Raw genomic sequence first — 510,000 nt, forward strand, 5'->3', positions numbered from 1 at the left:
CAGTTTGCGATTTCAGTTTCCCTGCTGAGTAGAATTCACAAACAGGAGAGATTCTCGAATACCTATAGGGTCTTCCTCTCTCTTTATGAGGTGAAGAGGACAAAGTGCATTCCCTACCAAGGGGGTTAGTGGAGAGTATGATGAGGATATGTGTGGATGTTTCTTAAGAATCTGATCCCAACATCTATATGTTTCTCGTGTCGATGTGGCTACAGTATTTGAAAATGTTCTTTGATTGGGAGGGAGCCAACATAAGCCCCCTAGAGAGGTATTGTTGGCTAACTGATGTTCTAGTTGGACCCATTCTTTATTGACTGCGTTCTTGCACCAATCAACTATTCTGGTCAAGAAGATTGCTTGTCTATAGTATTGTAAGTTCGGAGCCCTATACCTCCCAATTCCCTAGGGTGGTAAAGCATAGCAGTAGCTATTCGCGGGCGCTTATGTGCCCATATAAACGTGGTCAACATTTTTTGTATCTGATAAATTGTTTGTTCAGGAAGAGGGATGGGCAGGGTTTGCATGAAATACAGAATTTTGGGTAATATTATCATTTTGATCGCATTAAGCCTACCGAGCCAGGAAAGGAATTTATTATTCCAAACTCTAAGTAATGAGGACACATGTAATTTAAGTAGTTTGTAGTTAAGCAATGAAATATCAGGGATATTAGGGGAGATATAAACTCCAAGGTATTTGATTGCTTTATCTTGGATTCTAAATTGAAATTGTTGTTGCAGGGCTTTTATTGCTATGGGCTCTAATTCAATACCTAACAATTCAGATTTAGATATATTTATATTAAAATTTGAATAGCGGCCATATTATTATTATTATTATCGGTTATTTGTAGAGCGCCAACAGATTCCGCAGCGCTATAACCAAAGGGGGAGTACAACAAAACAATTATATGGTAGAGGGCCCTGCCAAGAGTTGCACTGTTGTAGTCAGCTCTTAAGAAGGTGATCCACAAACAGCTGGACTATTAGGCTTACATGCTAAGAGGGTTCAGGGGATTGCAGTGGAGGAGAGGAACTGGTATTAGGAAAGGTTAGCGTAGGTTGTATGCGTCCCTGAACAGTAGAGTCTTTAGGGAGCACTTGAAGCTTTTAAAACTAGAAGAGAGTCTTATGGAGCGAGGCAGAGAGTTCCACAAGATGGGAGCCAGTCTGGAGAAGTCCTGTAAACGGGAGTGTGATGAGGTGACAAGAGAGGAGGAGAGTAGGAGGTCATGAGCAGAGCGAAGGGACGGGAGGGAGAGTATCTGGAGACAAGGTCTGAGATGTAGGGGGGAGCAGTGCAGTTGAGTGCTTTGTATGTCAGAGTGAGGGTTTTGTGTTTGATCCTAGAGGCAAGAGGAAGCCAGTGAAGGGATTGGCAGAGAGGCGCAGCAGATGAAGAGCGAGTGTAAGGAAGATGAGTCTGGCAGAGGCATTTATTATGGATTGTAAAGGAGCTAGACGGCAGGTGGGGAGACCAGAGAGGACAGAGTTGCAGTAATCAAGGCGGGAAAGAATAAGAGAGTGGATTAAAATCTTAGTTGTGTCTTGTGTAAGGAAGTGTCTAATTTTAGAGATGTTTTTAAGGTGAAAGCGGCAGGCTTTAGCCAATGACTGAATGTGAGGAGTGAAGGAAAGATCTGAGTCGAATGTGACCCGAGACATGGGCGTGCGGGGGTAGGGGTGATGATGGAGTTGTCGACAGTTATAGAGATATTGGGGGTGGAGACTTTGGAAGAAGGGGGGAAAATGAGGAGCTCAGTTTTGGAGAGATTTAGCTTGAGGTAGTGAGAGGACATCCAGGAAGAGATGTGAGAAAGACAGTTAGTGACACGGGTTAGCAAGGAAGGAGATAGTTCTGGTGCAGAGAAGTAGATTTGGGTGTCATCGGCATACAAATGATATTGGAAACCGTGGGACTTAATTAGGGAACCTAATGATGACGTATAGATAGAGAAGAGAAGGGGACCGAGGACAGAGCCCTGCGGTACTCCGACAGAAAGTGGTGACGGGGCAGAGGAGGCCCCAGAGAAGGCTACACTGAAGGTACGGTTTGACAGGTAGGAAGAGAGCCACGAGAGGGCTGTGTCACAGATGCCGAAGGATTGGAGGGTTTGGAGCAGAAGAGGGTGGTCGACCGTGTCAAAGGCTGCGGACAGATCAAGGAGGATAAGCAGAGAGAAGTGGCCTTTTGATTTGGCTGTAAGTAGGTCGTTGGTGACCTTAACAATAGCTGTCTCTGTGGAGTGATAGGGACGAAATCCAGATTGCAGCGGGTCAAGAAGGGAGTTTAACGTAAGGAAATGGGATAGGCGTGCATATACTAGTTTTTCGAGAAGCTTTGAAGCAAGAGGGAGGAGGGAAATTGGGCGGTAGTTGGATGGGGAGGTAGGATCAAGGGAAGGTTTTTTGAGGATAGGTGTGACCAGCGCATGTTTCAATGATGAGGGAAATGTACCAGTGCTGAGGGAGAGGTTGAAAATGTGTGTTAGTATAGGGGTAAGGGTAGCAGAGAGAGGGGGAGCAGCTGTGAGGGGATAGGGTCCAGGGGACAGGTAGTGCTGAAACTTCATCCTCAGTAACAGGGGAGAATGAACTAAGTTTCAGGTTATGAGGGTTGTGGTTGGGTGAGAGTATTTGAGGGGGGGAGAGAATGGAATTGTGTTGAGAGCTGATTTCATTTCTGATGGAGTCAATTTTGTTAATGAAGTGACTGGCAAAGTCTTGGGCTGACAGAGAAGTTGTAATAGGAAGTGGGGGAGGGCGGAGGAGAGTATTGAAAGTGGAGAACAGACGTTTTGGGTTTGAAGAAAGATTAGAGATAAGGGTAGAGAAGTAGTGTTGCTTGTGGAAATTAAGGGCAGAGTAGTAGTAGGAGTTCAAGATGAATTTGTAATGAAGAAAATCATCAGAACTCCGTGATTTTCTCCAATGCCGTTCAGCAGTACGGGAACATCTGCGTAGGTACCGTGTCAGAGGAGTATGCCAGGGCTGGGGATGAGTGTGTGATTTCCTAGCAGTGGTAAGAGGGGCGAGATTGTCAAGGACGGATATAAGGGTGGAATTATAGTGGCAGATAGATTGTTCAGGGCAGGAAAAGGAGGAGAAGGATGAGAGGAGTGGATGAAGGGAATTAGCAAGTTGTTGCTGATCTAAAGACCTAATGCTTCTGTGAAGTTTGGTGTGAGGAGTAGAAGGTGGGAGAGTTGTAGGAAGGGATGAAATGTTGCAGGTAAGGAGATGGTGGTCAGACAGAGGAAAAGGGGAGTTTGAGAAGTTTGAGAGAGTGCATCGATAGCTAAAGATCAGGTCAAGGGAGTGACCGTCTTTGTGAGTGGGAGAATCAGTCCATTGTGACAGACCGAAGGAGGAAGTGAGTTGCAGAAGTTGTTTAGCAGATGAGGCAGTGGGATTGTTAAGGGGGATGTTGAATCGCCAAGAATGAGGGCAGGGGTGTCAGAGGAAAGGAAGTAGGGTAGCCAGGCAGCCAAGTGATCTAGAAATTGAGTTGCGGAGCCAGGGGGTCGGTATATGACTGCTACACGTACAGAGAGAGGGGAGAATAAGCGAATCATGTGGGTTTCGAATGAGGGAAAAGTGAGGGAAGAGATAGGGTGTATTTGTTGAAAGGTGCAACGAGAGGAAAGTAAAATACCTACACCACCTCCTTGTCTATTACCAGACCTAGGAGTGTGGCTGAAGTGTAGACCCCCATGTGACAGAGCAGCAGTGGATGCTGTGTCTAGGGGAGAGAGCCAGGTTTCTGTTAGGGCCAGAAGGTTGAGGGAGCGGGAGATGAAGAGGTCATGTATAGAAGTGAGTTTGTTGCAAACAGAGGGAGAGTTCCAGAGTGCACAGGTGAATGGGGTAGTGGCTTTAGATGCAAGAGGAATGTGAGAAAGGTGTGCAGAGTTTTGTTTTCTGAGTCTATGGGATGGTACACATGGATGTGCATGGCTTGTCAGTGGTTGGGGACCGGGATTAGGGGAGATGTCACTAGCAGTAAGTAGAAGCAAGAGGGAGAGTGACATGAGATGAGATACAGATTTGCAGTAGTGAGACTGATTTTGAGATGGGGTGGAGGGGGTAGAGAGAGTGTTTAGGAATAGGTAAAGTTCATGAGTAGAAAAGTAAGGTGAGTTTAGGAGAGATGGGCTAATGAACAGTGCAGGTGGAGAGGGAGAAGGAGTAATTGAATAGTGTAGTTTGTTATAGAGACAAAGGGTAGCAAAAAGGAATATGAATATATTGAGCATGTTTACAGAATTGGGAACCAGTTAAAAACATAAGACACAGAATTACTGTAGCAATTGCATAAGGGAATGAAAGGTATATGAAACATAATATAATAAAAGTACTGTGTATTCTATGGGGTTAAGGGAATGGAAGGATGTGCTGATCAGTGTGTGCACCTGTCATTTCAGGAGAGTTAAAGTTGTGTGGGAGACTATCTATAAATGAGGAAGTGAACTTGGGGTGGGTGGGTGAGGGGTAGGGTGGGAGGGAAGCTGTTTCCCAGAAGGCTACCTGTAGAAAGTTATGTGGCAGTTTCAGTTAAGTGAGAAGGTCTGTGATTTTTTCTGTGTTCTTAGACTGTAGAAAGTTATGTGGCAGTTTCAGTTAAGTGAGAAGGTCTGTGATTTTTTCTGTGTTCTTAGACTGTAGAAAGTTATGTGGCAGTTTCAGTTAAGTGAGAAGGTCTGTGATTTTTTTCTGTGTTCTTAGACTGTAGAAAGTTATGTGGCAGTTTCAGTTAAGTGAGAAGGTCTGTGATTTTTTCTGTGTTCTTAGACTGTAGAAAGTTATGTGGCAGTTTCAGTTAAGTGAGAAGGTCTGTGATTTTTTCTGTGTTCTTAGACTGTAGAAAGTTATGTGGCAGTTTCAGTTAAGTGAGAAGGTCTGTGATTTTTTCTGTGTTCTTAGACTGTAGAAAGTTATGTGGCAGTTTCAGTTAAGTGAGAAGGTCTGTGATTTTTTTCTGTGTTCTTAGACTGTAGAAAGTTATGTGGCAGTTTCAGTTAAGTGAGAAGGTCTGTGATTTTTTCTGTGTTCTTAGACTGTAGAAAGTTATGTGGCAGTTTCAGTTAAATGAGAAGGTCTGTGATTTTTTTCTGTGTTCTTAGACTGTAGAAAGTTATGTGGCAGTTTCAGTTAAGTGAGAAGGTCTGTGATTTTTTCTGTGTTCTTAGACTGTAGAAAGTTATGTGGCAGTTTCAGTTAAGTGAGAAGGTCTGTGATTTTTTCTGTGTTCTTAGACTGTAGAAAGTTATGTGGCAGTTTCAGTTAAGTGAGAAGGTCTGTGATTTTTTTCTGTGTTCTTAGACTGTAGAAAGTTATGTGGCAGTTTCAGTTAAGTGAGAAGGTCTGTGATTTTTTCTGTGTTCTTAGACTGTAGAAAGTTATGTGGCAGTTTCAGTTAAGTGAGAAGGTCTGTGATTTTTTCTGTGTTCTTAGACTGTAGAAAGTTATGTGGCAGTTTCAGTTAAGTGAGAAGGTCTGTGATTTTTTCTGTGTTCTTAGACTGTAGAAAGTTATGTGGCAGTTTCAGTTAAGTGAGAAGGTCTGTGATTTTTTCTGTGTTCTTAGACTGTAGAAAGTTATGTGGCAGTTTCAGTTAAGTGAGAAGGTCTGTGATTTTTTCTGTGTTCTTAGACTGTAGAAAGTTATGTGGCAGTTTCAGTTAAGTGAGAAGGTCTGTGATTTTTTCTGTGTTCTTAGACTGTAGAAAGTTATGTGGCAGTTTCAGTTAAGTGAGAAGGTCTGTGATTTTTTCTGTGTTCTTAGACTGTAGAAAGTTATGTGGCAGTTTCAGTTAAGTGAGAAAGTCTGTGATTTTTTCTGTGTTCTTAGACTGTAGAAAGTTATGTGGCAGTTTCAGTTAAGTGAGAAGGTCTGTGATTTTTTCTGTGTTCTTAGACTGTAGAAAGTTATGTGGCAGTTTCAGTTAAGTGAGAAGGTCTGTGATTTTTTCTGTGTTCTTAGACTGTAGAAAGTTATGTGGCAGTTTCAGTTAAGTGAGAAGGTCTGTGATTTTTTCTGTGTTCTTAGACTGTAGAAAGTTATGTGGCAGTTTCAGTTAAGTGAGAAGGTCTGTGATTTTTTCTGTGTTCTTAGACTGTAGAAAGTTATGTGGCAGTTTCAGTTAAGTGAGAAGGTCTGTGATTTTTTCTGTGTTCTTAGACTGTAGAAAGTTATGTGGCAGTTTCAGTTAAGTGAGAAGGTCTGTGATTTTTTCTGTGTTCTTAGACTGTAGAAAGTTATGTGGCAGTTTCAGTTAAGTGAGAAGGTCTGTGATTTTTTCTGTGTCCATACTCCTGTATCAGAGAAATAAGGGCGAGGACTGACTCGCTAGGATGTGTTAGTGTTGTAAATACATCATCCGCATACATCGTGATTTTGTATTCCGATGAACCTATCTTAAACCCTGTGACATGTGTGCTATCTCTTACATAGGAGGCTAGCACTTCCATGGACAAGATCTTCTTTGTTATTAAGACCCTTAGGGTAAAGGCAATCTAAATTGAAAATCCATTTTGATTCAGCAGTTAATAGTTTCTTTTCATAGTTCCCCCCTCTCCAATTGGCTGTAACCAATTGGATACCTATGTAGCTGAGATCTTTTTGTCTTCCCTGATGTTGCTGCGTGAAATGCCGATATAGTGGTGTGTCTGCATTTTTATGCTTGATTTTTAACAGGTGTTCTTTGATTCTGTCTTTCAAAAGTCTGGAGGTCTGGCCTACATATTGTAGACCACAGTTACATTGTATCATATAGATGACCCCCTTACTTGTGCATCTTATTGTATCTTTAATTTCATACTTCACTTTAGAATTGTGTGAAATAAAGTTTCGTGTTTTTATTCCCCTTTCACACGCTTTACAGTTTATACAAGGAAAGAAACCCCTTAGGTTTCTACCAAAGACATCTTTGCTAGTTGTTTTCGGAGTCTTGGGAACACTAGGGGACAATATGTTCTTGAGATTATTGGCTTTCCTGTAAATAAATGTGGGGTTAGGTGGAAGTTTTTCTCCTATAATTTCATCGTCTTTCAGGAGTGGCCAATGTTTTCGGATTATTCTTTCTATTAGATATCTATTTTCGCTATATCCTGTAATGAATGGGACAATAAGAGTATCTTCACTATTGGTTGACAAGCCCATCTTATTTTTTTTTTATTTTTATATTTCAATAAGTCTCTTTTATCTTTATTCCGGACTTCTTCCATATTTTGGTTTAGGCTATCCTCTTCGTAGCCTCTCTCTAAGAATTTCCCTTTAAGTATTGTTGCTTGTTCTTCCCACTTTTCTGGGTTTGAACAATTTTTCTTAAGGCGAAGAAATTGTCCCTTAGGAATATTGGATTTCCACTTGAAATGATGGCAACTCTCCTGGTGGATATAATTATTACAGTCCACTTCTTTGAAGAACGTGGATGTTTCCAATATTCCATTTTTCACCTCAATTTTCAGGTCTAGAAATGTAATTTCCTTGGCACTGATTTCAAAAGTGAATCTTAAGTTTTTGGTATTATTGTTCATAACCTGTATTGTGTGTAATAGGTCCTCCTTTGTGCCTTTCCATATCATTAAAATGTCGTCAATATAGCGTGCATAGAGGACCAGGTCCGCGCTAGCTGGGCAGGATTCCCAAAATATGTGTTCCCACTGCCCCATATATAAATTAGCGTAGCTCGGCGCGAACCTGGTCCCCATCGCTGTGCCACACGTCTGTCTGTAAAAAATACCCTTATGATTAAAATAGTTGTGTGTTAAAATATATTTTATCGCATCAAGAATAAAATTTCTCTGTAATTCTGGTACTTATTCATCTTTTTTCAGGAAAAGTTCCACCGCCTCTATACCTCCCTCATGGGGTATGCTAGTATAGAGGGATGTGACGTTGCATGTAGCTAATATGTAATTGTCATTCCATTCTATATTATTCAATATGTTCAGAACCTGGGTTGAATCTTTAAGGTAGGATGGTAGTCCCATAACATATCTCTGAAGGTTTCTGTCAACATATTCCGACAGATTGCTTGTCAATGATCCGATGCCTGAAATTATTGGTCTACCCGGTGGGTTCACCAAGGACTTATGTATCTTAGGGAGGTAGTATATTACCGGAGTTATTGGGTCTTTTGTCCCTATATACTTGAACTCCTTATCGTTCAGTATTCCATTGTTTTTGGCTTCTCCTAAGAGTCTGTCTAACTCCCTTTTGTAACCCTCAACCGGGTTCTGTTTCAATACTTCATAAGTGTGGTCATCAGATAAAATTCTATGACATTCTTGATCGTAGTCTTCTTTATTCAGGACAACAATCCCCCCACCCTTGTCCGCTGGTTTGATGACCACATTGTGTTTTTTTTCCAATTTCCTAATGGTGTGCAGTTGTTCTTTAGACACCTACTCAGTAAATTGATGTTTTTATATTTATTTTTTATCCAACCATCAACAGCTGTTTTATTTTAATTTATTTTGTGATTAAGATTGTATATTGTTGTGGTTTTTAACCACAATTGTATTATTTTTTATATAGATATATGCATATTTTATTGTTAATTTTAAGTGGATCCACTTTTGTATCTTGTTTGTATATTTTAGCTATAAGTAGCTTATAAAATATTTTATATACCCCTATAGAATTTCAATATTTTTTTATTTAAATAATCTTGTCACTACTAGTGTCTTAGCCTTTTAGGAGGCGCTCTGTGTATTTATTTTTAGCACGATATATCTATGTAGGACACCCTCTGTTTAAGGGCCCGAGCAGTAGTTGTAGAGATGGGGTGTTGTTGCAACAATCCTTGTGGGTCAATCACATCCTCCCTGCAGCTGCTCTCCTTGCAAGCTTCTGTAGGATCGCTGTAGTTGCTCATCATAACTTCATCTCCAGAACAAAGAAAGGTAAGTTTAGAGGCTTCCAAGATATCATCTTCAGAGGGTGTTGACATCACGGAGAGTTCCTCTGGATTAGGGCTAGTAAGGCCATGCTCCATTGGCTGTTGAACAAGATTAAGGATTGTAGTAATTCTCTTTTCAATCTTATTAAAATGTTCCAAGAAACGCACTTTTATCTGGTTAAGCAGTAAAGCTGTCTTCCATATTGTTGAAGCCAAAGGAAAACAGTGCACCTTTGGAGCTGCTATACATCAGATCTCCGAGGGTTGTCGGGGGGTAGACCTCAGCCTCAGAAAAGTCACGGAGTATAGCTAATACCAGCAATCATTAAAATAATCGTATTAACTGGTTGAGAATCTTTAATTACTATATGATCCACTGAATTCAGTATCAGATGGCGCCTAGGAAAGTGATATTTAACAGATAGATGTCGATAACTAAAGCAGTAACGATATTGCGACCTATAATGGCCTTTGCCCGGAAGTTCCCCCTTAAAATACTCTTTTTTTATAACAACATAGCAATTGTTTTTTTTTTAAAAAAAGTCACAAAGTGCATTCTAAACTACTAAAGATAAACAAAAGAAAAACGTGACAAATCCCTTGCCCTCACCCACCTCCACTCCACTCCGCCACCAAAAAAATTCCACTCAGAGGAGTAGTGGATATGTCACTTTGCATGAAAGAAAATCATATGTGTTCTGCAACTTTAATAGCTATTTTAAATTAAATTTACCATTAAAATACACTCTTATATAACAACATAGTGATTTTTTTCTCAAAAAGTCACAAATTAACTTCTAAACAACTAGAAAAAATGAGAAAAAAAACATGTGACAAACCATTGCCTCACCCACCTCCACTCCACCACCAAAAAAATACCACTCAGAGGAGCAGTGGGATGTCACTTTGCATAAATAAATTCATATAAGTTATTTAAAGTAAAAAGCTATTAAAAATAAAAACAACCATTAAAATATACTTTTTCATGATAACAGAGTATTTGGTTTAAAAAAAAACAAATGTCAAAAACTACCTTCTAAACAACTATAGAAAAAGAGAAAAAAATAAACATTGTGACAAATCCATGCCCTCACCCACCTCCACTCCACTCCGCCCCAAAAAAAATGCCACTCAGAGGAGCAGTGGATATGTCACTTTGCATAAAAAGAAAATCATATGAGTTCTGCAACAGAAATAGCTATTTAAAATGATAAAAACAATTCAAATATTTTTGTTTCATTTTTATTTTTAATGTTATTATTTTTTTTTAATTACTATTTAAATTTTTATTGAGAATTAAATTAAACAGTAACTTTTATGCAGAAAATTTGTTACAATTTCATTATAAAAAAGTGATTAACATTGTCTTGCATTTATATATGATATCAGGGTTTTTTTTTAAGTATAACTGCAGATAATCTTCAGATAAATAACAGTTGAAATTTGTAATAGACATAATAAAAAAGGAAAAAAGGAAAGGAAAAAAAGGAAAGAAAACAAATGTGAAAAAATGTTTGTTGTGCAAAAGAACTACATTTATAGAATGTGGTAGTCTATTTGCAGGGCTTTTTGCTGGTTATGTTGTGTGAATAATTAGGTAGCTAAAGAATCATACTTGGATTAACTTGTAGTGCAATAGATTTATTCATGAATTGTAATATTTTTTATTGCGATATGTGCAGAAAAATGCAATTGCAATGCTGGGCCGGATCAATGTAGTGAGAAAGTCCTTCATGGCGATCGGTCTCACAGCTGACCATATATCTATGTAGGACACCCTCTGTTTAAGGGCCCGAGCAGTAGTTGTAGAGATGGGGTGTTGTTGCAACAATCCTTGTGGGTCAATCACATCCTCCCTGCAGCTGCTATCCTTGCAAGCTTCTGTAGGATCGCTGTAGTTGCTCATCATAACTTCATCTCCAGAACAAAGAAAGGTAAGTTTAGAGGCTTCCAAGATATCATCTTCAGAGGGTGTTGACATCACGGAGAGTTCCTCTGGATTAGGGCTAGTAAGGCCATGCTCCATTGGCTGTTGAACAAGATTAAGGATTGTAGTAATTCTCTTTTCAATCTTATTAAAATGTTCCAAGAAACGCACTTTTATCTGGTTAAGCAGTAAAGCTGTCTTCCATATTGTTGAAGCCAAAGGAAAGCAGTGCACCTTTGGAGCTGCTATACAGCAGATCTCCGAGGGTTGTCGGGGGGGTAGACCTCAGCCTCAGAAAAGTCACGGAGTATAGCTAATACCAGCAATCATTAAAATAATCGTATTAACTGGTTGAGAATCTTTAATTACTATATGATCCACTGAATTCAGTATCAGATGGCGCCTAGGAAAGTGATATTTAACAGATAGATGTCGATAACTAAAGCAGTAACGATATTGCGACCTATAATGGCCTTTGCCCGGAAGTTCCCCCTTAAAATACTCTTTTTTATAACAACATAGCAATTGTTTTTTTTAAAAAGTCACAAAGTGCATTCTAAACTACTAAAGATAAACAAAAGAAAAACGTGGCAAATCCCTTGCCCTCACCCACCTCCACTCCACTCCGCCACCAAAAAAATTCCACTCAGAGGAGCAGTGGATATGTCACTTTGCATGAAAAAAAATCATATGTGTTCTGCAACGTTAATAGCTATTTAAAATTAAATCTACCATTAAAATACACTCTTATATAACAACATAGTGATTTTTTTTTAAAGTCACAAACTACCTTCTAAACAACTAAAAAAAGAAAAAACAAAGTGTCACAAACCACTGCCCTCAGCCACCTCCTCTCCACTCTGCCACCAAAAAAAATCCACTCAGAGGAGCAGTGGATATGTCACTTTGCATTAAAAAGAAAATCCTATGTGTTCTGCAACTTTAATAGCTATTTTAAATTAAATTTACCATTAAAATACACTCTTATATGGGCGGAGCTACGCCGTGCTGGAACATGGCTGCTCACTGAAACAGCTCCGTGTTAGCCAGCAACCTCAACTTCATTAAATGGAAGGTAGACAGCCCAAATAAAACTGAAAATACAGCGGATGAGATCAGAGAGACCACTATCCGAAAACTGGAGCCCTCATAGTAAAATAGGAGCAGCTGAGCCCAGCAACGTATTCGGAGCGTGCACGGAACTCCGCCATCTTGCCTCATTGATATGCACCTTCACCCTGCTCCTTTACCCTACACAACAGCAGTGCTCCCTCTGACACAGGCCCTGCAAAGGACCGAGCGCCATCCTGCAGTTGAAGCCGCACAGTGGGGTTCGCTTGTTTAGACCCGTGCAATCTGCTGTTTGTTTAGAGAGCACCCGCCACAGATTACCATTGGGACGCCGGACCCACAAGGTAAATAGATTTACACGCATCTCACATAGCGTGATCCGGCTGATACCGACTGCGCTGCACCCGCCTGTAACATTTAAAGGCACAGAATACATGCCATCCCAGGGACCTAACTGCAGCTCCTCAGCTTAAGGGGTCAGACAAGGCCCATAAACATTAAGCTAATAAAAAATAAAATAAAAAAACCTAGTATCCGGAGGGGTAACAGATGAGAGAGGCAGGGGGCAAAAACTAAAGGAGAAAGAGGCAGGCGATACAAAGGAAGGATATTAAATATCAGACATATAACTGATAACCTGCACAATACTTTATTTTACATTCAGCCATAACTCAGTCCCCCTTTATAATATATCTGTGGATCTAAATATGGCTACAAAGAAGGGACAAAAATCAGAAAAATCCACGAAACCACAACACCAAACCCCTTCAGTCTCCTCCTTTTTCATGCAACTGACTTATCACCTGCTATACCACCTGAGCCCCAGGAAATGATGGGTGCGCCTAACCCCGTGGAGTTAACCCACGACCAACAAGACCCCTGCAGGCCATACAAATTAAATTAGTGACACTGCCATCAAAATCGGACCTAGAATCTTTAAAATCCTTTATAAAAGACGAGCTCAGAGACCTAAAAAAGGACTTAAACGAGATGGGAGGTAGAATCGAATTTTAGAGGAGGACAGGAAACCTTGAACAACCTTGTCAGTTCTAACACACAACAGCTTTCCATACAAGACTCAATGGTCCAATCACTGCAAGATAAAGTAGAAGACCTGGACAACCGCGGACACGCAGGAACAACCTGCGGGTACGGAGTTCCTGAATCTATCCCACAGACCAGTTAAAAAGATTCTTAAAGGTCTGTTCCAATACCTAACGCCAAACTCACCACCAATACTAAATGAAGACATTGACAGGGCACACAGGGCGCTGCGCCCTCCACCCAAACCACCACTTCCCCCACGGGATGTCATTATAAGATTCTACGCTTTACAGCGAAAGATAATATTTGGCAAGCAGCAAGAACACAACAATCTATCACATATGAAGGCCACTCATTACAAATTTATCAAGATCTCAGCCCTTTACAATCCAGAGACGCAAAGAATTAAATTTATCACAAGCAAACTCCAGGAACACCATATAAAATACCGATGGGGCTTCCCCTTTAGCTTGATCATACACCATGAAGGATCCCAGATAATATATAAGGACTACAATGATCTAGACCATATTTCAGGACTCTTAACATGAACTTTAACCGCCAGCAGAGAGCAGTTATCAACATCTCTTCCAACCTACGGATCCTGGCCTATGCATCCAAGGGAACAACGTCCTCATGGCAAAGAGTTCAACCGAAGAGAAGGAAGACAAACCCCCAGCATCTGAGGACAGACTACCTCCTACATGAATAATAAACTTGCTTGCTACTCATGGGCAAACCTTTAATGACACTTATACCTGATCAGAGGGGGCCACATTAAGACTTCTCGCCTAATTACTAGGCCACTCCCAATTACCTAATTCCAGTTGCCGCCTGCATATTCTACCAACAGACAACCTTGCTTGCAGAATTGGACAGGCAGAAAGCAGTGTGGTAATATGTTGTCTAAAGTTATGTAATATGTGTGTTGCAAATAACTATGTTTGTTAGAATTGTTAAACTATGCAAAATAATAACAGGTATAAGTTTAAAAATGAGTCTAGTTCTGCCAATAAAGGGAGGTGTAGAACGCATACACATAATTTAAAACTTAAATCTGATAGCAACTGTATCTACCAATTTTTTGGTCATACCAAGGACCCTTCACTACCGCCCCCAAGGATCCAGGTATACATTACTGGATAATATGCCCAAAGAGACCTGATAAAACAAAATTCCCTTCCAGCCCCTCACACTATCTCACTCTTAAAACTGCATAGTACCCGATAGCCTGACTCATCAGATAAAATGATGATACCAATAGGATTGTTTAGAAATATAAAAATGCTGTCTACCTCCCAATGTAAATAATATACAGCTAAGTTGAGAGTATGCTGAATGATCTCTCCCCCTTACTGTTAGGTGTATCGAAGCATGCCTCATACACTTCAAGTACTTGTTTTGTTTAAAAATTATTTTATTTGTTCATGTTCAAAAAAAATTCTTACACGTGTTATTGATATATGTTTTTGTTACTGCTGGTCCAGTCTCAGAACTGAGGTGTTTATTATGTTAAATTGTACGCTGCTATAGTCCTCTCCAACACACAAAATGGATAACACACTGACGACAATTAATTTTATCTCCCATAACGTAAAAGGCCTTAACAGCCCGAATAAACGCTCTTTAGCTCTAAGGGACTACAAGAGGGTAAAGACAGATATCCTATTCATACAGGAAACCCACTTTAAACGAGGTTCGGAACCCAAAGTGAGCCTTAAAAAATTTGGGGAGGTTATCTTCATCTAATACACTAAACATAATGGCGTGGGGATCTAATAAATAAAAAAGTACCCTTCCATGCACATTCAATACATAAAGAAAGAAGGAAATACATTATTGTAGTGGCTCCTTATTTCACAAACTTATAACGCTAGTAAATATTTATGCCCCTAATGTAGACCAGCCCCCTTTTTTCTCCACCTCAAAAAAGATCCTAGAAGTATCCAAGGGCAGTATAGTACTGGGAGGAGATTTCAATCTCGCACTCGACCCAACCCTTGACTGCTCCACAGGTACGTCTTCGGTGCCCAATAAGACGTTAAAACAAGTTAAACTATCCCTCTCACAGTTAACATTGCATGACACTTGGCGTCTCCAGCACCCGGACTCAAAAGATTACACGTTCTACTCTCACCCGCACCACCTGTACACAAGAATCGACTACTTCTTCCTAGACGTTACCAGCTTATCACATATAATTTCCACTGACATTCATAGTATCACCTGGTCAGATCACTCCAAAATCAGTTGCCGACTTAAATGGCCTACCTCTAGGCCCTGTAACGCTGGCTGGAGATTTGACGACTCTCTCCTTAGGGATCCCCTGATTTTTGTCCAGGTTCAAAATCACTAACCGACTACTTCCAAAGAAATGATACCCCAGACATAGACATCCAACACATTTGGAAGCACACAAATGCGTACTCAGAGGTGAACTCATCGCTCTAAAAGCCGCCAAACACAAACAACAGAACAATTATCTTAACTCCCTCTTAGAGGACATTGCGAAACTACAAGATATCCATAAAAAACATCCAACAGTACCTCACTACTAGATAGCATTACACATAAAAGAAGCCAGCTTACGCTTTTCTTGGGCGAAGAGGCTAAAAGAAAGGCCCTTTTCCTCAGAAAGATGTACTATGAAGGGCCAATAAACAGGGGAGATTGCTTGCGCGACAGCTAAAACATAAAACAAACAGACATTATATAATGAAGGTCCGTGGATAACGGTACCTTACACTCTACACTGCTGATATCACACAAGCATTCAAAGAATACTATGATAAACTATACAATATCAGAAATAACACTACTGACCCTAACCCTGAAGAAATATCAACTATCTCTCCTCCTTAGTTGCCCAAACACCAAAGACCAAGCGATGAATTAGATTTACCATTCTCGATGAAGAGCTTCTTGACGCTATCATCTCTCCCCTCAGGGAAGGCCCCAGGCCCAGATGGTTTCGGTAACTCATATTAAGCAATTTAAAGAAATCCTTTCCCCCTTCTTACTGAGATATTCAAAGCATAGACCAAAATGAAGGGTTCCTTCGACCTCACTCCAAGCTCACATTTCAGTACTTCTGAAACCCAACAAACCATCTGACCAAATAACAACTACCGCCCAATCTCACTCATCAACACAGATATTAAGATCTTCGCGAAAATAATTGCAAACCGATTAAATAAATTCCTCCCCACTCTTATACATAATGATCAGGTGGGCTTTGCCCGGCCGAGAGGCAAAAGACAACACAGTCGAAACATTCACTAATTTGGCACATTACCACTTCTAAAATCCCTTCAGTAATAGTATCAACAGATGCTGAAAAGGCCTTCGACCGGGTCAATTGGTCATTCTTGAAAGCCTCCCTGAGACATTCGGCCTTAGCCCTATCACAATAAACGTATATTAGCATTACACATCACCCGGTGCCCGCATTCAGTTAATGGCACGTTATCAAACCCCATAGAGATAAAGAACGGTACATCAGGGCTGCCCACTTTCTCCCTTATTTTTGCGCTTTTCATAGAAACATTAGCCACAAAATTAGAAACAACCATGAAATAACCGGAATTACAATTGGTCAGGAAACTTTTAAACTATCCTATATGCTGATGACATCCTTCTCACCTCACCAATCCAGAAAAATCTATACCCCAGTTAATGAAGGAATTCTCTCTTTTTCAGAACCTAACGAACTTCTTGATAAACCAGAACAAATCGAAATACTAAGTTTAACTTACAAGATAGTTCAATTAACTCAATAAAAACAACTGCCCTTATAAATGGTGCAAAGGGTCGATGAAATATTTAGGGGTATATCCTCGATGACTTTGATAAGATATTCCAGGTAAATTACCTTCCAATCAAATCATAATAATGAGAGACCTGTCTTCCTGGGGATCAAAAAAACTAACCTGGTGGGGACGCATTAACACTAAAGATGAATATCTTCCCTAGACTCCTCTATATAATGGAAGCGATCCCAATCATGTTGCCACTAGATACCTCTCCCAGATACACAATTTATTAGCTCATACGTGTGGCAAAGGAAAACACCTAGAATAAAAGACCACTATGCTTTTGCCACGCTCATGGGGGTTTAGGGATGCCCAACCTGGAGGCTTACAGAAGCTCCATATTCCTACAGAGGATTCTGGATTGGAGGGTAGGTGAGACAGAGGAGGTGGGTGAGACTTGAACAATACTTAGGACATACCACTGAATAACTTATGTTGGAGACCCGATTTTAATGAAAAAACCAGACTGATAACCAACCCAATCACAAAAGAAACTGTATCCCAATGGACTTCAACCTCACTGCACTACCCATATCTATCTTCCAGCCCGGGGCCATTGACCTCACTCTACACAACACTGAATTCTCAATCTCAACACTACTTCATTCAGACACCATGAATCCAACATCCCGAGACCTTAATATCTACCAAGTAACCAACAATGAAACAATATGCCACAAGAACAATTAATTGACAAAGGCTTTGATTGGGCGAAAAATTGGTACTCCTATAGAAGATTGCATAATTACATATATACCCATAAACATAAAAGCAACATGGTTCGCCCACCAACTAATCTGGAGAAATTATTCCTTATGAGCTCCCCAATTAAACACACCCTCTCCATCTTATATAAACTTATCACTCAACCACCCAGGCAATCTTCCACACTCAGTAGAGATGTGGGAACGAGAATTAGGCACAATATTCTCCCGCAGACTGCGACCAACATATTCATAAATACAAAAAAATCCTCTACTTCAGCCTCTATCTAGAAACGAATTACAAAATTTTGCATTGCTGGTATCTAACCCCTAGACGACTCACCGTTTGTACCCCAAAGTAAGCAATAGATGTTGGAGATGCGGACATGTGGGGAGCGGTATGGGACACATGTGGTGGTGGTGTTCGCGTTTAAACCATTACTGGTATGAAATTATTCATGAGATAGAGCAAATTTTAAAAATAACTATCCCACCAGATCCTCTGATCTGGCTCCTGAATAAATCATTCCAATTACCCTCCAAACTTCTCCTTCCCTTATTTCGGATATTTACCAATAGTGTCAAAATGCTGATAGCAAAAACCTGGAAACAAAAAGAGGTGCCTACAATAGCAAAGTGGAGGGACAAAGTCACTGAGTTGTTGGAGTTAGAGGAATACTCTTTATATAAAAAGGGAAATACGGAAAGCTTCATAATGCTTCAAGCAATATGGGATGAATATATTAAAAATCCACATCCCTTTAGCTCAGCAACAAAAATATCAGCAAAACGAGGGATAGAGTTTGGCCGAATTAAATCTGGAAGATAACACCCACAGCTAAAAATAATTTAACTCATCCTCTGAGACTGGACACACGTGTGAACGTAAATTGATGTTAATTGAAATTTTTCAGTTATACCCTGTTAATAATACACTTATCCATTTTTTTCTTTTGAGAAAATCCAGAGTCTGTATTTTTATACATTATCTGTAAGATTTCTATATGTTTCAATGTCTTTTATGTCATGTCATTAATGTTGTTTATTTACAGTCTCTACCCAATAAAAAAGAATTTAAATAAAATACACTCTTATATAACAACATAGTGATTTTTTTTTCAAAAAGTCACAAACTAACTTCTAGAAAAAATGAAAAAAAAACTTGTGACAAACCATTGCCCTCACCCACCTCCACTCCACTGCGCCACCAAAAAAATTCCACTCAGAGGAGCAGTGGATATGTCACTTTGCATGAACGAAAATCATATGTGTTCTGCAACTTTAATAGCTATTTTAAATTAAATTTACAATTAAAATACACTCTTATATAACAAGATAGTGATTTTTTTTCTCAAAAAGTTACAAACTACCTTCTAAACAACTAGAAAAAATGAAAAAAAAAACATGTGACAAACCATTGCCCTCACCCACCTCCACTCCACCACCAAAACAATGCCACTCAGAGAAGCAGTGGATATGTCACTTTGCATGAAAGAAAAACATATGTGTTCTGCAACTTTAATAGCTATTTTAAATTAAATTTACCATTAAAATACACTCATATAACAACATAGTGATTTTTTTTAAAGTCACAAACTACCTTCTAAACAACTAAAAAAAAGAAAAAACAAAGTGTGACAAACCACTGCCCTCACCCACCTCCTTTCCACTCCGCCACCAAAAAAAATTCCACTCAGAGGAGCAGTGGATATGTCACTTTGCATTAAAAAGAAAATCATATGTGTTCTGCAACTTTAATAGCTATTTTAAATTAAATTTACCATTAAAATACACTCATATAACAACATAGTGATTTTTTTTCAAAAAGTCACAAACTACCTTCTAAACAACTAGAAAAAGTGAAAAAAAACATGTGACAAACCACTGCCCTCACCCACCTCCACTCCACTCCGCCACCAAAAAAATTCCACTCAGAGGAGCAGTGGATATGTCACTTTGCATGAAAGGAGCAGTGGATATGTCACTTTTGCATGTGTTCTGCAACTTTAATAGCTATTTTAAATTAAATTTACCATTAAAATACACTCTTATATAACAACATAGTGATTTTTTTCTCAAAAAGTCACAAACTAAATTCTAAACAACTAGAAAAAATGAGAAAAAAAACATGTGACAAACCATTGCCCTCACCCACCTCCGCTCCACTCCACCACCAAAAAAATACCACTCAGAGGAGCAGTGGGATGTCACTTTGCATAAATAAATTCATATGTTATTTAAAGTAAAAAGCTATTAAAAATAAAAACAACCATTAAAATATAAATTTTCATGATAACAGAGTAGTTATTTAAAAAAAAAACAAATGTCAAAAACTACCTTCTAAACAACTATAGAAAAAGAGAAAAAAATAAACATTGTGACAAACCATTGCCCTCACCCACCTCCACTCCACTCCGCCACCAAAAAAATGCCACTCAGAGGAGTAGTGGATATGTCACTTTGCATAAAAAGAAAATCATGTGAGTTCTGCAACAGAAATAGCTATTTAAAATGATAACAACAATTCAAATATTTTTGTTTCATTTTTATTTTTAATGTTATTACTTTTTTTTAATTACTATTTTAATTTTTATTGAGAATTAAATTAAACAGTAACTTTAATGCAGAAAATTTGTTACTATTTCATTATAAAAAAGTGATTAACATTGTCTTGCATTTATATATGATATCAGTTTTTTTTTAAGTATAACTGCAGATAATCTTCAGATAAATAACAGTTGAAATTTGTAATAGACATAATAAAAAAGGAAAAAAAGGAAAGAAAACAAATGTGAAAAAATGTTTGTTGTGCAAAAGAACTACATTTATAGAATGTGGGTAGTCTATTTGGAGGTCTTTTTGCTGGTTATGTTGTGTGAATAATTAGGTAGCTAAAGAATCATACTTGGATTAACTTGTAGTGCAATAGATTTATTCATGAATTGTAATATTTTGTTATTGCGATATGTGCAGAAAAATGCAATTGCAATGCTGGCCCGGATCAATGTAGTGAGAAAGTCCTTCATGGCGATCGGTCTCACAGCTGACGATATATCTATGTAGGACACCCTCTGTTTAAGGGCCCGAGTAGTAGTTGTAGAGATGGGGTGTTGTTGCAAAAATCCTTGTGGGTCAATCACATCCTCCCTGCAGCTGCTATCCTTGCAAGCTTCTGTAGGATCGCTGTAGTTGCTCATCATAACTTCATCTCCAGAACAAAGAAAGGTAAGTTTAGAGGCTTCCAAGATATCATCTTCAGAGGGTGTTGACATCACGGAGAGTTCCTCTGGATTAAGTCTAGTAAGGCCATGCTCCATTGGCTGTTGAACAAGATTAAGGATTGTAGTAATTCTCTTTTCAATCTTATTAAAATGTTCCAAGAAACGCACTTTTATCTGGTTAAGCAGTAAAGCTGTCTTCCATATTGTTGAAGCCAAAGGAAAGCAGTGCACCTTTGGAGCTGCTATACAGCAGATCTCCGAGGGTTGTCGGGGGGGTAGACCTCAGCCTCAGAAAAGTCACGGAGTATAGCTAATACCAGCAATCATTAAAATAATCGTATTAACTGGTTGAGAATCTTTAATTACTATATGATCCACTGAATTCAGTATCAGATGGCGCCTAGGAAAGTGATATTTAACAGATAGATGTCGATAACTAAAGCAGTAACGATATTGCGACCTATAATGGCCTTTGCCCGGAAGTTCCCCCTTAAAATACTCTTTTTTTATAACAACATAGCAATTGGTTTTTTTTTTTTAAAAGTCACAAGTGCATTCTAAACTACTAAAGATAAACAAAAGAAAAACGTAACAAATCCCTTGCCCTCACCCACCTCCACTCCACTCCGCCACCAAAAAAAATCCACTCAGAGGAGCAGTGGATATGTCACTTTGCATGAAAGAAAATCATATGTGTTCTGCAACTTTAATAGCTATTTTAAATTAAATTTACCATTAAAATACACTCTTATATAACAACAGTGATTTTTTTTCTCAAAAAGTCACAAACTAACTTCTAAACAACTAGAAAAAATGAGAAAAAAAACGTGACAAACCATTGCCCTCACCCACCTCCACTCCACTCCACCACCAAAAACATACCACTCAGAGGAGCAGTGGGATGTCACTTTGCATAAATAAATTCATATAAGTTATTTAAAGTAAAAAGCTATTAAAAATAAAAACAACCATTAAAATATACATTTTCATGATAACAGAGTATTTGGTTTAAAAAAAAAAACAAATGTCAAAAACTACCTTCTAAACAACTATAGAAAAAGAGAAAAAAATAAACATTGTGACAAATCCATACCCTCACCCGCCTCCACTCCACTCCGCCACCAAAAAAAATGCCACTCAGAGGAGCAGTGGATATGTCACTTTGCGTAAAAAGAAAATCATATGAGTTCTGCAACCGAAATAGCTATTTAAAATGATAACAACAATTCAAATATTTTTGTTTCATTTTTATTTTTTATGTTATTATTTTTTTTTAATTACTATTTTAATTTTTATTGAGAATTAAATTAGACAGTAACTTTTATGCAGAAAATTTGTTACAATTTCATTATAAAAAAGTGATTAACATTGTCTTGCATTTATATATGATATCAGGTTTTTTTTTAAGTATAACTGCAGATAATCTTCAGATAAATAACAGTTGAAATTTGTAATAGACATAAAAAAGGGAATAAAAGGAAAGGAAAAAAAGGAAAGAAAAAAAAATGTGAAAAAATGTTTGTTGTGCAAAAGAACTACATTTATAGAATGTGGGCAGTCTATTTGCAGGGCTTTTTGCTAGTTATGTTGTGTGAATAATTAGGTAGCTAAAGAATCATACTTGGATTAACTTGTAGTGCAATAGATTTATTCATGAATTGTAATATTTTTTATTGCGATATGTGCAGAAAAATGCAATTGCAATGCTGGCCCGGATCAATGTAGTGAGAAAGTCCTTCATGGCGATCAGTCTCACAGCTGACGATATATCTATGTCAGACACCCTCTGTTTAAGGGCCCGAGCAGTAGTTGTAGAGATGGGGTGTTGTTGCAACAATCCTTGTGGGTCAATCACATCCTCCCTGCAGCTGCTATCCTTGCAAGCTTCTGTAGGATCGCTGTAGTTGCTCATCATAACTTCATCTCCAGAACAAAGAAAGGTAAGTTTAGAGGCTTCCAAGATATCATCTTCAGAGGGTGTTGACATCACGGAGAGTTCCTCTGGATTAAGTCTAGTAAGGCCATGCTCCATTGGCTGTTGAACAAGATTAAGGATTGTAGTAATTCTCTTTTCAATCTTATTAAAATGTTCCAAGAAACGCACTTTTATCTGGTTAAGCAGTAAAGCTGTCTTCCATATTGTTGAAGCCAAAGGAAAGCAGTGCACCTTTGGAGCTGCTATACAGCAGATCTCCGAGGGTTGTCGGGGGGGTAGACCTCAGCCTCAGAAAAGTCACGGAGTATAGCTAATACCAGCAATCATTAAAATAATCGTATTAACTGGTTGAGAATCTTTAATTACTATATGATCCACTGAATTCAGTATCAGATGGCGCCTAGGAAAGTGATATTTAACAGATAGATGTCGATAACTAAAGCAGTAACGATATTGCGACCTATAATGGCCTTTGCCCGGAAGTTCCCCCTTAAAATACTCTTTTTTTATAACAACATAGCAATTGGTTTTTTTTTTTTAAAAGTCACAAAGTGCATTCTAAACTACTAAAGATAAACAAAAGAAAAACGTAACAAATCCCTTGCCCTCACCCACCTCCACTCCACTCCGCCACCAAAAAAAATCCACTCAGAGGAGCAGTGGATATGTCACTTTGCATGAAAGAAAATCATATGTGTTCTGCAACTTTAATAGCTATTTTAAATTAAATTTACCATTAAAATACACTCTTATATAACAACAGTGATTTTTTTTCTCAAAAAGTCACAAACTAACTTCTAAACAACTAGAAAAAATGAGAAAAAAAACGTGACAAACCATTGCCCTCACCCACCTCCACTCCACTCCACCACCAAAAACATACCACTCAGAGGAGCAGTGGGATGTCACTTTGCATAAATAAATTCATATAAGTTATTTAAAGTAAAAAGCTATTAAAAATAAAAACAACCATTAAAATATACATTTTCATGATAACAGAGTATTTGGTTTAAAAAAAAAAAACAAATGTCAAAAACTACCTTCTAAACAACTATAGAAAAAGAGAAAAAAATAAACATTGTGACAAATCCATACCCTCACCCGCCTCCACTCCACTCCGCCACCAAAAAAAATGCCACTCAGAGGAGCAGTGGATATGTCACTTTGCGTAAAAAGAAAATCATATGAGTTCTGCAACCGAAATAGCTATTTAAAATGATAACAACAATTCAAATATTTTTGTTTCATTTTTATTTTTTATGTTATTATTTTTTTTTAATTACTATTTTAATTTTTATTGAGAATTAAATTAGACAGTAACTTTTATGCAGAAAATTTGTTACAATTTCATTATAAAAAAGTGATTAACATTGTCTTGCATTTATATGATATCAGGTTTTTTTTTAAGTATAACTGCAGATAATCTTCAGATAAATAACAGTTGAAATTTGTAATAGACATAATAAAAAAGGGAATAAAAGGAAAGGAAAAAAAGGAAAGAAAAAAAATGTGAAAAAATGTTTGTTGTGCAAAAGAACTACATTTATAGAATGTGGGCAGTCTATTTGCAGGGCTTTTTGCTAGTTATGTTGTGTGAATAATTAGGTAGCTAAAGAATCATACTTGGATTAACTTGTAGTGCAATAGATTTATTCATGAATTGTAATATTTTTTATTGCGATATGTGCAGAAAAATGCAATTGCAATGCTGGCCCGGATCAATGTAGTGAGAAAGTCCTTCATGGCGATCAGTCTCACAGCTGACGATATATCTATGTCAGACACCCTCTGTTTAAGGGCCCGAGCAGTAGTTGTAGAGATGGGGTGTTGTTGCAACAATCCTTGTGGGTCAATCACATCCTCCCTGCAGCTGCTATCCTTGCAAGCTTCTGTAGGATCGCTGTAGTTGCTCATCATAACTTCATCTCCAGAACAAAGAAAGTAAAGTTTAGAGGCTTCCAAGATATCATCTTCAGAGGGTGTTGACATCACGGAGAGTTCCTCTGGATTAGGGCTAGTAAGGCCATGCTCCATTGGCTGTTGAACAAGATTAAGGATTGTAGTAATTCTCTTTTCAATCTTATTAAAATGTTCCAAGAAACGCACTTTTATCTGGTTAAGCAGTAAAGCTGTCTTCCATATTGTTGAAGCCAAAGGAAAGCAGTGCACCTTTGGAGCTGATATACAGCAGATCTCCGAGGGTTGTGGGGGGGGGGGTAGACCTCAGCCTCAGAAAAGTCACGGAGTATAGCTAATACCAGCAATCATTAAAATAATCTTATTAACTGGTTGAGAATCTTTAATTACTGTATGATCCACTGAATTCAGTATCAGATGGCGCCTAGGAAAGTGATATTTAACAGATAGATGTCGATAACTAAAGCAGTAACGATATTGCGACCTATAATGGCCTTTGCCCGGAAGTTCCCCCTTAAAATACTCTTTTTTATAACAACATAGCAATTGTTTTTGTTTAAAAAGTCACAAAGTGCATTCTAAACTACTAAAGATAAACAAAAGAAAAACGTGACAAGTCCTTGCCCTCACCCACCTCCACTCCACTCCGCCACCAAAAAAATTCCACTCAGAGGAGCAGTGGATATGTCACTTTGCATGAAAAAAAATCATATGTGTTCTGCAACGTTAATAGCTATTTAAAATTAAATCTACCATTAAAATACACTCTTATATAACAGCATAGTGATTTTTTTTTTAAAGTCACAAACTACCTTCTAAACAACTAAAAAAAAAAAAAACAAAGTGTCACAAACCACTGCCCTCAGCCACCTCCTCTCCACTCCGCCACCAAAAAAATCCACTCAGAGGAGCAGTGGATATGTCACTTTGCATTAAAAAGAAAATCCTATGTGTTCTGCAACTTTAATAGCTATTTTAAATTAAATTTACCATTAAAATACACTCTTATATAACAACATAGTGATTTTTTTTTCAAAAAGTCACAAACTAACTTCTAAACAACTAGAAAAAATGAAAAAAAAAACTTGTGACAAACCATTGCCCTCACCCACCTCCACTCCACTCCGCCACCAAAGAAATGCCACTCAGAGGAGCAGTGGATATGTCACTTTGCATGAAAGAAAATCATATGTGTTCTGCAACTTTAATAGCTATTTTAAATTAAATTTACCATTAAAATACACTCTTATATAACAACATAGTGATTTTTTTTTTCAAAAAGTCACAAACTAACTTCTAAACAACTAGAAAAAATGAAAAAAAAAAACATGTGACAAACCACTGCCCTCACCCACCTCCACTCCACTCCGCCACCAAAAAAATTCCACTCAGAGGATCAGTGGATATGTCACTTTGCATGAAAGGAGCAGTGGATATGTCACTTTTGCATGTGTTCTGCAACTTTAATAGCTATTTTAAATTAAATTTACCATTAAAATATACTCTTATATAACAACATAGTGATTTTTTTTTAAAGTCACAAACTACCTTCTAAACAACTAAAAAAAAAGAAAAAACAAAGTGTGACAAACCACTCATTTCACCCACCTCCTCTCCACTCCGCCAGCCAAAAAAAATTCCACTCAGAAGAGCAGTGGATATGTCACTTTGCATTAAAAAGAAAATCATGGGGGGCGGAGCCAGCTACTAGACAGTACAGACGTGTTTTCATGTAGCTCCTGGTTCTTAAGCAGTTTTATGGATTAACATATTAATTAAAAGCTTAAAAAAATTCTCTTTCTCATATCCTGAAGACCTCAGATACATGCCTAATGCTGCACAGGAAACAGAAACGCACAATTTCTGCAGATATTTGAACAACATGTACCCCTAAGTGATGCCATGCGGTCCGGACCACCATGCAGCATACCGCATTCCTACTATAACCTCTAGTCAGCTTGACCTGCCAAAGATTATCAGCTATTCTGCAGTACCATGGAGGATCTTCATGAAATCAAAGCCCTGCTCATAGAATTACAGCTTCGAATGACGAGCCAATTTAATTGCTTGAGTAACGTCATACGCTGCGGTTATGAGCATCAAGAGGCACCTACAGTGGTAATGGAGGAACGAGCAGATCTCCGGTTTCACCCACAGACTTCTCAAGCTCTACTTACTGTGAACCAGAATACTACGATACCGCCATACAAGATTTCGGTATCCTCCTCTTCTAGGATCCATCATGCACTAGGTGATACTGTCTGCTTATGGGAAAGAGCAGGATCTCAGCTGCCTGGCGTGTTGCCATCTAAGTATGATAGCAGCCTTTTTGTCACCCCAAATGTGATGAGATCTGGTCTAAGCTCAGATTATTATGCGATCCCCCGCAACTTGGGCTCTAGCACTTACTCTCCCTGTTATCCTAAGTTTGCGACTAGTGTACTGTATGTAGAGGAGGGGACGCTGCGCACACACGGCTCAGGGCCTGTTACCGGGCTTATCACACAGATTTGGTCAGCTCCCGTTCCAGATGACCGTACAGCTCCCGGGCTGACCTTCCCAGTGGCTCCTGGGTCTCTGGACCTTAGAACCGGAGTTGGGTATAGAATGCAAAAGTGTTCCTCAGTACTTACACCGCATGCTCTGCTCCTGTTGCCTGCCAGATCTCACAGGAAGATCGCCATTGGAATCGGTTAGATACATGCTGCAAGTCTCTCTGCATTCTGAGCTGCTCTAGCAACTTAGACCTCTAAACCTAACTTATTGCCTTATTAGAAGAGCTCTTGCCAATCAGAGTGATATTTATTCTTTTTTTTTCTCTGGACTCTGGAATTGTATTTATTTGTTTAATTACTATGATGCCAGTAATTAGTTGACATCTCCCTTACAGGGCTCTTACAGTATACTTATGGCTTTTGGACCTGCTTCTTCGCAGCAAGTGTATGATTAGCCCCTGGTATTCAAGCCAATAATAGTCTAGATCTACTGGCAAACCTTATTATTAGATATATATAGCAAGATTTCTCTTGGCATATTCTATAATTGCTAATGACGATATGGTTAACATGTCTGATGTGGTGTTCTGACATAGTATTTTATTTTGTACATATGGTTTCAATTTAACTTCGTTCTTCTGCTACTTCATACTGGCAGTACTTGAAATCGTTATATTAATATTTAGTCATCGTTAACTTATAAATGTAACTTTAATATTTTCCACTTATTGAGAATGCACAATACTGATCATTATTCTAGTGTATTATGTTTTGTTGGATGCAGTTCCTATTGCTCTTTATCAGCTATTTGATAGTAATATGTATAACTATTACCTAAGGCTCAAAATAGCATTATATCTCCTTTAACAGCTAGCAACACTCTATAGACAGCTGTCTCTTGTTCTACCTCCTAGGTCTTACTAATTTCATAACATTAACTTAGCTTAACATATACATATATTTTGGAATGCCCTATTGTAGATTTTTTTTTTTTTCTGTCTTAGAGTACTAGATTTGTTCCCTAGTGTAAGTGAGCTATTTACAGTAATCAGATAGACATTACTATACCACTAGGAATAAGTATAGTTTTGATATCTCCTAGAGTTATATATAAGACTTTGAAATATAGTCATACAGATATGGATAACTGAGAAAAGATGGCCCACATTTTGAATTTTATCTCTGGTGGCACCCCATATCTTAAGTATAATGGACGTACACTCTGTTACTATTGCATTACTGTGTCTTGATGTATTTTTCTCTCTTACCATCTGGCTGCAGCATCTATGGCAAGTGCTCTTTTTTTTTTTTGTAACTCTGTGGGAAGCGATTGGTTAAAAGCTGCTATACAGATTTATGAGCCAACAAAATTATGTATATGTTTAAACTGGTCTCTAGCTCATGCTACTTTGCCTTCGTTATGATATATTGTGGGGGGTCCTCTTTAGACGTAATAATCACTATTTCCTATTCATGTTGCCTGACAGGTGAAGTCACCCTAGATACTCCTAGATCAATGAAACAGCTAATAGCTCTCCTTATATGTGAACTCATCCTATTCAATCTATGACTGAGATTTATAATTGCTCTGATACCACTTAAAATTAACAGCACGCATGTGTTTCTTATAAATGATATTATTGTCCTGTACCCACTTATCATTATATGCTAATCCGCAGATTGGCCATAACTGGCATGCTGTTTAGAGGTACAGAATAGTATTGTATGTTAATATTTTCAAAGCCTATAGATGCTATTTTTCTAGAATATTGCTCCCAGAGACCCCAGTATCTCTCGGCATCCTCCCGCATTGCCAGCGGCCGAGGCAGTGTGGCATGCTGAGAACTTTACTTATATTACCTGGAGTGATCTAATTCAAGTGGTATGTTAGTACTGACTTTCCATGGCCTTCAGTTAGGCTCCCTAAGTATATAACTTAGTACTGTTATCATGGTCATATTATGGTGCGACTTGCCTGTTATCCAATTATATAGAGCATCCCCTCATAGAGTATCGCCAACACCTCACCTTTTATGTTTATAGATTTACTCCCAAAGCTTCCCTATCTAGTCTATTAGGGCCTTCCATTTAGCCCCTAAACTACGCATATAATTTGCTATATCCTGAGCAACTTTTGTTCCCCCCATATTAACCACATAAACAATAGATTGTCCCTCGTAGTCCATTCCTTTAGCTCTATCATATAATCTTTATCCACCCTTCGCACTTTATTATTTTGATAAATCCAAAGGCTCCGCCCCCTCCATTCCCCTTCCCAACTCCACTAAGAGCGGCTCTTGCCCGCTGAACTCCTTTTCCCCCTCCTCGCCAGCTTGGTCCAAAAGTGACCAAACAACAGCTAATCTCCACTTGCCCCAATTTTCCTTTCTATTCTATTACATACCCGTACGAGTTGCAATGTGGAGACCAGTTTTATTACTCATATAATATAAAAATGAGGTTTCATTTTCGTTGGTGGTTCTACCAGTTATTCATGTCTTATAATACTACTTTTGCTTTTTGACTAGATATCTGTTGCAAACTTCTTTTTTTTTTTACTATATGTACAATAAGAATAACAGATATAGTCTCATATTACATGGGTACTGGTTAGTTATTATTCTGGAGAAGAATTGAATGTATGTTCAGAACTGTTATATTTTTATTTCTTCACTATCTTTTTGAGTATACTGTATTGGTTTCAATGTTGTACGATGAACACTCTCTGTAAAATTACTTATAACCTCAATAAAAACATTTAAAAAAAAAAAAAAAAATCATATGTGTTCTGCAACTTTAATAGCTATTTTAAATTAAATTTACCATTAAAATACACTCTTATAACAACATAGTGATTTTTTTTTCAAAAAGTCACAAACTAACTTCTAAACAACTAGAAAAAATGAAAAAAAAAAACATGTGACAAACGACTGCCCTCACCCACCTCCACTCCACTCCGCCACCAAAAAAATTCCACTCAGAGGAGCAGTGGATTTGTCACTTTGCATGAAAGAAAATCATATGTGTTCTGCAACTTTAATAGCTATTTTAAATTAAATTTACCATTAAAATACACTCTTATGAGGGTGGTTTCCGGAGGAGGAGCTTGCACCCAGGTTCAGGTGTGCAAGGTGTGCACGCTTCTATCCCCTGCAGTTAATCCATTGGCGGAGTTTTTTGCGCTGGGATTCCTTACTGACGAGGAAAAAGACTTTGCAGCCGGCTTGGCCTTTCTCAAGCCTGGAGGAACCACACAAAGCGCAGAACCATAAAGCGCTTTAAAATCTCCAGGACCGGCTCTATACAAAGAGCAACCTGTATAAACATCTGAGAGAAAAAATATAACAACATCGGCAGTCCCCCCCTACCTCTGGTGCAGTGTGAGGGGGGTAGATAGCCAAACACCAAGAGGACCGGCAAGCTGATAAATACAATAATGCTTAACAAAACTTGAAAGCAGATAAAGCTCACTTCTAAAAACCGCGATGAATAAATATGTGGAAAGAAAGGGCCAGCCTCTGAAGTTATACAGCATATACCGTTGGTTTAATACACTGAGATAAGGTCAGAGAACTAACTGGTCTAATTAAATAACCTCACCAGCTCTTTAGCGGTGAATTAAGTATCCTGAAGGCTACCGGAGGACCCCTTGACCTGAGACAAGTGCCTGCGAGGTCGGTGGATGGGGACCGGCAGCAGGAGCGGATTGGACGGAGAGTCAACATCCACGGCGTGTCTCTACACCTCCTCCCCCCCACCCGGTGCTGAGCGAGGGGGAGGGCAACGTTGCACTGCTACGGAATCTCCAAGGGGCCAAATCCTAAAGAAATCATATAGAGAAGACATACCAGCACGATCTTACCCTGCATTTTTTGATAAAAAGGTCCGGCAGCAGGAGTGGACTAATGGAAGATCGATATCCACCGGCTGTCTCTACATCTCCTCCCCCCCCACCGGTGTTTGCGAGGGGGAGGTAACGTTACAGCGCTAAGGAGTCTTCAAGGGGCCAAAACCTCAAGAAATTACAAGGTGAAAGTATTGGAGACTCCGGGCAATTGGAGCAGGCCTGGATCGAACGCCCCCCACACAGATAAAGACACCAGCACGATTTCACCCTGCACCGCTTGATAAAAGCCAGAAGTTAAAATCATAAATATTGTTGTCAGCCCGTGATAGGTCTGTGTTAATCCAGAAACAGAGGGCTGCAGAGTCATTCTACAGGAATGGAGTCACTGGAGGGGTGAGTAGCTGGACATTGTTGGAGCTAAACTTAGCCAACAGATAAGAATTAATAATTGCAGAGATATACAAAAGGGGACCCTTGGACTGACATCCCCCAATAGTTAACCAACGGGGAAAAAAACTTGTCTAAATTAGTCTAGTGAGAGAACTATTTTTTGTTTTAGCTCTGTTTAATATAACGATAATTATTGTTTATTTACAACATTACCTATTACTTGCCAGCATTAAGTAACTAAAAGGATTTTTCAAATGGGAATGTATTAACTAATCCTAGAAAGTTGTTAGAATTCTAGACTGAAAAATTAGATCAGAGGTTAAAATTGATCTGATTGAATCAGCATATGACCGCCTAATTGTGGTTAAAATGTTAAATAGTTTATGTCTATAAATTCACAAATTCAATCGTTATTTTTATATATTAATCACTGAGACCATTAAGGGAATATTTTAAGGCAAGAAACACCTAAACTTAAGAATTGTTATTGTTTGAATGCTCCTAGTAGGAATTACTGAAAACTAGAAGTTTAACTGATATACCTAATTAGGCTAGAAGAATTGGTTGAATTAGAAGTTGGTCTATATTAAATTTAATATTTAGATAAAAAGGTACTACTTATCTCTATACACCACGAAGGAGTCTGAGGTTAATGAGTTAAAACTTAACATAGTGGAATCCCCTGACAAAACATACACCCGAAATCAAAAACAATTAGAGATTATTCTTAAATGAAACTTATTGAGAGCCATATTCTGGTCCTAAACACATAAGAAAATAAAAACACAGTTTTTTAGTGCATAAATTTTCCTTTTTTTTTCCCCTCTTCTTTCTTTTTTTCTCTCTCCTTTTTTTCCCTCTTTTTCGTTTTTCTTTCTTTCTTCACTTCCTCACCCCTTCTTGATCTATCACTACCACCCCTACACACTTTTTTTTAACTCTCACATTGGAATTTAATAACTCACTTTTTTTTTTTTTCATCACTTATACATGGATAAATTCATCACCTCACCTACTGTCACAAACAAAATTAAACCAGATATGGTAGCCAAACACAGGAACGTAGAAATAAAAACTCCATTGAAACCTTAGCAGAAATTCACCCTGAAAGCAATAGTACAACCACTCAAAACCCTAAAAACAGCTCAAGAAACACAACTTCTAGTTTCTAGTATTTTAGAGGCAATCACACCTAAATTTGAATCATTAAAATCAGAAATTAAGCAAGATATAATAACCTTAACAACAGAAGTAAGGCAATTCTCTAATAGACTCCAAGAAGCTGAACAAAGGATCTCAGACCTGGAGGATGTGACAAATATAGCCTTACCAAAGTTAGAGAGTACTCAAATTGATTTAATTAAGATTCAAAATAGACTAGATGAATTGGAAAACAGATCTAGACGAAACAATTTAAGAATTATTGGAATCCCAGAATCCAATCAACCAGAAGACCTCATGAAGTTAATGACACATACTTTACCACAATTATTAAAGATTCCCCCACCTCAAGCACCAATTATTATTGAGAGAGTACACAGACTGGGGGAGACTAGGAGACAGCATGGGGGATACTGTTAGACCAAGACCAATCATTGCAAGATTTCTTAATTATCTAAGATAAAGAATTGTATCTACAATTCTATCGTAAAAATCAACCAATAATTCATAACGAAGTTAAGGTCTTGCTCTTCCAGGATTTCTCTGCTGAAATGTCCAGAAAACGAAGGGAACTCTCCCCAGTATGTGGGAAAATTATTAATGCAGGATGGGAAAGCCACCGTCATATATCCAGCTAAGCTGAGAAATTGTTGCTTGGGGGGTCGCACTTTCCTCTTTGATTCAGTCCTAGAGGCAGAGAGGAAACTTGCGGGAACATGGAATTAAATAACAACAAGTTAACATGACAACCTAATGGCCCGTGGGGGCGGAGCCGGCCGAGGTTAGAGATGGCCGCAGCACCTATGAAGCTCTAGCTTAAGCCGACCTCCTATAGGACAACCAAAAAGCTAAATATGCCTATGTAAGAGACACGTTTTAAACCCCTAAGAAAGGTTATATACCCTCCGGAATGCTGGAGTTTAAAATTGCCGTAATAACAAAGGAACTTAAAGTGAATAAAGGATAACTCTATAACAAACAGCGTTCCTTTACCTGGAGGCGGGAAGGAAATACAGCCCTTGCTAGCCGCAAACAGAAACAGCTAATAACTAAAGGTGGGACTGGAAAGTTACACCTAGTACAGAGCTGGGGATATGCCGGTGTATGGAATATAGCCCCTAAAGCGCCGCTGCCGTAGGGAAGAGAAAAGACCGGGGAACACGAGAGAGAGGACAGCCCGGTTCTGAGCAGGCAGAGTTACAGCGGCAAAAGGAGTGAACTTACAATATAACCTGAACCAGGTAAAGGTTTGGATAAGCCGCTAATAAATCCTGAGTGAGACATACCAGATGCGGGGACTGCACACGGAGCCGTAGCTAGCAATCCTAGATCAGGAGGAAAAGCGCACCTGGCTCAGACATCAGAAATTACGGCACAGAGGAGACTGCAGGTAATGGAAACAGCTTACAATAACGGACTCGATAAAGTCAGGGGGTAAACTAGCCCCATTTTTTTACTTGCTTATAGCAGACTCTCGGGGAAATCTGAAGCAGCCTGAGCTGTTTGAACACCGCAATAGGATTACAAATATCGATACTAAATTGCCATCAGTATCGCCAGAACGTACCTGACCCGGGCAGCAAGTACTCAGTTCCAGAGGAGTCGCTGCAGGAAGGAGAGTGGATCATCCGGCTACAGAACGGAGTACAGCAATCAATCTAAAAGATCACCACAGAGGTCTACTGTAAGCATGCAAGTGGCTATAGCCTGTTAATATTGGTTTCTCCCATAAATAAAAGTGCTAAAGAGCAAAAAGCTGTATTGGAATAAAGGAAGAGACCTGGGATAATAGAGGGACACTGAGCAGAAAAGAGGCACAACAGCCTCTCTGTAACAAAACAACCTACTCAGGACCACTGGACATAAAGGTAGTGCCCTGATTTTTTTTTTTTTTTCCCCTTTTTTTGTTCTTCTTGTTTAGTACTAACTTGGGGATATTTGGGATTGCATTCAAAGAGGTGTAAGAAGGAGAGTATAAGGAAAAAGGAAAAGAGAAGAAAAGAGGAGAAGGAGAAAGGGGTAAAAACTGAAAAAGCCCAGTGACTGTCATCACATAAATACTGCACACTATCCCAGTTTCTCAATAAGGGGGCCTAAATAGATACAAAAGGGGGTAAAAGAAAAATAAAATTTGATAAAGTTATCAGGAGGAGACTAAAAAGGAAAGTTAAAAAATAAAGAGCTGGTACTATATTTAAGGCCCCCTTTAGATAAAGTTAAAGGTCACGGACCTGAAAATGACATCTAAAAAGCAAACTAAACAAGATAAAGGGGCTAAAAGCAATACAGCCCAAGCATTAAAAGTAGATGCCTACTTTAAATCAGCAGACTCCTCGTTACTAAGTCAATCTTCAGACACCATGTCACCTCACAAACAAGTAGGCAATACCCCTGACCCCAAAATATCCCCAGTGACTAAAGCAGACTTAAAATTACTACCTACCAAAGAGGACATACAAACTCTTTTAGAAGAAATCACCCAGGTCAAAACATGTATAAAGAATGAATTTTCCATGATTAAAAAAGAAATTATGGAGATAGGGAATAGGGTGGCCCAACTAGAAGAAGAAAAAGAAACAGCTACTATCTCCTTTGAATCTTTATCCCAACAATGTTACCAACAAGGGGAAGCCCTAATAATCTTACAAAATCAAGTGGAAGACCTGGAAAACAGGCAGAGGAGGTCAAACTTAAGAGTAAGAGGGATCACTGAGAGTATTCCACACATAAACTTGGAGCAATATATGTTACAATTCTTTGCTACCCTGACAGGGGATGAAACATATAACAACAAGACCCTAGAGCGATGCCATAGAGCAATAAAACCTAGGCAAAAAAATGGTGATCCCCCCAGAGATGTAATTGTTAAAATGGCTCATTATAAAGATAAAGAGGCTATAATACAAGCAGCAAGAAAACAACAAAATATTAAATATGAAGGACAGTCAATTCAGATATTTACAGACCTTTGCCCAAGGACATTACAAAGAAGGAGAGAGCTTAGAGTTTTGACATTACATCTGAACCAACTGAATATCCCCTATAGGTGGGGCTTCCCGTTTGCTTTAATAGCCACAGCAAATGGCAAGACGGCCACCCTACATACGTTGGAGGAACTTAAAACTTTTTGTGACACCTTAGGGATTAACCCCCCGGAAAGCAATATAACAAAGGGTCGAGAGAAGGAGAGAATTAATCCCATACAAAATAAATCAGCTCCTTATGGGACAATGGCCCAACATTGGACTAAAGTTCCTAGTGGAAAAAAACAGCAAGAAAAGACAGTACCCCAAGAGGAGATTAACCCTTTATTAATACCTGAATAATTTCCTATGTAAAATAGGAACATATAATCTCCCCACAACCTAGAATTAGTATAAATTAAATTAGGAGTATGGACAATCAAAAGGATTAATTTGTTAGGGATAATTATATATATAGGCACACGGTTTAGGTTTTAATAGGGCGACATATTATTATTATTATACCATATTCTTTAAAAAATTTTTTTTTTTTTTTTTTTTTGCACAGAGGTTATCACATTACACAGATTGATATTATAATGGTTTTTTTTTTTTTTTTTAAAGCACAGAGGCACTATGCTGGAGCCAAGAGCTCGTTGAAGTGAATAAATGATTAGTAATATATTAAAAATATCACAGAGATATTATATGGTACTATGAGGGGGTTTTATTACAAGTCACACAGATTGACATATATAAAAGCTGACAAGGTGTTTTTTTTTTTTTTTTTTTTTTTTTTTTCTCTCTTCACTTAATTTTTTTTTCTTAAAGCACAAAGGCACTATGTTGGAGCCAAGAACACGTTGAAAGGAATAATTGATTAGTAATATTGGAAAAATTGTCATGGAGATATTATGGTGTTCTATGAGGGTTTTTATCACAAGTCACACTGATTGATATATACAAAAGCTGATAAGGGTGGGGTTTTTTTTTTTTTCAAGAGAAGCTGAGCTCACTGCAGATGTTACACCCATTTTTAAAGGGTTTTTTTTTTTTTTTTTTTTTTTTTTTCCGCTATGTGATGTTGAATTTACTGCGGTTGTCACACCCTTTTCATAGGGGTTGGTTTTTTTTTTTTGTTTTGTTTGTTTTTTTTTTTTGTGTGTGTGTCCTATAAGGCATAGAATAGGGGCGAGGGGAGAATTAATAAAGTAATACAAATAGTAGGTATAAGTAAAACAAAGGAGGAAGGGGAAGAGGGGAAAGGAAAAAGAAAAGAAAAGAAAACATAGGTCATAGAATGCATATTTGTTATAAATTTTATCTTTTATGAGAAATGGTTGCCATAGGAGGAATTCCATCTTTTTTTGGATTTATTTCCCCTAATTTTTGTTGAATAAATGTTGGTTATATGTACTGTGGTCCCTCTTATGGTAATTTTTTTTTTTTTTTTTTTTCTTTCCTCTCCTCTCCTGCCCTCTCCTCTGTCTCGTGTCCCCTCCCGTCCCCTTCTCAGGTTACAATCACTATTCAATATGCAATGCAACGGGTAACGGAAGTCAATGACTAAAAAATCTATACGTCTAATAACGCAGAATGTAAAAGGACTTAACATTCCACAGAAAAGAAGTTTGGCTTTAAATAGCTTCCATAAGGAAAAGGGAGATATCATATTTATTCAAGAATCCCATTTCTCCAGCAATAATACACCAAACTTTACAAATAGGTATTATCCAAAGATCTATCAGAGCACTAATCAGAGGAAAAGAAACGGGGTATGCATAATGATACATAAAGATATACCTTTTCAGCTTATCCAAGAGGAAAAAGACGAGGAAGGCAGATTTATCTGCTTAGTAGGGTTACTATACAATAGACCAGTCACTCTAGTGAATATTTATGCACCAAACAGAGGCCAGAAGCTATTTTTTAAAAAGATATGTAATCAAATATTAGATCTACAAAAAGGTACGCTAATTGTAGGTGGTGATTTCAATCTCCCACTGGAACCCAAAGTAGATTGTTCGAAATCTAGAAGTAATATTTTGACAACCTAATGGCCCAGCTGAACTAATAAAGATGACTGGCAAACCAATAAATCATAGGGCTTCCCAAGCTTTTAAATTTGGGAAGCAGACTATCATAAGTTATTCTGTTGTTTCTTTTTTTTTTTTTTTTTTTCTCCCCCCCCTTCTTCTTCTTCTTCTCTTCAATAAATTAATCAAAACAACATGAAAAACTCTATCAGATTTACCTCCTGGAATGTAGGAGGCATAACTTCCCCTATAAAACGCAAAACAATATTGACACATCTCAAAAAATTTAATACAACTATAGCCCTTCTACAGGAAACCCACTTAAACACTGTAGAGTCTATTAAGTTAAAATCTTCATGGGTAGCAGAAGTATTCTTTACACCATCTGTAAAGAGAAAGAATGGAGTGGCCATATTGCTAGGGAAAGAGTTAAAATATGAGGTAATGTTATCTATTAAAGACCCAGAAAGTAGATATCTAATCCTTAAATTAAAAATTGCTAATATGATATACACCATTTGCAATGTATACGCACCAAATATAATTGATACTAAATTCTGGGACATCCTACAAACCAAAATTTTGCAGGTGACAGAAGGACATCTAATTTTGGCAGGTGACTTCAATATGGCACCTCAATACCCACTGGATAGGTTAAGACGAGGTATACATTACAAAAAAACAAAGAAAGATAATCTAGAAACCAAAATATTCAAGTCTCTCTTTTATAATCTTGCTCTCAGAGATATTTGGAGATTACAGAATCCGGATGCTAGAGGATACACTTGTTACTCCAAAGCCTTCAAATCATTATCCAGGATTGACCTATTCTGAATAAATGATAGTTTATATAAATCTGGAGTAAAAGCCTCAGTATCCGAAATCTGTATCTCCGATCATGCCCCCATACAGTTAGATACTCTAAGTATAAATAATCAAGCACAAGTGAGAGGTTTTGTATATCCAAAATATTTAAATAAGAACGTGAATTTTAGAAACTGGCTTAAATCTAAGCTAGAGGAGTATTTTCAGTTCAATACAGACTCAATTGATAATTTCTCAATAGTATGGGAAGCCGCAAAAGCAACATTAAGAGGGGAGATAATTGCTTACACTGCTAGATTTAAAAAAAAGATTAAGTTAAAAGAGAGGGAAGTTACAGCAGCGGTAACAAATGCATACAACAGATATTTAAATTCCCCCTCAAATGATAATTGGAAAAGATACATTGAAATAAAGAAGGAACGTGACACATTTCTAATCTCGCATACAACACAATCAGAGTTAAAATATAGAGCACAGTTATATAAATTCGGTAACAAATCGGGTAAGCTATTAGCAAAATTAATAAAAAAACTCTAAAGGCTCAACGGTAATTGAATCCATATCAGTTAACGAGAAAGTAACCACTCACCCCGAAGAAATTTCCGAGTCTTTTTACAATTATTATAAAGCAATTTATTCCTGCTCCAACATGGAGATAGAATATCAGGGACATTTTTGGGAAGATATGACTCTATTAAAGATTAGCCCTGAATTTAATCTCAAAATTAACTCCCCTATTTTGGAATCAGAAGTAAACCAAGCTATACAAGCATTAAAACTAGATAAAGCTCCAGGCCCAGACTTCCTCCCAAATGAAATTTATAAAAATTTAGCATCAACTTTTCTCCCACACTTAACAAAACTATTCAATAATTTTTATAGGGAGAACACTCAGATTCCCCCTAATTTTGTGGCGTCACAGACAATACTCATTCTCAAACCAGGTAAAGATAAAAATAAAAAAGAATCGTATAGACCAATCGCCCTCTTAAATACCGATTATAAATTATTCACCTCCATCCTAGCAAAAAGACTCCAAGAAGGACTAGCTTAAATTATACATAAGGATCAAGCAGGGTTTCTTTCTAACCGTAGCTCTGCAGCAATGGCGACAAGGGGCAACCTTGTTGCGTGCCTCGCTTCAGTGTTATTTCTGTGGATTGCATGTTGTTAATAAGCAGCTTTGTATGTGCGTTATGTTGTGTTTTGGAGATAAATTCTAATATGTTACCTTTCAGACCAAACTTATTCAAAGAAAATAATATATGATCGTGGTGAACTGAGTCGAAGGCTTTTTCTGCATCAATTGTGATTATTGATGCATCCAAAGCCTCGATCTCGGTTATTAAGCCTTGATTATCTAGCAAATTAAAATGATCAATAACTAGAAATAATTCCTTTATTTTGGATGCTGAATTTCTGTTGTTTAAAAAGCCTGCTTGATCAATGTGAATTATATTGGTTAAGACTGTTTGCAATCGAGAAGCTAAGATTGAAGCTAATAACTTATAGTCAGTATTGAGTAATGCAATGGGTCTGTAGGAGTCTTTTTTAAAGGGATCTTTCCCTGGTTTTAAGATTAGAGTTGTGAAGGATGTCAAAAAATTAGCAGGAACCAAATTATTCTGAACAAAAAAATGATTATATAGGTTCTTCAGGTGGGGCGTTACTTGTTGCTCTAAGATCTTATAATATTCATTTGGGAGAGCATCCGGGCCTGGGGATTTATTTAGTGATAATTTTTGGATAGCTTTAGAAATTTCCTGATCATAGATAGGGGAATTTATGTCTTGTATCATAACCGTATCTAAGGATGGGTAAATCAACTTTTCCCAGTATCTATCTCTTTGAAGATAATTGGATTCTCTATATTTATATATCTCTTTATAGTAGTTGGTAAAAATCTCCAATATTTATTCAGGGGTATTATAGATCTTATCTTCACTATGTATTCTCTGAAATACCGGGGGTTTATTATTATTTTTGGCTAAGAATGCAAGTAACTTGCCTGATTTGTTTCCCTGCCTATAGTATTTTGCTTGTGTTTTAAGTTCTCTTTGAGTGGTTTCTTTTAAGAGAAATATATCTCTTTCTTTTTTTGCTTTATTATAATTGTCCCAGTTTGATTGTGTTTTAGATTGCAGATATTTATTATAAGAGTTTGTTACAAATTGGGAGACTTGCTTCTCTTTTTCTCTTTGTTTCCTTTTTTGCCTTATATTGTAGGCAAGAATCTGACCCCTAAGTACCGCTTTACTTGCTTCCCAAAATATAACTGGTTTATCAAGATAATCCTTATTACACTGTTGGTATTCCTCAAATTTGGCTCTAAGACAATTTTTAAATTTAATATTTGTATATAGATACTTGGGGAAATAAAGACGAGCAAAGAGATCATTATTATTTCTCATGAAAATTTGTAATGAGATCGGAGCATGGTCTGATAGACATATGGAGTGTATATCAGATTGAAGTTTCTTTTTGGCTATATTATCATCTATCAGAAAAAAATCTATTCTAGATAATGATTTATACACTTTCGACATACAAGAATATTTTCTAGTCTCTGGATTCTGTATTCTCCATATGTCTATCAGGCCAAGGTTTTGAGAGAAAGCTCCTAGTATCCTAGTCTCCATCCGGTCTCTTTTAGTCCTTATTGATTTAAATTTATGACTAAATCTATCTAGTTGGGAGTGAAAGGTCATGTTAAAATCTCCTCCAATAAGCAAAAAACCTGGAGCCATCTGCAGTATCTTCAGTTGGAGGGAGTCCCAAAACTCTTTACACAAGTAATTAGGAGCATAGATATTGCACATTATATAAGCTGTGTTTTCTAATTTTATTTTAAGGATAAGGTATCTACCCTCAGGGTCAATGTCTGATAGCAGAATTTCATAGTTAACTTTTTTTCCAATCAATATAGCTACCCCTTTTTTTTGTTTTCTTGCTAGGTGCAGCAATGACACTTTTTACCCAGGCAGATCTTAATTTTTTTGCTTCTTCAAGATTTAAATGTGTTTCCTGAAGTAGAGCAATATCAGTTTTTAATTTCTTTAGGTGTATTATAATAGATTTTCTTTTAATAGGAGATGTTATGCCCCCAACATTCCAAGATATGATTTTTAGTACAGCTGAGCTACTCATGGTTTTTTAAGAAGAAAGGACAAAACAAAACAAAAAAAAAAAAAGGAACCTCTCAGACTCCCCCCCCCCGCCCCCCCCCTCATCGATTTCCTTCCCCCCATCCACAAATTACTTCCCATTAAACCGTTATCCCAAAAACCAAGGGAAAACCAAGCCATTTTCAGGTAATTCAATTCATTATCAGTTTAAGCAGTCAACCAGTTAAGGTACATTCTTTTTTGAATTAATGTCTGCAAGGATCTCTCTAACTATCTGAGAGCTTTCTGCTTCTTTTACTTTATCAAATAGGAAGGTTTGGTTTTGAGCCGAAATTTTTAATCTAGCCGGGTAGATTATGGTGGCTTGTGCACCCTGATTGATTAATTTGGTGCAGAGTGGAGAGAGCTCTTTTCTCTTAAGAGATGTCTCGTATGAGAAATCCTGAAAGAGAAGAACTTTAAATGATTGACTGTTTTTTCCTGAATTGACGCAGGAAAGTAACCCTGTCTTGGAAGTTCAAGAATTTAACCAAAATGGGTCTAGCTTTAAAGTTCGGGCCTCCGTTTTGATTGAAATTCCCCACTCTGTGTGCTCTTTCAACCAAAATGGGTGGAGATATTGGGATATCCATTAACTGTGGTAATATAGTTGAAACAAATTTAATTAAGTCTTCATATTCCCTGCTCTCAGGAAGACCTATAATGCGCAAATTGTTCCTACGGGAACGATTTTCCAGATCTTCTATTTTATTTAATAGTTTGTTAACTGCGAGGCTGTTACTTTCCACTCTGGGTTTAAGAAGATCTTGTGTGTCTTCTAAATCTGACAATCTTTTTTCTGCCTCTTGTAATCTAGTTGCAAACTGTTTGACTTCATTAGTGAGATGTAGTAGGTCTTGTTTGATCTCATCTCTTAAAAATTCAAATTTTGGGGTGAGGGCGTCTGCTATACTTGCTACTAAACCCTGCATGTCGACACATTCAGTGATTTTAGGTGTGGTAATAGAAGATGAGTGAATTTCAGTGGGTGTTTCTGTGAGATTTTTATTCTTCCTCTCTCTTGATTTGGTGGCCATATTTGGAGAAGGATGGGGAGAGTGAGTGGGTGATTTAAGGAATTTATCCATGGGGCATAGTAAGCCGTGTATTTCTTAAGACCCCCCTTCTTTATAAAATTCCGGGGGGAGAGGTGAGAGAGAAGAAAAAAAAAAGAGGAAGGAGGGGGGGAGGGGAGGGGGGGGGAGTGGACCGTGGGTCGTGATGGAAAAAGATGGTGAGTGTGTGGACATGCAAGTAAGCTAAAGAGTGTCACCCTTATGCAGATGTTTCAATTAGCCCAGATCAAAAGTATCCAATATTTCAGTTAAGTTTAATAAGATTAATTTTATGATTGCTATTATCCTGTAACAGTAGTACACTAATCCCAAATATTGGTGGCACTATACAGATAAACAATTTAGCAACAATACTATTATCAGTCACACTTGTTCTTATGACAGCAGCAAATTGCCGCAGGACACCTTTTATATTAAGTATCAATCCGCAACCCCTTATTTAAGCTAGTAAAGGTGTAAGAAAACATAGATAACAAAAAAGAGTAAATTCAGTTAACCACAGGTAATTTAAATTTAAATTAATTTAAATTTGTTGTTTAACTTAGTCAAACTACTTATCTCTATGCAGTTAGGTATAGTATAACAAGCAGAAAAGTATAGGCAAGAGAGAACAAAGAGCAGGGCAAAATTAATGCATTATTAGATATAAAATAAAAGTCCAAAGTTAAAGCCCTTTCTCAGTAGTTGATTTTCAAGCATCAGTCAAGAAAAAAAACTTTGAGCAATGTTTAGTCACTTAGTCTAGCAACAAGCGTAGTATAAATAATATAGTACTAGAAGTGTGAAGCTAGACCCAGTTCCAAACCTTGGTTTTAGGATTGTTCAGATTACTCTGTGTTCTTTGTTTAATTCAACCAGGCTATTTTGTCTTTCTATAGCCGCTTATAATATAACAATGTAGCCGGCAAGGAAGCAGTAAGGCAAAAAGAGGGTAGAAATTATTTAGCAGGGTAAACGGATGCAAAGCAGAAAGTGTTAGCGCAGCGTTGCAAGTAGGGAGGCAGTCCAGCACTAGAAAGCCCACTGTCAGTAGATATCCCTTCAAAAGCACAAGTACAGAAAAGAAAAGCGTTAAGCGTTGTTAAGCCATTTAGCCAGTGAAAGGGCAAGATTCAGTTAGTTGATTTCCAGCTAGAAGTATAGAGTCAGTCCAGAAGTCTGAGACTCGGTTTTGTGCCCATCCAGCCTTGGATATCATACATAGAGAGAAAGTTTTTAAATTTTGTCTTACCAGTGTTGATCTCTAGGCTGCCGATTGTTTCTGTGGGTTGCTATCAGCTGTTTCCTTATCCTCCAGGGGATCAAAGCAATAACCCACTAGTGCAGCATATGAAGTAACTTTTACTCTCCAAGTGTACTCGTCCTCTGTGAGAGCAGCAAATGGTAGATGAAAAAATCAAGATCAGCAGATGTCGCTCCACTGCAAGCCTGAGGGTGGTGAGTAATAGGAGAAGTCCGGCTGTCAATCTCCCTCACGCAGCATCGGTGGGAGGGAGAGACAGCCTAATTACCTGAGGATGTGTCTGGTTTTACTCCGCAAATGTCGGCTTCTGCAGCGTTCCCTTGGTCCTTTTTAGTGCCAAGTGCGAATATTGTTCACTTGTGAGCCCTTGAGCGTTCTCTGCCCAACTGCATTCTCCCAGGAACCAAAGGTAAGGCGCGAATCCTCCTCCTAACAGGAGCTCGCAGGGCTGTGAGGAGCTACCAGAGTTGCGTCCAGTCTCCTCCTCTTCCGGGTGTCAGAGCAGCACCATCTAAAGGGACATTTCTGTTGTGCTTCTATAGAATAACATATCAGCCAAAGCTTTTTACTGCAATTATTTTTCAATAGTCAAACTCCACCCACCATTTGCTTTATTTGGAGGTGTCAATCTGGACTATAGTCCACAAACTATTCATTGTCATAAATTTAGTATAGAATGTATTGTTTAGCAGTTATCTGATAAATTCAAATAGGGGTCGATATGTAACAGAGTTAGCCTTGAGAAGTCAACAGGGGCATTTCAAGTTCTGAGAATTAGAAATTGCTCAATTTTCAGAGCTAAATTACATGAAAATAGACCAAATAAATCATTAAAATATATTACAAAGTTCTTTCATTACACACAACTAAACATTTTATATAAAAATACCAGTGTTTACTGTCCCTTTAAAAACAAAATACTTATCTGTTATTTCTCAACCTGTGGTACGTGTACCCCTGGGGGAACTTGGGGCATTAGCAAGGGATACTCCAGGGACTGGCATTAATGTATTTTTACCTGATGTATCTATGGTTGACATATCAAAGACAGCTGTGTTTCTCATTTCTACCCTTGAGCACTGCTAACAGGACAGAGTGTGAGTAATTCCCTGCCTAGGTTGCACCACTACTCAATCAATGATTCACCCTTAAATGAGTAAAACCTTAGATTCTGGTTTGTTAGTGACATATGAGGGCTGGTGTTGAGCTTCACTGATATGAACATAGAAAGTGTATAACTGGTACCAAGTGTCACAGAGACGAGTGGCAGATAATTGTGCCCCTGTGATATAGGTAAAGTGCATCATACTGACGTGTGCCACAATAAGATGAGACAGATGAACTGTGTGGGAAATGGTTATGGAAAATAGAAAGATGGTACCATAAATATTCATTTCCTCATCATGCAGTATAGAGTTTCTTTTCCTCTTTTTCTAATGGTAGAAGCACATTAATTGCATATAATTATTAATGTCAATGGACTATAAATCTTTGTTTTATGTGTTGTATTGCCAAATATTAACTTCTGGAAAACATAAAACATATATCTGAATCCCATATATTTACTTCATTAATATATCTGATACAAGCTTGTCAAATCAAGTGATACACATGACTTCCATCTTTACTCATGTAAAAGATCAATAATATTTGTGCTATAGTTGGGGTACATAGGAAACAACTATAAGCCTACAGGGGTACTTGCTACCAAAAGGTTGAGAAACACTGTGTCAAATCATACTTTTTACAACATTTGGAATCACTAGAAGCACAGTTTCTTTCCAATGTCCATGAAAAAGAGCATTGTCATTATGGCAATATTTACTCCAAGGCCTGATGATCTAAAGTTCTCTGGAGAGATTACCTAAGGAGTCTTGTCAGTACTCGGAGGTCCCATAAAGGGCCCTGTACGTGGAAGACAGACTTCTACAATTACAATGTGATCTCTCAATACTGGCAGGTTTGTAAATATCAGGCCCCCAGTGTGGACGCACACTTTTTTGGGCAGTTTAAACCATTGGAAGCAGACATGATCATTTTCATATGCAGTGAAGGGGATGCTTTTACAGGCAAGTGATTTGCTTTTAGAACTTAGCTGTCTGCTCTTTAAACAGCAGCTCTAAGTAAAGAAACTCTCATCTCTAATATTAAAGGAAAGATAGTTTAACGGGTTGATAATAGAATGGTAAGTGTGATATATAGGTGAGTAGTTGTGAGATCGTTAGTGTTCTGATATTATTTATTACATTTTTAACCTTCTGTCTTGAGGTCTAAAATGGACAGTGAACACCTTGTTTTGTTATATAATAACATACCAGCCAAACCTAAACATTTGTAAAACAAATTAATACCTTGTTTCCTACAACTGTTTTTCAATAGCCTAACCCTACCCACCACTAGCCTTATTCAGAGCAGCCAATCCGAGTCTGCAGAGAAAAGCATAGTCATGGTCAATAAGTTAATATAAAAAGTGATTTTTTTTTTTCAGCTATCTGTTAATTTAGGGAAATGTATGTAGCAGGGTTACATGAAAGAAAAAAGAAGAAAAGGCACGCAGGGCAAGACTCAACTGAAAAACTTTTATTACAAATTATTGCACACGCAAATTATGTTGCACTTACTAGATTCAAAATTTAAAATGCATTCACAAGGAGCGCTGTGTTCCTACAGCTGTCTTATCTCACACAACAGGCGTAGTTGGTCTGCCTTCATATGGCTATTTCAGTTCACATCAGGCAGAGTTTCCGGATCTTCTTTCCTGAGATAATTCCTCTGTGATTCTTATATTTAGTTACCAGTGTTGCACAAATTTGTGCTTATAATGGATAGAGCTTCCCTGTAGCAGGGTTAGCCTTGAGACATCTACAGTGTAAATTTACAGTTTTGTGAATAAGAAAATCCAGAATTCTCAGAGGTAAATTATGAAAGTATATTGTAAAGTTGCTTTATTTCTCTCTTTTCTTACTGTATAGGAGAGGATCACTTATCACCTCCTTAACAATATTAAAGGGACACTGAACCCAAATTCTTTCTTTTGTGATTCAGATAGAGCATGCAATTTTAAGCAAATTTCTAATTTACTCCTATTAGCAAATGTTCTTCATTCTCTTGGTATCTTTATTTGAAAAGCAAGAATGTAAGTTTTAATGCCGGACCATTTTGGTGAACAACCTGGGTTGTTCTTGCTGATTGGTGGATAAATTCATCCACCAATAAACAAGTGCTGCCCAAGGTTCTGGACTTTCTAATTCAAATAAAGATACCAAGAGAACAAAGAAAATTTGATAATAGGAATAAATTAGAAAGTTGCTTAAAATTGCATACTCTATCTGAATCACAAAAGAAAAAATGTGGGTTCAGTGTCCCTTAAACAGTGCGTAGCCTTTAGTTTTAGGGGCTGCTCAAACTCAAAGCCTTAGTCCTAAAAATTTGTTACAGAAAAAAAGTTGAGTTGGATGTATGATGTCTTGTTGTTAAATAAATACTACAGGTCAGGAACCTAAATTATTAATTTTATGGTAAACATATCTGGAAGTGGAAGTGTTGAAAAAGAGTGTCTACAGCAAAGTTCTGTGCAGAAACTTACCATGATGATTCTACCTTCTCCTTCAGATTAAAAAGTCCAATCGTAAAAGCAATTATGATGTTTTTATGATTTCATTTTTTATGGTCTTATTGGAAATAGAGACCATGTGGATGATATTTAAATTATAAACTCTTTTAGAAGGAGAAGGGTAATTTACTGTGATTACACCTTACCTGCATCTTGTGAGTACCTTCATTTATATATTTAAGAAAATTGACAGGTGATGAAAAATGTGGCATCCTTTCTTTTATATATTGTGTGGCACTGTTAGAAGATTAAAGGGACATTAAACCCAATTTTTTTTCTTTCATGATTCAGATAGAGAATATCATTTTAAACACCTTTCTAATTTACTTCTATTATCTAATTTGCTTCATTCTCTTGATATTCTTTCCTGAAAAGCATATCTAGATAGGCTCAGTAGCTTCTGATTGGTGGCTGCACATAGATGTCTCCTGTGATTGGCTCGCCCTTGGGCATTGCTATTTCTTTAACAAAGGATATCTAAAGAATGAAGCAAATTAGATAATAGAAGTAAATTGGAATGTTGTTTAAAATTGTATTATCTGTCTGAATTATGAAAGAAAAAAATTGGGTTTAATGTCCCTTTAAAGAAAGACTCTCACAGTTGGAGAGCAGCAGCCTCTAAAGGGACACTTAATGCTAAATACAAACTATAAGCATAGTATTGAGGTTATTTCCCACCTCCTCCTAGCCATGTGTGCTTCCATTCTAGTGCTGATGTGTTTGCACATGTGCAGTAACTCGCCTTCAGATACCTGCAGTGCAACCTAGGTTCTATAACGGCAGCGCCCATGATTAGACAGAGGTGCATGGAATGCTAATTAGTGTTTAGTGAACCTTTAAGGAATGATCTGTCTGTTCACAGTGACTTTTTTATTTAATTTTAACTGGATATTATCAACATCAATCTCATGAGGTACTGCATTGTATGGCTGACTAGGTAATAGTTAATTATAAGGAAATAGAAATGTGTGCTCCCCCTATTTTCCTCTAGTATTTTAAATGTTTTCAGTAAATTATGATTGCTCATCAGGGGTTTGAAGCACATTAATTTAGGCCCTGTCTGCCTATTTATGAAGAATTTTTAAACATTTGTTTACTATTATGTAAACAAAAGAAATCCACAATTAATTGCTAGTACAGGAACTAATAATTAGGCATAAACTGTTTTAATACAAGACATGTATATGCAAATATAGATTAAAAAAATTTCAGTCAGCTAAAGGACACGTCAGTGTTTGGCACTCTAGACTGTATTGTAAGATTATGGGAAGAGTTGATGACTTCATAATATATGATTTAACCCCAGGCATACAGTAATAAGCTGCTAAATCCTTCTGTTTTACGTTAGTACAATAAAAATAAAACTTTATTTGATTTCCTTTTAAGGTTTTTTCCAAACCAACTGGTATTTCACATAATAGAATAAAAGTCATCATCCAAACATTTTCTTTAGACAAACAATCAGATGATTTGTCAGCACTTTTATTAAGTCAGACTGTCATAATTCATTATTTTTATGGTGTTATGAGCTTGTTGAAACCAAGCTGCTGATATTCAGACTTAATAGAGACAAGTATATCACTATGCCTGTTACTGGGGACTACTTTGAGGAGACCAACCTTTCTGTTCATAAACATCTGCTTTGGAGAAGATGGCTATTACTGTGGGTGGAGCTGGGACTGATGAGGTTAACCTTTGATAAATATGTAAAATATGATGTTATTAGTGTACTTAAAGTGGGAAGACATAGGTGCTAGGTATAATATGTAATTACCGAATGTTGAAGCAGATGCATTTGTGGCCTCTAACCAGCCCAGTCTTTTTTATCTTGTTATAGCGCAGCATCTGGGTTTGGAGGTTATGGCAGTTCATACATTTGGAGATGTGGGGTATAAAAGACTTCCAGTTACAACTTCACCCTCATCTCATGAGCCTATTTTGTTGTCCAAGTTAAAAATGCTGAATCTTTAAGGCAGCTAGTAGTAGAACTAGTGTTTGGAAAGCTTAGTTGGGGCAACTACCTTTCTGTTGCATTGTTAATAGTCTTAAAGTTTAAACAAATATTGTTTTGTATTTTTTATTCCAAGCATGAAGCTCTTTGAGTCTATGGTCAACACTTCCACGGTCTTTTTGTCCAAATCTAGACTTGTTGAGAAATCCATCTCATCACAAACAAGATGCTCATCCTAAAAATAGCATGCGCTGTAAATCAATTAATAAAAACCCTTGGTATTTGCAAGTAGCCAGTATTTATATTTGTAAGGTGTTTATCTACAATATTGTAAAGGGGCCCAGCAGTAAATAGTATGCCAGGGCTGTACAGCAACAGCATAACAATGTGGCACTCTATGGGACCTATGATCTAAAGCTCTTCTCTCTGGCGAGATAGTCTAAGAAGTCTCATTAGTACTGTGAGGTCCCTCAACGAATTGTAGCTTGCAAGTTGTTTTTGATGTAAAGTAGAGACACCTACATAACAATATAATACTCCCAAAAAAAACCTGAGGATTTTGCATGCCTTCTGTTCATACCAGAGGGTTGTTGATCATGTGTTAAAAAAGATTGCCACCACATGTTTATAGCTAGTGCCAGTCATGACGCTTACAAAGGCACTGATTGATATGTATTCTCCATGCTCTAGCTTACCTGTCAGTCACACAAGAGCAGTCATACTTACCAATCATTATCTTATATTCCTTATATATTTAAACGTTGCATTTCTGCACAGTCCCAGCACAATGCTTACTGTCATATCCCATTTAGCAAAAGGAGGCATGAGTATCAAAATATCATACTAGATAGAGAAGTTATGAATCTTAAACTTTAATTGAGAAAAAAAACTGATAAGACAAACAAACTGGCATAATTATTCAACTTTACTATGATGCATAAGGTTAATACATTATGGGCCAGATTACAAGTGGAGTTCCACTGAGTAATACCAGCGCACGCTAATGTTCGCTGGTATTACAAGTTGACAGCAATGCAAACGCGAGCTCACGTTCACATTGCTGGGAAGCATTGCGCTCATGAGTGCATGCTTCTATAGGCTCCAATGGGAGCCTCGTTCTGATGCCGTCATAAATGGCACAGAACCAAAGCGCTGCAAATGGGGTAAGTCACGCAGGGATTGCAGCAAATTTTAAATATATTTATGTATATGTGTATATACATATATATGTATGTGCTGTGTATAAGCGTATACATATATATTTAGACTGCAATGTAAAGGCACCCCGCACCCGCCAAATTTAGCCCCCAAAAACTGCCTGGTGCAGTTTTTTTTATTAAAAAAATGCTACAATTTTTATTTTTGAATAAAATACAGACCACTGTATTTTGGGGGCATTTGTAACACATCTGATCTCTGGTTAATTGTATAAGTGCTATTTGCTACAGCAAGCTTGCGGTAGCAAAAACCATCCACTTGTAATGGCTGATTATTTATCGTGAGCCCGCAACATTAAGAACAGTGTAACTCAGGTAAAAATACTTGTAACAATTATAGGTTCAAAGACCCACTAAAAAAAGGAGTTATTAAAACCCTTGTATTACTCTTTGATTGTTACTTATTTATCCTTTTTAACACAATTTGTTTTATCCATAATAAATATCCATAATAAATATAATTAAATTTTGTGACAAAATTGACCCAAATAAAAACTACAATTGGCAAGATTATAATCCTTAAAGGACCAGTAAATACTTTTAAATGGTATTCTGGACAGAGATTTTTGCAGCTATCAGCAAATGAGTATTCAGATGCTAAATCAGTATCTAAATTTTTAAAGGATTAACTATTTTTTCTAAATCTGTGATACAGAGGCCCATTTATCAAGCTCTGTATGGAGCTTGAGGGCCTGGGTTTCTGGCGAGTCTAAAGACCGCTGCTCCATAACCCTATCCGCCTGCTCTGATGAGGTGGACAGGAATCGCCACAATGCAACCCGATCGAGTACGATCGGCTTGATTGACACCTCCCTGCTGGCGGCCCATTGGCCGCGAGTCTGCAGGGGGCGGCGTTGCATCTTGTGAGCTGCTGGTGCAATGCTGAATACGGAGAGCGTATTGCTCTCCGCATTCAGCGATGTCTGTCGGACCTGATCCGCACTGTTGGATCAGGTCCGACAGACATATGATAATCCGGCCTCACAGTGTTGAGCACAATCTTATATTTTTTAAATATAGGGAGCTAAACAAATTGTAAAACATATGCTAACATACATTTATATATATGTTAGAAAGGATGTTACAAAGGTGAACATAAACAGATATCCAGAAGCATATAGAAACATTAATTTGTCTGGTCTGCCCATATCACTATAAGATTAATTAATTCATAGGATAGCCTTTAGCTTATCCCAGGTATTCTAGAAGTTCCCCTAAATGTTTGTCTTTAATACATTTAATTATTATTATTATTATTATTATACATTATTTATAAAGTGCCAACAAATTCTGCAGCGCTGTTCATGGCTACAAATGATAAATGTACAACAATGACACAATATTTGTAAGAAATAAGGCAAAAGCTATCAAACAAATACAGGAAGAATGGAGGGGCCATATTCCAATGGGAACTTACAATCTTATTGAAGTTTATTAAATACTTTGGATCCACACAGAGATGATTATCTCTATATATATATATAAGTCCAATTCAGACAAAATGAGTATTCTGAGAGTTACAAATTAGGAGAAGCAGGGGTTGGATATGAAATGCATGCAAATAAAAAGTATATAGTTTTGCTTACTAAACAAAAGTGTTAAAGACTGTTTTTTTGTAAAAATATTACTTTGAGTATTATGCTAGTAGCAATAAATACTATTAAAAATGTTTAAGATATAATCTTTCACAAGGCTTTCCACAAGCTTATTGATTATTTTTAAGTGAAGTAAATTCAGACTTTTCATGCTAGATCAAGCAGAGCTTCTGATAGTGCAGGGTAATAATATTTAAGGTAAAACACATAAGCAAAGAGTATATTGTAATAGTTAAATTAAGTAGTAATATGATCATTGTTATAATATATATACTATATGGCCAAAAGTGTTTGGACACCCTTAATAATTGAGTTCAGGTGTTTCACCACACCCATTGCTAAGAGGTGCATAAAATACAGTGCATAGCCATGAAATCTCTATAGACAAACTTTGGCAGTACAATGGGTTGTACTGAAGAGCTCTATGACACTTTCATAGGATGCCACTTTTGCAACAAGTAAGTTTGTGAAATTTCTGCCCTACTAGATCAGCCCTGGCCAACTGTAAGTGATAGTATTATGAAGTGTAAGCATCTAGGAGCAGCAACAACCCAACCACAAAATGGTAGACCATGCAAACTCACAGAACGGGGCTACCAAATGCTTAAGTATTTATTACCTAAAAATTGGCCATCATCTATTACATCACTCACTACAGAGTTCCAAACTGCCAATAAAAGCAACATCAACACAAGAACTGTGCATCAGGTGCTTCATGAAATGAGTTTCCAGGGCCGAGTAGTTGCACACAAGCCTCACATCAACATGTACAATACCAAGTGTCAGCTGAAGTGGAGTCACACATGCCGCTACTGGACAGTGAAAGAGGAAACGTGTTCTCTGGAGTGATGAATTGTGCTTCATTATCTGGAAGACTGATGGAAGAATCTAGGTGTGGCAAATGCCAGGAGAAAGCTACCTACCAGAATGATCATTCCCTACCGTGAAGTAGGGATAATAGTGTGGGGCTGTTTTTTCTGTGTTTGGGCTAGGCCCCTTAGTTCCAGTCTAAAATTGTGCAAAATATTACATACCTTACAAAGCAAGGCATAAACAACTTGAACTGGTCTATAGAGTAAAACCCAACATTAACGGATAAGCAAAATCACACATGTATGTGAGATAATTACACAAAACATTGATATTAGACACTTAAACAAGCGCCATGTAAGCTCAAAGTATAAGACGCTAGAGAGAATCTCAAATACGTCACAAAAGTGCAGTATTCAATACATTTATATCACTGACAGCAATTCACTTAAAGAGTACCATTTTTTTCTCTCTTTATTTATTGAAACTCAAGTGGGGTTACAAAGATCATGTTGCGCAAAACAAGCCCCAAACCAGCCTGAATAGGATACAGAAAAAAAAATATATTACTGCAGATGCCATCTCAGGATAAGATGATGGACTTAATGCCCACTTAAGAACATTTTATTCTTCTTCTAAAAAGTAATCTACCTAACAAGAGCTCAAGTAGGATTACAGAGATCATGTAGTGCAAAGCACAAACAATATCAACAAGATACAAAAATAATTATATTACCGCAGGTACCATCTCATGATCAGATAATGGACTTATGACAACTGGAGAAAATTTTCAGCCTATTATAAATAGATAATCGAACTAAAAAAATATATCAACAGTAATTAACTAAGCAAGACCGTTTAGCGGTCTTAGTGTATAATTAAAGGGACACTAAACCCAAATGTTTTCTTTCATGATTCAGATAGAGCATGCAATTTTAAGCAACTTTCTAATTTACTCCTATTATCAATTTTTCTTTGTTCACTTGCTATCTTTATTTATCTTTATTTAAAAAGCAGGAATGTGATGCATAGGAGCCGGCCCATTTTTGGTTGAGAACCTGGGTTATGCTTGCTTATTGGTGGGTAAATGTCAGCCTCCAATAAGCAAGGGCTATCCATGGTGCTGAACCTAAAATGGGCTGGCTGCTAAGATTTACATTCCTGCTTTTAAAATAAAGATAGCAAGAGTACGAAGAAAAATTGATAATAGGAGTAAATTAGAAAGTTGCTTAAAATGTCATGCTCTATCTGAATCATGGAAGAAAAAAAAAATGGGTTCAGTGTCCCTTTAAGCATACTCACCAGGAAATTCATGTGAGCCGGTGTTGGGAGGAAACATGAAGCCCAACCTAAAACTCCAACTTCCAACATGTCATCACTAGTCTCTAATCTGCCTGTATGTGTGTCTGGAGTGAAGATAGCCTTCAAGTATCATAATTTACTTAATTCTTCCGCCCCTTAAATTGTTCATTTCTTTCATGTAATTAGCAAGAGTCCATGAGCTAGTGACGTATGGGATATACATTCCTACCAGGAGGGGCAAAGTTTCCCAAACCTCAAAATGCCTATAAATACACCCCTCACCACACCCACAATTCAGTTTTACAAACTTTGCCTCCTATGGAAGTGGTGAAGTAAGTTTGTGCTAGATTCTACGTTGATATGCGCTCCGCAGCAAGTTGGAGCCCGGTTTTCCTCTCAGCGTGCAGTGAATGTCAGAGGGATGTGAGGAGAGTATTGCCTATTTGAATGCAGTGATCTCCTTCTACGGGGTCTATTTCATAGGTTCTCTGTTATCGGTCGTAGAGATTCATCTCTTACCTCCCTTTTCAGATCGACGATATACTCTTATTTATGTACCATTACCTCTGCTGATTCTCGTTTCAGTACTGGTTTGGCTTTCTACAAACATGTAGATGAGTGTCCTGGGGTAAGTAAATCTTATTTTCTGTGACACTCTAAGCTATGGTTGGGCACTTTGTTTATAAAGTTCTAAATATATGTATTCAAACATTTATTTGCCTTGACTCAGAATGTTCAACATTCCTTATTTTTCAGACAGTCAGTTTCATATTTGGGATAATGCATTTCAATTAATCATTTTTTCTTACCTTCAAAAAATTTGACTCTTTTTTCCCTGTGGGCTGTTAGGCTCGCGGGGGCTGAAAATGCTTCATTTTATTGCGTCATTCTTGGCGCGGACTTTTTTGGCGCAAAAAATCTTTTCCGTTTCCGGCGTCATACGTGTCGCCGGAAGTTGCGTCATTTTTTGACGTTATTTTGCGCCAAAAATGTCGGATGTGGCATCATTTTTGGCGCCAAAAGCATTTAGGCGCCAAATAATGTGGGCGTCTTATTTGGCGCTAAAAAATATGGGCGTCGCTTTTGTCTCCACATTATTTAAGTCTCATTTTTTCATTGCTTCTGGTTGCTAGAAGCTTGTTCTTTGGCATTTTTTCCCATTCCTGAAACTGTCATTTAAGGAATTTGATCAATTTTGCTTTATATGTTGTTTTTTCTCTTACATATTGCAAGATGTCTCACGTTGCATCTGAGTCAGAAGATACTACAGGAAAATCGCTGTCTAGTGCTGGATCTACCAAAGCTAAGTGTATCTGCTGTAAACTTTTGGTAGCTATTCCTCCGGCTGTTGTTTGTATTAATTGTCATGACAAACTTGTTAATGCAGATAATATTTCCTTTAGTAAAGTACCATTGCCTGTTGCAGTTCCTTCAACATCTAAGGTGCAGAATGTTCCTGATAACATAAGAGATTTTGTTTCTGAATCCATCAAGAAGGCTATGTCTGTTATTTCTCCTTCTAGTAAACGTAAAAAATCTTTTAAAACTTCTCTCCCTACAGATGAATTTTTAAATGAACATCATCATTCTGATTCTGATGACTCTTCTGGTTCAGAGGATTCTGTCTCAGAGATTGATGCTGATAAATCTTCATATTTATTTAAAATGGAATTTATTCGTTCTTTACTTAAAGAAGTACTAATTGCTTTAGAAATAGAGGATTCTGGTCCTCTTGATACTAATTCTAAACGTTTAGATAAGGTATTTAAATCACCTGTGGTTATTCCAGAAGTTTTTCCTGTTCCTAATGCTATTTCTGCAGTAATTTCCAAAGAATGGGATAAATTGGGTAATTCATTTACTCCTTCTAAACGTTTTAAGCAATTATATCCTGTGCCATCTGACAGATTAGAATTTTGGGATAAAATCCCTAAAGTTGATGGGGCTATTTCTACCCTTGCTAAACGTACTACTATTCCTACGTCAGATGGTACTTCGTTTAAGGATCCTTTAGATAGGAAAATTGAATCCTTTCTAAGAAAAGCTTATCTGTGTTCAGGTAATCTTCTTAGACCTGCTATATCATTGGCTGATGTTGCTGCAGCTTCAACTTTTTGGTTGGAAACTTTAGCGCAACAAGTAACAGATCATGATTCTCATGATATTATTATTCATCTTCAGCATGCTATTAATTTTATCTGTGATGCCATTTTTGATATTTTCAGAGTTGATGTCAGGTTTATGTCTCTAGCTATTTTAGCTAGAAGAGCTTTATGGCTTAAGACTTGGAATGCTGATATGGCTTCTAAATCAACTCTACTTTCCATTTCTTTCCAGGGTAACACATTATTTGGTTCTTAGTTGGATTCTATTATCTCAACTGTTACTGGTGGGAAAGGAACTTTTTTACCACAGGATAAAAAATCTAAGGGTAAAAACAGGGCTAATAATCGTTTTCGTTCCTTTCGTTTCAACAAAGAACAAAAGCCTAATCCTTCATCCTCAGGAGCAGTTTCAGTTTGGAAACCATCTCCAGTCTGGAATAAATCCAAGCCTGCTAGAAAGGCAAAGCCTGCTTCTAAGTCCACATGAAGGTGCGGCCCTCATTCCAGCTCAGCTGGTAGGGGGCAGGTTACGTTTTTTCAAAGAAATTTGGATCAATTCTGTTCACAATCTTTGGATTCAGAACATTGTTTCAGAAGGGTACAGAATTGGTTTCAAGATGAGACCTCCTGCAAAGAGATTTTTTCTTTCCCGTGTCCCAGTAAATCCAGTGAAAGCTCAAGCATTTCTGAATTGTGTTTCAGATCTAGAGTTGGCTGGAGTAATTATGCCAGTTCCAGTTTCGGAACAGGGGATGGGGTTTTATTCAAATCTCTTCATTGTACCAAAGAAGGAGAATTCCTTCAGACCAGTTCTGGATCTAAAAATATTGAATCGTTATGTAAGGATACCAACGTTAAAGATGGTAACTGTAAGGACTATCTTGCCTTTTGTTCAGCAAGGGCATTATATGTCCACAATAGATTTACAGGATGCATATCTGCATATTCCGATTCATCCAGATCATTATCAGTTCCTGAGATTCTCTTTTCTGGACAAGCATTACCAGTTTGTGGCTCTGCCGTTTGGCCTAGCTACAGCTCCAAGAATTTTTACAAAGGTTCTCGGTGCCCTTCTGTCTGTAATCAGAGAACAGGGTATTGTGGTATTTCCTTATTTGGATGATATCTTGGTACTTGCTCAGTCTTTACATTTAGCAGAATCTCATACGAATCGACTTGTGTTGTTTCTTCAAGATCATGGTTGGAGGATCAATTTACCAAAAAGTTCATTGATTCCTCAGACAAGGGTAACCTTTCTGGGTTTCCAGATAGATTCAGTGTCCATGACTCTGTCTTTAACAGACAAGAGACGTCTAAAATTGATTTCAGCTTGTCGAAACCTTCAGTCACAATCATTCCCTTCGGTAGCCTTATGCATGGAAATTCTAGGTCTTATGACTGCTGCATCGGACGCAATCCCCTTTGCTCGTTTTCACATGCGACCTCTTCAGCTCTGTATGCTGAATCAATGGTGCAAGGATTACACAAAGATATCTCAATTAATATCTTTAAAACCGATTGTTCGACACTCTCTAACGTGGTGGACAGATCACCATCGTTTAATTCAGGGGGCTTCTTTTGTGCTTCCGACCTGGACTGTAATTTCAACAGATGCAAGTCTCACAGGTTGGGGAGCTGTGTGGGGATCTCTGACGGCACACGGAGTTTGGGAATCTCAGGAGGTGAGATTACCGATCAATATTTTGGAACTCCGTGCAATTTTCAGAGCTCTTCACTTTTGACCTCTTCTGAAGAGAGAATCGTTCATTTGTTTTCAGACAGACAATGTCACAACTGTGGCATACATCAATCATCAAGGAGGGACTCACAGTCCTCTGGCTATGAAAGAAGTATCTCGAATTTTGGTTTGGGCGGAATCCAGCTCCTGTCTAATCTCTGCGGTTCATATCCCAGGTATAGACAATTGGGAAGCGGATTATCTCAGTCGCCAAACGTTGCATCCGGGCGAATGGTCTCTTCACCCAGAGGTATTTCTTCAGATTGTTCAAATGTGGGAACTTCCAGAAATAGATCTGATGGCGTCTCATCTAAACAAGAAACTTCCCAGGTATCTGTCCAGATCCCGGGATCCTCAGGCGGAGGCAGTGGATGTATTATCACTTCCTTGGAAGTATCATCCTGCCTATATCTTTCCGCCTCTAGTTCTTCTTCCAAGAGTAATCTCCAAGATTCTGAAGGAATGCTCGTTTGTTCTGCTGGTAGCTCCGGCATGGCCTCACAGGTTTTGGTATGCGGATCTTGTCCGGATGGCCCCTTGCCAACCGTGGACTCTTCCGTTAAGACCAGACCTTCTGTCACAAGGTCCTTTTTTCCATCAGGATCTGAAATCCTTAAATTTAAAGGTATGGAGATTGAACGCTTGATTCTTGGTCAAAGAGGTTTCTCTGACTCTGTGATTAATACTATGTTACAGGCTTGTAAATCTGTATCTAGAGAGATATATTATAGAGTCTGGAAGACTTATATTTCTTGGTGTCTTTCTCATCATTTTTCTTGGCATTCTTTTAGAATACCGAGAATTTTACAGTTTCTTCAGGATGGTTTAGATAAGGGTTTGTCCGCAAGTTCCTTGAAAGGACAAATCTCTGCTCTTTCTGTTCTTTTTCACAGAAAGATTGCTATTCTTCCTGATATTCATTGTTTTGTACAAGCTTTGGTTCGTATAAAACCTGTCATTAAGTCAATTTCTCCTCCTTGGAGTTTGAATTTGGTTCTGGGAGCTCTTCAAGCTCCTCCGTTTGAACCTATGCATTCATTGGACATTAAATTACTTTCTTGGAAAGTTTTGTTCCTTTTGGCCATCTCTTCTGCCAGAAGAGTTTCTGAATTATCTGCTCTTTCTTGTGAGTCTCCTTTTCTGATTTTTCATCAGGATAAGGCGGTGTTGCGAACTTCTTTTGAATTTTTACCTAAAGTTGTGAATTCCAACAACATTAGTAGAGAAATTGTGGTTCCTTCATTATGTCCTAATCCTAAGAATTCTAAGGAAAAATCGTTGCATTCTTTGGATGTTGTTAGAGCTTTGAAATATTATGTTGAAGCTACTAAGTCTTTCCGAAAGACTTCTAGTCTATTTGTTATCTTTTCCGGTTCTAGAAAAGGCCAGAAAGCTTCTGCCATTTCTTTGGCATCTTGGTTGAAATCTTTAATTCATCTTGCCTATGTTGAGTCGGGTAAAACTCCGCCTCAGAGGATTACAGCTCATTCTACTAGGTCAGTTTCTACTTCCTGGGTGTTTAGGAATGAAGCTTCGGTTGATCAGATTTGCAAAGCAGCAACTTGGTCCTCTTTGCATACTTTTACTAAATTCTACCATTTTGATGTATTTTCTTCTTCTGAAGCAGTTTTTGGTAGAAAAGTACTTCAGGCAGCGGTTTCAGTTTGAATCTTCTGCTTATGTTTTTCATTAAACTTTATTTTGGGTGTGGATTATTTTCAGCAGGAATTGGCTGTCTTTATTTTATCCCTCCCTCTCTAGTGACTCTTGTGTGGAAAGATCCACATCTTGGGTAATCATTATCCCATACGTCACTAGCTCATGGACTCTTGCTAATTACATGAAAGAAAACATAATTTATGTAAGAACTTACCTGATAAATTCATTTATTTCATATTAGCAAGAGTCCATGAGGCCCGCCCTTTTTTTGTGGTGGTTATGATTTTGTATAAAGCACAATTATTCCAATTCCTTATTTTATATGCTTTTGCACTTTCTTATCACCCCACTTCTTGGCTATTCGTTAAACTGAATTGTGGGTGTGGTGAGGGGTGTATTTATAGGCATTTTGAGGTTTGGGAAACTTTGCCCCTCCTGGTAGGAATGTATATCCCATACGTCACTAGCTCATGGACTCTTGCTAATATGAAAGAAATGAATTTATCAGGTAAGTTCTTACATAAATTATGTTTTCTCAAGAAAGTACTATTAAAAAAGGGAGAAAGTAGTCACTTACGTACTGCAGTAGGAAGGTGCAGCAAATAAGGCTCCCATTTAGTCAGAGAGGCATCTACTTATCAAGATGTCAACCGCAAATACGCTGGAATTCCGCAGCATAATTGTGGCAAGCCTGATTCCCCTTATTTATCAAACTCTAAAGACCGGCAAAAGTAGAAATTTGTGATGTAACATACGATCTGCCGGTCTCAGTCCGACACAGATCGATGCTTACATCATTACAGATGTTCAGAATGCAAATTCGGCACTATCTGACTACTTTTGCTAGTTATCAAATTTCTAACAGGTACGCTCGCCACTATTCCGGCCCATGGTACCGGCTTTTCAACCCGCTGCCCTTGAGGCGGCAGATGCCATATGAATCAATGGGAGTCTGAAAGCAGGAAAAACTTATGTTCGCTGCTGCCAGATATCTCATTGATTCCTATGGGAGAATAAAAGTTATGTTTACACCTAACACCCTAACATGTTCTCCGAGTCTAAACACCCCTAATCTGCCGCCCCTACATCGCCACCACCTACATTATACTTATTAACCCCTAATCTTCCGCCCCTACACCGCCGCCACCTACATTATACTTATTAATCCCTATTCTGCCGTCCCGCCAACTGCCGCCACCTAAATAAAAGTTATTAACCCCTAATCTTCTGCCCCTACACCGCCGCCACCTACATTATACTTATTAACCCCTATTCTGCCGTCCCGCCACCGCCGCCACCTAAATAAACGTTATTAACTCCTAATCTGCCGCTCCTGACACCGCTGCCACCTACATAAAGTTATTAACCCCTATCCCGCTGCTCCCTGAGACCACCGCAACTAAATAAATGTAAACCCCTGGTCGACCACATCGCCATAAACTAAATTAAGCTATTAACCCCTAAACCTAACAACCCGCTAACTTTATATTAAATATTAACTCATCCCTATCTTATAATAAATGTAAACTTACCTTTAGATTTAAATTAAACTATATTAAACTAGTAATTAACCTACCCTAACTGTTATACTAAAATTACATTAAACTATATTAAACTAATAATTAATATACCCTAACTATTAGACTCGAATTACATTAAACTATATTAAACTATTAATTAATCTACCCTAACTGTTATACTAAAATTACATTAAACTACAAATTAAATTAACTATATTATATATTTAAACACCTAACCCTACTCAAATAATTTAAATCTACTCTAAGAAATTACTAAGTTACAAAAAACTAACAACTAAGTTACAAAAAATAACAAACACTAAGTTACAAAAAAAATAAAGGCATTTAGCTCTATTGCAGCCCAAACCCCTAATCTAAAAATAAAACCCACCCAATAAACCCTTAAAAAATCCTAACACTAACCCCTGAAGATTCACTTACAGTTTTGAAGATCCAACATCCATCCTCCAAGAAGCCGGCAGAAGTCTTCATCCAAGCGGCCGAAGTCTTCATTCAAGCCCGCAGAAGTCTTCACTCAGACAGCATCTTCTATCTTCATACATCCAGCGTGGAGCGGCTCCATCTTCAAGACATCCGATGCAGAGCATCCTCTTCGTTCGACATCTTCTTCCCGAATGAATGTTCCTTTAAATGACGTCATCCAAGTTGGCGTCCCTTAGATATATATTAGAATAGAGTCATCGAAAAAGGACGTTTCTCCTGATTGGCCAAAAACAACACGTGACTTAACGGGCCCACGCAACGTCACATACTAACGGAGAACATTTCATTAATACCTGATTGGCTAGAAAAAAACATGTGGCTTTATGGCGGACCTGAAAAGGAACTAAAACAAAAGGAATACTCAAATGAGAACTTAACGCAACACTGCATTTTCATTGGATGAAATTTTGAAGGAACGCTGTCATTGGCTATCATTGATCGTTTGTATGTTTATGCCGAACCATATTACAAAAACATTTTTTAACTTTGATATAGCGACATAGAAATGATTTAGCGATGTCAAGAATGGGGTTGGGCCTAAACATCCACATAAACTCCTTTGTATTTAAATTGCTTTGTATATCTTTCATGTGAGTCCAATTTCCTGTTATACACAGGAAATTGGAACATCGATACAACTGTATAAAAATCCGGCTACAATGTGTCACAGTATTATGCAAACCTTTTTACTTGTTTTTACTGCTCTTGAAAAAGATGCTTGAGCGTTGAAACGCGTAGAGCTAAAATAAATATTTTTATCTCATATATTTGGAATCATTCTTTCCTGTGACGAGCCGGACTTACTATATTGGATAAGTAAGTTACTACATGATTTATAATTAAAGTTATTACTTTACTGCTGATGGGGTTTTCCAATCCATTTCCAGCCCAGCTGATAACACCTTGAAAATTACCTTTCGATCTTTTGGAGAGAGACACACCTCAGGAGCTGAACTCACATTACTATAGGAGTGAGTATACTGCACATTATTTTTTCGGATTTAACTTGCACATCAAGTCCATTTCTATCTATTAATAGAAATTAACTACACACCAAGACCAGCGCCATCCATTTTGTTTTGTCCCTTAGATTCCGATTGGCTAATAGAATTCTATCAGCCAATCGGAATTAAAGGGACATTATGCACTCATATTTATTTTTCTGTTCTGGATTTATTGTGTTGCGAACATGTAGTGTATACCTTTTGAGCGTTGTAAACGTAATATAACTATAATTTTTTTCTAGCCGATCGCACATTTTTTTTAAAAACTTACCAAGCCCAAGTCTATTCTTGGAATACGTTCAGCCGCTCTGGCTATGCCCGCTCCTGTGAACAGTCCATGTAGAGCGCATGCGTGCCATTTGCAGTGATGTCAGCTCTCCTTCAGCATGGGATCGCGGCGCTCCTATGCGCGCTGCCACGATCCAATGCTTCTCATTGGTGGTGACGTCAGCTCTATTGTGAGATGTCAGAAGAAATATTTTATTGGCTACTGTTAGTAATCGGCATAAGATTTTGTGTGGTTTTCTTATGTGAAGATTAAGTGACCGTAAATTCTTGCTTGGTGCTAAGTTATTTTCCTCTGTCTACCTTCTCGGCTATATTCCTCCTTCTGTATGCGGCATTCCCGGTAAGATCCCACTGGTTGACATGCGGTCCTTGCATGGTTGACTCAGGGTGATCAAAGGGTCGCTCGTGTTGCTTTCACTGCACCGCCATATTGTTTACAGATGGTAACTAGGCAACATAACTTTTAGAGGCTCTTACTGGCTGTTGCAAGATCATGTATAAAAACTGCTACAATTGAGCAGCGCCTGCGTAAGTGGATGCTGTAACCACGCTATCATTAACTAGCACGCGTGGTCACATACAACTTGCGCTTGCGTTGTGAGGTTTTGGGGGCATATTGCAGCAATTAGTATACTGCTAATGATTGGAGAGGTGTGGTGGGATAGTGTGTTTGCTCAGCCCTTTCATAAGGGCGGCCCATAATGGAGTAGAAAGCACGGTGGAATGAAAGGTAATGTTATAAAACATTTATTTTGCCAGCATAATAATTATTTGTTAACAAGATCTGTGTATAAATGAATTGTCAATGAGTTATATTTCATTAAGACAATTTGTGTGCACACTGGTCCTTTAAAGTTGAAAAAATCCTATTGGATGTTGCAATCAGCCAATAGGATTGATCTTTCATCCTATTGGCTGATTGGATCAGGCAATAGGATTGAGATTGCATTCTATTGGCTATTCCAATCAGCCAATAGAATGCGAGCTCAATCCTATTGGCTGCCTGGATCAGCCAATAGGATGAAAGCTCAATCCTATTGGCTTATTGCAACAGCTAATAGGATTTTTTCAACCTTAATTCCGATTGGCTGATAGAGTTCTATCAACCAATTGGAATCTAAGGGACACCATCTTGGATGACGTCATTTAACCCTTTGAGTGCTAATGACGGCTCTGAGCCGTCACAAAGTTTCCCACTCTGGTGCTAATGACGGCTCAGAGCCGTCACTAGCACTCTCCCACCTTGAGGGAGATCTGGGGGCTCCCCCCGCTCCTACCCTGGCGATCGTGTCTGTAGAGTGACAGGCATCGCCGGGGCTTCCCGTTTTGCGTGGTGACGTCACGCTCAATAACGTGATGACGTCACCCCGCAACTTTATTTATACTTAACAATGTTAAGTGTAGGAGTAGAGGGCATGCTGCTTAGAAGCCTGTATCTCAGGCATCTAAGCAGCTACAGACTTCCAAGACCCACCATTGGAAAGTTAATCGCCTAACCTTTCCAACAGTGTAAGTCTTGGTGGTCTGAGAAAAATAAAAAAAAGTTAAAAAAAATTGTTCCAAAAAATAAAAAAATAAAAAAACATTAAAAAATCTTAGCACCCAGGTGGGAAAGTGCTTAGCACTCAAAGGGTTAAAGGAACATTCATTCGGGAAGAAGACGTCGAACGAAGAGGATGCTCCACGTCGGATGTCTTGAAGATGGAGCCGCTCTGCGCCGGATGTATGAAGATAGAAGATGCCGTCTGGGTGAAGACTTCTGCAGGCTTGAATGAAGACTTCAGCTGCTTGGATGAAGACTTCTGTCGGCTTCTTGGAGGATGGATCTCGGATCTTCAAAACTGTAAGTGGATCTTCAGGGGTTAGTGTTAGGATTTTTTAAGGGTTTATTGGGTGGGTTTTATTTTTAGATTAGTGGTTTGAGCTGCAATAGAGCTAAATGCCCTTTTAAGGGCAATGCCCATCCAAATGCCCTTTTCAGGGCAATGGGGAGCTTAGGTTTTTTTAGTTAGGTTTTTATTTGGGGGGTTGGTTGTGTGGGTGGTGGAATATGGGCTGGAATATACATAAAAAATTGTTAGAACAAGTGCTAAATCGGAGGAGCCCCTCCAAAACCTCCCTTCCACCTGTTGGAGAACTGAAAATGAAAAACTAATATTAAATTATCAGACCACAAATACCACTATAAGTGGATTATAGGAACATTCACCATATTACACAAATCCCATATATATTATTTTGAAAAATTAAAGAATGGACCTAGAGTATCTCCATATTGAAGAATTAAAAAAGCACTCAGCAATCAATAAATACACAAAGGTTGAAGCTTAGAGAATTTAAAAATTAAAAAATTGGCCAATATAAAATTGAATATATTGCTGACAACGACAAATTCACCTACTATGATTCAGAAGGGTCATCAGGATTAATAGTTTTAAATTATATGGAATATAGGGAAATTATAGTAAACTCGTATCCTTACGGTAATAAAGAGTGTATTTCTTTCCTTAGACAAAATTCTCCTTACAAAATATACTTAAAGAAAAGGGACACTATCGGGAAATTAGGATATCATTATTGATGTAGCAAGATATGACATAGATTGAAAATGAGGAAATACACCTATGACTGATAAATAATGTCAGTTTCTCCCGTAGCGACATTTTTGAACAGACTATAACAAAGTTAGAATATGGGCCAATTATAGGAAAGTATAAGGACACACACAATGCTTAATACCCAATAAGGAAACATATGTGTCACACACCCCCAGGGGTAGCCAATCACATAAATGTTAGAAGCAATCCGAACAACCAATCAAAATGGTTAGAAATCGGGTTGTGATAGAGCCATCGAAACAAAGATTTTTACATATATTATTCCTAACACAATAGTAGTAGGACCGCATAAGCTCCTAAAGTTAGGATTACACCAAAACATGAAATAGGAATAAATATATTACACACGGAGGTTTTAAACAAACACTTCCGGTATAACGAAAGGGTCAGTATTGACAGGGTATTTAAACCCCCTGTCTAACAGTTAAAACCAGTCTTGAGAAAGGTCACTACTTGACCGAAACGCGTTGGCTGGTAAGTTTGATTCTGATATATACACTTATTTGTAGCAATCTACACTATTTTTATTTTTTTCGGCAGAGGGACCGCAAGCTAACAAGCAGAGGGAATTAAGGCTTGAAAGGGCTGAGGGACCGAACGCTTGAGAGCAAAGGGACCCAGGGCTGACAGGAAAATCTTGCACACTTAGGACAGTGAGGATAATCAATACATTGACTTTGGCATATTAACTGTGGGAATTTAAAGGTTGTTAAGTATTCACACACTCACTAACTATTTTGGTTCAGTTTGCCATTTAAAGGAGTTTATTAACATATTCCGGATTGAACACCAAGTTAAGGATTAAGCACTAGACTATTCTGCCACGATTATTTTTTACTGCAATTGTTATTTTTTACTGCAATTGTTGTTATTGGGATTGAGGTCCATCACTGGATTGTTTTTTCACTGTGATTGTTGTTTTTTGCTTTTTTACTGGGACTATTTTTTCACTTCGATTGTTTTCATCTGTGATTGTTTTTTCACTAATATTGTTTCACAGCTTGTGCATCACGTTTTAGGAGGTAGTTTTGATCACAACTACACAAAAGTATATTTGTATTGTATTAGTAGGGAGCAAGTCGACCACTATTCAATCTGTTCTGTATAGGTTATTTTATCAAGGGGATTTTATTCAGCCAAACCCTGATCGCTAACGATTGCTAGCAGCTAATGTGAACTTGTATATCGTTTTTCATTATTTATTTTGGAAGGTTCCATTTTTGGAATACAGGTTATCTCATTCACTGGTTTGAGATAGGGGGTTAAGACCAAACCACCAGAAACAAGCTTTATATTTATATTGATTTTATTACCACTCCAATGTATGGTAGAAGCAAGTTTTAGATTGTATACATGGATCCATGAGGGAAATTAAGATTGTTCAATTTTATTCAATATAATTTGTTTTAACATCCTGAATACTCAGAGGAGTGTGATTTTATAATAAATTTTATATTTGATAATTTTGGTATCCAATGTTGTCCAAACACAATATTGGGCTTTAATGTGACTGTTCTAGGTGTATTGCAAGATACTTAGATATCGCATTTGAAGAAGTTAACCATTATTGTTCCGATTGTGTTGTAATAAACACTTATTGAATCCACACCTGAAAATTTGTTTTTAGTAAATAGGGGACCCTGCCTTCTACAGTTGGCGCTCTGATATTTCTTTTGGTATTTGTATTTTTTATTTACAGGTAAAAGAGCTGATTTCTTTGGGGCAATGCCCTGCAAAAGGCCCTTTTAAGGGCTATTTGTAGTTTATTGTAGGCTAGGGGTTTTTTTTTATTTTGGGGGGGGGCTTTTTTATTTTCATAGGGTTCTTAGATTAGGTGTAAGTAGTTTAAATCTTTGATAATTTATTTTTTATGTTGTGTAACTTAGTGTTTTGTTTTTTTGTAGCTTAGTAATTTTTAAGTGTAGATTTAAATTATTTGAGTAGGGTTAGGTGTTTAAATATATAATAAAGTTAATTTAATTTGTAGTTTAATGTAATTTTAGTATAACAGTTAGGGTAGATTAATTATTAGTTTAATATAGTTTAATGTAATTTTAGTATACTAGTTAGGGTAGATTAATTAATAATTTAATATAGTTTAATGTAATTTTAGTATAATAGTTAGGGTAGGTTAATTATTAGTTTAATATAGTTTAATTTAATTTTAAAGGTAAGTTTAAAATTATTATAAGATAGGGATGAGTTAATATCTAATATAAAGTTAGCGGGTTGTTAGGTTTAGGGGTTAATAGTTTAATTTAGTTTATGGTGATGTGGGGGACTGGCGGTTTAGGGGTTAATAACTTTAGTTGCAGTGGGCTCTGGGAGCGGCGGGATAGGGGTTAATAACATAATGTAGGTGGTTGCGGTGTAGGGGGCGGCAGATTAGGGGTTAAGAACATAATGTAGGTGGCGGCGGGGTCCGGGAGCGGCGGGATACGGGTTAATAAGTTTATTAGAGTTGCAGCGGGGTCCGGGAGTGGCGGGATAGGGGTTATACAGTTTAGTATAGTGACGGTGTTTAGTGACAGTAAACAAATAAAGTTGTGAAAAAGCCGAATAGCAGCGAGATCGATGACTGTTAGTTAACAACAGTCCGCTGCTCCTCGCCCCGTACTTGGTGCAAGGCTTTTTGACATCTTTTTTGTTAAATATGGAGAGTGTATTCAGGTCCGCGGCTGCGATGTTAGGCGATGTCAGGCGAGCGTATTGGTGCCGGCGAATGCAGCACAGTTGACGGCTTGATAAGTAGGCCTCAATGTCTCCTTTCACATCTGCTTGCCCTTTTAAGAGCTGGGTATGGATAGTGTGTGAGGTGTGTCAAATGTGGAGTCTTGGGGCTTGCCCAGTGTTAATTTCAGGTATTTGTGTGTAGACGCCGCTCTATAGCCCAATCGGGATGATCGAAAACTGTAGGAAAGCTGGAAGCAGCCACAATATCGTGCAGTGCAAACAAACGCCTCAATAAGCCAGCGTGGTGCGCATCCAATAGAATGGCAGAGCAAGCCTTGTAGATTCAGAGGATAGAAAAAACAGACGGCACTCAGGATGAAATTAAAAAGTCAAATGTTTATTCCATAACGTATAAAATCAGCAGCAGCACTTAAGTGAATACAGCATGGACAGAGGAGAGGCTCCTGATGCGTTTCATGCCCGTAGGCACTTAGTCATAGAATAGCCCTGTATGTATTGTCTCTGCTACTTATGGTGTGCTCAACCAATCGCTAACCAGCTACCATGGCAACAGACACCAACGTAGCAGAGGCGGTATATTGAAATTTACGTAAAGACAACCATGTCAGTTAAAATTAAAGTGTCTTAGCTTTACAAAGCAAAGGAAAAAACACTAAAAAAGTCAAATATTGTTTGACATAGTGAAAGTGTCAGCCTACAACTTGTCATTCATAGTAGATACAACTTAATGCAATTCAGGAAATGTGCCAAATTATAAGTTCACAGTACATGTGCAAATTATTTAACTGCACAAATAAAAATATATTTGTAGTAGCAGTTTGAAACACATAAACTCATAATTAAATATTTTTAAAGAAAAAGATATGTACATTGAGCAAGTAACAATCTTCCCTTTGAGGGTATAGTATGTCTAAAGGTGTACTATAGTTTTGTTTCAGAAATTTTGATAATCAGATAATTTGGATAATGGAATATTCTAAATAGTGGGATTATTTATTCTACAAAACAACTAATATCCCACTCTTTATTGAGACCCAATGGTACCCTTGTTTCCAGCTTCCAAATCCAATAAAGATTTTATATCTATTGTCCCCTCTTAATGGAGGTTTAGCAATATCAATTACTTTAACTTTGAATTTGGGCTCGTTGAAAAAATGGATACCATTACAGTGTCTCGCCACACTAGAGTCTTTATTATAGATCTTAATATCTCTCCTATGTTCGCCAATTCTAGATATCAGACTACGGGTCATTTGACCCACATATTGATCATTACGGAAGTCACACTCTAAGAGATACACTACAAAACTAGTGCCACAGTTGGCATGTGAAAGTACTTTGAAAGTTGTTACCCTGACAGATTACCTCACAGGTATTACAATTTTTTGCTAGACACTTGAATGTGCCCTTTCTATATAACCAATTTCTCTGATCAGGATTGTTATTACTAATAACTATACTAGGAGACAATGTATTAGCTAAAGTTGGAGCTTTTCGAGATACAAATTTTACATTATCAGCTATGGTTGATAAAAACTCATCGCCCTTAAGGAATGATAAGTTTCTCCTAATAATGGAGCAAATCTTTTGGAATTGTAAGGAGAACTCAGTGGAAAATACCACTGTGTCATTGTTAAAACCACTATCTCCTTTATTTTTTCAGTTATAATTATTTACAGCTTTTAACGGTTGTTTTTTTTACTGTTTCAAGTGTTTGTTTAAGAAATTCCAAGTCATACCCCCTAACTAGCAATCTATCAGTAAGTTTTTTAGCTTGTATGTTAAACAATTCTTCCGAATTAGTGTTCCTCCTTAATCGGAGGAACTGACTTTTTTGTATTGATTTAATTAAATGTTTAGAGTGACATGACTTGGCATGAAGGATAGTATTTCCCGAGGTAGGCTTTCAATAGGTATCAGTGAGTACTTGGTTCGTCTCTATTGATCCCACCGTTAGGTCAAGAAACTGTATCTTAGTATTTTGCATTTCTCCTGTAAATTTTAAACCAATATCATTGTTATTGAAAAAACAAAAGAATTTCTCAAAATCAAAAGAACCTCTAACAACGAAAATCAGATTGTCTATAAATCTCATATATGGACAATTATTGTCGAAAAAATGAATCCCACAAATAAATTTGCAAATGAGGGGGCAAATGTTGCCCCCATAGCTGTTCCACAAATTTTTAGGTAATAATTACCATCCAACATAAAATTATTGTGGGATAGTAGGAACTCAACAACATTACACAAAAACAGTTTTGTCTCACTAGTATTATTAGTGCATTGGTTAAAAAAGAATGTCAGGGCCCTTATGCACAAATGATGCAGAAAACTTGAGTATATGGACACCACATCTATCAACACCCAGCGGAAATCCTTTTCCCAGCTCATATTACCAAGAACAGAAATCAGATGTCCTGAGTCTCTAAGGTAACTACTCAAACTCTGAACTAGAGGCTGGATGACCGAGTCGACCCACTCAGACAAGGATTCAAATAATGACCCAATCCCAGAAATTATTGGTCATCCTGGTGGGTCGACTGGGTCCTTCTGGGTTTTTGGCTGGTGGTGAAAGATCGGTGTTAAAGGATGTTCTGGCACAAGAGAAACTGCTTCATCTCTAGTCATAATACCCAGTGTGATGGCTTCATGTAAAAGATCAATCAGCTTTTTTCTAAATTCTTTCTCAGGGTTACATATTAGTTTTCTATAGGTTTTGTCATCTTTTAGTTGTCTAGTAGCTTCTTGTAAATATTTAGATTTGTTCATGACGACTACGTTGCCACCTTTATCTGATGTTCTTTTGACTATATTGTTATTATGTTTTAGTTCTTTAACAGCTATTCTTTGTTTAAATGATAAATTACTACGAAAATCTTTCAAGTGAGTTATGTCACCTAATTTCATGATCTCTTGCTCAACCCTTTTTTGGAAGATTTGACTTTTTAATTTCATCCGGAGTGCCGTCTGTTTCTCTATCCTTTAAGTGTTAATTTCCTTGCTTTTTTTATAATTTCTTTTCATTTTTCATAAATATAGTAATTAATGAACAGGATGAACAAAAATAGAGGACAATAAAGAAAGGCATCAATATTACAATACATCATCTATCCTTCATTTTGATAAATCAATATACAACTTCCTTATATTTAACACTCATAGCATTTTGTTTAACATTCTACATTGTTTAACATTCTAAAGTGACATTCAAGGAGAAAAAAAATAAATAAAAAATAAATAAATAAACATGCTACGTATCCCTGTTAAAGCAAACTATTAATACATTTTACTCTACAATCATTTCAGAGTAAGCTTTAAGTTATTACATTATGTTCAGATAACACAGCATACAAAAAAAACATCTTCTCTTCCACCCTCTTCCTCCTCCCCACCTCCCGATCATAAGGTAAAGAGCCATTATCCTCTTAGCCTAGAATTATCATTATATACTGTATTTTCAAATGTTTTAATTAATCATTTTTTGTTCCTCTAAATCTAAAGTTTTAATCCATGTTCCGTCTTTTCCAAAAACATTTCGATATTAATTTCTAATTTGAACCAAATATCATGTTGTTTTATGATAAATTGTTTATAAATTGCCTGTTTGAAGGCTTTGAAGGATGGTACAATCACACTCTTCCATTCTTTCAAGATAAGATTCCTTCCAATCAAAATTACCATAGTCAAAAATTTGATGGTAATTGGTGCCAAAATTTAAAAAAATAAGTGCCCCTTGTAAATTTAGTTGAATATTAAGAATCTTATTGAACCAAAAATTTACCATTCTCCAGAATTTTTGTAAGAGATTTGCTCTGTTGTTGACTACATTTCCCACAGCAGGTTCCTTCCCTAGTGCTCTACCCACTTGGAGATCTTTTCCGGTGTAATATATGCCATCCAGACTTACTATGCTGTTCTCGCATTAGTGTCGACAATTATGCTTCCTCTACTCTTTCCATGCTTTTCAATACTGTTTGTTCATTAAGGTCATCAAAGTGCAGTTCTCTCCATTTTGCAATCCCTTTATCAAGATATTTTTTATAGTCTGCATTATTCACTATCACCTAGATTACAAGTTTTGCACTATAGAGGGTGCGAAACGAACACAACAAACGTTGCACCCTCCATAGCGCTGCCATTAAAAGTTTTTAAAAAGACGACTTCTGCGTGCGATATGGTGGCAATGAGCTCCATACCGCACAAAAGCCAAGGGCTGCTTTGACGTGCCCGTGCACACTTTCCCCATAGACAACAATGGGGAGAGAGTGTTAGAAAAAAAACTAACACCTGAAGCACGGAATGGAGATTGGCGTAATGCAACCCCATTAATGTCTATGGGGGAAAAAAAGTTATGTTTAAACCTAACACCCTGACATAAACCCCAAGTCTAAACACCCCTAATCTGCTGCCCCCAACATCGCCGCCACATAAATAAAGTTATTAACCCCTATTCCGCCATTCCCCGACATCGCTGCCGCTATAATAAAGTTATTAACCCCTAAACCTCTGGCCTCCCACATCACCGCCATTAAATAAACCTATTAACCCCTAAACCACCAACCCCCCACATTGCAAAAAACTAAATTAAACTATTAACCCCTAAACCTAACAACCCCCTAACTTTATATTAAAAATACAATATTCCTATATTAAAATAATTAAAATCTTACCTGTGAAATTAAAAAAAACCTAAGTTTAAACTATATATTAAACTAACATTACTATTATACTAAAATTAAAATAACTACAAATTAAATAAACTAAATTACACATTAGAAAAACCTAACACTACTAAAAAAATTAAATCTACAATTACAAAAAATAAAAATACTAGATTACAAAAATAAAAAATACTAAATTACAAAAAATAACAAACACTAAATTACAAAAAATAACAAACGAAATTATAAAAAAAAAAACAATTACACCTAATCTAATAGCTCTATAAAAAAAGGCCCCCCGAAATCAGCTCTTTTCCCTGTAAAAAATAAAAAGGCATTCAGCTCTAAAAAATAAAAAGGCATTTAGTGGCGGTAATGTGGGAGGCCAGAGGTTTAGGGGTTAATAACTTTATTTAGTGGCGGTGATGTCAGGGAGCGGCAGAATAGGGGGTTAATATCTTTATTATAGTGTGGGCGATGTTGGGGTGCGGGAAATAGGGGTTAATAACTTTATTATAGTGGCAGCGATGTCGAGGAGCGGCAAAATAGGGGTTAATAAATTTTATTAGTGGCGGCAATGTCAGGAGTGGCAGATTAGGAGTTAATAAATTTAATTTAGTGTTTGCGATGCGGGAGGGCCTCGGTTTAATGGTTAATAGGTAGTTTATGGGTGTTAGTGTACTTTGTAAAACTTTAGTTATGAGTTTTGTGTAACAGTTTTGTTGTGTAAAACTCATAACTACTGGTCTCAGATTGCGGAACGTATTGTGTCGGTATAGGCAGGAATGCAAACATTTTAGCCTCACCGCCCAACTTGTAATACCAGCCCTATGGAAATCCCACGCTAAAATGTTTTTGTAGTTCAGGACTGACGTTGCATTACAGGCTAAAATGCTTTCAGTACAGCTATACCGACAAGACTTATAATGGCTGCATTCTGGTTTTTACACCGAAATGGCCATTGTTTCAGCATTAAAACCGGAACGCAAAACTCGTAATCTAGGTGTATATTATTTAGTAATGAGATTAAGTAATTGCCCCTTTTAAAAGCATTTATTACCGGTGCTAGTATTGGAGAGTCCCATGTGCCCCCATGTAGCTTTATAAGTTTCAAACAGTAATGCCTAATTTTCAGAGAGGCAAAGTAATGCTTGTTTGGCAATGACAATTTGTTTTTAGCAAATTTGAAATCTATTATTTTAGGTATTTCCTGATCTTTATTTATCATCTGGACTACATTAACTAATCCATTGGGGCATATCTATCAAGCTCCGGATAGAGCTTGAGGCCCTGTGTTTCTGGTGAGCCTTAGGAGCAAGACTGGCAGCACCCGTGTAGTTGCTCCTGTGTTGCTGAGGAAGTTTTGGGGATGGTGCAATGCCTGACATGCTGTGGGCCTTCTTACTGCTGTAACCTGCGTTCCGGCTGAGATCCCCTAGCGACTGGCCATATCACTATAGGAACAGGGTTCCAAGTTCCATATTTAGGCAAACGATCAGGGGAAGCCTCTAGGATCAACATGGAGTCTGAAAGTAGTGCCCATTGTGGAAGCATTCCAAGACCATCACTTTGCCTATTTACCGTGTCATGCTCACCTGGATAGACAGCGGGACCCTCTAGGAGACTTAGACTGCTAGGAGTAGGAGCTAATGTGTGAGGAACTTCTGCCACCAGTTCAGCACTCTATTCAGGGTTCAGGAGTCCTTTGAGAGAACTAACATTTTTCTTCATTTTCTCGGCTACTAATTGTAATACGGCAGTGGCAGTAGTCTGCATTGTTGGGTAGTTTTGCACCTCACGCTCCTCTTTTTAGGGGTTCAGCATTTGTTGTAGATATCAGGAATGCTGCAGAGCCTCGTCTCAGACTTCAGCACTGATCTGGATGGTTAGGAATCACAGGGAATATAATGCCGGTGGAGTCACGATCTTGCACTACATGATGCGGATTCAGAGTGTCAGCAGAAATCTAGGTTTAAAATTGGTAATGTAATGTCCTTCACTCCTTCAACCCATCTCCTAGCCCGAATCTCACCGAGAAATAAAAGTAGAGACTCGACGATCCACACCGGTAAGGTGCGCAATGTCTCCTATGTTATCTGCCAATCGGGTGTCTCTGGTGGAGGCTAGAGTACGTGTTCTGATCATAATTTCACATAGGCCTCAATTACAGAGTTGCCAATATGGTGATTGGCTCCCTTTCAGCTTGGCCTGCTGTGCTGCCAAGATCCGTATTTCTGGCAGATGCAACCCTGGAACCGGCTGTTTAGTTGGTAGGGAAGTCCCAGCAAAGTAACTAGCCAAGTTGGGCTAAGATTTAGTTGGAAATCTTAATGTTTGTTGGGTAAGATAGGGATATTTGATCTGAGCTATGAATTTGTGCGTCTGCTCTCCTCAGGCGCCGGCTCTGACCCGTATCTTTGGAATTTCGATAGATTCACAGAATTTTTCTTTCTTGATCTCATCAACTGGCTGTGCTGAGTATAGTTCTGAAAAATGGTCAAAAAATACTTTCTGTATATCCACTAAATTAGTCCATGTGACCCCTATTTCTTCTATTTTAGTTATAAATGTAGGTGATTTTTGGTTTTTCACTATGTGTGTTAAAAATTTACCAGATTTGTTACCAAATCTGTAGTAATGCGAACATGTCTTCATATTCTCTTTAATATCATTTTGAGCATAAAACTTATCTCTGTTTTGTTTTGCTCGAACATAGTTCTTCCAATTATCTGAGTTTTTTTGTTCAATGTATTTAGTATACATATTAATGAGGCAGTTAGTCACCTGCTGTCTATGATAATTTGTTTTCTTCCTCATTTTTATTACAAAAATAATTATATTACCGCAGTTACCATCTCATAATCAGATAATGGACTTATGACAACTGGAGAAAATGTTAGCCTATTATAAATAGATAATCGAACTAACAAATTATATCAACAGTAATTAACTAACCACGACCATTTAGAAGTCTTAGCATATAATTAAGCATACTCATCAGGTAATTCCTGTGAGCCGGTGTTGGGAGGACACATGAAGCCCGACCTGAAACTCCAACTTCCAACATGTCATCATTAAAACTAGTCTCTAATCTGCCTGTAAGTGTGTCTGGAGTGAAGATAGCCTTCAAGTATCATAACTTACTTAATTCTTCTGCCCCTTAAGTTGTTCATTTCACTAGAAAGTACTATTAAAAAAGGGAGAAAGTAGTCAGTTATGTACTGCTGTAGGAAGGTGCAGCAAATAAGGCTCCCATTTAGTCATAAATTGCTTGATTCTATGCTCAATCGCCCCTTTCACATCTGCTTTCACTTTTAAGAGATGGTATGGATAGTGTGTGAGGTGTCTCAAATGTAGAGCCTTGAGGCTTGCCCAGTGTTTAAGTGTTAATTTCCTTGTTATTAATATTAAGATATTCATAAAGTGGTCATGGGGAGAGGAGTGAGTGTTGCCGAAAAGGAAAAAATGTGTGTTGCATTGATAAGAAAATTTGCTTACGATAAATTTTTGAGTTCCAGTACTGCATTTTACAACAAAATTGATTTATCTTAGGACAGCTCCAAAAAAAAGAGGCTTTATGTCTTGGTTGGCAGCTAAGCATTTAGGACACTCATTTATCGCTCCCTAAATCCCTTTTGTTCTTAGTTTAGGAGTAATATAACTAAAATGAATACATTTGATGTGCATTTTCCTATAATCTGCTGACAGTGTAGACCTGTGTGTTTGTTCAATGCTAGAGGTTAACATATCTTTGGAGACTTCTGCACAGTTAATGAGCAGTCATTTATCTCATAAGTCTAACATAATTGTAGGTGCAATTTTGGCAATGGCCATATTATAAATGTGAGCAATGGAGTCTAGTCAACAAGCTCAATCTATCAATGTTAGTAGTGATTTTGCAATCTAGGCTTTTTTTTGTAAGTAGTGTTTTCTTTGAAACTATGCAAAATTGCTATTGCAAGGAAGATCAAACCTAAGTTGTAAGCCTTGAAAGGAAAAAGGTTGATTAGTGTTTACATCTAGCAGATAGGCCACTGTATTTAAGCTACTTTTTTCCCCCAATCTAAATATTTTAGTAGTCATACTTGGAAGTAAAGAAGGGTTGCCTTGTAAAGGTAAGTATTAACTAATTTTATGTGACAACCCCCACCACTAACATAATTGAGCCCAGGTCCATAGGGGATCTCAAAACAAAATATTATCCCTGATCACTTGTGGCAGAGTTTGAAATGAAGCATGGGGCAGAAAAGTGCAGTGGGTGCACCAGGGATCTCTGTAGATTGCGATAAAGAACAATGTTCCCATCAACCAATCCAGGACACATTTAGCCAAACAAACCCTCATTGTACTATTGTACATTTGGGAGTTTAAAGCCCCCCTCTATCTATAAGTAGCGTGAGTTGAGACGGCAGATAATTCTCTTTTTGTTGTTCCAGCCAAAGTTAGTAAAGGCCCTCGTTACAGTCAACGTGTGAGCCCCTGTTAACAAAATTGGGAGTTTTTGCAGTGGTTACAGAAGTTTTGGCATGGCCATCATTTTTATCAGACCAATTTGGCACGATAAGGAAATTGGAAGTTTGGACCACTCGTCCAGATTAGATTTTAATTGTTTGATCATTGGTGATATATTGAGTTGGTAAAGCGAAGTAGATTTAGGGGTCGATTTATCAAGGGCCCCTGATGCCCCTGTTTCCGCGCGAGCCTTTAGGCTCGCCGGAAACAGCAGTTATGAAGCAGCGGTCTTAAGACCGCTGCTCCTTAACTGGCCCGCCTGCTCTGAGGCTGCAGACATCAATCCGCACAATCCCATACGATCGTGCTGATTGACACCCCCTGCTAGCGGCCAAATCTGCAGGGGGCAGCATTGCACAAGTAGTTCACAAGAACTTATTGTGCAATGAAAAATGCCGACGGCGTATGTCTGTCGGCATTCATCGCTGTGCGGATCATGTCGGACAGACCAATGATAAATTGGCCCCTTAGTATGCAATCAAATACCTAGGTATTTAAATGACCCTTTGTTAATTTTAATATTCACATGTGTCAATAGAGTATTTTTTCTGTTATAAAGGTAAATCACTTTGGATTTGTCTAAATTTACTTTGTACCTTTAATTTTCCACAAACAACTCAAATATAGAAACAAACCTGGGCATCATGCTTTTAGGGTTTTGTAAAATTAGTAATTAGGTCACCCGCATACAGAGACAAGTGAAATGAGTGGTTTCCTATCTTAAAGGGACAGTCAAATCAAAATTAAACTTTAATGATTTAGATAGAGGACGCAATTTTAAACAACTTTCCATTATCTAAATGTGCACAGTCTTTTTTCATGCACAGTTTCTGAGGCACCAGCTCCTACTAAGCATGTGCAAGACTCACAGAATATGTACAGTTTATATGCATTTTGTGATTGGCTGATGGCAGTCACATGATGCATTAGGAAGGAAAATGTAACCAACTTTACCATTTGTCAGAACAAATCCACTACTAATTTGAAATTCAAAAGATGTGCTTTTGCATTGTCTCTTTATTATGCATTTATTGATTATGTTGGTCTACTGTGTTTAGTGGTCCTTTAATCTCTTCTAGACAGTTTCTAATATAAATGGCCAATGGTTCGATTGCCATGTTGAAGAGAAAAGGAGAGAGCAAGCAGCCCTCTCAAGTGTAAAATGGAACCTTCTAACAAGTTAAAAGAACAGACCTTTTTAATAAAAAGTCACCATTGACTCCTCAGCATCATCTAATGTGTTTCATATTAGCTTTAACAAAGATGAACAAAGAAGAATACCTCACTTTTGTGACTGAATTGAGATTATCTCTAGCCTCTTCTGCTTTAAACTTACATGGCACCTGTTAAGTATCTAATATTAGACCCTTAGTTCCAATGAATGGTCATCTTAAAGGGACAGTATTCACCAATTTTCATTTAACTGTATGTAATAGACACTACTATAAAGAATACTATGCACAGATACTGATCTAGAAATCCAGTATAAAACCGTTTAAAAACTTACTTAGAAGCTCCCAGTTTAGCTCTGTGGAAAAGGTTAGCTGGAACACCCACTGAAAGTGGTTCTATAGCAAAAAGAGCAGGCACTCCCCCTCCCCCTCCCCCTTCCTCTGCATATGAAAAGACTCTTTACAAAAACAGGCGCAAGCTGGAGTAGGTATACGTCAGTATTCTTCTAAAACTTTGGGGTTTGTTTAGGAGTCTGAAAATCAGTGTAATGTTTTTTTAAAATAAGCAAAACTGTATAGGCTATATAAATGGATCATCTACAAAACGTTTATGCAAAGAAAAATCTAGTTTATAATGTCCCTTTAATGCAACAGGATACGAAGAGATTTTGGACAATTGGGTGCAACAGTTTGGTGAAGGCTCTTTCTTGTTCCAGCATGACTGTGCCCCTGTGCCCAAAACCAATGTCCATGAAGACATGGTTTGATGAATCTGGAGTGGAGGAACTTGAGTTGCCTGCACTGAGCACTGACCTCAACCCCACTGAACCATATTAATTTATGGTTATTTGTTAATATTATTAACCCTATTCTCACACACCACATACACTAGATACCCAAAAGTATAAAGACATTATTGAATTCAGGTGTTTGAGCCACAACCATTGCTAACAGGTGCATAACATCTTGCACATAGCATGAAAACTCTCTAGACAAACACTCCCAGTACAACTGGCAGTACTATAGAATTCAGTGACATTAAATGTGGCATTGACATAGGATATCACCTTTGCCATAAGTGAGTTTGTGAAGTTTCTGTACTACTTGATCTGTCCTGTTCAACTGCAAGTATTATTATTGTGAAGTGTAAGTGTCTAGAAGCAACAGCAGCCCAGCCACAACCTAGTACACAAGGCAAACGCACAGACAGGGGCTGCCGACTGTTGAAGTGTTTTTTCATGTGTAAAAATTGCCTATCATCTGGTGCATCACTCACTACAGAGTTCCAAACTGCCTCTGGAAGCAACATCAGCCCAATAATTATATGTCAGGAGCTTTATGACATAGGTTTTTATTGCAGCTTTATGAAATAGGTTTCCATTGCCGAGCAGTATTACACAAGCTTCACATCAACATGCGCAATGCCAAGCATCAGTTGGAGTGGTGTAAAACACTCCACCTCTTGACTGGCAATGGAAACATGTTCCCTGGAGTGATGAATCACATTTCACTAGCTGGCAATCTGTTGGAAAAACATAGGTGTGGCAAATGACAGGAAAACATTACCTACCAGAATCCATAGTGTCTACTGTAAAGTGTGGTGGAGGAAGAGGGATAATGGCGTGAGGCTGATTTTCATGGTTTGGGCTAGGCCCCTTAGTTCTAGTGAAGGGTCTTCTTAATGCTATAGGATGCAAAGACATTTTAGACAATTGGGTGCTTCCAACCTTCTCCTGTTCTAGCATGACATTGCCTTTAGGTATAAAGCAAGGTCCGTGAAGAGGTGGTTTTATGAGTTTAGTGTGGAGGAACTCAGGTGGACTGCACAGAGACCTGACCTCAACCCCATTTAACACCTTTGTGATGAATTACAACACTGAATGCGAGCCAGTCCTTCTCGGACAGCATCAGTGTCCTCACAAATGCTTATTTGGCTGAATTCCCACAAATTCCCACAGACACACTCCAAAATCTAGTGTAAAGTTTTTCCAGAAGAGTGGTGGCTGTTATAGCTACAAAGGGGGCCAACTCCCACAGACACACTCCAAAATCTAGTGTAAAGTTTTTCCAGAAGAGTGGTGGCTATTATAGCTACAAAGGGGGGCCAACTCCATATTAATGCTCATGTTTTTTTTTTAATGGAATGTCCAACAAGCTCATATAGGTGTGATGGTCAGGTGTCCACCTACTTTTTGCCATAAAGTGTATATTATATCTATTAAATGAATACTCAAAAATAATTACCTTTCTGACACAACTGTCATTCAAATATTGCAAATGCTGTCAATGCATTATAAACACTCAACGTTTTGTTAATTTATTAAGAATCACTGCTATAGCCATGCTCTTTTTGAAGCTAAAGAACACTTGTATGTATATACAGTATTTACACTATCGGTGTATAGTTTACCCATTATTAGTATTATCCAGTGGTGTATTTAGCTTTTTCCTAACCCCACCCCTACACTTTTCAATTCTATTTTCATCATATATTTCTTAAACAAAAGGCCCGGGATATGTGAAGGGGCTGTGCACCTCCCACTAGATAAACAGGAATTTATTGATTTGTAATGAAATTAAGAAAGCATGGTCTTGACTTGATCACAATATATCGGAAGCAGGGTTTTTGGCTCTATTTTGGGTCGAAAAGGCTACTTTTTGATTTGGCGCTGTAAAATAATGGAGGTAGCTGGTTATTTTTAATGGGGCTTTTTTCAGTCAGATAGGCCACAGTAGATATTTTTGATTATTCTTTATTTGTGTCTAATTATCTTGTCTTCTATCTTGTTTGAAAACTCCTGTCATATGAGTATGTTAACTCTCTGCATGTAACACTGGACCAGGCAAATATATGTAGGATAACAAACAGTTAATTCCTGTATTTCTCTCCCTGTCCAAAATTAGAGAAGTCACATGAATGGTTTCCTATGCACTAGGCCAGTGCACAGGAGACTAGGCTAGGTCAAGCAGAGTGTATGCTATTTTGCTGACAGGTGGTTCAAATGGAAACTAACTCGTTGAATTGTTCCTCATTCTTGTAAACTGTAACAAGTATAGGAAAACAGATGTATTAGAATAGGTATTTTGCCCAGCAACCAGATGAAGGAATCTTTAAGTAGAATAATACTGGTGGATACATGTTGATTACGAAACCTGTTGTACTCTGTTAAAACTGAATGCTGGACTGCCCAGCTTCAGAATTTGCAGTCTGCACAATTCTCCAATGTTGATCAACTTGGTACCTGATCAATAAACAAAATCTCAACAAAGAACCTGTGTATTCCTTGACTGTGGATATTTGTGTCAGGGAAAACAACAACAGTTTTGGTGCGTCGGCCGGGAATCGCAATATCTCGGAATACTCTTTAGGCAGACACCACTGGACCCTGGAGACACTCAACAAAGACAGGTCAAAACAGGTAAGCCATCTTTAAATGGCTTTAGCTTAATTGGTTGAGTGTCCCTAGGTAAGGGGGAATATGCTTTAAAATTCTGGGTGACGCGATTCCTAGAGATTTTGTTTGTTGACTTTATTGATTTTACTGTGATATCACTGATTTAATAGTTTAATTGTAACTTAAATTATTAAAATAATTTGGTTGTGATGAATTTGTGTGACCAGGAGGTTGTCAGCAGAACAGGCAAGTGAGAGTGGTACTGGGTCCTCAGTCTCAATAAGTCCCCGGGGGGCTTGGGAGAGAGTTAGAAGAGAGACTGATGCCCTTTGCTCAAATCTTGACCTGGTTGGCATTCTAAGGGAAACACAAAGGCAAAATTTACTGCATATATATAAGAAATTACCGGTAAAATAGGTGCTAGCTGAAGGAGACTGGGTCTTCTGGTGCATAAAACATAAATGGCAATTGAGAAATATAAGTGTAATAAGTGCTAGCTGAAGACAGGGTCATCTGGTGTGTAAAACTTAATTGGCAAACAAACCATATATGTAAAATAGGTGCTAGCTGAAGACTGGGTCTTCTGGTACGTAAAATTATAGTAGCAATTAAGATGGGACGGAAATCCAGTAAGGGTAGTTCTGTAACAGAAGAGGAACCCAAGTGGCCCTCAGGGTCCCCTGCAGCCTATATGGAGTGACATTGTGGCCCATTAATTAATTCCTATCATGATAAATGGGTAAATATTAACAGAGCCAAAAACACACAATTGGCCACCTGAGGGTACATGGAATTTAGATTATTTGCACACATTGCAGGACAGGTTACTTAACACACAGAAAAAGAATAAGCCCAAGCTCTCTGAATGGAATATCTATCTGAAATGGCACACAGAAGCTGAAAAACGTCAGCTGGCCTCTCTGAAAACCTCATTAGACGATAATTTCAGAAAACAGCTAGAAGGGGAAAAGGCAAAGATACAGGATCCCACTTATAACCTCCCATTGCCGAGTAAGGAGTAAAAGAAAGGGAAAGACACACATAGTCCACCACATTATAGTGAGCGAGATCTAGTATTGGAGCAAGGAATAGTGCAATCTTGTGCCTTATACCTTTCCCTGCCACCACAAGCTCCCATAGAGCAAGTGCAAGCAGTAGTTCCCACAGCCCCCCAGAAACTCCTGCGCTGCGCAGATCTAACAGGAATAGACAAATCCCTAGTGGGTTCGCTGGGTTTGTGACACACACAGCCCTTGTGAAAACATTCACAAAGGCTCTCACTGGTGTAAGTGATGAGTCAGAGATATGTGGCAGCTATTTGAGTCTGAATTTACTCCATAAGAAAAAGTAAAATTCATTATAGCTTATAACAGAGCTCTGTATAATTGGGGAACTGAAACCGCTAGGAGTGTTAGTACAGTGTACTGACAGAATAGGAAGGGAACAACTTAAGGAATTTACTTTGTTAGCAAAGGGAAGTAAGGTGTGGTTTGTTGTTTTAGGCTATGGGCATTGCTAGAAGCCAGGTAAGCCAGATAAGAAGTGGGTGAAGAAGCCAGAGGTACAGTTTCAGCTGGTCATGCTTCTCCTGGATTGGTGAATTAATATGTGTGATGTCCAAGGAGGAGGGGTAGAAGAGGGGATATACGCTTATGCACACCATGCTATGGCAGAAAAATAAATTTGTCTTTTATCCCTCCCATCCTCCCTAGATATGAACAAGGCTTGCCAAAATGAAGAGTTCACATTGTATGGAGCAATCAGAACAACACGGATAGGGGCAAATACTGTGGTGATTGTGCCATTCACGTGGGTACGGCAATAATGGGGGGAGGTCCGTAGACCAGTGATTTGCAACCTTTTTTTTGCCGTAGCACACTTTTTTACATTAAAAAATCCTGTGGCACACCACCATCCCAAAATTTTACAAAATCACACATTGTAGCCTAATACAGGATATATATACACAGTGTATATATATATATATATATATATATATATATATATATTCAGCAAAGAGAAAAGATATCCAGGCGTCTCAGGTATCCATAAAAAAATTGCTTTTATTCTTAATTCATTAAAAGCAATAGAAACAGAGCTTCCATCAATTTAAAAAGTTAACACACGGTCTATATATATATATATATATATATATATATATATATATATATATACACACACACTGTACTGTGCTGTCATGCCATGCCTCCTACAAACTATACATGACATATTGACATTCATTCACAAACAATCATAATGATTGTCTGTGAATGAATATCAATGTCATAGTTGTAAATGATGCCTGATGAGCCTGTCACATACCTGGAGGGGACAGATGTGGGACAGATGTGACAGGTGTGACAGAGATGGACCGAGACAGGGGGGAGGTGGTAACTCCTTTAACCCTGAAGTTTACGCAAATTATAACTGACTAGCTGATGATAATACATTGATGACTGTCCCTGTTGTGCAAGGTAAAGAGCCTACTGTAACTGTAATGGGGAACAGCACCAATTTTTAATTAACACTGGAGCCACTAGATCTACACTATATAACACTTTGTTCTCAAATATTCAGGTAGCTTACCAAAAACCTGTAATGACATATATTGCACCCCTGATGGAGTCTTTCTAGATGTGCCTGATAAAATGTATGCCACTTTAATCTCTATTTGCAAAAATTTTTATAGAATTAAAGGAAAACTTACTTGCCTAAAATCCCACAGCATCCCCTAAGCAATGAAGCACTGGGAGGCATTAAGCCTGTAATTCAACAGCTTCTGAAGCAAGGTGTCTTAGTAGAGACCTTAAGTCCCTGCAATACTCCAATCTCCCAGTTAGCAAACCAAACAGTAACCCCCCTTTATACAGGTTTGTGCAAGATTTAAGAGCCCTCAATGCAGCTGTAAAACTTTAATTCCTATGGTGCCTAACCCTGCTTCCTTGTTGCCAATCTTGCAAGAGAAGGGTGAGTATAATGACTGTATAGAATTGACAGAAGCCATAGAGACGTGCGACCTGACCTACAGGAAACCCCCCTGACAAACCCAGAGCTGTCACTGTATGTAGATGGTTCTTGCTATTGCACAGAGAAAGGGACAAAGGTAGCAGGCTATGCAGTATTTTCTAACTAACTAAATAATAGAATCAGGCCCCATATAGGTTACATGAGATAATTGCCCTCACCCGCGCATGCAAGATACCAACAGGTAAATCTTCTAACATCTACACAGACTCGCGCTATGCTTTTGGAGTAGTGAATAACTTTGGAGCATTGTGGAAACTAAGAGGGTTTATTACTGCAGCAGGGACTCCCATCAAAAATGCCCCTTATGTCAAAGATCTATTACATGCCCTCTTGTTACCATCCTCTTTAGCTGTCATAAAGGTAGCTGCACACAAAAAGGGAACAGATGACATTATAAAAGGAAATGCACAAGCAGACTTAGCTGCAAAGCAAGCTGCTGTACATGGCCCAGGGTCATATGTGGCCCTACCTGATGCAAACCCCTAGGAAAGTCCACTAATATGTTTGGAGACTTTCTATGAGGTTATGCTACACAAGAGGAGGGTAGGTGGCATGGCCCCAACAATTTGCCTGCTCTCACAGCATCTTTGATGCCATAATAGTGAGGCTTACTCAAGGAATCTCCCATGTAAACAGGTACAGCATGCATGAGATAATCACATTACAATGGTGGGAACTAGGAGTCAGACATGCAGTTGAAGCGGTGTGCTCTGCTTGCGTGATCTGTCTCCAGCACAATGTAGGGAAACTCATTAAGCCTGTAGCTAGGAATCACCCATCATGTCCATGGGGACTTTTTGTGAACCTGCAAATGGATTTTGTGGAGTTGCCAAAGGTTACACATTACAAATACGTCCTAGTCATACTAGACACGTTCTCAGGGTGGGTGGAAGCTTTTTCCTTGCGCATCTGCAGATGCTAAAACAGTTGCAAAAAGGCTGCTATAGAAGTATGGGTTACTACAGCACATATACTCAGACCAAGGTACTCACTTCACAGGGAAGGTTGTACAGGAAGTAGCAAAAGTGCTGCAAATTCCATATCATTTGCATTGCTCCCATCATCCATAAATTGCAGGAGCTGTAAAAAGGGCTAATGGTGAGTGACTAGTGGACTGATAAGTGACTAGTGGACCAGTGACGTGCGGTGAGGTCTGAGGCTGGTGAGGCACTAGATATGATACGCTGAAGAAAGACATATACCGCGGGCCGCAAGTACCCCCAACAGGCCAGGTTTTATTTATTTGCTGAACCAGTGCATAGATTAAATAATAAGCTGATGGGTGAGAGCATGTTATTAACCATGGTGTTACTGATCAGATGATTATTTTACTTTTGAGATCGGAGAGAGAAGGGGATAGAGAGATGAGAGAGGAGAGGGATAGAGAGACAGAGAGAGAGAGGAGAGAGAGAGAGGGATAGAGAGAGGAAAGAGAGGAGAGAGGAGAGAGAGAGAGAAGAGAGAGCGGAGAGAGAGAGAGAGAGGAGAGAGACAGAGAGAGAGAAGAGAGAGAAAGAGAGGAGAAGAGTGAGACAGAGAGAGAGACAGAGAGAGAGGGGAGAGAGGAGAGAAGAGAGAGAGAGAAGAGAGAGAGGAGAGAGAAGAGAGAGAGGAGAGAGAAGAGAGAGAGGAGAGAAGAGAGAGAGAGAAGAGAGAGAGGAGAGAGAAGAGAGAGAGGAGAGAGAAGAGAGAGAGGAGAGAGAGGAGAGAGAAGAGAGAGAGAAGAGAGAAGAGAGAGAAGAGAGAGGAGAGAATAGAGAGAGAGGAGAGAGAGAGAGGAGAGAGAGAGTGATAGAGAGAGGAGAGAGAGAGAGGGATAGAGAGAGAGACGAGAGAGGAGAGGGATAGAGGGACAGAGAGAGAGAGAAGAGAGAGAGGGATAGAGAGAGAGAGAGAGAGAGAGAGAGAGAAGAGAGAGAGGGATAGAGAGAGGAAAGAGAGGAGAGAGGGATAGAGAGAGGAGAGAGAGAAGAGAGAGCAGAGAGAGAGAGAGGAGAGAGGAGAAGAGAGAGGAGAGAGGGATAGAGAGAGAGAGAGAGAGAGAGAGAGAAGAGAGAGAAAGAGAGGAGATAGGGATAGAGAGAGGAGAAGGGAGAGGAGAGAGATAGAGGAGAGAGAAGAGAGAGAGGAGAGAAAAGAGAGAGAGGAGAGAGAAGAGAGAGAGGAGAGAGAAGAGAGAGAGGAGAGAGAAGAGAGAGAGGAGAGAGAGGAGAAGAGAGAGGAGAGAGAGAGAGCGGAGAGAGAGAGAGAGAGAGAGAGAGAGAGAGAGAGAGAGAGAGAGAGAGAGAGAGAGAGGGATAGAGGGATAGAGAGACAGAAACGAGAGAGGAGAGGGATAGAGAGAGAGAGAGGAGAGAGAAGAGAGAGAGGGAGAGAGAGAGAAGAGAGAAAGGAAGAGAGAGAGAAGAGAGAGAGAAGAGAGAGAGAGGAGAGAGAGAGAGGAGAGAGAGAGGGATAGAGAGACAGAGAGAGAGTGGAGAGAGAAGAGAGAGAGGGATAGAGAGAGGAAAGAGAGGGAAGAGAGAGAGGAGAAGAGAGACAGAGAGAGAGGAGAAGAGAGAGGGATAGAGAGACAGAGAGAGAGAGAGAGAGAGGAGAGAGACAGAGAGAGGGATAGAGAGACAGAGAGAGAGAGAGGAGAGAGACAGAGAGAGAGAGAAGAAGAGAGAGGAGAAGAGAGAGGATAAAAGAGAGAGGGATAGAGAGACAGAGAGAAAGCAGAGAGAGAGAGAGAGAGAAGAGAGATAGAGACAGAGAGAGAGCGGAGAATGAGAGAGAAGAGAGAGAGAGGAGAGAGAGAGATAGAGAGACAGAGAGAGAGAGAGGAGATAGAGAGAGGGAGAGGAGATAGAGAGAGGGAGAAGAGAGAAGAGAGGAGAGAGAAGAGAGAGAAGAGAGGAGAGAGAGAGAGAGAGAGAGAGAGAGAGGAGAGAAAAGAGAGATAACAGAGAGAGAGAAGAGAGGAGAGAGGGAGAGAGAACACATTTTACAATTCAGTTTGCACTTAAAATGAATGTAAATGTTGATGATAAAGTGCCCCTGCTTTTAATCAAATTTTTTAAAAAACGTGCACTTTATCATCAAGATTTACAGTCACTTTAGTAACAGTTGGAAGGCTGGAAGCAAAAATAAATAAATAATTACTTAAAGCTACCGTAATTCTAACCACGTCCTCCATAGCAGTCAGTGGCACTAGGCACTGGGGCAGGTTGGCAGCTCCTCTTCCTCCTCTTCCTAGGCAGCTCAGCTGCTGGCAGAGTTGAGACTCGGCAGTGGCAAGTCGCAACTGGCACACCGTCTCCTGCAACAATTCAATGTAAAATAGGAAATTAGTTATGGATAGTATAAAAAGCATATTATAAAAGCATAAGATGTCACTGCTGGCCTGGGCTTGCAGTTATTTATCTTTTTCGGCATCCAGATCATTGCATGGCATTGCCATGCAATGATGGATGCCAAAAAAGATAAATAACTGCAAGCAAGCCCAGCAGTCACATCTTATGAAATAATTTAGTTATCTTCGCTGTTCTTTTTACTTAGAAACAAACACAGCACACTTCAAACAATTGCAAATTGTGTTCATTTTGTTTTGAGGACTTATGAGTCAAACTTCTAATCTTCTTATAGCAGAATCAGATAACGTCTGACATGATGTCATCTATTTTAAAATAAAATCACATTGTCCTCCTTTCACTGACTGAATTGTAATTTTCAAGGTGGCAAAAAAAATTGTGATTATTAAAGGGACAGTAAAGTCAAAATTAAACTTTCATGATTCAGATAGGGCATGCAATTTTAAACAATTTTCCAATTTACTTCTATATCTAATTTGCTCAATTCTTTAGATATCCTTTGTTGAAGAAATAGCAATGCAGATGTTTGAGCCAATCACACAAGGCCTCTAGGTGCAGCAACCAATCAGCAGCTACTGATCATATCTAGATATGCTGTTCAGCAAGTGATATCAAGAGAATGAAGCAAATTAGATAATAGAAGTAAAATGATATGCTCTTTCTAAATCACAAAAGAAAACTTAACTAATCAGACAGAATCTTTCTTCAAGGCATGGATGGATTATAGTTTAAAAGCTTGTCATACTCATGTGTTTTATGAAAGGGGAAATAAAATGGAGTGAGCTTCAATCTCTTCAGTAAAATAACATTTAATTTATGACATATGTGTGTTAAAAAAAAACATATACCAGTTCTACCCTAACAAGCTTATTGCTTAACATAAACATTAAGTTGTAATAAAAATTTCAAACCGCCCAGGACAACTGTCAACATCTTATAGAAGCAAATGTTTTTTAATAATAATAATAATAATAGTATTTTAACTTGCTTTTTGTAGTGATCTATTTTTGACAACCAATCAAGTATGTTTTCAATGAAGTATTTTTGTACCTTATTTTATCACTAGTTCACTACCATTTTAAATTATTTTTTAATTCCATTATATATAATGCAGTGAGTAACATATTTTGTACAGCTATTTTATTTAGTAGATAAAATGAATGAAAAACAAACATAAATTAACACATCAACATAAGATAATGAGGGTTATGTATATAAATTTTATATACATAACCCTCATTATCTTCTGTTGAAGTGTTAATTTATGTTTGTTTTTCATTAATTTTATCTACTAAATAAAAGATGTATTGTTGTATTCGTATTCATATTAAAAATGTCTACCCACATGATTATGAACATTAACCTGGAAGGGAACTAGCAATGAACAAACAGAAAAAAAAACTGTCTCTGATACACATGTTGATTTTTAAAGAACAAGACAGGGAGGATTGTCCTTTGAATGGATAAACACCTAAAGCACAATGTATTAAGTAAATGTAAGTAAATAAAATAAATATAGAAATACACTTTTGCCTACTTTTATGTGCAGCAAAAAGATAATGTTCACAGACAGTACTTCTTCAGTTCCAAAATCCAAATAGTGAATAGGGCATTGGGCTGCAAATTTTACATACAAACTTTAAGTCTACTCTGCATGGCATGCTACTAGCTCTCTCTCTGTACTCTGGTGGTCGAAGGTCCACTCCTAAGTGAGTCCTTACCTGAGAAAGAGAATCCTCAATCCGGTCGGGTCGTCACTATGACAGTCTGTCACAGAATTCCACCGGGTCCGACTCCACCCACGTGGCACTGGGGCTCCGCTCCTCCGTCCACTCCCTCCGAGACCCTGAGTCCCTCTGTCCCCTCCAGGCAGCACACTAGCAGCAGCACAGTCCTGTCCTCCAGGGCCGGACAGACCGTCACCTCCGAGTCCTCCACAGGCAGACCCTAGCCGTTCAGGCATGCAGACTCTTGCAGAGCAGCTCAGCAGCTCCCTCCACACTCTACTGAGTCTTCCCGCCAGTCTGTCTCTGTGTCTCGACGTCACAAATGGTCACATGACCCACACCTGTCAATCAGCAGCCCAGCAGGCACGCCTCCCCGCAGTGCTGCTGGAATGCTGATTGGCTCAAGTGAACTAGCTCATCATGGAGGCAGTTTTGAGAACCGCCTCCATTGGAGCTTGTATTAGGGCCCGGCAAGTCACCAGTGGGTGGCGCTGCTCTAAGTGAGCAGTCAACACTTATTTACATCCATTGTTGCGCAATTAATGAGGGCAGCAGACTGGCTCACTGCCTCCTAATTGCGCAACAATGGATGGTGACATTTGCAGCGCAAGCGCAGTAGCGCACAGCACAGTGAGTGAGTGCACAGTAACTAAGCACTGTCTAGTAATCGCCACGGGGGTGGGGGGTACTACCCTTGGGGTGAGGGGTAGGCATGGCAAAAAAATTATAAAATAAAAAACACTTTCTTTTTTTTAAATAAATATTATTTTAAAACTTTTTTCCCTCATTGGACAGGGGAGGCACTGCCTCCCCTGCCTCCTATTAATGCACGTCACTGGTGCTTACTCATAACTCCTACTAACTATTTATGCATGGATTAGTCCTTAGCACACCTGATATAACCATACTATACTTGTCACTTCCTTTGACATACCTTTTAATATATATACACTCAAGATATAATATCTCTACAAATCTACTATTCCCTAGGCATTTTAGCACCAGTACACCCCTCCCTTTTGTCTCATTGCCCTTAAAAGGGCATTTAGCTCTTTTACATTGCCCAAACCCTAAGCTAAAAATAAAACCCACCCAATAAACCCTAAAAAAAAAACTAACACTAACCCCCGACAATCCACTTACAGTTTTCGAAGACCGGACATTTTAAATTTGATAGGGCTATTAGATTAGGAGTAATTAGTTTTTATTTTTGATAATTTAGTTTGATAATTTAGTTTTTTTTAATTTGTGTAATTTAGTGTTTATTTTTTTTTGTAATTTAGATAATTGTATTTTATTAATTTAATTTATTTTATTTTATTGTTATGTTAGTTTTTAGTGTAAAGTTTTATTTTACAGGTAAGTTTGTATTTATTTTAACTAGGTATTTATTAGGGTTAGGGTTAGTTATATTGTAGCTAGCTTAGGTTTTATTTTACAGGTAAGTATTTAGTTTTAAATAGGGATTATTTAGGTAATAATTGGAAGTTGTTTTAGATTTATTTTAATTATTTTTAAGTTAGGGGGGTGTTAGGGTTAGGTTTAGGGGTTAATATATTTATTTAGTGTTAGCGATGTTGTAGGCCAGAGGTTTAGGGGTTAATAACTTTAGTATAGTGGCGGCGACATTGGGGGTGGCAGATTAAGGGTTAATAACTAATGTAAGTGGCGGCGATGTTAAGGGCGGCAGCAGAGGCGTAACTAGAAACCACAGGGCCCAGGTGCAAGAATCTAAGAAGGGCCACCCCCCCAAAAAAAAAAGTGAATTTGATATATTTTTTTTTTTTACATTTAACACAGAAAAAAAATGTGAATCAGATTACATGTCTGCAAAAGGAGGTACCCTGTGCCCACAGTCTGTGAGATGGTCTGACCCCCTATTACTGTATATAGTGACACTGTTTAATCCACCAGTACTGTATATAGTGAGTCTGTAATTTGCTGGTTCCGCAAACATACACACACATACAGGCATAAATACACACACACAGTTACATACACATAAACAACAATGGGTAAAGCAGAAACACTAACCCCTGTATTCAGAGACACTAGTGAAGCATCATGTCACATTCACATGATATCAGTGCAGGCAGTGGCAGGTCAACGTTTTTTTTATGGATTCTCCAACCCCTGTAGTTTCACCCCTGGGCGCCAGATTAGGGGTTAATAAGTGTATTTAGGTGGCAGCGATGTTAGGGGCAGCAGATTAGGGGTTAACAACTGTATGTAGGTGGCAGCGATATCGGGAGCGGCAGATTAGGGGTTAATAGTTTTTATTTAGGTGGTGGCAATGTTAAGGGCTCTACAAATAACCGATTATAATAATAATAATAATATAAGGGAGTGAATTAATACTGAAAATGTTGCGGTCGTTAATTTCCCTATAGCGCTCAAAAATCATTATCTGGCTGATAGTTAGAGATAGTGGAGTTAGACATATTCTACTGGAAATAGAAACTGGGGGCAAGAAATTGTTAATATGTAATGTTTATGGCCCAAATGAGGAGGATGCATATTTTTGGCAAAATTTGCAAGATCAATTAATTAAACACTCAGACAGTCATTTCATTTTAGGGGGGATTTTAATCTTACTCCCAATAGGATACTAGACAGATGCAAAATGAATCAGGATTTACAAGGGAGGGGGGAACGGCCTCTGATAAAAACCTGTAGGCTAGAAGGAAAAGGGAAAGTATTATTAAAAAAATACGAGATTTAAGAGTCCAGGATATTTATAGAATTACACACCCAGATGATAGGGAATATACATGTCTTTCTAAATCTAGTAAGTCTCTATCTAGGATAGACTTATTCCTGGTCTCAGAAAAACTGGTTGATAATATTAAAGAAGCAATAATCGATTGTATCACCATTTCAGATCACGCCCACATCTCCATATCTTTGACTCCCATGACTAGTGGTAAAAAATCTAACCAATTTCTTTCCCCAAAATTATTATTAAATAATATTACATTTCATGAAAGAAAAATTGACAGAATATGATGTTTAATAATAATTACCTTAATAAAACTAATATATACTGGAACGCCGCTAAGGCAGTATTAAGAGGAGAATTTTTTTTAAAAAATGAGGAAAAAAACAAACTATCATAGACAGCAGGTTACTAACTGCCTAATTAATTTGTATGCTAAATATATATAAAAAAAAAAATGTCCAGATAATTGGAAGAAATATGTTCGTGCTCAAAATGAAATTAAAAAGAATATGAAGACGTATTCCCATTAAAAGTAAATTTGTAGCACACATACACCTGGATTACGAGTTTTGCACTATAGAGGGTTGCGAAGGAACGCAACAAAAGTTGCGTTTTTTCTCCCTCCATAGTGCCGCCATTACAAGTTTCTGAAAAGCCTCCTTGTGCGTGCAATATGGTTATGATAGGCTACATACCACAAAAAATACACGGGTTGCTTTGACGTGCTCGTGCACGCTTTCCCCATAGACATCAATGGGGAGAGAGTGTTAGAAAAAACTAACACCTGCGATCGCGGAATTAAAAGCTCAGTCACATAACCCCATTGATGTCTATGGCGGAAAAAAAGTTACGTTTAAACCTAACACCCTAACATAAACCCCAAGTCTAAACACCCCTCTAATCTGCGCCCCCGACATCGCCGACACCTAAATAAAGTTATTAACCCCTAATCTGCCACTCCCGACAACGCCTCCACTAATAAAAGCTATTAACCTCTATTCCACTGCTCCCCAACATCTCCAACACTATAATAAAGCTATAAACCACTATTCCGCTGCTCCCCGACATCACTGCCGCTAAATAAAGTTATTAACCCCTAAACCTCTGGCCTCCCACATCACCGCCACTAAATTAACCTATTAACCCCTAAACCGCCAGCCGTCCACATCGCAAAAAACTAAACTATTAACCCTAAACCTAACAACCCCCTAACTTTAAATTAAAATTACAATATCCCTATCTTAAACTAAATAAAAACTTACCTGTTAAATTTAAAAAAACTGTCGTCTAGATTTAGAGTTCTGCGCTAGCCATCCAAACCAGCGTTAGGGGGTCCTAACGCTGGTTTTGGCCGCCCGCTGGTATTTAGAGTCTTGTAGGTAAGGGTTTTACCATACTGCAGATCCCCTTATGTCAATTGTGTATCCTATCTTTTCAATGGGATCTTTCTAACGCCGGTATTTGGAGTCTTGGCTGAAGTGAGCGTTAGAACTCTAACGACAAGACTCCAGACGCAGAAAAAAGTCAGGAGTTAAGAGCTTTATGGGCTAACGCCGGTTCATAAAGCTCTTAACTACTGTGCTCTAAAGTACACTAACACCCATAAACTACCTATGTACCCCTAAACCGAGGTCCCCCCACATCGCTGCCACTCTAATAAAAATTTTTAACCCCTAATCTGCCGACTGCACACCGCCGCCACATACATTATCCCTATGTACCCTTAATCTGCTGCCCCTAACATCGCTGACCCCTATATTATATTTATTACCCCCTAATCTGCGCCCCCCCAACGTCGCCGCTACCTACCTACACTTATTAACACTTATTAACTTCTAATCTGCCGACCGGACCTCGCCGCCACTATAATCAGCCAATCAGATTGAGCTCGCATTCTATTGGCTGATCGGAACAGCCAATAGAATGCAAGCTCAATCTGATTGGCTGATTGGATCAGCCAATCCGATTGAACTTGAAAATGTCTACCGGTCCGGATGTCCTCTTCTTGCCAGATAGGATGAAGACTTCTGAGCCTCTTCTGGACCTCTTCTTGCCGGATAGGATGAAGACTTCGGACCCTCTTCTGGATGGATCGGTGATACCCGGCGTGGTGAAGATAAGGTAGGAAGATCTTCAGGGGCTTAGTGTTAGGTTTTGGGGTGTTTGGGTTAGAATAGGGGTATGTGGGTGGTGGGTTGTAATGTTGGGGGGGTATTGTATGTTTATTTAAATGCAAAAGAGCTGTTTTCTTTGGGGCATGCCCCGCAAAAGGCCCTTTTAAGGGCTGGTAAGGTAAAAGAGCTGTTAAATTTTTATTTTAGAATAGGATAGGGCATTTTTTTTATTTTGGGGGGATTTGTTATTTTTTTAGGGGGCTTAGAATAGGTGTAATTAGCTTAAAATTCTTGTAATCTTTTTTTTTTTTTGTAATTTAGTGTTTGTTTGTTTTTTGTAATTTAGTTTAGTTGATTTAATTGTAGATAATTGTAGATAGTTTAGTTAATTAATTTATTGATAGTGTTAGGTTTAATTGTAAATTAGGTTAGGATTTATTTTACAGGTAATTTTGTAATTATTTTAACTAGGTAGCTATTAAATAGTAAATAACTATTTAATAGCTATTGTACCTAGTTAAAATAAATACAAAGTTGCCTGTAAAATAAATATAAATCCTAAAATAGCTACAATATAATTATTATTTATATTGTAGCTATATTAGGGTTTATTTTACAGGTAAGTATTTAGCTTTAAATAGGATTAATTTATTTAATAAGATTTAATTTATTTCGTTAGATAAAAATTATATTTAACTTAGGGGGGGGTTAGGGTTAGACTTAGCTTTAGGGGTTAATACATTTATTAGAGTAGCTGCGAGGTCCGGTCGGCAGATTAGGGGTTAAGAAGTGTAGGTAAGGTAGCGGCGACATTGGGGGGGCAGATTAGGGGTTAATAAATATAATATAGGGGTCGGCAGTGTTAGGGGCAGCAGATTAGGGGTTCATAGGGATAATGTAGGTTGCGGCGGTGTCCGGAGTGGCAGATTAGGGGTTAATAATATAATGCAGGGGTCACCGATAGCGGGGGCAGCAGATTAGGGGTTAATAAGTGTAAGGTTAGGGGTGTTTAGACTCGGGGTTCATGTTAGGGTGTTAGGTGCAGACTTAGGAAGTGTTTCCCCATAGGAAACAATGGGGTTGCGTTAGGAGCTGAACGCTGCTTTTTTGCAGGTGTTAGGTTTTTTTTTTCAGCTCAAACTGCCCCATTGTTTCCTATGGGGATATCGTGCACGAGCACGGCCGTGTCCGTAAGCAACGCTGGTATTGAGGGTTGAAGTTGCGGTAAATATGCCTGTACGCTCCCTTTTTGGAGCCTAACGCAGCCCTTCAGAGAACTCTCAATACCAGCGTTGTTTAAAAGGTGCGAGGGAAAAAAGACACGCGTAGCTAACGCACCCCTTCTAACGCAAAACTCTAAATCTAGGCGTAAGTTTAAACCTAACATAACTATTATACTAAACTATTATACTCAAATTAAAATAACTACCAATTAAAAAAACTAAATTACACATTAAAAAAAAAACTAACACTACTAAAAAAGTTAAAGGGACACTGTACCCAAATTTTTTCTTTTGTAAATCAGAAAGAGCATGCAATTTTAAGCAACTTTCTAATTTACTCCTATTATCAATTTTTCTTTGTTCTCTTGCTATCATTATTTGAAAAAGAAGGCATCTAAGCTTTTTTTTGGTTTCAGTACTCTGGAAAGCACTTTTTTATTGGTGGATGAATTTATCCACCAATCAGCAAGGACAACCCAGGTTGTTCACCAAAAATGGGCCGGCATCTAAACTTACATTTTTGAATTTCCAATAAAGATACCAAGAGAATGAAGAAAATTTGATAATAGGAGTAAATTAGAAAGTTGCTTAAAATTTCATGCTCAATCTGAATCACGAAAGAAAATTTTTGGGTACAGTGTCCCTTTAAGTCTAAAATTACAAAAAAAAAAAAAAAATTACGAAAAATAACAAACACACCTAATCTAATAGCCCTATAAAAATAAAAAAGCCCCCCAAAATAAAAAAAACCCCTAGCCTACAATAAACTTCCAAAAGCCATTAAAAAAGGACCTTTTGTAGGGCATTGCAACAATAAAACCCACCACTTAAACAACCCCCCAAAATAAAATACATAACTCTAACAAAAACCTAAGCTACCCATTGCCCTGAAAAGGACATTTGTATGGGCATTGCCCTTAAAAGGGCATTCAGCTCTTTTACATTGCCCTGAAAAGGGCATTCAGCTCTTTAATATAAAGCCCAAACCGTAATCTAAAAAAACCCACACAAAAAGATTTAAAAAAAAAAACTAACACTAACCCCCAAAGATCCACTCACAGTTTCTGAAGTCCGGTCATCATCAGGTCTTCATCCAGGTGGCGTCTTCTATCTTTATCCTGGCGGCGTCTTCTATCTTCATCTCGGCGGCATCTTCTATCTTCATCCCGGTGGCACGGAGCAGGTCCATCCCTTAAGACATCCAGCGTGGAGCGTCCTCTTCATACGGTGACCACTGTACACTGGATCTTCAATGCAAGGGAGCCTTTTCAAAATGGTGTCCCTTGCATTCCTATTGGCTGATTTGATTTTTGAAATTCAAATCAGCCAATAAGATGAGAGCTACTGAAATTCTTCAAGACACACTGGAAGTATTAACAGCGCAACTTGGTAGAGAAGTGGATATGTGATGATAGCGTTAAAACAAGAGGGATATTTAAAATAAATTGATTAAAATAACTAAAAGATTAAATTGATACTGCAACAACTAAACATCAATATAAAATATAAAGTGAGAAATACACCTGCAAATAAACATACATTCATATATATAAACATAAATACAATATAAATGGTTAAAAAGCAGTTGAACTGACTGAATAGATATTACCCAATACTGGGGAGAGTCCTTAGGAGCATTCAAATAGAATAATGCTTGCTGAGGTAGTTTATAATGCCAGCTCCTGATAACTGTCTTTAGAAAATGAGGTGCAGCTACTTCCAGAGGCTTGTACCCAAACGCTTTCTTTACTTGTAAATCCTATGGCGAAAAAAAGAGACAGCGCAACCCCACATCAAGGTAGCAGTTTCCACAAATTTATTAGATATACAAAAATATTGCACTTGCAAACAGATTAAAAGTTAGCGCATTGATCCCTTTATAGGGAAAGAAGAGAAGCGAGTCCCAGTTCACTTCGAAATCCTCCAGGAAATAGCTATTTTACCGCCGCTTCAATGCTTCTTACAGACAGTCTTGGTATATTGGAGCCGTCCTTAGCTCCACCCCCAACGCGTTTCGTCTGCGCTCTCCAGACTTTTTCAAGAGGAAATGATGATGTTTAGCACACTCCTGTACGTTGCTATAAACATCCGGTCTTCACTTGTGATTGGTTACTCACTGACCTATCCAGTGGCAGGATGCAAACAAGCCTCTATTTTCTATAGGCAATATCGTAAGCTGATTCACTTGCTGGAAAATAAATGAGCACTCCTGCTTTTTGTCAGTACACTTCATTAACTATTTCTATACGCTTATCTTCTAAACATTAATACATAAATAATCAAACATTCAGAATATAAATTAATAGACAAGTTTAAAACTATATATATATGTAATTCATTATCTACAAATCTGTATTGGCACTATAAATGATTTCATCAACTTCATAGAGAATCTTTTATATACCCACTAAAATAAGATATGCATACTTAGATACAAATAAACAATATATTAAAAAGAACTAAATTGATACTTACATCTAAATTTCATGCTTAATACATAATAAACATTCTTCTTGAGGAAACCTATATACCATTAAAGAGTTGATACAAATTCGTTCAGCAGTTCATTTAAAAGTTGATTATATATTCTATACTAAAGGGTAAATTATACTGTATTTACATCATAAAGGCCTGCAAATCTATATCAACATTTAACCCTTTAGGGGCCATACAATTAAGCAGGTGAATCCATTTAGTTTCACACTTTCTGACCATACCACAATCAGTGGGCAATGAACAACAGAGATTAATGCACCTCAGAAAGTGTGAAACTAAATGGATTCACCTGCTTAATTGTATGGCCCCTAAAGGGTTAAATGTAGGCTGACCATATTGCCGCTTTAAAAAGGGACACATATGAAAAATACATATGTCAGGGCTATTTTCATGGCTGTTTAAAGAAATGGTTTTGTATAAGAACCCTCAAATATGTATTTTTCATATGTGTTCCTTCTTAAAGCGGCAATATGGTCAGCCTAGTTAAATGTTGATATAGATTTGCAGGCCTTTATGATGTAAATACAGTATAATTTACCCTTTAGTATAGAATATATAATCAACTTTTAAATGAACTGCTGAACGAATTTGTATCAACTCTTTTTAATGGTATATAGGTTTCCTCAAGAAGAATGTTTATTATGTATTAAGCATGAAATTTAGATATAAGTATCAATTTAGTTCTTTTTAATATATTGTTTATTTGTATCTAAGTATGCATATCTTATTTTAGTGGGTATATAAAAGATTCTCTATGAAGTTGATGAAATCATTTATAGTGCCAATACAGATTTGTAGATAATGAATTACATATATATATAGTTTTAAACTTGTCTATTAATTTATATTCTGAATGTTTGATTATTTATGTATTAATGTTTAGAAGATAAGCGTATAGAAATAGTTAATGAAGTGTACTGACAAAAAGCAGGAGTGCTCATTTATTTTCCAGCAAGTGAATCAGCTTACGATATTGCCTATAGAAAATAGAGGCTTGTTTGCATCCTGCCACTGGATAGGTCAGTGAGTAACCAATCAGAAGTGACAACCGGATGTTTATAGCAACGTACAGGAGCATGCTAAACATCATCATTTCCTCTTGAAAAAGTCTGGAGAGCACAGACGAAACGCGTTGGGGGTGGAGCTAAGCACGGCTCCAATATACCAAGACTGTCTGTAAGAAGCATTGAAGCGGCGGTAAAATAGCTATTTCCTGGAGGATTTCTAAGTGAACTGGGACTCGCTTCTCTTCTTTCCCTATAAAGGGATCAATGCGCTAACTTTTAATCTGTTTGTAAGTGCAATATTTTTGTATATCTAATAAATTTGTGGAAACTGCTACCTTGATGTGGGGTTGCGCTGTCTCTTTTTTTCGCCATAGGATCTACTGAAATTCTTCTGACTGATTTGAATAGCCAATAGAATTTTATTAGCTCTCATCCTATTGGCCTGGATGTCTGGACTTCAGAAACTGTGAGTGGATCTTTGGGGGTTAGTGTAAGGTTTTTTTTTTTAAATCTTTTTGTGGTTTTTTTTTTTTTAGATTACGGTTTGGGCTTTATTTAAAAGAGCTGAATGCCCTTTTCAGGGCAATATAAAAGTGCTGAATGCCCTTTTAAGGGCAATGCCCATACAAATGCCCTTTTCAGGGCAATGGGCAGCTTAGGTTTTCGTTAGATTTAGGTATTTTATTTTGTGGGGTTGTTTAAGTGGTGGGTTTTACTGTTGGGGGGTCTTTGTACTTTTTTCAGGTAAAAGAGCTGATTTCTTTAGGGCAATGTCCTACAAAAGGCCCTCTTAAGGGCTATTGGTAGTTTATTGTAGGCTAGGGGGTTTTTTATTTGGGGGGGGCTTTTTATTTTTTATAGGGCTATTAGATTAGGTGTAATTGTTTTTATTTTTGATAATTTTGTTTGTTATTTTTCGTAATTTAGTGTTTGTTATTTTTCGTAATTTAGTGTTTTTTATTTTTTTGTAATTTTAGAGTTAACTATTTTTAGTACTGTTAGTTTTTTTTAATGTGTAATTTAGTTTATTTAACTGGTAGTTGTTTTAGTTTTAGTATAATAGTTATGATAGGTTTTTTTAATTTCACAGGTAAGTTTTTATTTATTTTAAGATACGGATATTGTAATTTTAATATAAAGTTAGGGGGTTGTTAGGTTTAGAGATTAATAGATTAATTTAGTTTTTTTGCAATGTGGGGGGTCGGCGGTTTAGGGGTTAATAGGTTTATTTAGTGGTGGTGATGTGGGAGGCCAGAGGTTTAGGGGTTAATAACTTTTATTAGTGGCGGCGATGTCGGGGAGCGGCGGAATAGGGGTTAATAACTTTATTATAGTGGCGGCGATGTTGGGGAGCGGCGGAATAGGGGTTAATAGCTTTATTATAGTGGCGGCGGGGAGCGGTGGAATAGGGGTTAATAGCTTTATTATAGTGGCGGTGGTGGCGGGGACCAGCGGAATAGGGGTTAATAACTTTATTAGAGTGGCGGGATGTGGGCGGGCGGCAGATTAGTGGTTAATACGTTTTAAATAGTGTTTGTGATGCGGGAGGGTGGCAGAATAGGGGTTAATAGGTAGTTTATGGGTGTTAGTATACTTTGTAACAGTTTAGTTATGAGTTTTGTGAAACATTTTTGTGGCACAAAACTCATAACTACTGCTCTTAGATGGCGGAATGGCTCATGTCAGTATAGACTGAAACACAAGCATTTTAGACTCTCCACACAACTTGTAATACCGGCGCAATGGCAATCCCATGCAAAAACGTCATTTTTTTGAGGGCGGGATTGACGTTGTGTTACAGGCTAAAATGCTTGCGATATAGCTATACCGACAAGACTCGTAATGGCTGCATTACTGTTTTTACACTGAAATGGCCATTTTTCAGCATTAAAACCGTAACCCAAAACTTGTAATCTAGGTTATAGTGAAAAAACAAAAATCACCTACATTCATAACTAAAATAGAAAAAAAGGAGCCATATGGGCTAATCTAGCGGATATACAAAAAGTGTTCTTTGATCATTTTTCAGAATTATACTCAACCAGTTGATGAGACTTAGGGAGAGAAAAATTCTGGAAATCTATCGAGCTCCCAAAGGTAGATAAAACAGAAATAGATCAAATAAATTAGCCCATTTTGGAAAAAGAAGTACATCAAACAATGTTTTGCCAATAATAAAGCTGCCGGACCAGACGGCCTCCCATTAGAATTAAAAAAAAAAACTTATAGAAGAAATGACTCCTACCTTTACCTTGCTTTTAAATAAATTTTGGTCCGGCCAACTCAAACCCTTAGATGACTTCAACAAATCCACCATTATTGTTATTCCTAAACCTGGGAAAGATCCTAATTCAATTGACTCATACAGACCAATATCACTTCTAAAATATTGATTATAAGATTATAACAAGTATCCTGGCAAAAAGATTTCAAGTATCCCTAATTACAATTATTAATTCTTATCAAACAGGCTTTATGAAAGGGCGCTCTTCTAATATCAATTTAAGAAAGGTATTTCTAACAATTATAGATTATTGGTATAATAAAAAATATAATCAGAGAGAGGTTCAAGAGGATTTATCTATAATATCTATAGATGCATATAAGGCGTTCAATTCAGTCACATGGGACCATCTTCTTACCTCTCTTACTAAGCTTGGAGACCTAGGGAACTGTTAAAATATGATAGAAATGTTATACAGAAAATCCAATGCCGCATTGGTTATAAATAGCAATAAAACTTCTTATTTCTCGCTATCACAGGGTACAAGACAGGGTGCCCCCTTTCCCCTTTTTAATATTGTTCTACAACCATTTCTGATTGCATTAAGGAAAGACATTCAGGGAATAGAAATAAATAAGAAGGCTATCAAACTGGCAGTTTATGCAGATGATTTATTAATATTTTCTAGGAACTCAAAGGAAAATTTCAATATCTGCCAGATTATTGAGACATTTGGATCCTTCTCAGGATATAGGATCAACAAAAGTAAATCAGAAGTATTATGGATTCAGAATACACGAGAGTCAGAAACCAAGATATTTAAGGAAGTAAAAAATTATTTAACTTATTTAGGAGTTAAAATATCTGTCAACCCAGATGAATGGTATACATTAAATATTAGTAGTGGGGTTAAACAATTCTGCCATCCTCTTAAACGATGGGAATCCCTCCCTCTTTCTCTTTATGGCAAAATAAACTTACTTAAGATGATAAACTAAAAAACAAATAGTGTGTGCACTCAAATCAAAGGACTATAAACAGGTGCCTACAGTCATATACTAATGGTATCAAAAATTAAAAAATAAAGAAAGATATCCACGATATAAATGGGTATCAAAGAATGACAAGGCAGCACTCAAAAGTCCTAAATCAAAAATATTTTATTTATACCTCTTCACAAACCCTCAGAAAGACATCCAAAACAACCCCTAAAGTGAAAATAACAAATTCAATTCCTAAAGAATACATGAGACACTTTATTCAATCCTGCATATTCTCATAGTGCAATTGATTATGAAGCTTAACTTAAGCACATAAGTGTACTAGACACACTCAAACAGTTCCAATGGTGATTAAACAGCAACAGTTCTTTTAATTGTGTCGAAATTCTGAACTGCTACATGCAATTCTGACTTGAAGAAAAAAAGTTGCATTTAAATTCCAATACGTCAATCAAAAGACTAGAATAAATACTGCCACCTCAGTCTTTGAGAGCCCTTAGTGTTAATACACACTCCCAGTGTTTGATCAAAAGGCAGACTACCGTTAGGTGTGGGATGGTAAGTATCCGTCGTACTCAATTGAACCCACAGAGCTGGGACGAGATTAAAAGATTGGTGAAGGGATCGGCACAGTATCTAAGAATGGGTACTTGGAGGTAACATAGTTGCCATACACCAAATTGTTGAAATCTGTTAAAGAATATAAACATTGACATTTATGTTGCTTATTTTATATTCTGCTACTATATAAGCAAACTTATAACCACAGCATTGAGTTGAATATAGCTCTATAGCTCAAGATAACGTTTCTCTACGTTTTTATTTTAGATTAATCTATAAATCATTCCATTTTTATTAAGGTGGTATTGAGCCCATTTTATGTTTTAAAGCTACAGGTGTCTAAAGACATTTATCCGGATATACGTTTTTAGAGGAGACGTCCTCGTTAACCACCTTGTTTTATTATTGTTCTATATTGCTCTAATATAAATTAAGTTTAAAGTTTTATTAAACGGTATATATGTTACAGTGACACCATTGTTCAGGTCAAAACATTTTTTTTCCACATTTCTTTGTTATATGAAATGTTTTGCTCCCTGAGCCGTATTACCTGATTTGAAGTTTAACCCTAAGCTTTTTAGTACTTTTGTGTACTCTTTAACGCTATTGTAATTTCCATTTTGTTCACCACTTCCCTTTGTTCTGGTTGTGAGACCAGTCCTACAAATAGCTCTTTTAGGGTTAGAGTGTAGCGCTATTAGTCAACCCTTTTCTTCACCCTCTGTTGATTAAGAAACTTGAAATTAGGAGGCGTATTACTGCTATTAAGAATTATATATGGGCTCTTAAGAAACCAAGAATCAGCCATAAAAAAAGCTATTTTTTAAGAGGAAATATTTAGGGATGGCTCTCCCTAATATGGTGATTTATAACCTAGTAGCAGTGGCGAAAATTGCACTAGACTGTCTATTGGAGAGCAATCATTTCTCTCTACTTGATATTGAAACCCAGTTAGTTAAACCTTTGTATCTTAAAAATAGTTTTTTATTTGGGGAGTTTGGTTGTGTGGGTGGGGGTTTTTACTGTTAGCAGTTTAGTGCAGGCTAGGGATTTTATTTGGGGTGGGGCTTTTTTATTTTGATATGGCTATTAGATTAGGAGTAATTCTTTTTTATTTTTGATAATTACGTTTTTATTTTTTGAAATTTAGTGTTTATTTTTTTTGTAATTTAAATAAATGTATTTTATTAATTTAATTTATTTCATTTTATTGTAATGTTAGGTTTTAGTGTAAGGCAGGTTAGGTTTTATTTCACAGGTAAGTTTGTATTTATTTTAACTAGGTAGCTAGTAAATAGTTAATAACTATTTACTAACTAGTCTACTCTACCTAGTTAAAATAAATACAAACTTAGCTGTGAAATAAAAATAAAACCTAAGATAAGGTGACCAAATTTTTTAAATTAAATTTGGGGACATTTTTTTAAACCCCTTATAGTAAATTATATTTTGTCCCTACAATCATCACTTGCAAAACTATCCGGCCAGGTCAAATCCCGCTTATGTGTTTAATCCCTGCTTTGTTCTCCTAAAAAAAAAAAAAAAAGGCCTAGTAAAATTTAGAAAGCCGGGGAGTTTCCCACATTGCTTTCCTATCTTCTACCACCAGTCCAAGCAGCATTATCCATTAATTGAGGTTGAGGTTTCCAAGCCTGTATAGGACCAGCTCAAACACCTACATAAAAAGTTATTTCTTGATAATCTTTTTCTTTGATAGAGAACTAGAATTCCCTTTTTTCAAAAAAATACAAGTAAAAATGTCAAGCGTATACTATAACATACCCCTAAAAGCAACGCAGTACCCTTTTTGTTTTTAACACGCACGCGTTACTCAAAGCCAAAGATACACATCTCTTATAAACACTTTAGTAATAATGCCTCACGATAGGCCACTAGTAAAATCAATCACCAGAAGATATCCCTACTTTGTAGTTTTTGACAAATCAAAATATTAGAAAGATTACGTACTTCTAAACATTCCAATTTAACATACTAGACCTACCTCTCGAATTCCATTGTGCCTGCACATATATAGCATGCTTCCGCTACTAACTAAACACTAACAACAAATGAGAACTTACCTTGCACCTTTGAGCCGTTGCAAAGCGGGGCCGGCAAACCCCATGCAGCACTTCACAATTTATATAGAGAGGGGTCCAAAGCTTTTAGCTTCAGTTGCGATGTGAGCGCCAGCGGTGAAGTATCCAGGGGAAGCAGAACCGCTGCTGTAGCTCTACGCAACTAATCAGTGTCTAAAACAGATAAATCTATTAACTTCCTACGAACACATCTAACATGCATGGGACTCTGACCGTCTGTCCGGGGACATTTTCGGGGACATAATTTGTCCGGGGACAGTCTGCTCAATCTGGCGACTGTCCCCTAAAGTCGGAGACATCTGGTCATCCTAACCTAAGATAGCTACAATATAACTATTAGTTATATTGTAGCTAGCTTAGGTTTTATTTTACAGGTAAGTTTGTATTTAGTTTTAAATAGGAATTATTTAGGTAATAATTGAAACTTTAATTTAGATTTATTTTAATTATATTTAAGTTAGGGGGTGTTAGGGTTACGTTAGGGTTAGGATTAGGTTTAGGGGTTAATAGATTTATTATAGCAGCGGTGTGGGCGGACGGCAGATTAGGGGTTAATAATATTTAAATAGTGTTAGCGATGCGGGAGGGCGGCGGTTTAGGGGTTAATAACTGTAATGTAAGTGGCGGCGATGTTAGGGGCAGCAGATTAGGGGTTAATAGTTTAATTTATGTGGCGGCGATGTTAAGGGCGGCAGATTAGTGGTTAATAGTTTTATGTAGGTGGCGGCGATGTTAGGAGCAGCAGATTAGGGATGTTTACGTGGGGTTTATGTTAGGGTGTTAGGTTTAAAGGTAACTTTTTCTTTCCCCATAGACATCAATAGGACTGCGTTATGGAGCTTTTGTTTCCACAATCACAGGTGTTAGGCTTCTTTTTTGCCGGCTCTCCCCATTGATGTCTATGGGTAAATCGTACACGAGCATGTCAAAGCAGCGCTTGTATTTGGCACAAGCCGGGTTTTTTAAAACCTGTAATACCAGCGCTATGAAAGGTGAGCAGTGAAAATAACGTACAAGTAATTAGCGAGCAGCCATAATGGAAAACTCGTAATCTGGCTGAGTATTTCTTAGGGACACAGTCTTGGCATGACATCATATTTGTAAATATTTAAAAATAAATTTGGCAGGATCACAATTTTTATCTATTAAAGGTTACTATGATTTCAAGCAAGGGCTTTCTTCTAAAATATTTTCACAATGGAGAGACAATGGATTAGTTAACGTGGCTCAGTTAATAGATAAAGATCAGGAAACACCTAAAATAATAGAGTTTGAATCCGCTAAAAACATTTTTTTATTGTCAAATTAGCATTATTTTGCCTTTCTGCAAATTAGACATTATTCTTGGAAGCTTATAAAGTTATACGGGGGTACATGGGACCCTCCAATACTAGCACCGATAATAAACGCATTTAAAAGGGGCAATTACTCAATCTCATTGTTATACAATATAGTGAATAATGCAGACTATAAAAAATATCTTGACAAAGGGATTGCAAAGTGGAGAGAATTGCACTTTGATAACCTTAGTGAACAAACAGTTTTAAAAAGTATGGAAAAAGTGGCAGAAGCATCACTTTCGATGCTTATGCGTGAACAGCAGATTAAGATTATATGGATGGCATATATCACACCAGAAAATATCTCTATTGTCTCTCGAAAAATACAAAAATTCTGGAGAATGATACATTTTTGGATAAATAAGATTTTTGGTTTAATTTAATTTACAAGGGTAGCATATTATTTTATTTAATTATGGCAATGACTACCGTCAAGTGAGGAAATTCTAGACTATGGTAATTCTAATTGGAAGGAATCTTATTTTGAAAGGATGGAAGAATGTGATTGCACGATCCCTTAAAGCTTTTAAACAGGCCATATATAAACAATTTCTTATAGAACAATTTGATATTTGGTTTAAATTATAAATAAATATAGAAAGGTTCTTTGAAAAATGGATTAAAACCTTAGATTTAGAGGAACAAAAAACACTAATCAAAACTTTTGAAAATACACTATATATTGAGAATTGTAGGCTAAGAGGAGAGTGGCTTTTGCAACTCCTGATGGGGGGAGTGAGGAGGAGGGAAAGGGTAGAGGGTAGAAGGGAGGACATTATTTATTTATTTATTTTTTGTGTTTCTCTTCTTTTTGTTTGTGTTGTTTTTTTCTCTCTTTAATGTTATCTCCTAACGTTAAACAGACTAAAACCTTGGGGTAGGGTTTGTCTATAGGATGGAAGATAATGCTATAGAAATTAAATATGAAGAAGTTGTAAAATGACTTATCAAAATGAAGGATAGAATGAAATATTGCAATGTTGTATTCCTCAGCTTCTTTGTTATATTGGGGCTATATTGGAGGGGACTGTCCCCTATTATTGCATATCCCGTTCATTGTTTAATATATATATGGAAGAAAAAAAATATTTTAGGAATGTTATTCTTTAAAGCAGACTGGAAACCATAGGATAGGCTTTATTTATAGGCCTGAACAAAAGGCTGTGCTAAATATAAGAAAGTTGTAAATTGCTCCATCAAAATGAATGATAAATGTGGTATTGTAATATTGATTCAGGCAATGTTTAAGTATGGAGGGGATTGTCCTCTACTTTTGTTTTTTTCCGTTTATTGTATATTATGTACAAGGAAAATAAAAAAATATAAAATAAAAAAAAGGAACAGGAAATAAATAAATAAATAAATAATATGTATATACAATATAATTGTATGCATGCATGTTAAATATGTGAATAAGTTTTATATACAAATACAATCTGCTGGTTTAGGCGTAGTGGATTTTTGATTCATGCAATAAAATACAGTAGAATCAAACATGTATAAAAAAATAATGATATGATTTATTGTGTAATGCAAAAGAGGCACATACTGAATGATAATAATTTAGCTTAAAAGGACATTAAATGCTAAATACATTTCATGCACCTCCCTCTATGGGTGCCACCATTTTGGAACCTAGGTTATACTGCAGGTATCTGAAGGACAGTTACTGCACATGTAATGTATTAATAGATTTCAACATGGTAGCACCCACAACTAGAGGAAGGCATACTATAGCCTCAATACAATGCTTTTAAAATGTATTTAGTGTGTAATGTCTCTTTAAACACTACAAGAAATTAAAAAAAAGCTTGAAACTGTCAGTTATTCTTAGGATATTAGACATTAATCATTTATATTTAAAGAAAGGGATTTTGACATTAAAGAAGAAATGTTACTGGTAAAGAGGCCTGTTAATGCTTTACCATCTTGTCATTAATTTAATGGCAGACCCTATATAACAGCAGTGAGATGTTATTAAAAGTTCAACATTTCTTTGAGTTTTCTTGTTGAGCATTTAATCCTAGGTGCACACATTTCATATGGATATATTATATGGATATATTAGTGTGAATGTGCAACACACAAACATCGGTGCAAATCCTGATCTTTGTGTATTGTATTTTCTCACTAATATATATCCGACCTGAAACTAACTGAATGCTGCTGCCTGCATTAGTTTAGCAAAAGAATGCTGAATTCCAAATTTTCACCCAAGTTTTAAAAAAAATGAAATATGGACCATATGGTGTCGTAGTAATATAGAGTTTGTAGTGTCAAACACATAATATAGCTAATGTTAATAGCAAAAACAAATCAGTCAGATAACAAAAGGCAAATGTATGAAATACTATAATATCTGTTTTACAGCTAATGACTATAGGTCATTGTGAATGGATAAAGTGTTCAGATAATTTCCATTCTGGTTATGGATTGTATTTGTTTACAAAGTGAAAATTAAGCTAACACAAAACCTTTAAATTATGCATTTTTAGTTTCCTTGTTGATATTTCTTCTAATTTGTCTTTTGTCATTCTATCTTAAACCCTATTCTACCCTGAAATCCATCTTTTTTTTCACTTTGTCGTTAGTCCTCTTGTTCACCCCTTCACACTAAATGACCTTGCTTTCTTCTTGTTCCTCTAACATTCTATTTTGTAGCTCTCTTTCTCCCTACAAACATCACATTGAACCAGGGAAAGTGAAACGTGGCCCCTAGGTCACAGGTTCTCAAGCCCTACTCTCAAAAAAAAAAGAAAAAAAAATCAACAACAAAAAAAAGCAATTTTCTTAAAGTTCACATACTGAAATCATCATAAAAAATAAGTAATATAAAATGTAATAAAATTTATAAATTAAGAAATGATATAATAAAATATATGTAGCAGGTATGTCGTTATATAGTATGTAGTTGTATAGTTAAAAAAATCCCAAAGTAAATATGCAAATTAGTGTTGTAAACTATACAATGAACATATAACACAGTATTATACAACACAGCAGAAAATGTAATTATTCATTAAAGTTTACTTTTCAATAAACTCTATATTATAACTATAGTATGTATAGAAAAACCAGCAGACAAACATTAAAAAATGTTTGTTGTATGAAAAAAAGGTTAAGTAAAAGTTGTTTGGATGCAAATTGAATCTAACAGGAAGTGCCTTCTTGTGAATAACTGATACCTATAGGTATCTATTACTTGCTGGCAACTCCAGAAGAAAATGCTGGTATACTCTGAACAAAAAACTAAGTCCTGTAATACATTTTGGAATACTTTTGTTTGCATGGAACTTAGAAAATTTGTCCATTTCATGTCTAATCTTTAAAATATTCTTAGAATAAATTTAAAACATGAGATTTACATTTTAAAAGTAGACAGATAATATGTAATAGAATAATAGAAGCCAATTTGTTAAACATATTCAGTTGATAGTCTGCTCCTTTGTGGGTGATAAAAGTCAAACTTTCCCTGACCTCCGTGAATTAGGAATGCGGTGCTTAATCTTCACCAGTTGTGTGCAGTCTGTGGTTCTTAGCACTTACACAAACAGTGATTGTTTGCAACAGATTTAAAGTTATGTGCTTCTGTTTACGGTGGCAATGCCAGCTCAAACTGTATGCACAGGTTTTAAATAAAGCTAAAGGAATTTGAATCATTTATCAATTTAAATACGAAAATCAATTTTTTTAGGATTGCCTTCTGGATATAAATCAACGGATATATGTTGAATTACATTTTGTTTGATGAGGTAAGTTTAGGGAACAGTCAATATCTACAGAATTATGCAGTATTTATTATTTAACCTGTCACTATAATTTAAAAGCAAACCATACATTTTCCTTAAATTGTGAGCCTTTTCAAGCAGGGGGCACAAAGAAGGGTAAGAGATGGGCCCAAGCAACACCAGGTCCCCTGTAGGGATCATGTCACTACTAATTGCAGTTCTAAATGAGCCTCCTTAGATGTGTGAGCCCTCTGAGATCGCTGTAGTTATAACCCTGCCTCTAGTCTCTAAAATACTATCCTGAAAATGGGTGATGGCACTAGGGCACTGGTTTTCAAACCTGTCTCAAGCCTCCCTAACAGGCCAGATGTTGAGGATATCTGATAGAGCATGCAATTTTAAGCAACTTTCTAATTTACACCTTATATCAAATTTTCTTTGTTCCTTTTGTATCTTTAGTTGAAAGATCCAGAATGTAAGCATAGGAGCTGTCCCCCATTTTGGTTTGGCACCCTGGATAGCATTTGCTGATTGGTGGCTAATTGATAATAGGAGTAAATTAGAAAGTTGCTTAAAATTACATGCGCTATCTGAATCATTAAAGAAAGAATTTGGATTCAGTATCCCTTTAACCTGCTCTCACCCAAAGAAATCCTGAAAATCTGGCCTTTTAGGAAGGCCTGAGGACAGGTTTGAAAACCAGTGCACTAGGGGGTCAGCTGAGAGGACCCTGAAACTATTTATACATGAAAACTATATAAAATAATGATTAAACAAAAATAAGAATTTGCTTTAAAATCAAGATCCAGTGATATTCTATAATATAATGATTTAGCATAATAAAGCTATGCTTACAACTACACCTTACATTGTTCTTATGTTTTGAATGCAATACATATGCATTTCTCATTGGAATAACCAAATGATCGCTTTACATACTATAAGCAAAACCTAACTCAAATAAATGTACATCAAGGGTTTAAAATGTATAAATTAACCAATGAAGGTGCTATTAGTGATTAGTGGGGATGTCCAATGTCTTAACAAATGAAACCAAACTGACATCCAAAGAAAATGGAGAAGAAAAAGACATTTATGGGCACTCACTTTACACAAAACAAATACATATCATCTAATAGAGCAAAAGTCATACCCAGACCACAGTTCAGGACCACAAACAAATTCCATTAAAACTTAACGCTTAATTCCACAATTAAAAAAGTAAAATCCAACTATTAATATAACCAAATAATGTTAGAAGCAAGTACATGAACAATGAATTGAGAGGTTGAATCAATTAGCAAATAGTCCATATTTAAACCATATTATTAACCAATATTCCAGCTCAAGTAAATTTACTGTATATACATTCAACTGGGGAGACTTTCCCTACATTCTCGTATGTTCACACTATGATTTTGTGAATTCCAACAAAAACTGGGACAATGAAGTGGTCTTATCACTTTTATTAAATTATGCAATAAAAGTCAAACTACTAACAAACTTCCATACACATGTAGCCCATAAATATCTTCTTCACAATTCCAGTGTTTTGGTCTGGATAAATTAATAGGGATAAGTATATATATATATATATATATATATATATATATATATATATATATATATATATATATATACAGTATATATATATATATATATATATATATATATATATAAAACATATAAAGATAAGGTGATAGAGTGAGACTGAGGGTTGAATGGTGAGTAAGAGGTTGGTGATGATAGGGTGGAGTGAATCAGAAAAAAAGTGTGGGGAAACAGGTGTAAGTGTAAGGAGTGTTTGTGAGAGAATGAGGAGTAGGAATCGGTTACAGGTGGGGTAAGGAGAGGAGAGCTCTACTGAACGTGCACCAAATTTTTTTTTTTAAAAATTGAGACACGCTAATAAATATATCAGAAATGCACTGGGGACTTCGCCAGTGACGTTTGGGACACAGGTAACCAATCAGGAAGATTGTATTGTGAGAGCCAATTGGGATGAGCCAGTGGGAAGCACCAGTGAACCAGTGCTCACTGTACCTGTAGAACCTGTCTATCATTATGACAACTGTGAGAGAGAGCTGTCTGGGCAAGTCAAAGTATATTAATACATAGACACACACTATCTGGCAACAGATTTGGTGGGACAGGACCATAAAGAAAAATCAGGTCTAAGAGGTTGAGAAATCTGCTTTTTTAGTGTTGACTGAGATTGTGTGGCCCTCTCAGCAATCCCTGTAGCTAAGGCATTGAGCAAGCATAGAAGTGGATATGGGGACATGGTTTTCAAATGTTTAAAGGACCTTCCTTGTAGTTTGGGGAGTATTTGAGAGCATATTACATTTACATAAGCATAGTAAAATGCATTATTTATATTGCTCGCATTTTCTGCTATCAGTTTTGGCAAATAGTATTTCATTGCTCCCCATAAGACTAGATACTTGGTATGAATAATAATATTTTACTAAGATTGTGTGTGTAGACCAATGGTTACAATGAGTTTTACATTTAAACATACATAAACATTTTAAAGGAAAATACTTTGTGTCAGACCATTTTATTATTGCATTGTTGCTCACATAATATATATGCCACCAATCAGCAAGCACTACCCAGGTGCTGAACCAAAAATGGACCGGCTCCTATGCTTACATTACTGCTTTTTCAAATAAAGATACCAAGAGAATGAAGAAACATTGATAATAGGAGTAAATTAGAAAGTTACTTAAAATGAATGCTCTATCTGAATCATGAAAGAAAATAATTGGGTTTACTATCCTTTTAAATCAGTGTCTGATTCATCAAAGTAAAGGAGAGCTGGCTTTACTAGGGCTGTATCCATTAATGTAAAAAAATAAAATATCCATCCCCACAATGGCATTTTAAGTTCTTATAAAACATTTATTTTGTATTTTCAACAAATGAGTATAAACAAAGCCTGCAGATGCATGAGATAACTACTACTAACAATTAGGTATATTAATGATGGGCAAACAGAAATGGCTGTATATATGGCCTCCATTACCAGAAAAAAAGGGAAAGGAAATGGGTACTGTAGTTTTGTAGTGAAGAGCATTGCCAGTTTTCCTGCACAAAACCACTGGAAACGCAAAAGAAATTAAAGGGGCAATTCACTTCCATTACTAAAATATGTGCACACTTTCTATGGCACCAGCTACTACTGAGCACGTGCAACAGTTCACAGTATATGCATTTTGTGATTTGTTGATCACTGTCACATGATACAGGGAGACTGTAATTAATAGTCCCTATTAAATAGGTGGGGTTCGTGGCACCAAGTGCCCACATTAGATCTTCCATTCTTCATATTGCTTGCAGCTCCTTTCAATTATATGCCCATCAGTCAGACCTCAGATCAGACGCACATACACTAAAGTCAAAATTAACGTGTCATTATTTAGATCAAGAATATTATTTTTTTTAAAAGATTTATGAAAACGTGCGCATATTTTTATATGCAATCTTTCTGAGGCACAAGCTCTCCTACGGAGCATGTACATAAGTGCACAGAATAATAAGTGGGGGAATAATACAATAAAACACTGACTGAATATAACTCTACTAAAACATCTGTTCTAATCCACCTTAAGTGAACAAACGAAGTATTGGCTGTGAGAGGGTCATGGGAGGAGCTTAAAGGGCTGCAGTCTGAAACTGACGAGGATAATAGTGTACAGTACTTCGACTTGTAACACTGTGACTCCGCCCATAATACGTCACTGGTATCCTTAGCAGTTTGAGCTAGAGCGGCTCAGTTCAGTGTATGAGAAGTGCATTGGGAGCATCTTCTAAGCACAGCAGAGAGCTCCTGTGTGGGACATAGAGGCTACAAGTGCACGACTTTGGGAAAATTGCAGGAAAAAATGGCACAGACAGTTACCCTTAATGGCCCATCTCCTTGGGGATTTAGGCTTGTAGGGGGCAAGGATTTCAGCACCCCACTGACTGTATCAAGGGTAAGCAAGCGCAGATGTAAATTTGATTTTAAGATTATTTTTCTGTTTAGGTTTTTGTGTCTCTACTGTCTGCATACTTTGACTGGGATAACCTGTATCATTCTGCATGCTTTTTAATCTTAACAGAAATAAAGTTTTTTAATGGAGATTGGATGACAGTCCCTGGGTGTATTGTACTTTCCTAAACACTGTGCCAAGAAGGTTCTACTTATTTGCTTTGCAGATCCTGCTAGTAGCTTTTAGATGATTCAATAAGGAAATTACCTAGCTGCTGCCTCTGTGTGACTTTGTAAAGCACAGTGTGGCCACCGAAACTGACTCACTGCCACTTCTGCCACATCACTTTCAATGAGAGTTTCCAGGACACAAAGAGCTTTCCTCAGTAGTGTCTTTCTTTACATCAAGTTAGTGAATGACTGGCTATTATTCTCAGTCACTTTCCTTTTGAACAGTGTTCTCTGAGATTGTTGTTTTTTATTGCTGGGCTATAATCTCCTTTGTAGTTAAAAAACAAGCAAATGTGTGTGTGTGTTTCAACATTAGTAATTGTACCTTGCAAAACTCTGCAGCCAACTTCAGGGACCATTCCTGTGGTATAGTTTAGGAACATATTACGGTTTGTGTACTTTGGATAAATATTTAGGTTTCTTAGCAGGAATGGTTACAACTGATTGTATTGATAACAAGTATAATAGGTTGGTCAATGATTACTAACATTTTGTTGATAATGGCTGTAAGACATAAATACTGATTTTTTATGGATGTTGGCAGTCCCTCAAAGGACCTTTGCTTAGGTACAGTAATACATGTTTACCAGTGTTTGTCAAATCTTCACATCTGGCAGATGTTTGGATTCTAAATAATGATGTATTTGTCACCATACTACTTCCACCATATTAGTCTATTTACATATTAGGAACTAAATATTTAGTTTGATGGAAAGAATGTTCTTTTGTTAGGTAATACAGCCTGCTATGTAGATACATGGATACAGCAGTACACATACTACATTTTATATCAGTTTGGTAAAACAATTTGTTGATTGATTAGGTTGAGTTATATATAGTTACATCTTTTGCCACTAGTAAATAAGTATGATATACTATATCATATCATATCCTGGAAATCTTATAGTACATCTTGGTCAGATAATAAATATGTATTTTACCTGTGCACTCACTATTCTATTTGATGTAAATCTTCTGATATATTTTTTATAATGTAATCAATTATAAAATGTCAAGATTTTTTTAATATATGTTCAGTACTGAAATAGAAAACATTTGAGAGTTTTTCCTAATTCCTGTGTTACACAATATATATATATATATATATATATATATATATATATATATATATATATATATATATATTAACATAAATTAGCCTTTTAATATTAGTTTTCAAAATCAGCAACTGGTTATTGTCTGCTCTTTGCAACTTTTTTGTTTTCATTGTTTACACTAAATATTCTTATTTAAGCTATCAGTAAGAACATTAGTGAAAACTTTCTCTTGTTAAATCCAACAAAAATCTTTGCTGTAATCCAAAGGATCTTAATATAATAAAAACAAAACTTTAATTTTAATTGAGTTGTAAGCTTTTTCCAGATCTCACCCAACAAAGGAGTGTCAGTTAGCAGATTACCGTTTCACATAGATGGAAATTGACAAAAGATACATAATCCCATTATTGACTAGCAATCTTCCTGTTTGGTCACAGGTGCATGTGTGTTATACCATAGATAGGCAGTTTCTATTTAGCTGGGACATTATTCATGTATGGGCTGTATTTTTTTTTTTATAAAAGAAGAACAGCTTCCATTATGTTATACAATAACAGTACATTTTAGTGGTGTCTAAACTTTTCATATGTTGGCTCAAAATATTTTTTCTATTGTTGAATATGAATATATATATATATATATATATATACACACCAAGAAATATATTAACTTTGGAACAGAAAGGACTACAGGAGGCAAAATGTTTTTTTATTTTTTTTTACATAGAATTAAGTAATATGGCCACATTATATAGCCCATGGTCTTACTTCACTGCTCTGTCTTTCATGTTGATGAGGTCACTAAACACAGCTCTTTAACAACTGCGGTGTAGTAATACTTTCTTAACTGCAGCTGTTTAAAGTGAGTTTTTCTATTGTAATCCAAGAGAAAGGGAAGATCAAACACTAAAGATCATGATTTATTAAATTAAAGCTTATATGACTGTGCAGTTTTTTTGTTTACAGAAAGGATATATTATGTCATTGTTTGAAATGGAATTTTGGAGTTAAATTTTGTGTGATTAGTGGTTCCACTTAAACTGATCATTTCCCCCAAAGCATTTTTCTTCTGATGAAAGTAATATACAGACAGCACCTGTTTTACAGTCTTAAATAATGGTATAAAGTGTTGGAGAGCGAATGTTTGGTTCAGGAGCTGGATTCCAAGTTTATTTTGAGGGGTTATGGATTATTCCTCTTTTCCTCTCTCTTTATAATTTTTTTGAAATCTTTTTATTATCTAGTGAGACAACATGCAGTTTGTCATTACAAATAAATAATAATTACCTACAAATTTCCTTGTTTCTTTAAAAAAATGTTGTCTGTCAGCTATTTATAATTCAGGAAACTTTAACCCTTTCGTGACTGATTTGATTTGTCTACATCGGAAAAATGTTCTGATGTAAACAAATTGAAATCTTGCGATCGTCCATGCGATCGCGAGATTTCAATGATGGGATTGAGTCAGGGGGATTAGCCTACATCGCTAGACACACCCATCAGGTCCCGATCACATTCTGGAAGCACCGTTGGCTTCGGTACAGCCAAACGGCTAGGACATTCAATGCCGCCCTAATGTTGGTAAAAGGTTAATCTCAAAGTGGAATTTAAAGGAATAGGAAAGTCAAAATTAAACTTACATGATTCAGATAGAGCATGTCATTTTAAAACACTTTTTTATTTCACTTCTATTTTCAAATGTGCTTCGTTCTCTTGGTATCCCTTGTTGAAAAAGAATATGCAGTGAGAGTGCTTATTGGTTCCTGCACACATGTATCTCTTGCAATTAGCTAGATCATGTGTTCATCTAGTTGCCAGTATTGCAATGCTGTTCCTTCAGGAAAGGATAACAAGAGAATGAGGTAAATTTGATAATCAAAGTAAATTAGAAAGTTGTTTAAAATTGCATATCCAAATCATGAGAAAAAAAAATAGGGTTTACTGTCCCTTTAATGTAGTCTTCTTTTTTTCTTGTTGTTAATTCATTGTTTTGTTTAACATAATAAAGACCAGGATATTTAACTGCTAATTATTTTATGATACTTTGAAATAAATAATATATTTTTTTCTCCTATTTTAGTTTCTTATATGTAATCCCTGGTTCTCAGGTGTAGACAAATTGTAGAATTAAAGGGACAGTCTACAATAGAATTGTTATTGTTTAAAAAGATAGATAATACTTTTATTACCCATTCCCCAGTTTTGCACAACCAACACAGTTATATTAATACACTTTTTACCTCTTTGATAACCTTGTATCTAAGTATTTTCTGACAGCCTCTTGATCACATGACTTTTTATTTATTATCTATTGGACGCATTTAGTACTGTATTGTGCTAAATCTTAAATACCTCCTCGGGCGTGAACACACATGAACTATCTCCTGTTGTGAAAAGCAAATAAAAAAGCATGTGATTAAAGGCTATCTATAGTTTCTTAGAAACAAGCAGAAATTTAGAGGTTTAAATGTTATAAAGTATATTAATATAACAATGTTGGTTGTGCAAAGCTGGGGAATGGGTAGTAAAGGCATTATCTATCTTTTTAAACAATAACACTTTTAGTATAGACTGTCCCTTTAAGTCGTAGATTGTTCCTTACAATTAAACTGTGATTTTGCAAATTTATCAACTTAGATAAGTTCCAGTAAAATATGTCAGTATAAGAAAAAAAATCAATAATGTGCAAAGAGCAAATGCCAAACATAAGTTAATCTTCAGAATATTAAGAAACACCTTAACATGTATGGATATCTGTTATGTATCTCTGCTGGGGTTTTTTCTCACTTAAAGGGATAGAAAGGTGAAAACTAAAATGTGCATGTGTACATTTCAGTTTTAAATAGAAGCATTTTTGCAATCTACTTCCATTAGCAAAAATGCTTCTAGTAAAAGTTATAACTGATTTTCAGCAGCATACGCACATTTCCTATGAGGGCCGTGCGGTATTCAAACACCTTCTCAGAGAGTCAGGATGGGCTTGTATGACACAAATTAAGTCTTCGAAGACACAATGCACACTACTGCCTTCTCTCTGATCTTGAATACTGGTGCACTGCCCCACACAGCATACGTGCATATGCCACAGAAAAGCTCCCAGTTTAGCACTCTTGATGAGGTTGGGCTGGGATACCCAGTGAAAGGGGCTGGGAAAGCAGAAAGTGCAGACCCCTCCCCCTTTCCTGAAAATGAAAAGACAGATTACACAAACAATAGCAGTAGGAATTTGTAGACTTGGGTCTACATCTGATACTTTTGGGGCTTGGTTATGAGTCTGAAAATCAGCAGAATGCTTTTAAAAAATAAGCAAAACTATACATTGTTAAAAAACACCCCGAGATGGGCTATATAAATGGATCATCTACGAAAAAATATGTAAAGAAAAATCTAGTGTACAATGTCCATTTAAAGGGACATTAAGCTGCAATAATAAGGTACTCTGCATTTTATTATTGAGCATAAATATGTTTTTAACCTAAGCATAGAGGTTAAAGTGGCATTCTAATGCAGAGAGATACCATGTTTTTTTAGAACATGTCATTTTTGTATTACTGACCCTATGTAACTGTGTGAAAAAGTTGCAAGGCCAGCACACACTTCATGAGAATGTTCTTTTAAATCACTTTAGGGTAAATGTAGGTGCACACCTGAAGGACCTCCCTTTCCAAAGTCCCAGCAAACGTAATGAAATAGAATACACAGGTAGCACTCTAGAGTGCTACCTGTGTGTCCTATGTAACTGTGTTTCATTCCCACAATGATAAGGTAAAGCCCTGCTTGCAGCTCCTGGCACAACTGGTGATTGGCGCAGTTGTGCAACTTTTGCTCCTTGACTGATTGGCTGTGTCCTGCTCAAGACCTTTACCAGTCTAAGGGCTAGATTACAAATGGGCCACAAATGGTAGTGTAGGGGGCATTATCATTCACTCAACCCCCGCAAAAGAATAACATACAGTCTAATTTGGTATTAAAAGTGTAAGTTTTTTTAGCACATCCTATATTTTAAACGGATAGCTCAAGGAGCACTATTAGCACACTCATTGTGCTCTTTAGACATGGGCATTCAGCAGCTTTGTTAGCTGCCGAATGCGGAAGTAGGAGGCCCCTCGTTGACTTCTCCTATTTTCGGAGCCGGATTTATGCTTGTGAAAAATCACCAAATTAAGATCTGGATTTGCACAGAGCGTAATGTGGTGATCTTTCACAAGCATAAATCTGGCTCTAAAAATAGATAAAGTCAACGAGGGGCCTCATACTTCCACAATCGGCAGCTAACATAGTTGCCGAATGCCCAAATCTCAAGTGGTGAGTTAAGTGTTGTGCTTGAGGGCAATCCAAAATAATGTTCTAAAAGTCAGCACTTTTTAAGACCTGGAGTAAACCATTATTATTAATAGTATAGGACAAGCTACGTGAAGAACTTCACTACTTGTGCAACATCGGCTTTACTTTTGAGCAACATCCAACATGAGCAACCCCATCAAAATTTGTTATGCAGATGTTAACAAACACTAGACTATTGCTTGAGCAAAAAAAAAGTTGGCCTTGTAATATGAGAGCAAAATAAAAGTTCTATTGATCACATTCAAGTGACGTTAACACACAAAAGCATTAACATTTTTGTGCACCCTTTGTAATCTAGGCCATAGTTAAAGGGACATAATACTCATATGCTAAATCACTTGAAACTGATGCAGTATAACTATAAATAGCTGACAGGAAAATTTCACCTTAGCATCTCTATGTAAAAAAGGAAGATATTTTACCTCACAATTTCCTCAGCTCAGCAGAGTAAGTTCTGTGTAAAAAGTTATACTTCAGCTGCTCCCAGCTGCAGGTAAAAAAATAAAAATAAAGAAATGAACAGCAGCCAATCAGCAGTGCTGAGGTCATGAACTCTTTTACTATGATCTCATGAGATTTGACTTAACTCTCATGAGATTTCATGGTAAACTTCCTTAAACTGAATAGGGAAATAAGATAAGTGTGCATGAAGCTCGCTCCTTTGCCTGTCCTGGGACAGACATACTGATTTGCTGCTTAGAAGTCCTTTACAATGGAATGTGGCTACTGAGGAACTTTTGAGGTAAAATATCTTTATTTTTTACATACAGATGTTCAGGTGATATTTTCTAGTCAGCTTTTTACAGCTATGCTGCATCACTTTCAAGTGTTTCAACATTTGGGTGTCATGGTCCTTTAAGGTGATTGTTTAAAAATTACATATTCTAACAAATTAAAGAATGTAATTTTTGTATTAGAATGTCAATTTAAAAACATAGTTAAAATCCTTGTGTGTCTGCTGAGCCAGTCAGGAGCCGACAAACGCCAGCAGTGTAAAGTTCAGGATTAAACCCTTTGTTAAAAACTTTATTTTATTCAAATAATATTGAAATAAGAAAATGCCCAAACACATAATATTTGTTCTTGCATCTTTATTTTCCTTTAAAGAACCAGTAAATACAGTAGATCTGCATAATCAACAAATACATGATAACAAGGCAATGCAATAGCACTTAGTCTGAACTTCAAATGAGTAGTAGCTACATTTCTGAAAAATTTCATTTATGTCCATTTTCACTCCTCCTGGATCATGTGACAGCCATCAGCCAATCACACATGCAAATACGTATATTCTGTGAACTCTTGCACGTGCTCAGTAGGAGCTGGTGACTCAAAAAGTATAAATTTAAAAAGACTGTGCACAATTTATTAATGGAAATAAATTAGAAAGTTGTTTAAAGGGATACTGAAACCTAATTTTTTCTTTCATGATTCAGATAGATTATGAGATTTTAAGCAAATTTATAATATACTCCTATTATCAATTTTTCTTTGTTCTCATGCTATCTTGATTTGAAAAAGCAGTACTATAAGCTTTCGACCATTTTTTGTTCAGTACCTGGGTAGCACTTGCGGATTTGTGGCTAAATGTAGCAAACCAATCAGCAAGCTCTACCAGGGTGCTGAACTAAAAATGGGCCGACTCCTAACCTTTTATTACTGCTTTTTTTTTAAATCAAGATAACATGAGAACAAATAATAATTCATAATAGGAGTAAATTAGAAAGTTGCTTAAAATTGCATGCTCTATCTGAATCATGAAATAAATAAATGTGGGGTTAATATCCCTTTAAAACTGCCTGCTCTATCTGAATGATGAAAGTTTAATTTTGACTAGAGTGTCCCTTTAAAGATGTTATATTAAAAGCCTGTGTTGATATTTATGTACTAAGGTATCTCTCTCTGCTATTTATTTAGCGCTCTCCTTATACTGTTGTTTTTAGTTTTCATTTGTAACACTTGCAAGGATTAGTTGTTACAATTTAGGGAGTAGCTAGATTTAGATTATTTCGGAGTGTTACATCTTTTACTTGTTTTTATTTTATATTAAAAGCCTGTACTAGATTTGTTTGTTACATTTCAACTTGTAACAAGTTCACTTTCTTAAAACTTTTACACAACTCTGGACATTTACTTCTTAAAAAATGAATTTGGTAGGAAACAAACTTGCTGATTATATTAGCTTTGTTTTCCAGGATGATAAATTTGAAGATACATAAAATGGATAAACAGTAGGGGCATTTGTTGCTTTGGAAATACAATGCAAAATTAGGGTTATAAGTAAATAATTTAAAAAATGCATGGGCATAAATACAATTAAATTTCCTTTTTTAATTCTTCTTGTGACAAATTAGTTCATCAACAAAACTAAAAACATTAATTTTTAAATAAGATAGATAGAGATAGATAAAATATCTTTCACATTGTCTAGAAGGAACCAGGAAAAAGGGTTGTATAATTTCTGGTTCTGATATACAAATAAATAATGATAACTAAAGTGTGTCATAATAAAATACATAATACTATCTCCTATAGAATTCCCCCCCCCCTAGAATTTATAAGTCACATGTTTTATTCAGTTTAAAACATTTTACTCAATGATGTTTGCCTGCATAGTGCAGTGAGACAGTCTGTAAAAATCAATACAATGTGTTTATTAAACTGTAGTTCAATATCACTAACAAAACAAAAAAAAAGCAAATAAACTCTTGTTGATATATCAGTTGAAATACATTTAACAGGCCTTCGTCACACAATACACATGTAACCACAAAAAGAATATTGTTTTTTAAAACTTAGTAAAACCTGCTGGAGAAATGTTTGCATTGAAGTGTGTGGGAGTTCTGGCTAAAATCAGATAATAGAATTAACTTACAATATACATTATAGATTGGTCAAATTTAGCATAGCAACTATCACTAGTTTTGTCTGAGATTCAGGATTTCTTCAGTAGAGGGCGCTCTTGAATATAATGGGCTATGGCATAACATGATGCAAACTTGACATTTTTTTTAGTGTAAACTAGTCAGCAATAATACAGGATAGTAATCAATATCATTTGTATAAAAGGGCAATACCACTGGGATATTGCTGATCGCAATAAAAAATGTTATTATCTAAATCATAGAGGTGACTATTATGCATAAGAGATATGTTAGACTAATATTGATTGTGAAGGTTGTATCAATAAATGTATCATAGTATGAATAGCATCCTAGACAAAAATATGACCTAGTTTTGCTATCTTAATATATATTATTGAAACCAAAAGTGAAATGTAATAGCAGACTCTGTAGGCAAAACTAAAATGAGCAGCACTTGTATTGAGGAATTAACAACATACAAATCTTATTATAGGGGGCGCCCTTGAGAAAAGGAAAAAAAAAATTAAAGAAAATCACTAATAAAAATCGGACATAAAAATGAAAACCAAAACAGTATAATAGCCAAGCCAATTAAAATAAGAGACAAGTTTCCTTAAATGGTTATAGGTGGTAATTCTTTAAAAGTTCACAATTTGTCGAAGCCCAGGCTGCTCTTTGAGGGGGTTTGGTCCAACTCCCAATATCAGCAATCTGTAGATAAGAAACATAAACAGGGATGGCACAGTCTGATAGGGGATGATATATCAATAATGATGATGTCACTCACATTTGTTGTTGCACCAGGGATAGCAGGTGCAAAAAGGCAGGCTAGAATCTAACAGTCATCCAGGAGACTGATATCCCTATCCTTGCCAGAGGATTGCTGTCCGCTTTGCTGGTGTATCCTGGGATATCAGTCTGCTGGATGACTGTTAGATTCCAGCCTGGCTTTTTTGCACCTGCTATCCCAGGTGCAACAACAAATGTGAGTGCCATCATCATTATTGATATATCATCCACTATCAGACTTTGCTAGGCCATGTGACGCACCTGTTTATGTTTCTAATGTATTGAGGGATGATTCATTTTGTCCATAAAGGGACATAAATATGCAAAAAAAAGAAAATGTGGTTAAATTGGGAATATGGACAAGGGATATGAATTCCTGAACTGATCTTGCCTTGCTAAACTTTATAAACTGTGCTAACAAAATAGCTGTAATTTGACACCATTTCTTTTGAAATGCAGTGCTTAATTACTGATAAAGGTTATAAGTTACGGGACAGGACACCTCCTAATTTTCTGTAATGATTTGGATAGAACATACAATTTTAAACAACTTTCCAATTTACTTCTATTATCAAATTTGCTTCATTCACCTGTGTTGCTCTAACTGCCAGTAGTGCAGTACTTCTCCTTCAGCAAAGGATAACATCTATTAGCCAATCACAAGAGACAAATGCGTGCAGGCACCAATAAGCAGCTAGCTCCCACTAGTGTAGGATATTTGCGTATTCTTTTTAAACAAGGGACACAAAGAGAACAAAGCGCATTTGAAAACAGTTAATTTTAAAGTGTCTTAAAATTACATGCGCTATCTTCATCATGTAAGTTAATTTTTGACTTTCCTATCCCTTTAATGTTCCTTTAATTCTCCATTCCCATCTGTTACTCTTTCCTTGACCTGCGTAGACTGCAGGACAGATAAAGAAGGGACTGACTTGCAAATATATGAACGCTGACAGTTGTGAGAATTGCGGACTCTAGAATAAACATCCCCTTGAACTGCCCTGCTTTAACTATTGGTTTCCAAATGTAGTCTTCAAAATGTGCATCACATATTATATTGAGGGTAACTATTTCTTCTCTTCTAGCCTACACAAAGCGTTTTTACAGATATAACAGTGATGTTGCTAGTGAGGCGTGTTATACAGCTGGAAAGAAATTCTACTTAACCCTGCATAATCCCTCGAGTCCCACAAACATAAGAGTGTATTTATTTATTTTTTATTTTTTTATTAACTAGACAGATACATTACACAATGCACTATTTAACATTAGGTTGTTTCAATAGGAAAAAAAAAAAAAAGGATTTTAATTGAAGCTGTTGCAATCAGGTCTCCATGTCAGCCACACTTTCTAAAGAGAACAATAATAGTAAGGTATATATATGTTATATAGCAAATAAAATCTCCTGGCTGTCACCAGTGGAATAAAACAGACTAGCAATAAAATATACAAGCAGCTGCTAGACATTTATAGCAAAGTACACTCCGGTTCTCTATTTTAATTACTAGACAAGTATTCAGGGGAAATGATTACAGCACATTTTGCTAAAATGGTTTGTGATAAATATGATTTAAACAAATAAATTATTAAAGGTCTATATAAATAGCAGTGATCATTACAATATAAAAATGAGAACATGATTTGTAAGCATACAAACTAGATTACCTCTCTCATACAGTATACAAGGGATGACTAAGTGCATTATCAAGTGTAATGTATGTCAGTCATATATACAACATGATAACGAAGAAATATGTGCTCTATGATTTGCATGCAAGTTTAAAGGCCATTAAAGAGACAGGTAAATAAAAGTTAAACATGGTTCAGACAGAGTATGCAATTTTAAGAGCTTTCGATTTTCAATTTACTTGTCAAATTCAGTGCAAAAATGAGAGCTACCTAGTGATTGGTAGATACACACATACCTCTTGTTATTGGTTCACCAAATATGTTCAGTGCATTGCTGCTCTGGAGCTAAATGTCACCTTGTGTGACACGCACATACATACATATATGCCATATATAAGCAAATAAGGACTACACTAATTTTGTTTGCATAATTTGCATTACTTTGCAGTCCAGGGACATACCCCTTGAAAAGGCAAAGCCTCTTGATTTTTTTTTTTTTATCAAATTACTTTTGTTGTGCTCAGTTTGGAATATATATAACAAAGTCCTAAAGTCTGCAGGGTGCACATCTGCCCGTCTAGTCTCAGTTGGAGAAAAAAAAACCCACAGATTTTTATTTTGTATAATGAAACATTTTAGGGAAACTTAACATTGAGTTTCATGTCCCTTTAAGTGTTTTTTTGCTTTTGTTACTTTCATATGTTTTATGCCCACACAGAATTTTATCCCATTCCACGCTGGAATGAGTTTGATTCATTCCTGCTGACAGAAGTAACCCTGTGGAAATCTGTTAAGGCACTTGAAGTAGGATGTTAAGACCAGAACTGAATTCCTCTCTCACTCTTTTTTCCATTTATGTCACCGACTAGCAGTTATGGTGACTGTTGCAGATTTCTGGCAGGGTTTAGAAAACATCCATCAATTTTAAGTTTCCAATTTAAGTAACAACATAATTCCTGTTATTGAAGCTCAAGTAAAGTAGCAGAAACCTGTGCTGTTTCAACATGATATTAGTTTGACGTTAGAAAATGGCTTCCATGCAAAAAACGCTCTCTTCTCAGTGTTTTTAAAGGGACTAGTTCAATTATGTGATGCAGAAAAGAATTTCATTACATATCAAATACAATTTTATTTACTTAGGTCATGACCTCCTCATATATGCACTGTAATTAAAGTACCATCTCAAACTGTATTTATCTGCTGGCTCCAGTAGGTTTCACAGAAATTTAGTGAGCATTGCATGGGTTATTTTCACAGACTACATTCCAATATTGGATTTAATTATTTTAGCATTGTAATAAAAAAATCATATGGTATAGCAACAGGTGTGTGGTCCAAAAATGATGGTAGGAAGAATCTGGCTTCCTGCTTAATGGGACATAAACACATCTAGTGAGTTAGTGACAAGAGGCATGAAGGTAATCGCCAGTCACCTCCTAGGTCCTGAAGTGCATTGCCGTTTCTAAACCTATCTAGGTATGCTTTTCAATAAAAGATAGCAAGAGAATAAATAACATTTGATAATAGAAGTAATTTTAAAAGTGTCATTCAAATTGAATGCACTATCTGAATCATGATACTTTATTGTTGACGTTTGTCCCTATAAAAGTATCAGAACCAGTGAGGTAGTTTGAGATCCTACACAATTCATCTCTAGATGTTGTAGTTACAGAGTTGGACTTGAGCCAGCCTTTTAGATGTAGGAGTAGGTTTGGTTGCATACGGTAAAGCAAACAGATACCAATATGGTATCAGGAATAAGTTCAGGGACAAGCTGAGCAGGATATAAATAAAAGTAAACAACTTTACAGATAAAAAAAAGGAATTATTTTCATATTCAAGTGTGGATGGGGTTTAAATTTTGAGAACCGAAGACAGGGGCTTGAAAACAGCAAGATTGGGCTCAACAATTCTTATGGTCATGAATGTACTGGGTAAGCAACTCGAGAACAGCAGGATAGGTTTGGCAGTTGGTGTAGTAAAGAATGGACTGGGTATGCAACTTAAAAACAGCTGGACAAGACTTGGTACCACATTGGGTTAAAAACAGACCTTAACTACAACAGGACAGGATTTGGCCAGTCCAGTGGGCATGAACACTTGACAACAGCAGAACAGGATTTGTTAACTACACTAGGCAGGAATAGACTGGCTTGTTTTTTGACAAGTTTGGGCTTTGCTGAATGCTGTTTTACTACTTTTAAAATGATGGAATAAAAGTCAAATTTTATTTGGAATTTCTCCTCCCGTATCTTTTTCTACAGGAATAGACTGGATCAACAACTTGACAACAGCACAACATGATTTGTTAAAGGGACAGTCTACAATAGAATTTTTATTGTTTTAAAAGATAGATAATCCCTTTATTATCCATTCCCCAGTTTTGCATAACCAACACTGTTATATTAATATAGACTGGGTCAACAATTTCACAACACTAAGTTGTGTAAGGTGAGAGTAAAAGGAGCACACTTGAATTGGATCAAAGCTGACCTCATTCAAATGTACCAGTTTCGGGATTCATTGTGGTCAAAGTTCAAGCATACTGGCTCTATGAACGATCACTGTGTATATAGATAATGGCGAAATATATGCACTAAACAAACAAAATTGGCCAAGGCCCAATATTTCTGTGAAAATCTGAACAATAACATATCAAACCCTAGAAAGTTTTGGAAACTCATAAATAACTTACAAACTCCACCAATCCACTCCCAACCCTCCACTGTCAATGTGGACAACCAAACCCTGCAACTCCCCTTAGAAGTAGCAAATGCCTTTAACAATTATTTTGTCGGATGCTCCACCACCCTGATTGACAAACTAATAAATGACTTGCATCCTGAAGCTACAAATGTGGATCAGGCCCCACTAAATCAGCAAAGACCCAATATAGAGAAGTTCAATTTTAGACCTGTACCCATCAATGTCATTAAGAAACACCTTAATAACCTAAAAACGAAAAACCAGTCTGGACCTTTTAATCCCAGCAATGCTGTGGAAGCTTAATGCGCCAGCCTGTTACAACCCTAATTAACGAATCCTTGGAGTCTGGATGCATACCCAAACTTTGGAAGACTGCAAGAGTAGTGCCTCTCCAAAAAAGTGGGGAGATATCATTGCTCCCAGTATTGTCAAAAATCTTAGAAAAATGCGTCCTTACGCAATTATGTGAATATTACCAACAATCTAACTATCCGACCCCTGATCAATCAGGTTTTTGTACAAATCACTCCACTACAACTTCTCTCCTAAAAGTTTGCAACGACATCCAAACTGGAATGGAACAAGGAGACCTAACTGGAGCTATTTTCCTTGATTTTGCAAAGGCCTTTGACACAGTAGACCATGACATACTACTGCTCAAACTAAAAAACTCAGGTATTGGTGATCTTCCGCTAACCTGGTTTCGATCATATGTATCAGATCGATCACAATATGCCTCCATTTCTGACAGCGACTCCCTCCCTCTCCCAGTCACGTGTGGTGTTCCCCAAGGTTCCATTCTCGGCCCCCTACTATTCACATTATTTATAAATGATCTGCCTAATTTCTGCAAATCCTCAACTGTACACATGTATGCAGATGACACGGTAATCTATGCAAACAATTCCGATCTGCCGCAGCTTGAAGCAGTGCTCCAAGACCAGTTCACAGACGTAGAAAAGTGGATCTCAAGAATCAAACTCTTCCTAAACACTGACAAAACTGTCACAATGATCTTTGGAACGGGACCTTAACTACACAAACTACAATATTCCCATCTGTGCATCAAAACAAAATCAAATTGCACACTTACCGCAGTCCACTCTTTTAAATACTTGGGTATGTTGTTAGACCCCAATCTATCTTTTGGCCTCCATATAGAAAAACTGGCATCTAAACTTTATCCAAAAATAGGTGCCCTGTACAGAAACAAATCCTGCCTCAGCCCTACTGTAAAGGAAAAGATTGTACAGCAAATGTTGATGCCAATCATGGATTATGGAGATGTAGTATATGCACCTGCACCGCAAACTCACCTTAATAAACTTAATACATTGTATAACTCGTTCTGCCGCTTTGTGCTACAATGTAACTACAGGACCCACCATTGTGACATGCTAAAAGAACTAAACTGTCTGTCGCTGGAATCCAGACGCACCCTCCATCTTTCCTGCCTTGTGTTTAAAAGATTTTTTGGGAAGCTCCCACCCAACTGAGCAGAATGCTCTCAGCAGTTATTCCCACCTCCCATAACCTCCGATCCAGTACCAGCACATTATTTAGCTTGCCTCAATACAAAAAGAAAGCAGCTCGATCCTCCTTTTCCTACAGAGCACCACAATTATGGAATGACCTCCCTCACACTTTCAAACCTTCCCCATGCCTAATATCCTTTAAGAGATCCCTCTATACATATCTCGAAACAAAATGCACCTGTCATGGTTGATTATATATTTCCTACCTGTTCTATGTTAAATTTTTGTGCATATATTGTGTATTATTATTGTTTTTGTAATTTATTGTACCCATTGTGCCAATGCAATGTTTTGTGTACCCAGGACATACTTGAAAACGAGAGAAATCTCAATGTATCTTTCTTGGTAAAATATTTTATAAACAAATTTAAAAAAAAAAAATTATGCCTCTGATTTTAATTTTTTTTTAACCTCAGATCCCTTCTTTTTCAGCTGTCCCCATGCACTCAATTTAGCATGTAAGCTGACAAGCCATCCCATACTGTAGATCTCTTCATTAAAGTGATATATATCATAGGGAAATTCAGGGACGTCACACCAATGGTGCTATAGTTCTTATCTCTTGCCTGTGCTTTCTCCCATGTATGGGAACACTATCAGGCACATGCTTCCTATCAGACATGTGCATAAGGACTGTAACTGACAAAGGAAGCCAGAGGGATACTTATGGCATTACAGTCCACTGTGCAAATGAAAGAGAGAGTAGATTGACAACCAAAGTAAGGACAAGATCTAGGCTGTGCCTTTAAATGTGAGACAGATCTGAGTGTGGATAAAGCTAAATTTTATTTACAGAATTTTGCGCAGTTGACAGTGTAATGAGAACTATTTTTACTCACTATGAAGTCCTGCTTCAACTATAAGCAGTCACAATTTACTTCCTGGTGCCAGGCATGCACTTCTGCACTGCAGCCAGATGGCTAAATACTTGTGCACACTCCTGAGCTCACCTAGAATTAATCTTTTAAAAAAAGATACCAAGGTAAATAAGTAAAATTGATAATAGAACTAAACTGTAAAATTGTCTTAAATTTCATCCAATCCATTTAAGTTTCATTTTGACTTTACTGTTAGGGATATAAAAGCCCACAAATAAAATGATCTAGTATATTAGAACACGTTATTATTGCTCTACGAGTCTTGCAGGTACAGGTGTACCGTTCACTTTTTGGGCCAGACTCGGAAATACCGCAAATCCACTTACGTCAATTGCATAGCGCCGGTATTACGAGTCTGCCAAAAAGTGAGTGGTACACCCTCTCCTGTCAAGCCTGGTACCGCATTTAAAAGTCAGTAGTTAAGAGTTTTACACTACAACGCCGTAGCATAAAACTCTTAACTAAAGTGCTAAAAAGTACACTAACACCCATACACTATCCATTAACCCCTAAACCGAGGCCCCCCACATCGCAAACACTTAAAAAAAAATGTAACCCCTAATCTGCCAAACCGGACATCGCCGCCTCTATAATAAATATAATAACCCCTAAACCTCCTCACTCCCGCCTCACAAACACTAGTTACATTTTATTAACTTCTAATCTTCCGTCCCTAACATCGCCGACACCTACCTACATTTATTAACCCCTAATATGCCACCCTAAACGTCGCTGCCACTATATTAAAGTTATTAACCCCTAAATCTAAGTCTAACCCTAAAAAATAATAAACAAATTACAAGAATTTTAAACGAATTACACCTAATCTAATCTAATCCCCCTAACAAAATATAAAAGCCCCCCAAAATAAAAAAAGCCCTACCCTACACTAAATTACAAATAGCCCTTAAAAGGGCCTTTTGCGGGGCATTGCCCCAAAGTAATCAGCTCTTTTACCTGTAACAAAAATTAGAAATCCCCCCCCAACATTAAAACCCACCACCCACACAACCAACCCTACTCTAAAACCCACCCAATACCCCCTTAAAAAAACCTAACACTAACCCTCAGAAGATCACCCTACCGGGAGACGTCTTCATCCAACCGGGCAGAAGTGGTCCTCCAGACGGGCAGAAGTCTTCATCCCAGACGGGCAGAAGTCTTCATCCCAGCCGGGCAGAAGTGGTCCTCCAGATGGGAAGAAGTCTAGGAGCTTTACGCTGCTTTTTTGCAGGTGTTAGGTTTTTTTTCAGCCGGCTCTCCCCCATTGATTCCTATGGGGAAATTGTGCACGAGCACGTTCAGTCAGCTCACCGCTAACGTAAGCAGCGCCGGTATTGAGGTGAGATGTGGAGCAAAATTTTGCTCTACGATCACTTTTTTTGCGGTTAACGCCGGGTTTGTAAAAACCCGTAATACCAGCACTGTCTGTAAGTGAGCAGTTAGCATAAACTGCTCGTTAGCACCGCACAGCTTCTAACGCAAAACTCGTAACAGTCTCATGTGTGTAGTCACCAATCATCAGCTAGCTCCCAGTAGGGAAGGATATGTAAATATACTTTTTCAACAAAGGATACCAAAAGAACAAAGTAAATTAGAAAATAGAAGTGAATTTAAAAATGGCTAAAATATATGCTCTATCTGAATCATGCAAGGTTAGTTTTGACTTCCATATCCCTTTAAGTTATTAATATGCTTTGTTGCTTTCTTATTAATACCCTTTTTATATCTAATATGTTGCTAACACAATATCATCCACCTTTTATCAAAGACTATTTAATTTGCTAGTGAATTAATATTTAGCTTAGGCACCATATACCAGAATTAAGAATTGTTTTAAAATAATATTAATAGAGAGACAGCAAGATGAGTTGCTTTTGGCAGTTTTTCTTGCTACTGTTTGCGAGCATGAAAAATCACTTAGACTTTTATTGCAAAATCATACACTAAAAATGCCCAATGGGGGATGTAATTGGTCTGTAAGCATCAACACATGTTTCACATATGTCAGAAGTCTAAATTGTTTCTTGCGACTGATGTTCCAGTTCTGTTAAATTACAGAAAGAGGTCTGTGTCAGTATTAATGGTATTAAATTACAAGACAAACATCTAATATTTTGAAAAGTATAAAATGTATGACATGCTTTAATTTTGTATGTGTTCAGTTTCAGTAAGAAAGTTTCTAGATATGTGCTTGATTTGACCTATAAATATGTATAGTACAATTTCTTGTGTATGTGTTTAGAATCTTGGCACAAGGATTGCGAGCAGGGTAAAGGTAGTTTTATATCATTTTTAATACCGTTGTGTGCAAAGTAACATAAAAAAATAGTACAGTGCTGTATTCAGAAAGGTAATAGTTGTTGTTTTAAATAATTATAATGTAGTTGCAGTTTCTTTTCTTTTTTTAAAATCTTTGTTTATTTACAAATTCATAATACAGATCAAAAAATGAAAAAAAAAACCCCAGAAATAATACAAAACAGAGCAAAAAATCAAATATCGACATAACAAAATTTCTTTATTTTGGGGCAACTCCAGAAACAATGGTATATATCTGCCTCTAATGCCTTACATTTATGACATTGAAAGCCTGACTTATCCCAACAAGCTTTAATTTTTGGAGTAATATAAATTCTGTTTACAAATTTGGTGTGTGGTTCTCTTCATGAAGAGGAGAGTATTGCAGTATCTACTAGCTTAAAGCTTTTCTGACCAACCTTGGCTGTAACTTGCCATGTTAGTGCAATTTGTTGCACCTTTGATTGGCCAAGAAAGCTCATGAGATAGAATATTTACCCGCTCTGAAAAGATTCAGTATTGGGTCTAGGGTGCACCATTTATCCTCCTCGACACTATTGTACGCAAGAGTTTGAACATAATGTCGGGCCTGTAGAAAAGCAAAGAATTCCTTATTTACCAGCCCGAATTCTTGTTTTAAGTCCTCAAATGACTTGCTTCTCCCAGTGCTTTGTTCTCTTAGTTGCCAGATATACCTTAGGCCTTTTAGGGCCCAATCTCTAAAAAATTTCTAACTTAATGCTGGAGTTAAACTGGGATTACCCATAATGGTCAAATATTTAGAAAGTCTGGGATTACTACCTAACTTTCTTAATGTTCTTTGCCAAACAACGATCACATTTTGAACAGCAGGTAATTTTCTAATTTTACGAGGCCAATTATCAGCTGTACAGTGGAGTAAAGCCTTAAAGGGACATTATACACTCATTTTTTTCTTTGCATAAATGTTTTGTAGATGATCTATATTTAATAACATTGCTCTGATTTTCAGACTCCTAACCAAGCCCCAAAGTTTTAGGAGAATACCGTCAGATACCTACACCAGCTTGCTCCTGTTTGTGTAAAGGGTTTTTTCATATGCAAAAGAAGGGGGGAGTGTCTTATTTCCCACTTGCAGTGGGCTTTCTAACTACCTTTTCAACAGAGCTAAACTGAGAGCTTCTAAGTAAGTTTTTAAACAGTTTTATACTGGATTTTTATATCAGTATCTGTGCATCTTATTCTTTATAGTAATGTCTATTAGATGCAGTTATATGAAAATTGGTGTATACTGTCCCTTTAAGAGAGTATGGCTGGACAAGATTTTCTTCCAGAGCTTGCGCTGCATAATAATCAGTTCCAGTTAGCCAGTCTAGTGCTATCTTCATGATAGCCGTTAAATTGTAAATTTCAATGTCTGGTAAAGCCAGGCCGCCGTCTACCCTGATTAATGAAAGTGTTTTAAAGGCAATGACTCTCTGTTTTCTCCCCCAAAGGAATTGGAGGTATCTCTGTTTAAATGTTCCAAGATCTTTCCGATTTATCACAATAGATCAATTCTGCATTAAATAAAAAAGTTTGGGAAATATCACCATCTTTATCAGATTCACTTTTCCTGTTAGGGTTAGTTTAAATTTAGCCTAATTTTCCAGATCATAATTTATTTTGGCAAAGATTGGGGGATAATTGAGCCTATACCAGTCATTGGTATCTTTAGATAATTTAACACCTAAATGCGTATACGTAAATGCTTCTTTCGCTTTTTTAAACTGGGATCCTTGGTATGAATTATTTTGTTTCGTTAGCCAGAAGATTTCAGTTTTAGCTGTGTTAACTTTATAGCCCGAGAAGGCACTAAACTCCTGCAATAATTGTATTAGTAGGGGGATATTTCTTCCAGTATTGGACAATAAAACTAATAAGTTGTCTGCATATAACAATGTTGTGGCCTTTCTTGTACCCATTTTAATCCTTTCAATCTCTCTTCTTAGACAAATAGCTAGGGGTTCAAGCGCCAGGTTGAATAAGTAAGGGGACAGAGGGCAGCCTTGCCTTGATCCTCTATGTAATTGAAAACTAGCAGAGGGCCTTTTGTTAATAATAATAGCAGCAGTGGGGTGTTCATAGATTATATTAATACAATTAAAGAGAGGGCCCTCGAGTCCAAACCTAGAAAGCACTGTAAACAGATGATCCCAGGTAATGGAGTCGAAGGCCTTCTTCGCGTCTATTGAAACTATTGCTGCATCTGGTCCCTTTAAAAATTTATTTTTTTCTGCGCATTTGCCTGATAGCTATGCAATATCAATTGAATTTTCCTTATGTTACGTGAGGAGTTTCTGCCAGGCATAAAGCCAACTTGATCCTTATGGATGAGGGGGTCCAATACTGAATTTAAGCCTAGTTGAGATAATATTTGTAAGAATTTTGTAATCGCTATTTAATAACAAAATTGGCCTGTACGAACTAATCTCCTATCTATTTTTACCTTTTTTTAGGGATTAGGGATATTAAAGATGCCGTAAAATAATTAGAACAAGGCATGCCATCCACATAATAGCTGTTAAACATTTTTACCAATGTTGGTGTAATATCTTCTGAAAGACATTTATAAAGCTCCGCTGGAATCTGATCTGGTCCGGCGGCTTTATTAGCCGCTGCTCTCTTAATGAAATACTAACTTCTTCAGAGGAAATAGGAGCATTTGATTCGTCTAATTTGCTTTTTGCTATCTTTGGGGTTTGTGTGCTATTCCAAAAATTCTCCTTAACTTGATAATCTATTATGTCAGTAGAATATCGTTTCTGGAAATATTGCAGAGTATACTCTTTAATTTCCTTAATGTTGGTGGTCCTGCCCTGTGGGGATTTAAGAGATTCTATCAGAGATTTCTTTTTTTTAGTTTTAATTATATTAGCTAAGAACTTGCCAGATTTACCTCCATGTCTGTAGAAAAAAAACCTAGTCCTGAGTTATTCTTGTGCCATTTTTTGTGTTATGTAGATTTCTTTCTCTTTTTTTTTCTTGATAAATTTCCCACATTTTTTGAACAGGGTCACTAATATAAGAATAATATGCATTCCGTAGTTGATTTGCCAGTTGTGTATCCCTGGCAACTGCTTTACATTTTTGATTAACTAAATACGCCTTAATTTTCCCTCTTATTACTGCTTTGAAAGTTTCCCATAAAATTTTGATTCGTATTTCTGGGATAAAATTAAACTGGTAAAAATACTTCCATTTTAATTTCAACCATGCTTTGAACTGGACATTATTCACCGAATAACTGGGAAAGAAGAATCTATTGCCTGCTATCTGGTTATTCCTAACTTTAATATTTAAGGTAATAAAAGCATGGTCTAAGATTATGATTTCCTTAACGTCAGCAAGCAATTCATAATCTATGATTTTATCAGATATTAAAAAGTAATCGAGCCTAGACATTGTTTTATGTGCATGTGACTCACATGTATATCTTCGAGTCCACACAGTGTCTTACAAAACATTTTAAATGTTTTACTTTCTTGCTTACTGTTTCTATTCAGAGCGGGTCTCAACCTGTCTAATGTAGGGTATAATGTAAGATTAAAGTCGCAATAATTAAATTTTTCAAATGAAATGGAAGGAGCTTTACTTGTAACTTATCCCAAAACACTTTTTCCAATTTATTCAGGCCATAAATATTACATAATGTTAATGCCATACCCTCTACCTCAATTTGGAGAATAATATATCTTTCCTCTGGATCCAATACTGCCCTCACAATTTTATATTGCAGTCTTTTATTAAGAAGAAAGGTGACCCCTTTTTTGCTATTGATAGAAGGGGTTCCCACCACCTCCCCAACCCACCCTGTTGTTAGCTTGACCAATTCTGTTTCTTTTAAGTGTGTCTCCTGTAGGAAGAATATATCAGGGGTGTGTTTTTTAAGTTGTGCTAAGATTTTTTTCCGTTTTTGAGGTGATGTAATCCCACCAACATTCCATGAAGCCAAATATAATTGTTCCTTCATTTATTTAACTTAAAAGAAATACTTTTAAAAGCCTTACAATGGACCCTACCTGCTGGTGAGAGGGGGGAAGGGTTGTGGGGGAGAGAGAGGAAGAAAAAAAAGGGGGAAAACATATACAAACCTACTACACAGAAAAAAAGAAACCAAAAATATGTCTGACCCATCAATTGTTCTCTTAACCCAGGAGACATATAACATGGCTTGTAATAATGCCTAAAATATTGCAAATGCATACGCGTTTTAAATATAATTCCAACAAATTTCACAAGTCACCTTCTTATAAAGAAATACCCTTATTTTTTAAAAATTCTTTTACCTCTTCCAGATTACTCAACATCAAACAATCATTTTCTGTAAAAATCTTAATTGTTGCTGGATATATGACTGTAGCCTTCATGCCAATATTTATTAATTTGGTGCAAAAAGGTGTAATTTATCTCCTCTTTAATGATGTCTCGTTAGAGAAATCCTGAAACATTAAAATTTTGTTTTCTCCAATTGTAAATGGGATTCTTTGTTTATAGTGCTGCAAGATATTGAGCTTATCCTGGAAATTAAGGAACTTTGCAATTACTGGTCTAACTTTGACTGTTCCATTAGGTAAAGTTTTTTTTGGGGCCAATATGATGAACCCAATATGATCTTATACCATAGGCTATTCCAGATTTACACACTCCGCCAAGAGTATATGTATAACTTTTTCCTTCTCTTTTATACAAATCTTCTGCCAACCTCCGTTTGTCCAACAGACAGTGTCTTTATAAAGAAGTTATACATTTTTTTATTCTTAGTGATAGCAGATGTTTATCCTCTAAAGCACCCTGATATGCTGGAAAACCACTTCAGGCTCCCGCATCAAACTATTTATTAAAACAAGATATCAAGAGTACCTTAAATCTGAAAAGCGTATACATCTGTCAGCATGCGTATTTCCTAGAACACCAGAGTCTGCGGGTGTGTATTGGATTAATTTATAATCACAAAGGTGTGTAAGCAGTATCAAGGTGCCCAGGTTCTGCTTTCTTACTCTAGGGCCATGTAATCAAATTACCGGAGCTAGATTTCCGGTTCCACAATGTTCAATGAATAATGGGATGGGCCCCGTATACCATCGGGACCCGTCATCAACCCAGACCCGGTCAGTTACCGGTATAGATGCATACAGACCTCCTACAAAGGGGCTGAGGGTGTCAATAATGGTCGGCTTTGGCAGTACACGCCACTGGGTATTCGTCCCTTCTATGCCATCTGAACCTGAAAGACTGTGGTTCACATTGCTTCCATGCCCATAGTTTTTCTCCCGGGATGCCCGCCACCTAGAGGCCCAGCGCTCCGTCACGCTCTGGTCCTACAAACTTAGCCAATCTCCAGCTAGCAGTGTTGGAATTGCACTTAGCAGGCCATGTATGCCGATGGGTGCAGGTCTTGGCACTCTAAATAATACTTAGCGTTTGAGAATGCCGCCTTGGCTGGGCTGCTGGTCCTGAGGGAGATCAGGTGATGGCCAGACAGGCCCAGGTCAAAGGCCTTCAAACTCCTATAGGGAGACAGGAACAACAGTTACTTCCCAGTTGCTGTGGTGCGTTGCCAAAGAGTTGCTCCAATTGTGAGCAAGAGGATCTGGGAGCCATCCACAGCAAACAAAACCGCTCCAAGGAAGTGTCGGCAACGAGGTGTATCAAACAGGGCTAAGCTCTATCCCTCGAGAGCCGCTACACAATCCACCTGATCGTGACATCCGCCGCTTCCTGTCTCAAAATCTATCACTATTTTTTTTCTTGCATGCATAAAGTTTTAACGTAGTTGCAATTTCTAACATACAAAAACAAACCAAAGACTCAGGCAGAGAAGATTTGACTTACTGGCAGGTAAAAACAATATATATATATATATATATATATATATATATATATATATATATATATATGTGTGTGTGTGTGTTTTTTTTTTTAAATATTAATGAAAAAGTCTGGATTTCAGAATAATTCTGGATTTTGGAATTCCGGATTTGGGGATTTGTACCTATATTTAAATTCTAGAACAAATGTTTCTCTTGACATTTGTTCTGTAATTTGAATGTTTTTTTTTAACACCAACATTTACATTGAAATTCAATATTTGTATGTTGATTCTACTGCATTCACAAAAAAACGGATTATTCTAATGCTACTTTCAATATTTGAATATTATGTTTGAGTAAGGAAAAGTTGGCATTTTTTTGTTAACAAAATAAAGTTGTATATTCAGCTAATATTTGGCATTTGTTTAGAATAAACACATTCAGACAATGCGTCTGATCACAATCATTTATTTAAAAAACAAAACAAAAAAAAAATACATCTATATGTTGATTTTTGAAGATACATTGCTTGATACATTTTTTTTAATGGATTAGGATTCACCCAATAGTTGCCGTGTATGTGAATTTGCTGAAACATTTGGTTAATCAGGAGCAGCTTGGTGTTTTCCATTTTTAGAAGTGCAATAAATTATTAGTATTAGTAATAAGAAGTCCCTGAGCCCTTACACCGACCTAAGATGTAAATTAAAATGATAAAAAAAGTAGAACATGATGATTCTTTTAATATTAGATTTTTTGGAATTATGACTTATTGCAGTAGGATGTCTTAAAAGGGAGATTTTGTAAGGAAAGAGACTGATTTATATTTGATGTAAAATACTTTTCAAAGGGATATAAAAGGGACAGTCTACTTCAGAATTTGTATTGTTTAACAAGATAGATAATCCCTTTATTACTCATTCCCCACTTTTGCATAACCAACACTGTTATATTAATATTCTGTTTACCTCTGTGATTACCTTGTATCTAAGCCTCTGTCCCCTTATCTCAGTTCTTTTGACAGACTTTCATTTTAGCCAATCAGTGCTGACTCATAAGTAACTCTGCTGGAGTGAGCACAATGTTATCTATATGACACACATGAACTAACGCTGTCTAGCTGTGAGAAACTGTCAAAATGCACTTTGATAAGAGGCAGCCTTCAATGGCTTAGAAATTAGCATATGAGCTTACCTAGGTTTAGTTTTCAAGAATACCAAGAGAGTAAAGCATGCCCTATCGGAATCATGAAAGTTTAATTTTGACTTGACTGTCCCTTTAAATTCAGTATTAGTTACTCTCTCTATAGATTTAATTACTTTAATAGGCTTCCAATGCACAGTGATTTTTCAGCCTTTTATGTTTTTTAATATTATAAAGCCTCTTCTCACGCACCACATATACTATATGGCCAAAAGTATGTGGACATTCCTACTAATTATTTAGTTAAGGTGATTTAGCCACTCCGATTTCTAACAGGTGCATAACATAGACAAACATTCTCAGTACAATTGGTTGTACTGAAGTGCTCAGTGATTTTAAATGTGGCATTATCACAGGATGCCACCTTTGCCACAAGTCAGTTTGTGAAGATTCTGCTCTATTGTGATCTGCCCTGTTCAACTGTAAGTTCTAATATTGTGAAGTGGAAGTGTCTAGCAGCAACAACAGCCCAGACACAAAGTAGTACACAAGGCAAAAACACAGAGAAGGGAGTGTTAAAGTGTTATTGCATTAATAAATAACGCCTATCATCTGTTGTACCACTCACTACAGAGTTCCAAACTGCCTCTGCAAACAACATCAGCACAAGAACTGTGCGTCAAGAGTTTCATGAAATGTCTTTCTATGAGAGAGCAACTGTGCACAAGCCTCACATCAACATGCACAACGCCATGCGCCAGCTGAAGTGGTGTAAAGCACTCCACCACTGGACTCTGGAGCAATGGTAACGTGTTCTCTGTAGTAATGGATCACATTTCACTATCTGTCAGTTTGATGGAAGAATCTCGGTGTGGCAGATGCCAGGACCACACTACCTACCAGGATGAATAGTACCTACTGTAAAGTTTGGTGGAGGAGGGATAACTCTGGTTAACTGTTTAGTGAAAGTGTCACAAAGCACATCAAAAATACATTACAAAGTACAGTTACACTCATAACACTATCTAATAAAAAATATTTTTGAAAAAATGCACAAAAAAGTTATAAGGGCTCAAAGATATGAGGTATAAGGTGTTAGAAAGAAAAAAGCCAGGCAAGGGGCTTTAACATAGAGATACATACATATACAGTACATGTCTAAATTTGTGTGTATATATATATATATGTTTTTTATATATATATACAGTATATATATATATATAGATGTGTGTACATATGTATTTATGTATTTACATACATATAAACACATAAATACATATGTACACATATATAGACATATATATATATACTGTATATATATATATATATATATATATATATATATATATATATATATATATATATATATATATATATATATATATATATATGTGTGTGTGTGTTATAGAGCCCTTTGCAGTTAAGTACATTAAAACATAAAAAATTATATTTATGCAATATTCATATTTAATAAAGGTTTTAACTATGTATTTACTATCTGCACATATAATATGTTAAAACCTTTATTAAAATAATAAGTATTTTTAAATAAGTATTCCTATATATATTTATATATCTATACCTATAATTAATCATACATCTATATAAGTAAAGGTATAGGTGAGAATATGCAATCGTGTTTGCGCGCAAAAAGAGTGTTAGGTTGTTTTTCCACTTTTTTCTTTGCTCCATTGGGAAATACGATATAGCGCATGTGATATTCTAAGTTTGGCTTTTTGCACGCATCAGGTTAGCGCCTGAGCGGGAGTGTTAAATACCGCTTTACTTGTAATCTGGCCCTAAAATGGGCTGAATTTGCAGGGAAATCAGATCTACTTCTGTTATTGATTTATACACACACATACTTCCTTATTGTATCTCTCCTACAATTAAACATTAACATTTTATTATGTATCTCTTCTACCCTTGGTGTGTAATTCCTTCTGCTGGCTATTTGGAACTCAAATAGTGGTTTTATAGACCCACTACAAATGATACATATATACAACACTCTAGGTCCTAAAGTGTATTATATTTTAATAAAATGTGTTCAACTAGATTGTGGAGTGTTGCTTATTTGACTTTAAACATAACATTTATTTACGCTTGTTTTTAAAAAAAAAAAATTGGTAAGACAACATAAAAACAGCCTCTATTGCATAATGACATAATATATGAGACATTTGCCAAATAATAAGTCAGAAGTATATAGGGTGATGGTGTGTTACAAATGCTAGTAATACTTTTGGATTTTAGTCCTATAAACTTCCACGGGTGCTTAGTATTCTACTTGCTGTCAGATAGGAGTATCCTCACACCCATATTAAATATTCTGGTAAATTACATAGAATTATAATATCATGCACCTAAGTAGAGTAAATAATTCAGCCCCAATAATATCATAGATTATTACAGCCCTCGGGGCTGAATTATTTACTCTACTTTGGTGTATGATATTATAATTCTAGGAAATTGACCATCATATTTAATAGGGGCCTATATATATATATATATATATATACATATATATATATATATATATATATATATACAGTATATATATATATATATATATATATATATCATTTGTAGTGGATCTATAAAACCACAAATTGAATTCCAAATTTCTATTAGTACCTGAGATCCGAGAATGAGTTTATAGTTATTAACGATCACAGAAACAGGTATATAGAGTTCTTGAAATATTTTAAGCAGTGACTTTGGTACCTTCTTCAAATATACTTCTGATGGCTATGTTTATATAGCTTTTCTAGTATACAGGTGGGGATACCACAGACAAAAATAGCTATTTCAGTCACCAAAATAAAGGCAAATTAACTTTTTTTTGGAATGGGGTGTCCAACAAGCTCATATAGGTGTGATAGTCAGGTGGCCATATAGTGTAGCATGCCAAGATGCATGGGATTTGGAAATAAGTTATGTGTATTCTTATTTGCCATATACATGAGGTGTCGGCAGCTTTGACAGCAAGAGCTCCCGTAGACAAAATAAGCACTTTGCAAAGGCACATTTACATGGCCTATAGCTGCTGACACTGTTGGTCTTTTCTGTCTATTCTAGCCTTTTATCAGAAGTGATCGATGTATAAAAGAGGAACCCTGTGTGATCAATTGAAACTGAGGAGCGTGCAATAATAGTTGATATTGCAAAACTCCAAAAAATACATGTTATGTTTTGAAACCAGATCTGGTCATTCCTAAGTGTCTCAAAAGCACTACATAAAAGTTATTATTTTGAACTCCCCAATTATTTCTAAATGTTTATTAGAGTTGAACAGAACTGAACTTGATTGGCATTTGAACTGGCCCATTTTCAGTACTGTCATACACTCCTGTAAACATTTGTATGTGGTCTTACTGCTTATTGTGAATAAAACCTAGTATATCTGCCATTACAATACAGTACATTATTCACTTGTGTTTAGTCTCAATATAAATTCTGTGTGAGAAATATTTCTTCTTATAAACCACCATAAACCTTTCAAGAATAATGTTCACAAGGGTTATTTGAGGCAAAACATAGAGAGTCATTAAAATGGTCCTCATTTCCAAATGTCTTGCAAATCATCTCAGATGGGCTCTTTATGGTTCAGCTTTAGCAACTGCTGCATAGATGTGTACAGTTCCTGTGAGGCCACTGTTAGTGCTTTTAATTCAACACGCAAACACTAAGTGGGCTGAGGACTTTGGAATATTTTCAACCAGTGTTTTCTGGCATTGCATTGCCATTAAGGGGGATACGGTTCACTACGGCTGAGCAGTAATTCTATTGTGGAGGTGGAATCAACATTAACTGGGACGGCTTCACAGAGTATCGCGCCACCACCTATAGCGATCCAGCCCCAAGTCAAAGACGCATCGGATTGGCCCAGCGGTATACACCCCCCCCCTCCAGCTGAGTCGCGGAGACTCCATCTTGGAAACAGTGTGATCGGAGCGGTACACGCCGGAACCTGGGACAGCTTCAAGTTTTTTTACACGGCTTGTATATATTTTAATATTGTGAGTGTTATTCTTGCTATTTGCTATTATTAAAGTCACACATTTAATCTGCACTTAGATGCGGTGGGCGCTTCTGTCTTCTTTTGTTTTTTCAGATGTGTACAGTTGTTTACAGAAAATGTAGTTCTACTGGATAAGAGGTACTGCACGCTAAATATAAATCAGTTTACTTTCTGCCTGCTCTAAACTTGGACCTTGACTTTTGTCTGCCTACTTTTGTGGGCCGAATTATCAAGCTCCGAATGGCTCGCCGGAAACAGCAGTTATGAAGCAGCGATCTAAAGACCGCTGCTCCATAACTGGTCTGCCTGCTCTGAGGCTGCAGACATCAATCCGCCCAATCCTATACGATCAGGCTGATTAACACCATCTGCAGGGGGCGGCATTGTACAAGCAGTTCACAAGAACTGCTACGCTGTCGGCATTTATCGATGTGCGGCAGACATGATAAGCTACATCGTATCATGTCCACTCGCACTTTCTTGGAACCAGTATTGAATAAAATAATTATTCTCTGATACGTCTTAAACATTATTATAAAACAGGAAGCTTTAATGGTGATCAGGCGAATTGCTGTCTGCCGCCTCAGAGGTGACAGACGAGTTAAGGAGCAGGGGTCTTAAGACCGCTGCTTCTTAACTCCTGTTTTCGGCGATCTACGTTAAGTTCTGTTTAACTCTAATAAGCATTTAGATATAATTAGGGAGTGCAAAATAATAACTTTTATGTAAATGTGGCATTTCATAGTGCTTATTTTGTTTAGGGGAGCTCTTGATGTCAAAGCTGCCATACAGAGTTTGATGAATCGGCCCCTTAAAGGGACAGTATACTGTAAAATTGTTTTTCCCTTAATGTGTTTACAATTGCTTTTTTTTTCCAACTGCATAGTAAAGAATGTATACATATTAGCTTTTTAAGGTATATTTGTGTATATTAAAGCTCTGATTTTGTGTTTTGAAGCCACAACCTAATAAAATGGGTTGAGCTTGTAGGTATAATCAGATCTCATTACTTTATCACATTGTGTACATATACCTGCTTCTTTATCTTATATCTGTCCATAAACCAATCACTAATACTTGGAGAGAACAATGGAAAATCAAAATTTTATTACATTATCTCTGCTATATCCTACTGGGATTGTAAATTTCTTCTGCTGGCTGTGTTTACACAGCTTATCTATAGTTTGGCCACAAACTTTCAGAATAGGTGGGGATACCACATGCTAAATCAACTATTTCAAATGCCAATATAAGGGTAAAGGAGCTAATTGTAAACAATTTAATACACTCCAGCAGGTAAAGTGGATCATTGGGAACAAATTAAAGGGGAGAAAAAATTTGAGTAAACTGTCCCTTTAATGTGCAACCTCCACAGAGCCACAGATTAGCTCCACATACAATAACATCTGCTAGGTACATCTTCTCTTTAGCCAAATAATGACATTAAATCCAACTCTATGAGGCTAAAAGTGGTAATCAAGTTTCATTATGGTTCTGGGTCTTGAAAGAGTTGTTAGTTTAGCATATGTACACATAAAAACATACATGAGGGCTTGAGAGATCCTAAGAGCCAAGCAAGGATCCATTTTTTTTTTAGGAATTTTACCTCTGCTACATAACTTTTTGGATTATTCCAAATACTTTTGCCAGGCTCATTAAAAAGTGTTTGCACATACATTTAAAATAAATGTGTCATACGTTAATTTAGGGCTCGTCAAACCCAGGAGCCAGTGAGCCCCTGGTTCCTAACTTTTGGGATATTCACTATATAGCTATATACAAATACCACTGTCTGTCTTCTAAAAAGTATGACTGGCTCCTATATATTATTCTTACTGGCTCCTATATTTTAAACATATTTGTCAACCCCTGCCCCAATTGACACATTTGCCAAAAGTATGGGAATCTGTTTTCTATAGAGTAGTCACAGTTGCTGGATGAAAATCTTTGCCATAACATTTAGCAGCAATGTTTATCCATTTTTATACGGCACACACATTATTCACAGCAAATGTAAAATAGTTTAAATATCCTTATTTCAACTTTATATATGGAAGGAGATATAGACTACAACACTGCAAAACAGTGAATCTGCTCTGTGTCATGCTGATTTTTTGTGACCTTTTTTAGAACAGGGTGTGTAACAATAACAATAGATATAGACATGCCATGTAAATGACAATAGGAATATTCTGTATCTGGATTATATCTACAGTGGTGTGTATGTGTGACATTATTGTCCAGAAGTGGAATAAGAGAAATATAGATGTTTTATAGAAGACACTGTTTCTCTCTGGAACAAACTTTAAACCATAGAGAGACAGAAGACTGCACTTTCATTTCTGCTAAAGGGCATTTCCCCCTTCTGATGCCCTTTAGCATTTCTCCCTCCTGCACTCCAGCACTAGTAATAATGGTAGAATAAAGTGTGAGAGTGTCACACGGTTTTGTCCTCTCATGTACTAACAGATCCTGTTGCTGAACCAATTTACTCAGCTTATTTTGTGACTAAACATACTTCTATATTAAGAGCAGCCTCCTGTTGAGCCACCATTGTATGCTAAAGGGGTATGAATGTCAAAATAAAAATGTCATAATTCAGATAGAACAGGCGATTTTTAAAACTTTACGATTTCTATTACTAAGTGTGACTTGAGAGGATAATGAGGTAGGCTCAGAAACATAAACGTAATTTCAGCACTATGTTTATAAGATTAAAAATATTGTTGCATACACTGCTGCCGTATCGTTCTGAAGACACGTGCGCACACCTAAGCTTACCACAGTATGCTCACTTGGAATGAAGATACATTTGATAAAAGAAACCCATTTGACAGTTTTTTTTGTGTGCACTGAATCATGAACGTGTAACTTTCCATTGTTCTCTCTAAGTATTGAGCTTTGGTTTTCTAGACAAATATAAAATAAGGGAGCAAGTCTGTGAACATAAAAGTGATAACATAATGAGATCTGATATTACCTGAAGCTCAACCCATTGTAATAGGCTGTGGTTTAAAAGCCAGCTACTTCATATACACAAATAAACTGAAAAATGCAATTTCTCATATATGTTATACTTTGCAGCTGGTATGACAAGTCATTGAAAATACATTAATATAAAAACAATTTTACAGTGTACTGTCCCTTTAAAGGGACATTATACACTCATTTTCATATAACTGCATGTAATAGACACTACTATAAAGAATAAGATGCACAGATACTGATCCAGTATAAAACTGTTTAAAAACTTACTTAGAAGCTGTCAGTTTAGCTCTGTTGAAAAGGTAGCTGGAAAGCCGACTGCAAGTGGGAAATAAGACACTCCCCTCCTCTCCCTTCTTTTGCATATGAAAAGACCCTTTACACAAACAGGAGCAAGCTGGAGAAGGTAGCTGACGGTATTCAAATAAAAGTTTGGGGCTTGGGTAGGAGTCTGAAAATCAGAGCAATGTTATTTAAAAATAAGCAAAACTATACATTTAAAAAAAAACAAAAACATAATTTATGTAAAAATTTACCTGATAAATTAATTTCTTTCTATTGGCAAGAGTCCATGAGCTAGTGACGTATGGGATATACAATCTTTCCAGGAGGGGCAAAGTTTCCCAAACCTCAAAATGCCTATAAATACACCCCTCACCACACCTCAGTTTAACGAATAGCCAAGTATTGGGGTGATAAAGAAAGGAGTAAAAAGCATCAACAAAGGAATTTGGAAATAATTGTGCTTTATACAAAAAATCATGACCACCATAAAAAAGGGTGGGCCTCATGGACTCTTGTCAATATGAAAGAAATTAATTTATAAGGTAAATTCTTACATAAATTATGTTTTCTTTCATGTAATTTGCAAGAGTCCATGAGCTAGTGAGCTAGTGACGTATGGGATATCAATACCCAAGATGTGGAACTCCACGCAAGAGTCACTAGAGAGGGAGGGATAAAATAAAAAACAGCCATTTTCCGCTGAAAAAATAATCCATAACCCAAATTATAAGTTTATTCTTTAATGACAAGAAAAACGTAAAACATCAGCAGAAGAATCAAACTGAAACAGCTGCCTGAAGAACTTTTCTACCAAAAACTGCTTCTGAAGAAGCAAATACATCAAAACAGTAGAATTTAGCAAATGTATGCAAAGAGGACCAAGTTGCCGCTTTGCAAATCTGATCAACTGAAGCTTCATTCTTAAAAGCCCACAATGTGGAGACTGATCTAGTAGAATGAGCTGTAATTCTCTGAGGTGGGGTCTGACCCGACTGACTCCAAATAAGCTTGAAGAATCAAAAGCTTTAACCAAGAAGCCAAGAAAATAGCAGAAGCCTTCTGACCTTTCCTAGGCCCAGAAAATATAACAAATAGACTAGCAGTCTTCCTGAAATCTTTAGTAGCTTCAACATAATATTTCAAAGCTCTCAGCACATCCAAAGAATGTAAGGATCTTTCCAAAGAATTCTTAGGATTAGGACACAAGGAAGGGACAACAATTTCTCTACTAATGTTTTTAGAATTTACAACCTTATGTAAAAATGTAAATGAAGTCCGCAAAACCGCCTTATCCTGATGAAAAATCAGAAAAGGAGATTCACAAAAAAGAGCAGATAGCTCAGAAACTCTTCTAGCAGAAGAGATAGCCAAAAGGAACAACACTTTCCAAGAAAGAAGTTTAATGTCCAAAGAATGCATAGGCTCAAATGGAGGAGCCTGTAACGCCTTCAAAACCAAATTAAGACTCCAAGGAGGAGAAATTGATTTAATGACGGGCTTAATACGAACTAAAGCCTGTACAAAACAGTGAATATCAGGAAGTTTAGCAATCTTTCTGTGAAATAAAACAGAAAGAGCAGAGATTTGTCCCTTCAAGGAACTTGCAGACAAACCCTTATCCAAACCATCCTGAAGAAACTGTAACTCCCTATGTTTCAGAACTACATTTCCCATGATGCTTAGGCACTCTGAAGTCCAGTCGAGCATCATGGAAAATGTAGTTTTGAAACATCTGGAGTTCTAAGGTTCGCCATCACTAGCTTGACTTTCTTAGCACCCTGTGACATTCATCAAGTATGAGGCTCCAGTGGCAGAACTTTTTTTCACTTTCTGCAATGATATTTTTTTTTTAGTTAAAATGATTCTGCACGTCATTTTGGAATGAAATTCAATTTTAAATTAGGCAGTTACACTTGAGCACCAGCTCAATTGCAGTGTGTTGATTGACTGGAGAATAAAGCAATTTTAAAGTTTTATAATATATTGCAGCAGTTGACAAATACATTGTAAATTAGCTGCCGGGGAAAAAAAAGACATTTTGTTACGTTTTTAAAATGTTTCGAATCAATTTGTTTCCTTTGCTCTTGGTCTAACATCACATAATTATAAGTTAGAAATGTAGTAATAAAAAGGTGCATTATTCACAAGAATATCTTACATTCAGGCGTCACAGCTTTGCAGACTGGGAAAGACTAGGGGTGGGGTTGAAAAAAATTACACAGTGCAGCCAGAGCAGAGTGCTGTTTGAAGAGAACAGGCTGATGTGGTGCAAAGAGAGCAAACAGTTCCTGCATGTGCAGCATGTTCTGCCTTGGGGTATGAGGCAAAACAGCAAATTATTACAATTTGGAAAATTAGTGGTCAAACAATTATATAAAGCAGGGGCACCCAAACTTGTTTGTATTGAGGGTCACTGTTGGCAGTGGGGATACATAATTTTTAACTGTATGTATTACTCCAATGTACAAGAGGGGAACTGCTTTTCCTCTTGTGATTCAAACCATTGTCAAGCCTAAAACATATCTCTGGCCTCACTTTAACACTATCCCAGAGGAACACAAAAAGTCAAGGGGATCAACCATATAAAAAGTAGATTAAATGGACATTATACACTCATTTTTTCTTTCCATAAATGTTTTGTAGATGAACTATTTATATAGCCCATAAAGGTTTTTTTTTTAAATGTATAGTTTTGCTTATTTTTAAATAACATTGCTCTGATTTTCAGACTCCAAACCAAGCCCCAAAGTTTTTATGAGAATACCGTCAGCTACCTTCTCCAGCTTGCTCCTGTTTGTGTAAAGGGTCTTTTCATATGCAAAAGAAGGGGGAGGGTCTTATTTCCCACTTGCAGTGGGCTTTCCAACTACCTTTTCAACAGAGCTAAACTGAGAGCTTCTAAGTAAGTTTTTAAACAGTTTTATACTGGATTTTTATATCAGTATCTGTGCATCTTATTCTTTATAGTAGTGTCTATTACATGCAGTTATATGAAAACGAGTGTATACTGTCCCTTTAAGCAAGGCACAATCTTGCCTAACATCCTGCATGTGATGTGATAAACTTGTTTTGTAAAAATGTTTTTCTTTTCCTATACAGGAAGCTTTCCATGTGTTGCTGTAGTAATTAGTTACTGAAGCCATTATTCCCCTTGCAGTAGGAAGATGTTGCTTCTCTGTATGTAGTATAGGTTTCTATATTAGATTGGAAAATATGGAACTTTTTTGTTCCTCAGTTTGCAGAGTTGATTTATAACAGCGCCCACGGCAACAGTTTTTCCTGTACATTTCAATAGTTTGACAGGAAATCTGATGGTAAATTATATTAATGAAATAGTCATTCCAGAACTAACCATGTGGTCTGAGTTCTGATTTTTTTAATTGCTAATGCTCATTATCCTTGAATTTCACAATGTTGTATATATAAAGAGAAAAACATACACACATTTCCATGTTAAGTACATGGAATAGTTCATAATGTAACAAAAATGTATTTCCTATGGGGAATGCATTCAGGGCAGCAGCTTGATAGCAGTCTAAAGTTAAAGTAGTATCCAGTGCTACTGCTACAAGCCAGCATCATTACAAACAAGTTGTTTTGTTTCTAAATACGGTCAGGAGGGGCCAAGAAAAAGCTCACACACTTATTGGCTGACATGGAAATCAATAATCTGACAAAGACATTGATAAATCCTTATTTTAATAGTCAGTTCAATCTGTTGACACCTTTGTAGTAATGGATTTAAAGAACAGAAAAGTCAAAATTAAACTTTTATGATTCAGATAGAGCATGTAATTTTCGTCAACTCTCCACTTTACGTCTTATATCAAATATCGATAGTGAAAAGAGGAGGTGTATCCCAGCGCCAACCAAACCTTGTATGCCTGAGACGGTGATACCTAGCTACCACCAAGTGTAAACAGAAGTGCAAAGGGTATACTAAGGCGCCAACAGTACGGAGGCTAAGGTTAAAATAAGGATTTATTTACATATATTTACTCACATATAAATATACAACTGCATGGATCCACGCTAAAATTATAAAAACAATGATCTAAAAGTTTAAAACCAATCAATCTCTGTGGTGAGGAACAAACTGTTACAGTGTGTCCCAATGTGGTACAGTGTGTCCCAATGAGTTACCAAAGGGACATAATAAAAGACATTGAATACAGTTGAATACAGTTTAAAAATGGTTTAAAAATGGTAGAAAGTAGTAAAAAATAAATAATAAATGTCCAATAGATAATGTCCAAGTGAGTGTCTGGAAAAAACAAATTAATAGTGAGTGACTGTGTTAAAATACTCAATATCAAAATTAAAAAATTAAAAAATTGTAAAAATTGAAAAAATCCAAATGTGAAAAAATGTGAAAAAAAGTTGGTCAGTGGAAAATGTGAATAATATGTGCGGTGTCCTTGAAAATTCAAAAAATGCAAAAAAATCCAGAAAAATCCTGTGAGTGTCTTATAATATGTCCTAAACAATTTTCAGAGAAAATCCTATGAGTGTCCAAAGGAAATCAAATGAAAGTCTATTTACTCTGTGCTTGTCCAGTGTAAAAGAGGTCAGTCTTGATAAAGGCCTAGGAGAGGCCGAAACGCGTAGACCTGGTAAGCTCTATTCCATTAGGAGGATATTTCTGTAAAGTTTTTACACATTGTGTCTAGTTTCTTTCTTTCTTCGCAGGTTTTTTTCTGTTTGCTATTTTTATTATATTTTTGGTGTAATTTTGTGCACTGAACCATCTTTTACACTGGACAAGCACAGAGTAAATAGACTTTCATTTGATTTCCTTTGGACACTCATAGGATTTTCTCTGAAAATTGTTTAGGACATATTATAAGACACTCAGGATTTTTCTGGATTTTTTTGCACTTTTTGAATTTTCAAGGACACCGCACATATTATTCACATTTTCCACTGACCAACTTTTTTTCACATTTTTTCACATTTGGATTTTTTCAATTTTTACAATTTTTTAATTTTTTAATTTTGATATTGAGTATTTTAACACAGTCACTCACTATTAATTTGTTTTTTCCAGACACTCACTTGGACATTATCTATTGGACATTTATTATTTATTTTTTACTACTTTCTACCATTTTTAAACCATTTTTAAACTGTATTTAACTGTATTCAATGTCTTTTATTATGTCCCTTTGGTAACTCATTGGGACACACTGTACCACATTGGGACACACTGTAACAGTTTGTTCCTCACCACAGAGATTGATTGGTTTTAAACTTTTAGATCATTGTTTTTATAATTTTAGCGTGGATCCATGCAGTTGTATATTTATATGTGAGTAAATATATGTAAATAAATCCTTATTTTAACCTTAGCCTCCGTACTGTTGGCGCCTGAGTATACCCTTTGCACTTATATCAAATATCCTTGATTTTCTTCGTATCATTTGTTAAAGAGTAAAAGCAGCAAGATTCATATAAATGCAGCTACCAATCAACAGCTAGCTCCTAGTAATAGATTGCGGCTTCTGAGCCTACCTTAGGCCTAGATTTAGAGTTTGGCGGTAGCCGTGAAAACCAGCATTAGAGGCTCCTAACGCTGGTTTTAGGCTACCGCCGGTATTTGGAGTCAGTCAGGAAAGGGTCTAACGCTCACTTTCCAGCCGCGACTTTTCCATACCGCAGATCCCCTTACGTCAATTGCGTATCCTATCTTTTCAATGGGATCTTTCTAACTCCGGTATTTAGAGTCGTGTCTGAAGTGAGCGTTACAAATCTAACGACAAAACTCCAGCCGCAGAAAAAAGTCAGTAGTTAAGAGCTTTCTGGGCTAACGCCGGTTTATAAAGCTCTTAACTACTGTGCTCTAAAGTACACTAACACCCATAAACTACCTATGTACCCCTAAACCGAGGTCCCCCCACATCGCCGCCACTCAATTAATTTTTTTTAACCCCTAATCTGCCGACCGCCACCTACGTTATACTTATGTACCCCTAATCTGCTGCCCCTAACACCGCCGACCCCTATATTATATTTATTAACCCCTAACCTGCCCCCCACAACGTCGCCGCCAGCTACCTACAATAATTAACCCCTAATCTGCCGACCGCAAAGCGCCGCCACCTACATTATCCTTATGTACCCCTAATCTGCTGCCCCTAACACCGCCGACCCCTATATTATATTTATTAACCCCTAACCTGCCCCCCACAACGTCGCCGCCAGCTACCTACAATAATTAACCCCTAATCTGCCGACCGCAAAGCGCCGCCACCTACATTATCCTTATGTACCCCTAATCTGCTGCCCCTAACACCGCCGACCCCTATATTATATTTATTAACCCCTAATATGCCCCACTCAACGTCGCCTCCACCTGCCTACACTTATTAACCCCTAATCTGCCGAGCGGACCGCACCGCTCCTATAATAAAGTTATTAACCCCTAATCCGCCTCACTCCCGCCTCAATAACCCTATAATAAATAGTATTAACCCCTAATCTGCCCTCCCTAACATCGCCGACACCTAACTTCAATTATTAACCCCTAATCTGCCGACCGAATCCCGCCGCTATTCTAATAAATGGATTAACCCCTAAAGCTAAGTCTAACACTAACACCCCCTAAATTAAATATAATTTAAATCTAACGAAATAAATTAACTCTTATTAAATAAATTATTCCTATTTAAAGCTAAATACTTACCTGTAAAATAAACCCTAATATAGCTACAATATAAATTATAATTATATTATAGCTATTTTAGGATTTATATTTATTTTACAGGCAACTTTGTATTTTTTTTAATCAGGTACAATAGCTATTAAATAGTTAAGAACTATTTAATAGCTAAAATAGTTAAAATAAAGACAAATTTACCTGTAAAATAAATCCTAACCTAAGTTACAATTAAACCTAACACTACACTATCAATAAATAAATTAAATAAACTACCTACAATTATCTACAATTAAACCTAACACTACACTATCAATAAATAAATTAAATAAACTACCTACAATTATCTACAATTAAACCTAACACTAGACTATCAATAAATAAATTAAATACAATTCCTACAAATAAATACAATTAAATAAACTAACTAAAGTACAAAAAATAAAAAAGAACTAAGCTACAAAAATAAAAAAATATTTACAAACATTAGAAAAAAATTACAACAATTTTAAACTAATTACACCTACTCTAAGCCCCCTAATAAAATAACAAAGACCCCCAAAATAAAAAAATGCCCTACCCTATTCTAAATTACAAAAGTTCAAAGCTCTTTTACCTTACCAGCCCTGAACAGGGCCCTTTGCGGGGCGCGCCCCAAAGAATTCAGCTCTTTTGCCTGTAAAAAAAAACATACAATACCCCCCCCCAACATTACAACCCACCACCCACATACCCCTAATCTAACCCAAACCCCCCTTAAATAAACCTAACACTAAGCCCCTGAAGATCTTCCTACCTTGTCTTCACCATGCCAGGTTCACCGATCGATCCAGAAGAGCCTCCGATGTCTTGATCCAAGCCCAAGCGGGGGGCTGAAGAGTGACGTCCATCCTCCGGCTGAAGTCTTGATCCAAGCGGGCAGAAGAGGACATCCAGACCGGCAAACATCTTCATCCAAGCCGCATCTTCTATGTTCTTCAATCCGATGACGACCGGCTGATCTTCAAGACCTCCATCGCGGATCCATCCTTCTTCACCGACGACTTCCCGACGAATGACGGTTCCTTTAAGGGACGTCATCCAAGATGGCGTCCCTCGAATTTCGATTGGCTGATAGGATTCTATCAGCCAATCGGAATTAAGGTAGGAATATTCTGATTGGCTGATGGAATCAGCCAATCAGATTCAAGTTCAATCCGATTGGCTGATCCAATCAGCCAATCAGATTGAGCTTGCATTCTATTGGCTGATCGGAACAGCCAATAGAATGCGAGCTCAATCTGATTGGCTGATTGAATCAGCCAATCGGATTGAACTTGATTCTGATTGGCTGATTCCATCAGCCAATCAGAATATTCCTACCTTAATTCCGATTTTTTTTTACAGGCAAAAGAGCTGAATTATTTGGGGCATGCCCCGCAAAGGGCCCTGTTCAGGGCTGGTAAGGTATATTTTTTTATTTTTTGTAACTTAGTTCTTTTTTATTTTTTGTACTTTAGTTAGTTTATTTAATTGTATTTATTTGTAGGAATTGTATTTAATTTATTTATTGATAGTGTAGTGTTAGGTTTAATTGTAGATAATTGTAGGTAGTTTATTTAATTTATTTATTGATAGTGTAGTGTTAGGTTTAATTGTAGATAATTGTAGGTAGTTTATTTAATTTATTTATTGATAGTGTAGTGTTAGGTTTAATTGTAACTTAGGTTAGGATTTATTTTACAGGTAATTTTGTAATTATTTTAACTATTTTAGCTATTAAATAGTTCTTAACTATTTAATAGCTATTGTACCTGGTTAAAATAAATACAAAGTTACCTGTAAAATAAATATAAATCCTATAATAGCTATAATATAATTATAATTTATATTGTAGCTATATTAGGGTTTATTTTACAGGTAAGTATTTAGCTTTAAATAGGAATAATTTATTTAATAAGAGTTAATTTATTTCGTTAGATTTAAATTATATTTAATTTAGGGGGGTGTTAGGGTTAAAGTTAGACTTAGCTTTAGGGGTTAATAAATTTATTAGAGTAGCAGTGAGCTCCTGTCGGCAGATTAGGGGTTAATACTTGAAGTTAGGTGTCGGCAATGTTAGGGAGGGCAGATTAGGGGTTAATACTATTTATTATAGGGTTATTGAGGCGGGAGTGAGGCGGATTAGGGGTTAATACATTTATTATAGTAGCGCTCAGGTCCGGTCGGTAGATTAGGGGTTAATAAGTGTAGTTAGGTGGAGGAGACGTTGGGGGCGGCAGATTAGGGGTTAATAAATATAATATAGGGGTCGGCGATGTTAGGGCAGCAGATTAGGGGTACATAGGGATAATGTAGGTGGCGGGGGTGTTTGGAGCGGCAGATTAGGGGTTAAAAATAATATGCAGGGGTCAGCGATAGCGGGGGTGGCAGATTAGGGGTTAATAAGTGTAAGGTTAGGGGTGTTTAGACTCGGGGTACATGTTAGAGTGTTAGGTGCAGACGTAGGAAGTGTTTCCCCATAGAAAACAATGGGGCTGCTTTAGGAGCTGAACGCGGCTTTTTTGCAGCTCAAACAGCCCCATTGTTTCCTATGGGGGAATCGTGCACGAGCACGTTTTTTAAGCTGGCCGCGTCCGTAAGCACCGCTGGTATCGAGAGTTGAAGTTGCGTTAAATATGCTCTACGCTCCTTTTTTGGAGCCTAACGCAGCCATTCTGTGAACTCTCAATACCAGCGGTATTTAAAAGGTGCGGGAGAAAAAAAGCACACGTAGCTAACGCACCCCTTTGGCCGCAGAACTCTAAATCTAGGCGTTAGTATGCTGTTCATAAAAGTTTAATTTTCACATTACTGTCCTTTTAACTACACAATCAAATGAACTATTTTATTTTTTTATTGTTTTTTGGATAAATGCAATGAAAAATGTGTTCTTATATTACATTTGTCTGAAAATTAATGCAAGTCTACTGTTATTATTGTTATTATTATTATTATTATTATTATCATTATCATCATTACTTTTACAAAGAAAATATACCTTATGGTGCCAAGTTATTTAAAATTATATAGAAGTCAGCATTTTACTGTGCAAAATCTGCGTTTTCAAATTTCTAAAATCCCTTTACAAAATAAATAATAGAGACAGCGCCTGGCTGCACAACATGTAATTATGTTTTTCACTCAAGAAAACTGCTTATAGGGGGGTTGCAGCCAACCAAACAACCATTTATTTATTTATTTTTAATAGCATTTGGCAACTCAGCCAGGACACCTACTAAACACATGTACGTGCAATAACTTGCAGTGCTTGACGAATATGTTAAAAAATTAGGAGCCAGTAAGAATATTTAGGAGCCAGGCATATTTTTTAGGAGCCAGACAGTTGGATTTGTATATAGATATATGGAGAATAACCCAAAAAGTTAGGAGCCAGGGGTAAAATTCTAGGAGCCAGTGGCTCCCAGGCTCCTGGGTTTGTTGAGCCCTGCAATAAGGGACTTGTGTAATGTGAGACAGAGCCTAACTTAATTGTACCTGCATTGTGCCTCCTGGCCAGAGTTTTGGAAACATTTAAGTAACAATTAATGTATTTTATTGAATTTCCTCACTATTATTAAATATAGTAGTATACTAAATCACTTGCTTGGAAATGTATGTCTGTGTCTGTCTGTGTATGTGTTTGTGTGTCTGTGTCTGTGTTTATCTGTGTGTGTGTGTGTGTGTGTGTGTATGTGTATGTGTCTCTATCTGTGTGGGAGTGTCTGTATCTGTGTGTGTGTGTCTGTATCTGTGTGTGTCTGTGTTTGTATGTATCTGTATCAGTGTGTGTCTGTCTTTGTGTGTATCTGTATATATATGTGTGTGTGTCTGTGTCTCTATCTGTGTGGGAGTGTCTGTATCTGTGTGTGTGTGTCTGTATCTGTGTGTGTCTGTGTTTGTGTGTATCTGTATCTGTGTGTGTCTGCATTTGTGTGTGCTGTATCTATGTGTGTGTCTGTATCTGTGTGTGCATCCGTGTTTGTGTGTATCTTTGTGTGTGTCTGTGTTTGTGTGTATCTGTGTATAGTATTAAAAAAAGTTTAGAACTCACAAGTAAACTATTTTTGTTTTTATTCCCTCTGACATTACAAACCAATGGGCCATAACCAAACATCCTTAATTATTTCCTAAAAAAATTATAATTGGCTCCTCAGTATTCTGGCTTACTTCTTACATTCATATAAATTTGTCAGCCCCTGATGTAAATATTTTTTTTTTTTTTAAATATTTATTTATTGTTTTTTCTAACAATACATAAAAAGGACAAACACAAATCGTACATAATAAAGAGGACAAAAAAATAAAATAATCAACACATATGTGAGCATAGATTGTGGAGGCGCAGCTCTATACCATATTATAACTCTCATGGAGACGCAGCTCCGCATCAAAAAGACAAAAAATAATACAAAGACCCATTTTACTACCGAGCCATTGTCTTGGCTTGTATCACCTTTCCTCTGCTCTAGCTTAATCTTGGCTCCTTTATACGAAAATGGCCTTATCTTGCTTTCTACCTTTCTATCCTCTTTTTTTTTTTCCTTAAAAACTCCATTTATGACAAAAGAGAATTAAAAAAAAAGCACGATACAAAAGATGTAAATAGTTTTTGATGTGAAAACAGTTTAAAGGGACATTCCAGTCAAAATTGAAATGCACTCAGATGAATTACATCCTTGAATAGAAACATATTTGCAATATACATGTTTTGGCAAAAATGCTTCTAGTAAACAGTATTACTGTTTTAGTGTTAACATTTTTCTCTGCACGTGCATGTGAGGCATAGCTAGATATTCTCAATTCACCAGCATTTTAAATACTGCAGCTGTACAGAGCATCAGTAGGGCTTGTATTGTTTCAGCAATTAACATATTGGGTCATTACCAGGTGGTACAAGCAGGTTAGGCTCTCTGAGCATGTGTTGTGTATAAAATGCTGGTGCACAGTGCTTACTTAAATACAGTTTTGAAACAGCTATAGCTTTTATTAGAAGTATTTTTGCTAATACACATATATTACAAAAATGCTGCTATTCAAAACTTAAATGCATCCATGCGGATTCCAATTTTGGCTGGAATGTCCCTTTAAAGTCACAAAATTCCACTGCATAGAGAAGCTAATACCTTCACACACTCTAGTAGGTTTAAAGCTTCATACTTATGATCTGTGTCCTCTTTCCAAAACTATAATCAGACTCTTTTGATCATATTTCTGGAACATTATGACCCTGTAATTTGCCTCTAATTAAGTACTACCGATCAGAAGCTAAGTGGATGGGGTGGAAACATTTTAAGTGGACAAAATTATACATATAATCTGTATACCATCTTGCATTTATCATTTTTGACATGACCAATTTTCCATAAGCTAAACCTATTGCACTTTTCCCTATTAAGGAAATGCTCTTTTTAACAGAATCTTTTGTGCAAAACGATCTGTTGCATGTTCTAATAATTCTATTCCATGTGGAAAGGTTCAGTACTTCACAGGTTTTTGTGTTTTAATTTCTTTGGGACATGTGTTGGATATCATCAGTAAGAAGCCTATTTAAAATGTTTTACACGGCACTCATTTAAAAAAAAGGCTCTTCATTGTTATTATTTTTTATTATTTTATAATTTATTTGTAGCGCACCATCAGATTCTGCAGTGCAGCTTTTTGTCTTCTGAAATTATATTTTTCTCTCTTTTCAGTGAACCATTGAAGAAATCACCATTATTTTTCCTTATATATGTTACATCAAGGGGCTACATATTTAAATCAATTTTAAAAAAGGGACAGTTTACTAAAAATGTTCTCCCCTTTAATTTGTTCCAAAGATCCATTTTACCTGCTGGAGTGCATTAAATTGTTTACAAATACTGTAGCTCCTTTCACCTTATTTTGGCATTTGAAATAGCCGATTTAGGGCTAGATCACGAGTGTTGCACTGTTGCATGAAAGCGATATGGAGTTTATCGCTGCTGTTTGCACGAGTTGGAAGTAGCGCACGTATTACAAGTTGAAAGTAAACGCATTTGCTGGAGTGCAATTAAATTTAACATGCGTCAGGACTTCTGAGCTCTGGTTAAAGGGACAGTCTACTCCAGAATTGTTATTGTTGAAAAAGATAGATAATCCCTTTATTACCCATTTCACAGTTTTGCATAACCAACACTGTTATATTAATATACTTTTTACCTCTGGGATTACCTTGTTTCTAAGCCTCTGCAGGCTACCCCCTTATTTCAGTTCTTTTGACAGACTTGAATATTAGCCAATCAGTGCTGATTCCTAGGTAACTCCACAAGAGTGAGCACAATGTTATCTATATGACACCCATGAACTAGTGCTGTCTAGCTGTGAAAACATGTCAAATGCATTCAGATAAGAGGCGGCCTTCAACGGCTTAGAAATGAACTTATGAGCCTACCTAGGTTTGGGTTTCTACAAAGAATACCAAGAGAACAAAGCAAATTTGATGATAAAAGTAAATGGCAAATTTGTGTAATATTGCATGTCCTATCTAAATCAAGGAAGCATGTGATAAAATAAAGAGATCTGAGTTTAGCTTCAAGCTCAACCCATTTTAATAGGTTGTGGTTTAAAAGCACAAATCCAGCTATTTCATATATATAAATAAACCCGAAAATGCAATTTCTCATACATTTTATACTCTGCAGGTGGTATAAAAAATAATTATAAGCACAGTAAGGGAAAAACTATTTTACAGTATACTGTCCCTTTAATGCCAACTAGTATATACACATTTTAGATATATGTAGAATAATCAAAAAATGTAAGAGCCAAGACTAAAACCCCATGGACCCCATGCTCCCAGGATTTGTCCAATTCTCTATTAAAGTGCTCTTTTCTTAACCCCTTCCCTCTGTTAGGACGTTCCATGACTAACTGCGCAGGGCTTTAGCGCCGTTAGGATGGCATGGAGCGTCCTTGTTGTTTTGCTGTACTGAAGCAGTAAAGACTTTCTAACTGGGATCCACGGTCTGATGATAGCCCCCCCCCCCCCCCCGATCCAATCCCATCATTGAAATTTTAATTATTTACATCTAAACTTTGTTCCAATGTAACAAATAAGTACTGGCAAGAAGGGCTTAAACCAAATGAAAAGAGCACCTCAAATCAAATTTCAAAACAATATACCTATGATGATCTTATATTCTTTTATAGAGCAATATATACCTATGATGATCTTATATTCTTTTATAGAGCAATATATACCTATAATGATCTTATATTCTTTTATAGAGCAATATATACCTATGATGATCTTATATTCTTTTATAGAGCAATATATACCTATGATAATCTTATATTCTTTTATAGAGCAATATATACCTATGATGATCTTATATTCTTTTATAGAGCATTATATACCTATGATGATCTTATATTCTTTTATAGAGCAATATATACCTATGATGATCTTATATTCTTTTATAGAGCAATATATACCTATAATGATCTTATATTCTTTTATAGAGCAATATATACCTATGATAATCTTATATTCTTTTATAGAGCAATATATACCTATGATGATCTTATATTCTTTTATAGAGCATTATATACCTATGATGATCTTATATTCTTTTATAGAGCAATATATACCTATGATGATCTTATATTCTTTTATAGAGCAATATATACCTATAATGATCTTATATTCTTTTATAGAGCAATATATACCTATAATGATCTTATATTCTTTTATAGAGCAATATATACCTATGATGATCTTATATTCTTTTATAGAGCAATATATACCTATGATGATCTTATATTCTTTTATAGAGCAATATATACCTATGATGATCTTATATTCTTTTATAGAGCAATATATACCTATGATGATCTTATATTCTTTTATAGAGCAATATATACCTATAATGATCTTATATTCTTTTATAGAGCAATATATACCTATAATGATCTTATATTCTTTTATAGAGCAATATATACCTATAATGATCTTATATTCTTTTATAGAGCAATATATACCTATGATGATCTTATATTATTTTATAGAGAAATAGTGGGTTATGTTACTAGTGGAAGGCAAAAATATTATCTTTATTGTGTATTAATGTTGCTCGAGCACAATACCTATTACTTTTATTTTTGTACTCATAGTAAAGAAAAGTTATTTTTTTATCACTGCATGCAGACATCTTAATGGCGAATAGCACATGGCTCACAGAATAATTCACGTGGGATAACACTTGAGCTTTAAGCCGATAAAGCACAAAAATCCACTCAAGTAGTTGAGTTCTTCATTTAGTTTTATGTTGTTCTACTTTAATGAAATTTAAACATAAATCACTTCACACACACATACATAAATACATCATACACATACACACATTTGACCCCTTCCAAGTCTGGACCCTTGTCATATACCATATCTCTTTAATTGTGCCACAAAATCATTTTTTTTATGAATTCATTTTTGTTTCCTAAGTATTAAAGGGACATGAAACCTCAAGTTTTGTCTTTCATACAGTTTTAAACAACTTTATTATCTAAATTGCTTTGTTCTCTTAGAATCCTTTTGCAGCAATTCACTACTGGGAGCTAGCGGAACACATCAGGTTAGTACAGGCCGCTAAAAAGTATCAGTGGCATTAAAGGGGCATGAACCCTAAAATATTTCTTTCATGATTCAGATAATTTTAAACATCTTTCCAATTCACTTATTAAATTTGCCTTTTTCTCTTGGTATACTTAATTGAAGGAGCAGTAGTGCATGACTGGTAGCTGGCTAAACACATCAGGTGAGCCAATGACAAGATGCATATAGTGCAGCCACCAGTCAGCAGCTTGCTCCTGAGCCTACCTAGATATTCTTTTCAATAAAGGATATCAAGAGAACAAAGCAAATTCGATAATAGAAGTAAATTGGGTATTTGTTTTCATAAAAGAAAAAAATTGGGGTTCATGTTCCTTAAAAATGCTTTGGTTATTATTTGTAACCATCCACTTGTAATACCGGATTGTACATTATTCTTTGCGCGAGGCCGAGTGCAAGGTAACACACTCTATACTATCGATTGCTCTCCACTTGTAATCTGGGTCTATATATTTGACGATCTAGGATTAATTTATAGATTTTAAATACTATTGCTCTTGATCCATACGTAAATATTTAAAAACAGGAGTTAGATACCCAGACTCAAGACTCCCCCTGAATATTATCTATAAACCCATTTCTGACATTAATAATTTAACACAGTTTTGGGTGATATCTGGAGTTCTTCTGGTTTAGAAAGCCTTTTAGTAACATAGAGATGCCTAGTATTTTGTAGTGGTTAATCTCGGATAACTGTAGATGGGATCATGGAATACTTAACACATTGAAATGTGTAGACAGAATGCAACTTCAGTATCTCATTGAGGAAAAATGTGGTGTGTCTCAGCAGATGGAAAAAAAAACATTACACCCATCAACAGCTGCTTCTGCCAACCACCCCAAGAGGAAATGATAACTTCACCCTATCACACCAAAGCTAAACACAGTCTTCAGCATTACATTGTAGATCAAAGCATCATTACTCAATGGACCAGATAAGATTAACAAAAATAAATAAATACATTCGTTCATTTTTGCAGCATTAAGAATCTTTAATTTTCACTAATTCTTCAAATAAAGTACAAATATAATCTTGTGGACGCTAGCATAATAGTATCACAACCATTATTTGTTGGTGAAGTAATGTTTTTTGCAAGGGAGTATTTTCTCTTGAGCCAGTGCTGTAATTTTTATAAGACACACATGATGATGCATTACACCCATGTAGCATTGAAAGTCTGGTATTGTTTAGGGGATTGCACAGGAAATTAAATGCTATTTATTTATTTTTTAATCTTTTTTACTTCTTTTTTTTTTTTTTTTTTACAGATTTACAGAAACTATTCTAGTGAATATCTTGATTCATAAATAAATAATAATTTATGTTCTATCAATACAGCTATATAGTAAAGGGACATCAAAGTCAAATTTTAACTTTCATGATTCAGATAGAACATGCACTAAAAACTAACGGCTAGATTTGGAGTTTTGTCGGTAACGATCCGAAAATCTAACGCCGGCTTTTTTCTGGCCGCACCATAAAAATAACTCTGGTATTGAGAGTCCACATAAAGGCTGCGTTAGGCTCCAAAAAAGGAGCGTAGAGCATTTTTAACGCAGCTTCAACTCTCGATACCAGAGTTGCTTACGCAAGCGGCCAGCCTCAAAAACGTGCTCGTGCACGATTCCCCCATAGAAAACAATGGGGCTGTTTGAGCTGAAAAAAAACCTAACACCTGCAAAAAAGCTGCGTTCAGCTCTTAACGCAGCCCCATTGTTTGCTATGCGGAAACACCTCCTAAGTCTGCACCTAACACCCTAACATGTACCCCGAGTCTAAACACCCCTAACCTTACACTTATTAACCCCTAATCTGCCGCCCCCGCTATCGCTGACACCTGCATTTTATTTTTAACCCCTAATCTGCCGCTCCGTAAACCGCCGCTACTTACATTATCCTTATGTACCCCTACTCTGCTGCCCCTAACACCGCCGACCCCTATATTATATTTATTAACCCCTAATCTGCCCCCCACAACGTCGCCGCCAGCTACCTACACTTATTAACCCCTAATCTGCCGACCGCAAAGCGCCGCCACCTACGTTATCCTTATGTACCCCTAATCTGCTGCCCCTAACACCGCCGACGCCTATATTATATTTATTAACCCCTAATCTGCCCCCCTCAACGTCGCCTCCACCTGCCTACACTTATTAACCCCTAATCTGCCGAGCGGACCGCACCGCTACTATAATAAAGTTATTAACCCCTAATCCGCCTCACTAACCCTATAATAAATAGTATTAACCCCTAATCTGCCCTCCCTAACATCGCCGACACCTAACTTCAATTATTAACCCCTAATCTGCCGACTGGAGCTCACCGCTATTCTAATAAATGTATTAACCCCTAAAGCTAAGTCTAACCCTAACACTAACACCCCCCTAAGTTAAATATAATTTACATCTAACAAAATTAATTATCTCTTATTAAATAAATTATTCCTATTTAAAGCTAAATACTTACCTGTAAAATAAATCCTAATATAGCTACAATATAAATTATAATTATATTATAGCTATTTTAGGATTAATATTTATTTTACAGGCAACTTTGTAATTATTTTAACCATGTACAATAGCTATTAAATAGTTAAGAACTATTTAATAGTTACCTAGTTAAAATAATTACAAAATTACCTGTAAAATAAATCCTAACCTAAGTTACAATTAAACCTAACACTATACTATCATTAAATTAATTAAATAAAATACCTACAATTACCTACAATTAAACCTAACACTACACTATCAATAAATAAATTAAATACAATTCCTACAAATAACTACAATGAAATAAACTAACTAAAGTACAAAAAATAAAAAAGAACTAAGTTACAAAAAATAAAAAAATATTTACAAACATAAGAAAAATATTACAACAATTTTAAACTAATTACACCTACTCTAAGCCCCCTAATAAAATAACAAAGACCCCCAAAATAAAAAATGCCCTACCCTATTCTAAATTACTAAAGTTCAAAGCTCTTTTACCTTACCAGCCCTGAACAGGGCCCTTTGCGGGGCATGCCCCAAGAAGTTCAGCTCTTTTGCCTGTAAAAAAAACATACAATACCCCCCCCCCAACATTACAACCCACCACCCACATACCCCTAATCTAACCCAAACCCCCCTTAAATAAACCTAACACTAAGCCCCTGAAGATCATCCTACCTTGTCTTCACCTAACCAGGTATCACCGATCCGTCCTGTCTCCAAAATCTTCATCCAACCCAAGCGGGGGCTGGCGATCCATCATCCGGTGGCTGAAGAGGTCCAGAAGAGGCTCCAAAGTCTTCATCCTATCCGGGAAGAAGAGTAGATCCGGACCGGCAACCATCATCTTCCAAGCGGCATCTTCTATCTTCATCCGATGAGGACCGGCTCCATCCTGAAGACCTCCGACGCGGACCCATCTTCATCCGGCGACGTCCAACTGAAGAATGAAGGTTCCTTTAAGGGACGTCATCCAAGATGGCGTCCCTCGAATTCCGATTGGCTGATAGGATTCTATCAGCCAATCGGAATTAAGGTAGGAATATTCTGATTGGCTGATGGAATCAGCCAATCAGAATCAAGTTCAATACGATTGGCTGATCCAATCAGCCAATCAGATTGAGCTCGCATTCTATTGGCTGATCGGAACAGCCAATAGAATGCGAGCTCAATCTGATTGGCTGATTGGATCAGCCAATCGGATTGAACTTGATTCTGATTGGCTGATTCCATCAGCCAATCAGAATATTCCTACCTTAATTCCGATTGGCTGATAGAATCCTATCAGCCAATCGGAATTTGAGGGACGCCATCTTGGATGACGTCCCTTAAAGGAACCTTCATTCTTCAGTTGGACGTCGCCGGATGAAGATGGGTCCGCGTCGGAGGTCTTCAGGATGGAGCCGGTCCTCATCGGATGAAGATAGAAGATGCCGCTTGGAAGATGATGGTTGCCGGTCCGGATCTACTCTTCTTCCCGGATAGGATGAAGACTTTGGAGCCTCTTCTGGACCTCTTCAGCCACCGGATGATGGATCGCCAGCCCCCGCTTGGGTTGGATGAAGATTTTGGAGCCAGGACGGATCGGTGATACCTGGTGAGGTGAAGACAAGGTAGGATGATCTTCAGGGGCTTAGTGTTAGGTTTATTTAAGGGGGGTTTGGGTTAGATTAGGGGTATGTGGGTGGTGGGTTGTAATGTTGGGGGGGGTATTGTATGTTTTTTTTACAGGCAAAAGAGCTGAACTTCTTGGGGCATGCCCCGCAAAGGGCCCTGTTCAGGGCTGGTAAGGTAAAAGAGCTTTGAACTTTAGTAATTTAGAATAGGGTAGGGCATTTTTTATTTTGGGGGTCTTTGTTATTTTATTAGGGGGCTTAGAGTAGGTGTAATTAGTTTAAAATTGTTGTAATATTTTTCTTATGTTTGTAAATATTTTTTTATTTTTTGTAACTTAGTTCTTTTTTATTTTTTGTACTTTAGTTAGTTTATTTCATTGTAGTTATTTGTAGGAATTGTATTTAATTTATTTATTGATAGTGTAGTGTTAGGTTTAATTGTAGGTAATTGTAGGTATTTTATTTAATTAATTTAATGATAGTATAGTGTTAGGTTTAATTGTAACTTAGGTTAGGATTTATTTTACAGGTAATTTTGTAATTATTTTAACTAGGTAACTATTAAATAGTTCTTAACTATTTAATAGCTATTGTACATGGTTAAAATAATTACAAAGTTGCCTGTAAAATAAATATTAATCCTAAAATAGCTATAATATAATTATAATTTATATTGTAGCTATATTAGGATTTATTTTACAGTAAGTATTTAGCTTTAAATAGGAATAATTTATTTAATAAGAGTTAAATTATTTCGTTAGAATAAAATTATATTTAACTTAGGGGGGTGTTAGTGGGGTTAATACATTTATTAGAATAGCGGTGAGCTCCAGTCAGCAGATTAGGGGTTAATAATTGAAGTTAGGTGTCGGTGATGTTAGGGAGGGCAGATTAGGGGTTAATACTATTTATTATAGGGTTAGTGAGGCGGATTAGGGGTTAATAACTTTATTATAGTAGCGGTGCGGTCCGCTCGGCAGATTAGGGGTTAATAAGTGTAGGCAGGTGGAGGCGACATTGAGGGGGGCAGATTAGGGGTTAATAAATATAATATAGGGGTCGGCGGTGTTAGGGGCAGCAGATTAGGGGTACATAGGGATAATGTAGCTGGCGGCGGCGTGCGGACGGCAGATTAGGGGTTAATAAGTGTAGGTAGCTGGCGGCGACGTTGTGGGGGGCAGATTAGGGGTTAATAAATATAATATAGGGGTCGGCGGTGTTAGGGGCAGCAGATTAGGGGTACATAAGTATAACGTAGGTGGCGGTCGGCAGATTAGGGGTTAAAAATTTTTAATAGAGTGTCGGCGATGTGGGGGGACCTCGGTTTAGGGGTACATAGGTAGTTTATGGGTGTTAGTGTACTTTAGAGTACAGTAGTTAAGAGCTTTATAAACCGGCGTTAGCCCAGAAAGCTCTTAACTACTGACTTTTTTCCTGCGGCTGGAGTTTTGTCGTTAGATGTCTAACGCTCACTTCAGACACGACTCTAAATACCGGAGTTAGAAAGATCCCATTGAAAAGATAGGATACGCAATTGACGTAAGGGGATCTGCGGTATGGAAAAGTCGCGGCTGAAAAGTGAGCGTTAGACCCTATTTTGAGTGACTCCAAATACCGGAGGTAGCCTAAAACCAGCGTTAGGAGCCTCTAACGCTGGTTTTCACGGCTAACGCCAAACTCCAAATCTAGGCCTAAGCTACTATTTACTTCAATTAGCATATTCTGCGCAGTATTTTCATGTGTACGTTTTCTGAGGCACCAGTTCCTACTAAGCATGTGCAAAAGAATTCACAGAATATACATATGAGTCTGTGATTGGCTGATCGCTGCCTCATGATTCTGGGGGCAGGGATATTAAAGTAAACTTATAATTGTCAGAAAAAAATCTACTGCTCATGTGAAATTCATAGTAAGTGCTATTGCATTGTCTTTATTATGCGCTTCTACTGCATTTTATGTTCCTCAATATAGGAGTTCTGGGAATTGAATATCTCCAAGAATGCAGAAACATATTAAAAATAGCTAAATTCAGATTATTATTAAGAAGGTTTGGTTCTGGTGCTTACTGTTTTGGAGTGTGTTGGCCTCAATGTTATTGAAACTGATAAAGACAGGCAGGGGATCACTGAGTATAGCCAGCATGTACTACCCCTACTCCTGTATGTATAAACTCACAGTGATACAGCTCCTGGTGGAAAGTGCTCGTGAATACCTGGGGGTAGCTGCCAAACTCCCCAAATAGCATAAATTCAATCAATGGTCGGTCCACAGCTCTTAGATAAAAGTTCACTTTATTGAATACAGATAAAACAAAGAAAGTGACGATTCAGTGAACTTTTATCTAAGTGCTGTGGACCGACCATTGATTGAATACCTACTCCTGTATGTGTTATACAGGGAGACACCACTGATTTAATATTTTATGGTTATCCGTAAAACAAGAAAGCACAAATGTCAATCTGGGGATTTGTCGGCAGCTCATGCTGCAGATATGCAGGTGTCTTCCTCTCTAGTTCAGATTCCACATAGTTTGCAATGTTCTAATTCAGCTGAGTCAGACTCTGCTGCCTCTGAGGGGGGACTGTATTCTGATGAACAAGAAGCTTTTTCTAAAGGTGAACACTCAATGCACATATCTATGTATGCTACAATGTTCATAATGTTATTCTTAGGCTCATGTTTGCATTTTATTTCTGTACAGTCAGTACAAAATTATCTATATGTACTATGGTGCATGCACTTTTATATCATATGTACACTCCTCACATTTTTGTAAATATTTTATTATATCTTTTCACGTGACAACACTGAAGAAATTACACTTTGCTACAATGTAAAGTAGTGAGTGTACAGCCTGTATAACAGTAGAATTGGCAGTTCCCTCAAAATAACTCAACACACATCCATTAATGTCTAAACCGTTGGCAACAAAAGTGAGTACACCCCTAAGTGGAAATGTCCAAATTGGGCCCAAAGTGTCAATATTTTGTGTGGCCACCATTATTTTCCAGCACTGCCTTAACCCTCTTGGGCATGGAGTTCACCAGAGCTTCACAGGTTGCCACTGGGGTCTTCTTCCACTCCTCCATGACAACATCACGGAACTGGTAGAGAGACCTTGCGCTCCCCCACCTTCTGTTTGAGGATGACCCACGGATGCTTAAAAGGGTTTAGGTCTGGAGACATGCTTGGCCAGTCCATCACCTTTACCCTCAGCTTCTTTAGCAAGTCAGTGGTCGTCTTGGAGGTGTGTTTGGGGTCATTATCATGTCGGAATACTGCCCTGCGGCCCAGTCTCTGAAGGGAGGGGATCATTCTCTGATTCAGTATGTCACAGTAAATGTTCGCATTCATGGTTCCCTCAATGAACTGCAGCTCCCTAGTGCCGGCAGCACTCATGCAGGCCCAGACCATAACACTCCCACCACCATGCTTGACTGTAGGCAAGACACACTTGTCTTTGTACTCCTCACCTGGTTGCTGCGACACACGCTTGACACCATCTAAACCAAATAAGTTTATCTTGGTTTCATCGGACCACAGGACATGGTTTCAGTAATCCATGTCCTTAGTCTGCTTGTCTTCAGCAAACTGTTTGCAGGCTTTCTTGTGCATCATCTTTAGAAGAGGCTTCCTTCTGGGATGACAGCCATGCAGACCAATTTGATGCAGTGTGCGGCGTATAGTCTGAGTACTGACCCCCCACCCCTTCAACCTCTGCAGCAATGCTGGCAGCACTCATATGTCTATTTCCCAAAGACAACCTCTAGATATGACGCAGAGCACGTGCACTCAACTTCTTTAGTCGATCATGGCAAAGCCTGTTCTGAGTTTAACCTGTCCTGTGAAACCACTGTATGGTCTTGCTTGCCCACCGTTCTGCAGCTCAGTTTCAGGGTCTTGGCAATCTTCTTATAGCCTAGGTCATCTTTATGTAGCACAACAATTCTTTTTTTCAGATCCTCAGAGAGTTCTTTGCTATGAGGTGCCATGTTGAACATCCAGTGACCAGTATGAGAGAGTGTGAGAGCAATAACAACAAATTTAACACACCTGCTCCCCATTCACACCTGAGACCTTGTAACACTAACGAGTCACATGACACCGGGAAGGGAAAATGGCTTATTGGGCCCAATTTGGAAATTTTCACATAGGGGTGTACTCACTTTTGTTGCCAACGGTTTAGACATTAACGGCTGTGTGCTGAGTTATTTTAAGGGGACAGCAAATTTACACTGAGCATATGCAAGCATATGCTTTAATGCACGTTATGTATTACAATATACTTGGTACATGTTTATATACTTATGTTTCATCCATGTAGTTTTATTCCATATTACCCAGTGTATGTACTGTGGTGCTTATGCTGCAATGTTTCATAGATCATAGAAAGTCCTTCAGGCTGTGGTGTCCTTCTTCAAATAGGAACTTTCTTATTTTGTCCCACCCTTCCCTTTGCATAGACTTTCAACTTGGGTATTTAAATCCCACTTCTATGGACTATCATCATCATACGACAGAAAACATAATTTATGCTTACCTGATAAATTCTTGTCTTTTGAGATGATGATAGTCCATAGGCCTGCACCTCTGTAATCCCTGCTTTTGTCTTTTCTACCTATCTGTTTCCTTTTATAAATAAGACCAGATGCTCTTGGCGACAACTGTAACTAAGCACATCTCTATCAACTCTGCATATCCATGGGGTGACATACCTACACAGGTTTAGATATATATATATATATATATATACACACACACACAGCCATCGCCAAAAATATTGGCACCCCTGCATTTTTGTCAGATAACGCACACTTCACCAGAAGATTGTTGCAATTACAAATGTTTAGGCATTCTCATGTTTATTTCTTTTGTTTATATTGGTATGACACAAAAAAAAGTGGAGAGAAAAAAGCCAAATCTTATGCATTCCACGAAAAACTCTAAAAATGGACTGGACAAAATCATTGGCACCTTCTCAAAATTGTAATAAATAATTGCATTCCCAGTTTGTGATGCTCCTGTAATTTGTAATTTAACTCACCTGTATCAATTAACAGGTGCTGACAATATAGAAATCACACCGGCAACCAGTTAAAATGGTGAAAAATTGACTCAACCTTTCTGTTGTGTGTCTCTGTGTGCAACACTGAGCATGGAGACGAGAAAGCAGCAAAGAATTGTCTGAGGATTTGAGAACAAAAAATATGGAAAAGCTTAGACAATCTCAAGATTAAAAGTCCATCTCCAGAAATCTTAATGTTCCTGTGTCCACTGTGCGCAACATTGTCAAGAAGTTTACAGCCCATGGCATTGTAGCTAATCTCCCTGGACGTGGATGAAAGAGAAAAATTGTTTAAAGATTGCAACGATGGATTGTTCTAATGGTGGATAAAGAACATTGATCAACTTCCAGACAAACTCAAGCTGACCTTCAGGCACAGGGTACAAATGTGGCAGCTCGCACTATACATCACCATCTGAATTTAAAAGGGACGATATGGTAGGAGACCCAGGAGGACCCCACTGCTGACACAGAAACTTAAAAAAGCTAGATTGGAGTTTGCCAAAACGTACCTGAGGAAGCCAAAATCCTTTTGGGAAAATGTGCTATGGACAGATTTAACAAAATTACAGCTTTTTGGTAAAGCCAATCATTCTACTGTTTTCAGAAAAAGAAATGAGGCTTTTAAAGAAAGGAATGCAGTTCCTACAGTCAAACATGGTGGAGTCTTCACTGTGTGCATGGCGTTATAAAATCTGAAGACTACCAAAGAATTATGTGGTGCAATTCTGGCCCAGTGTCACAAAGTTGGGTATTCGTCAGAGGTCATGGGTCTTACAGAAGGACAATGACCCAAAGCACACATCAAAAAGCAACCATAAATGGTTTAAGAAAAAGCACTGGAGAGTACTGAACAGGCCAGCAATTAGTTCAGATCTCAATCCCATAGAGAACCTGTGGAGAGATCTCAAAACAGCAGTTGGGAAAAGGAACCCTTCCAATCTGAGAGACCTGGAGCAGTTTGCAAAAGAAGAGTGGTCCAAAAGTAGAGGTGTTTAAGAAACTCATTGATGGTTACAGGAAGCAATTGATTTCAGTTATTTTTTTTCAAGGGGTTTGCTACCAAATATTAAATTGAGGGTGCCAATAATTTTGCCCAGTTCATTTTTGGAGTTTTTGGAATGTGTCAGATTTGGCTTTTTTTCTGCACATTTTTGTGTCATACCAATACAAACAAAATAAATAAACATCAGAATGCCTAAATATTTGTAATTGCAACAATTCTCTGGGCGAAGTGGTGCATTATCTGACAGAAATGCATGGGTGACAATATTTTTATACACACACACACACACACACACACATATATATATATATATATATATATATATATATATATATATATATAAATAAATACATACATATATATATACACACACACACACATATACACAGTCGTATGCAAAAGCTTAGGCACCCCTGACAATTTCCATGATTTTCATTTATAAATATTCGGGTGTTTGGATCAGCAATTTAATTTTTATCTATCAAATAACTGAAGGACACAGTAATATTTCAGTAGTGAAATGAGGTTTATTGGATTAACAGAAAATGTGCAATATGCATCAAAACGAAATTAGACAGGTGCATACATTTGGGCACCCTTGTCATTTTGTTGATTTGAATACCTGTAACTACCTAGCACTGATTAATTGAAACACACAATTGGTTTGGTGAGCCCATCGAGCCTTGAACTTCATAGACAGGTGCATCCAATCATGAGAAAAGTTATTTAAGGTGGCCAATTGCAAGTTGTTGTTCTCTTTGAATCTCCTCTGCAGAGTGGCAACATGGGGGCCTCAAAACAACTCTCAAATGACCTGAAAACAAAGATTGTTCAACATTATGGTTTAGGGGAAGGCTACATAAAGCTATCGCAGAGATTAAAGCTGTCAGTGTCCACTGTGAGGAACATAGTGAGGAAATGGAAGAGCACAGGCACAGTTCTTGTTAAGGCCAAAAGTAAAATATCGGAGAGGCAAAGGCAAAGGATGGTGAGAACATTTCAAAAACAGCCCACAGACCACCCCCAAAGACCTACAACATCATCTTGCTGCAGATGGTGTCACTGTGCATCGTTCAACAATTCAGCGTATGGGAGAGTGATGCGGAAGAAGCCTTTTCTGCACACATGCCACAAGCAGAGTCGCTTGAGGTATGCAAACGCACATTTGGAAGAAGGTGCTGTGGACTGAGGAAACAAAGATTGAGTTATTTGGTCATAACAAGGTGCGTTATACATGGCGGCAAAAGAACACAGCGTTTCAAGACAAACACTTGCTAGCCAACGTAAAATTTGGTAGATGTTCCATCATGCTGTGGGGCTGTGTGGCCAGTGCCGATACTGGGAATCTTGTTAAAGTTTAGGGTCACATGGATTCCACTCAATATCAGCAGATACTTGATAATAATGTTGAGGAATCAGTCACAAAGTTGAAGTTACGCCGGAGCTGGATATTTCAACAAGACAACGACCCAAAACACTGCTCAAAATCTACTCTGGCATTTATGCAGCGGAACAAGTACAATGTTCTGGAATGGCAATCCCAGTCCCCAGACCTGAATATCATTGAAAATCTGTGGGGTGATTTGAAGCGGGCTGTCCATGCTCGGCAACCATCAAACCTAACTGAACTGGAGATGTTTTACAAGGCGGAATGGTCCAAAATACCTTCATCCAGAATCCAGACACTCATTACAGGCTATAGGAAACGTCTAGAGGCTGTTATTTATGCTAAAAGAGGCTCTACTAAATATTATTGCAATATTTCTGTTGGAGTGCCCAAATTTATGCACCTGTCTAATTTCGTTTTGATGCATATTGCACATTTTCTGTTAATCCAATAAACCTCATTTCACTACTGAAATATTACTGTGTCCTTCAGTTATTTGATAGATCAAAATGAAATTGCTGATCCAAACACCCAATTATTTATAAATGAAAATCATGGAAATTGTCAGGGGTGCCTAAACTGTTGCATACGACTGTGTGTATATATATATATATATATATATATATATATATATATATATATATATATATATATATATTCTCCACAAAAGTAGGCACTCACTGGTCTTGATTAAAAAGTATAAATTTATTCAATCCATTAAAAAGGTTTCATGACGTTTCGGTACATTCCTGTACCTTTATCAAATGTAACCGCAATATCAAAGACAAAGAAATTAAAACCTATTAACTAACTTACCTACATCCTCCTCCTAAATGCCCCCGGTGTTCACTGGATAGCCGCAACATTGCCGTCGAAGAGGTCGGCGTCTGACGTCATAAAAGCCGCATCACTATGCGCAGCGTCATTTTGAGAGTGCCGAAATCTCCATGGTAACCCATGTAAACATCCGGCCCGTGTGGCTATTCCAGTGAAGAATGTTAGATCAATGCTATGCTGCCACTAACTATAGATGCGATCGAAATCCAACATCAGTATTAGACTCGCAGTGTGATCAGTAACGGCTCCAAGGCCTCTACATACAAACTATGCAGCAGCAATGAACGTAAACATTAAGTGTACAATAAAAAACATAGTAAAAAAAAAAACCAAGTGTGACAAATCACTATTCTTACCTAAAGTATGATTAAACGGCACTGAATATGTTTTACCGTGTAAGATGACTATTATTATTACATAATGAGACACAAAATTGTATCAATTAACATTCCTTCATGCCCAATTGAATTATGATAGAAACAAAGTGTCACAGTGAGACCCATAGCAAGTTATTAATCCATAGATGGGGTACAATCATGCTGGTGTAATTTATCACTTTTGTGTATATCAGTTAGTGTTTCACATGTTAATAGAAGGGGCTAAAATCCAGAGAGGTATTCAGGCCATTAGGTATTAGAGTGCCCAATCTGTAAATCCATTTGCTCTCACATTGAAGCAAGAGGTTTCCTCTGTTGCCACCCCTGTGCATAGGGGGTATGTGGTCTATGAGCATTATCCGCAGACTGGACACAGCATGTTTATGTTGAAGACAGTGCCGTGCCACCGGCTGATCGGATTCCCCTGTGCGAAGAGCCTCACGTATTGCACATCGATGATTCGCCATATGTTCGCGGAACGTTGTTACCGTTTTCCCGATGTATACCCTAGAGCATGGACAAATCAGCATATACACTACATATGTGCTAGTGCACGTTAGGCGATGTCTGATGTCAAATCTATAGTTGTTATGCGGATGTTGAAAGGTACTACCCCTAAGCATACCATTACACGTAACACATCCTCCACATGGAAAACATCCCATCTTAGTTGTCTTCAACCAGGTATCCTTTTTATAGTGCTTCACAGGGTCTGATTTGACCAGTATATCCCTTAGGTTATTGGTTCTTCGGTATGCTATTCTGGGGGCAGGAATCCTTTCAAAGGGTAACGTAGGATCAGTACCTACCACTGGCCAATGTCTCTGCACAGCCTTAGTTAAATATTTACAAGTTGGCGTAAATGTGGTGACCATGTTTATCTGCCCTGGGTTCAGCTTCGCTCCGGGTTTCACTGTCACATGAGATCTTCCTTTCTTTCAATTTCTGATACCTTTATATGGAATTATAAGATAAAGAGCTTTCAAAACTCACAGGATTTTTTTCTTAAAAAAAAAAAAAAAAATGCATGAAAGACCATTTGAGTAGAAGAAAAACAAATCTTTGAACCCTTTTTGTGGACTGTTATAAGTCATAACGGAAACAAAAGTACTGAAGGATACACAGAAATAACTTTATGCCTTCAGCAGAATTTTTATTATACACTGCCAGATTTTTTATTATATTTTTGCACAATATTGAAATACTGGCTCTTACATTTGAAAATTATTAACTTTTTTTCACTCAAATGCCTGCAAAATTGGATTCTTTGCAATTTTCCTGAGGAAATTTATAGCCATGATGTTTGTACAAATCATGACTTTTCAATCTAAAGTACATTAGGGCCACATGTGTACAGATGTATCAGACTTAAACAGATTGTGTTTTACAAATGCATCCATTCTCTGCCAAGAGCAATGTGTTTTGTTGTATGTGTTTATATATGGCTTTAACACTAGGCACCTATTGTTTCTGTTCCTCTGCAGATTAATCCCGGAAGCAAGGCCGCTTTGGCTAATTTATGCCCAGGAGATATTATTCTGGAAATCAATGGGGAAAGAACAGAAAACATGACTCATTTAGAAGCACAAAACAAGATAAAGGCTTGTTCTAACCACCTGATGCTTTCCGTGAACAGGTTTGTTCTTCATTTCTATTATATGTCATGTTTTATAAAGAAAGCCCCTGCACTGTGTTTTTATAGAATAGTGTAAGGCACAGTAATGCAATGTGATACAAACCATTTGTATGTATGTTGGTCCCATTCCAATGTATTACTGTTCATTTAAAATGTATTGGAATGGGCCCACATCTGTAACGAACCTATGCATAGCACTGCCTAATATGTTGGTGCTTTACAATAATTTTGCTGTGTAAAAGATTCCATTTCAACTTGTGGGATAGCTTCTTTTTCTATGCTTTGTTCATCCATTAGAAACCTGGCTGTAATAATTTACCAAGCCCCTGCACATGTATACGATGAAACGGGAACATCTGTTTTTTAAAGTAAAGAAGTTTTTTTTGAATGGGGTGTGGGAGTCAATGGGATTTCTGTAGACCTACATGGAAGCAAAAATAAATTATGACAGTTTAATATTCAGAATATTGATTACTGCTGAAGGTGCTTGTATGCAGGTGTATACATTTAAAGGGACGTTATGCTCAGAATTCTAGCATTATAAACACCAGCATTGACATATGTCAAAAATATATTTTTTTGCCTGAGAAATTATTAAAATTTGATTCAAACAAATAATAAAGGCATAAGGTGTGCCAAATTGGGAGGTTAAAAAACAATATCTTTATTAAGCATCCATAAAAAAAGGACAAATTGTTGATAGATAAAATCTGAGTTTCTTTTTTTATTTACTTTGTCATTAAGTGAAATTGCCAGAGAGTTCACAGGGGCCGTCTACACTATAAATAAGCAATAGTCTGGAACTGCATGTTGTATTTGTAAAAATAAATATGGTAAAAAAATGTGAATTCCCCATGACTTGTAGGCTACATGGAACATTTCTTCATTTCTTTATATTTTTCTAAAGTGGACAGATGAATGAGGTGAAAAATTGAGCATTTCCCTAACTAAAGTACCATTCCTTTTTTAACATTTATGGGTGGCCCTCCGGGACTCAGGAGGTTAAAAAGAGCCAGTCATCATTTTGTGGGTTTGACCACCACAATAAGGGTGTGCTAGTGTGCGGGATTGTCAGTGTGTCTGGGTGGTTGGGGGCATATATGGGTGATCTGTGGGTTGGGCTAATGTAGTCAACTTATAACAACAGGGGGAATCATGTAATTAAATTCAGGACATATTGCTGTCTCAGCAGGGCAGAGCTCAGAATTCTTGACTGTCCCGCACAAATTGGGACAGTTTGGAGGTTTCTAATAACGGGAGAGCTAGGGCTATGACAGCTGTATGTTGTGCAATATCATTATTTAATTTAAAATATATTGACTAGAAGCTTGATTTTACCACAGTTTCTCGTGCCATGTATTTTTATTATGTAAAATTTAAGAATGATGTCTTATTTCTGTAAAATGCAATATAAAATAATGTTCTAGGGCTGCAGACATAGGTCTCTCATGTGTTATTCATTAGAACTGTTTATTATATATATAATTTATGGAAAATGTGATTCTAAGAGAAAATGCTTTTGAACATTTAGATCTTCAGTGTAAAATGAACAGCTGTAGCTGCAAATACAGCCTACAAGAAAGAAATAAGGTTTTTATTTTTGTATTTAAAGGGACAAAACACTTAAAATGTCATCAATAATATGTTTAAATTATGCAAAACTAAGGAACTTTGCAGTGCACAGTTATTTGTTTTCTCATCTTTGCCAAATGTTACTTTGAAAATTGTAGTGTTTCCACTCATCCCAGAGGGCTGGAGGGCATTCAGTGGAATGCAGAAGCCTGACAATCTTACATGTTACACAGTGATTGGTTGATATGTGCAGAAACTTGTTTATATATGTTCCTAATTGGCAACAGCAAAGTAAATAAGATAAACAACATCCCAGAAATCTTTCAAGGGGTGTGTCCCAGGTCTGCAAAACAACACACATTTGCCTAACAAAATGACAGTTTTAAATGTTTTTTTTTTTTTTTTTTTTTTAAATAACATTTTATTTTGCATTCAGATATTTTGTAATACTGCCAATCCCTTGCAATTCATAACTAAAATTCTGATTTCATCATCAAGCAAACTAGTATTTTTTTCTCTCCAGACTAGTAAAAATATTTCCTCCTTACTAGTAATATATAGCAATGTTTTCAGCTCTGTTCATAACTATGTACTATATACTAATTATGAACTGTCATTGCTATAATGATTGCTTTTTACTTTAGTCAAACGTAATATGAGAAGATAAACATAAGGATGCTGAAGTTAACTGTTCTTTTCTATCTTGAAATTTTGCCTCATCATTATCATCTTCTTCAGGATTTTTGTTGGGATTCTTTATGATTGTAATATAAAATTGTTAACTTTGTGTAGTATAACACTTTGGAATATTATTTCATTCTCTCCCCCCTTTCCTGTAATTTAATTCTGAAAATGTTGGGCTTTCCAATGCCAGTTAAAAATAGGGGGAAACTTTGGGCTCAACACTGTTATATTCTACACAGTGATTGGCTGCACACCCTAGTGACCTTTTTATAACTGTTCATAATTGGCCTCATCAGAGAAGGAAACCTAGTTTATAGCCCCTCTGTTTTATGGACACAAAAACTTAAAATGTATTTTAAGAGCATTTAGGCAACTAATATAATTTTAAAAAATGCATGCATATTATTCTTAAACTATTCACTGCTTTGTATACATCATTCTATCTAGTAATTATTTTGTGTTAAATATCCCTTTAATATAGGGGGTAAAAATAAAAAGAACACCCAGTAATCCCTTTAGAAGGCATAAAGGCTCTGTCAAATGTATGGGATCACACATTATACTTTAAAATGTATATTGTACATGTATTTAAGTTACCTTGTATTTTTAATAATAGCTATTCTAAGAACTGCATATTACCAATGTGGTTCCTTCGATTTGCTTTATAAGTCCTCAAGACACCCATGGCACCTAAAATTTAGCTTGGTTTGGCTGGAAATTTTTTAAGGCCTCACATCGGTGAATACATTATTTATTGGGTTATTATATGTGTGTGTGTGTATAATTAATATATAAATATATATAATATAACATATAATGAATTGAAAAAGACAGGGAGACTGTCTCTATTTGAGGAATGTTATAAATATAATTTATACATGTGAATAGCCAAACGTTTCTGGCTCCTAAATGTATTGGCTGGCTCCAAGATTTTGAACAAATTTGTCAAGCCCTGCCTTAACATATCACTTAGTTATTTTCCTTACTGATTTTGAATCTCCATCATACATCTATATAGAAATCTGGCAATTTTGCTACTTCTATTTCTTCTTATCCATTTTTTAAAATAAAGCATTAACAAAATCTAATTTAATCATGGTATAGCATTCTAGTGTTACATTCTATCAACTCTGGTAAGATCAATGGTTGCCATGTCACTGTGGTGACTAGAAATTACCCCCAAAGTCCACATGCTAGATTTGCATTCATAGAGACCCCCTGATTATTGGCTTGCTTTGTATGATGCAGTTTCATCATGTGTTCCCTCATGTTCCAGAAGCAACCACACTACTGGAAGTGGCTACCTTTGTTCTGGGAAATATCTGTGCCATATACAGGCATAGCTTTTACAGCTCCTGACTAAGTAACCAGCACCTGCATTTCCCTTTGCCCACCAGTCATAACAAAAAAAGCTTATGGATAAACCACAGCTACTTTGCATCTCTCTCCTACAAATCCTCCCAAATCAGCCTAATTCCTGCAGCTTCCAGTGAGTCACTGATCTTTAAATGGGCCATTAAATACAGTTGAATTGTAAAATCAACACATGCATACTAAATAGACTATGTAGTATCACTTACTATGAATTTTAAATGAGTAGTAGATATTTTTCTGACAAATTTCAAAACTTCTCTCCATTTGCCAGCTCCCTATGTCATGTGACAGCCATCAACCAATCACAAATGCATATATGAATATATTGTTATCTCTTATACATGCTCAGTAGGAGCCGGTGCCTCAGAAAATGAGCACATAAAAAGTCTGTTCACAAAATTACCATTTCATTAGACCATTTTGTTTTTAAACATTTTTTCCCCACTGTTTAACTCCTGGTGAGGTACTGGAAGATTGACATGATCTATAAACCAAAACACATTAAAAATTGTCTGCTGGGATTTATTACAAGAACTTACTTTCGTTTCTCAACCCAGAATGCCAATCAGTAGTAGAAAAACTGGGGGATATTTATCAAAGCGTCAACTGAAAATACGCTTGAATCCCGCGTCGTTTTTGTCACGAGATTGATCCGCCGTAGTTATCAAAGCGTCAAGATTGTCAAATGTTGAAATTTGTGATGTAATATATGCTCAATCCGATGCAGATCGATGCTTGCGTAATTACAGATGTTTCGAATTCACATTCAACACTATTTGACCCTTTTCACAATTTATCAAACATTTAAAAGGTACGCTCGCGTCTATTCCAAAGCAGCATACCTACGGCTAGATTTAGAGTTTTGTCGGTAACGACCCGCGTATCTAACGCTGGTTTTTTTCTGGCCGCACCTTTAAAATAACTCTGGTATTGAGAGTCCACAGAATGGCTGCGTTAGGCTCCAAAAAAGGAGCGTAGGGCATATTTAGCGCAACTTCAGCTCTCGATACCAGAGTTGCTTACGGACGCGGCCAGCCTCAAAAACGTGCTCGTGCACGATTCCCCCATAGGAAACAATGGGGCTGTTTGAGCTGAAAAAAAACCTAACACCTGCAAAAAAGCAGCGTTCAGCTCCTAACGCAGCCCCATTGTTTCCTATGGGGAAACACTTCCTACGTCTGCACCTAACACTCTAACATGTACCCCGAGTCTAAACACCCCTAACCTTACACTTATTAACCCCTATTCTGCCGCCCCCGCAATCGCTGACCCCTGCATATTATTATTAACCCCTAATCTGCCGCTCCGTAAACCGCCGCTACTTACATTATCCCTATGTACCCCTAATCTGCTGTCCCTAACACCGCCGACCCCTATATTATATTTATTAACCCCTAATCTGCCCCCCACAACGTCGCCTCCACCTGCCTACACTTATTAACCCCTAATCTGCCGAGCGGACCGCACCGCTATTATAATAAAGTTATTAACCCCTAATCCGCCTCACTAACCCTATAATAAATAGTATTAACCCCTAATCTGCCCTCCCTAACATCGCCGACACCTAACTTCAAACATTAACCCCTAATCTGCCGACTGGAGCTCACCGCTATTCTAATAAATGTATTAACCCCTAAAGCTAAGTCTAACCCTAACACTAACACCCCCTAAGTTAAATATAATTTAAATCTAACGAAATTAATTAACTCTTACTAAATAAATTATTCCTATTTAAAGCTAAATACTTACCTGTAAAATAAATCCTAATATAGCTACAATATAAATTATAATTATATTATAGCTATTTTAGGATTTATATTTATTTTACAGGTAACTTTGTATTTATTTTAACCAGGTACAATAGCTATTAAATAGTTAAGAACTATTTAATAGCTAAAATAGTTAAAATAATTACAAAATTACCTGTAAAATAAATCCTAACCTAAGTTACAATTAAACCTAACACTACACTATCAATAAATTAATTAAATACAATACCTACAAATAACTACAATGAAATAAACTAACTAAAGTACAAAAAATAAAAAAGAACTAAGTTACAAAAAATAAAAAAATATTTACAAACATAAGAAAAATATTACAACAATTTTAAACTAATTTCACCTACTCTAAGCCCCCTAATAAAATAACAAAGCCCCCCAAAATAAAAAATGCCCTACCCTATTCTAAATTACTAAAGTTCAAAGCTCTTTTACCTTACCAGCCCTGAACAGGGCCCTTTGCGGGGCATGCCCCAAGAAGTTCAGCTCTTTTGCCTGTAAAAAAAAACATACAATACCCCCCCCCAACATTACAACCCACCACCCACATACCCCTAATCTAACCCAAACCCCCCTTAAATAAACCTAACACTAAGCCCCTGAAGATCTTCCTACCTTATCTTCACCGTACCAGGTTCACCGATCGATCCAGAAGAGCTCCTCCGATGTCCTGATCCAAGCCCAAGTGGGGGGCTGAAGAGGTCCATGATCCGGCTGAAGTCATCATCCAAGCGGGAGCTGAAGAGGTCCATGATCCGGATGAAGTCTTCATCCAAGCGGGAGCTGAAGAGGTCCATGATCCGGATGAAGTCTTCTATCAACGGCATCTTCAATCTTCTTTCTTCGGGAGCCATCATGTTCCATCCGACGCGGAACATCCTCTTCTCCCGACGCCTACTCGCCGAATGACGGTTCCTTTAAATGACGTCATCCAAGATGGCGTCCCTCGAATTCCGATTGGCTGATAGGATTCTATCAGCCAATCGGAATTAAGGTAGGAATATTCTGATTGGCTGATGGAATCAGCCAATCAGAATCAAGTTCAATCCGATTGGCTGATTGGATCAGCCAATCGGATTGAACTTGATTCTGATTGGCTGATTCCATCAGTCAATCAGAATATTCCTACCTTAATTCCGATTGGCTGATAGAATCCTATCAGCCAATCGGAATTCGAGGGACGCGATCTTGGATGACGTCCCTTAAAGGAACCGTCATTCGTCGGGAAGTCGTCGTCGGAAGAAGATGGGTCCGCGGTGGAGGTCTTCAAGATGGAGCCGGTCCTCATTGGATGAAGATAGAAGATGCCGCTTGGAAGATGATGGTTGCCGGTCCGGATCTACTCTTCTTCCCGGATAGGATGAAGACTTTGTACCCTCTTCTGGACTTCTTCAGCCGTCGGATGATGGATGTCTAGCCCCCGCTTGGGCTTAGATGAAGATTTTGGAGCCAGGACCGATCGGTGATACCCGGTGAGGTGAAGAAAAGGTAGGAAGATCTTCAGGGGCTTAGTGTTAGGTTTATTTAAGGGGGGTTTGGGTTAGATTAGGGGTATGTGGGTGGTGGGTTGTAATGTTGGGGGGGGGGTAGTGTATGTTTTTTTTTACAGGCAAAAGAGCTGAATTCTTTGGGGCATGCCCCGCAAAGGGCCCTGTTCAGGGCTGGTAAGGTAAAAGAGCTTTGAACTTTTGTAATTTAGAATACGGTAGGGCATTTTTTATATTGGGGGGCTTTGTTATTTTATTAGGGGGCTTAGAGTAGGTGTAATTAGTTTAAAATTGTTGTAATATTTTTCTTATGTTTGTAAATATTTTTTTATTTTTTGTAACTTAGTTCTTTTTTATTTTTTGTACTTTAGTTAGTTTATTTAATTGTATTTATTTGTAGGAATTGTATTTAATTTATTTATTGATAGTGTAGTGTTTGGTTTAATTGTAACTTAGGTTAGGATTTATTTTACAGGTAATTTTGTAATTATTTTAACTATTTTAGCTATTAAATAGTTCTTAACTATTTAATAGCTATTGCACCTGGTTAAAATAAATACAAAGTTACCTGTAAAATAAATATTAATCCTAAAATAGCTATAATATAATTATAATTGATATTGTAGCTATATTAGGATTTATTTTGCAGGTAAGTATTTAGCTTTAAATAGGAATAATTTATTTAATAAGAGTTAATTAATTTTGTTAGATTTAAATAATATTTAACTTAGGGGGTGTTAGTGTTAGGGTTAGACTTAGCTTTAGGGGTTAATACATTTATTAGAATAGCGGCGAGATTCGGTCGGCAGATTAGGGGTTAATAATTGAAGTTAGGTGTCGGCGATGTTAGGGAGGGCAGATTAGGGGTTAATAAATATAATATAGGGGTCGGCGGTGTTAGGGGCAGCAGATTAGGGGTACAGAGCTATAATGTAGGTGGCGGCTCTTTGCGGTCGGCAGATTAGGGGTTAATTATTGTAGGTAGGTGGCGGCGACGTTGTGGGGGTCAGGTTAGGGGTTAATAAATATAATATAGGGGTCGGCGGTGTTAGGGGCAGCAGATTAGGGGTACATAGCTATAATGTAGGTGGCGGCTCTTTGCGGTCGGCAGATTAGGGGTTAATTATTGTAGGTAGGTGGCGGCGACGTTGTGGGGGGCAGGTTAGGGGTTAATAAATATAATATAGGGGTCGGCGATGTTAGGGCAGCAGATTAGGGGTACATAGCTATAATGTAGCTGGCGGCGGCGTGCGGACGGCAGATTAGGGGTTAATAAGTGTAGGTAGCTGGCGGCGACGTTGTGGGGGGCAGATTAGGGGTTAATAAATATAATATAGGGGTCGGCGGTGTTAGGGACAGCAGATTAGGGGTACATAAGGATAACGTAGGTGGCGGTCGGCAGATTAGGGGTTAAAAAAATGTAATCGAGTGTCGGTGATGTGGGGGGACCTCGGTTTAGGGGTACATAGGTAGTTTATGGGTGTTAGTGTACTTTAGGGCACAGTAGTTAAGAGCTTTATGAACCGGCGTTAGCCCAGAAAGCTCTTAACTACTGACTTTTTTCTGCGGCTGGAGTTTTGTCGTTAGATTTCTAACGCTCACTTCAGACACGACTCTAAATACCGGAGTTAGAAAGATCCCATTGAAAAGATAGGATATGCAATTGACGTAAGGGGATCTGCGGTATGGAAAAGTCGCGGCTGAAAAGTGAGCGTTAGACCCTTTTTTGAATGACTCCAAATACCGGCGGTAGCCTAAAACCAGCGTTAGGAGCCTCTAACGCTGGTTTTCACGGCTACCGCCAAACTCCAAATCTAGGCCCTAGTTTTCAATCCGGCACCCTTGAGGCCGCGGATGCCTTAGAACTCAATGGGAGTCTAAATACACAGAAAGCTTATGTTTGATGCTGCAAGAGAATGAAGTATATTACATAATAAAAGTAAATTATAAACTTTATTAAAATTGTATACCCTTTCTAAATCAAACAATATTATTACTCCACATTTGGTGCACTAGTAGATATAGGGATAAAAATGAAAAATACATGACTACTTATGGATTATGCTACAACTTTGTCTCTCATTACAAAGCAAGGGGACAATATTATTTCTCCAAATTTGTAGCAAAGTTTTGCCCCAAACTTGTTGCACTAATAGATATAGAGATAAAAATTAATACATACACAACATAATATAGCTAACTTCCTTTTTATTTTTTTTTGAGAAAATCTATTTGCACCATGTTTAAGCCATGCAATACAAGTCCAACTCTCCACTTCGCACCAAATTTAACGCAACACTTTTAGCACCAATTATGACGCAAACTCCTAAACAACCCACACAATAGTGAATTTTTCAACCACTTTTGATTGGAATATGCATAATCACATGATTTATGACATCAGCCAATGTGATTCAAATATACATTTTAAACTATCACTAACGAATCAAATTGCTCGATAATTGTGTCATTGATCACTCATCGGAACTTGTAAGTGCCATTTGTTACATTGTGTATTATACTTTGAAAGTATGTATATGTGAAATTAGTATTAAAGATAAACATTGATGCTGACATTAGGACACACAGTGTAATATTTTAGACAATGATTTTAAAATTCGAATTGATGTTTGATTCAATATAATCTTAAGCTGATAGCTCAAAGGGATAGCCCACCTATCATTAAACTGTCATGAATCAGATATAGCAGAAATTTAAATCACCTCTTTACTGTCATGCTATTTTCAGTGTATTTCTTCCTTCTGTTGAATTTCTTTTTCAATAAGAAATGTCATCTTATGTGCCAGCCCATTTTATAACACCTGTGTAGGGGTGTTTTTTAAAAGTAGATTGCAATCAGGAGGGGTTACAAAGGTACAGAGAGAAAACTGGCCCAATACATATGATACCCTGATTACATGTTATATTCACAATTATTCCTGCTCAGAATAATAATACATTTACACTATATACATATAGTGGTATAAATAAACACAGAGATATGAAAGACAACATTGCTTAGAACAAAAAAATTAATTTAGGGACATGTAAATATGTTTGCAAAAGATTTCTGACATAACACACACACACACACACACACACATATATATATATATATATATGTATATATATATGTATATATATATATATATATATATATATATATATACACACAAGTATGTGCATTGATATATGTTCAAATTCTCGCATTAATAATCATTTATAAAAAGAAATCCATGAGATAAAAGCATATCATGACTTCTAGAAATACAAATACACATTAATTTATGTGAAAGTATCATATAACAAATAAATATAAAAATAACTTTCTATAAGATATTGTTTGCTGAGGTATAAATGTAGCTATTTCTTGGACATTAACAGATGAAAAATAAAAGAGTAGCTTTAGAGAAATGTGCTTGTCATGGACAGTAATGAAACGGTATAAATAAAGTTGGGAAAAACCCGAATAAATGCGACATCGAGGACTGTTAGTTAACAACAGTCCGATGCTCATCGCGACGTACTTGACGCACGTGTTTTTGACGTTTTTTAATAAATAAGTGTATCGTATGTGGATCCGCGGCAGCGATGTCTGGCAAGCGTATTGACACCAGTGAATGCACCGAGATTGACGCTTTGATAAATATCCCCCACTGTGTGGGTATGATTAAGTGCTATGGTTCAGTATTGAACAATCTTTATTCTACTACTATAAGTGCTTTTTCTTTTTTTGTTTATTGACTAGTGTTTTTTTATTTTTGTTTATTTTTTTACATTTTTAAGTTGCACAGGTAAACTATTTAGTTTGCAATAAATGCCTTAGGCAGCGGCCTGTATTCAGTGGTCCATAACATCTCAATCATTCACACTGAATACATGGGGGTGTCTGCTGTTAAGAGTGATGACACTACTAACCACAGACATAATTCTTGTTTACTCAATATACTTGTTGAGTGTTTAGATTGATGTCCTCAATAGATTACTTTAACATTTAGTCATATTTAGATAGTAAAATACGTTTTAACCATTAGCTGGTTAAATAAACACTTTCATGTATATAATCCAAAGTTTATTTTGCTAATTGCTTCAACACACTTTGTCCATTATCGCCTTTACTCCCAGCAGACTGCAATGCTTTCTGTGTTTATGACTGGATTTCTAATTAGGCAATATAGGCAACTGCCCAAGGACCTCTTTTTTAGTGGGGTACCTTCCTCAATGGTCTGTGGATAAAACACTTCCTACACAGTTTTTTACCCTCTTGTCGTAGTGTTATTGGGTTGTCTTTTTGATTATGCTTTTGCTGATTATACAATTAAACTGTACTTATTTTAACAAATAATGCATATCCCTACACAAACACTCTTTAAATGTGGCACAAGAGCAAAACCATTACAGTGGATTCTCAAAGAGTGGACAGCAATAACAAGATACAGGAAAACTGTTACCAACTTCTCTTTTCAGGGCCTACGAGTCACTATGTATGTTGGGGACAGCTGAATTAAAGTTTGAAATTAATTGAAACATATTTTCATTTGTTTTTATCAACATAAAACAATTTATTAACATGGGAACTGAAAAAGGTGTAAACAATCAAAATCTGAAGCTGACAAATAGAAGATGTTGAGGCTGCTAAATTCATATAATGTTAAAAAATACACATTTTTATTTTAAGGTAAAAAATTAAAATAAATGTCTATCTCAATGTTTTTTATACAAATAGAATGTTATCACTACCTATCAATTTTAACTAAAACCCTGGACAAGAGAAAACAAAGTGAGAAACACAGAAATTTCAGGACAAATATGAAGTTTGTCTGCCACTTTGCATGGTGAATCAATATCTATATAAAACATACAGCTACTAATATCCTGATATACAAACATATATATATATATATATTACACATGAAGATGATTTTTCTTTACATGTTGATATGTATAAATTTCAATGGACAGTACGATTAAAGGAGTATTTTAGTGTAAATATAGATAATTCAAGAGAATTTTGCAGAAAGGGCAGATTTGACCCGAAAAGTAATCATCCTAGCATCAATACCTTTTCTAGAATAGAGATGAATTGGTTGACAATCAGCGACTGAAGAAAGGTACAGTACGTAACAACTTGACATATGAACAACGACAAGCACTTAAAGGATTACAGGAGAATTACGATTTGGTCATAAGGGAGGCTGACAAAGGAAGTGTCCTAATGCTTCAGAACTATGGTGACTATAGAAGTGAAATAATTAATCAGTTAATAGATATAACTGTAAGATCCCACAAGAGTTTAAGTTTAAAATTGATGACTTTCAAGACGTATTTAATTCTTGGTTAGATAAGTGGTGCAGGGAACGAGGATTTGGTTTTATTGGCCATTATAGCTCTGGTTGGAAAGATACTAGGTTATTTAGGAGAGATGGCTTGCATTTGGATGTTAAAGGAACAGAGTATCTGTGAAAGGAGTTCAAATGCTTTATTAGAAATCATTTAAACTAATAAAGGGGGTAGAATTAATATATCCACCTGCCCCCCACAGCATGCCAAAACTGTTAGTCCAAGTAACAATTCTATAAATTCTAGTAGAAAAATTATTTGTGCCATGAGCACAAATGCTCGCAGCTTAGGAAATAAATTACCTGAACTCATTTCAATAATGCCTAGGGACAACTTGGATTTAGTAGCTATAACAGAAACATGGTACAATGATTTGCATGACTGGGACAGAGTCATACCTGGATACAGGTTATTTAAAAAGAACAGAGTAGGAAAGAAAGGTGGAGGAGTTGCTCTGTATGTAAATGAAAATATAAAGGTTACTGAAATTGTAGGAACAAATGATGAGAGGGAAAGTATTTGGGTGACTTTGGAAATTGGAGATAAAAATGTGTTTAGAATAGGGGTTGTATATAGGCCTCCATTGCAGGATGAAAAACTGGACAAACTGTTATTAGAAGAAATAACCAAAATGACCATGAAGGGTAAGGTTATAGTACTGGGGGACTTTAATTTGCCAGATATAGACTGGAAGATTCCTTCTGCTAGATCAGCTAGAAGCAGCTATATTATTGAATCTCTGCTAGGGGAATATTAGATCTAATACTTACAAACAGTGATACAGTTTCAGATGTGTCTGTAGGTGAGAACTTAGGATCCAGTGATCATCAATCTGTTTGGTTTAGTATTCATGTGCAGGAACTGTCCATCCAGACTAAAACAAAAGTTTTAGACTTTAGGAAGGCAGATTTTTCATTAATGGGAGAATACTTAAAAAACTATTTAAAAGTGAAAACTCTTATTAGAGGGGTTCAAGAACAGTGGGAATTTTTGAAAGGTGCCATTTTAGATGCAACTGCACACTGTATTAGACATGTCTGTAAAAGTAAAAGAAAGCGGAAACCAATTTAGTTTTCCAAAGAAGTAGCACATGTTGTAAAGACAAAAAAGATAGCTTATAAAAATTACAGACACACACAAGCAGATGATGATATGAAAATATAGAGACTCCAACAATAAAACACTAAGCAGTTAATTAGGAAGGTTAAAGCTCATGCAAAAGAGAAGATAGCACAGTCAGTAAAACATGGGGACAAAACATTCTTTAGATATATCAGTGAAAGAAGAAAAAATAAGGTAGGAATAGTAAAATTGAAATCAGTTGATGGTAGAATAATAGAAAGAGATAAGAAGATTGCAGACTTTCTCAATGATTACTTCTGTTTTGTTTTCACAAAAGATTGTGAAGATACAATGTCTACATTAAGGGATGTTACGAAAAATAGAAACAAGCTTAACAGTAATCTTTTTACAGAGGGTGAGGTTTTGTTAGCATTATCAAAAATAAATGTTAATAATTGTCCCATTAACTGATCTGTTTAATCAGTCACTATTAACAGGAGCTGTCCCAGATGATTGGAGAATAGCAAATGTAATACCTCTTCAAAAAAGAGCAGTAGAGAAGAATCTGGTAACTACAGGCCAGTTAGTTTAACTTCAGTAGTAGGGAAATTAATGGAAAGCCTCTTAAAAGAAAGAATTAGGACTGACATAAAGACAAACAATTTAGAGGACCAAAATCAGCATGGTTTTACTTCAGGGAGATCATGTCAGACTAATCTAATTGACTTATTTGATTATGTAACAAAAGTATTAGACAAGGGTGGAGCAGTTGATGTAGCATATCTAGATTTCAGCAAAGCATTTGACACCGCCCCACACAATAAACTAATTCACAAACTGTATCTTCTTGGTCTAGATTCAAAAATTGTGAACTGGGTGGAATGCTGGCTTAAGGACAGAAAACAAAGTGTCTTAGTAAACGGAGTTCATTCAGCAGAGGGGGCTGTTACTAGTGGTGTTCCTCAGGGGTCAGTTCTGGGGCCTGTTTTGTTTAACATATTTATCTGTGATATCAGCAAAGGGCTACAGGGGAAAGTATGTCTGTTTGCAGATGATACAAAAATTTGTAACAGAGTGGATGTTCCAGGGGGGGGTAGACAAAATGAGAAGTGATATACAACAATTGGACGATTGGACAAACGACTGGGATCTAAAGTTTAACACAGCAAAGTGTAAAATAATTAGGGAAGAAAAATCCAAATGTTAATTACAGACTCAATGACACTTTACTGACTGTTACAGATGAGGAACAGGACTTGGAAATTATTATTTCAGATGATTTAAAACTTAGGCCTAGATTTGGAGTTCGGCGGTAAAAGGGCTGTTAACGCTCCGCGGGTTTTTTTCTGGCCGCACCATAAATTTAACTCTGGTATCGAGAGTTCAAACAAATGCTGCGTTAGGCTCCAAAAAAGGAGCGTAGAGCATTTTTACCGCAAATGCAACTCTCGATACCAGAGTTGCTTACGGACGCGGCCGGCATCAAAAACGTGCTCGTGCACGATTCTCCCATAGGAAACAATGGGGCTGTTTGAGCTGAAAAAAAACCTAACACCTGCAAAAAAGCAGCGTTCAGCTCCTAACGCAGCCCCATTGTTTCCTATGGGGAAACACTTCCTACGTCTGCACCTAACACTCTAACATGTACCCAGAGTCTAAACACCCCTAACCTTACACTTATTAACCCCTAATCTGCCCCCCACGCTATCGCTGACCCCTGCATTACACTTTTAACCCCTAATCTGCCGCTCCGTAAAACGCTGCCACCTACGTTATCCCTATGTACCCCTAATCTGCTGCCCTAACATCGCCGACCCCTATGTTATATTTATTAACCCCTAATCTGCCCCCCACAACGTCGCCGACACCTACCTACACTTATTAACCCCTAATCTGCCGAGCGGACCTGAGCGCTACTATAATAAAGTTATTAACCCCTAATCCGCCTCACTAACCCTATCATAAATAGTATTAACCCCTAATCTGCCCTCCCTAACATCGCCGACACCTACCTTCAATTATTAACCCCTAAACTTCCGATCGGAGCTCACCGCTATTCTAATAAATGGATTAACCCCTAAAGCTAAGTCTAACCCTAACACTAACACCCCCCTAAGTTAAATATAATTTTTATCTAACGAAATAAATTAACTCTTATTAAATAACTTATTCCTATTTAAAGCTAAATACTTACCTGTAAAATAAATCCTAATATAGCTACAATATAAATTATAATTATATTATAGCTATTTTAGGATTAATATTTATTTTACAGGCAACTTTGTAATTATTTTAACCAGGTACAATAGCTATTAAATAGTTAAGAACTATTTAATAGTTACCTAGTTAAAATAATAACAAATTTACCTGTAAAATAAATCCTAACCTAAGTTATAATTAAACCTAACACTACCCTATCAATAAAATAATTAAATAAACTACCTACAATTACCTACAATTAACCTAACACTACACTATCAATAAATAAATTAAACACAATTGCTACAAATAAATACAATTAAATAAACTAGCTAAAGTACAAAAAATAAAAAAGAACTAAGTTACAGAAAATAAAAAAATATTTACAAACATAAGAAAAATATTACAACAATTTTAAACTAATTACACCTACTCTAAGCCCCCTAATAAAGTAACAAAGCCCCCCAAAATAAAAAATTCCCTACCCTATTCTAAATTAAAAAAGTTACAAGCTCTTTTACCTTACCAGCCCTGAACAGGGCCCTTTGCGGGGCATGCCCCAAGAATTTCAGCTCTTTTGCCTGTAAAAGAATAAATACAAAACCCCCCCCCCCAACATTACAACCCACCACCCACATACCCCTAATCTAACCCAAACCCCCCTTAAATAAACCTAACACTAAGCCCCTGAAGATCTTCCTACCTTGTCTTCACCATCCAGGTATCACCGATCCGTCCTGGCTCCAAGATCTTCATCCAACCCAAGCGGGGGTTGGCGATCCATAATCCGGTGCTCCAAAGTCTTCCTCCTATCCGGCAAGAAGAGGACATCCGGACCGGCAAACATCTTCTCCAAGCGGCATCTTCGATCTTCTTCCATCCGGTGCGGAGCGGGTCCATCTTGAAGCAGGCGACGCGGATCCATCCTCTTCTTCCGATGTCTCCCGACTAATGACGGTTCCTTTAAGGGACGTCATCCAAGATGGCGTCCCTCGAATTCCGATTGGCTGATAGGATTCTATCAGCCAATCGGAATTAAGGTAGGAATTTTCTGATTGGCTGATGGAATCAGCCAATCAGAATCAAGTTCAATCCGATTGGCCGATCCCATCAGCCAATCAGATTGAGCTCGCATTCTATTGGCTGATCGGAACAGCCAATAGAATGCGAGCTCAATCTGATTGGCTGATTGGATCAGCCAATCGGATTGAACTTGATTCTGATTGGCTGATTCCATCAGCCAATCAGAAAATTCCTACCTTAATTCCGATTGGCTGATAGAATCCTATCAGCCAATCGGAATTCGAGGGACGCCATCTTGGATGACGTCCCTTAAAGGAACCGTCATTAGTCGGGAGACATCGGAAGAAGAGGATGGATCCGCGTCGCCTGCTTCAAGATGGACCCGCTCCGCACCGGATGGAAGAAGATCGAAGATGCCGCTTGGAGAAGATGTTTGCCGGTCCGGATGTCCTCTTCTTGCCGGATAGGAGGAAGACTTTGGAGCACCGGATTATGGATCGCCAACCCCCGCTTGGGTTGGATGAAGATCTTGGAGCCAGGACGGATCGGTGATACCTGGATGGTGAAGACAAGGTAGGAAGATCTTCAGGGGCTTAGTGTTAGGTTTATTTAAGGGGGGTTTGGGTTAGATTAGGGGTATGTGGGTGGTGGGTTGTAATGTTGGGGGGGCGGGGGGTATTGTATTTATTCTTTTACAGGCAAAAGAGCTGAAATTCTTGGGGCATGCCCCGCAAAGGGCCCTGTTCAGGGCTGGTAAGGTAAAAGAGCTTGTAACTTTTTTAATTTAGAATAGGGTAGGGAATTTTTTATTTTGGGGGGCTTTGTTATTTTATTAGGGGGCTTAGAGTAGGTGTAATTAGTTTAAAATTGTTGTAATATTTTTCTTATGTTTGTAAATATTTTTTTATTTTCTGTAACTTAGTTCTTTTTTATTTTTTGTACTTTAGCTAGTTTATTTAATTGTATTTATTTGTAGCAATTGTGTTTAATTTATTTATTGATAGTGTAGTGTTAGGTTAATTGTAGGTAATTGTAGGTAGTTTATTTAATTATTTTATTGATAGGGTAGTGTTAGGTTTAATTATAACTTAGGTTAGGATTTATTTTACAGGTAAATTTGTTATTATTTTAACTAGGTAACTATTAAATAGTTCTTAACTATTTAATAGCTATTGTACCTGGTTAAAATAATTACAAAGTTGCCTGTAAAATAAATATTAATCCTAAAATAGCTATAATATAATTATAATTTATATTGTAGCTATATTAGGATTTATTTTACAGGTAAGTATTTAGCTTTAAATAGGAATAAGTTATTTAATAAGAGTTAATTTATTTCGTTAGATAAAAATTATATTTAACTTAGGGGGGTGTTAGTGTTAGGGTTAGACTTAGCTTTAGGGGTTAATCCATTTATTAGAATAGCGGTGAGCTCCAATCGGAAGTTTAGGGGTTAATAATTGAAGGTAGGTGTCGGCGATGTTAGGGAGGGCAGATTAGGGGTTAATACTATTTATGATAGGGTTAGTGAGGCGGATTAGGGGTTAATAACTTTATTATAGTAGCGCTCAGGTCCGCTCGGCAGATTAGGGGTTAATAAGTGTAGGCAGGTGTCGGCGACGTTGAGGGGGGCAGATTAGGGGTTAATAAATATAATATAGGGGTCGGCGATGTTAGGGGCAGCAGATTAGGGGTACATAGGGATAACGTAGGTGGCGGCGATTTGCGGTCGGAAGATTAGGGGTTAATTATTGTAAGTAGCTGGCGGCGACGTTGTGGGGGGCAGGTTAGGGGTGAATAAATATAATACAGGGGTCGGCGGGGTTAGGGGCAGCAGATTAGGGGTACATAAATATAACGTAGGTCGTGGTCGGCAGATTAGGGGTTAAAAATTTTAATCGAGTGGCGGCGGTGTGGGGGGACCTCGGTTTAGGGGTACATAGGTAGTTTATGGGTGTTAGTGTACTTTAGGGTACAGTAGTTAAGAGCTTTATAAACCGGCGTTAGCCAGAAAGCTCTTAACTCCTGCTATTTTCAGGCGGCTGGAATCTTGTCGTTAGAGCTCTAACGCTCACTGCAGAAACGACTCTAAATACCGGCGTTAGAAAGATCCCATTGAAAAGATAGGCTACGCAAATGGCGTAGGGGGATCTGCGGTATGGAAAAGTCGCGGCTGAAAAGTGAGCGTTAGACCCTTTAATCACTGACTCCAAATACCAGCGGGCGCCCAAAACCAGCGTTAGGAGCCTCTAACGCTGGTTTTGACGGCTACCGCCGAACTCTAAATCTAGGCCTTAGTAAACAATGTAGTAAAGCAGCGAGTAAGGCTAGCAGAATACTTGTATGTATTGGTAGAGGTATTTGCAGCAGAAATAGTAAGGTTATTATGCCACTTTATAGATCATTAGTTAGGCCTCATCTTGAGTATTGTGTGCAGTTCTGGAGGCCATATCTTCAGAAGGATATTAACAAACTTGAATCTGTGCAAAGGAGTGCTACAAAATGGTACATGGTCTGAAAAATAAAACTTACCAGGATAGGCTCAATGAGCTAAATATGTATAGCTTAGAGGAGAGAAGGAAAAGAGGTGATATGATAGCAACTTTCAAGTACGTTAAAGGGCTTAGTAAAACTGAGGCTGTGGGTATTTTACATAAAATGGAAAATTCAAGAACAAGGGGACATGATCTCAAGCTAAAGGGTAGTAGATTCAGGAGTAATTTGAGGAAGCACTTCTTTACAGAAAGAGTGATTGATTTATGAAATAAACTTCCTCAAGAGGTAGTAGCGACAAACACTGTGGGGGACTTTAAAAATGCATGGGACAAGCATAAGGCTATCCTACAAACTAGATAAGTTTATACTGCCGTCAATATCCGTGTTTATATGTTTCTATTGATACAATCTGGCACAATCTCACAAACATTAAGCAATTATTTGAAGGTGAACTTTCTAGTTATCCCTGTAATATATACCTTACCCAAAGTCCAAAAACATCTAACACATCCGCCTGGCAGATTCTATGGCAACATTTGTGAATGCTCTGTTACAACCCATGGTGAGGAACACTTCTTCTTTCTTGTTGGACTCTATGGATTTGATTAAAACACTGCATTTTTGGTCAGAAAATTAAAATTTATTTCAAGTTTGAAAATTACTTTTACTTGCAAGTGTCTGGCACAGCGATGGGGTCCAACACAACCCCATCCAATGCTAATCTGTTTATGGCACAATTTGAAACTAAGGAATCAATGTTGTTTTTTGATCCAAAGATCAATCAATGTAGCCATCAATCAAGTGCTACCCAGGGTCTGAACCAGAAATAGGCTGGCTCCTACGCTTACATTCCTGCCTTTTTTAAATAAAGATACCAAGAGAACGAAAAAAGATAATAGGAGTAAATTAGAAAGTTGCATAAAATTCATGAAAGAAAAAAATTTTCATTGTCATGAAAGAAAAAAATTTGGGTTCAGTATACCTTTAAGTGCATCTATTAGTAAAATAAAGAAAAATGTAAGTGAGATGTCCCTATAACTGATAATATTAGGAATATTTGGAATTGAATTGTATGCAATACACCCCACATCAGCTATTTGATCTCTACATTTAATATTACAACCCAAAAACATTAAATACACGTTTTAAAGGGATATGAAACACAATATATTTATTTCATGATTCAGATAGAGCACAATTATAAATAGGCCTGTGCATTAGGCAGCTTCGTAAGCTGACAAATGTGGAAGAAGATGGTCGCTCAAGGCATTTGTCTCTTTTCGGAGAAGGATTGATTTCTTTTGAAAGTGCAACACACTAAGATCTGGATTTGCAAAGAACTAACTGTGTTTCACTTTCACAAGAAGGAATCCAGCAATGAAAATAGCTGAAGGCTGCAAACCACCTAATTATAAACAACTGTCCAATTTTCTTCTGTTATCAAATAATTGTCTTCATTGTTTTGGTATCCTTTGTTGAAGGAACATCAATGCACTACTGGGAGCTATCTGAACACATTGGGTCAACCAATGAGAAGAGGCATGTACAGGGAGTGCAGAATTATTAGGCAAGTTGTATTTTTGAGGATTAATTTTATTATTGAACAACAACCATGTTCTCAATGAACCCAAAAAACTCATTAATATCAAAGCTGAATAGTTTTGGAAGTAGTTTTTAGTTTGTTTTTAGTTATAGCTATTTTAGGGGGATATCTGTGTGTGCAGGTGACTATTACTGTGCATAATTATTAGGCAACTTAACAAAAAACAAATATATACCCATTTCAATTATTTATTTTTACCAGTGAAACCAATATAACATCTCAACATTCACAAATATACATTTCTGACATTCAAAAATAAAACAAAAACAAATCAGTGACCAATATAGCCACCTTTCTTTGCAAGGACACTCAAAAGCCTGCCATCCATGGATTCTGTCAGTGTTTTGATCTGTTCACCATCAACATTGCGTGCAGCAGCAACCACAGCCTCCCAGACACTGTTCAGAGAGGTGTACTGTTTTCCCTCCTTGTAAATCTCACATTTGATGATGGACCACAGGTTCTCAATGGGGTTCAGATCAGTTGAACAAGGAGGCCATGTCATTAGATTTTCTTCTTTTATACCCTTTCTTGCCAGCCACGCTGTGGAGTACTTGGACGCGTGTGATGGAGCATTGTCCTGCATGAAAATCATGTTTTTCTTGAAGGATGCAGACTTCTTCCTGTACCACTGCTTGAAGAAGGTGTCTTCCAGAAACTGGCAGTAGGACTGGGAGTTGAGCTTGACTCCATCCTCAACCCGAAAAGGCCCCACAAGCTCATCTTTGATGATACCAGCCCAAACCAGTACTCCACCTTGCTGGCGTCTGAGTCGGACTGGAGCTCTCTGCCCTTTACCAATCCAGCCACGGGCCCATCCATCTGGCCCATCAAGACTCACTCTCATTTCATCAGTCCATAAAACCTTAGAAAAATCAGTCTTGAGATATTTCTTGGCCCAGTCTTGACGTTTCAGCTTGTGTGTCTTGTTCAGTGGTGGTCGTCTTTCAGCCTTTCTTACCTTGGCCATGTCTCTGAGTATTGCACACCTTGTGCTTTTGGGCACTCCAGTGATGTTGCAGCTCTGAAATATGGCCAAACTGGTGGCAAGTGGCATCTTGGCAGCTGCACGCTTGACTTTTCTCAGTTCATGGGCAGTTATTTTGCGCCTTGGTTTTTCCACACGCTTCTTGCGACCCTGTTGACTATTTTGAATGAAACGCTTGATTGTTCGATGATCACGCTTCAGAAGCTTTGCAATTTTAAGAGTGCTGCATCCCTCTGCAAGATATCTCACTATTTTTTACTTTTCTGAGCCTGTCAAGTCCTTCTTTTGACCCATTTTGCCAAAGGAAAGGAAGTTGCCTAATAATTATGCACACCTGATATAGGGTGTTGATGTCATTAGACCACACCCCTTCTCATTACAGAGATGCACATCACCTAATATGCTTAATTGGTAGTAGGCTTTCGAGCCTATACAGCTTGGAGTAAGACAACATGCATAAAGAGGATGATGTGGTCAAAATACTCATTTGCCTAATAATTCTGCACTCCCTGTATGTGCAGCCACCTATCAGCAGCTAGCTTCCATTAGATGTTCCTGGACCATCATAGGTATTCAACAAAGGATACAAAAAGAATGAGGAAAATTAAATGTTAGATATCAAAAGTAAATTGGAAAGCTGTAAATGTCATACTCTTTTATGAGCCACACAGTTTATGAATAATCAACTCTTGTTTTCAGTCATTTTGTACATTTTTTTAACCATTGGGCTCAGTAAATACTGAATCCTGTTCTATTGTACTATATAATGCATTTAATGAAAATGAGATTAAAAAGAGTCTGAAAACAGTTTTAAAATGAGATTTCAATCTATAGCACTTTCATTCTTTTCTCAGACCTGGATTTCCAGAATGGGCACAGATCCAAATGCTGAGCCCTGATATGGTCTTCTCCCAGGCTCCTCGCTGCCCTTGAGCTATGATTCTGTCATACTGTCAGCTCTGCCTTAATAAAAATAGTTACCAAGAGCTCTGCATGTAAACACACACACATATATATATAAATATTATCTATCTATACATTATATAGCTATATAAATATGTCATCTCTCTATCCCCACTCTCTCTCCCTCTCTCCAAAATTGTATTCTTTGCTTTAAATTGACAGCAAATACTTTGCAATTATAATATAAAATGTTTCATTATCTATAACATACATTTACAATATAATTTCATTATTGATTTTGCCCTCTTTTTCCTGTAATATAAGTCTGAATATTCTGAGAATTGGAAGTCCACGTGGCAGACTTAGCAACCCTAACCTGCTACATATCTAACAAAGGAACAGTGGCAATCCTGGTCTATTACAGTAACAAGTCTAGATTGGCTCCTTCAACCAATTGCAGCAAACAATGTGTGAATGTATTCCAAAAAAATCACACTCACCTAGTATGGTAATTTATGGAAAGATTACAGAAAAATCCTGGAATTACATAATTACTGTCCAATTAAGGAGGCACAGATTATGTCATTCAGGGCTAGGATCTGAACATCTAAGAGCATGGTTTAAAGGGACACAAATTATAATAACTAATTTAAAGGGATATGGAGCTGAGGTTGTTTGCTTAGTCTTATGGTATTCTTCATTGAGATACCAAGATAGGTGTCTGGCGCACTAGAAAGCAGGAGATAGTGCTGCCATCTAGTGCTCTTGCAAATGGATAACATTCTTGCAAAACTGCTGCCATATAGTGCTTCGGGCACATTCACACTCCTGAGTTTACGTCCCTGCTTTTCAACAAAAGAAACAAGAGAACAAAGAAAATGTGATAGTAGAATTCAAAAGTTGTTTAAAATTGCTTGGTCTATCTGAATCATGGGGTTTTATGTCCATTTAAGTATCTCAAGGGCTTTGCTGTTTTGGGTTTGGTTTGTGGGTCTGGGGGTGGGGTGTGAATGGTGCAAGAGTGAGGCTCATACAGAGACAGCCTGAAATACTGATTATTGTTTCAGTCTATTTAAAGCCAGTGCATGCTGGGATGGAGGCAAAAGTGTACAACTGATGTAACAATCGGGGAAGCTCCAACAAGATGCAGAAAAGATATAGGGGTCTATTTAAGAAGCAGCGGATGCTGCCTCCGACCCACTCCCCTTCAATTCCGTCTGAAGCGGAAGTTAAGAAGCAGCGGTCCTAAGACCGCTGCTCCTTAACTCGTCCGCCACCTCTGAGGTGGCGGACAGCAATCCGCCCGATCGAATATGATCGGGCTGATTGACACCCCCTGCTAGCGGCCATTGGCCTTGAATCTGCAGGGGCTGGTATTGCACCAGCAGTTCACAAGAACTGCTGGTGCAATGATAAATGCAGACAGCGTATGCTGTCAGCATTTATCGATGTGCGGCGGACATGATCCGCTATATCGGATCATGTCTGTCCGCACATTAATAAATGGACCCCTAAGACCTGAATATATATGTATAGTTTGTATGGAAAATATAAAAATACCTTACATGTTACAAAAACATATTTAATAGCTTAGATACAATTTATTAGCTTAGATACACTGAGTTTTGATGTTATCCTGGCGTGAAGTGTGGGATTTTAGTATTATGCTGCTGCTTAGTAAGTACTAAAAACTAATGTATAATCTTGTTTTGTTTATTTGACGTGCAGGTAAAGAGCAAAAATGGCTTTTTTTCTGTAGCTTCTTTATTTGGTATACGTATAACGATACAAGTGACTTTTCTAATTTCATAAGTATCCTTGCTATATGAAGCGTTTGTGATGTTATAATTGCAAGATTTAAACTATTATATGCCATTTCTTCAGTATAAAAAAAGTTTGATTGTTTGAAAGGGTCTTAAAGTAATGGTAAACAAAGGTTATTTACAAAGTGCAAGTAAAAAAAATATATAACCATTGTAATTTTTTTTGTAAATTTAGTGGTAAAGTGTTAATCGTCCACTATTTATTATCTCCAGTATTGCTGTTCCCACTAGTCTATTTTTTTTTTATAGTCTCCTGTTGCAACCAATAAAAACCTGTCATACAACTCACTTTTTTCAATGAAGATATGGGATAGGCACAACACGCATGCGTTCAAGTGCTGCTTGGCTAAGAAACCATCATCCAATCATCGTTTATTACTTTTCTGTGTTACTATGTGCTGCCTGAGAGCCATCAATCATATACCTAATAGATGTGTGCATTTGGTAGTTTTGTTCATTGCTGAATGCGTAAATAGGAGACTACTTTCGGTATTCAGCTCTTTCCAGAGCCGAATATCCTCTTGTGCAAGTGAAACACACTAAGATCTGGGTTTGCACAAGAAGATATTCAGCTCTGAATAGAGCCAAACACCGAAAATAGCCTCCTATTCCGAATTCAGCAGGGAATGAAACTGCCCAATGCACATCTCTAATACCTAATCGCTGCCCACATACATTTTTTTCTCTTCAATTCTGTGATGTGTAGAGTGGACCAACCCACTCTGCATAAAGCTGAATTGAAGACTAGAAAATCTAAGGGGGCGGAGGGAAGGTACATGGCAGACAGATGATAAAAATAGTTAAATTTGATATTGTAAAGAGTATTTTGAAAAAAGATAATGCAAATTACCTTATCATACCAATATGAATATATATATATATATATATATATATATATATATATATATATATATATATACTTATATACCATATGCTATATGATTATGAACAAAATATTTTTTACATGAGCTATAAATTAACCCACTGTCATGAGTAACTTTTATTATAACATTTGAATCACATATCTATTAAATATTGGGCTTAATTAATCTTGGATAAATCGTAGAGTTGTGGACAATGCACATGGAAATATCTGAGTACACTTATAAACATAAAGGCCTCTATTTATCAAGGTCTGTCGGACCTGATCCGACAGTGCGGATCAGGTCCGACAGACCTCGCTTAATACGGCGAGCAATACGCTCGCCGTATTCAGCATTGCACCAGCAGCTCACAAGAGCTGCTGGTGCAACGCCGCCCCCTGCAGACTCGCGTCCAATGGGCTGCCAGCAGGGGGGTGTCAATCAACCCGATCGTACTTGATCAGGTTGATTTCCGGTGATGTCTGTCCGCCTGCTCAGAGCAGGCGGACAGGTTATGGAGCAGCGGTCTTTATGACCGCTGCTTCATAACTGCTGTTTCTGGCGAGCCTGCAGGCTTACCAGAAACACGGGGCATCAAGCTCCATTCAGAGCTTGATAAATATGCCCCAAAGTGTCCCAGCTTGCCAATGAAGAGCTAAAACACATTTTAAATGTTCTGTTACTTGAAATAGAGATGTAAGCTGTATTGTAGTGAAACATGTAAATGAGCAATACTTTAGAAGGAGATACCTTGGACTGTGACCATCTTAAACTTACATTGCCATACAGACAGACAGGTAGAAGTGAACCCTGACCAACATAACTGAGCAATTAGATATTAACATATTCCTGGTAATAATAAAATAAAAATAGTAAAACCTTGTAATGAATCACAAACTGAATAATAATAAATAACAAAAATGTGATAAAAAGCAATTGAATGTGGATATAAAAGTCCCAGGGTCTTTAGTTATAAAATCCTAAAAAAAGGGAGAGAAAAAGTGCAATAGTGAAGTCCTGTAGAGTAACCTGACAAAGTAAAATTGGCGCTGTACTCACCCAGATTAGAGCTATTACTCAGCTCTAAGTTCGAAAGTTCATGTGTAAAATCTTCTATGTAAAGTGGACACGTGGGATACCAATGGGATTAAAAGCATTTATTAAACAAACTCATAATCACTCGGGTACATATAGAGACTTGAGATTACAGAACAAACACTCAACTCCATAGTGAGCATAATTATGTTCAGCCAAAGTCCCAACCCTCCTTGTGATGTCAGAGATCGTAAGCCCGACCAGATCTTATGTATGTTTTGCAGTGAACCGCTGACTTTTTCAAAGATCCTTCATCACAAGGAGGGTTGGACACAATTATTGCTTACTACAATTAATAAACATATACTGAAAGGTTTTTATATATATATATATATATATATATATATATATATATATATATATATATATATATAAAACTATAAATAGTTGGTCGAATTGACTGAGACTTTTGGTAGCATTATATGATACAGTTTTTTTTTTTCTGCTGTAAATTTAGTAAGCTTCTTTGCTGAAATTATCCAATAAATACAGAACTTTTCTCCTTTTGTGCTTGGAGAAATTTTTTAGTCTAAGAAATGAAAATGTCACATGTTGTCACAAACCTAGCTGCCTCATTACCACTGCATTGTAAGTATGAATATTTCTACCGTAATTGGAAACAGCTTCTACTAGATTTACTGTCAACTGCACAGTAATTAGTAAATAGGCACAAAGAAAGCGACTGTCAGCACCACTCACTGTGCGTTTATCTTGCCAGAGATCAGCAGCGTTTATCTTGTCAGTACAAAACCCAGAGGGTAAATTATTTCTTGAATGAAAACGTCTTATTGAAGTTTACATATTAAATAACATAGTTAACATATCATAGTACTGTGTTTTGGTTAATCTAAATCTTCTGTCTTTAATTCATTTTAAAGGGACAGTAAAGACCTTGTAATTACAAGACATTTCTGTTGTGCTGCTAAAGAATTACGTATCAGCTAAGTCTTAATGTTTTTAAAACAAAACATTTTTTCTGCAATTATTTTTCAATAGCCAAAACTCTACTAACCATTTGCTAGCCATGGTCGTAATGTTAGTATAAAATGCATTTATCAGTTAAATCCTTTTAGGGGCAGATATCTTGCAGAGTTAACCTTGAAAAGTCAGCTGGATACATTTCAAGTTTTGAGCATGACAAATTGCTCACTTTTCAGAGCTAAATTACATGAAAGGGGGGGGGGGCAAAACAAATAAATAAGTTGCAGAGTGGTTTCATTATGCATAACTAAACATTTTATATAAAAATGAAAAGGTGTGTACAGTTTCTTTAAAATTTCTATCAAAGGTATTCTTGTGGGTTGTCCTAAATTGTAAACACATTCAAACTGTATGGAAACATAGGGCCCCATTTATCAAGGTGTCAGCTTGTGATCCGCATGTATTTTCACGTCAAAGTCCGCTAATTGAATTTATCAACGTACTAAATCTTTTAAAATTAATGAATTGTTTGTACCAGTGAATATGGCTTCAATAACAGTTGTTTTAAATCGCTCACAGCTAGTTCTAGTGCTGATTTACTATTGTCCTTCATTTATCACACAAATTTTTCTTCCAAGTTATTAATATATAAATCAATACATTGGTGACTATATTCGTGTCAACTTCTGCAATTATTTCCGCAGGTTTCAGGTGGCTTATATAATGAATATTAATAGGTGTTGGAGACAAATCATTAACAGCATAATAAACGTCAACAGAACAGTGTTGTTACAGAACATACATTTGTGTTGTTGCTGGTAGATGTTAGAAGGATGGAGAGCCTGCTATATATGTTCATTTTACGTGTTCATAATAGAAGAAGGCTTCATGCAGAAGATGGAGCAGAAGTAATTCCGATAAGAAGACAACGTAGAGTCTTTCTGCCAAGACGTGTGCTAGAAACATTAACAGACCAAGAGATTGTGCAGCAGTTCCATCTTTACACTGAGATCAATTAATTTCTTGAGCCTTCAACATTCTGTATACAGACAATAACTGGGATGCAAAAATGACTTGCTGCTCTACACTTTTTTGCAACTGGACCTTTCCCATCTGTGTCCAGTGTGGTTATTGGAATGAGCCAGCCAACATTCTTCCATCATCTGAAGGCACTTTTTGAAATCTTAACACTCTATGTATGTTTGACAGAATGCCATTCCTCCTGTGTGCTTGACAAATCAAATTTTTATAGAATTGCCGTTGTTCCCATTGTGCAATTTATTACATTCATATAGCTTGTTACAAAGACGTTGCAGCATTTTTTGTCCATAATCTAATAAATCTCCAATATACGATGGACCTCCACTGGTATCCTGTGAAAATTTCTCCTTACATGCAATCTTAGCCTTGGTGATGCGTTTAAAATCATTGAAATGTTTTTTTTTTTACAATTTTCCACATCCTTTATGCAAGGTCTCTGAGCACTCACCTCATCTGCAATTTTTCCCCAATTTATTTACTGTGAGATAAAAGAATATCCTATGGGGCCTATCTATCAAGCTCCAAAAGGAGCTTGACGGCCCGTGTTTCTGGCGAGTCTTTAGACTCGCCAGAAACAGCAGTTATGAAGCAGCGGTCACAAAGACCGCTGCTCCATAACCTGTCCGCCTGCTCTGAGCTAGAAGGTGCCGGAAGTCGCCGGAAATCAACCCGATCGAGTACGATTGGGTTGATCGACACCTCCCTACTGGCGGCCCATTGGCCGCGAGTCTGCAGGGGGCGGCGTTGCACCAGTAGCTCTTGTGAGCTGCTGGTGCAATGCTGAATATGGAGAGCGTATTGCTCTCCGCATTCAGCGATGTCTTGCGGACCTGATCTGCACTGTCGGATCAGGTCCGCAAGACATTTGATAAATAGGGGCCATAGTTTGTCAAAGCATATAGCATAAGGAAGGGGGGTATTGTGGGTTTGGAATCTTTACTCTTGGTGCTTTCCTTTAAGCTTTATATTTCATTTATCTGAATTTAACAAGTGTTACAGGAAGTGCTTTGTAAGGGTATTTTTCCTGATTATTTTTTATTACATAAGAAGAAAGATAAAAGTGGTTCAAAACTGAAATACATTTTGCTATTTCTTTAGCCATAAGTAAATGCATTTGCATTGGCCCACTTTTTTTTGCCAGATTCAGATTGAAAATACCATTATTATATTTATACTGTATTCCATGGCATATGAGAAAGCTGCAACAATATAAAGAAAAAGTATATATTTTTAAGATTTTATTACATAACATTAAAAATGCCCAGGTGACAGTAATCACCTTAGTAAATTTTCATCATGGGTAGCCAATTGGGAGGGGCCCATACAGGCTTTTCGGGGGGGTTATGAAATAAACTTGAGTGTCCGTTTTTGCCAGTACAGAAATAAAATCTTTTTTTTTTGCAAGCTGATGACTTTTATAACAATAATCACTTAGCTATAGAGACAAAATTAATATTTTGATTTAAGAGATTGACTTTTCTACCATAAAATAATGTTTATTGGTTGTCTCTAGAACTAACAGTTTTATTATCCCATAAAGACTCATTCCCCAGTAAAACCCTATGTGCTTGTTTATTTTTTAAATATTTTTGGCGGTTTGTGTCCTTCCAAGACCACAACTCACAATTTGGAGGTGACTCACTTTCAAATGTATGGAACCAGAGTTCAAAGGATTTGAAAAACTTCCCCACATCCAGCTGACACTTTCTAGTTCCACCCCCACTGTGACATCACCTTACATGTTTGTGGAAAAGTCACTGGCCCTCCATGTATCCTTGGGTGTGCCACCAACTATGCTGCCACCGACCGAGACCTTTAGTGTGTCTGTGGGCTGCGGTCAACAACATAGGATTGGTGATCTCCCTTCTTGATAATGGTTAATCATACACACACAGGAAGTAATGTACAAGATGACTTGTGTGTGAGGCCAACTATACTACCACTGATCTCGGCCTTTAGTGTGTCTGTGGGCTGCTGTCAACAACATAGGATTGGTGATCTCCCTTCTTGATAAAGGTTTATCATATTCAGGAAGTAATGTACAAGAGGACTCATTATCATCCTGCATATCGGAATGTATAATTTACAAATTTAGTCTAATCTGGGGTACCCTGACAAAACAAAGTGTTTTTCTATGCAACCAATTTAAAGGCAATTTAATATTTGAATAATTAGCTATTAACACTGTTTCATATACAAATTAAATTTTTATTTAGTCATAAATTTTAAGTTGCAGCAAATTATTGTAATTGCTTATTTTTAAGAAGTGTAATTGGTTAAATGTTGGGGTGTTTTGACAGGACAAAGCATTTATTATGAACTAGACAGTAAGCCTGCCCGGGGTGCAGTCTATTATTGTAGACGATTTGTTTGGCTGTGCGCTCAAATGACAATGGCGACGGACGCGTTACAAACGCAATTATATTATAGATATTGTTCTGCAAATTCTACATTGTAAAAGTATAGATGACCTTTGGCTGCCTCATTTATCATCAGACCCATTCATATTATCAAAAATGTTCAGTTCAATCATAAGAGACACAGAAATGTGTAAATATGAAAAGAAAACAGCAGGGCAATCCACTTCATATGGTGAGATATTGGTATTTCTCATGTGATCCCAAGGTATAAAGAGAAACGTATGCTAAAAGATTTTCCTCATTTTTTCTTCAATAGAAATTCACAATGTAAAACAGAGAGAATATATAGAGTTGCACTGTATTCAAATATTCCCCTGTTCATGCAAATAATACTCCCTGGAAATAAACCATTAGTAAATCAAATTTATTTCCAACTTGTCTAAAATGATCCAATTTTCCTTTTGCAGTTCATTGTGTTTTGGCAAAAACAAGACACCTTCCTCAGAAGAATTTTTTTTTTCTCCATTATTGGGCTGGTTTAATGTCAGCTAAGAGGAACTTTGTTGCAGAATAAATAATTGCTTGAATAAAACTTTGATGGAACTATTCTCAAAAGCAAATTGGCTGTTTAACTACTACAGTTAAATTGCTATCATGTACAGTTATTTTAGTGCAGATTAAAGTAACTTTATATAAAGAGGAACAGTGGGAAAAAAGCACAATAAACCATGTTGATGTGAGAGAGACATTAATCAAAACAAGTATTACATGATGTGTCATGGAATTTTGACGTTTTTTGAGCTAAACTGTTTGCAAATCCAGATATTTTATTAATTTATTTCAACAGCTGCATTTGAATTTTTTTAGGATGTTGTTTTATTAATGATGTAAACTACTTTTAGATGCAATAGATTTGAGCTTCATTTTGCATTACATTTATTTTGATGGATGATGTTTGTCTAAATCCTGCATTTTATACATGTGGAAGTAATTATGGGTAGTTCAGTATTTCTTTCTTTTCAAGTCACAATGCTGGTGTGATGAAACTTTGACATGGAAGAGTCACAAATACTGTGGACTTAATTGAATGACTTTCCATAAAAATAAACCTTGGTAATATCAGTTAAAAAAAAAAGAGTTAAAGGAACAGACTGCACCAACATTGTTATTGTTTAAAAAGATAGATAACACCTTTACTACCCATTCCCCGACTTTGCACAAGCAAAATTGTTATATTACTATACTTTATAGCATTTAAACCTCTAAATGTCTGCCTGTTTCTAAGCCACTACAGACAGCCTCCTATCACATGCTTTTTTATTAGATTTTCACAACAAGAGACGGCTAATTCATGTGAGCAATATAGATAAAATTGTGCTCTCTCCCGTGGAGTTATGCAGGAACCATCACAAATTGGCTTAAAGGGACATTATATAGCCATACAGGTTCTTTTCTTTAGTAAAAAATTATAATTTTGCTTATTTTTAAATAACATTGTGCTGATTTTCAGACTCTTAACCAAGCCCCAAAGTTTTAGGAGTATACTGATGTATACCTACTAGAGCTTGCTCCTGTTGGTGTAAATGGTCTTTTCATATGCAGAGGAAGGGGGGAGTGTCTGCTTTCACTGAGTGTCCCAGTCAACCTAATCAAAAGTGCTAAACTGGGAGCTTCTAAGTAATTTTTTAAACTTTTTTATACTGGATTTTTACATCAATAGCTGTGCATATTATTCTTTATAGTAGTGTCTTTTACATGCAGTTATATGAAAATTGGTGTATACTGTCCCTTTAAATGCAAGTTAATAGATAATACATAAATAGACATGTGATAAGGGGGCTGTCAGAAGAGACTTATATACAAGGTAATCACAGAGGTAAAAAGTATATTAATACTGTAGTGTTTTAAAAATCAATGCAGGGCAGCAATCCTTATACTGTATTCTATTTGCTGTCTGTTTTAATAAAAAGCAACAATAAAAGTTACATTTTATGTGTCAATGTGTATTACTTGTGTGAATCTTACTTTGGTTTTGTGCCTATAGGCATTTCTTTTACCTATTTTTGTGGGTTAATTTGTTAAAGTGAAGGTAAACTTTGATGAATGAAAAGCCCGGTTTTGAAATATACTATTAAAACTTTCATTCATCAAAGTTTAGAAAGCAGCCGTTTTGTTTAAAAAATTACCTTTTTTCTTTTCACAGCCAGAGCAGCTTCCCCCACCCGGAGATCCTCTCTTCACACGTCATCAATGACTAATCCGGCTTCCTCTAATCACGGCATGGCCTCAGGCAATGACTCCCCTGGGGGAAAAGCCGTGATTGGAGGAAGCCGGATTAGTCATTGCTGACGTGTGAAGAGAGGATCTCCGGGTGGGGGAACTGCTCTGGCTGTGCAAAGAAGAAAGGTAAGTTTGTAAACAAAACGACTGCTTTCTAAACTTTGATGAATGAAAGTGCCCCTGTTTTTAATAGTATTTTTAAAAAACGGGCTTTCATTCATCAAAGTTTACCTTCACTTTAAATACAATTTTGTAATGCAGCTATTATGCAAGTGGAATTCACTTGTTACTGATTTGTAGATAGGCTTCCCTGAACAAAAAAGGTCTTTAGGGAGCGTTTAAAGGAGGAAGGGTTAGGGGAAAGTCTGACAGCTCGAGGAAGTGTGTTCCAGATGGTTGGTGCCGCACGAGAGAAGTCCTGTAGTCTAGCATGGGAGGAGGTGATGGTAGAAGATGCAAGGAGCAGGTCATTGTTGGATCTTAGGGGGCGGACTGGAGTATATTTGTTGATGAGTGAGGACAGGTGGGGGGGCTGCGTTGGTAAGGGCTTTGTATGTCAGGGTGAGAATTTTGAATTTAATTCTGCTGTGAATGGGGAGCCAGTGAAGGGACTCGCAGAGAGGTGCAGCAGATACAGCGCGTTGGGAGAGGTGGATTAGCCTAGCAGAGGCATTTATGATGGATTGAAGAGAGGAGAGGCGGGACAGAGGGAGGCCAGTTAGTAGATTATTACAGTAGTCAAGTCGGTAAATTACCAGGGAGTGGATTAGCAGTTTAGTAGTTTCAGCACTCAGAAACGGACACATTTTGGAGATATTGCGTAGGTGGTTGGGACAGGATGAAGAGAGCAATTGGATGTGGGGAATGAAGGACAGAATGAAGTAAAGTGTAACTCCTAGGCAGCGGACTTGGGGTGATGGGGAGATAGTGGTCTCACCAACAGTGATTGAAAAGTTAGAAACTGGGGTAGAATTAGAGGGGGGGATTAGAAGGAGCTCAGTCTTGGACATGTTAATTTTTAGGTGGTGAGAGGCCATCCAAGAAGAAATGCCAGATAAGCAGACACTGATGTGATAAAGGACAGAACGAGAGAGTGCAGGGGTGGATAGGTAGATCTAAGTATCATCAGCATAGAGGTGATAGTTGAAACCATAGGGGCCCATTTATCAAGCTCCGGATGGAGCTTGAGGGTCCGTGTTTCTGGCGAGCCTGCCAGACCGCTGTTTCATAACCTGTCCGCCTGCTCTGAGCAGGCTGACAGACATTGGTGCAATTCAACCCGATCAAGTACGATCGGGTTGATTAACACCCCCCTGCTGGTAGCCTATTGGCCGCGAATCTGCAGGGGGCAGCGTTGCACCAGCAGCTCACACAATGCAATGTTGAATACGGAGAGCGTATTGCTCTCCGCATTCAGCGAGGTCTGGCGGACCTGATCCTCACTGTCGGATAAGGTCCGCCAGACCTTTGATAAATATCTTCCATAGTATTGACCTAATAATTCTAGCAATCCAATAAACAAGGTATACAGTTAGGATATATTCACTACTTAAACTTTATCTATTTTTTTTCAAACAAATAAACATTTATAATTTGGCATTTTATAGTATAAATATGTAAAACATGAAGGGGGCTAATAAGATTGTTGCTTGGATTAGTAACCTTATGGCATAGTTTGTACCCCTGTATGTGTTTAAACACTGAGGGAAAGCGAGACATTTCCTACAACTCTGTTCTCATTGTAGGGGACTTTTGACTAAACTGAAATTAAATAAGAATACGTATGATTTTCAAAAAAGGACAACAAGATAAAAAAGTACATTTAATAATAGAAGTACATTCAAAATGTGTTCTATATTACATGCACTATCTGATTTCTGAAAGTTTATTTTTTACTTTTATGCCTCATTAAGCAATGCAACTAATTTGTGGTTAAAAAGAAATATAGAAACATAAAACAGAGCAAGCTAAATAAATGAATACAGGAGATGGGCTACAGGCTTTTAATAATTTTAAAATGTCCACTTCAGACTCAGCAAAGTAAACAATAACCCTGATGTCACAGGGACGATAAGGAACATGCTCTGTTTCCGCTTATTACATGCAAGTGTTTAAAACCTAATGATGCTGATGTGTTATGACAGCAGATCTCACACATTTTTCACTGGGGATTTATGTAATAAATACCATAATCCTCTCTAATTATTTTAAATTTCCAAAACAGTCATTTTGTTTTAGAACAAATCCTGTTTATTGCACAGATTTTATGCCTTTTTTGGGAGATTAGATCATAAAGTGCTTGCAATAGGTATTTATTAACTAGAGCAATAAAAATACCTTTTTATGAGCTGTAATAAAAAGTGAAAACTTTGTTTTTTTAATTCATGATGCACTGAGGTCTTTACAAATATAATCACAATAATAAAAACAAATATGAAGCTTCAAACAAAATAACATTTTGGGAATTTTCTCTGTGTAGATAGAGCCACAAAACGTCTGGTTTTCAATACCCTGGTTTACAGAAACATGCTTGTTTTGTCATATATGTGTATATATATAGAGACCTTAATTGTATCTCTTACTGAGCACAATCATTTACACTAGAAATTTGTTCTCCAGTATTTTTGTAAATTCATGGAAGCAATGGATGTGCCTATTCTGTATATATGTATGTACATGCTAGTTTAGGTTTGTGTTTGTTCTATATATGTGTGTGTACATACTAGGTTAGGTTTGAATATATATATATATATATATATATGTGTGTGTGTGCATACTAGGTTAGGTTTGAATATATATATATATATATATATATATATATATATATATATATATATATATATATATATGTGTGTGTGTGCATACTAGGTTAGGTTTGTGTCTGTTCTGTATATGTGTGTGTACATACTAGGTTAGGTTTGAATATATATATATATATGTGTGTGTGTGTGTGTGTGTGTGCATACTAGGTTAGGTTTGTGTCTGTTCTGTATATGTGTGTGTACATACTAGGTTAGGTTTGTGTCTGTTCTGTATATGTGTGTGTACATACTAGGTTAGGTTTGTGTCTGTTCTGTATATATGTGTGTACATGGTAGGTTAGATTTGTGTCTGATATATATATATATATATATATATATATATATATATATATAAAAGTAACAAAAACTTGCACTCGCTGGTCTTTTAAACACACTTTTTACTGTGAAAAAATAGTGAGTGTAATGGCATCTCACACAATGGCCCCTTTTTAACAAAGGCCTTGCGGACCTGATCCGACAGTGCGGATCAGGTCCGCAAGACCTCGCTGAATGCAGAGAGTAATACGCTCTCCGTATTCAGCATTGCACCAGCAGCTCACAAGAGCTGCTGGTGCAAAGCCGCCCCCTGCAGACCCGCAGCCAATCGGCCGCCAGCAGGGAGGTGTCAATCAACCCGATCGTACTCGATCGGGTTGAATTGTGGCGATTCCTGTCCGCCTGCTCAGTGCAGACGGACAGGGTAATGGAGCAGCGGTCTTTGTGACCACTTCATAACTGGTGTTTCTGGCGAGTCTTCAGATGGGTCTCAGGTATTGGAAAGGACCTTGACGTGGTACCTGAGCTTGTCCCATTTGGCCAGATGCGGTGACTAACCTTTCCATTTTTGCTTTTAAATCTTAGCTGAGAGCTTGTAAGTGAGTGCTGGGTTTTCTCTGTGTGTTGTATGTATATATATATATATATATATATATATATATATATATATATATGTGTACATACTAGGTTAGGTTTGTGTCTGTTCTGTATATATGTGTGTACATGCTAGGTTAGGTTTGTGTCTGTTATATATATATACTAGTACTAAAGCCTGTGTACACGGGCCATTTTTTGCAGTACAGCGGTCCCATCCCTTGCTCTCTCCCCCCTCTCTTTTGCTCTCTCCCCCCTCTCTTTTGCTCTCTCTCCCCTCTTTTGCTCTCTCTCTCCCCTCTTTTGCTCTCTCTCTCCCCTCTTTGGCTCTCTCCCCCCCTTTCTTTTGCTCATTCTCCCCCCTCTTTTGTTCTCTCCCCCCTCTTTTGTTATCTCCCCCCTCTTGGCTCTCTCCCCCCCTCTTTGGCTCTCTCCCCCCCTCTTTGGCCCTCTCCCCCCCTCTTTGGCCCTCCCCCCCTCTTTGGCTCTCTCTCCCCCCTCTTTGGCTCTCTCTCCAACCTCTTTGGCTCTCTCCCCTGTTTTGCTCTCTCTCCTCTTTGGCTCTCTCTCCTCTTTGGCTCTCTCTCTCCCCCCTCTTTGGCTCCCCCCCATTTGGCTCTCCCCCCCTTTGGCTCTCTCTCCCCCCTCTTTGACTCTCCTCTTTGGCTCTCTTTCCTCTTTGGCTCTCTCTCCTCCCCTTGGCTCCCCCCCTCTTTGGCTCTCTCTCCCCCCTCTTTGCCTCTCTCTCCTCTTTGGCTCTCTCTCCTCTTTGGCTCTCTTTCCTCTTTGGCTCTCTTTCCTCTTTGTTCTCTCTCTCCCCCCTCTTTGGCTCTCCCCCCCCCTTTGGCTCTCTCCCCCCTCACCTGCTCCCTCTCTGGCTCTGTCTTAATTGAAAGCCTTTGCCTCTCTGGCCACGCCCCCATCACGGCACCCCGCCCGGCCACGCCCCTTGTCACATCTGACCACGCCCCTCACGACGCCCGGCCTCGCCCCTTGCAATGCTCCGGCCACGCCACCATCGCAACGCTCCTGTCGGCCACGCTCCCTGACACTCCGCTTCAGCCTTGCTCTGTTCTGAGTGCTGAGTGTCAGGATCCAAACGGCCAGGTATGTTTGTCACGTGCAGTCTCTACTGCGCATAACTGCATCTGACCAACATACTTGGCCATTTATTATATAGGATATGTGTGTGTGTGTACATGTACATACTAGGCTAGGTTTGTGTCTGTTTTATATATATATATATATATATATATATATATATATATATATATATATATATATATATATATATATATATATATATATATATATATATATGTGTGTGTGTGTGTGTGTGTACATACTAGGTTAGGTTTGTGTCTGTTCTGTATATATGTGTGTACATGGTAGGTTAGGTTTATGTCTGTTATATATATATATATATATATATATATATATATATGTGTGTGTGTGTGTGTGTGTACATACTAGGTTAGGTTTGTGTCTGTTCTGTATATATGTGTGTACATGGTAGGTTAGGTTTATGTCTGTTATATATATATATATATATATATATGTGTGTGTGTGTACATGTACATACTAGGCTAGGTTTATGTCTGTTTTATATATATGTGTGTGTGTGTGTACATACTAGGTTAGGTTTGTGTCTGTTCTGACGGGTTTATAAATACTCACACATTGCAGAGTGATAAAGTTATAAAAGCATTAACTACATGGTAAAATAACATGTACAAAACCTAATTTGTGACTGTACGCTATCTTTACCTAAGGAGTATTACTGATGAGCTTATATGGTGAACATGGCGAGTTACAGATGAGACAGAGGTAAAGGAGCTGTGTTGTTGCATCTGAACAGGTGTGTTTTTAGGGAACACTTGGATTAGCTGACACACACAAAGCAATGCTAAAGAATCCCATAGAATAGACACATTACAGGGAAATTCATGCAGTAGACAGTGACAGGGGGACAGAATTAGATCTTTGGCACGTAAAGGGAGCATGTTAGGAAATATTCACTGACAAGGACAGAACTACACAAGGGTGTGGTGATTGAACCTGGGTTACGCCACCAATAAGCAAGCGCTACCCAGGGTGCTGAAACTAAAATGGGCCGACTCCTAAGCTTTACATTCCTGCTTTTTAAATAAAGATTGCAAGAGAGCGAAGAAAAATTGATAATAGGAGTAAATTAGTAAGTTGCTTAAATTTCTATGCTCTATCTGAATCATTAAAAAAAATGAGTTTAGTGTCCCTTGATTAAGAACCGAGTATAGGTTTGAAACGTTGTTTATATGATGGACCCTGCAATAGAATAATAAAGGTCTTTTAAATCTTACTGGAGGCTGGAAAATTACTTCTTTGAAATTTAGTGTCCCTTTAACATTTGTTTGTAACAACAAAAAAATGTTGCATGTTCAGAAAACATTCGGCTAGATTACGAGTTTTGCGTTAGGGTTAAAAAGCAGCGTTGAGAGATCCCAACGCTGCTTTTTTCCTAATGCTGGTATTACGAGTCTTGCAGGTACAGGTGTACCGCTTACTTTTTTTCTGCGACTCGAGCATACCGCAAATCCACTTACGTAAATTGCGTATCCTGTCTTTTCAATGGGATTTTCCTAACGCCGGTATTACGAGTCTTGGAAAAGTGAGCGGTACAGCGTCTCCTGTCAAGACTGATACCGCATTTAAAAGTCAGTAGTTAAAGGACCAGTCAACACATTAGATTTGCATAATCAACAAATGCGAGATAACAAGACAATGCAATAGCACTTAGTTTGAACTTCAAATAAGTAGCAGATTTTTTTATAACAAATTTCAAAGTTATGTATATTTCCACTCCCCTTGGACCATGTGATAGGAATCTGCCAATCACAAGTGCATATACGTATAATCTGTGAGTTCTTGCACATGCTCAGTAGGATCTGGTGACTCAAAAAGTGTAAATATAAAAGACTTTGCACATTTTTTTAATGGAAGTAAATTGGAAAGTTGTTTAAAATGACATGCTGTATCTGAATCATAAAAATTTAATTTAACCTGAGTGTCCCTTTAAGAGTTTTATGGGCTAACGCTGTCAAATAAAACTCTTAACTAAAGTGCTAAAAAGTACACTAACACCCATTAACTACCTATTAACCCCTAAACCGAGGCCCCCCCGCACATAGCAAACAGTTAAATAAAAATTAAATAGAATGCAAGCTCAATCCTATTGGCTGATTGGATCAGCCAATAGGATTTTTTCTACCTTAATTCCGATTGGCTGATAGAATTCTATTAGCCAATCGGAATTGAAGGGACGCCATCTTGGATGACGTCACTTAAAGGTACCGTCATTTAGTGTTAGTCGTTGGAAAGAAGAGGATGCACCGCGTCGGATGTCTTGAAGATGGACCCGTTCCGCTACGGATGGATGAAGATAGAAGATGCCGCCTGGATGAAGACTTCTGGCCGTCTGGAGGACCTCTTCTGCCCGTATAGGATGAAGACTTCGGACCGTCTGGAGGACCACTTCTGCCCGGTTGGGTGAAGACATCTCAAGGTAGGGTGATCTTCAGGGGGTTAGTGTTAGGTTTTATTAAGGGGGGATTGGGTGGGTTTTAGAGTAGGGTTGGTTGTGTGGGTGGTGGGTTTTAATGTTGGGGGGGTATTGTATTTTTTTTTACAGGTAAAAGAGCTGATTACTTTGGGGCAATGCCCCGCAAAAAGCCCTTTTAAGGGCTATTTGTAATTTAGTATAGGGTAGGGATTTTCTTTATTTTGGGGGGCTTTTTTATTTTTTTAGGGGGATTAGATTAGGTGTAATTAGTTTAAATTTTTTTTAATTATTTTATTATTTTCTGTAATTTAGTGTTTGTTGTCTTCGTACTTTAGTTTATTTAATTTAATTGTAATTAATTATAGTTAATTTAGTTAATTTATTTAATGATAGTGTAGCGTTAGGTGTAATTGTAATTTAAGTTAGGTTTTATTTTACAGGTAATTTTGTACTTATTTTAGCTAGGTAGTTATTAAATAGTTAATACCTATTTAATAACTATTCTACCTAGTTAAAATAGATATAAAGTTGCCTGTAATATAAAAATAAACCCTGAGATAGCTACAATAAGTAAAAATAAACCCTGAGATAGCTACAATGTAACTATTAGTTATATTGTAGCTAGTTTAGGGTTTATTTTATAGGTAAGTATTTAGTTTTAAATAGGAATTATTTAGTTAATAATAGTAATTTTATTTATATTTATTTAAATTATATTTAATGTAAGAGGGTGTTAGGGTTAGGGTTAGACTTAATATATTTATTATAGTGGCTGCGACTTGTGGGAGGCAGATTAGGGGTTAATAAATGTAGTTAGGTAGCGGCGACATTGGGGCGGCAGATTAGGGGTTAATAAATAAAATGTAGGTGTTGGCGATGTTGGGGGCATCATATTAGGGGTTCATAACTATAATGTAGGTGGTGGCGGTGTCCAGAGCGGCAGATTAGGGGTTAATAATATAAAGCATGTGTCGGCGATGTAGGGGACGGCAGATTATGGGTTAATAAATGTAAGATTAGGGGTGTTTAGACTCAGGGTTCATGTTAGGGTGCTAGGTGTAGACATAACTTTTATTTCCCCATAGGAATCAATGGGGCTGCGTTAGGAGCTGAACGCTGCTTTTTTGCAGGTGTTAGGTTTTTTTTCAGCCGAATCTACCACATTGATTCCTATGGGGAAATCGCGCACGAGCACGTTTTGCCAGCTCACCGCTACCATAAGCAGTGCTGGTATTGAGGTGAGATGTGGAGCTAAATTTTGCTCTCCGCTCACTTTTTTGCGGCTAACGCCGGGTTTAAAGAAAACTGTAATACCAGCGTTGTTTGTAGGTGAGCAGTGAGCTGAAACTGCTCGTTAGCCCCGCAAGCCTTACCACCAAAAATTTGTAATCTAGCCGATTATTTTTTAAAACAAATTTATATGACAAATATGTATTATTTGTAACAAATGTGCCAAAATATGTATCACTCCTTATTTATTAAAGCATTGCACTATGGACATTTTTAATGTGTACACATGTTGTAGCCTACATTTCCACCATTATTTTATTTGTTCATGTAACAGCGCATTACTACATGTGATAACGTGATAAATAATATAACCCACTGCACTGTGAGCACCGAGAGTAGTTTAGTTTCCTGATGAATAGTTGATCCCATAGCAACCAACCAAACAGCAACTGACAAATAAAGGGAACACTTTTCCAGGAAGGACAATGTAATAATTTATGCAGCCAAGTGAGTACAGTAAATAACTGTCTGGTTTACTGCGTCAACAAGTACTAATAGTATAAAAAGTATTGAATGTATTAGTGAGGCTAGACTTGCTGTGGCACACAGATTATTAGCCCTTTTTGTATTTGTAAGTATTATCTGCATTTTATGTAAGTTTATCTTAAAGGGCCAGTAAACCCACAAAATAATGTTATATAATTCTGCACATAGTGCAGAATTATATAACATCAGCTTAGCGCCATATTTCTACCTGAAAGTATTTGAGTGAAAAATTGCTCCGAAAGTTATTTTTACAGTACGTTGCTCCTGGCTCTACTGAGCGGGTCTGTTTGTTTTCCCTAAGCGCATCGGGCACACTGTCTATTCACAGCCGGCCCGATCGCGCCATTAAACTCAATGTAGCTCGCTCCTGCTACCAGACCAGAGTGGGAGTGAGTTACATTGAATTTAATGGCGCGATTGGGCCAGCTGTGAATAGACAGTGTGCCCGATGCGCTTAGGGAAAACAAACAGAGCCGCCCAGTAGAGCCAGGAGCGGCGTACTGTAAAGGTAACTTTCGTATTAATTTTTTACTGAAATCCTTTCAGGTAGAAAGATGGCGCTAAGCTGATGTTATATAATTCTGCACTATGTGCAGAATTATATAACATTATTTTGTGGGTCTACTGGCCCTTTAATTTTTGACAATTGTATGAGTTTGTTTTTCTGCAAAGCAGATTAAAACATCACATATAATATCAACCTCAGAATTCTGAATATTTTTTTCCCTCCTAAAGTGAAATCATGAACCAAAGATTTGGTCTTCTACAGAATCTACATCATATATTATTGTATTCATTTATAATTAAAAATATTAGTCAAACACCCCCCCTCCATATATTATGAATACTTTTTGCATGGATTGTACTTTCATATTTATTAAAATTAAAATTGAAATCCACGATTCCTTTGTGAAAATATCATGTGAGAAGCCTGGGTGATTTTTAGTTTCCATTTCATAGCTGGCTCTCTATTAGAAGAGCCATTGTTAAATTTGTTTAAATGCTCAAATTAGTTAAACAATATGACCGCAAATCCAGTTAACAACACGTCAGACAATTAATTTAATCTGTTCACCTATTTGTATTAATTGAAGTAATGTGTGCATTTATCAATTTAATATATTGTATCATTAAAATGTTCATTTCAATCATAATTATAAATGCTGATGATTGTGTTTATGTGAGTACAAGTTTCATAGTTTAAAAGTGTGACATGACACAAAAAATAATTATCATTATTAACATAAGTAAAAGCTTTAAAAGCTTTAACATTGAAACTAACAGGATATGCCAATCAAAAAATAAAAATAAATCAAGTTTGTAGACTTTGAAAGTCCGCAAATCATGTGAAAAAGTGTTGAAAGTATTTTCTGAGTTACTGTAATTTCTCCATCAAATTGTTACCATGTAATAATATATTATTACACCACAGATATATGTAAAAACGTTATAATACATTGGTCACTGCAGGGTTTTTATAGATGTTCATTTATACAGATTAAGTGATTAATCTTAAAAAGAATCACCAAATAAAATAGTGAACTAAACAAAGAACAAACATACATGAACCAATCAATTTATTTGTTCTATGTTAGGCCCCGTACAAATGGGTAGGAAAACTTGTTAATGTGAATATTTAAAAAAATATAAACTAAATAACATTTTTTTCTAAATTAGTTGTTATACTATATTTTGCTTCCTATTGGAAATAATGAAATTTTATTTCGGTCAAAAACAAATTTCTTTAACGAATATTCTGACTAAATGAATGCCTGCATGAACGAAATTCAGCCGAAACAAACATTGGGGAAAAAGCAAAAAAAGATGTTTTTGTAAAAAAAAAAAAAAGTTTTCCCATGACCTTCTCTAGTTTGCATAAAGATTTCATATATTTTGTACTAGTGTTTACAGGTTTCATGTTTAAATATAATGTCTGAGTTATTTGCACATCTTTTTAAAAACATCATTTTGTTTCAAATGTAGCCCCTGCAAGTACAGACTGTAAGAATATCAGTTTTTTACTATTTTTTGTGTATATATAAATATACCTCCACCAGACCACCCATGTTACTATTACAATAACGATCCCTAGATCAGTGTTGTATTTAGGATTTTTTTTAAAAAATGCACTTGGACTTGAGATGTATGTAGTCCTCTGGTGGACATTTACCTTTTGTATCCAATAACAATGAGTGCTAGTTTACAAAACTACATTCCAGGGTAAGAGAAAAGCAAACATCTTAGCTTTGTGCTTGAAGTGAAAAATATTTGTTTAACAACTACCTCTAGGTCCATTTATATGCTTGGAATTTAGATGTAAATATTTACATAGAAAACAGTGGACACTTCAAATGACTAGATTATTTGTTACTGGGCAAGTGTGCTAATCTATCAACAAGAAGACAAGTCAACAAAATAACATGGCATATGAAGAAGGGAAAAAAAACTTTATTGGATTAAATAGGAACAACGTCTTTATGAAGTCAATCAACTTATCTTGGTATGTAATAGAGCCATATTTATTCAGCATTTGATTGCATAAACATTGATCTGATTTGTTAAAACGAGGGAAAACATGTTCCTAATTTTAAGAACTGTGATAAGGAATTATAAGACCACTGGGAAAATCAGCAGATTGGGCCAGAGGAGAGAACAAGAAAGAGGGAAATTAAATATGGGGGGTGGGGGTGAGGGTGGTGGGATACAAGAATAAAAATTAAATAAAAAAAAAACAGCAGTATGAAGGATAAATATAGTAAGATGTTCCAGAGTGAAATATAGACTGGATGAGAGTATGGAATGTAGAGATGTAAGATAGAAATATAAAATAGGAATGAGCAACAGGAAAATGAGAAACATTGGAAGATAGGAGAGAGAGGAGAAACAAAATGGAGGAGATGATTGATAGCTGGATGGATGGATGATTGGGTAGATAGATGGATAGATAGAATGGATAGATTATTGGATGGATGGATAGATAGACAGATAAAAGGAAAACATAGGGAGAGTGTGAATTAAATTGTGAAGTTTCTAAAGTTGGGGGACAAGAAAAAATGGAGAAAGGGGACAATGAAAAACATATAAATCATATAATGGAGAGATTCAAAAAATATATCTTCACTCTTCATTTTACAGTATGGCGAATATCAAGTGTATCATTTACACAGGGGTTAAATTATAGCTTCTTCTTGAACTCCTCTGGTATTAGTTTACATTATTACTCCTCCAACTATATGCAGTGCATTATATATTAAACAGGACTTCATATTTATAGAATATCCTATTTTATACTGCTTGTTAAGTGTAGGTGGCGCTGTTGTGTACAAGCTATATTGTGCTCAGCGCAGTGCTCGGAGTTGCAGTGACATAACTCATGATTCAGTGCACATGACCAGTGGAGCTACAGCAACCAAGACACAGCACACAATTATGCAGGGGAAGTCGTATGAAATAGGAAATTATTACAAATGATACAGTTAAGTTGTTATTATAGATATTTAAAGATTTTGAATTAATATTTTTTAATAAAATAAACCTTAAGCATTGAAGCCTGCCAGCTTCATTAGTCTTCCCCGTGTCTATTAGCTTGCCATGTGGCCCAGCGCCTTAGAAATGAGCATCACACTGTTTCCCTTCCTTTTCTTCTGGTGCATGATTCCTGGAGACTGAGCTGACAAATCACGTATGCACAGTAAAAGCCTGCAGCTAGGGACACCTATGTTAAAGGGAAAGTCTAGTTAAAATTAAACTTTCATTATTCAGATAGGGCAGTGGTTCCCAACTTTTTTTCTCTCCTGTACCCCTTGATTAGGCTTTTAATTTTTGAGTACCCCCTCTCTTCATTAACCCCACCCATCCCTCAAAAAAGTTTTTATTTTTTTATTTTCTTGGGTTAGCTAAATAATCAAACCACTCAAATAAAGCTAATGACATGTAATGCACTCATAAAAAAAGAACAATCTAGGCAGGCTAGGCCTATTAATACACGTTCAAAAGTAGTCATTTCAAAGCATGTGTACCAAGCTCAAAGCGGAATAGGATCACTGTCTTTGTATTTGCAAGAGGAACTGAAATGTATTCAAAACTTGGTCACGGGTGAACCTTTCAGCAAGGAGATCGCTCGGTGGGCTATGTCACTGTTATGCAGGGGACAGTGTCATAGGCAACGTACAGGTGTTGAATGCATTGTGAAGGTAAACTCTTACCAGAGCCGCAAGTAAGTACTTGGTCCCAGGACTGTCTCCGTCAATAAACTCCACTTCCTCTCATCCACACTTCCTTACCACCCAACTCCAAAAGCCGCAATGAGTCAACCTCGTCCAAACCACGTGTGCCACACCAGCTCCTACATAACCTTTAGCCCAAAACACACCAGTAGCCAATCCGTAGATAGAAACCCAGGCAGATCAAAGATAAAGTCACTTGTTATGAATTTAAAGGTAACTGTGCAAATATAAGTCCATTGTGTGTGGTTCCACCATTACCAACAATATTTTCGAGGACCCCTAACTGGTCCGCTGCGTACCCCCAGGGGTACGCGTACCACAGGCTGGGAACCGCTGAGATAGGGCATGTAATTTTAAGCAACTTTCCAATTGACTTTTATAATCAAATTTGCTTTGTTCTCTTGGTATTCTTATTTGAAAGCTAAACCTAGGTAGGCTCATATGCTAATCTCTAAACCCTTGAAGGCTGCCTCTTATCTGAATGCATTTGACAGGTTTTCCCAGCTAGAGGGCGTTTGTTCATGTGTGCCATATTGATAAACAGTGTGCTCAAGCCCGTGGAGTTATTTATGAGAGGACACTGATTGGCTAAAAAGCAAGTCAAAATAACTAATAAGGGGGCAGTCTGCAGAGGCTTAGATACAAGGTAATCACAGAGGTAAACGTATATTAATATACCTGTGTTGGTTATGTAAAACTGGGGAATGGGTAATAAAGGGATTATCTTTCTTTTTAAACAACAACAATTCTCGAGTAGATTGTTCCTTTTACTGTGGATCGAAATGCTGTGCTCATCGGTATCCACTGTTTACTTTGGTGCATGCCTGATGTTAAGTCTATGGTGCTATTGATCTGTACCCCAGTTGGTTTAACAGGTCACTTAGGGATTTAAGAAAAACATTCAGCCAGGGGGACAGACAGATGAGAAGGGAAACTTCAAGGACAAATATAATACACCGTCTATTTTAAAATAAATTTCATAATAGCAGAAATAAGTTTTTTTATTATGCAGAATGGATAGGAACATTTTTAATGTTTACTGTCCCTTTAAAGCAAGTAGTTTATACATTTGACCTAAATCTTCATATACTTGCAACCGATAAGCATTTCAATTGGAACGGAATAAACCACCAGGTTTGATATTCAGAAGCTTTTTTATTAGAATGATAGACCTGAACTGGCAGACTGTCTGGATTCTTTTCAGCACAGAAGCGTCCTAAGAAGAAAACTGAGATCACCCAGTGAATACGGCCTATTCATGTTTACACATGTGAACTGGTACAGCCCAGAAGAATATTTACTGAGAGGTCAAGCAAGCAAATTCCCAATAAATATGATATTGTGTTTAATGCTTAAAGTGAGTCATTTCTGGTCAGTGAGGTAATGAGCTTCGTGTGCGTAGGTAGCAAATAAAGTGCTTTACTGGTGATTCATGGTTTTCACACACGTGTTATATATCTGTCTACTCATTTTTTAGTTGTGAATTTGACAAGGTTGGTAGAAGATGGAAATAATTTTGAATAGACTTCGCTTAAGGGGCAGTAAAGTCAAAATTAAACTTAAATGATTCGGATAGAGCATGTAATTTTAAACAACTTTCCAATTTACTTCAGTTATCTGATGGTATCTTTTATTGAAGAGTAAAACTAGGTAGGCTCATAAGAGCTCAGGAGTGTGCATGTCTATTTAGTACTCTATGGTAGCAGCGTTTTGCAATATTATTTCAAGCTTTGTTATACAATGTTGCAAAACACTGCTGCCATATAGTACTAAAGAGACATGCACACTCCTGAGCTCTTATGAGCCTACCTAGTTTTACTCTTCAATAAAAGATAGCAAAAGAAAGAAGCAAATTTGATAACAGAAGTAAATTTGAAAGTTGTTTAAAATTGCATGCTCTATCTGAATCATGACAGTTTAATGTGGACTTTACTGTCCCTTTAAGAAATACGTTTGTGTAATCTGCTGTGTTTGCTAAATATTACAAAATGTATTGCATTGCTAATTTCACACTAATTGAAGAATTTTAGCAATAAAAATGTTTATATGTAAATAATATTTAATAGTGTAGATCGGGATTGGCCAACTGGTGACTCAAGGGTCACATGGCCCTCTTCACTAGAGTTTTTCGGCTCCTGGCTAATACACTAATGTATTGGAGCAGTTAGCAAATGTTATACTTATTACAAAATGATATGCTGATGCTGTAAATGTTATAGAATATTAAATAGAACAAAAATGCAGCTTTGTTGACATTTAGGAAACAACTGAGCATCACAAGGTTAGCACTCAATGCCAGTTTAATTATAAGGTAAATGTGTGCAGAGTAAAGAAGAATTCCTGTTTTTCTTTGGCTTATTTGACACATTTAGACATGTTTTGTTTCTTTAACAAAGAAGTGGTTTAGAGACTGCTACTCTCAAATGAAGAGTACTCTCTGCCCGTCATCTTTTGATTTTGCTTACTGGAATAGTGGGTTTCGGATACCGGTCTTCTGATGGTTTGGTCATTTTAGGTCTGCCAGGATGCTTTGGATGAAAATTGCTTGGTTTTCAGATTCTCTTCAGAAAGAGTTGTACGGCCCCCTTAAAAAATTCAATTTAGCTGTAATTTAGCACTGGAATATTATTTCAGCAACTTGTCATCAGATTGGTTCACTAAGCTCTTTTGAAATTATAAAAAAAAAAGGTATTTCAATTTATGTCCTTCAAAGGCCCAAACAGGAGCACTTCAAGGAACATGCATGGAATCACAAGCAGGATGCTAATATAATTAATATTAGATGTTAATTATTATAAGACAAATACAGCTCTTAAGTGGGCAAGGATGTCACTCTTAGAATGTAATTTATACATAAAAATTCTATTGATATTATGGGGCCGATTTATCATGGCCCGAATCGGCCCCGATACAGCTGTTTCCGCATGAGCCTTCAGGTTCGCCGGAGACAGGAGTTAAGGCTTAACTCATACACCTCCTCTGTTCACCAGAACTGCTTGTGCAATCTTAAATGCCGACAGTGTTTAGCTTTCAACAAAGAATACAAAGAGAACAAAGCAAATGTGATGATAAAAGTAAATTGGAAAGTTGTTTAAAATTATATAATAATAAGATCCGCGCTTGCAAAGTTATAGTAATAAAGCCAGCAGATACAGGTGATTTTCTCCAAGACACCCTAAAGTATCATATAGAGTTTAATGTTGATTGATCAGTACCACAAAGGGTATTGGATCAAACTAACATCTGTGGCGCTATAAACAGCTAAACTATAAACTATATGGCCATGTGAATGATATGTCTGAATAGATAATACATCTCAATAAATTATATATTATTTATAAGAAGACAGATTGTCTTAAAAAGCAGGGGTTCAATAAAAATAAATTGAACTCTTCAAATAATGTCAGTTCATAAAAAGATATAGCATTTAATAAGCAAAATGAACAAATATTAACCCTTAAAAATATCAATTTATAGAGTCAGAAGTCGCAATACTAATTACATCAATTCATATGATCTGTTATTGCAATCGCAGTACACAATCAATTATACAAAACAATTCATAAGAAAATTAAAAACAGTTGGATGCTTCATAAAACATAAGAAATAAGCCTTATAGTAGTGTGACACATTAAAATCTAAAACATATGGTGGTCTATATCAGACACTCTACACAGATTCAGTGTAGTAAACTGGATTTTCAGTATAAAATTTAGTTCATCAATCAGTCTTTACGATAAGACACAGTGGAACATTTTCCAGAGTCTTTTTAGGCGTTAATGTTATTCCGGCATTAACAGGTGATTTCCTATGCAGGAGAAGGAATAAACAATTTCTTGTCTTGTTTATTCCTTCTCCTGCATAGGAAATCACCTGTTAATGCCGGAATAACATTAGCGACTAAAAAGACTCTGGGAAATGTTCCATTGTGAAATGTTCCTTTGTGTCTTATCGTAAAGACTGATTGATGAACTCAATTTTATACTGAAAATCCAGTTTACTACACTGAATCTGTCTAGAGTGTCTGATATAGACCACCATATGTTCTAGATTTTAATGTGTCACTCTACTATAAGGCTTATTTCTTATGTTTTATGAAGCATCCGACTGTTTTTAATTTTCTTATGAATTGTTTTTTAATTTTCTTATAAATTGTTTTGTATAATTGATTGTGTACTGTGATTGCAATAACAGATCATATGAATTGATGTAATTAGTATTGCGACTTCTGACTCTATAAATTGATATTTTTTAAGGGTTAATATTTGTTCATTTTGCTTATTAAATGCTATATCTTTTTATGAACTAACATTATTTGAAGAGTTCAGATACAATTTATTTTTATTGAACCCCTGCTTTTTAAGACAATCTGTCTTTTTATAAATAATATATAATTTATTGAGATTTATTATTATTATTATTATTATACTTTATTTATTAAGCGCCAACATATTCCGCAGCGCTGTCCATGGATACAATTCATTTAAATAAAACAATACAAGACTTGTAAGATACAGGACAAAATTTACAAACACATACAGGAGGGATTGAGGGCCCTATTCCCGTGGGAACTTACAATCTAGAAGGGTAGGAGGTTCAGAAACAGGAGGTGAGGACTGGAAGATTGAGAAGGATGTTAATACAGAGTTAGATGAGGGAAATATTAGGTAAGTGAAATTAATTTATTATTGAGTAGGGTGGTAGGCTTCCCTGAACAGAAAAGTCTTCAGGGAGCATTTAAAGGAAGAAAGATTAGGGCAAAGCCTGACAGCACGAGGGAGAGTGTTCCAGAGGGTAGGTGCTGCATGACAGAAGTCCTGCAGTCTAGCATGAGAGGAGGTGATTGTTGTGGATGCAAGGAGCAGGTCATTGTTGGATCTTAGTGGACGGGCTGGAGTATACTTGTGTATTAGAGAGGATAGGTAGATGGCAGCGGCGTTGGTGAGAGTTTTGTATGTAAGGGTGAGAATTTTGAATTTAATTCTGCTGTGAATGGGGAGCCAATGAAGGTACTCACAGAGAGGTGCAGCAGATACAGATCGACGGGAAAGATGGATCAGCCTGGCAGAGGCATTTAGGATGGATTGAAGGGGGGAGAGGTGGGAAAGAGGAAGGCCAGCGAGTAGGTTGTTGCAGTAGTCAAGTCGGGAGATAACAAGGGAGTGGATTATTTGCTTTGTGGTGTCAGGCTCAGAAAAGGGCAAATTTTGGAAATATTGCGTAGATGATTGCGGCAGGATGTAGAAAGCGATTGGATATGGGGGATGAAGGATAGGTTTGAGTCAAGTGTGACTCCGAGGCAGCGGACTTGGGGCGATGGGGAAATGGTGATGCCGTCAACAGGGATAGAGAAGTCAGAAGTCGGCGTAGAGCTTGAGGGGGGGATAAGAAGGAGCTCAGTCTTGGACATGTTAATCTTTAGGTGGTGAGAGGCCATCCAGGAAGAAATACCAGATAAGCAGTTGCTGACATGAGAGAGGACAGAGGGAGAGAGAGCAGGGGTGGAGAGGTAGATCTGGGTGTCATCAGCATAGAGGTGATATTTGAAACCATAACTGTTGATAAGTTTACCCAGTGAAGAAGTATAGATGGAGAAGAGTAGAGGACCCAGAACAGATCCTTGAGGTACTCCAACAGACAGAGGCATAGGAGAGGAGGAGTCGCCGGCAAATGACACAGAAAAAGACCTGTGAGAAAGATAGGAGTGAATCCAGGAAAGAGCAGTGTCACAGAGGCCAAAAGAGCTAAGGGTTTGTAGGAGGAGGGGGTGGTCAACTGTGTCGAAGGCAGCTGAGAGGTCAAGTAAGACGAGTATAGAGTAGTGGCCAATATTTTTAGCAGAGAGGAGATCGTTTGTGACCTTGGTAAGGGCAGTCTCAGTTGCGTGTTTTGGGCGGAATCCGGATTGCAGTGGGTCAAGCAAGGAGTTGGCGGACAGGAAGTGGGTTAGGCGATTGTAAACTAGTTTTTCAAGGAGTTTTGATGTTAGTGGAAGCAGTGATATGGGGCGGTAGCTTTCAGGAGAATTAGGGTTGAGGGGGGGGGGGTTTGAGTATGGGAGTGACTTTTGCGTGTTTGAAAGAAGATGGGAATGAGCCGGTAGAGAGAGATAGGTTGAAGATGTGGGTAAGAGCAGGAGTGAGGGTGGAAGATAGGGAGGGAATTAGATGGGAAGGGATAGGGTCGAGTGGGCAGGTAGTGAGGCGTGAGGAAGATAGTAAGGAAGAAACTTCATTCTCAGTGGTTGGATGGAAGTTACAGAGGGTGGCAGAGGGAGTAATTGGGCCTGTTGTTGGAGTATTGCAGGTTGGTGTTGGGATGTTGCTTCGGATAGTATGTGTTTTGTTTAAAAAGTAGTCTGCCAGGTCTTGAGCACTAAAGACAGGCGGGGTGGTGGAGCAGGTGGGTAGAGGAGAGAGTTAAAGGTGGAGAAGAGTCGTTTAGGGTTTGAGGAAAGAGTAGATATGAGAGAAGAGAAGAAAGTTTGTTTGGCTAAGTGAAGGGCGGAAGTGTATGAACGAAGAATAAACTTATAGTGTATGAAATCGGGTTCATAGTGAGTATTCCTCCAGACACGCTCAGCAGTATGGAAGCATTTTTGCAAATAGCGTGTTTGCTGAGCATGCCAGGGCTGTAACTGACGGCGTGGTGTTTTGGGAGGAGATTTTGAATGATTTTTGAAAATTGGAGCAGATCCACAGCATGTGTATTTCTACAGGTGTGGGGGCGGGATGGAGAAGTGGGTTTAGCTGTTGCATTAATATTGTAGGTGACCAGGTAATGCTCTGAAATGGGAAAAGGGCGACAGGTGGTGCCAGATATAGACAGAGGTAGGAAAATACCAGGTCGATGGAGTGTCCATCACGGTGAGTCGGGAATGGGGTGGATTGTGAGAGACCGAAGGAGGATGTGAGTGAATGAAGCATCCATAAAACATAAGAAATTATCTATTCAGACATATCATTCATATGGCCATATAGTTTATAGTTTAGCTGTTTATAGCGCCACGGATGTTAGTTTGATCCAATACCCTTTGTGGTACTGATCAATCAACATTAAACTCTATAAGTTGCTTAAAATTGCATGCCCTATCTGAATCATCAAAGTTTAATTTTAACTTGACTGTCCCTTTAAGAAAGATTAAAAAAAAATTTCTGTAAAATATTTTTTTTAAAATTATAAATATCAACTGGTTACAGTATTTAAATGCTTTTTAATAAATGATAAAAAAAAAAAAACTAGTTGGTAATGTTGAACTCAGACATTTTAACCCCTTAGCTGTCAATAAAACATGAAACCACAATTATTAACCCTTAGTTGCTACTAAGCAACGTAATGATAAATTCACTTGATTGCCAGTAATACCTTGTGCCCCAAAAGTTTAAAATGTGTCTATATTGGGGCCTATTTAGTAATGTTGTGAGCGGACATGATCCGATATTGCGGATCATGTCTACCGCACATCGATAAATGCCGACAGCATACGCTGTCAGCATTTATCATTGCACCAGCTGTTCTTGTGAACTGCTGGTGCAATGCCGCCCCCTGCAGATTTGCGGCCAATCGGCCGGCAGCAGGGGGTGTCAATTAACCCGATCGTATTGGATAGGGTTGATTTTCGCCGATGTCTTTCTGCCGCCTCAGAGCAGGCGGACAGGATTTAGAGCAGCGGTCTTTATACCGCTGCTTCATAACTTGTGATTCTGGCGAGCCTGAAGGCTCACCAGAAACATAGGGCTTCAAGCTCCATACGGAGCTTGATAAATTTGCCCCATTGTCTCAGTTGAATAGCTAAATTGGCAGCTTGACAGGGTTTCATTGCAGTGGAGGTTTGCCACATGGTAGGGATTCATGGGCCATTGGCCCGTATACAATTATAGCACCTTCACATCCACCACACCAGTTTGGAGTTATTGGACACATCATCTACTAATAAATAAGTTGCTTTTTAACTAAGCTCCTTGTTTGGTGGAATGACAATGTCTGGACTGAACCACTTCAGTCGCCAAGAGTATGAGCATCAGGCATATGGGGTTGATTCGAATATTTCTAATTTTCTTTTTTTTCAGTCACACAGCCAACCTTCCCTTTTTCCTACAACTACACCCTTAACAACTAATATGGATTCCAATCACAAACAAATCAGATGGGTTAATGAAGTCCACATGTGTGTTACAGTTAGAGTAGTGTTTCTGATAGGTGTTAAACAATCTGAATTCTATTTGCATATGGGCATAATGGGATTTACAGAGCATGTTTGCCCAATGATTTAAAAAAAAAAAAAAATCTTTTAATAAATACATTTTTTTTAGTTTGTATTCATAAAGAAAACTTTGTTTTCCATTTTGGAGACATTTTCGTCAAAAATCAAGAACACTACGTCGAAAATTAAGAAAACTACTTCAAAAATCAAGAACACTACTTCAAAAATCAAGAACACTACTTCAAAAATCAAGAACACTACTTCAGGAAATTAATATCCATTAAGAAGAAAGGGGCCGCAACTTATATCATCACCTAGAGCAGAATTTTAATGGTTCTAATTCTGAAAATTATAAAACAGCTAAGTGAAAAGGTTTAAAACATTGCCAAAAGTTCCAAACCTCACTATAAAGAAAACAGTTTGTCTTTGCCAAATTTCTATTACAGTAAGAAGATGGCGACACAAGGTGCTCGATATTATAAATCATAACTTATAAAAACACAGTGCTTGTGACTTCTGTTTTCTGCAAAACCTGTGAAAGTAAGATCTTGGTCTATAATAATCTGAACAGCAAACGTAGTTGCTGTTAGAAATGCACTTTGTCAACTACCTTTGGATGTTGAACTTGATGTGTCCATTTTGTTGTTGATATATAGTCCAAAACTCAGTGTGGGGGATTGTGATCACCCAAGTCAATGCTTTCTATGCATGGCATGAATGGATTTTCTGATAACTGCTCAGATACAATACCTTTTTTACCCAATATGGAAATGGAGTTATGTTTTGGCTTGTGATCACTCTGATGACAAAAAGGCATATGAGGAGCCAATAAACATGATCAGAAAGGTTGGAATAAACAGCATAGTGTGAGGTGTGGGTCTTCTTACCAGGTATCAGATGAGATTTTGTTAAGTGGCAAAGAAGGACATGGATAGCTCAGCCAATCAGAGGCTTGGTGTGTCCTGCTGATCCGCATCTTTAGCCTTTAGAAGCTGCTAAACACATAAACAAAAATAGGTCCTGTTCTAGCAACATAGAAAAGTTTATACTTTTACATTTATGTCACCTTTATCTCGCAATCAATTTACAAGTTCCTAATTGATGGGGTTAACTACGTTTGTTTACCTGTTCATTTTTCATGCTTTCTGACTCGTATTAAAGGGTATTTCAGCCCATTAAGCATATTGTAATAAGGATTTGATTATTTTATATTACAGACAGTGCATTATTGTTGTCTGCAAGTTATATTTGCCAGTGAGTTGTGACATGAACATCTAGTGGGAACTAAACCAAAGTTAGCAATGAATCCAACTTGTGTTCTCATTTTATTAGCTTGCAGATTAGAGTCTTGCCAAATTCATTAACATTCACAAGGAAGTGTGCATTGCAGTCTCAGACTGATGCACATTTAATTTCCCCTAAAGAATTTCAGTAATATAGATTTGCAGAAATTTTAGTAAATAGTTTAGGAAAATGAATATTATACCTGTATTCTTTGATCAGCATTCAATAAAAAAATACAGGCATATTTATTAAGTAACCTTATATGTTACTTGTTTAGTTTGATTAAAACACCACTTAACCGTTTTGTACACAACATCAAATTTACTTTTATTTGTCTTGAAATATTGAGGACATTGTTTTTATCATCAATAGATTTATTGTTTTTTCTTTGAATATTGTACATAAAATGCTAAATCAAAGAAATGGGGAAAATAAAGTTAAGGGGATAGAAAGGTCAACACTATCAACTGCTTATTTGCAATTGCAAGACGATAGCAGCATTTTTGCAATACACTTCCATTAGCAAAAATGGTTTCAGCGGCATACACACGTATACTGTAAAAAGCCTGTGCACCAGTATACAGTGGTGTGTATTGTGTCTGTGAAGGCTTAATTTGTGTCATACAAGCCACTGCTGATAAAGTGTGATGTTTGGTTCACGGGCCCTTACAGCATATGTGTGTATGCCACTGAAAAACAGTAATACATTTTACTAGACACCTTTTTGTTAATCGAAGAATATTGCAAAAATGCTTCTCTTTTAAAATTGAAATCCAGCCATGTACTAGAGTATATCATCTTGCAATTGCAAATAAACAGTTAATAGTCTAATGCATTTAATAACTGAAACTAGGCTCTACTTGTTGAGTATGCTCCATACACAATGTACATTGCATACCTACCACTAATTATCTGGTAAACTCCAAGGCCAGTGCTTGGACACCATCGCACGCAACAGCTGCTTCATGACATTACCTATTCCAAATAGTGGCACAAACGTGTAAAATATGAAATTAAGAAGGCAACATGTGAAATTATGCACACTATAAAATCACTAGCAATCAAATTCAAAAGTCAAAATGAAACTTTCATGATTCAAATAGAGCATGTCATTTCAAACAACTTTTTAATTTCCTTCTAATATCTAATCTAATCCTTTGTTGGAAAGGATACCTAGGTAGCCTGGGGATTAGCAATGCACTACTGGCAGCTGTCTGCTGATTGAGAATAGAACAAGACAATTGGAAAGTTGTAAATGATGTGTTTAATGTGAATCATGAAATATCTATGAATATGATTTATATACTTTTAAGATGATCTGATTTAACAGCCTTTGAAGTCATTTTCAAGAGCAGTAAAATTCATAAGCTAAAAATTGTAGCTGCTCTTAAAAAGACTGATGAGGCAGGTGAAGCTGAGTACTTCATTTTGCTAAGCTGTCTTTTTGGCAATAGTAAAATAGTGAATGGTTTTTAGACTATTTTTATGCTGAGTTTCATGCAAAGAAAGAAAATCTAGGCACTGATATTGCTTATTATTTTCAACACAGTGAATCATTTCCATTCAGTCTTTACCTGGTTGCTTGATTTTCTGCACTGTGATTTTTTTCTGTCTGAGGTGATCATATGAGCCAAGCTGTGTAGCAGCTAAACAGATCTTCTTAAATTATGTAACTGAGATATTTTTTTAGGATTGAGTACTACATAATGTTTCTCTACTATTTGGTATAACAATTGTAGAACATATATGAAGAGACTTACCTTTCCCTCCCAAACCCTATTGGGAGCAGGATTTCTTCAGCACATTCTCGTTTACATATCTTTTCTACAACCAGTACTGAAATTTTCAGTATAGGTGGGGAAATAACAGGCAAAAGCAGCCATTTCAGATTACAAAATAAAGGTAAATATGCTGCCAGCAGATAAAATGAATCATTGGCAACTTAAAGGGGAGACTGTCCCTTTAAGTATTATCTTTATTTCTATAACAAATCTGAAGTAAATAATGTACTTGAGTATGTAGCGTTGATTGTGTCATAGAGGCAATAAATATACTTAAAAAAGTGTTTTATCCTAAAAAATGGATGGTCACGTATTGAAAATTGGCTTCTACTCTAAACTGAAATATGCTCACTGATACTCTGCACGTAGTAATGACGCAGCCTATAGTACAAATATTATTGTGTCTGTTGTGCACTAAAGCACAGTATGGTTCAGCATATACTGTATATATAGCATAACTCATTGCTGGCACTGGCAAAATGTAGTCCATAAGGCATGAATTGTATTTTATTCAACGTTTTAGAGAATATAACCCTCCTTATGTGGGAAAATAGCAATACATCAAAATGCATTTGGTTATCCTTTTCACTTCAGATGTTTCTGTGTATCATAGAGTGCAACAGGACTAAAGTGACACAACACCAGTACTTTGAAAACTAAATATACAATACCTTTAAAGGGACATTAAACACACAATTTTGCTTTCTGATTCAGAAGGAACATATCATTTAAATCAACTTTCCAATTTATGACTATTATAACATTTGCTTCATTCTCTTGGTTTCCTTTGGTGAAAGAGCAGCAATGCAAAACTGGGAGCTGGCTTAACACATCTGCTGAGCCAGTGACAAAAGGCATATATGTGCAGCCACCAATCACCAATCATCACCCTGCAGTTTATTGCTGCTCCTGGGCCTACCTATGTATGCTTTTCAACAAAGGATACCAAGCGAATGAAGCAAATTAAAAATGAATTAGAAAGTTGTTTAAAATTGCTTTCTCTATCTGAATCATGAAAGTGGTAGTGGTAGCGGCAATGGACATAGTGCCATTTGCGCGCCTGCATCTCAGACCGCTGCAATTATGCATGCTAAGTCAGTGGAATGGGGATTACTCAGATTTGTCCCCTCTACTAAATCTGGATCAAGAGACCAGAGATTCTCTTCTCTGGTGGTTTTCTCGGGTCCATTTGTCCAAGGGTATGACCTTTCGCAGGCCAGATTGGACGATTGTAACAACAGATGCCAGCCTTCTAGGTTGGGGCGCAGTCTGGAACTCCCTGAAGGCTCAGGGATCGTGGACTCAGGAGGAGAAACTCCTCCCAATAAATATTCTGGAGTTAAGAGCAATATTCAATGCTCTTCTAGCTTGGCCTCAGTTATCAACACTGAGGTTCATCAGATTTCAGTCGGACAACATCACGACTGTGGCTTACATCAACCATCAAGGGGGAACCAGGAGTTCCCTAGCGATGTTAGAAGTCTCAAGGATAATTCGCTGGGCAGAGTCTCACTCTTGCCACCTGTCAGCGATTTACATCCCAGGTGTGGAGAACTGGGAGGCGGACTTTCTAAGTCGCCAGACTTTTCATCCGGGGGAGTGGGAACTTCATCCGGAGATGTTCGTTCAGCTGGTTCATCGTTGGGGCAAACCAGAACTGGATCTCATGGCGTCTCGCCAGAACGCCAAGCTTCCTCGTTACGGATCCAGGTCCAGGGACCCGGGAGCGGCGCTGATAGATGCTCTAGCAGCCCCTTGGTTTTTCAAGATGGCTTATGTGTTTCCACCGTTTCCGCTGCTGCCTCGACTGATTGCCAAGATCAAACAGGAGAGAGCATCGGTGATTCTGATAGCGCCTGCGTGGCCACGCAGGACCTGGTATGCAGACCTAGTGGACATGTCGTCCTGTCCACCATGGTCTCTGCCTCTGAGGCAGGACCTTCTAATACAAGGTCCTTTCAACCATCCAAATCTAATTTCTCTGAGGCTGACTGCATGGAGATTGAACGCTTGATCCTATCAAAGCGTGGCTTCTCAGAGTCAGTTATTGATACCTTAATACAGGCACGGAAGCCTGTTACCAGAAAAATTTACCATAAGATATGGCGTAAATATTTATATTGGTGCGAATCCAAGAGTTACTCATGGAGTAAGGTTAGGATTCCTAGGATATTGTCCTTTCTACAGGAGGGTTTAGAAAAGGGCTTATCTGCTAGTTCGTTAAAGGGACAGATTTCTGCTCTGTCTATTCTTTTACACAAACGTCTGGCAGAAGTTCCAGACGTCCAGGCTTTTTGTCAGGCTTTGGCTAGGATTAAGCCTGTGTTTAAGACTGTTGCTCCGCCGTGGAGCTTAAACTTGGTTCTTAAAGTTCTTCAAGGTGTTCCGTTTGAACCCCTTCATTCCATTGATATTAAGCTTTTATCTTGGAAAGTTCTGTTTTTGATGGCTATTTCCTCGGCTCGAAGAGTCTCTGAGTTATCTGCCTTACATTGTGATTCTCCTTATCTGATTTTCCATTCGGACAAGGTAGTTCTGCGTACTAAACCTGGGTTTTTACCTAAGGTAGTTTCTAACAGGAATATCAATCAGGAGATTGTTGTTCCATCATTATGTCCTAATCCTTCTTCAAAGAAGGAACGACTTTTGCATAATCTGGATGTAGTCCGTGCCCTGAAGTTCTATTTACAGGCAACTAAAGATTTTCGTCAAACTTCTTCCCTGTTTGGCGTTTACTCTGGACAGAGGAGAGGTCAAAAAGCTTCGGCAACCTCTCTCTCCTTTTGGCTTCGTAACATAATACGTTTAGCCTATGAGACTGCTGGACAGCAGCCCCCTGAAAGAATTACAGCTCATTCCACTAGAGCTGTGGCTTCCACCTGGGCTTTTAAGAATGAGGCCTCTGTTGAACAGATTTGCAAGGCTGCGACTTGGTCTTCGCTTCACACCTTTTCAAAATTTTACAAATTTGACACTTTTGCTTCTTCGGAGGCTGTTTTTGGGAGAAAGGTTCTTCAGGCAGTGGTTCCTTCTGTTTAATGTTCCTGCCTTGTCCCTCCCTTCATCCGTGTACTTTAGCTTTGGTATTGGTATCCCATAAGTAATGGATGACCCGTGGACTGAATACACTTAACAAGAGAAAACATAATTTATGCTTACCTGATAAATTTATTTCTCTTGTAGTGTATTCAGTCCACGGCCCGCCCTGTCTTTTTTAAGGCAGATCTAAATTTTAATTAAAACTCCAGTCACCACTGCACCCTATGGTTTCTCCTTTCTTGTCTTGTTTCGGTCGAATGACTGGATATGACATGTGAGGGGAGGAGCTATATAGCAGCTCTGCTTTGGGTGATCCTCTTGCAACTTCCTGTTGGGAAGGGAATATATCCCATAAGTAATGGATGACCCGTGGACTGAATACACTACAAGAGAAATAAATTTATCAGGTAAGCATAAATTATGTTTTTAAATCAAAGTAAACCTAAAAAGAAACATATTGGGAAAATAGCAGCAAACAACTTACTTGTTTTCGTGCACAATAAGCACTTAGAAATTCTCACTGTAGCCCTGACCCCAGTGTGATATGGGAGCTGACATCTTTGAAACTTAGGTTACATTCTGACTGATCTAGGCATGAGCAAGTCTGACTCCCTGTTATATAGTCTATTCTTTTAGTAATAACCAGCCTAGAAGTTTTATGACAGTTGGCTAAGATAAACCTTCCTGCAGAGGCCTCCTCCTTGTAAGACTGTGACAGGAAGTAAAGGACACATCACCAGACGTGTTCAGCCAGCTTCTAGTTATGTATTGCTGCTCTTTCACCAAAGGACACCTTAAGAATGAAGCAAATGTTATAATAGACATAAATTGGAAAGTTGATTTAAATTATATGTTCCTTCTGAATCAGAAAACAAAATTGAGGCAATGTACATTTAGTTTCCAAAGTACTGCTTTTGTGTCACTTTAATGCTGTTGCAGTCTATGATACACAAAACATCCTTTAGCTGTCTGAAGTGAAAAGGATAACATTTTGTTGTATTGCTATTTTCCCCACATAAGGAGGGTTATATTCTCTAAAACGTTGAATAAAATACAATTCATGCCTTATGGACTACATTTTGTCAGTGCCAGCAATGAGTTATGCTATATATACAGTATATGCTGAACCATACTGTGCTTTAGTGCACAACAGACACAATAATATTTGTACAGAGTATCAGTGAGCACATTTCAGTTTAGAGTAGAAGCATATTTTTAAGACGTGACCATCCATTTTTTAGGATGAAACACTTTTTAAAGTATATTTATTGCCTCTATGACACAATCACCACTAAGTACATTATTTACTTCAGATTTGGTATAGAAATAAAGTGACAGTCTCCCCTTTAAGTTGCCAATGATTCATTTTACTTGCTGGTAGCATATTTACCTTTATTTTGTCATCTGAAATGCCTGCCTTCGCCTGTTATTTCCCCACCTATACTGCAAACATGTAGAGAGAGAGAAAAATAAATAAATGTTAAAATCCATTCAATAGATGAACAATACATATTGCAATTATTTCTATTAAGTATAAGATACAGCTTAGAGCTTGTTTTTTTATTACAACAATGAAACAGTCTGTTTAATATCCCTTTAACATTTATATATATATCCCTAATTGGCCACAGAAGTAGCAGGAGCGTATTTTGGCTTAGGCAAAGAAGGCACTTGACTAGGCCAGCATATTGGGGGGGCAGCACTTTTTGAGAATCATTACACACACTCTCATTACACCCACACATACACGCACACTGCACTACACGCACACTGCGCTACACACACTCATACATGCAAACGCACACTTGAACATCAACATATACTTTTGAAACGCCAGGAAAAAAAAGTTACGTTACACACTCACAAAAATATTATAGTTTAAAAAGGACTAAAACCTGGAGGGCAGAATTTTTTTCTAGGGCAGCAAAAGACCTAAATATGCCACTGAGTAACAAACAATATTTTTCAAGACTTAGGGGCATGTCCCTCCATTGCAAATCAATGCACATTTTGCTAACAAAATTACATTTGAAATGCTTTAAAAACATCAATTTTGTATAAAGATCTGTGTATTTTTCTTATAGAAAAGTAGTTTTGTTAGATAAAACATCTCAGAAACCTCACAGACAGAACAAAAAGCTGACTGTGAGTGTTATGGGGGAATTCATAGGGGTGAGATTTAATAAGCAGCGGATGCTGCATTCTCCACCGGTAGTTTCCGGCTCCCCGGAAACATAAGATAAGAAGCAGCGGTCGTAAGATACGATTGTGATGACTGACACCTCCTGCTAGCGGCTGTTGCTTGCAGCATTTAGCGATGTTGAGCGGACATAATCCACTACAGCGATTCATGTCTGCTCGACATTTAATAATTTGACCCCATTACAGTCTATTGCCCCAGTGAAGTATGTCACCTGGTGGTTGTGCTATTTCAAAGCTGCTGAGTCGTCTTGTGTTTATTTTTCTTCTACTGTTTCACGTTAGTGTGTACTGCTTTATAGAAGGTATGTTTTTCCATTAGTTTGTTCTTTACAGTTTTTAAGTTGATGCTAGTGTCCTTGACAGCGGAACTCATTCTACGCACTGAGAAGTGAATACTTACAATATAAATAGGGCTCCATTAATTATAATGGAGCTGAACTGACAACTTGTAGCTGCGACAAGGGACGGGTACAACTCTTTTTAAATGTCACAGGTTTCGAGGTGCAATTTTGAGGCAAATGTTTTTTCAGTGAGATCGGGTTTTATTGAATCTACGTTGATTAATCTCCTTCTCAACTCGCAAATTACAATTGTTGCTTTGCAGTAAAATACTTTCGGCTAGATTTAGAGTTTTGCGGCCAAAGGGGTGCTACGCGTGTTTTTTCCCCCCCGCACATTTTAAATAACGCTGGTATTTAGAGTTCTCTGAAGGGCTGCGTTAGGCTCCAAAAAGGGAGCGTAGAGCATAATTTACCGCCACTTTAACTCTCAATACCAGCGTTGCTTACGGACGCGGCCAGCTTCAAAAACGTGCTCGTGCACGATTCCCCCATAGGAAACAATGGGGCAGTTTGAGCTGGAAAAAAACCTAACACCTGCAAAAAAGCAGCGTTCAGCTCCTACCTACACTTATTAACCCCTAATCTGCCGACCGGACCTCGCCGCTACTCTAATAAATGTATTAACCCCTAAAGCTAAGTCTAACCCTAACCCTAACACCCCCCTAAGTTAAATATAATTTAAATCTAACGAAATAAAATAAATCTTATTAAATAAATTAATCCTATTTAAAGCTAAATACTTACCTGTAAAATACACCCTAATATAGCTACAATATAACAAATAATTATATTGTAGCTATTTTCGGATTTATATTTATTTTACTGGCAACTTTGTATTTATTTTAACTAGGTACAATAGCTATTAAATAGTTAATAACTATTTAATAGCTACCTAGTTAAAATAATTACAAAATTACCTGTAAAATAAATCCTAACCTAAGTTACAATTAAACCTAAATAAATTAATTAAATAAACTACCTACAATTATCTGCAATTAAATCAACTAAACTAAATTACAAAAAAAAAACCCACTAAATTACAAAAAATAAAAAAAAGATTACAAGAATTTTAAACTAATTACACCTACTCTAAGCCCCCTAAAAAATAACAAAGCCCCCCAAAATAAAAAAATGCCCTACCCTATTCTAAAATAAAAAGTTAACAGCTCTTTTACCTTACCAGCCCTTAAAAGGGCCTTTTGCGGGGCATGCCCCAAAGTAAACAGCTCTTTTGCATTTAAAAAAAACATACAATACCCCCCCCCAACATTACAACCCACCACCCACATACCCCTAATCTAACCCAAACCCCCCTTAAAAAACCTAACACTAAGCCCCTGAAGATCTCCCTACCTTATCTTCACCACGCCGGGTATCACTGATCCGTCCAGAAGAGGGTCCGAAGTCTTCATCCTATCCGGCAAGAAGAGGTCCTCCAGAGGGTCCGAAGTCTTCATCCTATCCGGCAAGAAGAGGACATCCGGACCGGTAGACATGTTCATCCATGCGGCGTCTTCTATCTTCATCCATCCGGCGCGGAGCGGGACCATCTTGAAGCAGCCGACGCGGATCCATCCTCTTCTTCCGGCGACTCCTGACGAATGAAGGTTCCTTTAAGTGACGTCATCCAAGATGGCGTCCCTCGAATTCCGATTGGCTGATAGGATTCTATCAGCCAATCGGAATTAAGGTAGGAAAAATCTGATTGGCTGATTGAATCAGCCAATCAGATTCAAGTTCAATCCGATTGGCTGATCTAATCAGCCAATCAGATTGAGCTTGCATTCTATTGGCTGATCGGAACAGATAAGGTAGGGAGATCTTCAGGGGCTTAGTGTTAGGTTTTTTAAGAGGGGTTTGGGTTAGATTAGAGGTATGTGGGTGGTGGGTTGTAATGTTGGGGGGGGGGTATTTTATGTTTTTTTTAAATGCAAAAGAGCTGTTTACTTTGGGGCATGCCCCGCAAAAGGCCCTTTTAAGGGCTGGTAAGGTAAAAGAGCTGTTTTATTTTAGAATAGGGTAGGGCATTTTTTTATTTTGGGGGGCTTTGTTATTTTTTAGGGGGCTTAGAGTAGGTGTAATTAGTTTAAAATTCTTGTAATCTTTTTTTATTTTTTGTAATTTAGTGGGGGTTTTTTGTAATTTAGTTTAGTTGATTTAATTGTAGATAATTGTAGGTAGTTTATTTAATTAATTTATTGATAGTGTAGTGTTAGGTTTAATTGTAACTTAGGGTAGGATTTATTTTACAGGTAATTTTGTAATTATTTTAACTAGGTAGCTATTAAATAGTTATTAACTATTTAATAGCTATTGTACCTAGTTAAAATAAATACAAAGTTGCCAGTAAAATAAATGTAAATCCTAAAATAGCTACAATATAATTATTCGTTATATTGTAGCTATATTAGGGTTTATTTTACAGGTAAGTATTTAGCTTTAAATAGGATTCATTTATTTAATAAGATTTATTTTATTTTGTTAGATTTAAATTATATTTAATTTAGGGGGGTGATAGGGTTAGGGTTAGACTTAGCTTTAGGGGTTAATACATTTATTAGAGTAGCGGCGAGGTCCGGTCAGCAGATTAGGGGTTAATAAGTGTAGGTAGGTAGCGGCGACGTGGGGGGGGCAGATTAGGGGTTAATAAATATAATATAGGGGTCGGCGATGTTAGGGGCAGTAGATTAGGGGTACATAGGGATAATGTAGGTTGCGGCGGTGTGCGGTCCGCAGATTAGGGGTTAAAAAAAATGATTAGAGTGGCGGCGATGTGGGGGGACCTCGGTTTAGGGGTGCATAGGTAGTTTATGGGTGTTAGTGTACTTTAGAGCACAGTAGTTAAGAGCTTTATGAACCGGCGTTAGCCCATAAAGCTCTTAACTCCTGACTTTTTTCTGCGGCTGGAGTCTTGTCGTTAGAGTTCTAACGCTCACTTCAGCCAAGACTCTAAATACCGGCGTTAGGAGGATCCCATTGAAAAGATAGGATACGCAATTGGCATAAGGGGATCTGCGGTATGGAAAAGTCACGGCTGGAAAGTGAGCGTTAGACCCTTTCCTGACTGACCCTAAATACCAGCGGGTGGCCAAAACCAACGTTAGGACCCCTTAACGCTGGTTTGGACGGCTAACACAAAACTCTAAATCTAGGTGATTGTTTTTGCCTTTAAAGGCAATATGTATTTTGAACATGTTTTATTTTCTGCTGAATTATGTTTCTCAGTAATTTGTTACATTCCACAGATTTATATGTTATTTTGTATATGTTTAAAAACCATAAAAAGCATTTATGTCTTTATTTTATTGACACATTTTATGGTGTCTGAGAACATTCACCAGAGAAATATTTTCCTTTTTTTGGAAATGACTTCTTTACAGCTTAATAAACCCATGGGGAAATTATATTAAAGATCAAATGTTTAAAATGTACTAAAATTTGCTTTTTTTTCTTGTGCTTGATGCATAGTCCAAATTGTTACAAATTACACACTGACTAGAGTTATGTCTAGCTGATTCTTTCAGTACTAAATATTTATATCTGTGATAACACAAATTGTATTGTCTTTAAGTAGTTAGCACCATTGTTTTCTGTAACATTATTTCAAAAACCTGAAGTGTCACAAAAATATAATTCTGTGTTCTGACCTTAATGTGATGGTAAACTTTACGGCCAGATTACGAGTAGAGCGCAATAATGCGCATATGCGAGCACTATATTTGTGCTCCACTCAGTGATACCAGAACATGGAAAGGTATTACAGGTGCGGCTCAATGCAAACACAACCTTGCGTTTGCTTTGCCCAGATGTCAAGCGCTCATGAGAGAGCGCTTCCATAGGCATGCCGGCAGCCACTGCAAACCACAGCGCAGGGGGCAAACCGTGCAGGGTTGGTCAGCAATAAATATATATGTATATGCTTTTATACATATATACGTGTTTATATTTGCATATACACATATCAACACATAAATATATATGTATATAAGCATATATATATATATTTATAGTAAAAACACAGTCCCCCATTGACCTCTATGTAAAAGCACTTTAGGTGCCTTTTTTTTTCTTACACCCCACATCCCTTCACTTGAACCCCTTATAACTGCTTCTTGCAGTTTAAAAATAAATAATTAAATAAACATGATAATATATTTATCCTATGTTAAAGTACTGTCCTTTTTATTTTGGGGGTAATTAGGGAAACTTTTTATTTTTAATCAGAGGTCTGACCTTGAGCTCGCGGTAGCATTAACCAGCCACTTGTAATGGCTGGTTATTTAAAATGCGCCTGTAAACGGGCAAATTTACTACTTTACAGGCTCACATTAAGATAGCGCTCCACTCATAATCTAACCCTAAGGGGTAATTTTATCAGGCAGCGGATGCTGCAATCTACCCCCAAAGTTTCAGGTCTGAAACTTAAAGGGATATTCCAGCCAAAATTGGAAACCACATCTGTGTATTTCGGTATTGAACAGAAGCAATTTTGTAATAAACATGCATTAGCAAAAATTCTTCTAATAAAAGCTATAGCTGTTTCAAAAGTGTATTTAAGTATGCACCGTGCACCAGCATTTCAAACACAGCACTTGCTCAGAGAGCCTAAGGTGCTTGTACCATCTAGTAATGACTTAATTTGTAATTGCTGACATGATACAAGCCCCACTGATGATCTGAGCAGCTGCAATATTTAAAATGTGGGTGCAGTGATAATATCTAGCTATGCTTCACATGCACGTGCAGAGAAAAATGTTAACACTAAAACAGTGATACATTTTACTAGAAGCATTTTTGCTAATACTTGTATATTGCAAATATTTTTCTATTCAAATATGTAATTATTCTATGTGCATTTATATTTTGACTGGAATGTCCCTTTAAGTTAAGAAGCAGCAGTCATACTCATCCGCCACCTCTGAGGTGGCGGACAGCAATCATCTTGATTGGCCGTGAATGTGCAGGGGGCGGCATTGCACAAGCATTTCACCTGAAATGTTTGTGCAATGATAAATGCAGACAGCGTATGCTGTCAGCATTTATCGATGTTGGACGGACATGATCTAATATTTTAGATGGACTTTAATTCATCACTTCTTATCAAGATGTGCTGTCACTTTTTAATCTAGCTCTGCTATTCTAATAGTCCACGCCCTGGCCGCCCTCTTCTTTATTATTTTATTTTATGAGCTAACGGTTTGAACTGTTCTCCAATCGGTGCTCTAGCTACAAAAAAAGTGCCATACAGCTAGAGCACTGATCGGAGAATAGTAAATTACAATCAATCAATCAAAGTCCTTGTAAAATCTCACTTCGATTCCGGACCTGATTTTAAAACATGTTAAGTTTACATTCACTTAAAAATGTGTAACATCCAGCTACAATCTTTACAAAGCAAGAGATTTAAATCCTAAATAATACAGACTTAGGGTTAGATTTTTCATATTGCGGACGGACATGATCCGCTGTAGCGATCATGTCCATCGCACATCGATAAATGCTGACAGCATACGCTTTTGGCATTTATCTTTGCACAAGCAGTTCTGGTGAACTACTTGTGCAATGCCGCCCCTTGCAGATTTGCGGCCGCTAGCAGGGGGTGTTAATCAACGGATTGATGTCCGCCGCCTCAGAGGAGGCATACGAGTTAAAGAGCAGCGGTCTTAAGACCGCTGTTTCTTAACTCATGTTTCCAGCAAGCCTGAAGGCTCATGCGGAAACAGAGGCATTGGGGCTGATGCGGGGATTGTTTAATCGGCTCCTTATTGTGCAGCAGAACCAGGCTTGAGCTTTACACTATGGCCTAGAATCCTAGACATTTGTTGAGGTTGTTGAGACACCTAGTAAAGATAAGATTATATTTCAGATGTATTAAACATCTATTCACTTATCATTTCTAGCATTTGTCTAGTGTTATTATTTATTCTGCCCACTTTTCATCTAGTTCACTTCTGAAAATTGAGGATTTTCTAATTCTCAGAACTTGCAATGCATCCTGCTAACTTCTCAAAACCATTCCTGCTATATATATATTTCCCTTATTGGCTTTAGCTGATAACAACTGCAAAGCAATGCTTTTTATGCAAATATAATGACCGTGGCTAGCCTTGTGGTCTGCAGATGGACTCCTCAAAAACAATTGCAACAAAAAAGTAAGAAATAAAATGTTTAGACTTGGCTGATATGTTCTATAGCAAAATAACAGAAATGTTGTAATTTCAAGGTTTTATACTGACTGACACTGAGTGAATTAGCTGCACAGAATATAACTGAAGAGGCTGTTAGTAAATGTGGCAGAGCCTTGGGGGCATATGTATCAAGCTCCGAATGGAGCTTGATGCCCCGTGTTTCTGGCGAGCCTGCATGAAGCAGCGGTCACAAAGACCGCTGCTCCATAACCTGTTCGCCTGCTCTGAGCATGCGGACAGACATCGCCGGAAATCAATCCGATCGAGTACGATGGGGTTGATTGACACACCCCTGCTGGCGGCCTATTGGCCGCGAGTCTGCAGGGGGCGGCGTTGCACCAGCAGCTCTTGTGAGCTGCTGGTGCAATGCTGAATACGGCGACCTTAGTGTGGTCCGCCAGACCTTGATAAATAGGGGTCAATGTCTCTCTCTCATCCTTAGTGTGAATGCTTTATGCAGTCTTTTCCTTGTGCTGTTTGTCCCTCTTGCTTTAGCTTATTTATATATCTGTCTTGCGGTCTCTATTTCAGTTTTTTTTTATAACCACAATTCAAAAGCTGAAATTGTCTCTTTAATCCTAATTTTTAAACAAAATGATCTTAAAGTGGCATTGTACTGTAACCCCTTCTCCCTTTTAATGTATTTCCAATCATTAATGTATCTGCTGGAGTGTGCTACATTATTTACACATACATCCATTACCTTTGTTCTGACAATTGAAATAACCAACTCTGATTATTAAAATGACCATCTATACCGAAAAATTTAATACTGCAATATTGGCTCTAGAATAGCTATGTAAACTAGGAGAAATTAATTTGCCATTGTGGGATGGGAGAGAGCCAAGATGATTTGAAAGTATGTTCCTGCAGCTGCTTTAAATACCATGGCTGCTTGCTTTAGTAGAATGTCCCTATAATTATTTATATATATATATATATCTTGCCCATTGTGAAGCCGTGACATATGTACCATTAGAGAGCATTGGAGCACACTCCCATCTCCATGCGAAACTGGAGGGCCAACTGGTCACAAAGGGAGTTCCTTCTCATGCTTACTTGGTATATTTCAGAATCATTGCTTACATCAGTGCTGTACTGTTACATTGCAGACAAACTGCACGTGCCAGACGATGGGAATGTGCATTCAATCCAAGCTGTAGAGTGGGTGGTATAGCTCTTTATGTAACTGCACTACAGTAGAGTTCTGAAAGGGCAAAATAAAAGCCAATACTATTTAATTATTAATTAAAAACAATATAGTTGCACTGCATATATTGCTTTGTCTACAAATTGTATTATTTACTATCACTCTAATATAAATAAAGGGTAACACCAGTTATGACTCAAACTGCTGTTTATTTTAAACCTTTTTGAGTTAAAACTGTGTATCTAGTATTGCAAACAACTAAACTGCTCTCTGTTGGTCAGTATACTCAGGTCAAGAAGTGATGAATTTGCTAGTTCAGTTACCTTTTCCAGAGATGGAAAATGTAGGGTGCAGACATTCTTTTATTTTCTTGGTATTTTATCAATTTAATCCCAGATAAATATATAATAAAAATATGCTTCAAATACAAAATGATGGACTTTATTTTAAGTAAGTCAGTATTAAATCATAAATGCCACAGTGAAAAATATAAAAATGTAAATGTATTAGCCTTTGTTTTAAATCATACAGAAGCATGTGTTGCAATAGCTAACTGTCTCTTTGAGAAACAAGTTTGCTGATTTAATGGGGATTAGGTGAACAGAAAGGAGGAATATCTCAGTCACATTCTTGGATTACTCAAGTAATCCATTCTCTATGACTGGATCTGCTCTGCCTAATTATGGGCTTGGAGGGTAACTCCAAAACATTCACTTTTAAATCTCTGCAGGTTTCATTCTATGACAACCAAAAGACAACATAAATATATATGCAGTTAAAGGGACATTAAACACATATTGCTTGTGTAAAAAGAGTGCTCCCTACAGTGGCCAAAATGTAAATAATGTAACCTGAGTTTTTTTCAAATTGCAGCAAACTGACTAAACCAGCCTTTTCAGTTGCAACATTTTATTTTCATATATTATTTTGTTGCTTCTATTTGCATATTTTGTTTGTTTTTTTGTTTGTTTAACCTATATTGATTTGGTATTTCACTGTTCACATGTCATGATGTTTGTTTTTAGTCCAATTCAATTTATAAAAAATGGGAATTGTTAAAATATTTGTGTGAGAGAGACAATATGAACACTAGCGGTAAATGAAAAGCACATGGAATTCAAAATTTTAACTTATATGAGTCTATGGGGCCGATTTAAGGAGGTGGCGGACATCAATCATCCCAATCAGATATGATCAGATGATTGACACCCCCTGCTAGCGGCTGATTAGCCATGAATGTGCAAGGGCCGGCATTGCACAAGTATTTCACACAAAATGCTTGTGTAATGATAAATGCCGACAGCGTATGCATTTAAAGTGAATATAAATTTTGATGCCCAGTTTTTAAAAATTTGATTAAAAACAGGGGCACTTTAATTCATCAGAATTTACATTTCACTCGTGTTGTGAAAAAAAACTTACCTTTTAATCTTGACAGCAGATCCAGCTTCCTCCACCCGCCGCAAAGCCTATTCCTGGGTCTAAAATGAGGAATCCGGCTTCCTCCAATCACGGCATTGAATCAGGCACTGATTCCCCGGGGGGAAGCCGTGATTGGAGGATAACCTATCCATCATTTCTGACATCAGAAATGGCTTGCGACGACCGGAGGAAGCTGGAGCAGCTGCCAAGTTTAAAAGGTAAGTTTTTTTTCACAACAGGAGTGAAATGTAAATTTTGATGAATTAAAGTGCCCCTGTTTTTAATCGAATTTTTAAAAATCGGGCACTTTAGCATAAAAATTTACATTTACTTTAACGATGTCGGGCTGTAGCGGATCATGTCCGCCCAACAGTTGATAAATCGGCCCCAGGAAGTACATTCATTTTATTTTTGTTATTGAAGGGGACAGTCTACTTAAAAAAACGGTTGTGTAAATAGCGCAAAAAAATTAGCAGTATCGCACTCTCCATAGCGCTGCCATTACAAGTTACTGAAAAACCTTCTTTTGTTGCGTGGTATGGTGCGTTAAGCTCCATACCGCACAAAACCCAAGGCCTGACTTGACGTGCTCGTGCACATTTTCCCCCATAGACATTAATGATAGAAAAAAAACTAACACCTGCGATCGCGGAATGGCGATCGCCGTAATGCAATCCCCATTGATGTCTATGGGGAAAAGAAAGTTATATACAGGGAGTGCAGAATTATTAGGCAAGTTGTATTTTTGAGGATTAATTTTATTATTGAACAACAACCATGTTCTCAATGAACCCAAAAAACTCATTAATATCAAAGCTGAATAGTTTTGGAAGTAGTTTTTAGTTTGTTTTTAGTTATAGCTATTTTAGGGGGATATCTGTGTGTGCAGGTGACTATTACTGTGCATAATTATTAGGCAACTTAACAAAAAACAAATATATACCCATTTCAATTATTTATTTTTACCAGTGAAACCAATATAACATCTCAACATTCACAAATATACATTTCTGACATTCAAAAACAAAACAAAAACAAATCAGTGACCAATATAGCCACCTTTCTTTGCAAGGACACTCAAAAGCCTGCCATCCATGGATTCTGTCAGTGTTTTGATCTGTTCACCATCAACATTGCGTGCAGCAGCAACCACAGCCTCCCAGACACTGTTCAGAGAGGTGTACTGTTTTCCCTCCTTGTAAATCTCACATTTGATGATGGACCACAGGTTCTCAATGGGGTTCAGATCAGGTGAACAAGGAGGCCATGTCATTAGATTTTCTTCTTTTATACCCTTTCTTGCCAGCCACGCTGTGGAGTACTTGGACGTGTGTGATGGAGCATTGTCCTGCATGAAAATCATGTTTTTCTTGAAGGATGCAGACTTCTTCCTGTACCACTGCTTGAAGAAGGTGTCTTCCAGAAACTGGCAGTAGGACTGGGAGTTGAGCTTGACTCCATCCTCAACCCGAAAAGGCCCCACAAGCTCATCTTTGATGATACCAGCCCAAACCAGTACTCCACCTCCACCTTGCTGGCGTCTGAGTCGGACTGGAGCTCTCTGCCCTTTACCAATCCAGCCACGGGCCCATCCATCTGGCCCATCAAGACTCACTCTCATTTCATCAGTCCATAAAACCTTAGAAAAATCAGTCTTGAGATATTTCTTGGCCCAGTCTTGACGTTTCAGCTTGTGTGCCTTGTTCAGTGGTGGTCGTCTTTCAGCCTTTCTTACCTTGGCCATGTCTCTGAGTATTGCACACCTTGTGCTTTTGGGCACTCCAGTGATGTTGCAGCTCTGAAATATGGCCAAACTGGTGGCAAGTGGCATCTTGGCAGCTGCACGCTTGACTTTTCTCAGTTCATGGGCAGTTATTTTGCGCCTTGGTTTTTCCACACGCTTCTTGCGACCCTGTTGACTATTTTGAATGAAACGCTTGATTGTTCGATGATCACGCTTCAGAAGCTTTGCAATTTTAATAGTGCTGCATCCCTCTGCAAGATATCTCACTATTTTTGACTTTTCTGAGCCTGTCAAGTCCTTCAAAATACTCATTTGCCTAATAATTCTGCACTCCCTGTATAAACCTAACACCCTAACATAAACCCCTAGTCTAAATACCCCTAATCCGCCGCCCCCGATATCGCCGGCACTAAATAAACCTATAAATCCCTAAACTGCCACCCCCCACATCGCTATTACTATAATAAAGTTATTAACCCCTAAAGCGCCGCCCCCACATCACACAGACTAAACTAAACCTATTAACCCCTAAACTGCAAGCCCCCACATCGTAAATCACTAAATTAAACTATTAGCCCCTAAACCTAACTATTCCCTATACTTTAAATTAAAATTACAATATAACTATCTTAAAATAAATAAAAACTTACCTGTGAAATAAAAAAAATAAGAATAAACTATAAATAAGCATAACTTTTTTAATTAAAGAAAATAAATGAAAAATAATAACACCTAAATTACAAGATTAAAAAAAACCTAACACTACAAAAAAATAAAAGAAATCTAACATTACTAAAAAAAAAAACATTGCGAAAAATAAAAAAAATATAAGTTTACAAAAAATGATAAACAAAATTATCCAAAATAATAAAAATGAAACTTATCTAATAGCTCTATAAAAACAAAAAAGCCACCCCAAAATAAAAACACCCCCTAACCTATTAATAAACTACCAATAGCCCTTAAAAGGGCCTTTTGTAGGGCATTGCCCTAAGCTAAACAGCTCTTTTACCTAAAATAATTACAAAGTTCCCCTAAAAGTAAACCCCCCCCACCCAGGGCCGCCACTAGGAATTTTGGCGGGCCCCTGACTTAACCATTGATCAGCCCCCCCTCCCCCCTTTGACATGTGCAATTTTTGACGGAGTGACTAAAACGTATATGCACTTTATTCTTAAGTGTCTATTTAAGCTTTGAAATGTTGTAAAGGTAGTAACATACAAACACACAGACACACTCATACACTGAAACACACACACACTCACACATAAGGATTCACATATAGACACTCTAGCAGACACGCAAAGAAACACACTCAGACACAGACACCCAAACAGACACTCAGCACTTGTTTACATTGACCTGACAAGTAATGAGGTAGACTAAAGTTTTGTAAAAAAAAGGAGATTTAGAAAACAAAATATGGAGTTCTGATTATCTTTTGTAAAGGAAGATGCCAACTAAATGATGACAACAGCATGCAGTGGCTGAAAGGAAGGGTCCTGAACTGCCTAAACAATAATTTAAAGGTTAAATGATGGATTGGTGACTTCCGAAAAGGTCTCATTAGTCTCAAAGTCTGTAGAAAGATGTGAATAATCAGTAGTAAGGTCAAAATGTCCTAAAAAGGAACAGACAATGGGCACACACAAACTCAAACTTGCAAATACACCCAAGGAAACACCGACAGAGACAGCCTCAGAAAACACACAAAGACATACAGACACACAGAGAGAGACAACCACATAAAACACAGAAAGACATACATACACACACCCTCACTGAGACATCCACAGAAAACACACAAAGACATACACACACCCTCACAAAGACACCCACAGAAAACACACACCCTCACAGAGACATCCACAGAAAACACAGACATACATACCTACACACACACACACACCCTCACAGAGATATCCACAGAAAACACAGACATACACACCCACACTCACAGAGGCATCCAGAGAAAATACACAAAGACAAACATACACACACCCTCACAGAGACACCCATAGAAAAAGCTCAAAGACATATGCACACACCCTCACAGACATCCAAAGAAAATGCACAAAGACATACACACCTACCCTCACAGAGAGACCCACAGAAAACAAAATACATAGACACTCATAGAGACACAAACCAAAGCACAAAGACATAAACACAGACACCCACAGAAACACTCACAGGAGGAAACATTTATGCACCTTGCATCCCCTAAATCAACAGTGTGTAACATGCATGATACAAAAAATTGCAGAAATTAAGAGATAACTTTTTAAAGAATCATATTTGTAAATGTGCAAACTAAAATAATTCTGTGAATTCAAAATTGTACATTAATGATCTGGGTAGATGGCTAGATGAAGAAAAGTACTGTTAAAATGTTGACATATGTTTGTTTGTTTTTTCCCCATTTTCCCCAACCAAGAGCACCACTTCAAATATAGTGTACAAATGTTCCTATCTGTCAACTGTACTTATGGATTTTGAAAATGCTGTACTCTATATGGTCTTGGTGGAACCATAAGCTGTGGTACTCATACCATTAGATCTGGTTAAATGCAGGATTTAGGCTTGTTGGTATGTATTTCAAAATGAAGTCAGCTGTAGTGTAAACTGAACAGTTTTAAGTTAACCTGTCTCATTTCAAACACTGAGCAATCTTAGTACACTGTATAACATTTTATGCAGATGTAAAAATCTCAGCTAAAATGCCTCCTTGCATCTGGAAAGTCCTTGCATAAAGGGTCAGTAAACTGGAATGTTATATATATATATATATATATATATATATATATATATATATATATATGCCAAAAGGGCACCTACCATTTGTATATTGAGGAGAAAACATTTCTGCATGGTTTTAAATAAAGAATTTCTACAGCATTGTCAAATAATAATAAATACACTGCTGCTAAAAAAAAAATGTGTTTTAATGGACCCCTGGCCCCACCATACAACTACTACCACACTGAAGTTACAATCCGAAATTGCACAAAGAAATAAAAAACATTTTCTAAATAAGTCCTACTTCCTCTGCAAATGAAAGTGATCTGCCGCCTGACTCAGGCACACACTGTACAAACAAAGTGCCAAGTCTATCTCATACTGTGCATAGTGATTTAGTGCACACTCATAAATCTTCTCAAATGCTAATACTTTACTCCTTGTAATAACATTTCCCATGCTCAATTAGTACTCTGCTGTAGTACCCACTGGTGGCTGCCAAAATTAAAAAAAAAATATATATATATATTTTTTTTTAGTTTTTGCCTCATGGGGCCCCCCTGGCCCATTGGGCCCCTGACAGGAGTCACCCCTGTCATCCCCTCATGGCGGCCCTGCCCCCACCCAACCATCCCCCAAAAATAAAAAAATTAGTATAAAAAGAACCTAAGCTACTTATTGCCCTAAAAGGGCATTTGTATGGGCATTGCCCTTAAAAGGGCATTCAGCTTTTTTTCGCCCATAAAATTAAAAAAGACCTAATCTAAAGAAAAAAACACCCCAAAAAATAAAAATAAAACCTAAGACTAACCCCCAAATAGGTGCTCACCGTTCCTGAAGTCCGGCAGAGAAGGTCTTCTTCCAGGCAATGAAATCTTCATCCAGCGCAGGGACCTCTTCTATCTTCATCCATGGCAAATGCGGCGCGGAAGTGACCGCGGAATAGGAACGGCGACCGCGGAGCCATCCAGCATGGAGGATACTCTTCGTACGATTGTCGTTGCACACTGAGGATTGAATGCAAGGTATCCCTTTTATATTGGGGTACCGTTGCATTCCTATTGGGTGAAAAATTCTGCCAAAAGAATGAGTGATGCTTAAATCCTATTGGCTGTTCAAATCAGCCAATAGTATTTAAGCAGCTCTTAGCATAGGTTTATTTAGTGTTGGCAATATGGGGGGGGGGTCGGCGGTTTAGGGGTTAATAAGTGTATTTTGGCGATTTAGGGGTTAATAGGTTTATTTAGTGTTGGCGATGTGGGTGGGCAGCGGATATGGGGTTAATAGGTGTAATATAGTATTTGTGATGCGGGGACATGGAGGTTTAGGGGTTAATAGGTAGTTTATGGGTGTTAGTGTACTTTGTAACAACTTAGTTATGAGTTTTGTGAAACATTTTTGTTTCACAATATCTATAACTACTGGTCTCAGATCGCGGAATGGATCAAGACGGTATAGACTATAACGCAAGCATTTTAGCCAGACCGCATAACCTGTAATACAGGCGCTATGAAAATCCCGCACTCAAAAGCCATTTTTTGAGTGCGCACTGGAGAGTTGAGTAAAGGCTAAAACGGTTGCGGTATAGCTGTACTGCTGTGATTTTTAATTCCGGAGACCTGCATATTCCGCGCTCAAAATGTCAAATTTGCAGCGGTATAGTTGTACTGCACCATACCGCAAAACTTGTAATCTAGGTCAATGTTATCAATATGGAACACATGAACTAACGCCCTCCATCTGCGAAAAACTGTTAAAATGCAGTGAGATAAGAGGCGGCTTTCAACAGTTTAGAAATCACTTTGAGCCTACCTATGTTTAGCTGTCAACTAAGAATACCAAGAGAATAAAGCAAATTTGATGATAAAAGTAAATTGGAAAGTTGTTTAAATGACATGCCCTATCTGAATCATAAAAGTTTAATTTTGACTTCACTGTCATTTAAATTGATTTCATTCTCTTGGTATATTTTGTAGAAATGCCTATAGGCCCCGGAGCAGCAATGCACTGCGGAGAAGTAGCTGGTGATTGGTGGCTACACACACACACCTCTTGCTATTGGCTCATCACATCTGTTCAAACAGGTGTAAGTAGTGCAATGCTGCTCTGGAGCTGACTTGAACAATTTGCTGAACCACTTTTACATGAGTTAAACACATATGGGTTGATCACAATCCTGTAGATGAGTTTATCCAATGATTTATCTACAAAGTTCCCTTAGACTTTAATGGGGATTTTCTATACAAAATCATTAGATAAACTTCTCTAAAGGATTTTGATTGACTGGGTATTCATTTGCAAGCAGTAGTGCAATAGCAACATACTGATGTCCAGTGTTGGGCAAGCCTACAGGGCAAACGACTAGAAAATATTATTGTATAATTGCTTCACTTTTTCTGTAATAAATTAGGAGCAACAATTTCTGATTGGGTGCAAGAGAAAGTAAATAAAATATAAGGGTGAAGGGACCACATCAGGATTGGCTTAGAGCAGGGTGGCAAATGTCATCATTGTTTATAGCACCTTCAAAATATAAATATATATTTTTTCCTATAAATCCATATTATGGGGCCTATTTATCAAAGCGTCAACTGAAAATACGCTGGAATTCCACGTCATAATTGTCACGAGATTGATCCGCCATAGTTATTAAAGCGTCAAGATCGGCAAATGTTGAAATTTGTGACGTAAAATATGATCACGCAATCTCAATCCGACACAGATCGATGGGAGTTGAAAACCGTGGTATTCGAGCGGAATCTTGTTCATTTGCCTTCCTAATCGACACTATTTGAAGCTCTCACGAAGTTATCAAAAATTCTACAGTTACGCTTGTGTCTTTTCCAACTCAGTGTACCTAGTTTTCAATCCGCCACCCTTGAGGTCGCGGATACCAGAGAACTTAATGGTTGTCTAAAAACACAGAAAGCATATGTTCGATGCTGCAAGAGAATGAAGTATATTACATAATTAAAGTAAATTAGAATTTTTATTAAATTTGTATACCCTTTTCTAAATCAAACAATATTATTGCTACACATTTGGTGCACTAATAGATATAGGGATAAAAATTAAAAATACATTACTACTTATGGATTATGCTACAACTTTGTCTCTCATTACTAAGCAAGGGGACAATATTATTTCTACATATTTGGTGCAAAGTTTTGCCCCAAACTTGTTGCACTAATAGATATAGCGATAAAAAAAAAAAAATACACAACATAATATAGCTAACTTCCTTTTTATTTGTTGGAAAAATCTATATGCACCATGTTTAAGCCATGTAATACAACTCCCACTCTCCACTTCGCACCATATTTGACTCAAACTCCTAAATAACCCACACACTAGTGAATTTTTCCACCACTTTTGATTGGAATATGCATAATCACATGATTTAGGACATCAGCCAATCTGATTCAAATACACATTAAAAACTATCACTAACGAATCAAATTGCTTGATACTTGTGTCATTGATCACTCATCAGAACTTGTAAGGGCCATGTGTTACATTGTGTATTATACTTTGAAAGTATTTACATGTGAAAGATAAACATTGATGCTGACATTAGAACACACTGTGTAATATTTTAGACAAGGATTTTATAATTCGAGTTGATGTTTGATTCAATAGAATCTTAAGCTGATAGCCCACCTAACTTTAAACAGAAATGATTTGGATAGAACATACAATTTTAAACAACTTTCCAATTTACTTATATTATCAAATTTGCTTCATTCTCTTGTTATCCTTTGCTGAAGGAACAGCATTGCACTACTGGCTGCTAGCGGAACACATCTATTTAGCCAATCACAAGAGACAAATGTGTGCAGGCACCAATTAGCAGCTAGCTCCCACTAGTGTAGGATATGTGCTTATTCTTTTCCAACAAGGGATACCAAGAGAACAAAGCACATTTGAAAATAGAAGCGAATTTTAAAGTGTTTTAAAATTACATGCTCTATCTGAATCGTGCAACTTAAATTTTTACTTTCCTATCCCTTTAAAATATCCATTGATTGCAAATAAATACATATGATACTCTGATCACATGTTATATTCAGAATTATTCCTGCTCAGAATAATAATACATTTACAATATATACATATAGTGGTATAAATAAACCCAGAGATATGACAGACAATGCTGTTTAGAACAAAAAAAGGAACTTAGGGACATGTAAATATGTTTGCAAAAGATTTCTGACATAACACACACACACACACACATATACTGTATCTTATATCTTAGTGGATAGTAAAGCCGACCACATTTACCAGCTGATGAGTGGCAGTGAATATTTAAAATACAGCTGTGTGGTCAATAATAAGGCAAGCAGGAGACCTCAAGAACAATTATGTGTACACCAAATAACGATCTGTATATGAAAAAATTATACATAACAATAACTGCATGTCGTCACTGTCTAGCAAGAATACATGTTAAAGTAAGATGTCTATTCAATTGGAAATGACCCACATATTAAAACTATCTAATCAGTGGGTCATATATATCTCACCACAATTATTAATGACATAGCTACTCTCCACTATCGGTGCAAAACCACAGACTGCTCTGGGGGTGATTAAGGTGATATATTAATTAAGAGGGATCTCAACAAGTATAATAATGACACTCAATGTCAAAAAATTAAGGCTGTACTGGCCAACATTCTCCTATGTCAAATATTCCGTTAATAGTGGCTCTAAGGCCCTACCAATACAATTAAAGTTAGAGTTAAACTTCATGTCACCCAACGTATGGTATTAAAAGATAAGTGATTTTCAAATGGACTATACATGGACTCTCATTATGCCCATAGGGGTATCATAGAATACATATGGATTCTCGTTGGTAATGGATCTTATTTGAAACCATCATGGTAATTCTGACTTAGGAACAGGTACTATAAAAAACAGTGCTAGTCCACATTCGCATTCAGTCCACCAGGTTGCATAGTTCCAAGTCTGTGGATCCATTTGGCTTCAATTTGTAGGAGTTTCTTCTTTCTGATACCTCCTCTGTCAATATTGGCACATGATCAATGAGTATGAAGCGTAAGTCCTTCACAGTGTGGTTCATCTGTACAAAGTGGCGTGCCACCGGTTGTTCCGATGTACCATCTTTGAGTGCAATCCTAATGGCACTCCGATGATTAGCCATCCTCTTCTTGATGTCGTCGTCCGTCTTACCGACATAGTACTTTCCACATGTACAATTCAGCAGATAGACCACAAATGGAGTGGAGCAAGTTAGATGGTGTTGAATCTTGAAGCTTTTGGTGGTATGTGGGTGATGGAAGGTTTTACTCTGTATCATTGAATTGCACGTTGTGCATCCGAGGCACTTAAAGCATCCCTGTTTCGTAGGTATGTCTTGGGTCCGTGATCATCAACATGTCCTGGAGGTTGCGTCCTCTTTTATATCCCATCCTTGGTGGGGAAAATTCTTTAAATGGTAATTGTTGGTCTGTGGTCAGTAGATCCCAGTGGTCCCTCACTGATCTTGCTACAATCCCAATATTAGGTGAATAAGTTATGGTACAAGTCATCCGTTTTTCAACAGGTTTCTCCTCTCTTGTTTTAAGTAGGGTACATCTTTTGGTAGTCTTTGCTATCCTGTAAGCTTTTTTGATAGTTACATAGGAGTAACCCCTCTGGAGAAATTTAGTGGACATCTCTTCTAGTTGTGTCTCAGTATTCTTTCGTATGGAGTTATTCCTCACTACTCTGTAGAGTTGTGCCACTGGAATGGCTCTGATGAGAGATCTCGGATGGCTACTGCTTGCCAACAGGAGTGAGTTCCTGTCTGTGGGTTTTTGGTACATGGTGGTTTCTAATTGTCCATTCTCTTTAACCCCTTAATGACCACAGCACTTTTCCATTTTCTGTCCGTTTGGGACCAAGGCTATTTTTACATTTCTGCGGTGTTTGTGTTTAGCTGTAATTTTCCCCTTACTCATTTAATGTACCCACACATATTATATACCGTTTTTCTCGCCATTAAATGGACTTTCAAAATATACCATTATTTTCATCATATCTTATAACTTACTATAAAAAAAAATATAAAATATGAGGAAAAAATGGAAAAAAACACACTTTTTCTACCTTTGACCCCTAAAATCTGTTATACATCTACAACCACCAAAAAAAACATATGCTAAATAGTTTCTAAATTTTGTCCTGAGTTTAGAAATACCCAATGTTTACATGTTCTTTGCTTTTTTTGCAAGTTATAGGGCCATAAATACAAGTAGCACTTTGCTATTTCCAAACCACTTTTTTTTCAAAATTAGCGATAGTTACATTGGGACACTGATATCTTTCAGGAATCCCTGAATATCCATTGACATGTATATATATTTTTTTAGAAGACATCCCAAAGTATTGATCTAGGCCCATTTTGGTATATTTAATGCCACCATTTCACCGCCAAATGCGATCAAATAAAAAAAATTGTTCACTTTTTCACAATTTTTTTTCACAAACTTTAGGTTTCTCACTGAAATTATTTACAAAAAACTTATGCAATTATAGCATACATGGTTGTAAATGCTTCTCTGGGATCCCCTTTGTTTATAAATAGCGGACATATATGGCTTTGGTTTTGCTTTTTACTAATTAGAAGGCTGCTAAATGCGACTGCGCACCACACGTGTATTATGCCCAGCAGTGAAGGGGTTAATTAGGGAGCATGTAGGGAGCTTCTAGGGTTAATTTTAGTTTCAGTGTAGTGTAGTAGACAACCCCAAGTATTGATCTAGGCCCATTTTGGTATATTTTCATGCCACCATTTCACCGCCAAATGCAATCAAATTAAAAAAAACGCAAAATTTTTCACAATTTTAGGTTTCTCACTGAAATTATTTACAAACAGCATGTGCAATTATGGCACAAATGGTTGTAAATGCTTCCCTGGGATCCCCTTTGTTCAGAAATAGCAGACATATATGACTTTGGCGTTGCTTTTTGGTAATTAAAAGGCCGCTAAGTGCTGCTGCGCATCACACGTGTATTATGGCTAGCAGTGAAGGGGTTAAAGGGACAGTCAATCAAAATTAAACTTTTATTATTCAGATAGAGCATGCCATTTTAAACAACTTTCCAATTTACTTCTATTAATTAAATGTGCACAGTCTTTTTATATTTAAACTTTTTGAGTCACCAGCTCCTACTGAGCATGTGCAAGAATAAGTGTGTATGCATTTGTGAATGGCTGATGGCTGTCACATGGTACGTGTATGCATTTGTGAATGGCTGATGGCGGTCACATGGTACAAGAGGAGTGGAAAAAGACATACCTTTTAAAATTGTCAGAAAAAAAATCTACTACTCATTTGAAGTTCAGATTTAGTGCTATTGCATTGTCTTCTTATCTTGCATTTGTTGATTATGCAAATCTACTGTGTTGACTGGTCCTTTAATTAGGTAGTTTGTAAGGAGCTTGCAGGGTTAATTTTAGCTTTAGTGTAGAGATCATCCTCCCACCTGACACATCAGACCCCCTGATCCCTCCCAAACAGCTCCCTTCCCTCCCCCACCCCACAACTGTCCCCGCCATCTTAAGTACTGGCAGAAAGTCTGCCAGTACTAAAATAAAAGTTTAAAAAAAAAAAAAAATACATCTTTAGCATATTTACATATGCTACTTTGTAGGATCCCCCCCTTAGCCCCCAACCTCCCTGATCCCCCCCAAAACAGCTCTCTAACCTCCCCCTCTGCCTTATTGGGGGCCATCTTGGGTACTGGCAGCTGTCTGCCAGTACCCAGTTTGCAAAAAAAAAATGTTTTTTTTAATTTTTTTGCCTGTTTTTCTGTAGTGTTGTTCCCCCCCCCCCCCACAGACCAATCCCCCACCCCCTGACTAATGTATTTTTTCAGAAATCAAACTATTTTTTTCCAACTTTTCAAACATAATTTTTCTGTAGTGTAGCGGTTCCCACCTGATCCCTCCCCGTGCGCGCGCCCGCCCCCGCCCTCCCGTGCACGTGTGCACGCCCGTGCGCGCCTCTGATCTCTCCCGCCCACGATCCCGCCCCCCTACAGATCATCAGGGCCATCGATGGCCGCCACCCGCCTCCCGAACCGGCTCCCACCCACCAATGGATTTAGCCGGTGATGTCCGGTGCAGAGAGGGCCACAGAGTGGCTCTCTCTGCACCGGATTGCTAAAAAAGGTTATTGCAGGATGCCTCAATATCGAGGCATCACTGCAATAACCGGAAAGCAACTGGAAGTGAGCAGGATCGCTTCCAGCTGCTTTCCAGACCAAGGACGTACGCCACACGTCCTCGGTCATTAAGTGTATTTTTTTTGAGGACGTGTGGCGTACGTCCTTGGTCGTTAAGGGGTTAAGTACTCTCAAATCAAGAAAGTCAATGGATTCTTTGCTGGCCATCATTTTAAATTTCACCGGGTGTGGTAGGTCATTCAGATCTTGTATCCACTTGTGTAGATGTTCTTCTGTACCCCTCCACACCAACAGAACATCATCAATGTATCTCATGTATTTGATGATTTCCGGGACCTCATAGACCTTCATTATGTTGGTTTCATACTCCTCCATAAATAAGTTTGCATAAGACGGGGCCATGTTTGACCCCATGGCGGTCCCTGTGATTTGCTGGTAGTATTTCAATTCAAATCGGAAAACATTGAGAGTCAAACACAGTTCAAGGATCTTAACGATATAGGTGCTACTAGGCCCCACATAGGGGTATCTGGAGAGAGCATGTGTAACTGCCAACATCCCATCTTGGTGTGGGATGATGGTATATAGGCTTGTGACATCCATAGACACCAGATAATCATCTGCAGAGAGATCTTGAACCTGTGACAGATGTACCAATACATCAGTAGAATCCCTCACATACGATTTCATGTGTCTCACCAGTGGTTGGAGAAATGAATCAATCCACCTTGCCAAGGGACTCAATAAGGATCCTCTCGCTGACACAATCGGGCGTCCAGGAGGTTTCTCCAGGCCCTTATGCACCTTAGGCAAGGTGTATAGAATAGGGCAAATTGGATATGTCACCCGCAACTAATCATATGTATCTTTGTTGACCCAACCTTCCACTAAGCCTTCAAGCAGTAAATTATCAATTCGCTCTTGAAATTGATTAGTTGGGTCCTTCGTGAGAGGTAGGTATACCCGGTCATCGTTCAATTGTGAGAGTATTTCTTGTTTGTAGTCGCAATAGTTCAGGACCACTATGGCCCCACCTTTGTCCGCCTTGCGAATCACTATGTTGGGGTCACAGGCCAGACTCTCAATCGCCACACGTTCTTTTTTGGAGATGTTATGTCTGAATATCTCCTTCGGCATAGTTACGGCATCTTGTAAGACCAATCTGGTGTAGGTTTGTATGCTGGCAGCCGTGTGTTGGGGGTCAAACGTGCCTTTGTTTCTAAAGGTGTTTCCCATTTCCTGCTGTTCCGTCATTTTAAAATGATCTTTAAGCTTAAGATTTCTTTTAAACTTTTGGATGTCCAGCCAAGTATCAAAATCATCTGCTCGTTGGGTAGGAACAAATGTCAATCCTCTGTTCAGGAGTGTCCTTTCCGCTTCAGTGAGCATGCGATCAGATAGATTCAACACTATATTCTCCTGATTCTTCCACGCCGTGGAGGTCTTCCAGTGAGTCCCACTCCTTCTTGGATGTGGTCTTCTTCCTTTTTTCGGTGGCTTGATCTTGTAGTCACCCCTAAAAAATCTGACTGCGAAGTTGAGGGGCTTTCATATGTATGTGCTCCTGGGATGTCTGTGTCAGAGCCTGAGCTAGTATCCACGGTGTTAAGTTGTCTCCTGGTGTACACCCTCTGGCGGCGTGGTCGCCTAGGCCTGTAATTTTGCCTCTCTTCAGGGCTTAGGAGCCATTTATAAACCTGTCTCTCCCTGTAGTCTTCAATCACTTGTTGTAGTTTCTTATTTTTTAAAGCTACCAGGGAGTCCTTATACTCCTTGACTTGTAATGTAAGTTTATTAAGCCAATTTTCACTCTGATCCTGTAGTAGAGTGGGACCCTTCGTAGTATCAAATACCGCTATTTCTTCCTTGGCTTTATTCAATAGGGCTCTAACTTCTTCCACCACCAACAATAGTAGATCCAGAGAACACTTATTTAGCACTGCACACCATTTTTTACAGAACTCACTGTTGTTCCTCCCAATTGTGGGTACACTGTGTTTCCAAAACCTTTAGGGATCATTTTCTTTTTATAATATTCTGATAGGTAGACCCCATGTAGATGTAAATCCACTTCTCTTTTCTTTAATTTAAGTAGATTCAAATACAGGGTTTGAATGGATTCAGTATCAGTTGTAATTTCCTCATGTTCAAATAGAATTCTTGCTGCGTCCACCTCAGTCAAGGAGAGTGTATCTGCTCCCTCTACGTCTGATGGTGCTGTTACAGGCAGGCCTTGTGAGGCACTGATCACCATAGGTGTATCCATAGTCCACAACAAAGTGTAAGTGTCACCCAAGTGAATCCCAAAGTGATGATGGCTGAAGATAGGGAGGGTAGCAAGGCAGTGGGTGCTACGCAGTATAACACAGGCTCCAAATAAGTGCACTCTCACTTGCCAACCCAAGCACAGACCAGGGCGCTTAACACAATATTCAATCTGTATAAAGATGAGCACTCTCTGGATTTAGAACCAACAAATCAGTTTATTCGGCAGTGACGTTTCGGGGCATTCACCCAAAATGTGATACAAACAGTGTTAAATAATAAAACAAACCCCTCCCCCATATATATATATATATATATATACACAAGTATGTGCAAGGATATATGTACAAATTCTAGCATTAATAATAATTAAAAAAAAAAAAATGACTTCTAGAAATACAAATACACATTCATTTCTGTGAAAGTATCATATAACAAATAAATATAACAATAACTTTCTATGAGATATTGTTTGTTGAGGTATAAATGTAGCTATTTCTTGGACATTAACAGATGAAAAATAAAAGATTAGCTTTAGAGAAATGTGCTTGTTCATGGACAGTAATGAAATGGTATAAATAAAGTTGGGAAAAATACAAATAACCGAATGTGTTTTTGACGGCTTTTTTGATAAATAAGGAGATTGTATTCAGGTCCGCAGCAGTGATGTCTGGGGAGCGTATTGACGCCGGCGAATGCAACGTAGTTGAGGCTTTGATAAATAGGCCTATATATTTACAATTAAAATTGTATTACTGATAATTAGCAAGGATTCTTCAGAGAAATAACTACAAGAACAGTCAGTTTAACTGAGCAGTATGGTGGTAGGCCATAGGCTCAATCACTCCTGGTCTTCAGCATAAACTCTAAAGGGCCTATCTATCAAGCTCTGAATGGAGCTTGATGCCCCGTGTTTCTGGCGAGCCTGAAGGCTCGCCAGAAACAGCAGTTATGAAGCAGCGGTCACAAAGACCGCTGCTCCATAACCCTGTCCGCCTGCTCTGAGCAGGCGGACAGATATCTCCGCAATTCAACCTGATCGAGTACAATCGGGTTGATTCTGCAGGGGGCGGCGTTGTGAGCTGCTGGTGCAATGCTGAATACGGCGAGCATATTGCTCTCCGTATTCAGCGTGGTCTGGCGGACCTGATCCGCACTGTCGGATCAGGTCCGCCAGACTTTGATAAATTGAGGCCTAAATATATCCCTGGGGGACAATTTATTATATGTCGAGCGGACATGATTCCCTGCTTCTTAACGACCGCTGCTTCTTAACTTCGGGGAACTTCGGGGGTAGAAAGCAGAGTCCGCAGCTTATTAAATCTACCCCTAAGCCTTAGAATCCACACAGTGCTAAAATGCTGTATAACAATAATGTAAGATACATTTTATTATTATTATTATAATAGTATATAGGATAAGGTTGGTAAATGCTGGTCTAAACCATTTATTGGCTACATGTAGTAACTGACCTAGTTTTGTTTTCCCAGGTGTGATAGGAAGATGTGGTCACCCAGTCCCACGATCAGTCCCACAGAAGAGTTAAAAAAGCAGCCACGAAAATACAGTCTGGAGGCAGAATTACAGGTAGGAAATATGGAAACCTTTTCAAAATGGAACAAATGAATGAACTAATAAAAAAGAGCTGCTATTGTGAGATATTGTGGTCCTGCAGAGGGGCCTTTGTAAAATTCAACCTATGTAGCTTACTTAAAGGGACAGTACACCGTAAAATTGTTTTTCCATTAATGTATTTTAAATGACTTGTTATACCACCTGCAGCGTATAAAATATTTGAGAAATTGCATTTTCAGGTTTATTTGTGTATATGAAGTAGCTGGTTTTGTGCTTTGAAACCACAGCCTATTACAAGGGGTTGAATTTAAGGTAATATCAGATCTCATTATGTTATAACTTTGTGTACACAGACTTGCTTCCTTATCTTATAATTATCTGGAACACCAAAGCTCAATACAAAGAGAGAACAATGGAAATTTATCATTTTATTACTTAACTATCCTGCATCCCACTGAGATTGCAACTTCTTCTGCTGACTGTGTTTATTTAGGCTTGTCAATAGCATATACTCCAGTATCAAAACTTTCAGTATAGGTTGGGAAACCACAAGCTAAATCAGCTATTTCAAATGCTGAAATAGGAGTAAAGGAGCTACATGCAACCAATTTAATACACTCTAGCAGGTAAAAAGGATCATTGGGTATAATTTAAAGGGGAGAAAGTTTTTGGGTGAACTGTCCCTTTAAAGGGATATTAAACAGTGCTCCTTTGGTTAAAACAAATATGTTAAATCAAGAAAACATAAAAAAGAAACAGATTGTGTAACAAACAGCAAACAATGTACTTGTTTTCTTGCATAATAAGCACTTAGAAATTCTAAGTGTAGCCCTGACCCCAGTGTGATAAGGGAGCTGACATGTTTGAAACTTAGGTTACATTCTGACTGATCTGGGCATGAGCAAATCTGAATCCCTGTTATCTAGTCTATTCACTTTATAGTAAACCAGCTGATGTAATTTCAGAAGTTTTAAGACATCCTTATAGGGCAGTGACAGAAAGTAATAGACACTTCAAACATGTAGTGTAAAAAAAGAAAAAAAAGGTAAAATCCATTTAAAATGAATAATAATATATATTGCAATGATTTATTTTAAAGGGACAGTCTACACCAGAATATTTATTGTTTTAAAAGATAGATAATCCGTTTATTACCCATTCCCCAGTTTTGCATAACTAACACAATTATAATAATATACTTTTAACCTCTGTGATTATCTTGTATCTAAGCCTCTGCAAACTGCCCCCTTATTTCAGTTCTTTTGACAGACTTGCAGTTTAGCCAATCAGTGCCTGCTCCCAGATAACTTCACGTGCACGAGCACAGTGTTATCTATATGAAATACGTGAACTAACACTTCTAGTGGTGAAAAACTGTTAAAATGCATTCTGAAAAGAGGTGGCCTTCAAGAAATTAGCATATGAACCTCCTAGGTTAAGCTTTCAACTAAGAATACCAAGAGAACAAAGCAAAATTGGTGATAAAAGTAAATTGGAAAATTGTTTAAAATTACATGCTCTATCTGAATCATGAAAGTTTATTTTGGCCTAGACTATCTCTTTAAATATAAGAAACCGCTTAGTGCTTTTTTATTACAACATTGAAACAGGCTGTTTAACATCCCTTTAAAGGGACATTAAATACTTTGAGATGATAATATAAAATTATAAATCTTATATAAAAATAAACTCAGTAATATACTTTTATTATTTATTTTATACCCTTTTCCTGTAATTCCATTCTGATATTGTGAGCTTTTCCGTTCCTGTTAGAAATGGAAGTGCAGAACACTTTTATTCCATACAGCCATTGGTTGCACACTCTAGTGACCTATTTATGTGTCTCTAATTGGCCACAGCAGAGAAGGTAACCTAAGTTACAACATGGCAGCTCCCATTGTTTTATAGACACTAAAACTTTACATGTATATTTAAACAGCTAATGAAACTTTAAAAAATACATATACTTTATTCTCAGGCTAATATTTTCTTTGAATACATCATTCTAGCTAGCATTTATTTAGCGTTTAATGCCCCTTTAAGGTGTTAAATGTCCAACTGATAATATAAGAAAGAATTTGAGTTTCGTTCAATTTTAAATGAGAATAGTTTATTCAATATAACATAAAATATGCATTGAAATTCAGCCTAATCATTAAATACTTATTCCTACGCAATATTTTAAAATAAAATACAAACAGAACGTGTAAAGTGAATAGAACCCATTAAATTAATGAACTCCATATACCTTTTTTTGCATATTATATATCATTTAAAATCCATTCTTTGTTAATTATTTGTAAATTTAAGTTCACATAATGTAAATGATTATTATTATTGAATATCTGGCCCTCTGGCTCTCGATTTGCATTTCAATTTATTCCAAAGCTTTCCAATGCAATTGAGGTCAGGGATCTGTGCAGGCCACTCAAGTTCCACCACACCAAACTTTTCAAATCACATCTTCATAGACCTGGCTTTGTGCACAGGGCCACAGTCATGCTCCAACAGAAGCACCACATTGTCTAAAATGGCATTGCATCCTATTGCATTAAATTGACCCTTCCCTGGATCTATTGGGCCTAGCTCAAACCCTGCAAAAAAGCCCCTGACCATGATCCCTCTTCTACCAAACAGTAGGGGACAAAGAGATAGGTTCAAGGACACAAAAATTTAGTTAACCAAGTTGATTGTTTAGACATCAGTGGTATTAGTGATGTCTCTAACAACACTATTGGTTGATCACAATCCTTTAGAAAAGTTTACCTAGTAATTTTGTAGATGAATCATTTGGTAAGCTCTTCTAAAGGATTGTAATCAACCCCTAAATGTCAAAATACTGTTGTTTTAAGTGCAAATTATCTAATTCCTGTGAAAAAAATCACTTAACCCCTTAATGACCGGACCATTTTTCAATTTTCTTACCCTTAATGACAATGGCTATTTTTACATTTCTGCGGTGTTTGTGTTTAGCTGTAATTTTCCTCTTACTCATTTACTGTACCCACACATATTATATACCGTTTTTCTTGCCATTAAATGGACTTTCTAAAGATACCATTATTTTCATCATGTCTTATAATTTACTAAAAAAAAAATAATAAAATATGAGGAAAAAATGGAAAAAAACACACTTTTTCTAACTTTGACCCCCAAAATATGTTACACATCTACAATCACCAAGAAACACCCATGCTAAATAGTTTCTAAATTTTGTCCTAAGTTTAGAAATACCCAATGTTTACATGTTCTTTGCTTTTTTTGCAATTTATGGGGCAATAAATACAAGTAGCACTTCGCTATTTCCAAACCACTTTTTTTCAAAATTAGCGCTAGTTACATTGGAACCCTGATATCTGTCAGGAATACCTGAATATCCCTTGACATGTATATATTTTTTTTTTAGAAGACAACCCAAAGTATTGATCTAGGCCCATTTTGGTATATTTCATGCCACCATTTCACCGCCAAATGCGATCAAAAAAAAAAAAAGTTCACTTTTTCACAAAATTTGTCACAAACTTTAGGTTTCCCACTGAAATTATTTACAAACAGCTTCTGCAATTATGGCACAAATGGTTGTAAATGCTTCTCTGGGATCCCCTTTTTTCAGAAATAGCAGACTTATATGGCTTTTGGGTTGCTTTTTGGTAATTAGAAGGCCGCTAAATGCCGCTGCGCCCCACACGTGTTTTATGCCCAGGAGTGAAGGGGTTAATTAGGGAGCTTGTAGGGAGCTTGTAGGGTTAATTTTAGCTTTAGTGTAGTGTAGTAGACAACCCCAAGTATTGATCTAGGCCCATTTTGGTATATTTTATGCCACCATTTCACCGCCAAATGCGAGCAAATAAAAAAAAAAACTTAACATTTTTCACAATTTTAGGTTTCTCACTGAAATTATTTACAAACAGCTTGTGCAATTATGGCAGAAATTGTTGTAAAAGCTTCTCTGGGATCCCCTTTGTTCAGAAATAGCAGACTTATATGGCTTTGGCGTTGCTTTTTGGTAATTAGAAGGCCTCTAAATGCTGCTGCGCACCACACGTTAATTATGCCCAGCAGTGAAGGGGTTAAATTAGGTAGCTTGTAGGGAGCTTGCAGGGTTAATTTTAGAGATCAGCCTCCCACCTGACACATCCCACCCCCTGATCCCTCCCAAACAGCTCTCTTCCCTCCCCCACCCCACAATTGTTCCCGCCATCTTAAGTACTGGCAGAAAGTCTGCCAGTACTAAATAAAAGAGGTTTTTTTTTTTTTAAATAAAAATAATAAAGTATTTTAGCTGTGATGGACCCCTGCCTTAGCCCCAACCTCCCTGATCCCCCCTCCAGCTCTCTAACCCTCTCCCCTACCTAATTACCACCATCTTGGGTACTGGCAGCTTTCTGCCAGTACCCAGTTTGGCCCCAAAAAGTATTTTTATTTTATTTTTACTTAAAAAAACTATTTCTGTAGTGTAGCAGCCCCCCACAATACCCCCACCCCCACCCCTTCCCAGATCCTTTTATATTTAAAAAAAAAAAAAATCCCTTTTTCCCCCTTTCTGCCCTCATTCATTGGTGTCAGCGTGGCTAATGGGTGCACGTGCACGCGCATGTGCATGCTCACGTGCACGCGCGCGCATCGTGCACGCGCGCGCGCACCCTCACACCCGGCACTATCGCTACCGGTGCAGAGAGGGCCACAGAGTGGCTCTCTCTGCATCGGGGGCTTGTAAAATGGTATTGCAGGATGCCTCCATATCTAGGCATCACTGCAATACCCTCAGAGCTGCTGGAAGCATTTGTGATCGCTTCCAGCACTCTGTTAGACAACTGACGTACCAGGTACGTCCATTGTCATTAACTGCTTGTTAATGCATGACGTACCTGGTACGTCAGTTGTCATTAAGGGGTTAAAGGGTCATTAAATACAGTAGAATTGCATAATCAACAAGTGCATAATAAACAGCTAATGTAATAGTCCTTTATCTGAATTTTAAATAGCAGTAGATTAATATTTTTTTATAAATTTAAAAATGTACTTCAATTTGCCAGCCTCCTGTACCATGTGACAGCCATCAGCCAATTACAGACTAATATACATACACACTGTGAACTTTTGCACATGCTCAGTAGTAGCTGTTGCTTTAGAAAGTGTGCACAATTTGATAATGGAGATAATTTGGAAAATCTCTTAACACAAATCAAGCAAAATATTTTTTTTTTTACATACTATATTATGATGTAGGTATCTCTCCTTCACATACAACACCCTGGATAGTGAGATAAATAGCTTTAAAATTAAAGTTTGTGTTTCTAACATTTTTTTAGGGACCTCTCCATACTGACAAGATGTCTTAGATCATCTCACCTGAGCTGCGAGCTTTTGAATATCAGGCCCTTAGTCTGTATCATTAAAGTTTATTTGTTACATTAGTGTCCCTCACACGGTTTCAGATAATTATGTATTGCTACTAATATATCCTTTCCCAGAGAGTGTAATATTTGTATGTCTCATTTTGGGTGTAATACGATTAGTCATATACATTTTAACACTAGGATCTACCTCCTGGTTCTCACATTTTCAGTTGACAAACTCTAACTGCATTTGGTTGTTAAAAGCAGTCAGTCATGGGGTATCATCTTGTGACTGAAAATACCAATCAGGGAGCATCAAACATGGATTTAAGCTCTATTTAAAATGAATGAGTTTATTGAATTAAAAGCTCCTGCAGGAACACTCTTTCAAATAGGCTGGGTTCAGCCCCTCCTCCAGGAAGGTTGATTTCTGCTGCTGTCTCTTGTTTAATTAGCTTGTATATAGCTAATAGTGCAGTTCAGCTATTTCAAATGGCAAATGTATAGCAGCTATTTATATATATATATATATATATATATATATATATATATATATATATATATATATATATATATATATATATATATATATATATATTTATATATTTACTGTATATATGTATATGTATATATATATATATATATATATATATGAGCATAATAAAGGGGCTATATTTTACAGTACACTGTCCCTTTTACACCTAATAAATTGAAGAGACTGATACAAAAATGTTTCATTTCTTTGTATTAAAAAGCAGGTTCAATTGAATTATATTCACAAATAAAAGGGTTTCTGATTCCTGTACGATTTTCTCTGTTTTTTAAATGACATCTAAAGAGCATATTATTAGAATATGCAGTATATCTTTCACCATCTACCATTTCCTGCTGGATCCCTAAGGATACCATAAACGCTGTGGAAACACAGAAATTTCTTTAGACAAGGGAAATTATGGCTTATTTTTCATTGCTGGATAAGAATGCTCCTGTTCACTCTGACAATGAGCAGATCGCTCTGTCTGAAATCAAGAGACCTAATGTTATAACAGGGAATAAATAATGCTCTTCTCAATTTGACATCTTTATATATTGGCCACCAAGACAGATCTGAAAATTCTGTAGTTTTCCTTATGGCACACAATAAACTTCATGTGATGAATAACAAATGATACAGGTTTAGAGGCCAATTCCGACATATGTGATCTTTAACCTTCTGTCTTACCATGTATGGAGGGTCATATTGGCATATGTTTGAACTCAATCTGTTCCTTACCACTTACCTTCCCTCAGGGTGATCATATGTCAGTTTCTTTGTGTTCGACCATGAGAGTTCTGGGAAGTACATTTTTCTAAAGGAACATTAAATTCCCAATAAAAAAATGTTTAATTATGCTAGGAAAAAACAACAACCTTTCATTATTAAAGGGACATGAAGCCCAACATTTTTCTATCATGTTTCATACAAAGCATAAAATTTTAAACGTATTTCCAGTTTACGTATGTTATAAAATTTGCTTCATTTTCTTGGCATCTTTTCTTGAAGGAGCAGCAGTGTACTGCTGGGAGCTAGTTAAAAACATCAGGTTAGCCAATAGAAAAAGACATATATGTGCAGCCACCAATAAGCATCTATCTTTCAGCAGTGCATTGCTGCTCCCAAACTTACTTATGTATGCTTTTCACAAAGGATACTAAGAAAAAAAACAAAACAATTTATATAATAGAAGTCAATTGGAAACTTGTTTAAAATGCCATGCTCTATCTGAATCACTGAATCATGCAAGATACTGAGATACTGTATATATACATATATATATATATATATATATATATATATATATATATATATATATATATATATATATATATATATATATATGAATATCTATTTAAAAATACTTAGAACATATCTGCAGGACATTGGAATGTGAAATATTTACAGTAAATACACAGTTAACCACTTTATTAAATATGAATAATGTACAAATATGATTATAAAGGTGTATATATATATATATACATAGGAATAACTATTTAAAAATACTTAAATATGAATATTGCATAAATATGATTTTACGTGTTTTCAGGTACTTGACTGCAAAGAGCTCCAATGCAGTTATATATATATGTCTATATGTATACAGTACATATGTATTTGTATTTATATGTATATATATGTCTGTAAATACATATATACACATACAAATACAAAAATACACACACACATACTATATATATATATATATATATATATATATATATATATATATATATATATATAAAGATCCAAAAAGAAAGGTACTTTTCGGGTTTTTTCAAACTTGATACTTTATTGTACAGTAAAGTATCAAGTTTGATAAAACTGGAGACTGCCTTTCTTTTTGGATCTTTGTTTGTGAATTTAAAGTGCACCACAGATGATGTATAGATAAAGTTAGTGCTAGATCTTTGGATGACTTTCCGTCTTCCTTCAATCGTTGCGTGCCCCCTTTTGGCGTCCAGCTCATGGTGCATGCAACGACTGGAGGAAGCTGTATTCATCATTGATATGCTAAATATAGTAGGAGATGTGTGTAGAGGAACGGCGGAATGTTTACCATAACGGTAAATATTTTTAAAAAGAAGTGTCATTGTAAAGTTTAATGAATTAAAGTGCCCCTGTTTTTAAGATTATTTTTAGATACTGGGCAGTAATTTATTAAACTTTACAATCACTTTAAAGGGACATTAAACACTTTGAGATGGTAATTATAAAATGATAAATAGTAAATATAAAAATAACTCTGCACTATACTTTCATTATTTATTTTGTTTCCTTTTCCTGTTATTCCATTCTGAAACTGTTTCAGTTCCTGTTAGAAGTGCAGAACACTGTTATATTCCCCACAGCCATTGGCTGCACACTAGTGACCTATTTATAAATGTCTCTAATTGGTCGCAGCAGAGAAGGTAACCTAAGTTACAACATGACAGATCCCATTGTTTTATAGCACCAACACTTAACACTTATATTGTCAATATTTAAACAGCTAATGAAACTTTAAAAAATACATCTACATAATATTCTCAGACTAATCTTTTCTTTGAGTGCATCATTCTATCTAGCATGTATTTAGTGAATATCCCTTTAAAGCCCTTTTCAGCCTTTTGTTTCTAACTTGAGATCTCATATCTTTAAACCCTTATAACTGGATATGTGCAATATTGTTTTTGATAATTTTTATTAGTGTTGTTATGATTGTGCCTGTACTTTTAAATATAATTTTGATTTGTTTTGTGCAACTTTTTAGTCAAGTGTAACAGTTAGCCAGAGCTCTGAAGTCACGCTATCCGACACATGTTAAATTCAATTGTGCTTGAGCAAATGCATTTACTTTTAACCTGTAATACGTCTGGCGCACTTAACCTGTAATACCCACGTTACTTCTGACGCACGTAACCTGTAATACCCACGTTACTCCTGAAGCACTTAACCTGTAATACCCACGTTACTTCTGACGCACTTAACCTGTAATAGCCACGTGACTTCTGATGCAATCAACCTGTAATACCCATGTGACTTCTGATGCACTCAACCTGTAATACCCACGTTACTTCTGATGCACTTAACCTGTAATACCCACGTGACTTCTGACGCACTCAACCTGTAGTACCCACGTTGCTTCTGACGCACTTACCTGTAATAACCACGTTACTTCTGACGCACTCAAAGAGCCGCAATAAACCTCTTTTCACTCACTCACTGCCGCTCGTAATCTAGCCCTAAGTGTGGATATTGTTGTATCCACTGCCCCCAGAGGGGCTGGAGTATTACACAGTGATTGCTTAGTATGTGCTGGCTCCCTATCAAATTGAGACATTTAAATGCTTTTAAAACATTTATTTTGTAAATAAATAAATAATAATAATACTTACAAGCAAAAATATTGATATATACCATTAAATTCATACATACACGGCCATTATTTTTATTATTATTTTATTTTCTTATATAAAAAGTTTTAACTAAAGTTATTTAAATTTGTTATTGAAACTAGCAACAAATGCATATTTTTTCCACAATTTACCTGTATGAACAGATTGTTTACTGGCTGATAAGGACAACTCCCATGGTTTGATTGGTAGGCAGTTACATGCCATCACCGACCAATATGAATTTATTCTAGGCAGGAGCATGCATTTTTCAAGAAAGAAAGAAAAAACACATTTGAAAATACTATTTGATGCAACAAACTAAAACAAATTAATTTAGGCTCTATATTAAAGTGTTCCTAATAAGCTTTAATAAACCTCAGTTTTGATTTAAACTTTGAATAGAGCTTCTCCATTTCAGTTTGTATTATTTGTTAGCAGTTTGGGAATACCACTTTCAAAGCCTACCCATCCTTACATAATCCCCAGTCCTGTAGATCCACAGTCAAGCATGACAGCGTCCCCAGTGAAGCTATTGCTTATATACGTAATGGAGTGACTTTACCGCTTGTGAACAACTAATGCATATGCAGTGTATACTGGTGCCTGTTCGGGTCAAGGCGCTGTGACACACTAAGGCTAAAGACCTCGTGACACACTAGGACACAAGCAGCAGAGATGGATAGGAGGCTTACGCACCCCTGCTGAAGGAGCTGTGGCATCCAGGAGAGTGAGGTACAAGCCCGGAGTATTACAAGGGCTACTCACCTGTGTCCTGTCTGTGCTGCATCTGAAGCAGCCTGTGGCTTTTTTTACTCCCATAAGGAATTTAATCCTACACATAGCTCTTTAAAGGGACACTCAAGTCAAAATCAACATTTATGATTTAGAAAGAGCAGGCAGTTTTAAGACACTTTCAAATTTACTTCCATTATTATTATAATTATCATTTATTTGTAAAGCGCCGCCAAACTCCGTCAAATTATTTTTATATTTACACTTTCAGGGGAACAAGATCCTACTGACCTTGTGCACAAGGGTATACGTATACTAGTATGTGATTGGCTGATGTTTGCCACATGATAGAGTGGGCCGGAGAATAGGGAAACAAAATAAATTTGATTGCAAAAAACATAATTTATTCTTACCTGATAAATTTATTTATTTCTTGACATGGTGAGTCTATCAGGCCCATTTATCAAGCCCATTTATCAAGCTCCGTACGCCAGAAACACAACTTATGAAAATTACAACTTGTCCATAGGCCCTGAGCCCTTAATGAACCCCAGACAGCACCCCAGCCCAGCAAACTGGCAATCGTGGTTACAATCACCCAGGCAGGTCTGCGAAAGCAAGTTCCCAGAGAGAGAAGATCCTGAGACAACCACCATGGAAGAGAATCTCTGGACATCTGATCTAGAACAATCTTTGGAGATAGATCCGCATAATCCCCGTTCCACTGCCTGAGCAAGCATAACTGCAGAGGTCTGAGATGGAACCGAGCAAATGGAATGATGTCCATGACTGAAACCATCAGACCAATAAGCTCCATGCACTGAGCCACTGACAGCCGAGGAAGGGACTGAATAGCAAGACACATATTGAAAATCTTTGACTTTCTTGATTCTGTCAGAAAAATCTTCATCTCTAGAGAATCTATAATGGTCCCCAAAAATATCACTCTTGTAGCTGGAATTAAGGAACTTTTTCCTAATTTCACCTTCCGACCGTGGGAGCGCAGAAAAGACAACAACAACTCAGTGTGGGAGTTTGCTAGTTGAAAAGGTGGAGCCTGAACTAGAATGTCATCCAGATAAGAAGCCACTGCAACACCCTTCAATCGAAGCACCACCAACAATGCTCCCAGGACCTTTAAAAAAATTCTGGGAGCTGTTGCCAGACCAAAAGGAAGAGCTACAAACTGAAAATGTTTGTCTAGAAATGCAAATCTTAGGAACCTGTGATGATCCCTGTGAATGGGAATATGCAGATATGCATCCTTTAGATCCGCTGTGGTCATGAACTGACCTTCCTGAACCAAAGGAAGAATGGAATGAATAGTTTCCATCTTGAAAGATGGAACCCTGAGAAACTTGTTTACACTCTTGAGATGTAAAATAGGTCTGAAAGTTCCCTCCTTTTTGGGAACGACGAAGAGATTGGAATAAAAACCCAGACCCTGTTCCTGAATCGGAGCAGGAACTATCACTCCCATGTCGGAAAGATTCTGAACACAATGTAAGAATGCCTCTCCTTTTATCTGGTTTACAGATAACCTGGAGAGAAGAAACCTGCCTCTGGGAGGAAAATTCTTGAACTTCAGTTTGTAACCCTGGGACACGATATCTACTACCCAGGGATTTTTAACATCTCGAACCCAAGCTTGAGCGAAGAAAGAGAGTCTGCCCTCCACAAGATCCATTCCCAGATCGGAGGCAGACCCTTCATGCTGAATTTGTGTCAGCAATAGGCTTCCTGGATTGCTTCCCCTTATTCCAAGACTGATTTGACTTCCAAGATGGCTTGGACCTCTGCCGACCCTTCTGTTTATTTCTTTTATCCTGAGGAAGAGAATGCCCCTTCCCTCCCGTAATATCAGAAATAATCTCGGCCAAACCTGGCCCAAACAAGGTCTTACCCTTGTAAGGAATAGACAAATGCTTAGACTTAGAGGACACATCTGCAGACCAGGATTTTAATCATAAAGCTCTGCGAGCTAAAATGGCAAAAGCAGAAATTTTAGCTCCCAACTTGATGACCTGTAGAGAAGCATCTGCAATAAAGGAATTAGCCAACTTCAAAGCCTTGATTCTATCTTGAATTTCTTCAAGAGGAATATCTTGCTGAATAGAATCAGACAATGCATCAAACCAATATGCCGCCGCCCTAGTAACCGTAGCAATACATGCAGCCGGTTGCCATTGATACTCCTGGTGAACATAAATCTTTTTAAGCTTCCAACTTCTTATCCATAGGATCTTTACAGGAACAGCTGTCCTCAATAGGAATAGTGGTCCTCTTGGTCATAGTGGAAACTGCTCCCTCGACCTTAGGAACAATCTGCCAAGATTCCTTAATAGAATCAGCAATAGGAAACATCCTCCTAAAAATTGGAGAAGGGGAAAAAGGAATCCCAGGCTTCTCCCATTCTTGTGCAATAATATCTGAAACACGATCTGGTATAGGAAAAACTTCCACCTAGGAAAGGACATCAAAAAACTTATAACATTTACTAGATTTCTTAGGAATAACCATGACTGACGCCTCAGAGTCATCCAAGGTAGCCAAAACCTCCTTGAGTAACAAACGGAGGTGCTCTAGCTTAAACCTAAGGAGACAACCTCAGGTTAGAAAAAGGGGCCTATTTATTAAAGGCAGGGAGGTGTCAATCAACCCGATCGTACTCGATCAGGTTGATTTACGGCGATTCCTGTCCGCCTCATCAGAGCAGGCGAACAGGGTTATGGAGTAGCGGTCTTTAAACCGCTGCTTCATAATTGGTGTTTCTGCCGAGTTTGAAGACTCACCAGTAACACGGGCCCACATGCTCCGTTCGGAGCTTGATAAATGGGCCCCAAAGGATTTACACTATCAGAATCCGAGATCTCACCCTCAGATGCTACTGAAGAATCTTCCTCCTCAGACTTATGAGAAGAAACACTAGACACAATTGCAACAAAATCAGAAACCTTATATTTCCTCTTGCGCTTCCCCTGCAACATAGGAAAAGCAGACACAGCCTCAGATACTGCCGAGGATATATGGGTAGCCATATCCTGCAAGGAAAAACCAACCTGAGATGAAACACAGGGCACTGCAGAAGATTGGAACGCATGAGGAGAAAGCTGCAGATTAGCCTGAACAGGAGACTCCTGAACAACATCCCTAGACAATGAAGGCTCAGAATCAAAAAGTCTATCCTTGTAATGTAATGTTCTCTCAATACAAAAGGAACAAAAGGGATAGGAGGCTCAACATTAGTATTTAAACATAGAGAACAAGCAACAGCTTGCAGGGCCTCTTAGTCCATCTTATTCCAAAGGAAAAAACCTTAATCAATACAATATTCTAAGTTCAAATCAGAATTTTAATGAAACAAAAAAAGATACTGTCCCTTTAAATTTTAAACAGACTTTTTATTTTTAAACTAGAAAATCCTTAAATAAACTGCACAATAAATCTTGCAGCAACAATTTTTCACAAAATGAATGCAAAGAGACACAAATGTTATAGTCCCTGAAATTCAGACAGAAACTTAAATATAAACAGAGCAGCAACCTCCACACCTCAACAAGCTCTGCTGAGGTGCCTACCTGACCTCCTTGCTGCCGGAAACAAAGTCAGAAAATGATCCGGACCCCCATAAAGCCGCACCGGAGAGAACGCTGAACCACCTCTGAGGAGCTATGCAACAGAGCTGCAACATCCAGGAACAACAGGAAACAGCTAAAAGGGCGCCAAACATGTCCTTGCTATCTCAGATAAGCCCGCCTATTGTGAAAGAAATAGGCACTTACCTCAAAAATCTGTCCGACAGCAGGACAGCTCACTTGGTTTGAGAGGGGCTTCCTACCTCACATGGACCTGTGGAAAAAAGAAAAGGCTGAGTAAACTTACTCAAACTTTCAACCAAGGGCAGCATAAAATTACTTGGGAGGCCCAGTGGGGATTATACCCCACAAGTTCCCAAATGCTTAAAAGCCACCACTTGCTCTACTGAAGAGACTGACATGGACTACGGCTAAACCCCAAAGAAAACCAGAGCAAACTTGCTCTGCTTAAAAAAAAATAACAAACTCTTGATTGACGAATCAGACACCTAACTTTACCCCTCCTTGCAACTGATACAAGCAAAGAGAATGACTGGGGATTGTGGGTAGGGGAGTGGTATTTAACAGCTTTTGCTGTGGTGCTCTTTGCCTCCCCCTGCTGGTCAGGAGTGATATTCCCAACAGTAATTAAGATGATCTGTGGACTCACTGTGTCATTAGAAAGAAAAATCTACTGCTTTTGTGAAATTCTGAGTGTTATTGCAATGCCTTTTTATTATGCACTTGTTAATTATACAATTGTACCGCATTGAGTGGTCCTTTAACTAACTGGACTTTAAAATATTAAACAATGGCAAAAATGACACTGGCTGAGCCATATATATAATGCTTTCGGGACTTGGACTTTAATGACATTTTCTTCTGACAAATACAAATATGTCATATTGGTTTGCAGGTATCATCTTGCAGTTCTTTAGTACTAGAACTGAACTGGAGATAGTTTTTAGCCAAAAGAAAGATAATACTGTAGATATATTAGCATAGATAAACATGATATATATCTGCAGTGCATAGAAAATCACTCAATTTTTATTTAAAGACCTATTAAATTCATAGCAAATCTCTATGGGCACAAAATGCACAACCTAGAACAACGTTATACAAATGATCCTGTAATGTGGAAAGTGGATGTGGGCCACAATGCTAAATACAAACAATGAAGCCTAAAGCGCCTTAGGTATAAACCAGACCACTGCTTTACTATTTCATGGATTTCAAAAAGTGTGATAAATGTTTGTGTAATTTAAAATTTCCGCCACATATAAGGTGAGCAAATAATTCTGGTAATAAATTGGCTCTAAATTGCATTGTGAAAAAAATATATATGTATATTGCCCATAATGCAACAGGGTCTTTGTTTATGTAAGAAGCCTGTTTTGGCAGCTTTCACTTTGGTTACATGCTGTTGACCTTAATTAACCTGGTGTTATACATCACAGACAAAAACCAGGTCAGGTTTACCTCTTTTATACAAGCACATTGTAGGTCACACAATTCTATGTCTGTTCAGTTAGATTGGCGTGTTTGTGAGACGGCATCTCAACTACAGCTTACTTTTGTTACTGTGTGTTCGGACATAAAATTTGCAAAACAGCGCTGCAATAAAAGAAATAAATCTGCTTCATTCACTGAAAATCTGTTCACACAATGCATGACATAATGTGTTGGCATATGAAATGATTACCAACCTCTAGAGAACTCCAAGTTCTTTGCTGGAGTGCTGACTTGAAGCTACTGGTAGAATCATTTAAGCCAACCACAACTTTATGAGAAATGTATTCAGTGTTTTTTAGATCACATGTAACTAAATCTGGATTTTTTGTAAGTGTGTTTTTAGAGATCACATTTCTGCATGACTCCTATACCCAAATCACTGTATGCACTGTGTGCTTTACATGACCTAACACACAGTAAAAAGCATTAGACTTAACCCCTTACTGTATCATATTGCTACACACACTGCATTGTGGTCATATATCACTGTCAAGAAGATAGTATTAGAGCTATAGAACAAAGTATATGAGACTTACTATACTAAAGTTTTTTATTGTTTTTTTTTTTTTTTGTCTATTTTTAATAGCATGAGGCATATCTCTGACACAAATATTGCCATGGCCAGTCATATGCAGTACTTTAATTTAGGTAGAAAGGGTAGGGCAGTTTCTTGCCTAGGCCATTTTATTACTTAGTAGTCTGACTTTTAAAGGATACTTTTACCCCTCATTTAAAGGGACACTGAACTGTAAAGTTGGTTTCCCCCTTAAAGGGATATGAAACCCAAACATTTTCTTTTGTGATCCAGACAGAGCATTCAGTTTTTAAAGTTTCCAATTTACTTCTATTATCAAATTTGCTTCGTTCCCATGGTATTATGTGTTGAAGAGATACCTAGGTAGACATCTGGAGCACTACATGGCAGGAAATAGTGTGCTCCAGATGCCTACCCTTAATATGATTTGTCCTTTAATAAATTTGCAGACGTTATGTGTGTCTACTCCTCCAATCTCTTATTTCCTCTCAATTCTATATACGGTTATTAAACAGACTCCCAAAGATTATTACCACACTATTGAAAGATGGGAAAAAGATCTGGGTGCTATAAATTTACCCCAATGAGCATCTAGTATATTTTCTAATACCACATCCTCCTCTGTTTTGGCAGCAATGTTAGAGATAAACTTTAAAATACTACACAGTTGGTATCTCACTACTCATAAACTCCATAGATTATAACCTAAGAAATACAATTAATGCTAGAGATGTGGACACATTGACAATGGGATGGGTTATATGTGGAGGTGGTGTCCACAAATGTATCAATATTGGTTAGTAATGAGGGGGATAAAGGGGGTTCTCCAGGTTTACTTTCCAACTGACCCCTTGATATGTTTGCTAAATAAATATCAACACAAACCTCTCCAAATTGTGATAAATATCATTAGATCTCTCATTGCAAAAATATTGGAAGAGCAAAAAAGTCCCAACAAAAAGATGTGGAGTAGTTTAGTCTCAGAATTTATGAAACTGGAGGGATTTCACTATCAAAAATGTGGTAATATGGAGGTTTATATTGAATTGCAGTTGTTATGGGAACAACGCCTGGAAGCCATGACAAAGTCCAATCAATTAGGCACATGAAGTTTCATCATTTTAGCTAAAACCTGCAAGAAGCCGTAGCACCTCTAAACTCTTTCCCTCCCCTTTATAATTCTCATAGTTATGGCACTATAATATAATCCTAAATTACAATTAAAATAATTACAATTAAAATAAAAAAAAACCTTACATATTACTTAAAATTATTAAAAAAAACTAAGTTTAAATTAAGCTAAAATTACAGAAAATAAAAAAGTCTAACATTACATAAAATAATAAACAAAATTATCAAAAATTAAAAAAATGAAACCTAATCCCTATGAAAATAAAAAAGTCCCGCCAAAATAAAAACACCCCTGTTCAAATTAGCCAATAGGATTTCAGTAGCTCTCATCCTATTGGCTGATTTGAATTTGAAAAATCAAATCAGCCAATAGGAATGCAAGGGACACCATATTTCATTGCATACCTTAAATTCACTATTCAGTGTACGGCGACGATCGTACAAAGAGGATCCTCCAGGCTCCATGGTTCCGCGGTCGCCAGTTTTTAGTTCTGCGGTCGTCGGTCTTCAGTTCTGCGGTCCTGGATGAAGATTGAAGAGGTCGCCGCTTGGAAGAAGACTTCACCGCCGGACTTCAGGAACCATGAGTACCTATCTGGGGGTTAAAATTAGGCTTTTATTTTTTATTTATTTTTTTATTATTATTTTTTTAGATTAGGGATTTTGGGTAATTAAAAAAGAGCTGAATGCCCTTTTAAGGGCAGTAAAAGAGCTGAATGGCGGTTTAGTGGTTAATACATTTATTATAAGTTGCGATGTGGGGGGGATGGTGGATAGAGGGGTTTTGACGTGTGTTGGGTTAGATTTCCAGTTGCCGAAATTGGGTTATAACGGGTCGTTGGTACCAGTCGATAAATGATATTGCTTCTGACAGCTTATTTATTGGTTTGCGAGTGCACGCAAACGGAATTACGGCTCAATGGAAGCGAGCTCTTTGTCTTTTATATTAAAAATCTCCAGGTATTTACTGTCCTTTCAATACCGCAATAGCAACATGTTGTAATGAATTAGAGCATTTCCTTATTGCACTGCTGCTTGCCTATACTTATGTATACACAACTTTTTCTTTTATGATTAAGGTGGATCATACAATTTTAAACTACTTTCCAATTTATTTCTGTTATCAAATGTGCTTCATTTTCTTGGCATCCTTTGTTGAAAGAGCAGCTAACTGCATTGCTGCTCATGAGCCTACCTTGGTATGCTTTTCAACAGAGGATACCAAAGAACAAAGCAAATGAAATAATGAAAGTAAAGTGGTTTGTAATTGCATGCTCTAACGTTTTAATTTTGACTTTACTGTCCTGTCTTCCTTTATGTATATCCTTACCTTCCTATTAATGTGTTTCTACCCATGTACTGATTTCTTCCCTCCATTCAGGCTTTTGATGTAAGTGTGAGTGGATGTTGAGAAAAGAATGGCTTTTTTGAGCATTCCTTTCTTATTATTTGAAGCGCATGTTGACTGGATTGTCATTTGATCTTCATTTTTATGATGAGTGTAAACCCTCTAAAGAAACACAAACGAGAAGTTTAAAAGATGGGAAAGCTTTTCCTCGTGTCCTTTTAGTAGCTGTTTAATAGCAGCCATCTTGTTTCTCTTTTACATGCAACTTCATAATATATTATTTATATGGTGAGTATGATGTTCTTACTACAGATTGGATAACAAATGTCCATCTAACATTTGTTACATGAATACTCACAGCCCATTTCAGGTTGTTTCCTTTGATGTTGAAGCCCATAAGACATCTTCCAGCTGTAGGAGACATTTTGCAGACCTTTCTTTTTCAGTCACATGTAAAATGCTTATAAAAATGTCAGCTCTTAGTAAGCAGAGGCTGGGTATTTTGTATATAAAAATGTATTTATCAGAGGACTTTTAATATGAATGTCTTTTGTTGTCTAATTGCTGCATTAAATAAAATAACATTTCTTCCTTTTCATTTGGTTTCTATGCAATTACTAACGCTGCTCACTAACACAACTTTAGCCAATGTAGAGCTACCACTTCATAATGTTTAGTACTTTAGAAATTCAGTAATTATTACAGATAAATACATTCATTTTTTAGTCATATTTCTCACAATTGGATGTGGAGATTTAATTTGATTTTAGATTTTGCTGCCAATGCACTTAAAGGGACAGTCAACACAAAAGCCTATTTATGAAAGGTCTTGCGGACCTGATCTGACAGTGCGGATCAGGTCCGCAAGACCTCACTGAATGCGGAGAGCAATATGCTCTCCGTATTCAGCATTGCACCAGCAGCTCACAAGAGCTGCTGGTGCAACGCCGCCCCCTGCAGACTCGCGGCCAATCGGCTGCCAGCAGGGAGGTGTCAATCAACCCGATTGTACTCGATCGGGTTGATTTCCGGCGATGTCTGTCCACCTGCTCAGAGCAGGTGGACAGGTTATGGAGCAGCGGTGTTTTTGACCGCTGCCTCATAACTGCTGTTTCCGGCGAGTCTGAAGACTCGCCAGAAACATGGGCCGTCAAGCTCCTTTCGGAGCTTTATAGGTAGGCCCCAATGCCTTTACTACCCATTCCCCAGCTTTGCACAACCAACATTGTTATATTAGCATACTGTACAACCTTCAAACATCTAAATTTCTGTCTTTTTCTAAGTCCCTAAAGACAGCCCCAGGATCACGTGCTTTTGTATTTGCCTTTCACAACAGGAGAATCTAGTTCATGTGAGCCATAAAGATAACATTGTGCTAACGCCCGTGGATTCTAACAACACAGCACTAATTGGCTTAAAGGGATAGTAAACCCAATTTTTTTTATTTCATGATTTCTGTCGTCCCGATCGAATCAACCCGAATGAATACGATCAGGTTGATTGACACCCCCTGCTAGCGGCCGATTGGCCGTGAATCTGCAGGGGGCGGTATTGCACAATTGCTGCCATCTAGTGCTCTTGCTAAAATGTATAACATTATTGCAAAACTGCTGCCATATAGTGCTGCAGACACGTGCACACTCCTGAGCTTACCTTCCTGCTTTTCAACAAGAAAACCTGATAGTAGAAGTGAATTAGAAAGTTAAAAGAACTTGTCTGCTCTGTATGGATCATAAAAGACACATTTGGGGTTTTATGTCCCTTTAATTACAGATGTCAAACATATATGGCCCCTCAACATCATTTGGAAAAGTCCCTATTTGGATTAAATTACTTGATAGAAAAAAGCACATTTGATATCAGAACAAAACATATGGGGGATGATTTATTATATGTCCGATAGACATCAATAAATGCCAACAGCATACGCTGTCAGAATTTATCATTGCACAAGGATTCCGTGTGAAATGCTTGTGCAATGCCGCCCCCTGCATATTCGTGGCCGCTAGCAGGGGGTGTTAAGGAGCAGCGGTCTTAAGACTGCTGCTTCTTAACTTATGTTTCAAGGGAACCTGAAACTATGGGGGTAGATTGCAGCATCCGCTGCTTGATAAATCTACCCCATGGTATGAGCCTCTGGCTTCTAAGATGTAATACAAATATTTCCCTAAAATAGGCCTTAGTGTGTGTAGCGTTACAGTAGTAGCAGGGGGTGTCAATCAGCCCGATCGTATAGGATCGGGCGAATTGCAGACCTCAGCCTCAGAGGCGGCAGACCAGTTATGGAGCAGCAGTCTTAAGACCGACTGCTTCATAACTGCTGTTTCTGGCAAGCCTGAAGGCTCGTGCGGAAACAGGGGCATCAGGGACAAATAGGCCCCCACATCTTGACCACGTAAACATGTATAGGTGCATGTGATCCATCACAAGGGAGTTTACCTTTTCTAAATGGTAGGTCATATATTTCTTTTACGTTTCAGAGGATCCCTGTAAAAATGGCCTTGTTAAGATGCGTTAAGATGGTGTCTGTTATTCTAAGTGCAAGACTGAGCACAAGATAACGTACCCTGCGGTAACGGTTGTACCACACTTTGATCTTACCACATGTGTAGTCGTATTACCGGACAATCTGGTTTCAGATGACAAGATTGTCTATCTTTATACAGTTACAATATTTACATTTTCCTGAGTTGTTGTTTAATGTATCAGTTGGTTCTCTGCCTTTGATAGACTTCAACGCAAATAAATCATTTTCAGTCTGTGACATAGGGACACGGTATAAATGGGTTTGCCCCCCGACTTTCCCATCCATGAATTTATTATCGTACTACACGCTGATAGTATAGACTGGAAGATGACTTCTTGTAAGTATCAACCATTGTATAACATTGAGTGTAAAGTATAAAAACAGATGTATGTATTTATGTAGTCTGAATGACATTTTGTCCTTTTTTTAATTAAATAGTTTAGGACAAAATGCATTTTTTTCTTTTTTTTAATAAATGTCAACTATGAAATTCAGTATCAGGTAAAACCTATGCATTTCGTGCAGGCATTTCTTTAAGGGAAATTGCTTCATACCGTTGGAAAAAATCCCCCTGTCTTAGTCATTGCTTCTGGAAATAACCCATATTAATTGTAAACATACAAGAAAGGTTAAAAACATTCTTTCTACTTGAGCTAAGTTTAGCATGAGCAGAAGTATGCAGATCAATCCGCTCCAGTACATAGAAGGGGGAAAAAATGTTTTACAGCGTCCTCTTGGGTATTTTCTAATAAAACTACCAAAACCCACTGCAGTAGGTATTTCCAGAAATGTCTAATGTGGGGGCACAATTTAAGCAGGTCTCGTCTATCGTTTTTTTTTTCTTTTTATTCAATTTCACAAAGCTCTTAAAGGGATAGCAAACTCAAACAATATTTTTTTCTCTTTAAAACTTTAAATATAATACAGTATACACTGTATTTGTAAAATGTACATTTTAAATCCCCCCCCCACCCCGACTTCCTGTAATTTCTATTGTAGAAATGTAGTAATCTGCCAAACCCAAATTTTCCCTTATCATGGGCTAGATTACGAGTGGTGCGCTAACTGTAGCGTGCAAGCGATATGGGGTAGTATTTGTCAACTTTTTGCATGACACAAAAATAGCAAGTGTATTACAAGTTGAAAGTAAATGTGTTCACTTGAGCATAATCAAATTTAATGTGCATTGGGTTAGGTGACTTCAGCGCTTGCGTAAAGGTAGGGGAAGAAAAAACGTTGCATAAAACACAACATAAATACATTTAAAAGTACAATTGCACTCATAAACTAAAAAAAACATTTTTTTTTAAATTATTTAAGTTATAAGGGCTCAAGGATAGATAGTATAAGGTGTTTGGAAAGAAAGAAAAAAAGGCTGCAAAGGGCTTTTACATATCTGCATACATACACATGTCTAAATATATATATATATATATATATATATATATATATATATGTATGTGTATATATTTAAATACATACATACACATATAAACACATAAATACATATGTACACAGATGCATACATTATATATATATATATATATCAACAAGAAGAAATTCCCCTGTATACGGTTCCCAGACCAAGTGAGATGTCCACTAAGTTAGGCACAACACAAGCACATAAGTCGAGATAAAGTAAATCAATTCATACCTTTATTGTGGCATGTCGGACAAACACTCTGCATACAATTGCGGTGTGACTACCAGGAGACACAGGTGTGTGTGGAGTGTGACGTCACTGACGCGTTTCACGCCCTTCTGGCGCTTTGTCAAAGATGTGGAGGTGTGTGTTATTAGCATACTTTTAAATGGTTACCAAAGAACCTGAAAGACTCCTCTCTTAATTTGATGTCACAGTATTAAACTGTGTTTCAAAATTCGCTAGATACATTTAATGTGATAAAAAGTGCTAAAGATAATGATAGAGGTGCAAGTTACGTGTATTCATTCAATAGATGAATATTAGATTAAAGACTAAGAAAACTATAAAACTATACGGCTCTTAGATACTCGTATCTTTCGGCAAGATTAATGGCTGATTATTTATATTTATTAATTTGTAATAAATTACTTGTGTTGGATTCTCACTTTTGTGATACTATTTTATCAACTATTTTGTTAGTATTTCATAGATGTATATTTGTATATTGTTGTTTCTTCATATCTACAAAGTGTTATTCTCTTTCTCTATTGACATTTAAATTATTTCAAGCTTCTTGTCTGTCTGTGGTCTTGCCTTTCATGTGACTAACCCTTTCATCACCATTTCGAAACTATTGCGTTATAGCTCTTAATTCGCAAATTGCTTGTATTATTGAGTGACTGGGTTAGCTTAGAGTGTTAGAGCCGATGTTTCATATCAGCACTAGAATATTAAAATATTAAAAATATTTAGTAACACTCCAAACTCCACTATGGTGAAGACCAAAGAGCTGTCGAAGGACACCAGAAACAAAATTGTAGACCTGAACCAGGCTGGGAAGACTGAATCTGCAATAGGCAAGCGGCTTGGTGTGAAGAAATCAACTGTGGGAGCAATAATTAAAAAATGGAAGACATACAAGACCACTGATAATCTCCCTCGATCTGGGGCTCCACGCAAGATCTCACCCCGTGGGGTCAAAATGATCACAAGAACGGTGAGCAAACATCCCAGAACCACACGGGGGGACCTAGTGAATGACCTGTAGAGAGCTGGGACCAACGTAACAAAGGCTACCATCAGTAACACACTATGCCGCCAGGGACTCAGATCTTGCAGTGCCAGACGTGTCCCCCTGCTTAAGCTAGTACATGTCCGGGCCCGTCTGAAGTATGCTAGAGAGCATTTGGATGATCCACAAGCGGATTGGGAGTATGTCATATGGTCAGATGAAACCAAAGTAGAACTGTTTGGTAGAAACACAACTTGTCGTGTTTGGAGGAGAGAGAATGCTGAGTTGCAACCAAAGAACACCATACCTACTGTGAAGCATGGGGGAGGCAACATCATGCTTTGGGGCTGTTTCTCTGCAAAGGGAACAGGACGACTGATCCGTGTACATGAAAGAATGAATGGGGCCATGTATCATGAGATTTTGAGTGCAAACCTCCTTCCATCAGCAAGGGCATTGAAGATGAAACGTGGCTGGGTCTTTCAGCATGACAATGAACCCAAACACACCGCCCAGGCAACAAAGGAGTGGCTTCGTAAGAAGCATTTCAAGGTCCTGGAGTGGCCTAGCCAGTCTCCAGATCTCAACCCCATAAAAAACCTTTGGAGGGAGTTGAAAGTCCGTGTTGCCCAGCGACAGCCCTAAAACATCACTGCTCTAGAGGAGATCTGCATGCAGGAATAGGCCAACAAACCAGCAGCAGTGTGTGACAACCTTGTGAAGATTTACAGAAAACTTTGACCTGTCATTAATACTTATTTTCCACCATAATTTGCAAATAAATTCTTTCCAAATCAGACAATGTGATTGTCTGGATTTGTTTCCACATTTTGTCTCTCATAGTTGAGGTATACCATTGATGAAAATTACAGGCCTCTCTCATCTTCTTAAATGGGAGAACTTGCAGAATTGGTGGCTGACTAAATACTTTTTTCCCCACTGTATGTATGTATGTGTATATATATATATATATATATATATATATATATATATATATATATATATATATATATATATATATATATAAAACAAAAGTGATGGTGCACAATAGGGATAAAAGTCCCAGGTAATCACGGTGGTAATGCTCAGCAGGTGAACCTCAGGGAAAAAAAGAAGAAACACATATAATGAAGTTCTGTGGTTATGTGAAATTTACAGCAGAACCTAGAAAAGGTACTCACATTGTCTAGAGCTTTAAAATCAAGCTCTAGATATATAGGCACAGGATGCTCCTAATAGGAGGCAAGGCAAAGAAGGATGTTCCATCTCCAAAGGATGAATCAGAAGTGGTTAAAAAGTATAACAAATTTATTAATAAACAAGTCACAAGGCATATAATGAGACTGTCCCAATCATAGACTACTACAAGCAAAATACTGTGTGTATCACAATGTCTAATCATTGCTCTGTTAGGCCGGTAAGGAACAAAACCCCGCCCCTTTTGTGACGTCACTCCAACGATTGTTTCGCTTGAAAAAGCCAAGCTGTGATTGGTGAAACGATCGTTGGAGTAGTGACGTCACAAAAGGGGCTGGGCCTTGTTCCTTACCGGACTAACAGAGCATTCATTGGACATTGTGATACACGCAGTCTTTTGTTTGTAGTAGTGGGACTTTTATCCCTATTGTGCACCATCACTTTTGTTTATATATATATATATATATATATATATATATATATATAAAACACACAGAGAAAACCCAGCACTCACTTACAAGCTCTCAGCTAAGATTTAAAAGCAAAAATGGAAAGGTTAGTTACCGCATCTGGCCAAATGGGACAAGCCCAGGTACCTCGTCAAGGTCCTTTCCAATACCTGGGACCCTAAAACAGCCACACAATGCAAGCTTTCAAATCCAAACATACTGGGAACAAGGGAAGGGTGCACAGGAATATGTAATCACCCTAGACATATACAAAACACGGAAGGGAACTGCACTCTCATACTGGACCGGGTACACATCCCATGACCCTGCAACATGCTCAGCCCTGGGTGCCACTGGCACTCACAGGAAGCTGTGCTGTTCCCAGAGTCACAGGCAGTTAACCCCAGTCAGGTCTGGGTGCAAGAACCATAGGGAAAATTACAAAACAAATTAATACAACACACAGAGAAAACCCAGCACTCACTTACAAGCTCTCAGCTAAGATTTAAAAGCAAAAATGGAAAGGTTAGTTACCGCATCTGGCCAAATGGGACAAGCCCAGGTACCTCGTCAAGGTCCTTTCCAATACCTGGGACCCTAAAACAGCCACACAATGCAAGCTTTCAAATCCAAACAAACTGGGAACAAGGGAACCATTTTTGCTTTTAAATCTTAGCTGAGAGCTTGTAAGTGAGTGCTGGGTTTTCTGTGTGTTGTATTAATTTGTTTTGTAATTTTCCCTATGGTTCTTGCACCCAGACCTGACTGGGGTTAACTGCCTGTGACTCTGGGAACAGCACAGCTTCCTGTGAGTGCCAGTGGCACCCAGGGCTGAGCATGTTGCAGGGTCATGGGATGTGTACCCGGTCCAGGGAAAAAAGTATTTAGTCAGCCACCAATTGTGCAAGTTCTCCCACTTAAGAAGATGAGAGAGGCCTGTAATTTTCATCATAGGTATACCTCAACTATGAGAGACAAAATGTGGACTATATGTGTTTCTTCTTTTTTTTCCCTGAGGTTCACCTGCTGAGCCTTAACTGGGACTTTTATAGTTTTTTGTGCACCATCACTTTTGTTTTTGCTTTTGTATTTTATTTTTGCTCATATATATATATATATATATATATATATATATATATATATATATATATATATGCATTGGAGTCCTTTGAAGTCAAATAGTCGAAGATGCAAGGAGAAGGTCATTGTTGGATCTTAGTGGGCGGGCAGGAGTATACTTGTTGACTAGAGAGGATAGGTAGTGGGAAGCGGCATTGGTGAGAGCTTTGTATGTAAGGGTGAGGATTTTTAATTTAATTCTGCTGTGAATGGGGAGCGAATGAAGGGACTCGCAGAGAGGTACAGCAGATACAGAGCGACGGGAAAGGTGGATTAGCCTGGCAGAGGCATTTAGGATGGATTGAAGAGGGGAAAGGCGGGGAAGAAGAAGGCCAGTAAGTAGGTTATATATACTAGTCCTAAAGCCTGTTCACATGGGCCATTTTTTGCAGTATAGCGGTCCCAACCTTTGCTCTCTCTCTCCCCCTCTCTTTTGTGCTCTCTCCTCCTCTCTCTTTTGTGCTCTCTCCCCCTCTCTCTTTTGTGCTCTCTCCCCTTCTCTCTTTTGCGCTCTCTCCCCCTCTCTTTTGCGCTCTCTCCCCCTCTCTTTTGCGCTCTCTCTCGCTCCACCTCTCTTTTGCTCTCTCTCTCCCCCCTCTTTTTGTCTTCTCTCCCCCTCTCTTTTGTGTTCTCTCCCCCTGTCTTTTCTGCTCTCTCCCCCTTTCTTTTGCGCTCTCTCCCCCTCTCTTTTGTGCTCTCTCTCGCTCCACCTCTCTTTTGTGTTCTCTGTCTCTTTTGAGCTCTCTCTCTCCCCCCCTCTATTGCTCTTTCTCTCTCACCCTCTCTTTTGAGCTCTCTCTCTCCTCCCCTCTTTTATGCATTCTCTCTCTCCCCCTCTCTTTTGCGCTCTCTCTCTCCCCCCTCTCTTTTGCGCTCTCTCTCCCCCCTCTCTTTTGCTCTGTCTCTCTCCATCCCTCTCTTTTGCTCTCTCTCTCCATCCCTCTCTTTTGCTCTCTCTCTCCCCCCCTCTCTTTTGCTCTCTCTCTCCCTCTCTCTATTGCTCTCTCTCCCCCCTCTCTTTTGCTCTCTCTCCCCCCTCTCTTTTGCTCTCTCTCCCCCTCTCTATTGCTCTCTCTCCCCCTCTGTTTTGCTCTCTCTCCCCCTCTCTATTGCTCTCTCTCCCCCTCTCTTTTACTCTCTCTCCCCCCCTCTTTTACTCTCTCTCCCCCCTCTCTTTTGCTCTCTCTCACCCTCTCTTTTTCTCTCTCTTACCTCTATTCTGCTCTTTCCCCTCTCTTTTGCTCTTTCCACTCTATTTTGCTCTCCCCCCCCACTCTCTTCTGCACGTTCCCCTCTCTTCTGTTCTTCCCCCTCTCTTTAGCTCTTTCCTATATCTTTTTGTCTCTCCCCCTCTCTTTCTATTTCTCTCCTCTCTCTGCCATGCCCAACCACACCCGGCCACGCCCCCGACCAGGTCCGGCCATGCCTGGTCACGCCCATGCTTCCCGTCGGCCACGCCCACTTTCACCGCAAACAGCATGTCAGGTAAGACCATGTGTGTTTGTCCTTGTGCTGTCTCTACTGCGCATGACAGCTTCGGACAAACACACTTGGCCTTTTATATAATAGGATATATATATATATATTTATATATATATATATATATATATATATATATATATATATATATATATATTTAAATTTAAGAATAAATAGAACATTTTCTTTTATGTAAAGTACATTGTAATGTGAAATATTCATATTTCATGTCGGGTTTATCACTCTTAAAAAAACATGTTCGGGTGAGTATGGGTGTTAGTGTTCTCTTGTAAGATGTATCGAGTCCACGGATTCATCCATACTTGTGGGATATTTTCCTTCCTAACAGGAAGTGGCAAAGAGAGCACCCACAGCAGAGCTGTCTATATAGCTCCTCCCTTAGCTCCACCCCCCGTCATTCTCTTTGCCTGCTTAACTGCTAGGAAGGGTAAAGTGAGTGTGGTGACAAAAATGTTTTTATTATCTCAAGCAAAAGTTTGTTATTTTAAATGGTACCGGTGTGTACTATTCACTCTCTGGGAGAAAAGGGATGAAGATTTCTGCAAGGAGGATGATGATCTTAGCACTTTGTAACTAAGATCCACTGCTGTTCTTACAAGGGCTGAAGAGTACAGGAAAACTTCAGTTGGGGGAACGGTTTGCAGGCTAAGCTGCATTGAGGTATGTTCAGTCTATTTTTTTCTAGACAGACTGTGATAATTCTAGAAAAAGGCTTGCAATATCCCCATGAGGGAAGGGTAAGCTGTATTCAGATACTTAGTAAGAAACCCAGCTTGCATAAAGGGCTCTTTGGTTACTGGTGACACTGTTAGGAAAAAAAAAACGTTTTTTTATTGCAAATATAACGTTTTTTGAGGGACTTTAAGGGGTCATTGTGGCTTATTTAAGGGTTATCAACCCACATGGCTAGTTTAGGAAACAATCACACAGGGTTGTTGTACAGCTGTAAATGCTTAAACCGCATAAAATTATTTAAATGCTAATGCTCAATAAACAGCACAATAACAGTCTTTTAACTCACACGACTATGAGTAATTAATCACACTCTGGTGTGTTTCTTTTAGGCTCCATAACATCGAGTGAGGTGGGAGGGGCCTATTTTCGCGCCTCAGTTGCGCAGTTTCTTTTACTCAGAGACATCCAGCTGCTTCTCCAGAGGGTCCTACTGTTATTTGAGGGCTTAAAGAAGTTTTTTTTTTCCCCACAAATCTTTCCTAAAGGGCAGGTAGGAGCCACATCAGGGCTGTGGCAAGGTGCTGAACGTGTTTTTACCAGTTTTTGACGTTTTGTCAATCCGGTTTTTACATTAAGTGGTTAATTGTTTATTTGTCTAGCTGTGCAATCTTACTAAAGCTTTACGATGCTACTGTAAAAAATTCGTAAAATGTACTGCTTTTTTACACTGTTTTGCAGAGTTTGTGCATCTTTTTTTTCTCTTAAAGGCACAGTACCGTTTTATTCAAAGATCCTATGGATAAAAAATTAGAGGGTCTCCTGAAGAAAATTTTTGTTCATCAGGGTTTTCTTCTACAACCTATTGCGTGCATTGTTCCTGTGACTACTGCAGCTGCTTTCTGGTTCGAGGCTCTAGAAGAGGCTCTTCAGATGGAGACTCCATTAGAGGATATTATGGATAGAATTAAGGCCCTTAAGTTGGCTAATTCTTTCATTACAGATGTCGCTTTCCAACTGGCTAAGTTAGCGGCAAAGAATTCAGGTTTTGCCATTTTAGCACGCAGGGCGTTATGGCTTAAGTCCTGGTCTGCTGATGTATCATCAAAATCTAAACTTTTAAACATCCCTTTCAAAGGAAAGACCCTATTTAGGCCTGAACTGAAAGAGATTATTTGAGACATCACTGGAGGGAAAGGCCATGCCATGGAACTTCAAGGGTGGTCCCGCTTCAGCTTCCCCTGCTGCAAAGCAAGAGGGGAATTTTGCCCCCAATCCAAGTCGATCTGGAGACCTAACCAGGCTTGGAACAAGGGTAAACAGGCCAAGAAGCCTGCAGCTGCCTCTAAGACAGCATGAAGGGATAGCCCCCGATCCGGGACCGGATCTAGTAGGGGGCAGACTCTCTCTCTCTTCGCTCAGGCTTTGGCAAGAGATGTTCACAATTCCTGGGTTTTAGAAATTGTGTCCCAGGGATATCTTCTGGACTTCAAAGACTCCCCCCAAGGGGGAGATTTCACATTTCTCAATTGTCTGCAAACCAGACAAAGAGAGAGGCGTTCTTACGCTGTGTAGAAGACCTACATACCAAAGGAGTGATCCGCCCAGTTCCAAAAGCGGAACAAGGGCTAGAGTTTTACTCAAACCTGTTTGTGGTTCCCAAAAAAGAAGGAACTTTCAGACCAATCTTGGATCTCAAAATTCTAAACAAATTCCTCAGAGTACCATCATTCAAGATGGAGACTATTCGGACTATTCTACCATTGATCCAGGAGGGTCAATATATGACTACCGTGGATTCAAAGGATGCGTATCTACACATCCCTATTCACAGAGATCATCATCAATTCCTCAGATTCGCCTTTCTGGACAGACATTACCAGTTTGTGGCCCTTCCCTTCAGGTTGGCCACAGCCCCCAGAATTTTCACAAAGGTGCTAGGGTCCCTTTTGGCGGTTCTAAGACCGCGGGGCATAGCAGTGGCGCCTTATCTAGACGACATCTTAATTCAGGCGTCGACTTTCCAGCTAGCCAAGTCTCACACAGACATTGTGTTGGCTTTTCTGAGATCTCACGGGTGGAAGGTGAGTTCTCTCTCCCCTCTCACAAGAGTTTCCTTCCTGGGGACTCTGATAGACTCGGTAGAGATTAAAATATTTCTGACGGAGGTCAGAAAATCAAAACTCTTAACCACTTGCCGAGCTCTTCATTCCATTCCTCGGCCATCAGTGGTTCAGTGTATGGAGGTAATTGGACTCATGATAGCGGCAATGGACATAGTTCCTTTTGCCCGCCTACACCTCAGACCACTTCAACTATGCATGCTTAGACAGTGGAATGGGGATTATGCATATTTATCTCCTCAAATGCATCTGGACTAGGAGACCAGAGATTCTCTTCTCTGGTGGTTGTCTCAGGACCACCTGTCTCAGGGAATGTGTTTCCGCAGGCCAGAGTGGCTCATAGTAATGACAGATGCCAGCCTGCTAGGCTGGGGTGCAGTCTGGAACTCCCTGAAAGCACAGGGCTTATGGTCTCGGGAGGAAACTCTCCTCCCGATAAACATTCTAGAACTGAGAGCGATATTCAATGTGCTTCAGGCATGGCCTCAGCTTGCTGGGGCCAAATTCATCAGATTTCAGTCTTACAACATCACGACTGTAGCTTATATCAATCATCAAGGAGGAACTCAGAGTTCTCTAGCGATGATGGAGGTAACCAAAATAATCTGATGGGCGGAGGATCACTCTTGCCATCTCTCAGCAATCTATATCCCAGGGGTAGAGAACTGGGAGGCAGATTTCCTAAGTCGTCAAACTTTTCATCCGGGGGAGTGGAAACTCCATCCAGAGGTATTTGCCCAGCTGACTCAGCTATGGGGCACAGCAGAATTGGATCTGATGGCGTCCCATCAGAACGCCAAACTTCCTTGTTACGGGTCCAGGTCCCGGGATCCCCAGGCGGTACTGATAGATGCTCTAGCAGTGCCCTGGTCCTTCAATCTGGCCTATGTATTTCCACCGTTTCCTCTCCTCCCACGTCTGGTTGCCAGAATCAAGCAGGAGAGAGCTTCGGTGATTCTGATAGCACCTGCGTGGCCACACAGGACTTGGTATGCAGACCTAGTGGACATGTCATCTTTTCCACCGTGGACTCTGCCAATGAGGCAGGACCTTCTAATCCAAGGTCCGTTCAAGCATCCAAATCTAATTTCTCTGCCTCTGACTGCTTGGAGATTGAACGCCTGATTCTATCAAAGTGTGGTTTCTCTGAGTCGGTCATTGATACCCTGATTCAAGCTAGAAAGCCTGTCACCAGGAAAATCTATCATAAGATTTGGCGTAAAAATCTTTATTGGTGTGAATCCAAGGGTTACTCATGGAGTAAGATTAGGATTCCTAGAATATTGTCTTTTCTCCAAGAAGGATTGGAGAAGGGATTATCAGCTAGTTCCTTAAAAGGACAGATATCTGCTTTGTCTATTCTTTTACACAAACGTCTGGCAGATGTACCTGATCGTTCAAGCATTTTGTCAGGCCTTAGTCAGGATCAAGCCTGTATTTAAACCTGTTGCTCCGCCATAGAGCCTAAACTTAGTTCTTAAAGTTCTTCAAGGGGTTCCGTTTGAACCTATGCATTCCATAGATATTAAGCTTCTATCTTGGAAAGTTTTGTTTTTAGTAGCTATCTCTTCGGTTCGAAGAGTTTCTGAGTTATCTGCTTTACAGTGTGACTCACCTTACCTTGTTTTCCATGCAGATAAGGTGGTTTTGCGTACCAAACCTGGATTCCTTCCTAAGGTTGTTTCGAACAGGAATATCAATCAGGAAATTGTTGTTCCTTCACTGTGTCCTAATCCTTCATCAAAGAAGGAACGTCTGTTGCACAATCTTGATGTGGTTCGTGCTTTAAAGTTCTACTTACAAGCAACTAAAGATTTCCGTCAAACATCTTCATTGTTTGTTGTTTACTCTGGTAAGCGGAGAGGTCAAAAGGCTAGGGCTACCTCTCTTTCTTTTTGGCTGAAAAGCATCATCCGTTTGGCTTATGAGACTGCTGGCCAGCAGCCTCCTGAAAGAATTACTGCTCATTCTACTAGAGCAGTGGCTTCCACATGGGCTTTTAAAAATGAGGCTTCTGTTGAACAGATTTGTAAGGCGGCGACTTGATCTTCGCTTCATACTTTTTCCAAATTTTACAAATTCGATACTTTTGCTTCTTCTGAGGCTATTTTTGGGAGAAAGGTTCTACAAGCAGTGGTGCCTTCCGTTTAAAGTACCTGTCTTGTCCCTCCCTTAATCCGTGTCCTAAAGCTTTGGTATTGGTATCCCACAAGAATGGATGAATCCGTGGACTCGATACATCTTACAAGAGAAAACAGAATTTATGCTTACCTGATAAATTTCTTTCTCTTGTGATGTATCGAGTCCACGGCCCGCCCTGAATGTTTAAGACAGGTAGTATATTTTTATTTTAAAAACTTCAGTCAACTCTGCACCCTATAGTTTCTCCTTTTTCTTCCTAGCCTTCGGTCGGATGACTGGGGGGGTGGAGCTAAGGGAAGAGCTATATAGACAGCTCTGCTGTGGGTGCTCTCTTTGCCACTTCCTGTTAGGAAGGAGAATATCCCACAAGTATGGATGAATCCGTGGACTTGATACATCACAAGAGAAAGAAATTTATCAGGTAAGCATAAATTCTGTTTTTTTGCAGTATGGGAGAATACGTTTGCAGTCGTGATATTAGAAGTTCAACTTTTTTGCGTGTGTTGGGTTTTCGCTCACGCAAAAACTTAAACTTTCAACTTGTAATATGCGCGCAACCCAACATGCGCAAAAAAGCCTATGTCTATCTAATTCACAATAGCATTCCACTCGTAATATAGCACTATGCCAGTCCTGTAATGATGTTCTACCTAGGTAGAATCATCATGGCGGCCCGCATGCACATCATCATTTTTTTATTATGCACATAATTGATCCCCTCTATCTGCTCTAATAATAATTTGCCAACTACATCAATAGGAAATTAATGCTAATATATATGTTAAAACACTGTGTTCCAAAGCGTATGTTTAACTGTCTTGTAACACTGCTAATAAAAATCACACACTTCCAAATAGCCCCTCACATATACTTGATGGTTTGGATAAAGGGACATGAAACCTAAGTTTTTTCTTCCATTATTCAGATAGAGCATACAATTGTAGACAACTTTAAAATCTACTTCTATTATCAAATTTGCTTCATTTTCTTGGTATCCTTTGTTGAAGGAACAGCAATGTACTACTGGGAGCTAGCTGAGCACATAGTGTGAGCCTATGACAAAAGGCATATATGTACAGCAACCAATTGACAGCTAGCACCCAAAAGTAAAAAGCTGCTCATGGGCCTACCTAGGTATACTTTTCAACAAAGGATACCAAGAGAACTAAGCAAATTAGATCATTTGGAAAGGTGTTTAAAAATGCACACCTGAATCATGAAAGTTTAATTTTGACTTTACTGTTCCTTTAAAATTGCTTTGACTTTTCAATTTACTTCCATTATCAAATGTACTTTTTCGATCTGTATCTATTGTTAAAATGCAAACCAAGGCACGTTTAGGAACAGCAGTACTAGTTGATAATTGGTGACTACACACATATGCCTCTTGTCTTTGTCTCACGGAGTATGCTAAGGTAGGTCCCAGTAATGCATTGCAGCTCTGGAGCTGCCTTTAACTTTGCAAGAGTTAAGCACATAGGGGTCAGTCACAATCTATTGGTTGAGATGTTTTCAACATTTTTTCTTGCCAAAAAGTCACTTTTCGTTTCAGTGTAATCACAATAGTTTTCAGCTATTTTCCGCTGCCACAATCAAGTTTTCTTCTCACAGAGAAAAGCCCTATTTTTAACATGGAGCTGAAAATTCAACAAATCAAGGATATTGTTATGCCACAAAATCTTTGCAAGTATCCTAAGACTATTTGGAATTGCTCTATTATGTTGCACATGAGCAAGACATTCTGAAATGGCCACATGATACATTTCAGATGTGTATTAGCATTCATGGTATCATTAAAGCTCTGTTCATTGTTACTGTATAGTCCAAATGCATTGGCCAGGGCAAACATTTTCATATGAGATATTTACATGCGAAAATGAGATCAGGACCCCAATACCTTGTTATACTAGCTGCAGAGTATAACGTATTGAGAATGGCTTCTGTATGTTTGTTTTTATAATCTTATGTTCTCAAGAACATGGCCATATAAATGGTCTGAGTCTGCAGAAATAGCAGACCTCCTAATCGTAACTATTTTTCTATACTTTAAGGCCCCCATATCTCAGCTCTCTGTCTGTACACAATGGCCCATACTTAGAGCAATTTAAAAGAAACATTTTATAGCCTTTCTCTTTCACCCACTGGGAACTTATTGCTGTTGGCTCTCTCTTGTTTACATAACATTTCTAAAGATAATACTCATGTATTTATATTTTCAGTATAAATAGGCAACAGCAGCTATTGTAAATGACACGCCAGCATGTAAAGCAGATCATAGACAGTAACAGTGTTTTGTACTGTACTATTATATTAAAATACACTTATTTTTGTATTTGTAGTATTAAATTTGTATTGCTGGTTACATTGACAGCACTTTACAAATAAAGATTTGTGTAAACACATATAAATGCAGAATGTTTGCAATGAACTTTCTCTTTTATTGCCAAAGTACTTGATCACACTTCAAAAGCCGATTACTTATCTTCCACGTCAAGGTTGTAGTTGATAAGATATTATGCAGGGAAGGTACACTTATTAATGCAAGAATGAACATGACCATTTAAACAAGGAACTGTTTTTATATTTAAACTATTTCATTTGTTTTTTTTACTTCCGATACATTTGGATATTAAATTTTGATCCATCTGCCCCCCATTTCTAAAGCTGTGTAAGCCAGTCTGCAACCAAAGTGAAGAAGCACTGGTCTTACAACCTTCTTAATGTGTCACAACATGAAAGGCTACAGATGTCAGACATCCGGGACTTATTCATCTGGGATGACTGGCAAGCCCTGCTCTCGGGCAAGAGCAGGGTAGCACAAGCATTTTGCTCATGCTATTTTAAATTCAGTTAACTGATTCTCTACTGGAGGTCCTAAAGGCACCCGGACAGGTTTCCTTTCTGAGAATATTTTCTTTATGCACTGTAATAAGTGGGAGAGAGAAGCACAGTGGTGCCACCATTGCCTAGTACCACCAAAGCATATATATGTAGATGTAGGTAAACATATATACTCACAAACATGAAGCTCCCAATGGTGCTAGTAGGGCAGACTGGAACTTCGCAGTGGTCCAGCTCACTGAGTAACCTCAGCAGATATCCAGTCAGAGTTCCTTGGAAAGGCCAGTGGTCAGATGTCTGAGTGAACAAGAAAGGCAAACCAACATGGCCCAATAACGTTTGAACAAGGGGAGATTGTAACCATAAGATTATACTTACAGGATACAATGCACCTCCAGGTGCAATAACAGCGTGCTGGGACCTCACAGCTGCCCAGTGGACTTCATATTGGGCCATGTTGGTTTGCCTTTCTTGTTCACTCAGATATCTGACCACTGGCCTTTCCAAGGAACCCTGACTGGATATCTGCTGAGGTTACTCAGTGAGCTGGACCACTGCGAAGTTCCAGTCTGCCCTACTAGCACCGTTGGGTGCTTCATGTTTGTGAGTATATATATTTACCTACATCTACATATATATGCTTTGGTGGTACTAGGCCATGGTGGCGCCTCTGTGCTTCTCTCTCTACAGATTCTGATTACCAGGATGACTGTCCTTTGACAGAGTGCTGCCTCTTTTTTGGGATTCTTGTTATTGGTTGCTACGGACTTTATTTGCATTTGTTTTCTTTTTTATTCTGTGTTGCATTTTTTAATACATGTATTGTTTCTCCAACATTGGTGTGTCCGGTCCACGGCGTCATCCATAACTTGTGGGAATATTCTCTTCCCCAACAGGAAATGGCAAAGAGCACAGCAAAAGCTGTCCATATAGTCCCTCATAGGCTCCGCCCACCCCAGTCATTCTCTTTGCCGTTGCGCAGGCAACATCTCCACGGAGATGGTGAAGAGTATGTGGTGATTAGTTGTAGTTTTTTATTCTACTATCAAGAGTTTGTTATTTTAAAATAGTGCTGGTATGTACTATTTACTCTGAAACAGAAAAAGATGAAGAGTTCTGTTTGTGAGAGGAATATGATTTTAGCAGCAGTAACTAAAATCGTTTGCTGTTTCCACATAGGACTGTTGAGATGAAATAACTTCAGTTGGGGGAAACAGTTAGCAGACTTTTCTGCTTAAGGTATGACTAGCCATTTTTCTAACAAGACTGTGTAATGCTGGAAGGCTGTCATTCCCCTCATGGGGACCGGTAAGCCATTTTCTTAATCAAACAGAATAAGGGCTTAATGTGGGCTATAAAACTGGTAGACATTTTTATGGGCAAGATCGATTGCTTTATTTGGGCCTTTTATAAAGATTGATGTTGATATTCACACTTATAAAATTTGGGGAACGTTTTTTAACGTCAGGCACTGGTTTAGACACCTTTTCAGTCAGGAAGGGCCTTCCCTGTAGTAGGCTGAGCCTCATTTTCGCGCCATTATTGCGCAGTATCTTTTGAGAGCAGGACATGCAGCTGCATGTGTGTGGGTCTGAAAGTATTTGAAAAGGTTCCTAGAAGGCTTCATTTGGTATTGTATACCCCCTGGGTTTGGTAAAGTCGCAGCAAAGGCTGTAGCTGGGACTGTAGAGGGGTTAAAACTTTAACCGGCTCCGGTTTCTTCATTTTAAGGGTTAAAGGTCTCAAATTTAGGGTGCAATGCTTTTAATGCTTTAAGACACTGTGGTGAAAATTTGGTTAAATTTGAACAATTCCTTCATAGTTTTTCACATATTCAGTAATAAAGTGTGCACTGTTTAAAATTTAAAGAGACAGTAACGGTTTTGTTTAAAAACGGTTTTTGTACTTTATTGACAAGTTTAAGCCTGTTTAACATGTCTGTGCCTTCAGATAAGCTATGTTCTGTATGTATGGAAGCCAATGTGTCTCTCCCTTCAAAATTGTGTGATAATTGTGCCATAGCGTCCAAACAATGTAAGGACAGTACTGCCACAGATAGTAAAGTTGCCCAAGATGATTCATCAGATGAAGGGAGTAGACATAGTTCTACATCATCTCCTTCTGTGTCTACACCAGTTTTGCCCACGCAGGAGGCCCCTAGTACTTCTAGCGCTCCAATGCTTATTACTATGCAACAATTGACGGCAGTAATGGATAACTCCATAGCAAATATTTAATCCAAAATGCCTGCATATCAGAGAAAGCGCGATTGCTCTGTTTTAAACACTGTAGAGCAGGAGGGCGCTGATGATAATTGCTCTGTCATACCCTCACACCAATCTGAAGGGGCCGTGAGGGAGGTTTTGTCAGATAGGGAAATTTCAGATTCAGGTAGAATTTCTCAACAGGCAGAACCTGATGTTGTGACATTTAAATTTAAATTAGAGCATCTCCGCGCACTGCTTAAGGAGGTGCTATCTACTCTGGATGATTGTGACAACCTGGTCATTCCAGAAAAATTGTGCAAGATGGACAAGTTCCTAGAGGTTCTGGTGCACCCCGACGCTTTTCCTATACCCAAGCGGGTGGCGGACATAGTGAATAAGGAGTGGGAGAAGCCCGGCATACCTTTTGTTCCCCCTCCTATATTTAAGAAATTATTTCCTATGGTCGACCCCAGAAAGGACTTATGGCAGACAGTCCCTAAGGTCGAGGGGGCAGTTAGCGCACTACTATTCCTATCGAGGATAATTGTGCTTTCAAAGATCCTATGGATAAAAAATTGGAGGGTTTGCTTAAAAAGATATTTGTACAGCAAGGTTACCTCCTGCAACCTATTTCGTGCATTATTCCTGTCACTACAGCAGCGTGGTTCTGGTTCGAGGAACTAGAAAAGTCGCTCAGTAGAGAGACTCCGTATGAGGAGGTTATGGACAGAATTCACGCACTTAAGTTAGCTAATTCCTTTATTTTAGATGCTGCTTTGCAGTTAGCTAGATTAGCGGCGAAAAATTCAGGGTTTGCAATTGTGGCGCGCAGAGCGCTCTGGCTAAAGTCTTGGTCAGCAGATGTATCTTCCAAGACAAATTTTCTTAATATCCCTTTCAAGGGTAAAACCCTTTTTGGGCCAGAATTGAAAGAGATTATCTCAGACATCACTGGGGGTAAGGGCCACGCCCTCCCACAAGAAAGGCCTTTCAAGGCCAAGAATAAGTCTAATTTTCGTTCCTTTCGCAATTTCAGGAACGGACCGGCCTCCAACTCTGCAGCCTCTAGACAAGAGGGTAATGCTTCGCAAACCAAACCAGCTTGGAAACCAATGCAAGGCTGGAACCAGGGTAAGCAGGCCAAGAAACCTGCTGCTGCTAACAAGACAGCATGAAGGAGTAGCCCCCGATCCGGGACCGGATCTAGTAGGGGGCAGACTCTCTCTCTTCGCTCAGGCTTGGGCAAGAGATGTTCAGGATCCCTGGGCACTAGAAATAGTTTCTCAGGGTTATCTTCTGGAATTCAAGGAACTAACCCCAAGGGGAAGGTTCCACATGTCTCACTTATCCTCAAACCAAATAAAGAGACAGGCATTCTTACATTGTGTAGAAGACCTGTTAAAAATGGGAGTGATACACCCAGTTCCAACCGTGGAACAAGGAATGGGGTTTTACTCAAATCTGTTTGTGGTTCCCAAAAAAGAGGGAACTTTCAGACCAATTCTGGATTTAAAGTTCCTAAACAAATTTCTCAGAGTGCCATCGTTCAAGATGGAAACCATTCGAACAATTTTACCTACAATCCAGGAGGGTCAATTTATGACTACCGTGGATCTAAAGGATGCGTATCTACATATTCCTATCCACAAAGATCATCATCAGTTCCTAAGGTTCGCCTTTCTGGACAAACATTACCAGTTTGTGGCTCTCCCATTCGGGCTAGCCACTGCTCCAAGGATTTTCACAAAGGTACTCGGGTCCCTTCTAGCGGTTCTAAGACCAAGGGGCATTGCAGTGGCACCTTACTTGGATGACATTCTGATAAAAGCGTTGTCTCTTTCGAAGGCAAAGGCTCACACAGACATCGTTCTGGCCTTTCTCAGATCTCACGGATGGAAAATGAACATAGAAAAAAGTTCCCTGTCTCCGTCGACAAGAGTTCCTTTCTTGGGGACAATAATAGATTCTTTAGAAATGAAGATTTTCCTGACAGATGTCAGAAAGTCGAAACTTCTAAACGCTTGTCAAGTTCTTCACTCTGTTCCACGACCTTCCATAGCTCAGTGCATGGAAGTAGTAGGGTTGATGGTTGCAGCAATGGACATAGTTCCTTTTGCGCGAATTCATCTAAGACCATTACAACTGTGCATGCTGAAACAGTGGAATGGGGACTATACAGACTTGTCTCCAGTGATTCAAGTAGATCAGAAGACCAGAGACTCACTCCGTTGGTGGCTAACCCAGGATCACCTGTCCCAGGGAATGAGCTTCCGCAGACCAGAGTGGGTCATCATCACGACCGACGCCAGTCTAGTGGGCTGGGGCGCGGTCTGGGACTCCCTGAAAGCTCAGGGTCTATGGTCTCGGGAAGAGTCTCTTCTCCCGATAAACATTCTGGAACTGAGAGCAATATTCAATACTCTCAGGGCTTGGCCTCAACTAGCAAAGGCCAGATTCATAACATTCCAATCAGACAACATGACAACTGTTGCTTACATCAACCATCAGGGGGGAACAAGGAGTTCCCTGGCGATGAGAGAAGTGACCAAAATCATAAAATGGGCGGAGGATCACTCCTGCCACCTATCTGCGATCCACATCCCAGGAGTGGAAAACTGGGAGACGGATTATCTGAGTCGTCAGACATTCCATCCGGGGGAGTGGGAACTCCACCTGGAGATATTTGCCCAGTTGACTCAATTATGGGGCATTCCAGACATGGATCTGATGGCGTCTCGTCAGAACTTCAAGGTTCCTTGCTACGGGTCCAGATCCAGGGATCCCAAGGCGTCTCTAGTGGATGCATTAGTAGCGCCTTGGACCTTCAACCTAGCTTATGTGTTTCCACCGTTTCCTCTCATTCCCAGGCTGGTAGCCAGGATCAAGTAGGAGAGGGCCTCGGTGATCTTGATAGCTCCTGCGTGGCCACGCAGGACTTGGTATGCAGACCTGGTGAATATGTCATCGGCTCCACCATGGAAGCTACCTTTGAGACAGGATCTTCTAGTACAGGGTCCATTCGAACATCCAAATCTAGTTTCCCTCCAGCTAACGGCTTGGAAATTGAACGCTTGATTTTATCTAAGCGTGGGTTTTCGGATTCTGTAATAGATACTCTGGTACAAGCCAGAAAACCTGTAACTAGAAAAATTTACCATAAAATATGGAAGAGATATATCTGTTGGTGTGAATCCAAGGGATTCTCATGGAGTAAGATCAAAATTCCTAGGATCCTTTCCTTTCTCCAGGAAGGTTTGGATAAAGGATTATCAGCGAGTTCTCTAAAGGGACAGATTTCTGCCTTATCTGTCTTGTTACACAAACGACTGGCAGCTGTGCCAGATGTTCAAGCTTTTGTTCAGGCTTTGGTCAGGATCAAGCCTGTTTACAGACCTTTGACTCCTCCCTGGAGTCTGAATTTAGTTCTTTCAGTTCTTCAAGGGGTTTCGTTTGAACCTCTACATTCCATAGATATCAAGATGTTATCTTGGAAAGTTCTGTTTTTGGTTGCTATTTCTTCTGCTAGAAGAGTTTCTGAGTTATCTGCTTTGCAGTGTAATCCGCCCTATCTGGTGTTCCATTCAGATAAGGTTGTTTTACGTACTAAACCTGGTTTCCTTCCAAAGGTTTTTTCCAACAAGAATATTAACCAGGAAATAGTTTTGCCTTCTTTGTGTCTGAATCCAGTTTCAAAGAAGGAACGTTTGTTACACAATTTAGATGTAGTTCGTGCTTTAAAGTTCTATTTAGAAGCAACAAAGGATTTCAGACAAACGTCTTCTCTGTTTGTCATTTATTCTGGCAAGAGGAGAGGTCAAAAAGCTACTGCTACCTCTCTTTCCTTTTGGCTGAAAAGCATCATCCGATTGGCTTACGAGACTGCTGGACGGCAGCCTCCTGAATGCATCACAGCTCACTCTACTAGGGCTGTGGCTTCCACATGGGCCTTCAAGAACGAGGCTTCTGTTGATCAGATATGTAAGGCAGCGACTTGGTCTTCCCTGCACACTTTTGCCAAATTCTACAAATTTGATACTTTTGCTTCTTCGGAGGCTATTTTTGGGAGAAAGGTTTTGCAAGCCGTGGTGCCTTCTGTTTAGGTAACCTGATTGGCTCCCTCCCTTCATCCGTGTCCTAAAGCTTTGGTATTGGTTCCCACAAGTTATGGATGACGCCGTGGACCGGACACACCAATCTTGGAGAAAACAGAATTTATGCTTACCTGATAAATTACTTTCTCCAACGGTGTGTCCGGTCCACGGCCCGCCCTGGGTTTTTAATCAGGTTTGATGAATTTCTTTCTTTAACTACAGTCACCACGGCACCTTATGGTTTCTCCTATTTTTTCTCCTGTCCGTCGGTCGAATGACTGGGGTGGGCGGAGCCTAGGAGGGACTATATGGACAGCTTTTGCTGTGCTCTTTGCCATTTCCTGTTGGGGAAGAGAATATTCCCAAAAGTTATGGATGACGCCGTGGACCGGACACACCGTTGGAGAAAGTAATTAATCAGGTAAGCATAAATTCTGTTTTTATTATTTTTATGTTCTATTATTCTTATGTATATTAATTGCTATATTTAGTTACATATATTGATATCATCCAAATTAGGAGGCGCCCCCTAAAGGTTGTGGTGAGTGTACACCACCCTTTATATATTTTTTATATGATAAGTGGGAGCCCTAATCTGAATTGTACTGTTTTTGCATGGCTCTAATGACTTGAATTGTTCTGGCATTTTATAGAAACGTTATGGGCTAAATTTATCAAGCAGCGAAAGAATGCGCCAAAAAAATCACGATTATTTCCGCGACTGTTCACAGAGTAAGAAGTCACAAAAATGGCCAGTATTTATCAAAATTCTAGAGACAATTTTCGTGCAAAGGTTTTTTGCGATGTCAAGCGAATTGCTAATCGAGTTTTTACTGCTACTGCTAAACTATTCCATTTATGATTGAATAAAAAAATCTGACTGGGGCAGTAAGTGTGGAAGCGATAAAAAGAGTAATAGACGGAATGTTTGAGGCAGAGAAAGGGAGTGGAATAGAGGAAGACAGGAAAAGTGATAGAGTAAGTGACAGATGGTCTTGAATTTGGCTTCCTCCCAAGACCTTCTAACTCATGCCTGGATGTTCAGGATCATCCTTGTAACCAGTTCCAAGTACATTTGTCCAGGAAATTGCACTAAAATCCTAAATTAGAATATCGCAATCATGTTAACGTATTCCCCCATATAAGTCAACGGAGCAAGAAAAGTGGAAAAAAACACCCTACTCATGCACTAACTATATTGCATTTTCTCAAGTGCGCTAACCCAGATATGAAAATATGAATTTCACATTACAATGTTCTTCACATAACAAATTATGTTCTATTTATTGAGATATATTGTATATATATATATATATATATATATATATATATATATATATATATATATATATAATGTTTTTGGTACAATATATATATACGTAATTATATATAGGTATAGACATATATAGGAATATATATTTAAAAATACATAGAGCATATTCTGCTATGTGCAGAACATTGGAATGGGAAATATTTACAGTTAATACACAGTATAACACTTTCTCAAATATGAATATTGCATAAATATGCTTTAACTTGTTTTCATCTATTTGACTGCAAAGGGCTCCAATGCAACTTTTTATTATATATATATATATATATATATATATATATATATATATATGTGTGTGTGTGTGTGTGTGTGTGTGTGTGTTTCTATATATGTCTACATATGTATTTATGTTTTTATATGTGTATATATGTCTGTAATTACATATATACATATACACATATAAATACATCTGTACATTTAAAAAAAAAAAAAATATTAGATGGTGTTATTATGAGTGTAACTGTGCTTTGTAATATATATTTTTTATGTGTTTTGTGACACTTTTGTCTCGTATAACAGTTAATCAGAGCTCTGAGGTTGCGGTAATCATTCTAGTGTAAATTGCAGCTATGCTCGCGCGTTAGCATTAGTTTTCAACTTGTAATACGAGCGTTCCTTTCGAAGCGAGCAAACAGCCACGATAAACCCAATATCACTTGCGACAAATAGTTAGCACGGCACTTGTAATCTGGCCCACAGTGTATACTACACAAAATAATACATACACAAAGAGTAAAATATGTGATAATATAACACTATGCAAAATGTGGCTACAGTCACCAATATATCTGTGTAATTGTCTCAGTATCAGTTTTTTATTTCCTCTATAGCTGATATTGTATAAGGCAATAAGGGATTTACCTTGTTGGATGACTGTAACCAAGCTTGCAGGAGATGCAATGAATACGGATGTCAGGAACAGGCTGTGATTGCCACTGTATAAGCAGAACCAACCGTAAGCACTCAGGGACAATGAATACGGATGTCAGGAACAGGCTGCGATTGCCACTGTATAAGCAGAACCAACCGTAAGCACTCAGGGACAATGAATACGGATGTCAGGAACAGGCTGCGATTGCCACTGTATAAGCAGAACCAACCGTAAGCACTCAGGGACAATCCAGAAGAGTAGTCAAAAGCCAGGCAAAGTTCAATACCAGAGTATGCGTCAGGAACCAAACGTCACAGCAAAATGATAGTCAAAGATAAGGCTTGGGGGGAGATTTAATAATCAGCGGATGCTGCTTTCTCTGCCCGAAGTTTCCAGCTCGCCAGAAACATAAGTTAAAAAGCAGCAGTCGTAAGACCGCTGCTCCTTAAAGGGATAGGAAAGTCAAAATTTAACTTGCATGATTCTTATAGAGCATGTCATTTTAAATTCACTTCTATTTTCAAATGTGCTTCGTTCTCTTAGTATCCCTTGTTAAAAAATTAATACGCACATATCATACACTAGTGGGAGCTGCTGCTAATTGGTGCCTGCACACATTTGTCTCTTGTGATTGGCTAAATAGATATTTTCAGCTTCCTGTTAGTAGTGCAATGCTGTTCCTTCAGCAACCGATAACAAGAGAATGAAGAAAATTTGGTAATAGAATTAAATTGGAAAGTTGTTTAAAATTGTATGTTCTATCTGAATCATAAATGAAAATTTTGGGGTTTCATCCTGATCTGATCACACCCTGCCAGCGGCCGCTTGCCACGAATGTGCAGGGGGCGGCATTGCACAAGCATTTCACAAGAAATGCTTGTGCAATGTTAAATGCCGACAGCGTATGCATTCAGCAAAGTCAGGCGGACATCATTCGCTACAGCGAATCATGTCTGCCCGACACTTAGTAAATTGACCCATTTGAGTGTAAACCAGGACTTAAAGGGGCATGAAACCCAAAAATTTTCTTTTGTGATTCAGATAGAGAATACAATTTTAAACAACATTCCAATGTACTTCTATTATCCAATTTGCTTCTTTCTTTAGATATCATTTGTTGAAGAAATACCAATGCATATGGGTGAACCAATTACACAAGGTATGTATGTGCAGCTACTGAGCATATTTAGATATGATTTTCAACAAAGGATATCGAGAGAATGAAGCAAATAAGATAATATAAGTAAATTGGAAAGTTGTTTAAAATTGCATCCTCTTTCTAAATAATGAAAGAAAAAATTTGGGTTTCATGTCCCTTTAAGGACCAGTTCAGGTACAAAAACACCAGCACTTCCATAAGAAGAACCAAGCATTGACTGGTGTCAGCAGGGGCCTTTTATTAAAAAAAAAATCCCCTTTAGATCTCAGTCCCAAAACCACTGCAGCGTTACCTTTAGCACAGACAGGTATCACAGTTGGCCGTATTAATGGAAGAAGCCTGCAGGTCATATGTGCTAATCTTAGCTCACCCCTCTTAACTTCATTAAACACAGAGATGTTCATAGTGCACCCCGCACTATCAACAGTGCTATGCCTCCTTTCTTTAGCACAGCCCTGGTCTCAAGCCACTCTAACAACTTTCCTAACAGTGCAACCTTGACTTCACAGCGTTCCGATGTAGACAAATTGAAATCACGCAATCGTGCAAAAGATCGCGAGATTTCAATTATGGGATCTGGTCTGCGGGGCGTCCCTAAGACGCTAGGAATGCCCTCCAGACCGCGATCAAATCCTGCAAGCCTAGTAGACTTCAAGAAAGCCGTTTGTGATGACGTTGTATTCCGTCATAACGGCTTTAAAGCCCAATGCCATTGTGACGGAATACAACGGCATAACAGCATTAAAAGGTTAAATAACTTTTTGTTATGGTAAACAGACCACCAATCCTCCGCCCGAGTCTTCTTTTGTATTTTGCAGATCGATACCGAATCCGGCTTCCTCAAATCATTGCATGTGACCCTATTGGCTTCCAGCTCGTGGGGCACGCAACAATTGGAGGAAACGGGATTCGTCATGTATTTCGTCATGGATTTGCAAAATACAGGCGGAGATGCAGGCGGAGGATTGGCATTACATTTACCGTAACAAAAAGGTAAGTATTTTTTTTTATTTTTTTTAAAAGCATGTTTGTAAAGTTTAATGCAATTAAGTGCCCCTGTTTTTAAGAGTATTTTTAGATACTGGGCTTTAATTGATTAAACTTTACAATCACTTTAAATCATCTGAGTATTGAAATGGTTTGAAAATGTGCTTTAGTAGATAACATAGTTATTCACATTACTACAACAACCTAACTAGTCTATTTTAATATGTTCTTGAGGTTACATGCGTTAGCCAAGAATACACAGAGATATAACACTTTATTTTCCAGGCAACTTGCATCTTCCTAATGTGTTTAGTTGCTGCTAAAGGGCAAAACACACACCTGTACCACCCAGACTAAAGGATTAGTCAATCAGCTGCAAGTTATAGAAGCTTGATTTATTTTACTGTTTATGCCCCTTTAAATAAATACCTTGGGTATGCTTGTTCTAAGACAGTCAAGTGTTTAGTGTGTCCCAGAAAAGAATTCAGTAGCAGCAAACGTTGAAACATTTCATTTACAATGTTTATTTAGTATTTTACATAGAAATTTGTTTTGGTCACTGTTTTGCAGAATTGAATTGAGATTGGTTGCTATTATGTTTAGACTGTAATTTTTAAAATTCTTCTCGTCCTTCATCTGGTATGTGTTACTGTGGAACTGTATGAGAGAGGAATCCAAGCAACATTATTAAAAAATGGTTGCAAAGAGATTTAATATGCTTACACTAGTACTATTTTCCTTCTTAAAATAAATATTTTAAACTTAACCAGATCAAGATGTGTTTATTTATTCCCTATGCTCTCTATATATATTTTAGGAAAAAAATATTTAAGCAATAAAAAATAAAAGTTTTTTAGATTAAAGAAAATAGTTGGCCTCTGCAAGATATTTTCAAAACTATTGGATTCGTTTATCATAAAACAATATTAAATATTTCTGCATGGGTCCGAAGTTCATTCATGTAATGTTATTCTTCAAACCAAGTCATGCTGTTTATGTAATAATCTAAATATTATATAATTATCATTGTAAATTATGTTATACTTTTACAGAGTATTAAAAAAAGACCATGAACGCTGAGTGAGACCCCGATGTAAAAGCTAGATTATTCCACAGTATAGATGCAGTGGTGAAATACACTGTGTATGTAGTCGAGGTAAGAGGTAAAGATAGAAAGGTCAGGTAAATATTATTATCATAGTTAGGGTTGCCAGGGGTCCAGTTCATAAATGGACTGTCCAGAACTTTAACTGTGTGTCCCCGTAAAATAAATGTGGGTATAGCCGACAGCAGCTGAAGAGCCATGGATTTTGATTTAAAGGAACACTAAATTGTAAACTACATGTTTCTAAACCTTTATACATAAGAATAATGTTGTTATGTAAACTGCAGCTTTATTTTGTCAAATGAGCATATTGTTTTATGTTTATTCTTCTCACTGATTTTCCTGTCCCCCAGAACAAAAGAACCCTGGCTAACCAATCACAAACTAATATTCAGATATAGCGGCCCATTTATCAAGTTCCTTATGGAGCTTGAGGGCCCGTGTTTCTGGCGAGCCTTCAGACTCGCCAGAAACACAAGTTATGGAGCAGCGGTCTTTAACTGCTCCGCCTGCTCTGAGGAGGCGGACAGACATCGCTGCAATTCAACCCGATCGAATACGATCGGTTTGATTGACACTCCCCTGCTATCGGCCGATTGGCCGCGAATCTGCAGGGGGTCGGCGTTGCACCAGCAGTTTACAAGAGCTGCTGGTGCAATGCTGAATGCGGAGAGAGGGAGGGAAAGTAAACAAAAGTTTATATAAATTTCCTTATTAACCCAAGCCTCCCTGGAAGAAAGCTGCAAAATAAATAATGAATGTATATAGCAATAATGAAACATTTTGGGCTAGATTACAAGTGGGGCGCTAAATTATCAAGCTCCCGCAAATGGGCAAATTTGCCAGTTTGCGAGAGCATGATATTTAACCATTTATCGCTGTAGCAATTAGTGCTCAGAAAATTAACCAGAGAACCGAAAAGTGCCCCAAATGCCCTCAAAATAGAGGGCATTATAGTTTTTTATATAAAAAAAAAATATATACTATATATTAATATACATATATATTTAAAAATTCTGCACATCGCTGCACTACATACACCCTTTGCTGCGCAAGGTCCTGATACCGTCTCTGAATTTTAGAACGTGGCACCCATACATGCATGCAGTCAATATTTAGAGCTCCACTTGTAATCTAGCCCATAATGCTTTGTTGAAATGTCAAGTTTATTGGTCCTTTAAATCAGTTTATAGCCCTTTACTACCACTTCCCCCAGATCACTAGCTATTTACATAGTATTGTCTAGGAGCTGGTAACCGTTTGCTTTAATGAAGATATCAATTGGGCGATTTGTACCTTTTATTTTAATGAAGTGCAGTATATGATTTGGCTGAATATGGTATAAGGAATAAAGGATCATAGAAGTGGCTCAAATATTTTAACAGCACTGAATAGAGTGTATTAAATCAAGAAGATTGGGTTTTTAAATGTTGAAAATAGATAGGTGCAGCACTTTACCCTGTATAGGTTCAGCCGTTCAATCAAATAGATAGAAACTAAAAGGGACATAACAGATAATAGCATTGCACCTCCATTTCAGACAGTTTAACAAACAAGATAGCATTAATAAAAAAAGGCCTTTATTGCTTTTTTTATATACAGAAATCAACATCATGTGCACAGGCCCAGTCTTTATCTCAGAGCATATTATGTTCAAACATTCCCATAGCTTTAAGTGGTGAATTTAATAGAGAAATTATAAACTTTTCTAAAGGGTTGTGATTAACCCCTTTGTGTTAAAAAACTAAAGCAGCCAGGATGATTTTATTCCGCTATTTGAGGTGGCAGAGAGGTAAGGAAGCATTAGCTTTACAATTTCCGCTTCTTAAAGGGATGTGTAACAGTGCTTTTTTAGTAAAAAAATGTTTAAATTAAAGTAAACATAAAAAGAAACATTGTGTTAAATAAACAGCAAACAACGTACTAAATGAGCACTTAGAAATTCACATTGTAGCCACTGCCTACAGCTAGATAACAGAGCAGAAATTAAAGAACTTAAAGGACCACTCGATGCAGTAGAATTGCATAATTATCAAGTACATAATAAAAAGACAATGCAATAACACTTATTCTGAATTTCAAATAAGCATTCGATTTTTTTTTTCAGCCAAATTACATTTTTCTCCCATTTTATGGCCCCCTGTATCATGTGACAGACATGATCCAATCACAGACTAGTATACGTATACCATGTCAGCTTGTGCACATGCTCAGTAGGATGTTGTTCCCCAGAAAGTGTGAATATTAAAAGATTGTGCAAAATTTCATAATGGAAGTAAATTGGAAAGTGTCTTAAAACTGAATGCTCTATCTGAATTATAAAAGTTTATTTTGACTTGACTGCCCCTTTAAGTTCTACTGTCCAAGATTTTTGCAGCAAAAGTCCTCTACTGAGCGTGAGCAATAAACTGACAGCAGCTAGAGCAGATGTATCCTAGCAACCACATCAAAGGAAAACTAATCATGTGCCTTCCTGTAGAGACCACATCCACCTTGTGGGGCTGTGACAGGAAATAATGGATCCTTCACAAGTGAAGTTAAAAAAATAAATACAATAAAAGGTAAAATCATTTTAAAATGATGAATACTACATATTGCAATGATTTCAATGAAGTATAACCCACTGTTTAGTGCTTTTTAATTACAACAATGAAACGGACAGTTGTATATCCCTTTATCAAGCTGTGGAAGCCTGCAAACTGCAGATTAAATAGAAACCTTAAAGTGTGTACTGGTACAAGAGGTAACTAGGTAATGCATACTTGTGCTTATTTATAAATCTAATGCTTGAAGTGTATCCATGCAATCCATGGTTCTATAAAACCTGTATATTAATACTGATAGATGAATTATAATTGTGATGACTTTAAAGGCTGCCTGCTTCATATAAATCTACATGCTATGTAAATGGAATCTACCCTCCCTTCATTAATGATTTAATAGCTGAACCTCCTAAAAACTGACTTAACTATTATTGAATTTATGTGGAAAATAAAACAATGGCTAATGAGTTCTATCAAACAAATCAAACATGAATAAAGAGCTGGATTAAAAGGTTAACAAACACAAGATTCTTCCTTAAACTGGAGGAAACGTTTAATCAGCAACAGCATCTTATTTCCTATTTACAGATAGGTGATTTGTCCAAGTTCATTTTGTAGCACTTAATTTAATTTTCACTTGAACTGACCCTAAAGAGACCTGTTCCAGTAATTGTTCATTGTATTCTGGACTTAGTCATTCTTCCATGCCACCCACAGTGTACGTGCCCTGTAGGAAGAAAAAGCCCAAAGAGGAATTTTTATATGTCAGTTTGGTCAACAGACCCAGATGAGATGAAAGACTGGACAGCCCTACAGAAGGTGGAAAAATACATCAATAATCCAGCAAATGAAGGAGCAAAATCTTAAACTACTGGGAAGAATTATTTAGTTTGCTAGTGGAAGTATTTGTGTAGGAGACTTTTGCTTTAGGGCACTTGAATAGAGCAACTGTGTTGTACATGCAACAAACACACACGTTGTTTAGTCTGAGAAAAGAACATGGTTATATAGCAAATGAAAGATAATGTCATAGTGGAACATCTGCATCCTTACATTATAAGCTGTATAAGCTTCATCATTTTTTGTCAGATGATTGATGGTTGTGATCCAGGCCATTTAAAATGCATAGCTTCTTCATTAACAATAAATAATACTACAGAAATTACCTTCATACAAAATCTTACCACTTTATTCAGGTACTCATGTCATCCAGGTACTGACTTTATCCAGGTACTGATTTTATTCAGGTACTCATGTCATCCAGGTACTGACTTTATCCAGGTACTTATTTTATTCAGGTACTCATGTCATCCAGGTACTGACTTTATCCAGGTACTTATTTTATTCAGGTACTCATGTCATCCAGGTACTGACTTTATCCAGGTATTTATTTTATTCAAGTACTCATGTCATCCAGGTACTGATTTCATCCAGGTACTGATTTTATGCAGGTATTTATTTTATTCAAGTACTCATGTCATCCAGGTACTGATTTTATCCAAGTACTTATTTCATCCAGTTACTTATTTTAATCTGGTACTCATGTCATCCAGGTACTGATTTTATCCAGGTACTTATTATATTCTGGTACTCATGTCATCCAGGTACTGATTTTATCCAAGTACTTATTTCATCCATTTACTTATTTTAATCTGGTACTCATGTCATCCAGGTACTGATTTTATCCAAGTACTTATTTCATCCAGTTACTTATTTTAATCTGGTACTCATGTCATCCAGGTACTGATTTTATCCAGGTACTTATTATATTCTGGTACTCATGTCATCCAGGTACTGATTTTATCCAGGTACTTATTATATTCTGGTACTCATGTCATCCAGGTACTGATTTTATCCAGATACTTATTTCATCCAGGTACTTATTTTATTCCAGTATTTAGTTAATCTAAGTACTTATTTTATCCAGGTACTTATTTGATCAAAAAATATAAATATGTTAAGTCCAATTGTTTGTACATTTGACAAAAGTGTAAGTATTACACTGTCAGTATATTTATAAGAATCTTAGTAGTGCTATCCAAATAATAAATCAGTTTATGGCAGGGTTACAAACACAATATAAAAAAAAAATAGAAACCCTAATTAACCATGCATCTACTAGACCATACAATTAATATAAATACCTGAATTCTTTTATTTAGTTAATATCCATGAACATATTGAACTATATTTGCAATAAAAGGAAACTAAATAAAAGTTTATATGCGTTAAAACCAACTCTTAAGATATGCTATCCTTCTTACAAAACCCAGAAAAATATACCTTCACAATTCAGCCTTTTATTTATTTAACACAATGGGACTAAAAACCTTTAACATCCAAGCAATACAATTCTAAACAGTGTTTATAAAACAATAGGATAATATATATTCTACTATTTAATTGCAATTTATCCTAATACAAAATTAACTGACAATATCAGAACTTGTATAGATGAGTTACTTAGCCAATCAGATACAGATTTAAAAGTATAATCTGCTCTTTAAATCTATTAAATACAAATTAACTATGCATATAACTTATCTTACAAAACCTTGAATACGTTACCAAAGTAAAAAGCAGTCGATATCCGATGTTCCTTGGTAGGAATTATTTTACCTCAGATCACCAATAAGTGTATATCGCAATCAATGAGAAGGGTAGATTAGCTTTGCTCAAGTAAAGTGGTATCTCACACCCAGCGGGAACCAGTTACAAGTTTTAGCTTCAGCAGAAAATCTGTCCCTTTCTCTCCATTGCATTCACTTTTTATTTGGTTTTTCCATCACTGGTAAATTGTGGGTGGCCCTGCGGGAGCTGACCTTCCCATTGGTTATCTGGGAAGTCTAAATCGGATTGGCCCTTGGAAATTTCATTTTTAATAGCCAGAGAGAACCTTCTGGCTGTAGTTCTCGCAACATAACACCAGGTGGCAGCACAAACAGACACAGCAACATTTGAAACAACTCAAGTCAGTATTTCTATGAAATGGTTATTAATTTTATCATAATTTACTGCGACAACTATTCATAATATTTGTTTTGGATAAGTTATATCTTAATGAATTTTCTGATCATTTTGATATGAAACATCACATATCTAACATTATATTAAAATAACTTATATTTCATAGTTATATCACATCAAATATATATCTCATAGTCATATCACATCAAAGTAACTTCCATATTTTCATCTCACTATATTTTAAAAGATGTATGTGAAACTTTATAAACATTTATTTGTGCGTTTATATGATATGACTTAATTCATTTCATGCGGCATTCCGTCTCTTTCTAAGATTGATGCTCATGACCAATGGTTGTCTGCAATAAAAATAGAAATAATTATTAGAGATGATCCAAGCATTAATATGTGTATGGTCCATAAGTATTTATTTATATTCTTAAAAACACAGAGGCTAAGTAAGATCTTTTGTGTTTTCAAAACATATATATCATTTCTATGTATATCTGAATTTATCTGTCTGAAAAATATAAGCAAAACAGAGGTTATTACACATTTTTGACTGACTAAAACAGTTACCTCCCAAGCTTAGCAAATACCCATGTAATAATAATATAGAATTAGACAATTTCCCAAATTTCTATATTTAATACATTCTGGGGCATGTATTTAAACAGAGAGAGAAAAAAATAAATCTGTCTGCTTACGTGAACTTCCAGAGTCACACCTTAGCATTTGTCTGTGTTTCCCAAGGCCTTTATTGCTCCACATGGGGTCAATCCATGAGGAGTTGTAAAAGTCTTTAAAACAGCATATTTCCTGTTTAGCCAGCAGTGCAGAGGTGTATTTGATAATTAACACCCATGTGCATAAAAGTTGTTTCTCTATGATTTTGATCAGTTCCAAAAGGGTAATTCAGACATTTCGTCTCCATATATTTGCCTGTATCCTGAAACTATGTTATATTTTAGTTCCTTGCTAAATTATACAATTGCATAATTTAACATATTGAGTGTGTGAGATCTCCCAGAGATAATCCTTTGTTCTCCTTTCAGCCAAGAATGTCTCCTGTGCAATTGGAGTGGGGGAGATCTAATCCTTTGTCCTACAGACCATGTTCACATCCACAGATTTATTAAATAAAGTTAAATATATTTCTATATATTATTTAATAATATTTCAAATACCTTGACATAAATCCCCCTTTCCAATTCAAAAATATGTAGGACACATGTATTTGAATTGGATCAAAGTTAGTGGTATTTGGTGAGGATGTTGACCGTACACATCATGGACAGTCTTCTATGTAGATAGTCTGTCAATTTTGAACCTTAATGTTTATCAGTTAGGCATCTTTAAACTATAGTATGTCTTTAGTTCATTTGGGGATATGACACTTCATTCTCCCTCTATGACTTGTAGTTGGGATCTGGGATGACACGCTCACAATTGATTGATATGGACCCATTTATCTATGAAACTTTCATTTTTGGGGATCCGTATTTTATAGGCCACTGGAGATATTTTGTCAGTAATGACGAAAGGACCTTTCCATGAGGGAAGAAATTTCTTCTCCCTAACCTGATCTCTTCCAAAGTTATAAAGATAAACTTTATCATTTATTTCATATTCCTTTTTGGATGTTTTGAGATCATAATAGGTTTTAGTGGCAGTTGCGGCTCTTTCTAAATTCCTTTGAGCAAATGCAAAGGCATATTGCAGGTGCTTTCTTAAGTTTTCCACATATTGATGTGTATTGGCAGCGTCTATCAAATTTTGGTCTGATGTACGGTACAGCAGATGCTGAGGTAGAACCATTCTTCTACCAGTCATCAGCTCAAAAGGTGACATCTTGGTAGCACTACTTGGAGTTGCTCTTAATGCCATTAAGACTAGAGGTAGTTTTATATCCCAGTCTTTACCTGTTTCACTCACAAACTTTTTGAGGATTTTAACAATGGACTGGTTGTAACGCTCTACACCACCACTTGAGGCAGCTCTATAAGCAATATGGAGCTTTCTTTTAACCCCTAGTATTTTCCACATTTTTGTCATCACTTCGCTAGTGAAGTGGGTCCCCCGATCTGATTCGATTCTTTGGGGCAAACCAAATCTGGAAAATACATGGTTGATGAGCAATGCTGCACATGTTTCAGCACTATTGTTAGGTGCACTAATGCACTCTACCCATTTAGTGAACAGGCATGTCACTGTTAACATGTACTTGTTACCTCTTGATGATCTTGTTACTGGACCGATAAAATCAATTTGTATATCTGACCATGGCATTACCATCCCCCTCTTCTGCAATGGCGCTCTATGCGTTGGTGCAGTGGGTTGGAACTGTGGACAGATTAAACATCCTTGACAGTAGGTTTGAACATCTTTCAACATGTGTGGCCAAAAAGCGTAATCACGCAATATTTCATATGTGAGTTTGGCACCACGATGACCAGATGTGGGAGCATCATGGGCATGTTGAAGCATTAGACCTCGGAACTTGGTGGGTACTACCCACTGCTGGATGCCAGTTTTGGAGGTTCTAATTAACAAACCATCCTGTAATTTGAATTGAGATTTAGATTTTATTAAGATTCTAAGATCTTCCTTGCCAATACAATCATCTTTTGAGATGGGGTGGCTTTCAGGATCTTCTATGTGTTTATAGAAGATGCCTACAATGGGGTCTTCTTTTTGACTAGTGATCAGGTCCTCACTAGGAGAATCCTGACTCCATTGTACCAAGTTAGGCTCACTCTGTTGTTTTGCCTGGTTTCTGGTAATGGCTTCTACCTGAATTGCACCCATTAAATGATCAATATTAAGGAGTTCTCCAGTTATGGCTCCTTGTTTGGCTAATGAATCCGCAAGGTCATTGCCTTCCTTATCAGGACCTAAAACTCTGGAATGACCCTTGGTCTTTTTCCAGTGTATGGTTAAATCATTGGATACTACCAGATTATCAATCTCGCAGAACAATTTGCCATGCTTGACTGGTTTGTTATTGCTTTTCTGCATGCCATTTCTTTTCCAAGTTGGCAGGTATTCAACAAAACTGTCACGCACATAATTTGAGTCAGTTATGATCACAAATTCATGAATACCATGTTCAATAGCCATTTCAATGGTTTTGAAAACAGCAGTTAGTTCAGCAACTTGACTGGATCTTGGTCCAATGTTGAAACCTATAGATAAATTTGGGAATCCATTTGCCCCAGTTATACCAATGCCAGCGACTAATCTGCGCTCATTATCAATAGTGGCATGGTAAGAACAACCATCAACATATACCCAAGGTAATGTTTGACAATGGTCCTCATTGTACATTTTATATGGAAAAAGCAATTGTTCCTCCAGAAAATCATCTTCTGATAATTCTTCCCCAGTATCTCTAGCAGTACAGTCGTGGAGCTCAGCAAGTCCCTGTGCAACTGGATTCTTTTTATTCTGCTTGTAGCGAATTTCTAATGGCCAGCCTTGCAAGGAAAGCGTCCATGCTGTTATGCGGCTATTTGACAGATTCCCATCTCTTATTCTCTCACTTTGCAAATATAGCAAAGGCTGGTGGGCCGTTTCCACAATAATTTTCTCGCCCTGTATATAGCTGTGGAAATTTTGTAGAGCCCATACAGTAGATAAGAGGGCTTTTTCGCAATCGCTAAATTTTATTTCTACTGGGGATAGATTTTTGCTCGCATAAGCAATGGCTTTGTTCAAATTATCATGCTTTTGGTATAACACAGCACTCATGCTTATATCTGTGTACCCTGTTTCTAAGTAGAAAGGTTTACCACCTTCAGGGTACGCTAAGCAAGGTGCTTGAGTGAGTTTTCTCTTCAGCTCTCTGATGGCTGTCTCTTGAGACTCACTCCAGTGCCATTTCACATCCTTCTTTAGAAGAAGTAGTAGTGGTTTAGCTAATTCCGCATAATTATCAATGAATTTGCGAGAATAATTAGTCATACCCAGGAATGATCTCAATTCCTTTAAGTTAGTTGGGTTTTTAGAATTCACTATAGCTTCCACCTTTTTCTTCTGGGGATTTAATCCGTCAGAGGTAACTTCATGTCCCAAGAAGTTTACACGAGTGCGGCACCATTGAGCTTTTTGCAGGGATAATTTGACACCTGCCCTTTTAAGTTGGCTGAGGACGTATTTAAGTTCTGTGATGTGTTTTTCAAAGTCTGTGCTTTTGATTAAAACATCATCAACATAAGATAAGGTCCCCCTTTCCAGTGCGTCAGGCATAGCCTTATGCATGAATACAGCAAATTCATGTCCAGAATTTATGTATCCAAATGGAAGTCTCTGGAATGCATACTGAACCTTTTGGAAGGAGAATGCTAGCTTATATTGGTCCTCTTCATGTACCTTTATGGTCCAGTATCCCTGTGCACAATCAATGGCAGTGAATATTTTGGATCCCTGCATTTGTGCTAGGCACTGGTCAATGTATGGTACAGGCCAGCCAGACATGTATACTCGTTTGTTTAGCTGTCTTAAGTCAGCACACAAACACCATTGTCCATTGGGTTTAAGGACACCTAGAATAGGGTTATTATAAGAGCTGTGCACCTGTCTGATAATACCTCTTTCTTCCAAATTCCTTATGATCTCTGCAAGAGAATCATATGAGGCTAAGGGAAGTCTGTATTGTTTGACAAATACAGGTGGCGCATCGGGATCTGTTTGTATTCTTGCAATGTGCAAGTCTGTAGTACCACAGTCATAAGAATCCTTAGCGAAAATATCCTTGTATTCCATTAGGAGTTCTCGCAGCTGTTGGCGTTCGTCATCGCTGGAACAGCCATTAGCTAAGGATATTTGCTCTTCGACTATTTGCTGAAATCCTGGAAAGATTTCAGGCTGTCCTATTTCATATGCTTCTTCCAGTCTAGAGGTGAGATCCCCTTGATTATAGTTTACATTGCTCCCATGACTCTGGGTATTGGGATAATCTTGCTGTTTGATTGGCTGATCAAACACTAGAGAGGCTTCTTCAATTTTACAGATGCCTTCCTCTGAGCTGAAGGGATAAATAGACTGAATATTAAATAGACCCTCTGGCATAGATGCAAAGGATTGTTCTATTAATTGTTCTTCAGTTAGGTATCCTTCAGGTATTAGCCCAATTACATTATTCTGGAATCCAAAAGTGTAATAACTTGATTCCAGTGCATATCCTATGGTAGTTCCCTTGGATAATGTTATATCCTGTGGGGTCATGTTATGCACAATAATATTTATTGGAACAGTTCCAATATTCACCATAGGAGTGTAGGTTACTGAGACACCCAGATTTTGTATTCTATGGGAGAGGCAAATCAGTGTTTCAGAAGTTTTTAATTTCTGACCTCTCTTTACCTGTAAGGGTAAAAGAAATTTATCAGCCCCAGCAGGAATTATAACATCGCTAGATACCTGCATATTCACAGCATATGGCAATTGCTGGTTTGATTTTAGGGCTGCATTTTCATCCTGAAATACTTCAGGGTCCCCCTTTAACCTGCTCCAAAGGCAAGAATTAATCAGATCTATTTGTATGGCATATCTATGTAAGATATCATTGCCAATGTATATTTGATTATGGGGAGTATTTAAAACTAAAAACAGGTGCTTCACTGACTTATTACCAATAGAGATAGATAATAAGCACTTAGCTGTGATGTTATAGCTTTCAGACCTGTCATCCAGGCCGTTGACACTGTGGTCTTGGGGAGAAAGATATTTAATCACTTTAGGTTCAGCTATTTGCGTTAATAAACCTTCGCTTATATAGCTAGCTTCCTGTTTTAAGTTTATTTTAGCATACTCGGTTTTACCAAGGTCATGCACTTGTATAGGGATAAATAGATCCTCTTTAACTCTCTCAATCCCTGTGAGGTATTGAGTGTGGCCTCCCCCCTTAGGGATTTTATGATCCCCCTTGTGGAGTGATATGGTTAATACATCGCTATCTAGGGAAATATTCGCTATCTTTCCAGGCGATATTTTAAAAGTATTACCATCAGAGCCACTAAAAGGAGTCTGATCATCTATTTGTAGAATAGTGATTTCAGGTACAGAGTTATTCCTGAAATGAATCTCCATAGCATCTGGTTTCTCTTCCACCACGTGACAGCTATGTCGGGTGCGAGATATACCAGATTTTTCATAATTGATAGGTCGTTTAACTTGCGACCAAATTACATTATTTATGCAATCAATTATGGTGCTTAATCGTTTCAGGAGATCACTACCAATAATTAAACGATCAGTTGGCAGATCCACTATAATGACAGGGTGTCTTATGACCCTGTTCCCCAATTTAAATTTTAACCAGGCAGTACCGTAGACTTTTAGGGAGTCACCCCCAACACCTATTAGAGAACCGTAAAATTCTCTTATTTTGGGTTTGTGGGGTGTTAGCTCATTTAGCTGTGTGTAGTACCTGTGGGATAAGATAGTTGCCTGTGACCCAGTGTCAATTAATCCCCTGATAGGGTTGGAGACTGAATCTTGCAGCTCAACTAGTACATAATATCTTCCTGCAGTTTCTATCATTTCACACATAAAATTTGCATTCTTGTACATCTGTGGGCTTCGCCACATTTTACCTGGATCCGCTGTGTCATTCGATGCAGAGGAAATTTCATACCTACCTGTTTCCCCTATGACAAGGTCAGCTGGGTTCTTGTGTACTGCATCTGTGGAAATAATGTTAAGAGAACACTGCAGAGGAAAAGTTTGGTTAATTTTTCCCGGCTGATGTCGCTCATTGTCACAGCTAATTTGTCCGTTTCCGGTCTGTGGGGAGATAACATGATTAGTATCATTAATATTTATTACTACATTTTGTATATCTCTCTCCTCCCCTTCAGGTGATACTGCAGTATTTATGACTGTGCCTGTGGTCCACTGCTGACCACTGGCTGTACCCCTAAAAAAGTATTGTTCGGTTGCTGAGCCGTAGATTTTTGACTCATATTAGCGATTTGTTCGCTCAACCGATTTAATTGGGTAAACAGCATATCTACCTGATTGTACAAGTTACCTCTACCCCTGGGCCTATCTCTTGGTGCCCCATTGTACTGATTCCTGGACCATTGGGTTCCCTCAGAATCAGGGCCACTATTTCTATTCTGGCGTGGTTGCCCCTGGGGTTCAGCTTGTTCAGCATTAGTACTTTGGGGAGCATTATATACCTGGGGTGTCTGGTTACCCTGAGAATATCTTCGCCGTCTATTGTATCTACCCTTGCGCGGATACCAATTATTTGGTGAGTATTCTCTTTGTGAGTAATTATTCACCTGATTATGTCCCCCACTTTGGTTATAGTCTCCCTGCGCCTCAACCTGTGTAGGGGGAGGGGCAGAATTAAACCTCTGTGGAGATGGCCTGTTTTGACTGGCCACCTCTGCATAAGTCCTCTTGTTAGACTCCAAATTGAGGGGGCTAGGTGACACCCTAGTTTCTGCCACAATTTTGGGTTTTGACTCCTTTTTAACCCCCTGCTCACTGGACTGCTGAATAGAGTATAACTTCGTACTCTCTTTGATCAGCCATTCCAATGAGCAGTCCTTATCTCTAGCTAAGTTGATTTTGATGGGTGTAGGCAATGCTTCAAAAAATAAATTTACAAATTCTGAGCCATCAAATCTGGGATTATCTTCAGCCATACTGTACGCATTTTTCAATACAGAAAGGAATTCGACTGGACTCTGATTTGCACGACACTTTAAACCATATACCGCTATTTTCGCTGCAGTTTTAGTGCGATATTGCCCGAATTCTTTTCTGCATTGTTGTTTTACCCCATTCCAGGAATGAATATTCATATCCTTTAGTGAAACAAAGAATTTGTGATGCTTACTGTCAAATACCCAAGGCAGAAATTCAATTTTCAATTTCTCACTTGTAACATTCATTATAGCTAACGCATTTTCAAAAGCCTGTAAGTGATCAATTACAGATGTTGTTCCCTTATTGGAGAATATAGGTACTGCGCGTTGTACGAAGGTGATTATTTTATGAGAATCATAGACTTTATCAGACTTATTTTGGGATTCTCTGTTAGAGTTTCCCTCCCCCGCATCAGCTGCGCTACAGCTGTCCTCTGGATTTACATCCTGAGGGGATTGTCTATTTGGGAAATCTACTTCTGACCCGTTAGGGGTCATTTGTCTATGTTGTTCTATATATTTTCGTACCTCGTCCCTGACGCGTTCGCTAAAGGAGTTAGCATTATCTGTATTATTCTCATTGCTAATATAGGGGTTTTCATTATGGCGATATGACCTTTTTAAATCGCTTAATTCTCTCTGGCTTTGCGCAAGCTGTTTATTTAAATCTTGTATCTGTGCGATTAAGTCTGTATTATGCTTATCTAAGGCTGTTAGGTTTTGGGCAAATTCATCCATTTTATTTTTGGCTATTTTTAAACCCTCTTCGCGTCTGCGCGAGGAACGAATACTATTTTCTAGCTCCTGTATTTGCCTGTGACACAAAACGACATTTCGTCAATTATGCATATTAAAAGGGGCCAGGATTTTAGTATTAGTTCATCTCGCTTTTTGGGAGCTTCGCATTGATTAATCATTAATAATTCCTGGAATAATTCATTCTCTTCATTCCACATATTATTATTATTAACGGTAATATTTTTAGCCCTAGTTTCAAGCATATCCATAAAATCATTTAATTCACCCGCAATATTAAACTTCCCTTTAAGGTAACTTAAGATATCTTTCTTAAGGACCTGACCTTTAGTAATAGGTATGGTTATGGGACCAATTTCATTGCTATGTATAGAATTAAATGAGTCACTTCTGGCTACAGACATTATTGTATTGGTTTAGTATTTATTTAACTAAAATGCTAATACAATTTTTGCCAATAAAAAGAGAGAAAAATTTTATATTTCAAAAAAAATATTATTAATTTTGAAATATGAAAAATTAATATTCCGAAATATGAAAAATTAATATTTTTGATTAACTTTGAAAATATGAAAATTAATATTTTTGATTAATTTTGAAATATGAAAAATTAATATTTTTATTAATTTTTCAAAATTAATCTTTAATAATATTTCAAGATATTAATGTCAATCTCGAAATATGAAAATTAATATTTCAACTTTTCAAAAAAAAAATTATATCTTCAAAATATTAATATCGAAATATGATTATTTTTTTTTCTCTTTTCTAATAATTTCTATTTACTTACAAATATATTATATCAATTATGATGGATATTATTAAATCTCATGCAAAGTGCCTCCAATTATTATGTCAGTATATTTATAAGAATCTTAGTAGTGCTATCCAAATAATAAATCAGTTTATGGCAGGGTTACAAACACAATATAATAAAAAAATAGAAACCCTAATTAACCATGCATCTACTAGACCATACAATTAATATAAATACCTGAATTCTTTTATTTAGTTAATATCCATGAACATATTGAACTATATTTGCAATAAAAGGAAACTAAATAAAAGTTTATATGCGTTAAAACCAACTCTTAAGATATGCTATCCTTCTTACAAAACCCAGAAAAATATACCTTCACAATTCAGCCTTTTATTTATTTAACACAATGGGACTAAAAACCTTTAACATCCAAGCAATACAATTCTAAACAGTGTTTATAAAACAATAGGATAATATATATTCTACTATTTAATTGCAATTTATCCTAATACAAAATTAACTGACAATATCAGAACTTGTATAGATGAGTTACTTAGCCAATCAGATACAGATTTAAAAGTATAATCTGCTCTTTAAATCTATTAAATACAAATTAACTATGCATATAACTTATCTTACAAAACCTTAAATACGTTACCAAAGTAAAAAGCAGTCGATATCCGATGTTCCTTGGTAGGAATTATTTTACCTCAGATCACCAATAAGTGTATATCGCAATCAATGAGAAGGGTAGATTAGCTTTGCTCAAGTAAAGTGGTATCTCACACCCAGCGGGAACCAGTTACAAGTTTTAGCTTCAGCAGAAAATCTGTCCCTTTCTCTCCATTGCATTCACTTTTTATTTGGTTTTTCCATCACTGGTAAATTGTGGGTGGCCCTGCGGGAGCTGACCTTCCCATTGGTTATCTGGGAAGTCTAAATCGGATTGGCCCTTGGAAATTTCATTTTTAACAGCCAGAGAGAACCTTCTGGCTGTAGTTCTCGCAACATAACACCAGGTGGCAGCACAAACAGACACAGCAACATTTGAAACAACTTAAGTCAGTATTTCTATGAAATGGTTATTAATTTTATCATAATTTACTGCGACAACTATTCATAATATTTGTTTTGGATAAGTTATATCTTAATGAATTTTCTGATCATTTTGATATGAAACATCACATATCTAACATTATATTAAAATAACTTATATTTCATAGTTATATCACATCAAATATATATCTCATAGTCATATCACATCAAAGTAACTTCCATATTTTCATCTCACTATATTTTAAAAGATGTATGTGAAACTTTATAAACATTTATTTGAGCGTTTATATGATATGACTTAATTCATTTCATGCGGCATTCCGTCTCTTTCTAAGATTGATGCTCATGACCAATGGTTGTCTGCAATAAAAATAGAAATAATTATTAGAGATGATCCAAGCATTAATATGTGTATGGTCCATAAGTATTTATTTATATTCTTAAAAACACAGAGGCTAAGTAAGATCTTTTGTGTTTTCAAAACATATATATCATTTCTATGTATATCTGAATTTATCTGTCTGAAAAATATAAGCAAAACAGAGGTTATTACACATTTTTGACTGACTAAAACAGTTACCTCCCAAGCTTAGCAAATACCCATGTAATAATAATATAGAATTAGACAATTTCCCAAATTTCTATATTTAATACATTCTGGGGCATGTATTTAAACAGAGAGAGAAAAAAATAAATCTGTCTGCTTACGTGAACTTCCAGAGTCACACCTTAGCATTTGTCTGTGTTTCCCAAGGCCTTTATTGCTCCACATGGGGTCAATCCATGAGGAGTTGTAAAAGTCTTTAAAACAGCATATTTCCTGTTTAGCCAGCAGTGCAGAGGTGTATTTGATAATTAACACCCATGTGCATAAAAGTTGTTTCTCTATGATTTTGATCAGTTCCAAAAGGGTAATTCAGACATTTCGTCTCCATATATTTGCCTGTATCCTGAAACTATGTTATATTTTAGTTCCTTGCTAAATTATACAATTGCATAATTTAACATATTGAGTGTGTGAGATCTCCCAGAGATAATCCTTTGTTCTCCTTTCAGCCAAGAATGTCTCCTGTGCAATTGGAGTGGGGGAGATCTAATCCTTTGTCCTACAGACCATGTTCACATCCACAGATTTATTAAATAAAGTTAAATATATTTCTATATATTATTTAATAATATTTCAAATACCTTGACAACACCAAAAATGTTATGTTCTTCTTTTTATGTATTTATATGTAATGTTTCTTTCCTGGTAAAACATTTTATAAATAAATAAATAATAAATAAATATGTGTGTGGTTATATATATATATATATATATATATATATATATATATATATATATATATATATATATATATATATATATATATATATATATATATATGTTTTATGTACTAATTTTTGGAGAATACAGGGAGTGTTTGAATTAACCAGATGTGTCTTTAGGATAAGATTTATGATCGACAAGCTAAGATTTTTCTATCCATAGCAAGTGAGGTGTAACTAATGTTCTAAATTGAATATAAATTCTTATTTTATGCCTAGATGCTTTAGTGGTGAGAAATATATTTTACCAACCTCACTTTCTCTATGGCCGCATAAAGCCAAGGGAAAACTCAGCTGTGAGGAAAAAATTGCAGAAAGCCAGAAAGTTTATTCTGAGATCCTGTGGCTGCCCACAGATTTTTAGCTTTGGCAATGCTGGAGGAAAGTTATCTGCTTTCTTAGGTTTGGAAAAATATATATGAGTTTATGTCTGTGGAGCTGAAGACTGTGTGTAAAAAATATTAAAGGATCCACCACCAGTGATGTGCTATGGCTGATCATTGATTTATTTATTTAAATGTTTGTTTTATAACTGTCACATGACTTTAAAGATACAAAAACCAAGGAGAATATATACAATAACCAGTAAAGTTTAGCTGTTTGAATAAGACTTGCCTAATCTGTGAACATCTAAAATCTCAAAGTTTTAAAAAAAAAAAAGATACCCAGGGCGGGTGCAAAATTGGTAGAAAGTAGGAGGAAGTGATGCAATCTGAGTAGGAGGTGAGGGGAAGTTTATGCGCTGCCAGACAGGGCAACATATGTTTGCGCTGCACAAGAGAGAGGCCAGATCTTTTTGGTAGGCTGTGGGTAGTGGTTAGCTGAATTTTTTATTTACTTAATAAGTGTGTAGCAAAGATGCTCATACATAACCCTTTTAGTCTGCAGTCAACTAACTAGAATATGTGCTGACTCCCCCAGTTATTCCATATAGTTTGTAATATTCCTTTGACTCAGGTATCTTTGAGTGTAATTGGTGAAAGTAATGGGGTCTTTGTTAGAGCTTATTATGATTGATCTTACAATCGGATTATAATTGAATGCAAGACATACACTCTTGTCCTTGGATTATTTTATGTGCTGTGTCCATTCAATTTTTTTATTATTTGAGTTTATATAAATAGTCAGTCTTGTTGTGGCCATAGTATTTACCAAAAAAAGGTGCATGTATGTATTCTGTGGTTTAGTGGCAGTTGACTTCCTAGGTGGGTAGTGAGGATTCAGTTATTGACAACTGTGAGGATCAAACCTGGGTGTAACTTCTATGTGCTTTGGGGCAGTTTATACTGTATGTAACACACTGCAAAACTATAACAAATATGATGTTCACAAATATTATTGAAAGAAAGCATGTACACAAATTGCAATACAGTATCCTTTTTAGTTCTGATCAACTGAAAAGATATTAAAATAGCATTTTTAAAACATCCCTATGGTGGCCCTGTTGTTGGATGCTGAAAAAGCCTATGACAGGGTCAGGTGGGATTATATTTGGGAGGTGCTTCAGGCCTTTGGATTTCCCGAGTCCTTTATCAAGGCGGTTAAAACCCTATATTCTGTTCCATATGCCCGAGTGAAGGGAATGGGATTCTGCTCTTCAGAATTCCCAATCTGCAACAGGGCCAGGCAGGGATGCCCTCTCTCACTGCTCATATTTGCGCTTGTGATGGAACCTTTTGCCCAAAAGATCAGACAATCCGATTCGATTACCGGGATCCCTCTTCTTTCTCCCTCAGAGAAAATAGTTCTTTTTGCAGATTATGTGACCCTACTCCTAACAGAGCCAATATATTTAATGCCCGCAGTCTTCAATGTGATTCAACACTTCGGCGAAATGAGCTACTATAAAATCAACTATAAAAAGACAAAAGGATATCCCATACAGATGAACCACCCCACTCTACTAAGACTTCAATCTCTCTACCCATTTTCCTGGTCAACACAAAACATTAAGCACCTGGGTATATTCCTGAGTGCTAATCCGGAGCACTTGATTCATGATAATTTCGATTTATTAATTCATAATCTCAAGCTATTGTTGGAGAAATGGGACTTCAAAGAACTGTCCTGGCTAGGGAGGGTCGCTTCAGTTAAAATGTCCTTGATCCTGAAGGTATTATATCTGTTTCGCTGCATTCCGCTTAATGTTCCACATTCCACTTTGTTCCATATACATAAACTATTTTCTCACTATATATGGCAAAACAAAGCACAAATAATAGCTCTCCCATGTTACGGCATGGGGCATCAAAGAGGATAGACCGGGATGGTACCCCCTTGAGGCCTATGGGATACCAGATGATTTGGAACTATCTGATTTAATTTGGGTCCCCAGTACTAGGAAACTCGTGCCCTACCTCCCTAATATCGTGGTACAACATAATCTACTAATATGGGAATCTCTGAGAAATCGACTGTTGATCGCTCCACATCCTTCGCCAGTGCATCACATGGCAGGTTTATTTTGGGATCTAAAAAATACTCATTTGAGAGACTGGAAACAGAAGGGATTTTGAATCCGCCTTGGCTACCATTTGAATCTCTTTGAGTCCTTAGCTTTTTGAAGTCCTGGGGGATCCTCACAAACTCTGTTAGGAGACCTACTCCATGGGAGATCAGATGGAGAAGTGGGACTAAGTTCCCCAAACCCCTTACAATTCACTATAACTTACTCCTGTCGGACCTTACCCCAGGTGTACCGTGGCAATATAAAGCATGGATTAGGGGGATGGGTATTAATTTCTCTGATCACGACTGGGAATGCTCTATCTTACTCACTAAAAAGACCATACACTGTGTTACTATGTTGGAAGTATTTATAAAAGTGTTCCTGAAGTGGCATAGAACCCCAGTCTGACTCGCCAAAATGTACCCTGAGGCCTTGCCCTTATGTTGGCGTGGCTGCGGAGCAACGGCACAGACCTTCATATTTGGTGGGAGTGCCCGAAACTAACTCCACTATGGGGGGAGATCGGCAGCCTATGCAATTCTTTGAAACTTATTGCTGAGGTATCACCCGCCAACGCTCTGTTATATATAATAACAACTGATACGCCACAGATGTCGAGGAGGCTGCTGATATACATTTTTATGGCAGCAAAGTTGTGCATCGCTCAGGCCTGGAAGGCTCTTGAACCTCCACATCTCCTAGAAATCAAGGCTGTAATAGACTACATGGCTAGCATGGAAAGATATTTCTTCAATTCGATTGACCAAATGGATACTTACTGGCTAATATGGGATACCTGGCTACATAAATAATGATTATTTTATATACCGCACTAAACTTTATGAATAGAAGTGAAGAACCCCATTCTCCCCGGGATAGGGGTGTGTGTGTGTTTTTTTTTCTTTTCCCCTCTCTCTTCCTCCCTACTCCCCTCACATCCTCGTCTCGATGATCTGTAAATAGACTTCATATTGTCTGCCTACCAGTCACCTGGAGAATATACTATGCAACTATATTTAATACTATTGAGGTACATAATAGACACATCTTTATTGGATTTATTACCATTCCTTGCTAATAATGTGATATACCATTTGTGTTTGCTAAATGTTTTGATACGGCAAAAAGTATCTAGGCAAATATTCTCAATATCTTGACACTTTGGCCTCTAGTTATCAAGCCGTCTACTTACCTGCCTTTGCCGGCCCCAATACGCCCGCCTAAGCTCACCTCACATCGCCGCCGCTGACCTGAATACGCTCGCCAAAGTTATCAAAAAAGCTGTAAAAAAGCCACGCACCAAGTACGGGGCGATGAGCAGCGGACTGTGATAGTTATCACTCATCCGATCTCGCTGCTCTTTGGCTTTTTCCTAGCTTTATTGATAAGCTGTCACTAAGCACCCACACTAAACTACACTGTTCTACCCCCTATACCGGTGCCCCTGGAGCCCTCCGCAACTAAAGTTATTAACCCCTAAACCGCTGCTCCTAGACCCCGCCGCAACTATAATAAATGTATTAACCCCTAATCCGCCGCTCCCGGAGCCCACCGCCACTCTAATAAACTGATTAACCCCTAAACCGCCGCTCCGGGACCCCGCCACCACCTACATAATACCTATTAACCCCTATCCTGCCCCCCCTATACCGCCGCCACCTATAATACATTTATTAACCCCTATCCTGCCGATCCCGTACCCCGCCGCAACTAAATAAATTGTTTAACCCCTAAACCGCCGCTCCCGGACCCCGCCGCCACCTATATTAAACTTATTAACCCCTAATCTGCCCCAGATTTTGTATTTATTTTAGCTAGGTAGTTATTAAATAGTTAATAACTATTTAATATCTATTCTACCTAGTTAAAATAAATACAAAGTTACCTGTAAATAAATATAAATCCTAAAATAGCTACAATGTAATTATTAATTACATTGTAGCTATCTTAGGGTTTATTTTACAGGTAAGTATTTATTTTTAAATAGGAATAATTTAGTTAATGATAGTGTAGTGTTAGGTGTAATTGTAACTTAGGTTAGTTTTTATTTTACAGGTAAATTTGTATTTATTTTAACTAGGTAGCTTTTAAATAGTTATTAAATATTTAATAGCTATTGTACCTAGTTAAAATAAATTTAAATTTGCCTGTAAAATAAAAATAAATCCTAAAATAGCTACAATATAATTATTAGTAATATTGTAGCTATATTAGGGTTTATTTTATAGATAAAAGTATTTAGTTTTAAATAGGATTAATTTAGTTAATAAGAGTAATTTTTATTTTGATTTATTAAAATAATATTTAAGTTAGGGGGGTGTTAGGTTAGACTTAAGTTTAGGGGTTAATTAGTTTAATATAGATGGCGGCGGTATAGGGGGGGGCAGGATAGGGGTTAATAAATTCATTATAGGTGGCGACGGTGTAGGGGGCAGATTAGGGGTTAATAAGTTTAATATAGGGGGTCCGGAAGCGCCGGTTTAGGGGTTAAACAATTTATTTAGTTGCGGCGGGTACGGGATCGGCAGGATAGGGGTTAATACATTTATTATAGGTGGCGGCAGTATAGGGGGGGCAGGATAGGGGTTAATAGGTATTATGTAGGTGGTGGCGGGGTCCGGAAGCGGCGGTTTAGAGGTTAATCAGTTTATTAGAGTGGCGGTGGGCTCCAGGAGCGGCAGTTTAGGGGTTAATCAGTTTATTATAGTTGCGGCGGGGTCCGGAAGTGGCGGTTTAGGGGTTAATCAGTTTATTAGAGTGGCGGTGGGCTCCAGGAGCGGCAGTTTAGGGGTTAATCAGTTTATTATAGTTGCAGCGGGATCCGGGAGTGGCGGTTTAGGGGTTAATCAGTTTATTATAGTTGCGGCGGGGTCCGGGAGCGGCGGTTTAGGGGTTAACCAGTTTATTATAGTTGCAGCGGGGTCCGGGAGCGGCAGTTTAGGGGGTTATACATTTATTTAGTTGCGGCGGTGTGGGGGGGGGCAGATTAGGGGTGTTTAGACTTGGGGTACATGTTAGGGTGCAGACATCTCCCATAGGAATCAATGGGATATCGGGCAGCAGCGAACATGAACTTTCGCTATGGTCAGACTCCCATTGATTCCTAGGATTGAAAACCAGGTACGCTGGGCCGGAAAAGTGCCGAGCGTACCTGGTAGTCATTTGATAACTCCCAAAAGTAGGCAGATTGTGCCGAACTTGCGTTCGGAACATCTGGAGTGACGTAAGAATCGATCTGTGTCGGACTGAGTCCGGCGGATTGAAGCTTACGTCACTATATTCTACTTTTGCCGGGCAGCAGGGTTTGATAACTTAGGCGAATCAGCCTCGCCACAAATACGCTGCGGAATTCCAGCGTATTTGAGGTTGACGGCTTGATAACTAGAGGCATTTGTATACTGGTGTATTTGTTGAATCTATCTTTGTTAATTGATATTATGTATACATTTATATTTGATTATTATCTGTTTATTTTTGCAAACAATTTTGAGAAAAAAAAATAGCATTTTTAAATACATTGTATTACTATTGTGAATACATTTTTATTTATTTATTTTTCAAAGTCCTGAAGTTAGACTTTCGCTTACACTCTAACTGTTTACTTTCAACTTGTAATACACGCGCTAACCCCACGCCACCTTAAAAAGTTTACTTTTAGCGCAGTTAGCGCGGGAGCAAAAGTTAAAGTTAGTGCGCCACTTATAATCTGGCCCAAATAGTCCAGGGAAATATTTTTTTTAAAAGCAGCTTATCTGTTGAGTGAATGTGTGCAGTATAGCAAGTTTAGGCTTCAAAAGTCTGGAGAGCTCTCTTCTGTTCTAATCCTCATGGGAACCAAAAAATCCACAGTTTACAGAATTAAATGACAGTAAAAGAAGGCACACTTAAAAGTGCATTGTAGAGTTTTAGCATTGCACATTGTTTGTTGGAATTCAAAAAGTGTTTTATGTCCCTTTAATTGATATCACCGAAAGCTAAGGACCTGGGTGTTGTTCTTGAAATATTTTTATAACAACATTTGATAATAATTTCTATTACATGTAAATAGACGTTCATGGCGCATCTCTCTACTGAAGTCTGCAAGCATAAAATGATTTGTTGTAAGCTCCTTTATCCCAATAAGTTATTTCCTTTTGATTATAAATAATTGTCTGCTTATAAACAAATAATAATGTATCTGTTTTTCAGATCTAAACTGTGTACACTTACTGGCAAAGGAAAAGTCTGGCCTTTCCCAAGCTTTGCCTTCCTAGTACACAATGCTGTCATTGTCGTTAGCTGCAAATATTTTGCTCATTGCTAGGAGGATCACAGCGGCACTGAAGCAAACGCTTTCATGTAATGAAGACTCTAAATTAAGAATCAACCCCAGCTCAGCCGGCAGAACAAGCCCCCTATTGGTGTGCAGTGTATGCTGTGTCATAAAGCTCATGGGTTATACAGCTAAATACTCTTAGTGCACAATATTCTTAACACAAATTGTAAACAATTAGATTTTATTTCAAAAAAAGCTTTCCAAACATGAGTGTTATAAAGAAACTGTGAGACATTACACAAACTTACCTATACATTCCATAGCCCTGTGATTTTTATTTCTATTTTACAGTTTATCTGGAAATATAATTAATCCCAGCATCTTTAAAGGGACATTGTACGCTAGATGTTTCTTTGCTTTAATGTTTTGTAGTGATCCATTTATATAGCCCATCTGGGAGTGTTTTTGTAACAATGTCATTTTTTTCATATTGTTTAATAACATTGTGCTGATTTTCAGACTCCTAACTAAGCCCCAAAGCATCAGATATAGGGGTATATTTATTAATGTGCGAGCGGACATGATACAATGTAGCGTATCATGTCCGCCGCACATCGAAAAATGCTGACAGCATACGCTGTCTGCATCTATCATTGCACCAGCAGTTCTTGTGAACTGCTGGTGCAATGCCGCCCCCTGCTGGTTCACGGCCAATCAGCCGCTAGCAGGGGGTGTCAATCAACCCGATCGTATTCGATCGGGTTGATTTCTGTCCGCGGCCTCAGAGCAGGCAGACAAGTATTTATAACTTCTGTTTCCGGCGAGCCTGAAGCTTGATAAAGCAGCCCCATAGACTGAAGTCTACAGATTCCTGCTTGCTCCTGTTTGTGTAATCTGTCCTTTCATATGTTGGGGAGGGGGGAGTGTCTGCTTTTCGAGCTCCTTTCAGTGGGTGTCCCAGCCCCTTTTACTGGGTGTCCCAAACTAACCTCATCAACAGTGCTAAACTAGGAGCTTCTGAGTAAGTTTTTAAAAGGTTTTATACTGGATTTTTAGATCAGTATCTGTGCATATTATTCTCTATAGTAGTGTCTATTGCATGCAGTTATATGAAAATTGATGTATACTGTCCCTTTAATTGTTATTATTATTTTCCTCATCTTTAGATTATGCAAAGGCATGTTTTTAAAACAAGATTTTCTTTTTGCATGAAAAACAAATGATATGAACTCAGGAACACATGTAGCTCGGGGTGATCCTTGGTCCACCCTCTAATAAAATCTTTATATAGTGCATTTACAAGGACAACTAATAAGATGCACTAAAACTTAACACACCAACTTGCCTCAATCTCTGACTGGCTGACCCACGAGTATCATGGGAACAATATCATGAGCTCATCGTGCTTGTTATTTTGATAAATCATGTGACTAATCAAGGCAGGATAATTAGTGAAAATATAAACTGTTTTAGACAATGGTAAATCAAGACCTTAAAGGGACAGTCTACACCAGAATTGTTATTGTTTAATAAGATAGCTAACGCCTTTACTACCCATTCCCCAGCTTTGCACAACCAACATATTAATAAACTTTATAAACTTTAAACCTTTAAATTTCTGCCTGTTTCTAAGCTACTACAGCCTCTTATCACATGCTGTTGTATTAGCTTTTCACAAAAGGGAACTGCTAGTTCATGTGGGCCAAAGAGATAACATTATGCAAACTCCCCAGGTTTGTGGAAGACACTGCACTAATTGGATAAAAAGCAAGTCAATAGATAATATATAAATAGTCATGTGATCAGGGGGCTGTCAGAAAATTCTTAGATACAAAGTAATCACAGAGGTAAAAAGTGTATTAATATAACTATGATGGTTATGCAAAACTGGGGAATGGGTAAAAAAGGCATTATCTATCTTTTTAAACAATAACATTTTTGGAGTAGAATGTCCCTTTAAATTTTTGCAAAGTTAACTAAGAAACATATAGCAAAAACCTAAAAATGAAGAATGGGGGACATAGCTTGTTGGGTTTTTTCTCTGTTAACTCCCCCCCCCCCCCAGTGCCGAGACCTTAATTTTTTATACTAATTCCATTGCAGTCCTGTTTACCATGTGCCTACAGATAAAAATGTATGACCTGTGCATAAATTGAGACAGCTACCAATTAGGCTAACCCATAAAGGAAATTGAAATTAATTAATAAATTGCAGGGGGTTTTGTTTTTTAGGGGGGGGTTTTCAGCTAAAGTGTGTAACTTAGATCACACAATTAATGTTAAAGTGTTAGAGGCATAAATTTCAATATGTTTAGTAAGCATAGAATAAAACATGCCTATAAATTAAATGTTTTAAGAAACATAACATGCAGGTCCTGGGTATTTCAGACCAATCTACACCCTTAGCCTTAGAAATTCATGTTCTAATCCCTTTTGCTGTGACCAATCAGAGAGACCTTACTATTGAGACTAACTGTTGTACTTCTCTGTATTGTCTCCGATAAAGTGCAATTTGTCACGGTAAATTACAGCAATTCATAATCATCAATACAAATAATGAATGTATATTGCATTTCTTCATGGATTTAAGCTTAATGTCCTTTAAGCTATTTCAAAATAGTGAGCATGGAAACGAAATCTGACTCAGGTTTTGTATATAAAACAAATATACAGCACAAAGGCCTTGGTTCTTACTCTGTACCGTGCACAAGCGTCCATCTCCACACAGCTATTTATTGGCTTAGCAATGGTATTCCATTCAGTGAGGCGCATCTGTTTGTAGCTGTTATTTCACTGGAGTTATGTCTGTGATAATTCCAGAACATCTGAATTTCTGCCATTTAAACTGGGTAGACAGATGTATCTATTTGGGCTTTTTGTAAAACCTGCATGGAAACATTATTTCTCTTGTTAAGTGTGTTCAGTCCACGGGTCATCCATTACTTATGGGATATATTCTCCTTCCCAACAGGAAGTTGCAAGAGGATCACCCAAGCAGAGCTGCTATATAGCTCCTCCCCTCACATGTCATATCCAGTCATTCTCTTGCAACCCTCAACAAAGAAGGAGGTCGCGAGAGGAGTTGGAGTTTTTACTTAATTATTCTTCAATCAAAAGTTTGTTATTTTAAATGGCACCGGAGTGTGCTGTTTTTCTATCTCAGGCAGTATTTGGAAGAAGAATCTGCCTGCGGTTTTCTATGATCTTAGCAGGCGTAACTAAGATCCACTGGCTGTTCTCGACATTCTGAGGAGTGGGGTAACTTCAGAAAATGGGAATAGCATGCAGGGTTCCCCGCAAATGAGGTATGTGCAGTACAATATTTTCTGGGAATGGAATTGACTAAGAAAACACTGCTGTTACCCACATGATGTAAGTACAGCCTTAAATGCAGTAGTAGCGACTGGTATCAGGCTGATAAATGTATGCGCAGTTGAGTTATTTTCTAGGGACTAGAATTTGACTGAAAAAATACTGTTAATACTGAAATAATGCTTAAGCCTTATCTGCAGTAGAAGCGACTGGTAGCAGGCTTAGTGATAACTTTGCATGACTTTGAAAAAGTTTGTTTTTAAAACGTTTACTGGCATGTTATTCGTTTTGTGAGGTACTTTGGGGATAAATCCTTTTTGGGCATGATTTTTTTCCACATGGCTAACGTATTTTTCTGCATAGAAAACGTTATATCAGGTCTCCCACTGTTGTAATATGAGTGGGAGGGACCTTTTTTTAGCGCCTTGTTGCGCAGTTAAAATTCTAGCACAGTCTTCCTGTTTCTTCCTCCTTGATCCAGGACGTCTCTAGAGAGCTCAGGGGTCTCCAAAATTCGTTTTTGAGGGAGGTAATCAGTCACAGCAGACCTGTGACAGTGTGTTTGACTGTGATAAAAGCGTTAAATTTTAATTTGATATCCGTTTTGGGTATTGAGGGGTTAATCATCCTTTTGCTAATGGGTGCAATCCTCTGCTAATTATTACATTTACCGTTAAGATTTGTTGACTATAACTGAATTAGTTCTTTGTTAATTCAACTGTGTTTTTTTTAAAAGCGCTGCAGCGTTTTTTATATTGCTTGTAAACTTATTGAAAGTAATTTCCAAGCTTGCTAGCTTCATTGCTAGTCTGTTTAAACATGTCTGATACAGAGGAATCTGCTTGTTCATTATGTTCAAAAGCCGATGTGGAGCCCAATAGAAATATGTGTACCAATTGTATTGATATTACTTTGAATAAAAGTCAATCTGTACCGATAAAGAAGTTATCACCAGAAAACGAGGGGGAAGTTATGCCGTCTAACTCTCCTCACGTGTCAGTACCTTCGTCTCCCGCTCGGGAGATGCGTGAGATTGAGGCGCCAAGTACATCAAGGCACTTACAAATCACTTTACATGATATGGCTAATGTTATGAAAGAAGTATTATACAATATGCCCGAGTTAAGAGGCAAGCGCGATAGCTCTGGGTTAAGGACAGAGCGCGCCGATGACACGAGAGCCATGTCTGATACTGCGTCACAATTTGCAGAACATGAGGACGGAGAGCTTCATTCTGTGGGTGACGGTTCTGATTCGGGGAGACCGGATTCAGAAATTTCAAATTTTAAATTTAAGCTTGAGAACCTCCGCGTGTTGCTAGGGGAGGTGTTAGCGGCTCTGAATGATTGTGACACGGTGGCAATCCCAGAGAAATTATGTAGGCTGGATAAATACTATGCGGTACCGGTGTGTACTGACGTTTTTCCTATACCAAAAAGGCTTACTGAAATTATTAGCAAGGAGTGGGATAAACCTGGTGTGCCCTTTTCCCCTCCTCTGATATTTAGAAAAATGTTCCCTATAAACGCCGCCACACGAGACTTATGGCAGACGGTCCCTAAGGTGGAGGTAGCAGTATCTACTTTAGCCAAGCGTACCACTATCCCGGTGGAGGATATTGTGCTTTCTCAGATCCAATGGATAAAAAATTAGAGGGTTACCTTAAGAAAATGTTTGTTCAACAAGGTTTTATATTACAGCCTCTTGCATGCATTGCGCCTGTCACTGCTGCAGCGGCATTCTGGTTTGAGTCTCTGGAAGAGGCGATTCGCACAGCACCATTGGATGAGACTTTGAGCAAGCTTAGAACGCTTAAGGTAGCTAATGCGTTTGTTTCGGATGCCGTAGTGCATTTAACCAAACTTACGGCTAAGAATTCCGGATTCGCCATACAGGCGCGCAGAGCGCTATGGCTTAAATCCTGGTCAGCAGATGTAACTTCTAAATCTAAACTATTGAATATTCCTTTCAAAGGGCAAACCTTATTCGGGCCCGGCTTGAAGGAAATTATTGCTGACATTACTGGAGGTAAGGGTCACTCCCTTCCTCAGGACAGGGCCAAATCAAAGGCCAAACAGTCTAATTTTCGTGCCTTTCGTAATCTCAAGGCAGGAGCAGCATCAACTTCCACCGCTCCAAAACAGGAAGGACCTACTGCTCGTTACAGATAAGGTTGGAAAGGCAACCAGTCATGGAACAAGGGCAAGCAGGCCAGAAAGCCTACTTCCGCCCCTAAGACAGCATGAAGATAGGGCCCCCTTTCCGGAGACGGATCTAGTGGGGTGCAGACTTTCTCTCTTTGCCCAGGCTTGGGCAAGAGATGTACAGGATCCCTGGACGTTGGAGATTATATCTCAGGGATACCTTCTGGATTTCAAAACTTCTCCACAAGGGAGGTTTCATCTCTCAAGGTTATCAACAAACCTAGTAAAGAAAGAGGCATTTCTACAATGTGTACAAGACCTCTTAGTGATGGGAGTGATCCACCCAGTTCCGCGAACGGAACAAGGGCAGGGGTTTTACTCAAATCTGTTTGTGGTTCCCAAAAAAGAGGGAACCTTCAGACCAATCTTAGACTTAAAAATCTTAAGCAAATTCCTAAGGGTTCCATCGTTCAAGATGGAAACCATTCGGACCATCCTACCCATGATCCAAGAGGGTCAATATATGACCACAGTGGATTTAAAGGATGCCTACCTTCACATACCGATTCACAAAGATCATTATCGGTACCTAAGGTTTGCCTTTCTAGACAGGCATTACCAGTTTGTAGCTCTTCCCTTCGGGTTAGCTACGGCTCCGAGAATTTTTACAAAGATTCTGGGTTCGCTTCTGGCGGTACTAAGACCACGAGGCATTGCGGTGACTCCGTACCTAGACGACATTCTGATACAAGCGTCAAGTTTTCAAAATGCAAAGTCTCATACAGAGATAGTTCTAGCATTTCTGAGGTCGCATGGGTGGAAAGTGAACATGGAAAAGAGTTCTCTGTTTCCACTCACAAGGGTCCCCTTCCTAGGGACTCTTATCGATTCTGTAGAGATGAAGATTTACCTGACGGAGTCCAGGTTATCAAAAATTCCTTCATTTCATTCCAAGCCCATCAGTAGCTCAGTGCATGGAAGTAATCGGCTTAATGGTCGCGGCAATGGACATAGTGCCATTTGCGCGCCTGCATCTCAGACCGCTGCAATTATGCATGCTAAGTCAGTGGAATGGGGATTACTCAGATCTGTCCCCTTTACTGTATCTGGACCAGGAGACCAGGGATTCTCTTCTCTGGTGGTTGTCTCGGGTTCATCTGTCCAAAGGAATGACCTTTCGCAGACCAGATTGGACGATTGTAACAACAGATGCCAGCTTACTAGGCTGGGGCGCAGTCTGGAACTCCCTAAAGGCTCAGGGATCGTGGACTCAGGAGGAGAAACTCCTTCCAATAAACATTCTGGCATTAAGAGCAATATTCAATGCTCTCCTAGCTTGGCCTCAGTTAGCAACACTGAGGTTCATCAGGTTTCAGTCGGACAACATCACGACTGTAGCTTACATCAATCATCAAGGAGGAACCAGGAGTTCCCTAGCGATGTTAGAAGTCTCAAGGATAATTCGCTGGGCAGAGTCACTCTTGCCACCTGTCAGCGATCTACATCCCAGGCGTGGAGAACTGGGAGGCGGACTTTCTAAGTCGCCAGACTTTTCATCCGGGGGAGTGGGAACTTCATCCGGAGATATTTGCTCAACTAATTCTTCGTTGGGGCAAACCGGAACTGGATCTCATGGCATCTCGCCAGAATGCCAAGCTTCCGTGCTACGGATCCAGGTCCAGGGACCCGGGAGCGGTGCTGATAGATGCACTAGCAGCCCCTTGGGTTTTCAACATGGCTTATGTGTTTCCACCTTTTCCGCTACTGCCTCGACTGATTGCCAAGATCAAACAGGAGAGAGCATCTGTGATTCTGATAGCGCCTGCGTGGCCACGCAGGACCTGGTATGCAGACCTAGTGGACATGTCGTCCTGTCCACCATGGTCTCTGCCTCTGAGGCAGGACCTTCTTATTCAGGGTCCTTTCAACCATCCAAATCTAATTTCTCTGAGGCTGACTGCGTGGAGGTTGAACGCTTGATTCTATTGAAGCGTGGTTTCTCGGAGTCGGTTATTGATAAATTAATACAGGCTCGGAAACCTGTGACCAGAAAAATTTACCATAAGATATGGCGTAAATATTTATATTGGTGTGAATCCAAGAGTTACTCATGGAGTAAGGTTAAGATTCCTAGGATATTGTCTTTTCTACAAGAGGGTTTAGAAAAGGGTTTATCCGCTAGTTCGCTAAAGGGACAGATTTCTGCTCTGTCTATTCTTTTACACAAGCGTCTGGCAGAGAATCCAGACGTCCAGGCTTTTTGTCAGGCTTTGGCCAGGATTAAGCCTGTGTTTAAGACTGTTGCTCCTCCGTGGAGCTTAAACTTGGTTCTTAAAGTTCTTCAGGGTGTTCCATTTGAACCCCTTCATTCCATTGATATTAAGCTTTTATCTTGGAAAGTTCTGTTTTTGATGGCTATTTCCTCGGCTCGAAGAGTCTCTGAGTTATCTGCCTTACATTGTGATTCTCCTTATCTGATCTTTCATTCAGACAAGGTAGTCTTGCGTACTAAACCTGGGTTTTTACCTAAGGTTGTTTCTAACAGGAATATCAATCAAGAGATTGTTGTTCCATCATTATGTCCTAATCCTTCTTCAAAGAAGGAACGTCTTTTGCATAATGTAGACGTGGTCCGTGCCCTGAAGTTCTACTTACAGGCAACTAAAGATTTTCGGCAAACTTCTTCTCTGTTTGTCGTTTACTCTGGACAGAGGAGAGGTCAAAAGGCTTCGGCTACCTCTCTCTCTTTTTGGCTTCGTAGCATAATACGTTTAGCCTATAAGACTGCTGGACAGCAGCCTCCTGAAAGAATTACAGCTCATTCCACTAGAGCTGTGGCTTCCACCTGGGCCTTTAAGAATGAGGCCTCTGTTGAACAGATTTGCAAGGCTGCAACTTGGTCTTCACTTCATACTTTTTCCAAATTTTACAAATTTGACACTTTTGCTTCTTCGGAGGCTGTTTTTGGGAGAAAGGTTCTACAGGCAGTGGTTCCTTCTGTGTAATGTTCCTGCCTTGTCCCTCCCATCATCCGTGTACTTTAGCTTTGGTATTGGTATCCCATAAGTAATGGATGACCCGTGGACTGAACACACTTAACAAGAGAAAACATAATTTATGCTTACCTGATAAATTTATTTCTCTTGTAGTGTGTTCAGTCCACGGCCCGCCCTGTCTTTTTTGAGGCAGGTTCTAAATTTTAAATTATAACTCCAGTCACCACTGCACCCTATAGTTTCTCCTTTCTCGTCTTGTTTCGGTCGAATGACTGGATATGACATGTGAGGGGAGGAGCTATATAGCAGCTCTGCTTGGGTGATCCTCTTGCAACTTCCTGTTGGGAAGGAGAATATATCCCATAAGTAATGGATGACCCGTGGACTGAACACACTACAAGAGAAATAAATTTATCAGGTAAGCATAAATTATGTTTTTTATATATATATATATATATATATATATATATATATATATATATATATATATATATATATACATGAATCAGAGTATGTTATTTTAAGAAACATTTTTAAATTCACTTATATTATGAAAGAAAATTTTTAAATTTGCCAAAAAAAACCCTTCTCTTTTAAAATTCAAAGTAAGTGCTATTGCATTGTTTTTGTTATGCATTTGTTGATTATGTAATTCTACCGCATTTAATGGTCCTTTAACTGTTGCAAGATGCGACCCCATTGATTATAATAGAGCTGGGCTTGCAACTCGTGGCTGTGATGAGGGCAAGGTACAAATGTTCTAATAGCACAGTTTTGCATTTCCCCCCCACAAAATATTAGTTTCAAAAGAGATTTTTATTGAATCTAGATCAAGAAACACTTGTCAGAAAAACAAAATAAACTAAGTCTTTAGAGAATAAAAAAGGAGTGAGCATTTTTTGTTAATGCATTTCCACAGACAAAGCTCTGATATTAGATATCATCTGAGATTGAATGGAGTCCAGGAAGCACCAGTGCAAAGTAATAAACAAAGGAAATGCTGTGGATTTACTGTAAAGTGAACCATTAAACAACCAAGAGCAAATTAACAGGCGATGCTAAAGAGGGCTGTGAGTCAGCCAAGAAGGGAAATATTAAACATATGATGTAGAGGATATTTCCCATGGTGCAAATTGTGGCTTACAATGAAACCAGGTTGAAGAGTTCACTTGTAAATAACAGTGACTTTCCCTGTGCTGGTCATATACTGCAGAATATTATAGCACTCTGTGTAATGGCACATAGATGTGTTGTTATGCACTGATCCAAACAGAGCCCTTCCTGTTTGTAATTTGATAGCAGGTGTTTGAGTGTTTTTACCTGCAAGACATCTTTGTGGTTCTGTATACAGCACAGACTCATGTGTGTAATACATTTGGTGTACAGCCATTCTGAAAGTATCATGTTACTGTTTAGCTTTTCTTTATAAGTGGCTTTTCAGTTTAGTAAAGTTTAACTACAGAGAGCATGGAGCTAAAGAAAACTTGCAGACATTGTATTTGTGTGTTTATGAATTTCTTAGCCTTACTTGGCTCCACGTTGTACAGCTGTTAGCAATACATGAGCTTTGTACTATAACCTCAGGGAATATTGTGTACTTCAACCAACTGAATGGCGTCCTTTATGGTATTGTCTTTTGAATGCTGATGTGAGATTTCTTTAGAATTTGCCATTTTAGGATTTTTCATTTCTACCAGTTGATTAGGGTTGCCACCCGTCCCTTAAAATACAGAACACTTATGAGTTACACATTCTGCAGGGTGTGCAGGGAGGCAGATGAATAGTGCTGTCCAGAAGCACAATACATGTTCCTCCCTGCACACCCTGCAGCATGTGTAACTCATAAGTGCCCAGAAAAACATGGCTGAGGTGGCAACTCTACAGTTGATTATTAAAGGTCAACAATCTGTGTATGTATGTTGCTAGTATGTTTTAAATGAGTGCATGGTTCACATGTAGCCAGTTTTGCTGCATCTGTTACCTTTTGTGCAGTTTATGTTTTGGCATTTGCAGTTAAAAGGGATACTGAACCCTAAATCCACCCATCAGCAAGATGCTGAACCAAAGATGGACCGGTTCATAAGCTTAAATTCCTGCTTTTTCAAATAAAGATACCAAGAGAACAAAGAAAATTTGATTATGGGAGTAAATTAAAAAGTTGCTTAAAATTGCATGCTCTATCTGAATCATGAAAGAGAAAAAAAATTGGTAACATTAACATAATAAAGATGTAGGTCATTGTGAAGATGTTTGATTCATTGTTACTTAAAACAATAGCGTAAGGCTACTGTGCCATGAGGAAATCCTTATTTTTTTTTTAAAGAAATCACCTTTGTGTTACTTAATTTTTTTATTAGTTTACACTTTGCTTTCCACTACATCCTTCATAAGTAAGTTTCCTAATTGATGAAAAGTGCTTGAGACACTGGAATTTCTTTGTGTTCTTGCAATATTCTGATACTGGAACACTGCCATATGCTACACGTCTAGAAGATACCAGAAGATACTTCCTTAAATTAGAACATCGTTAAGCTATTAAATTAGAACATCAAATGTGCACCGTAAATTATTGTGACTTGGAACTTTACTTTTCTTCTCAGTTCCATTTACTTATCCATGTGTTCTCCTCTCCCAGCCACCTCCATGCTTTGTCTTCTCCCAGCCACCTCTTTTCTTTCTTTTATACAGATGAAAAAATGCTTAAATTCTAAAAATTGCAAAATGTGCTGTTGTGAATGCTAGTAGATGAATGGAGCAAGTACTGGTTATCTTGCATGGCTTAAAAACCTAAAAAATGAGAGTAGAACTGATGACAGTCACAGTAGCACAAATATATTGGACAACCATAAATTAACTGTTAATCAAACCTGCCCTCAGGCCTCCCTAACAGGACACATTTTGGGGCTATCATAACTGGAGCACAGATTAAATAATCAGTTGATTAGTAAACATGTTTTTTACCTGCTCTCATCTAAGGTAATCATGAAAACCTGGCCTTTTGGGGAGACCTGAGGACAGGTGTGAAAACCAGTGATCTAGGGAAATTGATAGGGACATTATCAGATCCCACAGCCCATCAGCTCATGAAAGCAATGTACCTACATTAGACCTCAGATTAGTTGCCATTTCCTGTAGTGCCTACCAGTGTGATGCCCATATAAAAGTAGACGCATGACCTATGTTCCCTTTAAGGTCACATTTTGTGAGCGGCCCAGCAGTGAAACAGTTAATAAGGGAACCATATGTTGCGGTCTGCATTGTATTGTGTTTGCTAGCTGCAGGGTGTGGTTCCTTAATTAACTGTTTTACCACTGAGCCGCTGACAAGAAGTGGCCTTAGAGGGAACACTTCCCATGACTCTAAAGATCCTGTCAGTTATATTCCTACATCAGAGCCACATCAATTGATATAATTTATTTTACTGGACAACTAATTGAAATATTGTGCTGTGTTGTCAGATACTGGTCACCTGTCAACCCTATTAGTACATCTAGAAATTATGTCTCTTGTAATATAAAATGCAAGAACTAAACAAGCACAAATTACAATACAGAATAATCTACACACAACAATGCAGCTTCTGTTTTAAATAGTCTGATATTCCATGGGTTTCTTAATAGATTAGTGGTCTAGAATACCACAATTATTCACATGTATCGTTTCAACATGGCTTCATTATTTTATTAGTCTGTTGTGGCTTATGTTGTTACTTCTTTTGCATAGACTATCATTGTCTTCTGATGATACACACTTTCCAACCCATGCTTTGTGTGCTCAGACATGCACAAATCAGCACAGATGGTGAACCAGAGAGTAAGCACATGTAACAGGAACGTTGTGCGAGCTGACTATTGCCATTATAGCTTTTAGCAAAAGAAAACGGGTCCAGAAAAGGTAGCAAGCAAGTTTTAAATGGGAGAATTGGCAATTGAAGTGAGAAAGGTTTTTGAAGATGTTTAGGGAGACAAATAATAGCTACAGAAAGGAGACTTAAGGAAAAGAGGAAATCTCCCATTAATTTGAGAAAAGTACTGAAGAAAATGACATTTTTCATTATTAGCTATATTTTCATGGACATAGGAATTTTTTAACTGAACTTATCTAACAGTTTAAATTACAGTTTCCGAAAGTAATATATATGGAATGCGGATATTTTTTTTTAGCTGTCACCAACTCCATAATATTAACGTTTGCTTTAAATGATGCACTTAGTAAACATCAACACTAAAACATAAACTCCCACTTTGTTTTATAACTCTTGTTACAGAATAGAGTATCACACTCAAGGACACAGCTGCAACCCATAGTTAATGAATAAGTGTTCATGTGACATTATATATTGTTTAATTTTCATAAGTGTTATAACCACCATTTTACCTAACCTCCCTTCAAAAGAGGGACCCCCTAGCATATCCCCCCTTTTATCAAGCCTGAATATTTTTAATCTTTACCCAATGAACACGTGAACCGGCGCATGGAAGGAAAACCATTATGGTCAGAGTTAAACATTTAAATTAGTTTACTAAAATTTTAAGTAAATTTAGCACTCAGGGTGGCAGCAACTAAACTCTGTAACTCTTTAATCCCAACACTCACACAGGTCAATGGCTCTATTGGACTTATTCTGGAGCTCCTACCGTGCTCCACCTGTTAAAAATTGTAGACAGACAATTAGAAGTTTAGCTGGCCAGCAGACCCTCAGAGAAGGGGCTCCAAGCTGCAGCATCATACCCCTCCTATAAGCCACCCACACTTTCTCTTTAAGTTGGGTAGTGACCCCCACCCTGTCAGGGGGAAAGTAGACTCCAAACCTTAACGTCCCTATGAGTGGGAGACATAACAAAATGCACTTCCAAGGGGGAGCCAAAATGTACCTGTTTGGTCATAGAAAACTAGCTTGATTAACCATGCCCATGCCAAAGCAACTCAAGCTACCCTAATGACAGCTGACAGCTAAGTGCTGCCACTAACAGAACCTGAAAGTAAAAACACTAACTTTTACAAACAAGAGAGGGGGGAAAGTGTGGGAAAAAATGTTCTAGCAGTCCAAAAGGCCAAAAGAGGAAGAAGGAGGACAGACCTTATATAAAATAACCTAAATTCCACTCCTTCACTTGCAACAAAGTTTCTTAAAGGCTTCTCATTCCAGAAAGTAAGTTAACCCTTAGGGTGTTCCAGACACAAATGTGCCTTATGATTTAAAAAAACAAAAAAAAAAAACAACTCAGGTTTGGTTACTTTTACATTTAAAAAAAGTTCAAAATTAGATTACAGAATTTTACATCTGAGCCTCTTAAGAACACTTGAATAATCTGGAAATGCATATCTGTGCAGAACTCAATCCTAGAGCAACTCCCTGCAATACAAAAAAATACTAAAACACGTTTAAGCATGTGATTGATTTATTTATTTTGTGTAAAAAAAGTCAAATGTATGTTAAAATGTCAAATCAAATACAGGAAAGAAAATATTAATGCCTGTAGACTTGGAAATACAGATATTGTACTATAATTTCTCATTGTTCAGCACTTTCTTGAATGTATAATTCAAGGTTCAGTGACATTAGGACTTCAGGTAGATATAATCTTAATGTCTTAAGTGTATTTACTTTTATACAATTTGAAGTTATTTGTATATAAATACTTTTGCAATTATATTGTAGACATGCATTTTACCCATATTTCTGGGATTGTTAGATTTATTTTAAAAACACACATACATAAAATTTTGATTTATGACTTAAAAGCTCTTTAATTTTCAGTCTTTAAACCATCTACTTAAATAGGGCAAGATTTTAATATGGATCATGTACACTGATTCAATTACACTGTAAGTCCATGGAAGTAATTTGTCTCTTCTGTCAGAGCTGTCTGTATGGAAACAGTAACAAGAGACACCATGCTGTTCACAGAGAACAAGCATAAAACAGTATACTGTACATCAAATTAGTAATAATGTGTTAAATGTTTTAAAGCAGCGGCTCCCAAAGTGGGCGGTACTGCCCCCTGGGGGGGGGATTACTGAGTAGCACATCTATAGACATGAGAGATGGAAGGGGGGTACTGGGATTAGTATAAAGGGCACTAGTAGGTAAGGAGTAGAAGAGGACGCTAGTGGGTCCCCTCAAGCTCAATTATAAGTTGCACTTTTTACCGTTTTTTACCGTTCTCTGCTTTTCAGGTTTTTTCCTTTTATGATAATTTGTTTATCCTCAGCATGTACTCTGTCTGGCTGCTATAGATTGAAGCGAGGGCTTGCATTCTTTGTTTTACCAATGCTGTACTTTAGCACATTTTGTTAACCTTAACTGCAGAGTTTGGAATTAATGTGTAGTAGCAGGAAACATAGCAAAAGGCCTGTTGTGCCTTTATGAGTAGCTCTACACACAGTCATCTGACAATGGTTTTCTAATCTTGTCTCAGGAAATTAACTGTACAGTGTGAACTACATAACACTTTATGGAAAATGTATTCTACTTACCAAAATGTATTGGTGCAGTTGTACAACTATGCTCAAAGCATAGAAACTAACTCCATATTTCTAAACGTGGTGATTTTAAGACTCCTTCTAAATGACATAAAAGCAGACGCTGAGAAACTGGTATCACTTCATCAAGACCTCCATCACACTGAAACATTTTTGAATAGTGAATTGATTACTAAAGACCAGATTACAAGTGGCAAACTATTTAGCGCTTTTGCTCACACACAAACACCGCTAATGTAAACTTTAAACACTGGAGTGGTATAGCGTGCATGTTACAAGTTGAAAGTGAAATGTTTGTTCAAGAGCGAAAGCTGACACACGCTAACTTCAGGACGTAGAATATCACAATCACGCTAACTTCTTCTCCCCATAGACTTTAATGGAGAGCGCAAACTGAAAAAAAAATCTAACACATCACTTACATGCTAAACTAAACAGGAGTTGCCCCTTTAACTCATAGGGGCATATGTATCAAGCTCCGTATGGAGCTTGATGCCCCGTGTTTCTGGTGAGCCTGCAGGCTCGCCAGAAACAGCAGTTATGAAGCAGCTGTCACAAAGACCGCTGCTCCATAACCTGTCCGCCTGCTCTGAGCAGGCGGACAGACATCGCCACAATACAACCCGATTGAGTACGATCGGGTTGATTGACACCCCCTGCTGGTGGCCCATTGGCCGCGAGTTTGCAGGGGGGCGGCGTTGCACCAGCAGCTCTTGTGAATACGGCGAGCGTATTTCTCGCCGTATTCAACAAGGTCTGGTGTCGGATCAGGTCCGCCAGACCTTGATAACTATGCCCCATAGAGAGACATGCTCAAGTGATGCCTATATTAGACCACACTCATATATATTATAAAGTTGGTTAAACAAGTTTGCTCCACAGTTGGGCACCATTTAATAAAATAAAATAATGTATTGTTTGATCCCAACCGAGTAGCTCTTTCTTTGATTGATAAAAACAAATAGTTTAGTAGTCTAGTGAGCAAAATTTTGCTCCACATCTCACCTCAATACCAGCGCTGCTTACGTTAGCGGTGAGGTGGCTAAACGTGCTCGTGCACGATTTCCTCATACGAATCAATGGGGCAGAGCTGGCTGAAAAAAAACTAACACCTGCAAAAAAGCAGCGTTTAGCTCCTAACGCAGCCCCATTGATTGCTATGGGAACATAAAAGTTATGTCTACACCTAACACCCTAACATGAACCCCGAGTCTAAACACCCCTAATCTTACATTTACTAACCCCTAATCTGCCGCCCCCGACATCGCCGACACTTGCATTATATTATTAACCCCTAATCTTCCGCTCCGGACACCGCCGCCACCTACATTATACTTATGAACCCCTAATCTGCTGCCCCCAACATTGCTGACACCTACATTTTATTTATTAACCCCTACTCTGCCGCCCCCAATGTCGCCACCACCTACCTACACTTATTAACCCCTAATCTGCCGCCTCCAACGTCGCCGTCACTATATTAAAGTTCTTAACCCCTAAACCTAAGTCTAACCCTAACCCCCCTAACTTAAATATAATTTAAATAAATCTAAATAAATATTACTATCATTAACTAAATTATTCCTATTTAAAACTAAATACTTATCTATAAAATAAACCCTAAGCTAGCTACAATATAACTAATAGTTACATTGTAGCTATCTTAGGTTTTATTTTTATTTTATAGGCAACTTTGTATTTATTTTAACTAGGTAGAATAGTTATTAAATAGTTATTAACTATTTAATAACTACCTAGTTAAAATAAAGACAAATTTACCTGTAAAATAAAACCTAACCTAAGTTACAATTACACCTAACACTACAATATAATTAATTACTAGACTGACATAGGGCGTATGATGCACCTGTCTGTTAAATTGAGATTACAGACATTTTCAGACAGAGGCGGCCGGGGCACAGGTAACGGAGCGGCTTTAATAAGTAATATTTTAATTGAAAAAAGTTTTATTTTAAAAAAATTCAGGCATCACTGGTCACATACCGAGGAGTACTTCTAAAGTATTAAACTTCATAAGCTTGAGTGTACCATCACTTTAAGTTATTGACAAAACTTCTTAGGGTTCCAATGTCGCCCATCCACACGCCAAACACATCATCAATATAGCGCCACATGATAAAAATAAAGGATGACTATACACAAAGTGTTCTTCATACATATTCATAACAATGTTGGCATATGTAGGGGCGACATTGGAACAGTTAGTGACATGAGTTAGCAAGGAAGAGGATATTAACTATAATGATTGGGGGGAAAAGTGTGTTTTTTTATATCCTGTGGCTTTAATTTAAAGACAGAGGGTTGAGAAAGGCAGCAATAGAAATGTTACTTAGTTATACTAAGTTAAATAGATACTTAGAAAAGGAAGCCTCTTTCACATTAGATACATAATACATACAGAACATAATCATATTAATCTTGTGTGGGAATGAACAACTACTGTAAATTAAAATGTGACTTTTATTTGCTTTTGTTTAGAAAGAATCCGGTTAGATCGGACCTAGCACATGTAATATTTGAAAATACTTCACTGTGTAATTATAAATTACTATTCAAGGGGAAAAGTTGTAGTAATGTGAGTCTGCAAAAAAGTAAGACCGACAAGTTTTTGAAAAATATTTATTGTAAAACGCCCGTCACTGGTGCCTTCACGGGAGAGTTGTCTCCTATTTTAAACTGCATGCTGCCTCATCCATACCCGCAAGTTTGTGTTTGAGTAGCACCGATACAATTCAGGCTTGTGTATGCATGTTTGACTAGTGAAGCACTAAAAATAATCATCTCCTGGTTTGAAAGAGCTCAGCCACAGTTTGGTGTGTACATGATATGTTATCAAGTGGTATAATCAATACGGGAAAATTGGCTTATTTAGCCACTCCATAATATTTGGTATAACGCTAGAACCTAACAAATGGCAGGTAAATCAAACTGATGAACTTATTCACAAACCGCAAGTAGAAAACGAGTGCTATCATTAGTATTGCATAAGAAGCTGCAGCAATATGTTGGTAATTACTATTTTTTGTACCAATACACACTCACTGGTGATTTATTTAAAATAAGGGAAAGTGTATATTATGTAATACAGGGCTGACATGACAATAATAATATTATAAGCAACAAGATAAGAAAGACGCTTGTCAGTCTTACTTTTATGCAGACTCACATTACTACAACCTTTCCCCTTGAATGGTAATTTATAATTACACAGTGAAGTGTTTTTGAATATTACATTTACTAGTTCCGATCTAACCGGATTCTTTTTAAACAAAAACAAATTAAAGTCACATTTTATTTAATTGTTCATTCCCACACAGGATTAATATGTTTCTGTTCTGTATCTATTAAGTATCTAGTGTTAAAGAGGCTTGCTGTTCTAAGTATCTATTTAAAGGGACACTGAACCCAATTTTTTTTCTTTTGTGATTCAGATAGAGCATTCAATTTTAAGCAACTTAAAAAAAAAAATTCATTCTCTTGGTATCTTTATTTGAAATGCAAGAATGTAAGTTTAGATGCCGGCCCATGTTCTTGCTGATTGGTGGATAAATTCATCCGCCAATAAAAAAGTTCTGTCCAGAGTACTGAACCAAAAAAAAGCTTAGATGTCTTCTTTTTCAAATAAAGATAGCAAGAGAACGAAGTAAAATTGATAATAGGAGTAAATTAGAAAGTTGCTTAAAATCGTATGCTCTATCTGAATCACAAAAGAATTAATTTGGGTTCAGTGTCCCTTTAAGTAAGGAAGGAGCTATGTCAGGTGCAAACAAATGATATTGAAATCAGTGGGACTTTATAAGGAACCTAATGATGACGTATAGATTACAAAGAGAAGGGGACCAAGGACAGAGTATTGTGGCACCCCAACAGAAAATGGTAAAGGGGCAGAGCATGCACCAGACAATGCTACACTAAAGAGGCAGTTAAACAGGTAGGAGGAGAACCACAAGAGGGCTGTGTATGAATTATACTGTAACATATTATATCATGTGTTTTAGGTTTGGTATTTTAATACATTTGTTTTTAACTTTTCAACTTCCATGTCCCTTTAAAATAAATTAAAAAACTGAGTGTTCTAATTATGAGATCACTTTCTTAGAAACAAATATTAGTTTTGGAATTTGCACTCATGTTTAATAGAAAAAAAAATAAAAAATTGTAGTATAAAATATACAGAGGTCCAGGTGCAAAATACACCTTTAAGTGCCGCATAAATCTTAAGAAATACTTTTATGTTCTTGGTCATTTTTCAAAGGCTTAGTAATGACAAGATTCCCTTTTTAACATCTTGTTAGTAAGCAAAGATTTATGTCATTCTACGGCTAAGAACCATATATCTTGCTGAGAAGCAGAAGCAATAAACATGTGATGTCACTGGACTAACATTTGCTTAATGGGATGCAGCATGTCATTCCACTGGATCACAGCTTGTTAATGACTTTCTTTTCACACAGCCCACATTGTTGGATCAGCAAAGTTATTAGTGAAGTTTTATGACTCATGCAGTGTTCACATTTGGTTTGTGCTGTAAATACATTAGGAAGAACTGGGCCACATTTGTAAAGTTCTCAAGTTGGGAAGAGGTTTGGATGGCACTTAGTGTCAGTGGTATCTACCACAGCTTGTTCACTAATCTCCTGGGCCTACTGCCTATGCACTGAATATTTATTATCAAGCAAATAAATAGGGTTGTCAGGCATCCAGTACTGAAACAAACTGTCCATTCTTTTTAAATGGCTGCCAAGTATATGTAAGACAAAAATCAATTAAAGGGTCATGAAAACCACATTTTTTCTTTCATGATTTAGAATGCATGCATTTTTTAACAACTTTCCAATTTAATTTGCTTCATTATCTTGAAATCCTTTGTTGAAAATCATATCTAAATAGGCCGAGTAGCTGCTGATTGGTGGCTACACATAAATGCCTCGTGTGATTGGCTCCTCATGTGTATTGATATTTCTTCAAGAAAGGATATCGAAAGAATGAAGCACATTAGATAAAATAAGTAAATTGGAATGTTTAAAATGGTATTCTCTATCTGAATCATGGAAGAAATCTTTTGGGGTCTGAGCATATGACTGACAGTGATGTAGGTCTATAGGATTTGATATGAGGCTTGATCTAAGCATGTAACCAGGGTTGCCACATTTCTTGGAAACCAATGCCGGCCATGCTAATTTGAATACATTTATAATTGAAGTAATGGACTAATTATACAGAATAGCTGAGAAACATGCTTATAATAAGATTCTAATAGATTTACAAGATGTTTCACCATAACTGTTATTTTTATATTTATTGTTTACTATCTATTTAGACCTGAAACACTGTCCATGTTGGTAAAATACCAGCTGGGTGGCAAACCCTACTGGGAAGTTACTGGGACTGCAGAGTAATGGGGTCTGAATTGAGGTCCAATGTAAAATATGAGTGGTGGAGATAATAGGACCATAGGGTTTCACAACTGGCAACCTTCAATAAATCTTTAAAAATGTTTGGAAAAAATGCTCAAATTCCATTATAGGGGCATGAAATCCAAATCTCTTTCATAATTCACATAGAACATACAATTTTAAACAACTTTCCAATTTATTTCTGTTATCATGCTTTGTTCTCTTGGTACCCTTTGTTGATGGAGCAGCAAGGCTCACTGTGTAAACCCCAAACAACATGCAAAGACAAATCCAGCCGCACCAATGTTCTTGAAAACTTATTCCATTTATTCCATAGACAGAAGTAGGTAAAACAATGGACTACGTTTCGGGCCTTACACCCTTAGTCATGTCCTTAACATTGTATAGTGACCTCACATCCTTGTATACCTGTACCTAGGTGTATAGCTCCTCCTTATTCCACACCTGTGTACTTATAATTAATACAACAGTGCAAATAACAATGAGGCTTAAACTAATTTATACAGAAAAATAAACTTTAAAATATTTTCTAATAGAAATTCTAATCTCTATTCTCTTTACAATTTATTCTAATTTTCGAATAATAAGGAAGACCTCTTAGTCTATAAACCTATTCAATTAACACATCAAGGAATTAAATAGGAAAATCAAATAAAAATGTTCCAGTCAAGTTCCCTGTTCACACCCCTAGGTACCATGGCATTTAATTTATGGATCCAAAAGGCCTCTTTCTTCTTCAGAAGCAATCTTCTATTGCCTCCTCTTCTAGGGGTCTGAACAGAGTCTATAACATGGAATCGTAACTGAGAGATAGAATGGCCAGCACATAGAAAGTGATGTGCAACCGGGGCATTAAAGGGACAGTCTAGTATAAATTAAACTTTCATTATTCAGATAGGACTTTTAATTTTAATCAACTTTCCAATTTACGTTTATCATCAAATTTGCTTTTTTCTCTTGGTATTCTTAGATTAAAGTAAACATGGGTAGACTCATATGCTAATTTCTAAGCCTTTGAGGGCTGCCTCTTATCACATGCTTTTAAAATCTCTTTTCAACACAAAGAGACAGAAAGTACACGTGGGCCATATAGATAACACTGTGTTCAGGCACGGGGTTATTTAAGATTTAGCACAAAACAATGCTAAATTTAAGACAATAGATAATAAAAAGTCGCAGTCATGTGATCAGGGGGCTGGAAGAAGGTTCCTAGATACAAGGTAATCACAGAAGTAAAAAGTATATTAATATAACTGTGTTGGTTATGCAAAACTGCGGAATGGGTAATAAATGGATTATCTATCTTTTAAAACAATAACAATTATATGGTAGACTGTCCCTTTAAGGTCCTTTGTCCTAATATTGGATTTTTGTTGTATAATTCTATAAAAGACCTTTTGAGTTGTTTCACCTATGTAAATTATCCCACACGGACATTTCATAAGATAAACTACAAATGAAGCATAGCAGTTGTAATATCCTTGTATTTAAAAATTTTGACCCGTATGTGGATTTACAAAAGTATCACCTTTGATGGGATTATTGCAATTTGAGCATTTCAAACATGGAAAGCATCCATTTTTCACAACTTTCCAATTCACTGTTATCTGAAAAATTGTGGAACTGTGGAACTTAAGTTTTGACTTTATGGTCTTTTTTAAAACTAGCTAAAATATGTGATCTATTAACAAAATGTTGTGTAAAATATGCTATAATACAGCTATAAGTATAACTATAAGAAAGCATTTGTTTGAACCCCTAATTTTTTTAAAGATTGTTTTTCTATTATAAATGGCAAACGGTAATGTTTGATATTGAAATAACAGTATGAAATTCACTGCTAATGCCCTCACTATACTTCACATAACAAACAGCGTATAGAGTATTTTTAAAGGGACAGTCTAGTCAAAATTAAACTTTCATGATGCCTCTTATCTGAATGCATTTGACAGTTTTTCACAGCTAGACAGCACTAGTTCATGTGTGCCATATAGATAACATTGTGCTCATGCTCATGGAGTTACTTATGAGAGGGCACTGATTGGCTAAAATGCAAGTTTGTCAAAAGAACTGAAATAAGGGGGCAGTCTGCAGAAGCTTAGATACAAGGTAATGGCAGGTTAAAAGTATGTTATTGGGACACTGAACCCAAATTTTTTCTTTTGTGATTCAGATAGAACATGAAATTTTAAGCAACTTTCTAATTTACTCCTATTATTAAAATTTATTCATTCTCTTGGTATCTTTATTTGAAATGCCAGAATGTAAGTTTAGATGCTGGCCCATTTTTGGTGAACAACCTGGGTTGTTCTTGCTGATTGGTGGATAAATTCACCCACCAATAAAAAAGTGCTGTCCAGAGTCCTGAACTAAAAAAAAAAGCCTAGATAACTTCTTTTTCAAATAATGTCATCAAAAGAACGAAAAAAATGATAATAGGAGTAAATTAGAAAGTTGCTTAAAATTGCATGCTCTATCTGAATCACAAAATAAAAAATTTGGGTTCAGTGTCCATTTAATATAACCATGTTGGTTATGCAAAACTGTGGGAATGGGTAATAAAGAGATTATCTTTTTAAACAATAAAAATTCTGGAGAAGACTGTCCCTTTAACATTCCCTAAATAATTGTAAACATACAGGGGGTGGTGAATTTAGGGATATAATATTAAAGACAAAGAAATTAAGCTGTACATTCTTTCAGAATGATAAAATAATAGAGTGTTTTGTTGCATCAAATAATTATTTTATTTAATAAGTATGTTCCACAATTCGCATTAGCAGCAATGTCAGTGTTTTATGCATCTGCCAATAGCTAATCCAGTTTGACTGGTAATGTAGACATATAACTAGAATTGAGACACTCAAGCTTCTATCTGCAGAGCTGATCCAGCTGTTGTTCATATAGCAAGTCAATTAAAATAAATGAGATGACTTATTGCTGCTTGCGGGAAGCTTTTTCTATGCCTTGTGGTTGCATGCACATGTGTGTAGCGTATTAAAGGGATCTAAAATTCTAAATTAAACTCATGATTCATTTGGAGCATACAACTTATTAAAACAAAACAATCTTTACAATTCATCCCTGTTGTGCCCATTTAATCAGATGATATATATTAACACATCCTGTCCTGATGGCATTGTTATAAATAATATATATTTTTTTCAACATTAAAGGAACAATCAAATTTGAAATTAAACTTTATGGTTCAGACAGAGAATGAAATTTTAATTAACTTTTCAATTTACTTCAATCATCAAATTTACTTTGTTCTTTTGGTATCTTTTTTTTAAAGCATACCTAGGTAGGCTCAGAAGCAGAAAAGCACTTACTATATGCACTACTAGTAGCTAGCTAGTTATTGGTGGGTACGTCCATATGCCTCTTCTCATTGGCTCACCACATGTGTTCAGCTAGTGTACGTGTGTGTATATTTATATTTATACATACACACAAACACGCATATATATATATTTATATTTATACATACACACAAACACACATATATATATTTATATTTATACATACACACAAACGCGTATATATATATTTATATTTATACATACACACAAACACGCATATATATATTTATATTTATGCATACACACAAACACGCATATATATATTTATATTTATACATACACACAAACACACGTATATATATATATTTATATTTATACATACACACAAACACGCATATATATATTTATATTTATGCATACACACAAACACGCATATATATATTTATATTTATACATACACACAAACACGCATATATATATTTATATTTATACATACACACAAACACGCATATATATATTTATATTTATACATACACACAAACGCGTATATATATATTTATATTTATACATACACACAAACACGCATATATATATTTATATTTATGCATACACACAAACACGCATATATATATTTATATTTATACATACACACAAACACGCGTATATATATATTTATATTTATACATACACACAAACACGCATATATATATTTATATTTATGCATACACACAAACACGCATATATATATTTATATTTATACATACACACAAACACGCGTATATATATATATATTTATATTTATACATACACACAAACACGCGTATATATATATTTATATTTATACATACACACAAACACGCATATATATATTTATATTTATACATACACACAAACACGTATATATATATTTATATTTATACATACACACAAACACGCGTATATATATTTATATTTATACATACACACAAACACGCATATATATATTTATATTTATACATACACACAAACACGCGTATATATATATATATTTATATTTATACATACACACAAACACGCGTATATATATTTATATTTATACACACACACAAACACGCGTATATATATTTATATTTATACATACACACAAACACGTATATATATATTTATATTTATACATACACACAAACACGCATATATATATATTTATATTTATACATACACACAAACACGCATATATATATTTATATTTATACATACACACAAACACGCATATATATATTTATATTTATACACACACACAAACACGCATATATATATTTATATTTATACATACACACAAACACGCGTATATATATTTATATTTATACACACACACAAACACGCATATATATATTTATATTTATACATACACACAAACACGCATATATATATTTATATTTATACATACACACAAACACGCATATATATATTTATATTTATACATACACACAAACACGCATATATATATTTATATTTATACATACACACAAACACGCATATATATATTTATATTTATACATACACACAAACACGCATATATATATTTATACATACACACAAACACGCATATATATATTTATATTTATACACACACACAAACACGCATATATATATTTATATTTATACACACACACAAACATGCGTATATATATTTATATTTATACATACACACAAACACGCGTATATATATTAGGTGGGTGATTATGCAATATTCAAATTAAAAAAATTCAATTGATATATTTATAATAGTATTTCTAATGCTTTCTTTAAATGTAATATTTGATTCAAATTTTTCTAATAATTCGATTCGAGATATGCAATATTCAAATTAAAAAAAAATTCAATTGATATATTTATAATAGTATTTCTAATGCTTTCTTTAAATGTAATATTCGAATTCGAAAAATTCAAATGTACATATTTGTATCTATTATGTATCAATTTACTAAATTCCCTAACACATGAACTATTGAACTTCTGAATTGCTATGTATCCTAGGTTACAATATTATTTAATTCTATCTAAGCAGTAACCTCAAACGTGTTATATATTTATACGTAACAATATTTTTGATTAATGGAATTATTAATATTAATAATTGATCGTAAAATTATCGTCTGCAATATCTCCAATTAATATAGTGGAATTTGGCACATACACACAAACACGCATATATATATTTATATTTATACATACACACAAACACGCATATATATATTTATATTTATACATACACACAAACACGCATATATATATTTATACATACACACAAACACGCATATATATATTTATATTTATGCATACACACAAACACGCATATATATATTTATATTTATGCATACACACAAACACGCGTATATATATATTTATATTTATACATACACACAAACACGCTTATATATATTTATATTTATACATACACACAAACACGCATATATATATTTATAAATATACAAACACAGAGCAGTGGCTTGTATGACATGATATGCACCTCCTGTGACTGAATGCTGGGTGTATGGGGCACACACAGCTTATGTGCAGGTCAAACAGTATTAATGAGCAAAAATGCTTAACGTTAATACTAAGTATGCTGCAAAAATGCTTCTGTTCAAAACTGAAATGCACTTATGTACATTCCAATAAAGTATTATTTTGTCCTCTTAATAGTAAATATATATTTGCCTTTGAATGGTATCATACTGAAGGCAGATGTGTCCTGGCCAACTCACTGTATCACACTTGTACTGCACCCAGAACACAAAATGTAATTGTTTTGTTATTCACTTTTTAAATATTACATTTCTATATGTTTTTGCCTATGGTAGCCAGCTATGGTGATGGATATCTTAACTTTAACATGTGCTGCATATATATGTAGGCTCTAATTAAAGGGACAGTAAGCTTTCCGAAAAAGAAACCCCATTCAAAGCATTTCAGCCCAGATAATCATTTTGAGGTATATCTAGCAATTCTTTTCATACTAATTGTAAAATGCAGTTTTGTAGCCACCAAAGACTGCCCAACTGCTAGTTGGTTTTCCGCTCTTGTCATATTACCACACTGCCTATTGCTAGCCATATCTGGAGTGACACCTGGACAAAAGGAAAAAATGTAGGTTTTTAAGAATGTTTATTTTCCTTTTAACTTCCTTATCGTTTGTGGCTGAAATTCCTTATATTGTATTATTTTGCACAGTGTACTGTGGGATGGAACTAATGTGCATTTTTTCCTGATAATAATCTTATATAACACAATAAGAACAGTTTTTATGTATTATGTGTAATCATAAAACACACTTAGGGACAGTAAAAACCTGGTAATTGCAAGAAATTTCCATTATATTGCAATAGAATAATATATCAGCCAAGTCTAAACATTTTAAAAACTAATTAACATCTTGTTAACTCCACCCACCACTTGCCTTATTTGGAAGAGCCAATCTGTGATTGAGTCTGCAGACAACAAGGCTAGCCACAGTTATATTGTTAGTATAAAGGGCATTGTTTTGCAGTTGTTATCTGCTAATGCAAGTAGGGAAAGATGTGTAACAGGGTTAGCCTTGAGAAGTCTGCAGTGTGCTCTTCCAAGTCTGAGAATTAGAAAAGCCACAATTTTCAAGATGATTTGTATTTTTTAAACTTGTGTTTTTCTCTTTATTGTAGTCTTCAAGCTATGTTCTTTCATTACAGGATATTTTCCCAGGAGAAAACACTCAAAACAGAAGATCGACACCTGTATCACCACGATGCAGCCCAAGTGATGGGCGACCTCCTCTAAACTACCAGTACAACAACCCCTCCAGGCTCTACACAAATAATAACAACAATAACGGAGACGCTAACTTATCTTCACATATGGGCAGAATCAGTATTTCTTCCCCACAAAGGTATTGTAACTGCTGTCTGAGGAATACCAGTATGTATTGCATTACTTGCATGTATATTCACAGATTACACAAAACTCTTCATGTGCTTTGTTTTAGCCTATTATAACCAGAGTGTTGTATGTCAGCAAATATGCACCACATCACAAAACATCTACATTTAGGGTTTTATTCAAAAAGTGACATACAGGGAAAATGCATGGCCTAATATATGTGTGACTAGCAGCAAGTTTTCAAGCGGCGCTTAAAGGGACATGAAACCCATATTTTTTATTTCATGATTCAGATAGAGTATATGATTTTAAACAAATTTCCAATTTACTTCTATTATCTAATTTGTTTAGTTGTCTTGGTTTCCCTTGTTGAAAATAATACCTAGGTAGACTCAGGAGCTGCTGATTGGTGACTACACATATATGCCTCGTGTTATTGGCTCATCCAGTGTGTTAACTAGCTCAGAGTAGTGCATTGCTGCTTTTTCAACAAAGAATACCAAGAGAATGAAGCAAATTAGGTAACAGAAGTAAATTGGAAAGTTGTTTAAAATTGTATTCTCTATCTGAATCAAGAAAGATATTTTTTTGTTTCATGTCCCTTTAAAGAAAACAAGCAGAGAAATTAGGATTTTTTTTGTATTTTCTGCTTTTTTTACAGTTATTTCTTTATTTTAATATTTTTTTAAAAAATTTTCAGTAATTTTTTTCATGTAACTTAAGGGGTCATGTGCTTGCCTACAGACATAAAAAAGATTAAATCTTTCATTCAACCAAAAATCATTTAATTGGCTCTAGCCCACCACGTTGCTTACAATGGTGCTCACCAGCAAGTAGGTAGCAAAGATTTGCAACAAGAATTCAAGTGTGTTTGTATTCTTGCTTGATTTTTTATGGAATTCTAACAGGGGTCAAGTCCTACAAAACAAACGACTAGATCACGAGTTTTTGTCGGTAAGGCTTGCGGTGCTAGCGCTCCTTTTTTTCTTACAGCTCCCTTAAGCCAACGCTGGTATTACGAGTTTACTGCAAGCCGGCGTTAGCCTCAGAAAAGTGAGCGTTGAGCAAAATTTAGCTCCACATCTCACCTCGATACCAGCGTTGCTTACGGTAGCGGTGAGCTGGCTGAACGTGCTTGTGCACGATTTTCTCATAGGAAACAACGGGGCTGAGCTGGGTGAAAAAAAACTAACACCTGCAAAAAGCAGCGTTCAGCTCCTAACGCAGCTCCATTGTTTCCTATGGGGAAATATGTCTACACCTATCACCCTAACATGAACCCCGAGTCTAAACACCCCTAATCTCACACTTATTAGCCCCTAATCTGCCGCCCTCGACATCATCGCCACATGCATTATACTATTAACCCCTAATCTGCCGCTCCGGACATCGCCGCCACCTACATTATACTTATAAACCCCTAATCTGCTGCCCCCAACATCGCCAACACCTACATTATAGTTATTAACCCCTAATCTGCCCCCCCCAACGTTGCTGCAACTATATTAAATTTATTAACCCCTAATCTGCCGTCGCCAACATCGCCGCCACTATAAAATAAATTTATTAACCCCTAAACCTAAGTCTAACCCTAACCCCCCCTAACTTAAATATAATTTAAATTAAACTAAATTAATTTAACATAATTAAATAAATTAATCCTATTTAAAACTAAATACTTACCTATAAAATAAACCCTAAGCTAGCTACAATATAACTAATAGTTACATTGTATCTAGCTTAGGGTTTATATTTATTTTACAGGTCAGTTTGTATTTATTTTAACTAGGTAGAATAGTTATTAAATAGTTATTAACTATTTAATAACTACCTAGCTAAAATAAGTACAAAATTACCTGTAAAATAAATCCTAACCTAAGTTACAATTACACCTAACACTACACTATCATTTAACTAATTACCTAAACTACCTACAATTAATTACAATTAAATAAAATAAAATAAATTACGGAAAAAACCCCACTAAATTACAGAAAATAAAAAAGAAATTAAATTTTTTTTAAACTAATTACACCTAATCTAATCCCCCTAATAAAATAAAAAAAAACCAAAATAATAAAATTTCCCTACCCTATTATTGGAACAGCCAATAGAATGCAAGGTCAATCCTATTGGCTGATTAGATCAGCCAATCGGATTGCACTTCAATCCGATTGGCTGATTACATCTGCCAATAGGATTTTTCCTACCTTAATTCCGATTGGCTGATAGAATCCTATCAGCCAATCGGAATCAAGGGACGCCATCTTGGATGACGTCATTTAAAGGAAACGTCATTCATCAGGTAGTCGTCAGTCTGGATGGATGCTCCGCGTTGGCTGGCTTCAAGATGGACCCGCTCCGGATGGATGAAGATAGAAGATGCCACCTGGATGAAGACTTCTGGCCGTCTGGAGGTCCTCTTCTGCCCGGATTGGATGAAGAATTCTGCCCCTCTGGAGGACCACTTATGCCCGGCTTGGTGAAGACGTCTCAAGGTAGGGTGATCTTCAAGGGGGTAGTGTTAGGTTAAGGGGGGATTGGGTGGGTTTTAGAGTAGGGTTGGGTGTGTGGGTGGTGGGTTTTAATGTTAGGGGGGTATTGTATTTTTTTTACAGGTAAAAGAGCTGATTACTTTGGGGCTATGCCCCGCAAAAGGCCCTTTTAAGGGCTATTTGTAATTTAGTATAGGGTAGGGATTTTTTTTATTTTGGGGGGATTTTTTTATTTTATTAGGGGGATTAGATTAGGTGTAATTAGTTTAAACATTTGTAATTATTTTTTTATTTTCTGTAATTTAGTGTGGTTTTTTTACGTACTTTAGTTTATTTTATTTAATTGTAATTAATTGTAGTTAGTTTAGGTAATTTCATTTAATTATAGTGTAGTGTAATTGTAACTTAGGTTAGGGTTTATTTTACAGGTACTTTTGTATTTATTTTAGCTAGGTAGTTATTAAATAGTTAATAACTATTTAATAACTATTGTACCTAGTTAAAATAAATACAAAGTTGCCTGTAAAATAAAAATAAACCCTAAGATGGCTACAATGTAATTATTAGTTAATATTGTAGCTAGCTTAGGGTTTATTTTATAGGTATTTCATTTTAAATAGGAATAATGTAGTTAATGATAGTAATATTTATTTAGATTTATTTAAATTATATTTAAGTTAGGGGGGTTAGGGTTAGACTTAGGTTTAGGGGTTAAGAACTTTAATATAGTGGCGGCGACGTTGGGGGCGGCAGATTAGGGGTTAATAAGTGTAGGTAGGTGGCGGCAACATTGGGGGCGGCAGAGTAGGGGTTAATAAATAAAATGTAGGTGTCGGCGATGTTGGGGGCAGCAGATTAGGGGTTCATAAGTATAATGTAGGTGGCGGCGGTGTCCGGAGCGGAAGATTAGTTTTAAATAATGTAGTTAATGATAGTAAATTTATTTAGATGTGTTTAAATTATATTTAAGTTAGGGAAGTGTTAGGGTTAGACTTAGGTTTATGGGTTAATAACTTTAGTATAGTGGCGGCGGCAGATTAGGGGTTAATAAATTTAATATAGTTGCGGCGACGTGGGGGGGCAGATTAGGCATTAATAAATAGAATGTAGGTGTCGGCGATGTTGGGGGCAGCAGATTAGGGGTTAATACATATAATGTAGGTGGCAGCGGTGTCCGGAGCGGCAGATTAGGGGTTAATAATATAATGCAGGTGGCGGCGATGTTGGGGGCGGAAGATTAGGGGTGTTTAGTCTCGGGGTTCATGTTAGGGTGTTAGGTGCAGACATAAAATGTATTTTCCCATAGGAAACAATGGGGCTGCGTTAGGAGCTGAACGCTGCTTTTTTGCAAGTGTTAGGTTTTTTTTCAGTCGAATCTGACCCATTGTTTCCTATGGGGAAATCGTGCACAAGCACGTTTAGCCAGCTTACCGCTACCGTAAGCAATGCTGGTATTGAGGTGAGATGTAGAGCTAAATTTTGCTCTCCGCTCACTTTTTAGAGGCTAATGCCAGGTTGAAAAAAACCTGTAATACCAGCGTTGTTTGTTGGTGAGCGGTGAGCTGGAACTGAGCGTTAGCAACGCACAACCTTAACAACAAAACTCGTAATCTACCCGATTGTTATCTGTATGGCCCACATGAACTCGCAGTCTCCTGTTGTAAAAAGGAAATATAAAAGCATGTGATTAAGAGACTGTCTGTAGTGGCTTAGAAACAGCCAGAAATTTAGAGGTTTAAATGTTATAAAGTATATTAATCTAACAATGTTGGTTGTGCAGAGCTGGAGAATGGGTAGTAAAGGCATTATCTATCTTTTTAAACAATAACAATTTTTGTGTAGACTGTCCCTTTTAATAATTTATTTGAAGCACCATGAATTATGTTCATTTTCTATATAAAGTTTAACTATTTGATGGTACTTTGCAGTGCTGACCCCTTGAACTATGTTCAAAGAGGCAAGAACGGAATTGACATTGAGTCAGATGTGTACAAAATGCTTCAGGATTATGAAGAACCTGTGTCTCAGCCAAAGCAGTCTGGTTCATTCAAATACCTGCAGGACATGTTGGAAGCAGGAGAAAATGGTAAGTGGGCTAAGCCAACCTTTTATAAAGCCTGACCCCCAATATTCATGAGCAAATTACTTTCTAATTCCAGTCTTAATTCATCTTTTCAACTTAAGTCAGTGTAACATTTTCTGATCCTTTCAAGCGTGCCTTCAGCCTCTGTCACACACTATTCCATATATGCCCAGTGCACCCATATTGTAACAACACACCTGCTGAGAGAGTCAGCGGTGGCATATAGCTGTAATGCAAACTAAGCAATAGGGAGGCAATATACACTGTCTGAATAGCCACACCGCTTGAATGCAGGTGCACTAGGCATATGCAGGTATCCTTTAGGCATAATAAAAGCTATCATCAAAACATAATATTTACATGATGCATTTTTATTAATAAATGTTTACTATACAATGCTTCAATTCCAACATGATTAATCTTCCAGTCTATCAACACAGTGAATCTCTTGTCTTGTTGTCAAGGTATTAGAATTATTGTATACTCATCATGTGATAAATGTCACAATATAATGGTATATAGATAGTATTTAGTATAATTATGTGCCTATATATATATATATATAGATAGGTATAAATAAACAGTGGGTTATAGATAGCTAAATTGATTCTAATAAAATGACATGAAGCATTACATTGTTCTAAGCTGTGTATATTATGGGTGAGATTACATATATACGGCGCAGGCTTAACCTGAAGCCGACCGAAATTTTACCTTGCACATTGGGGTATCACATAAACCCCGCCGGCAGTTCATAAAGTGCTGTAAATCGGATAAACTAGCGATGTCCAGAAATGAGCGTAAATACAAATTTCTGAAGTCGCCAATTTAGAAACTGCCGGCGCCTAAGAAAATAAAAATAAATATCAAATCTCTCATAAAAGTCTAACCCGCCTCCAAAAAATAAACCCAACACGTAAAACCAATATTTTCTTCATAAATGGAAAGAGTCCACAGCTGCATTCATTACTTTTGGGAATTCAGAACCTGGCCACCAGGAGGAGGCAAAGACACCCCAGCCAAACGCTTAAATACTTCCCCCACTTCCCTCATCCCCCAGTCATTCTTTGCCTTTCGTCCCAGGAGGTTGGCAGAGAAGTGTCAGAAGTTTTCACTAGTCTCTTTTGGAGGGTAGTACTCTTCGGCATGGGACTGGAGTTTTAAGTAGTCTTGTCAGCCTCTGTGAGAGCATGGGTGAAAGAGTCCGGAGATGCAGGGAGAGTCTTTCTGCGAAACCATCCTGACTCATATTAACAGCTCCACAAGCAATCAGCGTTGACGAGTTTCGCTGCCTGCTTTTTTCTCTCTAGTCCATGGCAGAAGCGACGCTACTATCTGGCACACTTGAAGGTCTGTGTTCCTGTTCCACAGCATAGATTCCGGTAAGATTGTTTCATTTTACTTTCATCATGGATGTATTGTAATTACAACTGTTTATCCGAGAGGGGCTACAACCTTTCGGGGATAACTTTAACATAGGGTCTCAGTGAGGCTCCTTTTTGTATCTAGGAATCAAAGGTTAATATCTCCTAAAGGGAGGTTATTGAACAGGGGGGTTTATGATCATGTTTGTTATGTGATTCTGTCTGCTACTGTGTAGTGTTGCTTCGGCTCATGGCTATTTTGGAACATAACGGCCTATGTTTAGTGACGCAGCCTTTACGGTCGGGCACGCTTTTGCATGGACTGCACGGTTTACCTTGTGACCAGCCGTGGCCACATTTTGGCTCTTCATTTCCGCATTCCTGACCGTGTGGCGACAGAGAAATCCTGGTCCGCTGGTGTCTGGTTCCCTGGAGGTGGTGAGTGCCCCAGCCATTGGGGGTGTAAGGTGCCGTTTAGATTTTTCTTATTGGTTCATTATTTTTTTTTTTAGTTTTTTTGGAGACGGATGTCTCTGATTCAGACTCTACTTCTTGCGAAGAATATGAATTGGCGATAGGAGGTGTTATCTCTTTTTCCAAGCTTTTTGCTTAGGGGGTGTTTTTCTGCCTGGGTTTGGGATGCTTTGCATTCTTCTCCTTTGGGTGCGGTTCTCTAGGACGTTAATCTGAAAGGATTATGGAGACTAGCCTTTCCTTTCTACTCTCTCCTTCGGGTGACTCTGTTCTCGTTCTCTTCCCTTTGGTGGGAACTACGAGTGAGTCATGTACCCATTCTCCAGGTCACCCGGTTTTCATCCCCTGTGAGGTCTGATTGCTTTAGACGGGGTATCTTGTGTTCCCTGGAAGTGTCGTTCGTTCTAGGACGATTCTGGGTCCCGAGTAAAAGGTTCTTGTCTTGGATCCTTCTTGGATGTCTGGACACTTATGATCCTGTGGAATGGTTCGGGACGACCCAGTTTTTTCAGGGACCCTATGTTGCGACATAAGGTATGGCTCATTGGGCTTGCAAGCAGGAAGGCCAGAGTTCACATCTACCTTCGGGTACTGGTTATAAACTTTAAGGCCTGACTTGTCTTTCGGACAGAGTATGCTCCTCTTCATGGGGAGTTTTTTCTCTGTTGGGTCAACAGTGGTGTCTGGATGATTTTTTCATTCGGTCCGTGTTTTGATCATACTATGGCTTCATGTCTTGTGGATATGTACGCTGTTCTTATCTGTGCCCTTCCCTTTTGAGGGGATAGTTTGTCTTCCTTATGAGCTGGGGTTTCCTCTCCCTAGAGGGTCATTGCCCTGCCCTGTGTGAAGGAGGTTGGATCAGTTGGCTTATTTTTGTAAGGGGCAGCATCTGCTGCTCTGTGGGCTCTGTTCCACCTGTTGGAAATTGATCTCTCTATGTAGAGACTGTCTAAGAGAGTTGTGACAGGTCTTCCTATGGATCTATTGCACTTTTCTCTGTTCCAGGTCCTAGGGGATTCTCCTTGGGAGTGCCTTATTTTGGAGGAGTGGATTGGGTTGGCACCCAAGCTCTGTTGGGGTGGGTGAGTCCCCCCTTTTCTTTACATTCCCTGGGGGCTTGTGGTTAGGGTCTTTCTGCCCCCCCCCCTGTCTATCAGACATGTCTGTCGCTTGGGTTGGAGCAGGATCTGAGATATGTTGCTCTGCTAATTCGTCCTCGGAGCATTCAAGGTATGGTAAGCCTCTTTGAGGTTTCTCCTTGCTCCACGTTCAAGTTTGTGGGAAGGACTGGCGGCTCTTAGATAGCCTGCAATGTTATTCTCTGGTTAGTGGATTCTTAGAAATCTGCAAGTATTTAAGTTTCAGGGTCATTTTTAGATGCCTGCAGCGTGCAGTCTTTTTGCTTCAGGTGTTGCTGCACAAGGTTTCGTTTCTGAATATTTCAGTATTCGGAGCTACCTTTTTGCGACTTGGGGACCTTCGTCTTCAGTTGCTTTTTAGAGTGCGGTTGCACTGTGTTAGGGGAAGATCCTCTCTCTGTTTCAGACTCCCGGCCTTATCCTGTGGTTTCTGTATTTCTGGGGTCTGGGCATTGCCTTCCCTTGTTTCTATGAGACTGGTTGGGTCTCTGTTAGCCTGACCAGGTTTCTCTGTTTTTTTTGCTCTGTGTTTTTATCTAGGACTCGTTGTGCCCTTTTTAGGGTTTTTTTCTGGAGTTCCTTATGCTAGCTGGACAGCTAGCTCAGCATACTAATGCACTGTGGCTACTCTGTACTGTAGCAAACCGAGGGTTGCAAGTTCGATCCCCGGCAAGGTCTACTCAGCCTTTTCTCCTTTCCAGGTTGATAAGATGAGCAGCGCCTTGAGTCGCTTAAGGAGGATTAGCCGTGCTTTACAAGCACAATCATGTTTTCTTCTTTGTGGAAGAATATGGTAGCTTGTTCCCTTTCTTTAGTAAGGGGTGTGTTGTTTGGAGACCGACCGCTGGGCGACGGTGTCTCCTGGGGGCTGTTGACTCAGTCGAGTCTAGTTCCTGCAGTCTCTAGCAAGGCTTGTGGACTATCTGCGGGTCAGTGTCCTTGGGCTTTTTCCTTTTTTTCATAGTTATTCTTGGCTTCGGACAAAGCACGATTTTGTTGGGTAAGGGTTTTCAGGCCTGGTGCCCTCAGAATGGGCCGCCTCTTGTACCCTCCCGTTTTTGCATTCAGTGTCCTCTATAGCTTGGGTATTGTTTTCCCAAAGTAATGAATGCAGCTGTGGACTCTTTCCGTTTATGAAGAAAAACTTAAATTATGCTTACCTGATAATTTTATTTTCTTCAGATGGAAAGAGTCCACAGCTCCCCGCCCGTATTTTTTCTGTGGGGCGTCTGTATTTTTGTTCTTCTGGCACCTTTTCACCCTCATATTTCTTCTACTGTTCCTTGTTCCCTCTGCAGAATGACTGGGGGAAGAGGGAAGTGGGGGAGGTATTTAAGCCTTTGGCTGGGGTGTCTTTGCCTACTCCTGGTGGCCAGGTTCCGAATTCCCAAAAGTAATAAATGCACTCTTTCCATCTGAAGAAAAGAAAATGATCAGGTAAGCATAATTTAAGTTATCCGCCATCAAACCCACATCGGAACTAATAATAAAAGTATTAACCCCTAAACTGACAAACCCCCCACAACGCAATATGCCTAATTAAACGATTAACCCCTAATCCGCCTTTCACTCACATCTCAAAGTACCTATTAAAACTGTTAACCCCTAATCCGCCATTAACCCACATCACAACAAACCTTATAAATCTATTAACCCCTATTCCGCCAAACCCACACAATGCAATAATCCTAATAAAACTATTAACCCCTAAACCGTCAAACCCACACAACGCAATAATCCTAATAAAACCATTAACCCCTAATCCGCCAAACCCCCACAATGAAGATAACTAATTAAATTAGTAAGCCCCCTAACCTAACACCCACTAAATTAACCCGAAATTACCTATATTAAAAAATACTAAGTTACAAACAATTAAAATAAAAAAGCTAACATTACTTAAAAATAAAAAATTAAATATTACATTAATCTAAGATTACAAAAAATTCGAACATTACATAAAATAATAATCCTAATCCCTATGAAAATAAAAAAGCCCCCCAAAATAAAAACACCCCCTAATCTAATTTAAAAAAAGCCTTAATTTAACCCCCAGATAGGTACTCACGGTTCCTGAAGTCCGGCGGTGAAGTCTTCTTCCAAACGGCGATATCTTCTATCTTCTTCCAGGAACAAACCGGCGTGGAGCGCGGAACTGAAGACCGGCGATGCGGAACCATGGAGCATGGGATGGGATTTAATGGGCCTTTGAAAAAGAGCTGAATGCCCTTTTAAGGGCAATGGCCATACAAATGCCCCTTTAGGGGCAATGGGTAGTTTAAGATCTTTTAGTGTTAGGTTTTTTTATTTTGGAGGGTTTGGTGGGTGGGGTTTTTTACTTTTAGAGGGGGACTTTTAAGGTAAAAGAGCTGTTTAACTTAGAGCAATGCCCTACAAAAGGCCCTTTTAAGAGCTATTGGTAGTTTAGCATTAGATTAGAGGGTGTTTTTATTTTGGGGGGGCTTTTTTATTTTCATAGGGATTAATAATTTGGTTTATTATTTTATGTAATGTTAGAATTTGTTTATTTTTTGTAATCTTAGATTAATTTAATGTTATTTTTTTATTTTAAGTAATGTTAGCTTTTTTATTTTAATTGTTTGTAACTTAGTATTTTTTAATTTAGTTAATTGGGGTTAATTTAGGGGGTGTTAGGTTAGGGGGCTTAGTAATTTAATTAGTTATTTTTGTTGCGGGGGTTTGGCAGATTAGGGGTTAATAGATTTATTAGGTTTGTTGCGATATGGGTGAATGGCGGATTAGGGGTTAATAGTTTATTAAGGTATATTGCATTGTGGGGATATGTCGGTTTAGGGGTTAATCACTTTATTAGGTATATAGTGTTGTGGGGGTTGACGGATTAGGGCTTAATAGGTAATTAGATGTTTTGCAATGTGGGAATTGGTGGATTAGGGGTTAATATAGTTTATTAGTTATTGCGGTGGGGGTTGGCGGTTGACAGGTAGATAGATATTGCGCATGCGTTAGGTGTTAGTTACTTTCAGGAGGTAGATAGATATTGCGCATGCGTTAGGTGTTAGTTACTATTTTCAGGGGGTTATGCTGCTCACATACTTAGTGCAAGTCATATGCTGCGCCTGCCTATGTGTGGCGAGGTGAAAATGGAGTAAAATTTCTCCATTTTCACTGCGTAAGTCCTTGCACTGAATATGTGATATCGATTTTATTATGTGGTTCTATGTTATTTTATGGGAGAAAAAATTGCGGGAGACAGTTAAAATATATGTGCTGCATTTATATGGGGCGCCATATATGTGATACCAGAACCGCATAAAAACCGGGCACGCTGCATATGTAATCTTGCCCTTTGTGTATAATTAGTAAATAGTCAAGTAATTTATTTCCATTCTCCTTTTATCCTTCAATGTCCCCCTCCACCAACAACAAAGCAATATTTCAAATCACCTTAGCCCCAATTTAGTGACTTATATGAACCCTTGTGCCAGAGTGGTCGTCTTTCTTTATCCTTAGTTAAAGTGAATGTTTCTCCCAAAAATAAAGACTTTTCTGATTGATGTTCACTTCAGACCATGATAGGGACGTACTAATACAAATATTGTGTCTCCTACATCATTATTTGTTATTCTTGCTGGTCTCTAGAGCGAGTTTAACTACGTGTTAACCTCCCTTGTGGGTCCAAAGTGGGATTGGGATGCAGATACTTATCTATGGTCAGTAATGCAAAAAATACAGGATGTTGTGAATTAGAACATGTTTTTTCACTAAAACAACTTTAACTTGTCTGTGTATTTTATGTATGATGGTGCCCCTTTTAGAGGGATAACGTCCTCTTTACAGCCGTTATGGTTTGCTGATATAGAGCTAAAACAAAATGAATGTGGATCATGTGTTACTGTCCTTAGTTTTTCTTTTTTTGTGCAGAAATTTCTGTAATTCTTTTTTTCCACTAAGTGTTTATCCTGATTGCAATCAGTGTTATTTGACTGGCGACTATTGTTAGTGGTTCAAGTTTGGTAATTGGTGAATATTGTGTTTGATCCAGATGTTTGTATCTAGTTTCAGCATTGTTTGAGTAGCGATGTTGAAGTCTTGTTGAAACCTTTATAGAAGTTTCTAGTTCTTCTAGAACACTGGTTTGCAAACCTGTACTCAGACCTCCCTAACAGGCAGATTCTCAGGATTACCTTGGGTGAGAGCAGATAAAATAACCACGTTTATTAATCAGCTGATTATTTCATATGTGCTCCAGTTCAACATATCCTGAAAATCTTTCCTGTTAGGGAGGCCTGAGGGCCGGTTTGCAAACCACTGTTCTAAAACTATTGTGATACTCGTAATAACTTCCAGTCTAGCTTTACAGGCCTGTCTTGTGTATTGATAAATCCTTTGGGGGGTATAAAGTAAGCACAATCAATTTATTAAAAGCACAATCAATTTATTAAAAGGATTCACAAACGTACAAGACTGTATGTCAGTTTTGACTAGAAGAAGCAAACACCTATATACACTGTAGCTGAGCAAAGAACAAACGCAGGCAATGAGCATAAGTAGGCGACCACTCAATTTGCAGAATTGCTCATGAATACGTCATTAGCCGCTCTCTGAACAGACTCATTGTTTGAAGGAGGGTGCGTAAACCCTGTGCACTGCAAAAGCTATTACTCAAATAGTTACTACATTTACTAGAAGCATTTTTTCTTGTACATGTGTATTGCAAAAATGCTACTTTTCAAAACTGAAATGAATTCATGTGTTCATTTGCATTTTAGTTGTGACCATCAGATCCCGTTTTATCCTATTTATTTCCAATGATTTACAGTGATTTGCTACACAAGCTGCAGAGTGTTAACTGTAAGGGGAAATGATCCTTTGGATTTGAAAGAACTGTTATTCCTTATCAAAACCACAACCCAAGAGCATGCCCATCCAAATGATTGAGCTTGCAGGAAGAGCAGACTAACTTATCTCTCTATATAAACAAAGGCTAATACTTAAAGGGACATGAAGCCCAAATGTTTTCATTCATGATTTGGAAAGAACATGCCATTTAAACAACTTTCCAATTTACTTCTATTATCTAATTTGCTTCATTCTTATTATATCCTTTGTTGAAAATCATATCCAATAGGCTCAGTAGCTGCTGATCGGTGGCTTCACATAAATGCCTTGTGGGATTTGGCTCATCCATGTGCATTGTTATTTCTTCATCAAAAGATATCTAAAAACAAAGCAATTAATTAGATAATAAAAGTAAATTTGAATGTTGTTTAAAATTAAAAATCTGAATCATGAAAGAACATTTTGGGGATTCATGTCCCTTTAAGTACTAAAACTTTATTTATGGATAGTGGTTTTAATGAGCAAAAACAGCTGTTTCAATTGCAATAATAAACCCGGAGGATCAGTATCTAATAGATTTCATACTGCACAGCTGGTATAACAAGTCATTGGGAACACAATAAAGGGAAAACTCATTTATAAAGAGTTTATAAAGGCATAATACCAGACTGGTCAATTGTGGGATAGGCATTAGCATTTTAAAGGGACATAAAAACCCTGTAATTAGATATCTGCATGGTGAAAAAATTTGGTTCGGATCGATTCGGAATTTTTCGAATTTCGGTTCGGATCGATTCGAATTCGGAAAATTTTGAATCGATTTGTTTCGGATTCGAAGAAATTCGGCTGGATTCGGTTCAGAAATTCGGAATTTCGGTAAGTGTTAGGTGGGATTAGACTAGTATTATGTACTGTATATTAGGTGTAACCCATAGCAGAGTGATATAACCTAATATACTGTACAATACTAGTGGCCATCCGAATTTACCGAATAAATCCGAACTAATTGTGTTTTTAATTTGTGCTGCTTTTATACAAGTTTATATTAATAAAAAGGAGATAATAAGTCATTTAAAAAATATATGTAATTATTGCAGTTAAATGTTTTTAGAAAAAATGCCACTGTAAAGTAACTGGTTAAACACATAGTCAAAGGGAGACATTTAAAATTAAACTTTCATGATTGAGGTAGAGCATGCTATTTTAATAGACTTTTCTAGTTATTAATATTTTGAGAATTAGCATCAACTGTTACTGGCCCCATGTCAGCAAATCAAATTAGTTTTTGAAAGGAACATGAAAGTCATAATTACATTTCCATCATTCAGATAGAAATTGCACAAAAATAATAATAAATAAACTTTCTATTTTACTTTTATTATTATGTACTTCATTCTTTTGGTATCCTTTGGTGTCCTTTGTTGAAGAGCATACCTAAGTGGGATGTGCACGTGCGTTTCTTGAACACCATATTGCAGCAGCAGCTGTGTTGGCAGGATTGATAACTTGTCCTTTGTGTAAAACTTGTATGGTAAATTATTTCTATTTTTACAACACTGTAGTGAGTAGAGAAGAGATTGTGGATCATTCTAATTACTTAGTAACTGGCACTGTGCCACAGAATTGTGTGAGTGTGTATGTGAGCAGAGTGTGTGTGGGTGTCAGTGAGCAGAGTGTGTGTGCTTTATTCTCCAGGTAAACAATACATTTCCGATGAGCTGGTGCTTTAGTGCAGTGTTTCTCAACAATGGTCCTCAAGTACCCCCAACAGGCCAGGTTTTCATTATAGCTGAATCAGTGCACAGGTGAAGTAATCAGCTGATCAGTAACTCAGTGGTTACTAACTTGCTCTCACCCATCACCTGATTATGTCACCTGTGCACTGGTTCAGCTATCATTTAAACTTGCCCTGTTGGGGGTACTTGCGGCCCTCTGTACATGTGTTTCTCCGGCGTATCATATCTAGTGCCTCAACAGCCTCTGACCACACTGCACGTAACTGACTTACACACACACACATATATATTCTTACACACACACATATACTCATACATACAAACATACATATACACAAACATACACACTCATGACTCATACATATACACACACATTTTTTAAGGAAACAGTCAAATGGACATTGAAAACTTCTTGTAGTATCTAAGTTTCTTCTTTAAATTAAAAATAAGTTTTTATCTATTTCCCCTAGGTTTTGCCATTCCTTTTCTACAGTACAGTCTTGTTGTTTTCTAATATGCTGGTTTATATTTACTGCTCCTGAAGGACTCTGTATTTTATTGCCACGTATGTACCTCCTTACATCTGAACAGTGTGTAGAACACTGATAACAAGTCTTGCATCTAAATGTACATATGTGATGCATTGATGATATTGATATTTTACAAATTTACAGATATATAATCCCTCACAAGTTTCTGTGTTCAGTACATTTTTCCTACTTGCTCCTGAAAATTATCATTTGAACTACCGGTCTACCACAGATCATATGTCTGATGAATTATAGAAGATGTCACAATTAATTTAGCATTTATGTCTAAAAAACCCTAAAGGGACTGTGAATTTTAAATATTACAATGCATTCAAAAGATGTAATATATTGAGGGTGCTTGTATTTTTAAAGCAATATATGGAGCCACGCCCACAATCTCACTTCAGAGAGTGTCCAGGAGTTGACAAACTGTGACTACCCGTGCTATAAAGGTCATGTTACTAATTTCTCAGACAGGATGCTAGGCTGCACAGATAGATCTGGTAACAGGGCTGCTAACAGTCTTCATGTATTTTCGTACATATTCAGATATTAATAATGTTGCTTAATTGTATAGATAGATAGATAGATAGATAAATAGATAAATAGATAGATAGATAGATAGATAGACTTACCATAATTTTTAGAGGGGAAACTGGGGCCACCTGATGTGGTGCCAGTGGGGGCATGGTCAATGGGGCGTGGTGATTGCCGACTAGAGCTAATTTTCAAAAAAACTCACAAATGCATCATTTAATCGCTTTATCGTTTAATCTGACTGGATAAGAAGGTATCGATAAGTGGCACTAGATCATTCAGTTATATGAAAGTAGTTACGGTTGGAAAATTCAGAAATTAAAGCAGAAACTACTCAGAAATTGTGAAAATATGGCTAGCAAATTAGTATTTCTACATATATAGAGGAATTATATTATATTGAACAATATACATGGTGGCATCTGTGTTTGCTGTGTTAATTATCATTAGTATGACAATGCAACAGCATGGTGCACATAAGGAGACACATACAGGCCCTGTAATTGTACAGGGATGGAGGTAGGTACTGTGATATGGAAGCATTAAACTGCTGGTCTGTGTTCATGACCAGATTTAGCAATAAAACTAAATGAACCGTCAGTAGTTGAAGAGCAGGGGCAGAATGCTCATTGATGGGAGGCTACAGCTTGACCAGTCTGGGGCATAACTAAAGAAACCCAAGGCCCGATAGCAAAATATTAAAAAACTGAGCTCCTCCTTTACACCCTTCCCTTTTATTTTTCACCCATATAAAAGAGTAGTCATTTGATCTGTTGCACTTAAATGCTCTATTTGGGGGGGGGGGTGGACAACAAAGGCTAATTTTTAAATCTCTATTTAACCTCTTTGCATCTGCTGTATAATAGTGAGAGAAGAGACAGAAAGCAATGAGTGTGGCTTCCAATCGGAGGGTTGTGTGGTACTTGCAATTCATTTTGAGTTTTGAGGGGGCATTCAGGGACGTACACAGTATAGCATTTCGTGATAATACCGCCCATGTCAGCTATGCTAGCCAATTGCAATCAGAATGTAAAAAAAACAGCTTTTGCATTGCCGGTATTCTGGTAAGCCTATAGATAGATAGATAGATAGATAGATAGATAGATAGATAGATAGATAGATAGATACACATCACCCAATGAATAATGAGTAATAATTGGAAAAAAAAGTAAAGCAATTATAAATTTATTTTGTTGGAGCCGTGCCAGCCACCCCTATCTTTTTTCTCAGTGTGCAAGGACGTCTCCCCAACTTGTCATCATGAGTGAGATACAGTCAGAGCGGGAAGGACATGGTGCACAGCACAGTGTGCGGAGTCTGCAGCAGCAGAGCGATGGCTGCCTTGTGGAGTCAGTCACCCCACGGGGGAGGAACATATTAGCACCATAAGCGGGGTGTACTGAGGGCTGCTAAGCACCTGCTGTTGCACGTGACAGTCATGCACCCCTCTCCAGACCACCTGACCCTCCAGCGTCAGTTTAGAACTTAATTGCAGGCAGTTTAGAACACCGGAGGGGCTCTAGGCAGGGAAGGGCAAGCAGCCACAAGGGGTAGCACTAAAACAGGGCGATCCGACTGTAAACTTAGTTACTTCTTAGACAGAGGTGACCATGAGGCAGCAATTAGCAGCGATCAGTGGATCCACCAGGTGGTCAAGTCCTGAATACCCGGGACAATTAATACCTGTGACATATAGCAAAAACCCGGGATTGTCCTGGGAGATTCGGGACTGTTGAAAACAGTGATAACTTTTACTAAAAGCAGTGTATTGCAAAAATGCTTCTAAACTGAAATGCACTGTGAATTAGAGTTTGGCCTTTAAACAGATACACATTACAATTTTAAATATCACCTTTTTTTTTAACTAAAACTATGTTTTATCCATCTGTCTGTGTATTTTTAAATGGAAAAGAGGACAGGGTAGACTATTTTAATTGCAACCATTATGATTAATTTAAGTTTAACTCAGAAATGATTTTTTTTTATGTTTTGCGCTGACAAAAATGCAAAAGGGATATTTTTATCACAAATATAATTGTACCTAAATTAAAGATAACTACAAAAACAGATTTTAGGATATTTTTTTTATTTAATAATATGTTCTTAGCCAGCTCTATAATTGAACCAGGCGGGACCGCGGGACCCAAGCATCACACAGGGAGAGCCTAGTCTGGATAATTTTTTAAAAATAAATGCATTTTATATGATGCCCGTCTGCATGTTCTTATGTGAAGTTTTAATCTGCTGTATTTATAATCTCTGAGACACCTGACTCTGGTTGGGTTTAGACTGAAGTGTGCAAGGAGTTGAGGGGAGTCACTTTATTCTGGGAACCAGGTAGCGCAGTCTTTTGAACCAGCCCTAAATACAGTACAATTCAAAATGTAAAACAAATGTCCTTATCTAAGGAGAATTCTTATCTTAACAGTCTCTATTTGATGTTTTTACATCATTTTTCTTCAGTTTGTGTTGCTGATCTTTTCAGCACTGAAGAGGTTATATACATTCCTATATAAACTGGATAACTCAGGAAGGGCTGTGGTTATTATTTTGTTATCATGAGACAAACCTCTTTGCCAAGAGCAATAATTGTCTAAAGAATCTGCCAGTTTAAGAAAAGAAGTCTGCTGTTCATCTGAGCAGAATTACATAAAAATGCACCATGTTGTCTTAGAGGGTGAGCACAGTAAACCAGAGAAACAAAGTTCTCTTAAAACAATAGACAAGAATGCGTAGGATGCGTCCTGATTGTAAACGAGCAAGCTGCAAGCAGCTGAGAGGTCTCTGTCCAGCATAGCAGCAGAATGGTTTGCTGGTTCCTTTCCAGCTATTATCTCATTACTCACAAGACCTGCAGATCGCATTGTGTTCTTGGAGACAAAACAAAGACAAAGGTCAGAGATATCATCCATCTCAAGATTTCCTACAATCTGCTGCTAAAAGTTTCCAGTTTTTCAAACTGTTTTGAGACCGTCACGGATGCAAAGCCTTTCATGCTTAGATTGTACGTTCTCTAGAGAGCAGAGCCCTGTAATCCTTCTGTCACACTCTGCATTTCCCTGTGTTAATTGTACCCCCCTGTATACCGCTGCGGGATCTGTTTGCGCATTACAAATAAAGATAATAATGGTACAGATGAAACTTTATGTACCATGTATATTGGGGTTGTCAGGCCATATGATGTAAAACTGATAACTTTATTAACATTAATAAACTATGGCAGAAGGGATATGCAAGTCAAAATTATATTTTCTTCATTCAGGTAGATTAGACTTTTTTTTAAAAAATATATTGCATGGTGTTTATATATTTACAGCTTTAGATATTACTTTTTGTGGTTGGCACCTGTGTATATAGACTGGTTATTAGCCAAGATACAGATCTACATCTCATCTTTTGTTCAGCCTAAAGGACTATCTAGTATTCAGAAGAAAATATCTATTTAATCTTCTTTCTTATTAAATGTTCAAACCTATCACCTCCTCTAATTTCTTTAGGAACAAAGTCTATGATCTGAAACGAAAGGGCCCCTTTACCTTTCATTTGCGATGAGAGATGTTTAGCCACTGAAATAGGCGGTGGAATTGTTTCTGTGGGCCCGATGATCTAAATCTCTCTGGGCTGGTGAGATTATTAAAGAATGCTCGCCCGTCCTTCTTTTTCCCTGGTGGAATGATCTAAAGCCACTTTTTACCCTGAAAACAGGTTGTCTCCTTGAGGAGCATATACTGCATTTTCGTATGAAAAATGCACAGTAAAATTCATATTTTAAATATCATACAAAACTAATAATTTAACCAAGAAGAAAGGTGTATAAAAATACACACAACAGGGCGCTATTTGATTTCCAAAGATTGCTAAAAATATATACACACTTTACTAGATAAATAGGCTGCTAGTATTACAAAATGATTATTAATAATTAATAAAAATCACAATAAATATTCATCAATAGAATAAAGTCCATATATCTGAAAAATATTGTCCAATAATAAGATCAGGTACTTACAAATATATAGTCCATATAATATAAAGTGTTAGGGCTAATCAGTGCCTATATAGTCTCACTGCTCCTCCAAAACAAGGTGAACTCCAATGTTCCCAAAAGCGATAACTAGAAAAAACAAGAGGAGAGAAGCGCGGACTCAAGTGTAGCAATAAAAGGTTATTGGTTAAAAGACATACGATTTATAGGAACTCACAAGATGCTCACAAACTATATTCACATCAAAGCCAACTGCAATATGCCTCCTTGAATCAGCTCTGGATTCCTCTATGTATGTATATTCCAATATAGCCTAGAGGATGTTATCCGGAGCACTCACGCTGTGAAAAATCCTTCCGGATTGAATCAAACAAACCCGCTCTACAGTCGTGGGATGATGACGTCCTTTGGGCGTTTAGCAGTAGACACTCAGCAAGTGCTTGAGGATTACGGCTCCCTCATAGGATCAAAATAGCAAACTGTTACCTTCTACGCGTTTCGTCCCGATCGACGGGACCTTGGCTGCATCTTTTCCCCCAAATTCAAATGTAAATTTTAAATTGCAATGCTTAGAATTGAGATAGTCCACAAATTGAGAGGCCTCTGCCTCACTACCCTCCCATATTAATAGGAGGTCATTGAGGTACCGAGTATATAGCATAATGTGTGGTGAAAAAGGGGTTTGATCTCCAAAGATTCAGAACCGTTAAAAACAATCTAGAAATAGGTTTGCATAAGATGGGGCAAATGTATCCCCCATGGTGGTTCCACATCTTTGGAGATAAAACTGCCCATCAAATTGAAAGACATTATGGGTGGGTAAGAAGAAAGTCCAAAACCTGTGTTATAAACACAATCAATCAAAGTGTCATCAAAACTGCTATTTTCTTTTTGTAAGGAATCCACTGACATCAATAGTCAGCTACCTAAATGTCTGTTTCCACTCTACATTCTGCATTTTGTTTTGCCTTTTGGAGATTGTTTCTGTTGATCCTTGCTTATCATTTGTGGCTGTTCTTCTGATGTGGCTGTTAATGAAACTTCTGTTATTTTACTATTCTTTGATGAGTTTTTTGATTATGATGAAGATGGTGGTGTTTCTTCAATTTGTGTATCTGTAACACTTTTACATTTCTAATTTCTAAGAAGCGAGAAATTGGCGTGGATGCCAACTAACTTCTAGTTAAGAAAGTGGAATCTGAAAAGCTTACTCTTTTTGCTTGTTTATGTGGATGTCCTCTATGGTTTACTTTTGTTTTGTCCCCGATTCTTATTGGAAAACTATGAGGAAAGTAATAAAATGTCAAGATCCGACTTCCAACTATAAACTATGTTCATGGAATAATTTTTCTTATCTCTTTTGTACTTATGATTTTTTCTAGTAAGTAAATTCTTTTCAAAATCCGTAAATGTGGCACTCACTTGTTGGTCATATTCTGCATACTTAATATGGGATTTGATCTACCGTAACACCATCTCTCTTTTCTTCTTTATTTATTTTTTTTGTTTTAATAGTTGGTTCACTCAGTCACTCAAAGTCATGTTACATTCCTCTATAAACTTGATGTCTTCTCTGTTGCAGTGGGATATTTTATCTTCCTTAGCCCCTCAGAATGTCAGCATTTATATATTTATCCAGACTATCTTTTACCAGTATTTCAATTTCTAAAATAGAAAAGGAGACGTCCTTTTCTGTATAGTACTCAATGTCATCAATGTCTTTCAAATATACATATAAGGTTTTAAGTGCTTCTAAATTAGTGATTGCTTTAAATGTATGGTGAAAACTCCTATACTCCAAGGTGAAATACAACCATATGCTGAAAAAGTTCCTCTTATTTTAAAATAAAGGAGTTTGCACTTACCCATTCTGGTGTGCGGGGGTAGTCACCGTCACTTTTCCAGGGGCCCACCTTGACTAATTCCCCTTGTACAAAGCAGAAAACAGTAACAAAACAAAGGGAATTAATCCCAGATTTGCGGGAAAAGGAAAAAATTATATTTTCTTCCAGCTGACCTTGTTGTCTATATTATAGAAGGAGGTAACTGGCTGGGAGTGTGCTTAGAGCATATTACAACATTTAAATCAAAGAAAAAAAACCTATGAAGAGAATAGGGAAAAGTATGCTCTTTCTACACATAAAGTATATATTTTTTCCACTTAAAATTTCACTTTTACTAGTTATAGTTAAAAAGGCAGCAGAAATAGAAGTTGCATCTAGCATGCCGGAAAAATAGTTAAAAACACAACTCTGTAACTGTGACTTGTATAAAGTGTTGCTGATTTTAGGTTGTCTATCACATATGAGGAGGAGGGGAAAAATCAATGATATTAGGTAAATGTAAGAGCCTCTGTGTCCTGTATTGCCCTATATTAGGGTAGATAAGCCACTTTTTTACATTAAATATGCTAAAAATCCCTTCCCCATCCTTCCCACAATATGCCCCAAATGTTACATAAAATAAACACAAAGCGAAGGGGCTTCGTGTTTATTTTAACTGCACTCTGTTAATTTCAGACTATCTACTAATTGATATTTTTATTTGTTGTTGTACCATTTGGGACATATTGTGGGAAGGATGGGGAAGGGATTTATAGCATATTTAGAGTAAAAAAAGTGGCTTATCTACCCTAATATAGGGCAATACAGGACACAGTTCCTAAATAGAGGCTCTTACATTTACCTAATATAGTTGATTTTTCCCCTCCTCCTCATATGTGATAGACAACCTAAAATCAGCAACATTTTATACAAGTCACAGTTACAGAGTTGTGTTTTTAACTATTTTTCCTGCACGCTAGATACTACTTCTATTTCTAGTAAAAGTTACATTTTAAGTGGAACAATATATACTTTATGTGTAGAAAGAGCATACTTTTCCCTATTCTCTTAATAGGGTTTTCTTCTTTGGGATACAGTAAACTTGACTTGAACATTGGAAGGTGTCGGACATCCAATATAAATTAATTATTAGGAGCCCAAAGGTTGTATAAAACTTACAAAATATTTATTATTACCATTTTAAAATTACAAGACACATTGGATGTGTTCATACAAACTTCAGTCTTATGCGTTTCACACCTTAGTCTTGCTCTTTATCAAAGACTGTGTTACAAACAAACGCTGAGATTTAACTCTGTCACACCTTGGTTTCAGTTAGTATATTGGGTTGATTGACCTCTCTGCCTCCAATAAAACTCTCTGTCTTAGGAATATCGGTAAAACACTCCCTGATTCGTGCTTTTCACAATCGGAAATAACATATTTTATAGCAAAAACAAGCAAATTGAATGTTAATTATTGTATATTCCAGTTCTGTTTATTGTTTAATCATTTCTAGGGAGTTAAAATTTGAGTTTAATAGCCCTTTAATTTTAGCTTCCATGTTCCTTTAAAGGAACAGTCTACACCAAAAAATGTTATTGTTTAAAAAGATAAACGCCTCTACTACCGATTCTCCAGCTTTGAACATCAAACATTGTTATATTAATATACATTATAGCATTTAACCTCTAAATTTCTGCCTGTTTCTAAGCCACTACAGACAGCCTCTTATCTCATGCTTTTTTATTAGCTTTTCACAACAAGAGACTGCTAATTCATGTTTGCCATATAGATGATATTGTGCTCTCTCCCATGGAGTTGTGCATGACACTGCACTAATTGGCTAAAATGCAAGTCAATAGATAATAAATAGCCATGTGATAAGGGGGCTTTCAGAAGAGGCTTAGGGGCCGATTTATCATTGTACAAGCAGTTTATCATTGCACAAGCAGTTCTGGTGAACTGCTTGTGCAATGCCGCCCCCTGCAGATTCGCGCCCCCTGCAGATTGTTCTGATCAGCCAATAGAATGCGAGCTCAATCTGATTGGCTGATTGGATCAGCCAATCTGATTGAACTTGAATCTGATTGGCTGATTCCATCAGCCAATCAGAATTTTCCTACCTTAATTCCGATTGGCTGATAGAATCCTATCAGCCAATCGGAATTCGAGGGACACCATCTTGGATGACGTCCCTTAAAGGAACCGTCATTCGTCGGGAAGTCGTCGGCCAGGATGGATGTTCCGCGTCGGCGGGATGAAGATGGAGCCGGAAGAAAGAAGATTGAAGATGCCGCTTGATAGAAGACTTCAGCCGGATGATGGACCTCTTCAGCCCCTGCTTGGATCAAGACTTCAGCCGGATGATGGACCTCTTCAGCCCCTGCTTGGATCAAGACTTCAGCCGGATGATGGACCTCTTCAGCCCCCGCTTGGATCAAGACTTCAGCCGGATGATGGACCTCTTCAGCCCCCGCTTGGGCTTGGATGAAGACTTTGAATCCTCTTCTGGACGGATTGGTGATACACGGCGTGGTGAAGACAAGGTATGGAGATCTTCAGGGGCTTAGTGTTAGGTTTATTTAAGAGGGGTTTGGGTTAGATTAGGGGTATGTGGGTGGTGGGTTGTAATGTTGGGGGGGGGGTATTTTATGTTTTTTTACAGGCAAAAGAGCAGAATTCTTTGGGGCATGCCCCGCAAAAGGACCTTTTAAGGGCTGGTAAGGTAAAAGAGCTTTTCAATTTTTATTTTAGAATAGGGTAGGGCATTTTTTTTATTTTGGGGGGCTTTGTTATTTTATTAGGGGGCTTAGAGTAGGTGTAATTAGCTTAAAATTGTTCTAATATTTTTATAATGTTTGTAAATTATTTTTTTATTTTTGTAACTTAGTTCTTTTTTATTTTTTGTACTTTAGTTAGTTTATTTAATTGTATTTATTTGTAGGTATTTTATTTAATTAATTTATTGATAGTGTAGTGTTAGGTTTAATTGTAGATAATTGTAGGTATTTTATTTAATTAATTTATTGATAGTGTAGTGTTAGGTTTAATTGTAACTTAGGTTAGGATTTATTTTACAGGTAATTTTGTCATTATTTTAACTAGGTAGCTATTAAATAGTTATGAACTATTTAATAGCTATTGTACCTGGTTAAAATAAATACAAAGTTGCCTGTAAAATAAATATTAATCCTAAAATAGCTACAATATAATTATAATTTATATTGTAGCTATATTAGGGTTTATTTTACAGGTAAGTATTTAGCTTTAAATAGGAATAATTTATTTAATAAGAATTAATTTATTTCGTTAGATAAAAATTATATTTAATTTAGGGGGGTGTTAGTGTTAGGGTTAGACTTAGCTTTAGGGGTTAATAAATTTATTAGGGTAGCGGTGAGGTCCGGTCGGCAGATTAGGGGTTAATACTTGAAGTTAGGTGTCGGTGATGTTAGGGAGGGCAGATTAGGGGTTAATACTATTTATTATAGGGTTATTGAGGCGGATTAGGGGTTAATAACTTTATTATAGTAGCGGTGAGGTCCGGTCGGCAGATTAGGGGTTAATAATTGTAGGTAGGTGGCGGCGACGTTGGGGGCGGAAGATTAGGGGTTAATAAATATAATATAGGGGTCGGCGGTCTTAGTGGCAGCAGATTGGGGTATATAGGGATAACGTAGGTTGCGGCGGTGTACGGAGCGGCAGATTAGGGGTTAATAATAATATGCAGGGGTCAGCGATAGCGGGGCAGCAGATTAGGGGTTAATAAGTGTAAGTTTAGGGGTGTTTAGACTCGGGGTACATGTTAGGGTGTTAGGTGCAAACATAGGAAGTGTTTCCCCATAGGAAACAATGGGGCTACGTTAGGAGCTGAACGCTGCTTTTTTGCAGGTGTTAGATTTTTTTTCAGCTCAAACTGCCCCATTGTTTCCTATGGGGGAATCGTGCACGAGCACGTTTTTGAAGCTGGCCGCGTCCGTAAGCACCGCTGGTATTTAGAGTTGCAGTGGCGGTAAATTATGCTATACGCTCCCTTTTTGGAGCCTAACTCAGCCCATCTGTGAACTCTAAATACCAGCGGTATTTAAAAGGTGAGGGGGAAAAAAAAGTATGCGTATCTAACGCACCCCTTTGGCCGCAGAACTATAAATCTAGGCGTAGGATTTACTATCACTTTAAACTATGGCTTTAGTGCTGTGCTGTTGTAAGAAGAGGAATTTTAATGGTGGTTCTACTTGTTCGTAGTTTCTTTAAATGTTCTATTTAGTAGTAGCAAAAATCATTGTTTTTTTTTAGTTGGAGTCATATATAATGACATTTGGTCCAACTAACCAAGAATAGTTGATTAATTATAAATTATTTCCAGTATGTAAAGAAATAATGAACCCTGTCTTTGTTTAAAATGAGCTTAAGGCCTATTTGTTTCACAATTTATTGTTTTGCTTGAATTGCTTCCTGGCTGGCAAAGCAGCAAATACCTAAGATACTGTTTTCAAACAGTTATTATTAAAGTCAATCATATTCCATAAACCTAATAAAGCAAAAGCTAACAATATGGTCAGTTTTTTCCTTCTTGTATATATAATATAAACTGCTAGATAAAATACCACAGGACCACATCATAAGGCCTGTAAACTTCAGTACTGAAGGACAATGAACCATTATGTGATGTCTTTATTTAAACTATTGTTTCACAACAAAAATAAATACATAAATAAATAAAAACAAAATCTTTTTTTTCCTTTCTTGAGTGAACATGCAGGTTTCAAATTAAAGATTGTGTCATTTCTGAAACAAAAACATATGCCAGCTTTGTTCTATATTTAAATGCATGAAAACAAACATGAATGTATGCACCGTGCCTTTCACAATCTAGTGTTATATTGAGATACTTCAGTCATGGAAGGTGTAGTGATAGGGTTGCTGCTGCTGCACACAGACACTACAGGTAGTAGGTGCGGGTTACGCAATGGCTTCTTACTAAAGCTCTACCTTAGGCCCCACTCTTGGCCCTCTTACTTATATATTTCACAGTTGAGCAGCGATTGTATCCCCTTGGCTGCTAGTAACATATTGCAATTGCAAATCAATTATTTTACCTTTTTGACTGTCAGTAACACACACACACAGTTTTGACCCTCCCTTGACTGCAAGTAGCACACACAGGGCAGCTGCAGAAACCTTACCCCAGTGACTGTATGTAACATACACAGAGCAATGTTTAACACCAATATCTGCCATTAGCACATAAGACAGTTTACCCATCTTGTCTGCCAAGAACACAGAGTAGTGCATGTGCAGTGTCACTTTGTTCTGGGCCATGTTGCTAGTGCATAGAGGCCAGCATTTTACTGGACAGCCTACTGAAATACTAGACTGTCCCGCTAAATACTGGACACCTGGCGCCTGTGTACTGAAGATGTGCAATTTGGAGCATGAGAGCATCTGATGTTTGGATGTGCATTTGTAATAACCCACTTTTAGTATTTTAGTAATAAGGCTATCCTACAAACTAGATAAGTTTATACTTTTAGGAAATATTGGGAAGACTTGTAGGACCTTTCTTATCTGCCATCAAAATCCATCGGCTAGATTATGAGTTTTGCGTTAGGCTTAAAAAGCAGCATTAGCCGGTCCCAACGCTGCTTTTTAACGCCCGCTGATATTACAAGTCTTGCAGGTACAGGTGTACTGCTCACTTTTTTGGCCAGACTTGGCAATACCACAAATCCACTTACGTAAATTGCGTATCCTCTTTTTTCAATGGGACTTGCATAGCGCCGGTATTACGAGTCTGCCAAAAAGTGAGCGGTAGACCCTCTCCTGTCAAGACTGGTACCGCATTTTAAAGTCAGTAGTTTTAAGAGTTTTACACTACAACGCCGTAGCATAAAACTCTTAACTAAAGTGCTAAAAAGTACATTAACTACCATAAACTACATATTATCCCCTAAACCGAGGCCCTCCCACATCGCAAACACTAAAATAAAATTTTTAACTTCTAATCTGCCGAACCAGACATCGCCGCCACTATAATAAATATATTAACCCCTAAACCGCCACACTCCTGCCTCACAAACACTAAACCTGCCGTCCCTAACATCGCTGCCACCTTCCTACATTTATTAACCCCTAATCTGCCGCACCCAACGTCGCCGCCACTATATTAAAGTTATTAACCCCTAAATCTAAGTCTAACCCTAACACCCCCTAACTTAAATATAATTAAAAGAAATCTAACTAAAAATTCCTATCATTAACTAAATTATTCCTATTTAAAACTAAATACTTACCTGTAAAATAAACCCTAAGCTAGTTACAATATAACTAATAGTTACCTTATAGCTAGCTTAGGATTTATTTTTAGTTTACAGGCAAGTTTGTATTTATTTTAACTAGGTAGAATAGTTATTAAATAGGTATTAACTATTTAAGAACTACCTAGCTAAAATAAATACAAAAGTACCTGTAAAATAAAACCTAACCTAAGTTACAATTACACCTAACACTACACTATAATTAAATTGATTACCTAAATTAAATACATTTAAATAAATTACATACAATTAGCTAAATTAAATTATCTAAAGTACAAAAAAAAAACACTAAATTACAGAAAATAATAAACAAATTACAGATATTTAAACTAATTACAGCTAATCTAATAGCTCTATTAAAATAAAAAAAGACCACCCAAAATAAAAAAAAAACCCTAGCCTAAACTAAATTACCAATAGCCCTTAAAAGGGCCTTTGGTGGGGCATTGCCCCAAAGTAATCAGCTCTTTTACCTGTAAAAAAAAAATACAAACAACCCCCCCAACAGTAAAACCCACCACCCACACAACCAACCCCCAAATAAAATACTATAAAAAAAAAACTAAGCTCCCCATTGCCCTGAAAAGGGCATTTGGATGGGCATTGCCCTTAAAAGGGCAGTTAGCTCTTTTGCCACCCAAAGTCCCTAACCTAAAAATAAAACCCACCCAATACACCCTTAAAAAACCTTACACTAACCCCCTGAAGATCGACTTACCGGGAGACGTCTTCATCCAAGCCGGGCGAAGTGGTCCTCCAGACGGGCAGAAGTCTTCATCCAGGCCGGGCAGAAGTTGTCCTCCAGACGTGCAGAAGTCTTCATCCAGACTGCATCTTCTATCTTCATCCAGACTGCATCTTCTATCTTCATCCATCCGGCGCGGAGCGGGTCCATCTTCAAGACATCCGACGCAGAGCATCCTCTTCATCCGACAACTAAAACAGAATGAAGGTACCTTTAAGTGACGTCATCCAAGATGGCGTCCCTTAGATTCCGATTGGCTGATAGAATTCTATCAGCCAATCGGAATTAAGGTAGAAAAATCCTATTGGCTGATGCAATCAGCCAATAGGATTGAAGTTCAATCCTATTGGCTGATTGGTTGTTGTTATTTATTTTTTTTACAGGTAAAAGAGCTGATTACTTTGGGGCAATGCCCCGCAAAAGGCCCTTTTAAGGGCTATTGGTAAATTAGTTTAGGCTAGGGTATTTTTTTATATTGGGGGGCTTTTTTTTATTTTAATAGCGCTATTAGATTAGGTGTAATTAGTTTAAATTTCTGTAATTTGTTTATTATTTTATGTAATTTAGTGTTTGTTTTTTTTGTACTTTAGCTAATTTAATTTAATTTATTTAATTGTTTTTAATTTATGTAATTAATTTAATTATAGTGTAGTGTTAGTTGTTAGTGTAACTAAGGTTATTTTACAGGTAAATTTGTATTTATTTTACCTAGGTAGTTATTAAATAGTTAATAACTATTTAATAACTATTCTACCTAGTTAAAATAAATACAAACTTGCCTGTAAAATAAAAATAAAACCTAAGCTAGCTACAATGTAACTATTAGTTATATTGTAGCTACCTTAGGGTTTATTTTATAGGTAAGTATTTATTTTTAAATAGGAATAATTTAGTTAATGATAGTAATATTTATTTAGATTTATTTAAATTATATTTAAGTTAGGGGGTGTTAGGTTTAGGGTTAAACTTAGGTTTAGGGGGTTAATAATTTTAATATAGTGGTGGCGACGTTGGGGGCGGTAGATTAGGGGTTAATAAATGTAGGTAGGTGGCGGCGATGTTAGGGCCGGCAGATTAGGGGTTAATAATATTTAACTGTTTGCAAGGCGGGAGTGCGGCGGTTTAGGGGTCAATATGTTTATCATAGTGGCGGCGACGTTGGGGGCGACAGATTAGGAGTCAATAAGTGTAGGTAGGTGGCGGTGACGTTGGGGGCGGCAGATTAGGGGTTAATAAATATAATGTAGGTGTCGGCGATGTTAGGGCCGGCAGATTAGCAGATTAGGGGTTAATAATATTTAACTGTTTGCAATGCGGGAGTGCGGCGGTTTAGGGGTCAATATGTTTATCATAGTGGCGGCGGCGTTGGGGGCGACAGATTAGGAGTCAATAAGTGTAGGTAGGTGGCGGTGACGTCGGGGCAGCAGATTAGGGGTTCATAAGTATAATGTAGGTGGCGGCGGTGTCCGTAGCGGCAGATTAGGGGTTAATAATTATAATGTAGGTGTTGGCGATATCGGGGGCGGAAGATTAGGGGTTAATAAGTGTAAGATTAGGGGTGTTTAGACTCGAGGTTCATGTTAGGATGTTAGGTGTAGACATAAATTTTATTTCCCCATAGGAATCAATGGGGCTGCGTTAAGGAGTTTTACTCTCCTTTTTGGCAGGTGTTAGACTTTTTTTCAGCCGGCTCTCCCCGTTGATTCCTATGGGAAAATCATGCACGAGCATGTTACACCAGCTCACCGCTGACTTAAGCAGCGCTGGTATTGGAGTGCGGTAATGAGCAAAATGTTGCTCTACGCTCACTTCTAGTCTTTTAACGACGGGTTTCTGAAAACTCGTAATACCAGCACTGTAGGTAAGTGAACGGTGAGGGAAAACTGCTCGTTAGCACCGCACAGCCTCTAACGCAAAACTCGTAATCTAGGTGCATGTTTCTATATTAGCAATTAATCAGTGCTTTACAAAAGACCTACATACAAAATAAATATTTAAAAAAACATTAAAACTGTCATTTTGCAAAAGCAGTTCATGGGCACACCCTTTGGAAAGCAGGATGGAGTTCATCTACCTAGTTTGCAGTGCTGTTGCCAGCTTTTCCTCTGATCTAAGCAAACACTGTGTACAAACATTTTGAGTTTAATGTACCTTTAACTTTTTTTTTTCCAAATCCAGATCACAAAATCATTCCTTGTCATACTTTTTGTTATAATATATAATACTATAATATATAATACCAGTGTTCAGCATTTACCCATACTCACAGTGACACATGTTCAACAACATATTTCCGAAAGTTTGTTGATTTGTAGCATAAACTATGATTGTGAAACCTTTAAAGGGACATTAAACTGCTGGTTACAACTACAGTAGGATGGTTACTACTCACCATGCTATTGTTTTTCCCCGTATGCTTGCAACTCTCTTTAAAGCCATTCTCTTATTTTAACCCACTAAAAAAAACAGTTGGTAAAGCCCTGTATCTTTATACTGGGCACCGCCATCTTGTAACGCACATATTTCTGCATCTTGTGTTTTCACAGATCAGTGTTGTTACTGACTTTGCTGTACCCTGCACTTAGCACGCACAACACAAATCAGAGGCTTTACATGTTTGCAGTTTTTTGTATGCAGTTTAAATACATAACAAATATAAAAACCCTCAGGAATAATATAGAGCAATGCAGCCACTGCAAAAGTACAGCCCCAGCTCTGTATTTTACACTTTAAACTGAAGTGCACAAGGCTTGTCAAGAAGACAACAATATCACCAATCTGTGTGTGCACACTGCTTCTGTAACAGGATGTGAGAAAACTGAAACTCCAAGATGGCCGCACCTAGTGAAGATGCAGACTTTCACTTTACTGTAAAGGGTTAAAATAAGATAATGGCTTTAAAGAGAAGAACAATACAATTACATGGTGCGTTGTAGCCGTGCAACTATAGTTGTACCCAGCAGTTTAACGCCCCTTTAAATCAGAGCTAATCATCGTTATGAATGAATAAAAAAAAGCATCAGACAAAGAGCAGTGTCATTGTATTTTTTCTTTGGTGCTTTTTGTGTAGGTGTATATGTCTATTTTTAACTAGCTCATGTCTATATTTACCTCATTTGAGCAAATGAAGACTGTATACAAAAACATTCAGTAGCATTTATCTCGTATGCAGGATCTATAACTTCTTTATTATGTAATCCTTTGCTTTGGCTGCCATTATTATTTTAACGTAGTTGAATCAGTTTGTGGTTTGCAAATAGCATGTGTAATCCGTGTTTATTTGTGAATTTGAAATGTTAAGATACCAGTTTATCCAGTTACTATAGAGGTGTAGTGTTCTTTACATTTCAGCTGAACCATGGGCTTTTCCTTTTTATCTAAATGTAAAATAATTCTGTTTGTTTCAACTTTTAAATAACACAACAATGAAAAGATAAAATAAGATTACACATGAGATATAGGGCCCGATTATCTAAAGCTCTCTGGAATTGTGAGATTTTTCTAAGAAATATCGCCAGTGCTATGAAACATTTGCCTTAGGGGTTGATCACATCCTATCGGTTAATTTTACCCAAAATGGCATTTTGCTTTCTTTACGAATTGGTCAGTGTGTTTTTTAACCCCTTCCTGCCGTTAGGTTGTTCCATGCCATCCTAACTAACCTGGGCTTTAGCGCCGTTAGGACGTCATGAAAAGTCTTAGTTGTATGGCTGTACTGAAGCCATAGGCGTTTCCTGACACTATCCCATCATTGAAACCTCGCGATCGCATGAACGATTGCTTTATTTACATTTTTACTTATTTGTTTACATCAGAAGTTTGTTCTAATGTAGACAACTATGTACTGTCAGGAAAGGGTTAATGATCTCAATCCAAAATGGATCCATGTGTTTAAAGCCCACAGGGGTGTACGTGTTTTCACTAGAAAAGGTTCCAAAAAGGTATTTTCCTATGTTAAGTACTTGTAATGAGGATAGAAACTGGGAAGTCATCTAAAACTGACTTATACAATAGCCATTTCACACCTCTTAAGGTTACAGTGAAGTTCTTTTGAATTAACCTTTTTGTTTAGTGTGTAAGGGAAATGCTCATTTACATGTGCAAGATTAACCTATTGTAATTAGGGCTGTCAGCTGTTCTCCATAAAAATACAGCACAACCTATAGGTGACTGGGCACAGGTGGTAGGTGAGGTCACACAATGTCCCCCTAAAACCTCAACCTTAGGTTCCACCATTGATACCACCATCTACACATGTCACAACTGAGCAGTCATTTTATCCTTTGGTTGTCAGTAACACATACGTAGTAGTGATTTGACCCACATAACTGCCCTGAGCATACCCATAGCAATGATTTAATACCCCCCATGGCTGCCTGTAACACATGGCAGAAAATTCACAGTGTTACTTCTTGTTTTGGCTATATTTGTAATGAATAGAGGCATAGGAGGCACTTTACATTTAGCTGACACTTACGGGACTTTAAAAATACTGTTAAAGGGACACTAAACCCAAAAAAATTCTTTCATGATTCAGGTATAGAATATAATTTTAAACAACATTCCAATTTACTTCTATTATCGAATTTGCTTCATTCTTTAGATATTCTTAACTGAAGACAAAGTAATGCACATGGGTGAGCCAATCACATGAGGCATCTATGTGCAGCCACCAATCAGCAGCTACTAAGCCTATCTAGATATGATTTTCAGCAAAGGATATCAAGAGAATGAAGCAAAATAGATCATAGAAGTGAATTACAAAGTTGTTTAAAATTGCATGCTCTTTCTAAATCATGAAATAAAACATTTGGGTTTAATGTCCCTTTAAGTCAGTGCTGCCAGTGGTATTTCAGTTTACAAATTAAACCTGAGCTGCTTGCGACTAAGCACGTGTATCGATAAATATTGCTATTTGTGGTTGGTGAGTACTTGTTTGGTTTATTGACAGATATTAGTGCCATTAACTCATATTTTATTCCAAATAAATGATTATTCCTTTGAGCATCCTGTATACTTATCAGTAACTAGTAATTGTAGTGCCACATTTGATTTATTATATTTTAGGATCTTGCACTGTGTTTTGTGAAGTTTTTTTCGTTACTAAATGTAACAGACATTCCAATCTAATCAGCTAAAAAAATCTTCCAGGCTTCTGTCATATTCCTAGTAATTTATTCTGCCTTACTGCTTTAGATCTATTTAAAACCAGGTTGACAAGCCATATTTTATTTAAAGGGTCATTAAACCCCAATTTTTTCTTTCATGATTCAGATAGATAGAGCATGCAATTTTAAGCAACTTTCTAATTTACTCCTATTATAAATTGTTCTTCGTTCTTTTGCTATCTTTATTTAAAAAGCAGGAATGTGATGCATAGGAGCCCATTTTTGGTTGAGAACCTGGGTTATGCTTGATTATTGGTGGGTAAATGTAAGCCTCCAATAAGCAAGCGCTATCCATGGTGCTGAACCTAAAATGGGCTGGCTGCTAAGTTTTACATTCCTGCTTAGCAAATAAAGATAGCAAGAGAACGAAGAAAAATTGATACTTGGAGTAAATTAGAAAGTTGATTAAAATTTCATGCTCTATCTGAATCATTAAAGAAAACAATTGGGTTCGGTGTCCCTTTAACATCATCCTGTTTTCAAGTGTTTTGGGCAATGTTCATACTAAAATCTTGACATTTTTTGGCAGGTGAGAAGCTGGAAAGGCCGGCCAGCTCAAGGAACATAAAATCACCAGTATCTAAACTCAGCAGCCCTTTGCCTGGCTTACAGCTGCTCCCTCAGTGCACCAGATGTGGAAATGGGATTGTGTAAGTATGACTCTGTTGTCAATAGCTAGAAATAATTCACTTTTCCCTTATGCATTATTTCATATATGACGTTTTTAATATATGCATGAGTGTGCTCCTAACCATCAGAACGATCCAGCAACATATTTCATCTTTATTAACTGAAAACATTGCAGTGATGACTTTAAAAACATACTTGGAATATGTGTCAATATGCCAGGGTCACAATTTTACCACTAATTAAGCAAGCTTGATAGGTCATAGGTAATGTTTTTGAATTAAAGGGACACTGAACCCAATTTTTTTCTTTCATGATTCAGATAGAGCATGCAATTTATTTATTTTTTATATATCATTTTTTATTGATTTTATAAAATATAACAGAGAACATTCAATGGGGCCTATTTATCATTGGTCTTGCGGACCTGATCCGACAGTGCGGATCAGGTCCGCAAGACCTCGCTGAATGCGGAGAGCAATACGCTCTCCACATTTAACATTGCACCAGCAGCTCACAAGAGCTGCAGGTGCAACGCCGCCCCCTGCTGACTCGCGGCCAACGGGCCGCCAGCAAGGAGTTGTCAATCAACCCGATCGTACTCGATCGGGTTGATTTCCGGCGATTCCTGTCCACCTGCTCAGAGCAGGCAGACAGGGTTATGGAGCAGCGGTCTTTAGACCGCTACTTCATAACTTGTGTTTCTGGTGAGTCTGAAGACTCACCAGAAACACGGGCCCACAAGCTCCGTACGGAGCTTGATAAATGGGCCCCAATCTATGAAAAGATAGACCTATTTAGTCTTCACAACAAAATAAATACTAAACCATCTTCTTAACATCAGAAGAGGAGACATCCTTAACATACATTCTATATTTGCTGATCCTCATCTGGGACCAGCCCTGAACCATTTTGCATAGCTGACTTAACAGAGAATGATTAGGTACATTTTCTGTACCTCTATTTTATCCATTCAATAACCAATACTATATAACAGTTTATCCAAAAAAAAAAAAAAAAAAAAAAGGGAAGAATTCCCTTGTTATACTGTATATTTCGCCTGTAATTTATTTTTAGACGAGCGGAGGGCTCGGAGGTAGGGAAAGAGAGAAAAATAATAAGAAAAAAAAAACGGGAGAAGGGGGAAGAACTCATTACCATAGAGCTAGTAAAACCTGGTTAGAATGCCTAAATGGGTATATTAAGTGATCAATCTCATTATTTGGGAAAGATTTTATAAATAATGCCCATTTTGCAAAAAAATTACTTACAGCTCTATCATCTATCATCATGTATATCTGTGTCATGTTGTTCCAATATACATTGTTTTTTAATACAATTTATGATCTCTGTTATGCTGGGAACTGCATCTTCTTTCCATTTTTTGAAAATTAAATATCTAGTAGCTAAAATAGCTATAATGAAAAAAAACATTTCTTGGCAGAGGTAGCTTTTCTCCTCCAATCTCAAAAAATACTGCCTTTGCACATAAGCACCCTAGACTTTATCTTTAGCCTTTTACTCAACCAGTATTGTAGTTTATACCAAATATGTCTAATCTTTGGACAGTCCCATAACATATGTTTGAGGTTAGCCGACACAAGTGAACATTTTGGACATTTGTAGAAATCAGAGTTTCCACATTTAAACCCCTTTTCCGGCGTAAAATATGTCATGTGTAGTAATTTAATATGAGACTCCCTCCATGTAGAAGAGAGAGTGCTTTGCATGATGACTTCCATAATAGATTTTTGTATATTAAAAATTTCTAATGGTTCTGGTACTAATAGTGCTGTATGAAAATGGTGAAAGACAGCACCTCTCTTTTCCTTTCTGGGGCACAGGAAAGGGTTAGCCAAACCCCAATATGTATTCAAAATAAAGTAGTTTTCCAGCCTCCAGTCAAGTTAAAAAGACCTTTATTAGTTTCTTACAGGGTCCATCACATCAACCAACAACGTTTCAAACCTATTCCAGGTTCTTAATTAAGAACCTGGAATAGGTTTGAAACGTTGTTGGTTGATGTGATGGACCCTGTAAGAAACTAATAAAGGTCTTTTTAACTTGACTAATAGTGCTGCCCATTTTGAAAATGTTTTTGTTAAATTGCTGGGGCCTTTATAAGAAGTAAGAGTTTGATAACATGTGGAAATGGACATATGTCCATTTTTTACTGATACCAGCCAATTTTCCAGTGCACCCCAGAGAGCATGCAATTTTAAGCAACTTTCTAATTTACTCCTATTATCAATTTTTCTTTGTTCTCTTGCTATCTTTATTTGAAAATCATGCATGTAAATCTTAGCAAACAGCCCATTTTAGGTTCAACACCATGGATAGCACTTGCTTATTGGAGGCTGGCATTTACCCACCAATAAGCAAGCATAACCCAGGTTCTCAACCAAAAATGGGCTGGCTCCTATGCATCACAATCCTGCTTTTTAAATAGATAGCAAGAGAACGAAGAAAAATTGATAATAGTAGTAAATTAGAAAGTTGCTTAAAATTGCATGTTCTATCTGAATCATGAAAGAAAAAAAAATGCGTTTAGTGTCCCTTTAAGAATAGAACAGGTTAATTAAAGAACAAAACCTACCATAACATTTTCTGTGCTTGATGCTTTATACTGAGGTAAAGACAATATAAAAAAACTAATGTTAAGCAATACACTAATATCAAAATACTAATACACCAATACACTATACAGTAGTTTGCTGTATGGAAATTTTGTATTCATCTTGTATTTACTTGTTTTTGTGCTATTCCAATCCAGTTGAAGAGATGCCATTTAAAGTAGTTAAAGGACCAATTTAAGTAGAATAGCATAATCTGCAAATGCACAATAAAAAGAAAATGCAATTGTACTTTTATATTATATTAGAAGACTGAGCTCAAAGTGATACTGGAAGTATTTTTTTTAAAGGGACATTAAACTCCTTTTGATTTGTTTTTTTAAATAAAGAAAATTTGACTTCTCCCACAGTTCATATAGAAGTCAAAACAAATTCTGTAAGGTAAGTTTTATTTCTTTTGCAAGATATACCGAGTCCACGGTTTCATCCTTACTTGTGGGATATTATCCTTCCTAACAGGAAGTGGCAAAGAGAGCACCCACAGCAGAGCTGTCTATATAGCTCCCCCCTTAACTCCACCCCCAGTCAATTCTCTTTGCCGACTCTAAGCAGGAAGGGTAAAGTGAAAGAGGTGATAAAGTATTAGTTTTTATTTTTCTTCAAGCAAGAGTTTGTTATTTTTAAATGGTACTGGTGTGTACTATTTACTCTCAGGCAGGAGATAGATGAAGATTTCTGCCTAGAGGATGATGATCTTAGCATTTGTAACTAAGGTCCACTGCTGTTCCCACAGAAGCTGAGGAGTACAGAAAAACTTCAGTGTGAGGAACGGTTTCTTGCTATACAGCAATGAGGTATGTTCAGTCATATTTTCTGCAGAGACTGTGATAACTCAGAAAGGCTGACAGTATCCCCATTAGGGGAAGGGTAAGCAGTAATCCAAGTTTTATAAGGGCATTACTAGCTTGCATTAAGGGCTAAACTTATGGGCACTCAGTTTGTATATGATATATAAGGCAAACGTTTGTGTGTTCTGGGAGTACTGTTTAGATTTCTTAAGGGACAACTGTTTTGAGGGTACACTTGGCTTGTTTGGGGTTTTTTATAACCCACATGGCTTAAAAAACGTTTGGTAGATTTTTGTATAGGCCCTAGCAACATCGAGTGAGATGGGCGGGGCCTATTTTGCGCATTTAGTTTCTGTAGACAAGCAGCAAGCTTCAACACCGGAGATCCTGGTACACATCTGGGGCCTAATCGAAGCTTTATCCCCACATTATCGATCCCTAAGGGCAGGTAGGCGCCACAGCAGAGCTGTGGCAAGGTGCTGACAGGGTTTTTTACCGGTTTTGGACACTTGTCAATCCGGTTTTCACATTTGGGGGTTTATTGCGTTATTACTTGTGGTGCAATCTTACTAAAGCTTATTGAGTATACTGTAAAAATTTCGGAAAATTTGAGGTAATTTAAAGCAGTTTTGCAGTTTGTGTATGCCTTTTTTTCTCTTAAAGGCACAGTACCGTTTTTGAAAATTGTGTTTTTTTCATTAAATAAAGTGTTTTCCAAGCTTGCTTGTCATATTACTAGCCTGTTCAACATGTCTGACATTGAGGAAACTCATTGCTCAATTTGTTTAGAAGCCATTGTGGAACCCCCTCTTAGAATGTGTCCCACTTGTACTGATATGTCTATAAATTGCAAACAGCATATTTTGACTTATAAGAGTTTGGCACTGGATTATTCTCAGACAGAAGGAAATCAGGTTTTGCCATCTACTTCTCCCCAAGTGTCACAACCACTAACGCCAGCAGAAGCGACGCCAAGTACCTCTAGTGCGTCTAATTCTTTCACCTTGCAAGATATGGCCTCAGTTATAAATACTACCCTCACAGAGGTTTTATCTAAACTGCCAGGGTTGCAAGGGAAGCGCAGTAGCTCTGGGTTAAGAACAAATGCTGAGCCTTCTGACGCTTTAGTAGCCATATCCGATATTCCCTCACAATGTTCTGAGGTAGGGATGAGGGATTTGCTATCTGAGGGAGAGATTTCTGATTCAGGAAAGATGTTCCCTCAGACAGATTCAGATATGACGACATTTAAATTTAAGCTGGAACACCTTATTGCTCAGGGAGGTTTTAGTGACTCTGGATGATTGTGACCCTATTGTAGTTCCAGAGAAATTGTGTAAAATGGACAAATATTTGGAGGTTCCTGTTTACACTGATGTTTTTCCGGTTCCTAAGAGGATTTCGGACATTGTTACTAAGGAGTAGGACAGACCAGGTATTCCGTTCGTTCCTCCTGCTGTTTTTAAGAAAATGTTTCCCATATCTGACACCATGCGGGACTCGTGGCAGACGGTCCCTAAGGTGGAGGGATTTATTTCTACTCTGGCTAAGCGTACAACTATACCTATTGAGGAAAATTGCTTTCAAAGATCCTATGGATAAAAAATTAGAGGGTCTCCTAAAGAAAATTTTTGTTCATCAGGGTTTTCTTCTCCAGCCTATAGCGTGCATTGTTCCTGTAACCACTGCAGCTGCCTTTTGGTTTGAGGCTCTGGAAGAGGCTCTTCAGGTGGAGACCCCATTAGATCATATTCTGGACAGAATTAGGGCTCTTAAGCTAGCTAATTCTTTCATTGCAGACGCCGCTTTTCATCTGGCTAAATTAGCGGCTAAGAATTCAGGTTTTGCCATTTTAGCGCATAGAGCATTATGGCTTAAGTCCTGGTCTGCTGATGTGTCATCAAAATCTAAGCTTTTGACCATTCCTTCCAAAGGTAAGACCCTTTTCGGACCTGCATTGAAAGAGATCATTTCAGATATCACTGGAGGGAAGGGTCATGCCCTCCCTCAGGATAAATCAAATAAGATGAGAACCAAACAAAATCATTTTCATTCCTTTCGAAACTTCAAAGGTGGTCCCGCTTCCTCTTCCCCTGCTACAAAGCAAGAGGGGAACTTTGCTCAATCCAGGCCAGTCTGGAAACCTAACCAGGCTTGGAAAAAGGATAAGCAGGCCAAGAAGCCTGCTGCTGCCACTAAGTCAGCATGAAGGGGTAGCCCCCGATCCAGGACCGGATCTAGTAGGGGACAGACTCTCTCTCTTTGCTCAGGCCTGGGTAAGAGACGTTCAGGACTCCTGGGCCGTAGAAATTGTAACCCAGGGGTATCTTCTAGATTTCAAAGATTCTCCTCCAAGGGGGAGATTCCATCTTTCTCAATTGTTTGTAAGCCAGACAAAAAGAGAGGCGTTCTTACACTGTGTAGAAGACATTTTTACCATGGGAGTGATCTGCCCAGTTCCGAAAGCAGAACAGGGTCAAGGGTTCTACTCCAATCTGTTTGTGGTTCCCAAAAAAGAGGGAACCTTCAGACCAATTCTAGATCTCAAGATCCTAAACCAATTCCTAAGAGTTCCATCCTTCAAGATGGAGACCATTCAGACTATTTTACCAATGATCCAGGAGGGTCAATATATGACCACCGTGGACTTAAAGGATGCGTATCTACACATTCCTATCCACAAAGATCATCACCAGTTCCTCAGGTTTGCCTTTCTGGACAAGCATTACCAGTTTGTGGCTCTTCCCTTCGGGTTGGCCACGGCGCCAAGAATCTTCACAAAGGTGCTAGGGTCCCTTCTGGCGGTCCTAAGGCCGCGGGGCATAGCAGGGGCGCCTTATCTAGGCGACATCCTAATTCAAGCGTCGACTTTCCAACTAGCCAAGTCTCACATGGACTAAGTGTTGGCCTTTCTAAGATCTCATGGGTGGAAGGTGAACATCAAAAAGAGTTCTCTTTCCCCTCTCACAAGAGTTTCATTTCTAGGGACTCTGATAGACTCGGTAGAAATGAAAATATTTCTGACGGAAGTCAGGAAATCAAAACTTTTAACCACCTGCTGAGGTCTTCATTCCATTCCTCGGCCGTCAGTGGCTCAGTGCATGGAGGTAATCGGTTTAATGGTAGCGGCAATGGACGTAGTTCCATATGCACGCTTACATCTCAGACCACTGCAACTATGCATGCTCAGACAGTGGAATGGGGATTATGCAGATTTATCTCCTCATATAAATCTGGATCTAGAGACCAGAGACTCTCTTCTTTGGTGGTTGTCACAGGATCACCTGTCCCGGGGAATGCGTTTCCGCAGACCAGCGTGGGATATATTGACGACGGACGCCAGCCTACTGGGCTGGGGTGCAGTATGGAATTCCCTGAATGCACAGGGATTGTGGACTCAGGAGGAGGCCCTCCTACCGATAAATATTCTGGAATTAAGAGCGATATTCAATGCTCTTCAGGCATGGCCTCAGCTGGCTTCGGCCAGATTCATCAGATTTCAGTCGGACAACATCACGACTGTAATTTATATCAATCATCAGGGGGGAACAAGGAGTTCCTTAGCGATGATAGAAGTTTCCAGGATAATCCGATGGGCAGAGACTCACTCTTGCCATCTATCAGCGATCTATATACCAGGGGTAGAGAACTGGGAGGCAGATTTTCTAAGTCATCAGACTTTTCATCTGGGGGAGTGGGAGCTCCATCCAGAGGTGTTTGCTCAACTGGTTCAGCTATGGGGCGCAGCAGAATTGGATCTGATGGCGTCTCGTCAGAACGCCAAACTTCCTTGTTACAGATCCATGTCCAGGGATCCTCAGGCAGTACTGATAGATGCTCTAGCAGTACCCTGGTCGTTCAACCTGGCTTATGTGTTTCCACCTTTCCCTCTCCTTCCACATCTGATTGCCAGAATCAAACAGGAGAGAGCTTTGGTGATTTTGATAGCTCCTGCGTGGCCACGCAGGACTTGGTATGCAGATCTGGTGGACATGTCATCTCTGCCACCATGGACTCTGCCACTAAGACAGGACCTTCTGATTCAAGGTCCGTTCAAGCATCCAAATCTAATGTCTCTGCAACTGACTGCTTGGAGATTGAACGCTTGATTTTATCAAAGCGGGGTTTCTCTGAGTCGGTCATAGATACCTTGATTCAGGCTCAAAAGCCTGTCACCAGGAAAATTTATCATATGATATGGCGTAAATATCTTTTTTGGTGCGAATCCAAAGGCTACTCATGGAGTAAGATCAGGATTCCTAGGATTTTGTCCTTTCTTCAAGAGGGATTGGAGAAAGGATTGTCAGCTAGTTCCTTAAAAGGACAGATATCTGCTTTGTCTATTCTATTGCACAAGCGTCTGGCAGATGTTCCAGACGTTCTGGCTTTTTGTCAGGCTTTAGTTAGAATCAAGCCTGTGTTTAAACCTGTTGCTACGCCATGGAGTCTAAATTTAGTTCTTAAAGTGCTCCGGGGGTTCTGTTTGAACCCATGCATTCCATAGATATTAAGCTTCTATCTTGGAAAGTTCTGTTCCTAGTTGCTATCTCTTCAGCTCGAAGAGTTTCTGAACTGTCTGCATTACAATGTGACTCGCCTTATCTTGTTTTTCATGCTGATAAGGTGGTTTTGCGAACCAAACCTGGGTTCCTTCCTAAGGTTGTTACTAACAGGAATATCAATCAGGAAATAGTTGCTCCTTCTCTGTGTCCTAGTCCTTCTTCTCAGAAGGAACGTCTGTTGCACAACTTGGACGTAGTTCGTGCTTTGAAGTTTTATTTGCAGGCAACACAGAGATTTTCGTCAAACATCTTCGTTGTTTGTTGTCTATTCTGGAAAGCGTAGGGGTCAAAAGGCTACGGCTACCTCTCTTTCCTTTTGGCTGAAAAGCATCATCCATTTGGCTTATGAGACTACTGGACAGCAGCCTCCTGAAAGGATTACAGCTCACTCTACTAGAGCGGTAGCTTCCACATGGGCTTTTAAAAATGATGCTTCTGTTGAACAAATTTGTAAGGCTGCGACTTGGTCTTCGCTTCATACCTTTTCCAAATTTTCCAAATTTGATACTTTTGCTTCTTTGGAGGCTATTTTTGGGAGAAAGGTTTTGCAAGCAGTGGTGCCTTCCGTTTAGGTTCCTGTCTTGTCCCTCCCTTCATCCGTGTCCTGAAGCTTTGGTATTGGTATCCCACAAGTAAGGATGAAACCGTGGACTCGGTACATCTTGCAAAAGAAAACAAAATTTATGCTTACCTGATAAATTTCTTTCTTTTGCGATGTACCGAGTCCACGTCCCGCCCTGTCTATTCAAGACAGATAGTATTTTTATTGAAAACGTCAGTCACCTCTGCACCTTAAAGTTTCTCCATTTTCTTCCTTGGCCTTCGGTCGAATGACTGGGGGGGGTGGAGTTAAGGGGGGAGCTATATAGACAGCTCTGCTGTGGTGCTCTCTTTGCCACTTCCTGTTAGGAAGGATAATATCCCACAAGTAAGGATGAAACCATGGACTCTGTACATCGCAAAAGAAAGAAATTTATCAGGTAAGCATACATTTTGTTTTTTTAGAATACTGCAAATCAAAAGTTGGTTTAGGCTGGACCACTAGATTACACAATTTGCTTTTTACCTTTCTAGGGAGTATGGGACAAGCTATTTTTTCTACACAAAATCAAGTGATGTTTACTGTCCCTTTAAAGTGAAAGTCAACCCTAGCGTTTGTGAAACGCTAGGATTGACCATCGGAACAAATATAGGGGATTTTCATTCATGAAGTATAAAAATTCTTTATGCAGAAAGCTCTTTTATTTATTTCAAGCGTTGGCACACTGAGCTGTTAAGGCAGCCCACAGCAGAACACTGTTTTGCTAAGAGGTGACGTTTCCACTTCTTAGCAAATAGCGTGCGGTAAATCCGTCGCTAAGATGAATTTCTCACATGGCTATTGGCTAAGAGGTAAAAACGTCACCGCTCAAGCAAAACAGCGTTCTGCAATGGGCTGCCTGAGCTTGAAACAAATAAAGGAGCTTTCAGCATGAAGTATTTTTTACTTCATGAATGAAAGTCCCCTTTATTTGTTCCAATGGTCAATCCTAGCGTTTCACAAACGCTAGGATTGACTTTCACTTTAAGCTATCTTACACATATAAGAGTATTTCCTTTTGTCAGTCTATCTCCACAGATCTAAATTGATTGTTATCCCCTGCCTACTCCGGTGGTTTTCTGTTTACCAGTATACTTGGCTGCCCATTCATGGAAGGTTTTTGTGTAATTTAGCCGTACAGTGGCAGTAATAATTGATCATGCTCCGGGTCTTGGCTCAAGCAGTGGTGTTAATAGTAGTAAAACTGTAGCTTGACTGCAGCTGCATGGGTGGCCGGGATACAGGTTCCCACCATGGTATAGATAAACAGGATAACAAATAATTCATATCTTTTTGGCATTGCTTGAATAGACAAATTCTGTAATGTAAGACGGCTTATAAAAAATGAGTTTACTGTTCCTTTCATTTTGTATAAAGATGCAGATTATCTGTTTTTCACATTCAGATTAGATAATTGTGAAAAAAAACTATAAATAAAAGATTTCTCTTGTGCTTTTTCAGGGGTTTGACAGGGTTTTCATAGAACTCAAAAACCAAATCTAAGTTAAAATATTGGTGAATAATGGACTCACTAATTAGGAATTTTTTTTTCCTTTTTACTTAAAAGGACATTAAACACTAAATAAATGCTTGATAGAATGATGCAGTCAAAGAAAAGATTAGTCTGAGAATAACAAGTAGAAGTATATTTTTAAGTTTCACTCAATAAGTTTCACAAAATAAGTGTAAAGTTTTAGTGTCTATAAAACAATGGAAGCTGCCATGTTGGAATTTTATTCTCTGCTGTGGCCAATTAGAGTAGAGTTGTTTGTGCACATGTCCAGTCCATACCCACCTGTGTAATACCAGTCATCTACTCCACATGCACCACAGCTGTTTCCAAGGGCATGTAATAGGCACCAATAATTTAATAAAGTAATCCTATCATTCATTCATTTTTTTTTTAAATAAATATAACTAACATGGACCAAGAAGCACAACATTTAGTTCCTATCCCTATTATATGTAATACTCTTTATCATGAGGTGAACAATATATTATTTGTTTTTCTTCTTTTTAAGACAACACATTAAAAATGTCTGCATCATATAATTGTAAGAAAATATTGTAGTTTTAAGTCATTTTTTTAATTATAGCAATCATTTAAATAGATATTTCCTTATGTGATTATTATATTAATCTGTTACTAATGAAACAATGTTATACATTTCTTCTTCATCTCACAGTGGCACGATAGTAAAGGCTCGAGACAAACTCTACCATCCTGAATGTTTTATGTGCGATGATTGTGGCCTCAATTTGAAGCAAAGAGGATATTTCTTCATTGAAGAACAGCTATATTGTGAAACTCATGCCATGGAGAGAGTCAAGCCCCCAGAGGGATATGATGTTGTTGCTGTGTATCCAAATGCAAAAGTTGAACTGGTCTAAAAGCTCTATTTTGATTAAAATGTTCTCAGTACATCACAGAGCAGTGCATTCTGGGATATAAATACAACAAAGTTGGTTTCACAAGACAAACAATCTTAGCACATAATATATTCCTTGCCAAGAAAACAATGCAAAACCACAATATAAAGGCTTCAGAAAAAATGCAATTTAGTCTTAATGATACAGGAAAAATATCTGGAAGGGTAAGCACATGAAATTGTTTATTTGTATAACGTTTTTTGTTTGTTGTTTTTCATCCGCTCAATATCTTTGTTTTAATGTTTAATACGAGAGTTTGTGTGCAATTTACATTTTCGTATCTGACACCAATAGAAATATTTTGTAAATAGTGATTAAAACTGCATATTTTCCAATAAAAACAACATTCTTTTAGTTTCTATCTTGCTGCAGTGCATTATTTTATATTTTAAAACAGCATAATCATTTGGGATTATTAATTGAAAATATCTAAACATTTCAGAATATTGAAAATCTTTCAAAAACCATATGTCATACAGCTGCTATAATTATGAGCAGGTGCTGTAGTTTGTTTTCCAATAGATTTAGATGTTCAAAGTAGTAATCCATACTGTATTTACCATCATCATGCCCATTGCTCTATCCTGACAGTAAAAATGTTTTTATTTATAGTCTTCTGGAGATATGGCCTCCACAACTGTACACAATAGTCAAGATGTAGCCTAACTAGTGATCTATATAGAGGCATAAGAACCTTAGTATTACAAGGGTTTCCTTTCTGGGGGTAATCATAAATTCAGTCTCCATGAGGCTGTTTTTTGACAGATCAACACAAGCTTAAACTGCAATCTGCTTGCGGGAATCTCCAGTCACTATCTCACGCTATCCTTGCTCAGTGCATGGAAGTAGTGGGTCTGGTGGTAGCAGCATCAGATGCCATTCCATTTGCATGGTTTAATTTGCGTCTACTATAACTATATATGAATGCTAAGGCAGTTGAATGAAAATCACACCAACCTGTCCCAGTTAATTCATTTAGACTTAATAGAAACTCAATCTCTGTCTTGGTAGATATCCTGTATGTTGATATCTCAAGGGGTGGTTTTCCGGTGTCCATCATGAGAAATAAGGATGTCAGGTTGGGGGGTGGTCTGGTGTTCTCAAAAGTTTTAGGGAGTTTGGTCGCCTTACAAGGCAAGGCTACCAATAAATGTCTTGTGATTTTCAGGGCACTTCAGGCTTGGTCTCTTCTTGGTTTGATTCCTTTCATTCACTGTCAGTCATTGTCATGGCAGTAGCCTATATCAATCATCAAGGTGGTACCCACAGTGCTCTAGAGATTAAAGAGGTTACTAATACCCTGAATTGGGCAGAGTTTCACCTGTGTATCATTTCAACCATTCACATTCCTGGGGTCAACAACTGGGAAGTGGATAATCTGAGTCGTCAGACCTTACACTCAGGATGAATGGTCTCTCAACCAGAAGATGTTCGATCAGCCTCCCAGAGATAAACCTAATGGCATCTCGTCTGAACCACAAACTCCCCAGATACAGGTCAAAATCGAGAGATCTTCAGTCTGAGTTGATAGACGATCAAGCAGTTCCTTGGTCTTGCCATCAATTTTACCTTTTTCGACCAATTGTGCTTCTAGCAAGGGTAATTGCTCGGACCAAGCAAGATCAAATTTCTGTATAATTAATAGCTCTGACATGTCCAGCTCTCTTCTGTGACGTCTTCCTCAACATCCAGATCTGCTTTATCAAGGTCCATTCTTTTATCAAAACCTCTCAGTTTGACTGCTTGGTGATCGAATGCTTGGTTCTTTCTCAAAGAGGTTTTTCTGACTCTGCAAAGAAACCTTGGTCCAGTTTTTTACTTCCTGGGCTTTCAAGAATAAGGTTTCAGTGGAACAAATTTGCAAGACTGCAAATTGGTCTTTTCTGCATACTTTGACTAATTGTTATCATTACGATGTGTTTGCCTCAACGGAGTCAGCTTTTGGAAGGCTGTAGTTTCTGATAAATAGGTTCTTGCCTTTCCTTCTCATTTTTTGTCCCACCCATTTTTTTGGACTCCACAGCTTGGGTATAAGTTCTCAACAGTAATGAATTGTGGACTCTCACTACAATAAGAAAGAAAACATAATTTATTATTCCCTGAAAAATTCCTTTCTTTCTTAGTGGTGAGAGTCCACAAATCCACCCACTGGCAGCAGTTCTAGTTTGCACCTTTTTACCCTACTATCGGCCAGATTATGAGTTTTGCGTTATGAGGGGTGCAGTACTAACTTGCACGTTATTTCCACCGCTCACTTTCCTACAGTGCTGTTATTACAGGTTTTTACAAACCCTGCATTAAAAGGCAAGAAGTGAGCGTAGAGCAAAATTGTGCTCCGTACCACACTCCAATACCAGCGCTGCTTAAGTCAGCGGTGAGCTGGTTGTACGTGCTCGTGCACGATTTCCCCCTAGACATAAATTGGGAGAGCCGGCTGAGAAAAAGTCTAACACCTGCAATAAAGCAGCGTAAAGCTCAGTAACGCAGCCCCATTGATTCCTATTGGGAAACACATTTTATGTTTACACCTAACACCCTAACATGAACCCCGAGTCTAAACACCCCTAATCTTACACTTATTAACCCCTAATCTTTCGCTCCGGACATCGCCGCCACTATATTAAATTTATTAACCCCTAAACCTAAGTCTGTCACCCCCTAACTTAAATATAATTTAAATAAATCTAAATAAAGCTTACTATCATTACCTAAATACCTATTTAAAACTAAATACTTACCTATAAAATAAACCCTAAGCTAGCTACAATATAACTAATAGTTACATTGTATCTAGCTTAGGGTTTATTTTTTATTTTACAGGCAAGTTTGTATTTATTTTAACTAGGTAGAATAGTTACTTAATAGTTATTAACTATTTAATAACTACCTAGTTAAAATAAATACAAATTGCCCTGTTTATTAAAACCTAAGCTGTCTTACACTAACAACTAATCTAACCCTACAATTAAATAAATTCCCTAAATTAAATACAATTAACTAAATTCAATAAAATTAGCTAAATTACAAAAAAATACCTACTAAATTACAGAAAATAAAAAACAAATTACAAGATCTTTAAACTAATTACACCTAATCTAATAGCCCTATAAAATTAAAAAAAGCCCACCCAAAATAATAAAAACCCCTAGCCTAAACTAAACTACCAATAGCCCTTAAAAGCTGTTCCAATCAGCCGAAAGAATGCAAGCTCAATCCTATTGGCTGATTGGATCAGCCAAAAGGATTGAAGTTCAATCCTATTGGCTGTTTGTATCAGCCAATAGGATTTTTTTCAACCTTAATTCCGATTGGCTGATAGAATTCTATCAGCCAATCGGAATCTAAGGGACGCCATCTTGGATGACGTAATTTGCCCGTCTGGAGGACCACTTCTGCCGGCTTCATAGAGGACATCTTGCCGCTTGGATGAAGACTTCTTCCGGCTTCGTTGAGAATGGATGTCGGCTCTTCAAAACTATAAGTGAATCTTCGGGGGTTAGTGTTAGGATTTTTTAAGGGTGTATTGGTTGGGTTTTATTTTTAGATTAGGGGTTTGGGCTGCAATAGATCTAAATGTCCTTTTAAGGGCAATGCCCATCCAAATGCCCTTTTCAGGGCAATGGAAGCTTAGTTTTTTTAGTTAGGGTTTAATTTGGGGGGTTGGTTGTGTGGGTGGTGGGTTTTACTGTTGGGGGGTTGTTTGTAATTTTTTTTACAGGTAAAAGATCTGATTTCTTTGGGGCAACGCCCCGCAAAAGGCCCTTTTAAGGGCTATTGGTAGTTTAGTTTAGGCTAAGGGTTTTTATTATTTTGGGTGACTTTTTTTATTTTGATAGGGCTACTAGATAAGGTGTAATTAGTTTAAAGATCTTGTAATTTGTTTTTTATTTTCTGTAATTTAGTGTTTTGTTTTGTAATTTAGCTAATTTTATTGAATTTAGTTAATTGTATTTAATTTAGGGAATTTATTTAATTGTAGGGTTAGGTTAGGTGTTAGTGTAAGACAGGTTAGGTTTTATTTTACAGGTCAATTTGTATTTATTTTAGCTAGGTAGTTATTAAATAGTTAATAACTATTTAGTAACTATTCTACCTAGTTAAAATAAATACAAACTTGCCTGTAAAATAAAAATGAACCCTAAGATAGATACAATGTAACTATTAGTTATATTGTAGCTAGCTTAGGGTTTATTTTACAGGTAAGTATTTAGTTTTAAATAGGAATTATTTAGTTAATGATAGTAGGTTTTATTTAGATTTATTTTAATTATATTTAAGATAGGGGGTGTTAGGGTTAGACTTAGATTTAGGGGTTAATACATTTAATATAGTGGCAGCGACGTTGGGGTCGGCAGATTAGGGGTTAATAAATGTAGGTAGGTGGCAGCAATGTTAGGGTCGGCAGATTAGGGGTTAATAATATTTAACTAATGTTTGCGAGGCGGGAGTGCGGCGGTTTAGGGGTTAATATGTTTATTATAGTGACAGCGATGTTGGGAGCGGCAGATTAGGGTTAATAATTGTATTTTAGTGTTTGCGATGCTGGAGGGCCTCGGTTTAGGGGTTAATAGGTAGTTTATGGGTGTGAGTGTACTTTTTAGCACTTTAGTTATGAGTTTTATGCTACGACTTTGTAGTGTAAAACTCATAACTACTGACTTTAAAATGCGGTACGAATTTTGACGGTATAGGGTATACCACTCACTTTTTGGCCTCCCAGGACAAGCACGTAATACCGGCGCTATGGAAGTTGATTTGCGGTACGGCCAAAAAAGTGTGCAGTGCCCCTAAATCTGCAAGACTCGTAATACCAGCTGTAGTAAAAAAGCAGCGTTATGAGGCTTAACTCTGCTTGTTTACTCATAACGCAAGACTCGTAATCTAGCCGTATATTTCTTACTTATTCCTCCTATTCTTAGCTATACAGAATACTGGGAGGGTCAGGGAAGTAGGAGGGTATAAAAGCTCTGGTGTAGGGTGTCTTTGGTAATAAATTCCCAACAGTAAGGATTCATAGACTCTCAACATGACATCACTACATTTTAAACATAAATAGAGCCTTTTTTTACATTTACCTATCAAAACTATATATTTCTTTTTAGTAGACAACCCAAAGTATTGATCTAGGCCCATTTTTGGTATATTTCATGCCACCATTTCCCTGCCAAATACGATCAAATAAAATAAATTGTTAACTTTTTCACAATTGTAAGTTTCTCACTGAAATTATTTACTAACAGCTTGTGCAATCATGGCACAAATGGTTGTAAATGCTTCTCTAGGATCCCCTTTGTTCAGAAATAGCAGACATATATGGCTTTGGCATTGCTTTTTGGTAATTAGAAGGCCGCTAAATGCTGCTGCACACCACAATAAAGACCACTTAACTTTGAGCTTCATCGTCAAGACTCTTTTTTCTGTATATATATAAATATATATAAATATATATATATATATATATATATATATATATATATATCTTTATTTAAATTCTGCAGTGTAGAATCCCCTTTTACCCCAACCTCCCTGATCCCCCCAAACAGCTCTCTAACCCTCCCCCCTCTTCCTATGTGCCACCATCTTAGGTACTGGCAGCTGTCTGCCAGTACCCAGTTTGCCTCAATTTATGCATTTTTTTTTTAAACCCATTAACAATTTTTCTGTAGTGTAGCTGCCCTCCCTCATTACCCTCCCCCTCCCAGATCCCTTTCCCACAATGGATCCCACATAGGATCCCCCTTATTGCCCTTCCTCACTTCCCGGCTTTTTTTTTCTCCTTATCTGTGTAGCATGGTGTAGCGGTCCCGCCCTCCTTCCACCTCCTCCAGCGATGGGCCACCAACCCGCCTCCCTCCTTTACGATCCCACCCACCAACGATCGGCACCACTGCTGTCCGATGCAGAGAGGGCCACAGAGTGGCCCTCTCTGCATCGGTAACTCTGCAAATCTATTTCTGTAGTGCCCCACTCGTGGGGCATCCAGAAATAGCACAATCTCGCTATTTTGAGCGAGATCACAGCAGAGAGAAGCCCAGGACTGCAGCGACGTAAAGGGCATAACAACCAGCGTCATACAGGGTATGACAATGGTCGTTAAGGGGTTAAAGGGACATTAAACACTAAATAAATGCTAGATAGAATGATGCATTCAAAGAAAAGATTAATCTGAGAATAATATTTAGATGTATTTTTTAACGTTGTATTAGTTGTTTAAATATTGATAAAATAAGTTAAAGAGGCCAATTTAACAATGCGGATCAGGTCTGCAAGACATCGCTGAATGCGCTGCGGAATCTGTTGGCGCTCTACAAATAACCGATAATAATAATAATGATGCGGAGAGCAATACGCTCTCCGTATTCAGCATTGCACCAGCAGCTCACAAGAGCTGTTGGTGCAACGCCACCCCCTGCAGACTCGCGGCAATGGGGGGTGTCAATCAACCCGATCGTACTCGATCGTGTTGAATTCCGGCGATTCCTGTCCGCCTTCTCAGAGCAGGCGGACAGGGTTATGGAGCAGCGGTCTTTGTGACCGCTGCTCCATAACTTGTGTTTCTGGTGCGTCTGAAGAGTCTGATAGATAGGCCTCTTAGTGTCTATAAAACAATGGGAGCTGCCATGTTGTAACTTAGGTTACCTTCTCTGCTGTGGCCATTTAGAGACAGTTATAAAAGGTCACGAGAGTGTGCAGCCAATGACTGTGGAATATTACATTATTCTGCACTTCTATTTCTAACAGGAACTGAAAAGCTCACAATTTCATGATGGATTTACAGAAAAGGGGACAAATAAATAATGAAAGCATATTGCAAACTTTTTTATATATATGCAATTTATCATTTTATATTATAATCTCAAAGTGTTTAATGTTCCTTTAAACACAACCAGAAAACATATAAACATGTTTAACACACTGCTACTTTATATTAGATTGTTCTTTTTAACCTTAAAGGGCCAGTCAACACCGGACACAACTTAATCCCATATTTTAGATCCAAAAAAAGAAGATGCGTCTGCACCGCATCCCATGTTCAATACCTCTAACGTTATATGTGTAATCATTCCAAGCACATACAGTTTTATCCTGTAGATATGGCCGACAAACTCCTCCCCCTCCTCCTCTGTCTTTTCTCTATTAAATTCCATGCTCGTTCATGGTGAAGCTGTTTCTTTGCTTATGCACATGCGCATTACAATTTATGTCTGCTCGCCAGCAGAAATATAAAGTGCAGCTCCAAATCACCGTGAACGTGTTTAAAGAATCCAACCGAGGATTGGATTCTGATTGGCGGATGCGTTTAAAATGAAAGTTACTATGTAACGGTGGGTGGAGTTTGGCGGCAATATCTCCAGGAGAAAATCGTATGTGCTTTGGATGATTATACATATAACGTTAGAGGTATTGAACATGGGATGCAGTGCAGACGCATCTTCTTTTTTGGATCTAAGGTATGGGATTAAGTTGTGTCCAGTGTTGACTGTCCCTTTAATTCAATTAACCTTTCATGTTAGCTTTTTTTTTCACATGTAAGAAATTACAGGTGTTAACACAAATGATAGAACATTATGCCCCTGGTGACATTTTCTTACTACTGTAATAAATTTAAATTAAAAGAATTTAAAAAGGTTTCTTTTCAATATATAAAACAGATGTTCATGGTATTATAATTACAGCTTGTTTGACAGGGTGTGTGAGTCCTGTTTCTGTCAGACACACTTTGAAAAATACTTTGTACATATAAAAAAAAGTGAGTCTCCCATGATGCTTTGCATTTGACAGTTATGTTATATGCCTTACATTTTGCAACTGTGGTCCATGAACACCTGGGGATAGTCAAAATGTCACCTGTCCTCTATTTTTTTAATTCTTTGTTGTGATTTACATAAATAAATAGTGAGCCTATTACGGAGAGTAAAATGTGTCAGGTAAAGTGTACCACAGAAAATGTGCCAAGATAACCAACAGAAATATGCTGATAAATGATGCCACTGTATGTGTACCCTTGATAAAGTACCAGATAAGCTGTTACAGTAAAATACTAGAAATAAATGCCTAGATTACAAGTGGAGCGCAGGGTGCAATCTGGTATTACAAGACCATGGTAAAACTGAATAACCTGAGTATGTCTACAGTGGCAGACATCCCTTTAGCATGCCTTAGTCATTCAATGAGATCTGATTTCCCTGTGAGCTCAGCCCATTTTAATGGATTGTGTTTTCAAAGATCAAAATCAGCTATTACAATAAATAAACCTAAACAAGCAATTTTTCATACATTTTATACTTTGCAGCTGGTATTACAAGTCACTGGAAACACATTAAGAGAAAAACAATTTTACAGTACATTTTCTCTTTAATGATTCAGGTGGAGTATTACACGTTAAACAACTCTCTGATTTACTTCTGTTATCAAATGTGTTTTTTTAGTGTCCTTTGTTGAAGATTAAGCTTAGGTAGGCTCATGAGCAGCAGTGCACTTCTTGGAGCTACCTAAACACATCAGGTGAGTCGATGACAAGAGGCATATGCAGCTGCCAATCACCTACTAGCTCCCAATACAGCTGCTCCTGAGCCCTATGTATGCTTTTTAACAAAGGATTTCAAAAGAACAAAGCCAATTTGACAATAGATGTAAATTAAAAGTTGTTAAAAATTGCATGTTCAAGATGATTTTTAATGCTGACTTTACTGTCCCTTTAATATTTATTATATATTGTTATTTTTAATTAAAAATTAGACCATTTAGAAATAATTTGTCAACACAAAATACTATAAATAGAGCTGAACATTTCACTTTGAATTTTTAATTCAGCAAGTCCTCCTGCATTGCTTGACATTGGTTGTCACCAGTACAAATGTAACTGAATAAAAATGCTTGTAGTAGCATGTAATTATGTACTGTTTATTTTGCCCTCAGGTAATCATCCATTTGTAAATAAAGGAACTAAGCCTATGGGGGAGATTTAATAAACAGAGGATGCTGCTTTCTCCGACAGTAGTTTCCAGCGATCCAGAAACTGAAGTTAAGAAGCAGCAGTCTTAAGACCACTGCTCCCTAACTTGTCCTCCATCTTTTAGGTGGCAGACTGCAATCATCCCGATCCGATCAGGATAACTGACACCCCCTGCTAGCGGCTGATTGGCCGCAAATGTGCAGGGGGTGGCATTGCACAATTATTTTTCATGAAATGCTTGTGCAATGTTAAATGCAGACAGCGTATGCTGTCTGCATTTAGCGATGCCAGGCGGACATGATTCGCTACAGCGAATCATGTCTGCCCGGCACTTTATAAATGGACCCATTTTGTTAAAGGAACATGAAACCAAAAATATTTCTTTCATGATTCAGACAGAGAATACAATTTTATACAACATACCAATTTACTTCTATTATTTAATGTGCTTCATTCTTCAGTTATCCTTTGTTGAAGGAATAGCAACGCACATGAGTGAGCCAATCACACAAGGCATCTATGTGCAGCCACCAATCAGCAGACACTGAGCTTATTTAGATATGCTGTTAAACAAAGGATATCAAGAGAATGAAGCAAATGAAATAATATAAGTATATTGGAAAGTTGTTTAAAAATGCATGCTCTTTCTAAGTTGGGTTTCATGTCCCTATAAAGGACATCAAGGATAAAAAGTAATAAAATAAATACCTCCCGGGGGCGGAGCTTGGCAGCACTGGAAGATGGCCACAGTAGCTTAGAGCTCCTGCTTCCTGTAAAGGCCCATGACTCTTAATCTGCATCTAAGAGCAATTGAACGGCTCAAAACAGCTAGGACACTTAGGGGAATACCCTAACAACATCTGGGGCAAATTGGAACTTGATCGACTAGCATCAGCAGGTGGCGCTTATCAAGTGCGCAACGCGGTATACATCCATAAGCCGCAACACGACTCCAGTTGCCTAATGGACCGCATAGAAGATTTGGACAACTGCAGTAGGCAGAATAATTTACGTATTAGAGGGATCCCGTAATCCATAAAGCCTTCAGCACTTCAAGGATATTTGCAGGACCTGTTTCGGACACCAGCATCTACTGCCATTGAAATAGAGAGAGCACACAGGGCACTCCGCCCTAGACCCTTGGCAAAGGCAACCCCAAGAGATGTCATCCTTAAGATGTTAAATTTTGCAGACAAGAAAGAAATTCTGAAGCATAGCGGGAATAAACACCCAATCACACATGCTGGAATAAGCCTGCAAGTCTTCTCTCATTTAAGCCCAACTACTCTGCAAAAAAGACAAGAGCTGAAATTCCTTATAAACGTCTTACAGGAACACAAGATCACCTACCGCTGGGGCTTTCCCACAAGTATCATCGCTACAAAGGGAGACTCAACTGCAATCTACAGAGTACTAGAAGATTTTGACCCCTTTTGTCACACATTGGGACTCACGCCTCCTTTACCTCCTGCATCTCCTCATGATGAGGGGACTGTAAATAAATCTACTGAACAGAACAGTTGCAGCAACCCACAATATAGGGCTACTTCCCATGTTTGGTGATCATGAACAAACAGGTTTGCATGTGTCCGAAGATATACAGACTATTTAAAATTATTATAGTTTTCATTACAATGCTGTTTTTTGTATGCTAGACTTAACAAATATAGGATCTACCCTATATCCGAGGAAGTACAGACTGTTTAAAGTTATCATATTTTTCGTGTTACTGCTGTATTTTTAGAGTTAACAAATATAGGACCCACCTTATGTCAGAGGATGTACTGACTATTTAAAGTTATCATATTTTTCGTGTTAATGTTATTTCTCTGCCTACTAAAATTAACAAAAATAGGATTTCCATTATGTCCTAGTGATACTGGCGAGATGAGCAGTGGGATTATATTACCCAGTTAAAGCCGTTTCATGAAGCTCTTTCCTTTATATGTTTTACGGGCCTAGCAGGTCACATCCCTCTAGTCTCATTTTCATTGTATTTAAACCATACACAGTCGACATTGTTGCAGATTGCTGTGTCTATTATTATTAATATTATTAGTGACAAATTTTTAAAGACAGTGTTTACCTTGTATTCACAACCAAACGCACAAATAAAGGTTAATGGTATTCTAGGCAGGGTTGTTCCTTATCGGGACTAGGCAGGGTTGTCCCTTATCACCTGCATTATTCGCCATTGCAATTGAAGTACTGGCTAGTAATATCAGACACAATCCCATGATAAAGGGAATTTGGACATATACGCCGACGACTTACTACTAACCATCACAGACTTAGAGATGTCTATGCCGGCTACAGAATTCATGGCATATGGTGAAGTTTCCAATTTCCTTGAACTGCATAGGCAACTTACTCATACAGGGGAGACCCAAAACTCCACAAGAATTGCAGGATGACCACCCGGCCTTAGCAAACTCGTGGTTTGCATACACACAGATGCAGCATTATATAGGCACCCACAAACACAAAAACCTTATCATTAGGGAAATGACTAGACTGACAATACGTCCAATTTTGAAAGGGACAGTACCGTTATTTCATGTTTCTTCCCCCGTCCCGTCGTTTTTTTAATAATGTACATTTTGTCCCGTTTTTGAGTTTATCTGATTGCGGCCAGCGCCAGTCTAATTTTTTAACACACACCGCTACTAAAAAAATGTAAAGTTCCCGCCTTCGGGGAGGGCAGTTTGTTTTTCACTGCAGGCTAGGGGTTGGGTGGCCGTGCCCACATGATCCACACCACGTTTATGCCGCCCGCGCTCAAAATTAGGGGCATGATAGAAATTGACAGGTCAGTCGAGAGCTGTCAGACTGAGTTGAGGAGAGAGACTTCGAGACGAGGTCACGAGAGGGAAGATAGTTAGAACTACTAGCTAGCCGCCAAGCAAGGTCTTCTAGGAGTAAGGAGTTGGACTAGATCTGTCATCGATCTAAAAATCATCTGCCTCTGCCATAATCAATGCTGACCATCAGAGAGATAATTCAATAGATCAACTTTTGCAAGAGATGTGCACGGTAAAAGTCTGACCTGTGTGCCTGTCAATCAATTTAACATTATAAAATTATGCTGCTGCAGTGCAACAGCATGCTAATTATGCTATACAGTTATCATTATCAATCAAGTAAATTTTTCTCAGTTCTTCCATGTAACATTTTTGGGCAACTCAGCTAAAATCTCCAACTACTAATCTACTAATCAATCCAGTTCTTCCAAACGCCTGTTCAGAGGCTACACATTTACCCTGCCTTTACCAAAAATCAGTTAATATTTTGGGGAATTTGCCTTGACAACATAGAGGATAATTTGAAAACATTGAGTTAGCTAAAGGGCATATGATTAAAAAAATATACACATTCCCAATTTAGATCATGGGGACATTGTGAAAACACTGGGGATTGGTATTTAGACGTTATGGTGAAAACTCACTTTTTTAAAGCATGTTTGTGTTTGGCAAATGTAAAATTGTATGATAAATTTGAATACTTTGATAGTGGAGACAGGGAGACCAATAACAGAAGAATTGTTGGTTCAATAGTTTATATTCATGTCATAAAAGTTAACTTTTGTTAAAATCATACTTTTTTTTCTGTGAATAAAGAATATTAACCCAGTCCCGTTTTTGACATCTCAATGTCCCGTTTTTGTCTCAAGGAAATATGGTCAGCCTAGAAATGACAAATTTTGAAAAGCTGTGTACAATGTCCCATACACCCAAACATTTAATTTTGATAATCTACAAACAACTTTTAGTACCATCAGAAAATATTCTCCCACAATATACCACACAATGGCATATGGAGCTAGGCTCAAATTTCACAAACCAAGAATGGAAACAGATGTTTATACTTGGAAAAAGAGTCTCGGTCTCAGCACATACACAAGAGTCCCATTGCAAACTGTTAAGTAGATGGTACCTCCCTCCAAACAGACTAAAACGGATTTACCCAGCAACTATGGGAAGGTGTTGGAGGGGCTGTGGGATGGACAGAACTCTAACACATATATGGTGGGATTGCCCACTTATAGAACACTATTAGAAAGAAATCTGGACAACCATAGATCTAGACGTACCTAGAACTCCTGAAACATTACTGTTTCACTTCCCATTCAAATTCCAAAGCCAGACCCAAAAGTCACTCCTTATACTAATGTTAGCATGTGCTAGGAATCTAATTCCAATTAACTGGAAAACAACTATCATCCCCACGATATCAGAGTGGAGAGCAAACGTGAACATAACCTTACAATTAGAAAGATATCATTACTTACTAGCAGCGCAAGTTGAGGCCCACGAGATGATGTTACAAATGTGGTCCTCAAAGCACTCAGATAGTAGAACCACCAGTACTGACTGAGAGTTTAGACTCAGCAAAGTTAATTGAGTAGATCGACTAGATGGACCTGTTTTGACCCGACTCCGCCCAACACTGTACTTTACATATTATCCCTCTCTTCCTTCCCCCTCCCCTCTGAGGAATACACTTTAGTGAAAATATAGCCGGAACCTGTCCTGGATTTCACTATGAGACCAAAGAAAGACTGTGTAACAACTCCTTACATAGAAAGCAAGGTTAAACCTTGCATAATTCTTGATATTTAAGATCATAGAGTACAATTGTTAACTTTCAAATATATTCGTTTGAAAATAATAAAAATTAAAATGAGGTTCACGATATGAGACATAGGAGGGGTTCCCTCAGGTTGGAGATTACCCATCATAATTTTACATTTTCTACATATAGAGAGGTCCAAGAGTGGCCTTTTGTGTCATCTAAGGGTATACAGCTTATTAGGCATATAAAGATTGCATTAACTAAATAATCTGTAATATGAACATGTGATGTACTTTACTGCTTACTCTGGTTGTACATTGTGAATATGTATCTGCAACCACTTCTTGTATGCCCTGTTTTGAACCTCAATAAAATAAATATTATATAAAAATATAATAAATACCTCCCAGAACACATTATACAGTGAGGCTTTTTTCTCTCTCTCTCTCCCACAGCGAGAGTATGTGTGAATATTGTTTACAACATGACTGGTTCTTCAAGGTGTTACTTTCTAATATCCTGGTCTCAGAGCTGTCTGCAGTTTCCCAGCTTGTTATATTGAACTATACAAGCAACACACAGCTGTGGTAATAGCACTGTTAATTCCCTCCATATCTATTAGACCAAGCAGTGAGGCTGTTGCAAAGCAAGAGGTTTGAATTCCGCACCATAAACAAGGCTGTACATCATTTTTGCCACTTCACATCCTTGTTAAGCATGACATCACACTTCACACCATACGCACGCCAAGGCACACAGAAAGGTGAAGCTGTTTTATTGCCGGAAAATGTGTCTTCCCATAGTGGATTGAAAGGAAACTTTGCAAAGCGTGCCATATGTGTCATAGAAAAACATATGAGTGTGAGCAATTCACTCTATTTATAATTCCTCTATATTTGGTTCTATTTTTAAAGCTATAACCTACTGAGTGTTAAGTTGGTTTCAGTAGTGTATGCTATACAGGATGATTTTTTATTTCACTAAGTTATGTTGATGTATTTTAGTACTACTTAAATCTAAATGACTAATTTTGACTGAAAAATGTATGTATAGAATGCTAACTGTTGGTGGTTAAGAAGCTAAACTGATGCTAAGGGGCCATTTAACAAAGACCAGACGACAAGGGTCTGGCATCTCTGCCCCTATCCACCCAGCATCATGGCTAGCCTGCGGCATTATGCTGCCTACATTTATTATTGCACAAGCCACTGCTTGTGCAACACTGGGGGCTTTCAATCGCCCCAGTTGGAGAAGTCCAGGGGGACTGAGAAATGCCAGTTAGAGTTGGCATAGTAGGTTCTTAACTATTGGCTGCAGGCTTGCTCATGCTGCTAAAGGCGATCCAATGCTGCATTCCCAGCTTCTTAAATGGAGCCCTAAATGTAGAACCATAAAGTATATGTTTCAAATAAATATTTAAGAAATGATTTCTACTCTATCTATTGCTTACCATATATGCTATAGAAAATAATGACAATAATTCATTTTGCATTGTTATTTTGGTCTGGTCTGCTAAATAAAACAAGGTATGATCTGTATTGATAACAGTGACGTTTAAATGCAATGAATGCCACAGTAAAGGGATTCATGTAACATGTATGTTTCTGGATGTCCACCTCCAGGTGCATGTTAATTTAATGGCCCCTATTTATGAAAGTCTGGCGGACTTGATTCAACAGTGTGGATCAGGTCCGCCAGACCTCGCTGAATACGGCGACCAATATGCTCGGCGTATTCAGCATTGCACCAGCAGCTCACAAGAGCTGCTGCTGCAACGCCGCCCCCTGCAGACTCGCGGCCAATGGGCCGCCAGCAGGGGGTGTCAATCAACCCGATCATACTCGATCGGGTTGATCTCCGGCGATGTCTGTCCGCCTGCAGGCGGACAGGTTATGGAGTAGCGGTCTTTGTGACCGCTGCTTCATAACTGCTGTTTCACGGGGCATCAAGCTTCATACGGAGCTTGATAAATATGCCCCAATGTGTTTAGTACTGAAGGGGATAAAGAGGCAACAATTAACACACATCATCATAATGGGTTTAAATAAAAAAAATCTGATAATAAGGAATAATAAATGGATTCTGGACCAGGAGTAGACTACACAAAGAGGACTGTTCTTGACCTTATTCAGTGTGGCTAAATGAGTCTTAAAATTTAAATGGCTGGAGCAAGGAAACCAATACAGTTTAAATATAGTATTGTTTTGGTGCTGGTTATCTACAGGAGGTTCATTAGGTGATATAGAGGGTCCATTATGTGCTAGAGTGCACTTAAATGCTGGGGTAGTCCCTTGGATGCTAGGAGGGGATTACATAAAGGAGGCATATAACGGCATCCTTGGATGCTAGCAGAGGCTTGCTCTGAGCATTAAAGGGCCATTATACACTCATTTTTTCTTTGCATAAATGTTTTGTAGATGATCTATTTATAAAGCCCATAAAGTTTGTTTTTTAAAAAAATGTATAATTTTGCTTATTTTTAAAGAACATTGCTCTGATTTTCAGACTCCTAACCAAGCCCCAAAGTTTTATTTGAATACCGTCAGCTGCCTTCTCCAGCTTGCTTCTGTTTGTGTAAAGGGTCTTTTCATATGCAAAAGAAGGGGGAGGGGGGGAGTGTCTTATTTCCCACTTGCAGTGGGCTTTCCAACTGCCTTTTCAACAGAGCTAAACTGAAAGCTTCTAAGTACGTTTTTAAACCAATTTATACTGGATTTTTATATCAGTATCTGTGCATCTTATTCTTTATAGTAGTGTCTATTACATGCAGTTATATGAAAATGAGTGTATACTGTCCCTTTAAGGACATACCTGCTACCACTTGTTTTGGGCAACCTGAACCCTGCTTTATCTCTACCACATGTTATGGTAAACACAATCAGCAACAATTTAGGGACAGGCTAGTATAGGCCTAGTTTCCATTGCTGTTGTAAATTGGTGGCAACATTCAAACATAAAACATCTCAATAGACTTTAAAGGGACAGTCGACACCAGAATATTTGTTGTTTAAAAAGAAAGATAATCTCTTTAATACCCATTCCCCAGTTTTGCATAACCAACACAGTTATAATAATACACATTTTACCTCTGTAATTATCTTGTATCTAAGATTCTGCTGACTACCCCCTTATTTCAGTTCTTTTGACAGACATGCAGTTTAGCCAATCAGTACTCACTCCTAGGTCACTTTACGTGCATGAGCTCAATGTTAGCTATATGAAACACATGAACTAATGCTCTCTAGTGGTCAAAATGTATTCAGATTAGAGGCAGTCTTCAAGGTCTAAGAAATTAGCATATGAACCTCCTAGGTTTATCTTTCAACTAAGAATACCAAGAGAACAAAGCAAAATTGGTGGTAAAAGTAAATTGGGAAGTTGTTTAAAATTCCATGCCCTATTTAAATCATGAAAGTTTTTTTTTGGACTTGACTGTCCCTTTAATGGATATACCTGTTGATACCACCAGTTTACACAGTTTACAACATCAATTGCAACTCATCCCTAGATAGTGATATAAAGAAATTAACACTGACAGTCAATTGGTTAACCTTATCTAAAAACCTTCACCCTAGTTAAAGGGACATACACTGCGTGTAATATACACTACTATAAAGAATAAGATGCACAGATACTGATATAAAAATCCTGTATAAAACTGTTTAAAAACTTACTTAGAAGCTCTCAGTTTAGCTCTGTTGAAAAGGTAGCTGGAAAGCCCACTGCAAGAGGGAAAAAGCAGACATTCCCCCCTCCCCCTTCTTTTGCTTATGAAAAGACCTTTTAAAGTTTACACCAACAGGAGCAAGCTGGAGTAGGTATCTGTCGGTATTCTGCTAAAACTTTGGTCAATGTTATTTTAAAATAAGCAAAACTATACATTTAAAAAAAAAAAAAAAAAAAAAAAAAACTTTATGGGCTATATAAATAGAAAAAATGAGTGTATAATGTCCCTTTAACTATGCTAGTATGTTTATCATTATTTAACCATTTTCTTCTGTTTACAATTTTTTGAGATAAAATAGAATACTGAAAATAAGGGATTTTCTCTAAAATGATGTATGTAAACACACTTACTTGCAATCCCTTTTGTTATTCTCTAGTTAAAGTCCTGGGTAAATATAATAATGAAAGCTCTGTTGTTTCACATAATCACTTCTTGTTAGCCACAAAAATAATAACCAATCGTATTACAGCTAGTTTATAAGTGTGGGCAGTAATACAATGAATAATGACTTTCTAAAATGGACATTTACTATGGGATGTTTGCCAGCTTTTAGGTTTCCTGAGAATTAGTTTTATGGTAAAGTATGATGTTAATTCTGTACAGCTGCCTTCCCATATCTATTGACTTGGCATTATTTTTTATCAAATAAAGCTGTTGTTTTTGTGTTGTATACAAATAGTTGTTCTTAAAGAAAACCTCTTTAGGGAACACAATTTATAGCTCCTTCAGGTACTGTTCAATCTATGGTGATCCATAGTCCAAATAGAGTTCAGCTCAAACTCTTACAAATGTTTCTTAGCTACTAAAGGACAGCTGTTTTTGCAAGCGTGAGTAGTATTTCCTATCATGGAATGAATATTTATTTTTCTGAGCACATTCTCATGAAAATATCCATACTACCTTGAATGCATCTGTTGATTAACTTTGCAATCTGTCAGAATCCATCTGTTGAACAATAATTGTTGATTTTCTTCTTACAATTTATTGCAAGGTTTGTATCATTACTAATGAATGGATTCTACAGAAAGTGATATTTTCACAGACTTATTAGTCATGTAACAGCAGGGGGTTTTCAATGTATGTTTCTATTCAGTGAAGTGTGTCCTTTGACTAGAATTAGAGAAGCCGACAAGGTGCAACCTCAAATTTACTTGGCAGCCATGTATCTTGCTGGCTAGGCCAAGTTCCCTAAGACAGTAAAAAAAAAAAAAAAAAAAAAAATTACGTTAAAGGGATCTTAAACTCAAGCTTTAATCTTCCTGCAAAATGTTTAATGAATGACAACATGGCAGTATATATTCAATATTTTATTTTCCTGCTTTTGTTGTAAAATACCTCTGAAAATTGTGATTTTTCCACTCCCTTTAGAGAGGCAGGAGTGCTTCCAATTAAAGGGACAGTCAAGTCCAAAAACACTTTCATGATTTAAATAGGGCACATAATTTTAAACAACTTCCCAATTTACTTTTATCACCAATTTTGCTTTTTTCTCTTGGTATTCTTAGTTGAAAGTTAATTCTAGAAGGTTCATATGCTAATTTCTTAGACATTGAAGACTGCCTCTAATCTGAATGCATTTTGACCACTAGAGGGAATTAGTTCATGTGTTTCTAATAGATAACATTGAGCTCATGCACGTGAAGTGACCTAGGAGTGAGCACTGATTGGCTAAAATGCAAGTCTGTCAAAGAACTGAAATAAGGGGGCAGTCTGCAGAGGCTTAGATACAAGGTAATCACAGAGGTAAAAAGTATATTATTATAAATGTGTTGGTTACGCAAAACTGGGGAATGAGTAATAAAGGTATTATCTTTCTTTTTAAAGAACAAAAATTCTGGTGTTGACTGTCCCTTTAAGGGCCAGATTGCAAGTGGAGCCCTAAATATCGCTTTCATGAAAGCGATATTTGTGCTCCACTGTGTAATACCAGCGCATGCTAATGTGTGCTGGTATTACAAGTTGTCAGCAATGTTCGCATTGCTGGGAAGCACTGCACTCACAAGAGCGCGCTTCCATAGGCTCCAATGGGAGCCTTGTTCTGATGCATCAGAACCTAAAAGCAGCAATGGCAGCAAGTTGTAAATATATACTGTATGTGTAAATTGGCCCATATGTGGGTGAACGATAATTTAGCACTCCACTTGTACTCTAGTCCTAAATATGGTGGTTACAATTGTCTCTTTACTCTTTAAAAGAGAATTAGAAAACCTTATTAAGGATGGCATATTGTTGGGTATTTTTGATGAAAGTGACATTGATGTACTAGTACCTGATAATCCTATATGTCCCATATTTCATCATGTGCCAAAGATTCATAAGGATGCGAGGTGTACTCCGGGTAGACCGATTGTGGCTGGAATTGGCTCATTATTTGAACCCATAGCTGAATGGGTAGATAACATTTTACAACCTTTTGCCATGTCACAGCTGAGCTACCTACAGGACACCTTGCATCTTATTCTAACATTGGAGAATACACAATGGCACCCTAGCTTTTCTTGGGGTGTTGTAGACATCACTTCTCTTTATACCTCCATCCCACAGGGTCAGGGTATTACAGCTGTCAAATATTTTATGCAGAGGGATTCTCTCTACACACAGGAGAAGATGGATTATATTTGTGAGATATTGAGATTTTTGTTGTTTTACAACTATTTTCTATTTGATAATGAGTACTATATCCAGATATGTGGCACGGCGATGGGGCAAAATTTGCCCCCTCGTTTGCCAATATCTATGTAGCATGGTGGGAGCAACTTTATCTTTATTCACCAAATAACATTTGGAGTGATAAAATTGAATTATATATGCGCTATATTGACGATTTGCTCTTCATTTTTAAGATCCCTTTTGATGATAACATTTTTAAAGAGTTTATTCGTTTCTGTGATAATAATGAATTAAATTTGAAATTCACAGGAGAAAATAATTTGAAAGAAGTCAACTATTTGGATTTAAGTATACAAATTGATAACAATACCATTACCACCAAAACATATAGGAAGCCAACTGTGGGCAATACTATTCTGCATGCCAAGTCGCAACATCCGCAACACCTTATACATTCAATCCCTAAGTCGCAGTTTTTAAGAATTAGACGGAATACACGATCTAATGAAACTTATGACAAACAATCTATCGAACTGAGGGACAGATTGGCCCAAAGAGGGTACAAACCTAAAAAATTGGAAGATGTGAGAAACACTGTAAAACATCATGATGATACTATGGTGGTCAATAAGCAAGACAATAAATCAAAATTTGATGATGCTATAGTGTTTTCCACACCTTTCAGTCAGCAGTATGATCAGATAATTAAAATCATAAAAAAAACACTTAGATCTTTTGAAAGCTGATGAAGTCTTACAACCATATATTAAAAATTGTAAATTTGTATCGAGAAAATCCAAAACTTTGGCGCAAGTGTTGTCTCCAAGCTTGGTTAAATCAGATATAGTGCATCCCCACAATACAGGTACATGGTTAAACAAAAAAGGAAATTTTAAATGTGGAACAAGAAATTGCTTAGCTTGTCCCAACATTTTACAGGATTACCATTTCTTGTGTAAAGTAAATAAAAAAAACCTATCCAATTGATTTCTACGCCAATTGTGGCTTTAAATTTGTTGTGTACTTACTGACCTGCAATTTTTGTTTTTTGCAGTATGTAGGTAAAACAACACGAACTGCAAGAACACGATATAATGAGCACGTAATGTATGTTAAAAATTACAACAAGGATTCCACAGTAGCAGATAATTTCAATAATTTTCACCTTACAAACTTAGCAAATCTCTCTTTTCAAATCATTGATATAGCTAAGACACCCCCACGAGGTGGAAACAGGGATAAAATATTGGAGAAAAAGGAACTCTACTGGATCCTAAAGTTGTGTACCCGCTCGCCATATGGAATGAATCGTGAATGCGATATTAATTTTTTCATAGATAACTAACATATATGGCCAGCGGATATGGACCAAGATATTAAATACCATATTGTAATGTATTACCAGTTATGTCCTTTGGGATCTTGAATTCAGTATAGTCTCTTTCTTCCCTTTCTTAACAATTGCATGCTGCATAAATATTAACATATACATACATATACATATATATTATGTTTACTGTCTATAATGTTAATTGGTTTCTATATATATTTTTTAGTGTGATGAAGAGATAACCTAAGTATACTACTTTCTTGAATTATGGCAAAGTTTTTCTCAGTGTTACACCAGGATGTTGTTGTTTTTACTCTTGTTTATTTCCCTTTGGGGCATGAAGTGGTTCATTTTGGCTGCTTCCTGCCCTATAAAGGGTTAGAGTTCAGACACAGACTTTAGTCTATGAGTAAGCACCCCTGGTGGTGCGAAACATGTTAGACCTTCTGTCCACCTATGCCTGTCTGCATGTATCTATTTTTATGGAGCATCAATAAAGCAACTTTTTGTTCTTAAACTTCAATGCAGCTTTGAAGTTGTGCCTGGCTAATTTTCTTTTTGTGTACCTTTTTGCGGTTTGAATTGGCTACGGCACACCGGCACGTCAGGTTGGGCTCACTCTGTGTTTTGGGCTTCTGGGTCAAACACTGCTTGTTCCGGTTGCGGCTTCCTCTCCTCTCATGGTTACAATTGTCCCTGATTTGCCACAGAAAAGAAACCAGGAACATGGATCCCACCAAACTTTTCAAGATTTGCAACCTGCTACATTTCTTTACAGTGACAGTCAACACCAAAATTGTTATTGTTTAAAAAGATAGCTAACGCCTTTACTACACATTCCCTAGCTTTGCACAACCAACATTGTTATATTAACCCCTTAATGACAACTGACGTACCAGGTACGTCCTGCAAAAACTTGCAGTTAGTGACAATGGACGTACCTGGTACGTCAGTTGTCTTAGAGAGTGCTGGAAGCGATCGCAATCGCTTCCAGCAGCTCTCAGGGTATTGCAGTGATGCCTCGATATTGAGGCATCCTGCAATACCCTTTAGAAAGCATCCGATGCAGAGAGAGCCACTCTGTGGCCCTCTCTGCACCGGTAGCGATGCGGCCGTTCGTTGGTGGGTGGGAGCTTACAGGGAGGAGGGTGGGCGGCCCATCGCTACCCGGCATCCGGTTCCTTTAAGTGCATTGTGCACGCCGGATGCCGGGAGCGTGCGGGGGGGCTGCGTGCACGCGCGCGCGTGCGTGTGTGTGCGCGCGCGCGCGCGCAGCAATCACTGGCACTGCCACCAATGAATTTTGGTAAGAGGGAGGGGGGCAGAATTTTTTAGATCAAAGGATCAGGATCTGGATCTGGTGGGGGTGGGGGGGGGGGGGTGTTGGGGCAGCTACACTACAGAAAAAATAAAAAATGCAAAAACACTTTACTTTTTGGGGAAAACTGGGTACTGGCAGACAGCTGCCAGTACCCAAGATGGTGGCAATTAGGTAGGTGGGGAGGGTTAGAGAGGTGTTTGGGGGGGATCAGGGAGGTTGGGGGTTAAGGCAAGGGTCAATCACAGCTGAATAATTAAAAAAAAAAAAAAAAAAAAAAAACACCTTTTATTTTAGTACTGGCAGACTTTCTGCCAGTACTTAAGATGGCGGGGACAATTGTGGGGTGGGGGAGGGAAGAGAGCTGTCTGGGAGGGATCAGGGGGTGGGATGTGTCAGGTGGGAGGCTAATCTCTACACTAAAGCTAAAATTAACCCTGCAAGCTCTCTACAAGCTACCTAATTAACCCCTTCACTGCTGGGCTTAATACAAGTGTGGTGCGCAGCAGCATTTAGCGGCCTCCTAATTGCCAAAAAGCAACGCCAAAGCCATATATGTCTGCTATTTATGAACAAAGGAGATCCCAGAGAAGCATTTACAACCATTTGTGCCATAATTGCACAAGCTGTTTGTAAATAATTTAAGTGAGAAACCTAAAATTGTGAAAAATGTCACTTTTTTTTTATTTGCTCGCATTTGGCGGTGAAATGGTGGCATGAAATATACCAAAATGGGCCTAGATCAATACTTTGGGTTGTCTACTACACTACACTAAAGCTAAAATTAACACTACAAGCTCCCTACAAGCTCCCTAATTAACCCCTTCACTGCTGGGCATAATACACGTGTGGTGCGCAGCTGCATTTAGCGGCCTTCTAATTACCAAAAAGCAATGCCAAAGCCATATATGTCTGCTATTTCTGAACAAAGGGGATCCCAGAGAAGCATTTACAACCATTTGTGCCATAATTGCACAAACTGTTTGTAAATAATTTCAGTGAGAAACCTAAAGTTTGTGACAACATTTGTGAAAAAGTGAACAATTTTTTTTATTTGCTCGCATTTGGCAGTGAAATGGTGGCATGAAATATACCAAAATGGGCATACATCAATACTTTGGGTTGTCTTCTAAAAAAAAATATATACATGTCAAGGGATATTCAGGGATTCCGGACAGATATCAGTGTTCCAATGTAACTAGCGCTAATTTTGAAAAAAAGTGGTTTGGAAATAGCAAAGTTCTACTTGTACTTATTGCCCTATAACTTGCAAAAAAAGCAAACAACATGTAACCATTGGGTATTTCTAAACTCAGGACAAAATTTAGAAACTATTTAGCATGGGTGTTTTTTGGTGGTTGTAGATGTGTAACAGATTTTGGAGGTCAAAGTTAGAAAAAGTGTGTTTTTTTTCCATTTTTTCCTCATATTTTATATATTTTTTATATTAAATTATAAGATGTGATGAAAAAAATGGTATCTTTAGAAAGTCCATTTAATGGCGAGAAAAACGGTATATAATATGTGTGGGTACAGTAAATGAGTAAGAGGAAAATTACAGCTAAACACAAACACTGCAGAAATGTAAAAATAGCCATTGTCATTAAGGGTAAGAAAACTGAAAAATGGTCCGGTCATTAAGGGGTTAATATACTTTATAACCTTTAAACCTCTCAATATCTGCCTGTTTCTAAGCCACTACAGACAGCCTCTTATCACATGCTTTTTTATTAGCTTTTCACAACAGGGGAGTGCTAGTTTATGTGAGCCATATAGATAACAGTGTGCTAACGCCCATGGGTTGTGGCAGACGGTTCTCGGATAGAATGCAGACAGACACAATGCTGAATGCTGAAGCAAATTTGTCCATCAGACATATGTCCGAGAGACTATGTTCTTAGTTCGGCCGAGGGCAGATACGCTCCAGAGTGCTCTGTTTTAATCAGAGCCTCAGGCACCGCAACTGCCTCTGAGAACCTAACCATGGGTCCCACCCCCCACAATGTGCATTTAATGCGTGGACAGAATGTGTGAGTACTGTGTCCCTTCTTGTGGTTCTCTGCCTGGGTAAAACTCACCTAGATCTAATAAAACCCTCTTTAAAACAAACATGTATGTGACCCAATTGTCACAGACTTCCTGCAATGCTTTGACAATATGATATGAGCTACAATTTCTTTATTGTTACGAATAAGTTAAATATTTTTCTTCCTTTTCTCTATCTATCTATCTATCTATCTATCTATCTATCTATCTAATCTAAAGGTCTGTCTATCTTTCGATCTGTATCCATCCTTATCTATCTACGTTTCTATCTATCTTTTAGTTTAGTCCCAGCTATAATGTTAGTATAAAGTGCATTGCTCAGTAGTTGTTTTCTCGTAAACCAATTAGGTAAAGATATATAGCAGCGTTAGCGCTGTACAGTCAGCAGGTTGCTGTTTAAATTCTGGGAATTAGAAATTGCATGAAAAGGGGGGACATAATGAATATATATGGAAAAGTTGTTTCATTATACATAAGTAAACATGTTATATATATATATATATATATATATATATATATATCAATATATATCAAGGTGTTTACTGTTCCTTTAAATGAGGGATTATACTGTATAGTCAAATATAATGAAACATTGGTTAAGGTACAGTGCTTAGGGATTAGTATTCAAACATTAACACACAAACTGTTTCACGTCATAAACATCCAGTTAATCTGAACGTAAATAGTGGTAACACTCTAGGCTTTCAACATTTCAGCCAAGCTGGATATCACCTCCAGAGCTAAAGAAATTTTGAGGTGAAATATCTTGCTTTACATAGAGATGTTCTTGTGATATAGACAGATTTTTACAGATATGAAGCATTACTTTCAAATGGTTTAGTACATGGGTAATGTCCCTTTAACTAGTTCCTTTTTTCAAGGGGATTTAGTACTACGAAGGGTCCTTGTATCACATGTTCATGCTACATACAGTCCTAGAAGCTTCCTGCTTATACAGAGAGCAATGTCAAGAAACATGTAAAAGGTACCACATTCAAGATTAAAAAAACAAAACAAATTAATTAAAGGGACAGTCCAAAATAAAGTTTTATGATTCAATTAGGGCATGTAATTTTAAATAACGTTCCAATTTACTTTTATCACCAATTTCACTTTGTTCTCTTGGTATTCTTAGTAGAAAGCTAAACCTAGGTAGGCTCATATGCTAATTTATTAGATCTTGAAGGCCGCCTCTAATCTGAATGCATTTTGACAGTTTTTCACCACTAGAGGGCGTAAGTTCATGTGTGTGTCATATAGATAACATTGAGCTTACACACATGAAGTTACCTAGGAGTCAACATTAATTGGCTAAAATGCAAGTCTGTCAAAAGAACTGAAATAAGGAGACAGTTTGCAGAGGCTTAGATACAAGTTAAATACAGAGGTAAAAGTGTATTATTATAACCGTGTTGGTTATGCAAAACTGGGGAACGGGTAATAAGGGGATTATCTATCTTTTTAAACAACAAAAATTCTGGTGTTGACTGTCCCTTTTAATGTGTGTCAGAAGCTCAAATAGAAATCTCTATTTTTTAGTGAGTTGACTGCATAAAATAACCTATGAAGTGAGGAGCATGACGAGACTTCTTAGTTAATTTTACCAAAGGATATTGACTTGAATAGGATCTGAGGGGGCAAATAATTGTATATGCTTTTAAATTAGGTTAGTCAGATATGGGGGTCTTTTCTTTATGTCATTTAGACTGATGGGGGTCATTCAAGAATCATCTATACATCTTCATATGTACACTATGTTTACGGCAAATGAGAATCCCTCCCACCAAAAATCCATTTGGGTTGCATATAATGTCTCTATTTACCTCAGTAAATTACTCATACAGTAACTAACAACCATCTGTTTTACTTTATAGTAGTTATTTATTGCTACACATTTGTTTAAGATCATGTACATACATAAATATTTTACATTCTGTGCTGTATAGGTTATATGTCATTGAGGAAAACATACATATGGTGTTGTTATAGTCAGCAAGGATGTCATCTGCACATAGAATAAACAGTTGTTTCTACTAAGAATATGCTCCACACAAATAGAGTTTAAAGGGATACTAAGGTCAAAATTGAAATGTGCATGTGTGCATTTTAATTTTAAAAATAAGCATTTTTGCAATACACTTCCATTAGCAAAAATGCTTCTAGTAAAAGTTCTAACTGTTTTTCAGCAGCATACGTACATATGATGTGAGGGCACACGCACCAGTATTCAAACACCACACCTTCTCAGAGAATCAGCAGTAGATTCCATTCTTTTAGACTTAGGGGCCGATTTATCAAGGGCCGATTGGCCCCTGATGCCCCTGTTTCTGTGCAAGTCTCGAGGGTCGGCGGAAACAGCAGTTATCAAGCAGTGGTCTTAAGACCGCTGCTTCTAAACTAGTCCGCTGCCTCTGAGGATGCGGACATCAATCCGCCCGATCCTATACGATCGGGCTGATTGACACCCCCTGCTAACAACTGATTGTCCTTGAATCTGTAGGGGGCAGCATTGCACAAGCAGTTTACTAGAACTGCTTGTGCAATGTTAAATGCCGACAGAGTATGCTGTCGGCATTCAGCAATGTCTGGCGGACATGATACATTACAGCGCATCATGTCTGCCAGACTTTGATAAATGATGTTTATACATATGCCCCGATGGCCCACAAAAAGGAAAGGGCAGTAGGTCTGCGCCATAGAGCTTAATTATTTAATAAAAAAAATATACAGTATTACTAAATTATTCTTTCTGCAAATACAACTAGAATGCAGTTATGTCTCTAAAAACTATTTCATTATGAAAAAGTATTAAAATACAAAATTAAAAATGTATTAAAACTTTCAAAATAAAATTATACATTAGCAAAAATAAAAATAAAAATTATATTGCATATCCTCATTAATCTGACTCTTTGTTCACCCCTCTGAATCTCCAGCTGTATATCTTATAAATAACATGTTTATTAATAAAAAAGTGCTTTTTAATAAGAGGAAGAAATTATTATATCTCACCTGGCAAGTACAGTTCATTTTCCTTTGTTTATGGCACATTTAAAATAAGCAATCTGTATACATGTGCCATTGTGTTAACAATTTTATGTTTAGTTGACTTTACTGTCCCTTTTAGACAGACCGTACACAATATACTATAGACAAGATCACATTTGTATGAATAAAGGTTTCAGTGAATGACACCAAACCCCTTTTACTTAAAGGCACAGTAAACACCTTGCAATTACAAGACATTTGTCTGCGGTGTTGAATAACATACACTACAATAATAGATGTTGCCGTGTATCAACTAGAGCCCTTGAGTTAATCCTCGGTGCTACTACCTTCTTAAGTATATATGCAAAAACAAAAGACAAAAGAGGAAGGACAACAGCTCTTTTTTGATTAGTAAATTTTGAGAAAAATAAACACTATTGAAAGACTACAGTCACTAAAAAATAAATAAGAAAAGGACTATTACCGGAAAGGGGGAACACCTTGTGCCGAATCCTGCCCTATGACCAGATACCTCAGCATCAATCAGGGGGTACTACTACTCCAGTACAAATCAAAGCAATAAAAAACATTAACATTTTTGGGTCAAAACGCATAGCTTATTTCTCAAACTCCTAGATACAGTTAGGATGTTCCATGCCATCCTAACAGCACTGGGCTTTTACTCCATTAGGAATGCATGGAGCTTCCTACCTTTTTTTGGTATCCTGCACCCTCCTACTTTTAGGTGATGGAAACTCCGAATGGGGGCCATGTCTAGCATTGTAGGCAGTCCCCTATTATCCAATCCGGGCATTGAAATCACATGATTCCCTTTTTCAAGCAAGTGTTTACATCAGAACTTTGCTCTGATCTTCAGAACTTGCCCCCGGTGAGAAGGGGTTAACACACACTAATATCCTTTTTACTGCAATTACTTCTCAATAGCCATATAACACCCTTCATTTTCCTTATTTGGAGGAGTCCATCTCGGCTTTAGTCCACAGACAATAATAGCCACTGTTATAAAGTTAGTAAACAATGCATTGATTTGCAGTAGTTCTCTGATAAAGCCAATTAGGGACAGATATGTAACAGAGTTAGCTTTGGGAAGTCAGCAGGTGCATTTCAAGCTCTGAGCAATTGCTCAATATGAAAAGCAGGTCTCCCAACTCTCTACATTTGAGAGGGATAGTCTCTAATTTTGAGCTCATACTCTGGAAGTCCTCTCAAGTAATACTATCTAACACCTAGATTACAGGTTTTGCGATGTAGAGGGTGCAAAACGAATGCAACAAAAGTTGCGTTATTTCACTCTCCATAGTGCTGCCAATACAATTTTTTTTAAAACCACCTTGTGCGTGCGATATGGTTGCGTTAAGCTCCATACCACACAAAATACAAGCGCTGCTTTGACGTGCTCATGCACGCTTTCCCCAAAGACATCAATAGGGAGAGTGTTAGAAAAAAACACCTGCGATCGTGGAATGAAAAGTTCCGTAACGCAGCCTCATTGATGTCTATGGGGGGAAAAAAGTTATGCTTAACACCCTAACATAAACATCTACTTTAAACACCCTTAATCTGCGGCCCCCGACATTGCCGACACCTACATATTGTTATTAACCCATAATCTGCCGCTCCCGATATCGCCGCCACCAAAATAAATTTATTATCCCCTAATCCGCCGCTCCCCGACATCGCCGCCCCTAAATAAAGTTATCAAGCCTTAAACCTCTGGCTGATTTGAATCAGCCAATAGGAATGAGAGCTGCTTAAATCCTATTGGCTGATTTGAATATCCAATAGGATTTTAGCAGCTCTAATTCCTATTGGCTGATTTAAATTTTTCAGGCAATAGGAATGCAATGGTACACCCAGTATAAAAGGGGTAACTTGCATTTGAATCCTCAGTGTGCGGCGGACGATCGCATGAAGAGGACCTCCACATCAGATTGATGGACCTCCACCTGGACCGCCGCCTTGGACCTTCGTCTTGACCTCCGCCTCCATGCATCAAACGCTCCACCTCTACAGGGATGAAGAAGATGCTGGTCCCTTGATGGATGAAGATGAAGCCGCCTGGATGAAGATGCTTTACCACCTAGATGAAGATGGAGCCGCTGGGATGAAGATCGTTCAAAGAGGGGTTAGTGTTACGGTTTTTTTGGGTGGGTTTTTTTTAGATTAGGATTTGGGCTTGTCTTAAAAGAGCTGAATGCCCTTTTAAGGGCAAGAAAAAGAGCTGAATGCCCTTTTAAGGGCAATGCCCATACAAATGCCCTTTTCAAGGCAATGGGTAGCTTAGGTTTTTTTAGAGTTAAGTTTTTTATTTTGGGGGGTTGGTTGGGTGGCTGGTTTTACTGTTGGGGGGTCTTTGTAATTTTTTACATGGAAAATAGCTGATTAATTTAGGGCAATGCCCTAAAAAATGCTCTTTTAAGGGCTATTGGTAGTTTATTGTAGGCTAGGGTTTTTTTTATTTTGGGTGGGCTTTTTTATTTTGATAGGGCTATTAGATTAGGTGTAATTGTTTTTATTTTGGATAATTTTGTTTGTTATTTTTTGTAATTTAGTATTTTTTATTTTTTGTAATTTAGTTTTTTGTAATTTCTTTTAATTGTAGATTTAATTTATTTTAGTAGTGTTAGGCTTTTTTAATGAGTAATTTAATTTATTTAATTGATAGTTATTTTAATTTTAGTATAATAGTAATGTTAGTTTAATTTATAGTTTATACTTAGGATTTTTTAATTTCACAGGTAAGTTTTTATTTATTTTATGATGATAATTATATGATAATTATTTGAACAGAGGATATATGACTGAAAGGTTCTTTATTGTTACTGTAATATTTGTTTGTTTTCTGTTATGCTCTCAGTGTTGCATATGTGCTAAGTGGTGCCAGGGTTCTTAGGTGGTCACATGGGGAAAATTTTTGTGCTGTGGGTCCCATGCTGGTTGGTTTTGCTTTGGTGGGCTGTTTTTATGAGGTGAGAGTGTATGGGGGGGGGGGGTAGCACCTAAAACTGTTGCAGCTGGGATATTATGCTTAAATTAGTTAAAGCGTTAAAAAAAGTTTGGAGTAGAAAAGTGTTAATGGCTCAGTTGGAAGGGGTTAAAGTCATGGTTTAGTTGTACTGGATTGCCCATGGTGTAATGCAAGTTCAGCAGGAGTAAGGAATGGATAATGCAATGTGGGAAACAACATTATTGGGGATATATATACTGTGTGTGCCTCTCTCTCTCTCTCTCTCTCTCTCTCTCTCTCTCTCTCTCTCTCTCTCTATATATATATATATATATATATATATATATAAATATATATATACTAGTATTTTTTGCAGTACAGCGGTTCCACCCCTTGCTCTCTCCCCCCTCTCTTTTGCTCTCTCTTCCCCCCTCTCTTTTGCTTTCTCTCCCCCCTCTCCTTTGTTCTCTGTCTCCCCTCTTTTGCTCTCTCTCTCCCCTCTTTTGCTCTCTCTCCCCCCTCTTTGGCTCTCTCTCTCCCCTCTTTGGCTCTCTCTCTCCCCTCTTCGGCTCTCTCCCTCCTTTCTTTTGTTCTCTCCCCCCCCCCCTCTTTGGCTCTCCTCCCCCTCTTTGGCTCTCCCCCCCCCTCTTTGGCTCTCTCCCCTCTTTTGCTCTCTCTCCTCTTTGGCTCTCTCTCTCCTCTTTGGCTCTCTCTCTCCCCCCTCTTTGGCTCCCCCCCCCCTTCTCTTTGGCTCTCCCCCCCCCCTTCTCTTTGACTCTCCCCCCCCCCTTCTCTTTGGTTCCCCCCCCTTCTCTTTTGCTCTCCCCCCCTTCTCTTTTGCTCTCCCCCCTCTTTGGCTCTCTCTCCCCCCCCTTCTCTTTGGTCCCCCCCCTTCTCTTTGGCTCTCCCCCCCCTTCTCTTTGGCTCTCCCCCCCTCCTTCTCTTTGGCTCTCCCCCCCCCCCTTCTCTTTGGCTCTCTCCCCTACCCCTCTTTGGCCCTTCTCCCCCCCTCTCCTGCTCCCTCTCTGGCTCTGTCTTCACATCGCGGGACCCCGTCCGGCCACGCCCCATCGCGGCAACACCCGCCCGACCACGCCCCTCGCGACGCCCAGCCACGCCCCTCGCGACGCCAGGCCACGCCCCCATCGCAACGCTCCCGTCGGCCACAAACAGCTGTGAGGTCTGGGGAGCGCGCTCCATATCTCTTGCCACAGGCTGTTTCAATCAGCTTACCTCGCGCTCCCCAGACCTCACAGCTGTTTGTGTACCTCGCGCTCCCTATCTCAAGGCCAAGTGTTTGTCTCTACTGCGCATGACGGCTTCAGACAAACACTTGGCCTTTTAGAATATAGGATATATATATATATATATATATATATATATATAGATTGATGATAGATAGATAGATAGATAGATAGATAGATAGATAGATAGATAGATGGTGCTGCAAATTTTAACACCAACAGAAATATCTCAAACACTCTAACATTTTCCAAATTGCTTGTAATATGTTATAGAGAACAGCATCTTATAATATTATATGAAGTGTATTTAGCACCAGAAATATTCTCCTTGTGGGATAGTAATGAGGAGAGGATCAAGTTATTATTATTTTTATCATTTATTTGTATAGCGCTGTAAAAGTCTGTAGCGCTGGGTACAAGATAGGGGTATACAATGACAAGGATTTGTGATAAAATACAAAACATAAAAAACTAAACAAACCTAGTACAGGAGAAAGAGGGCCCTGCTCCGGAGAGCTCACAGTCTAATTTATATATATGTTATTTACCCAAAAATAATCTACTACATTATAATCTAACTATTCACACTTTTTTTTCTTCATACATTCAGAATTTATCCTGGAAGCAAATACAAAATGAGAGTTGCTGCTTAAAGAATATAAAACAGATCTGAAGAGAACTGTTATAAACATGTTTTTTGTTTTCCTCTTTTTTCTTGTACTGGTGGGTTATTTATATTATAGGGGTTAGAGAATAAAATAAGATATGAATGTTACTATAATATTGTTACTGTGATATTTGCATTTTTGTTATTCTATAGATATTAGACATGATTGTAAAATTATATACTTTATTTTATTTTGTGTCAGATCGTAAATAGTTTTTCCTTCATTAAAAAAGGAAATAGAGGGTCGATTCATCAAGCTGGGACTCGCCTCTGGCGGGCTTAATTCCCCTGGTGGAATTCAGCATTGCACAGGAGCGCTATTTTGCGACGAGACCGGGGAGATTGTAATTCTCCACCTTAGAAGTGGCGAAAAGTTAGGGAAGCAGCGGTCTAAGGACCTTTGTTTTTTAGATACTGATTGCAGGTTTTCTTGTGAGAACCTGCAGTCGTAGGGGGTCGAATGGCTTGCAAAGCCTTTGATAAATCGACCCCAGAGCAGGGACGTGCACTCATAGGAGGCAGGGGAGGCAGTGCCTACCCTGCCATATGTGGCCAAAGCTTAATTAAATTTTAATTAAAACAAAAAACAAAAAAGTCCCCAAAAAAATATTTTCCCCCCATGTAATGCTATGGAGAGGCAGATACAGGAACGCTTCTCTCCATTGCAGTACATGGGTCAAGGGAAAAGCAGCAGAAATTGGTACCAATAGGAGGCACCCCTCTTGATGCCTCCTAGTAAGTGAAGGATATATAGATTAATCAGAAGGAGGCTGCAGTAAGCAGGGTCATGTGACACAACTGGAAGCTGAGGAAACCTAAGAACACATGACACCAAGCAGAAGAGTAAAGTAGTATTCTACATCTCTTGTGATTCACAAACTGTGTTCAGATACAGCTCATTAACAGGGGGACAGTAAGTGAGCATAACCCAAGCAGAAGAGTAAAGTAGTATTCTACATCTCTTGTGATTCACAAATTGTGTTCAGATACAGCTCATTAACAGGGGGGCAGTAAGTGAGCATAACCCAATACTGACAGGAAGTCAAAGGGTCAAATCAAATGTAAAACCCAGAGTTTGAATTAAGTGTCTGTCTCTGTGTCTCCATTTATTTAAAGACTGCTGTTAACTTGTAATTCACAAATCAATTGAAAGCTGTTGCATTGTGATTTTAATATGTGCTGCTTTTATACAAGTTTATATTAATAAAAAGGAGATAATGAATCATTTAAAAAATATATGTAATTATTGCAGTTGTTAAATGTTTTTAGAAATAATGCCACTGTAAAATAACTGGTTAAACACATAGTCAAAGGGAGACATTTAAAATTAAACTTTAATGATTTAGGTAGAGCATGCTATTTTAATAGACTTTTCTAGTTATTAATATTTTGAGAATTAGCATCAACTGTTACTGGCCCCATGTCAGCAAATCATATTAGTTTTTGAAAGGAACATGAAAGTCATAATTACATTTCCATCATTCAAATAGAAATTGCACAAAAAAAAATAAATAAACTTTCTATTTTACTTTTATTATTATGTACTTCATTCTTTTGGTATCCTTTGGTGTCCTTTGTTGAAGAGCATACCTAAGTGGGATGTGCACGTGCGTTTCTTGAACACCATATTGCAGTAGCAGCTGTGTTGGCAGTATTGATAACTTGTCCTTTGTGTAAAATTTGTATGGTACATTATTTCTATTTTTACAATACAGTAGTGAGTAGAGAAGAGATTGTGTATCATTCTAATTGCTTAGTAACTGGCACTGTGCCACAGAATTGTGTGAGTGTGTATGTGAGCAGAGTATGTGTGCTTTATTCTCCAGGTAATCAATACATTTGCAATGAGCTAGTGCTTTAGTGCAGTGTTTCTCAACAATGGTCCTCAAGTACCCCCAACAGGCCAGGTTTTCATTATAGCTGAATCAGTGCACAGGTGAAGTAATCAGCTGATCAGTAACTCAGTGGTTACTACCTTGCTCTCACCTATCACCTGATTATGTCACCTGTGCACTGGTTCAGCTATCATTTAAACCTGCCCTGTTGGGGGTACTTGCGGCCCTCTGTACATGTGTTTCTCCGGCGTATCATATCTAGTGCCTCCCCAGCCTCTGACCTCACTGCACGTCACTGCCCCAGAGAGTAGAAGGGAACCAAGAACAGAGATTATTTAGACACATACTAACAAAGGATAAGGTTGTAAAATTGGTTTGATATGAAAGAAAAATAGATTTGTTTATATTAGGAGAACAATTAGCTGATCACAAAATTCCTTTTGTGAAGTTCTGCAAAAAGTTAGAAAAAAACACCAAGAATATAAGTCCTACAATAATGACAACAATGCATGTATCTTTTGTTATATACTGTATTGATAACCCAGAAGTACAATATATGTAACTTGGACTGTATATGTAACTTGGACAAATTGAATCAGAGGGTGTTCATATGTATTTGAATACCATAGAATATGAAGCCAAAAATAAATCAACCCCAAGTGCTCACATAATATTTTTACATGGCTCCTCTAATGGATTGAACTGGGGGGCCAGTAGTGACAAGAATAAGCATTATGACTAGTACCATTGTTGCCAGATACCCAGTTTAAAAAATAAAGAGTTAGTGGGGGCGGAGCCGGCCGAGGACGATCATGGCCACATGTTAGAAAATCTCAGGAGCCATTAGTCTCTGTGGACGTTCTAAAGGGGGTCCATCCCACCTGTTCAGCAACACAAAGGCATCAAATAGTGCCGCACACAAAGCCAAAGAGGCGGAAGCTGCGGCCTAGGAAGAAAACGCCACACATTCTTTTCTAAGATGGCGCAGCTCTAATAGACAGCAGCATAAACGGATCGCAGCCTCGGTTTGACTCTGGAGCCTCTAACAGGACACAGTGGACCTTGTATGGGGAACGTCTGTGTGCAGGTATAACTCGGATGCCCGCTACGCACATAACAATAACCCGGATTAAAGATTAACAATTTGAGGGGTAGCCTGCTTAACCCTGTTTACTCAGAGTAACCGCACATCCCACTCCTCCTTCGTTTTTGTCATTGTTGCTATAATTACTATTATAGACTTACCTAATACCCTATAGACTTAGGTAGAAAAAATAGGAGACAAGCGAACAGAAAGTAGAGCACTCGCAAAGGGAGACTAGTATAAGTGGCTATTCAGTGGGTATATAATATTAAAACTTAACATTTATTATTAAAAAAAAATGATAAAAAAAAACTACTATATAAGTAGTGATTAATACTTAGATTAAAACACAAACAAATAGTAAACGGCTGTATATCCATAATGACCCCAGAATGTATACCATAGAAACTCAGAATAGAGTAGGAGGGATTTTTAGGCAGATATACACCAAAAAATGGTTCACGGATTGCACCAAAATCTATCTAAAAAAGAGGATTGACCTCAAACAAAATTATACTATCTAGTGCAATACTGGACCGGTGTAGGTCTGTCCAAAATATTCCCTATGACAAAATTAGTATAGTGACTAAGAAGGGAAGTGTAGGTAGCAAGATTCACATAGTCCATACATTCAGCATATTACACAGACCCATTTGTATAGGCAAGAGTGAAGTGTTCACAAACACAAATTAAACCAAAAATACGATCAATGAAAGGTAATATGATTCTATAGATATGTTATAATAAACACATTGACTAGTGAAATGTGACTCGCATAGTTACACTTAGTGGTTGATACAGCCGTAGGAAGAATGCCTGATGCACATTTCGCCTGGCTTGGCTTTCTCTGCCTAAAAATCCCTCCTACTCTATTCTGAGTTTCTATGGTATACATTCTGGGGTCATTGTGCATATACAGCCGTTTACTATTTGTTTGTGTTTTAATCTAAGTATTAATCACTACTTATATAGTAGTTTTTTTATCATTTTTTTTTTAATAATAAATGTTAAGTTTTAATATTATATACCCACTGAATAGCCACTTATACTAGTCTCCCTTTGCGAGTGCTCTACTTTCTGTTCGCTTGTCTCCTATTTTTTCTACATTTACTTGAACAGTGAGCACCCTCCCCTGGTATTACTAGTCTATACTTCATTATATCAGATAGTAGTATTATTGTCCCCAATTTGGGTGACTATTTTTATTGGTTAAATTGTGGTAAGCTAATACTTGACGGGGAATCATTAAATACAACTTGCATTACTATTATCCCTATCTTTATTATATACCCTATAGACTTGCCTAATACTACATCTAAACCAAAAGTGATAGAATATACAGCTTATTGAAAACCCACGTGCAACAGGGATCTGCCCCACTATACATAGTACACGTTAGGCTCTGCAACCAGATACTAGACAACACGTACAGGGAGGCTTTCCCTGTATGAAGTTACCTGAACAGATCAATAGTAATACCTTATCCAAGTCTTTATCCAAGACTCAATTTTAAGTACCAAGAAAGACAACTCATGCTCCAAGTTTACAAGAGGTGATTACAAGTATTATTCCCCCTTATACCACCAAAATGGTGGCAAGAAATAAGCCTAAAGGGGATAAAACCACTAAGTCTGCAGCCTCAAATGTGAACAAACTCAATGCATTTTTCAAACCTTATGAAGGACCAAACACCTGTATCATGGATACGGCCTTGCCTGATAATGCAGACAGAACAGATGGTACCTCACTGAGTACAGAAGACCAAGCTACACCAATCACTAAATCACTAAAGCAGACCTCAGCACTTTTCCCATAAAAGATGATCATGGCCCAAGTGAATAAATCTATAAAGGACGGTCTGGCAGAAGTAAGTCATGAGGTAAATGCACTGGGACACAGAGTACTTCAACTGGAAGAGCAGATCGAAGAGACATCTAAAACTTTAGTTAACATGGCTATTGCTATAGAAAAGCAGAACACTACTATACTGCATTTACAAGCACATGTAGAAGACCTCGACAATAGAGGCAGACATCAAAACCTACGCATCAGAGGGGTACCTGAGAAAATCCAACCTGCCCAGATACTATCATATCTTCAAAACTTGCTTAAGTACCTTTCGGACCTAAAAGCAGATGACAACATACAGATAGACAGGGCTCACAGAGCCTTGAGAGCCAAACCCTCTCCATCAGCACCTCCCAGAGACATTGTCCTATGTTGCCATAAATTCATGGATAAAGAGAGGATACTGCAGGAAGCAAGAAATAAGTCGTCCATCACATTTGGGGAAGATTTAATTCAGGTGTACGCAGACCTCAGTACCTTAACATTGGCGAAACGCAAAGAGGCTCGATATCTAACTCTGCACCTATCAGAGCTGGACATCCCATAGAGATGGGGGTTCCCATTCGCAATAAAAATCTACACTTACAGAGACTCTGAGGACCTGGAAGTATTTTGCAAATAATTGGGAATCCCTCAACCATCACTTCCATCACTGAAAGACAGCATTAAAGATGGCAGATCCCAAAAAAAACTTCCACCTAAACCGCAGCGTCCAGAATGGACATCAGCTCCCAAGAAAAGAAAGAATACAACATCTACCACTCAGAATCAAAAAGGAGAAGAAGCTAACCCAACCTGAGGCTCTGTACTGGAGGACATAGCTGGTGACTCACTAATGAACAGATGCTCGAGAGAGCACTAGAATTTATTATGTGCAGCCGGATAAAGGTTGTATTTCCTGGGTTTTTATTTTGCAGAGGTAGTAATAAACTGTATTGTTATTTAGCTATTTTGATACTCTTCTCTCTCCCCCCCCCCCCTGATATGACCCGCCTCCGAGATGGGGCCGGTTGACACCCGGCCAGATGGTCATCATCCCATTACCTGTAGCATTAGGGATATTTGTATTTGTATTTTTACTTTCAGGGCTACAACATATTTAAATGTCTCAACTAATATAGATCAGGCAATAATTGTTGTATTTTCCCAGAAAATTGTTTTACTTATGTTTTGTTTTGATGTTAATTTTGTTTTTTTATTCGTCAGCACTGTTCTACCAATGAAGGGATTGTCATGTCACCTCATCTCCTGTCCTTCCTACTACCCTCCTACTTCTCTCCTAGCCTCTTCATGGGGGCATGCAACACTCTTTTCTGATCATCAGAAGCGGGTAAGATCACATGCAACTGGTACACCTATACAAACACCTATACAAACACTCATGACTGAAACAACGCTTACCATAATATCACAAAACATGAAAGGACTTAATTCGCCCACAAAGCGCTCGATAGCCCTCCAAAGTTTTGCCAGACATAAAGACTCAATTATCTTTATACAAGAAACCCATTTCTTAGTGACTGCTGAACCAAATTCTCCTCCAGGACTCACCCTGTGAGTATCTTCAACTCCCTTACCACCAAAAAAAAAGGAGTGGGCACCCTACTACACAAAAATATCCATTTTACCCTATTGAATAAAATAACAGATGAGGACGGAAGAATACTGATCCTGATGGGTACCCTTTTTAATAACCCAGTGACTCTGGTGAAAGTCTATGCCCCCAATAGTAATAAAACTAGATTTTTTCAACATTTACTCAAATTGGTGGCGGATAACAAAAAAGGGACACTGATATTGGGAGGTGACTTAAATATCACTCTAAATTAGATTCCACAGGTAACCCCTTAACACAGACAAGGCCACCAAATGCGGTATATAACTGCTTATCACAGCTAGGACTAGTTGATATATGGAGAGTGCAGCACACTTTACAAAGACATTACACCTTTCATTACCACCCTTGGTCAGTTTACACAAGAATAGACTGCCTGTTAATAGACAGAAACCACCTATCTTTAGTAAAGGATTCTGATATCCAACCAACCCCCTGGTCTAATCATTCCTAAATAAGCGTTGATTTAAGATGGCCCAATCACCCCCATCACTCCATTTATATGGAGAATAGATAATTCCCTTCTCCATTATCTGCCCACCATAGAAGCACTCACAAAATCCTTACAAGAATACTTCCTCATCAATGACACCCGGGTATGGATCCAGGCATCATTTGGGAAGCCCATAAGGCTATCCTGAGAGGGGAGTGCATTAAACACTCCGCGTTCAGGAAAAAAAACATATAACAGTAAAATTGAAGCTCTATCCATGCAACTTAAAAAACTGGAACTTACTCATAAAAACACACCCTCAGACCTCACAACATTACAACCAATTGTTGAAGGCCAGACATGACCTTAATAATATACTAACAAAAGAGGCCCAAAGAAGGGTCCTCAGTATCTGGAAATTATACGCATATGAAGGTAATAGAGCTGGCCCACTCTTGGCTAAACTCCTAAAGGCTCAAAAGTTTAAGTCTCAAATACATAAACTAGTTACAACAGATAATCAATGCATATATGACAGTAAGCAGATTGCCAACCACTTTAGCAAATTTTACTCCGACCTATATAATCTAGACACCAAAAGCACATTTAAACATTTAGAACAAATGCGCAAATATATAGGGAAAGCAGATTTACCTAAATTGCAATCTCCACAGAGGGACACCTTGGAGGAACCACTACCTCTTAATGATGTGCTTAATGCAATTCGGGACTTACCCACGGGAAAAAGCTCCGGCCCAGACGGCTTCTCAAACGCTTACTACAAATATTTTAGAAACATCCTGACCCCACACTTGCATCACTTATTTCATGCACTAGACGATAACCACGCCCTCCCCCAGGAAATGTTAGCGGCACACATATCAGTAATCCCGAAACTTAACATGAATCCCACGGAGTAGTTATAGACCCATTTCCCTCCTTAACACAGATATCAAGATCCTGGGCAAGATCCTAGCCAACCTTATCAACAAAATACTACATAGCCTTATCCACACAGACCAAGTCGGCTTTGTCCCCGGTAGGGAGGCGAGGGACAACACCATTAGGGCAGTCACCCTGGCCTCTTATGCCAAACTCAACAAAATTCTGTCAGTCCTTATAGCGACGAATGCGGAAAAAGCATTCAACCGTATAAATTGGGAATTTCTAAAGGAAACTTTGTGGTCACAGGGATTCGGCCCTAAAATGATAACATGCATATTTAGCTTATATGCACTTCCCACAGCCAAAGTCAAAGCAAATGGAATGTTGTCCTACTCCTTTTACATCCGCAATGGCATGAGACAGGGCTGCCCCCTATCACCCATCCTGTTTATCCTTTCTATGGAAGTTCTGGCTGCTCTTGTTAGACAGGAATCAGAAATAGAAGGAATCACTATTGGGCCACACAATTTTAAAATAGCTATGTATGCGGACAACATCCTGTTTACAATTTCAAATCCCCTATCTTCCATTCCAAAAGTCCTTGAGAAAATCGACACCTTCGTTAGATTCTCAAACTTTTTGATCAATAAACAAAAATCAGAGATACTGAACATATTCCTCCCAATGGACACCTTCCAATCCATTATGGCCATCTGCCCCTTAAATCTATAAAAAAAATCCCTTAAATACCTGGTCATTCAACTCTCATCCAACATCCCACAACTTTTCGATGAAAACTACCTAACACTTTGCCATAAAATACAACAAGACTTGCACGCTTGGGCAGCCAAACCGATCCCATGTTGGGGACACACACAGTGTGTTAAAATGACTACCTTGCCCAGGATCTTGTATCGGTTTCAAACACTCCCTATCCCAATACCTAAATGGTTCATCTCACAAATGCAAAAGCACATTAACTTATTTATATGGGGTAAAATTAGACCTAGGATTTGTAAAAGCAATATGTATAGGGCATACGGAAATGGAGGGCTGGGTTTGCCTTGCAATGCAGATTATCAAGATGCGATAACCCTACAACATTTGATGGACTGGCATAGATCCAAGGACTCTAAAGCATGGGTGGCAATAGACTCACATATACTCAAGGTCCCGGATGTGGGAACATTATGCTGGATCACTAAGGACCTTAGACCCCCCCAGTGTACAGAACTGGAGATTCACCATTGTGTCTTTGATTCATAAGACTCGATTATACAGCGGAGACAACATATCTCGAGTTCATGTTCCCCCCTCTTCCCAATCCCCATGAATGTAGAACAGATAGGAGGGTTAGACAAAGGCCAATGGAGATTAACAGAATGGGGCTACACTACTCCATTAAATGAGTTCACAATGCAAGGGAAACTAAAGAGTAGAGAGGATCTGATGGCAGTAGCCGGAGGTAGATACTCTAGCTGGCTGAAATACTCACAACTAGCTCACTTTATCCACACTTCCCCATATAGACAGGACTTCATGAGAGAACTCACACCTTTTGAAAGCTATTGCGCCAAACAGGGGGACATGAGACATTTGCTATCGCTGGCTAGGAAAATAATACAGGCTGATAACACAATGCAGCTCCCCTCATATACATTTAAATGGCAGAAAGAGCTGGAGATTGACCTATCAAGGGAAGAGTGGCACAAAATAATACTACATACAAAACAGGTAACATCTCCCCAATCGTTAGAATTAAACTTCAAAGTCCTGATGCGTTGGTATCTTACCCTCTCAAGGTTACAATCTATCCCAACGCAAATGAGAGGTGCTGGCGAGGGTGTGATAAGAGAGGAAACTACCCCCATATGTGGTGGAATTGTGCCAAAATTCTATCCTTGTGGTTAGCAATAGAACAGTATTTTCAATCCTTGTTATCTAGGGATTTCTCTCTAACACCTAGAATTGCTTTATTAAACGACTTACCAAAACTCCCATGTAAATTCAGGCTCGCTCTATTGCAGCTAGGACTAAAGGGAGCCAAGGCCTTGATAGCCTTGCACTGGAAAACTCAATACTCCCCGACAATAACTAACTGGATAGACAAAATGGCAGACTTACTCGCCTTAGAGGAATATGGCTATATCAAAAGGAAAAAACTAAATTTCCTTGCTGAGGTAAGATTCCTCTGGGAGGACTGCCTTACCCACCAAGGAACAAGACCTACACACAACAATCCAACGACAACTGATTGAAAACTTAGGCCCATACCTTAATCTGTCCTTTCCTCCTTCTACCCTCCTCTGGGGGAACACTCTTTACTGTTTAAGCTATTTATGTTTCTGTTTGTTCCTCCCACGCGGGTATGGGGGGTACCTTGATTGTATGAGTTAGAGCATAATATAAGATGGTATGTACCGCCCCACAGTTAACTCCAAATTAATCGTTAATTATATGTGTTATGAAAATAGCATATAGTCATGCCACCTAGACAGAGATGAGTGAGGGTATAGAAACAAAAAATGAAGATAAAAGGAAACAGAGCCTCATTATCCCAAAGTTATTAATACAAAATAGACCAGGACGGGACTTGGAGGGACATGGCAAGGGTAAATAAAACCTCACACTTTTTAACAAGAGTTTGGACACATAAATTTCTCAATGACTCCCTTACATGGGTTAAATAGTAAACGGCTGAAATGTTTTCTTTTTCTTTTCTCTTTCCTTTTTCTTTCATTTCAGAGTTATTACATAGTTACTGTTCTTGGTTCTACAAAGAAACTCATCTGTTTAGCACTGTGTTAAAATTTTGTTAACAATGCAAATATCAGCAATATGTAATTATGATTGCGATGGTATACTATCACAACTTTGTATTGTTTTACCTGGATGACAATAAAAGATGATTTAAAAAAAAAAAGAAGGTTAACTGCTCTGCAGCAAGAAAATATTTTTAACAACTTACTGAAACAATAAAGGATTTATATGAATCAATTGAAAGGACATTGATCCAATGGGGCCTAGTTATCAAGCCGTCAACCTCAAATACGCTGGAATTCCGCAGCATATTTGTGGCGAGGCTGATTCGCCTTAGTTATCAAAGGCTAGAGACCGGCAAAAGTAGAATTTTGTGACGTAAACTTCGATCCGCCGGACTCAGTCCGACACAGATCGATTCTTACGTCACTCCAGATGTTCCGCACACAAGTGCGGCACAATCTGACTACTTTTGCTAGTTATCAAAGAACTAGCAGGCACGCTCAGCACTTTTCCGGCCCAGCGTACCTGGTTTTCAAACCGCCACCCTGGAGGCGGCGGATCCCATAGGAATCAATGGGAGTCTGACCATAGCGAAAGTACAAGTTCGCTGCTGCCAGATATCCCATTTATTTCTATAGGAGATGTCTACACCTAACACCCTAACATGTACCCCGAGTCTAAACACCCCTAAGCTGTCCCCCCCTGCACCGCCGCAACTAAATAAAGTTATTACCCCCTAAACCGCCACTCCCGGAGCCCACCGCAAGCTACTCTATACATATTAACTCCTAAACCGCCGCTCCCTGACCCCGCCGCAACTATAATAAATGTATTAACCCCTAAACCGCCGCTCCCGTAGCCCACCGCCACCTACATTATACCTAGTAACCCCTATCCTGCCCCCCCTATACCTCCGCCCTCTATAATAAAGTTATTAACCCCTATCCTGCTGATCCCGCACCTCGCTGCAACTAAATAAATAGTTTAACCCCTAAACCGCCGCTTCCGGACCCTGCCGCAACCTATATTAAATTTATTAACCCCTAATCTGCCCCCCCTACACCGTCGCCAACTATAATACATTTATTAACCCCTATCCTGCCCCCCACTACACCGCCGCCACTGTAATAAATTTATTAACCCCTAAACCTAAGTCTAACACTAACCCTAACACCCCCCTAACTTAAATATTAATTAAATAAATCTAAAAAATATTTCTATTATGAACTAAATTAATCCTATTTAAAACTAAATACTTACCTATACAATAAACCCTAATATAGCTACAATATAAATAATAATTACATTGTAGCTATTTTAGGAATTATATTTATTTTACAGGTAACTTTGTATTTATTTTAGCTAGTTAGAATAGTTATTAAATAGTTATTAACTATTTAATAACTACCTAGCTAAAAGAAATACAAAATTACCTGTAAAATAAATCCTAACCTAAGTTACAATTAAACCTAACACTACACTATCATTAAATAAATTAACTACAAATAACTACAATTAAATACAATTACATAAACTAACTAAAGTACAAAAAATAAAAAAAGCTAAGTTACAAAAAATAAAAAAAATAGGTTACAAACATTTAAAAAATATTACAACAATTTTAAGCTAATTACACCTAATCTAAGCCCCCTAATAAAATAACAAACCCCCCCAAAATAAAAAAATGCCCTACCCTATTCTAAATTAAAAAAGTTCAAAGCTCTTTTACCTTACCAGCCCTTAAAAGGGCCTTTGTGGGGCATGCCCCAAAGAATTCAGCTCTTTTGCCTGTAAAAGAAAAATACACCCCCCCTCAACATTAAAACCCACCACCCACATACCCCTAATCTAACCCAAACCCCCCTTAAAATAACCTAACACTAATCCCCTGAAGATCATCCTACCTTGAGTCGTCTTCACTCAGCCGAGCAGCGATGGAACCGAAGAGGACATCCGGAGCGGCAGAAGTTATCCTCCAAGGGGCGCTGAAGAAATCTTCCATCCGGGCGATGTCATCTTCTAAGAGGCGCTGAAGAAGTCTTCTATCCGGGCGATGTCATCTTCCAAGCGGGGTCTTCAATCTTCATCCCGCTGACGCGGAACATCCTTCTTTACTGACGCACTACCGACGAATGAAGGCTCCTTTAAGGGACGTCATCCAAGATGGCGTCCCTTCAATTCCGATTGGCTGATTGGATTCTATCAGCCAATCGGAATTAAGGTAGGAAAAATCTGATTGGCTGATTGAATCAGCCAATCAGATTCAAGTTCAATCCGATTGGCTGATCCAATCAGCCAATCAGATTGAGTTTGCATTCTATTGGCTGATTGGAACAGCCAATAGAATGCGAGCTCAATCTGATTGGCTGATCCAATCAGCCAATCGGATTGAACTTGAATCTGATTGGCTGATTCAATCAGCCAATCAGATTTTTCCTACCTTAATTCCGATTGGCTGATAGAATCCTATCAGCCAATCGGAATTGAAGGGACGCCATCTTGGATGACGTCCCTTAAAGGAGCCTTCATTCGTCGGTAGTCCATCGGTAAAGAAGGATGTTCCGCATCGGCGGGATGAAGATTGAAGATTGAAGACCCCGCTTGGAAGATGACATCGCCCGGATAGAAGACTTCTTCAGCGCCTCTTGGAAGATGACATCGCCCGGATGGAAGACTTCTTCAGCGCCGACTGGAGGATCACTTCATCGGATGGAAGATTTCTTCAGCGCCCCTTGGAGGATAACTTCTGCCGCTCCGGATGTCCTCTTCGGTTCCATCGCTGCTCGGCTGAGTGAAGACGACTCAAGGTAGGATGATCTTCAGGGGATTAGTGTTAGGTTATTTTAAGGGGGGTTTGGGTTAGATTAGGGGTATGTGGGTGGTAGGTTTTAATGTTGGGGGGGTTGTATTTTTCTTTTACAGGCAAAAGAGCTGAATTCTTTGGGGCATGCCCCACAAAAGGCCCTTTTAAGGGCTGGTAAGGTAAAAGAGCTTTGAAGTTTTTTAATTTAGAATAGGGTAGGACATTTTTTTATTTTGGGGGGGTTTGTTATTTTATTACGGGGCTTAGATTAGGTGTAATTAGCTTAAAATTTTAATATTTTTAAAATGTTTGTAACTTATTTTTTTTATTTTTTGTAACTTAGCTTTTTTTATTTTTTCGTACTTTAGTTAGTTTATGTAATTGTATTTAATTGTAGTTATTTGTAGCTAATTTATTTAACTAATTTAATGATAGTGTAGTGTTAGGTTTAATTGTAACTTAGGTTATGATTTATTTTACAGGTAATTTTGTATTTCTTTTAGCAAGGTAGTTATTAAATAGTTAATAACTATATAATAACTATTCTAACTAGCTAAAATAAATACAAAGTTACCTGTAAAATAAATATAAATCCTAAGATAGCTACAATGTAATTATTAATTACATTGTAGCTATCTTAGGGTTTATTTTACAGGTAAGTATTTAGTTTTAAATAGGAATAATTTATGTAAGTATAGTGTAGTGTTAGGTGTAATTGTAACTTAGGTTAGTTTTTATTTTACAGGTTAATTTTTCTTTATTTTAGCTAGGTAAGCTATTAAATAGTTAATAACTATTTAATAGCTATTGTACCTAGTTAAAATAAATTGAAATTTGCCTGTAAAATAAAAATAAATCCTAAGATAGCTACAATATAATTATTATTTATATTGTAGCTATATTAGGGTTTATTTTAAAGGTAAGTATTTAGTTTTAAATAGGATTATTTAGTTCATAATAGAAATATTATTTAGATTTATTTAATTAATATTTAAGTTAGGGGGTGTTAGGGTTAGTGTTAGACTTAGGTTTAGGGGTTAATAATTTTATTACAGTGGCGGCGGTGTAGTGGGGGGCAGGATAGGGGTTAATAAATGTATTATAGGTGGCGACGGTGTAGGGGGGGCAGGATAGGGGTTAATAAATTTAATATAGGTTGCAGCGGGGTCAGGGAGTGGCGGTTTAGGGGTTAAACTATTTATTTAGTTGCGGCGAGGTGCGGGATCAGCAGGATAGGGGTTAATAACTTTATTATAGAGGGCGACGGTATAGGGGGGGCAGGATAGGGGTTACTAGGTATAATGTTATACATTTATAATACATTTATAAGAGTTGCGGCGGGGTCTAGGAGCGGCGGTTTAGGGGTTAATACATTTATAAGAGTTGCGGCGGGATCTAGGAGTGGCGGTTTAGGGGTTAGTAACTTTATTTAGTTGCAGGAGGCTCCAGGGGGCGCCGGTATAGGGGGTAGAACAGTGTAGTTAGTGTGAGTGCTTAATGACAGGCTAGCAAGAAAGCTGTAAAAAAGCCGAAGAGCAGCGAGATCGGATGAGTGATAACTCTCACAGTCCGCTGCTCATCGCCCCGTACTTGGTGCGCGGCTTTTTGACAGCTTTTTTGATAACTTAGGCAAATTTTTGCAGGTCCGCGGCAGCGATGTGAGGCGAGCTTAGGCGGGCGTATTGGGCCGGCGAAGGCAGGAAAAGTAGAGACGTTGATAACTACCCCCAATATGTTAAATCCATAGATTAAATCAGATTCAATGGAAATTGTCCCTGAAGGACTTCAATTACATTATAAACTGTACAAAAAACACTTCATTTTAGGAATACCAAAAGAATTGCATTTTGAAGTCTTTTTGCTATAAATATAAAAGTCAAATGGGTGCATTATACACAGGCAACACACTTTATAGAAGTAAGATATTTTCTTTGTAATGTATAAACTCTAGTGCTGCTTCATTAATCCTCTCCGTTGAACTTAAAGACAACTATATCCCTCTCCTATCTGAACTACGAACCTTAAAAGACCAATGGGACTATACTCACATATCCTGGATCGGGCAAATAACGGCCCGCAAAATGTCCTTCCTACCTAAAATTACTTACCTTTTTAGATGCCTCCCAATTTGAATCCCCAGGCATTTACTCCATCAGTTCCAAAGCGAGTTCACTAAATATATTTGGCAGCATAAATCCCCAAGAGTGGCACATGACATTTTGCAAAATCCCATACACTGGGGCAGCCTAGCTTCACCTTCTATAGTTTGTTACTATGAGGGGGCCATGCTTACGCATGTGCCACAGTGGGGAGCAGTAAAATCACCTAGTAAATGGAAAGTTATTGAGCATTCATCTCTCCTCCACCACATTCACTTACCGGAACTAATTTGGAAACCCCCCCACATTGGCGCAGAACCCTAGATATTACCAACCCAATAATTCGGGAATACCTCACGTTGTGGGATAAAATCAGACATTACCCCCATATAGCCCCGCACCCTTCACCGATCACCTCCCTTGCAGGCCTACTCACAGGTCTCCCAGAGTCTCATGCCCAAAAGTAGGCACAACTGGGGGTACAAACTGTCTCAGACCTTTGGTCACCCCCCACAAATTCTTTTTCGAACACTAGATGAGATTAGAGATGGCACTCCAGTACCGTACTATATGATCTTTGAATACGCCAGATTGAAAAGCATCCTTGTTAGCTGGGGTTCTAAACCCGAGCTGTCTCGCCCTTGCACACTATGGGAAACCATCTGGAGCCCGAGTAATAGACTACATAGACCCCTATCCCTTCACTATTCTCTTATAGGAAATAGAAATCACGAAGATAAACCTAATCTTACTTACAAAAATGGGAAACCTATCTTAAGATAACTGTCCCCTCGCAAACGTGGCAGCGTACTTTAACCCTGAAAAAAGACCATACATTGTGTTACATTGTTTGTGACCTATTACAAATTGCTTACACACTGGTATTACACTCCTTCAAGACTAGCCAAAATGTACAGTACTACTTCCCCCATGTGTTGGCGTAATTGCCGACACGTTGGGGACTCCATGCAAATTTGGTGGGAATGCCCCAAACTTAGACCCTTATGGAATACCTGCTTCCAAACACTATCCAGTGTTTGCTGCTTCTTGGGTGGTAACTAGCGCTTCTCTCTTTTTATTTATGCAAATTATGACATTTTGGGAAGTCTCCCTAAGTGTGATGCGGGAATCCAGACGTGGACCCGTTGCTCAGTGTGCCTAGAGGGATATGGCTGCACCTCACTGACGAGGCCCACAATAGGCCGAAATGTACGTCTGGGGTTTTGCTGTTTCTCTCGTTCAGAGAAGGATTGCCTGGTATTTCGGGGCTGGACTGTACTGTGAAGTCAGGATCAGACTGATATGCTTCAGGAAAGTTCTTCTCTGTGAAAGGCAGATGTTGATCAAAATGAGGCTCCTTCTTGGGTGGTAACTAGCCATAGAAAGAGCTATTATGCTATTGTTCGTTTCCAGGTTGAGCACTTCTCTCTTTTTGTTTATACTATCCAGAATGGGCATACCTCTACCCAAAACCCCCGCTATTGCCCTCCTCCATATCGGGACACATACTCTCCCTAAGCATCACTCTTACCTATGCATCTCCCTCTTTATCACGGTCAAAGCAGCCATAGCCAAATCCTGGAAAAAAGTATCCCCTCCAAGTTGGCCCATGATCCTTAACTCTATGGCACACATATATACAATGGAAAAAGCATTTTCTACTCATTAAACAAATCAGACCTTTTATAACTTATTTGGGCAGACTGGGGAGAAAGATTTGATATTACATGGGTACCTAATGTCACAACTACGGACTGACATCAAGTCTTTCCATTTTTCTCCCTTCCTACTCTAACCCATCCCTTTCCTATCCCACTCTATACCCACTTCCCCTCCACAGGTCAGACCTCATTGATGTTGTTTTGAATGTGAATAACAAATGTTAAATACTTCACTTAAACCTTTAACTACTAAGTATTTAAGTTTTGGGACCTGCATGTCCCTCTTTTCATTCTCTGACTTATTGTATCAGATGAATATTTTATTTAAATAAAAGTTTGAAAACTTAAAAAAATAAAATAAAAAAATAAAGTAAATATAATTATAAAATTATAAAGTAAAGATTAATAATAAAAAAGAAAGAAAAAGAAAAGTTTAAAAAAAAAAAAAAAAGATGCAGTAGCACTTACTGAGTCTTAAAGGGCCACTAAACCCAAAATATTTCTTTCATGATTCAGATGGAGAATACAAATTTAAAAAACATTACAATTTACTTCTATTATTTATTTTGCTTCATTTTTTATATATCCTTAGTTGAAGAAAAATCAATGCACATGGTGAGCCAATCAGACAAGGCTTCTATGTGCAGCAACCAGTCAGCAGCTACTGAGCATATCTAGATATGCTTTTCAGCAAAGTATATCAAGAGAATAAAACAAATTAGATAATATAAGTAAATTAGAAAGATATTTAAAATTGCATTCTCTTTCTAAATCATGAAAGAAAAAATGTGGGTTTCATGGCCCTTTAAATAAGCAGTAGCTTTGTCTGATACATTTTAAAGTGTGCATATAAAAAGATTGCACAATTTGATAATGGAAGCAAATGGGAAAGTCTCTTAAAACTGCATGTTCTATCTTAATAATGAAAGTTTAATTTTGACTTTTTTTAGGGTCCCTTTAACAAACAACACAATTACACACATAGGCCAATAGATATGAATGATGCTGTACAGCACTTATTATTTATGGAAACAATAGAGCCGTATTTCCATCAAGCGTCTGTTTTACACCACATGTCTAGTTGTAATTAGCTGTTTGTGTAAAAGATAAAACTGTTGTTTTTTGCTGATAAGTACAACGGATTTTATCAGCTTGTTGCAGCTAACAAATGGCTTCGTCAGACTGGCCTTCTGCCAGTTTAAAAAAAACAACCCACATAAATATGTCATGGCCTCGCCCACCAATGGTTTTATTTTCCTTTAAAGATCAAGGTTTGTTACATATTAATGTGTTTCGTAAAATATTTAAAATTCCAGGTAGAGCAAATCATTTCTGGCCATTTTCTGTAATCAGAGGATTACCCTCTTTCCTTAAAGGGACATTCCAGCCAAAATTGGAATACACATGGATGCATTTTAGTTTTGAATAGAAGCATTTTTGTAATATACATGTGTGTTCAAAAAAATGCTTCTAATAAAAGCTGTAGCGGTTTCAAATGTGTATTTAAGTATGCACCGTGCACCAGCATTTTAAACAAAGCACTTGCTAAGAGAGTCTAAGGTGCTTGTACCATCTGGTAACGCCTCAATTTGTTAATTGCTGACATGATACAAGCCCCACTGGTTCTCTGCACAGCTGCAGTATTTAAATGCTGGTGCACTGGGAATATCTAGCTATGCCTCACAAGCACGTGCAGAGAAAAATGTTAACACTAAAACAGTGATAACTTTTACTAGAAGCATTTTTGCCAATACATGTACATTGTAAATATGTTTCTATTCAAATATCTAATTCATCTATGTGCATTTAAATTTTGTCTGGAATGTCCCTTTAACTGCTTTACACTTGCTGATTCTGATTCTTATGGTAAACGAAATTACTGGGAAGGTTATGTGCAGACTAAGGGGTCGATTTATCAACCTACGGCGTACAGGGACGTACATATGCGCCACCTCACCGCTGCAGCTCACCTCTGGCAGGCTGAATTCCACTGCAGGAATTCAGCATTGCACAAGAGCGCAATTTTGCACTCTTGTGCAATGCCGCCCCCTGCCCGTGTACAGCTAATCACGCGCGATCAGGAGCTGTCAATCTCCCCAAACAGACGAGACTAGGGAGAATGAAATTCTCCGCCTATGAGGTGGAGAAGAGGTTACGGAAGCAGCGGTCTGATGACCGTTGCTTGATAAATATGGACTGCAGGTTCTCTTGTGAGAACCTGCAGTCATAGGGGGGCGAAGGCTGGCGAAGCCTTTGATAAATCGATCCCTATGAGCACACAGTGAGTGGTGTGATTCATGTTACCAATCACAACATAAATGACACTCACTCATCTGTAAATAAATATAAATATATATATATATATATATATATATATATATATATATATATATATATATAGAGAGAGAGAGAGAGAGAGATATCCAAAAATGAAGGCACATACCGGGTCTTAAACAACAAGTTTTTCTTTAGTAAAGTGATGTTTCGGGGTTGCCCCCGTCCTCAGACAAACATAGTAGTGCATATTATGCTCTTACCTACATATAAAACTTCCATGCTCCCACCCTCGGTACTGCCGACGGCGTTCCAGATGTCCCGCAACTACATGGTACACGCCTACGCCATTGGTTGCTAGTGGCAACCAGACGCTACACGGTAGACCTATGTGAAGAATAATACAATGCCAAACTTAGAAAGGTAAAGTTAATACGGATACATCTTAATTACAAACAATGATGCAGGCATATACATAGCTGCCTATCTGTCATAACATCACAGTGCTAAATGTAAGTGGTTCAATTTTCACACTTGGGTTTTAACCCCTTATTATAACAGAAAACTAACAGTCCTACTTCTCTATAAGGCATATAGCAGTTGCTGCTATCGCTGTATTTGCGAGGTCACTGGATCATGCACAGCATTTAACAAAAGCCATTAAGCATACTGTTACGCTGATATTGCATGTTCAGGTGGTCCGCAAAAAGATTGAGTGGAATCTCAATAGATACCATATTGAGGTAAATACCCTCCCAGAAGATATTATATCCCCATTCTAGTTGATCAAGAAAAACTAGGCTACATCTACTAGAAATCAATAGCCCTTATACATATTATCAAAAATTGCATAGTATCAAAACATATACAATATATATATACTGTATTTAATGGTCCTTTAATTACACCCTAGATTACGAGTTTTGCGCTATAGAGGGTGTGAAACGAATGCAACAAGTTTCTGAAAAGCCTCCTATGTGCTCGTACACGTTTTCCCCATAGACATCAATTGGGAGAAGGTGTAAGAAAAAAAACTAACACCTGAAGTGCGGAATGGCGATCGCGGTAACGCAACCCCATTGATGTCTATGGGGAAAAAAAAGTAACGTTTAAACCTAACACCCTAACATAAACCCCTAGTCTAAACACCCCTAATCTGCCATCCCCAACATCGCCAACACCTAAATAAAGTTATTAACCCCTAATCTGCCGCTCCTGACTTCGCAGTCACTAATAAAAGCTATTAACCACTAAACCTTTGGCCTTCCACATCACCGCCACTAAATAAACCTATTAACCCCTAAACCGCCAGCCCCCCACATCGCAAAAAAAACGAAATTAAACTATTAATCCCTAAACCTAACACCCCCCTAACTTTAAATCAAGGAAAAAACCCTATTAAGAAAATAGGGAAAAGTATGCTCTTTTTACACATAAAGTATATATTTTTCCACTTAAAATTTAACTTTTACTAGTTATATTTAAAAAAGGCAGCAGAAATTGAAGTTGTATCTAGCGTGCCAGAAATATAGTTAAAAACACAACTCTGTAACTGTGACTTGTATAAAGTGCTTCAATGTTGCTGATTTTAGGTTGTCTATCACATATGAAGAGGAGGGGAAAAAGCAACAATATTAGGTAAATGTAAGAGCCTCTATTTAGGAACTGTATTGCCCTATATTAAGGTAGATAAGCCACTTTTTTTACACTAAATATGCTATATATCCCTTCCCCATCCTTACCACAATATGCCCCAAATGTTACAACAAATGTTACAACAACAAATAAAAATATCAATTAGTAGATAGTCTGAAATTAACAGACTGCAGTTAAAATAAACACGAAGCCCCTGACGCGGTCGCGTTTCACTTATACGCTTTATTAAAATTACAATATCCCTATCGTAAAATAAATAAAAACTTACCTGTGAAATAAAAAAAAACTAAGTTTAAACTAACAATTAACCTAACATAACTATTATAGTAAACAATTATTACCCAACCAACTCCCCAAAATAAAAAACCTCTAACAAAAACCTAAGCTACCCATTGCCCTGAAGGGGGCATTTGTATGGGCATTGCCCTGAAAAGGGCATGCAACTCTTTTACATTGCCCTGAAAAGGGCATTCAGCTCTTTTAAAAAAGCCCAAACCCTAATCTAAAAAAAAATCCACCCCAAAAAAGTTTAAAAAAAACTAACACTAACCCCCAAAGATCCACTCACAGTTTCTGAAGTCCGGACATCCATCCTATCCAGGCAGCGAGAAGTCTTCAACCAGGCGGCATCTTCTATCTTCACCCAGGCGGCATCTTCTATCTTCATTCCAGTGGCGTCTTCTATCTTCATCCCGGCGGCGCGGAGTGGATCCATCCTTCCAGCGCCTAGAGGCCTCTTCATACGATCAACGCCGTACACTCGATTTTCAATGCAAAGGAGCCTTTTCAAAATGGCATACATTACATTCGTATTGGCTGATTTGATAGGATGAAAGCTACTGAAATCCTATTGGCTGTTGAAATCAGCCAATAGGATGAGAGCTACTAAAATTCTATTGGCTGATTTGAATATTCAATAGAATTTTATTAGCTCTCATCCTATTGGCTGTTTTGAACAACCAATAGGATTTCAGTAGCTCTCATCCTATTGGCTGATTTAAATTTCAAGAATCAAATCAGCCAATAGGAATGCAAGGGACAGCATTTTGAAAAGGTTCCCTTGCATTGAAGATCCAGTATACGGTGGTGACCGTATAAAGAGGACGCTCCGCGCAGATGTCTTCAAGGATGGATCCGCTCCGCACCGCCGGGATGAAGATAGAAGATGCCACCGGGATGAAGATAGAAGATGCTGCTTGAATGAAGATAGAAGATGCCGCCTGGTTGAAGACTTTTTGCCACCTGGATGAAGATGGATGTCCGGACTTCAGAAACTGTGAGTGTATCTTCGGGGGTTAGTGTTAGTTTTTTTTAACTTTTTTGGGGTGTTTTTTTTTTTTAGATTAAGGTTTGTGCTTTTTTAAAAGAGCTGAATGCCCTTTTCAGGGCAATGTAAAAGAGCTGAATGCCCTTTTAAGGGCAATGCCCATACAAATGCCCCTTTCAGGGCAATGGGTAGCTTAGGTTTTTGTTAGCGTTAGGTTTTTTATTTCGGGGGGTTGGTTGGGTGGTGGATTTACTGTTGGGGGGTCTTTGTATTTTTTTCAAGGTAAAAGTGCTGATTTCTTTAGGGCAATGCAGGCTAGGGGGTATTTTGATTTTTGGTCTCAGATGGCGGTATGGATCGTGTCGGTATAGACTGTAACGCAAGCTTTTTAGCCTCACCGCACAACCTGTAATACCGGCACTATGGAAATCCCACACAAAAAGTCATTTTTTTGAGTGCAGGATTGACGTTGCGTTACAGGCTATACCGACACGACTCATAATGGCTGCGTTACTGTTTTTACGCTGAAATTGCAATTTTTCAGCATTAAAACCGTAACGCAAAACTAGTAATCTAGCCGAAAGAGAGTAAAGGAGAATGAAAATGTCTTATTTAAATGTTTATTGATCCACACCTTAACATAGTAAGTAGATATAGTTTACAGTCTATAGTATAGTTTCTCTTTTCCTCTGCCAAATAAGGGTTAATGTTACCCTAATGATTTTAGAAATGTAATAATTGTTTTTTTAAAAGAATTCATTCTCCACTGTATCCTGGAGCTCCCAGGTAAGCTGAGGTTCAGAGAGGTGTCTCAATTTCCTTGGCAAGACCCATAGCCAAGTAACCGTTAAATATGAGGAAGAGATTGTCATAAAACTCTTTTCAGATGTCCCCTTCACTGTGTTATACTTAACCTAAGATTTATTTTAGACAAGCTGTCTGCCAGGCCAGGCAACACTGTTTACTTACATGATTATTTTTGTCTGGGGAAGTGGGATAATTTCCTAAACAAGAGAGGACAGGGACAGTGAGGGGAGTGTGGTTCAGTATGAATATTAATAAATCTACAACTCAGAAATTTATAACCATAATCTTTGTTCCACAGAAAGCAACATCTCAGCTAGCAGGCATTTAAAGCTTAACTGTCAAGAACAATACAAACATTTTTGGGAAACTTTGAAAGAGAATCAGTTTTCAGGTATAGATAAATGCAAATGACATACTTTGGCATTATTTAGATGACAAGTCAGTACATTATAGCATACGTGACATGATAAAATGACAAGGGCTTGCTACGTCTTTGAGACTAATTTATAAGCACATTGAAAAAGAGAGTATTAGCGAATTGAGGGATATTTGTTCTTCTGCAGCTGTGGCAATACAGTATTGAACTGTACTACCTCTCATTGTAACACGTTTGCTATTTATTGGATTGTGTTCCATTTATTCCATGCTTTTCTGCTAAATGTCTTTATATATTTTTGAACTAAAGGAAAATAAAACATATACTTACAGAGTTAACAATATAGGTATGTTCCCATTAAATTCAAAAAGGAGCATTTCAAGTTGTGTCATCAACTCATCGTTGGGAACAGTTAATGTAAAAAATATATTTTATGTTGACGCACAGGCTTTGACTCCCTAAAGCATTTTTTTGTCATTTTTCTTTTCTTTTCTTTCTCTTTAACTGTTTCATTTTTATTTATTTTTTCATAAATTATAGTTTTGTTGGTATTTTTGTGATTCAGTCACTGTGGATACCAGTGTGCCAGTTGGTGAACCATTATGAGATAGATGCTACTGCACTGAATATAATGGAGAGTGATTCATAACTCATAAATGTGATGAGGGATAGGTACAAATCAGCAAATGTTTTCTTTGATATATTAATTTCACAAATGGGTTGATTGGATCTAGACCATTGTCCTGTTTGTGGTACCTGTTTTAGATGATGTGTGCTTTGTGGCCATGACTACATTCCTTAATGCACTGAGTTGCTGCCATGTGATTGGCTGATTAGATATTTACATATAACAAGTTTACAGGTGCACCTAATAAAGTGGAATAATTGCCTTACAGAAAGACATTATCATCATATATAAAAAAGACTCTTGTTTCAGCAACAGTGTGAAGTGAAATTGTTCTTGAAATTGCTTTCTCCTAAGGATCATGGTATGTGATGAACCGACATTTTAGTAATGTGATGATTATGGTTATCATCTCTATTTGTAATACACCATTAGATATTTCTGACAACAGAGCAATGTGCTTGAAGTTATTGATGATATTAAGGCCATGAGCTGTACATTACAAACCCGTTCTCCATCTAAAATGTATTATATTACACAATAATCCTTCGGTACAGTGTCCCTTTAATTCTAAAAGATGTTGACAGCTGTACATTTATAAGGTACACCTTCATGTCCTGTACATTACTAAATGCAAGGTGAGAGGTTATTTGGGCAAAGAAGAGATTTAAATAAGAAAAGCAGGACAAGTAATTGAAACTCACAGCCCCGTACCAGTAGCACAATCCACCTAAAAAGCTTTGTGGGAACCTTTGTAAGTGCTCCTATTTCTGTTGTCAAAAGGCCCCTGTGCCTAAACCTAAATATTTTTCTTTCAGGATTCAGATAGAGCAGGCAATTTTTAACAGCTTTACAGTTTACTTCTAATTTGTTTTGTTCTCTTAGTATCCTTTGTTGAAAAGCATACCTAGGAGCTGGGAGCTAGCTACTGATTGGTGGCTGCACATACCGGTATACCTCTTGTCATCGGCTTAAAGTGATTGTAAAGTTTAGTGCATTACTGCCCAATATCTAAAAATAATCTTAATCTTAATTCATTAAACTTTACAAAGACACTTTAAAAATATTTACCATTGCACTATGGTTAACATAACGCTGATCCTTCGCCCGCATCTCCTACTGTATTTAGCATATTGATGACGAATCCGGCTTCCTCCAATTGTTGCCCCACAAGCTGAATGCCAAAGAGGGCATACAATGTTTGCAGGAAGCTCAATTCATCTTCGATCTGCTCAATACAATAGGAGATGCGGGTGAAGGAACGGCGGTATGTTTACCATAACGCAATGGTAAATATTTTTAAAAAGAAGCGTCTTTGTAAAGTTTAATGAATTAAAGTGCCTCTGTTTTTAAGCTTATTTTTAGATACTGGACAGTAATTCATTAAACTTTACAATCACAGGGGGGCGGAGCCGACTGCCGAAGGGACTAGACACATATAGCAGGAGCTCCTGGTTTTAATATAGATCTTGGGGTTTTCTATTTGAATTCTTGAAATATTTCACTACTATACTATAGATCCCTATCTAAGGGCTTGCCTTACAGCGTTTGGATATTCTGGGAGCTCCTTCTAAACACATTACCCGACCCCAGCTGTTTGCACTGACCACAAGGCAGTAATAGCCAGCACTGAGGAAGCCATCTTTATAGACGGAAGCTTGATATTCTATAGAAATATCTACTGCAGGTATAATGGATGCGTTGCACAGATGGGAAGACAATTTACAGAAACTGATAAGCTGCTCTCTTAAAGAACTGGAGAAAACGATAGTCCTAACGCTATCAGCTACTGTATATGCCAAAGTGAACCTATCAATGATGCCCAACAACGTTTGCAAAAATGGAGCACCCTACAGGACCTACCTAATACAGTACAGTGCTCTATTTGCAAGAGACTGATACCCTTTATAGACATCGGAGGAGCGGGAGCTGGAGAACAGATACCATGGCCATCTCAATATCTTACAGCACCGACCTCAGCTAATCCAATAGATTGGGTGGGTCAAACCCTGGGAAGGCGCCCTCGGGGTGAGACTGGACAACACCCAGATAGTCCGGAATCCAGGCGTGTGACTGGTGGGTCAATGATTAATGGCTTGCAAGTACTGGGTTCTGATTCAGCGGCCGGGCCAGAGCCTCCTTCAGCCAGATTGATACAGATTTCTGACTTTGTTGCAGTGGAGGGCCTGGCAGTTGCTCACTTGAAGATGTTTGTGGACATGCCATGTGGCAGTCAGGAATCATGAGGGCTGCATCAAAAGAACTCATACCTTGTTCCATATACAACACAACAGAAGACATCCGCATGATAAGTTGTTAATCTTTGATCGTGAACTGAGTGTTTGTAAAATGAACGCCATATTACGATGGAACAAAGCAGGTATAGGTTGAACATCCCTGATAAGGATGGAAATGAGCTTCATTACCTGACAGATGCTGCTCACTACAAATAGTTCCACTGAGACTGGCACGTTGATATATAATTGTTTTCTCTTTTCTCTTTTTAAATTGTTTTTTCTATCATACCATTGTTGTGTACTCTCTCCTGTCACAGAACCCATAAACTGGAGAGTTGGATGTATAATGTTTCAAACGTTATGTTCCCACAGACCTATATTTATCTTTATTATATCTCAAAGGGGCAAAAAATGTATAATATTACTTTAGAGACATTTAGTTGTCTTAGCTTTCTTGTTATTCAGTTAGCTGGCTATATATAGGATACCCACCTGATAGTGATCAGATTTAACAACATATAATAGGTGGGTAGTGATGTCGCAAACCTAAAAATTTCGGTTCGCGAACAGCGAAAATGAACTTCCCCAAAAGTTTGCGAACGGGCGAACCGGGCGTACCGCCATTGACTTCAATGGGCAGGCGAATTTTAAAACCCACAGGGACTCTTTCTGGCCACAATAGTGATGGAAAAGTTGTTTCAAGGGGACTAACACCTGGACTGTGGCATGCCGGAGGGGGATCCATGGCAAAACTCCCATGGAAAATTACATAGTTGATGCAGAGTCTGGTTTTAAGCCATAAAGGGCATAAATCACCTAACATTCCTAAATTGTTTGGAATAACGTGCTTTAAAACATCAGGTATGATGTTGTATCGATCAGGTAGTGTAAGGGTTACGCCCGCTTCACAGTGACAGACCAAACTCCCCATTTAAAGGGACAGTCTACACCAGAATTTTTATTGTTTTAAAAGATAGATAATCCCTTTATTACCCATTTCCCAGTTTTGCATAACTAACACATTTATAATAATATACTTTTAACCTCTGTGATTATCTTGTCTCTAAGCCTCTGCAAACTGCCCCTTTTTTCAGTTCTTTTGACAGACTTGCAGTCTAGCCAATCAGTGCCTGCTCCCAGATAACTTCTTGTGCACGAGCACAGTGTTATCTATATGAAATACGTGAACTAACACCCTCTAGTGGTGAAAAACTGTTAAACTGCAATCTGAAAGAGGTGGGCTTCAAGGTCTAAGAAATTTGCATATGAACCTCCTAGGTTAAGCTTTCAACTAAGAATACCAAGAGAACAAAGCAAAATTGGTGATAAAAGTAAATTGGAAAATTGTTTAAAATTACATGCTCTATCTGAATCATGAAAGTTTATTTTGGCCTAGACTGTCCCTTTAACGCACCGCAAACAACTGCAAACAGTCCATTTGCACAACCGCAAACTCCCCATTTGCACAAGGTTGGATACCAAGCTAGCCATGTCCCGTTCCTTGTCCTCACTGATGTCATTGAAGGTCTCTTCCTCCACCCAGCCACGTACAACACCAAGGGTCCCCGAAAGGTGACAACAAGCCTCCTGGGATGCCTGCTGTGTTTGGTCTTCCACCTCCTCAAAGCCACCTTCCTCCTCTGACTCCTCTTCTTCAGACTCCTCTCTCTGCGTTGCCTCTCTCTGCGTTATTATAAGGTGTGTTAAGTAGTACTATTCCTATCAGTTTAATCCCTGTTACGTCCCCTATCAAGGGACGTGTATATGGCATCGATTTTAGGAACCGGGAGATTGAAAAAGATGCTTGGTCGGTCCTCCTACTTCAAATTTGGGGCACTGCGCGTGCAATCTAATGTGCCACCAGATAGGAGTGGTGTGTTAAGTAGTACTATTCCTATCAGTTTAATCCCTGTTATGTGCCTTTTTTTTGTTTGTTTTTTGAAGCCACAGTGCAGCACCAGAGGCCAGAAAAATTAGGCATGTACACATGCCTGAAAAATTAGGTATTGTTGCAGCCGCTGCTGTAGAAGCGGCCAGAAAAATTGATGTTTGTTTCCCAGGAAGAAAGTGCCCTAAAACATTGCGGCTTGAACCCTAGTTGGTGGCGGATAAGTCACGCAAATCATCCGGCATTGAGAGACAAAATACAGCAGCGTGTGGACCATTTTTAGCCCAAGGCAGCTTATCTCATCAGGCCTTTTTTAGTCGAATGTATCGCCCACTGTCAGTCCCTTCGGGATCCATCCCTCATTCATCTTAATAAAGGTGAGGTAATCTAGACTTTTTTGACCTAGGCGACTTCTCTTCTCAGTGACAATACCTCCTGCTGCACTGAAGGTCCTTTCTAACAGGACACTTGAAGCGGGGCAGGCCAGAAGTTTTATCGCAAATTGGGATAGCTCAGGCCACAGGTAAAGCCTGCACACCCAGTAGTCAAGGGGTTCATCGCTCCTCAGAGTGTCAATATCTGCAGTTAAGGCGAGGTAGTCTGCTACCTGTCGGTCGAGTCATTCTCTGAGGGTGGACCCCGAAGGGCTGTGGCGATGCATAGGACTTAAAAAGCTCCGCATGTCCTCCATCAACAACACGTCTGTAAAGCTTCCTGTCCTTGCCGGCGTGGTGGTGGGAGGAGGAGGATTACTTTCACCTCTTCCCCTGTTAGATTCCCGTTGTGCTGTGACATCACCCTTATACGCTGTGTAAAGCATACTTTTTAATTTTTTTTGGAACTGCTGCATCCTTTCCGACTTGCGGGAATTCGGTAAGATTTCAGGCACTTTATGCTTATACCGGGGGGTGTAGTAGCGTGGACACCCAGTACAGGTCGTTCTTCAGCCTTTTTATATGAGGGTCCCTCAACAGGCACGACAGCATGAAAGACCCCATTTGCACAAGGTTAGATGCCAAGCTACTCATGTCCCGTTCCTCGTCCTCAGTGATCTCACTGAAGGTATCGTCTTCCCCCCAGCCATGTACAACACCAAGGGTACCAGATAGGTGACAACGAGCACCCTGGGATGCCTGTTGTGGTTGGTCTTCCTCCTCCTCCTCAAAGCCACATTCCTCCTCTGACTCCTCTTCCTCACAATCCTCTTCCAGCGTTGCCGCAGGTCCAGCAAGCGATGCTGATAAGGCTGTTTCTGGTGGTGATGGTGACCACAACTCTTCCTCTTCACGCTCATCTACGGCCTGATCCAGCACTCTTCGCAGCGCACGCTCCAGGAAGAAAACAAATGGTATGATGTCGCTGATGGTGCCTTCGGTGCGACTGACTAGGTTTGTCACCTCCTCAAAAGGACGCATGAGCCTACAGGCATTGCGCATGAGCGTCCAGTAACGTGGCAAAAAAATTCCCAGCTCCGCAGAGGCTGTCCTAGCACCCCGGTCATACAAATAGTTGTTAACGGCTTTTTCTTGTTGGATCAGGCGGTCAAACATTAGGAGTGTTGAATTCCAACATGTCGGGCTGTCGCAAATCAAGTGCTTCACTGGCATGTTGTTTCGCCGCTGGATATCTGAAAAGTGCGCCATGGCAGTGTAGGAACGCCTGAAATAGCCACACACCTTCCTGGCCTGCTTCAGGACGTCCTGTAAGCCTGGGTACTTATGCACAAAGCATTGTACGATCAGATTACACACATGTGCCATGCACGGCACATATGTCAACTTGCCCAAATTCAATGCCGCCACCAAATTTCTTCTGTTGTCACTAACCACTTTGCCGATCTCCAGTTGGTGCGGAGTCAGCCACTGATCCACCTGTGCGTTCAGGACGGACAGGAGTGCTGGTCCAGTGTGACTCTCTGCTTTCAGGCAAGTCAACCCCAAGACGGCGTGACACTGCCGTATCCAGGATGTGGAATAGTACCTGTGGAGCTGGGGGGGTGCCGTTGATGTGGAGCAAGACGCAGCAGAAGAGGACTCAGCCGAGGAGGTTATGGAAGAGGATGGAGTAGGAGGAGTAGAGGAGGTGGCAGCAGGCCTGCCTGCAAGTCGTGGTGGTGTCACCAACTCCTCTGCAGAGCCACGCATTCCATGCTTGGCAGCCGTCAACAGGTTTACCGAATGCGCAGTGTAGGTGATATACCTGCCCTGACCATGCTTTGCAGACCAGGTATCAGTGGTCAGATGGACCCTTGCCCCAACACTGTGTGCCAGACATGCCATTACTTCCTTTTGCACAATCGAGTACAGGTTGGGGATTGCCTTTTGTGCAAAGAAATTTCGGCCGGGTACCGTCCACTGTGGTGTCCCAATAGCTACAAATTTTTTTAACGCCTCAGACTCCACCAGCTTGTATGGTAAAAGCTGGCGGGCTAAGAGTTCAGTCAAGCCAGCTGTCAGATGCCGGGCAAGGGGGTGACTTTGTGACATTGGCTTCTTACGCTCAAACATGTCCTTGACAGACACCTGACTGTGGGCAGATGAGCAGGAACTGCTCAAGGCGAGACACGGAGTGGCGGATGGTTGAGAGGGGGCAAGGAGGACAGCAGTGGTTGACGTGGCTGCAGATGCTTGACCAGGAGGAGGATGGCGACTTTGAGTTTGTGTGCTGCTTGTACTCATGTGTTGATCCCATAGGTGTTTGTGATGTGCGATCATATGCCTTCGCAAAGCAGTTGGGTGTTGGACTTCCCATGACTCAGTTTCTTTTGGCACAGGTTGCAAATGGCATCGCTGTTGTCAGAGGCAGACATACAAAAAAAAATGCCACACTGCTGAGCTCTGCAATAACGGCATTCTGGTGGTGGCAATAAAATGCGTTGATTGGCGTGCTGTCTTGCTGACCTGGGTGCGGATGCATGCTGTCTGACTGTGCCACTAGCTCCTTGCGACGACCTCCCCCTCCTTCCAACTCGTCTCCTCCTCCTCTCTGTCTCCCCATCTGAACTTTCCCCCTCTTCTTCTTCTCTTCTAGCGGGCACCCACGTGACATCCACAGATGCATCGTCATCATCAACCGCTTCACTTGTATCTGACAACTCAGCAAAGGAAGCAGCAGCGGGTACAACATCATCTTCACACCGTACGTCCATGTGTGTAATGCTGCCTGACTGAGATATATCCCTGTTATCTGCATCCTCTGGCAATAATGGTTGCGCATCACTATCACTCATTTCTTCCAACTGATGTGTGAATAACTCCTCTGACAGATCAAGTGAAGCGGCTGTGGTGCTAGTGTTGGTGGTGGCAGCAGGCGGGCGAGTGGTAATTTGAGAGGTGCCCGAAGCTAAGCTGGAGGAGGATGGTGCGTCAAGGTTCCGAGCGGAAGCTGTAGAAGATTGGGTGTCCTGTGTTAGCCAGTCAACTATGTCCTCAGAAATGTTCGAGTTCGGGGTACGTGGCCTCTGAACACTGGGCATTATTCTAGGGCCAAAGGGAATCACAGCACCACGAACACGACGGCCCCTGCAGGGTGGCCTGCCTCTGCCTGTCATTTTTTTTCGATTGGTGGTACTATGCATGCAAGCTACTGTGACAACAGATATGAGTAGCACTGTGCACTGGCAAAAGTTGGCAGAGTAGATGCTGTAGGCCTGACACACATGTTTGCAGACAACTAACTGCTATTCAATCAATTACAGTCAAAAAAAAATTTTTTTTAAATGTACACTACTGTTACACCAGATATGAGTTGCACTGGGGTGACACTGTGCCCTGGCAGGCACTGAAACGCACACGTGTGAAGGAAACTGACAGCTATTATTTAACACAGTCAAAAAAGTGTTTTTTTTTTTTTAAATCTACACTACTGTTACACCAGATATGAGTTGCACTGGGGTGACACTGTGCCCTGGCAGGCAGGCCCTGAAACGCACACGTGTGAAGGAAACTAACAGCTATTATTTAACACAGTCAAAAAAGTGTTTTTTTTTTTAAATCTACACTACTGTTACACCAGATATAAGTTGCACTGGTGTGACACTGTGCCCTGGCAGGCAGGCACTGAAACGCACACGTGTGAAGTAAACTGACTGCTATTATTTAACACAGTCCAAAAAGTGTTTTTTTTTTTAAATGTACACTACTGTTACACCAGATATGAGTTGCACTGGTGTGACACTGTGCCCTGGAAGGCACTGAAACGCACACGTGTGAAGGAAACTGACTGCTATTATTTAACACAGTCCAAAAAGTGTTGTTTTTTTTAAATCTACACTACTGTTACACCAGATATGAGTTGCACTGGTGTGACACTGTGCCCTGGCAGGCACTGAAACACACACGTGTGAAGGAAACTGACTGCTATTATTTAACACAGTCCAAAAAGTGTTTTTTTTTTTTAAATCTACACTACTGTTACACCAGATATGAGTTGCACTGGGGTGACACTGTGCCCTGGCAGGCAGGCACTGAAACGCACACGTGTGAAGGAAACTGACTGCTATTATTTAACACAGTCAAAAAAGTGTTGTTTTTTTTAAAGCTACACTACTGTTACACCAGATATGAGTTGTACTGGGGTGACACTGTGCCCTGGCTGGCAGGCACTGAAACGCACATGTGTGAAGGAAACTGACTATTATTTAACACAGTCAAAAAAGTGTTGTTGATTTTAAATCTACACTACTGTTACACCAGATATGAGTGGCACTTGGGTGACACTGTGCCCTGGCAGGCAGACCCTGAAACGCACACGTGTAAAGGAAACTGACTGCTATTATTTAACACAGTCAAAAAAGTGTTGTTTTTTTTAAATCTAGACTACTGTTACACCAGATATGAGTTGCACTGGGGTGACACTGTGCCCTGGCAGGCAGGCACTGAAACGCACACGTGTGAAGGAAACTGACTGCTATTATTTAACACAGTCCAAAAAGTGTTGTTTTTTTTTTTTAAATCTACACTACTGTTACACCAGATATGAGTTGCACTGGGGTGACACTGTGCCCTGGTAGGCAGGCACTGAAACGCACACGTGTGAAGGAAACTGACTGCTATTATTTAACACAGTCCAAAAAGTGTTTTTTTTTTTTTAAATCTACACTACTGTTACACCAGATATGAGTTGCACTGGGGTGACACTGTGCCCTGGCAGGCAGGCACTGAAACGCACACGTGTGAAGGAAACTGACTGCTATTATTTAACACAGTCAAAAAAGTGTTGTTTTTTTTAAAGCTACACTACTGTTACACCAGATATGAGTTGCACTGGGGTGACACTGTGCCCTGGCAGGCAGGCACTGAAACGCACATGTGTGAAGGAAACTGACTGCTATTATTTAACACAGTCAAAAAAGTGTTGTTTTTTTTAAATCTACACTACTGTTACACCAGATATGAGTTGCACTGGGGTGACACTGTGCCCTGGCAGGCAGGCACTGAAACGCACACGTGTGAAGGAAACTGACTGCTATTATTTAACCCAGTCAAAAAAGTGTTGTTTTTTTTAAATCTACACTACTGTTACACCAGATATGAGTTGCACTGGGGTGACACTGTGCCCTGGCAGGCAGGCACTGAAACGCACACGTGTGAAGGAAACTGACTGCTATTATTTAACACAGTCAAAAAAGTGTTGTTTTTTTTAAAGCTACACTACTGTTACACCAGATATGAGTTGCACTGGGGTGACACTGTGCCCTGGCAGGCAGGCACTGAAACGCACATGTGTGAAGGAAACTGACTGCTATTATTTAACACAGTCAAAAAAGTGTTGTTTTTTTTAAATCTACACTACTGTTACACCAGATATGAGTTGCACTGGGGTGACACTGTGCCCTGGCAGGCAGGCACTGAAACGCACACGTGTGAAGGAAACTGACTGCTATTATTTAACCCAGTCAAAAAAGTGTTGTTTTTTTTAAATCTACACTACTGTTACACCAGATATGAGTTGCACTGGGGTGACACTGTGCCCTGGCAGGCAGGCACTGAAACGCACACGTGTGAAGGAAACTGACTGCTATTATTTAACCCAGTCAAAAAAGTGTTGTTTTTTTTAAATCTACACTACTGTTACACCAGATATGAGTTGCACTGGGGTGACACTGTGCCCTGGCAGGCAGGCACTGAAATGCACACGTGTGAAGGAAACTGACTGCTATTATTTAACACAGTCCAAAAAGTGTTTTTTTTTTTTAAATCTACACTACTGTTACACCATATATGAGTTGCACTGGGGTGACACTGTGCCCTGGTAGGCAGACACTGAAACGCACACGTGTGAAGGAAACTGACTGCTATTATTTAACACAGTCAAAAAAGTGTTTTTTTTTTTTAAAGCTACACTACTGTTACACCAGATATGAGTTGCACTGGGGTGACACTGTACCCTGGCAGGCAGGCACTGAAACGCACATGTGTGAAGGAAACTGACTGCTATTATTTAACACAGTCAAAAAAGTGTTGTTTTTTTAAATCTACACTACTGTTACACCAGATATGAGTTGCACTGGTGTGACACTGTGCCCTGGCAGGCACTGAAACACACACGTGTGAAGGAAACTGACTGCTATTATTTAACACAGTCCAAAAAGTGTTGTTTTTTTTAAATCTACACTACTGTTACACCAGATATGAGTTGCACTGTGGTGACACTGTGCCCTGGCAGGCAGGCACTGAAACGCACACGTGTGAAGGAAACTGACTGCTATTATTTAACACAGTCAAAAAAGTGTTGTTGTTTTTTAAATCTACACTACTGTTACACCAGATATGAGTTGCACTGGGGTGACACTGTGCCCTGGCAGGCAGGCACTGAAACGCACACGTGTGAAGGAAACTGACTGCTATTATTTAGCACAGTCCAAAAAGTGTTGTTTTTTTTAAATCTACACTACTGTTACACCAGATATGAGTTGCACTGGTGTGACACTGTGCCCTGGCAGGCACTGAAACACACACGTGTGAAGGAAACTGACTGCTATTATTTAACACAGTCAAAAAAGTGTTTTTTTTTTTTTAAAGCTACACTACTGTTACACCAGATATGAGTTGCACTGGGGTGACACTGTGCCCTGGCAGGCAGGCACTGAAACGCACATGTGTGAAGGAAACTGACTGCTATTATTTAACACAGTCAAAAAAGTGTTGTTGATTTTAAATCTACACTACTGTTACACCAGATATGAGTGGCACTTGGGTGACACTGTGCCCTGGCAGGCAGACCCTGAAACGCAAACGTGTGAAGGAAACTGACTGCTATTATTTAACACAGTCAAAAAAGTGTTTTTTTTTTTTAAATCTAGACTACTGTTACACCAGATATGAGTTGCACTGGGGTGACACTGTGCCCTGGCAGGCAGGCACTGAAACACACACGTGTGAAGGAAACTGACTGCTGTTATTTAACACAGTCCAAAAAGTGTTGTTGTTTTTTTTTTAAATCTACACTACTGTTACACCAGATATGAGTTGCACTGGGGTGACACTGTGCCCTGGTAGGCAGGCACTGAAACGCACACGTGTGAAGGAAACTGACTGCTATTATTTAACACAGTCAAAAAAGTGTTTTTTTTTTTTTAAAATCTACACTACTGTTACACCAGATATGAGTTGCACTGGGGTGACACTGTGCCCTGGCAGGCAGGCACTGAAACGCACACATGTGAAGGAAACTGACTGCTATTATTTAAACCAGTCAAAAAAGTGTTTTTTTTTTTAAATCTACACTACTGTTACACCATATATGAGTTGCACTGGGGTGACACTGTGCCCTGGCAGGCAGGCACTGAAACGCACACGTGTGAAGGAAACTGACTGCTATTATTTAACACAGTCAAAAAAGTGTTGTTTTTTTTAAATCTACCCTACTGTTACACCAGATATGAGTTGCACTGGGGTGACACTGTGCCCTGGCAGGCAGGCCCTGAAACGCACACGTGTGAAGGAAACTGACTGCTATTATTTAACACAGTCCAAAAAGTGTTGTTTTTTTTTAAATCTACACTACTGTTACACCATATATGAGTTGCACTGGGGTGACACTGTGCCCTGGTAGGCTGGCACTGAAACGCACACGTGTGAAGGAAACTGACTGCTATTATTTAACACAGTCAAAAAAGTGGTTTTTTTTTTAAAGCTACACTACTGTTACACCAGATATGAGTTGCACTGGGGTGACACTGTGCCCTGGCAGGCAGGCACTGAAACGCACATGTGTGAAGGAAACTGACTGCTATTATTTAACACAGTCAAAAAAGTGTTGTTTTTTTAAATCTACACTACTGTTACACCAGATATGAGTGGTGGCACTGGGCAAGTGGGCACAGTATACGCTGTGAGCCTGACACACACTCTGGCAGGCAGGCAACTACAATTAGATTACACAGGGAAAAAAAAAAGCAGACTGATGTTCTAGCCCTAAAAAGGGCTTTTTGGGGTGCTGTCCTTACAGCAGAGATCAGATGAGTCCTTCAGGACTGTAGTGGACAATGAATACACTAGCCTAGCTATCAATTTCCCTATTAAATCAGCAGCAGCTACACTGTCCCTCCTCTCACTAAGAATGCAGCTTCCAAATGAATCTAAAATGGATGCTGTCCAGGAGGTAGGAGGGTCTGGGAGGGAGTGTCTGCTGCTTATTGGCTGGAATGTGTCTTCTGACTGTGAGGTACAGTGTCAAAGTATTACTCAATGATGACGAATAGGGGCGGATCGAACATCGCATATGTTTGCCCGCCACGGCGAACGCGAGCATGCTATGTTTGCCGGGAGCTATTCGCCGGCAAACTATTTGCGACATCACTATAGGTGGGAATTGGTTAAGCTGTTCTGTATATATTTGTATGTTGTGATATGGATATTACCTAGCAAGCAAATTGTCTCAAGGCTAGTTAAACCATTTTAATTGACATAACCTGTTAGTAGTAAATATCCCAGATTGGTCAGAAATACCATTTATTTACCTACTGTTATATATTTGCAGCAAGCTTGCATATGTCTGCTTATCTCACCCAACTTACATGTATTATATGATAGAATTGATAAGCTATAGATGGATTCTGAGGTAAGTTGGTTGAGTACTTATACTTTTATACAGGTTCATCTCACAAATGAAAATGAGTCAGGGCAGTTTACACACATTCGGCTAGATTTAGAGTTCTGCGGCTAAAGGGGTGCGTTAGCTACACATGCTTTTTTTCCCCCGCACCTTTTAAATACCGCTGGTATTTAGAGTTCACAGAAGGGCTGCATTAGGCTCCAAAAAAGGAGCGTAGAGCATAATTTACCGCCACTGCAACTCTCGATACCAGCGGTGCTTACGGACGCGGCCAGCTTCAAAAACGTGCTTGTGCACGATTCCCCCATAGGAAACAATGGGGCAGTTTGAGCTGAAAAAAAACCTAACACCTGCAAAAAAGCAGCGTTCAGCTCCTAACGCAGCCCCATTGTTTCCTATGGGGAAACACTTCCTAAGTCTGCACCTAACACTCTAACATGTACCCCGAGTCTAAACACCCCTAACCTTACACTTATTAACCCCTAATCTGCCGCCCCCGCTATCTCTGAACCCTGCATATTATTATTAACCCCTAATCTGCCGCTCCGTACACCGCCGCAACCTACATTATCCCTATGTACCCCTAATCTGCTGCCCCTAACATCGCAGACCCCTATATTATATTTATTAACCCCTAATCTGCTGCCCCCAACGTCGCCGCCAACTACCTACAATTATTAACCCCTAATCTGCCGATCGGACCTCGCCGATACTATAATAAATGTATTAACCCCTAAAGCTAAGTCTAACCATAACCCTAACACCCCCCTAAGTTAAATATAATTTTATTCTAACAAAATAAATTAACTCTTATTAAATAAATTATTCCTATTTAAAGCTAAATACTTACCTGTAAAATAAACCCTAATATAGCTACAATATAAATTATAATTATATTGTAGCTATTTTAGGATTAATATTTATTTTACAGGCAACTTTGTAATTATTTTAACCATGTACAAAAGCTATTAAATAGTTAAGAACTATTTAATAGCTACCTAGTTAAAATAATTACAAAATTACCTGTAAAATAAATCCTAACCTAAGTTACAATTAAACCTAACACTACACTAGCAATAAATTAATTAAATAAAATACCTACAATTATCTACAATTAAACCTAACACTACACTATCAATAAATACATTAAATAAAATACCTACAAATAAATATAATTAAATAAACTAACTAAAGTACAAAAAATAAAAAAGAACTAAGTTACAAAAAATAAAAAAATATTTACAAACATTAGAAAAATATTACAACAATTTTAAACTAATTACACCTACTCTAAGCCCCCTAATAAAATAACAAAGCCCCCCAAAATAAAAAAAATGCCCTACCCTATTCTAAAATTAAAATAGAAAAGCTCTTTTACCTTACCAGACCTTAAAAGGGCCATTTGCGGAGCATGCTCCAAAGAATTCAGCTCTTTTGCCTGGAGAAAAAAAACATACAATACCCCCCCCCAACATTACAACCCACCACCCACATACCCCTAATCTAACCCAAACCCCCCTTAAATAAACCTAACACTAAGCCCCTGAAGATCTTCCTACCTTATCTTCACCACACCGGGTATCACACCGATCCGTCCTGGCTCCGATGTCTTGATCCAAGCCCAAGCGGGGGGCTGAGACATCCATCCTCCGGCTGAAGTCTTGATCCAAGCGGGCAGAAGAGGACATCCGGACCAGCAAACATCTTCATCCAAGCCGCATCTTCTATGTTCTTCCATCCGATGACGACTGGCTCCATCTTGAAGACCTCCAGCGTGGATCCATCCTCTTCTTCCGACCACTAGGCGACGAATGAAGGTTCCTTTAAGGGACGTCATCCAAGATGGCGTCCCTCGAATTCCGATTGGCTGATAGGATTCTATCAGCCAATCGGAATTAAGGTAGGAAAATTCTGATTGGCTGATGGAATCAGCCAATCAGATTCAAGTTCAATCCGATTGACTGATCCGATCAGCCAATCAGATTGAGCTCGCATTCTATTGGCTGTTCTGATCAGCCAATAGAATGCAAGCTCAATCTGATCGGCTGATCGGATCAGCCAATCGGATTGAACTTGATTCTGATTGGCTGATTCCATCAGCCAATCAGAATTTTCCTACTTTAATTCCGATTGGCTGATAGAATCCTATCAGCCAATCGGAATTCGAGGGACGCCATCTTGGATGACGTCCCTTAAAGGAACCTTCTTTCGTCGTCTAGTCGTCGGAAGAAAAGGATAGATCTGCGCTGGAGGTCTTCAAGATGGAGCCGATCGTCATCGGATGGAAGAACATAGAAGATGCGGCTTGGATGAAGATGTTTGCCGGTCCGGATGTCCTCTTCTGCCCGCTTGGATCAAGACTTCAGCTGGAGGATGGATGTCTTCAGCGCCCCGCTTGGGCTTGGATCAAGACATCGGAGCCAGGACGGATCGGTGTGATACCCGGTGTGGTGAAGATAAGGTAGGAAGATCTTCAGGGGCTTAGTGTTAGGTTTATTTAAGGGGGGTTTGGGTTAGATTAGGGGTATGTGGATTGTAATGTTGGGGGGGGTATTGTATGTTTTTTTCTCCAGGCAAAAGAGCTGAATTCTTTGGGGCATGCCCCGCAAATGGCCCTTTTAAGGGCTGGTAAGGTAAAAGAGCTTTTCTATTTTAATTTTAGAATAGGGTAGGGCATTTTTTTATTTTGGGGGGCTTTGTTATTTTATTAGGGGGCTTAGAGTAGGTGTAATTAGTTTAAAATTGTTGTAATATTTTTCTAATGTTTGTAAATATTTTTTTATTTTTTGTAACTTAGTTCTTTTTTATTTTTTGTACTTTAGTTAGTTTATTTAATTGTATTTATTTGTAGGTATTTTATTTAATTTATTTATTGATAGTGTAGTGTTAGGTTTAATTGTAGATAATTGTAGGTATTTTATTTAATTAATTTATTGCTAGTATAGTGTTAGGTTTAATTGTAACTTAGGTTAGGATTTATTTTACAGGTAATTTTGTAATTATTTTAACTAGGTAGCTATTAAATAGTTCTTAACTATTTAATAGCTATTGTACCTGGTTAAAATAAATACAAAGTTGCCTGTAAAATAAATATTAATCCTAAAATAGCTACAATATAATTATAATTTATATTGTAGATATATTAGGGTTTATTTTACAGGTAAGTATTTAGCTTTAAATAGGAATAATTTATTTAATAAGAGTTAATTTATTTCGTTAGATTTAAATTATATTTAACTTAGGGGGGTGTTAGTGTTAGGGTTAGACTTAGCTTTAGGGGTTAATACATTTATTAGAGTAGCGTTGTGGTCCGGTCGGCAGATTAGGGGTTAATAAGTGTAGGTAGGTGTTGGCGACGTTGAGGGGGGCAGATTAGGGGTTAATAAATATAATATAGGGGTCGGCGGTGTTAGGGGCAGCAGATTAGGGGTACATAAGTATAACGTAGGTGGCGGCGGTGTGCGGTCGGCAGATTAGGGGTTAAAAATTTTTATTATAGTGGCGGCGATTTGGGGGGACCTCGGTTTAGGGGTACATAGGTAGTTTATGGGTGTTAGTGTACTTTAGAGCACAGTAGTTAAGAGCTTTATGAACCGGCGTTAGCCCAAAAAGCTCTTAACTCCTGTTTTTTTTCTGCGGCTGGAGTTTTGTCGTTAGATTTCTAACGCTCACTTCAGCCAAGACTCTAAATACCGGCGTTAGAAACATCCCAATGAAAAGATAGGATACGCAATTGGCATAGGGGGATCTGCGGTATGGAAAAGTCGCGGCTGCAAAGTGAGCGTAAGACCCTTTAATGACTGACTCCAAATACCAGCGGGCGGTAAAAACCAGCATTAGGACCCCCTAACACTGGTTTTGACGGCTACCGCCAAACTCTAAATCTAGCCGATTATATAACTTCTCGTTGGGATCTATATTTTATATTTCATGTAATCTCATATGTCACCATATAGTCTGCAACAAATACTGCCTATCTGATATAATTTACTGGTTTACACTATGCCTCTTAGTTATTCTGAGGTTCCGAAACCCATATAACACATTGGCTTTCAGATAAATATTGCAAATATAAGAACCCCTCCCCCCCACATTAAAGTTTACTGTGGTAAACAAAGGAAAATGTATCCTATAGACCTTTCATCTTAAAGCGACACTGAACCCAAATATTTTATGTGATTCAGATATAGCATGCAATTTTAAGCAAGTTTCTAATTTACTCCTATTATCAATTTTTCTTTGTTCTCTTGCTTTCTTTGTTTGAAAAAGAAGGCATCTAAGCTATTTTTTTGGTTCAGAACCATGGAAAGCACTTGTTTATTGGTGGGTGAATTTATCCACCAATCAGCAAGAACAACACAGTGTGTTCACCAAAAATGGGCCGGCATCTAAACTTACATTCTTGCATTTCAAATAAAGATACCAAGAGAATGAAGAAAATTTGATAATAGGAATAAATTAGAAAGTTGCTTAAAATGTCATGCTCTATCTGAATCACGAAAGAAAATTTTTTGGTTCAGTGTCCCTTTAACCCCTTAATGACCGGACCATTTTTCAATTTTCTTACCCTTAATGACAATGGCTATTTTTACATTTCTGCAGTGTTTGTGTTTAGCTGTAATTTTCCTCTTACTCATTTACTGTACCCATACATATTATATACCGTTTTTCTCGCCATTAAATGGACTTTCTAAGGATACCATTATTTTCATCATATCTTATAATTTCCTATAAAAAAAAATATAAAATATGAGGAAAAAATTGAAAAAAACACACTTTTTCTAACTTTGACCCCCAAAATCTGTTACACATCTACAATCACCAAAAAACACCTATGCTAAATAGTTTCTAAATTTTGTCCTGAGTTTAGAAATACCCAATGTTCACATGTTCTTTACTTTTTTTGCAAGTTATAGGGCCATAAATACAAGTAGCACTTTGCTATTTCCAAACAACTTTTTTTCAAAATTAGCGCTAGTTACATTGGAACCCTGATATCTGTCAGGAATACCTGAATATCCCTTGACATGTATATATTTTTTTTTAGAAGACAACCCAAAGTATTGATCTAGGCCCATTTTGGTATATTTCATGCCACCATTTCACCGCCAAATGTCATCAAATAAAAAAAAAGTTCACTTTTTCACAAATTTTGTCACAAACTTTAGGTTTCCCACTGAAATTATTTACAAACAGCTTCTGCAATTAAGGCACAAATGGTTGTAAATGCTTCTTTGGGATCCCCTTTGTTCAGAAATAGCAGACTTATATGGCTTTGTGGTTGCTTTTTGGTAAGTAGAAGGCCGCTAAATGCTGCTGCGCACCACACGTAAATTATGCCCAGCAGTTAAGGGGTTAAATTAGGTAGCTTGTAGGGAGCTTGCAGGGTTAATTTTAGCTTTAGGGTAGAGATCAGCCTCCCACCTGACACATCCCACCCCCTGATCCCTCCCAAACAGTTCTCTTCCCTCCCCCACCCCACAATTGTCCCCGCCATCTTAAGTACTGGCAGAAAGTCTGCCAGTACTAAATAAAAGGAGTTTTTATTTTTTTTAATAAAAAAAATAAAATGTTTTAGCTGTGATGGACTCCTGCCTTAGCCCCAACCTCCATGATCCCCCCCCCCAGCAATCTAACCCTCTCCCCTACCTAATTGCCGCCATCTTGGGTACTGGCAGCTGTCTGCCAGTACCCAATTTGCCCCCCAAAAAAGTGTTTTTAATTATTTTTTATTACTAATTTATTTTTTTCTGTAGTGTAGCAGCCCCCCACAATACCCCAACCCCCTCCCAGATCCTCATATATATATATTTCCCCCCCTCTTCCCACTCATTGGTGTCAGTGTGGGTAGGTGATCGCGGGCGTGCGCGCGCACCCGCGCGCGCACGCGCATGCGCATGCGCGCACCCGCACGCTCCCGGCACCCGGCGTGCACATTGCACTAACAGGAGCCGGATGCCGGGTAGCGATGGGCCGCCCACCCGCCTCCCAGTTGCGCTCCCACCCACCAACGAACCGGCCGCATCGCTACCGGTGCAGAGAGGGCCACAGAGTGGCTCTCTCTGCATCGGATGCTTTCTAAGGGTATTGCAGGATGCCTCAATATCGAGGCATCACTGCAATACCCTGAGAGCTGCTGGAAGCGATTGCGATCGCTTCCAGCACTCTCTTAGACAAGTGACGTACCAGGTACGTCCATTGTCACTAACTGCAAGTTTTTGCAGGACGTACCTGGTACGTCACTTGTCATTAAGGGGTTAAATTACTATTATAGGCGGAGCTTGGTGCTCAACAGAGATGGTGGCGGATTAGAGGAGCTCCGCTAACCACTGCTAAAATAAATGACCACAGCGGGCAAACAACTGGCCACAAACAAGTGAGGAAGCTTATGAAGGCACACTGACTGATCGGAGAAGGAAGGCAGCGACTCCGAAAGTGAGACATAGCGGCAATCTGTAAATAGACAGAGGATCATGCGGAGACATCCGCCATCTTGACCACGAGGTCTAACATCTAACAGAGCCGACGGACCTTGAAAGACAACTAGAAACTCGCATAGGAGTTCAACAATTCAACGGTACTTAGTGACGGACCCTCACCTTACAGTCAAGTAAGCAACATCAAGAAAAGCGGTCAATGTAAGAGACGGGAGGCTGCAAAGAGAACCTGCAACACAGGCCGGAAGGCTGACGCAGGGAACAAGCTGAACGAACACGAGCAGAGACATGTAAGGTGAGAGGGGATAAGTCACCCGGACATACTATAAAACACTCAGCTGTAAACGGAGGTTTGGGGGACCATGATAATGTGGCTAATATACTGCATAACTTAATAAGCATACAACCAAGGCCCAAGATTCAGAAAGGGAAGTAAGATGTCGGCTAAATGAATAAGCTGCAAACGCTCTGATGTAATCCTGATAAAGCGATCAAAAATAGGGGATACTATTATGATTTATTGAGTTGCTGTGGCTAAACATATAAAGTAATAAAGATCACCCAACCCAAAGCACCATACCAACATTAGAAGGTGGCGATGCTGATAACTCAGGGCTATGAGGAAAATAACAGCAAGGCAAAAATGAAAATATAATGACCAACAGCAGCTATAAAACAATGTGAATGTATGAGATTTTCTGTCTGCAATAACTATTAATAAGATCACTTGTATTCTGGTAGAAAAAGTCTAATCATTCCACGCATTTATCCTCAATAATAAGGGACTATACAAGATTAAATGGTTGTGTACAAATCGTTATTTTCTATGATATAACCTCTACTTGCGTGGCTTTGATCTCTCACAGCTACTATGACAGCCAGAAAACAATCTAAATCCTCTCAGGGAACTAAAACACCAGCAGCTGCCTTGTTCTTTAAACCTCTTAAAGAGAAAATGTTAGAATCCACAATCAATGCCACAGAAGAAGATATAGCCTCTGATTCAGATTCACAGATGCAGGAAGATGACTCTATACCTGTAACAAAAGCAGACCTGAGAACCCTTGTATCTAAAAAAGATATTAATAAAAACTTTGAGAAACTTTGGGATAAATTCGATGCATTCCAGAATACAGTAACTAACAGTTTAACTGAAATAAAACAAGATGTCACAGATCTGGGTTCTAGAGTAATGGCCCTAGAGGAAGCTGAAACCTCAGTAACAGAGGATCTTACTAATGTTACCCAACAGATATCTACACAACAGCAAGAGATCAACGATTTACAGGACAAATTAGAAGATCTTGAAAACAGAAGCCGCAGATGCAATCTGCGATTAAAAGGAATCCCAGAATCTATCTCAACAGAGGAACTAAATATCTATCTATTCCAGCTCTTTCAAGCTATTACAGGCGACACAGAGGAAGGAAAATTCCAACTAGAAAGGGCACACAGAGCACTACGAGCCAAACCAAAGGGAGAGGCTCCACCAAGAGATGTGGTAGTTAAATTCTCTAGATTTCCAGAAAAAGAAGAAGTCCTGACAGCAGCACGGAAGAACCCCACATTCAAATTTCAAGGATCGGTGATCCAATTCTACCAGGATCTATGTGTCAAGACACTGCAGCGAAGAAGCTGTCTAAGACCTCTTACATCACTATTAAGGAAACACCAGATCAGATATAGATGGGGGTTCCCCTTTAACCTACACATCGCACACAATGGTAAAGCATTGAACCTCAGGGAACCGTCAGAGATACCACTGATTTGTAATAAACTCAATTTGGAAACTCCTGAACTACCACAAACAGAGCAGAAAGAAGACAGACCACAGCCATCCACTGGTTTGAACCAGTCGCAAAGACAAAAATGGACAAGGGTCGCAAAGAAAAAAGCTAAGACATGACGCTCTGATACAGAACACAAACGTGAGAGTCTACGAATCCGAGAAGTAATAGATGACAATCCAAATTGATCTTTAAGATACTCAAATTGGTAACTATTTGCCTGGTCAGATCAGGCCTATCAAAAACAAGTTAAAAGGGACTCAAGATATAGTTTATCTGAGTAGGGGACGAATGTTAACTATGCCCAAAGACTTTCTAATAGCAGTGGGAAAATAATGTATTAACATTATAATTTCTATAGGGAGAGGGGGAGGAGAGGATGAAGGAGGAGTTCTTGTTTTCATCTTTATGGTTTTTCTTTTACATGTAGTTAGAAACTGTGAAAGAAACTTGTTTTATATTAATTGTACTGTCTTCAAAAAAGATGCAGGAAATGCTGAACCAAGATTAATATGTATCCTACCAGTGTATAGGCTTGCTTTTGATTGTCTATGTCATTTATCCGAGGTATATGTGAAACTCAAGGAGGGGATAAAGAGAATGAAATGTGACATATCTATCAACCCTAAGAGAGAAAGGAAAAGTTCAATGAGGTGGCGGATCCAGAGGGGAGAGCCCCCGACACCAAACTTTAAGTAAATGACGGGTGACATACATTTAATTTCACACAATGTGAGGGGCCTCAACACAGACCATAAAAGAAGGACTGCACTGACTCAATACTTGCGACTTAGAGCTAACATAATATTTATGCAAGAGACCCATTTCACTAAAGACGTGATCCCTAAATACTGGACAAAGTGTTTTACACAACATTACCATTCAACTACGGACAAAAAAAAGAGAGGGGTGTCGATTCTAATACATAGATCCCTAGGGTTTGTGATGGAGGAAATGACTAGTGACCCAGAAGGGAGATGCCTAATAGTGAGAGGGAGGCTTAGAGACAAACATATTACTCTATGCAATATATATGCACCCAACGAAACACAAATTTCATTCTTCTCCCACATTTCATACCTACTGACACAATGGTCACAAGATAGGATACTATTAGGAGGGGATTTCAATGTTGAAATGTATGCATACCAGCCACAAAATAACTTTAAACTGACTCAAAAACAGATGAGGCACAACTCCATAGTTAAAAAAATTAAAGAAATCTTTCTCTCACAGAACATTATGGACTCATGGGACACCCTATACGGGAAGACATTAGATTACACCTACTACTCACAAGTACATAAGAAATACTCAAAACTGGACTATGTTTACTTAAGCCAAATATGGATCCCAGACTTGGTATCATCCACTATACATGCATGTGCATGGTCTGATCACTCCATTGTTCAGGTGACAATTAAAGATACATTTCACATTAGCTCAGCAAGATCATGGAGTTATGACCCTAGCGTAATACAGAAACCAGGCATACTAGACTCCACCACACAAGCTTTAAATGAATATTGGACTCTGAATATTGGTACAACAGCTAACTCAATCTATACATGGGCGGCACACAAACCCTACTTAAGGGGGTTACTTATAAAAGAAAAAGCGATCATATCCAAAACTAATAGGAATCAAATTGACTCCTTACAGACTCAGATAGACGCCCTCACTAGACTGCACCAACAACAGTTATCAAATACAACATTCCAAGAATTACAAGCTAAGAGACTAGAATTATCAACGATCTTAAATAGGATGTCTATTAGGGCAGCCCATAGGTTGAAAGCATTTTATTTTCTGTACTCCAACAAACCGGATAAATTTTTAGCACATAAACTCAGGGAACAAACTAAATCTTTCTCCATACCAACTATACAGAGGAGTGATGGCACATACACCTCAAATCCACAAGAGATAGCTGATGAATTTGCTACATATTATGCCCACCTATATGATGGGAAAAAAACAGACCAAAGTGATCTGAAAAGACAACTGGTACATACATTTTTAGACGACTCCAAACTCACACAAATAGATAATACAGTTAATGATGCACTAAACGGGGAGGTGTCAGCTAGGGAGGTCCTGACAGCGATCAAGGAACTTAAGCCAGGGAAGGCGGCTGGTCCGGATGGATTCCCGGGGGAATACTATAAGCTCTTTAAATCAAGTCTAACTCCCCACATAGTTAAATTCTGTAACGACATATTACAAGGAAAAGAAATCCCGAAGGAGATTTTACAAGCTAAAATAATCGTCATACCCAAACCAGGTCGAAACCCAAAAGTATGCCAAAGCTATAGACCGATATCCTTGATTAATCAAGATATAAAGATTTTTACTAAAATCCTGGCAAACAGACTTAAGACACATTTACCAGCCCTAATTCATCCGGACCAGGTGGGGTTCATTTTAGATCGAGAGGCCCCAGACAATATTAGACGCACAATATCCCTGATTGACTATTTAAACAAAACACGGACGCCTTCTCTGCTTCTATCGTTGGATGCGGAGAAGGCGTTCGATAGAATAGATTGGGACTACATGCTAGAGGTCATGGCCAAGATGGGATTTGAAGGACCCTTTGTTGAAGCTATAAAAAGTATATACTCATTTCCCACAGCACACATAAGAGCAGCAGGCTACCAGTCTAAAAGGATAGACATTAGAAACGGCACTAGACAGGGCTGTCCCCTGTCGCCACTCCTGTTTGCAATTTGCATAGAACCTCTGGCAGCAAGGATTCGCCTAGCTACAGGAATACATGGGGTCCAAATAGGGGGGGAGGAATTCAAAATCTCTCTATTTGCAGACGACGTTCTCCTCACTCTCACAAAGCCGCTAATATCCCTACCACATCTTTACCAAATAATACAAGAATATTCCACTATCTCTGAGTACAAAATTAACCAAGACAAGTGTGAAGCATTACCCATTGCCCTCCCAACTCACACAAAAAAACGAATTGAAACCAATTTCTCACTTATATGGGCCAAAGAGGCAATTAAATACCTAGGAGTTAAGATCTCTAACGACTATACACAACTATATAAACTGAACTATGTCCCTTTGTACAGGGGTATTAGGAAAGAGATTAAAGGTTGGAGGGGAGGAGGTTTCTCATGGTATGGCCGACTGACAGCAATTAAAATGAATATCCTCCCAAGACTTTTATATCTCTTCAGGGCTCTGCCAATTAAAATCCCCTTACCAGAACTTACTAAACTTCAGACAGATTTGGTCGGCTTTCTCAGAGGGAACAAGAAAGCTAGAATACCCTCACAGGTATTAATGCAACACAGACAACTTGGGGGAGTTGGAGTTCCAAATTTGACTAATTACTACTATTCAGCAAGATTGGCGCAAACTACACTGCTGGGGCAAAAAAATAACACACTGACATGGGTTAGGATTGAGACTCTGATGATGGGTCACGAACACCCAGATGATATATTATGGGACAGAGAGAAACATAAACAGAAAATGCCAAACACTCCAAAAACTATAGAAGAAATGTTGTCATTGTGGTATTCACTAAACACTAATCTAGGGCTTCTCCCATCAGATTCACTAATACGACCGTTAAGAACACTGATATGCCAAGACTTTCATAGACAAATAGGGAAATAGGTAAATAAAGGGCTTTACAGGGTGGCGGACTTTCTCCACAAAGGTAAAATAGCTACATATCAACAGATACAAGAAAAAATATTACCAGATAAATTACATTGGTTTTTGTACCTACAAATGGCATCGGCGGTCACTAAGGTATTGCCTCAAATAGAGAGGAAAAACCTGACTACAGTTGAAAAGCTATGCAGCACTGACTTCAGACATAAAAAACTAATTTCTACTATCTATCTCACACTGCAAACAGCCAAGTCTATCTCAAAATCTCCTTTGATGATCAAATGGGAACGAGATACTAACACTGTATGCTCAAGGGAAGAATGGGAAGAGACATTATATAACTCAGGAAGGGGTATGATTAGTGCTGACTTCAGGGAAAACTGCATAAAAACAGTTTTCAGGTGGTATTTAACCCCGGTTATCACTTCACACTACACTCAACACAGAAGTAAGGATTGTTATAGGGGATGCAAGGAAATAGGCACATATATTCATATGTGGTGGGATTGCCCACAGATACAACAAATATGGACTAATTTATCTAGACTACTGAGCGAGGTGCTCTCCGAAGATATTACTTTAACAATGACTCAAGCTCTATTAAATGAACGAATGAAACCATTCAATTCAGCAACAAACACATTCATACGCATACTTTGCACAGCCACCAGGATAAGTGTAGCTCGATATTGGAAAACGGGGATACCCTCGTGGGGGGAGGTAATGGAGAAAATTAAGATTACATATAGATTATCTGAGTCGGCGTCATTTATTCAAGCTAACCACGAACAACATCTTAAGATATGGAACTATTGGATACTAAGTGGCCATTAACTATCATATAGGAAAGGGAATGCGTCAATATGGGCAATTGAAGGCTAAGATATACATGGGGAGACGAGGGACAGGGGGCGACATCATAAGACATTTTTAAATCTAGGTTGAACGGGGCTCTCTCCCTGGATCAGCGACAGGATCAAAATGAAGACAGGCAAGTTTTTGTTTGGGTTTACGTTTAAGGGGGGAGGGGGGATGGGAGAGTTTTATTGGTTGTTATATAAGTTTTATAAAAATGCAGCTACATTAAATAGAGGGAAAAAATTGCTCAGGGAAGTTTGAACCATTTCAACAGCTCTACAGACACATCCTCTATTCTCAGTCAGTCTCAAAGACGAGGTGTAACACACACTGAAAGTGATTACTTCCTGATCCATATTAATCAAAGTTCAAGGTGTAAAGATAGAGACTGCTGGCCTTCTGGACTAGGCCTCTTAAATCACAACTGAGGTGATGAACTCTGAACTCAAAGGACTCTTATTGCCAGAGAGAGGAGGGGGAAGGTCTTAATGGAAACTGTAAAAGATGTGTTGTACTATGTATATGTTGTTCAATAAAAACCATTTCAACTAAATTACTATTATAGATGCATGTTAAAACTTTCCTAACAATATTCCCTTCCCCCCACATATGTCCACATAAATAAATAAATTTCTCTGAAGCTTAGGTTTCTTTATGACATATGGGCACATGAAAAAAACAAAATATACTGAGGTTCTCTCATTGAGATCCATAAGTGGTCTTCTACTGTACATAATTACCCTCTATTATATTGATTTGCTTAAACTACCAGGAGGTCCAAATGTGGCCTTAAAGGGACACTAAACCCAAAATATTTCTTTCATGATTCAGGTAAAGAATACAATTTTAAACAAAATACCATTTTACTTCTATTATGTAATTTGCTTCATTCTTTAGATATCCTTTGTTGAAGAAATAGCAATGCACATGGGTGAGCCAATCACACGAGGCATCTATGTGCAGCCACCAATCAGCTGCTACTGAGCCTATCTTGATATGCTTTTCAGCAAAGGATATAAAAATAATGAAGCAAATTAGATAATAGAAGTAAATTAGAAATTTGTTTAAAAATTGCATGCTCTTTCTAAATCATGAAAGAATAAAATTGGGTTTCTTGTCCCTTTAACCCCTTGAGTGCTAATGATGGCTCTGAGCCGTCACAGAGTTTCCCACTTTGGTGCTAATGATGGCTCAGAGCCGTCACTAGCACTCTCCCAACTTGAGGGAGATCTGGGGGCTCCCACCCGCTCCTACCCCGGCGATCGGTGCTGCATAATGACCGGCATCGCCGGGGCTTCCCGTTTTGCCTGGTGACATCACGCTCAATAACGTGATGACATCACAGCGCAACTTTATTTAACATTAACAATGTTAAATATAGGAGCAGGTGGCATGCTGCTTACAAGCATGTATCTCAGGCATCTAAGCAGCTACAGACCCCCAAGACCCACCGTTGGAAAGGCAATCGCCTAACCTTTCCAACTGTGTAAATCTTGGGGATCTGAAATAAATAAATAAAAAAGTAAAAAAAAAATTGTTTTAATAATATAAAATAAAAAACCCTTTAAAAAAACCTTAGCACCCAGGTGGGAAAGTGCTTAGCACTCAAAGGGTTTAATACCACATAGGGGGTATATAGCTTGGATGACAGCGATCCGGCAACATAATCTTACTGACATTTGGCAAATTAATCTGTTTTGTCTATTTACCTTGTCTTGTTCCTTTACACTGGTTGTATACTGAGACATACTGGGGGGTTTTATTGCATACTTTTCGAACAAATGTATTTTATATGCCTGGAATTGAACCTCAATAAAAAACATTTAAAAAAAAAAAAAAATTACAATCACTTTAACAATTGCGTTCATCTAGCTCCCAGCAGTGCATTGCTACTCCTTCAACAAAGGAAACCAAAATAATTAAATTAAATTGATAATAGAAACACATTGGAAAATTGCTCAAAAAACATAAGCTCTATCTGAACCACAAAAGGATAATGTTAGGTTTCATGTCCCTTGAAGGCTATGTACCTGGCAATAGTAAAGTAATACACACATCAATATAGATTATATGATAAAATATATAATTTAATGCAAAAGCATAATCCTTTCTCCATGTATTTGAGATCTGCTTGTTCTTCTCTATGGAACAGCACTGAACACATAATTATTCTGTAGTTTATACTGGTGACATAATAGGTAAGCAATCTGCAGATGTTGCTAGTTTCCCAACTGAACATTTCCTTTAACCCACATCTGGGAAAATGTTTGTCATAAAACATGAAGTCACTTACCCTGAATTCACCGCAATATTGTATTAACCAAGGTGCTGCCCCAATATGTTCTACATTTAACTCTCATCAACGCTCCGTTCCTTATAAACAAACTGTATGTGAATATGCCTCATTATTGTTTTCAAATCTACACGGCTCAGTGATGCGTAGCTAAAGACCTATAACAAGTAGTAACTTACTTGGCTCGAGCAATTTTATAGAAAGTAGCAAAACCATTGCTGTACATTATAATCGCAGGACAGATGCAGAAAATACTAAGATGAAAAAATATATTTTTTAAAAAGTTCTGTATTTAAGGTTAACTTAAAGGGCCATTATAGTGAAAAAATGACATGCTCTAATTTGATAGAGCATGCAATTTTAAGACTAGTGGCCCTGCACCTATGTGTGTTTAAACCCCGCAAATGGGTTAAAAACATAGTTAAATTAGCACTCTGTACAAGCAGTGCTCTGTGGGTTTTGTGACTACCACTGCTGATTGGAAACGTTAAACTGATGCTAAGGCCTCTAGTTATGAAGGTCTGGTGGACCTGATCCGACACTGCGAATCAGGTACGCCAGACCTCGCCAGAGCTGCTGGTGCAACGCCGCCCCCTGCAGACTCGCGGCCAATCGGCCGCCAACAGGGGGGGGTCAATCAACCCGATCGTACTCAATCGGGTTGATTTCCGGCGATGTCTGTCCGCCTGCTCAGAGCAGGCGGACAGGTTATGGAGCAGCGCTCTTTGTGACCGCTGCTTCATAACTGCTGTTTCTGGCGAGTCTGAAGACTCACCAGAAACAGGGTCCATCAAGCTCCTTACGGAGCTTGTTACATAGAGCCGTAAGTGTGGGACGATAAAATGTTAATTTGAAAATAACACAAAAATGTAATCTCATATATTGGCTTATCTTTGTGGTTGTATCACAGAAAAAAAACTCGAGAAATGTATGTATAAATGCAACATGTCAGGCAACTAAAAGTTGTAGCATAAAGGTTAATTGCATCTACTTGTGTTTCAAGGAACACATTTAATCTTGAGAAAGGTTGGTGTAGAGTTCAAACACATTGATTGCTGCTGTGTGTATTCATGATGAGATGACGTGAGAGAATTGCCGTTGTGGAATCACACTACATATATATATATATATATATATATATATATATATATATATATATAAATTCATTAAAATTATGGGGGGAGATAAAAAAATGGAATTAAAATCCTCCATGTCTCAAAATTAAATCAATGTAAATATTTGCATAGGAAATTAGCACATCTAGGCAAGAATCCCCGCTTGCTTTTCCCCAGAAATACCTAATATACAATGTTACCAATGCACAAGAGAATTCTGGGTAAGTTATGCAAATTAGATATGCAAATTCTCAGTTTTTTGCTTCAAAATACTGTTTAACACAGCTATCCTTTTAACAGGATTATTGCAGCAAATCAGAAATCACTCAGTGAGTGATTTCTGATTCGCTGCAATAATCCTGTTAAAAGGATAGCTGTGTTAAAACAGTATTTTGAAGCAAAATAACTGAGAATTTGCATATCTAATTTGCATAACTTATCCAGAATTCTCTTGTGCATTGGTAACATTGTATATGAGGTATTTCTTGGGAAAAGCAAGCGGGGATTCTTGCCTAGATGTGCTAATTTCCTATGCAAATATTTACATAGATTTTATAACATGAGAATAGTTGAGGAATAAGATCTGGTGTAAATCCCACTGTATCCACAACAGTATAAGCCAGCACAAGAGATTCAAAATAACACCTTTAATGATTCAAAGACATAACGTTTCGGCCACACCAGGAGGCCTTGGTCACATGTATAAATCACACATGACAAGCATAAAACATATCACCCAAAGAGTGTCTTAAATATTTCCACCCCATAACCTGATTCGCTACGTGCACTGCAGTAATTAGCACATGAAACAGCTGAACATAATCAACATGCATTTTCATTATCGTCATATTGGCATAGTCATAACAACCAAAGTATAACAAATGTCCATAAGGCATATGAGCCGCACGCACAAACATACATGATGACATATCCAATATGGCGCTGGTTGTCATGGTAACATAAAGGTAAACAATATTTACGATTTTAATACGGGCAACACCGCCCACAATCAGACAAAGTGTGTTACCTTTATTAACAGCCAGCCACATCGTAATGCCCAAATGACTGTAGCATATGTTGTCAAGGAAACCTATACATACACTCACTGTGTGAACTTCAGCAGTAGCTCTCCGCCCATCGCAAGGCATAGAGTGTTTCCATGACAACAGACTAAGCCTACTGATCGGTGAACAGAATAAGCTTATCAGGATATTACTATAGCCTCTACTAAAATTAAAATAAGATTGGTCCTAGCAAGGTTGATACATGTAAAGAGAATAATATTAGGTATTAGATATTCCATATTTTATATCTTAATCTCAAATAACTCCAATTCAATTACATAAAATATGTTACTACATACATATCAATTTATATACTAGATGACCATTATTAACATCTTATGTACAGAATAAAAAAGAACTACGTGCTCCAAGGAGACGGTAGAAGCGCACTAGAATATTAAGGAGAGGAAGCTCACAGTCATTTATAGAAGCAGCTAAAGTCAATCATCACGTTAAAGCCTTTTGGTGCAATAGTGTACAGTCGGTGGATCCAGCATGATTCCATCCTTAATAAGGCCTAACCCCATTGCCCCCCTCCCCGTATAGGTTTAGGGATGTGATCAATAAGTATGGTTCGCATGGTAAAGATAGCATGTCCCGCTTGCAGAAAGTGGCGTGTCACAGGTTGATCTGAAGAACCTTTTTTCCAAGGCTAGTCTAATGGCAGATTTATGGTTTGCCAACCCGTCTCTGAATGTGGTGGTCGTTTTTTCCACGTAATAAAGGGAGCACGGGCAAATGATCACATAGATAACATGATCTGAAGTGCATGTCAACCAATGCCGTATAAAGATAGTTTTATTGGTATGAGGATTGTGAACCTTGTTGCAGACAATCATACCATTACAGGTAACACAATTACCACATCTGAAGCAACCCTTTTTCCTTTGTGGTAACCAAGCATTCATCTGGTAACTTAGTACCGGGTTTGTTCTTCACCAGCATATCTTGGAAAGGGAGGTGGGAAGGGTGAGTGGGATCCCTACACTACAGAAACAAATCTATAGAATTATTAAATATAAAATAAAATTAGAAAAAAATCATAATTTGTTACTGGCAGACTGGCTTCAGTAACATTGTGGGGGCTAGTGGGGGGAGGGTAAGACAGTGGTTGGGGGGATTAGGGAGGTGGGGGGTAAGGAGGGATCCCTACATTACAGAAAATATATATTTTTTAAAACCCTAAACTGCATACTGGTAAACTGTAAGGATTAGGGGATGGGAGGGTAATCCCTACACCACAGCAAAAATTAACCTTACAAGCTAACTGCTTAACCCCTTCACTGGTGGGAATTTCAGAAGTATGGTGCACTGCTTCTAATTGCCAAAAACCAACAGCAAAGCCATGGATGTCTGCTGTTTCCGAACAAAGGGGATCCCAGGTAAGGTTTTACAACCATTTGTCTTGTGACTGCAGTAGTTATGTGTAAATAATTTCAGTGAGAATTTTTTACATGATTGTATATGGCATCAAATATACCAAAATTGGCCTAGATCTATACCTTGGGTTGTCTACTTTACTAAAAAAACAAAGGGTCTATTTCTGTTTAAACAGAGTGATAGAAAATATTATCTGGTACTTTGGGCAAGTTTTTCTTTAAAATTCCCTGTAGCAAAGGGGTTAAGGCATGGAAGGAAGTGACTACTTCAGCACTCACACAAGGAATCAGTGAGTATATAGGCTTACAAGGTGAAGATCAGATTTAAGACATCTGATTTGGCTGATACTGCTGCTGTAAGGGTACTTAACTGGGGAGCCCTGCTCCCGGACAAGCCCTCCGACCTTGGCTAACGAGTGTAAGTAGGACGTGGCCCCTTTAAATCTAGGTAACATGTGGCCACCAAGAGAGCTGCAGATGCAGCTGAAGACTGAAGCAGGAAGGTCGGAGTGTCGGCATCCCATTTGTCTTCAGCTGTGTTTGCTACTCTCTAGGCATGTGTGGCCGCATGCTACCTAGATTTAATGGGGCAACGTCCTAATTATAGGAACTCCCACCTGGAGGACTCAGGTGTGGGAGTTCCTATAAATGCTCAATCAGCCCATTGCTCTGAGTTATTGCCTTACCTACCTTGTTCCTGGCTCCTGAGACCACAGCAAACTTACATGATACCTGTGTATGCTCACCTTGCTCCTGATACCAAAACATTCTGTGATCTTCAAGCTGAACTACCAACTGTCCTTTTGCTTATCAATCAGTAAAGCTTTCAAAAGACTTTCATTGTTCTGTGTATCTGTATCTGTTTCTGCATTCTGAGTTCCACACACCCTAACCCCCTCACAGCTGCACTGAGAGTGTTGATCCGAAATCTGGACTGTGATGCTATGTGAACTTTGACATAATAGTTTATTTATGCATTTAATTGTATGGAATCTACAAGTGAATTCTTAAGGAATAACTAGTATCCTTATTGGCTAATCTGTCACATTACTTTTTTAATGGCCTTAACATTACATTGATTTTTTGATACATTTCTTGGATATATTCTTGGATATATATCCAATTCTATATTGTGAAGTGCACACTTTTTCTGTACTTTTATTTTTTTTATATAAATGCTGTAATACATAAAAAAATGTATGTTTTTCTTACTTTAATTTAGAGACACATTCAAGGACAGATTTATTCTTCACCCCAAAAGAGCCTCCTTTTTCTAAACTGTAACCAATCTCCCCTTATTGGTTGGACAGGTTTTCTTTAAACCCATTATTTAATAGCATTTATCAGTTAGATTAGCTTGAGTTAGCATTAGTATCAGGGGTTTATCAAGGTGCTCCATCAGTTGACAAGTGATTATAAATAGCTTGATTTGTTGCTATTAATAACTGTGGATATAGATATTACCTCCTCATCTTAATTTAGTAGAACAGACCAGTTTTTCCAGTCTTCAAGTACCCCTAACAGGCCAGATTTTCATGATATCTAAAATAGAGCACAGCTGATCCGTAACCATGGTTACTAACCTGCTCTCATCCATCAGCTAATTATTTCACCTGTGCTCTAGTTCAGATATTGTTAAAACTTGGCCTGTTCAAGGTACTTGAGGACTGGAATTAAGAAAAACTGGAACACACCAGGTTTACTGTGTGCTTGCTAAAGAGATTATGGGCCAGGAATGAGATGACTGGTAAATGCACCAGCTTCTCTGCACTCATTACTATTAGTTTTATTACAAGACCAGAGACTCCTATTTTGCATACTTTCTTTTACTACTCAGAATGCAGCACTTTAAAGAAATAACAAAGCATCATCAAATACAAAGATATTTAAACAGAACAGATAATAAAGAATAACAATAAGTAGCTAAGGTGTGAGCTAGCTTATAACTCCAGGAAAAAAGTGACCAATCATAGTAGAAGTAGTGTCCATAAACTGACCAATATGCAGCCAATCCTCCTCTTTCTTTTGCTGCTCAGCATTGAGATAAGTAGTGCAAACAATTTCTCTCTATTTATACAGTATTTTATATATATATATATATATATATATATATATGTATATATATATTTGTTTTATAAGTATTATTGTATAATTTTCTTTAGCACTGTTTAACTGTTTATCTCCTGTTTTAATATTTGTTTAGGTTCATTTATCAATTTTATTGTTCGTTTTTCATTTCTTCCATTTTTTTGTCTTTTATTTGTATTTTCCCTATTTATCTATCCGTTCTTATCGTTACCGCTTTTATGTTTTCGGTGTCTTACCCGTTTTTTTCCTTATTTTCTAGCTAAGTTCATAGCTTTCTGCACGTTTCATTTTTGACCCTCTCCATCTTACGTGTTGTCGCACGCTTCTGGACGCCATTTTGTGGGCTGTCTTCTGCTTCTTTCCTGCCCACTTGCTCTGACGCAGTTGTTTAGCCCAGATAGACATCGCAAAATTCTGGTTACTGTTTAGTAATTTTGTTGCAGGTGTATTTCATTTCAGCAATTTAAAAAAATTTAAAAAATTCTGTTATATTTAGTGATTACTTAGCCTATATTGCCATCTTGTGGTTTATTATTTTAAACCATTTTTCTCCTCAATTTTTTCATAAATTTTTCTGTCAGAGAAATTTTTGGTATATAGTTTAGTATAATAATAATAACTATAATAAGAGTTTTCACTCATATTTTTTTACCTTCATTGTGTAATAAATATTTTTATTTTATTTATTTTGTAAATATGACTGAATCAACAGAATGTACAGCACCTTTGACTGCTCAAACGGTGCAATCCATGATTGATTCCTCCATGAACAATCTTTTTAATAAAATGTCCTCGTTAATTGGCATTAAAGAAACTAAAAAATATTTAAAAAGGAAAAATCCTTGTAGTGCTGTTAAAGCAAATAAAAAATGAGTGTCAAAGTCTCAGCAACTTCTTTCTGACATATCTTTTCCTCACAGCAAAGGAACAAAAACCGCTGTTAAAAGAACCCTGCATCCCAAGTGTACCCAAATCGGAGAGTCTAAAGTATTGTGAAATCTAAATCTAAAGTTCTTGCTAAATTCATTGCTCAAACTTCCTCAGAGTCCAACAGTTCTGAGGAAAAGGATTATACTTATATTAATTCAGATTCTTTTGATAATGACTTTGATGATCTAATTATTCCCCAGTTGCTAAAAAACATAAAAAAAATGTCTAAAAAATCTAAAGATTTAAATGAGGAAGTAATTGAATTTACTGATCGCCTTGGTAACCACAGGTTTAATCCAGATGAATTACATAATCCTAGCTCTGCAGAATGGTGCCCATCTATTGATATTGCCAAATTCATTGATTTCCAACTCAAAAAAACACTTAAAAAGCAAACTCGTAACAGAATGAGAGTTGAGTGTCCACATCTATTACTTCCCAAAAATGCTTCTATTACTCCCGAAGTAGACCCCAAAATTTTAAAATGTATTGGTGTCCCAGGCTATAAATGGAAGAAAGGCATTGACAGATCGTGGAGGATCTGCCAGGATAAATTACTGGATTCATTGGGGCCCATCACAAAACTTTTTGAGATGTCAGAACAGGCTGTGGCAGAGAATGCCCTTTTGGACCCCTACATTGTCTGAGAATGGGTTCAAATACTTCTCTGCTTTGTAGGGAACACTAACACAGCTATGTCTTTGGAGAGAAGGCTTAATATTTTAAGAAAAATAGATCCAAAAAAGCAGATTTTTCCTCTAACGACCTTGCTTCTGATAATAATGGTCTTCTGTTTGGCTATTTTTATCTCAGAGAAAATTAAATCAATATGCCAATACCTTTTCCAATTTAAACAAAGTTAGAACTTCTGTAAAGAAGAGTTTTTACCCTAACCAGAATTTCTCTGACAGGACCGGGAGAGGCAGAGGCTGCTTTCCCGGCCGTCACCCATACGTATCTAGGTCTCAATATTTCCAATTCCATCAAAGCCAATATCCTTCTCAATATCAATCCAAATTCCAAAGAAGTTTTCAATAACCTTCAACCTCTACCTTTATTCAATCATGAGCCTGACCATGGAATTCAAAGAGGTTTCAGAGGCAGAGCAAGATCAAGACAAACTCCAGGTAAATACATTATTTCCTTCCCATGTTCTTTCTTCCCCAGACAGAATTGGTGACAGAATTGCTTTGTTTGCTCAAAATTGGGCTTCAATTATTACAGATCCTTGAATTCTTCAGGCAGTAACAGGCATTCACATAGAATTCATTTCCCTTCCAGTTCAAAAAAAGTTTCCTCATCCCATTCAATTTTCTCAAGGAGACAAAATTCTGGTCCAAAACGAAATTTCAAACATTTTTTTTTGTTTCCAAACAAGCAATTTTCCCCGTACTTCAGTCTCACAATATTTATTTAAGCAACTTATTTCTGGTAAAAATGAAAAACAATCAGTTCAGACCAGTTATAAATCTAAAATCCCTAAATGCTTATGTTGCATACCACCATTTTGAAATGGAAGGTATTCATCTGTTTAAGAGGAAACGATTGGTTAGTTCGTCTACATCTCACAGATGCTTTTACCCAAGAACATTGGAAGTTTTTGATGTTCCGTTGGGAGGATCAATTTTTGAATTTCACCTGCCTCCCCTTCGGTCTGTTCTCTGCCCCTTGGATTTTCACCAAATTACTCAAACCTGTGGTGGCTTGGTTAAGACTTTTGGGTGTTCATCTAATAATATATTTGGACAACGTTCTAGCCATGGACCAGAATTTTGTCTCTCTTCAGAATCATTTGTTTTCCACAATAACCTTATTGCAGTCCTTAGGTTTTATTGTGAACAAGCAGAAATCTGTTCTTTCTCCAACCAAATCTCTAATTTTCTTGGGTTTTCAGATAGATACTGCTCTTTCTACCTTGAGTCTTCCTTCAGACAAAGTGAAGAATATCAAGAAAGAAATTTTAAAAACTTTATCCAAAGATTCTCTTTCTATCAGGACTATAGCCAGAATAGTAGGTTTACTATATTCCCTGCCCCTCTACATTATCGTGAGCTTCAGAGATTGAAGATTCTTCATTTGAGGAAAGGTTTTTCTTATTCTCATTTGATTTCTTTATCTCCGGAAGCCAAAGAGGAACTTTCTTGGTGGCTTTCCCATTTAGAAGCTTGGAATGGAAGAGCCAATTTCGGCAAGACTCCAGATTTTATCATAGAATCCGACACCAGTCATTCAGGCTGGGAGCTCATTGTGGTCCCTCCATTACTGGTGGCAAATGGACTCTGGAAGAGAAACGTTTTCATATCAATTGTTTACAATTATTGGCTGGCTCGTTTGCAGTCAAAAGTTTTGCCAAATGTTCTTCTCCATTCTCCTACGTATGGACAATATTTCTGCGGTGCAGTATCTCAATCGTTTGGGAGCCACCAAATCCAGGGATCTGTCCAATATCACCAAAGAGTTTATTCATCTTTGTTTGGACAGGAATATCTCAGTCAAGGCAAAATGTATTCCAGGACAATAAAATTCAGCAGCGGATTGGGGCTTTTGACATTTGACAGATTTCAGTAATTGGAAATTAGACAGGAGCCTTTTTCTCTCTCTTCAAACTCTCAGGGGTCCCTTTTGTTTGGATCTTTTTGCATCCAGGACCAATTTTCAAATTCATCCTTATTTCAACTGGCGCCAGATCCGGATGCAGCAGCCATAGATGCCTTCCTTCATCCGTGGCCACTTCAGGGAGTTTACACGTTCCCTCCTTTTTCAATGATTCTGAGGACAATTTCAACTGTTCGCAGAGATCTTCTTTCGTTAACGATAGTGACCCCCCTTTGGCCGACTCAGTCGTGGTATCCGTCCCTATTGGAGATGTCCATCAATATTCCAATTCTGTTTTCTCTTCTTCCCCATCTTCTCACATATCCAGAAGGGAATTTTCACAATCTAGTTCTCCAAGGTTCTCTCCATCTAGTGGCATGGACGATCTCAGGGGACCCTGGACTCTCTGAGGTATTTCGGATGGAGCTAAATCGGTCATGCAAGAGTCTTAGGCCCCAGGTACTCATAGATGTTACTTTCCCGCCTGGTCTAAATGGATTAGCTGGTGCTTCCGGAGAGACTTGGATCCCTTTTCTTCAGATCTGATGGATATTATTAACTACCTGTCACATCTTTTTGATTCAGGTCTAGCTTATAGATCCATTAACGTTCATCGTTCTGCCATTTCTGCTAGACATAATCTAATTAATAACCATTCTGTAGGTAACATCCTTTGGTTTGTAGGGTACTCAAGGCTATTAGATTAAAATGCCCTTCAGTCCCTAAACATGAATTTTTCTGGAAAGTGGATATAATTTTTTCCCTTTTCAAATATTGGCCTGATAATGTTTCTTTGTCCCTAAAATAACTTTCAGCTAAACACGCTACTCTTCTTTGTTTAATATCTTTTCGAAGAGTTTCTGATGTTAAAGCCTTGGATTGGAATGCTAAGCATTTTTCTCCTGAGGGAGTTACCTTTTTTCTGTCCCGTAGAACTAAGACTCTTTCTACTTCTATTTTTTATCCTTACCTTTCCTCTGAACCTGCTATATGTGTAGTTAAATGTTTGAAAACTTATGAATCTAAAACTTTGTCTTTCAGAAAATTATCTGATAACCAACTTCTCATTTATTTTATTCCTCCGCATGCTCCTATCACTTCAACTTCCATTGCCAGGTGGGTTAAATGGGTCATGAAAGAAGCTGGGATTGACATTTTTTTCCCAGCTCATTCGGTCAGAGGTTCTGCAGCTTCAAAAGCATTTTTGAAGTCTGCTCCTCTTCAACAGATTCTGAATGCCGCAGATTGGTCTTCGGATTCTATTTTTAAACAGTTTTACTTCAGACCCATTCAACACGCCTCGCTTAATTTATTTTCTTAATTGCTTTAAACTTGCAAATTAGGAGTCTCCGGTCTTGTAATAAAATTTCCGATTATCCTAGCTTGAGAAGGTAAAATCTAGATTTTATTAAAGACACAGAGATGAGTATTTTCCCACCTCATATGTTTTAACCACCCTTTGATGGTTATATTATTAATGAATTTTGTTTTGACAGTTTCCAACTGAACAGAATCCTTTTCTTATCTCCAGATTTCTACCTGATTATCTTCCTTCCAGTAGACCACGGACAAAGTTTCAATCTTCAAGCAAGTTCTTCATTTCGAAGATGTTTTCTAACCAGATCTTCAGTTTTTTCTTCACATGTTTTGTGTTATGTTGTTTGGGACTGTTTGGACTTTTTATTGTTCTCTCAAATTCCTCCATCGTGAGCATCAGACAAGAAAGAGGAGGATTGGCTACATATTGGTCAGTTTATGGACACTACTCCTACTCTGATTGGTCACTTTTTTAAGATAGCTCACACCTTAGCTACTTATTGTTATTCTTTATTATCTGTTCTGTTTTAATATCTTTGTATTTGATGATGCTTTGTTATTTCTTTAAAGTCCTGCATTCTGAATAGTAAAAGAAAGTATGTAAAATACCCATCTGTGTTTTTAATAAAATCTAGATTATACCTTCTCAAGCTAGGATAATCGGAATTACCAGATTGGAATCTAGGCCTTATATGCCATACAATTGTGCCTTGCTTTCTCTTTTCTACTTTTCTCATGCAATATTCTATTCATTCTTTTTGTCACTCTTAAAGGGACATTTCTTCATGATTCAGATAGAGGATACAGTTTTAAACAACCTTACATTGTACTTCTGTTATCTAATTTGCTTCATTTTCTTAATATCTTTTGTTGAAAACCATACCTAGGTAGACTCAGGAGCTGTGTGCTAGCTGCTGATAGGTGGCAGCAAATATATGCCTTTTGTCATTGGCTTACTGATGTTTTCATATAGCTCCCAGTAGTGTAATGTTGCTCCTTCAATAAAGGATACCAAGAGAATGAAGCAAAATCAATAATAAAAATAAATTGAAAAGTTGTTTAAAGTTGTATGCTCTATCATAAACCATGAAAGAACATGTTTGGTTTTCATGCCCCTTTAACTCTTTTCTCATCACTTATTTTTTCCCCCCACTTATCCTAATAGGTTAAGTCTCACTTGACATCAACAAGATAAAATTACTTTTAAAGATATCGAGCATTTCCCATTAATATGAATTGCTGTCATATTTTACTTTTGCTGCATTGTTTTGCATCCATGAAGGTCTCTGGAGATCCTTGTGAAAAGTCACTTGAAAACTTTACAATCTGCTTACAGTTTTTGTGTTGTTAACTAATGTTACTTTAAATTTCTTTAAAATTGATTACAACAAATAAAATCCTAAGATGTTATACAATGATTTCACAAATTAATTCAAACTAATTGGTGTGTGATCCTTTGTCTTGTTAAAAAGTGTATGAAAGCTCTGAATCAATTCTGTCTTTAGTCTATGTACTTCATATTCTGGTCACAAGTCTCTAAAATTAAGTGACATGAAGTGAAATACCACGTTGACCCTCATATGGACAGACCTCACTCATTTCTCTAAAATAGGGGACTGGACAAGGAGGTCCTAGCGAGTGGCGAGCTGCCTCTCATAGAAACTATTAAAGCTCCTTTGAATCTGGAATGTGCAAAGTCAGAGATACTCAAGCACCAGCGGCTTATTTTCTCAGTGTGCAAGCTGGAGGAGCCACTGCTTGAAGACTCCAACACAATATAGAATCAAAGAATTCCAGCAGCACAACTGAATCTGGAGAGTGAATATGATAGGGAGCACCCAGCAAAGACAGCAACTTTATTTTGAAGCACATACAAATCAAATTGACCTGTTTTCAGTGCACCTTACCTTGCATTTGCTTTTAGTTTCATATATATGTATTTTTCTGTCTGTGATATCTGTGCTTTGAGTATTTTGATGCAATCTCACCAGTTTACATTCAGCAAGGAAAAACAGTGAGGCTTTCAGGGGTAACAGAGAATACAACAAGACCAGTAAGATATATTCAAGTATGTACTTGTTCAGCCCACTAACCAAGGCTTTGAGACTCATTATACAATAGAAAAATATAGAAACTTTTAATTTTGTATTCTTGGTTATGAGAATAACTTTTTGTTTTGAAATTATGCTGAATGTTTAATATGATTTTTATTTCTGTGTACTTTATAAATTGATTTTATGGTGCAAATATGCAAAAGCCCAAAGCTTAAATTACACAAAATAAAAAATGTAAAATTACAGAAAAAAATAAACAAAGCTATCCAAAATAAAAAATTTAAACCTAAACTAATACCCCTATAAAAAAATCCCCACAAAAATAAGAGCACCCCCTAATCTAATACTAAACTACCAATAGCCCTTAAAAGGCCCTTTGTAGGGCATTTCCCTAAGTTAAACAGTTATTTTACCTGAACAAATTACCAATTACCCCCTAACAGTAAAACCCCCAACCCACGAAACCCCCCAAAATAAAAAACCTAACACTAAAAAAACCTAAACCTCCCATTTGTATGGGCATTGCCCTTAAAGGAGCATTCAGCTCTTTTACTGCCCTTAAAAGGGCAATCAGCTCTTTTCCAGCCAAAAAAATCTTAATTTAAAAAAAAGCCACCCAAAACAAAAAGCCGAAGACTAAGCCCCAAATAGGTACTCACTGTTCTTGAAGTACGGTGGAGAAGGTCTTCTTCCAGACAGCTCCATCATCTTCTATCTTCTCTCCAGAATGAAGTGTGGATCCTCAGCAGCAGTTCTTAGCGGCGTGGAGGCTCCTCTTCATCCGATATCTGTCGTACACTGAAGATTGAATGCAAGGTACCGCATTCAATTTGGGGTACCTTGCATTCCTATTGGCTGAAATTTGTAAATCAGCCAATAGGATTAGAGCTACTGAAATCCTATTGACTGTTCAAATCAGCCAATAAGATTTCAGTAGCTCTCATCCTATTGGCTGATTTCAAAATTTTAGCCAATAGGAATGCAAGGTACCCCAATAAATATGGGGTACCTTGCATTTAATTTTCAGTGTGCGGCGGATGATTGAATGAAGAGGAGCTTTAATGCTGCTTTGGACCGCCGCCACTGAGGACGCCGATTAGAACCGCCGCGGAGGACCGCCGCTGAGGATCCATGCATCGGGGAAGCCAGCTCCGCACTTCCGCTCCACGCCACCTTCGTTACGGATGAAGATAGAAGATGATTGAGCCACCTGGAAAAAGACCCCCGCCGGACTTCAGGAACGGTGAGTACCTATTTGGGGGTTAGACTTCGGCTTTTTGTTTTGGGTGGCTTTTTTTTTTACATTAAGATTTTTTTGGGCTGGAAAAGAGCTGATTGCCCTTTTAGGGCAGTAAAAGAGCTGAATGCTCTTGAGGTTTTTTATTTTTAAGATTAGGTATTTAATGGGTTTGTAAAAGAGCTGAATGACCTTTTACGGGCAATGCCCATACAAATGCCCCTTTAGATTTTTTTAGTGTTAGTTTTTTTTATTATGGGGGGTTTGGTTGGTGGGGGGGTTTTACTGTTAGGGGGGACTTAGTAATTTTGAAATGTAAAAGAGCTGTTTAACTTAGGGTAATGCCCTACAAAAGGCCATTTTAAGGGCTATTGGTAGTTTATTTTAGATTCGGGGGTGTTTTTATTTTGGGGGGCTTTTTTATTTTCATAGGGATTAGGTTTGATTTTTTATTTTAAAATTTTGTTTATTTTATTCTGTAATCTTAGACTTTTTTATTTTTTGTAATGTTAGATTAATTTTTTGTAATTTAATGTTAGGATTTTTTACTTCAATTGTAATTTAGTAGTAATTTGGGTTAATTTAGGGGGTGTTAGGTTAAGGGGCTTAGTAATTAAATTAGTTATTTGCATTGTGGGGGGGTGGCGGTTTAGGAGTTAATAGGTTAATTAGGTTTATTGCGATGTGGGGGGGGGTTGGCGGTTTGGGGTTAATAGTATAATTAGTTAGTTGGAGTTGTAGGGTTTGGCGGTTTAGGGTTTAATATTGTAATTTATTTAGTTGGTGTTGTGGGGGTTTGGAGGTGTAAGAGTTAGATAGTTTCTGTTGTGGGAGTTTAGTGATTTAAGGGTTAGGGTTTTTTTAATACTTAGTACAGGCAGTTTTGTTTATTTATTTTTTTAATACTTCGTGTGGGCGGTTCGTTTTATTTTTTTTATACTTTGTGAGGGCGGTAAGTTTTTTTTTTCTTAATACTTTGTGAGAGCGATTGTTTTTTTTTTAATTTTCTGCTGGCGGGTTACGTGTTTTTTAGTAATTTCATGTGGGCAGTTGCGTGTTTTTTTTGGCTGCCTCGTGCAGCCAACATTCCTTTGAGGATGTATGCGCAAATGGTGACAGACGCGTTACAAACATGATTATAGTATAGATGTAAATTCACATTTTGTCACACATTTTTAATAAAAATTTGAATGTGTATTTCTAATGCAATTTTAATATGTACTGTACTGTATAAGTCTATCTTTTGTATATAGATCTATGTTACGCCCATTTAATGACCAGCACCGATGCGCAGTAGAGACTGCGTGAGACAAACGCGAGGACGGCGCTGGTCATTAAGCCTTGGGTCTCTCTCTTCCGCGATCTTACGTCACCGATCCTTGGTGGGACAAAGTCTAAAGTTTCCTAATATAAATATGCTGAACTTGTAATATGGCTCCTATCGGTCTGTACGCTTTTGCCTGGTGCTGCTAAATTACTTGAGAGGGTATCAATATAATTTAAAATTGTAACAACAGCTCTATGCTATCCCACCGGCTCATAAACAATATTTACACTCAAACCGCGGGAAAATTAATACAAGAGTCACTTCCGCTCGTGTTGCTAAGCGAGTGTACAGCTCCTATGACTGATGGGTGGAAAAGAAAAATACAGAGACTGAGATGGGGTGATGGTGGCTAAAACGGAGGAAAAAGGGGATAGATATGTGTGCAGGGAAAAGAAGTTTGTTGTGCCGCACCCTCCGTCTCTATTGAGGATTTCTGCATCATTAAACCGATCAGTCGCGGCGCATTTGGGAAGGAGTATCTGGCCCGTAGAAAAAACAACAACAGGTTGTTCTCTGTCAGTGTGAGAGTGACAGAGCTTATAATCATATGAAAGATGAAATTGTATAGGAAATGTGTATATATAGGGACAGAGGGATAGGTATAAAGCGATAGGGATAATGATACAGGGATAGGGATAGAAGGATAGGGATGGGGGGTAGATGTATAGGGATAGAGCAATAGAGGGATAGAGAGAGAGGTATAGGGGGATAGGGATAAAGATAGAGAGATAGAGGGATAGGGATAGATGCATAGAGGGATAGGTGGATAGAGGGATAGATGGATAGAGGGGTAGATGGATAGAGGGATAGGTGGATAGAGGGATAGGGATAGAGGAATAGAGATAGAGGGATAGGGGTAGATGGATAGAGGGACATGGGATAGAGGGATAGTGATAGATGGATAGAGGGATAGGGATAAAAGGAAAGGGATAGAGGGCTAGGGATAGAGGGCTAGCGATATATGGATAGAGGGATAGGGATATTGAGATAGGGATAGAAGGGAAGGGATAGATGGATAGGGATAGATGGATAGAGGAATAGGAATAGATAAATAGAGGGATAAATGGATACGGATAGATAGAGGGATAGATAGAGGGATAGGGATAGAGGGAGAGAGATATGCCTCCTAAGAGGTATATTTCTTTCATAACACATGTTGGCCCTTGTACACTAGTTTTAGATATAAATGATGTTCTATGTTTACTTACTTATAGAATGGCAGATGCATCTTTCATTTTGTTTGTGTGCATGTTGTTCAAATTTTCTCTAACAGACAGATGATTTGTGAATTATTTCTAAATAAACATTTTAGTATATGACTGACAAAATCATTAGACAATATTACAAAAGCCAATTCATTAATTGTAGTTGAGAAGCTAAATACTGGTATTCCATACTAGTATGGCTCACACAGAATTAGCAACCTGGAATTATTAGGGCAGCTGGTATTTAAAAGTCTTAGGCCACCATTAGATTTGTTGTTTGAGTCATGGTATAATGACCATATATAATTATGTTTCTTTATTGGAATACAACCAGAAAATACAGGATATTCGTATGCAGTATTAAAAAACAGAAGAAAAAAAATGCTTTTATAGGCTAAAGTGGAAGTATTTAGTGTGATCTCCCCCTAAACTTGAGCGATAGCAGGAACCTGTTTCTCGTAAACATAAATGAAATGGAACCCTAATTAATGTCATTGCTAACACCAGGTATTTGTC

General features: G+C 37.9%; 1 protein-coding gene across 1 annotated transcript; it reads left to right on the forward strand.

The window, feature by feature from the left end:
* Positions 1-114,483: 114,483 nt before the first annotated feature.
* PDLIM4 (PDZ and LIM domain 4) lies at positions 114,484-408,871 on the forward strand. The gene is made up of 7 exons (XM_053717189.1): positions 114,484-114,696; positions 176,868-177,019; positions 265,173-265,269; positions 363,488-363,684; positions 368,098-368,255; positions 397,427-397,547; positions 408,274-408,871. Exons 1-7 carry the CDS (start codon positions 114,604-114,606, stop codon positions 408,476-408,478), a joined length of 1,023 nt encoding a protein of 340 aa, XP_053573164.1. The 5' UTR covers positions 114,484-114,603; the 3' UTR covers positions 408,479-408,871.
* The last annotated feature ends 101,129 nt before the right edge of the window (positions 408,872-510,000 follow it).

The sequence above is a fragment of the Bombina bombina genome, chromosome 6 (assembly GCF_027579735.1).
Source record: "Bombina bombina isolate aBomBom1 chromosome 6, aBomBom1.pri, whole genome shotgun sequence".
Lineage (NCBI taxonomy): Eukaryota > Metazoa > Chordata > Amphibia > Anura > Bombinatoridae > Bombina > Bombina bombina.

What these genes read in the sequence shown, in the direction of transcription:
- PDLIM4 (XM_053717189.1), top strand. Translation starts at nt 114,604, where the DNA reads ATGGCACAGACAGTTACCCTTAATGGCCCATCTCCTTGGGGATTTAGG. An exon ending in CCCCACTGACTGTATCAAGG is followed by an intron (nt 114,697 to 176,867) that starts GTAAGCAAGCGC and finishes GTTCCTCTGCAG; the next exon opens with ATTAATCCCGGAAGCAAGGC. An exon ending in GTTGGAAGCAGGAGAAAATG is followed by an intron (nt 368,256 to 397,426) that starts GTAAGTGGGCTA and finishes ATTTTTTGGCAG; the next exon opens with GTGAGAAGCTGGAAAGGCCG.